Source organism: Microtus pennsylvanicus, chromosome 3 (assembly GCF_037038515.1).
Source record: "Microtus pennsylvanicus isolate mMicPen1 chromosome 3, mMicPen1.hap1, whole genome shotgun sequence".
Classification (NCBI taxonomy): Eukaryota; Metazoa; Chordata; class Mammalia; order Rodentia; family Cricetidae; genus Microtus; species Microtus pennsylvanicus.
In genome coordinates, this window is record NC_134581.1 from 133544001 (window position 1) to 134117349 (window position 573349).

Genomic DNA, 573349 nt, shown 5'->3' on the forward strand with positions numbered 1-573349 from the left:
CAGTCCCAAAGAGAGACAAGGAGAGGAAGAGAAAAAAAAAAGATCTGTTCGTGAAAATATATAAACATAAGTAGGTTAGGTCACAGACCAGAAAGACAGTATAAACAGGATTACCCTGAGATACAGAATGGATTTCTACAAGTTCATAGGAAGAAAGTTCTGATTTATATGGGCAGTGATCAGAACAGATAATTGGGGGTCAATAGACACTAAGTGTCCCACATTACTCATCATCAGGGCAAAGAAAGCTCTAAACCCCGACGTGTCCACTGGAAACAGCGCTAAACATTGACACACTGACCCTAGGACACTGCTGTGGAGCATTTTTGTTTTAATAAAACCAAACATGACCTACCATATTCCTCCTAATTATTTACCAAAAAGAAAACCACACTAAACAAGAGTTATGCAAAAAATGTTCATACCTATTTAAAACATTCCAAGTTAGAAACTGCCTGCTAGCCGGGCGGTGGTGGCGCACGCCTTTAATCCCAGCACTCGGAGGCAGAGGCAGGTGGATCTCTGTGAGTTCGAGACCAGCCTGGTCTACAGAGCTAGTTCCAGGACAGGCTCCAAAGCCACAGAGAAACCCTGTCTCAAAAAAAAAAAAAAAAGAAAGAAAGAAACCGCCTGCTACGCATCAGTAGGATGAACGCTCCACTGTTTGGCAGAACACCATAAAGGAACGAAAAGGGAAGGAACTACTGATAAACACAAGGTACAACCATGATGTGGGAGTCCCCTCTGAGTGCTGTGATTAAAGAAACTGCCTTGGCCTGTTGATAGGGCAGAACTTAGGTAGGTGGGGAAGATGGAACTGAATGCTGGGAAGAAGAAGGTGGATTCGGTGGGGGGAGGGCATGGATCCACTGCCAGAGACAGACGTGCTGAAACTTTGCTGGTAGGCCACTACCTCGTGGTGATGCGCAGATTAATGGAGATGGGTTAAATTAAGATGTAAGAGTCAGCCAATAAGAAGCTAGAGCTAATGGGCCAAGAAGTGATTTAATTAATACAATTTCTGTGTGATTATTTCGGTTCTGGGCGGCTGGGACAAACAAGCAGCTCCTCCATGCAACACAACCACCTAAAAACATGTTGTTTCTAAGAAAGCCGCATGGAAGAGAACCTAGCACGTTTCATTTATATTATGTCCAACAGAGGATGGCACCAGGTATGAATTAGGTCCTTGCAATACTCATTTTCTCGTTAGGAGTACATAGCCATTGGCTTAAGCTAAGTTTATGAGGCCGGGGAGACAGCTTGACTGGTACAGTGTTGGCTGTGAGAATAGAACTCTGGATCCCCAACACACTTGTGCAAAGAGCGCCATGTCCACACAGGGACCACCGGAGAAGCCCTGGGGCTTGCTGAACAGTGTAGACACCAGTGAGGTCCAGGTTAAGTGAGAGACTCTATATCAAAATGGGGACAAGGGCAGCGGGGCAGCTTAGGGGTAAAGGCACTGACTGCCAAGGCTGAACCTGCGCTCACTCCCGGTCACCAACACGATAGGAGAGAGCAGACTCCTGGAAGCTGTGCTCTGCCCTTCATACACAGACCATGGCAGTCACGTGCCCGCACATGCACACACTGAATAAAATAGGCAGAAAACAACCAAGAAAGACCCCCAATGCTGACTCCTGCCCTCTCATGCACACCCACACAGACTCCGGGAGAAGCCCCAGTGTGGGGGTGCTTACAAATTGTGCATTTTATTGTATGCAACTTTTGTTTTAAAAAATGGTCAGTCGAATATCATGCATATCATCCTAGAACTTTCATCTGGCGATGGATGGAGATAGAGACAGAGACCCACACTGGAACACTGGACTGATCTCCCAAGGTCCCAAGGAGGAGCAGAAGGAGGGAGAACATGAGCAAAGAAGTCGGGACCACGAGGGGTGCACCCACCCACTGAGACAGTGGAGCTGATCTACTGGGAGCTCACCAAGGCCAGCTGGACTGTTACCAAAAAAAGCATGGGATAAAACTGGACTCTCTGAACATGACGAACAATGAGGGCTGATGAGACGCCAAGGACAATGGCACGCGGTTTTGATCCAACGCAATGTACTGGCTTGGTGGGAGCCTAGCCAGTTTGGATGTTCACCTTCCTAGATATGGACGGAGGGGGGAGGACCTAGGACTTACCACAGGGCAGGGAACCCTGACTGCTCTTTGGACTGGAGAGGGAGGGGGAGAAAAGTGGGGGGAAAGGGAGAGGGGTGGGAGGAGGGGGAGAAGAATGGGAGGAGGGGGAGGGAAATGGGAGGCTGGGAGGAGGTGGAAATTTGTTTTTTTTTCTTTCTTTTCTTTATTCTCCTTTTATCAATAAAAAAAAGAAAAAAAAGAAAAATAAAAAATGGTCAGTAAGATTAAGTTGTGTTAGCTAAGCACAGTTGCACGTGCCTGCTGCCACGGTGCACCAGAGATAAGGATGGGAGGATCCAGAGTTAAGGACAGCTTGCACTACATCACAAGTTCTGGCCAGCCTGCATTAGTAAATATTTACTTTAAAAAAAAAAAAGAAGAAGAAGAAAGCATCAGCTATTTTAAATGACGGAGGAACTGTCTTATTAAAAAGAAATAAATTCAGTAAATCAAGTTAATGAAGAAACAGCTCCATGGTACCCTCAAATCTGCCATGAAGCAGATCTAAGAGCTTCGACCTAGCAGACACGCTGACTCTCACTTTCTAAGCCCTGCTTAGCATCCACTTGGAAGGGATGGTTTTTCCTCAGGAACACACTTTTCCTCTCTCTACGGCAGCAGACGTTCTTCTTGTGCTCTGTATCTTCCGGATCTACGAGTATTGACCTAAACTGGCATGTAATATTTGCTGAATGAGCAAACAAACATGACCAAAATGTGATTTAGATCTGGGGCAAACACCACACAGGGCTCTGAGGGTGTTGGGGGAAGGAGAGCATTTTCATTGAAAATGAGGGGTTTTTTTCATGTAAGAAATTCTGATCAGTTTCCTCTCCCTCACCTCCCAGATCCTCTCTTCATCACCACTCTTCCAATGTATCTTCTTTGTGTTTAGAAAACAAATAGACAAAAAAAAAAACAGGAAAAAGAAAAAGCACAAGAGACATACACACACACACAATCTTAAAAACACAAAATCAGAAACCATAATGAACAAGCAAAAGACCACTAAAGCAAAAAAGAGGGGGGGGAAGATGAAGAGGTAGGGCAAACAATATGAGACAAAATAAAATAAAATCTCCCACAATACCATTAAGTTTGTATTGGCCCATTTACTTTAGGCATGGGGCATGCCCATAATAAACGTGATTTTATATATCCAGTGAGACTCCACTGGCAAAAACTAAGTTTTCTTTTGCAAGTGGTTGTCAAATGGACATCGCTTCTGGGTTGCGGCTGGAGCCTTCTGTCTCCTCCCCTCTCAGCACTGGGACTCCCTGTGGCGTCAAACTGCACAGGCCCTCTGCAGCTGCCAGTCTCTGAATTCACGTGTGCGTCTGTCCTGCTCTGTCTGGAAGACAGTTTCCCATCTGACTTTTACAATCTTTCTGCCCCCGCTTCCCAAGACGTTTTTAAACATATGATTCAGTTCCCAACATTCCTCTCAACAGCAAACAACTTCCGTTTGAAGCGGACTTTTTTTTTTCATTAAGTATTTTTGTTGTGCTGAAACAGACAAAAGCTTCTCACACAAGTGTCTCCCCACTTCGCTTCCCTCACCTTTTTTCAGGTTATGACCACTAGAAAGACACTGGTCAGGGCTCCCACTGTCTCCACCTACCCCACGTATCTGCTCTCTCCTCCTTACTAGAAACTCTGTCAGCAAGGAAGAAGAATCTGGTGGCTCAGTCTGAAGCTATTCTGGCACATTCTGCTGGAGGCTGGATCATGGCAGTCAGGGGCACACACTCTTGTAGTGTTCCCAGAGTCTCTCGGCTTTTTATTTTAAGGCCTACCAGATCCTGCCATCGTTCGGGGTCACCTCTGACTGGGCTTGTGGACGGCAGTCATGCTTCCTGGGTCGGCAACAGTCACCTGAGCAGATTCCAGGTGGGCAGTTCCACGCCTAAACCACATCTCCAGTGGGGCAAAGAGCTGAGGGATCTAGGATAGTCTGTAGCAATGTCCCCTCCGGACTGGGGTCACTAACACCGGACTCTGAGCCCCTTCCTCACAACAATACCAAGGAAAAACAAGGAAGGCTCCGCTGGTGATAAAGTACTTATTTTAATGAATTTGTTTTGAACACAATGTAAAACATTACTGTTTTAACCACAGCTAAATTCAAACTTCAGGACGGCCCAATATTAGCAAGTTCATTTTACAAAGTCTTTGGCTACAGATTATCAAATATATAATAGAGTTCAATTTAGTGTTCTCTGTCACAATAGTAAAAATAAGCATTTTTTGATACCAAGGTTATCAAAAGTGTCCCACACAAAATCTTCTTCTTAAGCAAGTTAAAGTATAGAACCTGATGGTGTGTATTTGTTAAAAGCTAAAAAGAAAAACTTCACATCTTGAACGTCACAGAAGCGCTTCTTAGCCAACACACATACCTAATAGAGGAGCAGGTACCGTTCTTGGTATAAAAAGTCATACCGCAGAATTTGAATATGATAACCAGACTTTTAACCCAAATAAAGCAAATAAACCTATCATGCAGTACATTTTCTTGTCTGCTCTTTTCGTTGCCAGTGAGAAACCAGACTTAATGCTGTATTACTGCATTGGAGCAGCCTACCGCGCGAGGTTCGGCTCCGTGACTGAGAGCAAATGTGCGAAGGCAATTCTCATGAGGGCTGAGAAGTCTCGCCAGAAAGCGGCGTTCAGTGAAGATAAATCTTGCGGCATGTCTATTACACAAAGACACCCATGTGCGAACTCACAAGAGACAGTCAAAGAAAGCCCCGAAGCGGTGCGCACTGAAGGAGAGGTATGGACGTGACACCATTTTTGTTGAGTCTCTGAGACACGCACCAGCACATTGACAACTGAGTCAGGAGAGCATGTGACACGGGGACTCTCTTCAGCTGTGGAAACAAGGTAAGGACAGAGACAGCCCAGGTTCCAAACACACAATAAAGCGCAGATAAGTAACAAGAAAAACCTCACCACTAGCCTGGCATCGTGGCCCGTGCCCGTAGTACCAGCATTTGGGAGGCCGAGGTAGAAGGAGATTTGAGGACAGCCTGGGCTACAGAGTGAGACTGTTGTTGCAAAAAGAAAAAGATACACACAAATTGTAACCCTTTCTGAGGAGAAAGTCATTTTTAAAACAAGAGCCTAAGAAAAACTTCAAACGGGGGCTCAAATTAACAGTGTGGTATCACTGAAAAATAACACTTGAAACTAAAATAAATTAAATTTCAAGTATTTTTAACATGGGCAAGAAATATAAAAACAAATTTATACACCAAATATACACTATCAGTTTATTTTCAGTTAAAAATTATTTAGGAAAATTCTCCATGTTCAAAATTAAATAGGAGCTGTCTTCTATATACAGGAATTACACTGTAAATATGAAGTGAAGGTTTAATTCTGCAGAATTAAAGCACAATTATAATCATTCAAAAACTGAAAAAAATACTGAATTCTATAAGTGTGAAAGCCTTAGAATTTTGCAGTAACAAGTGAACTTTTTCTAACATTTAAAAAATTATCCTTTTATCAATATAAAACTGTTCAAATAATTAGGAGAATCTCTTATATCAGAAAAATAAATTCACATGATACACTCATGACCCCAAGAGTTACAGAGCGGTGTCCCTGACACAAAGCATTTCTTCCTTGTTGTCTCGTCTCTCCTTACAGATAAGCTTACTTCGCGTCACTGACACAGAAAGCCGGCCACACACTAATAGAAAAGTAACTCTCCCTTTCTTCCTCCTAAGCGCAGGTCAGGTAGTCAGTCTTCTTTCTTGGCATGCCTCTTAGCTGCATCCGGCTCCTCTGTGGTGGGCTTGGACACTGACGGGGCGGTGCCATTGGAAGACAGCTTCACATCCGGTTTCTTTTCACCCCATAAAAACTGCTGCTGCCAGCCAAACAGCATCCGGCTCAAGGTGTCCTCGACGGGAGCGAAAGTCATAGGGGTGCTCTTTGTTATCATCATTCTTACCTAGGGGGAGAAATGAACCTTGAGTCTCAGAACAAACACTTTGTGTTTCTCAAAACTGATACAGAAAAATAAATAATGGAGTAAAATGTATTTTTTTTAATCTACAGGAAACAAAATAAACTTGATTCTGGGAAAATCTCCAAACTATGAATTTAAAGAATATTACTCATCAAAAGTAATACCAAGTACATTTTGATGTACCTTGTACACCAAATGAGGTATAACCATTGCTAAAGAAAGAGGAGGGAAGGAGGGAGAGAGGCAAAGAGAGAAAAAGAGAGAGAATATTATCGACAGTCTACACCAGCAAACAATACTGCTACTATACATCTGGTTTGAGTCAAAACTGTGGTAAATACTTTATACTCATCTGCACATTCGGTTTAACACAGCAGTTACTGTAGAGGGAAGCAGAGTCCTGGCTCTGACAGGCAGCTGACTTGACCCACACTGAAAGGCTAGTTAAGTGAGGAGCAGGATGCGATACAGATTTGGGTTCAATCCCTACTCAACAGCACACCATTGTCGACGGTCATAGACTCGGGGGATGCAGACCATTTCTGAAGAAAGGCTACAGAGGCTTCCCTCCACCCATCTCTTCTGTTTCAATAACGTGCATGCAGATCGCAGAGAACGGACTGTGGACCAAAGCATGATTCCAATCCTTTACCTAGCAAATCATACTACCCGGAAATGTCCACATTTGAATTAGGCTGGTCCCAAAATGGATCTGCTGGGAAAACTCTGGGGCCCAACATACAGTCTAACAGTCAGTTCTTTCAGATCACAGAAAGATACCAAACCAGAAACTTCTGAGATCACATTCCTAAAACAGGTCCAAACACAATCCACTTTCTTGGGGTATGAAATCAAGAATAAAGTCTCATTCAATGTGACATAATATAGGGGCCTGGAAGTTACAGAATGAGTATATCCAAATTAACAAAATCATAAATGAAAAGAGGGCATAACAACAGATAGAATCATTAGGTCATACTTCAAAACCCTGCACTCCACAAAATTGGAAAATCTAAAAGAAATGGACAATTTTCTCAATAGATACCACTTACCATGGTTAAATCAAGATCAGATAAACAATTTAAATAGATCTATAACTCCCAAGGAAATAGAAGCAGTCATTAAAAGACTCCTCCCACCACAAAAAAAGCCCAGGGCCAGATGGGTTTAGTGCAGAATTCTATCAGACTTTTAAACAAAAGCTAATACCAATACTCCTCAAATTATTATACAAAATAGAAACAGAAGGAACATTGCCAAATTCATTTTATGAGACCACAATCACCCTGATACCCAAACCACACAAAGACTTAGCAAGAAAAGAGAGTTACAGACCAAGTTCTCTCATGAACATTGATGCAAACAACAACAAAAGCCCAACTCACAAACCGAGCCCAAGAACACATCAAAAAGATCATCTACCTACCATATAAACAAAATGAAAGAAAAACAACCACATCATCATCTTATTAGATGCTGAAAAAGCCTTTGACAAAAATCCAATACCTCTTCATAATAAAAGTCTTAGAGAGATCAGGGATACAAGGGACATTGCTAACCAATAGCAAACATCAAATTAAATGGAGAGAAACTTAAAGCAATTCCACTAACATCAGGAACAAGACTATTCAACATAGTTCTTTTTTGTTTGTTTGTTTTGTTTTTTGAGACAGGGTTTCTCTGTGGTTTTGGAGCCTGTCCTGGAACTAGCTCTTGTACACCAGGCTGGTCTCGAACTCACAGAGATCCGCCTGCCTCTGCCTCCCAAGTGCTGGGATTAAAGGCGTGCGCCACCACCGCCCGGCTCAACATAGTTCTTGAAGTTCTACTTAGAGCAGTAAGACAACTGAAGGAGAATAAGGGGGTACAAATTGGAAAGGAAGAAGTCAAAGTGTTGTTATTTGCAGATGATATGATAGTATATGTAAGTGACCTCAAAAATTCTACTAGGGAACTACAGTGAAGTGGCTGAATATAAAATATACTCAAAAAGAATCAGTGGCCCTTTTATATACAAATGATAAAGTGGCAAAGAAAGATATCAGAGAAACACCACCCTTGACAATAGCCACAAATAATATAAAATATTTTGGTGTGACTCTAACCAAGCAAGTGAAAGACCTGAATGACAAGAACTTCGAGTCTTTGAAGAAAGGAATTGGAGAAGGCATCAGAAGATGGAAAGACTTGTCATGCTCATAGATAGGTAGGATCAATGTAGTAAAAATGGCAAATCTTACCAAAAGCAAAACTTGGGACATCTATCTTCCTCCCTCTAAGACTTAGGGAGACATCAGGGAAGAAATGTCAGGAAGAGGTTAAGAGCCAGAGTGAGTGGGGCGGTGGCGTGGAATGTGACTTCCAGCTGTGAAACAGCTGTGGCAGTCTTGCGGAAGATTTGGGTCAGGTTGGACGTGCCAGCATCCTGCCATGGAGGAGGCAGGCATTCCTGATGCCCCACCACCCCCTGAGGATTTATAGGTAGGTTGGTCGTGGGTGCTGGAGAGGGAGAGACATGTTCTCAGTGGGGCAGCCACTGTTAAGGCTCCCATAATCTCCTTTTAAAAAATTAAATTTATTTATCTTAGTTTATTTATGTGCACAGATTCTTTGTCTGCATGTGTATCCGCGAACCATGTGTGTACTTGGTGCCCGAGAAGTCGGTGGGACTGGAATTGCAGGCCACTGTGAGCTGTACTCCCTGAACTGAATAGACCTTACCACACATAAATTAGACTCCTACAAAGCTAATTTAAAAAAAAAATGAAGTGCTCATTCGCAATTAGTTTGTAAATAAACATTAATCAGTACTTTGTTACGTGGTCATTTAAGTGACCTTAATAAAGCTGGTGTATGCACACCTGGGTCATGACTGTTGGCTGTCCCTACAGTGGAATTAGCGGGCCACAGGAGAGCTGAGTCTGCAGAGTCTGCTGTTGCCAAACTGCTCTCCCAGGAGGGCTCCCGTTTACACTCCCCCAAGTCCCTTTTAACTTAATACTCTTCATCTTCACTTCCTTTTATTTACCTCCGTTAATTAAGCTCGTTTTACCATTCTGCCAGTCTCTGAAACCACTTCCACCAAGGCCATCCTCATACATGGCTTAATTAAAAAACCCTGAGCTTCCTTACAGTTTAACGCTATCTACCGGGCAGTCCCTTGCTCTGTCTCACAGGGACTGCTACACTGCAGCTTCTTCTAGCAAGCAGGGGATAAGCAAGCCACGTTTCTCAAAGTTCTTCCAAGTCTTCTCTGATGGAGAAGGGATGCAAATTTGACCTAGCTCAAAACAGACAAAAGTTTTATCTTAAAAACTTTATCTTGTGTCAGGGGACTGGAGAGATGGCTCAGCGGTTAAGAGCACTGACTCCTCTTCTAGGGGACCCACATGGCAGATCACAACTGCCTGTAACTCCAGTTCTGGGAAATCTGACATCCTCCTATGGCCTCCTCGGGCACCAGACTCATACATGGTGCACAAACATATATGCAGGCAAACACATACACATAAAATAATAAGAAAATTTTAAGCCTATGTGAATTTTACCCAATAATGCATTCCTATTTAACGTGTTTAAAATTAATTGCCACTGAGATCATCATTAATGGTAGAAAATAGATCACACTTACAATATGACTTTATACAGAAAATGCCAGAACTCACATATCCCTTGGGACATGTGTAAGCCTAGTTCAAGAAACACAGACTTGTGCAAACTTGCAAAGCCTCCATTTCAACAGAGTCTGTGGACCTATAGTGCTTGAGGGCTTTTCCCTCAGTGGATGAGCTTCCCATTCATCTGCTTTCCCTGTGGCTCGGGTCTTATCACGAAGTATCTGAAAAAAAAAGTATGTGATTTCCCTGTTTGGGAAAGTGGCTGACCATAGACGAGCATTCAGCTAGCCTCAGTTCTGAGCGAAAAGAAGACAAGGAAATTGCAGAGGAGAGATGGAAGAAGGAAAGGAGGGAAAAGGAGGTATTTCACATATTTCTCTCAAAAAAGAAGAGAACCATAGATGGAGGTAGGAAAAAATTAGCTTTTATATATTCAAATATAGCTGTAAATACACATGACTCCCCCATCTCCAAACTTCAGACATACTTATTTTTCACTAAAACAAAAAGTAGTATCAACTTAAACCATACCCCAATTTTACAAACAAGGCAGGCCCACCTATACCGCCTCTGATGTCCTCTCTACATCCACTACTCCCTGGCTTCCAATAAACCGCCTGCCTGTCCTATCCAACTGCGAACATCTCCCAAGGGCAAATGGAGATCCGCAGAAGAGCTTCCAAAAATTCCAATGCATGGAGAAAACTCCCAAATGCATCTTTTGGTATTCAACAGTAAAAAACCAAGTGTTCTCGGTACTAGCTTAGCCTGAAAGACCCCACCAAGGGAAAGGCGTCTACAGCTTCGTGATGCAGACTGGTGCACGGGAGCCTCCTCACCTTCACCGTCAGGAGAAAGATGGTGTACAGGAACATGAGGTCGTGCCTTGACATTGCCAGGTGCTGGGTGTGCTGTAGCGTGAACAGGACTGACCCCAGCAGCGTCACCTTGGAAGGGCTGAAAGGAAATGACATTTGAGGTCAGTGACAAACATACTGTGTCTACAATTTTCTCAGAACGCTCTGTAAACATCATTAGTGAACAGTTAACAGACGCTAACAGAGAATGAGCTCCCAACGACAGAGGAGAGAAGTGGGGAAGCCTCTCTTGTCGCATGATGGAGACGCACTGACAGTGTCAGGATGCTGTGGACCGGGCGAGTGAGACACACGCAGTCACTCTCAGGAAGCAGCGGGAGCCCGGCCAGCTCACACCTTTAATCCCAGTACTTGAGAGGCAAAAACAGTTCAAGGCCAGCCTAGGCTACACAGAGAGACGGGAGCCAGCTCAAGTCTATCACTTTGCTTCCCTGAGCACAGCAGGCCAGTCTTAGCCAATATCTTAAGTATTAATGCTGAAAGTATGAAACCATTATACTGCTAACCTACCAAGTCAGGAGAATTTTTACCTTACACACTTATCATGTACTTAAGGTATCCCAGTAAAAATCTCTGGCAAACTATAAACTATGAGAATGCTGCACTACAACAATGACAAAAGATTTTTATAAGTCAGTTTATTTTTTTAAGGTTATTTTAGTATTATAAACTAAGGACTGGGTTCAAAACAGTATAAGATCCAGACTTCACATAACAATCTAACTGAATAAGTATCATTCCTTACAACAGTCATTCCTCAACTTTTATTGCATATTTCTATTTTTTTAGTATTTTAAGACAATTATTAATATATTTACTAGTATATATATATAACTATGTTATAACACATACATAAAATTGAACATTTCAAAGTATAAAATAAAAGGCAAATGAGGGGCTATGGAGATGGCCCAATGGGTAAAGTGCTTGCTATCCAGTGTGGAGCCCACATTGGGTCCCTAGAACCACCTAAAAGTCCCCCAGCAGTCCCAGTGCACAGGAGGTAGACATGGAAATCCCCGGAGCAGGTTGGCCACTCAGGATTCCTGAAGCAGTGAGCTCCATATGCATGAAAGGCCTCAGCTCAATATGCAAGGTAGAGACATGTCAGTGAAAACCATGACATCAGCCCTGGGCACACAAACATGCCCACCCATGTGAACACACATACACACGGACATACATATGACACCCCCCACATGGAATTAGATTTCTCTTGATGTTAGTTTGTTTCTCTAATCATTTGGTTCCTGTGCTAAAGCAGCTCACTAAGGAATGGGCTTTGACATACACACTGACCACTATGGATGGTATTTTCCTAAAGAGAGACTAAAAAATAAGTGGCTTGTAGATTGTTTGGAAAGGACACTGGGGAGGATTTAAGGAAGATTATATCAAAGTATTAGATTTGCTATGAAGATTGAGACACACTGGAAAATTCTATTATTTCCCTGTCATAGCACAACCATGGATCAGATGCTGGCTGACAATGACAGGCACTCCTCGTCCAAGGGAAAGGAGACAGCCCTGGCGCCAGGACATTTTAAAATCCAGCAGATCAAGTTCCACTGAGATTCCAGGGCTAGGGCTGCAGGCACCATGTTCTAATTTTATACAGCGTGGCTCTGGCTTCTGTACTTCAACTGTAACCTGTGAGCCCGGCCTATCGTGCTCCCTGCTCCTTCCTCCAAACTACTTTTCCTTTTTTTGGTCCCCTTCCCAGTTTGGGGACTTATTCCCTATTCATACCTACACGTCTCATCCACGAAAAGCTAGGATCTGCATATGAGGAAGAACAAGCCCACATGGTGTGTCTAAGTAGGCTTCTCTGTTGTTTCTATGTGTATGAGCGCTTTGCATGCATGTATATACTGTGTACCACGTGTGTGCCTGGTGCCCACAGAGGCAAAAAGAGGACATCAGACCCACTGTAACTGGAGTTGCAAAGTGTTTTGAGATGTCACATGGGTGCCAGGAACTAAACCTGGGTCCTCTGTAAGAGCAGCAAGTGATCTTAACCACTGAGCCAGCTCTCCAGCCTCCAAGCTTTTTTTCTGAAGGAGGGGAATCCACAGAGAAGTGGTGTTATTTTAAGATCTCATCTGGGAAAGTAAACTCTTGATGGAATCTGCTAGTTTTCTTCCCATTGCGATTGCCATTTGTGTCTCAGGTATATTTCAGGCACATATACAGTTCCAAAAATGCTCTTTTAGCCCAGATCTCGGCATAATATAAACACTTACAAGGACATCTTCAGCCACTCATTCCCTGTTGGCTTCCAATCTCCTTTCAGCAGCTGTTCACAAGACGTGACAATAGCACCACCTGCCCCTAAAAAGAAACACACAAAAAAAGATATTTAACCAATTTTCTTAAGAAAACACATAGCAGGGGAAGTCAGAATTTCCCCTCCTAGTTTCAAACCCAAGATTAACAAAATAGAATTCTTGAGAGGAAGAAAAAGTTGTCTTCTGACATCTGAGACAGCAGCAGTCTCTCTCCCCAGCATGACAACCACCTGTGTCACTGTTACCTAAGGTTAGCCCTGGGGTCTCAAGCACAGAGACATATATATATATATATGCACACACAATAGTTTTGTGAAAAGTAAGGGCCTCTCTTTCTATTTCGTTCCTTGATAACAGCTATTTTAGCTGCAGCATATTGTAACAGAGGTGACAGAAATCTGTTCATTCTTACATATGAAGGAACAGGGTGAGTGACACAGCTCAGCTGGTAGGAGCTCCTGCCTAGTATGCAGCAGTCCCTGATAATGCATAAACCGGGCATGGTAGTGCTTTCCTGTGATCACGGCGCTCAGGAGGTAGAGGCAGTGTGGTCATAAGTGCAAGGTCATCCCCAATTACAAAGTCTACATAGTCTACATGGTCTATATAGTTGAAAGAAAGAAAAGAAGGAAGGAAGGAAGGAAGGAAGGAAGGAAGGAAGGAAGGAAGGAAGGAAGGAAGGAAGGAAATAAAATAAATATAAAGCAATTAGAACAGTGTGACTATGAATACTTGCTACTTCCAACAGCTCACAAGAATGGAAAGAATATAAAGCAATTTGTTTTCGTTTTTACAGAGGGGCTTTCTAGGCTGGTCTAAAAATCACTGTGTAGCTCAAGCTGGTTTCAAACTTGCGACCTCCAGCCTCAGTCTCCCAAGTACTCAGGTTATAGGCATGCACCACCATGGCCAGACTCAGCAATGTTTTTTTTAATTTACACGAGGCACAAAATTTCTTATTAAACTTATTTCATTTATGGCAAAATAATTAATTACGATTCCATATGGTTCAAGGACACCTAAAACAATTATTCATAAGAAACTTTACAAAGCCATGAGGTTCCAAATAATGGCTGATCACTAATACTAATGTAAGTAAATCTTAAATTAACTTTAGTAGCTAAAAAAGAACAGGTTTCCACTTTCCAAAAAGATTTATTAGAGTATGTGATCCCCACTCCTGGAAGCAGAGAAGTATTCAGGAGCTACAGTACATCGATAACAGGATACTTATGAACACATTAATCTTACCTCGGGCCCATCCAATAGTTATCATGACTATCCAGCCATTTCGGTAATAGCTACTAGCGTGTGTGACTCCGCTTACTATTTTCCAGGTTCTGGTCACTTCCTTCATTCCCGCAGCCAGCATTTGAATAGGCTTATAGGAATAGCCCTGGGAAACTAGGTCATGCGGGCAAAAAAATACAATATACCTGAAATGAAAATTAAAATATTTTAATATGTAAATAATATCAGAAGAACAGAAGTAAAATTGAAACCACTATCACTAATAGCATGGCATAACAGAAAGAAGGTAATTATCCATAAAAGCTTGGAACATGATTTCACAAAAAGCAGACTGGACACTAGGTTGTTTTTTAATCCACACAAAACATATATAATCTGTCTATGTCATGATGAGAAAATGAAGTCATATACTTTGCAATACTCCACACAGTTTTTAATTTACCCATGCAGTTTTAGAAAGTCTTTAAATGTAGAAGTGACTTACAGGAATTCAGGCAATGGACAGAAAAGGCATATACACTTAAATAATAAGTTGTATATATACTCTTAATAAAAGTAAACAATACTTTGTTATCTATTAGAGGTTACATTAAGAAGACACTAGTTTTAATTCATGCTAAAAAAAAAAAAACACTCACAAGAAGAACAACAGCCATACTACAACGACTCTATTTGCATTCCTTAATTCTATCTTTTAACATGTGCTAAAAATCTATTACGACAGTAGTTTGGGACTTTTATATTCAGCTATGTGACACTATAACATACAGTCTATAATATATAATCATTGCTACTTCTGAGTCCTAAGTTTCACCCTATTTTTCTAAAGTACAGATACAATAATCTCACATATTAACAAAAACCCTGTGCCCGGCTGAGTTGCCATGGAGTAAGGGAGCCACCCACTGTCATGCTCAACAGAATTACACAGAAGCACGGCAGACAGACGACTCCACTTGCTCTGTAACCTACGGTAGCTAGGTGATGCCCTCTGATGAACCATTGGACCAACAGTCATTAGTTAAACAGCATGTCTCCTTTACCTTAGGTTTGTAACACCTAAAATACCTTTACCTTGTAAGCACCCAGAGAGAATACACAGAGAAGGGAAAAGAAATGAAAGGAGAAGGTAATAATGGATTTCTCACACGCTGTAAAGCCATGAAGATCACATTAACAGGAAGACAAATGACAAAGAGTAGACACTAGTCTAGAACAGGATACAACCAACAATGTAAGCTAAACCAGTTTAAACAGGGTTTAAGATGGGAGCACAATTTAGGTTAAAACCAGGGGCTGAGCAGAGAACAGTGCTTTGTTTATTCCCAAGTCTCCTTTTCCATCCAAGTCAGTATCACTTAACTGAGCCAATCAACACAAGCCACAGCCATGTTAGGTTAATGCAACAGCTCTGCTCTGCTCTGCAGCTAGCACCCCAACAGTTAGGAATCCATCGGTATGTCCTGAAAATAACTATAAAACAACAGCTCTTATATAGACCGTCATCTAAATCTCACTACAGTATGCTTGGGAGTTTAAAGAAAAATTCTGAGGCATAAAAACAATACACAAAAAATTATAAAGTAGGTGCTGTTCCCATAAATAGATTTTTTTTCATAAATAGATTTTTTTTTTTAAAAAAAGAAAACTTGAACAGAAGTATATGCTGTGATCGAACAGTGGATATCACTGGCAGAACCAAGTTCTTGCTTGTCTTTACCAGTAGATGGCGCTAACCTCCAGATGTGAGCCACGTGTGTGCTAAAGATGACCTTGCTATCTGAGTCCCCAAATCATCTGACTCTTAAATTCAGAAGACACAGACAAAAATTTATTCTAAATATTAAAACTTCTATTATTAAAATAGTAAAATATACTGTCTGGCAGCTAGCATCATTTTTCATATTTGCATTCCTATTTCCAGAGTTCAAAGCAATTCACTGCTTATGCGCCAACTGAAAGATTAAATAGCCAAGGTTTCAATCCAGGATGCAGCTACTCAATATCTCTGTACCCTGGATAAGTCACTAACCTCTCCATGACTCACCTTCATAACCTGTTAAGGATAAAACAGTACTCACCTCACGGGATTTACCAGAGTTTCAAAGAGTCAACATTAGAGACCAGGCATAAAAACTAGAGCTATGCACCAGGTATACACTGAGCACAAACTAAGACTGAATGGTCGTGAAACCACAGCAGTGTAAACCACACCCCAGTGACACCACACCAGTGTAAACCACACCCCAGGTTTAGAGATGGGTAAGACCAAATGTACATGAGCAGAGAACAGAATAAAATGAATTATCAATGTCAGAATATTCTAATTTTCTTATATCCTTTGCCCAATAAGAAACAGAATTCTTTGTGTGTAGGTAAATTAAGTATTACATATGTAGCAGAGATAAGAAATAAAAACCTCATAGTCCTGGATTTGAATGAGAAACGTATCAATATGAATCATTTTCTTTGTTGTGGCCCTGATTCAGTGCCGTGGGCGCCCTAGTAATACCTTTAATGCTCTGAGTGAGGCTTAGGAGAGCTATTTCTCACTGAAAGAAACAAAAACTAATTCCAGAAGAAAAGTGCAAGAATCTTATAATACCAAGACAGAAGGACGTTAATCCCAGGGCTGGAGGGGAGAGGAAGGGGGAGCTCCTCTGAAAAGTCTCCTGCTGGCCAAAGATTCACAATTAGTTTCAAAAAATGACAAAAACTGAAATCTGTAGAATCTCACAAAACATCCTTTTAAAAAACTGACCATCTTTGCAGGGTGACCAGCAAGTCAAAGAGCCAAGCCACCTCCCTCCCTGCTCTTCTGTGAGTAGTAGGACGGGCTCACCAAAGACCAGGGAGTCAGAAGTGTCCTTCCAGACGCCTGTGTGTGTGCTCAATAATACACTCTTCCATCTCTGCCCCTAACATACCTTTTAAATGTAGGGCATACATTTACAGGCATGAAAGTGTATTTCATTCGCTGGATCATCTAATCAAGATCTCTAATTCCTTGCTACTCAAACCCAGAAATCAGAGCACAGAGCGATCCGTTCTTTTCTAAGTCTATCTCCTCACTCTGAACAGTACTTAGCGGCTCCATTAACAAGGGGAAGTTTCTGCATTGATAGGATGCTGGTCTAGAAGTGAGACAAAGCAGCGTTTTTAAAAAGCCAACTGATAAGATACCCGACGTTAATGAATCTGAGAAGAAAAATAGAGGAGGAGGAGATGACAGTCACAAAAGTCTTCTGTCTGGGGCTGCAGGGGACAGGGAGAGATGAAGGGAGAACAAAGTCACGGGGTGGACTCCCTTCTGTGTTCAGGGTGTTCAGGCAGCAGGCTCAGGATGCTGGGAAGGAGCAGGAGGAGCAGACTGGTGATGCCTAACAGCAGAGAGGACAGAGGAGAGACTGTCGGGATGTACAGGTCACGGCAAATTCAGGGTCTTGTTCCTGATTATTCACACCATAGTAACATACTACAACACATCCTAAGACAACCATTCATCATTATGTGAAGAAAAGATTTAGGGGGTAATGAAAGAAGCAACTAGCCCACGTAGGAAATTACTACCAGTCCAGGCCCAGACATGGAGGCTCAGCATTTCAGACTAGAAACAGGACAGAAGGAATACAGAATCTGGCTCTTAGTTCTTATATAGTTTTCAGCATTTAACAACATTTAAAAATCTAAACTGTTAATATCTTTTTAAAATAATATAAAAACAGAAGTCCTTCAGAAGTGTTTGTGGAAGATGATGCTGTGAGGTGATGAAGCAAGTCTATGAGAGACCGTAGCTGTCGCACCCAGAGGCCCTGGTTCTAGCCCTGCCGCCTACCTAGGTATGACAATCACATCAACTGCCCCACGTCTCGGTAACAACAACTATCACTGGTAGGGTGATGAGCAGAATATATCTGATACAAAATGGAAGGCAGAATACCGGGGTCTGTAGGATAACGCAGGAGAACCAGGGAGGCTGGGCAGGATGGGGGAGTCAGCCGAAACTCAGCACATACAAGCATACCATACAGAAACCTGATACAAGTAATCTAGGTTTTCAAACTGTTAAGGGGCTGAGGAGACAGCTCAGCAGTTTAGAACAGTGGCTTCTCTTGCAGAAGGCCTGGGTTCAATTCCCAGCACCCACATGGTGGCTCACAACCCTCTGTCATTTCAGTTCCAGGGGATCCAATGCCCTCTTCTGGATTCTTGAGGCTCCAGACATATACATGTTCCACATACATACATTCAAGCAAAACACCCATACACATAAAATAAAAATAAATCTTTAATAAACTAACTACAATAGCTACTTCAGAGAACTCATCCTAAGTATGAAAATAATTTACCTAATATATAATATTAATTCAATACATACTAGCTATCAAGTAAGTAATTCCACATCTCCTACTGACAAAATATATAAACTATTAAAAGAGAAAGCAGTGTTTTTTAATGAAAGCAAGCGGTAGCTTTCAGTAAAATCATTGTAAGACTTTTCTGTTTGAGTTTGAAATAGTATGTTCTCGTCTTTCTCATTTGATAGTTTGAGCCGTGCTCTTCAGTATCAGCAACCTGAGAGAGAAACTTCTTTGTAATCATCGTTAGCAAAAAAAAAAAGTCCTAATTCCACAGACCATATTGCATTTTAAAACCAAAAACACAGTAAAACTTGGACTCCTGCTCATATGAAGAAGGGTTTTTCTGCAAAATAATCCGATGCACTCAGTCATTCCATATCTGAACAGACTGCCTACGTATCTAGTGGATATTTCAAATAGCAATAGACGAATTCGTCATTTAGTTACGGATTAGAGAGAAGTAATATAGTGTTTCATAGCATTTAAGTAATATTTTTCGCTTAATGTCACCAGTAAAAGATTTTGTCAGGAAAAAAATAATTAGAGTAGCTACTTCACAGGGCTCATGATTAAATATGAAAATGAATTTTAGCTGATAATATAATACTAACTCAATAATTACTAGCAAGTGAATAATTCCACCTCACCTACTTTCCACAGCCATGTGCTCCCACCACTACCTTAGCATTACTACTATGTTATATCCCTGTTTATAAGTACTCAATAATTTTTAAATTACTATAATAAAAATTTTTAATTATATTTATTATTGGTTGTGTGTGTATGATGGGAAGGGCTGTGTGCCACAATGGACATGTATGTGGAAGTCAAGAGGATTACTCTGTGTAGTGCTGGGCTAGAACTCTGGTTGCCAGGCTTGTGTGGCAAGTTCCTTTACCCACCAAGCCATTCTTAGCCCCAGCAAAGATGAATTCTAAGCTGTGCAGTGGTGGCACACACCTTCATCTCCAGCACTCAGGAGGCAGAGGCAGGTGGATCTCTATGAGTTCAAGGACAACCTGGTCTACATACTGAGTTTCAGAACAGTCAGGGCTATCCAATGAGACTTTGAATTAATCAATCTATCTATCAACAAACAAACAAGCAAATAAATAAATAAATAACCAATCCAACAAAGAGAAAGACAAGAAAAACTTTATATACACCATTATCACTTGGACTTTTTGTTCAGTTTTTCACATGTATGCTTTTTTATCGTGTCAGTGCTAAATGTTAGAGTTTGTTTCACAACTCTAACAATAAAATATTTGGATGAATATTTGACATTTTCTTGTGTTAAAATGTTCCCATTAAAGAAAAAGCAACAACCACCTGAAAGAACAAGTGGCACTGGGGAAGACAGGGAAAGGGCAAGAGAGAGACTTTGCACTCAGAACCTCCGGCACCATTTGGGCTCATTCACTGCACATGCATTAAGGACATCAAAAAAAACTTTAAAGGAAAAGGAGCCATTTATTACAATCTATAAAAGAATTCTTAAAATACCTCATAGTTCAACGTGAGGGCAACTTACCAGATAGAAGAAGCCAGTAAAATACTAGTGTGGTTTGTAAGAAATTTCAGTGGAGGCTCTGCAAGCAGTATACAGGATAAAATCCCTCCCCCGAAGCAGTGGAGCATAGCAGTGAGCCAGCTGGACAGGGGGTTATTCCACGCCACTGTCACAGATCCTGAAATGACAGGGGACAAACATGCTCTGAGATAGCTGTACATTTACAAGAAAGCTCCCAGGACCCGTTATATTAGAGAAATAAACCAAATTTGTAACTCCTAACAAATTATTTTCATGAGTGAGCTAATCATGATAATTTAAACAATATTCTTTTTCCGTCAGTGACTGTACTGTGTGGGGTAGGGTGGGGTGGACGTGGGTCCATGTATATGTGGGCACGTTGGGTGTGATTCTCCAGTGCCGGCACAGGGAGGCCTCATGGTGACATCAGGGTGGCTCTCCTTGATCATGTCTTCACATTACTTCTGAAACAGGGTCTCTCCTGTACCTGAAGCCTGCTCTGCAGTTAGACTGCCTGGCTAGTGAGCCCCCAGACCTGCGGTCTCCAGACCCCAGGACTTCAAATATGCTACCAACAGAATTATTTTCAAAAAAACTCTCTGCAAGAGCTGTCACACTGCAGCTAAGTTGAAAGTATAAGGGGCTGAAACATAAATAATCTTATATGAACGTTAGTAACAGATACTGCAAGTGAGCTGTGACGGAGAGCTGGAGGAAGACGGGGCAGGCACATGGCGCGCAACTGAATGAGGCCTGCTCTCCACAGAGCCCCCTGGAGCTGGAAAGGCACGAGGGAGTGGCTGTGCTGGAAAGGGCAGTGGTCAGCGACATGAAGAGAGCCACATGCCCCGTGGTGACAGGGAGCCCCTTGTGGATCACAGGAAGAGCCTGCGCTGTCATCCAACCGACGAAACCAGGAGCTGGCAAACTGTTCATACTGACTAGATGTAAATGTTTGAGACACCGTGGGCTATAAGGTGTCTGTTCAATCACCCAGCTCCAACTTGGCAAGCAGCAGTCATAGGGGACGTGTGACGGGTGAGCCTGCTCCATCCCAATGAGACTGAGAATGAACTCTCCACATAAAATCATAATCCACCTCAGGAACTCACCAGATGACGCACCAGACCACCTAGCCCATTCCACTGCCTATGTTATAACAAAGCCTGAACAGACTCTTCAGTGTAGGCGAACATGGCCTGTCTATCTTGTACCATTCCACTGCCTATGCTCTAACAAAGCCTGAACGGACTCTTCAGTGTAGGCGAACATGGCCTGTCTATCTTGTACCATTCCACTGCCTATGTTCTAACAAAGCCTGAACGGACTCTTCAGTGTAGGCGAACATGGCCTGTCTATCTTGTACCATTCCACTGCCTATGTTCTAACAAAGCCTGAACGGACTCTTCAGTGTAGGAGAACATGGCCTGTCTATCTTGTACCATTCCACTGCCTATGTTCTAACAAAGCCTGAACGGACTCTTCAGTGTAGGCGAACATGGCCTGTCTATCTTGTACCATTCCACTGCCTATGTTCTAACAAAGCCTGAACGGACTCTTCAGTGTAGGCGAACATGGCCTGTCTATCTTGTACCATTCCACTGCCTATGTTCTAACAAAGCTTGAACGGACTCTTCAGTGTAGGCGAACATGGCCTGTCTATCTTGTACCATTCCACTGCCTATGTTCTAACAAAGCCTGAACGGACTCTTCAGTGTAGGCGAACATGGCCTGTCTATCTTGTACCATTCCACTGCCTATGTTCTAACAAAGCCTGAACGGACTCTTCAGTGTAGGCGAACATGGCCTGTCTATCTTGTACCATTCCACTGCCTATGTTCTAACAAAGCCTGAACGGACTCTTCAGTGTAGGAGAACATGGCCTGTCTATCTTGTACCATTCCACTGCCTATGTTCTAACAAAGCCTGAACGGACTCTTCAGTGTAGGCGAACATGGCCTGTCTATCTTGTACCATTCCACTGCCTATGTTCTAACAAAGCCTGAACGGACTCTTCAGTGTAGGCGAACATGGCCTGTCTATCTTGTACCATTCCACTGCCTATGCTCTAACAAAGCTTGAACGGACTCTTCAGTGTAGGCGAACATGGCCTGTCTATCTTGTACCATTCCACTGCCTATGTTCTAACAAAGCCTGAGCGGACTCTTCAGTGTAGGCGAACATGGCCTGTCTATCTTGTACCATTCCACTGCCTATGCTCTAACAAAGCCTGAACGGACTCTTCAGTGTAGGCGAACATGGCCTGTCTATCTTGTACCATTCCACTGCCTATGTTCTAACAAAGCCTGAGCGGACTCTTCAGTGTAGGCGAACATGGCCTGTCTATCTTGTACCATTCCACTGCCTATGTTCTAACAAAGCCTGAACGGACTCTTCAGTGTAGGCGAACATGGCCTGTCTATCTTGTACCATTCCACTGCCTATGTTCTAACAAAGCTTGAACGGACTCTTCAGTGTAGGCGAACATGGCCTGTCTATCTTGTACCATTCCACTGCCTATGTTCTAACAAAGCTTGAACGGACTCTTCAGTGTAGGCGAACATGGCCTGTCTATCTTGTACCATTCCACTGCCTATGTTCTAACAAAGCCTGAACGGACTCTTCAGTGTAGGCGAACATGGCCTGTCTATCTTGTACCATTCCACTGCCTATGTTCTAACAAAGCCTGAACGGACTCTTCAGTGTAGGCGAACATGGCCTGTCTATCTTGTACCATTCCACTGCCTATGTTCTAACAAAGCCTGAACGGACTCTTCAGTGTAGGCGAACATGGCCTGTCTATCTTGTACCATTCCACTGCCTATGTTCTAACAAAGCCTGAACGGACTCTTCAGTGTAGGCGAACATGGCCTGTCTATCTTGTACCATTCCACTGCCTATGTTCTAACAAAGCCTGAACGGACTCTTCAGTGTAGGCGAACATGGCCTGTCTATCTTGTACCATTCCACTGCCTATGTTCTAACAAAGCCTGAACGGACTCTTCAGTGTAGGCGAACATGGCCTGTCTATCTTGTACCATTCCACTGCCTATGCTCTAACAAAGCTTGAACGGACTCTTCAGTGTAGGCGAACATGGCCTGTCTATCTTGTACCATTCCACTGCCTATGTTCTAACAAAGCCTGAACGGACTCTTCAGTGTAGGCGAACATGGCCTGTCTATCTTGTACCATTCCACTGCCTATGTTCTAACAAAGCCTGAACGGACTCTTCAGTGTAGGCGAACATGGCCTGTCTATCTTGTACCATTCCACTGCCTATGCTCTAACAAAGCCTGAACGGACTCTTCAGTGTAGGCGAACATGGCCTGTCTATCTTGTACCATTCCACTGCCTATGTTCTAACAAAGCCTGAACGGACTCTTCAGTGTAGGCGAACATGGCCTGTCTATCTTGTACCATTCCACTGCCTATGTTCTAACAAAGCCTGAACGGACTCTTCAGTGTAGGCGAACATGGCCTGTCTATCTTGTACCATTCCACTGCCTATGTTCTAACAAAGCCTGAGCGGACTCTTCAGTGTAGGCGAACATGGCCTGTCTATCTTGTACCAATCTACACTTAGCTCAGCCGCGTGTACCTATTTTTAAGAACCACTACACTGTAGTTTTGTTTTGTATTTTTAAATTTTTCAAACAAGTACATATTCATATTGGGCATATTTCCCTCAGGCTTCCTTTTCCTCCATTTTCTTCCTCCTCCTTCTGGTAGAAACCACTACACTGAAGATATTTTCACAACAGTTAACATCCAGCTGGCAAGCGGTTGCTATGACACCCAGAAAGGAGCATGGGATGACTGGCTTTCTTAAACCTTCCACTTGAGGTGGTATTTGTGTGAATACTAATATGTTTTTATTTTGGTGTTTCTCATATAGTTCTCCTTTTCAAAAAAAAATGGGGAAGCAGGGAGATAGCTTAGTCAGTATAAGGCTCTTTGTGCAACGATAAGGACCTGAGTTTGATCCCCAGAGTCACCTTAAAAAAAAAAAAGGCCCAGGGTAATGGTGACTTGCGTTGGAGACAAGCAGATCTCTGGCCAGTCAGTCTTTCCGAATCAGTGAGCTCCAAGCAAAAGTGAGACTGTTTCAAAAAAAAAAAGCAGAAGCATCTTGAGAAATCACACCTGATGCCACCACTGGCTTACACACACACACACGCACGCACACACACACACACACACACACACACACACACACACACACACACGGAAGAAAAAAAAAGGAAGCTGGGGAAATGGCTTAGTTTGTGAAATACCCACCTTGCGAGCACCAACAGCTGAAATTGATCTCAAAACCAGGTATTAAAAAAAAAAGCCACTGGTAGGGTACATAACCCCAGCACTGGTGAGGTGGCAACAGGCAGATTCATGGGATCCAATGGCTGGGACGACAAGTTCTGGGTCACTGAAAGGCTCAGTCTCAAAAACAAACAAACAAACAAACAAACAAAAAGACAAACAACATGCTAGAGGAATTGCTGGTTTTAAGAGTATATTTGATTGGGAACGTAGGACAAAGACAGCGTAGAACTAAGAACAATGTAGAAAAAGGGAGAACCAGGGGGAGCAATGAGAAATGACAGATTGAAGAGAGAATAAAGAATTATGGCTAGACAGAGCCAGTTGTGAGTAGATTTCTTACCCCTCAGATCTTCACCCTCAGATTTTTAGCCCCTTGAGCTGTTTGTGGTCTTTAATTGAACCCGGAAAGGAAGTCTTAACGGCTAGAACCTTTAAGACCTCCATTACATTTGGAAGAGCAACCAGTGCTCTTAACCTCTGAGTCATCTCTCCAGCAGCCCAGAGTATGTCTTAAGAAGACACGTGCAAGGCATGGGTGGTGATACAAGCCTTTTACCTCAGTGTGTAGAATATTAGTTGAAAATGTACATTTGTTTATGCTGTGGAACATTTGTTTAATGATGCAACGATGTGTTGTATTCTTTCATGTTGCATTTGTGAAGCTGTGTTACTTTGCCTGTCTAAAACACCCGATTAATAAAGAGCTGAACGGCCAATAGTTATGCAGGAGAGGAAGAGATGGTGTTGCCAGACTGAGAGAATAAACAGAAGGAGAAAAAAGGAAGATCAGAGGATTGAGAAAAGAAGGTGCCAGCCACACAGCCAAACACAAAACGAGAGGGATAGAAAAGATATACAGAAATAGAGAAAGGTAAAAGCCCAGAGGTAAAAAGTAGACAAGATAATTTAAGAAAAGCTGGCTAGAAACAAGCCAAGCTAAGGCTGGGCACTCATAAGAATAAGCCTCTGTATGTAGGCCTCCCAAAGAGCAAAAGAGTTAAAAACCAACTACAACCCAGCACTGAGGAAGAAGAGGCAGTTGGATTTCTGTGAGTTCAAGGCCAGCATAGTGCACACGTAGGGAGTTCCAAAACAGCCAGATTTACATAAAGACACTTGTTTTCATTTTTGAAAACAAACAAAAAACATAATAGACAAACAAAACCACTAGGCGTGGCATTACCATGCTTTTAAGCCCAGGTCTTGGGAGGCAGAGGCAGGCAGATATCTCTGAGTCTGAGGCCAGCCTGGTCTACAGAGTAAGTTCTAGGACAATCAGAGATACACAGAAAAACCCCGTCTTGAAAAAAATCAGAACAAACAAACAAAAAAAAAAAGAAGATGCATATAAACCAGAATATGAAATTAAACTCTACCCCTGGGTTTCTTTTATCGGTTAAGCATTTAGAAAGATGACTGAAAACAAAGTTATTTTAACAGAGCATTTAATGTAAAGAACTGCATACATACAGAGCTGCAACTAGACAGCTGAGACGTGAAGGTAAAGATGATGTAACAGAGGTATGCACTTCAGAAAGCAGTTACTATTCTGGGGGAACAAAGGATAAGCTCAAATTATGAAAACTCAGAAGCTCAGAGAAAAGCTCTTTAGAGCCCAGACTAGGACCCCTGAGGAGGAGACACTCTAGCTGGTGCTCAGTCCAGCCCACTCGTTATACAAACAGAACCCTGAGTCTGAAGCTGTCACCCCATGCTACCTAACCCATTAGCGGGAGACACTGGTCTACTGACTCTATGCGCACACTTTCTACCATATCACTCTCTACCTAGTATCTGATGTCTGGTCAAAGATTGTTCCAATCCATTAAGAAAGAGGGGAAAGTAAATATGTTCAAGCAAGAACTCTAACTCTCTAAACTCAGAGAGGTCAATTATAGATTACCGTGTGTGAGTATGTGTGTATCAATATATAGATATGTAGTGAGACATATAAATGTGTGTACACGTGGAGGCAGAGGTAGAAGCTTGGTATTCCCCTCAACTGAGATTATTTTTTGAGACAGGGTCTCTTACCGACCCGAAAGCTCACCAGTTCAGCTAGCCTGGCTAGCCAGAAATCCCAGCATGCGGCACATGTGCGTGCCACAGCTCAGAGCTTCTGAACCCGGTTTATGAGGGCTGGAACACGGATAAGCCCCAGCCTCAGTCCTCGAACAGTCATTTCTAATGCATCCTTTCTCACTCCACACTAGACAGAGACTATTCTAGTTTTTAAAATCATACAACAAAAGCTGCTGCTGAAAACCACGAGTGCTGTCTTCATATCTAGGTATTTGTTACATGGATAGATACATTTTGAATACTCATAGGCCATACATTTATGCCTTTTGCCCTTTTTACATTCATATCCACAAAAACTGTAAGATATGGAGCTAGAGAGATGGCGCAGGGGTTAAGAGCACTGGCTGCTCTTCTAGAGGTCCTGAGTTCAATTCCCAGCAACCACATGGTGGCTTACAACCATCTATAATGGGATCTGAGGCCTTCTTCTGGCATAAAGACATACATACATGCAGCTAGAGCACTAACTCTTAAAAAAAAAAACTGCAAGATATCCTGCCATCACTTTCCACCTGTCTACTACACCAAGGTTAATAAATTCTTAATATATTAACCCTTTCATCTCCCACAAAAGAGATGAAGGAAAACGGCAACCTTTATTTCTGTTATACAAAAAACAATGAAGAAATTGCCTTGTGGGTGTGGAAAAGACAAAAATCATGGAGAAAAAAACATAACAAATGACAACTTATTGAGACTCATACATATTGAGAAGCCAAGAACACTAAATAGGGCTGCAAAGCAAAAGCGACCAGTGAACAGTAAGAACTGGAACTAGCAAGCTCTGGAGTCAAGAACAGGCTCTATAATTTACTACCCACGTGCCTTAGGAAGGACACTTCATTCTCCCAAACTCTGCACTTGTCAAATGAGTGCACTAATACAGGAGCATGCAGGGACTGTAATTATCCAGCTGAAACAGTCTTCATGGAGCTGAGTTCAATAACTATTATTACTCAGTAAGAAGAACAGAGCGGCCATATGAGACACCATGAAAAAAGAAAAGGAGCTGACTTAGTTAGGCTGTAACAGTATCTTTTGTTTGGGGATCCTCAATATCTAAAATAGTGTCTGAAAAAGCATGAAGTTCAGTAACAACTTGGTTTAATGAACGACACATGATTGGGAAGTTAGCAAAAGAGTTGTAAAAGACTGTAGACTAAAATAATAGATGTCCTAGACAGAAGAAATAATTGTAGACTAAATTCTCAGGAAGCTGGGGTATCATTCTGTTGCTGGAGTGCTTATTAGCAGGCAGCATTGAGCACGGTGATGCCAGCACTCGGGAGGTGGAGGAAAAAGGACTTGAAAGTCAAGGTTATCGTCTAGTTCAAAGCTACCCTGGGTTCCATAAAAGCTTGGGTGGGGGCTCTTAGAGAAAAGACAACTGAATGTGGACATAGACTTAAATAAATATGTTCGAAGTGGAGTTTTGGGGATAGTGGGGACTGACTATTTTTGTCTTCTTTTTTGAGAGAGGGTCTCGTTATGCAGCCTAGGTTGGCCCAGAACTCATGATCATCTCTTGTCAAGTTCCTGAGTACTGGGACGTCAGACTTTCACCTCAGCACATGCCACCACAGCCAAAGTATTTTAATTTAATTAATTCATTAAGATTGAAGAAAGAAAAACAGTGGCACAGCCCTAATCCTAGCACTCAGGGGAACCCCTAAGGTTTGTTCTCAGCCTACCTGATGCTTCAATACTTTAATACAGTTCCTCATGTTGCAGTGACCCCGACCATAAAATTATTGCATTGCTACTTTATAATTGTAATTTTGCTGTTATGGATCGTAATGTAAAGATTTTGGGAGATAGAGGTTTGCCAAAGGAATCAAGACCCATAAGTCGAAAACCACAATTTTGAGAGGAGCTCAAAGCTACCCTGAGTCACATGACTCTCTTTCTCAAAACAAAACAAACCACAGAAACAGAAAAGGTCTGAAGGAGAGAAGATTTTAAGTACAAAAGAAGAGAATAAGATAGACTCATGGTATAGCCAAAAATAGTGGGGCTCGCCTTAATCCCAGCATCTGAGAGGCTCATCTCTGAGAATCCAAGGCTAACCTGGTCTATAGAGAAGTTCCCAGACAGTCAGGGTTACTCAATGAGACCCTGTCTCTAAATAAATAAAATTGAAAAGGAAAAATAGAACAGCAAGGTGTGGTTGTGCACACCTTTGATCCCAACACTAGGAGGCAGACAAAGTGGATCTCTGAGTCCAAGGCCAATCTGGCCTACAAATGGAGTTCTCAAAAAAAAAAAAAAAACAAAAAAAAAAACAAACCCTTACTCTATTAACCCAAGACAAAAACTTTAGACAATCAGATGCAAAGACTTAGAAGAAACTAGATTTAATTAGGAGACAAATGAAAGTAACTGAGGAAAGATTCAAGTCACATTAAATAGGCTGATGATTTTGTGTCTTTGATTATAAAGCAAAGGTAATCTAAAAAGAGGAGAAGGATGCTCCTTTCTTTCCTTGGGTTTAAATAACTACAACTAAGGGGCTGTAGAGATGGCTCAAAGGTTAAGAACACACAAGTGTCCTTACAGAGGACCCAAGTTCAATTCCCAGCATTCATGTTGGGTGGCTCACAACTGTCAATAAGTCTAGTTCCAGGGAACCTGGAGTTCTCCTGGGACCTCTGGCTTCCCCTGACACCTGCAATCATGTATACATACCCCTAAAGACAGACATTCATATACATAACTAAAATATAATAAAAATAAATCTAAAGAAAAAACCCCTACAACCTCAGTCAGATCGATATAAGAGGTAGTTCTCTAAGCTGTTGGAAAAGAATATTCTTATTGCTACACAAAGAAACACAGGAACAATACAGAAGCAACCCAGCAAGGCAGTTTCTTTTTAGGAGGCACACAAGCACACCAGGCAGGAAATCTGGCACATTTTGATCCTCACACGGGAGGTAAGACCTCTCCCTGCTGGCTGGCCACATCCTCGCTCCCCTCCAGGTTGGCTAGCTGCAAAACAACTGAAGCCAAGAAGAAAGGGAGCTGCCAGTCTGGACAGCCAAATTCTGGGAACACAGTTTGCCTCCTTTGACAAAAGTTTTATCAGATGAGAGAGATTAAAGATTTGCATAAAAGTTTTACAATGTGGGGGTAGGAAAAGATTTGGATTCCTTGACATAAAAGTTTAACAAGCTGGGGAAGGTGTAAGTGCTGTTGACCCTTGGCAGGCTGGCCATGCTTGACAGAAAAACAGTTTCTCGCAAAACCTTTTATTCTCTAACCATTCCTAAAACCTACACAGAGATTCCAAATAATAGGATACACAGGGAGGATTCCAAGGAGGGATGTGTTGGCAGAGATGAAAAATAAAACCAGGATCTTAAGGAAATACAGGTTTGAAAAGGGAGAAAAGAAGAACCTGAGGGACAGACCTCAGCTGCTGGAGTTTGCTCAGCAGGCATCATGAATCCCTGAATTTGATACCCAGTGCCACATAAAACGAGGTGTAGTGACACAAACCTGTAATCCCAGCACTCACTCAGGAGGTGGGGGCAGGAGAATGAAAAATTTAAGGTCATCCTTAGCTACATAGCAAGTTCAAAGTTAGCCTGGAGTACACGAGACCTTGTCTCAAAAAGAAACGCGCCGGGCAAAGGAGCAAAGTCTCACTGTGTCTTCTCTGTGAGCAAGCCTAGATCCCACAGGAACCCACACAGGCCAGATCCCACAGAAACCCACACGGGCCAGATCCCACAGAAACCCACAAGGCCAGATCCCACAGAAACCCACACTGGCCAGATCCCACAGGAACCCATGCTAGCCAAATTCCACAGGAACCCACGCTGGCCAGATCCCACAGGAACCTATGCTGGCCAGATTCCACAGAAACCCACACAGACCAGATCCCACAGAAACCCACCCTGGCCAGATCCAGCACACCTTCTCCAGCCTTGAGGAAGTCTGCTTGTTGCTTATTTTTCTGTGCTGGCAGCTGAACTCAGACAGTTGTGTCTTTGATTATGAAGCAAAGGTAATCTAAAAAGAGGAGAAGGATGCTCCTTTCTTTCCTTGGGTTTAAATAACTACAACTAAGGGGCTGTAGAGATGGCTCAATGGCTAAGAACACACAAGTGTCCTTGCAGAGGACCCAAGTTCAATTCGCAGCATCCATGTTGGGTGGCTCACAACTGTCAATAAGTCTAGTTCCAGGGAAAAAGGAGTTCCCCTGGGACAAGTACTCCACTACCAAGCCCCTCCCCCCAGCCCCAGGTTTGTTAATCACCAGCTAGAAAATCTTCCTATTCGTGTCTCTGACTCCTGAAACTCTTCTATATATATCATCCTGAACCAATGATATTTTAACACTGGCTATAATTCAGTGGGCAATTCTGCAAACAGCTTACCAGTTGTTATCAAAATGACTTTCCTTAGAACACCAGCCTAAACTCTGTCCCCTTTAGCATCCCCCTTACTAACTGCTGACATGGGGAGCATGAAGCCTTCTTTGCTTCTCTCCTCGAAGTCTTTCCTCAGCTCTCTTGAACCTCTCAGTTCACAGACACAGCTAATTGCTACCCCTGAGCCATCTCTGGGCAGGCTGGAGGGCTGCCTGCAGTGTGGGCTGCACACAGCTGTCGCCCTGAGTGTGAAATGGAACATAATGTCTGCCAACCACACACCAACAGGAGCCTGTCACATCTTCCTCTGGTGGGAGATGGTCAAGCTGGAAAGAACGGTGGTAACAGAATTAAAAACACCCACGCTCCCTGCCTCAAGAAGTCACAGTGTTCTTCCCTGAATCCTGCATTCTGTCAATGTCCAGACAAAGTGCTCATTTTGGCAACACATTGTTAAGGTGGACCGTGTGCCTGTGCTCTGCTGACTGTATTCTAACGACGGTAAGTGTAAGTTTAAAAAGTGCCTGAATTATTTGAATGGCTGGGGAGAAATTATGTTGACTAGACAGGCAACAGCTACAATAATCCTGTAATGTTACAAAGGTGAGCTGGTTTCAGAGTTTCCTGGGGCCGGGGATGTTGAAACAGCACCTCTTGTTGCCCAGGCTGGCTTTGAACTCATTGTATAGTGAGAGGGCCAGAGCAAGACCAGAGTCAGGACAGGTTTCTAATAGTCCCTGACAGGTACCAGGTCTTAGTTTCATTTTACTGGAATCAGCTAGACTGAGCAAGCAGTCCTTGGGAAAGCCGCAGCCCAGAGGCTACCAATCAGATAGCACCCCACAACCTTGTGCGAGCTTAAAAGAACTAGAGACAGCTTCTCCAGCCCTGCAGCAGAAGAGCCCTAACCACTGAGCCACCAACCAATCCCACAGCAACCCAGAAAGTGTTTGTTTAACCCCACCAATCAGTCCCCAGATTAGCCTCCCTTCCCTGGAATGCCCTCAGTCTTGCTTAAAAGGAACCTTCGGGCCTCTCTGACTGGAATTTTAATAAAACGCTCTTGCTTACTGCATATGAGGCCGGTGGTCTTTTATGGGACTTCTTGCGGTCACTGACATATAGTTCAGGCTAGCCTTAAATTCTTAGGGCCCTGTTGTGGGTAGGGAAGAACTCTGCTATCAGCACACACATGGACTGTAGGCCTTACTGTACTATGGGTTCTAGAGCTCTGGAGAACTGGTCATTGGGAACATGAAAGTGTTATAGAGTTCAAGGCCACCCAGAAAAGACCACCAGATTCAAGTAATTTTGTAATTAGCCAAATTTGTTGAAACTGTTGGCAGGGCTGCAGAAGAGCTTTGAAAGGTGACACCCACAAGCACTTCATTTCTTCATTTCCAGCTCCGTGAGGAACTGCCTTACTCCCCTGCACACAGTAATAAGTGATCTTACAGAAGCCAGAGCAAGAAGCTAGTCATTTGATAACAGTTTCACAATTCTGGGAAGGAGGCAAAGAGACAGGGTTGCTGGGAACTCATCTCTCAGGAATTCAGGTCAGAGAGGAATGGCTACAACATGGGTGCCTAGCCCAAAATGGAGTTTTCCTCAGCCAGGGCAACAGCCCTGTCAACCCGTAAAGCGTGGATCTCCTGTCATGATCAAGGTGAACCTCGGATGAGATGCACAGACACCAGGGCTTCAGTTCTAAATTAAGACAAAGAAATACTGCCACACAGACCGAGAACTCAAACTAACCACTGTTGTCTACAGACAAAAGTCTGAACAAATGTATTTTAATCAAAATGAAAAGAGAAAAGATACATGAGAACCTAAATAACTGTAGGCCTAAGATCCACAAAATTCAAAGACACACTTAAAAATAAATTATGGGATGGGAGCCGGGCGATGGTGGCGCACGCCTTTAATCCCAGCACTTGGGAGGCAGAGGCAGGCGGATCTCTGTGAGTTCGAGACCAGCCTGATCTACAGAGCTAGTTCCAGGACAGGCTCCAAAGTCACAGAGAAACCCTGTCTCGAAAAACCAAAAAAAAAAATGGGATGGGATGGGATGGGATGGGATGGGATGGGATGGGAGGGGATGGGATGGGATGGGGAGACAGCTCCACTGACAAAGTGCTTGTCCTATAAGCCATGAGGACCTGAGTTCAGGTTCCCTAGTATCCACATAAAGCTGGGAACAGCGATTCACAACCCAGCACTTGGTGATAGAGAGAGGCAGATCTCTGCACTCCAGACAACCAGTGAGCTCCAGGCTCCATGAGAAAACCTGTCTCACTATGATGAAGAGGGGAGAGATATCCACCATCAGCTTTCGCCTCCTCAGGTGCTGGCACCTGCATGCCTGGATGTACGCATCTCTGAGAACACATACATACTTCATACACACACACCAAAAATAAAGTAAAAGATCTAGAGACATACTCACCTACTCTGATAGGCTTGAAAATCTAAAGGAGACAGGTGAGTGCTGAGAAAAAAGTAAAATACCAAGCAACTTACTTTAAAAAATCATCTTGACCTAAACCTATTTTATAAAAACAGCAGAGCCGGGCGGTGGTGGCGCACGCCTTTAATCCCAGCACTCGGGAGGCAGAGGCAGGCGGATCTCTGGGAGTTCGAGACCAGCCTGGTCTACAAGAGCTAGTTCCAGGACAGGCTCCAAAACCACAGAGAAACCCTGACTCGAAAAAAAACCAAAAAAAAAAAAAAAAAAAAACAGCAGAACCTCGGGGCCATGGTGGCGCACACCTTTAATCCCAGCACTTGAGAGGCAGAGGCAGGCAGATCTCTGTGAGTCTGAGGCCAGCCTTGTCTCAAAAACCAAAAGAAAAAACTCTAATAGGCAAACACCCATAATAACCATGAATGAATAAAGTTTAGATCATGTATTAACAAATCAACTCCCAAATACACTGAAATAACACATAAAGCAAGTAAAGTTTATTCCAAGAATATAAGGATAATTCTTAATCTTTCCAATTGCATTCATATAATCTACATTATTTTTCCACAGGAAAAGAAATACATTAATTATTTATCTCAATAGATTTCCTTTTTGAGACAAGGCCTTGCTATGCAGCCCAGGCTCACCTTGAGCCACCTGTACCTCCCGAGTACTAGGATTACAGATATTTACCAATCCTGCCTTGAATGATTTTTTTCATTAAAAAAAAAAACTTGATAAAGTTTGTCACCTTCTCTACTTGGGTAGTAAAGAGGAGCAGCCTAGAGAGCTAACAAATATAATAAAGCTTTTTTATAAGATGCCTCCGAAAAGCCTAAGGAAAGCATCCCGTTTCATTAACCATTAGAAACATCCTCATTAAGCCGTATCTCCAACCCCAAAGGCTTCCTTTGTCACCATACAACCATAAGAAGGGGCTGGAGATAGGGTTCAACGGTTAAGAGTACTTGCGACTCTCAACAGAGGACCTGATTCAGTTTCCAGCACCCTCACTGTATGGCTGAGAAACACCTGCAACTCTAACGTAACTCCAGCCCCAGGGTCTCTGACCCAGTGGCCTCTGCGGACACCTGTACCCATATGCACGTGCGCACATACACACACACACACACACACACACACACAATTAAAACAGTAAAAATAAATCTATTTTTAAAAGAGCATAAATCAATATTTCTATAGTCCTCAGCATGGGACCAACCTTCCTGAAACGATATACAAACCCTAAAAGCTATAAAGATGATCTGTCTATAAAAAAGTAAATAGATTTAACCATGAAACTTAAAACGTCTGCACTAAAAGCTAAAATTTAATGAGAGAGAAAAAAATAAAAAGCTTCGGCACTTACAACAGAATGTCCACGATGCATGAAGAGAACCAGTAAAGTAAATCAATCCACAACCCAACAGAACAGGCAAAAGATCTTAGGCTCCTACGGGAATTTAACACCAATGACTAACAAACCAAGGAAGCACACACATTAATAACCATGGAAAATGCAAATGAAAGCTGTTTTCCGACTATGAAAATAACAAGGTGGTGAGGGGCGAAAAGAATCACTACGGTTAAAGCTAATGGGCACACGGGCACGCTAGCGCACTCCCCGCTTACAGGCCGGCCGGTCTCCTGCAAATGCTACCACTTACTAGTACTGGGAGAAGAGCGTGTTTCCCTCCATGTTTGTTAGCATTTCATTAGCCAAATGATTCTCAAATTTTGGAGTCTCAAATTTCAGATCTCTATAGTCCCCAAAATGTAAAGAGGGCATGTATGGCTTGTCAGGGTTTAGAGAAAGAGACTACAAAGGGGTAAAGAGGATTTGGAGTAGATGAGAAACATACATTAAATTTTAATCATGACCATGGTTCCATGGCTTTTTATCCAAAAATCATGTAATTTGTGACAAAAAATAGTGAATATACTTATGAAATAATATCCTTTAAAAAATGACTTTAAAAATTGCTCAGCCGGGGGCTACCTCAGTGGGAGAACATTTTTCTAGAATCATCTCTAGCAACAACAAAAGGCCTAGAGCTTTGGTTTACAGTTAGCATCTAGAAATGTCAACAGTTTTTCAAGTTATTACCCATCTTAAAATAAGGCATTAAACGTTAGTGTGTTCTTTACTAAAAATAACTGTACTTTCCAAAGTAAAAACTATTCGTGATTAAAGAAGGCGCACTGTTGGGTATCTGAGCAATTTCTATAATGTCTACCTTCAGACACAAACAGCTGGCCGAACTCACCAGAGAGTGTCTCAATCTCTCACAGCATCGTAAATCAGGTAGCCGCTGGAAAACTTACACTCATAAACTGTACACTCGTAAAGGCAATGAGAACAAGAATAACCGCTGAATATCATTATGAAAATAATGAATTTTTACACCGTGTGACAGGGAAGCAGAAGAAAAGGGAACCACACTTTGAGACTACCTGATTTAATCAATACAAGATAATGTCAGATCTCGGATATGCGGCAGTAACAAAAACGTTGTTCCTTTTTAATCAGAGAAACAGTATCTCATGCAGATGCTCTGTTCTTCAAACAAGAGTTGGACTTAGAAACTCTCAAAATTGGAGGAGAGTCAAGGATTTAGAAAATCAGTAGTGTGTAAGAAGTAAGACAATCATCCTTAAGCCTTCACACTTCACCTGCGGGACAAGGAAAGGCAGCAGAGAGCAGGAAGGCAGTGAAATACTTGACCTCAACAACAGACTCAGAAAACGATGGAAAAGTGGGGTGACTTTAAAAAAAAAAAAAAAGGAAAGCCAGTGAAAGACAGGAAATCAAACATTGCTCTTTGGTCACATGGTTCATGAAACTCAAGGTTGTGAAAACCACATCACGTCCCCACACGGTTCACAGACGCTAAACTATGACAAGTGACTGTTACCTGCACCTCGTCTCTAGTGACAGAAAACGCAAAGCCACTCACTCGTATAGTTTAACACGCGAGGAAGGTGCTAGGTCCCACCTGAGACAGTCTGTTCAGGGGTCTGTATCATTTCCCTAAGACGAGGTCAGCGTCGGGTGGTCTGGGCTAAGAGGTGGGCCGCCCGGGATTCGGGCGTCCCTCTCCTCGGTCATCCCGGCAGGGACTCCGCGGAACCCGGAGCACGTCGGGCCCCTTCACTCACCTGGCCGCTGCTTCAGCGCCATCACCGACACCAGGTAGTGGGCGATGTCAAAAAAGGGGAACATGGACGTGCGGGAGAAGGACAGGGTCAGATCATCCCACGGGTAATCCATGACGACTACCGACCCCGGCGGCCCGAGCAGCCGCGGCTGCCGGTTCCCCTCCGGCGGCGGGGTTGAGGGAGGGGACTGCCGAGCCGCCTCCAGTCCTGCGCGTGCGCTCTGGAGCCCAGGGGGCGGCCGAGGGGCGGGGTCCTGATGGGGGCGCGGCCGTAGCTGGGACGAGAGGCGGGGCCATTGGATCACCGGCCTTGGGTGGGGCTTGGCTCTAGTTCTCCTGTGGCATCTTCTCCGTGGAGGTCGGTGCCAGCTGATCCAAGGGGCGACTCTCAGAGTCAAATTCCTTTATGTAAACAAATGCCGCTCGCCTTTTATTAAAGAACCACGATGTAACTCACTTTTCTACCTACTGAAAATGTGAAAAATAAAGCAGTAATGTTTTATCCATAGCCTCATGAAATTTGAGTTTTCCCAGGAAGAACTTTTTCTAAAAGACACACAGAATTTCACAAAGCATAAAAAGTATGGATGTTATGCCAAGGCAGTTCGTTAAGGAAGTCCATTGCTGGGAAATGCATGAAGTATTAAGAGCTGGTCTGCAAATGCTAAAAGGTATATTGCCTAGGCTGCAGACTGAGAATGAAGTTAGAAAAGAAGTTTAAAAAGAAAAAAAAAAAATGGAAGAGCGGAGTGTTTCACAATAAAACCCAGGTGGTTTAAGCTCTTGATCAATCGACCAATGGCTACATCGTACTTGTTTACCAAAAGCCACACCCTTGTGCCAAATGGGGTCGGTCGTTCTGGTGAAGAAGATGGGCAGGGCGCTGTAGTTGCGACCCAGCACCAAAGATTTATGGGAACAGGCAAGGGAAATTCCTGGTCCAAGACAAAAAAAGTAGTCAATGTGGGTCTTAAGGGCAGAGACCCAGATAAAGACTGTCCAAGATGAATGCAAACTCCACAGGTAAAGCAGCAAAAAGAGCCTGGTTTGCAAAAACAAATAAAAGAGAAATCTGGGAAGAAAATTGGTTGCAAAAAGAACTAGAAATAAAGGAAAAGAAGTAAGTCTGGGTAAGAAAAAAAAAGTGAGTCAGACACCTTTTTCTTTGACATGCCAACAGATTGTAGTGTTACCTGGAAACTTGCAAACTCGGGAGCTAATGAAGGAAAAGGCAAATGACTGCTCTAAGTATTGTTGCAAAGGGCAATTCACCTTGTTTCCCTGAATTTAACTTTTGATATTGACTCATCTAGCAAATGTTATCTACACACATGCTTTGTACCAAGCACTGGACGCCAGAGGCGCTGTCCTACACTAGGTGCTTAAAACGTAAGAAAACGGTAATAACCTTCACATTTCACAACCTATCAAGAAGCAGCAGCCTTGTTAAAATACTTTTCTATTTGCTTTACTCAGCAAACACCTTCTATACAGAAAATTTTTTTTAACCTCTGGCACACTTTGTTATAACATCATAAGAAACACTCAAGATTTTAATAGTTCTTTTCATATGTTTTAGAGGTTGCCTAACATTTGTTTCACCATACACATGTAAAAGTAAGCTTGGCCATATCTACCTAGTACCTAAAAACAGTGTTTTTAAGATCTAAAGGAAATGAATTAGTAATATCACACACACACACACAGAGTTCTATCCAGATTTTTTATGTGCCTGTTGTATTTGCTTCTGGTCACTCCATAGATTAGATAGACTAATGAAATGCTGTATAGTTGAGGAAAACAGAATGGAAGGAGGGAAGACAAAGAACAGAACAGAAGAAAGGCAAGGTTTGGAAAAGTTTGCCTGGGAGCACCCAGATCTTTCCTGACATTCAAAAGTGATTCACAAATGTTTCTAATAAAACAAAATCCAAACAAAGTATAGACCATAGAAAATGAAGGTTCTCTAATCACACTATCAGCTCAGAAACATGTGAAACTAGTGTTTTCTAAAGCAGGTTTCTTAACAGTAGCATCACTGGCATTTGAACTACATGATTCTTTCTTATTTGGGACTGCTCAAGGCACTATAGGATATTTATTAGTATCCCTGGTGTGTGCACACATGCATGCGTGCGCGCGCACACACACACACACACCTGTTATGATGATCAAAAATATCTCTAGACATTTCGAAATGTTCCCAGGGAAGGGAGGATTATAAAATCATGCACAGTCCAGAACTAGAGTGGTAAATGAATAGACGTCCCTCGGCAGAATGTGCTTCTATTAATACAAACATTGTGGTCATGGCATAAAATTAACCAGTAGGTTAATTCTAGAACTTCTGTCATAACCCATTTCAGTCTCAGCTTGTTCTTGTTTCTTCCTGGTTCAATGTCTCCATGCTCAGCATCACAAATGGCATTTCCTTTCTCTCCTGCAATACTGCTTCCTAGCCACTGAGTGGCATGCCTTTCACTTTGAGGAATCCATACACACACACACACACACACACACACACACACACACACACACATATATCAGGATTGGTGACAGATGCCTTTATTCATTTAAGCCATCTCACCACCTCACCTGAAGTTATTTTAACAGCTACTTAATAACTGCCCTGTATCAATTATAATAAGATATGATATGACACATAAACACATGTACTTTGAATTTAACCCTTTTAATGTTCAGAATTATAAAGCAGAGTTAACTAGAGAATGTTGGTCACACTCAAAATGCCTACCACTCCCAGTCAGCACAATGAGGTTTCAGTGATTAAGTTGGTCTGAGAATCCACTTAAGTCTCCTCAGTATGTATTAGGTAATACCTGTGGTATTATATATGGGAAAATATATTCTTACATTTGAAATGAAAATCTGTTTCTCTAAGTATCCATATCATTTATGCTTCCAGAAAGTCTAAACTATTGGACTAAAAATATTCTCCAAGTGCAAACTTACCTGATGTTAAGTAAAAACCTGATGTCATAAAAAAAAATGTATATAATTTTCATCAAAGCTAAACTGCCAGTTAGTCACCAGTACAGTAACTGCCAGTTTGTGGTTCACAACAATTGTAGCCATCTATGTCTGGTCAAGAGTAATAGGAACCATTAAGTTCATAGATTGTTAAAATTAGGACATGGACTAGACTCTTGAAAAAAAATAAAAGTATTTTGGGGCTCAAATGATGGATCAGTGGGTAAAAGGCTGTGATGCACAACCTGATGACTTGAGTTCAGTCCCCAGAACACACAGTGATAAAAAGAATCAATTCCCACATGAAGTTTCCTCTAACCTCCATATGGCTGCCTCAGCAGGCATGTGCCTGTGTACATGCCCCCATAATAATAATAATAACAACAATAATAATAATAACAACAACAATAATAATAATTTGGTAGTTTGAATGAAAAGCCCTTATAAGCCCATAGAGAGTGACATTTAGGAGGTATGGCCTTGTTGGAGTAGATATGGCCTTTTTGGAGGAAGCATGCCACTGGGGGTGAGCTCCGAGGTTTCAGATGCTCAAGCCAGGCCCAGTGTTACGCTCTCTTCCTTCTGCGTACTGATGCAGATATAGAACCTCAGCTACCTCTCCAGCATCATGTCTGACTGTGTGCCACCATGCTTTGTGATATGACAATAATGGACTAAACCCCTGAACTGTGAGCCAGCCCCAATTAAATGTTTTCCTTTATAAGAGTTGCCGTGGTCATGTTGTCTCTCCACAGAAATAAGAAACCCTAACTAAGACAACTTCCCAGCTGGTAAATGTTGTTATCGGTGTGGCTTGGGTTTTCAGTTGGTGAGAGTTTTCTTAGGTTGGCCCCAGTGCTAAGTCAGACACAGGGTCTATTTGTGTGTTTGCTGTTGATGTCATAGACCTCCATATACCAAGGTTTCTTCCTGTCCACGGTTAGAACAGACACCACACCTGATGAATCCAACATGTGTATCCTTTGCGTATTCGATTAGAAATAAAACGTGGCTTGCCCAGCATCTCAGTAAGAGGTACATTTATTAAAATATTGGCAAATTAAGGAAAAGGTGAATTCTGTTTTTATCTTCTGAAACAAAGAGAAGAAGAACAAAGGAAGAACAAGGGGAAAGACTGATACTGTCCACCCTAAAATCTCTTCTAAAGCTACAGGAATCAAAACACAATAATAATAACGAAAGGATAGAAAAGTAGACCAATGAGAGGAGAAATACAATCACCCTGATAAGAAAGACCTACTCCCTTGTCTTGGCCTGTCTTCAGCCTTGAGTATGACCATGAGGGAAAAAAAGCAGACAACTATATATGTCAGTTATGCCTCTGTGACCTTTTGTTGTGAGAGACAAAGCAGTCCTTTATCTGTTTACAGAGAGTCCGGGTGGGGGAAGGGACGTGCATCTTTCCCCATAGAGAAACTCTCTGAATTCCCTTCCACGAGTTTCCCTTTAGCCCCCCCCCCCCCGCCCCGCTGCTTAGACTGTTGGTCGTGAAGACCCCAGGACCAGTTGTTGGCTTTTACTCATCCTGCACAGACAAGCTAACTTCTCATTTTAGAATGCAGAAGCAGCATCTTTTGTCTTAGGCCCCCCAGGAGAATGCTGAGGAAATGAGTCCCAGTTAATAGCTTCTGCTCCAGAAAACGGGAAAAGGATGTAGATGACAGAAGAGGTTGGGAAGAAAATCCATACACAAACAACTGAGTACCCCCGAGATGCCTATGATTTGTGTAGGTGGCTTCATTTGCTCAGCACATCAGTAACCTGAACAAAACAAATATTTATTGCTTGGACAAATAAAGAGAATCCTACATAGGAATTCATCAAGATGTCTGAATACAGGCAATTCCTCCAGGCAACGGAGAAGTCAGAATGTCTGGCTTCAGTACCTGCTTCCTGATTTGTTTTGTCTTAGAGACAGGGTAGCACCATGTAGATCAAGCTAGCCTGGAATTCACTGATATGCACCTGCCGCTTTTTTTTTTTTTGAGTGCTGCGATTCGAGGCGTGCACCTTTAAGCCCAGCCCTTCAACACCTGCTTCTTAACTACTATGCTCAAAATAGAAGAAAACAATCCCTCTTACATAGCAGTAGTATGAAAGCAGACAGAGACAGACCTCTTATGTTCCCCCTATGAGAAGAGAGTATCAGAGTCAATGGAGTCCAGAAATAGATCCTGGGAAATTGCAAGGGGATTCTGACCCCTACCAGTTACAGAGGGAAATCATTCCATTGTAAACTGTTCATGTGACGAGTGTTCACAAATACATACCCCATTGCTAGAGACCAAAGTAGCGTAGCTTTCTTATAGAATATGTATGTATACATCACACATCTCCTAAGTCTACTGTTCAACTCAGTGTTCAACTCAGTTAGCATAATCGTCATGTATGGATGGGTGGAATATATATACCAAGAATCACGTCAATCACTATATGCTCTTTAAATCTCTGTAAATCTTCTGGAACATAAAACCTGAAACATGTGAGAGTCTGTTAGTAACATTGTCCGTGAAGCTGGATTGTCTCAAGGTCTTGTTTTAAAAGCTGGTAGTAAGTTGCCTTAGCTTAAAGAAACAACTAAGAGGGGCTGGAGAGATGGCTCAGTGGTTAAGAGCACGGGCTGCTCTTCCAACCACATGGTGGCTCACAACCATCTGTAATAAGATCTGGCGCCCTCCTCTGGTGTGTGGGCATACATGAAGACAGAATGTTGTATACATAATAAATAAATCTTGAGAGAAAGAAAGAAAGAAAGAAAGAAAGAAAGAAAGAAAGAAAGAAAGGAAGGAAGGAAGGAAGGAAGAAAGGAAGGAAGGAAGAAAGAACTAAGAAGCTGACCGTGATGGCAGCATCTAGAAGCCCAGGGCTCGGGAGGCTGGTGGGCTCTGGACCAATGAGGGCTGCATAAAGAGACTTGTCTAAATCTAAATAAGTGAATAAACACGTAAGTAAATAAATAAAAACTAAGGAGACTATTTTAATAGCAAAGTTTCTTACAGGCATCCAAGAAAGGGATAATTTCCCAAATTTATTTAAACTTGGAAAATCCACGCCCATCCACCCCCTAAGCAATTTATTAAACTGGAATATAGCTTTAAAAATACTATTTAAGTTTTTCTGATTTCCATTATTTCAGGTGAAAATCAGGTTAGTTATAGTGTTCACTCACCTAATAAATATGTATCTCATCTTTCAGAAGATGGGGCCCAGCAGATCATAACAGGGAAGCCCTTTGGCTCCCTGTTGGCACTACCCTGCAATTAGCAGGGTATCAATTTCATCCTTGACTACCAAAGGACGTGGACAAAATGTCTCTTCTCATGTAGCCTGGTAATAGCACAGAGCACAGGGCTCTGTCACAGGCAGACCAGCCACTCCCTGTGTTCTATTACAGAAGGCTGTTGGTCAATCTCTAGAAGCCTGCCTTGGCCCTAACATAGAAATCACAGCATTGATTTCTGTTTCAGCATGGACAATGCACTTCTTGGCACAGTGTCGGCCACAGAGGGAATTTAGAAGTTCCTCTCTTTCTCCTTTCATACCACTAATGCTACATAACAGGAATTTTCTTGAGATACAGAGATTAAGAAGTAAGTGCTGAAGCCAGATGTTTGAGTCCTCTACTTGCTAACAAAATTGCCGTGGGAGAGTGCCTTTCTGCTTGTTTCTCTCTCCTAAAATAGTATAAGTATTATCCCGTGGGTGTTTGCCAGTTTCTGTCCCTAAAATACCTTTCCCAACCGGAGCTGGAATCCTGAAGTGCACCAAGTCTCAAACAACTTTGCACATCCCAGAGCGTCCAGCATCGTCCATTGCGGGTAGCGTGTGGGATTACGTCATAGCTTCGGCTATCGGTTAGATATTGATTAACCGAGTGAGGAACTGTGAGCAAACGGAAAGAGGAGGCTTCCTGTCCACCAGAGAAACACCTTCAGTCTGGTCCTGTTGGTGCCTGCTGTGTGCCGCGCTCCGACCCTAGCGCTGGGGCCCCTGGACACTCTAAACTGTCGAGAGCACTGTGAGCTTCCCAGAGGAGCGGCTTTGTGAGGCTGAACACAGACTCTGCATTCTCCCTGCACTCTAAGGGGGTAGCTTTACTGCCAAAGTCATTGTCCCTCTCTTCTTCTTAGCCTTAACCCTCTGCAGAGTCCCGTTACGCAGTTTAGGTTCGTGAAGTACAAATTAGCATAATCCGATTAGATTAGCCAGCGAGGGGGCCTTTGGTCTGAAAAGCCAGAAAGAAGAAAAATGTTTAACAAAGAGGGGGAGCCTGGAGGAGAGGAAGGGAGAGGAGGCCACTGCCCTCTGTGCTGCAGGCGGCCTGAATGCTTGCACCTGCACAAACCCTCTCGTAAATAAGGACTCTCAGATGGTATTAGACAGGGGACGGAGGGGTCTGGGGAGCCCGGGGGAGGTAGTCATGGGTGGAGAAAGGCAAGACGGCAGTTCTGCATCCTATTAATTGATTTATCTGGATTGCTGGAGCAAAGGGCTGCTGACAGAGGAGAATGCCGGCTCACTCCTACTCAGCGCGGAGCGTGTGAGCCTCCTAATCTGGCCTATGGAGATAACATCTGAGAATCTCTACCAGAGACTGATAAGGCATAGACTCTATTCCAGAAGGGAATAAGGTTGGGGGGGGGGGGTTAGTCGGTTCTGAATTTGGACGTCTGCATCCTTCCTCTGCTTAAGGATAAGACAAAAACAGAAAAAGAAGGAAAAACAACTATGCGGTGGTACAGATGGTGGGAGTCATCTTCAACTGTTGGGTAACTTGTGTTTAAAACCACAGTAGAAATCCTGAACTATCCAATGTTTTTAACAGACAAAGTCAGGGAAATTGACTGATACTATTTTTTTCTACAATTAGGAGCTATGATCAGGTTTTTCTTTTCTTTTTCTTCTTTTTGAAACATAAAAAGGATTCCATGTTCATGTGAATATAACTTGAGTCTCAATCAAGAGATGATATGACACTCCCACCCCCACCTCAGCACCACTTAGACACTACACAGCTCAGGTCACAGATATCTCATATTCCAGGGGTTTCCCCAGAACCTTGTCTCATTGCAGACAACACTTTCAAAATCTGCCCTCTGTGTTGTCCCAAGATGGGACTCGAGGGGGTCCAAATATTCCAGTTTCTGGTGTAATTGAACCCTTGCAGATACACTGTGTGCAGGGAGAAAACAACACAAGGCCACATAGACAACATGTATTCACATATATGTACATACATAAGGTAGAATTAAATCTTGACTTATTTAGTGAAATATTAAAATATATCTATGCTGAAGTTATTATTTGACTTCTGGAGTAGATGCAAGTTATTTCAACACAGCACTCCGTTTACCTTAAAATAGAATCTGGTCACAGTGATCATGTGATTATATACAAGAAAGTTTTGCTGAACCCAAGAAGTCTAATTCTATGATTATTCTTAGACATTTTTTTGAAGAAAGAAAATATTTATTTACTTTTGTTTTGCGTGTTTGCCCTCATGTATGTATGTATATATATACACTACATGCAAACCTGGTGCCAACAGAGAGCACAAAGGGGCATCGGAGCCCCTGGAACTAGAGTTATAGATGGCTGTGAGTTGTCATGTGGGTGCTAGGAACTGAACCTGAGTCCTCTGTAAGATCCAGCAAGTGCTCTTAACCACTGGGTCATCTCTCCCACCCCTGTTCTAGTTCTTTCAGACCTAACACACATACATGGTTAGCTAACAAAAATCGATACAAAGATTTGCAGAGAGCAAGAATGTATCTTACATGCAGTGAAGAAAAGCATTTTGTGCAAGTCGGGAAGTCCTCCCTTCTCTCCAACTCTGGAGAGCTGAGACCAGGAGAGCGGGAGAGATGGAGGGGTCAGTATAGGGAAGGGGATACAGCAAGTTTTTGAAGTGACCTGAGCTGGCCTGCTTGCCATTATGGAGCAGGAAGGCAAGACGAGGCAGAACAGATCTGTTGGCAGGGACTGGACAAAAAAACCAGCAAACCGTCTCCTGCTGGAGCCCAACAGTTGCACGCTGTGAGCCACCTATGGTACCAAAGGCATGATATTTGGTACAGCTGTCTGATTTCAGGGGTTTATTGGTGTTAACCCTGGTCTGGTTCTTCTGCGACAGGAAGCTTCCTCTTCCTAGGGACCTCGGTGCTTATTTATCTAACAGTGTGTCTGGCCCAAATGTAAATAAAACAGTGTGACAAGTCACCCTGGCTTTATGTGATGCAGTTCTTCCTTGTAGAAACAGCCCAGAGTAGCATTCTAATTCAGCAGTGTGACCCCACAGTTATATTTTCTTAGATGTCTTGTGAAATGGCAACAATAATATTGATATAATATGTGCATGTCATTAGGACTGGGGATGTGGCTCAGTGGTGGAGTGCTGGACAGACACGTCCAAGGACCCAGGTTCACTCCCAGGACAACAAAAAGACTACAATTAATGCTGTATTAGAAAATATAATATTATTATGAAAATTAGGTAAGTCGGTATACTAGAAGTTCTTGGGCTCAGTGTTTGGCAGAGAGTGAAAACTTTGTCAGCCTTATTCTTAATATTATACTCACATACTCCTTACATATAATGCTAAAATATTCATCTCTATAAGTCTTTGAAAAAGACTTTGTATTCCAGAGACAAGGTCTCATTATGCTGCACAGGTTGTGAATTCTGGAATTGAAGAAATCTTTTGTCTTACCTGTGGCCTAGCTAGCTCTACTGGAGTGTCACTACACCAAGTTCATGGACATACTTCTTTGACCAGAATTCTGATTATGTCTTTCCATAGTTCTTTTTATGATTACTTAGAACAAAGAATAGGATTGCATTCACTCTAACAGTTGGCTTCATTAGTCTACCAAGAAAATTTTTCGAGTGGACATGTTTAAATTCTTGTAATAAATGTTACTTGGTAAATTATGAAACTAACTGAAGCTCGTGCATAAGTCTGGTGTCTTTAAAACTTCTTGGTGATAATCTATTAGAGAAGAAGAGAAAAGAAAATGAAGCCACGCACGTCTGTCTGTTTCCAGTCAGCTGCAAAGTGGAGCACAAGAAGACACTGAGCTGGACAGACCTTGCCACCCCTGGCCTCCTGCAACCCTGGAGGACCTTCTAGCCTTCCTGCTCTTTTCTGAACACCTGCTGCAAATCCCTCACTTTGCATTGCTATTGGACTTTCAGATCCCTCCAGAGCGTCTGCCTTTCTAGCTGAGGGTGTGACTTTTGACTAACCTTTGGCCTAGGTCATCAGTTAAGCTAACCATTATCCCCAGCCCCTTTCATCTTTTGCCTTTTTAAGGACAATGCCAGACATGCATAACTTAACACTTACTTTGGCCATCACAAGCCATTCTTAGGTGATGAAACTCACAAGGCAGGTGCCGTAAGGGGTATTTACTTGGACGGTAATTATGGAGAGCTTTAAAGAAAGGTCTTAGACTGATGGTCTCAGAGAGAAAAGAAAAAAGAAAAACCAGCCTGTGTGGCTTTATTTTAATGTCTTCTCTCCCCCGACACCCGCAGGGGAAGCCAACTGTAATTCTTGGCATGGATATTCTTAGGATCTTTTTTATTTTTTATTTTTTTTAAATTATTTATTTATTATGTATACAATATTCTGTCTGTGTGTATGTCTGCAGGCCAGAAGAGGGCACCAGACCCCATCACAGATGGTTGTGAGCCACCATGTGGTTGCTGGGAACTGAACCCAGGACCTTTGGAAGAGCAGACAATGCGCTTAACCTCTGAGCCATCTCTCCACCCCAGGATCTTTTTTACATTTTAGAAGTAGGGGCCAGTTGTAGGACTATGGTGAAGATTAAATATCAGAGTCTATCCCTGTAGTCAAGTGGATGTTTGCTTTTCAGAAAGAACAGGATATATACAGGTGTCTATAATACACAGCAAAGAAAAAGAGGTTGTAAGTCAGGTAAGGGAGATGAGGAAACAGTGAGCAGATTGAGAAGAACAGAGACTTGGTGACGCAAGCCTGCAACCCCAGTCCTGGGGAGACTGAGGAAGGGGGTATGGCCAGGAGGTTGAGGAGACCCCATCCCTAAACAGGGAGAAGGGAAAGAAGGGAAGGTAGAATGGGATTACATATTAAGATCAATCATGAAAGGTTTAGTGTCTGAGATTTGATACAGAGACAAGTAGAAGGAAAGAGAATGGGACAAACATTTGAAATCACAAGGCCCCAGGAAGAAGGAGGGAAAGTGGATCACAGAGTGAAGTCATTCCATTGGTTGGTGCAACACATGCAGGGGCTGTGGAAAGGGGATAGGAAGGGATGATGGGCTGGGTTTGCAGGTGGCCTTGCTCTGGCAGTGTCTGTCTGTATGATAGGTGACACCCTGAGGGATTGGCAGCAGGGAAGTGATGTGGCCACAGCTGTGGATCTGGGGACAATTTGGAAGCCGCATGAGTCAGATGTACTGGCACCTGCTTGTAATTCCACCATAAGAGAGGCTGACACAGAGTGATCATAAGTTCAAGACCACCAGGGTCTTATGTGGTAAAACTGTCTAAAAAAGGGAAAAAGAAAAGAAAAGATAGGAGAAATAAGACAGCACGCTGCTGTGAGAACATGGGGAGAGGGGAGAGATGTCAGCTGGTGATAATTTCTTTTCTAGGCCAAGGACAATGAGTTTTGTTCCACATGAAAACAGTGACCTTGAAAGGGGAAGACGGTGTGGATATTCTTTGTAAGTTTATAACATTGTTCCTAAAAATAAAAGGACAATTATTTTTTAAATAATTTATTTGTAATAAGTTAACAGTTAAATAGCAAATTATGATCAATGATTAAGAAATGACACAACACATCAACAGGTAAAATCTTTGGTTGACAGAGCTACTCACATTCTATAGCAAGTGGTAATGTCATATCACAAGAGAAGCATATGAAGATGACTAAATGCTTTGGGGAAAGGTTAACATAACGGTAAGGCGCTTGCTCATTTTCAGTTCCAAGTACATGGTGACTGACCAGCGCCATGGACGGGCTAGAGAGAGGGTCAGGAGACAGGCGTCTGTGTCCTGTGCTGACAGACCTTGAGACAAACCTGTTTTCTTCGCTGTGCAATGGAGTATCACAGTCTATATAAAAACAAGGTCCTGCTTAAATGTGGTTTCTAAACATTTCCATTACTGTCCAAAGCAGACCAAATACTCACTTTAGTTCAAAGAACAGAGAAGCGTAGTCCTGTTCAAATGGCCCATAAACAGATGTAGCATCTGGTAGATGATAACGTGTTTGAACTATGAAGTCTTATTACTTGGTCCATCAAAGAAAACCATAGTGGGAGTTTTGAATTAGCTTCCGGTTTCACACGTATCATGACTAGGTTTGGGACCACATGTGATTAAAGTTGGCTTTTTGTTTGTTTATTGTTTGTTTTGGTTTAATTCATTAACAGTTGTGTTAATTTAATTCAACTTGATACAGAAAATTAATGCTGAATAAATACATCCCATATAATAACATTGTAAAGGTTTATTCGCCTACAAATGGATTTCCTCTAGGGTTTCTTTGAGTAAGTGTCCCCCTTGTTTACTGTAATGATGATGCAACCTCCTCACATCTTTTTGGGATCCTTGAAGCATTTCAGTGGGAGGCCCCCTCTGAGCACAGACTTAAGTTCCAGCAATCAGGAAAGTGGGTGTGGTCTGTGTAGAGCAAAACTTTTGCATCTAAGCCGGGCAGTGGTGGCGCACGCCTTTAATCCCAGCACTCAGGAGGCAGAGGCAGGTGGATCTCTGAGAGTTCGAGGCCAGCCTGGTCTACAAGAGCTAGTTCCAGGACAAGAACCAAAAGCTATGGAGAAACCCTATCTCGAAAATAAAAAAAAAAAAAATTGCATCTAGGGACCAAGGGCCTCCATGCTTTCTTCATGTTCAAAGAATCTAAATAAAAGCAAAGTCCCTGGGGCTGGAGAGGTGGCTCAGAGACTAAAAGCACTGATTGCTCTTTCAGAGGTCCTGAGTTCAATTCCCAGCAACCACACAGTGGCTCACAATTATCTGTAATGAGATCTGGTGCCCTCTTCTGGCCTGCAGGTAGAGCACTGATACGTAATAAATTGGAAAAAAAATCCTTAAAAACAAAGTCACTGTCAAATGTACTTTATTTAATGCCAGATGTGAGGGCAGTGGGACTTAACTGACAACTACCATTAAAACTTAGAAATGTCCCACTTCCTGGTAAATAAGGGACAAGCTTGAACCTCCCACAGCTGGTGCGAATGATATACTCTCTAGGGTGGAAGGAAGGACTCCAGCAGCCTCTATGGTTCCCTGTCTCTAACTGTTTCTGTGGGGAAATGAACCAAGTGAGGTTAAACAAAGGACCTAGAGGGAAACCCATTGTGCTACAAGTGCATTGGCTAAATCGACCTTAATGATGTGGTTACCTATGAATAAAATACTTTCCAGAGGGACATTTAAATTCTGTATTGTATAGACACTGTAAATTCTTAACCACAATCCATAGCTGTCCCACCTATGATTGGACGATCATAAAGCCAAAAGAACTCTGGGGAAATAAAATGTCCCAGATATAGACATCTGCCTTTGACGGCTCAACTGCTGGGTTCATCATTGAATCCAAGTTCCATGAGGAACAGAATGGTGTGGAGTGAGGGCTGGAGCATCCACACTATTCCACTGGTTTGCCGGGTGCTACCCCGCCCCAGCTTAAGAGCCAGCCAATGCTCCCTGGTCTTCAATGTACTGGTTCATTAGCAAGTTCATTAGCATCTGGTCCCTTATTTCTATTGTCTGCTCGCAGCAAAATGTGAAATTCCAACATTTGTGTTTTTCATAATTATTGACTTGTGCAGGACTTTTAAGTCAGCAGGAATTTAGGCTGCATTAAAAGTTTTAGTACCCAATGTGTCAAACTAAGGGGTTTGCTCCCTCATTCCAGCTCATTTTTAATAAGAAAACTTATTTGAAGTCTAGCTCCTAAATTACCAGGGTTTTTCCTCAAATGAATAAAATCCACTATTTGATTTCAAAGGCTCAACTTCGAAGTCAACATTACAAATCTGTGTTTTGTCCCTCCCCTGACCTCCTCCTCTTTTGAGGCTGGATCTCATGTATTCCGGGTTGACCTCAAATTTACTAGGTAGCCAAGTAGGTTATCATGAGTCTATAGAGGTCAAAGGACATGGAGCCTTTCCACCCACAGAATCCTCACTGCTTTGCCCAAAGGGACATCCCTCCAGAGATGACCCATGCCTCTCTGGGGTTGCTTTTCCACAGTGGCTACCATTTCATTCGTCAGTCTTAAGACTTCTTGTATTTACCCTCAATCAGACACATCTCCTTTTTCAAAGCAAACTTTTAAATATATTCAGAGGGCAACAAGCATCATTCATTCCTCTGAGATCCAGTGTAAGGAAATCCTCATTACTGAAATCATGAGCAAGGCGGCGGTTTAAACTTAACGGTTGTTTTGCTGTTTTGCAATCATCTCGCGCAGACTTACACGGAGCAAGTTCTTCTGCCTAAAGTCCTGGGGTAATGAGGCTAGAGTAACAACATTCCTCAAGCCCCCTTGCGGCTCTCAGCTTCTGTCCCCATCACTTCCTGCGTCACACCTCTCCATAGCACACACACAACCACAGAACTCTTCAATAGTGCCCCAGTGACTGACAGTCATAGCCACCCTAGGGAGCCTCACAGCTGGGGCCAGGGGAAGCAACTCCATAGTCTTTGAGTAGAAGTCTTTCATCCATGTCTGGCAGGTGTGGCTCTTGGGGAAAGAGCCCCAGAATGTTTCCCTGAGCAGCTACTCCTGCTTGCTGTAGGCTTTGCTCTCCCAGGACCTTGACCAAGAAGTTGATATACCTCATTGCCAAGCGAAGCGTTTCATTTTTGCTCAGCTTCTTGTCTGGAGGGTGAGTGGGGATGAGTTTCCTCAGCTTGGCGAAGGCGCTGTTGACACTCTGCTGCCTCCACCGCTCCCTGGTGTTTGTGAAGATCTTTCTGGTCATGTCCAGGTTCCTGAGATGGGAGAAAAAAAGGACTTTGGTGGCCAAGACCTAAATCACATGTTCTGTCAAGAAAGGGCAAAAGAAGAACACTGTAGCCTTTTCTTCTGGACTGTTTAGAAGTCACCATTACAAAACTGCCTTTAATCCCTCCCCTGCCCCCCTCTTTTGAGGTGGGATCTCATGTATTCCAGGTTGGCTTTAAACTTACTATGCAGCCAATGATGACCTTGAACTTCTGCTCTTCTTGCCTTTACCTACTGAATGTTAGGGTTATAGTCATATGTCACTTTTGGTTTCTGCATGCTGGGGATTGAACCCAGGGCCTCATGCTGGCCATGCAGCACTGACTAAGCTGCATCGCCAACCCCACTATTTCCTTTATAACCTATCCCTCCCAGTTGACCAAAATCACCTACAGTATGGAATTGAGCACACAAGTGAATAAAGTGTATGTTTAGCCCGGGAAGTGTTGGGTGTGAATGTTCAGTGTGTCAAGAGCTTTTCAGAAGAGAGCAAAGGTGCCAGGCCATAGTGGCACACTCCCTGTCAGCTGCACCATCAGTGGAGTGAGCTGTAGTGGAGAGAGAGAGAGAGAGAGAGAGAGAGAGAGAGAGAGAGAGAGAGAGAGAGAGAGAGAGAGAACCCAGCCTCTTCATAACCCCGTCTATATGAGTCTTCACAGCACAGGGTAATACTCCCTGCAGCCCCTGGGATCTGCTGCAGCTCCCTGTCAGCTGCACCACCAGTGGAGTGAGCTGTAGTGGAGAGAGAGAGAGAGAGAGAGAGAGAGAGAGAGAGAGAGAGAGAGAGAACCCAGCCTCTTCATAACCCCGTCTATATGAGTCTTCACAGCACAGGGTAATACTCCCTGCAGCCCCTGGGATCTGCTGCAGCTCCCTGTCAGCTGCACCACCAGTGGAGTGAGCTGTAGTGTGCAGTGCTGTGCTGCTAGTGTTTCATGAACCGAGGTGTTCAATAAATTATATGTGGCGTGTCCTACTTTCCTATAAAATTGACTTTGCTTTGGTGATTTTGCCCACTGTAGGCTAAGGTGTTTTGAGCACTTTTAAGGGATGCTGGTCTAAGTGATCTTCTATAGGTTAGGTGTGTCAAATCCATTTTCAATGTGTATTCTCAACCTATGGCAGATGCTTGAGGAGGGCTCAGAACTGCATCCTGGGTCAAGGCATGGCTTTATTGTACGACTGGACCCTCAAGAGCAAGCTGCTTTTGTTTACCTGAGGGAGGAAAGTAGATTCTGTAGAAGCAGAGAAACAGCACACCTACATGCTAGAGCAGGCTTCCAAGGAGACCACACCTCCCTGTAAATCAGGCCTGTGGACTAGGTCTCTTCCTGTTTAGAAACGTGCACTGTCCCATTACCCTGTATCTAGCCTGAGTTATTTCTGAATATTTTGGCCTTTGGTTCTACAATAAAAGCATGTTGCCAGGACGTTACCCCAACTATACCTGAAACAGAAACCCAGATCAAGGGGATTTGAAGACAGAAAGGAAACTCTTAGGGTTGTTCACACTGGAACTGGCCAGAACTGAGGGACAAAGTTGTCTTATCAAAAGAGGGTTTAGCTCACTGCCAAGTCAACTCTAGTCCCATGGGGAGTAGGGGTCCTTTTCAAGCTGAGAGCAAAGAAGATTAGGCAGGGTAAACTGGTTGTGGTGTTTTTCTAAGACGGCTGGAGTCTATTGTACTAGATACACAGAAGGATCAGTTAAAAAAGAAAGAAAGAACGGAAAGAAAATGAAAGGAAAGGAAAGTAAAAAGAAAGACTCTTCTAAAATGTAGGCTGCCATCAGAGGGATGCTTGGTAATTCCTTGTTGATTTAGCCTCGAGTGTTTGACTCTCCTTCTCCATGGGAGAAATAGAAATCAGTAACTTAACAAGCTGGAAAAGCTCAAAATAGAGGCCACTGGAAAATTGCTGCACTATACTTCTTAAATCAAAAGAAAATTGCATTTAGTGTTTTTTTTCCAGTTGCAAGGACTGATTGCCACTAATCTTGATTTCAGAGCAAACTAAGAGAGGGGAAATTTCACACCAGATGCCGTGGGTAGATGGTGAAATAAGGGCAAACATCAATGTCACTACTGAGGCTTCCCGCTAGGCTGGGGTTCATTAACTTTTTTTTTTTCACTTTTGCACCACAAATCTTTTTGGTGGTCCAGGGAAGCCTGGGTTTGCAGTCTTCTCAGAACAGTGGCTTTAAATATATATTGGTTCCTCTGTCAAAACTTTACATGTGTAAGTTAAAATACAGAAAATAATGAGTCCTACTTGGTAGTTATTAAAATACTGAAATTAAAATGCAGTGTGGTAATACATTTGCTTAATTTTTAACACATTAAAAACTACACATACTACCATAATTTCTAAGAAATGACATTTGACTTTTTTTTTTTAAAGATCCACAGCATTTGAGATGCAAGTATCTGGGACTTCCACTAGTGACAAACGTACCCCTACTGTCTTGTCTTAGAATAAATTTTTGCAACTATATTATTATATTTTAAATCATAGTATCTGAGCAGCTACTAGAAATGATTTTAAATGCATCAAATACATAGACACAGGGAATGATTTAATGCATTTAAAATCATTATTCTGAGACAGAAATAAAAATGGATTTCTTTATTTAGAACCATGTGAATATTAATGTACTTTATCAGCTATTTTTGTAAATAGAGGAAATACTACATTTAGAATAAGTGTTAATCAAAAATTAAGATATACTATCTCCCTATTCAAGTTCATAGAACTTTCGAATTCTAGCCACATATCCCTGGGTAGGAGGGTTATAGACTCAAGTCAAGTATGAGCTTTAAGTGCTGGAGGGATGGCTCAGAGGTTTCCGTCACTGACTGTTCATCTATGGCTCCTGGGTTCAACTCCCACAACACACATGGCAACTCATAATTGTTTGTAACTCAAGTTCTAGAGGACCCTACCCCTTCTTCTGGGTACCAGGCATGTGAGTTGTACACACACACACACACACACACACACACACACACACACACACACACAAAAATTTTTTATTAAAAAACGATTTCAAGGTCTGCCTGAACAACTTATTTCACTATGGCATGGGTGCTGTAGAAAGCACCTGAACGACATTATGTTAAATACACCATGAAGATAGAAGGTACAACCTCTTTCTCTTGTCGCTGGTGGAGGTAACACTCACGGAAGAAAACTACTTAAGCTCCTAGGGAAGGTGTCCACTGTTGCAAATAGACAATGTGCTCTTCCGGGTCCACAGTTCCTGGACACAAACCCCAGACCAACTGGAAAGGTACAAACATCTGCAGCTAACAGCGCTACAGGGTTATCCTCGGGCCTGCAGGCTCACACAGGTCTTTTATTGTTATTATTATTCCCGTAAGGTTGTCAGTTTCTCTACTGCAACTCTATCCTGTGTATCTGTCTCTTCCTACAACGTTTTCTTGGAAGTGTAGATATATGGGAAGAAAGCTGGACAGCCGTTTGAAGAGCTAGGTTGGGAATGGAGTCTAATAGCCAACACTAGGCACAGTTCCTCTCCGTTAAAAAAAGAAATACCAAAGAAAACTTACACAGGTGTGTGGTTGGAGGGGGTGTAATGACGGTAGAGGTGGTGGGAGATGAGGTAAAGAAATGACTAAATCACAGGTTATTTGAAAATGTTACAATGATATCGAACGCCTTTTATGTTAATTTTAAAAGTTTTCTATACCAGCTTTTAAAAAAATAAAAAGTAAACGGTACAAGGAAGATTTCCCATCTATTTAACCCATCCCACTCCCCAGCTTCTGCGATTCTGAGATGTACACTTCATGCTCATTCACACATAATCATACACTCAGATCTTAGAACTCTCTCTACAGACTAACGCATTTGTCTCTCTTAAGCAACCACAAGTAAAGCTTGGAGTCAGTCGAGCGCACTGGATACCTCTTTGTGGCGAGAGGACTGAGGCGGTCCCCTTCAACAACTTTCTTGAGTCCTGGGGCCATCGCGGCCGAGGAGCACTTTACACCGGTGCCTCGCAGCCTGCTGGCGCTTGACGTTTCTGCTCTTTCTGTCCAATCTGCAGCTTGTCTGCGAACCCTCTATTTCCCAGCTATCCCTTCCCCACTCTTAAAAAACAAAAAGTTACCTCATCTCACCGTGGCAAACCTGCCCGATATGTTATTTCGGGAGTCTGGGAAAGCATCTAGAGGTTGAAATTACACATCTGCAAAGTATCGGAGGATCGCTGAGAGAGCTGGCGGCGGTATAAAGAGCCCCGGAGATGCTCTGGGATGCAGGGGACTGGCACTGGTTCCAGCTAACCACGGACACGGCTTGGACAACACACGTGCCTTAGGAGGCTAGACAGGCTCCCTAGTACCGCGCCACTGTCTGTCTCTGCCCCTCTAAAGTTCCCTGGTCACCTAAAGAGTCCCTTAAGTGGCTGCTACCAAGTGGCCACATCTCTCTCTTTTCTCTCTGGTCTGTCCGGTGGCCCCTTTGCTTCTGCCCACTCCCGCTCTCTTAGGTCAACGCACTTCTTCCCAGGAGCTGGAAGCCCGCGCTGTCACAGCGTCTGTCGCAGTAGACATCGGCTGTCCGTGTGCGCCCTCGCCTGGACACAGTGCCTCTGTCACAACCTTTATAGGACACTGCCCTTTGTCTGGCGGCAGGAGGGGGCGCTTTTCGCCCAGAACACCCGCCAGTTACTCCCCGTTTTGCCGCATCAACCCTCCCTTGTGCAGCGGCTAAGGAGCAATGTTGGAAGGAGGACCCCTCTTTGTCCGAGGCTTTAGAGGAGGGGATACTGCTTCCAACCTCCTCCTCCAGCTAAGCACCCGAAAGCTTAGAACTCTTGCTAACTCATCGGGTGCTTCTTCAAATCCCAGCACAGGTGTCTGATCCCAATGCCCAGCTCCAGACCCACTAAATGAGTTTGGGAGAAGCGGCCTGTAACCTGCAATTTTACCAAATATCGCCAGGAAATGAAGACACACAACGAAGTTTAAAAGCACTGCACTGGAGAGACTGATGCATTTATGGGTCTGGTCTACTTTCAGGGATGGAGGAACTCTGCCTCCTTCCTCTGTCCTGCATCTCCCAGGATGGTCTGAGAAAACACAAGTCAGACCTCTGTCACTTCTCAGATCTAAATTCTCTTGTGGCTTTCCATTTCATTCAACCTCTAAGGCAGAAGGGTGGGAGGTTTGAGGCCTTCCTGGTGATGAGACAGACCTTGTCTGAACAACAAAAACAAACAAACCAAAACAAACAAACAACAACAAACCAACAGAAGGAAAGTGAACTGCAGCCTTTAAATGGTCCCTGAGATCTCTTTATCTCCATCTGTCTCTTCTATCCCTGGGGTTCATCCCCCTCCAGAGACTCTGGTTTGTACTAACAGAAACACGTCAGACACCCTGCTGCCTCCTAGCCTTTGTACAGTTCCCTCTTCTTCTCACAGGCTGCCCATGGAAGTACTTCCTTTCCCTTTCCTTCCCTCCACTCTCCTCCTTCCCCCTTCCTTCCCCTCCCCTCTCCTTACTTTGCTGTGTGTCAGGTCAGTACTGGAAACTTAAGCCCTGCTCAGGCCGTGTTCAGGTGTGGAGAGTCTAACTCTGAACAAAACCAGGCACAAAACCCCGCCCTCAAGGCACTGACATTCTCAGGTGCCACCTTCCCAGTGACAAGCCTTAAATTGTTAAAAATTGTACTTATGCATTTATCGCCTCGGGTGCACCAAGGTGAGTGTGGGGAGGTTAGGAAACGTATCGAGGGGGGTGGTTTTCTCCTTCCACTATGTGCCTTCCAGGGATCAAATTCAGAAGGTCAGGTTTGGCAGCAAGTGGCTTTCCCCACTCATTAGTCATCACCTAAGAGCTTGTTAGCTACTAAGATTGTGCCTACACACACACACACACACACACACACACACACATCATCATCATCATCATCATCATCATCACCATCATCCTTTGCTGTATTCTCAGTGCTTCATTCCGCTTAGTAATATTTACTTCTCTTGTCTTGTATCTCTTCTATACCCTCATTACCACATTGAATAGATGTCCACCAAATGTTTTTGATTAGTGTCTGATTAAACCATCAGTCTCTAGGTATTTCTCTCTCTGAAGGCCCTAGGATTTGAGACAATAAATTCATAAATACATTGCACCTTGGTGAATACGAGCAAGTGACTCTAGGGTTGTAGTCACCCAAGCTGAAATTTCTGGTCTATTCACTTGTGCGATGCCAGGCAAATCACTCAGCTTCTCTCTGCTTCAGTTTCCTTATTTGTCAAATGGGTGCGATGCTGGAACTGTGGGAATCAAATAAGAAGAAAAAACTGGCAAGCTATTTAGGATCACAAGCTGCACACATCCTCAGGATGCTCCTCACACCTAGGACGCCTTACCCAACATCTATGGAAACTCGCCATTTTACTACAGATCGAAAAGATACAGCCTGAATTACAAAGCTCAGGTATGTGGGTGGAGCCAGAAAGGGGAAAAAGACATGACAAGCAGACTCAATACAAGATTGACAGTCCTGAGTAGCAGAGAACATAAATTACAGTTACGACAAGAGGTAAAAGATTCTGGTTGAACAATCAGGCATTACTCTGGGAAGGGCTGGTGTTTAAAAACAAAACCTTGAAGCAAGGCTCTTCCTGGCAACGGAGGAACTTAAGATAAGGAAACAAATGGAGACTCCTAATTCCCTTCTCTCTAATTTCTTCCTACCCAGAGCTCGATCTGGGTGAAAGGCCTTCTGTAGTATGTGGACCCCAGGTCTACAAACACTTGAAAAGAACCCCAAACCAACACTGAAAATGGGCTCCGGGCCTATTGTCAAGCAACTCAGAGTTCCCAAATGCCCAGATTGTTGTGTAGAAGTTGGAGCATGGGTACAGCGACAAAGAAGGCCAGAAGCAGGGTTCAAATGTACGAAAGGCAGGACAGGGTCGTGGGTGCCTGGAATCTTGGTGGCCAGGCTAGAGGACAGGAAGAGAACAATGTGCTGCAAAGATGCGAACAGTAACTACAGCCGGGGGCTCCAAGACTCCTGTTGTAACTTGAGGATGCAGTGGAGCAAGGAATAAGAAGAGCTGGCTAATTTGTGCACAGAGACACAACCTAATATTGCAGAAAACACCCTTGGCTTGCTCCTCTTTCTGTCCCCTGCTTTTTCGGTGCGCTGTGGGAGAGAAGTTGTTCCTATGGTGTCCGTGCTTTTCCCACGCTGTCCGATTATATTACAGTTCTGACGGGCCACACAGAAGTTTACTATCCTTCACCTTAGCCAAAAACCGTGAGGTGATATAGTTTCTCCGTGGCCCGTTTTCCATTTGTGAAAAAGAATCGAGGCAACTGGATGGCAAGATCCAACGGAGGATGCTCAGCGTAACAAGCTACCAAATAAAACCTGCCAACGTGGCTAGGAACTCAGACCAAGAGGAGAGGCTCAGGAAAAGGAACGGAAGTATGTTAGTACACTGGAAGAGGGCTGGCTTTTGTTCCTGAACCTTCTTAAATATTACTGTTGGCTTTATGCTTTTAGAAGCCATTTGGGTACACCGGTTCCCTACAGTGGCTCTTGAGAGTGATGGGTCTGCTCCGGTCCCATTCTCCCAGTGTAGAGCATTTAGAAGCTAGGTCCTGTCGTGGAAGAGGTTGGAGTAGGAATTTACATAATCCGATTATTGGGGGATTAAATTTAGGCAGCTAAACGCCTCTATGTGCTTGAGCTAAAATGCTTACTATTCATGGCTCTCACTGCCCCCTGGAGAGACTGCACCTGCGGGGCTGCTGGAGAGGGTCGGGGGATGGGCAGGTCCCTAGGAGAGCCTGGTGCGGTCGGACTCCCTGGTCCTGCTCCTTTAATTGATCTGTCTGGATAAGCCCGTGTATGCTGGCCTTCCAGTCCCCTATGGGTTGTCAGTTTCAGGAAGAACGAGGGGTCTTTGGAGGTTCTGCCAGACCAGGTGGGTATGGGTAGCTAAAGTCATTTTAACTAGAGGTTAAGCATCTGCCTTAACCAGTCTTAACCTTTCCTACCCACTCCCCATGCTAAACCCCTCTCTCCATCCTCAGTTCTTGGTTTCCGGGCATCAGTGTGTCTCTTCTCTTCTCTGCATCCAGTTATTCATTCCTGTTCCCATCCACACATTGTGCGTGTATCTCCAATTTATTCGTCATATGAACTAGCTGGTTCTTCATACAGAACAGAGTTTACAAGCATATCCTGCTAGGCATATATTTTTAAGTATTCTACCTCTTAAATAGTTTTGGCAGCTTGCCATATAAATTTTGATCTAAGACTCATCAATAGGGTTAAGTTTATATTTTATTTCAGTTTCTGAGACAGGGTCTTGCTATGATGCCCAGGCTGGCCTGGAACGGGTGGTCATCTTGTCTCCGTCATAGATGTGTGTAATAACATCTGGACCCCTACTCACTTCTAAAGACTTATTTTTTTCTCTTTTAGAAAGTATGGCTTTTTTTTTTTAAAAAAAAAGTATCAATGTATTATAATTGATGCTATTGACAATGGCTTGCTATTAGTTTCTTATGTTATCGTAATATACTCAAAGATGTGCAGGGTAAATTTTTGCTCTAATATAGCTTTTTGAAACTTTAATTTTGGAATAACATATAACCTATTTTTTAAAAAATTTTCATAGTCACTATGAGAGGAGACACGCTCCTTGTTCGAAATTTAACACATTTTTCTATACATCCATTAGGTTAGTGCTCTACAGTCTTGGAGGTGTATTCCAGTACATCTGTGAAAACTTCTCTGTCTTGTATTTGTTCTGTCTTGTGTTTGTGTTGCTTTTGTTTTTCCAGAAGGGTCTCAGTAGGTAGCTTTGACTGGGAAGTCGCTCTGTAGACCAGGCTGGCCTCTGTTGACTTTTATTCCCAAGTGTTGGGATTAAAGGCAGGCAACACCAAGCCCTACTTGCTTTAGGTTTATACGTCTTTTGATGAACTTCTTTTGGGGTCTAAAGATGCATAGGAGTTTAGAAGATTTAGAAAAATGTACCTGTACCGATAAAAGATGGCCCTCTTTGTCAAGCTTTCTGCCACAAATTCTATTTTGCTTTTTATTAAGGTTATAACTTCAGTTTTTAAGTTTTTATTTCCAAATTAAACCATGCATTTTAATTTAAATTTAAAAATCTATGTGCACGTGTGTGGGTGGGTGCATGGTACGTCTGTATTTGCCCGTGCTGGTGGGGTTGAGCCCAGAGAATGATCACGTGTCTAGTCTCCTAGCCTGCTTGCTCTGACAGCCCATAACTACCCTCACATTGTTGGGAGTACAGGCAGTCAGACAGATCTGAAGTCCTGCCCTAACGCTTTACCCACCGAGTCATTTCCCAGGCCCTGTGCTCATTCTTTTACACTTAGTTTTTTTGTTTGTTTGTTTGTTTGTTTTCTGTTTTTGTTGTTGTTGTTGTTGTTGTTGTTTTTTTGGTCTAGCATGACTCTTGGCCATGGAAAGCTCTCTTGGTAAGCTTAAATTCCCTGTACCCCTTCTACAAAGGTGTCCGCATGTCCATCCTGAGTTCTTCACAGTAAATCTCATTTTCGGTCTCTTGTTACACGGTGAACTCCAGGAGAGCCCATTACCTAACTCCCCCATTACTTAACCCTAAGCATTGGTGTCACTTCAGGCATTTTGCTCAAGTTCGCTCACTAGTATGCTCTCTCAAAAATAATAAATAAATAAATAAATAAATAAATAAATAAATAAATAAATATTCATATGAGTGTGTGGTAGGCATATATAATCAATATACATACAGCATATGTATGTGTGTGTACAAGTTACCAGGTGAGTTATAATTGTAGACAAAACAAAATATTATACCTGCCCAAGCTAAAGTTCAAAACATATACTCAAAGAAACAAGCCTTGGGCACAGAGCCAACTCAGTTGAGCTGGCAGCCGCTGCAGGCCCTCATTAGTACGAAGGGCTCCATTTACGGGGCACACTGTGCAATCTGAGTGATTAGCTCCCATCTTCGGAGCCTCTGATTCCTCACCACAACATCTCCCCCCCCCCCGCCCAAATAAGAAGGGTAGCTAAGGATGCAAGCAGGTGAGACAGCAAACCAAGCTGTACAGAAGGGAAAATCCATTGATCTGGCCCCCATCTCTGCCTGAGTGTGGGGAGCAGAGGCAGAGAGGGTTGAGAGCTTTGGTTTGCTCTCTCAGTGGAAGGGGGTTCGTCGATTGACTGTTACCTTTAGATGTCTCTGAGGTAGAACAGAAAAGATAAGCCAGAATCTTCAAACAATCTCTGACACACAGAGTCTATCCTAAATGGGGTCTGCATACACACCGGACAGGTAGAAGACCACTCCAAAGATGTCCCCTATAAAATGGGAGCAATAAATAGTCCTTGCTTTAAGATACCAAGAAATGGCACACGTGAGGCAACTTCCCGAGGGAGCTAAGACTGGAGCACTGGCTTCAGAGGCAGACCAGCTGAAGCCTGTATCACGAATGCGCACACCAACGGGTAGAATGCTCACTCCCCTGGCCCCAGTTTTTTAAACTACAAACTGTAAACATCAACTTCATGAGCTTTCGTGAAGCCTCCGTGAGCTATTATGTGTTAAGCGTGTGAAGTCAATGGTGTGAGGGCTGAGGATGTAGCTCAGCTAGTAGCGGGCTTGCCTAGCCCTGGCTTTCAGCTCCACACTGACAAACTTCATGTGGAGCTAGAGTCCTGTAAGCCCAATACTAACAGGGTGGAGACAGGAGAATCCAAAGTTCAGATTTATCCTTGGCTACGCAGGGAGCTTGAAACCATAGGTTACGTAAAACTGTCAAAAAAAGTCTACACTGAAATACTTGTTCTTTTAGTTTAAAGATAGGGAAATGTAAGTACATGGCCCTAATTTTCTGCAAAGTGCATTTTGAAGGGCCTCCTTTCATCTGTTTAGCCCAGGGTTTTGGCCTGCCCTTCCCTCTGAGTGACCTGGAACAGTGTAGCTGGAAAGCGGAGTGTGGACGAACCAGAGGAGGGAGGTGCCTGTAATGAAAGCAAGCTTCTCTCAAGCATTATTTATTCATTGTTTTATAATTCATTAATCATTTTCACTCTCCAGGAACCAGGCTGGCGCCTCTTTGGTAAGACCTGTACTACGCGCGCGCGCGCACACACACACACACACACACACACACACACGTCTTCTCTAAGACATCTGGTTCACTCCACATACACACACACAAACACAAACACACGTCCTCACTAACACGTCTGATGTGGAGGCCTTTTGGGTAGTTCTGTCCGGAGCAAATGTTGACCACTGAAACACAAAGAGGGGCATGTAACTGCCTCAAGTGAATGGGCATTTCCCCCCATAGTAACCAATTAGAGGGGCACACTGCTCTGGGTATGCCCAGCTGCCTACCAACCTCTCAGGACAATGCTGGCTTGGCCTTGACTCCATAGGCCTAGAGCAATGAATGCTTCTATTTTTTTTTAAGCAATAAACCCAAGAGCAGAGGTAAAAACGGAGGGAGATGGGGTGGGGTGTGCAGGACCAGGTTCTAGAGGGGAGAAAGGTGTGGGTGGGATGTTTCCCCCTCGTTATCCGTTGGTCTTTGTACAAGACCATGACTCATCAACTGTTTCCCTGAGCAGGATTTAGATGCTCTGTGGGCCACAGATAAGAGCGCGGCTTATGTGTAGAAAGTAAATACACTGAATATTCCCCATAAAGTCAATAGTGCCAGGCTTATCAGCTGTCCTCACTCCCCACTCAGTCCCCAGGGGACCAGACTTGAAATAAAGGCCACAGTTCCAGGGGCAAAGAGTGGAGGTGCAGGGTTGAGCTAAGAGGGGTCTCAGCTCCCTCTGGGCTGTATTTTAGGCAGGTGGGGGAAATCTGCCAGGCTCAAGCTGCTCACAGCCCCCACCCCACCTCCCACCCCCAGCTTTCCAGACTGACAAATCCCAAACCAAACACACACACACCGGGCCTGACCCTGACAGCAGCACCCTCCTTATCCTCCGATCCAGCCAAGGTTTCCAGGAAGCATTTTTAGGAAAATCTCTTTAAATCCAATCCGAAGACACCACAAAGAAAACAGATCGACAAAGAAACCTTGATTTCCCACCAGGGTTCTCACCTCTGCCTTTAATAACAGATATTAATGCCTACTTCTGCCCTCTTCAAGACTCATCTGTCTTTTTAACCACTGAAGACTTAACATCTTTGCAAACGGTCTGAAATAAAGGTTGCCAGCTGCTGGTTCAGACCCATTTTGAAGACTCACACTAACAGAAGCGATCTGCTGTGAGCCTGGCTCAGCTTCCACACATTGTTTCTATGCTTTTGCAGGGATTCTAGGCTTGCCCAGGGCCATTCACTTGTAATAAGGTTCTCCGCTCTTTCTGGTGGGCACAGCAGACTCTCCGGCTGGGATACACGGTGGGGGATGAGCATGAATGTAAACAAGATGGACTTATTCCACCTGACTTATTAGGGCCCAAATAGAGTAGAAGTGAGGTCAATGGTTAGTCCCAACTACTCCCATCCCCAGGACAACTAGAGGAATTTGTTAGCCCTACGAAGTCTGGGGTTCCAGGAGCTGAGGATGAGGTCTGAGACCCAGAATTTAAAGTCTCTACTGGCCCAACTATGTATAGTTCATCCCGGTCTGATCTCCAACCGAAAGCAGCAGGTGCAGATGGGCACCTCCTCTTGGCATTGTCTGCACTGTGATGCGCTGTGATGCATTGTGATGCGCTGTGATGCATTGTGATGCGCTGTGATGCACTGTGATGTGCCGGCTGTGATGCATTGTGATGAGCTGTGATGCGCTGTGATGCATTGTGATGCGCTGTGATGCATTGTGATGCACTGTAGCTGTGATGCGCTGTGATGCACTGTAGCTGTGATGCGCTGTGATGCACTGTAGCTGTGATGCGCTGTGATGCACTGTAGCTGTGATGCGCTGTGATGCATTGTGATGTGCTGTGATGCACTGTGATGCACTGTGATGCGCTGTGATGCACTGTAGCTGTGATGCGCTGTGATGCATTGTGATGAGCTGTGATGCGCTGTGATGCACTGTAGCTGTGATGCGCTGTGATGCACTGTAGCTGTGATGCGCTGTGATGCATTGTGATGCGCTGTGATGCATTGTGATGCACTGTAGCTGTGATGCGCTGTGATGCACTGTAGCTGTGATGCGCTGTGATGCACTGTAGCTGTGATGCGCTGTGATGCATTGTGATGAGCTGTGATGCGCTGTGATGCATTGTGATGCGCTGTGATGCATTGTGATGCACTGTAGCTGTGATGCGCTGTGATGCACTGTAGCTGTGATGCGCTGTGATGCATTGTGATGCGCTGTGATGCATTGTGATGCACTGTAGCTGTGATGCGCTGTGATGCACTGTAGCTGTGATGCGCTGTGATGCACTGTAGCTGTGATGCGCTGTGATGCATTGTGATGAGCTGTGATGCGCTGTGATGCATTGTGATGCGCTGTGATGCACTGTGATGCACTGTAGCTGTGATGCGCTGTGATGCACTGTGATGCGCTGTGATGCACTGTGATGCACTGTGATGCACTGTGATGCACTGTGATGAGCTGTGATGCACTGTGATGCACTGTGATGAGCTGTGATGCACTGTGATGCGCTGTGATGCACTGTGATGCACTGTGATGCACTGTGATGCACTGTGATGCACTGTGATGAGCTGTGCTGCACTGTGATGCACTGTGATGCACTGTGATGCTCTGTGATGCACTGTGATGCACTGTGATGAACTGTGATGAGCTGTGATGCACTGTGATGCACTGTGATGCGCTGTGATGCGCTGTGATGCACTGTGATGAGCTGTGATGCACTGTGATGCACTGTGATGTGCTGTGATGCTCTGTGATGCACTGTGATGCGCTGTGATGCAGTGATGCGCTGTGATGCACTGTGATGCGCTGTGATGCACTGTGATGAGCTGTGATGCACTGTGATGCGCTGTGATGCACTGTGATGTGCTGTGATGCTCTGTGATGCACTGTGATGCGCTGTGATGCACTGTGATGAGCTGTGATGCTGTGATGCACTGTGATGCACTGTGATGAACTGTGATGCCCTGTGATGAGCTGTGATGAGCTGTGATGCGCTGTGATGCCCTGTGATGCTGTGATGCACTGTGATGGACTGTGATGAGCTGTGATGCTCTGTGATGCACTGTGATGCTCTGTGATGCTCTGTGATGCACTGTGATGCGCCGTGATGCAGTGATGCGCTGTGATGCACTGTGATGCGCTGTGATGCACTGTGATGAGCTGTGATGCGCTGTGATGTGCTGTGATGAGCTGTGATGCTGTGATGCGCTGTGATGCGCTGTGATGCACTGTGATGCGCTGTGATGCACTGTGATGAGCTGTGATGCTGTGATGCACTGTGATGCACTGTGATGCACTGTGATGAACTGTGATGCCCTGTGATGAGCTGTGATGAGCTGTGATGCGCTGTGATGCCCTGTGATGCTGTGATGCACTGTGATGCACTGTGATGAGCTGTGATGCTCTGTGATGCACTGTGATGCTCTGTGATGCTCTGTGATGCACTGTGATGCGCCGTGATGCAGTGATGCGCTGTGATGCACTGTGATGCGCTGTGATGCACTGTGATGAGCTGTGATGCGCTGTGATGTGCTGTGATGAGCTGTGATGAGCTGTGATGCGCTGTGATGCGCTGTGATGCACTGTGATGAGCTGTGATGCACTGTGATGCTCTGTGATGCACTGTGATGCGCTGTGATGCACTGTGATGCACTGTGATGAACTGTGATGCCCTGTGATGAGCTGTGATGAGCTGTGATGCACTGTAGCTGTGATGAGCTGTGATTGCTGTGATGCACTGTGATGCACTGTGATGAGCTGTGATGCTCTGTGATGCACTGTGATGCTCTGTGATGCTCTGTGATGCACTGTGATGCGCCGTGATGCAGTGATGCGCTGTGATGCACTGTAGCTGTGATGCGCTGTGATGCATTGTGATGTGCTGTGATGCGCTGTGATGCATTGTGATGAGCTGTGATGCGCTGTGATGCATTGTGATGCGCTGTGATGCATTGTGATGCACTGTAGCTGTGATGTGCTGTGATGCACTGTAGCTGTGATGCGCTGTGATGCACTGTAGCTGTGATGCGCTGTGATGCATTGTGATGCGCTGTGATGCATTGTGATGCACTGTAGCTGTGATGCGCTGTGATGCACTGTAGCTGTGATGCGCTGTGATGCACTGTAGCTGTGATGCGCTGTGATGCATTGTGATGAGCTGTGATGCGCTGTGATGCATTGTGATGCGCTGTGATGCATTGTGATGCGCTGTGATGCATTGTGATGCACTGTAGCTGTGATGCGCTGTGATGCACTGTGATGAGCTGTGATGCACTGTGATGCACTGTGATGCACTGTGATGAGCTGTGATGCTCTGTGATGCACTGTGATGCACTGTGATGAGCTGTGATGCACTGTGATGCGCTGTGATGCACTGTGATGCACTGTGATGCACTGTGATGCACTGTGATGGACTGTGATGAGCTGTGATGCACTGCGATGCACTGTGATGCACTGTGATGCTCTGTGATGCACTGTGATGCACTGTGATGCACTGTGATGAGCTGTGATGCACTGTGATGCACTGTGATGCGCTGTGATGCACTGTGATGAGCTGTGATGCACTGTGATGCACTGTGATGTGCTGTGATGCTCTGTGATGCACTGTGATGCGCTGTGATGCACTGTGATGTGCTGTGATGCTCTGTGATGCACTGTGATGCGCTGTGATGCACTGTGATGAGCTGTGATGCACTGTGATGCACTGTGATGCACTGTGATGAACTGTGATGCCCTGTGATGAGCTGTGATGAGCTGTGATGCGCTGTGATGCCCTGTGATGCTGTGATGCACTGTGATGGACTGTGATGAGCTGTGATGCTCTGTGATGCACTGTGATGCTCTGTGATGCTCTGTGATGCACTGTGATGCGCCGTGATGCAGTGATGCGCTGTGATGCACTGTGATGCGCTGTGATGCACTGTGATGAGCTGTGATGCGCTGTGATGTGCTGTGATGAGCTGTGATGCTGTGATGCGCTGTGATGCGCTGTGATGCACTGTGATGAGCTGTGATGCACTGTGATGAGCTGTGATGCACTGTGATGCGCTGTGATGCACTGTGATGAACTGTGATGCCCTGTGATGAGCTGTGATGAGCTGTGATGCGCTGTGATGCCCTGTGATGCTGTGATGCACTGTGATGCACTGTGATGAGCTGTGATGCTCTGTGATGCACTGTGATGCTCTGTGATGCTCTGTGATGCACTGTGATGCGCCGTGATGCAGTGATGCGCTGTGATGCACTGTGATGCGCTGTGATGCACTGTGATGAGCTGTGATGCGCTGTGATGTGCTGTGATGAGCTGTGATGCTGTGATGCTGTGATGCGCTGTGATGCGCTGTGATGCACTGTGATGAGCTGTGATGCACTGTGATGCGCTGTGATGCACTGTGATGAGCTGTGATGCTCTGTGATGCACTGTGATGCTCTGTGATGCGCTGTGATGCACTGTAGCTGTGATGAGCTGTGATTGCTGTGATGCACTGTGATGCACTGTGATGCGCTGTGATGCGCTGTGATGCACAGGCCTACTATGGACTACAGGATTCCCTCATTGCTCTACTATTACAGGTCAAAAAACGGTTCTCAAAACCCAGATTTCTGCTAGCAGTGTTCTCGCCCCAGTTCAACTAACTTCTACGATAGTTGTCAAAGGCCTGTGCTAATTCCCAGAGAACCTCTGGACAAGACCCCACTTTGTCCTATGATATTTCCTCTGCGCTTTTGAGCAAGACCACCAGCCAAGCCTCTCTGTACACTCTACCTGACCTGAAGAAGCAGCTGCTGGCAGCTATGGAGCCAAGATTCCCATTGTCCTGATGCAGAGATGCTATAGTTACTGGTGGAAAAAGAATGGGAAACTCCTCCTGTTCCATGTGAGGCGATAGGCTGCTGTGGCTCCGCTGGTGTGCCTCAGCCCTGCCCTGAGGGCTGAGGCTGCACTGACACATGGACAACTTCAGTACGGCCACCCTTGATGCCTGGGCCTCTGCAGAGACTGTATTCACCATTTTATGAACACCCACAGCAGTTTCCTTGTAGAGGACTCAGGTACCAGCTATGCTACCTCATCAAGTTTTTATACCAAATTTATATATATTTGCTTACTGAAAAAAATGTTGGATTCAAGTTCTAATTTCAAAAATTATTTTTAATTTTTAATTTTCTAGACCAGTAGTAACAATTGGCAAAAGTTGTAGCCAGTGAGAAGACAGGGTTTAAGATCTGTTATCTCTACAGAGCAATTTCACTGTGAAACTCGGGATCACCATCTCCCTTAGATCACAGACCTAATAAAGTGTGAGAAGACTTGCATCTTTTTGTCTTAGATTTCTTAAAATGTGTGTGCTTGTTTTGTCTGCACGTATATATGTGCACCATGCATATGCCTGGTGCCCACAGAAACAGAAAAGGGTGTTAGGTCCCCTGGAGCTCAGTTGTGAGCTGCCATGTGGGCACTGGGATTGGAAGCAGGACCTCTGGAAGAGTACCCAGTATTCTTAACGCTGGAACCATCTCTCCTGCACTCTCTTTTCTCTCTCTCTCTCTCTTTTTTTTTTTTGTCAAACCTGTTTTTGTCAAGATGGATTGAGCTCCTCTAGATAAATTCATCATACGAATTTTAGAATAAGGCTTAGAAAAACATGACTGAGATCATTGTAGAAGTTGCACACCAAACCAATACATCAATTTGGCAAATTTCACATCTTTTGAGTTTTCTAACGCTCAACACAGTATCTCCATTCATGTAGATCTTCTTTGGTTTCTTTCTCACCATATATATGTGTGTGTGTGTGTATATATATATATATATATATATATATATATATATATATATATATATATATTCTTTTTATAGGTTGTCAGGTTTGCATAAACTAGGGATTGTCACCCCATGCAGGGTCATTCCTTTACAATTTGACTTTAGCTTGAATACTGTAAGAGAACTTTCTAGAGCTCTTTCAGTATGTCATGGTTCTCCACAGTGGGTGTTTACCCTGGCTACCATGAGTGGATAAGCCAAACTCTGCATGATTAGAGATGTCATATAGCAGACTCTGTCACTGAGAAATTGTGGATCCCAGTGTATGTATGTAGACTTTCTAGACTTGAATTTTAGAAATACTGTATTTGTGGCAAGATTATTATTTTACCAGTTTTGAATGCTAGAGGCTGATGTGGAATTCCCCTCTGTATGCTGTGAATACCATTGTTTAATAAAGAAACTGGCTTGGCCTGATAGGGAAGAGTAGAGCTATGTGGGGAAAACTAAACTGAATGCTGGGAGAAAGAGGGTGGGGTCAGGAGGAGCCATGTAGCCCCTCTGGAGACAGACACCAGAACTCTACCTGGTAAACCACAGCCTTGGCGATACATAGATAATAGAGATAGGTTAAATTAAGATATAAGAGTTAGCCGGAAATATGCTTAAGCTATTGGCCAAACAGTATTGCAAATAATATGATTTCTGAGTGCTTATTTTGGGGCTGAGCAGCTGGAAACTAACTAGCAGCCTCCTTACAACAAGTGGCTTTAATTTCTAGCTCAAGTTTCAAAAACAAACACAAAAAAAACACAAGAGATTAAAAAATTTTATTAATCATCCCAAAGTAGATCACATATTACAAATCCTCAGAGTAATAATATTAAAAGTCTTTTCAGTAGTACCATGAACTATACCCGAAGACAAGAACCAAGTAGGAAACTGGTATGCATACACTGAAATCCCATGTTTAAAACATGAGATGGTCTAGAAAATTCACATACATATTTCATAGTCATACATATGTTGACAGAGTTACACATTCAATAAACTCATGAACTAATTTTCATGCTTTGAACAAATTGTCAGAGGTTGAAGAGCTTTAAAGTGCATGGCAGGATACTTTATGTGACAAAGCTTTCCTATACACTCCCTTCTGTGAAAGCTACTCAGAAGAAGTTCGGATAGCTGTGTGGGCCCTCAGAAAAATTCTATTAGGTTGGGTCTAGGAATTATAGGGACAAATTCTAGCCTAGGTGTTCTGAGGGGACAGAAACAAAAATTCTCAGAAAATTTATATTTGCCTACTGGTTGTATACAAAAGGACTAAACACTGAATTGGTCTGTTTGCCTACAATTAACTATAATTAGTGTTTTGCTCTAATGTGAAGTAACTTAAAACAGCATGACATACGCTGCTGCTTCTTGCTTAGCTTAGACAAAAACATAAATCTGTGGGCAGATGATTGACATGAGCATATTCTCATTTCTCTGTCTCTGTCTCTCTTCTCTCCTTCTTCCTCCCTCAATACAGGGTCTTAACAGTGTAGCCCAGGCTGGTCTTGAATATGGTAATCCTTCTGCTCAGATTTCTTGTGATTTGTACTGACCCTGGCTTCACACACGCTGGGCAATAAGTCTCCACTATCCATATCTCCATCCAGGGTAGGCAAAGAATAACTAAGCACTCCAAAGCTTTGGTTCTGCAGATCTGTACATACGGTGATGTTTGCCACCCAAAACTAGAATACTGAAAAGCAAGTCCATAGCAGATCAGGCACCAAATCAGAGAGCAAACTGGCCGGGCTTAAAAGAAAACAGTAGTACACGGATACTATCAGAAGACAGCAGCTTGATAAAAAAAAAAAAATTAAGTAAAAAAAAAAAGAGTTTAACATGTGCAAACTATGCACATTTTCATCCCTATTGAATGTGTGTATTCAATAATTTGCTAGCAATTAATAATATACTAAACTAACATACTACTGTTAAAAACAAAAAAAGAAGACAGCAGCTTGGTCAGCTCAATGAAAACGCAGCTCTGTTTACAGGTGGAGGTAATACGGCAATGACTCTCAGTTCATAAACGACATAATCTGAGCTGTACTGCGCAGACACAATAGGCTGTTTCACTACATTTGCCTGTGTGCTGGAGAGGAGATGCAAGCACACTGGAGCCTACGCGCAGGGGTCACAGGCAACTTGTGGAAATCAGTTCTCTCCTTGCACTAGATGGGTCCTGGGGATCACGCTCAAGTCAGCTTCGGTGACAAGGGCTTTTACCCACTAAGCCATCTCAGTGCCCCACCCCCAATTTTATTTCTAAGCAACTTCTGTCATGCAACCTTCTGAGAAGGTAGTGCATCCTCACCTACAATTTAAATGATTACCAAGGAAACAGGAAGTAGGAAACGGTACATTTTATAAGTACTTAACCCTAGCCCTGAACTGGAGTACCCTTTAAAACATTTCAAGAGTCAGGAAACACAGGCTGATGTCTTCAGACATAAACTGTTCTAATTTTTGTAGATAAGGCTTTTTTTTTCCCCAGATAAAGGTAAGAAGGTAGCTTAAGAATTCTGGACAAGAAAGAAACATTCCTCCTTGGTGTCTTTTGTCACCCGAGGCCTTCAGTGGGGGCTGGCAGGAGCACCCCAAGGGGCACGTCCCCGAGACATTGGAGTCAGGTGTCATCGAGGCCGCACTGAGAACTGATCTCAGGTCTGCAGATAGCAGCAGACCAGAAGTCACAGAACGCTTGCTGCATTGTGGCCTCAGCTGTTCTGCTCAGCTCGCTCCTTCCTGGGATTACCGACCAGCTGAGAAATGAGGGCCAGAAAGAATGCTTCACTAAGTACACAGTGGCCACACTGCAGGCTAGCCAGGGAATCTGAGAAGCCCGTTCTCTAGCGGCTCAGCTATTCTTAGACGGCCAGCTGTGGTTACTATTGTTTTATCTTGGTGACCAGATGTCAATAAGGCAGCCAAGAGCAGGGCATGTGCTCCATGTTTGGAAACGTAGCTGGCTGTTGCAAATTGAGGAAGTGTTTGCTTCTCAGGGTCTCTCTGGAGACATCCTTGGTTATATTACTACCAACAAGTTAACAGAAGAGATATCTTCAAGTAAACCAGGCAATCAGACCAGAAAGTAGTCATATAAAAGGACAGTTGGCATATTCAGGGAGGAATGAAAAGTGATCTGAGAAGGTACAGGGGGTGAGCACACCTAACCCAAGGTCTCTGGACACTCAGCAGAGTTCAAAGGTTAAGAAGCACAGGCTTCACTGTGACTGAATCATGGGACCATTTTCCAAAGCAGGCCTCGCCTTCAAATTCTGGGAAAGGCTTTCATTTTCTCCAAGGTAGAAAGGAACCCCAACACTAAAGACAATCAGAGGGAAGACAAGATGTTTAGCTGTCCTCTGTGTAGGAAAGAATATATGAAACCTCTGATAGCTTGTACTCTGGACACTTCCCAACCTTGAACTCCAAAGATGGATACAAACAAAGCAATTTGAGCAGGAGTAGGTCGGCTCCCCTGGCAGGAGATGAGGGCTCTCAAGAAACACAATGTGAGCGCACTTGCTTCTGGATACTGAGTACAACCCAGTGGGCTCAGATAAGGGGTTTCTCAAGAACACTATTATCATATGCTGTATCTCTGGTACACAAAAAAATGAAATTAGGGTTGGCTACCTAAATCGTGGGTACACAGAATGTGGACTTATTTTGTAGGAAAGAACTGTTTATGACCTGTAATTTGGGGGCACGTTGGTTAATAATTACAAAGGTCTCTGAACATCTGATTATGATGGTTATGATGAGACTCAGTTCCCTGCATGGAGGATGCAGCCTCACAGACTGTTGCTTCTTGTCTACCAAAGAGCTTTCACCTTGATTTTGAAATTTGGAAGTGGGTGGCTTCAAGTGACTTCTCAAGTTTTTTTTTTTTTGTTTTTAAATTCTGCCAGCTCATTCCCTTAGATATTCTGGTTTTCATTTTAGCAACTATAGTTTCAAAGGGAAATCTGTCAGGCTGCCATGGGAAGCATCCCTAAGCAGAGAGTAGAGAACCTCCTCTCCCAGGCAGCATTTACTGCACCAGACTCCTCTGCATATCTCACTTAGAGCACATGGCTTAAGGACAGGTAAAGAGAAGGGTGCAGCTAACCCAGCCTACTCACGAGTGTATTTTGTGAAGAAGAAGGAGGTCAAGGGTCCAGCAGGTGTAGTACTTGGAAAAAAGGAAGTCTGAGCCTTGTACTATTACACTCATCAGAAGGAAAATCTAGGGATGGACAAAGGCTTTAAAAGCAGTGATCTGGAACAAGGAAGAGTTACCAGGTTTACATTAAGCCTTCATTATGGAAACCTGAAGTAGTATTGGAGAGAACAACAGTCGTATCTTTATTTTAAATAAATCAGTGTGTAGGCTATATATTAAAGAAACAGAGCTACTGTTGATAAATAAATAAAGGGTCTATTTAGAAACCTCAGAGGTGTATCTATTAGTATTTAGTGTCAACATTAAAATAAAGGGTAGAAGAGTTCCAAGTTCAGAAAATAAAAAATATCCATGAATTACTCCTATTTTTTAAATCTAAGAATAATTGGGACTGAAATAAGGAAAGTAAGCCTTGGGAAATCACAGCTTTCAGACGGCATGACTGAGAGACTCATCAGCACGTGCTACTGCAGGTCAGAGAAGATGTTCCTATGATGTCGGAAACATAAACCTCACGTAGGCGTCAACTTCTCACTTCACACATGAAGCTATGCATCCTGACAAGGCTTGAAATTGACTCTCATCTTCCTTTATAAATCGCCCTGTGTTTTAAGCCAACTGCGATAGAAATGCTTGTAAGATGAGTCTGCCACTATCTTTCTCTATGCAACATAAAGTCTGATGACTCATGAAGTACTAACTCACATTCCACAATCTCAAAAGTGGCATGAACGCAGCAGCTTAAATCCAGAGGACAGTCAGGAATGAATGATTCCTAACTAATGTACTCCTCCTTAGCTTTGAATGATGAGCTCACTTCCCAGCATAAACATCACTCAACATTTTAGGAATCATTTTGGAATACATTGTAACGTACACCAGCTCTTCAGAGGGTGGGGGACATTCCCTTAAAAGAAGACTGGACTGCTTACCAACATGACAGGAGAGAGGGAGCATTTGCTTGTTCATCTCTCCCTATCCACCAAAACCTAGTATTTCACCTGGTGTAGAAACTCCTCAGAAATTGTAGAACGACCGCTGATTAGATGGTCCACTTGTCTTCTTTGGCTCTCATATGCAGCAAAAAGACAGGGGTGCTTTGAACAGCTGCCCATCTTCTTGTTGGGAAATGTGCCTCCTTGACTTTGTATTCTCAGTACAACTGGATAACCTCGTCCCACTCAGAAATAGGCCAGATCCCATTGGGCTGAACATTTGGGGGTGAGCTCTTCCAGTCCCATGTCTTCACAGGAATCTTCCAGGTCTTACCATAGTTGGCTTCAATGTAGTCAACTGTTTCACAGGGCACGTGGACTTTCATGTCTGCAAATTCTGTCCAACACAGTGTGAACTTGGGAAACAGGTACCTGCGGCAAAACAAGGGCAAGCAGGGAGCATTAGGCCAAGTAACCAACTGCTGTGCATGCCTTCTTGGCAGAGGGTCAGCCCTTTCCTATTAAGCAGATTTGGGGAGAGAGTTGGCATTTATTTTCTATCTTCTTAGCACTCCTTTCTTCTTTCGGGATTTACACCCTGATCTTCCTCTTCAGTTCTGCATCCATCTGAAGGGGAGCTAATCCCATCCATAAGCTCCAAAGATGAGAAAAAATACAAACCAACCTAAACAGAACCCAGGCCTGGTTAGTAAGTTACGGTGATAGCTTCAGAGATGAGAATACACGAAAATTAGGCAAATCGAAGTCAGACCTGGGACTTTTTAAGGAAACCTTGGGAAAGAGGGGTCACAACATTTCTACAGAATGGGAGTAAGCGGTCGTTTTCTTCTCTCATACAATCTGGTGTTCCAAGGGACGAGGACTGATCCCAACAGCATCCCCTAGGTTTTTCCTCTGCTCTAGACACAATAAAACTGTACTTTCTACCCCTCTTTCCTCTTAAATTCTAAAGAACATGTCTAAACCTCTTGGGAGGGGAAGGAACAAAGATCAGGAGTTCAAGTCCAGCTTCAGTCATTTAGTGAGTTCCAGGGCAGCCTGGTCTACATAAGACACTGTCTCAAAAAACAAAATATTTAAATAGATCTTTTGGATTAAGTAAATTATATATGACATATTAGAAAGGAAAGTTAAAAGCAGTGGCCTGTTTCTAGTTACATAGCTCTATATTCTGGGCTGGATTCTCAATGAGAAACTTTTTTTCTTTATAACTCAGAAAGAACTTTCAGTAATCAAACCTGAAATGGCAATAATGAGGATCAAAAGTTTAATATAGCAGAGAATTAAAGAGAGTAAAGAACTGGAGAAAAGGGATCTGACTGCATTTGGTTATCAGGTTTTACCACCAGGTGAACCCCAAGACTGGATTCTACTTTTGAATACCTTGTTTCACCATGAAGCAAACACAAAGCCATACATAAAAGTGTGTCTGAATACATTCTAAAGAAAGCAACAAGTCCACTACAAAGCCCAGTAGGTACTGGCAGTTAGCGGGCAGTGCCAGCTGGCATCTATGAAAAGATAGCCATAGCAAATCTCATTGCCGAGAAAGAAATCAGATCCTGCTTAGAGCCACCACCTGCTGGGCCCAGTTTCCCCGTGCACACTCATACCCACGGAATGACTTATTTTGTCAGGAGACAGAGCTATCCATCTTCAGCCTCCACCCCCACAACCGCTTGCTGGTCAGCAGAATGTCCACCTGCCCCACACTATCAGGTTGACACAATGAACCCGAATTGAGACAGACACGATCTACCTAGTAACAGCCACCAGGAAGCTTCGCCCTTAAATATCAGTCTTTAGTCTCATCTAAGAGCCGAGAGAAGAGCAACAGCTTGAGGACACACGCAGCAGAATACTACAGTTACAAAAGCAGAGCGTGGGACAGTGAAGAAGAACCTAAGAGCAAGCCCAAAACACTTAAAGTATAGAAACAACGTGAAAACCAACAATTCAGCTCTAATGCTAACCTTTGTTCCTAACCAAATCCCTGGGCTGTGGTTTTCATTTCTCTACTCATTTTCAGTGCATTCAGCAAAAGAGTGCCTTGGCTTCCCAGCAGAATAGGAAAGGTAAACAATCCATAAAATGTGGTCATTGTAAATTCAGACCATGGAGAGGAAGGGGGCAGAAAGTCACACAGAACAGCGCATGTGTGGACTTTGCCTGGGTAACCAGTAAATAATGACCGATACTAAATCTCTCAGTGTTACCTTGGATTTAAAAGCTATGATGAAATCTGGCACAGAGCAGTCTGTACTTTAAAGCCTTAGGGGGAGATTCAAAATTCGAACAGATTTAAATTTAGACTAAGGCACCCTAAATCAGGATACAAATGTAAGAGTTCTTACTATTGCAAAAACTTCTCCCATCTGTCTCCTAACTTGAACCACTTCCCTTCATTCCACTGTTGCCGAAAGCAGCAGTTAGAACAGTGGCTAGATTGAAGAGGAGCTAGAGTAGAATATTTTTATTTTCTTCCAAAAATTTTAAAACAAATAGAGCCACTTTGGGGTGGTTAGAACAAGTTGATCAGCTCAATTGCCCAATCTTTGAAAATAATTGCTAAATGAGAAGGAAGGGTCCCCGGCACTCTAGAGCAGTGTTTACTGGTGCTAATTAAAGAGGCTAAGCGACACAGAAGCCACCTACAGCTGACACTGCAGCCGCAAGAGCACAGCCAAACTCCCTAGCCCCACCCCCGAATTTCTCTCAAAACACAGTTTATCCCATTAGCATCTAATATTGGCTTAACCAATTTATCTGCTATTCCAGGGCCAAAACGCTAACATAGTGTTTAATAGAACAGCCAACACACGCTGCTTTTCTGATTGCAATGGAAAAGCTTCTCAAGTCTCATCATTGAACACTGCCGCTCATGCTAGGTTTCCACTATCTTCCCTTCATCAAATCAAGGCAATCCCATATCCCCCTTAGTTCAAATTTCCTTAAAAGATCTTTGGCTAACTATGAGAATTTAAGTCATCAATTCAGCCGTCACTCCCCCCCCCACCCCTTGTGGCAGTGCTGGAGATGGAACGTGAGGCCTTGCGCCCTGGGAAGTGTTCACTTCAATCCGTTAGGATAAAGGATCACACCACTGCCCATGTGCTGTGGAGCTATTCTTTTAGCATGTTTAACATGTTCACTGTGTCACTTCCTTCCATGTCCAGGTATTCTGAGTCTCACGCAGTGAGTGACTCGGCTGCTCTCTTACTGGGTCTACAAACAGGCTCTGTCCCCTGCAGGCATCTTAAGTGTGAAGGTATGACGAACAGTTTGCTCTCTGTAAACCATGTAGGTCTTAGTAACTTCTGGAAGGGAAGAGAAAGGCTTTCTGGTATTAGTTCAGCTTCTTCACTGGGTATAGGCCGTCGGGATTCCTGAGTTCATTCTTGTTGATCTTTTTCTATAGTTCTATAAATTTTAAAATTTTTAAATTTATTTATTTATTTATTTTGGTTTTTCAAGATAGGGTTTCTTTATATAGCCCTGGCTGGGCTGGCCTAGATAAAATTAAGTTTTAAACAAATCAGCACGTGGAATTAATCTTTTATATTTTTTATTTATTAATTTCTTTTGACTTGCTTCCTTTATTTTCCCCAGGCGATCTCATTGATCATTTATACTTATCTTCATGTGAATCCTTATGTTATACAAGTATTAAAAATTATCTTTATGTATATGTATATGCATGTGGGGGGTGCTCACAGAATCTAGAGGGGGTCAGATCCCTTGAAGGTGAAGCTACAGGTGGTTGTGAGCTACCCAATCGGGTTCCGGGAATGGAATTCATGTCCTTCTCTAGAAGAGCAGCAAGTGCTCTTAATCACGAGGCATTTCTCCCAACCCCAGTTTTATGAGTATTTTTTTCAAGGCTATACATTTACATTTACTCCTTTATATCCTATAGTGATGTCCTTCTGTTTATGTGTTGCTTTTATTGGCTACTGAATAAAGCAGTTCTGGCCAATGTCCTAGTAGAGTACAACCAGGTGGGAAATCCAAACACACACACACACACACAGAGAGAGAGAGAGAGAGAGAGAGAGAGAGAGAGAGAGAGAGAGAGAGAGAGAGAGAGAGAGAGAGAAGGTGGAGTTAGAGAGAAACACCATGGAGCTGCCTAAGAAGCAAGAGGTAACAAACCACGAGCCTTGTGGTAAAATACAAAATAATAGAAATGGGTTAATTTAAGATGTAAGATCTAGCTAGAAATACGCCACAGTCATTGGCCAAACAGTGTTGTAACTAATACAGTTTCTGTGTGATTATTCAGGTCTGGGCAGCTGGGAAACAAATGAGCGGTCTCCACCTACAAAATGGCGCCCATACATTTGTTGCTAACCAGCTTAGCCAGCCACATATTTTGGGTCTGGGTGCTTGTATGCCCGTTCGGGGTTAGGAGGAAAGTAGCTGAGAGCATGCCTGCCACTCAGCACCCCTGCCTGGGCAAGCAGTTGGATCGGGTTTGCTAGGTGACAGGCAAGAAAACATGACAGATTCCTGTGGCCATACACAGAGGCATTTCCAAACCACGCAGCATGCTGCATGGCGGATTTAGCTTTTACTCAGACAAAAAAGTCTTATGTGCCATATGCTGTTTCCCAGAGTTGAAGTGATGAGCAGGGCTCCCACCCAGCTGTCGTAGAGCTGAAGGTAAATGTACATCGGCCATACTGAAAGGTCAAGAGAGGCGGAGCCAGCTTCTAGGGCTACTGCAACCACACTGCTTACCATTTTAAAATGCTCCTTGTCAGAAAAGGATTTCAGACACACAATAGGACAGATTGAGAGACATAAAGACCTCTATATGTTCCAAAAATGTATATAGGCTTGGGACAGAGAGGAAAAACAGTATAGAAAAAAGAAAACAAAGTCTTTAAAGAGATAGTAAAAGTAATATCAGACAGATGTAGATTAAAGGAGTAGCCACACAAAGATGAAAAATACACAGAGAGTTTGTATTATGCATATTATTATGTTTTCTTTAAATTTTTTGACTGCAGAGACATTTGATTCTCAGGGCTATTAAGCCAAATCTACATATATATTTTAAAGGTATCTTGATTTCCAAATGTGACTCTAAGGATATGTTACTTTGGCAAAGACATTCTGCTTTTATTTCCACAGAGGATGGGAACCTGTGGATTCCTTCCAGACTAATGTGGCTTTATAGAACAAGATCCCCCCAAAAGGTCTCAGTAAACCCTAAAATACTTCACTCAACATAAAGCAGGCAGCAGTTTGAAAAAAACTATGGCCTAATTCTCTAAATAATTGTTTATAAATGTTTGTTTTCATTTAAAAGGGGTTGGGTATAAATCGCTAATGGTCACAGTATATCTGTTTTTTTTTTAAATAAGAGAGATATGATATAGAGATGAATACTTTGTATTGGTATGGATCTTGATCTATTGATACAAGTTTAAGGTCAATTTTGTCATATGTATTTCTGTTCTTGTTTAAGGTATTATGTTTAGACAATTCATTTAAAAATGTAATGTATAATTCAAAATTGTAGATTAACAGGTAGTCATTTATAATAGTTAAACTTGTAGTCATGTTAGTTAAGCTTTCTAGATATATAGAGATATATTTCAGTTAGATAAATGATCTTCAACACTTCAAAGACCTACAGAATATTTAAAACATTTAAATATTTTCCCCCATGGGAAAGAACTTTAATCTGAGAATTGTACATTTTCTTTCCATATATTCTGCTTTAAAATAGGAAATAGCATTGTAATCCGTTTCACTACAAGTAAAATATTACAAAATATTTACAGGAAAATATTAAAAATAACTCAAACATAAAAGTCAAGATGAAATAAACCTTCTTCTCCCCAGAAATCTCTACTTCAATGCCCACAGCAGAGTCAAACAAATACCCAAGACCTCTCTGAGATAATTCCCAAAATGGAGGGAATAAAAGGGGCTAAAGAGCTTTTTTTAAAAAAAATATTTTTTATTTTATTATGTATACAATATTCTATCTGCATATATGCCTGCAGGCCAGAAGAGGGCACCAGACCTCATTACAGATGGTTGTGAGCCACCATGTGATTGCTGGGAATTGAACTCAGGACCTTTGGAAGAGCAGGCAATGCTCTTAACTGCTGAGCCATCTCTCCAGCCCCCATTTAAATATTTAAAACATTTAAAATGTTTTACGAATTTAGAATTTTCTTGAAAGTGAGATATATCTGCTTCTGGCAGCACCAATTACTTCAGACAGGTTGATGGGCATTGAAGACATTTGTTATGGAATTTGCCTTCAATGTGACAAGGTTAGCCATTTGAGCAAAACTGCTCTTTCCTGGACTGTTCAATGGTATGTTGTGTGAACTAGACATGCAGGACCCACAGAAAAGTGACTATTATTTTAACTTTCCAAAAGATGGTATGGTCCTTCAGGGTTCCTGCTTCAAAGAGGAAAATGCCAGACATTCTGCAGGACACAGAAGAAAGCAACTGATGAACTCTGCCAGTACAAGGTAGAACACATCTTCAAATCTCCTGCTTCATGGAAAAGTCTGCCAGACACTATGGGCCCGTAGGCTGAAGATAGATGCCCCAATGTTACAAAAGAACTTGGGGTGACTGTCCAGACAGCAAGATGTCTCTGTCAATTCTAGAACTTTGGAAGTTGCTTATAATGTACTTCCTGTTTACTTAGGATATTATATCCTTCTGGGGTCTTTGATGGAATTGAAGACTATGTAGTTATAACTATAGCTTTCCTTGGTTATGATAAGATAAATTAGATATGAATAACTTATAGGTTTTAAAACCACAAAAACAACAACAGCAAAAAACCAGCATTATAAAATTTGAAAACGCTCACACTAGTTTTAAGTTTCAGGTCCTCCCCTTTAGAAATGGCAGTGTGATAAAGCCTGTATTTCCTGAAAGTAAGTAGTGCTGACAATGACATATGGCTGGGGAGTCTTCCAAAGAAATGGCTCCGCACAGCCTTCCCCTGTTCTTTTCTCTGCCTTTTAAGGTCACAGTAACACGACAGAAAATCTGGGACGCACACCATCTGTCCAGACAGTTCCCTCACTGCTCACTTCTCCACTAGGCAGAGAACTTCACACCTCCCAACACTGTACTCTAAAGAGCAGCGGGAGGGAACGCATGGTCTCTACGCAGAATGCGCTGCTGAGATGAACACCTCTGAGGACTGTTCTCAGATCACACCAAGGAGAAGAAACATTCACCCTTGACAGGAGACCCCAGACAAAAGACTGGCACTCTGACATGACTTCCCGAAAAACAGATGTAGCGACTTCATACCGAGCTAAGGACGGCACCTAATCTGAATTCCTCACAAGACGATGAAAAGGATCACTTTTTCTCACTATTACTGTGCTGGTACTAACACCAGCTTAATAGCGTTCTGGACATCTTGACACCCTTAAAATCCTTTTCATACAATACTATCTTTAGTCCTTAGAACAAGGCTGCATGACAAGGTCTAACAGTATTTCCACTCTCAAGTGGAGAAACTCTGTAGAGAACTTAACTAAAAATTGCTGCAGGCAGGCAGCACTTGTAACATGTACAAGTGCGATTTAAAAGCTGGCTCTAGGATCTTATTTTTTTTCTTTTCTTTTCTTTTTTTTTTGTGTGTGTGTGATACCACCATTTATCTGAAACAAACTGGGGATTGCTAAGAATTTTAGAACAGAAATCAACTGAATCAGGAAAACATATTTAGGCTCCACACCTTCCTTAGACTTCTTCCTGTTTCCTTTGTCCATTAAGTACCCATCTACTTTGTTTTCTAAATTCATGTGCTTTTTATAAAGAATATTCTAAAGGCATATTATTTTCATTTTGGCTTATTTTGATCTTTTTTTAAAATTGTTTTTATTGCGCTATATACTTTTTCTCTGCTCCCCTCCCTTCCTTTCCTCTCCCCTTCTACCTTCTTCCATGATCCCCATGCTCCCATTTACTCAGGAGATCTTGTCTTTTTCTACTTCCCATGTAGATGAGATCCATCTCTCTTAGGGTCCTCATTGCTGTCTAGGTTCTCTGAGATTGTGATCTGTAGGCTGGTTTTCTTTATGTCTGAAGGCCACTTCTGAGTGAGTACATGTGATACTTGTGTTTCTGGGTCTGTATGATCTTAATTTCTATGACATGCTATCTTACAAGGAAAAAACTCATTATACATTAATTTTGGAATTTCTATCATATTTCAAATAAATAAGCTATAAACATTTTCAACAGCAACTGTTACTTACTGTGCTGGATAGTCTTATGTCAACTTGACACAAGCCTAAGTCATCTGAGAGCAGGGAACCTCAATTAAGAAAGTTCCTCCACAAGATCAGGTTATAGGTAAACCTATAGAGCATTCTCTCATTCTCTCTCTCTTTCTCTCTCTTTCTCTTTTGTTTTTTGAGATAGGGTTTCTCTGTAGCTTTGGCCTTGTCCTGGAACTAGTTCTTGTAGACCAGGCTGGCCTCAAACTGACGGCGATCCACCTGCCTCTGCCACCACCGCCCGGCTGTAGGGCATTTTCTTAATTAGTGATTATGGGGGAGGGCCAGGTCCATTGTAGGTGGGGCCATCCCTGGGCAGGAGGTCCTGTGTTCTGAAAGAAAGTCGACTGACTGTAAACTGCCTTTATTATGCTTAGGTATGTCCCTTGTTGATGTGGGAGTGTCATATATCAATCTGTTGATTTCATTGGCTAAGCAATAAAGAAACTGCTAGGCCCATTGGATAGGCCTACCCTTAGGTGGGTGGAGTAAACAGAACAGAACGCTGGGAGGAAGAGGAAGTGAGGTCAGACTCCACAGCTCTCCTCTCCGGAGCAGACGCAAGAGAGACGCCATGCCCAGCTCCCAGGCAGACGCACGTGATGAAGCTCCGACCCAGGATGGACTTAGGCTAGAATCTTCCCGGTAAGCGCACCTAGGGGCGCTACACAGATGATTAGAAATGGGCTAAATTAATATGTGAGAATTAGCCTAGAAAAGGCTAGATAGGAATGGGCCAGAGCAGTGTTTAAATGAATACAGTGTCTGTGTAATTATTTCGGGGCATAAGCTAGCCGAGCCGGCGGCTGGGGTGTTGGGGGACGCAGCCCCACCGCTGCGCCCATATTACTACACCTTGTATCCCTGATTTTTCCAGTACTTTAACGTGAAGTGGTATTGGATTTGTCAAAGGGTTTTTCAGCATCTAATGAGATGATCATGTGTTGTTTTTTCTTCCTTTCAGATTGCTTATATGATTGATTACATTGACAAATTTTCATATGTTGAACCTTTCTTGTATCTCTGGAACGAAACCTACTTGATTATGGTAGATATTCTTTTTGATATAATCCTGGATTCTGTCTGTGAGTTTTCTATTGAGTATTTCTGCATCAGTGTTCATGAGGGATATTGGTCTATGATCTCTTTGTGAATTTTTGTGTGGATACACTAAACCTGATAGAAGAAAGAGTGGGGAATAGCCTTGAATGCACTGGCACAGGGGACAACTTCCTGAACAGAACGTCAATAGTGTAGATACCAAGATCAATAATTAATAAATGGGGCCTCTTGATATTGAGAAGCTTCTGTAAGGCAAAGGACACCATCAATAGGACAAAATGGAAGCCCACAGAATGGGAAAAGGTTTTCACCAACTCCACATCTGACAGAGGAGAAGTATCCAAAATCTATAAAGAACTCAAGAAACAAATCAAATAATCCAAATAAAAAGTAGGGTAGAGATCTAAACAGAGAATTCTTAACAGAGGAATTTCAAATGACAGAAACAGCTAAAGAAAAGTTAAACAACCTTAGTCATCAGGGACACACAAATCGAAACTATTCTGAGAGTCCATCTAACACCTGTCAGAACGGCCAAGATCAAAAACATAAGTAACAGCTTATGCTGGAGAGGATGTGGAGCAAGGAACACTCCTCCATTGCTGATGGGAGGGCAAACATGTACAGCTACTTTGGAAATCACTATGGCGGTTTCTCAGAAAATTGGGAATCAATCTATTTCAAGATCTAGCTATACCACTCCTGGGCATATCCCAAAGGCCACTCCATCCTATCACAAGGACACTTGCTCAACTGTGTTCATAATAACTTTATTCATAATAGCCAGATACTGGAAATAACTTAGATGTCCCTCAGTCAAAGAATGGATAAAGAAAGTGAGGTACATCTACACAACGGAGAGCTATTCGGCTGTTAAAAACAATGACATCCAGAAATTTGCAGGCAAATGGATGGAACTAGAAAAAAAAAATCATCCTGAATGAAGTAACCCAGGCCTAAAAAGACAAACATGGTGTGCACTCATTTATAAGATGTTAGCTGTAAAGCAAAAGACAATCACGCTATGGTCCACAGACCCAGAGAGGCCAAGTAACAAGAAGGGCCTGGGGGGGGGGGGGGGTGAGACAGAGGACAGAAGAATCTCCCTGGGAAGGGAAAATAGAATAGATTTTACAAGAGGACTGGGGTTGGTGGGGTTGGCAAGAGGAGGAATTAGGTGTGTGTGTTGAGGGGGGGTGGGATACTTAAGAGAAATGACTGCAATTGGGGGCATGTTGGGGGCAAGGTAGAGACAGTAGAATGGAAACTTCAAAGAATCTACAAGAGTAACTCTACCAAAGAGAGACCCCTAGTAATGGGAACACAGAGCCTGAGCCAGTCCAGTCATCTTCTGTAACCAGGAAAGGCCTCAAATAGAAGGATTGGGACACCAATCCAGTCACAAAACCTTCAACCTACAGTTTGTCCTGACTACAGAGTGTTCTGGAACTGAAGCCTAGCAGAACCTTCATCAAAGAGACCAGAGCACAGAGTCAACTGACCAGGACTCCCGGGGGGCTTGCAGAGATCAGGGATCCTGGAGGGGCCTGACCTGGGCCTTCTGCATATATGTCATGGCCAAGTAGCTTGGTATTCCTGTGGTATTCCTAAAAGGAAGAATGGGGTTAGCTCTGACTTCTTTGCCTGATTGTGGGACCCTTTTCTTCCTACTGGGTCAGCCTTGCTTGGCTTTGATGTGATGGTATGTGCCTGGTCTTACTGTAGTGTGTTATGTCCTGTTTGGTTGATGCCCCTGGGAGGCCTACTCTGTTCTGAGGGGAGATGGAATGTGGGTGGGCTTGGAGGAAAGGACAGGTGGGGGAGGGAGGGGAAAACTGCAGTAGGAATGTAACGTATGAGAGAATAAAGGAAAAAGCGAGCTGAGTAAGAAGCCAGTAAGGAGCACCCTCTATAAACCCTCTACAGCCTCTGCATCAGCTCCCGCCTCCAGGTTCCTGTCCTTCTTAAGTTCCAGTCCTTCAATGATGGACTAGAATGTGGAGGCGGAAGCCAATAAACCCTTTCCTCCCCAGCTTGTGTTTTTGTCATGGTTCTTCACCATCTCAACAGCAACCCAAACTAAGACACACATAGACTCACTGATTTACTTATTTCTAGGCATATTTAAGATCTTATACTACTTCCAATTTGTTTCTGTATGCACACGTGTAGGTGGGTAGGGTACAGCAGGCTGCATCTGTGCAGCTCAGAGGGCCATTCCTGCGAGTCAGTCTCTCCTTCCACCGTGGAGGTCCCCAATGAGCCAACTCAAGTTGTTAGGCTTGGCAGCAAGTGTCTTACCTGCTAAGCTACCTTACTGGCCTATTTCTCTCTGTCTGAATTGTTATTTCTACGCATCTTGTATTCAGATTTTACTCAGTAGAGTGTGTTGTCATAAAGCTAAGTTGTTTTTATAATTAACAAAAGTTTCAAGAGTACGTTCTAGGATCAGAGTCAACTACGGGATAGTTTATAACTTCCAGAAGGTTTGGATTACTTCCAAACCTCCAGAACAAATTTACTTTTTACTCTTCAGAAGAAGACTCAGGAACCCAAGAGAAACAGCATTGTTAGATTGCTGTGGTAACTCAGGGCCTTGATCACGCCTTTGATTGACAGCCTTGGTGAGACTCCCTTCTCTCAAGCCAGCTGGCTCCTGAGAACCTCCCAGGACAGCTGGGTTCCAGGTAAGATGAGAGCATGTTAGCTGCTGGTGGAACCTTGGGGGACTTTCTCCTTTCTGAAACTGCTCCCATCGCCCCGGTTAGTAAGTACTTATCTGATTCATACTTAAACTTTTTTCCTGTTTTGGCCTGAGTGCCTCCGTTCCACATATGGTCAGTCTCTTCATAGAAGAAAAAAATGTCAAGCTTTACATCATCCTGTCCCTGAAAGGAGAGCTCCAAGCTGTCTTCCACCTGTAGGGAAAAGGAAAACCTTCACAGCCTGAAACAGCAAAAATTCATCTTCATATTTAATAAGGAAAAATGTTTTATATAGTGAGTATTAATTTTAGGATGTGTGCTTTTTAAACCTAAATCCCTGTGAAAGTGGGATACTACAGTAGCTTTTCTTAAGCGCATATAAAATCATGTTTCTTAAACTGATGACAACACATGAGTAAACGCCTCATGGTAGCTAACACTGTCCCTCTGCGGGGGATAGTGAAGCACCATATTCCAGAGCCCCCTTCTAACTATATGAGGAAACGAAAGGAAACTTAGCGTAAAAGTAAAGTTCACATCGGACTGGTGCATGTGTCTTCAACAGCACCGCATAGTCACTTTTGTGACCCTCAAGGGGACGAAGGCTAATGCACCCGTCTGTGTGTCCCACTGCAAAGCATGGTGCCAGACAGCGGCCAGCAGCGGCGAGGATCTGCCAAGGCCGGAAGCTACTGCGTCGGCATCAGAAAACTCTTACTTTTTTTAAAAAAATAAATTAGAAAGATTACTTCTGATGGGGAAAAATAATTTTTTGGGAATGGAAAAGATTTTAACTTGCTCTGTAGGTTGCTGCCTCCCTGGGGACAAACAAAGAGCAGGGTTATCACAAAGGACCACGCGCTTTCTGAAGGGCACTCGAACTGTCGAGCTCATGTCGGCCACCGTGCCCTCGCCCACGTCAGCGACGGAGAAGTTGTTCACCTCGGCATACAGGAGCCAAACAAGAAACTCCAGCACTTGTTACATGTGGCTCCGTATCTCTGTCCTTAGCGATCAACGGGACACCTGTGCTCACGATTAGTATGACATCTAATCCGAAGTGAGCATTTAATTAGATGACTCGGAAAAAGTGTAACTTCAAATAGAGTAGGTGGGATTCTATCTTTATATTAATTTTATACCATACTATGGCATAACAGAATGGCAATACTAAGAACCCAAGTCTGCCAGGCGGTGGTGGCAGGAGCCTATAATCCTAACACTCCAGGGAAGAGGGGGAAAGAGCTCTGTAAATTCAAGGTCAGCCCAATCCTGCCTCAAGGGGGAGGGATAAAAACAAACAAACAAAAACAACCAAACCAAACCAACCAACCAAACAAACAAACAAACAAAAAAAAACAGATTCTCTTTTCATCATTATTAATAAAAGGCCATGTTTCTGAACTTTTACTTAGTAGTACAGAAATGTTAAGGGATGACAAGCTTCCCCAGCCCATCCTGGGAAGTGCTGCTGGGTCATAAAATTGTTTGCCATACACCTTGAATTACATATAAGCTAAGGTAAACTTTACAACTAAGACACAGTATTAATGAAACTAAGTGGATTGTCACCAACCTTCCCAAACTTGTGTTTGAGTGGAAGTCCCGCATTCTGAAATGCCAAAATAATATCAGGTTTGTAATCTTGTATGAAAATTCCTAGGTCGACATCTTTGCTATAAGGGATAATACTGCACTGCCGATACCATCCTAAAAGGGGGAGAGGGGATAAAAATGTTTAGATTATATTTGGAAAATTGGCTATCACCATGAACTAACTTTATAGTAATGGCTATACTAAAGAACTTGGTTATAGTAGTTACCTTGAAGAGTCAATTCCCTCCCCCACAACCTCCCACCCCTGTTTGAGTGCTCAGCTTCCTCAACAGTTTTGATGAAGTCAGACATAGTGGCTGACACCTTTAGTACACAGTGAATTTCAGAAGAGCCAGAGATACACAGTGAGATCCCGCATTAAAAAAAAAAAAACAAATAAAAAACACGTTTTCAGGATACAAAATAATTTCCGAATAGATCATTAGCTTTAATAATATGTTAATTAAGCCATCCACTTAAACAATTGCTGTTCAGTGTTTAATCATTAATGTTTAATGATCGAGACTGCTTAAAGATGCGCTAAGAACATTTAATTCTGTTAATATACTTTCCTGAGTCCATAATCTATAGCACTTAAGAGCTCCCACAGCTCCTAACTGACCGGGCACATAAACAATATGGTTAAGGTGTGATATTCAGTGCACACCCAACGCTGTTTCTCAGTGCTTCCTGTGTGTCGACATCCTGCTTAGGTGCCCCGACAGTGTTCTAAGAAAGCTGACTCCCGAACATCACTAGTAACTCCCAAGTCTTCCCAACTAGCTTCTAATCTTCCCATTCCAATGAGTTTGAAAATATGTGTCTACAGTTATCCCAGTAGGCACCGCTATTATAAAAATGAAGGGTCTGCTGGGTGTTGCAGCTCTCAACTCAACACTTAGGAGGCAGAGACAGGCAGATCTCTGTAAGCTCAAGGCCAGCCTGAGCTACATAAAGAGCTCTAGACAAGCCAGGGCTAAATAGTAAGACCTTGCTTAAAATACAAAAAACAAAAAAATTAAAAAAAAATTAAAAAACCCCACCAAAACCTAAAAATAAAGGGGTCTTTAAATATCAGTTACTACACAGTATCAAATATAACTTTCTTGTTTTGTAAATGAAATAAAGCATGAGGTTAAGAACTCAAATCACGACAAATGACTACACAGTTTTGGTTACTGACCATAAAAACAAACATGCTCCTAAAAAACAGTTTAAAAGCCAATAAGCATTCACAAGTGATTGATTACCATGTATTCTTTCATGCTTTTACTGTTTGGTGGTTGAGACAGGGCGTCACGGTTCCCAGTCAGGCTTTGAATCAGCTAGGCTGCTATGACCTTGAATTTGTGAGCCTCCCTCCTGCCTCTTCCTCCGCCTCACCAAGTCTAAGCACCTAATCTTCACACAGCCCAGTGTACAGGACAGCCACGAGTCCCAGGCTGCACCCTTTGCACACGCATACTTACTGAAAGCGTTTCCTCTCAGTCTAAAGTATCCTCAACTGGAAAATAAATTCTACAGTAACTTTTTAAAAGTTTTACTAACTGGAATTAACTTTTGTACAAATACAGTCACAACCAAAAAAGAAAAAAAACCACAGATACAATTATAATCAACTACAATAATAATTGAGAAGGAACAGAAAAAAATAACAATCTTAAGGATCTAAGTAATTCTAAAGTCCAAGAAGCTGATGTAATGAATGGTGCATCCAGAAACCTTGTTCAGATCCTAAGAGCTGGCTGCTTCAAACTACAAAAAGTGTCTTTTCCTCTCTCGGGTAAACAGTGATGCCTAACTAGAGCCACTCTCAATGACATGGAAAACTTATGGACCTTAAGCAAGCCTGTCAATCTTCCGCTCACTGGAAATGTTTCCTGCAATATTTAATTTAAAGCAGTCATAATCTCTGAGACAATAATAGTAAAATGCTAATTGAAAGATTACCTGAAAGCCAAATATAATCTACATGTCTGATGTAAATTTGTACACATTATTATAACTTTTAGTAAATACAAGTGGCCTTACAATTCTATTTTATAGGGCTGGAGAGATGGCTCAGAGGTTAAGAGCACTGACTGCTCTTCCAGAGGTCCTGAGTTCAATTCCTAGTACCCACATGGTGGCTCACAACCATCTATAATGGGACCTTCTTCTGGCATGCAAATGAGTACATGTAAATACAAAAAAACATAAATAAGTCTTAAATTTTATTTTGTATTTCATCAATTACTTTCTTTAAAGGAGTCAACACATCTTTGCTTCATACATTAATATTTATTCTGCTTATAAATATTATAGTTCCAATATTACTGATGCTTGATCACTTCAAACATTCACTCCTAAAGCCAAAAGGATGAGATAGAGATACAACGTCAAAGTATTTTTACCTAGACAGGTTCCACTGCTCAGCCAGAAGGGCACTCCCAATTCCTTCAACGTTTTGGCTGCTAGTTGCAGCAACTCCTTCGCCCTCTTCCGAAAGGCCATAGCATCCACAGTGTTATCCTCAAGGTACTGCTGCAAGTTGAACAGTTATCTATTATAACACTTCCTAAACTGCTAGAAACATTTCCCTGATATCTGAATTAAACTTGGCTATTAACACTTATCTTTTTTCTATTGCAAAAAAAAAAATCCAAATTTCGGGGGCTTGGGTGGGTCAGCAGGTCAAGTGTTTGCTATGTGAGCATGAAGTCTGGATGTGGATTCCCAACACCCATGTAAAGGCTGGAGGTGTTGGTGTTGCTACATGAGTGGGAGAGTTCAGAGACAGACAGATCTGGAGCTCCCTCGCCAGCCAGACGAGCCAATCCACCAGTTCCAGGTTCAGGGAGAGACCCTGCCTGTCTCAAACACTACGGTGAAGAAGTTGTGGGCTGCGGCTAACTTGCTCAAACTGGTGGATGGCCCCACCCATGTGCCCGTAGGAAGCACTAATGAGCGTCTGTGGGTTATAAGACAGAAGAAGACATGAAAATGGAGAGGAGTATTTTGGGCAGGAGTTCAGGGAACCTAGGTGGGAAGACACCCAGTTCCAACCTGTGGCTTCACAGACAAATGTGCCCACTTATCTACACACAGGCACACATGCAGATACCCCACAAGCCCTGAAATCAAAGTTCACAGTTGGTTACTTCTTAGTTAAACATTAAAATAATTCAAATAGATTCTAGGAGAAGCCAGTTTAAAGGAAGAAATATGAAGAGCTAGGGTTCCCCAATGCTGAGACTTCTGAAACGGCTAGCAGTTTCCTCTGTCCATCAGAACTGAGCGGACTGGGCAGTTGGGAGAAAGGAAGAGCTAATTACAGAGCTAGAAACATTCTCTAAGCAAAACAGATGAAATGATGTTTTAGATGCACAGCCATGCACTTGTCTTTAGAGACTGGGTAATCAAGCAGGAAGATGCGTTCTGAATCAGACCATCTGTGTTGGGCTCGAGGTCCATTTCCTTTTAGATGGGCAGGCTATTTCACAAGCGGGTAAGCTCTATGAGGAGGGGACGTCTGTTTGGGGTACTGTATAAAATACCCCAGCGTCTAGAGCAGCGTCTCTACACCTGACAAACGAACTAGAGGATGGAAGAAACGACGTTCACCGTGGTCAGTGTCCTCATTTGTAACTTAAAGGTGACACCTAGGCTTCATAGAACTACTTCACAGATCGGAATCAAAGCCCTTTTGTAGAGTGTAAGGATTTATACTAATGCTATCTTTTACTTAGTCATTTTACTTTCCTGATTTTACTACCTTTTATTCTGTAACTGAAGAAACATCATGAATTCCTCGGTGATATTTCGCTATAGAACAAAACAGAAACTACTTGGCCTAGCAGACCAGGGTCTCTGGCTACCGGTCTGACCTAATCACTAGCCTCTTTCTACATGCCCAGTTATAGTAATAAAATTAAACTTCTCTAACATGCTACAGCCTTCCTACATTATGTGACCTTATATGTTCCTTTTTTTTCAGTATGCCTCTGATTAACAAAGTCATGTTTCAGCTCCACCCTCTGAGAAATATCCTGGTTTCCCTAAAAAGGCAGATGAGTTTGTTTTCCCAGTGTTTCCATTCAACATTTGCTAATTTATACATTTATAATACAAAAAGCCAAGCAAAACAGCTCCTCCAGGAACTTACAATGGTTACCACCTACATAGATTTTTAAAGTCTTTAAATTTTTCTACTGTTTTATGTATATGGGTATTTTGCCTGCATGCATGTCTGTGCACGATGCACCGTGCACATGCCTGGTGGCCATGAAGGGAAGAAGAGGACATCAGATATCATAATAGAGTTATAGACGGTTGTGAACTGCCATGTAGGTGCAGGGAATCAAACCTAGGTCCTCTGGAAGAGCAGCCAGTGCTCTGAACTACGGGGCTATCTCTCTAGCACTTTTTAATTCTTGTATTTAGTTGTAACTGCTGGTTGTGCTTCAGTTTCCTGAGTGAGGCTGTAAACTTGTGAGAGCAGGCACTGCATTCTCCCTCCTTGAATCTATAGCTTTGGAATGCCTCCCCCAGCCTGTACACAGTAGGCAAGCAACAAATACTGTTGAGCGGCTAAATGAAGAAACGACTAATTCCAACAGTATCCCAAAGGATCGTGTGACTGCTTTTTTTTTTTTCCAATACAGCAGGAGAGAATATATGTCCCTGGGACTATAAGGAACAGAATCACCGTATGGATCTTGAGGGAAGAGTGTCCTGTGACAGAAAGTTCCCTGCAGCAAAGCGGCTTTTATGGATAAATAAACTGTACAGGACATTCTGAAATAAAACATCCCTTTCCTTAGTCACTACTTTTAGAGCACACGATGGAAAGAGAGGGCCATACCCTTATGCCTGCTGTAAGAGAGAATGCCTAGCGCTAAACGTGTAGAGACCAAATTCTAAGCCAGTAATGACTGTCAGTGTTCAAAAGCATCTTAAAGCTACAGTTTCCCCTCTGTTAAAGAACACTTGCCTTATGGAAACCTCCCTTCAAGCTGTTGGTCAGGAATCAAGAAGCTCCCAAAACAACATAAGATATCATCTTTGGTTGTATTCCAGAACATGAAGGTAAGTAAGACCTTATTGCTGAAGACTCTACATGCTTCAGACATGGGGTTTAGCAGAATCAAGCTAGAAATGAAGACCTGATCATGGGTGCCTATCTCTAGTTAATGCATCTACAGCACAGTCTTCCTATCGAAGTCTCAGGAAACATGATGGAAAGGCAGAAAGATGCTAAAGGTGAAAGGACCACGATGTCTGCTATGATAGAATCCTCTACAGATAGCAGGGATATGCATCTACAAATCTTAATGATATGGTCATCTAAACAAGCCCTGTACAATGACAGCACCAGCCGACATTACAGTGCGGATGGGGGACTTCTACAAGGCCTCAGCTCCTAGATGAAGAGCTACAGGCAGCTAATAGCTGCCAAGAGGGAGACCATCCATTTTCTCCAGTAATGGGTCCCCTGATAGGGTATCCAGTGTTGTTTAGTTAGATCTTACAACTTAACCGGACTGGGGAGAATGATTAAAATTTATAGACTGCAGCAAACAGGTCCCTGTTAAGAGAGGGCCTGTGTACAGCAAAACCCAAACAGTAACGGGCATGCTACCTACTGTCCAGATCTTGGTTTCTACAAGGACCCATGACTCAGAGAAATGCCTGAACAAATGGCGGGGACAAGAAACGCACAAGATAAACATAGAGTATCTATATTTTGCTAAAAATGAAGAAAGCTGGAGATAAGCAAAAGACACAGAAGCTGTGGTGAAGTGTTTTCCACCAGCCAAACATGCAACAATCTGAAAATTAAAATAAGGATAAAAGTAAGGGGCTATAACTCATTAAAACAGGAAGCCGTGAGTTTCTTATTTAAATAGTAAATTTGATGAGAAATGTTAGTATTTACATAGCTGCAAAGTAATTTGCAAATAAACATTTCTAGTTACAAAGGAGAAAATGCAAAGTCGCAAAAGCATCTACGACTTGATTAAATGGATGAGGTGACTGCCAATAGTGTTCTGGACTTAAATATTGCCACCAGAGGGAGAATGGAGGCCACAGGACTCTGGAAGTCCCCAAAGCTGCAAGATTCATAGACTTTGCCCCAAGGCTATCAGGGTGGGGACACTGCTGGTGCTCCCTGGGAGCTGTGCAAGAGCTCCTGCTATTCAGCTTTTCTGAGTGTCACTCACACAGAGATGAGCTTCTTGATGATGCTTAAAACTGGTCTTGCTAGATGCCTTAGCAAGTCTTGAACTTTTGGTAATCCTCCTGCCCTGATTTCCCAAATGTAGAAATTACAGGCATGTGCTACCACATATAGTTAGATTGAGATGAAAAGCAATGTATGTTAATTTTTGATTTTTATATTCAGATATAGAGAATACTCTGGTTTTTAGAAAATACTAAGCTATTTGAGGTTTCAGGATGCTGTTTTATAGCTCACTCTCAATTGTGCCACGAAACAAAACAAAACAAAACCCGTGTATTGTAACTGTTATGTAAGTCTGATACTGCTTTTAAAAAATATTATTAAAGTAAATGAGAAAGCTACGGGCTACTTTACCAGTTTTATTTTAAAAATCCTTTTAAACTCATTGCATACCGTGCATTTCATTTCATTTCAGACTGTTTGGCGCCATCAAGTGTTTAAACGAGTGTAAGTTAACTTTAATTTGAAAATTTACTTATGGTTCTAACATAAGAAACAAAGAATGAAACTAGTAACAGGATAAAGATAAAAACATTCCCAAGCCTTTAGGTGATCCCCATCAGTAATAATATCAGCACCATGGCAGGAGGGAGAAACAAGCTGGGCATCACAATGACACGGGAGCAATTGACTGCCATGCATAAAATAAGGGGCCTGATATTAAGCCCACAGAATTTGAGAGTGTCCCACAGGATGAGAGACACTAAGGGTTCACTGTGGTAACTGCTATGGCAGAGGTGGGCAATGCCCTTGGGGCAGGAAGCAGCAAACTCCATCACTTCTACTTCTTATTACGCTGTGGTGGAGGCAGAGTTTGCCTACAGAACAGGCCTGCCCACACATGATGCCTTCTGCCTTCTTGCCCAGGAAGCTCAGGAGACTTGACAGTCCTATCGTAACTAATTCTAAGGAAGAGAAGGACCACTTGGGCTGCCAGGCTTAGGTCCTGGGCTTCAATGTATAACATCTGAAAGCCTTTGTATTTCAGTCTTGGATACTGGGCAGCAATATAGAAGGTAATACTCAGCTTCTCATTCGATTTATCCTAATTTGCTTCCTAAACGCTGTGATAAGCACATGATCAAAAAGCAACTTGGGGAGGGGTTTAATTTACCTCACAACTCCCAGTCACAGCCCCTTCCTGAGGGCAGTCAGGACAGGAACTCAAGGTAAGAACTGAAACACAGAGTTGGGTGATGGTGGTGCACATCTTTAATGTTAGCACTTGGGAGGCAGAGGCAGGCAGATCACTGAGTTCGAGGCCAGCCTGGTCTACAGAGCAAGTTCCAGCCAGGGTTAGGCAAAGAAACCCTGTCTTAAAAAAACAATCCAAACCAAACCAAACCAACCAACCAACCAAACAAAACCCCAAACTCAAACCAAAACCAAAACCAAAAAGGACTGAAGCCAAAACCATGAAAGAATGCTACTTACTGACTTGCTTAGCTCTCTTATACAACCCAGAGTCATTTGCGCAGACCCTCCCACATTGATTACTAGTGAAGAAAATGCCCGACAGACTTTCCTACAGACCAGTCTTTGGCCAGGGAACTCCAGAAATTAAAGGGCACGTAGAAGAATTAGCGACCCAAGTCCCCACAGTCAAACACTGTTTTCACGGGATCTCTGGTTTCATGTAATTGTCACAGCTGGACGTTTATGCTCATCAAAATAGTTTGTGTATCACTAAAGTCAGAAGCCAGAAAGCTAGAACAGCAGAGGAAAAACTGAGAATTCAGCTGGTCTTTGTAGAGCACCTGTTTAACATTTTGCCAAACACACTCACACACTCATATTTAGTGCCAAATGTCTGACCAAAAAAAAATCCCTATTTTCATTAAGTCTTTCTAAAGCCACATGGTTTCTCTGCTGTGGTTATATCCTAAGTCATTTCTTAAAGAAAAAAAAAAGCATTTTTAAAATAAAGCCTATGAGCTATCGTAACTGTGGGATGAAGCCAGTGTTAATTCTATTAGGCTAATAAAACAAAGCAATAAATACATGGCCACTCCCCATTCAGGGAAGGAAAAGTGTGTGTGTCTGTGTGTGTGTGCCTGTGAAACCCAGGGATTGCTTTCTAATTGAGACCTTTGGCCTTAGCTGGCCAGAGGCTGGGTTTCATACTTGCCATAATAGCCAGTAGAACTTATGTTTTCCTTTTCGAGATAGGGTCTTGTTGGCCCAGGCTGCCTCTGAACTCACTCTGTAGTGGAACATCACCTTCAACCCTCGGCCCCTTTCTCCCAAGTGCTGGGATTATAGGCACCTGCTACCACGCTTGTGGCGATGGAAATCAAAACTCAAGCCTTGTGCATGTCAAGCACAAGGGGGAAAAAAACGAAGGTTTTAATTTTAAATGAAAAGAAAAAAGGCAGGATGAAGAAAGATCAACTTACAAGATAATTTAACCTGTTTTGTATAAGCCATCTTCATTTTCTCTTACACACTAAACAAGGTGTAATATTCTCATTACTTTAATGTAGAAGTAATTATTTGGTTGTCTCTAACCTGAAGGAATGCCCGAGCTTCTTTATACCTGCACTCGATAAATCTGGAGCGTGGCACTTCTTCTAGAAAGTGTCCTGGGTCTTTTGGAATAAGCACATCTAGCCCATCAATAGTAACCTGCTGCAACTCTGGCCTAAAAACAAAAATTAAGATATACTATCAAGATTTAATCCAGAACACAGGCAGCCTTTTAATACAGTGAACATCAGCAAAGGAGCTAACCAGCAAATGAATTCCCTTCAATGCTTCAGGTGCCAATCAGCAGCTTTATTAGGGCCTTGAAAATCCAACACCCAATAGCAACACAGAACCTTAGTTTTAAATATTTTTCACTAATGCAGCTAAATTTGGGGATGAGGGAGGAATGGCTCTATGGATTGAACCTAGGGCCTTTTGCATGCTAAGATTTTTGACAAAAATAACGGATGCAACACTGACAAGAGACTGTCTCTCAGAGCCCACTAATCACTCCTGGTCACTCCAGCTGTGAACATCCTCCCAGCCGTTTCTCACACATGTGATTGTGATACTGAACACTATAAGGAAACAAAACTAAGCATGCCTTACAGGTCTAAAGCATGACAAGCAGTATTTCCCTGAAAGTGCTCTCAAAAGGCTTTGACATGAAAACTCTTATAAGCATGATAAACTTTAAGGCAAAGGAAAAACATTCAGTCTATATTTACATCAGGTTCCAGTGCTCCAGACAGATTAAAGCATCATCGTTAATGACTTCCGAGGAGAGAGAAAAGTACAACTGGGGTTAGAAAGCTGATGTTCACAGTCTGGGGTCACACGCGTCTCCTAAAGTGCCTGTTCTCACCAGCAGTGTTTATTACTGTGATAGTTGAGGACAGAAGTCTACACTGAGTATTAATTTTAGTCCTGTGATTTGTCTTAGCTTTCTGAGGCAGGGTTTCACGATAACAGCCAGGTTGCCCTGCAACTCATTAGCTAGCTCAGCCGCACCTGCAGCTTGCAGCTCTCCTGCTTCAGCTCCCCGAGTGCTAGGATTTACATGTGTGAGTCACCACCTCAGGACCCAGGGAAAATACACACACACACACACACACACACACACACACACACACACACCTAAGACATAAAGGCACAAAGTAATGAGTTACAAGCATCTGTGTTTGCATCTTCATCACAGACACTGCATCTTATCAGCTCCCCTAGAGGTCTCTGTGTATACCACTCAATAACTCCTTCTCTACTCTCTAGGGACACATTCTATCTTGTTAGTACCTTTATTCAATCTTAAATATGTCCATGAACACAGCATGACTATATACTATCATTCTTTTCTGCCGTGTTTGAGACACTCAGTATTGCAGGACTCATTCACGCTCTTGCAGACTGGCAGCAGGTTTTCCTGAGGTACAATACTTCACTGTATGAGTATATATGCGTATATATAAATATAAAACACATGATATTATTCATTCATTATTGTTCTTTGTTTTAGACTCACCTGTCAAAAGCTCCAGGATAACGACCAAACTGTAACTTTCGAAAAGGAACAAACTTTCTGTCCATGTGTCCTCGGAGTCGTAGGTGACCATGCCAGAGGTAGTTGCCGCTCCGCTCATGAAACACCACCAAGTGGATGGCGTGAGTGGCCAGCCTACAAACATAGTGCAGGGGGATCTCAGTTCCAGAAAGTGAGTCTATTCCATCTAGCCGAGGATCTTTGCTTTCAATCTTTAGGCACTGAAATCCCATATTCTCAGCTATCCGAAACCAGCCATCCTAGAGTAAGACAAAGATCAAGCCTGAATATTTAAAACCAAACGCTAGTAACAAAACTAAAGCAATTGTTTTTTTAAATATTTATTTATTTATTATGTATACAATATTCTGTCTGTATGTATTCCTGCAGGCCAGAAGAAGAGGGCACCAGACCTTATTACAGATGGTTGTGAGCCACCATGTGGTTGCTGGGAATTGAACTCAGGACCTTTGGAAGAGCAGGCAATGCTCTTAACCGCTGAGCCATCTCTCCAGCCCCTAAAGCAATTGTTATACCATTACTTAAGACATATTTTTGTCTTAATTTGCTTTTTTTGCCAGAATGTTTTAAAAAACGAGAGTAGTAAACAGAAGGCAGTGCTGAAAGAATGAAGTAGCAAACAAAGGTTTGAGGAATATGTCTAAGGACTCTGAAGAGTAACGCAAACTTCTCCCCTAGGATGAGGACACTCACTTAGTGCTCTGGTAGTAGGAACAGAAAAACAAACTGACAATGTTTATCTCCTAACACTTTCAAAATGCTCTAACAGAATTCCCACCACAGAGCAAACACCAGGAAACAGACTGCAACATACTGTACACAATGAACATTTTCAAGAACATTAGAATTTAAATCTCGTTTATCAAGATTATCCGATATAGAGAATTTGATGATTAAATATTATTATGAGTATCTGCTGGCCTAATAGATGTGTCCACATTACAACTCAAGCATCTATGCTTCAGGGAACACTGCAGAAGGAGGGCCCAAAAGACAGTAAAAGCCGGCATACCAGGAAACCTGCTGGGAAAGAAATGGCTGATGCAATTTTGTTTTGATTAAAAAAATTAAGAAAAAAAAAAAGACTATCTTCTGGATACAGTGGCCTGTGCAGAAAGTCTGTAAATTTGAGGCCAGTTCAGTGAACTTCTGATTCTTAAAGGTCTTGTATTTCACAGGAACTTATAATCTCCTAAGAGCTTTTACATTTGCATTTGGATATGATACTCACCCTATAAAAGAAGTAGCATAATTATTATAGATAAGGAAGCATACTTAAAGACAACTTTTGAAACACAGGGAATAATACAGACAGCCACTTAATGTGTACCAAGTGCAAGTACACTGATAGCTCCTTTGCTGCCCACAGAAACTATGGTTTATAAGCACTGTATGCTTTTCCTATAAGGAAATTAAGCATTCCAACATGAATGAGTGGGCAACACCGACATGTACAAATCTCCCTAGTGGATATTTGCACACTGATCCACCAGCAATCATTCTATTGGGTTTTTTTGTTGTTGTTGTTGTTTTGTTTGTTTGGTTTTTTTTTTTTTTTTTTTGGTCTCTTAAGACAGGGTTTCACTATGTAGCCCTGGCTGGCCTGAAATTAACTATATAGATTAGGCTGGTCCAGAACTCATAGAGATCTGTCATCTATGTCTCCTGAATGCTGGGATTAACTAAAGGCATGCACCACCACCTCACAGCTCAGTTTCTTGTTCTTAAACATGAATAAAGATCAGAACATATTGCTGAAAACCTGTATCAGAAAAACACAAAAGCCAAAGAAAATGAATATGTCATTAAAACCTTTAGCAAAACACAAAGTATCAAGGAGTAAACTTTTAAGAAAAAAAAAAACAACTTAATGACTTTTAGAGACAAAGGCAAAACCCTGCCATGAACAAAAGAGTGCAAGGACTTTGAGAAAACACACAAAACAACCAGACAAAACTACTAAATCAATAGCATTGTTAAAGCTTTTGGTTTTTATTTTTTTAAATAGAATGGTTGAAAAAATCACAGAACAAAAATAAAAAATAAAACGATCTCTTTATATGAGAACAGAGGACCAGGAAAAAGACAAAACACAAAATCAAAGACCCACAAATCCAACAAAGGAACAAAGAGCAGGAAAACTGTGTGTATTAATTAGATCCTCCTTGAAAACATGGATGTCCCATTCCGTCCTCCCATTCTCCCACCCTGAGCATGGCTGTGACGGTCCTGGAGCACTAGGAGAGTGAGGACGCTGGAATGAGGATGGAAATGGACCAAGAACTCCAGCCCTGGTATCAGTGGGAAGGCAGGCAAACACCAATGGCCACTATTATTTCAGCTTCTTACTAGAAAAGATTAAGTGCCTTATTTGCTCTAGGCTTTGTATCCAGTTATTTATAGCTAAAAATATTCCCAATACAACTTGCACGAAGAACTTTAGTGTTCTGCATTTTGAGTGGTGCAACCGTCTCCATTAGCTGCGGCAGCTGACTCACCTCGTTTTTCCACAGGTGATACTGCAGCGCAAACGCAGTGAAGTCTCGCGGAACACAGAAGAACCTGCAGTCTGAAGCGGGGCCCTGAGAAGTATTTTTCACTTGTTCAAAGTTTTTATTAATCAATTCCAGAATCCAAGGGTCGATAAGGAACACTGGCACATTTTGGCTGGATGTCAGCATAACAAATTTCTTAACTGCACGCTGTTGAGAGGAAAAGAATCTCTTTGATACCACTAAGTCAACATCATTTCCCCCCAGTACTGGGGAACTGAATCCAGGACCTCACCCATGTTAGGACAGTGCTCTGTCACTGAGCTCTAACCCCAGCCCTCCTGTAGCTTTCATTTTGAGAGAAGATCTCATTAAGTCACCTAGGCTGGCCTTAGACTCACTACGAAGCCCAGGCAGGCTTTGACCTTGGATTCCTCCTGCCTAAGATTCCCTATAGGTGTGATTAAAAGGCTTGGGCCACTAGGCCTACCTCATTACAATTTATTTTTGTTAAATTTTTGATCAATTAATTTTCTAAGAATTTACAGAGTGTCTACCCAATAGACACCATGCTTACTTATCACTGCGCTAGGAATACGCAAATGAATAACACACATGGTTCTGTCCTCAAGAGGAGCACAGTCTACTAAGGAATTAAACAAATCGCTACGGTTCAAGATGAAATATGCTCCACAAAATGCAAACGACCCAGTGCAAAAGCAGGAAGCAAGGAATGGCCAGACATGTGGACGAATGCTTGGGACTTCAGCACTCCAAAGGTAGAGAACGGAGACGACACAAGGTTTGAGGCAATCCAGGGTATGCATAGAAAGTTCCAGGCCAACCAGGGCTACACCAGTGAGATCCTGTTCTCAAAATAACAGCATAAACAAAACAAAACTAAGGAGCAAAAAAAATCTAAGCATTCATAAAGACTATCTGCTCATTTTCCACAACACAGGCTCTCATATAACATGACTGCACTGTTTTTATTAGTAAATCAGCACTATCTTCAAATTTTGAAAACTGCTGTTGACACAGGGTCTCAAGAAGGCAGGCTGGCCTCTGTGTAGCTGAGGATGACCTTGAGCTTCTAGTCCCTGACACCTACCATATTCGGTTTACACAGTGCCAGTGCCGGAGACTGAACCCAGGGCCTCCTGTATGCTAGGCAAACACTCCACCAACTGAGCTACATCTCAGCTCTGCCCTCTCAGCTCTGTTTTTATGTTTAGTTAGGTAGAAAAAAAGAAAATGTATTTTTAAAATGTAGAGGTTCTGAAACTTTACAAAACAAAAAATCTAATGAATATATTATATTATCTGTTCCCCTCATCTTACAAAAGAAGCACTGAGATTTTTATTGCCGACTATTGATTTCCCTTTACATTCATAGCTCAATTCTGATTCATATATTCCTGCATTTGGAGAAGCATTACAGTTCAGCAGTCAAGAATTCTAGAGATGGAAAGCTAAAATCTGGATTCAGATATTTACTAACTAACTACCTTAATCTCCCTGACGAGCTAAACAGAGAAGATACATACTGACACTTCTAAGGTTTCCACAAGGACGGAATGAGATGTGCCATGTAAAGCACTAGGCATAAGGTCTACTCGTGTCCAAGGTCGTTACTGTCCTTGCCATCAATCAACAAATACTTGAGGAGTATATCAATGAATGAGCTAAAGATAGCACATTGTAACTGAGATATAAGTACATACCCACTGTGTGCTATCAAATCCAATTCGGTTTCCCTTGGATTTTGATGAGCCAGTTCCATTCTGGAAGAGAGCAGAAGAATATTTTGGTAAACTCACAGCCCAGCACTCACTATCCATATGCTTATTTCATACTCAGAAGCCAAAAAAAAATCATATATTTTATAATACAATAATCCAAGATACAAAACATTGACAGAATATAGTAAGTTACTGATATTATTCATGGTATTCCCAGCATTTCTATATTATTATTATTATTTATACAATGTACTGCCTGCACAACAGAAGAGGGCACCATATCTCCTTACAGATGATTGTGAGTGCTGGGAATTGAACTCAGGACCTCTGGAAGAGCAATCAGGCTCTTAACTTCTGAGCCATCTCTCCAGCACCTGGTTGGCATTTCTGAGCCGATTAATGTCCATCAAGAAATAGCATCAGCACTCACACTCCTATGCCTGTCTGTCAGCCCCTCCCCTGCCACTGTGGGACAATGGTCTTGTACCCTGTAAACATTTATCACTTGTATTGTTTTAATAAAACGCTGATTGACCATTAGCCAGGCAGGAAGTATAAGCAGGGTAACAAGAAACAAAAAACCAAAAAAAAAGAAAAATATAATACTGAGCAGATAACAAGTGTCAGGCTGCCCCCCCCCCCTACTCTTACGGAACAACACTGTAAAGCAAACAATTATTTCTGGTTGAGAGATGGCCCCAACACTCACACTTTTCATAATGTGCAGTATTATTTCAAATGTTTTAGATTACTTGTAAGTTAACAGTTCTTTTTAAATGTTCAGGTTTGAAATGTCAGAAGGAAGAAAGTAATATTGTCATATTGTTCATATGATAAGCCCCCATCAAGCGGAAACTAAATAGGAGAAAGAATGCTGGACGGTCTAGAGATAAGAAGCTTTCAAGCTCAAAGAACTCTGACAACTCCGTATGCTTCCAATGTTTTCTACCTATGAGATATAAATAACAGAGGATGCTGACGGACAATCAGCATCGCCTCATCCTACAAACACAATGTGCTCAACAAAGGAGGCTCGTCCTTTATTAAACTGCACTCAAGGGCAGGTGCCAAGGCCAAGCTGCCTTTGTGTTACCACATCTGGCCTAGGGCTTGGTTAAACAGATGTTAGTAAAAATTTGTTAACTGGAGGAGAACAGAAGGGAGGAAGAGTAATGAAGGGAGAGCCAGACTCAGTCTCTCGACAGATCTCTAACTTAGATGAGAGCAGTTATTTGAGAGAAACAGGCAACAAAAAATAAAAACAAAAGTAACTTTGATCCTCAGTCTTGACAAGTGATGGAAACTAGATAGTCATTTGTTTTTCACTCCAGCCCTATACTAGGAGAGGAACCTGCATCATCATCATCATCATCATCATCATCATCATCATCATCATCATCATCATCATTATTATTATTATTTGATTTTTTTGAGACAGGGTTTCTCTGTAGCTTCGGAGCCTGTCCTGGAACTAGCTCTTGTAGACCAGGCTGGCCTCAAACTCACAGAGATCTGCCTGCCTCTGCCTCCCGAGTGCTGGATTAAAGGTGTGCACCACCACCACCGGGTGGAACCTGCGTTTTAAGCTGCTGAATTGGTTGAGTTTAGAATAAGTAAATTTCTAGTGAGCTAGTAGATTGTTTTTATAGTAGTTTTATTGGAATTAGGATTATATATTATAAATTCTACCCTTTTTACAGTGTATAGTTAACTGTGTTGGAACAGTCTAAAATTGGAGTCATTCGAGGGAAATTCTGTTTCTGAGAAGAGCCCAAGAAAGCAAGAGTCTTACAACCTTATTTTTTCAAAACACAGAATTATTCTTGGCATGTGTTCTCGTGCGCCTCCCAGGTGTAGCAGAGAGGAGTGCATTTGTTCCAGCTGTCGTCATTCATGTACCTCGATGAGAAAACATGCTTTCGCCATGCATGGCTTGTCCCTGTAATCATACTCATAACTCAGGTGACTGTAGAATTTACACACTCAGAGTATAAATTGTCTGATGCTCTGAATAAAGGTGGCTACTGAATGAGACTTTAGTCCGCTTCATTTTTAGCCCTGCTCTCCCATTCAGCCTCTAACTAGAGCAGTAAACATATAGTTAGCGTTACTATCACCTCCACCTAGAACACTCTACCATGTCAAAACTACATCCCCAGTCTGCTCCCTCTGTGCCACCGTTTTGAGCAACACTCTCATAAACACCATGTCTTGTCACTCATGCCCTCCTACACGCTCATACTTTGCCTCTATTTTACTTGCTTTGCCAAAACCAAAACCAAACAAACAAATCCCACAAAACAAAACAAAACAAAACCCACCAAACAGTTCAGGTTCACAGCTGGGCACAGAGGAACATACTTATAATCCTAGTATTTGGGAGGCTGATGCCAGAAGATCATTAGTGGGTTCTAGGCCAACCTGGACCAAACAGTACGACTCTTCATCTGAAAACAAAGCACAACAAGCAGGAGGAACCCAAGTCCTCACTTGTCTGAGAAAGCAGGTACACAGCTAACTGCGACTGCTCACCAGTGTCCCAGCCGGTTCTCAAGGAATGCTGGGTAGGGCCTTCATTCTGCTGAGCAATGCTACACTCATTCCCTTGACCATTAATCCTCTCGCTCTCTTAGGTAACCTTTTCTGCTCTTTTCTCTTTTTAACACATTTTCTGTATCCCATCTGTCAACATACAGCATTGCTTTCTCTTTCCTGAGAAAATAAGAGGAATCAGAGAACTTTCAAGCCTTCCCAATTACTTTACTACCTAGTGAAATTAGATTCATACAGTCTGACGTCCTTCTTCTCCTAAGAGATGAACTGCTACATTCTTTTACAGCCGCTTCTCTACTTTCTAAATCGCATGCCCTTTGCTTGGTCAAAGACACCGCTCTGTTGGACCATTCCTATTAGTATACAAACACAAAATTATTTTTTCCATTAAAAATAATTAAAACAAGAAACAAAAACCTCTTGACAGCTCTTTTCCCCCAACAATTTCTTCTTCTCCTTTATGCAGAACTCCCAATGTTGGTCTCAATGACTTTAATGTTTTTCCTATCAGTCACTTGAGCTCAAACCCACTCTGCCAAACGCTCACAGCTACCACTGACCTCCACAATGCTAACTCCATTGGTTGTTAGCGCTTATCTCATTTCATCACAAGACGTGGTACGTCCGCCTCACTGCAAGCCCTCATTTCCTAGACTCTCGGGAGTCTATACTTCGGTCTCCTGCCATGTCTCTCTGGCTATTCCTTCTCAGCCTCACTAGTGAAGGCTGAAATGAGCTTAAGGGGCCAAAGCAGATCTCAAGACACTTATTTGGCGTCTCATTGAGTCTTGTAGCCTTTGGTCTGTGTGTGTGTGTGTGTGTGTGTTTTAAGACAAAGTTTCTCTATGTAGTTCTGGCTGTTCTGAAACTCAGAGATCTACCTGCCTCTTCCTCCTGAGTGCTGAGATTAATGGTGTGAGCCACTACTGCCTGGCAAGAGTTGTGGCTTTTATTAAGATTTACTTACTATATGTTTCTAAGTGTTTTACCCATACCAATGTGTCACGTGTCAAGTGCCTGCAGAAGCAGAAGAGAGCACTACATTTCCTGGAACTGGAGTTACTTGGGTGCTGGGAACCAAACCTGGGTCCTCTTGAAGAACAGCAAATGCTCTTTAACTGTTAAGCTATGTCTCCAGTTCATATATTCTCTCTTTTTGAATATTTATTTCCTTATTTTAGAGAGGGTGCATGTCCCATGCTGTGCATTTGGAGGTCTGAGGTCAACTTGTAGGAGTTTGTTCCTTCCTTCCACCTCCCCAGTCTTATGACTTGATATACCATCCATGAGCTAGTAACTCTAAACCATAGTAGTCCGTTAACTGCACACTTGTCTATCCAGTTGTCTGTTCTTCCTGGGTATCAGGCACCTTCCACTCATCCTGTTTCAGATTTGCGCTTTCTAGTTCTTCTCACCTCAATAAACTGCGATTTCACACTTCTATTGCCTAAGTCAAAACCCAGTAACTTTTGCCTCTCTTCTGCCTTTCAGACCCTGCATCCAATGATCAACAAACCCTTATAGCTCTGCTTTCCATTTCTTACTCACTCCCTTGTCTACACCATGGCTACCTCTTGTGTAAATGACAATAACCTTTTAGCTAGTTTTTTTTCCAGTCTGTGCTCCTATAATCTATCTTAAAAGAGCAGATGGATTAGTCACAGTTATGCCATGTAAGCAGCTCAAAACCCTCCTAGGGTTCACAGTCTTATCTACTAAGAGCCGAAGTTCTTATAATGGTCTAGAAGACTCTCACCAGCACAGAACTCTTCCTCTTATCTCTCACTCCTCTCCGGACACATCAATATCCAAATTAATCCATCAAGGTTTTTGTACTCTATTTCCTTTGGTTTCTACACAACACTCTCCTCCTATAGACATGGACATAATTCACTCTGCTGGAATAAACTTTTATTTATAATGACCTTCTACACTATTCATGCTCATCTGGAAAACTCCTATTCAGCCTGTAAGACCAACTTAAAATATTGTGCCTCCATAAAATATCCAGTAATCCAGGATCCCCAAGTATGTTATTCTTCATTTCTTTTATCCCTGAAAACTTAGCTTGAAAAGTCAACGATAAGAACACTGGGGATCTAGTTTTTTCAGGCTTAAAGATCACACCATTTTAATGGCGTCTCGAAAGAAAAGGATGCAAAGGCACAGTCTGCAAATGTCACAAACACATGCAGTCTTGCACATAACCCCATGGACCTATAAAGCAAAGAGTTTAAATTTCATTATCTGAATAGTTACTCTACCTATGGAAACAGCTGCTGGCACCCAGTGGCTACAGTTGAAAATGAATAAGAACACAGCCACTGCCAGCCAATAACTGGAGAAATAATCGAGAAAATAAATAACCTGACCTCTTTTTCTTCCTAGTCTCCAATCTCCAGCTGATGCTTCCCATTGGTTGAACCCAACTGGAACCCAAAAGGCAAGGGAGCTCAGCTAATGCAGTCCAGAGGTCAGCCTCCCAAGGCTTAGAGTATGGTGAAGAGAGATCTGGAGAGGCAAACAGAGAAGATCCTGCATACTATGCTATGGAGTTTAGGTTTGATCCTATAGGCATGCTATGCAAATAATTTGATCAGAATTCTAATTACAAAAAAATGTGTGTACAGTACCTAAGCATTACAGAGTCTAAACAGGAGGGGACAGAAGAATTCTTTAGTGAAGCATTCAGAATGAAGCCTGAAGAAATAAATATTAAATTATTTATCTATTTCCTTACATGTTTCTTAATCTTTAATTCCAAAGCTCCCCATATTGTGAGATACTAGAAAGTCAGGACTGAACTTCATTGATCCTTCTGTTCTATACCCTATTACTATGCTTGGCTTAAATAATTTTCAACAAAATAAGTCAAGGGGTTAAAAAAAAACAAAGATATTTCAAACTATTTTCTATTGGATAGTTGTATTGAAAACTTGAGAGGCATAAATATATGGACATATCCTAAAAAGGACTGGTAGAAAAATAATTAGTGGCTATTGAACTCCACTGACTCAATTATAATATGTCATTAAAGAACAGGCATTCCAAAAATGGAATGCCAAGATTTAAGAAAAACCTTATTATTTCTCAAGCATAGTATTCAATAATCAAGCTCTTACAGGAACCCAAAATCCAAATTATTAATTTGTATGACTATTTAACATGGTAATAGAGTCAAATTTGTTAAAAAAAAAAGTAAGGTCTTCAATATCAGCTTTTTCTCCAGTTGTTTATAAACCTGTGCCCCTGAGGCTGAGAGACCTCACTGTGGTCCCCTACTGAGGCTGAGAGACCTCACTATGGTGCGTCCCCCACTGAGCGCTGAGAGACCTCACTGTGGTGCGTCCCCCACTGAGCGCTGAGAGACCTCACTGTGGTGCGTCCCCCACTGAGCGCTGAGAGACCTCACTGTGGTGCGTCCCCTACTGAGCGCTGAGAGACCTCACTGTGGTGCGTCCCCTACTGAGCGCTGAGAGACCTCACTGTGGTGCGTCCCCTACTGAGCGCTGAGAGACCTCACTGTGGTGCGTCCCCTACTGAGCGCTGAGAGACCTCACTGTGGTCCCCTACTGAGGCTGAGAGACCTCACTGTGGTGCATCCCCTACTGAGGCTGAGAGACCTCACTGTGGTCCCCTACTGAGGCTGAGAGACTTCACTGTGGTGCATCCCCTACTGAGCGCTGAGAGACCTCACTGTGGTGCGTCCCCCACTGAGCGCTGCACTCTTCTGCGGCTCAGGCCGTCGCTCCTCAGTTCTCCATGGACTGGACCCCTCGGGGTTAAAAGTCAGCAAGGGGAAGAAAGCTATGTGTATTAATAGCTCATCTGGTTTGAAAACCTATAGTCTATAGCCTAGGAATATAGGAAAGAATGAAAAATCATCCTTTAACTGTAATAAAAGAAATTCACTTTTTTTTCCTTCAATAATGGAAAAATGGAGGGGTGGGAGAATAAGGGGGTGACATTTATTAAAATTTGCCATATTACACCAGACTGTCAAAAAATACTTTTCCTCCAGGAATAACTACATGCTTTCCTTCAGAGCAAAACAAAGCAAGCCAAAAGTCAAAGACCAAGTGAAAATCTTTACACAATTTTATCAAGCAACCAACTTAACACTATTCCAAAAGCCTTTGCTATGTATGTCCTACATGCCTAAGGCTAATTCCCATCTCTAATGACGACAGGGAAATCGTTCACTGTGAATAATTGCCACCATTCTTCTTTGCTATCTCTCCCTTTAACAGAAAGCAAATTACTGAACACACAAGAAGCTAGCGCGGAATAAGAGCCTGTGCGCGGCCTTTTAGGTAATGAGAACAGTCAATTGCTGAAGGCACTGGTGTGGCTCATCTGGCTAGAAGGCACCAGAGAAAGCTTGCTCCAGTTACTGTTCTGTCTTTTACTTAGCTATCAACCCCACTGTCTTCAATGTCCTCAGCATTCTGAAAGCCATTTCATCTCATGCCTGCCAACCTGAACACAGTCTATTTAGATAGAGTTACTTCTACAGCAGAGACGCTCAAGTAAAGACACAAGTTTTACAGGTCCTGAACATGTTAATCATGAGCAAGAAACACTCACTCTAGATCCCAGTTAAACAGTGAGAGATACTCGTGCTCTCTCTCTTTCTGCTCCTGATTTGGACCTTGAGATTTCAGTCCTGTGCTCCAATTTGGGTCTCTGTCTCTGTCTCCTTTCATCGCTTGCTGAAGGTTAATATTCAGGAGGATGCCTATATGTTTTTCTTTGGGTTCTCCTTATTTAGCTTCTCTAGGATCACTAATTATAAGCTCAATGTCCTTGGTTTATGGCTAGAAACCAAATATGAGTGAGTACATCCCATGTTCCTCTTTTTGGGTCTGGCTTACCTCACTCAGGATAGTGTTTTCTATTTCCATCCATTTGAGCATGGAACTCAGGACCGCGAGGGGTGCACCCACACATTGAGACAATGGGGATGTTCTATTGGGAACTCACCAAGGCCAGCTGGCCTGGGTCTGGAAAAGCCTGGGATAAAACCGGACTCTCTGAACATAGCGGACAATGAGGACTACTGAGAACTCAAGAACAATGGCAATGGGTTTCTGATCCTACTGCACGCACTGGCTTTGTGGGAGCCTAGGCAGTCTGGATGCTCAACTTACTAGACCTGGATGGAGGTGGGTGTTCCTTGGACTTCCCACAGGACAGGGAACCCTGATTGCTTTTCGGGCTGGGGGGAGACTTAATTGGGGGAGGGGGAGGGAAATGGGAGGCGGTGGCGGGGAAGAGACAGAAATCTTTAATAAATAAATAAATTAAAAATAAATAAATAAATAAATTAAGAAAAAAAAAGAAAAGAAAAAAGAAAAAAAAACAGTGAGAGATAGACACACAAGGACTCTATAGTAACTTACTTCAACTTTATTTTTATTTCTTTGTTTATTTGTTTGTCTATTAAGAGGTAGGAGGTGGGCCATGTCACATGTGTGGAGGTCAGAGGACAACTTTCAGGAGTTGGTTCTCTTCCTACGATGTAGGTTCCAGGAACTGAACTCATCTTGTCCTGCTTGCAGGCAAGTGACCTCACCACTGAGCCACCTCTTGAGCCTCTCAACTTTATTTCTAAAATGGTAATGTAAGCCTTCAGTGGGAAACATAAGCTACTAGAAGCTATCATCTTTGAGCACAGACATGTAGAAGACACTGAGATGTAGTTGATGCATCACATCACTAGACTACTGAGCTCAGCTGGCGGTGCTGCTAAGAGTTCCAGTCAAAGAAATCAAAGCTCAAAGAAGTGGCGTGCTGAAAGGCAGATGACTGAACTAATGCTTGAACACTGAAGCCATTCTCAAAGATTACTACCACTGCCAGGTGGTGGTGGCACATGACCTTAATCCCAGCACTCAGCATGCACAGGGAGGGGAGCTCTGTGAGTTCGAGGCCAGCTTGAGGTACAGAGCTAGTTCCAGGACAGCCAGGACTACACAGAAAAGCCCCCTCACACATACAAACACACACACACACGAATCACTATTACTGCTACAACTATCAAATTGAGAGTAAGACCTTCTAATATACCGTGTCTTAACAAGTAATCATAAATACAACTCAGACAAGCACATTTAATTAAAACCACATTAACCTGTTATTAATGAGAAGAAAATAATCCCTAGAGACATGACATATCCTTTGTGGTGTGAACTGTAAGCAAATTATGAATGGATCCCAACTTACAATAGGCGGCTCACAATGTTCTGAGTTTACAATGATGTGGAAGTATTATACCCTGAATAGGAATGAGACATTAAGTTTTGAATTTTTATCTTTTCCTGAGCAAGCGACAGGCCATTCAACACTCACGGTGCTGTGGAGCTACCAGCCACACGATGAAGGTTGATTTCATTTGTAGATCACAGAAAACATAAATACACCTAATTAAGTATCTAGGGCCAGAAGACATCTACAGTAAAGTCAGTAAAGCTAGAACATAAGCAGAAGTAGGCCTTCTTTACTCTAAGACAATGGCCGACCTAGTCCTCTCCGCCGAGAGCCTGGAAAGCTGTGCAGTCATCCCAGCATGGTGCTACAGGCATTTACTACTCCTGGACTCCAAATCAGTATCTCTATACCTTCAGTCCCATAAACAGCAGCAGAGGTAAGCTATACCACAACTCTTCTGTAGATTCAGAATCAAAGTACACACTATAAAATAAAATAATTTTGATAGGTTGTCAAAATTACCTATCAGTGACTTAAGTGAATAGATTAAATATTATTTAAACATCACTTTTGATTTAATTGCATAATTACAAAAACATTTAATTGTAATTTTGAACTGTCTGCTACATCCTACAAAGTTGAGAACCCCTGTGAGAAATGTTCCCATGGAGGTGGGGGTTCCTTGGACTTCCCACAGGGCAGGGAACCCTGATTGCTCGTCGTCGGGCTGAGGAGGGAGGGGGAGGGAAATGGGAGGCGGTGGCGGGGAAGAGACAGAAATCTTTAATAAATAAATAAATTTAAAAAAAAGAAGTTAAACATTATTAATCGGGTGTACTGTAATTTACATGTGAAGAAAGCACGCAGCCACAGTGACGTCTAATAAGAAAAACAAGGAATTACCTTGGCTAACAGATAGTGCTTGTAGTAATAGAGCTGAAACAGCAGGAACGCAGAACTTGTCAGTGTTAGGAGGGCCAAGATCACGTTCTTATTGATTCTACTCATTGGTCTGTGGTCTTCTCGCAGATATCTTTAACAGTAACCCAGCTGTTATCATCTTCTTCATGAAACAGGAAGATAATCTTGTTTTCTGTGAACAAAGAGGTACTTCTGAAAAGGAAAAAAAAGGTCAATTTGGCAAAAAAAAAGAAAAATTTAAAATTAGCTTCAATAATCATTGATCACACACACACACACACACACACACACACACACACACACACACACACACGTTATTTAGCCAAGCATGGCAGTACATGGCTATCATTTGGTATGCTGAGGCAGGGGAATAACAAGTACAAGGCCAGCCTGGGCTACACAGTGAGTCCTAGACCAGCTTGAGCAACCTAAAAAGACCCTTTCTCAAACAGACAGACAAACAACAAAAGCAAAACTGGAAGAGAAAAGGCTCTCTGCAGCTCTACAGAACACTTTGGCCAAGAGGAATGCAGGGGAAGGGGAGGAGCTTCTACAATGTTTGAGTCAACAGGCCTGGCCTGGGACCTTTGGATCTCAGAATGTGAGTCAGACAAGACTTCTGACCGTAATGAGAACTACTTCTGGGGGATAAGTGAGAAAGAAGTTTTTAGTCAAGAAGCACAGTATCTTTGTTTTGTGAGGGTGTGTGTGCGTGCGCGCATGCGCACATGCACGTGTAAAATAGGAATAAATGATCTTGGTATTGGCAAGGGTAGCGAATACTTTAGTAAACATTTTAGTCTTTCATCCTGGGTATCAATCACCTCCAATTATTTCTTCAGAATAAGAATTTAGTATGTATTTCCTAACTCCTCTCCAATATATGATCTTGGATAAATATTTTTATTTGTCCTCTAGTGTTTAGCTTTATGTCTTCAAGAATACTAATACCGGGGCTGGAGAGATGGCTCAGTGGTTAAGGGCATTGCCTGCTCTTCCAAAGGTCCTGAGTTCAATTCCCGGCAACCACATGGTGGCTCACAACCATCTGGAATGAGGTCTGGTGCCCTCTTCTGGCCTGCAGGCATACACACAGACAGAATATTGTATACATAATAAGTAAATAAATTTAAAAAAAAAAGAATACTAATACCTCTTTCACTTAATAACCTAAGTTTTCTGACTTAGTTTTTCTGGCTGTAACGAGAAACTGGCAAACTATGCCACCTTCTGTCTTCTTTCCTTTCCCTACTTATTTCTACTTGGTTATTTTATTCTGTCCAATAACTATGTTCTTTTACTCTTATTTGTACAGTGTCCCACAATGACGTTATATACCCACTGTCCACTCTATAAAAAAGAACGTAACAGAGCTGCTTACTTTCACTGTTTGCGCTGTTTAAACACAGGTGTCGGGAGAGTTTGGCTGTGAGGTCACACTTTACTTCCCCTGAGAAGTTACAGGGTTTATAGCTATACCCTGCAATGCTAATTTTTCTCTTGGTTGACATTCAATTCCACAGCACCAGCTACAGGGAATACGATTTGTTTTAATGGATCACCATGGAAGCACACATATTCCCTACCTTGTTGACCTAGACTATATAGTGATAGCGATTTCTATATATTCATTTTTCCTTGGCCTTTGCATAGTCTCTCAACTTATAAAGATTTCTTTGTAGAAAACTTTTTGATGTCGTTTGAATACTGTGTGCTGGCTCCTGCACACAGAACTTCTCAAGTCCTTCACGCGGCTTCCAACTCCTTCCGAGCTGGCCCCTCCCTGGCTAGTCGCCCTGTCGTGGTCGCCTTCCCCGTGGTTCACGCCTCCAGCCACTCCTTTAGGTGTACAGAGCAGCAGGCTGCAGCAGTTCCTTCCCTGCCGAGGCACCTCACATCCGATCCTTATCCCCGTATCTTCCGCTCTCACCACCCAGATCAAACGACACCGCCCCGACCCGGCTTCCACGAGCGTCTCCATCAACCTCCAAACTCGAAGCGGGGTGAGGACGATCAGTGGACAGCATCGGCATGCAGGGAAGATCTGCAACCGGGACGGCCGCAGCACACCGGCGGACCGATCTCGGCCTCCTCCCCACCGCCGTAGGGTGGCACCGCAAAGGTGGCTGGTACCTGGCGACCAGCGACAGGTGCCTGAGGACGTCCGCCCTGGACCAGCGACCCAGCCCGGGTGCCTTCATCTTACCTCACTCTACAGCAGCGGCGGCGACCTTGCTTTACGGCAGTCACAGCCGTCGCAAAGGGGCCGTCAGGCGCGCAGTCGCACACGCTGGACCTGGGACCGTTCTCGTCTTCTGCCACTTCTCTTAGTTCTTGGAACTCTGCTGTTTGCTTGGCCTTTAGAAAGCCGCCGGCAGCCTTCCCTTCAGCAGTGAACCGAGGCTGCTTCAGAATGTAGGAGAAACTCCGGCGAACAAAGCAGAACTGTCTCCCCTGGTGTTCTGGATCATCAGTACAGAAAGCTGGTTACGTGCGAACTTTGGGAGGATAATGATTTCTTCCCTTCGTTCTCACCCCACCCCTACCCTTCTGTAAGCACACACACTAAGCAAGCAGATTCACAACAACTCCTTGGGTTCTGCTTTGGATGCCATTGCTTGCGAATGGGGCTGGAGTGGGAAAGGTCGCTGTGTATTGATGAGCAAGCTCACGAGGTTGAACTGCCTAATTGACATCCAGGTCTAGGGCTGACTTCCAGTCTAGGGCTCAGAACAAACATACAGTTCTGGGGACTGGCATCTTTTGCTTTTAATGGTGTAGTTTAAAGAGTTATTGGTAAGGATCAGATGTGGATTTTGATAAGAAGTTTTGAGAATTAAAGGCACCAAACAAATTATTGTAGTTTTAAATTCTCTGTACGAAAATTACTAAGGGCCCATAGAAAAAGATGAAATAGTTTACCCTCCACATCCCGTTCTGTATTGTGTAATTCAAGCTGGTCTTAAACTCTCCATGTAGCCCAGGTTGGCCTTCAACGGATCCTAGTACTTCCACATCTCAGGTGCTGGGATTACAAATTTGCACTGTCATGCTTGGCTTAAAACAGAATTTTCCTAAAAATTGTGATCGTTTCAAAAAGTCACTATTAAGCCTGGATGCCTATGATTCAAGCATTTGGGACGTCAAGGTAGGAGGGTCAGGAGTCAGGCCTTGTCTTTTAACAACAACAAAAGTTAAAATTGATGCATACTGGAGGGACAAGAGGTGGTATTTTTTAAAAAATGAGCAGTGTTTATTATGCTAAACAATGTGCGAAAATTATAAGTAAGAAGAGCTGTCAGGTTTTTATAAGTGAATGCTTTTCAAGTGCATAGCTGTAAGTGTTATGGCTCTGAAGGGAAAGGCTTCCCCAGTGCAAGTGTTATACCTCCGCTCCAGCAGTGGGGGGAAGGTTTCCAGAGCAGAGGTGTTAGAGCTCTGCTCCCGCTCCAGGACGTATCCTGGAGTCCAAATACCACAAAGTCCCAGTACAACAAACCTCACACAGAGGTTTATTGCAAGGGGAAAAAGAAGATACAGGAAGGTAACTGCAGAAAGTAGCTCAGTTGAGCAGAACACAGGGTTTATATAGGGTTTCTTGGGTAGGTAGGCAGGGAGCTTTCCAGGGTGGCCTGGGATTAGTGGGATTCTGTGTACTGATCTTTGGCAAACCCAGGGATTGGTAGGATTCTGTGGCCTGATAGTCAGGCAAACTGAGATATTGGTGTGATTCTTTTTCTTGCCCCTGGTCTTGGGTTTGGGGTCAAGTTGGGATCAGAATGTTTTTCCTTGATCTTTTTACCCTACAATAGCACATCTTGTCCTGCATAAACCTTGAAAAGAGGCAGAGGACTAGCCAGTTTTCTAATTTCAATTTAAGTATAGATCTCATTGTTTTTCCTACATAAACACAGTCATAATGGGCCATCTGCATTTTCAAGTTTCTGTTACTATAAAATGGACCAGAATTTAAAGATATATGCCAAAGAAAGATTCTGGAACCCCTAAAAGAAAATTGGCATTCTTTTCCCTTTGGTTACCTTAGACATAACTTGTCAGGAACATTTTTTTCACAGTTTACCTTTAAAGTTTCCCCCACTTACAAGTACTTTATTTTCAACACAATTTTGAAAAGTAAAAGCCCCATATACCACTGGAAGTTGTAAAATAAAAAGATAAACACAACTTAACTGGTCACAATGATACTTGTTAACAGCCTGAATGTGAACTGCTCTCCCAAAGGCTTCTGTTGGTCTCTCCAGCCACTGGCAGTTTTAGAAACACGGAGAGGCAGGGCTCTAAAACCCTGGAGGAAGTGGGCCATTAGAGGAGACAGGCTAAGGTTTGTAGCCCAGCCCTGCTTTTAGTCTGCTCTCTACTTCTGGGTCCAGCCCATCTAGATGTGAGTAGACTCAGCCACCTGCCGCAGCTGCCATAAACTCTGCCATGCCCTACCTCCCATGATGGACTTTAACCTCTTCAACTATGAGCCAAAGGGAAGGTTTATCCCCCTAAGTTACTGCCATCAGATATTGTCAGATAACTAAAAAGTAGCACTTCTCAAGAATGTCAGCGAGATACTTGTGAGATTTTAGTTCACCATAAAAGTGGTTTGATCTGGTTAGCTAAATTTAAAGCCATTGGAAAGGATACAAAGATGAATAAAAATAGCCTCTGTTAGAAGTAAACATTCATCTTTCGAGAGTCATCCAGGAGTGTGTGTATACACATCCTAGCCTGTAACATTTGTGGTATTCTAAGGCAGCAGCATAAAGTAGCAGCCCCAACAAACTTAAGTAGCCAAGAGCTTAGCCTTCAAAATGCCTTCTCCTCGGGCTCAACAGATGGCTCTGCAGTGAGGAGCACTCAGTGTTCTCCTGGAGAACCCAAATTCTATTATGGAACCTCAGTCCCAGGGTATCCAGTACACTTTTCTGGCCTCTGAAGGGACCTGCACTTATGACATGACGTACTCATATACACGTACATAAACCTAAATAAAAATAACTTTAAAAAACGAATATCCATCTGGACAGATAATGTTTCTCAAGGACAATAAATCCAGATTCAAATATGGAAGTCTCAGATTCCTCGAACAACACCATGAAAGCATGAGTACCATATGACCTGGTATACATGCGTGCAGACACTCAGTTGGCACGTCCAAGCACCATCCGTTTCCACAGGTGCCACCCATGGTGATATAAATACGTACGGTTCAATCTTTTCTGGATGGACCTTGGGAACAGGTCTTTAGAGGCTCTCAAGGCAAACATAGGGATGGCTAGGAAGGGAATTCTGGGGTACTGGCCATCTGTTGAATAGTAATCTAAATTTGGGTGTGTCCGTGGAAGCCGGAGGAATCCCACCTCTAGTTTCCTTTCATGTTGCTGTAATCAAACACTCTGACAACAGCAGCTTAGAAGGGAGATCTTATTTGGGCTCAGTCCCAGATTACAGCCTATCACGTTAGGAAGTCTAAGAGGCAAAAGCTTGAAGGAGCTGGCTACATCACATCCCAAACCGTAAGAGCAGAATTAATGTGTGAGAGTTAGCTCTCTCCTCTGTTGTCCAGGCCCCAGCTGCGGAATGGCGCTGTCCACATTCAGGGTATGTCTGCTCACCACCATTAATTCAAAGAAAGTAGCCCCTCCTTAGGCATGGCCACAGATTAACCTGAGACAATCTCTCATTGAGACTCCCTTCTCGTGTGATTCTATACTGACTTGTGTCACATAGACAATTAACGCCAATCACCAGACACCCTTAGGGAGTTCCACTGGGTGAAGCTGGTAGCTTATCCCCACCATGATGCCATATGAAGCAGAGTTAACTAAGCGTTTTACAGATTATATGTATTTTCTGTCACATAAGAGTGGGTACCTTCAAAGGCAAGAAAAGGGCATTGGATACCCTGGGACTGAAGTTTCATAATAGAATATATATATTTATATATTCATCCCTCCCCTTAATACCATATACTTTATCACTGGTGCAGTTACAAGGAAGCACAGTAATAAAACCAATCTCTTCGGTGCTGACCTTGGGCAAAGCAGGGAGAAGCAACTAGTGCCAAGCAATGTTAAGTATAAAACTCTGTTTAATACAGGGAATGTCAACAGAAGCTGCACACAATTTACTAAGGAAAAGACACAAATTTGGGGGAAGCCAACTGCCATGAGGCTGGACAGTGAAATGCTCCTCCAGATTCTTTCATTCAATAGCAGTGCTACTTTAGTCTGTGGAACCTACAGTTGCTGGGAGTTTGCTGTTTGAGGACAGGTCTTAAAGGTCACAACCAACCTGTCTGTGACTGGACCAGTCTCTTTCCCTGATCTGCCAGGATGTGAGAAAGCAATTCCTTTCAGATGCCTGTCACTACCAGCAAGCCAGTTAAGTCACCATGCCTTCCCGTACGTGACAGATTTCTATTCCCTCAAAATACATATTTCTTCCCTTAAGCTACTTGTCAGGTATTTGGTCATAGTGACAAAACTAACAGACTACATATGTATAGTATCACCTGCAGGGAGGGATATGAAGAATGTATATATACCATCATACACAAATACTAGTTTGCAGTTATAAGTTAGAAAGAGGAACCTTCAAAATTCTGACAGCCGATTTTATTGAATTAACTTTTAACTGTGGAGGCCAGTTCTTTGCATAGCAACCAAGAAAGTAAAGAACGAAGGATCCATGCTTGCCTTTCTTTAGTTACCTTCTATTTTAATACCAAAATGCTACAGCTAGTACTGTTTATCTGTGTGTATGTATGCAAGAGAAACCGCTGAGAAAAACCTAACTTTTCAAGGGTAAGTGCATTTAAAAATCTCGATTCTGTTAAAACTGTTAAGTTGCACCCATCCATAGGCCGTCTTTCTACTCAAGAGGACTGCCTGTCCCTGCAGACCTCTGTCATACACTCCTCCTCATGGTACAATGTTTCCCTTTTATCTTTCTCTTGGTTACCAAGACTTTTAAGAACAGGAACTACAGCCTAAATATAGTCATTCTGACATTGTTATTTGGTTTCCCCTTCAATTTGTTTCAGGTTAGAGAACACGCTGGTACCAGGATGGAGTTCTGAGTCTGACTCTTTGAGTGAGACCCTATCAAAATGCACCTTAGGCTGTGATGCACTAATTACTGCATCTTCAGTGTATAAAACAATAGCTACCAGTGATATGTATTCATTTCTACATTAACAAATTTAAAATCTCAGTTGACTAGTACATTATTCTCAGAAGCTGCCTGTGACTAGGGGCTACTGAGCAAATACAAGGCTTCCATCATTACATAAAACTCTATTAAATGGAATTTTCTAACATTTTAAGGCAATAGCACTATAGCTTTTAAAATATTCTCATTCTCAACAAAACAACTATAGATATTTAAATAAAAGTTGATAAAAAATCAAACACTCACACAAAAGAAAGCAAAGAAAAAGTTTAATTTTTAGAGGGATAATACAGGTGCTTTTGTAAAAACTTGAAGTAGAACATTTTATACAGAACATACAATCATTTCAACACACAAGTTACTGGACTTTACACTCATTCTAAAGTTTAAAAACAGCATTTAAAAGGCTTTGTCTTGTTTCTAAGGAAAATGAGGCAGTGTGCTCATTTCAAACACTCTTGTAGCACTGAGTATATCACGTGTAGTTGATTAATGGTCTTCATCCACAACTTAAAGGTTAAACCTGAGGAACTGCAAATTTTTTTTATCACAACTGCATAGCAAAGTCATGTCCCGATAACAGACATACCAACATCCTGTAGAGTAGGAGAACTTGTAAACCATTTAATACGTCCAATTTAGAGCAACACAATATGTCCAGAGAATAACTGATACAGGTTAATGAACAGGTTTTGAAATGTTTTTCGATAATTTGTCAAGTGTAACAAATAACTGAACCATCTGGTTGTTGGAGAAGAGTTATTTTATCCAACTTTACTCTGCACGAGTACCAGGCCATCCTAAATGTTATTTTATCCAACTTCACTCTGCACGAGTACCAGGCCATCCTAAATGTTATTTCATCCAACTTCACTCTGCACGAGTACCAGGCCATCCTAAATGTTATTTCATCCAACTTCACTCTGCACGAGTACCAGGCCATCCTAAATGTTATTTCATCCAACTTCACTCTGCACGAGTACCAGGCCATCCTAAATGTTATTTCATCCAACTTCACTCTGCACGGAGTACCAGGCCATCCTAAATGTTATTTCATCCAACTTCACTCTGCACGGAGTACCAGGCCATCCTAAATGTTATTTCAGCCAACTTCACTCTGCACGGAGTACCAGGCCATCCTAAGTGAAAGTGCAAATTCCCGATGGAAAAGGAGCTGAAGCCATTTGCGTATTTAGGCTTCTACTCTACACAGGGATGCTGTGGAGGAGCTTTTACAACTCTAGAAGATATGTAGTAGTTGAGAAAATGTCCACAGACTCAGTCGTGCACTAAGCAAATTAATAGTACAGAACACTTTAATAGGAGGTCTTACTTTTTAAAAAATCATTTAAAAATCATCGGTAATACCAACTTAAGAACATGCTTTTTCAAAGTAAACAGGATTTACAAGTATCCAAATGCTTACAGCCATTATTAATGAAAACCACCCCTTCTCCAGAGGACTCCATGTCATTACACACCTCACAACAGCCCTGTGAGGTAGGCTAAACAATGCAGAATATTTTAAGTAAGGCAATAGAGATCCAAAGTGGTGAGTGACTTACAAAAGATCATATTACTGTATGGGAGAGTTATAGTGATTAATTTTAAATACTTAATGTCACGAATCTTAAAGCCTAGCAGCTTTTCCTGGCGCTATTTCCCAGCGTTAGCTATTATATCTTCATAGAATCAGTCATGCATTTGATTTTACAGAGTCTCCGTCAAAAGATCAATTAGACTCAGTCCTTTGGTACCTTAGAGATACTGAGAATGTTCAAACGACATTTTTCTCATAGTTCTGTGCTCTCCAAAATGTTCCAATATTAAAATGCCTTTTACCAATCTCTTCCAACTTGATTTATTTTAAAATTGGTTCAAAGTTCCAAGCAAAGCAAATACATTCACTGACCGCTGCCCTACATACTGTAAATCCTCTATATAGTTTTTCCTAAGCACCAACTTAAGTTGACTGAGTATTATTAAGAAAATATATAATTTTAAACAAATATAACTTAACTGATGATGTATCAAAGTCTGTATATTATATTAACCCAGAAAAAAGTACTCTTTTAATATGGTTGGATAGTCAAGATAAAAGTTCTATGGTAATTTCTGGTATTGATTACTAAGCTGATATTCTTAACATTCATATGGCATGTATAACATTTCAATTCAAACAACAGCAACGAGCAATCTACTTAACTTCCAACTGGAGGAAAGTTCCTATGGTATTCAAGTTAATCATACCTCTTAGGTAACAAATACTGACATCAGACTCACAAGTGTGAACACTGTTCAGATACAGATAAAAAACTAAAAATACCAATTGCAATGTAATGTTGGTGTGATGATCTTCAGTAAGAAAAGCTTTATTATTGTTATTTTCAACTTCATGGTGACCTGGATACTAAGTAAATCCATGCTTACCTCTTAAGGACTGCATATAGTGTAAAAACAAAACCAGGAAAGAAACTTTTCCAGACTTTTGGTTACAATATAAAAGTGTAGTATTATGATTTATCATTAATTTGATAGGTTTTTTTACAAGCTAAAACAAATGTACTTTAAATTTTTAAAAGTTATATTGTGTATGTGCATTGTGTGTGTGTGTGTAGGTGTGTGTGTAGTTCAGAGGACAACTTACAGGAGTTGCTTCTCCCCAAACTTGTGTGCCCCAGGGAACAAACTCAGTCATCTTCCTGGCAGCAAGCTCTTTTCCTGTGATCCATCTTCCCAGCCCAATGAATGTATTTCTTTAAGAAGTGTAATGACATATTAACAAAACATTATTTTTAGATGAAGACTATAACATCAAAAACAGCAGAGCGAGGTGCTATGGTGAATTAAACTCTACTAGTTTTGGAAACCTGCATAGAAAGTAATAAAACTGATGCCAGAGCATAGAAACTCAAGTACTGTTATACGGCTTATATGCCGTGACTGAAACACTCACATTTTCGTCTAGAGTGGTGTGAGACCAGCACGCTGCCTGCTGTGCTGAAGAGGCACCATGGCCTAGAGGAATATAGTTCATGGTAAGACGTATATACTGTCTCCTTTTAAGATTAATATTCTTTGGAGTAATCACTTCCCAAATATATCCCTTTCCAATTTTTAAAATTGTTTTTGAAAGAAACAATTGCAAATACATAAATAGTTATAATTTTTTGGAAAAGATATATAGAGAAAAATCAATCATTCTAAGTAAGTCAGGAAATAGAATATCTTGACCTAATTAAAATATTTCATTATAAACATTTTCTTTTATTATTTATACCAAGGATCTTGGAAGTTCAGGTTATACATAATATTGTTGATGGTTTTATTCCACAAATGAGACCCTGACTGCAAGTCAGTCAAAATCTTCAGAACAGACTGCTTTCAGAGCAGACGGAGAAGGGCACACCTGCTGTCCAGCATTCACTGTCCTATGGCAGAGGTGCTATCAAACCCACAGACAAACCCTTAATACTTCTTTAAAACCTCTACCTGGAACATTCAGAGAATCACAATATATTACATTTCTATGTGCATTAGTCATGAAGTGGTCGGTGTATTACATATTTGCCAAACTTTAAATGATGTGACAGTCAGCTGGGTCAGTGAATTGTAGCAGAATTCTTTTCTAAAGTGCTTAAGGCAGCCCCTTCCTGTCTACTTCCAGCTGAATAAACCTGGGTTGGAATTCTACTGCTGAAAGAGAAATACAATACTTCTACATGTTTTCATGAGACAGTTTCACACCTGTGTCTGTGCATTCCAGTCCACGTCTCCTGCGCTTCCTTCATGGAAAGAGCGGTGCTTGAGCGGGGCACGCAGACATGGAAGCAGGGAAGAGCGCCGGGAGCGCACGTGAGTTTTGAGAGGACCTCTGGCGGATGTACCACAGCAGCTAAGCTGCGCAAAGCTCAGTTTTTACCTCTAATGCTAATGAGGATGTCAAAGACTATGATCAATTAATAGTTACCTTATTTTGAAATGATTTAAGTAGGCACTATATTCAATTATTTTTAATTTAAAAACAAGGGTGACAAACTTCCTTTTAACTTAATAAACTTAGGGTTTTTAAACTAAAGTACTACAGATGTTTTTTTTTTTAATAAAATAAGAGACAATAAGAATCAGAGAGAAAGAAAAAGCTGTTACTTGAAAGTAATGAAGGAATAATTAGTACCAAATATCACGTGATAAGATCTTGGACTCTTATTCACTGACTTTATACTTTGTACTATAAATACACTGAGAAACAAAACCTCTTAGTAAAAATCGCGCATATTCCAATGAATGCGTGTTAATTTTATATAAAGGTCTCAAATGATGGTCCAAGAACCACACGCACTCCTCCAGCCCTCAACAGAAGGCCCTCACCACTAAGTGCAAGCTGCCTGGCCTAAATTCAATTGACAGTGAGTGTGCGTAGAGGAAAAAGGCACTGTATAAATGAGAAGACAACTATGGAAGATATAATATCATAAAGAAAAGTTCTATGTAAGAACAGCTGGCTCTTAATGTCATTTTTGACAAAATATACTGAGTAGTCACACAAAACAATTTCAGTCAATTACTGCTTACAGGTATGACTTTACAAAAAGGAGCAACTCCTTTTTCCTAAGGTCATGAAATGATATTCCTATAGGTAGTAGAACTCTGAACAATGCCTTTCAAGCTATCAGAAATGAAAATAAAATACTGCTTTGGGGAACCAAATGAATATTGGCATATTTCACTCTGTAAATAGTTTCAGTCTGAAAAGCTGCCAATGTGTTATCAGATGACAGTGCAGATATCTGTTACATGAGAAAAATAGTATCCTACGTCAAATTTGTTTTATCAACAGAACAAAAACAATCATGCCAGTAAGCAGCAAATTTTAAGAGCAAATACTTATGACCGCCATACAAACACCACACAGAAAGCAGCAACAGACACTTCTCCAGGGAAGTTTGCCAAAGCCCAAGACACTTAAAACAAAAAGAGATTTAAAGTCTCAAAAATTAAAAGTCGAATATTCACTTCTTTAAAGGGCTGCCTGAAAGCAGTTTTATAATTTCAGCTTCAACTTTGGCTTCAGAAACTCGAGTTTCAGCAACTCTGCAATAGGTAACCACAGCTGCACTTGCTGATTCACACGTCCCCTCGGGAAAGATGTGGGCTCGGGGAAGACATGCGTGATCATTTGTGGAAGAATCATAAACTTTTAAACAGTAAATGAGTGAAACAAAAAGACAAAAAAAAACCCCACCAAATCTTCAAATAATTATTTGAAAACGTTTATACTAAATCAGACACATGTAGTTTTCTCAAAACAGTTAGTTAAACTATTCTATATCTTTGTAAAAATAACTTAAACTATTCCAGAAAGGAATACTTTAGAAATATTTCTTTATAATCTTTCACAGACAAAAAATTAGTAATGTACAGCTTTTTACCCTTTACAGAACTTAATCAACCAACTTCCACTCTCATTAGCAAGGGTAAAAATAAGCAATAATTACATTATCATCAGTGCTAGCTTAAGAGGAAATCTTTTCAAAGGTAGCTTTAAAAGGTGGGATTAAAGAAGAGAACAAAATTAGAAAGCCAGGCTTTTCAAACAGTCCCCAGGAGCACAGGGAGGAGCAGAAGGTGTGACGAATACTCCCTTTGCACTGTCTAAATTCTTCCTATCTGCTTGATATTTTGGGTTATAAGAACAATTATCACAATATTTTAGAGGAAAAAATTATATGAATCTGGTCAATAAATAAGTTACCTGTCAAAAGCCCAACTCATTTATAAAAGGTGAAATGAGCCGCTGTAAAAAACTTCTCTGCCATCCAAGGCAATGATCTGAATTTCTAAGAAGTCTTGGGACCCTGTGTTCTGAAAGCGTCAGGTTAAGGAATTAATGACAGCTGGTGAGGAGAAACAAGAACACAGTAAGCTTTCAGAGCTTTGCAGCTCAGGCCCTGGGTCACCATATATAACTATTACTATTAGACGAGCCAAAGTATCTCAAGAAACGGAAAAATGGGTTTCTACATAAATCCTTCAATACCACTCCTTTTCTATTTACTACTCAAACGACAGTCCATAGGTACTGGCTTCTGGGACACTAAGTACACTCCTGTGGCTGCTTCCTATTTGGTGCTTAGTCTAGCAGAGTCCAGGCTTTAAAGCAGAGCATAGCAGGCCTCATTCCCACCACTCCAAAACGTCTGCATTAGGATCTGCGTGGAAAGGCCACCCAAAGAAGAAGGGTAAACACAGTCTGAGGAGCTGTTACTGAGTGACATTGTTCAGGCTGCTGGCTGAACCAGTCATTCCATTTTCACTTTTCTGAAGTGTCCTCACAGCACTTGGAACCTGCATTCCAGTACTCAAAGAAAGTCCACCACACCAGACCTAGGACAAGACAAAACCTCGGTTAGACTCAGATCAAAATGAACTCCAGGTATCCTTAACCTTCCATTTGAAAGGCAAATGCGACATATATGAACATCAGCAAATCCCAAACTGATAAGTTTAACGTTTGAGCTGAGGAGGAAGGGAAAGGCTCACAGTGGCCAAAGGAAGACTTTGACCGCAGAAGCCACCGAAACTGCATCCAAGAATGGGAATCCAGGCAGCACAAACTCCAGAGGCTAACCCAGATTAATGCCAGCAGACAATGTTGACTGCTGGTACTTTCCTAATCATTACAACCAGGGGATATGCATCCCAAAGAAACTTCCTTATCTTCCGTATTATTTTAACAGAGGCATGGCTTTAGATATAGGACACATGGGCCAGTGAGGCGGCTCGGCAGGTAAAGAAAAGGCAGTGTCTATGCAAGCCAAACGACCTGAGCTTCATCCCTGGAACCTGTAGTCAAATTAGAGGAATCAGCTTCTGAGAGGTGACTTCCACATGCACACTGTGGCCCATAATCTCTCTCTCTCTCTCTCTCTCTCTCTCTCTCTCTCTCTCTCTCTCTCTCTCTCTCTCTCTCTCTCCCACACACACAAATATAAAGTTAAAAAACACAAATGAGTTTATGAACGATAAAGTCACCTTGCTTGTGAAACAGTCCTATTAGTCAATAAAGTTAGAAAATAGATTGGAATAGTCAAGAGACTTAAAATATAAAAAAATATGGACAATTTAGATTATCAGCTACCATGTATACAGCAAACATGAGTTTAAAGCAAGGCTAACTGTAGAATCATTTAAGAATTCCTACTTTCAAATATAAAACTGTTAACTAGTGTTGCACCAAAGACTCTACAACTGAAACGATGAACTACATGGCTAACATTTAACATTTTTAAAACCAGCAGGCTTGGCAATAACAAATTCCCCAAATGTGAAAATATTCCTCAGATACAGATGTAATAAGTTAACTGTTTAAATGATTCGGGAAAAATATTTCTTTAAAATACCTAGCAGAAGAGGGCTGGCCAGATGGCTCAGCAGTCAAGAGTCCTGGTTGCTTTCAGAGGAGTGTGTTAAGTTCCCAGAACTCACAAAGTGGCTCACAGCCATCTGTAACTCCAGTTCCAGGGGGTCTGGTGCCCTCCTCTGGTGTAGGAAGTATTGCAGCTTGTATTAGCCCCGCCTACTGGGGCGAGGCCTCTCTTACTATTTACAGGGTTCATGTCCTTTATTTAGGGCTAGAGTCCACTAATGAGTGAGTACATACCATATTCATCTTTTTGGGTCTGGGTTCTCTCACTCAGGATAGTGTTTTCTATTTCCATCCATTTGTATGCAAAATTCAAAGTCTCATTATTTTTTTACTGCTGAGTAGTACTCTAATGTGTATATATTCCACACTTTCTTTATCCATTCGTCCATTGAGGGGCATCTAGGTTGTTTCCAGGTTCTGGCTATTACAAATAATGCTGCTATGAACATAGTTGAACAAATGTAGTATGACTGAGTAACTTTGGGTATATGCCCGAGTGGTATTGCTGGATCCTGAGATAGATTGATTCCCAATTTCCTGAGAAACCGCCACACTGATTTCCAAAGTGGTTGCACAAGTTTGCATTCCCACCAGCAATGAATGAGTGTTCCCCTTAATTCATATGCTCTCCAGCATAGGCTATCACTGGTGTTTTCGATTTTAGCCATTCTGACAGGTGTAAGATGGTATCTCAAAGTTGTTTTGATTTGCATTTCCTTAAGGAGGTTAAACATGACCTTAAGTGTCTTTTGGCCATTTGAACTTCGTCTGATGAGAATTCTCCTTTCAGTTCAGTACCCCATTTTAAAATTGGAATCAGAGCATGCATGCGCCCCTTCTCTTTTGTTCCCCTTCCTCCGTGCCCAGTAGGCTGCTCCTTTGGGTCGAATGATTCAACTGGTCAAGCGGATAATTCTGATTTGTGACTTTACCCCTTAATAAATGCCTATCTATTTCTTATTTCTGAGCCAGTGCGGGGTTTCTTTTAAGTGTCCGACCACCATAACCCCTGGTACACTCCTCTGTCCTCTGTGGCACCAGGGATGGATGAGGTGGACATACATTCACTGCTTGCTTAGGGCTTCTATGCTGTCATAAAACACCATGAACAAAAGCAAAAGGAAGGAGTTTTTCTTACATTCTGTATTACAGTTCCCCATCAGAGGAATCAGGAGCCATGGAGGAACGCTAGCTTACTGACTTATTTCTCACAACTTGTTCAGCTTGCTTTCTTATACGAGCCCAGGCATGGCAACACCAGCCATGGGTTGGGCCCTCCCACATCGGTCAAGAAGATACTTGACAGACTTGCCTACAGTCCAATCTCATAACTGAAGTTTCCTCTTCCCAGATAACCCTGGCTTGTGCCAAGGTGAGAGAAAACATCACAATACAACCAAAATATACAAGCAGGCAAACCCTCATATACATAAAATGTGTTTATTTTTTAATTTTCAAAAAAATACTAGCAGAAAATTTAAAGGTCAGTTTAAAAAAAAGTAAGCAACTGAGTGGTGGTGGTGCATGCCTTTAAACCCAGCACTTGGGACACAGAGACAGGTGGATCTTTGTGAGTTCCAGCCTAGTCTATAAGAGCTAGTTCCAGGACAGGATCCAAAGTTACAAAGAAACCCCGTCTTTAAAAAAAAAAAAGAAAGAAAAGAAAAGAAAAAGAAAAAGAAAAAAAATTAAGCAGTACTAGAGGAAGTGGGTATCCAAGTGCAAAGAAGAAGAAAAAAAGGCATGAGCTAGACTGTTTACAAAAGTCTACTCAAAAGAGATCAATCACAGACTTAAATGTAAAACTTAAAAATACAAAACTTGAAGAAGAAACAAGAGCATAAAGACAGCATGCCACTCCATAAAACTGAAAAGGAGGCTAAACGAATCTGGAGCATTAATGTCCAGGATGGTGGCTAATCTTCCAGAAGAGCCTCTTGGGGGTGGAGGTGGGCACAGGACACTGTAAGGCTGCACTGCTCGCTCGGGTGCTAGTCACAAAGGTGAGTGCAGTCCTGTAAATATCCATCTTGCAATTCTGTACCTCTGTATGTTAGGACTGACTTTAATAAGACATACTGAAAACACACAGAAATTTAGAAAGGGTGGGTGGGGAAAAGGAGACGAATACAAAGGGAGTAAGGTACTCTGCTTCCTCAAATAATACAGCACATATTATTCTCAAAACTGCCAAGCCAGATAAAAAATAAATAAGATACTAACCATGAAACCAGGTAGTACTGGCTGAGTAAATTTTGTCTTGAAGGAATATAGCAACTGCTTTGAGTGTGCATCATAGAAAGACAGCTGACCTAAAAGGATAGAAAGTCTAATGCATTATCCAAAGTTATAACATCTAGGATCAACATGTGACCACGTCAAAAACTGTATTTTAGCATTAATTTTTTTACAAACTGTATGAACCATACTTAACAATTCTTATAAAAATCTGAAAACATGAAAAGAAAATCTAACTCTGGTTTTCTCCTGGCATTCAAGACCTTGGTAGTATCTCCATAATCTATTAAGCTGGTGCAGAAGTAAGTGTGGCTTTGCACTGTTGAAATTTGCCATCACTGGCATACGTAAGAACACCATATAATTCTTAAATAGTTATTGGTTATGCTGTGTACCGCTTTAATGTACATTCCTTGCTTTTTGTTTCTTGTTACTAACATTATTTGCTGTTTGTTTTACATTTATTTTATACTATGGAAATGCCAGACAAAAAGCAAACTCAAGTTTTCTTATATATGTTTAAAACTGGTTGTAAAGCAAAAGACAAAACCCACAGCATCAGCATGGAGTCTGGTCGAGGCACCACTAGTGGACACACACTACAGCCCTGGCAGGATCCGCTAGTGGACACACACTACAGCCCTGGCAGGATCCGCTAGTGGACACACACTACAGCCCTGGCAGGATCCACTAGTGGACACACACTACAGCCCTGGCAGGATCCGCTAGTGGACACACACTACAGCCCTGGCAGGATCCGCTAGTGGACACACACTACAGCCCTGGCAGGATCCGCTAGTGGACACACACTACAGCAGTGGCAGGATCCGCTAGTGGACACACACTACAGCCCTGGCAGGATCCGCTAGTGGACACACACTACAGCAGTGGCAGGATCCGCTAGTGGACACACACTACAGCAGTGGCAGGATCCGCTAGTGGACACACACTACAGCAGTGGTGGGATCCGCTAGTGGACACACACTACAGCAGTGGTGGGATCCGCTAGTGGACACACACTACAGCAGTGGCAGGATCCGCTAGTGGACACACACTACAGCCCTGGCAGGATCCACTAGTGGACACACACTACAGCCCTGGCAGGATCCGCTAGTGGACACACACTACAGCAGTGGCAGGATCCGCTAGTGGACACACACTACAGCAGTGGCGGGATCCGCTAGTGGACACACACTACAGCCCTGGCAGGATCCGCTAGTGGACACACACTACAGCAGTGGCAGGATCCACTAGTGGACACACACTACAGCCCTGGCAGGATCCGCTAGTGGACACACACTACAGCAATGGTGGGATCCGCTAGTGGACACACACTACAGTGGTGGGGTAAAGAAAGGGTCTTGAAGACGAGGAACACTGTGGTCAGCCTTCACAAAATGACAGTGACCTTCTTAACAACTAATTACACAAGAAGTTGCTGAGCAACTCAACAGGGACTGTTCAGTAGTGGTTTGCTTTGGAAGCAACTGAAAAGGTGAAAGACTTGATAAGTGGACGCCTCTTGAACTGACCTAAAATGAAAATGAAGTTGATTTCAACTGTTGTCCTCTCTTATTCTACACAGCCATTTCTCAATGTGATTGTGACATGTAAGGAAAAGTGGAGTGTACATGACAATTGATAATGGTTAGTTAGCTCAGTGGTCAAACCAAGAAGTTTCGATTCTGATGAATCTGTCAAAAACCATCCCACCTGAGAAGTATGCTTAGCAAATCCACGAAATGCATCAACAATTGCACTGCTTTCGGCTGGCACTGGCTAACAGGAAGGCCTGATTCTCCACAAAAGGCCTGACCTTACCTCAAACAACCACTGTTTCAAATACAGAGCAAAGCACCACATCACCAAGCAACTCACTACTGCTTGTTCAAGAACCTAGAAAACTTTCTGTCATAGAAATAATTCCACAGCCAGGCAGTGGTGGTGCACACCTTTAATCCCAGCACTCAGGAGGCAGAGGCAGGCAGATCTCTGTGAGTTCAAGGCCAGCCTGGTCTACAAGAGCTAGTTCCGGGACAGGCACCAAAGCTACAGAGAAACCCTGTCTCAAAAAAACCAAAAAGAAAAAAGAAAAGAAAAGAAAAATAATTCTACAATTAGCAGGATGCAGAAATTAGTCAGATTCCTCGTGTGTGTGTGTGTGTTTTATACTACCTGGATAAATACTTCTTATTGGCAAAAGTTTGTTGATCCTTAATGGTTCCTATTCTGATGAGTAAAAATGTATTCAGGCCTAGCTGTAACAATTTAAAATTCATAGACCAGAACAGCATCCTTTGGCATCCACCAATAACATTACTTATTCCACATTAGCTGTTATTAGCTCACTAAATGCTACATCTCTTCCTTCATACATTGATTGTGCCAAATTCTATCAGCTTTTAAGCTTTACCCCATCTGTCTGCTAACTACTGAGCCCAGGCACACTCCACTCCACTCCCAGTCCGTCTTTCTGCAGCATCTTGCCCTGACTGACTTGCTCAGTTTCACACTCGCTCTCTCTTTTGGAGGTCCCCTTTGGCGGCTCTCCTCTTGGGTCTCTATCCTAACCAGGCTGATATTATTTGTCTTTTTTCATCTATTTTAAATGCAGTGATTTTGTCTAGTTTCTTGTTTGTCTCTGTAAGCTGTTCTTAAAGAAATCAACTGCCACTAAACAGGAACAGGAAAAAGCAGTATTCCTATATACTTTCACAGAAGTGAAAGCACTTTGCAACATTATTTGTATACATAACGTATATTCAAATACAAGCAAGTATGGGGAAATGACTTTTTTAGAAAAATAAGTACACTTACCTCCATCAAAGTCACAAAACACACCTATTTTCTCAGGAACAGGAACATCCAAAGCTTTGACCTTATTGTTATGTTTGGCAGCAAATGTGTTCTGTAACCAGCTGTTGACATGGATGCACCAACTGGTGTTTGTCTTTCCTAACTGGTCAAATTTTCCCAAAGTTTTGTATGCTACGCCCACACTGTAGGATTTACAATCCTTCTGGGCTTTGACTTCCCAATAATGCTGTCCACCTTCAATAGCGGTATCTCCTGCAAAAGGTGAGGAAAGGTTTTGACTCTGAGTTGTCCTTGAGAGTCACAGATCTTTACTTAAAATATGTTCTACAACAACGTAATTTCTCTTTTAGAGTAAATCTCAGTGTTGCTCAGAATAGCCACAAGTTCAAGATCCTTCCACCTCAGCCCCCGAAGTACTAGACTACAGGCTTATGCCGTCATACCCACTAAATTTAACTACTCTTTCCATGAAAATAACCATGCCAACAACAGATACTAAATACAGAGTATGTGCTAGAAATTTACATGTATTGCTTATGTTTATATGAATATAAAATACTTTAAAGCCTTTCTTTGTTAAAATCCCTTCACGGATTATATATTCATGAGGCATACTCTATGAGCTGAAGTAGAGATTTAAAAGTATCAGTAGGTCAAACTAAAGATTGTAAGTACTTGTAACTCTCAAAGTATTCAGGTTTCAATAAGGAAGCTTCTACAGACTTGTTCACATACAGGAAGGCTTTCTAGATGCTAAGTAGGAAGCTTACAGTGTACTTACTATGTGACCTTAAATCTGAGAACACTATGCTTTATCCTACCTAGCACTGTGTATGACTCCCCAGTAAAACGGTCTCTGCTGCCTCTTACTGCTGGTGGCCTGGAGCCTACAGACGTCCGTTTTGGGGATGGTGTACCACTTCTAAAAAAAATCAGAAGCAAAAATAAAAATATTTTATGTTGAGAATGGTTCATAAATTAGGATTACAAATCGCAGCAAAAGTTTCTGAAAATACTTCTCATTGTGTTGCAGCATTTTATTTCATATAAATTATTAAGAGCTATCAATTATGAACACAAATATAAGAAGTCATCAACACAAAGCAGGCTGAAAATGCTAATGTCATGCAGACTGAGCAAGACTTATACCAAGAGCACACAGCTGAAATAAGAAATAATGCCAAAATGAGACAAGACTTGCTGATGGAAAAAAATTAAGAAAGATCTTGCTATGTTATAGCTTATAAATAAAAAAGCAGGTTCCTTATATAACCACAACTAAGAAGTCATTTTATTAGCAGTAATTTTGTTCTTGATCTTCTCTTCTTAAAAAAGAAAGTTACCTGAATCTATGTACTGGAAATATCAAAGCTCAAAGCATGCCCACTACTACAATGAATAAGATCAATATGATCTCCTTTCATAGCAAATAACATGACAGCAAACTGGACATTATTACACTCTTCAACAACTCTCAAAAACTTCAAATAGACTAAATCTCTATCAAGGTAGCGCCCCAGGTTCCACGGTGCACTTTTTGCAGCCTCAGTTCCTTGTAGCTCGCCCTTTAAGATGTGTTTAAAGTACACTTTAATTATACTGAGTTTGCATTTGAAAAGCATTTTCTTTTTGGTTAGTATCCTAAAATTAGGCTCTAGAGAAGCTCAAATGGTCAAGTGCAAGCTTAAGCTTAGCGTGCAAGTATAGGGACTGGATCTCAGTCCTTAGAATGCATGTAAGTCAGGAATGGTGATCTGCACTTGCAACCCTAGAACTGGACAAGTGACAGGTGGGTGCATGCGGCTCTCTGGCCAGCCAACCTGCTTGGTAAGTCCCAGGAAAACAAAAGATCCAGTCTCAAAATACAAGGTGACTGGCACTGGAAGAATACTGCCTACCTATCTACCTATAGTCAAGAACACACGCACACACTCACACATGAAGGAGGGGAGATTTTGAGAGATTATTCTGAGATTATTTAGGGAAAATGAAAATACTTTACTAGCATTACAACTTAGAAGTTTTCCAATACAGTTGCATTAGAATTTTTCTTCCAAAGAAAATAATTTAGTAGAAAATAAATTACCAAATAAAATTAAAGTACAAATCCCTCATACGCACAAGAATAAAGATATTTAAAGTCATTTCATATGATCCAATAACCTCAGTTTTCATTGTTTAAATGTTATCTTACTGTCAAGAACAGGCTGATTAGATGATTTTTGAATAATTAAACTAAACTGAACTGCTCCAAGTGTCCACTTTGTAGTGAATGATATTAAGTATCATGACTACATAGAATAAAATCTGCATGTTTAGTTTAGTTCTTCCTAAAAAGATCAAAAGTCCAGTATCTTTATAAAATTTTAAAAATACATTAAAAGTGAAAATTGAAAAAAATATTCATAAGCATAAATGTTGCTGTAAATAAAAACCAGCAGTATATATGAGAGACTATTAACAGTGATTAATTAACATGCTAGAATAATAAAGATATTCTTTCCTTTAAAAAGTAAGATTTGTAAATTATACATTATGTTTATTCAGACAACATGAACAGGGATGAATGAGGACTGGAAAATGAACATTTCTGTGAAGTTCCTGGGGCAGAAGTGGAGCAGGAAGAGCAAAAATGAGCTGAGTGGGAGTCTCATGCTTTTATCCCAGCACTAAAGAAGTAAAGAGAGGAGTGAGTATAAGGCTGGAGGAGACAGGAGCTGGGGACTCGATGGTGTGTGACTCCCAACTACTGGAATTACAGTACTCTCTGTTTCCCTTTGAGACTGGACCAATATAGTGTACCCAGAGTGGCCTTGAACTCACAGAGATCCATCTACCTCTGCCTCCCAAGAGCTAGGATTAAACGTGTATGCCACCACTGCCTGGCTCTGCACTCTGATCTTTGGGTAAGCTTTATTTGCTGAAGCACAAACAAAATATCACCACACATATTTAATCTAAATAAGCCATTCTGTTGCTTTAGAAGTGTAAAAATCCCTGCATTAGGTGCAACATTAGGAAAGCTTGAAAAGGAACAGGGTTAAAAATAAAAATAAAACTGGCCTAACATGGCTCATAAATTATAACAAAAGTTTTAAATCTCTGAAATATCTATGCAAGACAAGACTTCTGTGTGATTCACAAGTATCTGCTAACATTCACTTGAAGCTGGTATCTGAAACAAGCTTCTCCAGGAGACTATATGACTGGGCAATCAGGATAGCTTACCAAAGACCACCTAACACAGTCACCAAAAATATTACTGCATATTAGCTTTCCTCTCGGCAATTTAGTTTCATAGACTGATATTTACATATAATGAACCGTTTTAGCTAATAAATATATTTGTAGAAAATACATTTGGAAACTAGAGAGGGCCTGGACTGTGCTTTAGAACAGCAGCCTTTCACTACATCTAGCTGCCCTCTGATCCCCAGTCCTCTGGGAGAGGCTAGCACGCTGACCAGTCATGACTGTGATTGCTTCTCAGCTGAGAGATGGAGAAGGTTAGTAAAAAAGATCTTTCTGTGAGTAATCAGCCAATGATCAGTGAAAGAAGATGAGAAAGAAGTTATAGTAAAAGTATAATTAAAGATAGCAAGAATTAAAAGCAGCATGCCAGGATGCTATGATGTAGACGCAACTGTAACAACTGGGTAGTGTCTCTTTTCTTCCTGTTCTGGTGCTAGGGGAGGGATCAGGGATGTGTGTGCACATGTTACAGAAGCACTCTGCAACTGAACTGCATTTCCTGGGCCCCTATGAAGAACTCTTAAAACTCAAATTATAACAGTGGCACAGGAGGGCAGGGCAAGGAGCCACCGAAGAAGTAAGTTTAAATGTTTCCCTTAACAACAGACATGGACTAAAGATGTCAATAAAAAGACAATGCACATACAACCTAATATGTGGTGCCTTCAATATGTGGTTGCTATGGTAAGTGAAGTACGTTAGGGACGGAAAATAACTGTGAACAGGAATCACATACTGTGTCCTCAGCACACAGGAGATATACAGTATCTTTACTAAAATATGGTATTATTGCTGAAGGGCCACCTGTGCTCTTTCAGTCTTAAAACTGGAAAAAATAAGGTCTTTCAAATTTTGTTATTATTATTATTTGAGTTTTCGAGACAGGGTTTCTCTGTTAACACCCATAGCTGTCCTGGAACTAGATCTGCAGACATGTTGACCTTGCACTCACAGAGATCTGTCTGTCTCTGCCTCCTGAGTGCTGGGATTAAAGGTGTGTGTCACCACCGCCTGACTAGGGTGGCTTTTTTTTTTCGGTTTTTCGAAACAGGAATTTTTTTGTGTGTGTAGCTTTGGAGCCTGTCCTAGAACTCACTCTATAGATCAGGCCAGCCTTGAACTCAGAGATCCACCTGCCTCTGCCTCCAGAGTGCTAAAATTAAAGGTGTGTGCCACCACTGCCCGGCTTAGAATTTTTTTTTATAACAAAGTGTTAAGGTAAATTGAGCAGGCACAACATAAATTGAGACAGACTGAGATAGACTGATGAACTGAGAAGGCACAAGGGAGTCAGAATCAACAAGGACATCTTTCCAAACTACCCAAGGTTCATTTACTCCTCCACCAGTGGGTTCTTCAACTCTCTGCTGGGAAGAAACTCATTCTGAAACTATTTTACAGGTTCAGTACTAAACATTTAGAGGACAGTAACAGTAGAAAGAAGAAAAAAAACATTTTACTGAGTCTGGCTTCAAAATATAATAAGTGCTCATCTAAAGAACCAGAGAAACATAATTAAAATGAATGTGACTTACCAGTAGTAAAGAAATACAGGGAAGCATGAAAAACAGAACGAGAGATAACTGCTGATGTGTCAGTTAGCTTCAGAGTTAGGTTAAATGAAGAAAATATTTCCACTTTAGTACCCCCGGCCTCCAGCTCGGCAGTACATTCTTGCAAGGCCGACAGCCATCACCTTGTGTAACAAACAGTGCTCTATCCAACTTAAAGGTATTTTGGCAGCTTAACTACATTAAGCACTTTTGAGTACCCCTAGAGCAAACTGTTTTACCAGCTTTTCAAATGATTCACCACTCAATCCAGCTTGTTCACTACTGTTAGATAAACAGAATGGGTTCCCCTACTTTGAAACAACCATTTTTCACATTGTCTATCAACAATTCAGGCTTGTAGGCTTGCTTTAGTCCCAATCTGCCTTTTTAGTCTTGTCACTCTTAGAGTACTTCATAACTAAATGTGCCAGCCGAAGTGTTAATTTTTAGATTGTACTTGTCTATTGCATTTCTTCCTGTTCCTCTTCACTGCATGATGAAACACCACATATTCTTCCACTTCTAGAAGAATCAGTCTAAATACTATTTCTTGAGTAAAAGTCTTTCAGAACCTACTGTGCTAATTTTATAGGCTCTAGATCCTGACGAAAACCCTTTTGTGACATTTCACTCCAAACACAGAGCCAGGAGGTTTGAGTAGGGAGCCTTGGTGTCAGACAGTACAGTGGTCAGCCCTGCTCATACATACCAAGTGTGGAGAACACCCAGTTCCCATAGCAGTGTCTAGAGGGACTCATATTCCTTAGCTAAAACAACACTCAGAGACCGAGCAGTCTCCTTAGCTTACTAAGCTTTATTTAGAGACCTGTTCTTATGGAGGAAAGAGCCCAGGCAAAGACACGTTTTTAAAATGTATGTACGGGGGAGCCAGGTTTTGTCACTGTTCCCACTTCTTTAGCACTCTACTCCATAACCAACACAACCTTTTGCCTGGGGCTTTCTGCCAGTGACAAACTCTTCCACCTATCACCTGTGTTAATTCAGCCAACCTCCCCTGGGTGCCATTCAAGTGAGGAAAACAGAACACAGGGTGGGTGGGCACCCTTTTCTTTGAGACCTTCCCTACACTATCATAGCAAGTCAGCCAAGCCTCATCTGTTACAGCTGTTTGGCACAGAGTTCTAACTGACCGGCACAACATCTGGCAGCTGAACATCTTTCTTTTAGTCCATCACTACACACAGTGATCACCTTGTATCATTGTTTCAAGTATATTTATCTTATCTATATTAGACTTACACTAAGTTTTTTGAAAGCAAGGACAGTGACTATCCCTATAAATCCCATAATATCTATGATATATTCCACAACAAACAAGTATTTATGAAAAAGATAAATAAATGTATACATCTTAGGCAGTCTTAACCCAAAAATCTGAACTATTTCAATGCTGAAAACTCTTAGCACTGATACAATGCCATAAGTAGGCAATGCCATACGTAAGCTGCAGCAAGTAACAGTCAAAACAATGGTACACTAAAACATGGCAAATTACTTTCATTTAATTAAGGTGCACACGAAACAAATTTTGAGTTTAGAGTTGGGTCCTAACCTTATGATAGCTCATTTATATAGGCAAATATTTCAAAATCTAAAATACTTTTGAATCTCAATGGTTTCAGGTAAGAGATACTCATATAACATAAACAGCCAACATATATAATACCCTTAAAAGGAGAAAGATAGAACAGTGTGAAATGCTAAATACAGTCTACAATTTTCCAAGCTGCCAAATTAAATGTTATGCAGTCTATAAAATTCAAAAGCATTTTATTTTTTTCAATTTTTTATGGTTTATTTAACTTTATTCTATGTGCATTGGTGTGAAGGTGTCAGATCCCCTGCAACTGGATCTTCAGACAGTTGTGAGCTACCACGTGGGTGCTGGGAATTGAACCCAGGTCCTCTGGAAGAGCAGTCAGTGCTCTTAACCACTGAGCCATATCTCCAGCCCCCTCAAAAGCATTTTAAAACACAAATGCAATCACTTTCACCAATAAACCAAAAGGCAGAGACGACTTTGAGAAGAGAGTGCATGTGGGCATCTGGTAAAGATACACGATATCGTCACATAAACATCTTCTTACTTGAGCAACCTGCAACAATCCCTGTTTCTGCACTCTTAGTCATTTCATCAATGATGTTCATTGTTTTTAACTGGATACTTTTGAAATTACGTAATTACAGAACAATCCAAGCCCATCTCTTAGCAAATGCACATAAAAGCAATCAATGATGTTATTGAACACAGTTAAACAAGAAAGATGCCAAGTATAAGTAAAAGCAGGGTAAAAATCAAATGAGGAATAGTCTTTTTAAAGCACAGCACATGTTATCATATCCAATGTAACTCAGAGAATGCAGTGTACTACGATGCTGCAAATCCAAACACAAGCTACCAGTAGAGACAGTCTACACAGAGCAGTGTTTTAACTCATGAAGGCTGCGGCAATGGCGTCTGCTTATTGGTTAAAAGAGATTATACAGCCAAGCTAGATACTAAGTCCTAGAACTAGACAGACACAGATCATCACCTTGCGTGTTTCTTCAGTGAAGTAACATGGACACTGTCAGATAAAAACAGGCAACTGTTAAGACACTACTTTACAACTTAAACTTAACATCTAACCACAGAACTGAATGCTTGCTGAGTGAGCTTTCATTCACTGTTCAACTCACAGACATTAACCATCAGTCTGAACAAAACTTTACCATTGAAAACTTATGGTTTCCATATTCTGATTCATCTAGGAAAACATAATAAAAACAAAAGCCCCCGAAGCCTGCCCTTGAGTGCAGTGGGCTGCTCTTCAGCAGCAGGCTTGGGACAGAAATGCTCAAAGTCATTTCGTGCAGCTCTCTTTCAGGTAAAACAGATGACCTATAAGCCTAGACAGAGGTCAAGAAACTTCTCTGTAACTAATTCAATTGGTGCACCTATAAACATTAAAAACAGATTGCTGAAATAAAAATATGTGACACAATAAGGAAAGAAATTAAGAAAAAGGTATGAAAAATGTTAATTACAAATTCAAGTTTTGACAGTTGATATTCTTCACCTCTGAGTTATTAATATAATCATAAACATATTACTGTGCAGAATAGACATTGAAATTATGACGTATTGTCAAATAAGAATCAACATACAAGCACCTGTCCATACAGTAAGAATTCAGTAACAGTCATGGCCAGAGACAAGTCAATGCGTAAGCGCTTGTCCACAGAACAGGTGTAATGACTGACTTACCTGCCCTTGTTCTCTTTTCCTTTAATTTTACTTTCTTGGCCTTTTCCTCCAGTAGGATCCCACTCTACACAGGAATCTTCAACTTTCAAGTTCAAATGTGATGATGAGTTATCTAAACTGAAGTTAAGAGCTGCCCAAGACAATGTTTAACAAATGTAAGACTTCTCCACTGTCCGGAACATACCTTCCATATTATTTCTTATTCACTGAGCCAACTTTGTACAAAGAGAGAAAACCTTCAATCCCTAACCTTCACACAAAAACCTTTCAATGCTTAGGTTGTAGTCTATAATTCCCACCTATTTTCAATTACTTTCTCTGCATACACTAACCAAGTACAGTGCACTTGCACTGCCAATGCTATCTCTGCTTCTACAGAACTCTCAGTCGGCACACAGTAATCAAGATCTCATTTTATTAGAATTATCAGTTGGTTCTCAGTTGATTGTTCTGACTGAATGAAAGGGAGAACTGGTACAAGTATGGAGGAAGAAAAAGCAACATAGTATAAGAAAGAAATTTAATGTAAGAACAGCACAAGTATTCTCTCTGAAGCTTTAATGCATCAACAATTTCACACCTAAACTCTCATTAGTTCTAAACTGATATAAACATGGATATACTGGGGCCATGACGGTGACATAAGCTGAGGAACTGAGCTAGATGACAGATGTCTTGATATACAGAGTAGAGGGGAAAAGCATCAATTAATGGAAAAGGTAAACAAAAAATATAAAACAACCTATGCTTTTTAGATTATTTGATGTTTTGGGGAACTATATGTACTATTCAAAGTCCTTGGAAGTGCTTACTGAGAAAAACAGCTTCCCTTTCTAAAAACTGAGGAAAAAAATCATTAAAAGAAGTGATTTCACAGCTGTGCAATGCTGTTTCTTCTCTTTGTAGTGCAATTTCCAAACTCTTAGAAGGCATCACGTATAGAGTTACACATTAATCTGCTTCTGCTACCTCCTGCCAAAAGTTCATACTTTTGTTAATTATAGATTAAAGAAACGTCCTTTACAACACACCTTTGCTTACAGATACTAGGTGAAATTAGGTAAGGCCTTTTATGAGCCTGTGATCACCAAACAAGAAAGCACATAGAGCCCAATGATTACCCAGTGGATGGAGCAGCCTTTCATCCCTGATTCTGGCAAGAGCAATTCAATTCCAACACGCTTCATAGCCATTGTTCATTGTTTCACTTATGACACATCTGAACAAAAATCTACTGACTGCACAGCTACAAATGTCACACTACACAAGGACGTCAACCACTCTCAAAAGCTGCGTCTATGCAGAGTAAACAGACAAGAGTAATTGCAGCTTTTCAGTAAAAAGAAGATAGAATTCTTTATTAGGTAGATACATTGAGACATTTCTAAAGTCAACTGCTTTATGAAAACAGTTATATTCTGTACATTAGGTATTCGGTTATACAGTTAACAGCATTTATATTTTTGAAAGAAAGAAACCTGGGCTTTACCATGGAGGTGCCATCAATTGCCTATAGCTTACTAAAATCCCAAGGCCATTAGAAAGAAAAATCCTAGGCTATTCCTTAATATTTTTTATGATGCAGTAAAGAGCCATCTGGGTGGCAGGAAAAGGCACTACCCCAAACCACTTGTGATTCAAATCAAATACCACACCATCCAAACACAAGGGCACAGGTTCCCAAAAGTGAGTCATGTTTAGTCTTTTTCTTTCTCTTGACACTAATACTTTATCTGACCTCTCTTAAATCATACATTTTCTCTATGATAACATGGACAATACTCTAAAATCAAAGAATAGAGAGCGAAGGGTTGAGAAAAGACTCGCTGTCTTGAAGGTAAGATCCTGTGTCTTATACTACAGAGCTAAACCACAGACACTATTGTTTGAAGTTGGAGAGTTTTGTTAACTAGTAATATCATTTATTTTTACATGGAAGGAAAGGATAACATACCTTAAAAATTCTGGTGACAAGACCTTATAATACTCATCACTGACAAATTTTATGCCAGAAGGAATAATGCTACACACACTGAAGGGACCGAAAAAAACAATGCTAAGTGTATTACAGTTTTATGGGCCTGAACTATTTAACTGCCACCTCCCCTTCCCTCCATTCTCTACTGGTATACTGACTGACATTGGGTAGTCAAAAATAGCAGGAATAAGCCAAGTAACTTAATAAACAATTGTTCAATTGTTTTTTAAAAACCTGGACTTTTTTTTTTTACAATGCTTGTGTTTCCATTAATAGTCACATCAGTGCTACAAAATAATCCCAGAAACTTTATGATCCGTAGTCACATAAGAAATCATTTTAGAATCATGGTTCCTGGGTTTCAGGGTTGTACTTTAACCTAGGCTATCCCTGGGGGATTACTTCTATGAAACCCCAGAGACTGAAATCAGCTTAGTCTTTCTCTAAGAACCCCAAGACCAATCAAGAGTATGCTTGGTAAAATCCAGACACTGCTAAAGGAGCAGCTATCAGACTCCCAGGAGGCCATAAGCCTACTAGTTTCCAACTTAAATTTTCATAAAATTTACAGCTTGTCACAGTTAGATCCAGGTTTGTTCACAAGGAACACCAACAACCCAAAGATCTGCTGCTCCTTGGAGTTCATAATTACAGTAACTCACTCTTTCCTGACAATGGGCAGAAGTAGATCAAGTCACATAGAAAAGATTATCTGCCTGGAAATTTTACAAGGCTTTGAAATATAGAAACCTTTTTAAAAAACAGTAATATCTCATTTTAATAATAAATAATTCAAAGCAATTACATTTCTTCACTAAGCTATGTATAATTCTCAAGTAAAATTATTAGCTAATTCATATTACTTCAACTGGGAATTTTCCTAGGCTTTATGCCACAGACATTACTGAGTTTGTATCATCAGAAACTTACAGACCTTGAAGGCTCAAGCACTTGCCTACCATGCATAGGGCCTGGGGTCAAGTTATAGAACTTGAACTTTATTGTGGTACATGATTATCACCTACATCATGTACTAGCATGCATATCTACTCAACTGCATCATAAATAAACTAGAAGTCAGTGGGTGCTCCAAGTCTCAAATACAGATTATAATGTAGAGTCTAATTCAGCAAGAAATCTCAGGCAGTGATCACCTCACAAGTGGGGAGCTCTGGAAGAGTGGCTTTCAAATTGGCAAATACCTAAACGTTCTTCCGTGTTACAAAGGGGGACATTCATAAATCTAAACTTCTCTGAGAGAACAGAACTTGGGTTAGAAGCCTCCAATAAAGAATGCCTAGGACCTAGAACAGATTCCTATACACATCTAGAGCAGCTCTAGGGACGGAGGTAAATACATATTTCAATTTTCCTCTTGTCATTTGCAGTATGGATAGCAGTAATATCTAGCAGTGATCTCTCAAAATGATCTTAATGACCAAATGATTAATTTTTCATTATTATGACATATGTGTGTATGCTATATAAATATTAATAAACTGTATAAATGGTAGTAACTGCAAGAAAATTTGGGAAAAATAGAGAGAATGTCTTGTTGCTGATTCATAATTAATTCTCTGAAAATTACAGACAACTTCAGCAATGCTTACCTATTTACTCTAACCCAAACTGTGAACTAAACACCCAGAGGCAAGTATAACATCACCACCTCAGGACAGTGTGATGGCTTAGCAGGTAAAGGCACAAGTTATCAAGACTGCTGACCTGAATTCGATCCCTGAAACCTACACAGTGACTCCCACAAGTTGTCCTTCAACGTGCATGCATGCAATGCCCCCCACATATGCACACAAAATAAATAGAAATCTAATTTAAAATTAAGAAGAAACCAAATAAATAAAAATAAATGAAAGAAATACTGAAAAATACTATCATCTGTCTATTTTGCCCACAAGAATATAATTATAAGGGAAAAATCTACTATAAACCACTACTACTCTAGTCCTGTTTTCCTGCCTTGTATTTCCCACATTGGAAAAGCCAGAGGTAGGTGGTAGGAAGAAATCCAACCACACATGAAAAAGACCCTGACAAAGTCTCAAATAACTTCTAACGGCAAATTCTCTCGTCTGTTGTGCAAATGGCTGCCAGCCTTACCTTTGGTCTCTAGGGTCACTGGATCGGAATACTCTCCAGCCACAGCCTTGTTGCAAGCTCGCACTCTGAAATTCATATACTTTGAATCAAATTTTAAGCCTAAAAAATGAAAGTTTTTAAGTCATAAAAAGTAAGGAATTCCTTCCCACATGTGTGAGTGTGCATCATCAAGCAGACATTTTCCTTCTCAGAAAGCTATTTACTTGAGAAGAGCATAGACTTATGGTAAATGGATGGTAATGACTGAAAATCAGTATAATGTCTTACCTAATATCTTCTTCAAAATAAATAAACTATACAATTACCAACAGTTTCAACACAGTGGTAACTAAAACAGCACCCTCTCAGATTTTGTTAGAAGTGGCGCTGTGCTGGGTGCTGCTCCCGACCATGCAGATGTGCTGTTAGCCATGTGCTGTATGCACTTGGTGTCTACTGTACACAACACCAGCCCCTGGGAAGGAGCTAGTGCTCAACACGACAGCTCCTAATGTATCCCGCTCTGCACAGGACGCACCAAAGAGCCCAGCTAATATTCTGCCATTCAAAGCATCAGAAGTCCTCATATACTAAGATACCTTTGAAGAAGCATTCAAAAAGCCCACACAAAAAGAAACCTTAGTTAAGTCCCAATTCTGTGTTAATATGGAAATAATCAATCCTGTGGCAGTGAAAACAATGGGGTTCACAGCATCCCTGAAATGTGGAGGTTTGAGTACAACAAACAGTTTCTTTACTTAGTAAAAAAAAAATTAAAATTAAAGATTAGCTGGGCATGGTGGCACAGGCCCTAATCTTAGCTCAGGAGGCAGAGTTCAAGATTGGCCTGGTTCATAGTGAGGTATAGGCCAGCCAGGGCTAAACAGTGAGTCTGTCTAAAAAAAAAGAAAAATAGATTACTTTGTTTCTATATTATTCTAAATACTGTTTCTATATTATTCTTTTATATTTTATATACACTATTTAGCAGGTTGCAGATTATTAGTAATTAAAAGTTTTACTGATATTTTAACAAAAAATTAATTCATATAATAAATATCTATACAAATCAGTTTGGATAATAGAACTTGATTTTATCATCTAAAATAAAATATTTTTATGACACTGATCTTCTAAGGATTAGACTCAGGATACCTGCTAACGTGTATTCAGTACCCTTGATGTTATCAATCATTTCCCAGCACCGCTCGTCCTTCACACGCGGGAGCCCATCGAAGTTTGTCTTCCTGTATTCCATCATGAAATGGTCAATCTTACTGTCTTCTTCAGGCATTCTCCACGCTACCGTGACAGAGTTGTCAGCCACCAGACACTCTACTGGATCTATCTCTGGAGCTTTGGGGACTGCAGAGAAGAAAAGGGGGCAGGGGATATCATTCCTCTTATATTATAACACTAATCAAATATTTATGCTTGGCATTCAATCTTTGCTATTTCCTCTTTTTAAATATTCAAAAATGAATCAGGCTAAAAGAAAGAATAACATACAAATTCAAATTTTTTCCCAAAACCTCTTTCATTGCCAGAATATAAAAGTTTGCATTTCAAAGTTTTCTCAAATACTCTTGGTTTATTAAAATTTTGAATGGCAACAGGTAAATTCCAAACATCTATCCATGTTAAAAATAATGTAGAATGACTTGTTACTTCAAAGCATATTTTAAATCTATAATTTTAAATGTTGTTTGATACAAATTAAATCAGTATTGGCAACCTTTGAATATAATGATTAAATTAATTAAAAATTGTTTTCTGTGCAGTTTTAAGTGAGTAGGCAAATAGAGAACAGTTGGTTACCAGGTATGAACAAATATATTAAGTTAATAACAGGACTAGCTTCTGATATTCCAAAGCAGAGGAAAATGGCTACACTTGAATAGTTGACAATAATTTATTATATAAAATAGTGACATTTTTAATGCTCCCAACACAAATGTTTGGGGTGATATAATGAAAAATAATTTGATGATGGCTTTTTGATTTAATTGCACATCAAAATATCACACTAGACTCCAACAAGTTTCACAAGCCTTAAAAAATAATTTTAACATACTAAACAAAACTGAATTCCTCATTTCTCAAACATATTTAGGAGTTGTCAACTCCCAAGAGCTTTACAATATATTAAAACAAATGAATTCAATGAGCTATAATTAACATGTATGACTGTAAAGTGATTTATTTTCCATAAGAGAGATTTCATAGCTTTGCAACACTGTATAAATAGCACAGATGTGTCTTGTCTGAAATCTGCATATACTATATTGATATCATATGCAAATTATGTTGATTTTAAAAAAAGAGAATTAAAAAAATATTTCTCTTGGGCATGGAGGTACATGCCTTTAGTCCCAGCACTTGGGAGTCTGAGTTGGAGGTCATCCTGGTCCACACAGTGAATTCTACAGGCAGATAAGGCTACTACACAATGAGTTCAAAACAAAATTTATTCCTGGTGTGCAAAGCTAGATCAACATTTAAAACTGATGAATATATTCAATAACATTAATAAAGATATGATCATTTAGTAAATAAAAATTATAATGACAATATGCAATACTCATGATAAGAAATTTTAACAAAGAAGGAGTAAGAAACTTGACTAAACAAGAATATTTCCGGGGGTTGGAGAGAGGGCTCAGTGGTTAAGAGCAGTTATTGCTCTTGAAGACAACCTAGGTTTTATTTCCAGGCCCCACATGGCAGCTCTCAACTGCCTATAACTCCACTTCCAGAGGATCTGATACCCTCTTCTGGCCTCTGTGGGTGCCAGGCACACACATAGTGCACATATATAGGTGCAGGCAAAACACTCATACACATATAATGAGTAAATAAAATATTTTCCAACCTGTTCATATTAGTGTATACCTGTAACCCCAGCTCTTGGTAGGCTGGGGCCAAAGGATTCTCAAAAGCAAGCAAATAACAACAAAATTAAGGGGAAGAAAAGGAACAACTTCAAGAAAGACTAGAGTTAACAGCATATTTATCAGTGAGAAACATAGGACCTTACCCCAAGACTGCAAAACTAGGGTGAAGATCTTCCCCTCTTATTATCGCTACTCAACATATATCTGGGTATATCGAAACCCAGCAAGACAAGAAAATAAAGTAACTAACACACACAAACTCAATAAAAACAAAATTTTCTTTGCAGATGAAATAACCAAAGGGGAAAAAACCTAAACTAAACAAATATTAGAAGTGTCAGGAGGCCACAGAATTACTGTGGGGTGTGAGGGATGAGTACATGGAGCAAAAGAGAATTTAACCACATGAACTCATTCCTTGTGGAAATTCTGCTTGGCAATGTAGTAACAAATGACCCCCATCAAAGCCCAGAGAATGGTGCAGTATCAGCAGAGAAGCCCAATACAAAGTACAGACATCAGTTAAGAAGAAACTGTCAAGCCAGGCATGGTAGCACACACCGTTAGTATCAGCAAGCAGGAGGTAAAGGCAGTCACATCTTTGTGAGGTAGAGGCTAGCCTTGTCTACAGAGTTCATGGAAGTCAGAGCTATATAACAAGCCGCCAACTTAAAAATAACAACAACAAAAACCTACATACACAAAAATAAACCATCAGCATTGGCCTGTCAATTGTTTTTAATGTACCTTACCATTCAAGATGGTAATAATAGGGGAAATTGTAGAGGAAGAAATAGGTTTCAAAATGCTAGCTCTAGTATTTGCCTAATTTTCTATAAATTTAAAACTATTATAAAAAACCCAAAATGCTAATTTTTATAATTACAGCAGTGCTGAGGAAGACAGCTCAGTCAGTGAAGTTACCACAAGGACCTGAGTTTCATGCTCAGAACTATGTACAAAGCCAGGCACTGTACTAGTACACTTGTATACTCAGCTCTGGGGATGCAGGAGCTTGATTATCAACTAGACTATTCCAATCAATAAGTTCCAGACTGGTATGTTTTGGAATATTTATTTATACTATAAAGATGTATCCTTGCCTAAGGCGTCTTCTGATTAGTTTAATAAAGAGCTAAAAGCCCAAGAGCTAAGCAGGAGAGATTAGGTGGGGCTGCTGGGGGAGAGGATGCCGGGAAGAAGAGAGGCAGGGAGATGCCAGAGAGTTGCAGAACAATCCAGACACACTCCAGAAGAGAGGTAACTGAGCCATGTGGCAACACATAGATTAATAAAAGCAGGTCAGTTAAGTTATAAGAGCTAGCTGGGAGCAAGCTTAGGCTAAGGCCAGGCCTTTCATAATTCGTAATAAGTCCTCGTGTCAAAGTATTACTGCACTGGTGAGAGTCCCCATCTTAGAAAACATGGCGGTCAGTCCTGAAGAATAACACCTGAACGTACACATGTTCAGAAGAAGGCAACAGAGGTACATACAAAAGAAAAAAAAACAAATGGAATTGGGAATTAACCAAGTCAGTACCTCAGTAAAATAACAATAAGCTGAAAGGAGGAGAGGTGACCAAGTTCTAATGAATATGAGACTGCCCCAAAGTTCATTTTCTGTGTAAATAACCATATGAACAATTCTTATATGCTACATCTTAGTAAGACAAATTGATCTCGTCACTGCCATCAGGGTTTGTCCTGTGAAATGTAGCAGATGCTCATCTCTACTGCTGAGAATGATGCAGGCTACCCAGTGTCAGAGAACAGACCACATATGCCCCCAATGCCCTATAACCTACATCTCAGGTCAGCTGACATCTCACGAAAAGTTTATTAGCAGGAAGAGTCTTCTATCTTGTGAAACAAAGTAAACTACTAAAAACTGGGGACAAAGGAAAGAGAAATTCAAGTAGTGACACTTGGGAGGAAAAAATAATTTAAGTAGTGTAAGAGTGATCTACTGAGTTGAATTCCTTTACAGTCAATGATTTTAAGATTTATTTTATGTGCATGAGTATTTTGGCAGTGTTTATTTACATACACCATGTGCACATGTGCAGAGATCAGAAAGGCACTGGATTCCCTGAACTGGAATGAGCTATCATGTGGATACATGAAATCAAATCAAGTCCTCTGAGAAACAAAGTCCTCTTTACTGTTGACCAGTTTCTCCAGGCCTGTGTTAAATTACTGATAGAGAAGGATTTATGATTGACACTTTGTCAACTCTTTTCTATTTGTCTTGCAGTTCTTCTGTTTCTTCTTGTTCTCTTCCTTTCTCCATTAAAAAAAAGAGTGCTTTGATCAGGTTCCATTTCCTTTTTCTTTATTTCTACTATTGCTAGGATTTGGGGGAAGTGTGGTTACCATGTCACTTACATAAAACACCGTGGTATTATCATACATATATATTGGTTTTCATTCATGTTTACTGATTATTAAACACTTTATCAAAGCAAGCTAGAGAAACTCAGAGAATAAGTTATAATTCCTTTCTAGTCAGAGAGGTCCCAGAGGAAGCAATGCTAAAGAATCTAAAGAGGAAATCTTGTGGATTTCCCTCACCAACTCCATTGGTAATCAGATGTATGCAATGAAGTCTCCATAAGGACCAAAATGACTACCTTCAGAGAACTTCTGGGAAGCTAAATGTTACACTAAGGAGAAAGATAAATGAGAACTCATCCAGACAAAATCCCACAAGGGAAGAATCTCCTGCACCTGGGCTCCTTCTAAACTTCACCCTACTATCTCTTCATTGAACCATTTACTTGTACCTTTTGAAATAGCCTTTGTAATAAACTGGCAAATGTAAGAACAGCGCTTCTCTGAGCTTTGTGAGCCACTGCACCAAGTCAATGAAACCTGAGCAGTGGGTTGTGGGGATTTCAATTTTAATTTTATTAATTTTTTATTTAATTAAAATATAATCACATCATTTCCCTCTTTCCTTTTATCCCTCTAATCCCTCCCATGTACCCCACACTCCATTGCTCACTTTCAAAATCATGGCTTCTTTCTTATTGTTACACACATACACAGCTAGATATATATCCAACCTGCTCAGCCCATTTAGTGTTACTCAAATGCTTGAGTATTTAAGGACTGACCATTTGATACTGAATAACCAATTAGGGGCCTCACCCTTTGGAGAAAGCTGATTCTCCCTCTCAGCAGAATCTCAATTTTCTTAACAGCTAACAGGTTCTGGAGGTCTCAGATTTGCAACTGGGCCTACAGCAGAAATTTTGGGGACTGAACTTAGAACCTGTGGATCTGGTGTTACCTTCAAAAAGCGCGAGGAGTGAATCCAATCAAGAAAATTAGATGTGTGTCTGTTACAGAAGTGACTGCTTGATTGCAGAGAGAAATACACAGATCTATATGCAGCAGTTAAAAGGAAGGTCAGAAGGGAAAGAGGAGGAGAGAAGGGGAGGGGGAGGAGAACTTGAGTGAACGGGACAGTTGAGATGGAAGAAGGACAGAGATGAGAGCAAGGAAAGAGATATTCTTGACTGGGAGTCATTATGGAGCTAGCAAGAAACCTGGCACTAGAGAAATTCCCAGGAATCCACAAGGATGACCCCAGCTAAGACCCTAAGCAATAGAGGAGAGGGTGCCAGAATTGGTCTTGCCCTGTGGTCAGATTGATGACTATCACAAATGTCACCATAGAACCTTCATCCAGCAACTGATGGAAGCACAGGCAGAGACCTGCAGTGGAGCACTGTGCTGAGCTCCCATCCAGTTGAAGAGTGGGAAGAGTTAGAATATGAACAAAGAGGTTAAGACCAGAAGGGGGATACCCTCTGAAACAGTCTACCTGAGCTAATAGCAGCTCACCAACTCCAGCCGGACAGCAAGGGAACAAGCATAGGTCTAAACTAGACCCTCTGAATGTGGGTGACAGCTGCATGGCTGGGGCAGACTGGGGGCCACTGGCAGTGAGACCAGGATTTATCTCTACTGCTTTTTCTGGCTTTTTGAAACCCATTCTCTTTGGATGGATACCTTGCTCAGCTTAGATATAGTAGGGAGGGCCTTGGACCTTCCCTAAAGCAATGCACCTTACCCTGAGGTAGCGTGGGTTGGGGGAGGGAGCTGGAAGGAATGGGAGAAGAGGAGGGCGTGGAAACTAGGATTGGTATGTAAAATGACAAAAGATAGTTTGTTTTCTTTTTTAAAAAAATAAAAAGAGCCATTTGATATGTTATATACAGAAAACCCACCTTAAATATAACACCACTTACAGTTTAGGCAAAGATATACATGACTGACGTGAATGAAAGGGAAATCAATCCAGCTGCGTTAGTTTTGGACACACTGGACATTAGAATGAGGGAATTTTCAAGGATAAGCAGGTGTGAAGCACAAGAAAGAACAAGAGTCTAATCAGTCTAAACTAACAAGACTGCAAAGAGATATACGCATGAATCCAGGCCCATGAGAGACTTCAAGAGTCGTCTACCAGGGCCAGGCGGTGGTGGCACACGCCTTTAATCCCAGCACTCGGGAGGCAGAGCCAGGCGGATCTCTGAGTTTGAGGCCAGCCTGGTCTACAAAGAGAGTTCCAGAACAGGCTCCAAAGCTACAGAGAAACCCTGTCTCGAAAAACCAAAAAAAAAAAAAAAAAAAAAAAGAGTCGACTACCAGAGACAGAGATCCAGAAGGCAGAACAGCACAGACACTGCTGAACTCCATAACAGCTCCATAATAACTGCATACGTTTGACATCTATGGCCTGCTGTGGGCAGCACCAGAATACTGAACCACCTGAAATACCTATGGAGATACAGCAAGACAGACTGCATTCTGGCCCACAACACACAGCTTAAAAAATTTAGAAGTGTAGAAAACATACAATATCTGCTCTTAACCCACAATCCAATCAAACTAGAAATAATTAATAGAAAAAAAGTGAAAAATACTAAAATATTTTGAGATATTAAGCAACACACTTCTAAGTAACACATGAGTCAAAGACAACATCTCAAAAAAATTTTAAACTAATAAAAATACAGATTATGAAAATTTGTAAGACATATGACAGCACTCATATGTCTTATAAAAGAGGCAAAGGATAGAGCACTAAATACATACATACATACACACAAAAGAGCAAATGAAATCCAAAGTTAAAAAAAGAGATAATAAATGATGAAAATTAGAACAGAAACCAATACATCTAAAAACAAAAAACCAATTAAAAAAAAACTCCTGGCCTGGTGGCAGAGAGCCTCCCTGCTCTGCCTGCTTGGGCGCTGGGTCCTAACCCCAAGCGTAGGGTAAAAGGGAGCTCGGGGGCTTCTTTGTCCCCATAGCCCGCCTGCAGCAAGCAGGGTGGGCCCTTTGTCTGCGAGCGAACCAAGCAGCACGGAGTTTCGATCAGGGCACCTAGTGAGACATCATTGTGGTGAGTGAGTGCTGCGGCACCCGGGAACAGCCCGCCTACACTGCCTGATCAACCCACAGGGCTACACTGCCCGGTACCTCCTCTCTCTTCCTATCCCATCCAGCTTACATCCAGATCCCCCCACCCTCTGTTTCTCTCCCCCCTCCCTTCCCTGGTGGCAGAGAGCCTCCCTGCTCTGCCTGCTTGGGTGCTGGGTCCTAACCCCAAGCGTAGGGTAAAGGGGAGCTCGGGGGCTTCTTTGTCCCCATAGCCCGCCTGCAGCAAGCAGGGTGGGCCCTTTGTCTGCGAGCGAACCAAGCAGCACGGAGTTTCGATCAGGGCACCTAGTGAGACATCATTGTGGTGAGTGAGTGCTGCGGTACCCGGGAACAGCCCGCCTACACTTCCTGATCAACCTACAGGGCTACACTGCCCGGTACCTCCTCTCTCTTCCTATCCCATCCAGCTTACATCCAGATCCCCCTACCCCCTGTCTCCCTCCATCCCTCCCTTCTTGGAGCAGAGTGCCTCCCTGTTCAGCCTGCCTGGGCGCTGGGACTGAACCCGAAGGTGAGTGCAAAGGGGAAGGTGGTAGCTCCTTTGTCTCCATAACCTGCCTGCAGCAAGCAGGGTGGGCCTTTGTTTGCAAGCTAACCAAGCAGCAAGGAGATCGGAACTGGACTCCAGGAGAAACATCACGGGGGAGTGACATCACTTGGAAGGTACATCAGTTGGCAAGAAGACCTGATCCTGTAAAAGAAGATCCTTAGGAGAATATTGGAAGGAAGAGATGGGGAGACGCCAATGCAAGAATTCACCCAACAATCTGAAGAACAACACGAAACCACCAAAAGCCAGCGACCTCACAACAGGAGGACATGAACACCTTAATCATGAAGAAGGAGAAAAAACTGACTTCATGACAGTGATTGACACCCTTAAACAGCATATAAAAAACGCCCTTATAGAAATGGATGAGAAGTATAACAGAAAGTTCGAGGAATTGAGTAAATCAGTGAATGATACCCTAGGAAAGCAAGGAAAAACAATCAAGCAGATAATGGAAACAGTTCATGATTTGAAAAATGAAATGGAGGCAAAGAAGAAAACACAAACAGAGGGCCGGCTGGACATGGAAAATCTAGGTAAACGAATAGAGACTACAGAAACAAGCATAACCAGCAGAATACAAGAGATAGAAGAAAGAATCTCAGAGTCTGAGGATAACATAGAGAAAATAAACGCACTGATCAAAGAAAACAGCAAGTCCAACAAACTCTCATCACAAAACATTCAGGAAATATGGGACACAATAAAAAGACCAAACCTAAGAATAATTGGAGTAGAAGAAGGAGAAGAAGTGCAGCTCAACGGTCCAGAAAATATACTTAACAAAATTATAGAAGAAAACTTTCCCAACCTGAAGAAGGATGTACCTATGAAGGTTCAAGAGGCATACAGAACCCCAAATAGCCTGGATCAAAAAAAAACATCCCCTCGCCATATAATAATCAAAACACAAAATATACAGAATAAAGAAAGAATATTAAGAGCCGCAAAGGAAAAAGGCCAACTTACTTATAAAGGTAAACCTATCAGACTTACACCTGACTTCTCTATGGAAACCATGAAAGCCAGAAGGTCCTGGATAGATGTACTGCAAAAACTAAGAGACCAGGGATGCAAGCCCAGACTACTATATCCAGCCAAGCTTTCGTTCACCATAAATGGAGAAAACAAAATTTTCCAGGATAAAAACAAATTTAAGCAATACGTAGCCACAAATCCAGCCTTACAGAAAATAATAGAAGGAAAATCACTAACCAAGGAGTCCAACAAAGACCTCAATAACTCAGACATCTAGAGACCCTTCACCAGCGCAACTCAAAGAAGGGAAACACACAAACCCTACTACTTAAAAAGTGACCGGAGTTAACAACCACTGGTCATTAATATCACTTAATGTCAATGGACTCAACTCACCTATAAAAAGGCACAGGCTAAGAGACTGGATACGAAAACAGGATCCAACATTCTGCTGTCTACAAGAAACACACCTCAACCACAAAGACAGGCACCTACTCAGAGTAAAGGGCTGGGAAAAGGCTTATCAAGCAAATGGACCTAAGAAACAAGCAGGTGTGGCCATACTAATTTCTAACAAAGTTGACTTCAAACTTAAATCAATCAAAAGAGATGGAGAGGGACATTTTATACTCATAACAGGAAAAATTCATCAGGAAGAAATCTCAATCCTGAATATCTATGCCCCTAATATAAAAGCACCCACGTATGTAAAAGAAACATTGCTAAAATTCAAGGCAGCCATCAAACCGCACACACTAATAGTAGGAGACTTCAACACTCCTCTTTCACCAATGGACAGGTCAATCAGACAGAAACCTAACAGAGAAATTAGAGAATTAATGGAGGTAATGAAGCAAATGGACTTAACAGACATCTATAGAATATTCCACCCAAATAGGAAAGAATATACCTTTTTCTCTGCAGCTCATGGAACCTTCTCGAAAATTGACCACATACTTGGTAACAAAGCTAACTTACACAGCTACAAAAAAATATTACTAACCACCTGTGTCTTATCAGACCACCATGGATTAAAGTTAGAATTCAACAACAATGCTACCCCCAGAAAGCCTACAAACTCATGGAAACTGAACAGTCAACTACTGAACCATACCTGGATTAAGGAGGAAATAAAGAAAGAAATTAAAGTCTTCCTTGAATTCAATGAAAATAAAGAAACAACATACTCGAACCTATGGGACACTATGAAAGCAGTCCTGAGAGGAAAGTTCATAGCACTAAGTGCCCACTTAAAGAAAACAGAGAAAGCACATATTGGAGACTTAACAGCCCACCTGAAAGCTCTAGAAAAAAAAGAAGCAGACTCACCTAGGAGGAGTAGAAGACTGGAAATAATCAAACTGAGGGCTGAAATCAACAAAATAGAAACACAAAAAACAATCCAAAGAATCAATGAATCAAGAAGCTGGTTCCTGGAAAAAATCAACAAGATTGACAAACCCCTATCCAAACTAATCAAATGGCAGAGAGAAAATTTGCAAATTAATAAGATCAGAAATGAAAAGGGGGACATAACCACAAACACAGAGGAAATTCAGAGAGTCATTAGATCTTACTACAAAAGCTTGTATGCCACTAAACTGGAAAATGTAAAAGAAATGGACACTTTCTTAGATAAATACGATTTACCAAAATTAAATCAGGACCAGGTGAACAAGCTAAACAGACCTGTCAGTCGCGAAGAACTAGAAGCTGTTATCAAAAACCTCCCTACCAAAAAAAGCCCAGGGCCAGATGGTTTCAATGCGGAATTCTACCAGAACTTCCAAGAAGACCTAATACCTATACTCCTCAATGTATTCCACAATATAGAAACAGAAGGGTCATTACCAAATTCCTTTTATGAAGCTACAGTTACTCTGATACCAAAACCACACAAAGACTCAACCAGGAAAGAGAATTACAGGCCGATCTCACTCATGAATATCGACGCAAAAATCCTCAACAAAATACTGGCAAACCGAATCCAAGAACACATCCGAAAAATTATCCATTATGATCAAGTAGGCTTCATTCCTGAGATGCAGGGCTGGTTCAACATACGAAAATCTAGCAATGTAATCCATCATATAAATAAACTGAAAGAAAAAAACCATATGATCATTTCATTAGATGCTGAAAAAGCATTTGACAAAATTCAACATCCATTTATGTTAAAAGTCTTGGAGAGATTAGGGATACAAGGGTCATACCTAAATATAATAAAAGCTATATACAGCAAGCCGACAGCTAACATCAAATTAAATGGAGAGAAACTCAAAGCCATCCCGCTTAACTCAGGAACACGACAAGGCTGCCCACTTTCGCCATACCTCTTCAATATAGTGCTGGAAGTTCTAGCAATAGCAATAAGACAGCATAATGGGATCAAGGGGATTCGAATTGGAAATGAAGAAGTTAAACTTTCGTTATTCGCAGATGATATGATAGTGTACATAAGCGACCCCCAAAATTCCACCAAAGAACTTTTACAGCTGATAAACAGCTTTAGTAATGTGGCAGGATACAAGATCAACTCCAAAAAATCAGTCGCCCTCCTATACTCAAAGGATATGGAAGCAGAGAGGGAAATCAGAGAAGCTTCTCCATTCACGATAGCCACAAACAGCATAAAATATCTTGGGGTAAATCTAACCAAGGAAGTGAAAGATCTATTTGACAAGAACTTTAAGGCATTGAAGAAAGAAATTGAAGAGGATACCAAAAAATGGATGGACATCCCTTGCTCTTGGATTGGGAGGATCAACATAGTAAAAATGGCAATTCTACCAAAGGCAATTTATAGATTCAATGCAATCCCCATCAAGATCCCATCAAAATTCTTCACAGATCTGGAGAGGACAATAATCAACTTTATATGGAAAAACAAAAAACCCAGGATAGCCAAAACAATCCTATACAATAAAGGATCTTCTGGAGGCATTACCATCCCTGACTTCAAACTCTATTACCGAGCTACAGTAATGAAAACAGGGTGGTACTGGCATAAAAACAGAGAAGTCGACCAATGGAATCGTATAGAAGACCCGGACTTTATCCCACAAACCTATGAACACCTCATTTTCGATAAAGGAGCTAAAAGTTTACATTGGAAGAAAGAAAGCATCTTCAACAAATGGTGCTGGCACAACTGGATGTCAACCTGTAGAAGAATGAAAATAGACCCATATCTATCACCGTGCACAAAACTCAAGTCCAAATGGATTAAAGACCTCAATATCAGCCCGAAAACACTGAATCTGATAGAAGAGAAAGTGGGCAATACCCTACAACAGATGGGCACAGGCGATCGCTTCTTAGGTATAACCCCAGAAGCACAGACATTAAGGGCAACATTGAATAAATGGGACCTACTAAAACTGAGAAGCTTCTGTAAAGCAAAGGACACTGTCACTAAGATACAAAGGCAACCTACTGACTGGGAGAAGATCTTCACCAACCCCGCAACAGACAAAGGCCTGATCTCCAAAATATATAGAGAACTCAAGAAACTAGACTTTAAAATGCTAATTAACCCAATTAAAAAATGGGGCGCTGAACTGAACAGAGAATTCTCAACAGAAGAAGTTCAAATGACCAAAAGACACTTAAGGTCATGCTCAACCTCCTTAGCGATCAGGGAAATGCAAATCAAAACAACTTTGAGATATCATCTTACACCTGTAAGATTGGCTAAAGTCAAAAACACCAAGGATAGCCTTTGCTGGAGAGGCTGTGGAGGAAGGGGTACCCTCATCCATTGCTGGTGGGAATGCAATCTTGTGCAACCACTTTGGAAATCAGTGTTTCGGTTTCTCCGGAAATTCGGGATCAACCTACCCCTGGACCCAGCAATACCACTCTTGGGAATTTACCCAAGAGATGCTCTATCACATGTCAAAAGCATTTGTTCAACTATGTTCATAGCAGTATTATTTGTAATAGCCAGAACCTGGAAACAACCTAGATGCCCTTCAATGGAAGAATGGATGAAGAAAGTATGGAATATATACACACTAGAGTACTACGCTGCGGTAAAAAACAATGACTTCTCAAATTTTGCATGCAAATGGATGGAAATAGAAAACACTATCCTGAGTGAGGTATCCCAGGCCCAAAAAGACGAACATGGGATGTACTCACTCATAATTGGTTTCTAGCCATAAATAGGGTTCACGGAGTCTACAATAGGCGAATCTAAAGAAGCCAAGTAAGAAGGTGAACCCAAGGAAAAACATATAGTTATCCTCTTGGATAAGGGAAGTAGACAAAATTGCCGGGGGGAAAAGTGGGATCTTGGGGGTGGGGTGGGATGGGGGTTAGGGGAGATGGGGAGAGAAAAGGTAGAAGGGAAGGAGGGTGGACTTGGGGAAACAGGAGGATCGGGATAAAGGAAGGTTGGATAGGGGAGCACGGAACCACAATTCTTAGTTAAGGGACCCACTTTAGGGTGGGCAGGAGACTTGACCCTAGAGGGGCTCCCAGGTGCCCAAGCTGAGGTCCCCAGTTAGTTCCCTGGGCAGCTGAGGATAGGGAACCTGAAATGACCCTACCCTAGAGCAATACTGACGAATATATTGCATATCATCCTAGAACTTGCATCTGGCGATGGATGGAGATAGAGACAGAGACCCACACTGGAGCACTGGACTGAGCTCCCAAGGTCCCAATGAGGAGCAGAAGGAGTGAGAACATGAGCAAAGATGTCGGGACCACGAGGAGTGCACCCACCCACTGAGACAGTGGAGATGATCTACTGGGAGCTCACCAAGGCCAGCTGGACTGTTACCAGAAAAAGCATGGGATAAAACTGGACTCTCTGAACATGGCGAACAATGAGGGCTGATGAGACGCCAAGGACAATGGCACGCGGTTTTGATCCTACGCAATGTGCTGGCTTGGTGGGAGCCTAGCCAGTCTGGATGTTCACCTTCCTAGATATGGATGGAGGGGGGAGGACCTAGGACGTACCACAGGGCAGGGAACCCTGATAGCTCTTTGGACTGGAAAGGGAGGGGGAGAGGAGTGGGGGGAAGGGGAGAGGGGTGGGAGGAGGGGGAGAAGAGTGGGAGGAGGGGGAGAAGAGTGGGAGGAGGGGGAGGGAAATGGGAGGCTGGTGGGAGGAGGTGGAAATTTGTTTTTTTTTCTTTTCTTTATCCTCCTTTTATCAATAAAAAAATTTAAAATAAAAAAAAAAACTCCTGAAACCAAAAGGAGGTTCTTTGAAAGACCAATAAATCAACAAACCTCCACCTAAGTTAACCATGGAGAAGACACAAATTATTACTATCAGAAATGAAAGATCACCACAGATCCACAGATATAAAAAATCAATAACTAAGCCATGTGGTGCACACTTGCAATTCCAGCACTTGGGGGACAGAGGCAGGAGAAACCACTACAAGTTTGAGGCCAGCCCGGTCTAAACTGTGACTTCCAGGCCAGCAGCCTGGATGCTCTGTCTCCAAGGGGAGAAGACAGGGAGGCAAAGAGAGAAACACACACACACACACACACACACACACACACACACACACACACGGGACAGGGAGGAAGATGGAGATGGGGAAAAGAGAGAGAAAAGAAGGCAGAGGGAGGAGGAGAAAAGAAAGTATCAAGAAATATGGCCAGGGTGGTGGTGGGGTACGCCTTTAATCCCAGCACTCAGAAGGCAGAGGCGGGCAAATCTATGAGTTCAAGGCCAGCCTGGTCTACAGAGCAAGTTCAAGGACAACCAGGCTACACACAGAAACCTGTCTTCAAAAACAAGCAAACAAAAAGAAATACTAAGAACAAACTCTTTATCTACAATTTTGATGACATAAATGAACAAATAAACTATAATTCCATGATAAATACTAGATGCAAAAATAATACTTAAAAGAAATCTGTACAGGCCTAAATCTATAAAATAAATTGAACCAATAGTTAATAACCTTCCAAAAGTAAAGTACCATACCTAGCTGGGTTCATTGGTGAATTCTACCTACTACAAGGAATACATTATGCCAATTCTATACAATCTTTTCGAAAAAAAAGAAAAGCATGGAATATTTCCTAACTCTTTTTGTGAGGCCAGTGACCCACAATACCCAAACTGCAAAAATATAGGAAAGTTATGAACTACTATTGCTATTCATAAATAGATAGAAAAAGATGCAACAAAATATGAATAGACCAAATCTAACAATGTGCAGTAAAAATTTGTGTTGACCAAATGGAACTTATTCCACAGGCAATGCTGAATATTCAACACCTAAAAATCAACAAATGCAACCCACCTTTATCAACAAGCTAAAAAAATATGCTATCGATATATCCATTCTTAATAAAAACTGTTCATAAAATAGGACTAGAGGGGCGCTTCCTCAACTGTACCTGATAATGAATATCAATACAAATAACTAAGCATCCTACTTGTGAATCTGAGCCTTTCTTTATTCACAAATGACATGCTCGTTTATGTAGAAAATATGAAGGAACTAACAACAATAAAGTCAATCTTCTAGAACTAATAAGCGACTGTAGTTAAGGCTGCAGACACAAAGTTAATTCACACAAGGCAGTTGCATTCCTACATATCAGCAACGAAAAAGTTAAAAACTCAAAACACACCATTTGTATCAGCATCACCCAGTGTGAAACATTTAGGAACAAATCAAATAAAGTATGTTCAAGATCATTATGAAGCAAACTATAAAACCCCAATAAACGAAATTAATGAATTACATTAATGGAGAAATATTCCATGTTTATGAGTAGGAAGACTCATTATTCTTAAGATGTCAGTTCTTCCTGCTTGGTGTAAGCATTTACTATCACTTCAATAAAAAGTCCATCACGTTGTTTGCTAATTTCAACAAATTCTCTTTGGAGAAGCAAACGGTGTGAAAGAGCCAACACAATACTGAGGGCCAGAGTGGGGGACTAAAGCTCCTGACTTACAGCACCTTAAAGCTACAGGGGGTGATGTTGACGAAAGAAAAAACAGATTAATGGAACTAACCAGAAAATACTTGACTGATCTTTCATAAAGACAATTAAATGGACAAACGACAGTATTATCAACAAATGTTGCAGTGATTGGACATTCACACAGAAGAAGGAGGAGGAGGAGGAGAGACAGAAGAACAAGGACACCGACTTTACATTCTTTTACAAAAAGAAACTCAAAATGGACCACAGACTGAAGAGGAAAATGGTGAAAGTATAAAACTCCTAGAAGACATCACAGGGGAATAGCTAGGTGACTTTTAGATACAACACCAAAGTAAAGATCATTAAATGTGTTAAGCTGGATTGGCTAAATTAAACCTTCTAGAGCCTGGCATGATAGTTTATTCCAGTCCGCAGAAGGCCAAGGCAGGAGGATCTTGAGTTAACACCATGAGCATCATACCAAGAGTGAATCTCAATGCAAACTACGAACTTTGGGCGATAATGACACATCATTGTAGATTCATCATTTATACAGCTGTGCCATTCTGCTGTGGGATGTTGATAATGGGGAAGAACTTTGTGTCTTGCATATTTTTTTGAGAAAGTTCCTTGCATCCTAATTAGTTTTTCTAGGAACCTAAACTGGTCTCCAAAATAAAAATAATTTATTTATTATTTTTAAAAGCATAATAAACAAATTGTAAGTTGGGCGTGATAGCACATGACTTTAATCTTAACACTCAGGATGTAGAGGTAGTCAAATCTCGATGAGTTCAAGGCCAGCTTGACATACATGGCAAGTCCCAGAACAGTCAATAAACTATAATGATGCATGTAATAGCCATGCAATGGTGAATCTAAATAAAAACTATCTATTAAAAATATAACAAACACAAAGGAAATAACTGATGTATGTGATTTACTGCATAAAAATAAAATATTTTGCTAGGCAATAAAAATGACCATAAACTGATTGGATAGAAAAGTTAAGGTGTATGTAATATAAGGTCAAAGGTAGATGTCACATATAATACAAAGGCCAATTCCTGCAAGTTGTCCTCTAACCTACACATAACGCTTTACGATAAATGAAAAAATGTAAAAATTCAAACTATACAGCCATTAGTGAAACTGAAGTGATCAACAAGAAGCTCGCACATGCTGTTAGGTTCCAAAGCAAAAGCATTTAACAGTATATATGTGTTCTTCCGTTTCTTACAGGAAATGGAATAACACAGGTTTAATGAAAAGAAACAGTCATTTAAGGAAGGCGGAATGTCCAAATACTGCAGTTGCATGACTGTATTTATAACACTTGTCTGGGCACTTCCTGTTGGTGATGCAGAGCAGCAGCAGGGAGGCTTCCAAAGAAAGCTGCCATGCCAGGAGAGGGAGCAGCTCTCTGCATAATAGGTGCTGCTCTGACTTTTCCTATGCATGCATTTCCCTCTCCAATAAAGAGATCCAGCATGGTCTTTAGAAGCTTTAACTGATGAGTGGAGAAACTGCACAGGACAGATCTTCTCCATAGGTTACTACTGCTTCTTTTTCCTTTCCTGGAAATAATAAATTCCTGGGGTAGAAATTATTTTAACAATGCTTTACAATGTTATATGAAATGGTCACATGAAAATAGTGAAATTCTAAAGTCATACTACTGGTAAATAAAGATGCGCCATGAATGTGATGTCAAAAAAGCTTCTTTAAAATTTCTTTTTCCTAAGTGTTTTACAAAATATTACTCTTTGGAGGAGGAGTAGAGGGGGAGGGGGGCAGATGGGAGAAGGGAAGGGACAGGAGGAGAGGCTGGAGGGGAAACTGGGCAGTATGTAAAATAAATGAAAAAAATGTTTAAATAAAAAAAGAAAGTAAAGCCAGGTGGTGCACACCTTTAATCCCAGTACTCAGGAGGCAGGGGCAGGAGGATCTCTGAGTTTGAGGCCAGCCTGGTTGGTCTATAAGAGCTAGTTCCAGGGCAGCTGGGCTGTTGTGCAGAGAAGCACTGCCTCAAAAAAACATAAATAAATAAAAAGTAAAAAAAAAAAAAGAAAACTTCTTGAACTGCAATTAACAAATGAATAAATAAATGTAAAAGTGTTTTGATTATAGAAAAAAGAGAAAACATAATTTTTAAAAAATTCTGAGATCTACTTCCTAGTATGAAATTTAAGCCCCTCTTCCACTCCCTACAGGTGAACATTTGGGTCCTTTTCTTTGGCAGTGTTGTCTTATATATGCTAGGCAATATCACAAGCTCACAAGTGAACCTGTGCATACTAAAAAGTTAACTGGTAATCAGCAGAATTTTGATACTAAAATTTCAAATTTTCAAAACTAAATTAAACCCAGTCTTTTCCCAAGGAAATTCCAAGTGTCAGATTGAATTGCTCAAACCATTTAAAGTATCTGGTATTCCCAAACTCTAGAAATGCTATTTGCCTATTGATACCAGTTGTGTGCCAGGTGAGCCCTATGAATGAAAGGATGGTACAGATGTTCTTCAATCACAACTGCATTTTGTCACATTAAGACAACCATCACTTGACAATATCTTATGTAAAAATTCATAAGCCTCGTCTGGGGGGTGCATTACGGCTTATCCACACATGCTCACTGCACACAGCGGCTCTCTGCAAGGCTCACAGAAACAGTGGCTTCCTGCTGCTGCCCCCCATTGCAAGCACATCCTACTGCTCATCACTGACCCAGAAAGAGACGGACAGCCAAACATGGTCTCTGCTGAATGTATCACTTAGCACCCTTATAATGTGGAAAAGTCGTAAGACAAACCAGTGTTGTCAGAAGCCTCAGACATACATAGAGCCACCCACTGACCAGTGTTCCTTCTTCCTCTCAGCTACACTCCTTTCTTTCACCTTTCCTTCTACATATTTCTCTGCAGCTCATAATTTCTGCCATAAATGCCAGGTTTTCCTCTATGCTTCTTTAGCACTAGGATTATTATCCTGGTCTTTCTGACTATGTATCCAGAGGAGGAATAGCTTTGTGCAATCAGTTACTTCCTGTTCACAAAGTCCAGTTACGTGAGTTTGTTCCCAGATTTACTGTATTCTGTTAGACCATGTTCAGTGGCTATCCCCAGGAGGTCTTTTTTTTTTTATGGGAAACAGAGTAGTTGACCTGGGAGGACTGGAAGGAGTGGAAGGAGGAGAAAGTGTGGTCAGGATGTATGAGACAAGAATGAGAGTTAAAACAGTAATAACAACACAGCCAATCTCAAAAAAAAAAAAAATCCCCCAGTCACCAATGTCCTAATAATGTTACACATCAACTAACAGTTTACTTGGTGATGGAAATACTACTTAGTACTAAAAATACAAAAATAGAATTAAAACAATACTAACAAAATATTTCATTATAGAAAAATCCTGTAATATGTTTTATTTGAAAATTCCCATGTAATAATGTATTTACCTGGCAAAAACTTCAAAGTTTGCAGCATCTGTCTTTCCTGAGAGAAATCCACCATTAAATGTGTCATGTTGTCACTGACTTTTGGTTTCAAAGAAAGGCGAAAGGCTGAAGCCATTGTGACTCTATGGTAAACACAGACAAACTTTTTTAAATAAATGAATGCAAAGTAACAAATTTTACATAATTTATAAAATCAAGATGAAAATTACTTCACTTAGTGACTGTAGAAACTGTAACAAAGGCATTCAAATAGAAATTTACTTTGTCTTGAAAATTGAAACAAAAACTGAAATTCCGGCCAGTTTTATAAAATGTCACAGACATATGGGTATCACAATAAACAACATGTAATATAAACACTGTTCACAAGATCCCATCCATCAGGACCTCTGTATACAGTCTCACTGGCTTCCTAATGCTAGCCTCACTCATCTTCACCAGACGACGAGCCTGTTCAAACATCCTCCCAGCTACTGCTGCACCACGTGCCCTCCGCACGACAGAGGCAGAAGGACCTAAGGTTACACTGCAGTACCTGCTAATGACAGACCGTGGGCGGCAAAGGAGAGAACCGAGGTCATTAGCAATGAGCTCCATTCTACCAAGATACCATCCTCTCTACAGCATCAACTATGGAGAGACATCATGAGAGGCAGTCCAGGGGATCTATATGTCATCAAATAAGATGTGTTCAATAAACACTCAGATAACTGTGCAGTAAAATACAAAATGAGAATCAAGGCAAATCAGATTTTACTGTATCAAAGTATGGAAGAAAGAAAGTTCTTAGTTAAAACTGAAAATTGAAAGAAACTCATAGGCTGATGTGAAAAATGAAAGCCACTTAATTGTGTCCATTGTACCTGTTTCTCCTCAGCTACCCAAGTAAGAGAATTCTTTTTCCACATACAAAAAGAAAAGAAACTCTTATTTAATTAACTTGTGACTTAATCATAATTTGCATTTTTTCATTTCACCGTAAATTTTTTTTACAAATATTACAGTCATTCCTGCACTATCCTTGAAGAAAAAAAGAGAAAGATACAGAAGTACTGTTCACCAATGTTCTCTTCCTCCTATACAGCTCGGGAGAGGCTACGCAGAGTGCTACAGGACCAAGAGAATGAGAGGGTCGTCAACTGGATCTGCCACCAAGAGATCAAGGGATGAAACATGGCAAATTTGCTGATGGCAAGCTGTTGCTAAATTCAACTATTTTACTTCATTTAAAAACAAAGTAATCACTGTGATATAACAATGAAAAGGCAGCAATCAATTAGTTTTTCAATAAAAGTACAACACTGCAATCAGTTCATGGGGAAGGCAACGCACACCGCCTGACTGCATCAGAACCAAATGTGCACTCTGTCCTCCACATGCACAGCGCTAAGCTGCTGCTTCCCAAAGAACGATTTCCATTTCACTGGTGAGTCACGAAGGCTCAGCTTTGCATGAGCTGGTCTGTACAGCCCTGAGTATCATTTAAAAGTCCTAGAGCATGGCACTGAGATGAGACAGTTCACAGATCTCAATCAGTAAATTGGGTTTCTTCTAAACCCAATGAACAACTGCTTAATGAGAAATGCTGAAATCTATAATATCTACAAAAACTAAACTTGACATAATCAACAATAAACACAAAGAAAAGAGAATGCCCCCAAAATGCAGTAGAAATTTCACCACAATAGAAAAAAAATAATAAAAAATTATAGTAAAAAAAAAACTTAAAAACTTATAAGAACTGTCAGACAGTGGTGGCATATACCTTTAATCCCAGCACTCAAGAGGTAGAGGCAGGTGTATCTCTTTGAGTTCAAGGCCAGCCTGGTCTACAGAGCAAGTTCTAGGACAGCCACGGCTACACAGAGAAACTCAATTCTCAAAAAAACCAAAACAAAATAAAACACCTTATGTGAATCAATTCAGAGGTACAATATTAAAAAAGCAAACAAAGTGTATTTATTTTAAACTGAATATATTTAAAGTAAAAAATAAAAATCTAAAATTGATAAGACATTCTCAAACCATGCTGTATGATATGTTTTAATTCATTTGACTTTCTTAGATTATTTAGAAGCTGAATTAAAACTCCTCCCACTGTTATTAATTTCACAAGAAAAAAATTACAAAAGAGATGAATACATTTAATCAAGTTTTTTAAAAAAAATAGGTCAAGACCTAGAAATGTTCTTCAGACAAGGTGCAAAGCTCTGTGGGTATCCAGAGAAAAGAGTGGAGGCTTTAAACAAAACAGAACAAAAGACTCAGATTCCTGAGCATTAGCCTGAATACTGATGCGATCTCATCGATAGGCTGACTGAGAAAGGCGAAGATGGGACTGTTCAATGAAGAAAGAAGACATAAAAGCTGGCACTGAAATTAAATTCAGACAAACAAACCTGAACAGAGGTCATCAGGAGTAAAGATGGGGGCTGAGAAGCACAGAAACAAACCCTGAAAGGAAGAAGAGATTTGACAAAGTTTCTCAAGATTCTTTGGACAGTCCAAAACCTGGTTAGGAATTGATGTTTAAACCAGAAAAATCAGGAACCACAGTAGGGTATAACAGAATAATAGCTAGTACAGAATAATAATCAAGCCTGGGTGTGAGACACTTGTTCCTGGCTAATCTCAGCAGACAGATCTACCTTATCAAGGACTTCCTCTCTCTCACCCATTCCTCATTAGTACTTCTCACTGAACACAGAGTGTGAAACTACATCCTAGCTACTTGAGGCCTGAGGCAGGAGGCATGCTTGAACCCAGAGTTCATAAGCAGCCTAGCAAATAGTGAGTCATCTCTCAGGATGACGGCAAAGCCCTAGTGATCTTCCTATAGCCAGAACTTAATGAACCACATCATTAATCACCTCATAATATAAAATCTACAGAAATGGACATTAGTATTTGTGCTAAGAATGCTTTGTCACTATGTAAATCTTGTCCCCTCTCCCCCACTGTCAAATAACCACAAAAGAAACACAGTAGAAAATTTCTCCAAATGAACAAGGAACACCGATTCTCCCACAACCCACACTGAGTGTTTCTGCGAATTATCTGATGAAGAATAAACTGATCTAGACTTGAAGAGACTGAAGAGTTGTGCCTGTCAGAGACTCTCACGATCATGAGATAAAAACCTTAAGTTACAAACTACAGACAATGCTCAATGACTTGTCAGGAAGGCCAGTGACACCACAAATGTTACCTCAGCTCCTTCAACACTCACACATTGTTCTACAAGTGCTAAATGTCCTTTTAGAGACACCTTCTAAGCCAAGGTACTTAATAGTTTTCCTGAGTTTTTCCCTACAGTAGAAAAGCAAGATAGTGGTGGCATGAGAAGAAGGAGGTGGCTCCAGAAGAGGACAGAGAAACACACAGGTGTTAACCAGGACAGCGGTGAAGAGCCTTAGCTCCTGCAGACACTTGGCAGCACTGGGCTTCTCTGAAAACAAGATCCACCTATATTTAAGAACAGCAGCAAAAAAACTACATCCAAGCAAGATGTACTTTAAGTTATTCAAAATAGATTAATCTTCAATTCTAAACTAATTAACAACTATTCTAAAACTAAAGCTAACTATAGTATTACACCAGAAATGAAATTCTCTTAGAGATATGTAATTTTCACAAATTAAAATGTGACCTTAAAGAGTTTACTGGTTATTCTCTGATATACAGAGCACATTTTCTTTACTCTGAACTTAACAATTACATATTGTCATTTTCATCAACAGAATTATAAGAAAAATGGTTTCTGAATTTCATTTCTGACTTCAATATTGACACTTAAGTAAAAAAAATGTAGGTTTTATACCATACCTATCCTTGATCTGTCTGGCAGCCTTGGAGCCAATCAGGGAGAAGAGAAAGAAGGTAGTTAGTGCTTTTCATGCAAGTTCAATGGCAAAGACATGCAAGAAAAGTTAGCATATAAACCCTGCAACAGATTAGTCCATAATTCATCAAAACATAAATGACAGGAAATCTATATAGTCCATATAAGCTTGATAAAGTGATGTTAGGGCCACAGTAGAATCAAGACCCCCCCACATCAATCACCATAAAAGCAGAAAAAATTAACATTTCAACTAATTTCATGGACTATAATATTTTAGCAGATTATCAAATACACCTTCACTTTTATTCAGTCTTTTATTCTTCAACCACAAAAATTTCTTTCATAGACATACATTTCTATGAATCCCGACAGTTTTTATGTTTATGAAGGTGTCCCTGCTGGCATACAAAACTAAACCATAATTCTATCCTTCGCTCCAAGAATGAGCTGGAACAGCAGAGGTTCAGACAAGGGGAGATGAGAAACATCTTAAGTGGGTCTCTCCCTCAAGAAAGGTCACAGAAGCTAGCTACTTACACCTAGTGCATATATCTTCTGCTTTTGTTTTTGGAAAAGAGAAATACAAGTTTAGAAAGGTTCACAGTCATTACCTGGTATTACACAATCAGAGAACAACAATAAAATCATAAGAAGTCCTTGACTACTTATATATGAATAAAATACAATGTATCCAACAAAAGATTTTCTTCCATGCTAACAAGCATAGTTAACAATTACAGCTGACAAAGATGGCAGTTTTGCTAGCATACAGACTGGTATACGTAGTAACTGAGTGCAATCCAGTGGAAATTAGCCACATAAAGTGCTGCTCCTGTTTCTTCTTTCTTTCACACCTAACATTGTTTCTACTTGCTACAGGACATTTTTATACCTAGTCTGAGTACCATCGAAGCCTGAGGTTTGATATAGATCACAACAGGCTCCAGCTCCAGCATTATCAGTAATCAACTCTGTGCCCTTGTCTGTTTTGTTTCTCTACTAAGGAATTTGAGTTCTTAATGTTTTTAAAACAAGGTCTACATAGATCAGTCAATCTAATACTGTGGCTCTCCAATCTCCTAAGGTTATGAGCCTCGTCTGACACAGCTCCTTTCATAAGGAGAGCATTAGTCAACTATTACATTGGTTTTGAAAAGTACTGTCATGGCAGCTGGAATTAAAAATGAATTTCATAAGGTGTTCCAGGAAAGAACAGGGCCCCTCCTCTGCACGTGACACTTCTTTACGTACAGAGGAAGTGCCACTGTCATTACCCTTCACTCCACACTGACACCAGATGAAGAGTCTAAAGGTGCTCACTTGTATTGCTTACTTTCTTTGGAAGTTTGCTTGTCCACACAGAGTATTGTGTTCTTCCTGTTCTGTCAGTATTACTGAGACAGCCCTTCCCACCCGCAGTGATGTGTGGAAGCCTCTGCTGAGCAGATCTGGATAGGGAAGTTAATTCTGGACGTAGGAAGTTAGCCTACTGACATGACAGTACTCTCCAGTACTACAGCAGCACTTGGTCTCTTTCTTGCTTTTCCTGTTTTATTTCCTGATGGTTTTGAACTTGGTTAGAAGAATATTGTTTCCCATTCATAATTACCAACTAAGTATAAAAAAACAAAAATGAATATTTGCTTAACCTTGTTCTTTGTCTACAATGAAAAGATACAGTAACTAATATGTTCTGTGAGTTTTTCAAAAACTTTGAATACTTGTTTCTACATTTTAAAAACCTGGGGGCCGTGAACGTTGTTCAGTTGGTAAAGTGCATGCATAGCATGCATGTTGCCCTAAGTCTGATCTCCAGCTACTTAATGAGCACAGTGGTGTAAACACGCGCAATCCCAGCATTCAGGGTGGAGCCAGGAGGATCAGGAGTTCAAGGTCGTCTTCAGAGATAGATAGATAGACAGACAGACAGACAGACAGACAGATAGATGGATAGATGATAGAGAGAAAGCTCAAGGTAGACTTGGAATGCACACGAACCCTGTCTCAAAACAAGTAAACAAGTAAATAACAGCACGACTAGGCTGTCTCCCTGAGAATTTACAGAACAGTTCTTTTGCTGTCTGGGATCAATGTCAGCAGTGTGGGTATTCAGAAACATCACAGTAATGGTGGATGACTTCCTGTCTGGTCTGTGGTTATGTCTAAGATGACATTTATACATGCTTCATTTTCAGAACTGTAAGTAACCAGGGTCTTGCTTCCTATGGCACAAGACCCACATTAAATCCACTTTAACAGCAGTGCCTTTGCTAGCGACACCAGAGCTGTCTGTAGTGAGGAGAAGTGACACTTTTCCCAGGAACATTGGAAAGAAAGCAAAGGGTGGTTCTCCGCTCCAGCACTGACGTGACCTTCACACACGCCCAGCCTCTTCAGCTCGCTCCTTTTTCTCTTGCCAGTTCAAATAACTTTTAATCCTTCGGCTTGTCCCTGAGCACAGACTGTGGGCACATGGACGTCCTTGTCTCACCTTCCCTCTTCATTTCTCTCCCCCTGATGAAAGCACCTTTGCTCCCACGGTCCCCTCTGTCCAGCGGAGGCACGGCTCACTGCAGAGGCTCCCACGGTCTCCTCTGTCCAGCGCAGGCACGGCTCACTGCAGAGGCTCCCACGGTCCCCTCTGTCCAGCGCAGGCACGGCTCACTGCAGAGGCTCCCACGGTCCCCTCTGTCCAGCGCAGGCACGGCTCACTGCAGAGGCTGTCCATACTCTTCCTCGCTGCTCCTCTTTCCACAGATCTGGGAAGTCGTTCTCATTTGTACTTCCCACCATGGTTGCTCAGCCTTCAGATCAATCTTTATTTTTTCTTCTTCAAATGTTCATGATCTGGGAGCTTGTTTTTTCTTATGTAAATCCAAAAGGTAAGCCATACCTTTTGCGGTGTAATTAGAAACACTCATTTGTGGCGTGTGACATCACAGGCTACAGAATCAAACTCTAGGATGTGAAAAAGCTCCTAATGTTTGAATCTCAGGGACCTACTATCTCTGTCAAAGACAAGAAATGTGTATTTCTTCCTAATATCATTTTTTCTTTTTATACAAAGGAAAATAGAAAAAAAGAGATATTGCAAAATGTTCTTTTTTCATAGACAAAAATACTAGCCTTGCCATGACTCTCTGTGAGCTTTATTAGGCCATCCCAGTCTACATATCAAATCCCAGGGCAGCCAAGTCTACATAGGGAAACCTTGTCTTTCCTTTGTTTCTTTTTTACAAAGTCCTCCAGAAAAGAACTAGTTGCACACCACTGACTTTCTACATTAAAGGAAATGGATACATGTGTGTATTTAACTTGTGATATGTGTGTGTGTGTGTATGTATGTAAATATATTTAACTTCATAAATGTACTATTTTTCAAAACATATGATCAGGGCTGGAAGAGATGGCTCAGTGGTAAAAAGCACTTGCACTTGCTGCTTTTGCAGAGGACGTAGGTTTGGACCCCAGCACCTACAGGGTATTTTACAGCCCCCTGTAACTCCAGTCCAGAGATCTGATGCCCTCTTCTAACCTCTGAGGGTATAATACATATACATAGCACACATATATACATGCAAGCAAAACACTGATACACTACAAACAAACAAGTGCACACACTCACTTAAAAGAAAGCAGCCTGAAACTAAGTCAGTACAGTCCTACTCACACCTTTATGACCTGTACAGTAGAGCACACTTCTCTAAGACACCAACACTCACAAATTATAAACAGTACAGTTCTACTTTATGATGTGTTTAGTAAACATTTAATTTATTTGTAGCTGTCTTCAAAGATAAAGCATGCTTTGTTAAAGGTCCTCTTTTGTCCTCAGCATTGCTGACCAGCCGAAATTGAGGACCCTCCCACCATCTGCCTGCAGAGTACTGACCCAGCTGTCTGTCTGCTCTTCTCAAGGCTCAAGAGACAGACACACCCTGAGCGCTATTCCAGGGGTGAGCTATCCTGAGTGAGAGAAAAGAAATAAGCCCCATTTTCTCTTTTCGTCTGTGATCAAATGCAGAAGACAGTGCTCCCCTTTTCAGTACCTGGCTGCTGTTACTCCACTGTAGGTGCTCACAGGGAGGAAACCATTCTCCCCTCTTAATCTGACAGGTGGCTGGAAGGAGGTGGATAATTCTATACAGACTTGGAAACTGTTTGGCTCACTTCTTTTCTTTGGAAGAGTTCAAGGTTTGAATTCAGGGTGAAAATAGGAATGTTAATTTTTTGAAAAAGAATTCAAGCACTATTCTGCAAGCCAAGTACCAGTGACAGGAGAAACCAGAGTTGGTGGAGTCCTAGCTATTTACCTAAAAATCTGGATCTCATCGGAACCTTTTGCATGTATTAACTATGAACTATACTCCTAATTTATTTCAAAACAAGGTGAAGTACATTATAAAATTCTATCATATTTGTGCCACTTTCAGACATATAATGCTGATAAATGGAGGTCCTTCAAATCCAGATCTCATGCTAGGACCAGGAACACAGAAATTTAAATAATAGAACTTGAATATGAAGAAGATAAAAAGCAGTATTTGTGGGTTGTGGCCAAGGCTATTTTATTGTTGTCGTTTCCTATTATGTTAGCCCAACTTAAAGACTTTATTGAGAGATTTGAACATAGTGTGAGTCAAAGAGCTGCTTTCCCAGCTTCACCACAGCTGCCGCTCAGCCACTGCCCGCGCTGCAGAGTTCACCCACATCATCTTCAGTAACTAAGCATCTGAAGGAGGCCTGGGGAAAAACAGGACTCGGCTCAAGTACTGAAGGACCTTTAAAGAAAATGCCAATAGGGATATGACTGAAAAAAGAAAACATTTAAATTTAACGTTGAAAAAGGTAACTAAAATAATCAATTCCTGATCCCAAAGATACATACTCTAAAAAAATACATGCTTTGAAATAAGTGAACATCTTGTGTTTTACTTAGGAAAAACCCCATGACCTTTTTAGTATCAGATATGACAAAACATTTCTTTAGACACTCCTTCGGTATACTAGGATAGGGATTTTTGTCTGTTATTTTTGTTTTGTTTTATTTACCTTTGAGAATTCTTCAGGCTCCTTTATATCCAGTGACCTGGTTGCAAATTCCAGCAGTTCTTCGGAGTTTTCCAGGGCATTGTTACATTGACTGAGCTGACTCTGGGGGATCACAAGGCCCAAATCATGAAGATGAACTTTCCTACTGCCAACTCAAATACATGCTATAATAAACTTAAAGAGATTCTAATGGCAGTAATTGAATAAATATACATATGTCACAGAGTGACTAAAGAAAGATTTAACCATCAGTTATATACATGACAAATCTACCTCTTTTCCTATAATGTATCCAAACAGCCTAACAAGAACTGGCAAGATGACTCGGTGAATAGAAGCATTTGCAGTACAAGTCTGATGATACAAGTTCGTCCCACAGTGGAAGGTAAAAACTGACTTGAAAAAGTTGTCATTTGACCAACACTCACACACCACCCTTCTTTCAGAGTCAAATATTTTTAAAAGCTTAATTACAAGCAGATAAAAATATTGAGTACATAATTTACAAAAAAGGATAAATAATGCAATTATAAATACCTGGGATTGAAATGAACTGAATGTTTCTTAGAGTAATTGGAAAACTGTCTATAATATAAACTAGAATACCAGAATAATCTACCTGCAGAAAGCAACCTTTGTAGTGAAGATTCAATTGATTGGTAATGTTTAACTATTTAAATTAGCACAGTTCAAGTCCACTTATGCATGACTCAAGTATTAAAAACTCTTTTAAATTGTAATTTGTAATTATAGAACAATGAAAAGAACTTAGAGTGAAAAGGCAAAAATACAGAATATGAGAAAATATTTCCAAATCAAACCCACCATGGGTTAATATCCAGAGCTCCACGGCTTGTATGCAGCTAAGCAGAGCAGGCACATACACAGCCCTGGCTGGGTTCAAAACTCCAGGAAAGTCATGCCGAAAATAAAATTAAAATAAAAATACTGAAAGAACTCATAAAGAAATCTTGTAACTTTACAACAATAAATTACTTAGTAAACAGGAAAAATGAATGAAAATTTCTTTGAGAAAAATATATAGACATTAACAAGCATACAAAAACTGTTCTCTCTCTCTAACCACTAGGGAAATGGAAATCAAAACCATAAGAAAAATACTGTTTCATAGCCAGGTATAGCAGTGTATGTTTGCCTTTAATACCAGTAGGCAAAGGTAGATGGATCTTTGTGAGTTTGAGGCCAGTCTGGTCTACAAGTGAGTCCCAGGACAGCCAGGGCTACACAGTTAGACTCTATCTCAAAACAGCATGCAAGTAAACAAATAAAAATTGATTCGTACCCTTTTATGATGTATGCCAACAAAACAAACAAACAAACAGGAAACAGCTTTAATAAAAATGGAGGGAGTGGCACCACTGCACAGCTGTGAATATCAATAGCACAGGCAGCGAGAACAGAGGGCAGGGCGGCTGCCACATCATCAGCACACCGACTTCCGGGTACACGACCAAAGAATGAAAAAAAGAGTGCCTTCAAGATGCCTCTGCCTGTCCACACTCACTGCAGTCCTGCCTACAAGCCAAAGGTATAAACAGCTCAGGGTCACAGAACAGTATATAAAGAAATGTTCTTCAGCCATAAGGAAATCTTGGCGTAGGGTAGGTTATGGACACACCTTGGGAACATTATGCTAAAGCTGCACGGTCACAAAAGGACAAATGGTGTACAGTTCCATTTTCATGAGACCTCTAAGTAATCAAAATAATGGAACAAGAGGCACAAATGCCAGGAGCTGACGGAGTAGAAGTGAGGGATTGTTATTCCAGGGGTAAGAATGTCAGCTTTGTAGTAATACAGAAAAGATTCTGAGTTCGGTTAAACCACAGTATGAATCAAAAACCTATACCTTAAAACAACTGCCAGTAAAGTCTGTTAATTTTAACCACAGTTTTAAAAAATATTAAAGATATTTATTATCCACACCAACCTAAAATCCACTCAGGCAAGACAAAGATACGGTTAGGTTCAGACTCTTATTTTTGCCTAAAGAACCCCAGCACTAAGGAGAACACCACGTCTAAGTAGCTGCACATCCTCACCTGTAACTCCTGTGATTTACGTGCTTGCTCCTGCTTGATGCTGCTGATCATACTTTCTTTCACATCATCTAATATAGAGTACAAACTATCAAACTCTTCATCTAATTCAGAAAGCACATTAGAAGAATTTTCCTGTTTTAAAAAGACAAAACAAAGATTTTACTAAAAAGCTATATAAGATTTAAAACCTAAAAGGCATAAGCAAAGGGCAGAATAAATTCCTACCATAAACTTCCTTACTCTACAGCAGTGGTTCTCAACCTTCCTAATGCTGTAACTTTTTAATACAGTTTCTCATGTTGCAGTGACTCCCCCCACACCATGCAATTATTTCATTGCTACTTCATAACTTTAATTATGCTACCATTATGAATCATAATATAAATATCTGATATGCAGGCTATCTAATTTGTGACCCCATAAGGGTCATGACCCACAGTTTGAGAACTACTGGTCTAATAGAAAAATAACAAACTTTAATATGTGACTTTAGGTAGTAATATCTGATTATTTGCCCCAACCTGAAACATTACCTTAAGTATTCCTGTCCCCAACCTGAGCGTCTATATCCTGCTTTTGCCTACTTCTTCAACCGAGTCCTGTCATTGGCACCCCTCGTCATGGATGTGAAAGAAATGCTTTGAAGAGGCACCATTGCTCTTAATTGGAATTAGTAAAGAAACCTTCAAAGAGCAAACAAGAAGGCTGTGCTACCCGCTTGCAATCACGATGGCAGCTGTCCTTGCCCCTTGGCACCTGCTTTCCTGGCACAGAATGCAGGGATGTCACAGGAAGTGATTTTACTCTTCCGTCCTTTGAAGACCCAATTCCCTGCTGCTTTATGTTTTGAAGACCCAATTCCCTGCTGCTTTATGTTATACTCCTAAGTCAATGCAGGCTGTTTACACTTCAGATTTTACTAGCTAGCAATCACCCATCTATACAATTTTTGATAGAAATATTCATACCTGAACTCCTTTCAGTGTGTGATTTAGTGTATAAATAAAGTTCTGAATCTCATCGTTCTTACTTGCCAGAGTTGAGATGATTCTTTGTAGAGCTTCCTAGGATTGAAAACAAAACATTATCTTCTAGAAGAACTTGAATCTCCTAAGAACCATCCCCTGAGGACATGTACGTAAGGGTGCATCACATGGTAAGTGGGAGCGACACAGAGCTGTTCAGACCCCCAAGCCTGATTAGGCGAGGTGGGCTAGGTACTGTCTTGCTTTAAATCCCCTAGTGCACTATGTGACCACCCCACGCACTTCTGAGGGTTAGCAATGTGATGGCACGCCTTTTCCTTTTTCTTTCTTTTCTTTTCTTTCTTTCTTTCTTTTTTGAGATAAGGTCTCATAATATAGCCCTGGTTGGCCTGGAAATCATTATGAAGACCAGGATGACCTCAAACTCTTAAGAAATCTGCCTGCCTCTGCCTGATACCTGAGTACTACAATTAAAGGCATGTGCCATAACGCCTGGCAATATTTCATATCCACACTGCTATTTTAGACCACACAAAGCCACAATGCTTAAGTAAACAGGAGCTTCTAATACAGTATCAGGACATTAACAATAAAAAATCCAACATATCTACTAACAAAAAATAAAAAGGTAAATTTTAGGAATATGAAGAGTACACTGCAAATCTGCAACTAGAACACTGTTACTTGATGTTCTGCAGAACCAGAGCAATTAAACTAGTCTAGTCGCAAACACCCTCAACTTTGATAGTGATTCCAAGTCAAATAAGATATGTGGCTCTTTAATTTCCTCGTATTCTAGTTCAGTTCTATTTATAAAATTTTCTTAGACAAATGTGTTCTGTATATGTGGACATGAAGCTCTTATTACCTAGAACTAATACTCACTGTCCAAAAATGTGGGCCCACAAATAAGAAACTACTGTTCATTTTTTTATTGGAATACATTGGTTGTATAAAATAATGGGCTTCAACATGTCATTTTTAGACATGTATATAATGTGCTTTGCTGATTATCTTCCCATTTAGTTAATTTTAATGTACAGAGGTATGTGTGACCTGTATTGTCATAGTGCATAGTGCAGCTATATTTGCTTAATAATGTCACTAGTGAGAATGGAGGAAAACTCTATGCAAGCATTTTTCTGTATAACATATCCCAGAAGTATGGGATGCTTTTCTGTAAGTACCTACAAGCTTAACTACTGGTAAAGCTGGTAAGATTTCATAGGACCATGGTTCTCTTCAACATATAGTTGGACACTGATAAAAAAGACTATACATAAAATGCCCAGGAAATGAACTAAGAGGACAAGCCATGCAGCAATAATGAAAATTAAAACCAGTAACAACGATATCATTTAATTCCCATATTATCTGGCAATGCGGAGGCGTTATCATCCTTGGCTCAACCTTCGGGCTCTCCTTTTCTTCATTTACTGATACCATTTTTCCCATCCTCATCCTTGTGGTATTTTAAACAATATCATTAAAAAGTCGATGGGCACCAAAAGTTAGCTGTTTAACCTGTCCATGCTCTTCCTGGAACTATGTATACGAATAAGAATGGCAGGATGCAGACAGGACTCTGGGGAAGGGCAGGCACGGTCAGAGGGGCCATAGTGTTTCTAAAGAGATGTAAAAGGAGATCCAAGACTTCCATGTATCCTCCAGAATCAGGTTCTTAGGTATTTCAAGCAACACAATGCAATAGTGAGAGAACAGTGCTATGCCATCCTCTGGCTATTTACAGGAGGCACTAACTAATATGACCTTGTTCTTTCTGGTTAAGGGGCTGCTGGTGCCTCGCTGTGCTCCTCCTAAGGGCAAGCGCTAAAGCTTCGTGTTGCAATGATCCTTAGAGAGCCTTGTCTTAAAAGTTTTCCCTAGTGTGGCATTACTGGAGGGTGGTGGAACCATTAATGGAGGCTAGTAGATCATAAGGGTGTGTTCTTAAAAGGGGAACCCAATTTCTTCCCCTCTCTCCTTTACTCCTCAGCCCCATCATACGATCCATGCCATGGGTGCTGTCCTTTCCACAGGTCCAAAGGCAAAATGGCCAAAGAGCCAGGGACTGAAATCCACCAAACATGAGCTTGTCTAAATTACTGCAGATTAGCACTGCAGCAAGGAGAAGCTGAGTTCATCCATCCTGCACAAGATAAGAACATGGAGACTTAACTAGCTGCCCAAGTTCCACTGCTGGAGGGACAGTCAGACTCAGCTGCATTCCAAAGCCCATGCTCTCAACCACTTTGGATTACCATCTTTAAATCTGAGTAATCTGTGTCTTCTGGTGTGCCCATACGCTGAATTAAACATTCTTTAATATTTGGTTCATTAAGTTTTAATGGCACAGACAATTCCATAGTAGAGACTTGTAGTGATATTTCATTTGTATTTTAATAAATAAAGCTGGCCTGAGGTTCAGAGAGTAAAACAGCCACACTGATCAGTCTTTCAGACCAGGCAGTGGTGACACACACCTTTAATCCAGCAGTCACACTAGTTAACCATAGAAACTGGGCAGTACTGTTGCACACCTTTAATCCCAGCCCTAGAGAGAAATATAAGATGGGAGGAGAGAGCTTCAGACACACTCTCATTCTGAGGATTCATGAGACAAGGATCGCCATTTCAGACTGAGGAAGAGGTAAGAGTCAGTGGCTGGCTGTTCTGGTTTTCTGACCTTCAGGTTGAACCCCAGTATTTGTCTCTGGGTTTTTATCAGATGTGCTACAGAGACTCTCATTGAACTTAAGCTCTGCTTACTGTAAAGCACATGCGGCAAACTGTACAATCATTTAAAGATGCTGAGACTGCACCAGAACAGACAGAGGAGTCTTCAAGAGGCTTAGTCTATGGAAAAGATGTGCCAGGTCCCAAGGGATGCAGCTCAAAAACAATGTTTCAATAACTATGATCTATGTGTGCTCAATAAAAAACCAAGTAAAAATGTACACAATGTCACACAAAAGAGCAAATCTCTCTAAAACAGGACATTCAAATGCTTCCCCACTTTCACTAAACTTTCAGAGAAATTTTTGAAGAATTTTGAGGCAAGAACTCTGGGGACAGACGCATATTGCCCCGGCTATAATAGCTATGAGCTCTCCATAAACTTAATTTTTCAATAAAAGATTTGCTTTTTTTTGAGCTACTAGTATTTATCCAATACAGTCAAACATACCTAAATACTCTAATTTTAACGTGTCTTCATAATAAATCCTCTCTATTGATAAGAGTCACCCTAGCTGCTGGAAATCAACAGGCTCTTGTCTAACACTGGAGTTAGGAGTCAGAATGCAACCTTTACCGGCTGCAGTGTTCTCACTCTTAAACCATCACTGTCCACAGAAACACAGTGTGAGCCAACTGTAGCCACGTCACATACAGTGTGAGCCAACAGTAGCCACGTCACAGACAGTGTGAGCCAACAGTAGCCACGTCACATACAGTATGAGCCAACAGTAGCCACGTCACATACAGTGTGAGCCAACAGTAGCCACGTCACAGACAGTGTGAGCCAACAGTAGCCACGTCACAGACAGTGTGAGCCAACAGTAGCCACGTCACAGACAGTGTGAGCCAACAGTAGCCACGTCACAGTGTGAGCCAACAGTAGCCACGTCACATACAGTGTGAGCCAACAGTAGCCACGTCACAGACAGTGTGAGCCAACAGTAGCCACGTCACAGACAGTGTGAGCCAACAGTAGCCACGTCACATACAGTATGAGCCAACAGTAGCCACATCACATACAGTATGAGCCAACAGTAGCCACATCACAGACAGTATGAGCCAACAGTAGCCACATCACAGACAGTATGAGCCAACAGTAGCCACATCACATACAGTATGAGCCAACAGTAGCCACGTCACAGACAGTATGAGCCAACAGTAGCCACGTCACAGACAGTGTGAGCCAACAGTAGCCACGTCACAGACAGTGTGAGCCAACAGTAGCCACGTAACAGACAGTGTGAGCCAACAGTAGCCACGTCACATACAGTATGAGCCAACAGTAGCCACATCACATACAGTATGAGCCAACAGTAGCCACATCACAGACAGTATGAGCCAACAGTAGCCACATCACATACAGTATGAGCCAACAGTAGCCACATCACATACAGTATGAGCCAACAGTAGCCACGTCACAGACAGTGTGAGCCAACAGTAGCCACATCACAGACAGTGTGAGCCAACAGTAGCCATGTCACAGACAGTATGAGCCAACAGTAGCCACATCACATACAGTATGAGCCAACAGTAGCCACGTCACATACAGTATGAGCCAACAGTAGCCACATCACAGACAGTGTGAGCCAACAGTAGCCACATCACAGACAGTGTGAGCCAACAGTAGCCACATCACAGACAGTGTGAGCCAACAGTAGCCACATCACAGACAGTGTGAGCCAACAGTAGCCACATCACAGACAGTGTGAGCCAACAGTAGCCATGTCACAGACAGTATGAGCCAACAGTAGCCACATCACATACAGTATGAGCCAACAGTAGCCACGTCACATACAGTGTGAGCCAACAGTAGCCACGTCACATACAGTGTGAGCCAACAGTAGCCACATCACAGACAGTGTGAGCCAACAGTAGCCACATCACATACAGTATGAGCCAACAGTAGCCACGTCACATACAGTATGAGCCAACAGTAGCCACATCACAGACAGTGTGAGCCAACAGTAGCCACATCACAGACAGTGTGAGCCAACAGTAGCCACATCACATACAGTATGAGCCAACAGTAGCCACGTCACAGACAGTGTGAGCCAACAGTAGCCACGTCACATACAGTATGAGCCAACAGTAGCCACGTCACAGACAGTGTGAGCCAACAGTAGCCACGTCACAGACAGTGTGAGCCAACAGTAGCCACGTCACAGACAGTGTGAGCCAACAGTAGCCACGTCACAGACAGTGTGAGCCAACAGTAGCCACGTCACATACAGTATGAGCCAACAGTAGCCACGTCACAGACAGTGTGAGCCAACAGTAGCCACGTCACAGACAGTGTGAGCCAACAGTAGCCACGTCACAGACAGTGTGAGCCAACAGTAGCCACATCACAGTCAGTGTGAGCCAACAGTAGCCACGTCACAGACAGTGTGAGCCAAGTCAAAGAGAAACATGTGACATTCATTTCGATATTTTACTTAACCTAATAAATATATCTAAAATATTATCCTTTCAAATTAGAGTAAATATTCAATCATTATATAGCCAAACATGGTGTGTGTGTATAATATATATATATATATATATATATATATATATATATATATATATATATATATCCTATTTCAAGAGAGTATTACTAGGGGCTAGAGAGTTGGGTCAACAGTTAAGTGAACCTGTTGCTTTTTCAATTCTGAGCATCCACACAGTGGTTCACAACCATCTGTAACTCCAGTCCCAAGGGATCTGATGCCACCTTCTGACTTCAGCAGGCACTACGCAAGCATGCGGTGCACATACATACACACAGGCAAAATACTCACACAGAACAAAACGTAAACATAATTTTGAAAACTTAAAGAGAGTATCTACATCTTTAAAATCCAATGTGCATTTTCAGCTTCCAGCATATCTTAATTCAATTAGCCTCATATGTCTAGAATCTAGGCAGTACAACTTTACAGATCTATTCCACACAGGCAGGCCACAATTTCCTCAGAGTAGAAAGAGTTCAACTACTGATGCAATTAATTTGTAATTTAAAGTAAACAGTCTAAATGTTTCCTCAACTTTCTTCTTAGACACGTAGACATTCCTTATGTTCTTATGACATGCCAGATTCTTGAATTCTAAGTACCCTGTGTGGATATAAGTTGAAATGGTCAAACCAAGTTCCTTTACTAGAGTTTCATTAATTTTGAAGTTTTTATTTGTGTAATTATTACCACTAGAAGATGGAAAAGATTATGAAGTTATCAATTTTCTAAAGAAAGGTGTGGATGTAGCATTCCTTTGGATCACAGAAGAATCTTAGAAGCCACTACAACTGAGGGAAAATAAATGGGCTCTGCAGTAAAATGTACACTGTTCAGCAATAGTAAAATGTACACTGCTCACCAATAGTAAATGTACACTGCTCACCAATAGTAAAATGTACACTGTTCACCAATAGTAAATGTACACTGCTCACCAATAGTAAAATGTACACTGCTCACCAATAGTAAAATGTACACTGCTCACCAATAGTAAAATGTACACTGCTCACCAATAGTAAATGTACACTGCTCACCAATATTTTTCATTAGAGAGGAGTTTTAGGAGATCAGAGTAAAAATAGAAGCTGACAAAAAAAAAACAAGACTACAGAGACAGCTGTCATGTGAGTTACCAAACTCAAAGCCCCACCATACAAAATAGAGATCATATTTTGTAATGATAACATTTAATAAATCCAAAAACAGAATCTTTAGATTATAATTAATCTTATTTCTCCATTTCCACTGAATTCATTTGAAATTCTTGCTATTATCACAATAAGAATCAAAGACCCTCTTCAAATTGTACTTGGTCCAGAAAGGGCCACAGCAGCCTTCAGAGAAAGGAGTTCTCCACTGCGGTGTTAGATGGCAGGAAACACTGGGGAGAATGGTCGTTAAAGGCTGGTACAGTGTTTCTGGAAAACAGTCTTATCTTTTGAAGGCAGAACCTCTCAGGCTCACATTTCAATTTAACCTGGACACCAGTGCAGTGGGAAGGAGAAGGGTCGCCGTACCTTACTGGTGACGCTAACAACCTAAGGCCAGATTAGGTGACAAGAGCTTTGCAGCCTTGGCTATGAGGCACACCAAGATGTGAGACCAGATAAGCCAACTCTAAAGGGCACTGGAGCCCTTGAATGTAAGATCACACTTACTGTCAAAACCACTGTGACAGGTTTGGTTTGTTTGTTTAAGATTTATTTACTTTTATGTATTTGAGTGTTTTGCCTGACCATAGAAGCCACATGTCTGTGGAGGGCAGAAGAGGTTGTTGAATCCCTTGGAACTGGAGTTACATCTGTAAGCTATCATGTGGGTGCCACAGACCAAATTGTAGTCCTCTGCAAGAGCATTAAGTGTTCTTAACCACTGAGACATTTCTCCAGCCCTGTGACGCTTCATTTGAATTGTCAAACTGACACAATCTAGGATCACCTGGAAAGGGATCTGAAGAAGGTCTTAGGTTAGACCAGCCTGTGGGCATGTCTATGGACGGTCACATTGATTGTATTGATTAAGGTGGGGACTTACCCAGTGTGGGTGGTGCCATTTCCTGGGCAGAGTCAGGTACAGAGAGAGCAAGCTGAGCATCAGAATATATGATGCACTAATTCACCACTCTCTACTTGTGATTATGTCATATGCCAGCTCCTTCCGGTTCCTTCCACCTTGACTCCCCACATGATGGCCTGTAAACCCTGGGATTGTGGGTTTAAATAAACCCTGTCTTCAGCTGCTTTTGTCAGGTTATTTTTATCACAGCAACAGGAAAGGGATCTAACAGAGTTACCGAACACATTATAAACTGCAGCAAACAGCTAGATCAATAAAAGAAACGAATGTGACATTGGCAGCTAATGCAGATAGAGTGCTGTTTCTGTATTTAATATCCTGAAAGTTCCCTATGAACAGACTGCTGAGAAAAGGGGCCCACAGCCTCTGAGTCAACCTGCCCTTTAATCCGCCATTATGGAGAAGTTGAGCAACTGCAAAGGACTCAGGTCAACAGCTTCACTTAGTGTAAAAAATGAGGCACATTCCACAGGAAGTATAAGAACTAAATTATGAAGGCACCAAGGCTTCAACCACTCTATTCCAAGAATGGGACTTGCTAAACTCAGGATGGAAACAACACAACCACAGAAGAACCTGGAGTACAGTAGAGCATCTTCAAAATGTACCTTAGAAATCCCCGAAAGATAACAATGTGAGCTGACTTTGGAAACTTAGCCTCAGTGTGTGTGTCAGACAGACAACAGTTTTCTCTAGGTGACAGGGCCCAGGGAAGAGGTGTAGTAAACAGAGCTAGTATGTGACCACTCTGGAACACACACTCAGGGAGAGCAGACCAAATAGGTGCCAAATCAGCAGAGGTTTCACTTCCTTGTTTGTTTTTTAAGTTTCTAATCATAATAGCAACATGCCAGGGCAGATATAAACAACATGTATTCAACTGCCCCAGTTGATCTCCCCAGAACTTCAAATTTCATCCATAGTTTTCCCACAGGAACACAAAAGACAAAGGTGAGGCAGAAGCCCAAAGCCCGACGCCTCCACGACAGTGAGAGGCACTGGGCAGAGCAGCAGGACCAGAGCTCTTAGGCACAAGCCTTTCCTTAGCCCCGGACCACTTCAAGACGCATCCTACTTGAAATTTCACTTAGCTGTCTCAAAAGTGAATGTATCATAACCTTCCTTCCCTGCGGCCACTCTAGGGTTCTAGTTCCATAAGTGAACATATGATAACCTTCCTTCCCTGCGGCCACTCTAGGGTTCTAGTTCCATAAGCGAACATATGATAACCTTCCTTCCCTGCGGCCACTCTAGGGTTCTAGTTCCATAAGTGAACATATGATAACCTTCCTTCCCTGCGGCCACTCTAGGGTTCTAGTTCCATAAGTGAACATATGATAATCTTCCTTCCCTGCGGCCACTCTAGGGTTCTAGTTCCATAAGCGAACATATGATAACCTTCCTTCCCTGAGGACACTCTAGGGTTCTAGTTCCATAAGCGAACATATGATAACCTTCCTTCCCTGAGGACACTCTAGGGTTCTAGTTCCATAAGCGAACATATGATAACCTTCCTTCCCTGAGGACACTCTAGGGTTCTAGTTCCATAAGTGAACATATGATAACCTTCCTTCCCTGCGGCCACTCTAGGGTTCTAGTTCCATAAGTAAACATATCACAACCTTCCTTCCCTGCGGCCACTCTAGGGTTCTAGTTCCATAAAGGACACACTACAAGCCACAAATTGAAAAAATTTCAATTATCATTATTTCCTCCCCTGATTTGTAACGTACACATAGCCGCAGAGTTCTACCACTTTATTCCTAAATAGTTTTAGCTAGTAACTAACAATCCTAGTACAAGTCCATCATGCCTCAATCTAAGTCCACAGTCTAACAAAACTTTTTAACCAACCTCAGATATAGTCCCTATTCACAATAATCAGTCTTTATTTTTCAATTAAAATAACAATATACCACCAATATCTTTCAGAGGCATCTCACTGTTTCTTGTATAAAGAAAAAAAAAACCCTGAACACAACATATAAAACCCTCATGATCTTCCCTTGGCCCATGGCACAATTTACAACTTTCTTCATCTCCTCCCAGCTGTGTAGACTGTTTTGAGTTCCTCTCAGAAGACTCTCTTCCCACCTGGAGCTCTCACATTCATAACTATGATTCTAGGACATATACAATGTACAGTTTAAACAGAGGCTATCTGATAATCACTGTGGTGTCCAGGACAGTACCTAGGCTTCCTGTGAAGGAAGGCACTCACGATGAAAACTGGTTGTCTACACTGTGAGAGTCTATCTGCATGAAAGGGTGCCTACCAGGATCTTGGTTCATGTCATATCTCAAGCCTCCTGTTACCTTCCAAACTTTATGGTTACCATAATAAACATTAATAGATAAAAAGGCCATATAAACCATCTGCAACTTATTTATTTATGTAACTATATTTTTTGTAATACTTCATGCAGTAATAAGTAAAAGTTCTAAATGATACAGGTCTGAAGACAGGCTCTGAAAAATGTTCACTATGCTAGGTCATGGCAAAGCACAGAGTCTGCCTCCAGAGATATGCAGGCTTAGCTATGTGCTTGTCATGCAACACAGTCACCAGAAGTTCAAAAGACCACATCATCAGAATCAAGTTTATCAATTAACTGACTGAATTTAGAATAGCACAACTGGCTAGTCAACAAAGAAAAAGGGTTTATATACCCTGGCCATGACAACTGCCACCATCCCCAGACTGGACCTACAAAGCCTAAAGCACTTTCTTCAAGGGAGCACAACCTATATTTACAATCACGCTGAATTGTGGAGTAAAGGCACACTCAATAGACAGGGTAAAGATACAGTAACACTGTACAGTAATACTGTCAGGAGCCGAGGTCACCTAAAACGTTTTACTTCTTAATTCAGTTAATCTTTTCAAGGTTCTTATGAATGTGTCTGGAGAAATGGCTCCGTGGTTAAGAGCACTGGCTGCTTTCAGAGGATATAACTGCTCACAAGTGTCTGTAGCCGGAATGCACACAGAGTACAGACACATGCACCAAAATACTCACACACATTTTAAACAAGAAAGAATCATATAAGGTTATTATTAATATTATCCTCATTTTCCAAAGAAGCCAAGACATGAAGAAGTTCACATAGCTTGTCCAGAGACTCACATGCCACAGAGGCAGAGTTCAGAGGAGAGCAGCCAATATCAACTATTACACCGCACTATCTGATATGGAAAAGATCAGAGGTTCATGAGAAGGAAATCGGCACATCTGAGAGCATCAAAAACAACTACGATTGTGCTTCAAATTTAGAAGAAAAACCCCTGGACTGATCAGAGCAGGTTACAATATGTATTGCCTACAGAAGATCTGTTTCTTCTGTTTCACACATGACTGGTGAGAGCCAGGGCTTTGAGCCTAAAAGCAACATTTCATCAAGGCAGAAGTGCTGGACAGAGGAAACCAGGAGGCCAGACAGAGAGCTGGATAAGGTTGGGGTAAACCCCATTAACCTGAGGACCTCCCACCAAGCCTCTCCTTCAGTGTCATAGGCTGGCGCAGGGCTTTCAGGAGACTGCACAGATTCAATCAGTGCACCCTGCATGCCAATTTGAAGTTGGAAGCTAAGTTGCTGTTGCTCACCACTTTGAAATGACATTGTTCTAACTTATGCAGTCCAGGAACATCTGATAAGTCCAATGTTGAGTCTTAATTTAGCTGCATCCAATAGCAACAACACCACCAACAACAAAACTGCCAACTTGGGCTACTTATCTAAAACCTGACCAGTGCAACAAGCCTCTGATATTATGATATATGAACTTCCCATTTTTAGAACAAATGACCTCAGACCAACAGGACCCAATTTTACCTTATGTCACCAACCATCATCTGTGTGTCATGATTAAGAAATACTGACACATGGGCTTTCCCATCAGTAGCTCCTCAGACCAAGAGACTTCTGAGACAAAGTCCACATTCATATTTACAACAGTGAAGATCTACAAAACTGGATTCACTGTGAAGAGCACAAGTGCACCCACAATGGAGGAGGCCAATCTACTACTATAGTCAAGTAAGTTATTATTCAGTAAGCAATGTCAGGAGTATTTTTTTAAACATTTAAGTACTTTCAACAATTTATGGTTGCAGTAAATTTTCAGAAGTTAACCTGATTTAGGTCACACAGCTATCAACCCACAGTCACAATTCAAACCCAGGCATTGTCTCAGGAGCTACCATTGGCTGCTGTCCCCATGGGGGTCTGGAAGAAATAATGACAAGGATTCAGTAACCAGAGCAAAGGAATCAAGGACTCTAACTGCAGTTAGAATGGTGCCTTTTCTATCACATCATACCTTGGTCCTCATGGGAATTAGAGGGTTGAAAACTAGAAAGTCTCATCCAGCAGATAAGCTGAAGTCTAACAGTTGAGCAGAGCGATCGCAAGCATTTCTAACAACAGTGTCGGGTCCAGGAAGGATGCAAGAAGGTAACAAAGAAGAACCAACATGGCCAGGAATCCGACAATCCTGAACAGTTAAGGTCAGTGAGCAGCTGTGAGTAATACTGAAAGTAAATATGGTCTGGAGTGAACCAAATAGGAACAGAACCAGGAGAACGGAGCATGCCTTTCTATCCTGAACCGAGTAAGGTGGGAGTCAGAAGAGGAGGGAGTCTCCCATCTGTGAGCAGGGCATGGAAGTGCTGGAAAAACCCAAGAGGTTCTAACCATGCAGAGCACTGCTCCACTCAGTGATGTTAGAGGAGAGATGGATGATGGACCATGCTCCCTGGAGCTCCGGGGGACAGGCTAAGTTAGTACACGCACTATTAAATGCTGTTGAGAACAGCAGTTTCATGTTGGGCTTTCTTTAAGTCTTTATTGTAAATACCCTAAAAAGTTTTTTTTTCTGCCAATGAGTTAAACAGCTGCTCAGGTCTTTGAATAGCAGTACACAGCCTTCCCTTATGCCAGGCATCCCTTCTCTGGCAACCAGCCAGACTGCCCTCATGGTCGCCTGGCAGTTTTGGATACTTTACAATTACTCTGAGAATGCTCGAGCTGCAGCATCAATACAACTGAAGCCAGGACCCCTGCTCCAGGAGGCCTTACTCAAGCCACAACCACTTCAGACAACCTGTCCTGGCTTCAGAAAGTTTTGTGCCAGGATAACAAGCCTTGCTGAAACTTAAGATGACCTTTGAGCTCTCTTCACTCAAGATGGAAAACAAATACCACCTCAGTAACTCAACAGATGGCAGTGTTTGGTGAAACTGGAAGCTGGTGCAATGATGGCATAAATGCTACTATTCTTCATTTGTATACTACAGCCCTCCTCTTCTTAGCTATACAACCAAGCTGGTCAGCTCACTGTTTAGCATCCTCCTGTGCTGCCCCAAGTGTTGCAATTACACATTTTTCTCATTTCCTGACGATTCTTAAGTAGAATGGGCTGAGACAGTAACATGAAAGATAAGAGTGGCCCTAGCAATGGAGGTGGAGTGGCTGCCACGACAACAGCAACACCAAGAAGACAGTGATGAGCTCAGACAGCTGCAGGGACAGAAGAGGCATAGTGAAGCAGACGATAAAGGGTGACACACGTCCAGGAGAAGCAGAACGGCAAGGTGGTGGCCAAGACTGCGGGCACTGTTCACTTATGCATAAGAGTCTGAGCCTTAAAGGCTTAGGGGCCTGACATGGGTAGTTCAAGAGCTAAAGCCCTACCCACAAAGAGTTCTAACATCCAAAGCTCTAGACCTGTAAAAATGGCTGGCACTGACGGCTGTTTATGCTGCTGCTCTCTCTAGCTGCTGCTTAGAACTCAGGCTTTTACTGGTCAGGCCACTGGCAACCAGAACCCTGAGGCAGTAAGCCTCTTACCTGAGCACAGACAGATAGATGGCATCTAAGGGCTGGGGCTATAAACCTCTAGTTCTCAAGGTTTGGAGCTATAAGCCTCTGAGTCTCTTAGCTCAACCCATACATAAGTCTTGGACATTCAAGGTCCCAGGCCCCTGACAGGAGACTCAGTGCTTACCTACTCCCGATGTCCATCTGAGTAACAAGACCCCTACTGGCATAAAAACACCAAGCAAACCAGAGGTCGGGAGGCACAAGGAGACAGAGATGGAGGCACTCAAGCACGGCCAACACACAGCTGACACACACTGACACAGACCTTCTGAAGGGCAAATGGGCAAAATATCTCAAGAATTTTAAGTAATTGGTCATTCCATTTCTCCAAATTTATGCCAAGTGGTTTATTAAGAATGTAGGGCAGAGACTTGGTTACAAGAATGTTCCTTTCAGTATTATTCATAACCTTAAAACTCTGGGACCAACATAAATATCCAACAAAAGGGTAGCAATCAATTTAATCAAGAATCACATTCATAAGGAAGCATTATGCTGACTCACTATTAAGTGCTGTAGAATGCTAAAAAACTGGGAAATGTCCAAGATATGATATAAAGGCAATTTATAAAGCAGTATGTATAGTATGATATACAGTGTTTTAAGTTTCTATTTGCATAAAAACGCGACTAGCAAATTAAATGTTGAATGTGGTTATCTTCAAGTATAGGATTACAGGTGATTTTACTTTCATTTATTTATAGCTAACATTCCCTGCAGTAAACTTGTATTATTTGTATTTATAGCCTAACAAAGGATGCTAACACTTTAACATAATTATTATATTTAAAAAATAAATAATTACATATCAAAATTAATTCGCTATCAGTCAACAAACATCAGTAATTATATCTGAATGCTGAGGCTGGGGTGAAAATACAGCAAGGGCTGCTGACAAATCCACCTGCTTCAAGTATGGCCCACTACAGTCAGTGTGGGATATCCATCACTATGGCAAACATCCAATATGTGCTTGCTGCATGAATAACCCTGTTTACATTCAGTCAAGCATTGCAAAGAAGCATTATGTTCAAACTTAAAAAGAAAAAAAGCCTGCCTCATTATCAAATATGTAGAAATGCTCAAGTTCAAGTAAAACACAAAGATACCTATATGCGAGTAAAGAGATCATGAACATTCATATGGATTCATTTGCACTGCACTTCACTATCCACAGCTCTACTTTAGAGTTATGATTCTCATCCCACCCTCCAAAAAGAAAAAGAAATAAAGAGAGAAGAGATGCTCGTACTGTACAGTGGTCTCATCTGGGGCAGCAAGATAGACCAGATGCCAGACTTTCCTCTGCCTTCTGTTCTGTATCAGCGAGCAATACTTCACTACACTTGACAAGTCTCTAAAGCAAACAAACAACTGACTACTGTACAGGACTTGTTTCTAGGAATCGTTTGTCTTAAAGATTTATTTTCTTCTTAATTATGTATATAATTATATAGGGGGAGGTGTGCACATTCACACAAGTGACCAGAGTCCAGAAGAGGGAGTTGGATCCCACAGAGCTGAAATCACAGGTTGTGAGTTACCAGATACCGGTGCTGGGAATCAAATTTTGGTCCTCTGCAAAAGCAGGAAGTGGTCTTAACTGCCAAGTCATCTCTCCAGGAACTGTTAGGGACTAACTTTTTAAATTTTAATTACCTTAGCTGTTTCGGTATTTAGAAGCCAACGATTCCGTCCTGAAGGGAGGTAATGGGAAAATATGGACTATGAGAAAACCCACCCGGTGTGAATCCAGACTGCCTTTGCAGTCTGTGTGGCTCTCCAAACTGTGAAAGGATTGTGCTGCGAGAGCTCAAAGGAGTCGGACACAGGACTGGACGCAGAACAATACCCAATTTCCATTCTTCACATTCCTTGAGGACTATTTTTCTTTTTTAAATTGAGAACAAGTAACTATGGAACATGGGTCATCTGGATAGCTGTGCAGATATGAAGTTGATCTCTCAACTGTACAGCAGGTATCAGGCTATAAAGGGAAACAGATAAGGAAGCCAAATGCGGAGCTCCCCATTCTAGGTTTACCCTGCAGTATAAAGGAGACCTCTGAGTTCCGACCTAAGTTGGAAGAACAAGCAGAAACAACTGGAAAAGCAATTGACAAAGCCTCCCTTGATAGCATCCTTCCTCTGTCCTTATCCCTTCATCCTCACTGCTATAACAAGCACCTTTCCTGGAAACAGGAAACCCTGTGAATCAGTGATCTGTACCAAAATTTAATTTGCCCTACCAAATTCAAAAAAGCACCCAAGGGGTACAACTCTCATTTGTTTCAGTGTTTTCTCTGGATGTGCACATTTCATCAGGTAAAGAAACCTCCCAGATTTTATCTCAGAACCACTTAAGGACATATTCAAAAGGTCTGAGGATCAAACAAAGCCACCTATCCATAGCACATCCTGCTCACAAAAGTGTCCCAGAAACTCAATATAAACAAGATCCCTCTGTTCATTTCTAGGAGATAATACTGCTTCTGTATCCTACAGTCTGCCTTATATACCCACAACAACTACGTCTTCTTCCTCTACTCAAACAGAGCGTCTGTTGCTAACAAAACACTGCCGTCTAAGTCGTTTCCACAGACAAGAAAAGCAGCTGGTGAAGCCGACCCATGTGCTGACCAGCCAACAGCAAGCTCCTACGAGACGCCCAGTTACGTCTCTAGTGTAAGACTGCCTGGGTCACAGCTCTCGTCCTCTTGCCGTCAGTATTTAATAATCGTTTCTTGGCACCACCTACCGAAATAATTTCTTAAAAGATACACAAGTAGAAAATATACCTTAAAAATTAAAAAAGTCTAGACTGAATTTGCAAAGGAAAATGTTATTTTGAGGCTAAGCTTAGAGATTAACAAACGCTAACAGATAATACTGTTAGGAGGTTTTCTTGAAATGGACACAAGGCTCATAACTCTTAGAGAGTCAGTGGTTATTTCTATTTTATAGATGAAGAGATGGAGACTAATGGCAAATTGTCCAAGTTCTTATGGCTTGTAGACCAGAGAACCGGCTCTTTTTAATAACTCACAACCTACATCCCAAGGCCTTCCTTGCCAATTACAGCATGCAACTCCCTCCGAGGTATCCTCTCTTCTACCATTTTAATTTGAACATTCTTTACCAGGAAATAGCATCTAAATCTCATGCTATAGGGACACTACTGTCTTATGTAATAGACAGGAACATTCAGCTTGTTCATTCCTATTGGAGGCAAGTAACTTATTCTACAGCAATTCATTGAATTAGGAAGCTCAGGCTGACAGCAGGAGTTACAAGCATTAACGCTGGATATCCACTGTGAGCTATAAAACAAGTTCTCTTCGTTAGAAACATTACTTGATACCTCCAGTCAAATTCAACATACTTCCAATATTGAACGTTGATTTCCAGAGTTATTGCAATAAGATACATTAGCGCTAATTTTAAAAAAATAGCTAATTTTACCTCTGGAGAAACGGTGCCCTGTGGGTGCACAAATACGCTGTCTAAAATGAGAACACCTTGGCTCCAACCTTAGGCGCTTACTGGCACAACCTTTAGCTCTTGATTCCTCGGTGTCTCCTGACAGACGATCTACGTCAAAACACTTTTAGTATTTTACCATGCGTGGACTATTTTAGTACAAAATATTCATAAGCTTTAAAATACTGTTTTGTAATGGAATATTTTATCCAGTTTTTCTAATATTATACAATTTCCTCACTTTTAGAGAACAGATGATGAAACAGACTTACTGGTGACCTGCTCTGTAGACATAGCTAGCAAATGCACTGTACCCTGCACCTCACCTTTCTGGATTCCCAAGTTACCTGCTCTTCCGGTTGACCTTTGCTAATGTCCATTCAAATGCCACATGCCTTTCCTCTAATAAGCCTTGCGATGTCTTACAAGCTTCGGCTTGTAAGAGAATGTCTTAAAGTTATACATATTCAAAATATACAAAACTTGTCATATATTCTAAGTATCTCTAAAAAGATATCAGAGTAATAATTCTGGAGATAATAATTGGATATATACCCAAATGGGTTTCAAGGCAGGCACACACAATGGAATCACGGACACGTCTGCTAAATACTGCAATAGTAAATGCTTGATGCATCATGTTATTCACGCCCCACATCGCCAGCAACTCCTCAAGACAGCGAATCCAGTTCAAAATGGCACAGTTGTGCTATAAGCCTTTTCTGCACTTTCTATTCAAATAAAAAAGAATGGCTTCTTAGATGTGCCCTTGTTTTCCCTGCTGCATTATTAATAACACTTTTATTACTTCCCTATACCGGAGTATATTTCAATTACACTATAACCTAACAAAGAGAGTAGGGTGGTTGACTTTTCTATACAGGGATTATGATTTGAACGTTAAAAATTCAATTGCAATCATATTCAATACACTGGCTATATTCTTCAAGTATTTTACTTAATCAATAAGGCTACTCTGTAGATCTTTTCTTAATTTGTTCTCAAAGTGTTAAACATTCCACAAGACCACTAGGTAACTGTGACCAGCTACACCAACTGGCGGACGAGGGTGGGGCAGCTGACAACTGTCTTTTTCCTCAATCAGACAAACACTGAGATCTGCTTATAAATAAGCCACGAGCAAGGCAGTGGGCAGCGTTACAAAGGAGATTCGGTCCCCGGACCTACAGAACAGGGACCATGCCCAAGAGAAGCAAAAGGACACCAGCTCTGGAGCCGGCGAGGAGGCCCCCACGCGAGGCAGAGCCAGAACACGCCGGCCGAGGAGGGACCCACCCTGGGAGCACGCTGCGGGCTGCGGGAAGAAAAGGGCCTAGCGTCCGCAGAGAGCGGTGGGGACCCCGGTGCGGCTCATGGGTTCCTCCCCGCAGTCCCCGCCCGGAGCCAAGTGCTGGACAGAGGTCGGCCTGGGTCATGGGCCAGGCCCCTGCAACCCGCGGGCTCCCGGGTCGGGTTGAGTCGGCTCGGATGGGTCCCAGGTCCCAGGCCCGACCTCGCCCTCCGCCGCCGAGCCCCGCGCGCCCCGCCCACCCACCCAGCCGGGCGCCTTGGCCCCCCGCTTACTTTCTGCGAGTCCATGGCGAGGGACTAAGCCCTCCGGGCCGATCCTGTCACCGGAACCGAGTGAGGAACCTGAGGAGCCTTTGAGACCCGCTACCTTCGTCCGCCGCCTCCCCGGTCCGGTCCCGCAGAGGTCCCGCCCGTCCGCGCCCAACCCGCGCGCGCCGCTGCCGAGCCGCGGTTGCCAGGGTGAAAGGGCGGCTCGCGGCAGGGCGGGGTGCGAGCGCGCCACGCATGCGCATGCGCGCGCTGGGCCACCCGCACCCTTGGAGGATATAAAGCGCTGCCTGTCCGCCTGCGCCTTCCTTCTACAGCTGCCTCCCTCCTGGCATCCCTTTTCCTGTGCCATCGCTGCTGTCCTTGCAATGAACCATTGGGCACCTAGCAGCCAAGCCTGTGCGGAGGGCCCGGGAGCTATCTCTGCCCAGGATGCATCCCGCACCTACAGCATCTCTCCACCTGCGCTTGGAGGGGCAGTCCGGATTGGTCAGGCCCAGGTATCCTGCAGAAGGAAGTACGCTGGAATGAGAGGCAGCGGAAATGTGGGGAAAGGTCTTGAGTGGGAATGATGGAAACCTGAAAGAGATCCAGGACAAGGAGTAGGAGGAAGTTACAGAACGTGAGCATGGAACTATATGGACTTTATGGCCTGGCCGCCCTTGCTCCTCCTGAGCAAGACTTTCTCCATGATCCTGTATCATCGATAAAATAAAAAGAAGGATGTGGTGGTGGTGGTGGTGGTGGTGGTGGTGGTGGTGGTGGTGGTGGTGGTGGTGGTGGTGGTGGTGGTGGTGGTGGTGGTGGTAGTGGAGGAGGAGGAGGAGGAGGAGGAGGAGGAGGAGGAGGAGGAGGAGGAGGAGGAGGAAGAAAAGAAAAGAAAAAAGGAAGGAATGTGGGCCTTGCCAAGGACTGTGCAGATTAAATACTGTGTCAGAACAGCCCAAGACACAGCGCCTAAATAAATGACAGTGAGACAACAAATTACAATCTGGTCAGGACGGCCAGAGCAGGCAATGAAGATTCTAGAAAGCTTGGGATGAAGACAGGAGGCTTGAAAAGGTTCTCCAGAGAGACAGGCTTCATATCCATTTAGGTGACTCGAGAAAAAACATTTCATCCGGGCATCCACATACCAAAGGAATAAAGGAGAAACGATTATCGAGTATTAAGTAGCAGTTCTACAGTGGTTCTCAAAGAACTTACGCTCCAGTCTGGGAAATGACAACAAGAAACCATGAGGCTGTTAGAAAAGAACGTCTGTAAGAGAATCAGGGAGGGGGCATGGATCGGTGGATAAAGCTCTTGAGTGGCAAGAGCGAGGATCAGAGTTTATGTACCCAGAAACTGGTACCCACATAAAAGCCAAGCGACCACAAACACACTGACTCACAGGTGCCCCTGTTCATGTGCCCCCACATTGGAATACACTGACGTACAGCACACACACGTGTGAAACCATTTCACAAAGGAAATTTCATGAGGCAAATGGAAGAAATAAAGTCAACAAATAAATTGCATGGAGTTAACGGGCTCAGAATAAGTAGGGTTCAGTTTCCTGCCATTTCTCAGCAGTGACCTGGGTGAGAGTTACGAAATGGTCTGAGGAGGCATATCTAGTCAGAAGAACAGTAAGAACCAAGGCCTTGAAGAGGCGTGAGCGTTTTTGAGGAATCACACTTACATTGTGATGTTTTAATTATGTCTCTACCAGAGTCTTTCCAACTATATAGTGACTTCTTAAGACCAAATGTCTTTTTACCGTACCTGTATCGGAAAGGGCAGGGGACAGCCCAAAGACCCCTTCTGCACGGAACAGAAAGAAATGTAAGGAAAGGCATAAAAGACACAAAGGAAAAAATGGTTTTATTCTGGCCAGGTAGACAATGACTGGAAGCCTGGGACTGAGGAGAGCATACGGACAACTTCATCCTGCCAGCTGAAAGGAGGAGTGGCATCGGTCTGAGAAGCCCCCTCTTGGTATTAAGGGAAGCTACTATCCACACTGCCCCACCATTACTTGGAGAGCAGTGACAGAAGCCAGGCATCCACCCATCAACCCAGTGCTGGTAGCTCCAGGGGCCGCTCTGAACACTAGAGCTGAGTCATTTTCTATGGGCGAGAAATGAAGCCTGCAGACAGGAGGACATCAGAGGTCAAACCACTGCCCTTGATTGACACCGTGGACCCAGGATGAAGGGAAGGAAAGAGCGCTTGGTCTCATCTCCAAAGCCTCACCTCACTCCTGCCACAGGGGAGCCCCTCGGCACGTTTTGAATGACGGTACTACCAAAGGAGAAATAGAGAGGGTTCTGGAGACAGTCACCCTGAAATGTGATCTCCCAGACTGTCACAGAACCACACCTTAGGAGCTCATTTCTGGCTTCTTGCCCCAGTTTCTGTAGCTCTTTCCCTTCAGGCCAGCCAAGCAGCCTGTGGATTTTGACAACAGCTGTACCCCATTTGACCCCATGCTCTGATGAGCAGTGCGTCAGTATACCTACCCTATTTGACTTCTGCCCTCAGCAGACCTCGGGTACCGCTTGTCTGGCTCCTCAGCACAGCTCATCCGGGACCATTTGCTGACCTCATTCTCAGTGGTCAGCTCCTTAGGGCTGTGATTTGTGGCCCTCCAGTCTACACAGATGTTGCAGTACTTTTCCCTTGCATGCTAAGGTCGTGAGGCTACAAGCTCACCCACTTGCTGTGACTTGGTACCCCAGGGTTTTCGTGTGATTATCTTTGCATAGCAAATCCGGTGAGGTTTTAAGTAAGGTAGGCTTCATTTTAAGGCAGTTGTCCTTAAAACTTGACCCCAGGACTAACTGCATCGGTATTATCTGATAACTTCTTAGACATGCGCATTCACAGTCCTTATCCTCAGAAACTCCGGGGTCAGGTCCCGTAAGCCGTTTTAGCAAGTCCTCCAGATGGCACTAATGCATACTGGCATCTGTGAACCACTGATGGGAGAGGAAGTCTATTGCTCTTTAAAGGTGGGGAGGGACAGGGGAAACTGCAGCGCTGGCTCAGCACTTAGGAGCACTAGTGGTTCTCCCAAAGGACCTGAGTCCAGTTCCCAGCACCCATATGGCAGCTCACACCTGTCTGGAATGTCAGTTCTAGGTGATCAGATGCCCACGGGTACCAGGCACTGAGGTGCACATGCATACAGTAGGCAAAACGCTTACACATATATGATAAAAATAAAAAGTTTGAAAAGTAAAAAGGCTGGTAAGATTTAGTCGTGAAAAATGCTTGCCACCCATGCATGAGGCAGGTGCTGGGAGTGGTGGCGTGTCTGTAATCCCAACCCTTGGGGAGCAGAGATAAGAGGGTACCAGGGACTCGCCGCCCATCAGCTTAGCCTTATCAGCAAGCTCCAGCGTTAGGACCTGAGCTTGTCTCAAATTTTAACTGAAGAGCAATGGAGCAGGATGTCTGGTATTAACCGTTGGCGTCCACAGGCAGGTGCACACAAACGCACATGTACCTGTTGTGCCTGTACATACATGTTGCACACAAACATGGTACACACACAGAGGAAAAGCAGAGGAGTAATAATATATATTGTTTCCAAACCGGAGTTCATGGCTCTGAAAAGACGCCCATCTCGTCCTGGTTATTTGATTGATGTTTCTGGCCTTTGCTGACCTGCTTGCTTTCTGATGAAACTCCAAGGCAGGATCGCCTCATGGTTGACATGGCTAACGTCCAGCAAAACTGTCCCACTCCAAACTAGGTTCTTTGTCCTCTGAGAGATGCTAGGCCCTCCGTGCAGGCCTGAGCTTCCTCATGAGTTCTGGGGGGTGGGGAGGATTTCTTGATCTCCATGTCTCTGACAACCTTTCCCTTCGAGGCTCAGTCTAGCTGTGTCCACAGGGACCATCAGCTACTTACATTTGAATCCTGACCTGCTACCTGCCAGCTCTCTAGTCATCATCAAGCCCTTGTCTTCACCGAGGTTCCTTTTCCTAGTGCATAGCATAGTGACCATGTTTCCTTTAGGGGTTTAGTGGGGATTAAAGGAGACTATGGACGGAAAACATTTGGCTGAGTGGGTCTGTAACTGGTGGTCGCTGCTATTATTGCTGCTCTACACAGCATGGCCTTCAGGGCTCTTCATGCACAGTTATTTCTCCACTCATGTCGTGGAGCCTTAGAACCCGTTCCCACTCCAACTCCCCTGTCTTTTCGGATACCCACCACTAGCCAGGGGCTTCTCTTCGTTGAAGGCCCGAATGTTTGCCCATCGCTCCCCGGCGACCTAAGGTTTCACTTTGACAACCCAGCCCGGTGAGACAAGCCTCTCTAAGCTTCCATTGCTTCACCTGTGAAACAGGCCTCACAGCTTCAGCACCGGGCGATGGGTGGATTACATGGAATAATCCCGGTTAAGGGATTAGCTGTGTCTGACGTGTGATAAACAGCCAAAAAGCCTTTGTGTTTACCGTCACTTCTCAACCATAGAGACCCAATTTTGTGCTTCCTGCCCCCTTCTAACTAAAACACAGATTCACCCCAAAAGCCCTGGCAGCCCTAGGCACTCATGAAATGACAGCAGCTCCTACAAAAGGGAGGTTGGTTCTGTATGTCCTGGAGGAGGGTACTCAGGGGAGTGGCCTAGCTCACACTTAAGAGAGCTTTAAGCCATGTAGAAAGCAGCAGGCACCAACCAGAATGGTGAAGAACCAGAAATAATGTGAGAAGTAAAGGATTTATCAGCATGGATACAATCATTGACTTTGTCTCCTCGGGGCTGGTCCACGGCAGATGTCTTCTTCAGTATAGACTCCGACTCAGCTGCTGGAAACTATAGGAAGACAGGATTCCTCTCAACAAAATGTGTAAAGCTGGGGTGCTCAACCTTACTAATGCTGCAACCGTTTGATCACAGTTACTCAGGTTGTGCTGATCCCAAGGCTCAGGGAACATTGCGGGGGGGAGGGGGGACACGCGAAAGGGGGAGAGTGCTGTCTTCCACTGTTTTCTGCTACTCTCAAGAACTCACAGCAGGTAGTCACCTGCACAGACCAAGCCAGGCAATGACTGCAGCATGGACTGGAGAGGAACTCACGAGGCTCTGCTCCAGCTCAGGAGCTTCTGGGAGCTGGTTATTGGGAGAGAAGGAGCCATGCTTCTTCAGGAGAGTGGCCTCTGGTAGGTGGTCATGTACATGCAGACATTAATAATTGGACTTAGTGGGTTTTTTTTAAAAGTGTGCACGCGTGCGCACACACACACGCACGCACACACACACACACACACACACACACACACACGCATACACACAAAAGTGGGAGAGAGTTCCTAGGAAGAATGGGAAGGGAATTGGGGGGTGGTAGATAATCAATATATATTATATACATATAAAATTGTAAAATACAAAAAATAAACAATAGAAATAAAAGAGTAACAGATCTGGTATAGACTATTTGGTAGGGAGATTCCCACCAGTGCCAATACCTAAGCAGATGTTGGGCATTTCCTTAGCAGAGCTCTCATGGGGGGATCCTGGCATTGGAAGTGTGCCAGGTAGAGAGCATCATTGTAGAAGAGCTATCGTGGGGGAACTGGGCATTGGAAATATGCCTGGCATCATGTGACCCCCGAGTTCCAGCATCCTACAAAACTATAGGCCCACAATTCATTCCCTCACTGACTCAACTCCGTGATAGTACTTACCTTAGTGAAATTCTTTGGATTTCTCTTCCCTAGCCCAGCGCCTCCCCCCCCCCCCCACTGCAAGAGACCCTGCTACCTCCTGGAAGAGAGATTACTAGCTTAAAAACTTGACTTGGATGTTTCTGTGTCACAAAACTTCCTCCGTGTGCGCTGGCCTGCTTCACACTAGGCACTGAGGATGAAGCTGGAAGGCACAGGTGTTTCCGGTGTACCCTGCCCTGGCCCTGGACTTGCTTCTGGACTCAGGTTCGGGGGAACAACTATGAACAAAGTCAATTATCTTCCCACCCATCTCTTCATTAAAGGAGATCTCCCCAGATTGCTGGCCCCCTGCCAGTTCTCTCCAGCACAAAGGGAAGGCTCAGTAACAGCGTTGCCCGGCTCCCCTCTCCCTCTGAGGAGACTCTGAAATGACATGAGTCAGGTAGAGCCTAAGGGCGTAAAATGCCACCATGCATTACCGATTGTACTTATTGGTTGATTACCCAAACTCCAGTGCTCCACTATCTGAAACAAAACCCAGCTTGCAAGCACTAGCTGTTGGCTAGGACAATCTCTTATCCTCTCTATACCCCCACTTTGTCATTTGTAGGATGACTGTATTAACAGCATCCCCTTGATAGGTACGGCATTTAGACTGATGCTTAACAAGTAGGAAATACATAATGCAGGTTACCTATGCATTATTATTTTCTAAAAGAAACCATTTTCCTAAGTACAGCCCCAGAGAGAGAATAAGAGAGAGACAGAGAAAGAAAGAGGGAGGGAGGGAAGGAGGGAAAAAGAAAGAAAGAGGCCCCAGAGAGATCCTTTGTCCTCTCTAATATGCGAGCATACGTGGAAAGGTGGCAGTCTATGTACCAGAAAACAGTTCTCAACCAGACACTGAAGCTACTGCCAGCTCATAGATCTTGTGTTTTCTAGTGTTACAAACTGGGAAAACTGGCTCTGTTGTTTCTAAGCTGTGCAGTCTATGGTATTGTGTTACAGTTGCCTGAAAAGACTAAGATCAATACCTACAAGTATTATGTATTTCGCTTTCTGCTTTCATGGATGTGACTCAAAGACAAATACATGAGCTTTGAAATAATATTCAATTTAGAATGGTTTCCTCATGGCTTTCAAACAAAAGGAGATGGAAAGAGAGATGATTAGAGATCCAGGTGGTTTCTAAATTCCAAGTCAAGGCGTTGGGACTGGCGTATGTTGTATATGGGGCGCCCCCTGCAAGGCTGTGAACAGAGACCTTGGAACCTCCTGTAGCAAGGGGCTTAGGAAGAACATGAGTGGGAGAATTCTGAAATGAGGAGTCCACTGGGGTCCCAGATTCACAGTTCTCATCCTTCTGCCCCCTGCAACCTTTCGCTAGTTCTATCAGGTACAGCCCACAATCCCTGCTCATCACTGCCATAACTACCACCATGCCATTGTTAGAACACAGTGATGTGTACATAGTATCAAGCTTTAATATGTCAGTCAAGGGAAAACTATAATAAATTGGTCTTAATGAAAACTGTGGGCTTCTTTTCTAAATCATTTAAGCCAGGGGTCACAGACTCTCTGCAAGGACAATGTTGTCAATATTTTGGGCACTGAAGATCATAAAGTTTTTGATACAATTCTGTACCTCGGCCAGTACAGAAAGAAAGGAGTCATAGACATAGACATAAAGGATGTGGCTGTGTTCCCATAAAATTTTATTTACAAAAATAGGTGAGGACAGGCAGATTTGACCCATGGGCCATAAAAGAACAGTCTTATTTTGCTTAGAAAATAATTCTGTGATTCTTCTGTGCTTCTAAAGCGCCCCCCCAAGACTCCTCCCATGCACATACAGCACCATCCCCACCCCAATTCGGGGACCAGGTGTGATATTCATAAAGATACTATAGGACAGTTATTTCTGTAGCAGTAATAAGCAAAGCATGTTATAACGGAGGGACTCTGGACTGGAATACGCATCCTATCAGCTGTGTGATCTTACCCACAGCACACGCTCTCTCTTGAGTATCTCATTTCTCATGATCAAAATGTCAATAGTTCGTATCAACTTATAGGGCTCCGTGAGGATTCAGTATTATGTAGGGCACCCATCCCAATGCCTGGCATGCAGCAGGGCCCAGTAATAGCGGTTATTAGCCCACATCAACTCTATAAATAGCAGAATCAGAGAGGACAAGCCCAGGATGAATGCAGAGAATTCCCGCGTGAGTCTGACTTTCGGGCCAGTGCTCACTAGACGGGAAGCAGGGCTTGTCTCTCAAACGTTACAAGGCCGGGAGAGAAAGCAACATGAAGTATGAAGATGTGGTTGCAAGGCAGATTACTATCAAATGCTTCTGATTAATCATTCATTAGCCACCCCCCTCATGGCAAATCCATTTGGCTGTTCGAGGCTGGAGAACCTTCTTGATCACTGCTATTGAAGTAATGAGATCCCTATCTTCCTCCCAGACTCAGCAGCTGCTGAGTGGGAGATCCTGGAACAGCCTCCTCTGAGTCCATTCTTCCAGTCTCCAGGGACGGGTCACCTTTTCCTCAGCTGAAAAGTAAACACATCAAGAGAATGAGTGTTTCTTTACTTGGAGAAGGGAACACAAGAAGAAGCAATCAATATCCCGAGATAAATAACGTGGGATAATCTTTAGATGTTATGAAATATCAATGAGGCTGGAAATAGTCACACAGGAGACAATCAATGGGAAGAATGTTTGCAACACCCTGGGTCCAAATTCGAACTGTACCTCTTTATCAGCTGTGATTTACGAGCAAGCTCTTTATCCTTTGTGCCTACAGTTCCCTAAGGGAAATAAGGCAATGGTGAGGAGGAGTTGCTATGTTAAGTTGTCAGCTTGACAGGCTCTGAGATCGCCTGGGAGACAAGTCTCCAGGCACACCTGTAAGGGATTATAAAGCCCTGGCTATGCCTGCCAATGTGAGGAAGTGTGCAACTTAGATTAATTAGATTATTTTAGCTGAGGTTGCACTAAAAGCGGGTGGTATCACTACTTCCACTAGGGTCCTGCAACTGTAGAAAAAAGAGGAAAGTAGCTGCCCGTAGGCGTTCATTACGCTCTCCTTCCTGACTGTGGATGCAATGTGACCAACCATGACAGCCTAGACCCTGTACTGGGAGCAAAAAGGAATCGATGCTGCTGTAGTGGTGGTGAGAATTAGCAGTGCTGCGGACAGTTCCTGATACATGGTGGGGCTGCTGGACCCATCTTTCCCATTGCTGGAATGACCAGTATTCTTCAACAAGGAGGTTTTTAGAAGCCCTACTGAGACAAACCTATGAGTTCAATTCAAAGCTAAACTGCCAAACCTGGAACTGAAATAAAAATGTGGCCTTTTCAAGCCTGTAATTGTTAGCAGAGGGACAGGCCAGACCGTGGTAATGCGTGTTGCAGTTTATGAAGTCCCTCAGACAGTGAGTGAGGAATGAGCTGCGAAGAATGCTACCGTGGTGCTGAAAAGAATGACCATATCCTCAGGAAATACACACTGAAGGATGGAGGCTGGAAGGGCTTAGAGCAGTGGTTACTAGTCTGGGGTCACAACCCTTTCACAGGGGTTGCCTAGGACAATCAGAAAACACAGGTATTTACATCATGGTTCATAAAAGTAGCAAAATTACAGTTATGAACTAGCAATGAAAATAATTATGGTTGGGGGTCACCACAACATGAGGTCGTAGCATTAGAAAGGTTGAGGACCATGGACCTAGGGGTATGCACAAATTATGCAGAAAACAGAGGCAAGAAATGGTCCATGTATCTCTCTCTCTCTGTGGATTGTAATGTATGCATTGTTGTGGTCTGTGGTGTGTATGGGTGTGTAAAGGGGCATATGTGCTGTGTATGTGTAAAGAGGCATATGTGTTGTGGTCTGTGTTGTCTGTGTGATGTTTATGTGGTGTGTATGTATGAAGAGATATATATGCTGTGGTGTGTGTTGTCTGTGTAAGTGGTATACATTGTGGTGTATGTGAATGTGGTATGTATTGTGGTGTGTGTGTGTGTGTGTGTGTGTATGTATGTACATACGAAAGGGTAGAGAGTGACCCTGCAGGTGGAGTAACTGTTCACGATAGGCACAGGCTGTTTGACAATAAGAACCTGCTGTTTTTGGTAGCATTCTTATTTTTACATTCTCTCTATACATTTGAAATGATTTCTGGGGGTCTTCAGAACTGGGCATGTGGTTCTGAAAGAGTGCTTGCCTAGCATATTCAAGAAACAGGGTTCTATCCACAGTGCTAAGGTGGGGGAAGTCTTTAAAATCCATTAGGATAAATCAATGGAAGAGACCTACTTGAAAATTGTGGACTCGGTTTAACTCTCAAGTACGCACAGGGATAACGCAGGACAGGCAGAAATGGTAAGATAGTCCTGACCACAGCATACAGGGGGGTTGGGTTTGGAAAAAGAAGATAGTACATAGCTTTAAGATCCAGCCACTAAAGGTATCTAAGATCTCCAGATAGACCAGTCTCTACATTAGGCTCCGCTCTCCCCAGGACCTGAGCCAGGCAGCAGGAGGCATGGAGAATAGCATCTCTTTTCACTCAGGGTTTCAGTCTTGAAATTTTGGCTTCACATTCCAGTTACTGCCTCTCTGCTGATGTGCCTGTCTCAGAATCTTTCCCAATTTCACTGTATTTGGCAAATGGAAAAATCAAATAAATCCCTGGATCACTGCTTTTATGACCCCCATTCCTCTCTCAAGAAATCGCAAGGCTCTTTGGGTCCTCCAGTACCTCCTCTAAACTTCGCTGCTCATCAGTTCCCTGCTTGTTGTCTCGTACGCTGGGATACGCAGCTTCAACTTTCACGATCAAAGTAAGGCTTCCTAAAATTAGACTGACACCCAATACTGATGATGCTTAGTTAAGGTCACATAGCACAGACAGGAGGCTTAGCTAAACTGGGGATTTGTCTGAGATTGAGAGAAAACTGTCTTTCTACTATAGTTAGTTTAGACTTCTACTTTAGAACCGTTTTAAATATTTAGAAAAGGGATGTAAGCAGCAGTTTTCATTACCTGTCACCTAACTTTTCCCATTGTCACGCCTCGGAACTCTGTGGTATGTTTGTCACGGCTCCTGATCCAGCAGGTAGACAGCTACTGGCTGTACGTCATGCTTTATTGGGATTCGCTAATTCTCACCATGTCCTTTTCTGTTCCAAGAGCCCATTCAGGAAACTATATTTCATGTAGCTTCCCTCCTTTAAATTTAAAATAGTTAAAAAGCCAAACACCACTCTTAAAAATACTACATAATCTGATCATGATTGGATGACACTTTGATGCTATCTTTCCTACTATCCTTGAACATGAAAAATACCTAATATAATCCAGTTGGTCCCAAGAATGAATAAGAACAGGCATAATAAGACTGAGCTACCAGTCCCATTGGAAGGCAGAACAACTTTTCTAGACTCAAAGTTCAAGACTCTATCTAATAGGTTGCTTATGAGAAAGTTTTGCTCCCTATATAGTTTAGAAGATGAGGTAGTCAGTCTGCCTGTCTATCTACTATCTATCTATCTATCTATCTATCTATCTATCTATCTATCTATCTATCCATCTATCCTCTATCTATCTATCTATCTATCTATCTATCTATCTATCTATCTATCTATCTATCTATTTTGAGATAGAGATTTGTTAGGTGGCCAAGGCTGACCTTGAGCTCACTATGTATCCTAGGGAGGTCTCTAACTCTTGTTCTTCCTGGAACTGTTTTTAAAACTTGGAATTTGAAAGAGAACAAAAAATGGGATATATCTGAGGGGTTGGGTTAAGGGAAAATGATGTAATTATAATCTCAAAAGATTTTGTGCATAGCGGTGCATGCCTTTAACCTAAATACCTGAGAGGCAGGAAGATCAAAAATTGGAGGCCAAAAGAGATCCCATGGACATTGCAGGCTAGTGACAATGCTATTGGTTACTCAAAAACAAAAACAAAAAACCTGGTGGTGAGGCCCTATTGCTGAAGACAGCATTCACTTATGTCATCAAATATGGAAAAGTCAAGTTGGTTCCCAGCTATACACTTCATGCCTATTGTACATGGTCCTGGAAGGTACTCTGCATGATATTGGTGAGAAAGGTAATCATAAAATCACTCAGTTACAAATGCTGCAATCCTCAAGAGTTGTCTGCCTGCAAGATATACTGGAGCAATAGTGGCACAAATGTAACGGGAGCAACCAACCACATTTTTAAAACTTGGTGGTTTCTAGATCATAGCATGAGTCTGTACTTGGAGGCTGCCGACCTCAGTCTAATGGGTGCCCTGTGCACTTCAGCAATTCAATGGCTAAGCAATCCCAAGGGAGCTGAGGAAAGCCTCGTACTGCCCCGCATAGCTCAGTTGATCAAGCAATTATAGCCAACAGCACAACTGAGCTGATCTAGAAGGGTACAAATCACCTCTGGGGGTAGTGCTGCTACCTGAGCTAAGTACTTGCTCGTGTCAAGCACTATACACATAGCACACATGGGACTGGGTGGTGCCTGTGAGATCAAGAAACCATACCCTCCCAACCCCGGGCCAGTCAATCTGTGTAATGGTTTCAGCTTAGCCTGCACTATTGAAAGTATGCAAGGAATGACCATTGGAGAGAAGACGTCACTGCACCTGATGTCACATTAGATGAGCCATCACAGTGCACTGTCCCCAAGCCCACTCCTTGAGTGAACCCAAGCTGCCTGCTCATACAGCCATACTTCTATGGAGGGAGTATTGGACCCATCACAGTGACTTCCTGGTCCAGCCACAGCTTTGCCTCTATTACCAATGACAGTCGCTAAGGCTTGTGTTTTGGACATCTAACAGCCTTGCTAGCAGTCATCATGGTTACTCTACCAGGGGTGTGTCCCCTCTGGCTCTGAGGGATTGTCATTGCAAAATGCCTGGTACAACCAACCTTTCAAACAGCCCTGGCTGATGAGGAGTCTAGGATCTGCTGCTGTTCTTTGTGTAGATGTCGAGAGACTTGTGTAGAGGTCCAGTGTGGTTGTTGCAAGAATGAAAGTGGTCAGATTGGTTATTTTACCGAAAGTCTTTTTGCCAAGTAAGTTTGAACAGCAAGAGAAGGCCCAATAGATGATAATTATGGCATCAAATTACCTCATCAGTGTCTTTGCTTATTTACAGAAATGAAGACTGGAGTGCATACATGATAAACTTGAGCTTATCGTTAAGAGTGCTCCTGACGTTTAATATATTTTAAGTTTTTCTTTGGGAGGGAATAATTACTCATATATCCCAGGTCGCCATGTGCCATCACCCTGGTTTATACAGCACTGGGAATTGAGCTCAGGGCTTTGTGCTGTTAGACAAACACTCTGCCCACTGAGCCACATCTTCAGCGCCCGATTTAAAAAAATTCTTAACACCATTCAGTGGCCATAGTGAGACAGATGCCCCTGACTGGTCTATTTTGACTGAAGGAACTAGGATCACTTTATACACTCACTGGGCATTCATTTTCCTCTGTGAGGTGCCTCTTCAAATCTTTCATCAATCCAGGTTCTCTGCCTTTTCCTTATCCAGCTGGGCATATTGCCTCTACATTTTCAATGATTTTTTTTTTTACCAAAGATACATTTTTCTAAGTATTTTTCTACATCTTACCTCTTTTCAACGTTTTTTAAAAATAGATATCATTAGAAATTTTAGTTTTCATGATATCATAAGGAAGTCTCAACTTAAAGCAATTTCAAGAGGAATTGACCTAGAAGCCTATCTTCATGATATAGGTATAATCAACTGTACAGGACAGTGAACATCTGTTCCAGAGTTCAAGACTGGACCTCTTGTGCCAGCTGTCCTCCACACCGAGCATTAGCAGACACAAAGTTTACCGTGCTATTTTAAGATCGCTGGCACCAGGAAACAGGAAGGGGGATGACAAGAGGGAGAACAGCCTAGGTGTTGGGACAGATCATGTCACAGGGAAGACTGTAGGGCAGTTTCTTGGCCATGCACTCACTGTTCTTATGCCTCCTCATTAGAGCCTGTGTGTTAATAATCTAACGTCACAGGGAGCAAGATTCTATACTCCTGGAGATGTCACCCTTCAACAAAGCAGATCAGAAAGTCAGAATATGGTATTGTACCCAAAGAAGGTTTATTGCCTTTATCAAGAAGTGGCCTGAAAAAGAAATTGGCCTACTAGCTAATTATTTACAAAGAAAGGGATTAACAATTCAAATGCTAAAAACTAGATCCACCATGCAACTGTTTAAATAGTTAATAATTCTATATAGTTACCTTGCCGTCTTTGGTAATTTTGCTGCAGTTTATGTTAGATGCACGCTAGGAAGTAAAAAAGAAAAATATATCTTCCTACTATGTACGCTAGAACAGGGCTTGCATTGGAAAGTGTAGAGAAGGATGTGGAGGGTTACACTGCCACCTGCTCGTGCCAGGCGACAGGTAAGAATTGTGGGTCAAGGTGCCACTCTGCTCCAGGAACTTACCAGAGAATAAAACCTACTCACTTCCCTGCATCACACCGAAAGACCAGCCCAGAGACAGAAAGCAGTGGAAGACAGCTGTGAGTGTAGAAAGACAGCCAGAGGGCCACGTGCTCTAACTCTGATGGGGTGCCAAGACCATTCAGTGAAGAAAAGAAGAGTCTTTCAAGAGAGAGGGCTGGAACAGCTGGATCTCAACACAGAAAAGCAGTGAGCGTCACACCTCCTCCTGAAAGGTCAAAGACTTCCAGAAACACAGAAGTGAAACTGTAAACTCTCAGATGAAAAGGGAGCGCTGAATCTTCATGACTTTCGATTGGGCAAAATATTTGTTTCTTCATATAATGATAAAAGCCTAAGAAGCCAGGGAAAGATTTTATCAATATTAAAAATATGTGCACTTCAAAGGATGTTATAACAACAAAAAAAAGCAAAAATGTAGTCCAGAGATTAAAAGGGTCATGTGTCTGAAAGGGTATCAGAATAGTGAACAAACAGCCACCCCAGAATCAGCAGGAAGACAAGTGCACTGGTCTTCCAAACCAAACTAGAGCCATCTGGGAAGAAGGACGCTCAGCTGAGGAGTTGCCTCGATCCGACTGGCCTGTGGGCATGTGGTGGGGCTATCACTGGTTAACAACAGATATGGTAAAGCCCACAACAACAAAATCAGCCCAGGGCATCGAATTAAACAGCGTTCTCAAAATGACCAAGAAAGCTTTCTCTATTAAAAATATTCAACATCCTCAGCCATTTTGGAAATGCAAATTCAAAGTGTTTTAAGAGTTTTGCATTATCCCAGTATGAATGACAAAGAAAAAAACCACAAAGACAACACACAAAGGTGTGGGTGTGGGGAAAGGGAAGCACTCACTCACTCACTGTTGGTGGGAGTGTAAGCTGCTGAAGCATGACATTTCCTTAAAAAGCTAAATAGACATCCACCGTATGACCCACCTATCCCACTCCTGGGCATTCTCCTATGGGGCTCCATGTTCTACTACAGAGATAGATACCTGCTCACCCATGCTTACCACTGCCCTATCCACAACAGCCAGGAAAGGGGAACAGCGTATTTGTCCGACAGTGGATCCATGGGTCATGAATATGTGGTTCATATACACTTTGGGAGATCATACCAGATAAATGGATGGAACAGGAAATACTCATTCAGCTACATTTTTAACTATGGTTGTAATTGTTACGTTTATTACGTAAATGACTGAAACAATCCCTTCAAACCATTCATTTACTTATAGATAGTTGTTTATTTGTTCCCCAATTAATCCACTTAGTAATCTGCGAAGAGAGGGTGGATTTCAACTCAGGTTCTGGTAGATAATAACTACGACCTCTCCTTGCTTCTGTGTTCTCATGTATAAGGTGGGAAGAATGCCCGTCCCACAGGAGTACACGAGTGGCGTATATGAAGACGCAGGAGTTTAACCAACTCAGGAAGTGTGCTCAAGAAACAGCGCTCGATGCCATTTGCTTGTTAGTTTTCAAGTGGAAGCACAGAACTGAAGCTGTGCAGGCAGAGACTTCCCGTTATCCTAGTCAGTGGAATTACTAAAATACAATACACTTTCTTTAGAATTAAAGTGAATGTCAGTGTCATTGTAGGTCAAAACCAATACACAAAAGAAATACACAAATGTCAATTGGGACTAACACTGCAACAAATGCAGGCACTGCACAACGCTGTTTAATAGCTCGGACACTGCCACCTTGAGGAATTAGTGATACATTACACCTCCCATGGAAGAGGAGATTCCGTTTTGAAGCTAAATTACAAACTGGTGAGAAGATTCACTGGGCAGGGGCACCTGTGGCCAAGGCTAAAACCTGAGTTCAATCCCGAGAACCTACACGGGGAGAGGCATGATCTGACTATCTGATCAGCACCTCTCTAGTGCCATGGCACACACACATAAATAATCAATGTAATCTTAAAATTTAAAATAACACACAACTCCGGGAAACTAGGAGACGGGCATTTCTTTACGGTTTTAACCCAGTCAAGTCCAACCTAACAGCAACCTCCTTTCAACACCACTTCCTGGAAGACTTGAGCCAGCACAGAAGGGGAGACTGCAAGGCAGGAAAGTAGTGAAGAAGCGCCTACGAACCGAAGGCACTAAGGGAGATTCCTGGTGTGTTGTGAACACAAGGAATTCACATTGATTATCCATGAAGCGGCTTTCTTCTCTGAATATGGGCAAAGAATGTTCCGCAAAGTCTTATCATCTAGAACTCTGTTAATACTTTCCTTCCTTCTTTCTTTTTTCTCTTCTTTCTCTTTCTTTCTTTCTTTCTTTCTTTCTTTCTTTCTTTCTTTCTTTCTTTCTTTCTTTCTTTCTTGTTTTGTTTTTGAGACAGGGTTTCCCTGTAGCTTTGGGGCCTGCCCTGGAACTAGCTGTTGTAGACTAAGCTGGCCTCGAACTCACAGAGATCCGCCAGCCTCTGTCTCCCAAGTGTGTATGCCACCACTGCCCGGCCCTAATGCTTTCTTAAGTAATTTCTTGGTCCTGGCACACTACATATTCATCTCTGAAAAGGGACCAACTATCTTGGGACTCATAAGCATCAAAAGAGATAACATTCATAAAGCGCTCATTATAGGAGCTCTGGCCACGAACGCGTAGCTCAGAGACTGCTGGCGGGTTCTAAAGCAAGGCACACCAGTCTCACAAGGCCAGCTCATGAAATATGCATAGGTCGCATTTAACAGCCTGCATATTTGAAACCCAGGAGAACCATCTCTAGGCGCTGTTTCACAATGAAAAGTAGGAAATTTAAGGTGAGAGTCCAGTGAGAGGACTGACGTCTCTGGCTCTGTATGAAGTACAGGATGAGCATCGACTCTGCAACACTGGGATATGAATTACTCTACAATCTGAAACTATGGAGGGATCAGCATAATGCCACAAAGTGGAAAATTTCTCGCTTGACCTGATGCGATGGGTCATAAAGTCTGGGCACATTAAAAACACTGTACAAAATTTGGGAGGTGACACATATACATTTATAAGGTATACATGAAACACATGAATTCTGAGTTTAGATTTTGATCGTTCCCAAGATATTTCATTATGTATAGGTAAAATAGTCCAGGATGAAACTGGCTGGAGAGATCGTCCAGTGGTTAAGAGCATGTATTGATTTTTGCAGAGGACCTGAGTTTGATTCCCAGCACCTGCATCTGGTGGCTCATAACTGTCAAAACCATCACAGGCCCAAGTATTTCTGAAAAGGGATACTCAACCCAGAGATGGTGTGGTTAAATCTTTGGGATGTCGGGTGTCTGTTTGTTTATTCACAGAACTATGCTTTCTGTGTGCCTATGTCCTTCCAAATGGATGCTGGCCACGTTTTCCTCAGCAGCATATCCGTATCCCTGTCTAGACTCCCCTAGGATAAGCACAGGTTGACTCAATTTGCCCAGCTCCCGGGCTCTTGGCAGACATCTGTCTTGGGAGAAAGAGAAATGGGTGTGCAAGGAAGGGATTGTGCATCCTAGTGCAAGAAATGTGCCCTTTTAATTTGCCTCGTGCTCCGCCACACATATCTCTGGGACAAAGTAAATGCTGTGATTAGTATTTCATGTCCAGCACGAAGCCAGTCTTTCACAAGCAACACCAGTTACGGAAGTTCTTGACTTTTATTTAGTCAGTTGTTTCAACTTCCTTTCTCTTCCTGGAGTCTAATAAAAAGCAAAATAGAACATTTGATCCCTCTCCTTTCTTCTTATACAACCCCTGGCATCCTGCAGAACAAGAAGGTATGTTCTTGTCTTGATGGAGGGAGTGGGTAAGGGGGGCTCTAGGGATCACACATTTGTTCTGAATGATAGCAGACACAAGAGTTGTCCAATTCAATGTGTGAACGGCCGAGGAAGGGGACTCAAGGCTGGGGGGACAACAGAAAGTGCAAGGTGTAAGACTCAAAGCAATCAAAGCACCAGGCCCAGGTCTCCAGCAATACATTGCCTTCCAAGAGGACTTCCAAGCTGGTGGAAATCATTAAATTAATTGTTATAATAATGAACTCATTTCTATGTGTACACTTAGACTTCCATGAAAACAAGAAGCTTCCTGGAACATATAGGGTATTCGAACTTCCGAGCTGGTGTCCCAACTTGGAGTGCATTTATCCAAAAGCACTTTCTCCTTGGTGTGAGCATTTCCCAAAAGGATCTCTTTATAAAATGACAAGGAGGAAGGCACAGTCCTCAGTCTGACCCCACGAAGCTTCTTAAACTCTGAACATACTTTAAAATCCTTCAAGTACAAATAAATCAGGGAGCTATTCCAGGCCCTCATCATTACCCACACACACGTCAGGCCCTGTCTTGCTCCTCCCTGAGACAGGACCTTCTGTTATTACTCTTCCGAAGTATGAGCTTTCTGGGCCAGCGTGCTTGCCCCTTCATGCTAACACTAGAGTTCCTCACCCGCCTTTTCCTCGTGTGTGTGCCTTTAGTTTTTTTTTTCCCTTGGTTCTATTTTCATGGCCATGTTCACTGCCAAAAACGTGTTCAGTTACAATTTGCCAACATCTTGGCATTCGTTAGAAAATAAGGGTAGATAAACATAATAGAAGAGGTGCCATGTTGGGGTGTTCCCCAAAAGGTGATCCCTTTAAGTCAAAGATTAACTCTGAAGCAAATCTCTCGTTGTAATGTACTGTGAGCTGTTTGACTCGGCTAATGAGTAGGAAGCCACAGCCTGTTAGGCAATGTCTGCCAACAAGAAGGTCATGCTTGGGCAGGAGAGGCTGAGACCCTCTCCTGATTTGGGGCTGGGCCAGTCAGACACAAGCTGCTTATCTGTGTAGCTGGAACAGCCTGGCTCATAGGCCGGGAAAGCTAGCTTTGGGGAGTCGCATCCAAGCTGTGGCCCAGGTTGGGTGTGCAAATATTGACAGGCTGGAGTCCTCTTGATTGTGCGGCGGGGTTGGTTAACGACTGTCTGACTCCGTTCCGGAAAAACCTTGAAGTCCTTACAGAGATATTGGGACAGGACAGCTGTCCAAAGATGAGTGCTGTTACTTAACTAATCTGTCCTAGAGGTAAGCCCAGCAGGACAGCACAGAGCTCTGGGACAGTCACCACTATTGCAGGCCCAAGGCGGTGCACTGACTGGCCCGCTGCATCAAGGGAGGGAGGCAGAAGGGAGATGCGCTACCTAAGCTTAGTTTGGCTGATAACTCACTCCAGGCTGGACACTGCATTCTATCACCTTTCCCCCACTGACGCCTCGAGGCATCATTAGTTCTCTGTGCCTGATAAAGAGAGAGGTGACACACCAGAGTGAGGGGACTGGCGAGGTCCAAATTCAAATCCATCCGATTCTCATGACGCTTCTGCCCAGCCATGACAAGTGAAAGACATACACGATACTGCAGAAAGCCAAGCAGGACAGGAAGGAGAGAAGACGGGACAGGTTGTCCATTCTCCAGAAAGGAGCCTTGACTGCATATATGTGAGCAATTCCCACGTGAGCAACTCACCCTGCTGTGGAAACACACTCATAACCACTTATTAGTCATTTATTCATTTATTTATTATTTTATGCATATGAGTGTTTTTGCCTAAAATATATCTGTGCACTATATGCATGGCCAGTGCCCACAGAGGCCAAAAGAGGGACTTGGATCCCCTGAGACCACAGTTACAGATGGTTATGAGCCAACATGCAGATCCCGGGAATCAAACCTGGGACCTCTAGAGGAGCAGCCAGTGCTCTTAACTGCTGAGCCATTTCCAGGCCCCACTTATTATGCCTGAATGCATAAGATTAGGCCCAAAGCCATGAATTGATTTATTTCATGCCTTGGATTCTAGTGGGTCTCAGTAAGGATGGATACGGGATTTCCTGGCATTTGATGGGGCTTCGATGCCAGAACAGGGAGAAGAGAAAGCACAGAATCTCTGAAATAAAAGCTATGGGAATCCATTTCTGTTAAACTCTCACATCACAGAACACCCTGTTCCGGCACACCGGCTGCATCTAATTATCCAAAATCAGGAGATTCACTCAACGGCCTGGGAATTTTTATGTTGAATCTGCATGAAATTCCCAACTATCAGTTACAATCTTAACCAAGAGTTAATCTTAACCTGCTTAGCTGGGTTTGGCTACTGTTGCATGAACGGGGGTGGGGTGGGAGGGCCGTGCTTTGTGCTAATGTTCCCAAGGGATAAACAGCCCTGTTAGAAAGCAGGCCATCGACTCAAACTCACTGTGGCCCCGCACTGCCTACAGGAGTTAGTATATGCAGAGGGTGAAGCCTGGCCTGACGCAAGGCTTCGTCTCACACGGCTTTCAGGAGGATTGTATTCATAGGCTCATCCACTAGCCGTGGGTGCTGTCTCACACCCGCATTCCTTAGTGCAAACCAGGGCACTCCTAATCTGGATGTCTGTGTGGGGTCTGCAAGAACAAAACCTTCCTGGGCCTCACCTCATCCGTTCCATTTTGCCTTGTAAAGAGAGCGCTGACTTGACTTTATGCCCTCCTCTCCCCAAAAGGTGGGCCAACATCACCCCCACGCACATTTCCATCTCGAAGAAGTCAAAGGACTCTTTTCCCTTTTTCTTTATCTTATCAGAAATCTTTAATTAGAAACAAAGATTGTCTTATTGCTTCCCAAAACAATCACTGGTAATTAATCCCCTAGTTAAAAAGTTGAGTATATCTTTTAGTGAAAACTCCAAAGTTGGAAGGAACTCAGAATAGGAATCCGCAATGTAAAAAACAAGTCAGTAATTAATTGAAGGATAATACCCCTCAAGAATATACTAGAGATTCATTCACAAGCTAGCAAAGAGAAGACACAAATCTGAACCCTAGCATGGGGCTTCAGGGAGGTTTAGCTGTCACTGCTAGCATCTGAAACACAGATGTGTAATTCTAGCCTGAGTTTGTCAATTTATCACTCTCTACCAGCAGGTGTCGCCAGAGAAAAGCACATTTACTAAAGGGTGGCTCAAAGACCCTGCTCTGTCTGCAATTCTGGCCTCATCCTCCAGTCACGTTGTATGTTGTATGTGGAGGTTTCGGCTGAACAGCTAGCATGCATGCCCACAGTTCTCACAGTTGACTGTGCAGAAGCCTCTGGGCTGGTTTGTGTGTGGCAAGGGTTGTTAAGATGTAGATTCCTGCGCTTCTAGCTACAGAGATTCTGATTCAGCAGGTCAGAAGGGCCCCCGGGAGTCTCCATTTTAGGCATTGCCCTTTCTGTTCCCTGCATTTTCATTATAGCGGGGGTGTATAAACATCAGTTGCTCCCTATATATTCTGAACATTGTTGTCTCATAGTCTCGACTCATGATGTAGTCAGTCAGGCTACGAAGGGACTACTTCTTTGTTCTTTAACTCATTCAACAAACATCTGTTCAGTCTTTAAACTTGCTAATAACCTATGGGTACTTGTAGAGAGTCACAAAGCTCATCCTCTGGGCTCAGACTCGATGAAGGGATCAATCATTACATCCAATAAACACTCAATTTTTCTCGAAGCCACACATCAAAGAGTCTGGCTGCTACCATAAGATGAAAAAGATCTTTTTCCCATAAAGGATATTTATGTATTTACAGAAATACTGACAAAACATTAGATTCCTAATATCCAGTTTACTGGACATAAAAGCAACAATGTAGCTGGGAATGAATCTTATTACTAAGGCTTCAGACACAGATTTAAAAAATCCATTATCTGAAAGTCAGAATGTCGTTGTGTTTTACTGACATGTTAACTTTATAAATAAATCCAAGTTAAGTAACAACTCTGGTAACATAAACTGCTGGAGTGGGCTGAGGAGAGAGCTCCACCAGTAAAGTATTCCCTGGGTAGCCCTGGGAACCTGAGTTCAAGCCCCAGAACTAGGAGGGGCTGGAGGGACGGCTTAAAGGAAAAGGGTGCCTCCTGCTCTGGCAGAGGACCCCAGGCTGATTCCCATCACCCATGCTGGACCACAACCTACAGCTCCAGCTCCAGGGTATCCAGTGCTCTCTTCCTGGATTCTGTGGGAACTTCCATTCGGGTACACAAGGCCACTCACAGATATGCACAGATGTACTTGGAAATAAAATGAAATCTTGAGAGGAGAGAGGCTGTTTTATGTCAACTGGACACAAACTAAGTCATCTGAGAGAAGGGAACTTCCACTGAGAAAATGCCTCCATAAGACTGGGCCGTGGGCAAGCCTATAGGGCATTTTCTTAATTGGTGGTTCATGCGGGAGGGCCCAGCCCATGGTAGGTGGTGCTATCCCTTGGCTGGTGGTTCCAGGTACTGTGAGAAAACAGGCTGAGCCGTGACTGGCAAGCCAGTATGTAGCACTTCTCCAAGGTCTCTGCATCAGCTCCTGCCTCCAGCTTCCTGCCCTGTTTGAGTTTCTGTCCTGACTTCCTTACATGATGGACTATGGATGTGGAAGTAAAGCCAAACAAACCCTTTCCTGCTCAACTTGCTATTGGTCATGGCATTCCATCATGGCAATAGCAATTCCAACTAAAACAGACTGCCAGGAGGTGGAGGGGTGGGGAAGTGGGGGTGACGTGGGAGGCAAAGGGAGGCAGATCACTGGGCGTCTCTAGCCAGCCTGTCTGCTTCAGCTGATAATTCCAGGCCAGTGAGGTCTCTCTCAAAACACAAGATGGCAGGTATTCTGAGGAAAACATCTAAAGTTGACTTCTGGCACACACACACACACACACACACACACACACACACAGAGAGAGAGAGAGAGAGAGAGAGAGAGAGAGAGAGAGAGAGAGAGAGAGAGAGAGAGACGGGTGTTACATTACTACAAATGACATACAAACAAAAATTCCATTGGAAACTTAAAATTTCCATTATATGGCTACCCAGGGAGGATGGAAGAGAGTTCAGAGTTAGAAACTTTAATAAAAAGCATGCATCTGAATGCCAACCATGAGAAAACAAAACAAAAAAACCTCCACTATTCAGTGGACAAAACTCAGCATGCCCTGAGTCCTCCTATATTTTTTTAATTCTCTGACCGTTAGAACGTTTCTTACAGCAGACTGGAGTTGGGGCCGCTAAGGTGAACTTTTCACTCTCTGCTCAAAGCTGCCAATTCCACAGCTTCTGAAGCGCTCCCCAGAGGCCCAGCCCCCAGCGACACTTCCTCCCCAGAGCTAAGCCAGTCTGGGGACCGGTTTCGGTTTGAGTTTTTCTCACGTCCTGTTTGATAAATGGAAAACTGCCCGAATCTCCAACAGAAGGTCTTTTGCCCCTCAGGACTGATGAGCACAGTGTCTAAGTTAGAACTTGGTGTCTGCTGTGCTAAACAGAACCCCGCTACGGTGCTTAAAGAAGAAAGGAATCACTGCTTCTGGAGGAAAAGTCACGAAGGCCAGATCAGGAGCGCTCTGCGCAGATGGGCTGTTTTTCGGCATTGTTATTATCAGTGTCCGGCTTGTAAGATTTCCGTTGTCCCTCCAGCAATGGCAAAAAGGAAAACTGGAAGCACCTACGTACGTCAGGAAGGCAAAGTTTGTATCTCATTAGTCAGATGGCCACCTCAAGCCTCAGGGAACCATGACCAGGTGCTGTCTGGACCCACTGGCATGACATCTGGGTTATACTCATGAAGCAGGGCACAACTGACAATTAGCAGTCACCGCCACAGCCAGACAGAAACGGATGCCTAGCGCATTTATTGACGATGAACAGAAATCTGTCTTTGGAATCACTGAACTCTTTGGGCTGAGGTAACAGAAACTTTGCTTTCCCCTACAGTCCTATGAGACATCATTTCTCCTCTCTAGCAGATGCCTTTGCCAGGCACTCTCTGGAAGCATTTCATTTGTTTATGTTCAGGTACAGGCTGACCTACAAAAAGTATTGCAGAGTCATCGCTCTTCCTCCTCCTGCTGTCTGCTGTGCTGTTAACAGAGCCTAAAAATCACCCACTGTCAGATCATACAAACTGTGCCTTGAATGCAGATGCGTCATGGGAAAGCATAGGGAACACAGGGGACATCCGGCCAGAGTCTTGACCCTGTGAAGGAGTTCTGCCATCTCCTTAATGAAACTGATCCCATTTGGAAGGTCCCTGGGGCATTACCAGCCTCATTTGCCCATCATGAGCCGACTTTATGGACCCACGGAAGCACAAGCATTGCTACCATTAAACTCCAGGCTGTTGGATTTAGCCCACTGCGCCTGTGCTTCTGTTATTGAACGAACTATGTAATCAGCATTTATACTGCCAAATCACCTTAAAATTAGGTTCTGTTTGGGATATCGGTGAGGGCTGTGTTCGGCCGCAATGGAAATTCTCCAGATCACAGCTGGTTCCTATAGACAGAGGTCAGCAGATCACAGCTGACATCGCGAGTCAGCACCCAGGCACCTCCTTCCGGCTTCCTCTTGAGTGTCTTCTAGTTTCAAGGTTATTTCATTATCCAGGAGGGCTGTGAGGCTTCCAGCCACCACATCTGAATTCAAGCCACCCGGAAAGCAGAAGTCAGGCCAAGGGCAATGGCTCTTTAAAGGCAGTTCCTAGCAGCTACCTGTCATTGGCACTCACAGCCCATGAGAAGAACTGAGTCACATGGTCACAATTTACCTGCAAAGCAGGCTGAGGAAAGCAGTCCTTGTTTGGAGTGACTGTTCTTCTAGAAATCGGTGATGGAGGAAAAGGTACTGGGAGATAAAATGTAGACTTGGCAACTCCCATTCGTTATACACATCAGTACTATAAATATCAAACTCTCCAAAGCCAAGGCCAAGAATGAGTGCATACTTATTGCTCCTTCTCCTTGTTCATTCTTACTGTGCTCTGACTTAAGTACTTTCCACATTATGATGTAGCGAACACTCACAAAGCTCTCCGAAGACATTATCACCCTGCTACTTAGGCTAGAAAACAAAGCCCAGGGGCCAACGTCACAGGGGACACAGCCACACTTGGAAAACATGAACAGTATGGGGGATAGAAACTTCCTGTCTTTTTCTGACCACTATTCCTTTGGAATGTTTCATATACATATCAAGAGCCCGCCTTCTCCTCTGGAGCTCCCTATGGTCCAGTCCTTCTGTTGACAACAACTTTGCCCACATTTCTTCTTGAGTCATTTTTGGAGTCTTGTCCTTTATAATTAGGAAGAAAGCAGTCAGGCCCCAGAATGAGGCTTAAGCTGCAGAAGAATAGAAAATGTGTCCCTGCGTTGACAGCCTGGCCATGGCCACGCAGAGCACTGTAGCAGGGAACAGGTTCCAAACCTCTACAGCAAGAAGCAAGAAAGACAAGTCAAGGATGGAGACTGGAGAGGAGGGGCTGGATGTGGGGAGGGGGATGGAGAAGAGGGATGGCGAGGGGTGAGGCTGCGGCTGGGACGTAAAATAAACAGATGGCGAAAAAGGGAAGACTGGCCGAGTTCTGGATCCACCATTTGCCACAGTCAACATCCTTTACCTTCTGTGTTGCTCAGCTAAGATCTTGCATTTTTGTTTTTAAGACTCACATGTGAGTGTGCATGCATATGCCACACGTACATGCACCACACAACACAGAGCCTGGCATCTGACCGGCATTCGTGGCCCTGTTGCTTTGCCGATGGTCCACGGAACCTGAACCCATTACTGGAGTTCCAGCTATCGACAAAAAAGAAGGGATGTGAAGACTTACAAGTAGGAAAAATGGTGAGGGCAAAAGAAATCTTTTTAAAAGAAAATTATTATTATTTTTCACTTTTTGGAATGTAGCTGAATGAACACATGCAATGGAAGAGATAACATTAATGCCAGTATTTTAGGGTTGTTCCCGCAGCGGAAAATCTAGTGGTTTTGCTGTGCCCAAGAGTTTTAACTGTGAACTTGACCCAATCTGGGATCACCAGGGAAGAAAGTTGAATGAGGAATTATCTAGAGCAGATTAAAATGGGAGCATGTCTGTGGGGGACTGTCTGGACTATTAACTGACGTACAAACACTGACCTATCTCATTATGGGGGGCCCCGCCCCTAGTCCTGAATAATGACAGAGGAGAAAGGCAGTGAAAAGCAAGCAATGATGCGTTAGCTTTCTTTGCTCTTAACTGTAGACACAATGCGACCAGATGCTTGAGCTCCGGCCTTGGCTTCTTCCCATTGATGGACTCTAAGTTGACTCTGTGAGCCAATCCAAACAAACGCTGCCTTCCCTAAGCTGCTCGTCAGGGTCCTTTACCACAGAATCAGGAATGAAGCCACAACATTCATCTACGGTGCATAGGGAGAAGGCAGCAGGCATTGGTGCTTGGGGCTCAGAAGCTCGGGAGACTCCAGTCCTAGAGAGGAGACCGGGTAGCCTCCCGACAACGTGAAGAAACAACTAGGATTTCACATTGGTGACAAAAGGACACACTACATGTTTGCAATTATTACACATATTTACTCCTGCACAGGATTAGAAGAGAAATGTTGGATGTGCACCCTAAAAATGTGCTGGAAACTTGACCCTCACAGCCATAGCGATAAGAGGGGGGACCGCTAAGAGCTCATTAGGTCACAGGGAGATTCACTGCATTATTGCAGGAATGGGTTCATTTACTGGGGGAATGGGTTCCTTATAGAAAAGAATGAGTTTGTGGCTGGGCGGTGGTAGAGGCAGTTGGATCTCTGAGACTGAGGCCAGCCTGGTCTACAGGGCTAGTTCCAGGGCAGTCAGGGCTACACCAAGAAACCTTGTCTTGAAAAAAAAATAATAAAAAACAAACAAACCGAAAAAGAATGAGCTTATTCTTGCCATCTTGCCATCGACCTCCAGCCCCCAGATGATGTGCCGTGAAGGCCATCACCGGATGCTGAGCCCTGATGTTGGACCACTCTACCCCTGGAACTGCAAGGAGCATCTTTCTGCTTCAGAAGTTTCCCATATCTATTGGGATAACACAAAGTGGACTAAGACAAAAAAAGTAAACCTGTTCAAACTGATTTGGCACAAGGAAACAGGAAAAGGCATCCTTCATCTCTAGTGTGTCCATGAATTGTTTATCTATTTTAAATCGATGGCAGGGCACTCACTTGCATATGGAAGGCCCTGAGTTCCATTCACAAGATAAAAAACAAACAGAACAACAACCAAGAGAAATAAGCAAAGGGTTTTAACGAGAGATTTCAAAGTTCCGAAAGGCAGAAACTCAAGCGTTCTTGATTTCTCAGTAAGAGCTACAACAAGGTGAAACTTTGGTTTCTAAATACCAGTTTCTAGTGAAGGTAATTTACACCTTGAAGACTGATGACAGAGCTAAGACAGGGGATGCACTGAGGAGAGGGATATCTGGGGGTCAACAAATAAGAAAGAACTTGATGTGTGACAAGAGAGATCAAAGGGACAGGGGCCAGAACAAATCAGCTCTGGTTAGTCAAATTTAAGATGATCTGGGCATAAAAATAAATGAGAGTTATGAAAACATCCAAGATTTGATGTTTATTCTTCATCACATTATGCAATTGTGTAACACTAATGTGTTTGTTGCACTTATATGTTGAGAGCAGGGGAAGCCCTTCCTTCCAGCAGGAAAACCATGACATGTTTTCCTTTGAGAACTATAAGAATAGATGCCGACGGTGGTGTGAAAGGGGTGATGGGTGTCACCGTTTCTGTCGGCTTCACACACACCTAGACGTAGCTGGGAAGAGGGATTGTCTCCAACGCTGCCATTTCAAAGTGTGCAGTTCTCATCCCGGACTATTTTAATCATCCCATAGGAAACCCTACACCTATCATGCAGCAGCCCCCTAGTCCCTCCTTCGGAGACCATGGCGAGTGCTGACACCTTCTCACCCGATGAACTTGGCATATTTTGAACCTTTACTGTAGATGGGATCATGGTGTGTCCGGTTTCTTTAGTGTATCAATATGAATTCCTTTTTAGGTTTTACTTATTATTACCACGTGTATGTATAATGTGGGGAGAGCACATGCAGGCCACAGTGCTCCTGCAGAGGTCAGAGAGAGGACCAGTCCCAGGTGACCAGTCTTTCCTTTCCACCAGGACCGAATCCAGGTCATTGAGTTTGCATAGCAAGCTCTTTACTCTCTCAGTCTACTCATGGCCCCTGTTCCCCTCTGTGGCTGGAGTTTTCACTGTGTGGAGGGTGGAGGTCCTTCATCCTGTCCTTTGTCAGCTGGAGGACAATGACTTGTTGCACTTTTTGGCTACTGTGAATGGTGTTGCCGTGAAGGCTTCTGAACAGTTTTTTTTTTTTTAAAAAAAAAACATGTCTTCAATTACTTCAGGTACATACCTAGGTATAATTGCTGGGTCATAAGTAACTCTGGGTTTAACTGACTGAAAACAGCCCTATCAGCAGTGTTGTGGGGGAGGAGGGGTGGGGAGGTTCTCATTGCTCCTTGTCCTTGTCAGCACTTGTTAGCATCTAGGATATTATAGCCATCTAGTAGATATGACATTGAATTGTATCTCATTGCTGTTTTTGATGGCAATGAAGTTCGGCATCTTTAATGGTATTCATACCATTAAAATATCTTTGGAGAATTGTTTATTCAAGTCCTTTGCTCATCTTGAGTTGTCTTTTTGTTGTAATTATAGTTCTTTATATATGTGATTTTTAGAATCTGGTCAGGTATATGATGAGCGAATACTTTTCTTCCATTTGGTGGGGTTGTGTTTCATACTTTGCTTTTGTGTGTTTGTATGTGTGTGTATAGTGTCCTACTTAATAGTGTAGGACTGTGCACATAAGCACACGGGTGTATGTGCACCTGTGTGCTTGTGCACATGGAGGTGATGGGTGTCTTTCTTCAATCACACTCCATAGTTTTACACACACACACACACACACACACTACTTTGAGACAGGGTCTCCCTTTGAACCTGCAGCTAATCAATTCCAGGTAGGCTGACCAGCCAATGGGCTTCAGGCATCCATCTGTCTCTAATCCCCCAGAGCTGAAGTCACAGGCATATGCTACTATGCCTGGCTTTTTACATGGATTCTGGGGAATCTGAACTTGGAGAATCTGAACTTAGGTCTTCATGGTTATACAGCAGGTAATTCAGTAACTGAGCCAAAGATCAGTCCCTTTCATTGAATTTTGGTCACAAAATTTTCTATTTTGATGAAGTCCAATTTACCTATTTTCATTTGTTACTTTGTTTCTGGTTTCAGAGCCAAGAAACCAAGGTCAAACCAATGTCATGAGGCTTAGCCTTATTTTTCTTCTAATATAGTTCATTAGTCTTAGCTCTTAGATTGGGGTACATGCTCCACTTTGAGTTAATTTTTATATATCGCTTAAGGTAGGAAGCTAACTTCATGGTTTTGCCTATGGCTAGCTAGTTGTAAGTGACAGTTATTGACGCCAGTGTCAAGTCTTTCATCCATCGGCCCTTCCAGACACAGTTTTACCGCACATTTTAACTCTGCTCCTTCGATCTCTAGCCTGTGTCAGTGCTGCAGTGTCTTCTTTTAGCCTGTTAGTGGGTTCTGACATCAGAATGCGATGATTTTCAAAGCTTACTATTAGAATCGAAGTCAGTTTAAACAATTTTGGTTTCTTTGTAGTTCCTAATGAATTTTTCAAACCATCAACATTCATTTCTGCAAGAGTAAGGGGAAACTGACAGAAACTGTAGCTTACTGTAGGTAGCAGTGCCCCATAAATTTTTCTAAGTGATGAGCACAGATATCTCATTTACTAGCATTTTCTTTCAGTGGTATTCTGTTTGTAGGCTTTCATTTAAATGTCTTACATCAACTTGGTTAAATTATGCTGCCACTGTTTTATGTCTTTTAAAGTTATTATAAATGAGACTATTTTAATTTCTTTTTCAGATTGTTTACAGTTAGTGTGCAGAAACCAAGATGGCTTGTATGTGTACTGTGTCTGCATCTTTCAACGTTTAATTTATTTATCAATTTTAAGTTTTAAGTTGTGTATCAATCTTTTATGACTTGACATTGCATGATGCCACCCAATAAAAAGGTCCTAATCATTCTTTTGAAGTTATGTGTTTGAACTCATTTTTCTTACCTACTTCTCCTGCAAAGAATCTTCAGTAGTACAATACTGAATATTGTACTGAAAATGGCATTCCTTTGTCTTCTTGATCAGGAGTGACATTTTCCTCTTTCATCATCATCTGTGATGTTATTTATCTGTTTTTGTTGTCATAAGAATCCTGTAATAGGCTGTGGAGGTTCCCCTCTGTTCCCAGTCTGTTGAGGGCTTTCTTTTTCAGTCATGGGAGGAGGGAGCTGCATTTGAATTTCCCAGTTGCCATTTTGTCACCTCTCCCCAGCGTTAGCTTTTTTATGTAGAGATTCTAGCTTGCTTTGTTCAGTTTTGTTTTCTGTTCATGATAGACAGCAGAGACTTTGAGTATGTTAGGTAATAACTGACTGAATGAAAAATATACCACTGAGGTTTATACAAATCCCTGTAAGACATGATATTCTCATTTTACAAAAGAAGACACAGAACCTCAAAGTGATTTTCTAGCTCCCCTAGATTACACAGTTCATACAAGCGGCAGAAAGAAATTCAATCCCACATATATGACCCCCGAAGTCTCTCTCTCTCTCCTTTATATTACACTGCTCCTTCAGGTGTCAGGAGATACCAGTTCTGTTGTATGTAACTGGTTTTGAAGTATATTCCTATCCACCACTACACCTGCCACCAAAATAACCCCACAGCACAGACTGAATCTATTTCCTCATATAGGTACAGAAACTAAGGCAAGAAAGAGCAAATAGCCTGTAATTGGATTGGAAGATTGGAGATGAATCCAGATGCTTCGATTTCAGTATTTCTTCTTGTCTCTAACTAATGCAAACAGCTTACCAGGGTTCTTTCTCTTCCAATACATTATCACACGAAAACCAGGACCTGGAGATTCACACCTGACTCCCATCTTGGGCCCTCTTTCAACATCTAGTCCTATTGATTTCACATCTCATTCATCTTAAACATATCCCCATATCCTCCTTCTGTTGCTGGGATCGAAGCTAGAGGCTTCATCTTTGCCCACTTGACATATTACAAAAGGCTCTTCACTGGTTTTCCTAACTGGGAAGATCATTGCACTCTATACTCCTTACATAGAGATCCACACACACCAATGCAAATGTCAAGCATCCCCCCTGCTCAGAGTCCCTGCTTTCTTCATCATAAAAAAAAAAACCAAGTCTCTTGGAATGGCCCACAGGACCTCTGAGATCTGCCCTCCTTTGACTTCTCTAGTCTCATGTCCCCAGACATGCTATTAAGTATAGAACCCCAGAATACTACCTCACACACACACGCGTGCGCACACACACATGCACATATGCCTTTTAGTATAAACCCCCAGAATACTACCTCTTACAAACACACATGCATTTTAGTATAAAACCCAAGAATACTACTTATGTGCACATGCACACACACACACACACACACACACACACACACACACACATGCACACTCTTTAGTACAGAACCTGACATACTACCTCTTATACACACACGCAGGCATGCAAGCAAGCATGGGCGCGCACACGTCTCTACTAAAACACCCCACCCCAAAGACCTGTTAATTCACTCTATCTCCACGTCTTTACTCCACCCATCTTCGCGTGGGTCTCCCTGCACCCCTGCGCTGTTAGAGCAACTGTCACACTCCATGCCAATCCTCTGCTTATCCCTTTGCTGTCTTAAACAGACTGAGTTTGTGAAAGGTGGAGACTAGGCAACTCTTAAGCAAACAAAAAACTCACATGTGTGTGCCTGCACTCATGAAGGTGTGCACATCTACATGCATGTATGTGAAAGATAAATGCTGATGCTAAATAGCCTTCCTCTCTCCTCTCTATCATGGTTTTTTTTTTTTGACAGGGTCTCTCATTGAACCTGGACGCTAGACTTGCTAAACAGCAAGCATCTTCTATCCAGCTTTCTTCACCCCAACCCTCAGCACTGAGTTTACTTACAGGCACATGCCGCCATATTTTGTATTTACATGAGTTCTGGGAAGACAAACTCAGGTTTCATATAGCCAGTACTTTACCCACCGAGCCATCTCTCTGGACAGGCTACTCCCGCATTGGCAGTAACTTGAAGAATGCTGTACCCTCTTCTACCACTGAATAAAAGTCTACAAATATTAGTGTGTTCATTTTTTTTTACATTGCTAGGAAGCTCAATGTATTTAATGTCTCAGAGTACTGTGATCATATTCGCTCCAGAGTTTGGGGTATTTCTTACTCCTGCCTGCTGCATTTTCTTTTGTTTTTATTATTTTAATAAACTTTCTGAATGGATGCTTTCTTGGAAAAGAATAAATATGTAAACATGTGTGCACTAAAAGTAAATTACTCCTGATTAACAGAAATAACCAGATAGTGAAGGGGACAAGCAGGAGAGCAAAGCAGGGGTATCTGCATGCAGTCACCTAAGTCAGGTGAGCTTGGGAACTCTCAGCTGAAGCCCGAGATTCCAGAGGCTCATCCAGCAGGTAATGGAAAAACCCTTCCTAGCCTCAATAACTAGTTCAAAGACCTGCAGCTTCTCTCTAATTTGCTCTTTTTGTATATTACAACAGAGCCTTGAGCAGAAGAGGTAGACATTTCCAACTTCCAATATCCAGTGAATCAGAACACGAGAGCTTGAATGAATTTAGTCATCTGTCACCAGCTCCCCGCAGAGAGAGGTGGCACTCATCATCCCGAGGGTAGGCCTCCATGTAAGAGACCCTGTCCCAAAAATATGGAGGGGAGGGGTTTAGGACGAATGTATGGCATTGACTTCTAGTTTACATGCACACACACATGTATGTATGCATGCATGCCTGTAAATGAGGGATTAGTAAAGCACACATCTAATCAGTCACCATGCCTGCTGGGTTTCCCTGTTGTCCTCTTCTTGCCCCAAACCTCTCAGGACTTTGCATCAGCCTCTTTATAGCCTTGTCTGTTGCTACGTTTCCATCTCCCTCCAGGCTCCATATGCCTAGGCCAGCCCTCTGCTTCGACCCTGTTACAGGGGCCTTACAATTCAGCTTAGGCTGGAGCACACAAGTGTACCCTATCTTCTCCACATTCACAGATCTCCAAGTTCATTGCTCTGGACATCTCCAGAAAGACCTTTTCTCCTTCTGTTGCCATGGCTGTCTAGGTGATTGCTTTCTCCATTCCAGGTCACGCTGGTGTAGTTTAATTGGCCCTACCCCTTCACCATTCGGGTACTTTCTATTCACCCTTCAAGACCTACGTAGTCGCTTGATGACCTCAGCACTTTGCTTCTCACCCCCAATTCTCATTGTAACTCCATTGCTGCTTCATCCCCAACTGGGCTGATACCCCATAATTCTGCCTGGCCTCAGAAATCCTCAGTGCACCCGACACACTGGGTAGACGTGCTCACAGAAGACATCTAGAATGGGCCTTACAGTCATGTTTTCCACAAATCTGATATGAATCTCACCAGCTTGTCACTTTTATAATTTTTCTAAGTGTTCTCAATTTATTAAATCTACCTAACTAGACTAGCATTCTTCACTTGTCCCTTGCCTAGTCACCAAAAAATATATTTAGAGTCAACTAAAGTTTGTTATCAAACTACAGCCACTGGTCCTACATGTTATTTATTTAAAATCCTCTCCTTGATTTAATTGGTGCATATATTTATCTTCTATGAAATTCTTACCAGCACTAAGATTTGTTCGGGAACATTCTCTTCTAGTCCACTAGATTAGTTAATACCATTTTATTAGTTTCCCTGGCCTGTTGTTTTTTTAATATAATGTGACTTCTTCATATTAAAAAAAAAACCCACAGGGATATTCTTGGTACACAGACAAGCGAAGAAAACAAAAAGCAACCAGAGTGAAATACCTATAAGCTCCCAACACATAGATCAATTACCATTCTAACAAAAGAATAATTATCATTTTAATGCAATAACTTCCATTGAACCATCTTGCCAGATTACCTGACATTCTCTGGCCTTTCTGTAGAACAGCCTGGCTAACCATTACAGGATGCTCGGTGTTCCTGGAGAGGGTGTCAGGCTCTGGCACCTTTGCCTGTTTTAGTGTTAGCCGGCTGTGGTTGGCAGAAGTCAGGTGTGTTTGCTGACGTATGTTATGCCGGGTGATGGATGCTCTATTGTATACCGATACAGGCATGACCAGAGCAATTGTATGAAAATTGATACTTCGAAAAACTAAATGCCTGGGAAAGAGTCAAGAAAGGCAAACTACTGAAAATAATGTTCATGGATGTGAGATATGCAAACACGGGAAAGAAAACTATAAAAATATTTGCAACATAGTTGGTAAACTGCTGACCCATTTTTAAAATTCAATATTTCATGTTTACTCTTTGGATGTGACACTATCCGCTAGTGTTAATTATTCAAAAATCAGTCAGTAGACAACCTTAGAGGAGTTTATGAATCATAAAATTAACAGACCTTTGTCAAAGATTAGCCAATAACCATGTACCACACCTGCAATTTCATCACCTGAAAGGCTTGAGGCAGGAGGATCATAAATTCAAGGCCAGTCTATATTACATAATGAGACCTTGTCTCAAAAAACAAAAAAACATTGGTTATGAATATTTACATATCAAAATTTAGAAAGTCCCCAAACACCTTCCTATCTAAACAAGTTTAAATTAACCTATCAGCTGCCGAGCAGTAACTCATCCCCTATACTTCTAAACTGCTTAGACTATCAAGTAGAGTAATGATGTCAACATTCTTCCCCCTTGCATTTTTCTGACTACACAATGAATGTTATCCTAATCTATTAACTATTATTATATCACATTTACAGCCCATTCTGCCCAGTTTTTCCTATTCACCTTCTGTGCAGCCGCAGCTTTTACTTAACATTTAAAACGTCTGTCCCTGTATTGATTTTTTCTCTTTGTTGGAAATGTCTAAAAGAGAGAAAGAAAAGATTTAAATGTAGTCTTATGCCCAGGCCAGGGTTTCTTAACTATCTTCCTTTCTTATTTTTCACTTGTTGCTCTTTGGGGACGCTGGGGGATTTTGGTTAAAATTATTTTGTTGAAAGCTGCACAAATCCTTTAGGTGAGATGGGGAAAGTAACGGACCACATACCCTTAACATCATGTCTCCCAGTGTGAGTCACAGGAATTTCATCTTAAAGGCAATTTCTCTGAGCTGTTGCCGCTCCAGGCTGACAGACTTGGCCTAGGAGCTTGGTAAGATCTCAGGAACTTTAATATTTCTATTAAAAATTCAAGAAGGCCACGTGATGACTTGATATAGCCAGTTCTTTTTCCAGGATCCTAAAGTCAACCTAGTAGACTCTGATCCTAAAGTCAACCTAGTAAAACTATGTTTCTTAGAATTTGGACAATAAATGAAGCATGCCATCCAATTCAAGGCCCCACTGCCATGTGTTACATTGAAAATAACAACAAGGAGAGGGACGATCTTGTGCGTGGGTTACTACCACAGCTCCTGATGAATGACGGAGCCAAGCAGCCTCATGGGACATTGGCCTCCTTTGAACTGCTCAACGTTGGTGAGAGCTCAGAGCTGTCTATCTATCTGTCCAGCCCAGATTCCAGTCACTCCATGTGCACGAAGCTGGGCTGCGTGAGCACAGTCAGTACATTTTGGTCAGTGACTGAATTTATGAAGACGGTCTCCTCCTCTAAGATCATTTTCCCCAGGGATTCTGCACCCATCAATGTTCGTATAAACATATTCGAAGATGTTTACACGACAGTGACATCAGCTAATGATGCATTTTTTCAGAATATATCCCTGCCATTAAGTCACACGTGTCAAAGAGCTTGGATTTCCTATGTTTTCTGAAGTTTGGGGCTCTATTACAGGGTGTACTTTTCATGACCATAAGCACAGAAAAATGACTTTTGGGGACTATTCGGGAAATGAGATTTTCATAAGCTCCTTAATCATGAGGATTATATAGGCGAGGGGAAGTAATTCTGTATCCGAATCACGCCACAAGTCTAGACTGGTTAGTTCTTCAGCATCTCAAACACCTGTACTATTTGAAGACGCCCCACAAAAGCTGTTACCAGCTCCTTTGAGCAGTCTGGAATACACACCAGGGCTATCTAGGCATCACTCGGAAGCTAGGCCTCAGGAAAAATCCCAACTTGCAAAACAAGGAGAGATTGAAGGTGTTGGCTGCAGACCCTCCACAAGCCTATCCCTTCCTAGTCCCTAGCGTCACTTCAAATGGCTAGTTTTGAACAAACTTGATATTTTACAAACTGTAAGGGGGCACAGCTTCAGGTTAAATGATGACCTGCCCCCACTGCACACACCCACTAATTCACTACAAACAGAGGCTTTGGGCACCTGAGCCGCTGCACCTGTGCAACGAATTCTTTCCCTGGGGAAGGTCACATACGGAAGCCTTTCTCTTCTACCTGGATTGGACTCAGTCGTAACTCTATCAGTTATATGGCCCCACGGTCACTCAGATACCAGCAATGAAGGCTGGTTAGGCGGTAGATGACTTTAGACTTTAGAAACACTTGGTATGTTAATATTTCATAGTCCAAGCCCCTGGAACATGCTCAGATGAGGAGTTCTAGGAAGTCCTCGGCTACTCTTACACCAGTCACCTGACCTGAAGTCAGGACTACTTCCTATCCACTACCACTATGGGTGTGGGAAAGGGTTAGGACACAGTAGACAATGATACTCTTTCCTATAAAATTTTATTTATTACATAAAAAATTCTATACATTTGTTAGACTAAAATACAGTTTTCATTATAATTCTGGCAACTGATCCATACAGAGAAAACGGCACTAGACCAGGACTTTTTTTTTCTTCATTCATATTTCTGCACAAGTAAAACATTTCAAAGCTCCGTTTCATGTAAGCTCATTGAACTCTGAAGCCAGATGGAACGTTATCCAGCTCAGAGCTCCAGGCGGTTCATCTGCCTGCAAGAGCTGATTGCTCCAGAAAGTGAATTGCTTAATATACATAGTTCCTAAGTCCCGTGAGAGTATAATGCTCCATGTGCAAAGTCTGCACTGTGTTAGTCATGACAGCCAAAGACACGAGGGCTACAAGAGCATCTGGGGGGCATATTCAAGCACCTACATGTTTATTTCCTCCCATGCATAGTGTGGTGAAGCCATAACAAGAACCAACCCAAAATAACATGAAGGGAAATGACCACAAACTGTAGAATCCATGGAAGGCTCAACTGTGTCCTTCTATTTCTAGTGGAAAGGGACAAGACGTGACACAGAAGCTCATTTCAACACTCTGAAAATAGATACAAATGACAAATGACAAAAATGGGACGGAAATGCATTAGAATGTTCTGTTTATGGTCTCATCACCCAGGACAATGGCTAGGCTTGACATGGGCCGGAAGACAGCCTGAGAGAACAATACCAGGTCCCCGTTGTATTGACAGGTCTTCAAAGCTTGGTTGTCTCTAGTCTACAAGTTCTATCCTAAACTCAAGTTCAGGAAGGCTGGCCCAGACAGGACAGACAGTTCGGCTGTTTGGTAGGCGAAAGACAGGCTTTGTCTTTGGTTGTTTTTTGCAGCGCCTCTGTCATTTGTTAGATGCCTTCATGTTCTTCCCTGCCTGCCAGTTGTAGAGTTCTCCCCCTTGTCTCGTATCCTAACCAGGTAACAATCCACTTGAACTGACTACAAGATCTAGTAGAAGTGCATTTAGTGCTCCTAAATATTCTGAGACTGACACCTTGAAACTTCTTCTCAAATACTTCAGAGCTCCGAAAGAGGATGGAAGGCATCAGAAAGCGTCAATCAAGACAGCAGCAGAGCAACACACACTGAGCTATGTCCTTAGGATCATCTTGGAAGTTAAAACTCAAGAAGTGCCGAGCAGAGTACTCGAACCCAGAGGCCAGGGAGAGTGTTAGTTTATAGTGCCTGGTCAAGTCCTCCAGCCTCCACATTTCTATGTAATATGTTTCCAATACAATGTACGGGGAAGGGGCCCTGTCCTGACAACCACATGGTAGACAAAGAGGGTCTCCACAGCTTTTAGAGGCTGATCAGAGTAGTCCACCGGACCCCTTCTCTCTAGACGTATTCTCCAAATCTTTCCACGGCTTACTTTCTTATACGTTTAAAATCCATTTCTCCAGCAACAACTAGCACAAATGACATTCCTAACCAGCAGGATGCGTAGGTAAAGTCAAAGACAAAAGCCAGGAAGTTCCCTTTAAGTCACGTATTTCTTTTCCATGGCAATCAATCAAGTTACTCAATTTTTCCCACCTATTCTACCCATTTACAGCAGTGGGCTCTCCATTTACAGGTGTTAAGGGTTCAAGGTAGAGAGTTGACTTCTGTTATTTCTTCACTGGCCTGCCAGCTAGATTGCTACTGCTTTGTTGAGCCAGACAATAGAGATAGTGGTTTAACATCTGACACTATGAACTGGGACGCACCAGGGTTGAACCTTTAATAAACTTCTACCTGCCTTTTCAAGGGCCTAGAGAGTCTTCCTGGAGAGCTGCTACATACCTAAGAGTGAGCTGTGGCAGCAATGGACTCTTCAGGCCTCCTCAAGCAGGAAGGAAGAAGTGGACACAGAAAATGGAGGCAGGACCCACCATCAAAGTGGTCTAACTCTGCTCTCTACTGCACGGGAAACCTAAAGACAGCCAACATCTGGTGCATATGTGCATGCGTGCATGTGTAAGCGCTTGCGTGTGCTGGGTGGAGGGGTTGGTGTTGAACTTTGAACTTCTACTCCCAGCACCAGCAACTTCAACTAGTCACTCAACTTTTTTTTTTTTTAAATCAAGTACCCGCTCTCGTTCAGTTAACTCATTATCATTGTCTTCATCTGTTTTCCTTCGTGTTGACAGATGTATTTTAAAGACGGGTCTATACTGGTCACAGTACGCCACATAATGCCGTATCTGAGTACATGAAAATAGCTGTGCTATGTGTAGATGTGTGTAGATGTCTAAGGACAAGGATTCTCTTTTCATCTGTTTTAGGGTGCACCTGACTCCACTTGAAATAGTTCCCCCAGGACACATTCCACCTCACGCTTCCAAGGTAGAGCGAGATCGTGGTGGTGTAATGACCCCGCGTCACCCATTCAGACCAGTGTGGTTTCTATGTGCAACCTGGAAGTGGTCAGAGATAATTAGCATCATCCCCATGGGCAGGTAGTAGGCGGTCTAAGCCTGTGGAGGAGGAATGTTGGAGAAATGCAGAGAGGTACATCTGGGAGGCGGTTCACAGCTTCCATGAGTGCAAAGGGACCATATGGTCATTCAAACCGGATTCAGAATTTCAAATACTAAATTTGGATACCAGCAAATGAAGAGAAAAACATCTGGAACATGGATAAATGAATCAATGTTTTCTTAATCAACTGGATCTTGATTAAATTATGAATAAATGCCTGATTTTTTTTCTGAGCTTTCTGGTCTGGAAAAGAAATCACTTAGGGTGTCACTGAGTATGAAAATTGAAGATCTGTGTAATATTTGGGTCCCTAACAATTTTTTATCTTTTGAATAAATTCACGTCCCCCTAAATAATACCCAAACTTAAATCCTGTATTTGTAATTGACAAAGGAAGCAATTGTTCATGCAAGAAAAAAAATCAATCGTTGGTCTATTGTTATGCATACAAAGAAATCAAAATGGGGAGGAAGAAAGAATAGTTCTACAGAAAAGGTTTTCCACAGAGAGACACAAGTTAAAAAGTTCTGCATTGAGGCTTTATAGAAAGATATTTTCAAAGTTTTAAATTTCGAATTGAAATTATCTTCTTAAAATATGTAATAAAGATTTGGCTCAAATTTATAAAATTCCAATGGGAAAAGCGTGTTTTCTCAAACTTTTCACTACAGATAATATATTGAATTTTCATATTGTTCTCAAGCTTGTTAACTTTAGACTTTTTTTTCTTGACATACTCCAAGATCCTGCTTTTTCAGAAACTAGGCCATATGCCACTAAATGAAGACAAGCTAATTCTGCAAGCAGCCACTGTATATGAACAATGCCTACTTTCCAAAAGGGCTAACACGAACTCCGTAATATCCACAGCTCCATGAATATGCATCGAAAGCAAAAGGCATTCTGCGCTATGAATATAGAACACAAATCTCTGCTCCGTGCATTTACTTCGGATCCCATAATTCTCTAATATATATTCACAGACCACATCTTAACTGTAGCAAGCCCTTCTATCTGTCAGACAGAATGCATGAAAGGAATACTGAGATTAACGGCATCAGGGGCACTGATAAACCTCCAGATTTCTGGCTGTGTGTTTGTCTTCCAAGTGGCCATCAGAAAGCAATATTGAGCTGACACTGATATTTTAGGGGAGAGGGGTGGTACTGGGCCTTGTGACAACTGTTCTTGTCACTGAACTATACCCCCAGCACAGAAATTACTTATTAAAAGATGAAAGCTCATAGAACCTTTTGAAGGAAACTTCTCAGAAATTGCAGTAGAGCTATTGGAGACCCCAAGTCAAACGAGAAGCCAAAAATAAAATAAAATGTTCACATCACCCTAACCTATAGCTCTGGTTTTGGAGCTGATTTCCCAATGCTGCTCTGCTAGTACAGGGACCTCCTGAAGGAGCACTCAGGACAAATGGCTGTGCACGGTATATCCGAGGCCCAGAGGTGGAGTGGGGTGGTGGCACCGTGTGGCTTGCAGATAACAGGAGCATGAATCTCCTGCACTATTCGGAGGAGGGAGAGGTATTTATGAGTCACACTTAAAGCAGCCCAGGACCAGGATAAAGTAGTCTATGCCTGACCGGGGTGGAATCTTCAGAAGGTGGCAGAAGGCAGACATGGTCCAAGGTATTGGGCAGAGGTTATATAATTAGAAGCTTAATGCCTTTCATTGAAAGAAGAAGAAAGAAAAGGAAAAACTACGAGTAAAAGGACAACTCTATCAAAGAAAACATACTTCAAGCATAATTTTTAAATACGCTCAGTAAGTACCTCCATTAGGGAAGACTGAGAACCAAGCCAACTAAGCTACTTAAATGGCATGGAGTTAGAACTTTATCATCTGTAGGCGAGGATGAAAACTTTTAATCCTAAACATTAACCATTGCATTAAATGGTTTCAAGGAACAACCCGTGTTGAGCTCTGCTCATCCATGCAGGGATTATACAATCTCAGTGCCCTGGCTAAGTGTTCATGCTTTATTATTATTGCACTAGCAAGCCTCGTACTGAAGATGGGGCTCATGGGTTCACACGGAAATAAACTGAACCCTTTTCCTCCCACATTACAGTAATAGGACAACTTATTCTGCAGGCAGGAGTCCAGCAGGTCTAAACCACGCACCAGGCTCTGAAAGATCTGGCGGCAGAGATCATGTGGCACCGAGGACACCACTACCATTTTTAAAAGGAGACCTCTAGTCTAATTCCAGAAACAGGACTCCAAAGTGTGGTGCTGAGAAACCATCCCAGAAAAAGGAGGAAGTCACACTATAGAACAAAGTGGTTTATAAAGTTAGTCAGGTGTCCAGATTTCACAGATAATTTTTGCTCTTGGTCTATTCTTCTCACTTGGGCGGAAGATGGAAGCGGTGAGCACACGGCAGTAAGGCAGCCCATAGCTAGGAGAATGACTTGCAGATGAATGGAGGAAGAGGCAGCAGGGATATCCAAGCGGAACACTTAAGTATTACTAAAAAGCCTCTGCCAGGCTTTCTAAAATCAGTCAGAGAATGGAGCTCAGGGCAGAGTGATATTCCATACATCAAATATCTCTCTGTGTGCATCCGCGTAATAGATATGCATATTTGCATATAACTATATGGCACACAAAATGTACTCAGGGAAAACAGCCTGGAAATTAATTGAACTCAAATGACATGGTTACACATAGATCATAGTTTCTAAACACAATGTTAGTAAAACAAAATTTATTTGTAAAACAGGACCTGTTATATAAAATGGCACACAATCAAGTTATACAAAAATACAAATTTTCTTTCTGATTACAGTTCTAGTTGCAAATGATAATTAGAAAGCATTCCTGGTGGTTTCCAGTAGCTGGAATTGCGAGCACATGGAACAGGGGCAGCAAGAGTCCATGATGCAGGGACGTCCAAGTGAGCAGAACCTGATTCCCAAGTTCAAGTCCGTCATCACGTCACTTTGGAGGGACACCTCCTAAAATGGCTAGCTCCTGGAATGTCTTCTGCTGGGAGACCCATCTTCCAGGCTTCTGCCCATTCTAACTTTAGTTCTCAGTGTGTCTGAATATCCGAAATCTGGGTGGCTATGAGCCACACGGTACTCTGATGTTTCCCCCCCTCACCTACTAGGACAGTTGTTAGGTTACATAATTAAATTCCATTTCAAATGATATAAAAGACAGCGACACTATTTGGCAACACTAGATGTTAGATGTTAATTTCTGGCAAATTGTTATTTCACAAGCGCTATGCTCTCAACACTGGTTTCCCGGATCCTGCTTAGAAATGAACTCTTAACTGTGTGTGTGTGTGTGTGTGGTTTGTTGTCATTTTAATCCAGACTCTTATTGCAAATACTCTGAAGGTTCAGAAATATTCATGAGCTTTGAAAAGAAACCAAGGCATTTAGCAGAATTTAGCCTAGCTAGATTAAAGAACACCAGTACTTAAAAAAGAAAATACAATTTACCTTTTGCAGCAATTTAAAGGTCCAACCCTTTGAAAGGAAGCACATTAGCAAACAGCTGCTTAGTGAGCCCTCGGGACGTTGTGTGCAATTCCATAACACCAGTCTAATTCACTGTCTAGGTCTGATAGGCAATGCTTTCTTTCAAAAGATTCTCCTTCCATGGAATGATAAATGCTGAGGCTTTTTTTTTTTACAGAGCCCGTATTTAGTGCAATAAGTTTAAAAAATTTGCTCTGAAATATTTACTTTACATTAACAAAAATAGCTTTTTTTAAAAAAATTGTAACAAAAAGGAGTTATCGCATAAACAGATCATGAATTATTCTTAGCAAATTACACTTTTTTTCTTAAAGCATTCACCATTACAATAAGCAGAACAATGGAATATTAGCCATTCATATCTGGTAAGCTTTAGGAATGGAAAAAAAAATCAGCAAAACATAATACCCCAGATGTACCCCCAAACATAAAGAACATTCACACTTGAGGATTAACACTAACCAGTTCTTCGGTTACACGTTGTGGAACTCTGGATACTCAACGGATGACCAAGGAGTGGAGCACCTGCCAGTGTGTTCAGATTTTATAGTGAGCATTTGAACAGATGGCCGTTTAACCCTAAGCTCCTGACCTGCCCCTGAAACAAAAGCAAAGCACTGGGATTCCCAATGCTTCCTGCTCCGTGTTTCTCTCTCTTTCATGCCTTCTAGAACTACCTAAGCTGAAAATCAATACACAGAAACATAAAGGCTAAACTTGCTGGGTGCCCCAGCTTCCTTTAAAATCAGGCCCACAGATGTGTGGTGGATGCTACTTAAACGCCAGAAAGGAAAAAGACGAAATACAAGAAAAAAGTTTGCATAATAAAGATTATCTACCCCTTTCTTTCTCTGTTTTCCTACTTTCTTCTATAGAAGCGTTAGGGTAAACTACAAATACCTGAGGAGTTGGTTACTTTTGAATGTCGGCTGACAAAATGCATGAGCTATTATGAAATGTCCCAAAACGGGCCCACTCGGATGCTTCTGAAAGTAAAATGACATGGCTTGTTGGATTGGGGACACAGACTGAGCGCACACGCCTAGCCTGACGCGCTAGGACTTATGCATCAGTGAAATAAGATTCTGATTTTAACGTATACCAGGGCAATCACCCCTGCAAGAACTCACACAAGAATTTGGTACAATAATTTTTACCTAGGTCAAGTAACTAAAGTTAAAATTTCCTCTAGTTATTAAAAATGTTAATCAGATATGAATCTAACATTTCCATTAAGACAATTACAATTGAAAACATTAAACGACGGAAGTTGCCTTGTAAAAGCCACCCGTATGAAAGGAGTACATGTTTGACAAAAATAAGCATAAAAAAGGTATTAAATCCCTGTTCCTTTTCTCTGATTTTGGCTGATTATGTGTGTGTGTGTATATACATATACATATATATACACACATACATATACATATATACACACACCCACACACACAAATACATAGTTATGTGTATATATTGTTTTGGAATGTCAATGGGGTCCATAACCGCCGGCTATGTTCAAGCAGAACTTGCTCCCGAAGCCTAGAAGACAAAGTCATACAGAGTATCATCTTAGAAAATTACCATTGAAAGGAGATATGAATGATGCTATTAGCATACACACATGGTCACAACAACAAGAAGGCAAAATAAGTTGAGATTCCTCTCTTGAATCTAGGATGCTGGGATACTGCAGGCCATACTTCCTTCAGGGTCACCAGAGAGACACGCATAGCCTACTCCCCCACTACTGCCGCCCACACCCCCAGAGAGCTTGGGCTTCCCCTCTGAAACCTTATCCTTGAATGGCAGCAGACAGACAGATCTCCAAAGCATTACATTCAGCAAACTCTTCTAAGAATTGGAGAGAGACCTCAAGAATCTTAAAACGTTTTTTAAACTATTGGGGCTTTCTTAAACAGTTCAAAAAGAAAAGTGGCAGTTTCTTATTTAGTGAACACAATCCCCTATTAAGTGGACAATCTGACAACCTCATTTTAAAAAATATTTGTACAGGATAAAAAAAAATCTAAATGAAAACAGCTCATATGGAGGGAGACAGGCAGCAGTGGCTGTTGCTATACATATTACATTACAACACAGACATGATGCTCTCTCAGGGAGAGCTTTCGCCTGAAGAGGACCACAGCACATGAGAACATGCGGTTCACTTTCAGTGGTGAAGGTCTCAGGTGATTGATTCCTTATGACACGAGGGCTGGGGGACAGCAGGTGTCAACTCTGGTCGTGTTTACTGGGCATGAGAAGAAATGTTTAATGTCATGCTTAAGAAGGGCAGCTGGCCTCTTACATCCCCCACTGCTCTGGGGGCGGAGGGGGGGTCTTCTTTACTTACAGTGAGAGACATTCTCGGAGGTCAAAGGCTGTAGTGCCCAACACACCAGAAGTGTCCCAATGCACACAAAAGATGTGTTTGGAGACTGAGCTTATACAAAAAGCTATGAACTGATGAACAATATAAAGTGAAGGCAAAACCCAAATGAAGATCTTAACACATTTCTTGGGGAGCCGGTCACAGCCAAAAACTGGAAATACTACTGAGAGAAGGCTGTGGGTTCTAACGGAACACTAAGAAACTTGGGCAATTCTCTTAGGATTAGTGTCTATAAATTAGGGTTTCTGGTAGGGAAGGGATACTTGTATTCCGGTCTACCACAATTTACCTTCTACTTACTAAGAGTCATGTTGGAAATACATTCCAAGGCCATGGCCAAATTGGCTGGTCTTCAACTTCAAATATTTCTACCTTTCTTAAAATGTTTATTAATGAATATTGATTTAATGGAGGCTTCAACTTACACAAAGGAGGGAGAGGCAAGCTAGGATCTTTACAGGTTTTTTTATGTACATATGCATGTATATGTATATACACACACACATACACACACGCCCCTTTAAAGTTTTAGGCTTAGATTCTTTATTTCCTAAACAATGAGGACATCCAGGCAGTAAAAGTGACATTCTTCATGTCACTGCCGGGTTGGCAGCATGGTTCTAGTTAGACCAGTATAGATTTGAGACATGTGCTATTACACTCCAAGAGAATATCTACAGGAGAAACAACTCGGTGGTACTAAGCTGATAGTCACTCTGCTCTACCTAAGTATTAGTCATCTCTCTGTCTAAATCTATTATCATCTGTGACTGAAGGGAGAAACGGATTACTTTTACAGCTAAGGTGTGAGAAGAGCAGGCTGTCTTACCAAGATGGAATGTGGCTATCGATGGAAATCTCCTTGTTTGCAGGCAAAAGGAACTCAAAACCAAACCAAATAAACGGACAGACAGGAATAACAGCAAAGAAAGTACATTCTGAGCAACAGAAGAAAAAGTCCGCAAAGAGGCAAAGACGGCAATGTAAACAAAAGGTATCATTTTTAAAAAAAGGAGGAACATGAACTTCAGCGAGCTGAAAGGAACTTCCGGGGTCACCTTCCACAATGATGAAAATGAACTGCTGCTCCGAGCATGCCCCTCAATGCCCAGTGGGAAGACAACTACACACTGACAGCCAGAAAACAAAGGACCAGTTCTGACTGGAGCAAGCCATCACCCCTGGCCAAGAGCCTGGCAGGGGCGCTGTTCCTTTCAGCTCACTTTGACAGATGGTAGTCTCATCTGGGACACGAGTTCTGCCATCCACGTGATGGGTAAGCAGACAAACAGAAAGAGCAGCATGTCCTGCGTGATACAGATGACAAACACGTCTCCAGAGGACGTGCAGTCAGTGAGGACAGAGAGAGACAAGTAGTGAAAGTGGAACTCGTGGAGGGCGGCCACCTCCTCAGCGCCACCTACCATAGGCTTTAGCTCTCTGGCATCCGCGACGCCTCCCTTACCAGCTTCTTTCATTGCCTTCCTACTGTTTTCCACAAATTCCTGAAAGACATGGACCACATGGCATTACTTGGGGATCTTTTCAGATTTCAGTCAGCAGGTGAATTTTAATGATGCAACCTTATGTGGTAAACAATACTTGAGTGAACAGGTAAATTACTGAATATGTCAGGATGGATTGCAATTCGCAGATGTAAAATCTCCTCTGTATTCCCATTCTGACATTCTCACTATGGCTCCAAGAGATAATGTTGGTTCTAACCAACAGTTTTAGGAGCATGCTTTTCCCCACACTGAGAATATCTCTTTTGTTTAGTTTTGTTTTCCATATGAAGATAAAATGAACCAAAAATAGTTTGCTTCAAAAGCTTCTGGTTTGTAACTATATATATGACAGGGTTTCACTATGCAGCCCCGACAGCCTGCCACTCGCTCTATGGCCCAGGCTGGCTTTAAGCTCACAGCAATTCTCCTGCACTGCCTAGGATTATAGATGTGCACCACCACATCCCACTCACCAGCCTCGGCTTAAACAAAGACCTGGAACGCAGTTCTAGTAAGCATGAAATACCTTTAAAAAACAGCACCCCTACATCCCGGAAACCAAAACCAAACCACAGGTCAGCTACTTTCAAAGTCTCTCTCTAGCCTTAGCATTCCGTCCTTATCACCCGTATCCTGCTATTGCCAGCTCTAGCTAGTGCTCTGTGAAGCCGAGCCAATGGAGGCATCAAGCATAAAGTGTGGTCTGAAGAGGTTAGAGTAGGCGCCTCCCCAGGGGCTGCCCTATCAAGCCTGTAGAGTACTCCTCCCCAGTACCCTCAGCATCCCTACAGAAGAAAACCAAGGGGGAAAACTGTTTTTGTCAGAGCATGGCGGTTCCCGCCTCCAACTCCAACAGCAGGGAGATGGAGGCAGGGAAAGCACACATTCAAGGTGAGCATGGACTACATAGAGTTTATCTTAAAAAAAAAAATTGATTAACAGCAATGTCCCTTGAACTGCTCTATCACAGAAGACCGAAATGCAGGTGCAACTCCACAGAAAACAACCAGACAGAATTCACTGAGGACTTAGGAAAGCATCCAACGTTTAGTTCACGATGCTCTCAGTCAGGGACTATCAGTATCAAACAGCTCAGTTCAATTACCATCAATTTTTCACTACTGAATTAAAAAAAAAAAAGCTATTCACACATTTATTTCAGATTCAACTGGATACCCCACACTGCGAAAAAATGGCTCATTGTTTCAATGCACCGTATTCAGTCTTAAGTATCTTTAGTTTGATGCCATTTAGCAACAATAAAACTGAATTTACAGCGATTTTAAAATATTTTAATTTTTTAAAAACATTTTATGCACATGTACATATGTGCACCATGTGTGTGCAGGGCCCAAGGAAGCCAGAAGAGGGTGTGGGACCCCCTGGAGCTGAAGCGACAGAAAGTTCTGCAGGAGCCATGGGAGTGCTGAGAGCTGTCAGCTGGTCCTCTGCCTGAGGGGCGCATGCTCATAACCACTCTCCAGGACCTCGGAGCCTTTTAATATGGCTTTCAGATTGTTTCCAAATTCAACTGACTTTCTAATACAGACAAACTTCAGGGGCTGGATACAGTATGCTTATGAAGATACAAAAAACTTTTTACCTTGTATTCCCTGTATTCATTAGGAATGCCTTTAACCTGGCCTGTGGGTTTAACCAGGCTAGATGGTAATAGCCTTGGGTAAGTGGTTGCTAGAGAAAGGCAATCAGGATAGGAAAACAAGGGCTTTGTCTTTAAGAACTATTTCAGGAAGGACACTGGGATCAGTGGCTAGAAGACATGTTTTAAAAGTCCATTCAAATCTGTGTAGTGCAGAGAGGGCAGACAGGATGGAAGAGTTTTTAGAACTATTGAGACTATTCTTCAGTAGGTAGATCTGAAATGGTCTCTTCCGTACCGAGAAGACCTACCTCAATTTTTCCAAGACAAACTTGACTTGTGATTAAGTCCTACAATGTTAGTACCGGATTGTCTGTGGGAATTAACCACACTGTGTTTTGAAAACACTGTTCCCACTTTTATCCCCCAAGTCGTGGAGAATGTTTCAAGCACTTACCATCAGCACTTTATCCATATAGAATTCCCGGCCAGGGCTCCCGTCATTATATTTTGTATCAATGGCAAAACACAAGAACAATACATCCACTACCATTTCGTAAATGGACAGGAAGCAATGGGCGACTAGGAAAGCAAAGAGGCAGACGATGATCAGAGGCAGCACCCATACTGTGTAGTCTTGCTGGTAGTTGAGCAGCATAATGCCAGCCAAGCCCGTGCTGCAGACTATCAGCACCTGGAGCAGAGAGAGCAGAGACCACACTTAATACCCCACGGCCGCCAGTCGTGCGTCTTCATCGCTGCAGACTTAAAAGAACTCTTCGTCAGTGACGGGTGCACACGGCTGTCCCACCTCAAATTAAAATGTACATGCCACCTATAACTACACAGAAAGTCACTCACAGGCCTCACATAAATTTAAGAACACACATTAGATGATTTATGCTTACATTAAAGGTAACTCAGTTTTCCAAATGTCGTATGGTTCATGAAAAACCTCACCCACTCAGAATCTAGTAATAAATTTTAAGATAAATGGGTGAATATTTTTAAAAAGTTGGGTTACGTGTATAAAATTGTTGATGCTGGAATTGATATATTTTTTTTAAAAAGTACTCCTACATATATAAATCGTATTATATACAAAAATAATAAAAAACTTTTCATTGCAATCTAGAGCAATATTATAAATATTTGGCAAATACTTGTATAATTTCATCTTCTGAGTGATTCAGAACTTATTTAATCATTTTCCTACTGTTAGAGATTTATAGTATTTTCAGATATAAATGATACTGCAACAATCAACTCTATTCTTCAAAGTTGTCTGCTGTTTCGTATTTTATTTCATGTGGACTATATGGTAAGTATAATGTAATTTTCCATAAAGCTTAGGTTTGGACTGCGTGTGAAGCAAAAATTGCCCAGTGTATCCACATCCATGCTAAAACTGAAAGAAAAATCAGCTTGGTCATTGTGAAGAACCATCGAAAGCTTCCTTGTCACATGTATTTCAGAGTTCTTTTTAAGGCATTTTATTTCAGCTTACCAATAATGTTACAAATACTTGATGCTAAACATTATCAACCCCATTTCTCAGACTGGGGGACACCGTCGGAAGTATCAGCCAACCCATCCAAGGCCACAGAGTAAGGAAAAAGCTTATTTTACTGTTTTAAAAGTAACTTTCAATGTTATAATGTTATTATTAAAGATTTTATTTTTATTTTATGGGTATGCATGTTTGTAAACATGTATTTATGTGCACCACATATGTGCCTGTGCCCATAGAGACCAGAAGAGAGTCTCCCTGGAATTGGAGTTAATAGATGTTTGTGAAACACTGGTGGATTCTGGGAACTGGACCAGCGCCTTGTGCAAGAGCAGTAAATGCTCTTAACCCCAAAGCTATCTCCAGCCTAAACTTATCTTACTATTAAAATTTTAATTTAGTAAATCACATTAAGAACCCCAATCAATTCCACTTCTGGGTGTCTAGGACTGAATTAAGCCAGCAATAATTAACATGGGAGAATTTACACAAGAAATTTCATTGTAATATAACTTAACTAGTTTAACTGTTTTTTTTTTTTTAAAAAAAAAAGGCTCACCAGAGAAATGGTCAACAAATGACACAAATGTATAACCACATTTAGAAAATTTTTACTCAACTTGAAATGCTTATAGTCTCAAGTGGAAAGAAGGAGAGCGATTTCTCCTTTCCCCACCACCCAAGCTGGTTAGCACACAGACAGCGCCCAGGATTCGAGCACATCACAGGCAAACAGTCTGCATCTGTGGAGCGAATAAACGATATGACAAATCCAAAGGAAACCTTTCAGGAGGATTACTAGCATGTTAGAAGCAGAACTCACAAAGCCAATTAAAAACCACTGCATTTCGCTGTCTGCAAATTCTTCCTTATAGAAGAGATGCACACTGAATGGACAGAGAATTGTCTTTAGGGAAACTAATGGGGAGGAGTGCGGGGTACCCAGCGTCAATGTTCTGAGACCAGCCTTAGTTCTTCTAATGGACATTTTAGTTGACTTATTGGTTTTTTGTTCAGGAGTGCTGGAGATCATGCCTAGAGCCTTGTGCATGCTCAGTACACGCTTGCCACCAAGCTTCAGCTCTCATCCGTGACACATGCTTTTTAAACACTATTGTGACAGCCCACTAGGTTTGCTCAACCTTTCCACTGACTGCATTATATACATTTCTTCATCATATTTGAAACTCACAAAAAGATAATGGTTTATTAGGCTGGATCTTAAATTTAGTCATTTCGTTAGTACTTGGCATTACACTATTTACAAAGGGTTCCTATTATAAATAAAGATACATTTATTTTGTATTTATAACTGTTTTCAGGGGTCTTTGTAATAATGATTGTTCATGGTCAGATCAGACAAGTCAGAATATCAACTTCAGTCTTGCCAAATTCAAGTGCTCAAAATGTGGCCAGCTAAGCCGGGTGGTGGTGGCGCATGCCTGTAATCCCAGCACTCGGGAGGCAGAGGCAGGCGGATCTCTGTAAGTTCGAGACCAGCCTGGTCTACAGAGCTAGTTCCAGGACAGGCTCCAAAGCTACAGAGAAACCCTTTCTCGAAAAACCAAAAAAAAAAAAAAAATATGGCCAGCTAACGACCTCTCTACACTTTGGTTCCACCTGCTACAAAATATAAAGATAGCAGTAACAGGTCACCTTCCATGGGATGATCAGGAACCTCCAGGTAGTATAAGTCCTCCTCATTCATCCGCCATTCCCCCTGTGCTCCTCCCCTACCCTCCCGTGTGTTCATTCTATTTCAACTATAGGGATAAGTTATAAATTTGTAAATAAAAATAATACAAATAAAACAAAGAATCTAAGCCCTTGATGAATCACCAGGTGTCGCGTTCAGTTCACGCTGTAAAGCCCTGTTCTTGGCCCTTAGGGACCACTGACTGATACATTTCACCTTTACTGTAAAAACGCCCTCTCCTATAAAAACATGCCACAAGCAAATCTGTGACAATGTAAACTTTAATTACAGATATTCAAAGTAATTATCCTTAACTGTTTTCAGATGACAGCTCCCCATGAAGCTGCGCACTTCAAGCTGCATAAAGCTGTGCTTCCACCACACCACTGTTTTTCCTTTTCAAAACCCAGTGTTTAAGAATGGTGCTTAATGGGACAGTGACCCACTGGAGATCATCAAGGCGAGATAGGGAAGGTGTAGGAGACTATGAGCAGAAAGAACAGAAACAACAGGTCAGAGGCCGTGCCGGCTCCACCGCAGAGACACAAAGCTGTGACTTCACTGGAGGGTCAGAGGCACCACGAGGAACATTCTAGTGATGCTGCATCTCCATAATCCTTCCCTTCTTTTCCAGTTCCCTAAGTAGCTTCTGGTGCAGTGAAATCTAAGTACAATGCTATTTATGATTTAGTAGATTTTGGTGGCACAGAATAAACTCTTTTCTCGGCTCTAAAGAAAGTAGGTCTTGTTCCCTAACAGCTCTATTTTAAAAGGATTTTTATATAATAACATCTAACATTAAACCCAAAACTGCTAACATTCACCAAAAACTAACAATGTGTCAGGCACTGTCCTAGATACCCTGCATGTATTAACCAGTTTAAGCCTCACCATCCTATAAATATGTCCCTATTCTTATCCCAACTGTACCAATAGTCACACAACCAGTAGCAGGCAGCAGCACGATTGAAATCCAGGAAGCTAGACTCCAGACTCCAAGTGCAATCTTGCCCCTGCCTTAGCTACTTTTCTGTTGCCATGACCAAGAGCAACATGGGAAGGAAAGCATTCATTTCATCTTGTACTTTCAGGCGACAGGCCACCAGTGAAGGCAGGCAGAGCAGGAACTCAAGCCAGGAGCCTGGAAGCAGGGACTAAAGTCATCGAGGGTGATGCTTACTGGCTTGCCTCTCATGATTTGCTCAGCCTACTTTCTTATACAACACAGGACCACCTACCCAGGGACTGGGCCTTCCCTTTCAATCACTAATGAAGAAAATGCTTCCAAAGACTTACCTATAGATCAATCGTATGTAGCCATTTTCTCGGTTAAGATTCCCTCTTCATAGATAGGTCTATGTTTGTGATAAGTTGACAAGAAGCAGGCAAGACAAGCCTCATCACTACAAAGACTGTTTCCTAATTCTTTTTTGTATGTGTGCTTTTGGGGATTGAGGCTGTAGCTCTGCATAGGCTGGCAAGTATTTAACCAGCTATATCCCTCCCAATTCCTTCTTAAAAACAAAAACAAATATCACACACCTTTAATCCCAGCAGACACAGATGGGTGGGTCTCTGGGAGATCAAAGTCAGTCTGACCTACAAAGTGAGTTTCTGACAGCCAAGACTATACAACAGAGAGAACACCTCGTCTCTCAAGCTATATATAGATCTATAAATACTTATCTATGGATATAGACAGACATGGTTTCTATAGATATATACATATCTCTACATATGTATCTATGGATGTGGATAGAGACAATGAAAATTGTGCACATGCATCATCACGAGGAGGGAATGCCCATGCCATGACATACATATGGAGGTTAGAAGACAAGCATGTGGAACCTTTACATTGCTGCTGGCTCTAGGGATTGAATTCAGGTTGCTAGACTTGTGCAGCAGTGCCTTTACCCACTGAGCTACCTTATCATCTCTCCTAACTTGTTATAGTTTACAATATATACAGAGAAATAGGCTGATAATTCAGTCTTGCTTTACCAGTGCTCCTGTTGACTAAGAAGAACAGCTTAACTCATAAATTTATTATAAAGATTAAATGAACATAATACATATGAAGTAAATTAAGAAGTATCTAATGCATATTCAAGGTGTTATAAATGCTTGCCACATAGCAAATGACTTCCAGTTTTGTGCTAGGCTAGGTAGTTTTTTAATTAAAGAACAAAACTTCATACATTTACTCAGACATCCCGCTTGTCTCAGACAATGCAGCTGGTCTTACCTTGCCTAGGAATAACATGAAGTCCCCCACTGTGTTGATGGCGGCCACTCGCAAAGCATTCTCCACCAAGATGACAAAGGCATCCTTTGCTGAGGTGCAGAAGTTGGTACTATTGATAGCCGTGGCTGTGTATGCATTCTAGACAAAAGGGAAAGACTTTTATCGTCACCAGAAAAGCACTTTGGAAAGACACAAACCATGCACATTGTTTGCAATGCACCTTGTGAAGAGACTTCAGTCAAGCACACAGCTTTCATGAGACGTAAAGACTGGGCACAGAACATGAGGTATAGATGGACAGATGGATGGATGGACGGATGGGTGGATGAATGAATGGATGGGTGGATGGAAACTGTTATGGTCAAAGGAGCCCCTTTCCAGTCCTCTTAGTTTGGCCCTGTAAAAAAACTAACACACACACACACACACACACACAGTCTGACATCCGTGAACTTTCTGTCTTTTGGAAACTACACATAATTTAAACTTTCCTGGATGTCTCAAATTGTGACTGGAAGGATCAGGGGTGCACTGCTAACCATTTCTTTGTTGGCTGAAAAATGCAGAGCATTCCAGAGCTGAGGAAAAAGAAGTGCACCTGAATAGGTCACTGCCTGTGGTGTCAGTGGGGAGTCACAGCACTCTGAGCAACTCAGCATGACTGTGAGAGAAAGATTGTCATCGTAAAAACTGGGATAATTTACTATCTGAATGTTATTTCAAAAACTAAAATATGCAGCATATCTTTAAGTCACAATATTATTTTTCTATTAGCATTCATTCATTCATTCACATTGTTTCCTTACACTGCCATCTGCCCACATGTCTTATCGGTTAGAAGAGGGCAGGGTACAAAGAATCAATCACCTAACTGCAGTGCTCCACATGGTTTTTTTTCTATATTCTATGAAAACTCCTTTTGAAACATTCTGCAAAATGCCTGAGTGAAGTAAAAATAAACCATCCTTTGAACTTGTGTTACAGTCATAGTTGGAAAACTATGGGAAGCAACTGTTCCAGCAAGACTTGCTCTCAAAGAACACAACGGTTCCCAGTGCTCACTGGCTCCCTAAGCACTCAGAAGAATACCCATATAGCCATGATTCCAGAGCAGAGACGGTCAGACCACCACCTAAGGGCTCTGGCTGTGCCTGGCCTGTTGGCAGCATTTAAAAATAAGGTTTTATAAGACAAGACAATGTACTGATAAAATTTGGCAGCAATGAGCACTTATGACTAAGACCACATGGCCCTTACGACCCAGATATTTTCTGGTTCTTTCCAGAAAAAGAAACTGGTCAGTCTCTGTTCTGCAGTACTGCCAAGGATCCACACTAAGCTAGGTACAGGTTACAGGACCTCCTCCTCACCCTTTTAGGCCTAAAATGCTCACTTCAAGTTTTTACAGCTTATGATGTTTTAGCATAATATTTTATTATAATTCTTTCTTTTTTTTTTTTTTACTTCCCATGTAGGTGCTGTGAACCAAACCTAGAGCACAAAAGCAGTGATCTAATAAGCTATGGCCCCATACCTTCACAAATCTCTTATTGATCTATTTACTTCATTGTTGAGATAAAAGTTCTTATTGTGTCGACTGATCTCAAACTTGCTATATATACAAGAATGGCCTTGAACTCCTGATCCTCCTGCTGCTACCTCCATAGTGCTTGGATTATAGGCATGCAATACCATGCCTGGCTAATTCTTCAATGCACTAATTTACAGGAAGACGTCTTCAGTGATCTGGGATGTAACTCCCTTGAAGAGAAAAGTCTTACTTCCTTATCTGTTTATTTTTCCAGTGCTTGTACTTGTTAGGTGAATGCTTTACCAGTGAGCCATATCCTCAGCTCTAATCTCCTTTACTGTAAGACAAGATAAAGAGACTATGAACCAGTTATTAACAATGTGTTTCCAGGAGAAAACACCCTCCCACACCGAGGACTCACGTCCGGTTGCCAGCACCCCCCAGCACCCCGTGGTGAGTCACAACCTCACAACTGTTCATTAAAAGCCAGCTGCAGAGGATCTGGTGCCTCTTCTGGCCTCTGCAGGCACTAAGCATACATAAATGCATGCAAAGATTCATACACATAAAAGTAAATAAAAAGTCTAATAAAAATGCATCCTGATTTAAAAATCATTATAATGTCCTAAATTAAGAAAGGTAGGTAACTCATTAATTAATTAATCTTTTTTTTAATTTTTTTAAACAGTTTTACTGTATATCTCAAGTTGGCCTATAACTCACTCGGTATCTTGAACTTTTGATCATCCTGCCTCAGCCTCTTAAGTGCTAGGATTACAGGTGGAGCCACGGTGCCTGGATAGGAAATCGTATTTAAACCAATGAGGTTCATAGGAACAAATCAGGTTTAACTGTGATGTACCCATGTCCCAGTTCTACCAGGAGTCCCCTCGAGTCAGGAGGCTTCATGTACCAATCCCCATCTCCTCTGTTACCATTGTTATCGATGCCTCCAGCAAGGATCCAAGCCTTGCTAACTAAACCAAAAATGCTTCTGAGTTCATTGAGAATCCATTATTTGCTATATTCTATAGCTTGAAACAAGGAAATGTGAGCTGTTTGAATATTTTCTATAAAAATGTACTTTGTGTTCTTTAAGTACACACACACACACACACACACACACACACACACACACATACACCATACATGTACTATTAGCGGTAGTAGGAGATATGAAAAGGACCAGGCAAAGTAAGGCTCCTTCCACCTCAAGAATAAGCACTGCGCTACAATGCTCCAGTCTCCAACGCTCCTCTACAGCCCAGGAAATACTGCCTATTTAGAGCTGTACTGGGGAACTGCTAATGTAAAAGAATACCAAGTATGCTGGGCACATGTGTTTTGTGGTACACAAAAAATGTCTTGCTATGACTCCTGCTCCCAGAAAACAAGCTGTATGGTTCTAAGTGCTCACCAGCTGGCACACAGTGTTAAACTATTAGTCCCACATGCTGCCGGAGGAGAGCGAGACCAGCATGGTCCCAAGCCCAAAGGTAAACATGTTCTGTCGGGAGCAATCCCTGCACTGATGTGAGTTCAGACAGACTGGATGTGCCGTCACCTTCATGTCACAGCCAGCACTGGAGAACAAGAAGCAGTTCATAGGTGGCTGTTTGTACAATTCCACTCTATCAATAATAAATGGCGTCTCAATGCTGCTCTGTAAACCCTCCAGAGCAGCAGCAAACCATGGCCCGGGGATAACAGACACCACGGCCCTAAGAATGCTTTGCTGGCCTCTGAGAAGACAGCAAGGTCTGTGCCTCAAGCAGCTGTCAGTCTGCAGGTTAAAATGAAGAAGGGCAAAGTCACTTCCTTGGAGTTCTCAGAGGCATGGCTCACTGCTATAGAAGCTCAGCAGAGGACCAGGCGATGAGAAGAAGCTTACCAATGACGTACAGGCAGAACCATCGAGGCTCAGTAGGGGCCAGCTGAGTGCTAGAAGGGAGCCATTCCAGGAGCAACCCAGAAACTGAATATTCAAAGGGTTCTTGGGTAGGGGCTGGGAACCTAGACCAGAGAGACAGTCCTAGAACATCTCCCTCAGGACAAGCTACTTCCGTTAAGAATAAAAGTCAAGGACAATGACTTTCAGTATGTCTATCAATTGGTCTCAGGCCAAATTGTAAAGATCTTTATTCAGGTTGTTCTGGGTGTTACTATTTTTAAATGAGTTTCTAAACACTTATATGTCCATGGATAATAATATGATCTGTAAAAATGTCTTGAATATACTCTTAGTGAATATAATGAAGCATTATGTCTACTTTCTCATGTTAGCTATAGAGCTCAATAAAGCAAAGCCCAGGTATGCTCGCTGCCATTGCCGCAGATCTACCACCTTCCGGCTAACAGGCAATGTTACAGGCAAACGAAGGGAAAGCCAATCACTTAGAGGGGAATAGTAAGAAGTCAATTTCGCGCTGACCTGTTGGATGAGGGCATCGATACATTACAATTGATTTTCAGGGAATGGAAAAGTGGAGAGGAAAAAAAAAAGATGAGAGGAGCTGGCAAGATGGTTTAGAGGCCAAATGTGCTTGACAACCTGAGTCTGGTCCTTAGAAGCCAGCTAAAGGTGGAAGGAGAGAATTGAGTCCATAAAATTGTCCTCTGACCTCCACATGTGCGTGATGATGACGTGGGCACAGACACACACATACTAATAAACAACAACAACAACAATTAAATGGTAAGAGACCTCTATAGCAAGTCCTACTTGTTTAGATGTAGAAAGGCAGAGGAGTCCTAACCTGCTTCCCTAACTGCTAACTTCTTCAGTCAACCTTAGAAGTTATACCTCCTGGGGTTTGGGCGATGACTCCGTCAGTAAAGTGCTTGCTATGCATGAGGACTTGAGTTTGATCCTTAGAATCATGTAAAAATTTGGGCACAGTGGCATGTACCTTCCCAGAACTGGGGAGACAGGAGACCCCCTGAGGCTTGCTGGCCAGCCAGGGTAACTGAATCAGCAAGCTGCAGGTTCAGTGAGAGACACTGTCTCAAAACACAGGTAGCCAGTGATGGAGGAGGACACCAGACACCGATCTCTGGGCTCCACACATGTGAACGCACAGAGAAACATGGACACATGCAGACACACACACACACACACACAGAAAAGAGGAAGATACCAGACACCGACCTCAGGGCTCCATACATGTGGACACACAGAGAAACACCGACACATGCACATACATAGACAGAAAAGAATAGCACTTCCTCTGATAATGTTCCTCAGGCCCATATTGTAGTGCTGTTTGACCAACACAAAAGAACAAAACAAACTATCTCTATCAAGAGAAGTGGTTTCAAAGAATCAGAGTCTAAAAAGGATAAGAACCCATAACAGAGTTCCTCTAAAGGAAAGCTTTCAAGCAGTATTTAATATATTGCAAAGACAAAAATTAAAAAAAATAAGCATGAGAATTAAGAGATTATCTTTGCAAAAAGATGAATCCAATGACATGTTTACCCATGTATTGAAACTAAGATTAATATAATAATGATGTCAGTGAGCACATACATTAGTTTAAAAACAGGAATAGGACTGGAGCATATTCAGTCAAAAAACAACATATAATACCAGAAGAAAACCACAGTTTCTTTCAATTAAGTTCAATGATCTTATCTTGCAAGAAGAAATAACTCTCATTTGAAAATGAGAGTCAGGTGAGTATATTTTACCTGGTTTAAGTAATTTAGGCACTTTTCAAGACACCAAAGGCAACAAATGCAAGACTTCAGCATACATCGTGCACAAGCATTTTCCTGGACAGAGGAAGAAAGTAAAATAGTTAACAAACACACAAGCAAAAATCTAATCATCATGCATGCAACTTTTCTAGAAAAACAAAAGTTTAAGAACCACAATCTAAGCTTCAAAGCCCCCACGCCCATTTCTTTCCTCTTTCAATACAATGGTTGAATCATCTTAAAAACAGTTCGACTTCCACTGCACTGTCACATGGTAGGGACACTTGGCTAACGGTACTGTCTTAGACATGAGGGTTTGAATGCTCTTACCACAGAGCTATGAGCAATGATATGATGCTGTAAGGTTTGGATGTGCTAAAGAGTTTGACTTGATTATTCGATAATTAACACATGTATCAGAACATGCTGTGTCCCGTATGCATGTACAGTTATCATGGGTTTGTTAAAAAACACACTTAGAAAAGACACAGGGTAGAAACTAGTTTCTAACTCAATACCCCCAGTAACCAGCGACTAGACAGACACTCCAGGGCATGTGCAATGCACAGGTGCGAGACCAGGAGAAAGAGCTGGATCCCACTTCGTTTAGACTCCGAGGAAGACATTCAGAAGTTGATATCCTACTATTTATGCAGAAACGAGGTCTGTCGTACGCTCCCAGGGAAGCCTGGCTAACCCCTAAACTGCCCTCCATGAAGGTACACTTCCAAGAAAGCCTAAGCTATCCCCTACACCACCCACCCCCACGCACATATACTCCCAGGCTCCCAGGAAAGCCTGGCCACCACCCCCCACTCCCACCTGTACCCCTACCTTTCCTTTGAGCTGGCTGTGTATATACATGAGGATCATCCTCGGGATTTTGACTAGGGTGATAATGAAGGATCCTTTTGCCACAGTACCAAGGTGGTAGCGAATAAGGCGGTTCACTGATGCCAGAATAGGTGTGAATGGCAAATTCCTTTTATCCCTATTTTAAAAATCATCAGAAAGATAATTAAAACATAAGCCTAGAACATGGAGAAAACACAAATATAAATTGTCTGGAATCTGAAGGAGTGCAAAACAAAATGACTGTATAGTATTATCTAGCTTTAGGATAAAATGGCAAAGTAACCGCCCAAACCATGAAGGTGCTGCAAACTCAGTTTCGTTTCTCTATGGTAGTACCATGCGGTTCTGTAACTTTATGCTCTGAAACTTTAGATAAGACTCTCCTAGACATGAGGATTTGAATGCTCTTTAAAAGTTCTTATTAATGAATATTTGAGGAATAAGTTGTATCATCAGAAAACAGAAATTTAAAAAAAAACAATCTACTGCTGGCTGGGTGTGGTGGTAGCACTCAGGAGACAGAGACAGGCAGATCTCTGAGTTTGAGGCCAACCCGGTGTACACAGTGAGTTCCAGGACAGCCAGGGCTACACAGAGAACCCTGCCTCAAAAACAAAACAAACAAAAAGTCTACACTGGTAGCCCATTGCAAGAGACCGCTGTGTGGCTTATCCCTTTAGGTCTCAGCCCTGAAGTGAGCAAGGCAGTTGGTTACACAACAGTTCTTTCGAGAGAAGCAAACGAGGCCTCTAATAGCCTTTTGCATCTGACACTCAACAAGGTTTTCTCTCTTCCAGAAGGCGGTTTAGGTTACACCATAGTCTGCTGCCCCAAACAGGCTGTTAGGCAATCCCAGGAAAGCGTGAGGAAATAGAATACCCAAGCCCAGAGTCAGCAACTGTACCATCGTGTCATGATCCCCGCCCCCCCAACCCTGTTCCCCTTGTAGACATGGTTACCGAATGAACTGGAGTTTTCTCACAGGTAAAGCGCCTCACCTAGTGAAATAGTACGTCACCACAGCCCCTGCCACGGTCATCTGCTGGCACGCGAGAATGAACTCACTGATCCAAATCAGGCCGACCACGTGGTACCACCACATGTACTGCAAAGGCCCAGAGATCCTGTACTCCACAAAACCTTGATCATTCTGAACAGCACTACCTAGGAAAATGTCAAGGAAGCAAAGAAGGACCACGTAAAGCAAAAACCAAGACACATGGATAGACACCGAACGTAGGCGATCAGCAAGACTGCCTGGGACAGGTGCCACTCCTGGGCACAATTCTGCCGGGCTCTTAGTGCTGTTAGTAACTAAGAGACAGCAACTGTGATCACTTAGCACACTGTGAAATTTAACATTATCCGATTACACATTAGGCATTGGAGAAAGTGTTTAAAATACTCTATTTATAATAAATATAGTTCTAGTTCCACTATCGGTTATTTAGGCATGAATTTTCAAACACTTCAGGGCTTTTTCTCTTTGCCAGGTTTTATTTATCCAGTCATTATAGATCTAAACTATTAACTAAGCATAACAATGAATGTTATGTTCATTTAGTGAGTATGAGCTGACTGGACAGAGATGTTTCACACAAGTTAACTATCTTTATACGCACTACTTTAATTAAATAATCAATTAAATTAATACGTGTGTCTTAACATCTGGTACCGAGTCCAGCTATCAATAAGTTAGAGCTTATCTACAAAACTGTAGTCCAGGATAACTCTGGACTGGGAAGCGACTGCAGAGAGGCTATGAATGCATTCATTTTAGAATGGATCCAAAACTGATTAAATTGAGAACTCACTTAAAATCCACGACTCTCTCAAAATTAAGAAGCAGTTTTGGTCTTAGCTAGCCTAGATGCAACCTGCTAAGATCTGCTAAGAATCACGAAGAGGGAATGAGTTATTGAAGACCCTATTTTTAGATTTGATGGCTACTGTATCTTCATCAATAAATGTATGAAGAGCTGAATCTCTCTGGACTGGTGTGTGTGTGTGTGTGTGTGTGTACACACATGTACTACGGATCAACAGGCCCTCATTCATAGGCAAGCACTCTACCACTGAGCCACGCCCCCAACCCACTCTGATGATTTAAAATATCTGACTGTAAATTAGATTCATGGAAAAGAGGAAGAAGCCATACTTCTTACCGGTAGTGCCGAGGAAAAGAAGCGTCATTATCCAGTATGCCCAAAATAAGACAAGAGCAAAGAAGGTCCAGAAGGGCTGGAAGACGAGCAGCGGCAAGTGTATGAAGACCTTGCCAGCCACGTGGAACAAGGCGATGGTGAGAGCCACGCGCTTGCGCATTACCAGCATTATCAGGAACAAAATGACCTGAGCGGAGGACGAAAGGAGGGGGTTACTTCTCTGCGCGATTCTAATTCAGCTTTCCCAGTGCGTTCAGGAGGGATTTCCAACTCTGCCTTTCCCCACTAATTACCAGTCAAAATGTGTTGTCGGGGTGGGGATCTCGCTCAGTGGCAGAGCGCTAGACTAGCAACTGCAAGGCCCTGGAGACATCTTCAGTGTGTGTGTGGGGGGGGGCAACAAATGTTGTCAGTCGGGGCTAAGATTCTTCATTTGCATAGCTAAGTGCCTGTAATTCTGAGAAATGGTGGGAGAGTTATATGCCATCACCTCAAAGCAAGGGGAGCATTTATTTGTATTTATCTCCTTTGTTGACGGAAACTCCTTAAGTGGGATGTGAGGCCAGAACAGCCATTTGTCTATTCACTCTCCACTTGTTCCCTACAGAAGATAGCATACAGAATTACAGCTAAAGGAGCATCATTAACAAATATCTTGGAACCCTCAGCTTTAGTGGCATTGTTGTTATTACTAGTCTTACTGATGCTTGGGTTCACCCCTCATTTAGCTATAGGCTAGTCAGTAAGATTTTTATCTTACTGACAAATGTACAAATGTCTAAGTACAGTGCACCTGACCCATATTTTCAATACAACATATATTGTTAAAAGTTAAGTTTTAAATAAAATAAATGGGAAATAATGAATGAACAAGTAAGAGGAATGGTATTCTCAATCTTAATAAACTGTTTCCTAAAATGTAATTACATTATAACAATAAGAAATACATCATTAGCAATGACAACATAAACATCCCAGGTGAAAATTTATCTCAGAAAGCAGACAGGGCAGAACAAACTGTTGCATCAAAGAACACTCGTCAATTAGAGAAGCCTCTACCAGACTTTGAACAGAAACTAAACCATGGGGCAGGAATCCAAGGACCAGAGTGTGTTTCCATTCCATTTATGGTCACCTGCTAACATGCACACGACACTGAGAGCAACGTTTGTACCATGCCCCCCCCCCCCCCCGCCAACTCACAGTGAACACTGTAGCTGAAATGGCATAGATGAGGAGGGCCCGCAGATTGTCTTCAGCTATCTGAAGCTGTTCAGGAATAACTGTTTCTTTGGAGGACCTTCTTTGCTTTGCATATAGCCACCACAGTACACCTGTGCCACCTAGAGATAAAAATAACAATAGTTTTTTGCAAAAAATCCATACAAAAATATGTAACATATATGCTCAATTTTCTGGACCTACACTTTTTTTTTACAGCATGAATGAGACACAGTGACAACCCATTTACCTACTCTTTGGAAGCATAAGAGGGAAAGTAGCTTTCATAAGTATCTACATCCTTTGCTGTATCAAATAGATTTTCTTCAAATATAAATCATTGACTATGAAACTGAGGACAGTAACAGCAGCTAACTTCCAAGGAAAACTCATAACACCAATGCCTAGTGCGGATAGCCACGCAAATGATTAAATATTCGCACAGTGATCACACAAACAAATAAAGGGTATGAGAGAGTAATTATCACCAAAGGTAGGCGACCTTTGATGGCAGTGGGTTCTGGGGATAAAGGTCTTTATCTCTACTGCTAGTTCAGATGTAAAAAGGAGGCTGAAGAAAAGGCAAACCTGCTGCCTGTAATAGCCTAATTTCCTCTCAGTGCATCCTTTGGTACCTATCCACCAGGAAAGGGAACAGGGCAGGAAAAATGTCCCCACTCTCTCTGCTCCTTGCTTGAGTTTACACAGCAATCAGGAAGTAGAAATTAACAGGAAGTAAGTCAGAGCAGAATATGAAGTCTAAGGAAAAAAACCTAAAAGGAGGGATAGTACTTGGTTTAGAAAGCACTGCTAATTTTTTTTAACACAGATAAGCAAGGCTTCCCAGAGAAGACCTGTCTGGGCAAGAGAATAAAGACAGAGAAAGAGCGACTTTAAAGTCCCTAAGGAAAATGTTCTCCGGGCAAAAGTCTAAGGCTGAGGTGAGACATGACTGACTGGAGAGCTCTTTCTCTGTCCCTAAAGAGACCACTGAGCCATCCTAATGCAAGTTTGCAAGAGCAGTGTGCTACGAAGCATGGGCGCAGGGACAGATGGGGACCAGGCTACCTGTAATGAGTTATTGGCTACAATGAGGAACTGACATTCAAACAGAGCGTGGGGAGAGGAATACAGTAATGCCTGACAGATCAAAAACCGAACTGAGAGCTATGCTTACCAACCTGATCCGCGTCTGTTCCTGAGTGACTAAGTCAAAAGGAAGCTCCCCATCATGTTTGTTAGTGAAGACCAACTATGAATTTTCCTTCTTATGAAAATGTAAAGAAACCAAGCCAACTAAGTATATAGTGATGTACGCCTTTAATCCCAGCACTCAGGAGGCAGAGGCAGGCAGATCTCTGTGAGTTCAAGACCAGCCTGGTCTACAGAGGGAGTTCCATGACAGGCTACAAAGCTACAGAGAAATCCTGTCTCAAAAAAACAAAAAACAAAAACAAAAAAAAAAAAACCTTCCCTTTTGACATCCCAAGGTACCAGGAAATGGCTTGGAAAAATGTTCAACATATCAGAAAACGGAAGGAATTACACTCTCTACAAACAAAAGGAATAGGAAGTTCAGAGAGGAGCTGCCACCCTAGAAAAGTGGAATGAACGGCAAGGACGCTGAGGAGCTGCTGCTCACAGCAGGCACTGTGAACCTGTGCTGCACCCCTGATCCCCTGACAGTGTGACCTGATTTACCCACTACAACTATTAAGTGGTCACTATTAATTTTACAAATTATAAAACTGAAATAAGAAAGTTCAGTCACATGAAATACCACGTGCACTAAATGGCAGGTTTTGATTATTAAAGCTACACATCTGAACAAGAATTAGATTCAAATGGCTGCCAGGTGAAAAGAAAACACAGTCGAGGAGGGGGAACAGAATGGGAAGCAGGGTCAGCATAAGGAACTCTTATGCAAAAGAAAACAACAAAATTCTGAAGACCATAAAATATTCATGGAGTAAGCAATGACCTGAAGAAAAAGCCACAGGGACAGGAACAATGACCAAATATAGAAACAAAAACACCTTTAGAGAGGTGTAAAAGAGCCATCCCCAAAAGACAGGCATGGATAAGAACCAGATTTATCTTTTTAAAATCTTTAAATTATTAAGGTTGCAGTAAAATTCATTTAAAACTATAGGGATAAATTGGGCAAAGAAACAAAATGCAGTATGGTCATCCTGAGATTTCTGGAACAAATGCACAGGCCTGAAGGAACATCTGTGCCTGAACACAGCTCTATCCAATGCATTCAGGCATTTTGTGCCTTACACAGTTCAGCCCGCCGAATCCAAACTGTACATGCAAAGGTAAAGACAATACTTGATAATCAAGAACTAGGAAAACACAGAATCCATTAAGTCCCTCATGAATAAATCATCTGAATTCAGTTAATACAAAGGTGAACCAAATTACCAATTCAGAAAGGCTTTTGGATACAGGACCCGTAGGTCTAAGACTAGTCCAAGAAATCTAACCTGAGATGCAAAGGTGAGGCAGGGGCCTTGCAAGACAAGGGCAGATAAATTCTGAAGACACGGTAGACAGAAATATTTTAAACTTAATAGTAACTTGAATGTAAAAGCTGGGATTATTTGACAAGGTCTCGAGTACAAATGAGCTGAAGGGAGGGACCAGGTGGCGCAGGAAGTTAGGGAAGCAAGGGAAAAGCAAAACATATAATTTCTGCCGTTAACAATCACAGGATCAAGCAGCATTTTACAAATAAACAAACACAGGTTACCAAGTGCAGAAGTAGAAATATATTAGATACAAAGGCAATGATTTAAGACTGTCAGGGAAAATGGTGTATATGGAAACGCTAGAGAAACGAAAACACAAAAGCAGGAGACAGCAGCAGAAACAAACACACCATTCAGATTACAGACATAAACTGAGAGACACAGTCAACTGGAGCTCGAAATGCTAACTAAATGCCGTGCATTCACAGACACGTGCACAGAAAAGGGTATGTGCTTCAAGTGCTAACCGGAGTGAAATGAGGAAGGCGATATAATTATGACACCCTCAAGGCAAAAATAAACACTCATTCTGGAGAAGAAATAGCACGGGCAAATAAAAACTCCATTTTCTTCTTTTTATTTCGATTTACTACCATGAAATTAGTTAGGTACAATGAAAGCAAAGAAGAAGACAATCACTTACCCAGTGAGCCCAGGATGACCAGAATTGTTAAGATCCACACGAGCACTCTGGATATGTACCTGATAATCACCATCAAAATCATGGACAGAACTGCAAGGAAGACAGAGACCACAAAGGATATCGGATGAAAAACACAAACTATGAAGAGAAAGACAACTATTGCTTTTCCTACAGGCATAGCTTGATGCTGTTAGTTCACAAGCACCATTTTGACAAGAAAGGAAATGGGCTGCTTCTGCAATTACGGCTCACAGCCTAAAGTCCCGTCTCTGAAAGTCGAAGGTCCTCACTGTGTGGGTTGTAAACTACAGAAAAGAACGCATGCAAATGCACAGGGTGACCCCATGGTAGCCGAGGCTGCCGTGGAGTCGCCAGCAGGAAGACATGGGGCATGCAAACACACACCAGTGCGGGAGGTACAGAGAATGACATGTCATGTTGGTGAACAAAACGAAAACAACAATAACAAAACTGTAACAGGCAGCGGGAAATCAACTGGCGCTACACTGCCCTGACCAACCTGTATCATCTCAGGACAAACGTCTCTAATTCAACAGACTACACGGCATTTTAACACTGTTCAATATTTTACATTTAACTCTATAACTCCGAGAGGGTCTGAATCTATACAGTATAATATTCTTAAACCTGCTAAGGCCAGATGCCCCTGACCTCATTTCTCAACTGCCTGCAAAGCTCTTCCTTAGAAAAGAGCAAAGATTAGGCTGATTTGCTTAGCCAGCTCCCTTACCTATTCCAAACTAAATCCTAAATCCTAGTGTGCCAAAATAATAATTAAAATGGTTGAAAAAGAGGACAGTTAACCCTTGTGTAAGAAACATAATTCTGAAATATTTATAAATATTTAATGATCTAAAGGCTCATTCCACAAACAAATGAACAAAGATATCTTGAATTTATATTATACTTTTATGCCTCGAAAGATATTCTAATAAAAGTCGAATTCACATTAGTGTTATGAATCTTCAAGTTTGTATATAGCTTTTGGTTAAAGCATTCAACTGTTTCAGAAAACCAAGTGTTTATTATATAAAGTCATCATATTTCTTCAGGTCATTTGCAAAGCTAAATACATGGTTAGGTTTGAGCTCAGGAATTTTAAGGTACTACTTTTACAATAAATGTATAGGGATGAAAAACCAGACCGGAGCCCCTCGAATATCACAGAATAGGAATTTCATAAGGACAGTATTACTTTGAGTCAAGCATCGACTCTCTCTAATGATAAGAAAGGTGGAAATAAAGCCTGTACCTTCTCAATGAATACAACTGCTACTAAACATACATAAATACTAATTTTACTTATACAATGAAACAGTTTGGTCGCTAGCTTACGTCTCCCAATCAAGAAGATGTACAAACTCTGATATGCCCTTGCACAGACTTAGAATAATATAGGTAACTTTTTTCATCTTGAAAATAAAACTGATTTTATTATTTAATTACTGACTAATTCTGTGGCTAACAAGTGGAGATTTCTTAGTTTTCCCAGCAAGGCAGTAATACTATGAACTATAGCAATAAAAATAAAATTACACACTTCAAAAGCAACCTATGTTCTTAGAATACATAAGAGAGTACTTAGCCTCTTTCATATATAAATATACCTTTGGAATCATGTCTAAATCATTAAAAGGAGTCTTTTGCTATCATTAAAGATAATCAATGATGATTTAGTAACCAAAGTTTGGGGAAACAAGTCTTTAATGAAAGATAATAGAAGCGACATGAGTTTCAGATATATACATATACATACTTCTATGTATATATTTATAACTATATGTAATCTGAAACAGTTATTCTGGCCATGGAAAGTCAAGCACTTTACAGTTGTATGCATATTTTGGCTAAAGACAGAGCAGCCTTCTGTAGTACTACGAAACAGCTAATAATGAGAAAAACAATTACCTAGTGATAACAAGCAAAGTCCCAATATAATTTCTTTGCTGGTCATTACTCCACTAATCAGCCTGTGTAAGACACTATTGTCACTGACAAAGGTGATCAGGGCCTCTGCAAACTTGGCATAGCAGGAAATGTTCACAGGAGCACAGCGATGGAAGAATGGAATAGGTGCACTGGTGACACAAGAAAAAAAAATCAGAAAAAAAATTACTCCTACTTAATATAAATGCCACATCAAACACACAAATGAAAGGTGAATATGGCTGCAATACACTCCACCCTCCTCCTCGTGGGAGCTAAGTGCTGTGCACTATGAAGATGACGGCTATGTGTACGGATGCCAATCTTACCAGAGCTTATCAAAGAGGGTGGAGTGTATACTCCAACGAAGACATTCCCCCACCCCTGAGGACAAATGCACACATACACATACGCATGGAGAACTACCAAAAGCAAAACCAAGCATGCGAGACTCCTCCGCTCTGCACATCTACCAGAGGCAGACGGCAAAGCTTACAAGCATGCACTTCCTTGAATGGAAAAGGAACTTTTGCCAGAAGCAACTGAAAAGGAGACATACACTCATGCTTTTACGTGAAATGGACCACCATTAATAGAATGTTTCCTCTTTCAAAACGTCATAGGAAACCTCATATTAATAAAGGTGTTTAGGGCACAAGCTTATATACCGGCATATAAACAAAAGCATGCCAAGACATTAACAGACAGTAACTTAAAACAGCCATGAGAACTAATCTATAGAAATGTTTATAATACAGAAACACAAGGGGAAATCACATATAATATAATATAATGGTGATATCTCTGCATCAAGGATCACACACAAATATGGGAACAAACACAATAAAAAGTGAAAACTACACAACTTATTAGGGGCATGGAATTCTGCACTGTTTTCTTTCCCTTTTTAGTGCTTGGAATTGAACCCAGGTCCTCAGGCATGCTGGACAATTGCTCTACTACTCAACAATATTCCGGAAAATTACTTATTTGCATATGTGGCAGTGTGATATATAGGATAGGCATATATCATAAACAATGAGTATATGTGTCTAAAAAAGGGAACACAGCCAACGATTTCATCACTTAATCCAAGCTTCCATGACTACAGCTGTGACTTGTGAGAGAACATAGGTGTGTATTAGCCATGACTTGAAGCTGGCTTCTAATAACATGGTTCTTCTTCAACTCCTGAGACGATAATACGTATGCACATCTAACCGATGACAACACTGTGAACCAGGAAACATCAGGATTCCAGGAGACCTCATACATATAAATACATATGTCTAAGTACACATGGGTGAATTGAGTTAAAATTTGGCCATCGTAACACAAACCTCACACCACTTAAACTGATTATCAGATGGGGGAGGGTATCATAACATACTAGTCTGGACTAAAGTACTGTAAGTTTGTTCTCCTTCTTAAATATTAGTCTACTTGGAGGTAAGATTACACAGCTGGGATCAAACTTGAGGGCTTCTAGTCTTAGAAAAACAATAACTGGCCTGAAGCAAAACACTGCCTTTGTTTCCTTCCTCAAAATTTTATTTTCTTTTGAAATCAGAATGAGTGGACTGTAAATGTTGGTAAATGGACACTAATGGCAAGAAGCAACATCATCCATACTACTAAACTCTATGAAACAAAGTAACTTTAAAGATGAAGCCTTACCTTAGTTACATTTCAGTAAACTGTATCCAGAAATATGATGTAACAATATAACAGGGATAGTCATCTTTTAAAAAACCATCTCTATGTAGCTGTCTTGTATATTCTTCTAAAATGGCATTAAATGAGCACTCTAGAATCAATGCCAAAGACCTAAAGCTTTTTTTTTAATTGTAGGAGGGTCCAACATTCTGAGCAATTGTTTCTTGAACAAACATTATGTCATTAAAGATGAAAAAAAGGTATCAAATTACACAATACTTTTAAATGAAATGGATCTAGCTAGAGACATTACAAGAATTTAAATGGATTAGCTATAAATCTCAAAGTCAAAGGAGGCTGATTTGGTTTTAACTGACAGGTTTTTTTTCCCCTGATGTCTAGAGAGATGCTGTTTTAGTACCTCTGTCTAAGCATACTTCCAATTTTATATATATATATATATATATATATATATATATATATATATATATGTGTGTGTGTGTGTGTATATATATATACATACATACATACACACACACACACACACACACACACACTCAAGGCTGGCTCCACATCTTTAAAACCCAAATGCTCTCTGTTCTGTAACCATGTGTACTGTCGTCTACCCTCTGTGTATACTGGCCTGCTACCTCTAACTTAGCTTCAGCTGAACTCATCGGCCCCCACCTTTACCCTCAAAGGGACACATCTTAAGTCCTCTTTCTTACTGATAGTGTCTACTAGTTTTCTTAGCCCTGCTTCCTGATTTTTCCTATCAGATATGAAAGCCCAATTCCCTGGCACTGCAGTCGTAAGCCACTGTCTTTCTGAGTTCTGTTCCGTTTGCTGGAATGGTAGCACAGTTCAGGAAGTCACTTCGGATCATCAGCATCACTGCTGTCACCCAAGAGTTCATCCACAAGACCTGATCCTGACTCCCAGGAGCCCCACAGATGATGTGGCCCATGTTTGCTTCCTTGTGAAGTAAGGACTAAGAGATCAGCTTGAAAAGGGAAAGACTGTGCTTTGAAAATCCCAATCCTTCTAGCTAGGAAGAAATGTCAGTGAGGTCTGCGTGGGACTTTCCCTTTCAAGGCACTTGGCCAACTCCAAAGAGTTATTCTGGAACAGTAACCTTTTACCCTATAATTTTCTGTATATTAATTTAAAATACCTGGTATCTCTAAATTTAAATGCATAAAAATACTAAAAACTGGTTAGTCACATTGTCTAGTTAATAGTAAAAAACATTTACTATTTTAGCTAAAATAAAAAGATAAGCAGGAAAGAATGCATGGATCCATTAAAAGTTAAATATTTAGTTGCAAAGTAAAAAGCACTAGAATCCCTTACATACCCGCCTATCTGCCTGCCTGTCCTGCCTTCCCCCGACTCCCTTGCTCCTTTCTTTCCTTCCTTCCTTTCCTCTCCTCCCTTTCTCCTTTCCTAAGGAACTCGGGGCCATATGCTACGGACTTGACCACTAAACTAATTCTTGGCCTCTGCAATGATTTCATTGCTGTTGTTTGGTTTCTGATACACAGTCTCACTCTGCAGTTCCTGCTAGCCTCAAATTCACAGTAATCTTCCAGTCTCAACTTCCCCAGTGCCTGGAATTATTTATAAGCTATTTATAAGCCACCATATCAGTTTTGAATTCTTCTCTTTTTATAAAAAAAAGTTTAGTTTAGTTAAACTTTTTATTGATTAAATTTTTTCTTTGACAATGTCATCCTTAAATAAAATACTTTCATTTTCCTCTTACAGAATTCTTTTGAGTACTTCTGATATCAAAATGCTTGTATTATATTTTACCATTTAACATAATGAATTCAAAATGGACCATCTCATTTCACATGCTTCTGAGAACATGGCATATGAGAACATGTCTGCGCTACTGTCTAGCCCATAATGAAGAGGACACACATCAAGAATTTTCCTTACAGTAAGTTTGTCTTTTTTCAAAGCTGCCACAGGCTAATGCGTCTTGAAGAGGCCACTGTGGCTCCAATATGCCCAGGCACTTCACATTACTGAAACATCAGTCAACAAGAACAAAATGTATCTATAACAAGTCTTCTAAAGATTTAAAAACAAACTAGCCACTCAAAACTAAAGCTTGGCAAACTCACTGCTTAATTCCCCTTTGAGTCCGAACTGTCACAGTGAAGATGCTCCCTGGGGCATGACAAAGAGTTCTCAGTAGCCTAGGTCCATGTCCTTCATGAGAGAAGGCAAAGATCAGCTTCTCTGTAACTATTTTAGAACCCGAGCTAAAAACAAACAGCCACACATGATTTCTAGCTATCCTTTTGAGAAAAGAACGATATTAAAGGATTCTGGAAAGATTTCCCCAGAGAATATAAAAAGCAGGAAATAAATAAAAAATCTAGCAGTTATATAATGTACTCTTTGTGCGCTTTGTTCTATTTTTCTCCCTTCTTTCACTTTTATATACTATAGAAACAACAACTGCCACAGAGATCCTATATGATCTAGACTCAAATTCTGACTCAGCAATTACTGTGTGGCCGTGGGTAATTTACGTGTTCTTTCATCTTCCATTTTCCCCATCTACAAATGAGGGGCAAAATCTACATAGGTTTTGTGAGGGTTGGGTTATATAATACATTCGAGAGACAGGATGTTGGCCAGCACATAGTAAGTGGTTCGTTGAGGGTTCGATGCTATAATACATTTGAGAGACCATATGTTGGTCAGCACATAGTAAGTTATTTGTAAAAATTAATTCATCTACCAATCTCCCCCTTGAAAATATGAATAGGCAATACTCGTTCTTGATTATTAATTTCTCACGTCACTGTTACATTATTACTTGCCCAGCACCTAGCCACCTTTTGGGTATCAGGAGTTACCTAAATAAGGGAACAAGCTGAGAAACTGGGTTCTGTCGCTGCTGTGTATGGAATAACTGCAAGCACATAGGGCGACTCTTCCCCATATCACCACTCCACTGGGCATCCCACCAACAGAGGCACAAATTTGGATACATGTTGCCTTGTCTAGCCACTTGCTTTTAAAGCACCAAAGATCTTGGGCCATCTGACTTTTAATGTACTCTTAGTGTTTTACTGCAAATGAGTTCATAGCTGCTTTTGCTAAGGGAGGAACAGGTCTCTGGGCACCCAGAAAGGTCTGGGCAAAGGGAAGGTTCTTGAAGTAGGGAGAGATGATAATACTTCCCAAGCTGGGAGACAAGAACAAAAATGGACATTTAATATCTATTATCTTAAGCCTTAAAACAATTTTGCAAATATTTCCATTTATTCACAGATCAACTAGATTCACATATAGGTTAAGAGACTTACCCCAGCTGATAAATAGAACAATAAATGGGACAAAGTCACTCAGACCTCCACATTCTAGGTTTTTCTTACTAAATATCACTGAAAACAGTCCCTTTACTTTCACGTCTACAGATTTTCAATTTTGATTTGCAGAAGCAGCTTGATAAGACTGACAGAGCTGGAAATCAATCTGACTGACGTGTCCTTTCTCTATTTTCCAACAGAGTATTTCAAATTCAAGTCTAGAAGCCACAACCTGTTGGAACTCAAAGTTTATACTGCTCTGTCCTAGAAGGATATTATGTTCCTAGGAGGGGTGAGGAGATGTAAAAGGAGGCATGAGAGAAGGATCAGTAATACAAGACTCTCCCCTCTTTCCCATGAGCTCAGTGTCCCACACGCACATCAGTGCTCCAGTTCCAGGGTGTCCGACACGCTCTTCTGACTTCTGCAGACACCCATCTCATATATATAGTGGGGCTAGTACTGTGGGATGCACTTTTAATCCCAGCACTTATAAGGTAGAGGCAGAGGAATCTCTCTAGGTTCGAGGCCAGCTAGGTCTACATAGTTAGTTTCAAACTAGCCAGAGCTACATAGTGAGACTGTCTAAATTTTAAAATAGATAGTTAGACAGACACAGACAGACAGACAACAAGGATCAGCAATTGCCCAAGATGGTAGGATCAGAGATTGGGGGGGAGGAGGGTTGTGATATAAGCTACATCCCCACCCACCTACAACTATGTAGGAGCAAAACAACTTCATTCATAATCCCGGGACTTTCCAATTGTTTTTAAAAATACATATTTTAGCCTAGACAGAATACTCAAAATATACATTTAAAACAAATTTTAGCAGTTAAGTAGATAAGTATATAATATTCTTTTTCTCTTCTCCATTGCGCTATAGAGCTATATCTCCAAGATAGGGTTGACTAAGTTGCCTAGGTTAGCCTCAAACCTGCTACTTAGCTCAGGTCTTCAATCTGCGATCCTCCTGCCTCAGCCTCTTAAGTATCTGGGATTACAGGCCTATACCACCAGGCCCAGCTCTGCCTGTTTTTATAGGAATGAGTGGATCCAAAGCCTCTCCTTTGCCTCATTGCTGTGGCCGCCCTGACAGGCTTCCCTTCCCTTCCGTGAATGCTGTCCACTGAGTGGCTGGTTTAAGGCTGTAATGTTTAAATCCTTCCCAAGTTTCTCCTAAAACAGCCCCTTGACTCTGATGCCTACAGGCTTTAGATTTTGATTTTCAATAGCAACTTGACAAGGCTAAAGGAGCCAGAAATCAATCTGACTGCTGTGCCCTTTCCGCTCTTTGCAAAAAAACAAATTTAAAATTCAAGTTAATAAAGCACAAGCTACAGCCTACGTAATTCTAAAGTCAACATGATCTGTTTTCCTGTTCTCGGATCTCTAAGTTTTCACTTGATAGTCCAATGTGATATACCGAGTGACTTCTATTCCGTTTCCTGGAGGTTTCCTGTGTCACACTGTTAGAAAGATAAATCGATACTTCAAAGGGTATGCATGTCTAAACACATACACATCTAAACATATGCACACGTACATAATTTTGAGAATATACTCTACAATGCTTGAGTGTTTGTATCTTAAAAAAAAAAACCCTATGTATTGTGTTGATGTTTACTTTCCTTCTAAGTACCACGAGCCACTGCCAAAGAACATTTCTGCATCTTTGGTCTATTACATGCAGTTAGTATTTAATAATAAACGTTTGCTAAGTAAAATTTTGGATAAAACCTAGACAACAAAGAGGACCCTAAGAGACATACATGGATCTAATCTATGGGAAGTAGAAAAAGACAAGATCTCCTGAGTAAACTGGGAGTATAGGACAGGGTAAAAGGGGAGAGGGAGGAAGGGAAGGGAGTGGAGAAAAATACATAGCTTAATAAAAAATAAATAAAAAAAAGATTTTGAATAAAACCTGGCAAATAACCTAACACTAAGAATACCTCTGAAGAATGTATCCTGAACAACCTGTAGAGAATAAACATTCATGTGCTTTTAAAATTGAAACTAAATAAGAAATAATTTCAGTAAGTATTAATAGGATCAACTTCAGAACATCGACAGTGAAGGGAGAATTGGTTTCTAAATTTGTTGCCGATCTGACAATGATTCAGCAGTTTTATATACTTAAAAAGATTATGGAATGAGAATAAAAATATCAAAAAGCCTCTGAAAGAAACTCAAAATATCTGAGAACAAGAGAAGTTGTTTGTGAGTACATTTTTTAAAGATTAAAAGAAAAAAAAAGTTGTCACATCTTTTCCTACTTTTTGAATCTTGTAATGAAAGCAATGGCCCCGGCAACAGGCATCATCAAATGACAGTTGTCTCAGAACAATGCAGTGTGGATTTCCCTATGAAAACAAGGGCTAGAAGCTAAGAACTGTGCAGTTAGATTTACCTGGCTGGGACTGGTAGTTTGGGGCAATGCCCAGCAGATTTTGCAGTCAGAGTGTACTCAGAAGGCTTTATGCTGTAGTTACACAGTGCTGAGCCTGTTGGAAGAAAGTCATATGTTAGCTGGTGCAACAGTCTGAACAAAGTCTCCGCCATTTCTCCTTAGCTTTAGATGTCAATGCTAACATTCCCTATTTCAGTCATTATAAACACTGTAAAAACCATTTAATTTTTACTATGAATCATTTATGTTAACAGTTTTCTCTGAAATGACCAATAATTTATGTATTTTAGGTACAAATTTTAATTACTAAAACCTTTACTGACTGTCATATCAGGTCCTGCGCCAGATGACAGAGACATATATATCAGTTACTGTAAGCCTAGAAAATGGGCATTAGGACACTCACCACTCAAGAACTAGAAGATAAAGAGGCTAAAAACAGGCAATTGGTAGAAGGGTTGGGATTAATTAGGCACCTGACTATCACCACAGAGTCTGCACTCCCTCCACTGTAGGACCGCCTCTGATTCATGTATTTTCCACTACTGAAAACTGAATATTCTGCATGCAGGTGGGATATCATTTCCTTATTTAAAAGACATGAGCCATTTCCAACGATAAATCACTGAACAAACTGATAAATTGGTAAGTGATCTCTAGTTTCCAGATAGTACATAATAGCTCAAATTCAACTTTGGATCGGCTATAGCAAGAGCTTTCTGATTATATGACTTACACTTATCTAAATAATGCTGAAAATTTAGAATGACACAGTCCACTGAATTTAGTATGCACTAAGTTACTGAGCTGCAGGTTTTTTGATATAGTGACTCCAATATAGGAAGGTCCGTTATACACCAATACTAGACGGCAGTGTGTAACGAGCAGGCTGATGCTTCAGTTCTGCAGAGAACCTACTGCATTATACACATAAATTATCCAATTAACTGATAGCCCTACCAGATTTCTAAGTTAGCAAAATATTCTATTATTAATACAAACAGAAAAGCTTTCACGTGTACAATGAATGATAATGAGAGCTTATACTACTACGGAAAGAGCTCAAAATATGTTGTGAGGTCAGAGTGGCCACCTAAAGGCTGGGCTACTTTTGGAAAAGGCACTTGATCATATGGAAATGGAGAGGATTATATAAAAATATATTCTGGTTTGTTAAGGACAAAATTGGGAGTGAGTTTATTTAACTTTTATCTTATTCCATCAATCAAACAAATTGTTGGAAATTTCCAGGAAGCAACATATTTCCAGAAGCAATGCTATCTGAAACCAGCAAACTATCTGGTAAATGTTCAAATATGAGGGTCTTCATAATACATTCACCAAAATATAAATAGTATATATTTCATGCAAAGATAATATAAGTAACTGGACAGTGCAAAACTGTTTCTAAAGATTCTTTAAAGTTACACGGCACATGGGTTAAGACATGCTGGGTGGTAAAATGCTCACCTTGCATATTTAAAACTCTAAGTTTGATCTTGAATATTTGGGGGTGACAGAGAGTGTATAAAAAGGAATATTAAGTATATAACTCCCCTGAAAGTGTAGTCTGCCATGTCTTGAGCTAATGCCAGCAAGTTCTATTCACAGCAGCTTTGAAGGAAACATGACAGCAGCCAAATACTTGAGATTAATCCTAAAATAGCTAGAAGTCCTACTGAGAAATACTCGTTTAAAAAAAAGCAGCTGTGCTAACACGTGCAGGGCACCCAAGTGTCTATGGACATCCTGAGCTTAGCTGCCAACATTTCTTTCAGAGATCAAGACGGAAAACATGAAAGGCTACGTAAAGACCCTTGTGCTGCTAAACCCTGCTTCCTCTGAATCCAATGAGCACAGTCTCTGCCCTTCCCGTGCCCTCCTTCCTGGAAAGAGGGAGGTCACCAGGTGCAACAAGGCTCAATTTTATAGACACTTTCCCAGAAAAGTGCTCAGTGAATGAAGAGCAGCTTTATCTCCAATCATCTGCTGGGACTTAGGCCAACGCTAAGCAGATCCTGTTCTGAAAAAAGTCCTTCATAATATGTTAGTAGCAACAATTAATCCTAAGAAACTGCCCACTGCCTCCTGCACAGAGCTGAGAGGTGGGGAAGGCTCAAACACTGGAAAAACCTAGCAATGCAAACATTTTACAGTTCTTTTTTTTTCCACATTACTTATTCATGGATGCACTTTCAGTGGACATTTTAAAAAGCAGCACCTGATTCTTATTTTTTTTTTACAGCAGAATTATAAACAACGCCTACCATAAGCGGTTTACTCCCAAGGAGTCAGACATACAGGGCTTTTTAAATGCAAAAACAGGTTTAAAAAACCCCACACATGAATAATGAAAAGTCAAAACCTAAAAACAACAGTTAATCTAAAGCGCACCAGAGGCAATCCATCCAACTCAGCCAGTGTTATTCAAAAGCTATCCAAATGACCGATTTTAGGAGAGCAACTAGGGCACACAAACATTTATCATGGTAAACGCCTACTATCATCCCCACCTCTGAGAATGTTTAACTTCTATGATATTTCAAATGTCTTAAAATATTCAATTATTTATTCTTTGGTTCATTTTGGTTATATCAATCCTATGAGGTGTGTTCTATTACTACACTCTAGACGTTACAGATAAGCGGAACATTGGGGGCCAGTCACCCAGCCACAGCCAGCCAGGGAGTAAAAGGAAAGTAAGATCGCACAAGTAAGAAAGATAAAAGCCCAGAGGGGAAAAAGTAGATGGGTCAATTTAAGAAAAGCTGGCTGGAAACAAGTTGAGCTAAAGCTGGGCATTTATATGGAAGAATGAGACTCCGTATGTGATTTATTTGGGAGTTGTGTGGCAAGCCCCTCAAAGAGCCAAAAGAGTTCAAAACAAACTGCAGCAGCATGTTGGTTACAGAGGACTGTCCTACACGATGCAGGGTTTACCTGCAGCACACTCGGCCTCTCCCTACATCAACCAGAAATGTCCAAACACTGCCAAACCGTGTCAGGCAGCACTGTTACAGTGGGAACAATGGTCCCAAGCCCCAAATCACCTGAATTAAAGATATAGCATAGAGGGAATAATTTGAGGGCTGGTATTTTTGCCTAAATTGTATTTTTTTTTCCATTGCAGCAATCTTCACAAGCATCAAAATATGAAAAACAGACCCCCTCAGAATGATTTAGAAATTGGTACTGAAGCAAAAAAAATTTTTATATGTGGATCTGTTTTCATTATAAAAAAAAATCAAATTCGCCGGGCGGTGGTGGTGCACGCCTTTAATCCCAGCACTCGGGAGGCAGAGGCAGGCGGATCTGTGTGAGTTCAAGACCAGCCTGGTCTACAAGAGCTAGTTCCAGGACAGGCTCCAAAGCCACAGAGAAACCCTGTCTCAAAAAACCAAAAAAAAAAAAAAAAAAAAAAAAAAAAAAAAAAATCAAATTCTACTGCCTTCATTTTTCTAATTAGGAAAACACTGCATTTATATTCTGGCAAAATAAAAATCACTTTTCCAATTTCAGTCTCTAGTAATCCATGAAATGTGGGGACATATTTACAATTCCCAAGAAGCACCCTCCCTAGAAATTAGCCATTGGTACCACCTTGTCAACCACGATAGGTACTCAGTAAATATCTGCTAAGAAAATTTTTAATATCGACATTCGAGACTTGCAGGTGCTGTGAGGTCGAGACGTCTGATCCTACTGGATTACAGGTTTCTTTAGTATGGGACTATAATGTGTATCTCAGGTGCATATTTTATGGATATTAATCATTGGAGTGAAGGAATTAGTTTAAATTTTATTATCAACTGTAAACACACACCCCCTTCTAAATGATCAAGCATCCTGGTGTCTGACTTGGAAGCAATTAAATCATCTGCAGATCACTGTATTCATTCATGCACATTATCAAATCGAACCTTCTGCATCGCAATATAAAAAACAGTCTATACTGTGTGTGTGCTTTCGATGATGATGTTACTGGCTGGAGGGAGAGCACGATGATCTGATGCTGACTGTAAACTTAATAGCCAATGACAATCCAAAGGCTTATTAGTATTCACGAGCTGTAAATTTTATCTAAATGTCATATAATTTGTTAAAGTCTTTAATGGCAAAACAATAATCCTTCTGAAAGCACCATTCAATGCTGCTGTCCTCAAAACCATCTATGATCCAAACAGCAGGTCATAAAACCTTCAGAATTATATAAAATATTGTACATCAGAGAAGCACTTTTAAATTATAGTACTTTATATACTATAGTATATAGCTTTATAAATTTATAAATGAGATGCAAACAAGGAAAAAAAAACCTCTGCCATAGTTTGCTATTATGTTAGGCAAGACAGAATATATATTATAAAATAGAGCAATAAGAATGATAATAAATGTCCCTGGTGAAAGATTCGCACCAACTGAGGATATGTGGTCCACCTGTCACTTACAGAAGAGATGTTTGTTTCTAGGCTGCTTGTTAAAATTTAGCTAGAAAACTATGTAAAGCATCCAGTACAGCAGAGAGCATGGTGGGGATCAATAACACAATACATAGTGGGGTTCAAAATGGAATGTTGGAGCAAAACACACAGCCTCAACCACTCACTAAGACCCTGAAGCTGAGACTGGGTCGTGCAGTTAGAGATGGTGGGCCAGAACTGGGGGAGAGGAGAGGAAAAAGAAGGCATGAGCCAGCACTGTGGTCGTCCTTGTCTCCTGCCATAGTTTGTCTGGGGTCAGCTGAAAAATCTCATAGAAAACCAAAGCCAGCATCAGAAGGAGGTACCATTCATTTCCCTCAATGATGTACCATTTTTGTGTGTGTGTGCTTACAAAAATGATACTAAGGACAGAAAGAAACCTGTTCATCAGAAACTAGAAGGAAGGGAAGCGGGGGTGAGATGGAATTCACACCCTGCTGAAATAAGAACTCAGATGGGAGCTCTTGCCAGGCAGTTTCAATTTTCTCTGTAGGACACCAAGGTTGGAAAAGAGAAGGAACCAGGCGGGCTTAAGAGAAGAAAAGGGACAGATAATCACTTGGAGAGGATGTAGAAGAGAGATAAACGAATGAAATGAATTATTTAGATGAATTTTTAAAATAACTGATTTCACAGCAATTCTGCTTAGATGGGAGCTAAGCAATTTACCTGCGGGAGGCAACACACATGGGTTCAGAATTGAGGATAAAGAACGGGGAGGATGAGAAATTATTAAGTGGCAACAGAGACGGATAGGGAAATCCAGCCCTATGGGTATCTACTGTGTGAGCTCAGGCACTGGAGTCTGCGTATTTAGAGATAAACACAGGATGGTCTGCCCCCAGGAGATTCCCATAGAACAGGGCCCTGATAACAGACGGATAGAGGTTCAATGCGGAGTCCTTACAGTTTCTGGTAACAGAATTTTTTTAAAGGTCATTTTTTTTCTTCTTTCAGTTCATAATTTTATTTGCTATATTCTATGCCTGATACAGGAAACTTGGTATCAAACACACATCTAATAAGCAAAAATTCAGATGTGATCATTTTGAGTTAATTTAAAATCTGACAAGAAATTTTACAAAAGCACTGAATATTATTTTCTACAATGACTTTTTATCCTATATTTTATTTTCATTACTGCTGTAATTATAATTCACAGAAATGACAAATTTCTAAAGGCCAGAAAAACTGAACAAAAGTTAAAGAATGTTAATTTATTCAAGAAATCTCCACTAGAAAGGCAGGAAGATATTTATGTATTATGTGCCATATTCACATGTGTCATTTTTACCTGCTGAGAACCCCAGTCATTCAAATAATTATTATTCTTAATTGTTTTTCTTGTATTTGGCCAAGCTGAAACAAGGACAAGAGGTCTGGAGACCAGTTACATCTCTCAACCATCAAGAGTGGGCAAGTTTGAAGCTTCTGGGGAGCTCTGCAGGGGTTTAGTACCATCACTCAGTGGAAGGAAATGCTCTGGATAAATATGCCTTTGACTTCTTGACCTAGAGGAAGTTATTTACCCTTCTCCATGTCCTCTTGTGAATGAGAGAAGGACCTAGGAACTTCAACTATGTGGGTTTCCAACAGTATTTGTCATTCTGGGAAGGGCTTATTTTTCTTAGCATGACATCCTCACTCCAACCATGGGCGACCATAGTCTGCGACTGGATTTACTTCTTTCTTCAAGTCAAATAATTTCATCGCATGTGTATCAACACATTTTCTTTCTTCATTTGCTTTTTTTTGAGACATGAGCCACCATGTTCAGGCTGCAAACTTCCTTAATCTACTAACCTGTCTATGGACATGCCGGCTGTGTCTGCCTCTTGACTAGTTAATGATGCTGCAGTTAGCATGGGTGTGGGGCTGTTTCTCAGATCCTCTTTTCAATTCTTTCAAATAAATACCCAGAAGTGACACGGCTGATTTGGAGACTCACCTATTTCCATAACAGCCAAACTATTTTGTATTCCCATCAGCCGTGACAAGAGTTCTAATTTTTCTAAAACTCCATCACATGGTGATTTTCCTTTTGGTATCTTATGGGCACGAACACTCACATACCATATGTTTAAAGGGAGTCCAACACCAGACTCTAACTCCGAGTGCCAGATAAGACACAGGGTTTCAGCACTTGATAGCAGTGCTGACTGAGGCCTCTGGGAACTGAAAAGGCTATTATATGGTCTGGATATTACTCACTGCCCAGATAGAAGACTTGCAGATATTTTCTCCCGCTTCATGAGTTGATTCAACTCTACTCATTTTGTTTTTTCTTGCATAAAAGTTTGTAATTTGTTTTTTTTTTTTTATTTTCTCAGAGGCAAGGCTTTGCCATGTAGCTAGTACTAGACTTGCAATGTGACCATCCTCCTACCTCAGCATCCTAAGTGCCGAGATTACAGGCACATGTAACCAGGCCTGTCTGTGTGACTCGCTCAACTGACATAATCCAATTCTACTTCCTTCTCGTTTCTGACGTTTCTGGTATTATTCAGTGCCATTCAAGAAAGTATTGTGAACTTCAGTTCCATGAGGCCTTCACTATGTTGTGATCTAAAAGTTTTGTTAACTAAGCTTTCTGGTGGACCTGTGATTACTCTCTGCTAGAGGTCTGAAGACTTCTCACTCACACCTGCCTCCTCTCTTGGAGAAAAGCTCCTCGCTGAAAGTAGGAACTGAGGTCTATAAATGTGGGCACGAGGGGCCTTTACTTCCTAGCAGACACAACTGAGTATACAGGCACAGATACCAACACAAACAGACGTCACAAAGGCCCAAGAGGAAGACAGGAGAACAATCTCACTTGGTGACCGCGGTGATACTGGGATTATACCTCATAGGGTCCAGTTTCGTGCCACCAACCTGAAGAACAGTGTAAGGACTTTTTGAGACATTAAAGAATTCTAATTCAGGGGTTGTTATTAAAGCAGGTATTTGGGTATCTACACCTAAAGTTTCCTCTCTTTGGGAATTTTAATACAGTTTTCACACTTGCCAATTAAAGTTACTGTTGTCCCCACCCTGTTACTGCTGTTGTGCTTTTGGATGCTGTTATTATTACCATTGTTATGTGTTGTGAAACAGGATCCCACTATTTAGCTCATCCTGACCTGGAACTCGCCATCCTCCTGCCTCTTCCGCTCAAGGCCTGGGATTATAGGCATACCTCAACATGTCCAGATTCTATATTATTCTTTATATAAGCTGACCCTGGAGCCTAAGGGTACTCACTAAAATATTTATTAACTAATACTTTTGAAATAAAAAGCTACAAATTCCACTGGAAGTGTCTTCTTAAGTCAGATATGAACAGACCATAGTCAGCATCACATTTATTCATAAGAATACTGCCTAGAAACAAGGCATACCAGAGCAAGGCACAGACCAATTCTCTTCAAGAGATCCCAAGAGCAGGCCACACAGACAAGGAATTAGCCTTCACTTGGCACTACCGGAGACAGCTCAGATTCAAGGCAGTGGCACTCATATCCAGTCTGTATGAGAGGACACAATGGAAGATGAAGATTGGACCATGGCTCTGAGTGTCATGTAAGACATACAGAGTTCTTAATCCTGGACCATTGATGAGTTCAGAGCCATGGATGAGTGCTAACTGAAAACTCTGAGAACAGATATGGTTGCTATACAGTAGTTGTATCTAAAGCAGTGGTTCTCAACCTGTGGGTTCGCGCGCGCATGTGTGTGTGTGTGTGTGTGTGTGTGTGTGTGTGTGTTTCTGTGTGTGTGTGAATGACCCTTTCAAAAGGGTCACCCAAGACCATCAGAAAACAAAAACAATTACATTACTATTCATAATGATAGCAAAATTACAGCTCTGAAGTAGCAGCGAAATTAATTTTAGGGTTGGGGGTCACCACAACATGAGGAACTGTATCAAAGGGTCGCAGCAGTAGGAAGACTGAGAAGCACTGCTCTGAAGGAACTTGTGAAGGGACTGGCTGTGGAAAGAGTGTCACATCCCCTATAGAACAATGGGAAGGGTGGCAGCTAATCCCAACTTCCAGCAACTTTCTTTGCCAGCTATATTTCTAAATATTTTTCACGTGCTGATTTATCATAAAATCCTAATGAGGTCCAGACACTGTCCTATATGACAGACGAGGGGCTGAGAGCTCAAACAATTTGTTCTGAGTCTCAAAGCCACTAAATTGGAAGAAGCAACAGTTGAATCCAAACAATTTATCTCAGAGCCTGCACTGCTGTTAATCAGTGAACTACCCAGCAACTGGGTCCATGTGTTAAGAAACCATACCTACCTAAGATGGGGTGTGCTAAGTGACAAGGCTGACGATTACAGCACAGGGCTTAGCCAGGCAAACACAGGGTACTACATGGGCAGAGAAAATGAGCTCTGGAGAAGTACCTGGGTCCCTTCATTCAGTGTCCATGACACTTGGTATTCTTCACGTATCCTCATGCATATTTGTATGAGGACACCTGGGCTCAGAAAGCTCCCCTATCTCTATTACCAAGTCGGTGACCAATTCTGAATGAGAATCCAGATCCTCACCAGCCCATGCCTTTTCTACTATCTACAGTAAGGGCACGAGGTGGTAGGTGAGGGACATCCCCCGTCTTCTTCCTCTTGGAGGCCCAGCATCCTATCAGGAAGAATCTGAAGCCTAGGAATAGGCATGGTTATGACTCCAGGCATTCTTTCTAGTCAGCTATGCGTTATGCAGAGTGAACATTTGAGTCAACAGTTGTTTCAAGGACCTAGCGCTAGCCTTGGATTTAGACAGGCAGGAAGGCCTGAAAAGCCCCACATACAAAATACAAACATGGAACCTCAGGGAGGTTCAAAACACAAATCAGAGGGGCCATAACTATGTGGTTCTCCATAGCATATTTAAAAATACCCTAAAGAGAACTGCGGAGCCTGGAAATGAGGGTCTCCAAAGAGCTGAGTTGACTGCAGCAAACTGGGTCTGCTGATATTCTCTGCTAATCCTTAACTTTTAACCCCGAAGTTCCTCAAAACCATTCTCAGAAAAGGTCATGATGTAACATTAAATTTAAGAGCAGAACATAAAATTACGTACACCAGAAAAGGAACTGACAGCAGAAATTTGATTACAGTTCTTCCTGTAACTTTCACTATTTGCTTCTACACAAGCATATATTATACTGTTAACCACAGATTAAACAAAGACTAAGGGGGGAGGAGGGAGGGGAGGCAGACTGAGAGATTTAAACAAGACTTGGAAGAGGGGAAAACCTGAACTTTACATAGCGTTTGCTAATGATTCCAAATGACTCTCTAGAGCACTTGGTCACCTGCATTCACCTGATGTTATTCACCTGTCATTCCAGCGCTCAGATCATCAGTTCACACAACCAGCTCAGGAAAGGCCCGATTTCAAAAGAGCGAAACAAAAACCATCCAATGGGTTTGGATATCCAAAAACACCAAAGCATTTATTTAGAAAGTACAAATTTCCACATCACAAGGATCTACTCAGAATTTCCTGGGAAACACCCCACACCCTGAGAAAATTCTGCTTGTTTTCTCTTTCAGTAAAGGTGGGAGATGATCTACTTCTGTTTTGGTTTTGAGACAGGAGATCTCGCTATGCTGTTTAAGCTAGCCTTGCACTTAGGCTAAGCAGTCTTCCTGCCTCAGCCTCCTGTGTGGCTGGGATTACAGTCACACACCAGTGCACCCAGCAAAGCTAGTTCTAACAGTCTCCCCAAGTTGACTCTAGTATTTTTAACTAGGAAATCTTAAATCACTTCAGCTTTTTTCTCTTCTGTAAGGTTGTTTTACGACATATTTACTATAAGGACAAATGGACACTGAAATGCAAACATAGAGTTTAACACTGAGACGGACGACCAGAGCGCCAGCTTAGACAGCCTAACATCTCACCGTTGATCTCTGCGAACTTCTGGACGTCAGTCAGGGTTTTCAACTCTTGTCTTGGACATGCTGCTACACACAGCGCTACAGACTTGATCTTCCTGTTTATCAAGTCCAGATTGCATGGATCCAAAAAGAACACATACCTAAAGCATGGAGAAAAGAACCAAGATATTATTTTGCAAAAACACATATGGTTTACTGCATACTCAACTAAGCCCAAAGCAAAGGCTAGCTTCCACTGAGCTTTACCATCAGCGTTCCTCCAACAGACCCATCAGTGAAAGCCTGGAAAACAACGACTTCTGATGCTAACAGAGAGAACGGGGTAATGGGAGGACTTAATAGTTTCCATGAGTTCATTTCCTAATATTTACATTTTATAATACGCAGATTTTATTGCTGGAAATCGTTTCCTTGCTTTGTTAAATTTACACCAAACATGATTAGAATATCCCATGTTGTGATTTAACATATACTGCGGTTGCCATGGAAACTACAAACTGGATAATGAATATTATTATCAAAATGAAAATGTATATATTATTAATGACCATACATCAATATGAATAAAAAGTTGAATGAAAACTGGAAAATTATACAGCAACGTAACAGCCACCTACATATATGGGGAGTTTTTAATTTCCTTTCATTTACTTTTTAGGATTCTGACTTTCTAAAAATAATGCAGATTACATTTTAATTGAAATATCCACAATAAATACTTTTTATTTAGAAAATCTCATAGCAGTTACATAAAAATAATACACACATCCTACATTATTGCCCTCTGTATTTTTTATAATTACAGTTTTTAAAGGGAGACGCTTAGGCAGAAATCGCAGAATTCAATAGATATTATCACCTATCCCAAAAAAGGGGATGCCTAAACATCCTCCAACAAGAATAAGAGAGTGTGTTGTTGCAGACCAAGGGATGGAGCATAACAAGGAGTGCCTTACTGAGCACGAGGTTGTTAAAGAACACCAGCCCTGGCACAGTTCTGTCTTGTCATCCTGTCCATCCGTGCCCCCTCCACCCCAACCCCATCACAGTCCAGAGCAGACTTTTACCAAGTCAAGGGCCTTTCCCACAAATCAGTCAAATCTACATTACAACTAAATGTAATAATTAGGTAATTGCTTTTCTCAGCCTTTGGCTGTAATCAGCTGAAGAAACAGGATTAAGCACAAAATTAAAAAGCAAAAAGAACAAAGCCAATGCACACATGAAACAGGTACTAGAAAAGAATACCATAAAAAAGGTGCAAAAGGCTCCAGAGGAGCCTTCACAGATGGAGTAATAACTGTGCAGCACAGGGCAGCCAGGAGACCATCCAGGAACCCAGCAGGAAGGGAAGGATAAGCACAGTACAAATCAACACACTCTCAGAGACTCTAAAGTGGTTAATGTTCCCAAAAGAGAAAAGGAACGCAAAGAAGCCAGATGTGATTTGGAAGTAGGGTTTATGGACTGCTTCCATGGCCAAAAACAAGGAGGTAGTTAGTACAGGCAGGCACGGAGAAAACAGTTTCTGGGAACCCTTGGCAGAAACAAGCAACCTCTCACTGTTTCCCTCCATCTGGTCCATGCATCTGACTCAGGGTGTCTGTTCCTAGGACCCCAGACAAAAAAACTGCATGAAGCCAGATTCTGGGCAGGGGACCCTCCGGTCCTGGAAGAGGGATGTATCAACTAGTATCGCCATTACCACCAATAACAAGAAGAATCTATGATAGCAACCATGAATGGAGCCCATGCTTATTGAATGCTCATGTGCCAGACACTCTAGAAAGCTCTGGGTATGGACACATGCGCTCCACACAATAGTGTGCTGTGTTCCTGTGAGGGCGGTGGAATGCGGGTGGGGGAGAGTAACCGAATACATAGTTCTTAATGATAAACAATGCCTTGAGAAGCATCCAGAGAAATCACATGACAGCAGAAAGCAGGTTTACAGACCAGGAAAGAAAACCAGAGGCTACTGGGCCAGATCAAGGACAACCTCCTGAGAACAGAATTTGGTCTGGTTGGCCTGCTTCCTAGGACAATGCTAAATGCTAAAACTGCCCTGGCTGAAACACCTCAGTAGTTTGTCCTTGTGAATGGGTAGCCATCTCGTACTGTGCCTTGCTTACACCAACCTGAGCCTGTGCTCTGGTTCTTTTTTTCCGAGAAGGCATTGCATCTTAAAACCACGCTCTCCTACTCTGGCCTCTCAAGCAGCTGAGATTCTAGGTCCTTCCCATCCTCTGCTTCTAGGCCTCCCTTTAATAGTTCTGTGGCCTAATGTAAGGGAAACATTTTTCCTTCTTAGCCTCAGTTTCCTTATTTTTACAACTGCACACCATATACTCCACAGTCTACTTTAAGGCCATCGATGGCACATGCTGAACAGACAGCGTGTGTGTGACAGCTCTTAGCAGTGTCGCCCAGACTTTTACAAAGGCTGCACGTGAGGGTAAGCCATTCGACTCCACTCGTTCTGAGAGGGGTGCAGAGCAACACTAATACTTAGTTTCCAGGAGAGAAAAGCCTGCATAGATACCACTGGGTCAAAAGTCTTGGTAAGAACTAAGCAGCCCCCTGGAACAGGTCAAGTAAAATAAAATGGGTTAAGAAGGCAAGTGGAATTCTATGTCTACCAGCCACTATCAAATTAATATCATTGATTATAGCCCAAGTATATGATTTCAGAAAACTCATAACCCATAGAACCAAACATAATTTTAAATGGCATCTTCAGAAATGTATGCTAATATACATGCTTAGTATATAAACCTTCCCGAGTTCCAACCTAAGAATTCTAATTATTAGATCTAATTCACACATACTAACACTGAAAGGCGACTGACAGGCCCTAGGTTCTAACTGTGGTGTTGCCTTTTGGATGACGGAGGCTTTCTCTCCCTCTGACAGTGAAATAAGCTATCCCTCCATTTACAGATAAGGCTAGCAGCAGCAGGCAGGACTGCAGTGTCTCATTCTGTGTGGTGTTAGACACCTATGACCAACCAAAGTGAGGAAATAGGAAAAGGGAATTTTCAGAAATAAACAATATATTAAGTTGGTTTTTTCTAATTTTTTATTGAGAAAAAGAAAAAAAGTTTCCGCCTCCTCCCAACCTCCCATTTTCCCTCCCCTTCCTCCCACCCTTCTCCCCTTTCCCCCACACATCTCCCCCTCTCTCTCCAGTCCAAAGAGCAGTCAGGGTTCCCTGCCCTGTGGAAAGTCCAAGGTCCTCCCCACTATGTCCATGTCTAGGAAGGTGAACATCCAAACTGGCTAGGCTCCCACAAAGCCAGAACATGAAGTAGGATCAAAACCCCAGGCCACGTACTGCCTTTGTGGGAGCCTAGGCAGTTTGGATGCTCACCTTACTAGACCTGGATGGAGATGGGTGGTCCTTGGACTTCCCACAGGGCAGGGAACCCTGATTGCTCTTTGGGCTGACAAGGGAGGGGGACTTGATTGGGGGAGGGGGGGAAATGGGAGGCGGTGGCGGGGAAGAGACAGAAATCTTAAATAAATAAATAAATAAATAAATAAATAAATAAATAAATAAATAAATAAATAAGAAAAACCAAAACCAAATCCAAAACAAAACAAAACCAAAAAACCCGTGCAATTGTCCTTGGCTTCTCATCAGCCCTCATTGTTCACCATGTTCAGAGAGTCCGGTTTTATCCCATGCTTTTTCAGTATTAAAAATTTATATTAAGTTTTGAATAATTGTGATTATAGTTATTGGTATGATTGCTCTATTTCATGGTTATTATCAACTTCTTACTGTGACTGATTTATTAAACTTTATTATATGTATGTACTCATAGGAGGAAGAAAAGAGGTACCTGCAGAATTCAGTACAATCCAGAGCTGCAAAGATCTGCATTGCACACTGGAATGCTTTCCATGATAAGGGGACTCATTTGCAGTTAACTGACAAACAGAGAGTGTCTTTCAATCAAGAGACACAGAATAAGAGGCTACAAAACACTGCCTGTCTCAAAGCCTATCCTAATTCCATTCTCCCCAGCACAGGAATGCTGTAGAAGCTCAAATCTATTAATAACTCAGAAACAGCTTTGTTGAAGTTTCACCTCCTTTAGAGGACCTAGATGGATTAAATACCCGCATTGGGAATGGAGGAAGGATGAGAAACAATGAGAATACTCCAGAAACTGAACAGCCTGGACACTTGCAGGTAGGCACACAGCATGCTCAAGTGGTCCAGAAAGAACATCTGCAAAGGGAATTGCAAACTACCTAGGTAAGCTTTGAAGTTCAGAGCGTGATGGGGGCTGGAGAGATAGCTCAGTCATTAAAGGCTAGGCTCAAAACAAAAAAGGGCAAGGGAGAAAGGAAACAAACCACAAAGTGTCCTGGCTGTACTGCAAAGGAAGTGCCAAAGAGGCTGGTAAAGGAGGGGTATAATACTCCAGTCCAGCTAGCTTCTGGGGTTATTTGAGGAAGATACTAAATAAATCCACTTTAACTTACAAGTCTGAAAATGCAGCAGCAAGCTATGTCCAAAAGGAGAGAAAGGGAAGAATATAAAAATACAGTGGTCTCTCTGCACAGTACACAGGAGGACACATGCATCCAGCGTGAGAACGAGGCAAAGGTCAAAGAGGGAGCACTACTAATCACTGTGAAGAGCCACAGGAAGGAGGTGACTAAAAGCTCTGCTCAGAGCAAAAGGATGAATTATAAGATGCCACAGAAGGTTTAAAGGTAGCTTAAACCTCTATCTTGCTTTTACTACCTTTACCAAAGACAGGAGAAGGTAAAGAAAATGCGATTTACTAAGAAGTTACTGCATGGCACAAAGCATCTGAGGATGAGCCCTCACTACCCATAATTCAACAGCTAAGGGAGGGATCTACAAGACGGGTGACAACTGGAGGTCACATGAACTGAAAGTCTGACACAATCTCAACTGGAGAGGGAGGTCAGCGACACACCAATGACTGGCTGCTTAGAGCAGGTCTGTAGCAGAAGGAGCCCCGTCTGCTCAAGATGCAGCAGTTCATTTTGTGGGGGGACAGCACTCAAAGGATAAGCATTCAGCAGGACTTAATTCACAGAGGAGCATCCCATTATCCCTCAAACACTGCTAAGTATTTACTCCCAGGAAAGGCCTTCTCAATACAAAACCCACAAAGCACAAATTTTGAATGCAAATAACTTAGAGGCTACAGAAAAAGAGACAGAAATACAACTAGTCATTTAGAAGCCGCATGATGTATGTGAGGTTGAAATGGCAGTAGAAACTGTATAGTTCTGCGTGGAAGAAAGGGGGTGAGGGAAAGCATTAGGGAGGGGGAGGAGGAATCTAAGCCACATTTTGAAACCGAGTAGGAATTTTCCAGACAGATGGGGAAAGGAACACTCCAGGCAGAGGAAACCACATGCCTAAAAGCACACAAGCATGAAAGAGCATATTTAAGGAACTGCAAATAATCGGATAGGGCTGACTATGGGGTGGAACATCAAAGAGCTACGTGCCAAGAAGTGGGGGCAGAGGTAGCTGTCCTTAGAATCCAGGAGATCTGACACTCTGTTCCATAAGGCAGTGTGTGGTCACATGGCCACCTCACAGAAAGGCCCTGGTGTAACCAGCGATCAAGTTGAGGGAGAGGCTGGGGCACAGCAGTGTGGCTCCAGAGATGAGCCCTTGCCATTAAATTGCCTCCTGCTGCCATGGCAACTCTGCGGCAAGGCTTTTTGGAGCAAGAGGTGGCAAGCAGATACCAGGTCTGCTGGCCGCCTCCTGCCGAATTTGGCTTCTCTCCTCTCTAATCAAGCATTGCAGCTCTTAGAGCTGGGAAACTGGCAGAGAAGCCCCTCGGATGCCTTCTGCTTTAGTGATTCCTGACACATGTCTTCCCCAGAGGGGAATAAAAATGGAGTCTGATCATTTGCCCAATTATTACCTGGAATCAATTTATAATTTATAGCCCCTTTCTACAGACTGTTGCCCTTACTGAATCACCAAAAGGAAAAACACAACAGCAATGCAGGCCTCCCTCCCGCTAATGCTAAGTACAGGCTGCAGAGAGCTTGAGAATCTAGACTCCACCCACAGCAGAGCTCTGCCCAGAGACCTCTTATTTCCTATGTGGAAGGAGGAAGGACCACAGCAAGGCAAGTCCGGATGTCTCACCAGGCTAGGAACCACGTGTCCCAAGGAAGGTCATCTTCTACAGCCCAGAGAACCATAGGAGCAGCACACCCAAACTAAGATAACCCTGCTAACTACAACACACAATTAACTAAAACATTCTGGAACAAAGGACTTCAGAGAGACAGGTCCACAACAGTGATGAACTGCAGATAGTGACCTAGAAGGTTGTACGATGTTTACAAAAGTCACCTTCTGCCCCTTAAGCACTTAAACTGCTATAGTGCAGTATAAGTACATTATCTGTCCCTCAAATTCCATGTCCAAAGGTGTGGTAGCTCCATGCTATAGCACCTGCTTAGTGTGTATGTGAAAGTCCAATCCCCCTCAGGCCAAAACCACTAAACAATAAAACACAAAGTGAAATCTGTCACTGGGACAGCATTAGGAAGATGGAGCTTTAAGTGGAGACCAGGTGACCATGCACTGCTGTCACAAGTGGGTTAGTGCCAGCATCCAGAGACAAAAGGTGGAGGCAGGAAAAGGCTAATCTGAGGTCAACCTGAACTGGGTCATGAGACCATGTCCCCCACACCTACCCAAAACAAAACAAAAAGCAAGCTTTATTTGCTCCAACACTTCCACTCAAGCCTTGTATATCCAGTCATTTATCTGCTTCATTATCTGTCTACCACTGGAAACCAACTCTAGGAGAGCGGAGCTGGTTGACTATTTAATCCATTTCTGTATCATTAGTGCTTAAATAATGCCTGGAATGAGGAGGGAGCACCAAAAGTTATTGAATCACTACATAGATAGCAATTGTGTGAATTTTTCAGGTAGGGATGAGGTGGGAAGGAAGTAGGCAAGAACATATTTCAGGCTGAAACACTCTCAGTTATTCAACATAAAAATTGTAAACAGCTCCTCTCCCAGATACAGGGTTAAGAGAATTAAGTATGCCAACACTAGCCAGGTAGGTATGTGGCTCAGATTCATGCCTATAATCTACTTGGGAGGCTGAGGCAGCAAGCTTCAAATTCAAGGCCAGCCTAGGCTATCTACAGAATTCAAAGCCAGACAGGGCTATATAGTAAGATCCTATATCAGAAACCAAAAACCAAACCAAACCACCAACAAAAAAGATTACAAAGTCTCCCTTCCCAGCATTCATGGTACAGAGGACCAAAAGGGTTGTAAGGCAAGAACAGGAAGGATCAAACAGGTCTCTTGAGTGGAGTTGGAGGTATCTAGAGAACAGAGAACTAAAGGAACTAGGAAGGAATGAAAGTCAGTCAAGTGTGGAGGGGAATGGGTGGGAGCAGAGCAGGTTCAGCCACAGAGGGGAGAACGGGAAAAGGTAGGCATGGCTGATATGGACTGCCATGGAAGATACAGGGGCTCAGAGGGGCACTGCAGCTAGACTGTGGGCCTTAAAGAGATCAAAGAGGCGGGGCAGTTTGGAGTTCATCCTAAAGCTGGGAAGCTTCAGGACGGTCGCTTGCTGTAATGTGTAAAAAGAACAATAGACGACTTAGACAGGTGGGAAGGAGGCTAAAGGATTTATGTGGAGAAACGCCAGCTTTGACTAGGGCAGAACTTCAAAAGTACTCAGGAACAAGTAAGAGAGTGTGATGGTGTGAAAAGGGAGAGAGGAGGAGCATCCATTCTGATCAGGATGTCTGCACCACGAGGTTTGTAAACCTGTTCAAAAAACAAACAAAAAACTGTGAGTGCTGGGCACTGCGGTCAGCGTCAATAATCCCAGAACTCACAAAGGTGGGGGATGGAGACTGTAAACCTGCAAGACAGTCTTGAAACACACAGGCAAAAGAGGTGGGTACTCAGGAAGACACAGAGAGCACAGAAGGATAAACACCAGGCCCACCTTTAGAAAGCCCCAGTTTGGTGTCCCTAATATATTTACATTACAAACAAAGCCGTGCAAATGGATAAGCCAGAGACAAAAGATCAATTCTTCTAAGTAGCTAGAGCACGTGCCTCCTCCTTACACAGGGACCATAGAGGGAGAAAATGTGCTGCAGAGATGGTTCAGCCCTTATGTGCTTCAGAGAACCTGGGCTCAGTGCCCAGCATCCACACAGTGTTCACAAAGATCCTTAACTCTAGTTTCAAGGGATCTGATGGCCTCTTCTGATCTCCACCAGCAATGCAGGTCACACACACACACACACACAAGTAAATTAAGAAAAAATTTTTTTAAAGGGAGGGAGGATAAACACTGGAATAAATCCAAGAGCCAATGACTATATCTTGCGCAAAACTGAAAGCAGTTTAGAAAAACATTTCCTGAGAGCTACCAAAAAACAAGTTTTCTACTTAGCAAAGGTAACTAGAACACTACAAAAGTCAAGTTCACTATCAATACCAGCAAAAAATATTCTCAAATTCAACTTTTAGACCATCACATCAAAAAATATCTTATAGCATGAGGCAAAAGCAAAACATTTTGTTTTTTCTTGATTTAAAAACTATTGAGACATAATTAACATGCCATAAAGCTTCATTTCCATTTAAGACAGGGTCTTACTTAGTTGCTCTGGCTGGTCTCAAATCCCAAGGTTCAAGGGATCCTCTCTGATACCTAAGCTTTTTTGGTGCTGTGACTTTAGAGAGGTCCAAGGGTCACTACATGTACCACTGTGTCCAGCCAATTCAATGCTTTTAAGTATATATTACTGAATTGTTTAATCATGAAAACCTAATTCTAAAATATGCTCATCCCTAAAGAACCCCCAAATCTATTAGCAGTCATTGCTCAATTCTCTGTATTCCCTACCCCTTCTTAGCATGAGTTTTAAGTTCAGCACGCTACAGTGTATGTTTCAATCCTCACTCCTATTATGGCCAATAATATTCCATTGTATAGACATACCACAGTTTTAGTATTCATTCATCAGTTGATGCAAATCTGTACTGCTTTCTTCCTTTGGGAGTTATTATCAACCATACTGCTATCAACATTCATATGTATGTCTCTCTGTGTATATGTGTGTATACTTCTTTTGGGAGGTTTTGAGAAGTAGACATGCAAGGTCATACAGTAACCGTGTTTGGCATTTTGAAAAAATAGTATTTACACTGGCAGCTGTGCCTTTTAAACTCCTATTGCAAAATATGGGTCTCCAATTTCTCCAAACCCTCATCCACATTTTAAAATGACCATCAACTGATGACTGAACAAGCAAATTGTGACCTATCCATACAATGGACTCATTTTAGATTATCATTCTTACAGTGGGTAAGGAAGAGGTACTCTCTGGCACTGTTTTGTATTTCACTGCTAGTTAACGGTGCTCAACGTCTTTCACAAGCCTATTTGTGCATGTCTTGCAGTTCCTTTGGGGAAAGGTCCCCTTGACTCCCTTGCCCATAACAGATTTTTATCCATTTGTACCAAAGACAGAACGATGAAGCAGACCCAGGCAGTAGATACTGTCACAACACTAAGAAAAAAAAATATTACAAGAAAGAAGTTAAATAATAAGGGTGAAAGAGGACAAAAGATCATTCAGGAGACTGACTAGGAGCAAAAGATCATAGGAGCTGAAGCATAGATGAAGTAATAACAAAACATAGCACATGCACACTGGAAAGACAAGCTTATGGCCAGAATAAGGGGTTCTCGACTTATTGGGTTGATTTTATAGACAGAGTAATTACAGGTGATGACAAAGACCAAGCTGTGAGTCTGAAACTATGGAAGAGTAGTCCTGAAAGGCTCCACTGAGGAAAAACGTAAATACTCCCTAGGGATAAAGTGAGAATCAATGGAGCTATGGCAAAGAGCTTCGTAAGCAACAAACAGAGAGCATGGGCTACAGCAGTCATGCCTTCCCATGCGATTAAAAACAGAAGCGCTGGCAACTTCCAAACTCCCTGTGAAAGATGAGGATGGTTAAGATCACCAATGGCAAGTGGCATTTACAGTTCTAGGTACTGTGCTAACGCTCATATGTTGCTGTCACATTTATTCTCCGAAACACCACTGCAAGTCCATACTACCAACAAAGCCCTTTGAGTCAAATACCACTGTTGCTACTTCCTACCGTGCAAACTCTTCCTCAATTGCCTCTCCAATGAATCTACCTTGAAAGATATCCTCAACAGCATGAACAATTCAGCTCATCATATAAAAACTGAAAATGCTGTTTCCTTTATATTGCTTTTATCTTTTTATTAGAGAATCAAACATGTCAACCTTGATACTACTTAATTTCTTTATTGCTTCAACAATGTACAAATTATCCCCTCTTCAATGATGTACAATACTCACGTCAAGATATTTAATTCATCTGGAATTTAGCTTGTATGATATCAGATTAAACAGGTCTAATATAGCATCCTTCATATTACTATCCAACCCAGTACTTTTATTTTTATGTTTTTGTTAAATGCTGCTTGCTACTTCTTGAGTTCTATTACTTCTATTCTGTTTTTATGACTATATGTACCTAGACTTAAACAGTTCTTATACCTTGGAACACGATTTAGTCTCGAACATCGAACTGCCTCCCTTTGTTTCCCTAGAAAGAATATAACAATAGCAACCACATATATATAATCTTAATGAGAAATCCTCAGCCTCGTGTCTTGTCTGCCCAGCACATCAGTTTCCAACAGTTTATTGTTTTGTGGGTGCAGATGAACTTGGAACCTTGGACCCACTAGGAAAGTGTTCCACTACTGAGCCACACCTCCACCTCACCAAGTGCCAACATTTAAAAGTCAGAGCTGGAGAGATGGCTCAGAGGTTAAGAACACTTGTTCTTGCTGAAGACCTGGGTTCAATTGACAGAATCTCCATGCCAGTTCACAATCATTTTTTAACTCCAGTTCCAGGAGATCTGAAACCTTAGTCTGACTTCTGGGAATACCAGACACACATGTTTTCAACAGACATACATGCAAGCAAAACATTTATATGCATAAAATAAATCTAAAAAATACAAAATAACAGTCAGGAGACTGGCAAATCTTATGTGCTCTCCTGACTCTTCTTTTACCTGTCAACAGGTATCTGGCCTTGCTTGAAAACAGGCTGGGGAGATGACTTGGTAGTTAAAGTCTTGCTGCAGAAGCAAGAGGAGCAGAGTTCAGTGTGCAGATCCCCAGAACCCATGTAAATGCCTGGCGCGCATGCTGGGCTATCTGTAATTCCACCCTTGGAAAGCAGAAATAGGGAATTCCCAGAGTACACTAGGTACATATAGTGACTAAAGACTCACTATATAGTTGAGTCTGGGTTCAACTAAAAAGCTGTCTCAAAGAATAAGCTGGAAGAAGACTCCCAACATAAACCTTGGACTTCCATGTACACATACACGCAAAAGAAAAACACATACACATGAAAAAATAACCCTAGTATCATAGTCTCCTCTATCTATATTCCATATCTCAGCTAGAATCACACAAAACCCCAGTGTATAGAGTTCAAAGTACCAAGTGTCCACTATGGTCTTACATCCCAGTCTATTTAGGTAATTTAAGAGTGTTTGCCTTGTGGCTTTTGGGTTCCTAAACTCTGATAAAACCCACAAGTTTCTCTTTCTGTTTCAAAGCCTGAAAGTTCATAGCTCATTTGGTATTCAACTTCAGTAACTACCCTGAGCCTAGACATCCGGTCTAACTTCTTAGACACATCCACTGTGTGGCTCAATCGCTCCCTCTCATGAACAGACCACTGTCTTACAATATACATGTACCTTTTAATCCTCTGAAATTATTTTGTAAACAAGAATCTTTTTTTCTTCTATTAAATTAGTATTTTTTCATTTATATTACATACCGACCACCGTTTTCCCTCCCTCCCTCCTCTCCTCCCATTCCCTACCTGACTCCCATCTACCTGCTCCCAATCCACTCCTCCACCAGCTCCATTCAGAAAGGGGCATGCCTCCCATGAACTTGCACAAAGCAGGGCAAGTGTTATCACCTTTGATGGGTACATATCATTCAGATCTAGAAGTGGAGTTGCTGCCTCATAGTAAACTCCATGTTTATAGTATTTTAATCAACGAATTCTACGCTATGAGGTTTTTTTTTTAATTTCACATCCCAGCCTCTGTTTCTCCCACCTCCTCTCCTCCCAGTTCCTCCCTGACACCCCTTGTTCCCCAACCTCTAATCTCCTCCTCTTCAACTAAGCTGGGTTCATAGGGGCTCACAGAGACTGAACCGACAACCAGGGAGCCTGCATAGAACTGACCTAGGCCCTCTGCGTATATTTTATAGTTGTATAGCTTAGTCTATGCAGGGGCTATTCTCAACTCTTATCCTGGCTTTTGGGACCTTACTCCTCATACTGGGTTGCCTTGCTCAGCCTTAATACATGGGGAAGTACATAGTCTTATTGCAACTTGATATGCTATGTTTGTTGATACTCATAAAAGACCTGTCCTTTCCTTGGTGGAAACAAGAATAATTTTCAAAAGCATTCCCAAGTAGAGAAAAATGTTATCTGCTTTTTATTTTATGATTTATAACAACCATGATTAATTCACTATCCTGTTGGGTCTTAACTGGTACAGTATTAAGTCTATAAATTTACATTGGTTGTATTGTTGTAGTTACTGCACTGAGACTACCCACTAGGAAGAGATCTTATTTTTATTATTGCTCTACTTTCCTTCTATTAAAATATTCTAATTCTCCGCACTTGGTAATTTATAAATATGCATGTGTATGTGCAGGTACAAAAAGATAGACTGGAAAAACAAAAGTATTATCTTTTTCATTATGTTTTCAGCATAATAATAAAATAAACGGCTGAATTCATGTAGGCATACGTTTTGTAACCTGCAATTTAAGCGTCTCGTTTGCGGCATGTTTTTTTCTGTCTCCTCAGCAGCCCATGTTGCAGCCCCTTGTCGCTGGCAAACAGCATTAGCTCTCGCTAATGGCAGACACACATTCCATTTATCTCTTTTATGATTTGCTGTAACTAGCTATGTAAAACAATGGTATGCAAAGACAGCATCCTTGTTTGCTGGAGGCAAATTATTACTATCTCTGCATAACCTTGATAGCTGCCCCTACCAGTCTCCTTTTATGACCTCAAATTTAAAAAGAATTGTCAACAGAAAGTGTCAAGGTCATTCAGTGGGGAAGATGAGTCTGATAAACGCCACAGGGACGTAGTGCATCTTTCTTTAGGGCAGGGCATCAAGCCTGACTAGTTCTTCACAGGATCTATATTGTTGAAAATGACTCACACAGCTGGGCAGTGGTGGCACACACCTTTAATCCTAGTATTAGGGAGACAGAAGCAGGCAGATCTCCCCAGGCTGGTCTACAGAGCCAGTGCCAGTTCTGGGTCAGCCAAGGCTACAGAGAGAAACCCTGTCTCAAAAAATCTCTATAAATAAATAAAAATAGAATGAAACAAAATAAAAAACAAAACCAACCAACCAACAAACAAAAACCACCACAGAAATAAGAACAACAACAACAAAAAGCCCTTAAATAAAGCACAGAAAAAAAAAATCTTTGTGACTTTGGGGCAAAGAAATAAATTCTTAGAACAGAAAATTGCACAAGCCATGAAAAGATCATCAAAACTGAAAGCTTTCCTCCCCAGGTTACTAGTAGGAGAGCTGTGGAGATGGCTCAGCAGGGAAAGGACTCGCCACCTAAGCCTGAAGATCTGAGATAAGTTCACAGAACCATGCAAACAGCTCAGAACACTGCGAGGAGACAGCAGGATCTCTGGTACTCATGGGTCACCCCAGTTTAACGGTCCTAGCAAAACATCATATATTAAAAAGCTGGAGGGCTCATGAGAACCAACAGTTAACACTGACCCCTAAACCGGTTGGTGGTGGTGCACCCCTTTAATCCCAGCATTCGGGAGGCAAAGGCAGGCACATCTCTGTGAGTTCAAGGCCAACCTGGTTTAGAGCTAGTTCCAAGACAGGTTCCAAAGCTACAGAGAAACCATGTCTCAAAAAACTGAATAAATAAATAAATAAATAAATAAATAAATAAATAAATAAATAAATAAATAAATAAGACTGACCTCTAGTCTAAACACACACACACACACACACACACACACACACACACACACACACACACACACACACGCCATGGAGAAAACAAAGACAGCACTGGAAAGAGATGACTCAGTGGTGAAGAACACTTGCCACTCCTACAGAGGATCCAAGCACCTACACCTTGTGACTCACAACTGCCTGTAACTCCAGCTGCAAGGACTTCAACACACTCTTCTGATCTCCTCACACACACAAATAAAAAATCTTCCCAAGAAAACAAATGGGTAAAACATAGTCTACCAAAGATATCACCAAAACATATACACAACAAAGGTTTGCTGTCTAGATCATAAAGGCCTTGTATTAAAATTATAAATCATTCTTGAAATTCCTTTATAAAAACCAAATTGTTTTTTTTTAAAAAAAAAAAAAAGGTGAAAGGGGGCTGGAGAGATGGCTCAGTGGTTAAGAGCACTGGCTAGTCTTCCAGGACCTGGGTTCAATTCCCAGCACCCACATGGCAGCTCACATCTGTCTGTAACCTCAGTTTCAGACAAAGACACCCTCACAAGGACATTCAGGCAGGCCAAACACCAGTGCTCATTAAAAAATGTGAAAGGTGTAAGTACATCACAAAAGATAGATGAACAGACTATCACACTTTAAAAGTGTTGTTGGTCATTTTGGAATATGAAATAAAGAACAAGTAAAAAGACTGAAAAGTGAAACGTGAATTGCGACCATAAGACAATGAGGCACCATTATACACCCACCAGAATAGCTAAAAATAGACAACACAAAATGCCACGAGGACAGAGACCAATTAGAACCCTCCCACTTTTCCTAACAGAGATGCAAATGGTGCAACCACTTTGGATGGGAGAACATCCAAATCCTAGAATCCACCCAAGAATACTGAAATGCACGTCCTTACAAAATCATGTCCACGAGTTTGCAGGCCAGCGTGTCTTGTGAAGGTTAAGAAAATAATTTTTAATTAAAAAAAAAAGCTGAATAAGTAAGATGTAATACAGTCACACAATGAAATATTACTCAGCAATTTTAAAAGAAATTAACTACTGGCATATTTATAAAAATGAATATTATGTTAATAACATTTTTATGTTATGTTTAAAAAAAAAGAATCAAAAAACAATCCAGGTATGGTGGTGGTGCATGTATTTCAAAAACCTAAAACACTACATATCACATGTTTGTGTGTATAAAAATCCTAAAAGGTAAAACTATAGACAAAAAGCAGATCAGTGTCTGCCTGGGTTCCCAGGATGGAGGAAGTGCTGACTATAAAGGGGAACAAGGATTACTGTAGACAGTGCTTAATTGTATATATTCACCAAAATTCTAAGTGGATATGTAATTTGTCTTAATAAGCCATAATATAAAATATTTAAAATTCCTTCTTGAAAATGCCCATTCGCAATATCCCACTTAATCTAGACCACCAGTATGCAGTTAAGAATTTAACTTTATTCAGAGAGAGCTAAACCTTGCTCTTGATTTCTGGGAGTTTCTCTCTGCAACTAAGGAGTGTCTTTGTTTAACTGGGCTTTGGGTCACGACATAAGAGACTTACAACATGATTTACAGTGATGGAAGACATTGTAGGGACAGATTAGGGGCGGATTATTCTAGAAAGACCAGTATCATTGTGTAAACTAGGAGTCTGGGATCACATGGTATCCATTTGACCTGTGAGGCAGAGAGCTAAAGACTAAGTCATCTACACAATAAAGACACAATGAAATGCGCCAGGCTTCAGGTGAGCTTCCTAGATGCCTGCGCTCCACACTTGACACATGCTATTCTGTGCTCCATTCTGCCTTGCTTAACTCTTTCCATGGATAGGAACAATGTGCTCCTTTTGTTGGGCTAAGCCACATTCTTTATGCGGAATACACCGGAAGAATGACTACAAAAGTTTTCAGTGACTTTTGGGGGTTCTTCTGGCAAATACTTGAGCCCAAGGGTAATTACTGAGCTCTGAACTTCAGCTGGCATCGGAAGTAAAGGTGGCCATGGGGAAACTGCATGCCTGTTAGCACCCCCAGGTGCTCTCAATGCAGACCCTGATTCGTTCACACCCATGGACAGGTACAAAACAGCGTCCTAGCTGACGTGGTTAATGATTATCCCAAGTATGTTACAAAGGTCTCTGAGAAGCTTTTTAAAAATGTTTATAGTTCCAGGTTAACACGGAATCAGCTCCCACTGAAAACCTGTGGCTCAAGCATGTGCAGCAGCTGCCTAACTTAGGGATGGCAAGTGTGTACACTAGTCCTGCATTGAAGGAAACCAATCGCCCTGCTTGCTGAGCTGCACTCGTGTGATCTAATTCACTTCCCTACTCGACTGCCATGTCCTGCATTCCCTAGAGATGACGCACACAACTGATGTCCTCTGCAGACTGCGAGCGGTATTAGGCACAGCAAGTATGCTACGGACAGAATCCCACTAGAAATTACTTTTTTAAAAAAAAATTAAGTTAAAGCTAAAAAGAAATGAGATCTCAAAATATAACAAAAATTATTTTTGCAACTATGCCTCCATAAACTTGCCATTTGAAAATTTAGATTTTACAATTTCTAACGTTTTCTGTGAGTGAAATCAAGCCTGGAAAAAAATGCACTAAACGATACAGCAAGTTTCGGTTTGATCTTGTGTTCCCATTCCTGAACGCGGATGATGCTTGTGGGATAGGAAGCCAACAAATGCAGGTTCATTTGAGGTCTCTATTTAGGGTATTCTTTCTCATTTTATGCTAAACCAGAAGCTAGCAAGCTAAGGTTGACACCTGAAAGTATTTGATGGGAGACTGGGGTTGGGGATTTCTTTCAAAGCTAAGCAAAAATGCTGAAGACTGAGAACATATCACTAAGAACATATCAAAGAACATGAATATATCCACCTATTTAAACGAACCGTGGAAACAAGCAGGTGAGCTGCTGGCTGCTCTGAAGAGCACTGGAAAACTCAAGCTGCAGTACAATGGAGAAAAGTACTACATCTCATCTTTCTGCTTCGATTCCATGGGACAGCTGGAAGTTCCTTTTCAGGTACAAATCTTCACCCTGCATAGCCTGGCCTGCAAGAAGCCCAACCTCTAAGGCTAAGATGGTAAGCCTTAACCTGAACCTCTACCTACTAAATTGGGGTTCTACATCTGACTGAACCTACCTTATTCTTCAGGTTAAGGCTCTTTCACTAGAACTAAGAAGCTGCCCCGAGGGAAGACTCATCATGGAGGACCTTGACCCAGTGATGATACCTCCTGAGTCACACACAGGTAAAGAATACTTGGGTTGATGGTAGGCACTGAAAAGGACTCCTTTCAATGAAGGAAACAGAACCTCAGTCCTAAAGCCACAGGAACTGGCACTAAGGTAAGGTGTGAAGATGACTCACTGCCCAGATTAATGAGAAAGCATTGTAGCGCTGCCAATGCCTTGATTCTAGCCTTAGGGAAACCTGGAATAGAGAACCAGCAAAGACTCAGACTGCCTTCTGTAGAACCCCACTGCTTACAATCAGTAGACCATCAGATTTACACTCTAACCCAAAGAAAATGACCAAGAAAAAGAGTGTACAGTGAAAAGCTGAGCTTAAGCCAACTTTACTTTCCCCTAGCCTACTTTCTATTTCATTACCACGAGAAGCGGCCTGGAACTCACAACTGATTTTCGATAAATGTATGCTAAGGATCAGATAAAATAACTTCAATTCTTTTTTAATTGTTGTTAATGATTTATTATTTAGTCTGTGCACATCAGAAGAGGGAACTGGATCCCACAAGACTACAAGTATAGATGGTTGTGAGCAGTCATGTGGACACTGGGAATTGAACTCAGAGCCTCTGGGAAAGCAGTCAGTGTGCTTAGCCACTGAGCCATCTCTCCAGCCCCAAAGCAAAAAAGTATACTTTTTTGAGGGGGTGGCGGGGTAATAGTGATAGGCTCTCTCTACATAGCTATGGCTGGTCTGGAACTCACAGAGACCCACCTGCCTCTGTCTCCCAGTGTTGGGATGAAAGGCGTGTGCCAATACTGCCCAGCCAGAATTTTCAAGAAAGGTGAATGATCACCCTTGAGCACACAGCAGTAAGAAGAGAGTCTGGTCCCGGCACCAAGAGCTGCGCTTAGCCACAGAAGCCTCAAAACAATCATTTTAGCAAATTTTACCTGCATCTTTATTTCTTTTTCAAACAGAGCCAAAGATTTTCAGCCAACAAGATTTGAAAACCCTTTTTAATATTTCTTAAAGAGTTATTAAATTACATCAGGCAAAACAGCACACAACTGTAATTCCAGAAATCGAGGGGCTGAGGCAGAAGCACTGTATGAGGTCAGCTCGCCTAGGCAGGTTTTGTCTGAGAAACAAAACAAAAACGGCAACCAAAACATTGCCTTACTAAAGAAAACCACTGTCTGGAAAACAGAAGGCTATATGACCAGGTATGGGGCTAGAAAGACTGGCAATCATTTAAAGAATGAATCCATCCTGCTCAGCAGTACAGTGACTACTAACTCCCCACATGCGCCTTTGCACAAGCTTAGGCACTGACCAGAGATGTGGGGTAGATGAGATGGAGCAGCTAACCTTTAGGACACTGGCCATTAGTGTCCTGAAAAAACTCAACACTTCTCCAAAATAAGACCACTACTCATGAAATACTTATCTTACTTAAGAACTATACGGTAGGTATGTTTCTATAAATATGAAAAACATATAACTCATAAAACAAAAATCTAACTGTAAAATGAAAATTATGTAGTTCACCATCACAGTTTATATTCCTCATAGAAAAAGAAATTTGCAATAGCTTTCAAATTCTTTAAAACCTTAGAGATTTTGGTCTCTTTCAAGGACTCTGTGGTCATGATTTTAGGGAACCTACTTCCCTCCATGTTCCCTAACAGCTGTTTTCAGTTTAAATATGGACAGGAATCTCCGGAATGGAAAAGGTGCAAACCCAAAAACACTGCACAGCTCACAGGAGGCAGTGCACGCAGAAAAGATGGGGCAGGACACAGACAGGGCGAGCTTAGACTGGCCTGCTACTGGAGTTGGCGCCCAGAGCCGTGGCCTCAGCACCTGTCTGTTTAACTAAACACAGCCAATAAATAAATAATAAAATAATAATAATAAATTAGGGGAAAAATTCACCTTTATTGTCATATTCAGAATTGTTTTTCTTAATATTCTCTAAACAATATGGCATAACAGCTCTTAACTCAGTATTGGGTATTATAAATAATTTAGAGACGGTTAAGTCCACGGAAGGACATGCATAGGTTATAAGCAAATACTAGGCCATTTCTAAGAGGGATGCAAGCAGGAATTGATTTGGGTATTTGCAAGTGTTTACTTACTGAATCAGTTCCATGGGGATATAAAGGAGTATTTTTACATGTCTCCATAAGTCACTCAGATGTCTTAGATGCCAGGTCCTAAATAATACAGGAGCTCAATGATCTCAAGGTCCCTTCTAGCACAGATGTGGCAACCTGCTAGCTAAATTCACTACATTCTGGTGGTTTTCACCCCATTTCCTAGAGGATTATGCAAAAAATCAGAAAATTAGATTGGTGGGAAAGCACATCTTCAGAACCTATAAAAGAAATCAATACTGGTAAGTAAGACACTGGGGAAACCTCAGTGTAATAAAGAAAGTTGACACTTAGCAAGATCGTGTGTACAGGAAGGAGGGCAAGGTTCTCACAACAGACTACCTCATTCAGAACAACTAAGAACATGCCCTTCCTCCCTGCCCTAAGAATGCCGCCCCCTTGTCATACCCTCTCCTCTGAGCACCCAGGAAGTGAGAATATTTGTTGTGGAAACACCAAGCCCTTCCCACTACCTCAAGTCTCCTCTCAGAGGCCAACAAAGCGAGACTCCTAGCCTCAGCACACTTCCCTGAACTAATTCAGATATCTGGACACTAACTGATGCATCTCTGCTCCGCCCACACTGACACCCATGAGAAGGGACGCCCACACCAACACTCCTGTCTTCAGATGTCACTGTTCCCAGCACCTATCCCACCATCATGCGATGACATTGACCATCTGGCCACAACAGAGCAGCCTGTGAGACTAATAAACCCTTCTCTTTATAATACTAATGATAGCAATAACTTTCACATACATTCTGATGCTTACACATTATAGATTCAAAAAATATGGGCCAAATTAAGAGTGGCAGAAGAGATTTATTTTTGGAGCTGCCAATCAGTTCACCACCCACTCCCTACAATCAAAAGTTGGGCTCTAAGCCCAACCCATGATGGGTAGCATCATCACCAAAGCTCAGCTACAAGGTAAGTCACTCTCCATTCAAGCATGTTTGGCAGGCTGTTGTTAGATAAATGATCTTACATATTTTAGAACTCTCTGGCTCTGTAACAAATGAGTGTATCTGAGTTGACCCAGACTTAGACCTTCTCAGATTTTGCTTCTAAGCAGAAAAGTGTTACATTTCTCAAGCAATCAACTCAGAAATAAATTTAATTACATCTGAAGTTGAGGCTTTCCTATACTGTATAAACACCGAGGGGGTAGTTCCCTGTAAAACCTTGTTACAACAACAAACACATCACTCAGATGCAAAGTGTTGCTGGGAGGAAAAAAAAAACATACAATTAGAAGGGTCAATAGGACTTTTCTTTTCTAGTAAGAACATTCTTTTTTTTTTTTCAAGACAGGGTTTCTCTGTAGCTTTGGAGCTTGTCCTGGAACTAGCTCTTGTAGACCACGCTGGCATCGAACTCACAGAGATCAGTCTGTCTCTGCCTCCCGAGTGCTGGGATTAAAGGCATGCACCACTACTGCCCAGCTTCTAGTAAGAACATTCTTATAGTCATCGTGGCAACTTAAACATTTAGTTAAAATGAGACAGAGCTGACCCCTTCTCCCGCCTCTCGCCTGGCTTTCCTCCTGTGATAATTACAAGTAAATAAACCCCTATCTAGGAACAGGAGTACTCAGATCTGAGCGCTACAAAAAATGTTGCTTCCGGGAAGACAGGGCGTGGTGGTGCATGAGAAAGTCCAAGAGGCCTCCCTTACCCCTGATTTTTTTGTTCGGGTCCTTATGTAATTTTTTCTTCCGTGAGTTTGAGTGAGAGCTGAAATTTGTGCCTCACCAGTACAAATATGACAAGGATGAAGTCCAGGACTTCCACGGTGACAGCAAATACAGGAGTCATTTCCACATGGCGAGCAGCTTTCTTCTGTGACATTCCTTCCTACTGTACTGCACAGGGGTGTAACCGCCACTGTCCGAGGAGATTCTCTAGATGCTCTCTGCTGTTCTGACGGAGTAAAGTCCCACCCCCACCTCTACACCTGGACTTCTGGACAGACAGACACTGACGAGACAAATGTGTCTTACTTTAAGTCACTAAGTTTGCAATACTACAGTTACCTAGCAACCAATAATTAATGCACATGAGAAACACAATGTAATCAGAGAGCAAACTGAAGGCAACAGGATAACAAGTATGAGACAGGAAGGTTCAGGCAACCACGGCAAAGGGAGGCTTACTAAGGGACAGGGTTATTCTGAAACACTTCAGAAAAAGGTCAGCTGGGAGACCTGGTGTGAGGGTTTCAAAGGTTCAGAGAAGCAGATGAGCAGAAGGAACAGCACAAAAGTAGAATCAATCAAATGCCAGAGACAGTAATAACATCACACTGAGGAACAGTGGGAGAGGCCTGGGTAGGTGAAATGGGTCCAGATCTCAAAAGGCCTGCAAGGTCAGGGGCTGAGTGGGCTCATCTTTGATACTATAGACCACAGCAGGAAAGCAAAGGCTCTTGAAGAGGAAAATGGCTAAATAAAAGCCCTATTTTCAAGAACTTAATCCTATCACAGCATAAAAGATAGAGCTGATTACAGATAAGAAGACCAAGAATAGATATGCTAAGCACAGTAGTCTTCACGAGAGGCTAACGGGTGGGGGAGGGGCTTTACCCACATTAATAACCAAAGGCATGCAAATTAAAGCTATAAAGCACTATTCTATGATTTATCAAATTAGTAAGGAATAAAACCTAATAATACTAACAAAGATAAAGCAATCTCAGACACTGTTGGTGGGAATGTAAATGCAACTGTCTTTATGGAAAGTCATTCAGCAATATGCATTAATAATCCAGAAATATTCAGACCCTCACACTCAGTAATTCACTCCTTAGAGTGAACTCATACACTCATTCAGCAAGTGTTACATGGACTGCCTACTTCATTCCTGACACCGGGCTAGAACTAAGGATCCAACGCTGGAAAGAGCAGGCCTATGGCTTTCACAGCATACCGGAAAGACAAAGTGTCAAGAAACACGTGGAATTATTTATATTACAGGCCACAAGGAGACTGTGCTTTCAAATGGTTATTTAAAATTGCGATAGGTGCTTTTTCATTTGGTAGGTAGAATGTCAGTCTCACATTTTAACTTGTGAAGCCCAAGACATCTTCTCTGGATAGTGACCTTTCTGCTGAGAGAGACGAAGGATGAGGAGAATTTAGCTACATGGAAAATGGGAAGGAAAAGAATTTCGTAACAGAAGAGACAACATTCGTGAAAGAATATTAGAGGTTTTGTTGTCACATGACTCAACAGATAGATATGATCACCAAATGAGGACCAGGAACTGTGGAACGGCCTTGAGATGAAAGTTAGGAGAAAGCAATCGAGTGTCAGCCTATAGCCCAGGGATGAGAGTGCCATGTTAACTGTGGAAAATGGCTACAGACAAGGGCACCCAATGCATGTGGCAGGAAGAGGAGTGAAATAAAGCTAATACAAAGAATGCTGCCTGCTTGTCACAGTTCAAATAGGCAGACTTACCTGAAAATGGATATCTAAGATTCTACCAGCCGTGAAAATCATTACCACTTAGAGACGGAAATGTTTGGCTGGGTTACACTGAAAAGGTGAAGAAGAGATGAAGCGGGGGTTAAAAATACCTAAGTGGGCATGATGACACAGGCCTTCAAATCCCAGCACCGGGGAGGATAAGGCAGGTGTATCTCTGTGATTTCAAGCCCAGGCTGGTCTGCATAGAGTTTCAGACCAGTCAGGGCTACACAAGTAGATCCTGTCTCAAAAAAAAAATAGACACAAAAATACATATTAAATATGTGCATATGAGTTAAAAAATTACTTGGAAACCCATTTTCCCTATAGTTAAACACGAATGGCTTTTGACTGTGCAAAATAGTCACAGAAAATGAGTCTTCTCAGAATAATATATGCTTTTTATTTACCAGAGGCCAATGTGTATATAAAAAGCTCAAAAGGTTTGGAATCTGCCCCGCCTCTACCCTGCCCAAGCTGATGAACACACAGGGTTAAATGTAGAGAGTGGGACCTGCATGTCTTAGGGCACATTCGTGTTCAGAATCACAGGCAAGTCATGAAGGGAAACATGAGGACAGTGGGCTGAAGTAAGAGACCCTCTCCTTCCTATGCCCCCAGCTGAGAGTATCATATACTTGGTCCATTTAACAGTATTGGGGACTTTAAGGGCATCTTATGACACAGGTGCTATTGATGCTTTTCAACTTCTACATGTTCAAAATTATTTGAAAATAAAAAGTCCACAAAGAAAAAGATAGAGGTACTCTCAGTACAAAAACTGACCCAAAGTCTGAAATGTGTATTAATTATACATGAGGCAATTATAAAAAAAAAAGGAGAAATAAACCCGTTTTCGCAACTGCCAAGACTCTGTCCCCACTCCTCTCAAAGGATGCAGGATGCCAGTGCATGTCAGGAAAGATGCTCACAGTCACTCAGCCTAGGCAGTTGCCTGAGCCTGTCGAAGCCTTTGTTACTCATGCATCACAGAGTGGTAAATGCTTGTCAACTGTGAGACGCTACACATACATTAATCGTTGTTTCTTAAAACTTTACTTGACTTCTTTATCATTAGAGGGAGAACTTGTCTAAGAAAGGATAACTATTCAAAGTTCTTCAAGTTTGTGAAATCATCAAGTTCACTTTATACAGAGGGGTCAAGATTCAGCCAATAGATTCATACAATAAGTTGTTACAAATTGTCTTCATGGCAGTTGCCTGCTACAACCTCAAAATGTTCTGATCTGACTTTTTCTATAAAGTATATTAGACTAATTAGCCTTGTTATCTTGCAAATAATTTTATTAATTCTGAAGACCTGGTTCGACTTGAAATAACATAATGAAGTTTGATGGTATATTCGCTCACAGTCTGAAGAATGAAAAAAGACCATACAGCAATCATACGTACAATGTGTTTACTGGATGAACTACATGGTCCTCGTTGAAATTAGAAATGAAATAATAGCTCTTGAAGAAAAAGGACAATTAAAGTCAGGAGTTTCAGGAAATCCTAAAGATGAACAGTGAGAACCCAAAGCAAATTTTACAGTCTATCAAAGAAGATACAGCTTTTCTGAAACTGGAAAGGCTTATATACTCATAAATGATGCAATCACAAAGTATTACTCTGAAACTTTAAGGCTTGGATATCCACTGTCATCTAAGCCGTCTCCCATGAAGTACAACCTTAACAAGGAAAATATTACCTTACTTTCTGGGTTAAGGGGTAGAACATAACCTAAAAGCTAATGGGAAGACAGAGCACTAGAGGGACCCTTCCAAATCAGGGCTTTCTTTATCCACTAAAACTTCAAGGTGGTCCATTAACAAAGTATTAATTTTGTTCCCTGGAGAATGTATTTGTTAAATGAAAACAGGAGAGAGCAAATACCACATCAAGACAACAACAAAACCTCTTTTATAAGTTTATAAACTATTCCACAGCTTTTTAGGGTGGAAAGAAAGCATGCCTTCCTGTACTCCCCTCCCTCCATCATGCAACGGTCTACTCACTTCCGGTGAGTGTGGTCCAGGCCACTGTTTGGTATTGCTTCCAGCTTCGCATTTCTCTGCCCACAGATATTTCCATAGCTGTCATATCCTGACACTAGTCTGGCGGCTGCACCTGTTGCTACTGAAAAGCCACAAATAAATCCCTAGGAAAGAAAACAGAAAAAACACACACAAATAAACCATTTCAATAGCAACAGTCGCTACTTGATATGATAATGAGCTTCTTTTGTCTGCTGAAGGGAACAAAGAGCTATATTTCCTTATAGCAAACACTATTACACTGTTTTCCTTGGTCTGCATGGGAAGAGCATGAAGAAGTCCAGAGGGGAATACCATTTGCTTCTGGAACAAAACAAATCCCAACCTTCCATCTCTTAGGATTGCCTTTGCATTTTGTGACATTCATGGCAGTGCCTCCACACTGAACACCTGCTCTGAGCCAGGCTGCATGCAGGGTATTTATCAAATATTCTCCAATTCTCCTGAGGTGGAAACCAGGGCCTGGGGAGGTTACATAAACTACCCAAGGCCACAAAAGCTAGTAAAGATCAGTATGTAGAATCAAAGTCAGCTGTCGTCATTCACTAGTTTTCCTTGGTCATAAAAGAGCTCTGTTAAATGAACAACAAAGGATACAGAGGGGGTTAAAATCCAGAGAGCTGTGAGGTCTGAATCATCACTTCACACAACCTTCCTGCAACAAAGCTGCATAAGGGCCAAGACTTACATCATGAAGCTCACTCTTGATACAGGAGAGTGGAGGGCTGGCTTCATGGACTGTAAAGGTCACTTATCTCAGGGGAATATGCTTCTTCCTGGTCCCAAAGGCAAATGGTATACACTAGGGACCACATCATGCTCACTGAGTCAGACATGAGCTGATCACAACCAAGCAAGGGAAGCCAAAGGCCACCATAGCATAACAGGCATAAGAACAGCAAGTAAGATCAGCAATGGCTAATACATTGGCTGCACTGGACACGGGGAGAGGGGGTGGCCTGGCCATCAAGAGGACTCACTTCTGCTATTCTTAATCAGGTTATGAAGGCAGAGACAGTCACCAGCAATTCTTTTCTCAATGGTGCTGCTGGATCTCAGGCTGCAGAGGTGCATGCTCCAGTCTCAAGCAATTCCTCAGAGAAAAGCATTCTCCCCACTACGCATACTTACCCAAAAAGCCTACAAATCTATAAACTCTCTTTTCCAGATAGCTCTTCTGACTTTGTACAGATAACGAGAGATGCAAGCACAGCTCTATTCAGTGGAAGCTTCTAAAAGCATACTCTGTGAGAAAGTGGACTGAGAAGGGTAACTGCCCGATTTTCTAGTCTGGGACTCAATCGACTTTCTTCCTCAGTTTACTCACCTGACAAATAGGCATAGAGTGTGTAGCTCCTTGAGCTGGGTAGGGATTAAAGAGCATGGTAGTGAGAGCTTAATAAATAGCTCCTATACTGATATTAGGAACCAGGGCATGTATGAGGGAAAGACTGTGAGCTTTGGAGTCACATAAGCATGCATTATCAAAGGACACTGATGATGTCATTTTCTATGTGTATGACTTTGGTCAAACTTACTCAATCCTCCATGCCTCTGTTTATCCATCCACTAAGTGCCATTAAAATCACTCAACCCAAAGGCTGCCATAGACATACTAGAGACAATACATGTGAGGTGTGTGTCATGGTACATGCCAGCATCCCATTCCCTTGAATCAACAGCTGAGTGGCCAGCACTGATGCAAGGCATGGCTTGCCAGCGTGGCTTGTCAGCTGTCACTCACTTTTACTCCCCCCGTACCCTGCTCCCTCTCAACTCCTCTTAACACTGGAGCATGCTAAGTGTCACACCCCTGGACTTAACTAATACTATGACATGAAAAAAAAAAAGCCCTACCCTCGTATACACATACACATATTCAAATGAGCACACCTCTTCATCCTATGCTTCAAATCCTAATTAGGATGCTGTGTGCTGAGCAAGATGGGTAAATACAGAGGCTACAATGGAGAATTTTTCTATCATTTGGATCCAAAATGTCTCCCAAAAATCTGCGTTCAAAGTCCGCAACCTATGAGCTTATGACGTGACTGAGTGGGTATGGCTGTGTAACAAGCCAGCCCGGCATGTCTTCAGGCTACACAATGCCTTTGTGGGACTGTGAGGCCGTGGCTGTTGCTTCATAATCTCTCACTGTCAGGGCATGAGGTGACTCTGCTCTATTCCATGTTCCTACCACAAGGGGCCAAGCACTGGCCCCAAAGCAGCAGACTGAACGCTCTAAAACTTTAAGTCAAAATAAACCTTTTCACTTCATAAGGTGGCTGTCTCAAGCACTTGCTATAGTAAGGGAAGGATACCAAGAAAGATCAGGGGGTAACAAAGGGAATAAGTATAGTGGATGGACTCCCCCTAACATTACTACCTGGGAGCCTTTGATCCAATCACCAACATCCATTCTGCTCTCCTCATCTCTAACAGCGAGCAGCCCATCCCTCAGCATGATGGCGAGAACTAAACGCGACCACACAGATCCAGTCTCACCTGGCAGGTGATCGATACACGGAGCCGTTAGTAGTAAATCTGAACGATGAAGTCAGACCGCAGAGGTTGACATCAGCACCAAGAAGTGACAAACCCCCCTCTGTTCCCTGTGTCAGAACAAGGTTCCGTGAGGCAGGGGTAATGAGTAATAACGCTGGTAATTCTGTCCTCACACAAAAGCACTGTCGGGTCACAACAAAATTTCTTCACTAGTCCGGAACAGCAGAGTGGTTAGTTAGAAGGCTATGTTCTTCTTTCACTATTTATAGGAGGGTTTTTTTTCCCCAACATTTGATAGAAATTTTGTTAGGATTCCTTCAAAGGGTTTCTGATTTCCCTTCCTGGTTGTTTTTTTAAATGTACTGTTCAATACTATGGGTTCCTCCTCTTCACCATACGCCACCTCAGGGATGTGACAGGGCATAAATTACATGAGAAATATGTATGTGTGTTTATACACACACACACATATATATTCATATGCCAAACTGGGACACTGTCATATTTTCACATTGGTCATTTAAAATTCCTAGAAACTTCTAGAAGTACTACAGCAGAGACTATGAGAAGCTGCAAGGGTGAGATGGGGTAAGGTAAGGGTGGGTAGCAAGTCACTAAGGGGTGAGAAACAATGACTATTATCCTAGAGACTTCCTGCTTGATACGAGCAAGATGATGCAGAACAAGGCCCAATCTAATTAAAATTCCAGTCTCTGTATAAAAGAAAAACACTAAAATTCAAATGCAGGTGACAATATCATTTCAGAAGAGAGAAAAAAAAACACAGTACATGAAATTAAAACAGGGTGGGAGAGACTTTCCAGAACACACTCAATACTTTAATGGCTTTCCAGAAAGACTAGGGAAAGGCGCCCAGCAGAAAGAAATCACACCATAGGAGAGCCTTTGTCAATGCTGAGCGAGACACAGTCACTATTACTGAGTAAGGAAAGCATGCTGATTGACTGAGCTACTGAAGGGTTTTGGGGACTACTGTGCGGAGAGGCACAGCAAGACCACTCACAAAACTCGGTAACTAAAAGCAGATACAGGTACAGAGAGCTAAGGGACAGGGGATCGCAGACAAGACCTGGCTACTGACTATCCACCACTGAAATGAGAGAACAACTTGCAAATGAGAAAACTGTGCTGCTCGCTCCTGTTCTAAGGGCTAGCGTTACCTAAATAAGAATTTCTGCTTAGATTTGTGCACCACCAGGCTATGTGTTCCTGTCGTGTGCACGTTTGATTTTCACACCTAAGTTTTAACTAGGCAACTGAGCAGAGCAGATGGTCTTCACTAGGTGTGGGGGTGGGGGCTCAACAAAACCTGAGGTGAGTAGGAGGAGGATGTGAATATGCCAAAAAATGCGGCAAAAATAGTAAGCAGGGGAAATGAGTGACAGGCTAGCCGTGTCCCAGCAGTTCACAGCAACATACCCCCCTAGCTCTTTCTCAAACACCATCACATCCTAAGTGGCAATCAGTGCTAGAGTCGATCTCCCCAGTAACACACATTTAAAGCAGCAGGGTGGCACTTGGGTCTGGAGATCCTCTTCCAAGAATCCTGGATGAGAAAGGATGCTGGGATCTGGCAGATAAGTCGGAATAGAAGGCCTGGCACAAAGGTATGCCTATGCAAACGAAGCTTCTGTGAGCACACCAAATCTATGGCTTCCTTTAAAGTTTAAGAGGAAGCATTGCTCTCAAAGGAAGAAAAAATGTTTGACAAGTCTAGAAAACTGTACTCAAAAAGCATTTTTTGTAGCATATGAAAAAGAGTATATCCCCAAGAGGATAAAGTGTAAGGGTCCTAGATTATCAGGCCCTTTTGGTGGTTCAGGTCATTTTTACCATGGGATGGTTTGTGGGGGACATAAAATTAGGTGCCTATTTCTGGTAGGTACAGAAAGCATGATTGGAACTCTAGGAGAAACAGGTTAGGATTTGAGCTGAAAAATTCTACCCAGAATCACTAGAGAAAAGGCCTCAGAATGGGCTAATTTTTCTTCCACCTCTGTGTCATGGTATCCACTAGGCAGACTACTTACATACTAAATTTGTTTTGTTGTTGTTGTTGTTGTTGTTTTGGTTTTTCGAGACAGGGTTTCTCTAAGTAGCTTTGGAGCCTGTCCTGGAGTCTGTCAAGCAGGCTGGCCTTGAACTCACAGAGATACTCCCCCGAGTGCTGGGATTAAAGGCAGGTGCCACCACGACCCAGCACTAATTACTTACTTTTCCACCTCTTTCCTTTCCTCCTTGTTTGAAAGCACTGCCTTTTGAGTTTCACACCACTTATTTGAATTTCTGCCTTAAACTCCAAAGTGTTCAACCTAAAATCTCTTCCACCTTTCAAGCCACCTTTTTAAAAATAATTTAATTTTATGTGCATTGGTATTTTGCCTGCATGTATGTCTGTGTGAGGATGTTGAAAGCTGGAGTTATAGACAGTTATGAGCTGCCATGTAGGTGCTGGGAATTAAACCTGGGTCCTCTTGAAGAACAGTCAGTGCTCTTAGCCGCTGAGCTACCTCTCTAGTTCCCAGGCCACCTTCTCAAAGCAGTCACGTCACATCCTCACAAACCCTTTCTGTCACTCGTCAGAGCACCAAGCAGGATCTCCACCCTGGAGGGTCACTAGCGCCAGGGATCTGGCACCCTCACTAATGGAGAGCTGAGGGATGAGACTTCAAAATAAATTCTGGATGACGGTCGTGTATAGGTAGAAGTGAGAACTACCTGGCTGAAGATACAATATTTTCAATATGGAAAACTGAAAACAGGAATCTGGAAATGAACTGTTATGCCAGATATGACGGTAACATACCTATGATCCTAGCAGAAGGAGGATTGCAAGCACCAGGCTAACAGGGACCAGGCACGCCAGCACACGCCTGAAAATCCAGCACTCAAGAAGCTAGCGCTGGAAGATTATGATTTGAAGCCCAGTCTGCCAGCAAGATTTTGTACCCCCCTGGTTCCCACTCCCCCCAAAATTAAATTCAAGCATGAATGATAACAATTCACCTTGGAAAGCAACTTAAGTTCTTGGCAACTCAGGCACTAAAAACCTTGTTATTAGAGAATAAGAAATAAATAATGACAAGGAGATGGGCATGTGCGAATAAAAAGATTTAATAATGGAGGTGGGTGAAAGACAACAGGGTTTCAATATATCTAACTAGAGTCTAAGTATCAAGGTTAAGACTACAAAGCTACAAGCTAACCGGGAATGGTCTAAGAAAGGAGCAAGCAAGGTGTATCACTAAAGGAACAGAGAAAGCTCTTATCTTTGTCACTTACTAGATAAGCTAATACTACATCACTACACCTTGCTCACACACTGGTGTAGACTCTATCTTACTGGATAGTTCAGAGTTACATGAGCTACTTAAAGGAAAATGTGAACATAGATTAATAATGTTCAACAGATGCTCGTTGAGTGTATGTTTTAAAATTCCAGATGGAACTGGAGAGGTGGCCTCGGCAGTTAAAAGCATTCATTACTCTTGTACAGGACCCAGGTTCAATTTTCAGCACCCATACAGCAGCTCACAACCATACATAACTCCAGTTTCAGACCTGACACCCTCTTCTGACTTCTACAGCCACCAGGTACATGTGTGGCACACAAATATACATGCAAGCAAAACACTGATACAAACAAAATAAAATAATAATTATTTTAAAGCTAACGAAAAAAAAACATTGCTAAAGTTTTTGAAGAATAAAAATCAATCCAGATGGAACATTCCTAATCTGAAAATCCGAAGTCTAAAATGCTTCAAGATCTGGAATTTCCTGAGGACCAGCATGAGCCATGTGTGGAAAATGCCATGAATGACCTCCTGTGATGAGCTGTAGCCAAAACTATATAAAATTGCCTGCAGGGTATGGATATAAGATATACATGAAGCATGAAGGAATTTTGTTGAGACTTGGGTTCCATGCCCAAGATACTTCATCTCATTGTATATATTCGCAAATGATCAAATTTTACATTTTATATTTGTGTGCACATATGCACAGGGAGGTCACAGGACAACTGAAGAGAATCTGTTCTCTTCTTCCACCATGTGAGTCCTGTAGCTCAAACTCGGTCATCAGGTTGGGCACAAGGCTCCTTTGTCCGGTGAGCCATCCAAACACTTTTTTTTATGTCTTTTTTTTTTAAGATTTATTTATTTATTATGTATAAAACGTTCTGCCTCCATGTATGCCCACACACCAGAGGAGGGTGCTAGATCTCATTACAGATGGTTGTGAGCCACCATGTGGTTGCTGGGAATTGAACTCAGGACCTCTGGAAGAGCAGACAGTACTCTTAACCACTGAGCCATCTCTCCAGCCCCCAAACACTTTTAAAATTTTGGAATGGGTAACACTTTGAACCCTGAGCATCTGGGATATGATTCATTACAGAATGAAATTCAAAGGGGGTGAATGAAAAAAAAAACATATAAAACAAAGCCCAGAAACCAGAAGCAAAAAACCGTGAACCTCAGCTGTGCATGCAAGATGGGCAGCAGAACTTTCAGATGACTTCCGTGTCCTCGTGGAGAGACGCGACATCAGCTCAATTCCAAGGGAAAGCAACTATTTAAAGATTCACTCCAAAACAAAGAAAGCCGTGCCGTATTTAAAAGCACACATGGTGGGTCTTAATTACCAGCAGGATGAAATCGGCATCATATTAACTACCGCTGCATTAAAACATCTCAGTAAACAGCCCCTTATGCTCAAGTCGCCCCCAGTCAGTCCATCAACATTAATGACTGCACTTTCCAGGGCTACTCAAGCACAGAAAATCAGAAGCACCTTGGGTGGCAGGGCACATGTTTTTCAGACATAATTCTGAAGGTCAGTTGCTATTTGCTCTGTGGTTACATTGGGTGTGGAAAAGCCATGGACAGACTTTAGTAGGCAGTCTTTCTGTGCTCCTTGTGAATAATCATGCATGCTGAACTTCTGAAGTGAGTCCTCTGAACTGAGCAAACTCCTGAATGGTACCTCAGAAGGCCTGAGTTCGGAAATTAGTATTCTGACTTTTTCTATGTGTCCTAAATGTGGTAAAACTGTACTTTTTTATATTTGAAACAAATACTCCTTATGTTCCTAAGTTTATCGTATCTCATTCAAGTGTACTGTTTTCTTTTCCTCTGCTGGGGATTAGAACTGTACCTACATCTGTGGCTACTAGCTATGCGTCACAGATGATGTCTGCGGTGTGCAGAGAGCCAAGGAATCCTGACGACTTTCATTACAGACAAAAACCAACACTTCCCAAAAGAACCTCTATAGAAAATGCGGGAAGATGGGGCCAAAAATACAGATCACAAGACCAAGGCTGCTCAAGACAGTGTGATTGCACGCTGAGTGGAAGACTAAGAGTTGGAGAACGAAGCACTAACTGGGTTGTATTTAGGAATATATGTATGTACAGATGTGTATACAATAACAACAGAAAAGGGGCCTTGAATTTGAAGGAGGGTAGGGAGGGGGATATGGGAGGTTTAGAGGGAGAAAAGGAAAAGGGAGGTGGTGTGATTATACTATAATCTCAAAAATAGAAAAGGCAGGGCAAAGTGTCCTGCAAGAAGAAGGTTGAGGCCTCTAGTGGTTCCTCACGTGCAATCCAGAAGTCTCTGGAAGACTTGTCAGTAGGAAGGGGCCTAGCAGAAGGTAGTGGAGATCAGCAAGTCCTCTGAGACAATCAGTACTTAGTACTTAATCAGGCTTAGTTCTCATTACAAACAAGAGTTCCCTTGATGAAGAGGAAAGGGGTGCTAGAAAACGCCGACCAAGCACAGATCTGGGCGAGCAGCTCTTCCATTCATTAGCCGAGTGGCCTGAGAGTCTTCCTCAGTAGGTTTGAGGTTTAATCTATAAGCCCTCTAAGGTTCCAAACACTGGTCAGTGTAACCCAGCTGTCAATCATTTTGGGGCCTACCACCCTGCCTATATGAATCCCTATATCCAGAACCCCGGCAGGCAGGCAGCATGCCCAGCACATTGCCCCGAGACTCTGCTCCTCATACTCTCTACCAACATCCTGATTTCCAGAGAGATGCCACCCATCACAGCGGGCCTAGGGCTGACCTGAGGGAAAAAAGCACTGGGAAGCCTCTTCCCCTGCAGGAAGAACTCAAACTGTGAGAACTCAAAAGTGTGGTGGATATTGAATAGCTAAACCCTCACAATTCCAAAGACATGCCAAGTCTCTGGGAAAAGAAGTGACCAGCCCAAAAATAACCAGGAGTCTTGTATGGCTGGAGGAGTTGGTACTCAGCATCCTCAACTAACCATTCAAGATAAGATTCCAAAGAAACCGGTGCTGTGGAATAATCTTCTTGTACACTGCAAAGATTTGTCACTGGGATTGCTTTAATAAAAAGCTGAATGGCCAATAGCTAGGCAGGATTTGGGGGGCAGAGAGGATTCTGGGAAGAAGTGCAGAAATACAGTCAACAGCTAGATGGAGAGGAAGCAGCATGGGCAGTAGAGTAAAGGTAGTAAAGTCACGAGAAAAAAAGTTGATTGATAAAATGGGTTAAGTTATAGCTAGTTAGTAACAAGCCTAAGTTATCAGCTGAGCTTTCATAATTAATAATAAGTCTCCACGTCATGATTTGGGAGCTGGGAGGAGGGACAGAAACACTTGACTACAAACTTGCATCAAATGATCTGGCTTCAGCCGGGCGGTGGTGGCGCACGCCTTTAATCCCAGCACTCGGGAGGCAGAGGCAGGCGGATCTCTGTGAGTTCGAGACCAGCCTGGTCTACAAGAGCTAGTTCCAGGACAGGCTCCAAAACCACAGAGAAACCCTGTCTCGAAAAACCAAAAAAAAAAAAAAAAAAAAAAAAAAAAAAAAAAAAAAAAAGATCTGGCTTCCTCAAATAATTGGGTGAAAGGGTTAAGACTCTCATTGGCTCCTTTTCTAATCTCAGTTTTCATGCAACAAAACAGACAAATAAAAGAAAGTAAAATAGCAAGGGAATACCAAATACTACTACTGAATTGCACTAGAGAGAAATTAACCCCCCTTGATGGCTTCTCAGGCCCTCCAATTATCCCAATTATAACTGTAGGGAAGAGATAAGATACACACACAGAGATCCGCTGGAAGCTACCCCTCCTGCCTCATTCCCTTGCATCCAGAGCCGAGGCTGGTTAGCCTGAGTGTCCTTACCATCCCAATGCAGAAGAGGACAAAGAGCAGCAGCCATGGTATGTCTGTGCAGCTACGGTCCTCCAAGGGCTTCCATTCTCGCTTGGAGCTCTAATTCAAAATACAAAGCAAGAGAACATGGTAAGTGCTGATTTTAGTTAAAACTGGAAAGGTACAAACACACCATTTTGACTCACATCCTTTTTTTGGCTGGACAATGACTGCTGAAACTTTAAGATGAAACTCAAAGATCTGCCGTGTCTTTGTAAAGTCCACCCTAGGTTCCCTAGACAACACTGTAGTGGCTCTAGTTCCACCTCTGCCCCTGGGACATATGGATAGTTTTTGTGGTACTCCACTGAAATATGTAGCATGCTGAACGGTTATTCTTTTCTTTTCTATTTCTCTTTTGAGACAGTGTATAGTGTAGCCCAGGTTGGTCTTGAACACCTTATATGGCCAAGGATGACCTTGGATACCTGATCCTCCTGCTTTTATCTCTTGAGTATTGAAATTGCAGGTGCAAGCCGCCACATCTGGCTTATGAGATGCTAGGGATCAAACCCAAGGCATTGTGCATACTGAGAAAGCACCCACCAAAGCACGGTGCATACTGGGCAAGCACCCACCAAAGCATGGTGCATACTATACCAGGCAAGCATCTACCAATTGAGCTACATCCCCAGATCTGAACTGTTATTCTTTAGCAGCCTGTGTCTGTAGCAGACTGCAATCAGCCCACTCTCACTTTCCATCATTTGAGATGACGCCTAAACCTTTATATGTTCTTTTTTTAAATTTATTTATTTATTAAAGATTTCTGCCTCCTCCCGCCACTGCCAGACGCAAGCGGCAGAGACCTTTATATGTTCTTAATAAGGGCTTTCTAAATGAATGAACATGCTCTTCAACTTATATGAGCTTTTTCATTGTGTGTCTAGACAGTAAATAAACAAACAAAACATATTACAACATGTTTTCAATATGGTCTCTTTCAGGAAGCAAGCCCATCAAATGAATTCCTTTTTTAATTTTGGTTTTTTGAGACAGGCTTTTCTGTGTAGCAGTGGATGTCCTGGAACTCAGCCTGTGGACTAGGCTGGCCGTGAACTCAATCTATAGACCAGGCTGACCTCGAATTCACAGAGATCTGCCTGCCTCTGCGTCCTGAGTGCTGGAATTAAAGCCATAAGCCACTAACACACAGCTTCAAATAAATTTTTAAGAGGGAGATTTGTCAAAGTTAAATACGATTCAAGAAGGAAATATTCGGGTTTTTTTCTAGACAGACCTGAGCAACTCCTAAACCACCATTCTTGGATTTTCATTGTGTTCCTAGAAAAGACAAACATTTCTACTTCAGAGAGATTCCTATCTAAAAGAGCTAGAGACACTCTGAAAGTTAATTTGCAAAGTATTGACTGGATTTCCAATTCAATATCTTTTCTTAGGTTCTTTGGTTAGCTCACACATCCTTTTCAATCATGCTTCTGAACTCTCTGAATCTCAAGACCTGTCCTGGAAACAGAGCAGAAAAGAGAAGGAGAAGGCAGCCTCAAAAAAGCCAGGAGGCCACAACCTATACAAAAAACTGTAGGCAACTGTGGAAAGCTGGGAGTGGGAGAGATGGCTTTTGCCAGGGAAGAGCACACCACTGGTTGTCCGGTGCCAAAGGGTCATTCCTAAAAACATACATATAAGTAACATTGTGTGGACTAAGTAGGTTCTATTTAGGAATATATGTATATGCACATATGTGTGCAATAACAAAGAAAAAAGGCCTTGAGTTTGAAGGAGGGTAGGAAGGGGTTATGGGACGGTTTAGAAGGAGAAAAGGGGTAAGGGGAAATGGTGTGATTATATTATAATCTCAAAAATGGAAAAGGCAGGGCAAAGTGCCCTGCAAAGAAAGGTTGAGGCTTCTAATGGTGTACACCTGAAATCCTAACGCTGGGCAGACTGGGACGGGAGGATCCGTGGCACTTGCTGCCATCAAGTCTTGCTGAACAGGTGAGCTCCAGATTCAGTGACAGACTGTATCAAAAAAACAAGATAGAGGGCCCAGTGGACCAAGGCACCTGCCCCCAAGTGTGATGAACTGAACTCAACCCCCAGGATCCACACGGGAGAAGAGAACTGACTCTGTATGCATACGCTGTGGCACGTGCACTTCCCTATACACATGCATAATAAAATAAATAATATATATTTATAATTGTTTATATATAATGTGAAGAGTAGTCGAGGAAGACATAGGATGTTCACTCTGGCCTTCCCGTGCATGTGCATGCATACGTACTTATACACATGTACACACACACTATAATCCACAAATAAATAATAAACAAATGAATAAATAGCTGCCTATCAACAATGAAGGCAAAGAATTTGAGCTACAACCATTTCTTTCTTACTCCTAAAACTGCTAAAGACAAACGCCCCATTATGCCTTACACTGTTGAATTGCTACAAAGAAAACACTGTTAGCTTGTTCTCAGACACCCTCACAAGGAAACAAAAGAACACCAGTCAGTCATGGGGAAAAAAACCCTCACCCCAAGACTAACTAGCATTGGAACCCAAGAAGGAGTGGGCAGTCTCCTCCAGAGGAGCGCAGCACTGTGGCGTTAACAGATGAGGATTCCTCTCCCTGGCTCTGTCATTAGTTAGCTGACTTCAGAAAAATGCTTCCTCTCCTTGGGTGGCAGGCAATGAGAGGGACTGGGTCTCCTAGGTTTCTGCCAGCTCTACAAACCCATGACCAGGATCGCACTTTCATAGGCTGACAAGAAAAACAACTACAAAATAACAACATAGCCCTTGTGTTGTTCAAATGTCTGCACTGTGGTCTGTACTTTGGAAGACAGCTGTCCACATGAGGAAAAAGAATGTTTCTTTGTATTAAATAATTAAATAATGCCCACTGCAGTAAAATTACTCATGGAGGAAGAATTTGGAGACTGCTGAAATTCATGATATTTACTCCATGGTAATTTCTAAAGCAGTAGTTCTAGAAAACACTATTATTTGTACAGAATGCACAGGCGGGCCAGAAGCCTCACACTAGAGCAGTTTCTTTATCTGCAACCGTTCAGACCAACACTCAGTTTGCTAATGCTTAGATTTCCTTCTATAACATAAAGTCAGAGGGATTTCCCTTTGACAAACAAATACAAAGACCCAACATCACATCAGCTCGTGCTGCTGTGAGCTACTGCTGTCCCAAAGGAGAAAAGCAAGCAGTAAGGATGGGAGTTACAGAGAAAACACAGCTACAGTATCCAGGGAGAGAAGAAAAGCCAAAGGGCAGCGTGGCACCCACGCTGTAATGAAGGAGACTCCTACAAGAGGATGCTGCGCTTCTCGGTAGCGTCCGTCACTCAAAAGCAGTGGATTCCTGGTTATTTTTATTACACATCAATATTTGCTCTTTACTTTAACCCCTTCCTGTCAAAAATCTCTCTTTACAATGTGACCTTTTCCATAAAAGGTGTAAGAATACCGAGCTTTCTTTTTCCTTTAGTCATATTAAAATATTGCTCTGGTGGCAGTATATTTCATTCTGGCTGCCATTTTTTAGTTATATTAAAATATTGATCTGGTGGCAGTATATTTCATTCCGGTTGCCGTTTCTCATGCTATCAACGGCTGATTTCTTATTACCCAGGAATTCCTAAACACACGGTCTCCTCTCTTCCGAACAGTTCGCTGTTTAGGTACCATCCTGGCTCCAAAGATGAACAAACTCAGGCTCAAGCATTAAATAAGCAGCCCCAGCCAGGCTTTAAACCCAAGTCCATGACTCCAAAGTCAACTCCAGGAAGACTGCTAAATCTTCTTATAAGCAGTCAGTATGAAGCGATTGCAGTTCTTCACACGGCAAATACTCAGAAACCAGGCTGATAACGGAACATCCTTTAAGTGCAGAGGAGACATGTTATGAGCCGTGAAATTTTTCGAGTGAGCCAAGAAGCCCAATGGTTCAAAATTTTTAATGATTTTTTAACAGACGTAACCAAGTGACAACTGGATTTAATGCTATCTGTTTCTTCCAATTAATGTCCAATATAAACCCAGCCAAAGGAAAATGTGCTGCAGTAGCACTTTTAAAATGTGATTTTTATTCTTTCCCCAGATTCCACAAATTAATAGACTGCCGGTAAGTGCTAGGTCTTCTCTCACAAACACTACCTGTTAGGAAGCAACAGAACCAAGCAACCATGTAGAGCCACCCTCAGCAGAGACTGAGCTTGGGAGGAAGAGAACAGGTCTTAGCCAAGGTTCCCACTTCATCCATGGGTTCTTTACAATCCTCAAAAGATTGCTGGCGGGACTGTATGCACTCTGCTTTTCTATTTGCCAGAAGGAAACCAAGGCTCAGGGGAAAAGCTCTGCTGAAACCGGAGTTCTCAAACTCTAGCAGAGTGATAAGCATGCAAAGAAAAAGTCGAGGAAATGCTGAACATTTTTTAAAAAATCTAACATAGGCAGTCAGGCTTGTCAGTAATTAAATATAGTCAAGGAGGTGGTCAGTACCTCAAGATGCCCAAGATAAATAACAAAGACGTTAAACTCAGAAACCAGAATACTGTTCCCAGTGGAGGACAAAAATGACATGATTTAACATATGCAGAAGAGGAAGATATGATGGAACAGAGGAAATATTTGAAGACATAGCAACTGAAAAGTTTCCAGAAATAATAAAAAAGGATATTAAAATGTAAAAAATATTAAAATAAAAGGAATAAGAAATTGAGCATGCACATGCACGTGTAAACCTGTATGCAAGTATACAGAAGAAAAAGTATAACTGCCTGAAATGAGTAAAAGGAAGATTTGAAATTCTCCATAACAAAGTGTTTTTGAACATTGAATGAGGTTAAATATGTGTATATAGAAGTATCTACACTGCCAGGAGGTGGAGGCCCACATCTCCCCCTCCCCCAAAGACAGGGTTCCTCTGTAGCTTTGGAGCCTATCCTGGAACTCACTTTGTAGACCAGGCTGGCCAGCCTTGAACTCACAGAGATCTGCCCGCCTCTGCCTCCCAAGTGCTGGGATTAAAGGCGTGCACTCCCATTGCTAAATAAATGAGTCTGCTGCAGGCCTGACTCCCAGTATCTGTGCCATTGATGCCACACCTTCTCACCCCCTCCCCAAGGAAGCCATTGGGACCCAGCTATACACACTGATGGTTCTTTTGTATATTTGTCCAAGGTTAATATAGAAGATAAAATTACAATTTGTAGTACTGGTTTAAGCATCCTGGTCCAAAACACTCAATCAGAAATGTTTTAAATCCAAAACTTCTTTTTGGGGTGTGTGTGTGGGGGGGTAGACAGGATTAATCTGTGTAGCCCTTGCTGTCCTGGAACTCATTCTGTAGATGAGACTGGCCTCAAACTCTGAGATAGTCCTGTCTCTGCCTCCTGAGTGCTGGGGTTAAAGGTGTACATCACCACTGCGCAGCTTCAACTCCAAAACTTTTGAACACTGACATGATTTGTGAAAATTTCATACCATGAAAGCTTGCCTTATACACACAATTACCAAAAATGTAAAGTTATCATGAGGCGATGTATGTGTTGTATATATAACACAAATAAATTCTGTATTTAGACTGGGGTACTGTCCATAGAGCACATAGCAAATATTCCGTGTTTTCTTAAGTTCCACATGTTCTGGTCCCAAGCATCACAGATAAGGGATACTCAACTAGAACGACTACTAGACCATTAAAAAGTCCTATACATGGGAGCCACCAAGATGGCTCAGCAGGCAGAAGCACTTGCTGTAGCCAGCCTTATGACTGACACCCAACCCTTCAACCCATGGTAAGAGGAGAACCAGTGCTCGAAAGTTTCCATGGGATATGCATATAAACACACATACAGAAATGCATAAAATGTAAGAATGTGTATGGTCTTGTAAGCCAGACCATAGATAACACTCAGATTAGTCTTGTTTTCATAGCCTTAAAGATAGGTTAGAGCCAACTAGGTCTCAGATATGGAGGAAGAAAAAGGATAAACCCTTCCAAGCCAAAGAGGCCCAGGTAATAGCTAAAGACAAAGACTGAATGTCCCCTGTCCTCTTTTTGTATTGTGCCTCCTATATGTAAACTTTAATTAAGATAGATGTGAAAAGTTTCCCCAAAGATTCCTTTAGTAATATAATAACATATTATGTCAGGCTCTAAATCTTCCCTGTTAAGGCCATGTTTCTATAAGCCTGGCTTCAAAATAATAGAAACTAAAGGTCAGTTAAACTGGTGGTAACACCGTTGGCATTTGATGGTTCTTCAAAGAAGCACTGAGCATTACACACAGACCTGAGATTCAGTGGCAGATTGGGCAGCTCCTGTTTTTACTGAGCTCTTGTTGAGTGGGAAAGATACAAACCAAGTGCTGTGACTCTCAAACAGTGCCAACACAGAGGGGCACGAGGTACTGAAGAAACACAGACAGGGAGCCACAGAGAAAGCATTCTGAGCTCTGCTAAAAAATCACCTTGTAAACATCTGCAGCTTACAGGCTGAAGCAAACACCGAAATGATCCTTCAGTGTGTAAAACAGAAGGTGTCGTGAGCCCCCAAACATACTAAAAATTCTTGGGAACTATGACAGAGAACCACCCACTGCCAAGTACAAATTTATTTCCACTCAGAAATGGTTAGCAGAAAACAAATAGAAACACTAAGTTGGCCATTTCTCAGATTTCTTTACATGCTTACAGGTTTTGTCTTCATTTAGGAAGAGATGCTGGAAAAGAGGAAAATAGCTGGTTTTGTTTTCTTAGCCCTTAGCAGAGAGCTGTATTTACCAAGCCTCTTGAACAGTGTTTCCATGTGCACGTCATCATTGGTGAGATGCCTGTTAACGCCAAGTTAAGAACTCCTGGCGACGTATATCAAGGGTTGCTACCACCTGGAACTAAGCCAGAGAGCTGCTTTCTTCAGCACTGAATACAACCAGCCCAGAGCGTCAGAAAAGGTGTGCGCAGTAGAGGTTAAACCTGCAGACAAACATGACAAACCAGCCCTGATCTCCATCTCACTTGGGTTGGCAGTTCGGAGCTATATTACCCATAATCCTGTGGCTTCATTAGCTGGGAGGTGTCCAAACATCCATCACTGATAACAAAGTACCAAAACTCTGGGATTGAAGCAGAATCTGAGTTACCCGTATGGTAGTCGTCAATGCCCGCTTACATCTGCATAGGCCAGCAATAGGAACACGAAGCTGATAAGCTAGGACTGCACAGAACCTGAAGCCAGTATGTAATGACAAGCACACGTCACCTGTCCTGTCTGCTGCCTGAACCTCTGCAGCAGAGATCCATTATTGCAGTCTTTCCCGGATTAGAGGACAAGCCAATAATGCCTGTGAAGGGCAAAGGCAGCTTTGGTACGGCCTTTCAGCCAGGACAGATTCCCACAAGTGTCGAGTAATTTGCAACTCTTCCATCCCCTCCCCGCTCCCCCCTACCCACCCCCTTCATGCCCCCCACCATAAGTATCAGCCCCGATTTCCCAGCTTAACTAGGTCATTTCTAAAATGAGCTGATAGTTCCACAGCTCCGCTCTAGCTTCCGCTGTCCCAACTGCCCATTGGTACACCCCCAAAACCCTCTGAACACATCCATCTCAAAGGTCCCTGCTACACAGGAACGTGTCTGACTCAGGCTTGTTCTGTGGCAACACTAGTCTACCAGGGAGGGCTTTATGTGCTTCTTGTCAATCTGATTGACGCAAAGACCTCTAGTATTAAAGACAAAGAATTGTGTGCTGGATTCTCCAAAGCTCCCTCCAAGGACGTACTGCTTCATTAAATCCCCCAAGATGCTTTTATTTGCACAGAGTCATAACGGGAGAATAAAAGAACTGATGTGGATCGTTTTGCCAGTTTTCAACAGAGTGAGCAGGCATGATGAAGTTGGGAGGCAATAAAACATGGAGGCTTCCAGCCTTGTGTTCAGCGCACCTGCAAATAAAATCTTCTAATAGGATTTTTCAAAGACACTGCCTGTCCTTTGGGAAAGCTCGGTCAAGGGCCTGGAGTGCATAACTACGTACATTTACCATAAGTAACTCCGTTTCATTTGCTAAGCCTGGAGATGGCCATTTATATCGTGAAGGTGAAAATCAAAGCGTGGTTTTTAACAGGCATTTAAAGGTAATAGGGCACGGCTAGTGGAAAGATACGAACATCTGTGTCTAACTACTTTTCTTAGTTCATGAACTTTCCTCTAAGTCGAAAGCACTCAACCATCTAAGGAAAAGGCAACCTAAAGTTGCTTTGCAAGCTGTGTGTAGTGATGGAGGGATCCCAGGAAACTATGTCACCAGTGACTTCATTATGCCTCCAGCTCCTCTGAAAGAAACAATTGAGGGTCTGGGACTTGCCTTGCTGGTGACTATCCTTCTTGCATGTGATAATTGCTGGGCAGACGCCAGGTTAATCCTTTTCTGCAGCATTGCTAATCATACCTTCCGCCTCTATCATCAGCTGGTGACAGCTGAGTACCAACAACTTTTATTTCTTTTGAATCAGTCTGAAGCAATCTTTTAAAAGTAAAATTATCGCTTATTTTCTAAAATTATATTATGGGATTCATTTGACTCCTATCACATCCTACAGATGCCAAAACTTTAGGAGCTGATGATGCCCAGGACAGACAGACAGAACCAAATGTGTTTTACCCCTCCTACCTGCCACACTACAGCCCAGAGGTTCTCAGCCTTCCTATTGCTGTGACCCTTTAATACAGAACCTCATGTTGTGGTGACTCCTAAACATAAAATTATTTGTTACTTCATAGCTGTAATTTGCTATTGCTATGAGTGCTAATGTATAAATCTATGATTTCTGGTGATCTTAGGTGATGCCTGTGAAACCAAAGGGGTCAAGGCCCACAGGCTGAGAATGACTACAGACTACTATCATGCTATTCTGTAACTTTGTAAAATTTTTCAAAAAGATTCCTAATCCAATTGTGCTCCCTATCCGTAATGGAAATATTTTGTGGCTCCAGTAACCTATGGGAGGCAACATAAGAATCACATAATCATGGAAAAGCACGGAGGTGACTATGAGTATATTTATGATTTAATTAAAATGAGGCATTTAGTCAATGAAAGTATTTTCATTCCACAATTTTCAGTGCACAGTAGCCACGTGTAACAATGTAGTTCAGTTGCACGACAATAGCTTAAACATGCATCATCTCCCCCCTCAACTACGGGTTATGCTCTGCTCCTTTATCTCTCTTTGAACACACTGGGTATATATATTACCACCACAGTAATTATCACTCTATATAATTGTTTCCCCTGGCACATTACGAGTTTCTTGAGTTTAAGGACAATGTATCTGTTTAAATCAGAGTCGGCCCTGTTTGGATAGACATGGAAACATTCTCCCCAGAATGCATGTCTAAGACAATACACACAGAATCTTCCCTTAGGCGGCTGGATCTGTATTGATTTTTCCTGTCTCACAGTATATTTGGGAGCCAGGACTTCTTGGTTTTGTTCACTGTTATAGGTAAGAAAAGCCTGGCATGTTGTAGGCTCTGGGTACTTACTGAATGAATCAACAAGGCTAGGTCTCTTACCGCCGGTATGAAACACTGTGATACAAGCATCCCCCTGTCTCTCCTGCAGCAGGTAATTTCCACTGTACCAAAGTTGGCTCCTTTCCTACACATGTGTTTCCAAGGATGCTCACTAGTGGTTGTATCAGAAAATAAAGTCTATATATTTGGAAGTAATGGTAAATGAAATCTAGATTTTTTTTAAGATTTTTTTTTTAATTTTATGAGATGCATTTACGTCCATACACCACGTGTGCACTGGGTACTCAGAGACCAGAGAAGGGTGCTGGATCCCCTGGTCTAGAGCTACAGACAATTATAAGCTAGCAGGGAAGTGCTGGGAATCAAACCTAGATCCTTTGGTTGTGAGCTTAGTCTTTAACAGCTGAACCACTTCTCCTGCCCCAAACCCAGGTCCTTGAAAAAAACAACCAGTGATCTTAACTGCTGAGTCATTTCTCCAGTCCCCCAAAATCTAGTTTGGGGGAGCTACTTCTTTGAGCCTTTATAGTGACACTCTCTAAAAAGTATTGAGTCACACACTCTCTGGGAAACTAAGATGAAAACTTACTATATTACTTTTTAAAAAAATATGTATTAGCTATTAGTTATTATTATTTGTGTGCACATGTATGCATGTGTGAATACAAGCATGCATATGTGCATGTATGCGTGTGTGTGTGTGTGTGTGTGTACCATGTGGCCAGAAAAGAGCCTAAGATTCCCTGGTGCTGGAGTTATAGGTGGTTATAAGCTACCCAGCATGGGTTCTGGGAACTAAACTTGGGTCCTCTGTAAGAGCAAAGAACACTCTTAACTGCTGAGCCATCTCTCCAGCCCCATCTCACTATATTTCTGAAAACCATGGTTACAAAGGCTGTGGTTAAGTAGACACTCCTACTGAAAAACCTTCACATCAAAGGCTGGCAACATTGGTTAAAGCTATATTAAAACAGTAATATAAATTGGTAGGCCACTTTCAGAAAGTAATTTGACAATATCCTTCAAGAACCCAAGGAAATAATCTACAACAGCATTATTATTTATGGCTGCACATAACATGTTCACTACAGTGTTACTGTGAGAAATAATTAGAAACCAGCTAGACAGTAGAAAACTATGACAATAGAAATCTACATGCTTTCATATCTTTAAATATAAAAATGGCATATTAAGCAATCATAGAAATAATTAAGAAAACTGCATAGTAATATAAAGACAATTATAAAAAAAAAAGTTGTATTGGGGCTGGAGAGATGGCTCAGTGGTTAAGAGCACTGACTGCTCTTCCAGAAAATTTGGGTTCAATTCCCAGCACCCACATGGCAGCTCACAGCTGTCTAAAGATCCAGTTGCAGGGGATCTGACACCTTGACACCAATGCACATAAAATAAAGTTAAATAAACCTTTAAAAAAAAGTTGTATGAAAAACATGAAGTTCCATCTACTTTCTGGTTTGGTAGCTAAACAAATCAGAATATGCGAATTTGACAGTCCTGGAAGGGGATGGAAATAAGTCTGATGTATTATGTATTTTCCATTTTGATTTTTCATTAATGCTATTTAATCATGGAAGAAAGAAAAGAGAACATTGGCTCCCCCTTCTCCAGATTAATCTTTTTCTACTTTCTTGTTATAAAAGTTAGCTACAGAGAGACACAGCATCAAAACCACTGGAAAGAAATGTTTAAGTAAGTCTATCTGACACTGAGGACGGATCAGAACACTTCAAAGTTCATTAGAAGGCCACACGATGAAAATAGCATGGGCAGAAGCAAGACTTCCCTTGGGGAATGAAGGGCAGGGGTGTTAGGAGGGAAGCTGGCATAGCGAGGCACAGGAGCCCACGCAGCTTGAACCCCAGCTCCTCTTCCCCATGAGTGTGGTGAGCTAGCCTGGCTTCTCTGCTTCTCAGATAAAGGTAGCTACCGCCTGGTGGTGCTTAAAAGCCTCTAGCAGAACTGAGCTCCACACACCCCTGATGCCCTTTCTCAATGAGGTACAGGGAAACTTCCCAAAGAGTCATTCAGGGAAGGGCGCGCCCACAAATACTAGTCCCCAACACCTGTGCGTTGTTCCCTAGGTACAAACGTCATGTAACACAAGCCTGCAAAGCAAGAAGTGGACGAGTGTACGACTGGTCAAACAACTGGTCAAGAAGCAAGAGAACAGCACCACTGAAAGGATAAACACTGAAGGGAGCCGAACCATTTTCTTCATCGTAACCCCCTCTCCATCCTTACTGAGTAGTTAAGGAGCAATAAGGACAATACAGTCGGAGGTATATACATGTTTTGATAGATGTATATATTGGAAGGTCTTATTCATAATGAATGTCAAAGAAAACTCCAATTCTGAAACCCATAATGAACATAATAATTTTAAGACTCTATTCCTTTGGTGATCCTACCTCTTCCCTCCTTCCTTTTAGAACACAATCCATTTGAGTTCACAAGAGAACGATGCTGACAGGCAAAACTGCGCTAACATTTCTACGGTACTGAGAACTGAATATACACAGGTGAGAAAAGTCACAAATCAAATATATCAGACACAGTACCAAATAACCTGCTTTGATACATGTATTAACACGCCTGTATACTGCCATGCAAACTGACACATTACAGCTAGTCCAATGTACATACTGCATATGGCAAGGAACTTTGTTTACATTAGCTTATTTAATCTGCACGACCAAAGCACAAAGTTGATGGTTTCCTGTTTTACTGATGAGGACATGAAGAAGGACAGGAGTGTTAAGTCATATGCCTATGTGGCACGGTAAGGTCCAAAAGAGAGCAAAGTGAGTCGGCTCCAGCCCCTCAGCCACTATATGCTGAGTGAGCAAACCAGGGCCGGTCTGCCCAATAAGGACACTGTGAAATCCCTATGTGGAAATGAACAGGGAAAACAGGAAAAAGAAAAGCATAAGAATTACAAAAAAAATTATTTTGATGACACTTTATACAGTTAACTTTTTTCTTACAAGAAAATTATAGATTCTAACCAAGAACACCATATTAAAGCATTTGTGTTTTGATTTCATAGGTAATTCCCAAATGTCCAAACAATTACTCTCGCTATTTCAAGAAGACACTGCGGTGATGGTTAGCAGGTAGAAACAAACTGTTGTTTCCTCCTGACCATCTGGACCGTATATCTGTGAAGTGTTTTTCTGCATTTCAGGAAGAACAAAAACATCAAGTGCTTCTCTGACATACCAGGCATACCATAGAGAGATGTCCCAGTGGATGAGAACACTGCTCCTTCAGAGAACCTGGTTCGATTCCCAGCATCTACATGGTGGCTCACAACTATCTGCAACTCCAGTCCTAAGGGATCCCAGACCTTCCTTTGGTTTCCGCCCTCTCCTGCCCATGCACGCATGGTACACAGACTTACATGCAGATCAAACACCAATACACATAAAATAAATTAACTGATTAAATTTAAAAGAATCCCATACAAATATATGAAGAGGGATTACACGCAGTATGGTCCAACCCCGCTAGGGAATATTTATCTAGCAGAAAGGAAGTAGTGAGAAGGGACAGAACATGGGCAAATTCTGAAAACATTGTCAACGAATCCAGACTCCATGTGAAGTGGGCACATAGGCGACTCTCTAGGAAGAAAGCAGGACAGTGCTTGCCCAGGGCTGAGTGGAGCTCAGGGAGATGCAAACTGGAGCTGGCTGGGGTTTTGTAGTGGGGGAACAGTTTGTGACGGTGTTCTAAAACTGATTAAGGGGATGATTCACGCAACTATGAGGAAGTAATAAAAATTACCGTGCAGTAAATTTTAAATAAGAAAATCATACAGCATGCGAATTACATTTCACTAAAGTGTTCCATGTATAGAAGAATGACCCAAACCCCAAATGGGAAGTCCTGATTTCATGTGAACTTCAGGGAGCATTATTCATGCAGCTATCACGTCAGAGAGATAAAAGCAAAAGCAGATCATTGAAGAGCTAATGAAATCTGACAAGCAGTCCTTTTCTTTAAAGATTTAATTTTCCAGTATGGGTCTTGGTGTGAGTGTGTGTGCATGCTGGTGCCCACGGATGCCCAGAGACATCAGGTCCCCTGGAACTGGAGTTAGGGCTGTTGTGAGCACCAGACACTGGGTGATGGGAATTGAACTTGTGTCCTCTGCAGAAGCAAGGCAAACTCTTAACCACTGAGCCATCTTTACAACTCCTAGCTTGTTTGGTTAGTTGGTTTGGTTTTGGTTTTAAAAAAACAATCCTAAGTTACTAGAATCACTACATAAAATGCTGGTTTTCTTAGAATAATCCACTCTCTTTGTCAGCAATACAAAGGAGAAAAATAATAAAGTGAAAAAGAACTTATAAGATAGACCCAAATAGATTTAGAAAAATCCATCTTACAGTGAGTGTCCAAACCCACTCAATGTGCCATAGTAAATCTAGATTCCAGTATAAACAGCTACAGAAAGCTTGGCTGGTCAGAGAAAAAGAACTGGCAGGACGAGCCAGTCACAGTTTACAGAGAACCTAGTAGTCACCAAACCCGTGCTTGTTCAAATATACTGAAAAGGGAAACTGATGCTGCCTTTCCAAACTGTCTTGGGCAGGGGTGCCTGGGCAGAGACTCGCATGCAGACCCGTGCCTACTGCTGACTAGACACTGCGACCACGGAGCTGCCCCTGCACTGTGAGTCACCCAGCCTCCTCCACTTTATTTGATTTCATGTAGTCAAGCATCGGGCATCCTTCTGCCTGCTCTCTGACTTCCCCCAAGTTCACAAGCAGCATGCACAGCAAAACCTAAGGGCTCCTGAGACACAGAAGCCACAGAGTGACAGCAGTCACCGCACACACAATGACTCTGGAACAGTGGCGGGGTTAAAATTGCTATCATGAGGTGAGATCACAAAGGACTTCATTTGATTGGATCTTGTTGAAAACATCATTTACCTATTAATCAAGTAAATATTCTTATAGTAATCCAGCTGTCTCCATGCTAGCCAAACGGACAAGATTTTTCTCGTCTATAGTAAGGTACATCTTGAATAAATACCATTCAGGATGGACACAGGGCCTTTCTGATGCTGTTTGCATATGTTGACAGATACATAGTTAGTATATTATTAAAATCATGAGTCTCCAAAGCCCAGGGCTTGGGGTATTGCAAAGTTAGTGATTCTTGGTAAAGCCTGTTGACAGCCTTCACTGCCTTCCATGGTAAAACCTGGGACCTCATCAAATACTCACTATTCAAACTCTCTGTGTAGCCCAGGAAGCATGTGTCCCAGGACAGCTCTGAATGACCCACAACACAAAACTGTACATTTACTTAAAATAATGAGTTCTTTACAGGTGTGGTTATCTTTTTGTAACTTAGGTGTGCAGTTCTTAAGGTGTGAACCTTGCTGTTGGAATGTTCAATGTCAAAAGGCTGGACACGCCTGCCTGAAAGCTGAAGCTATTTCAGAACTCTACTGTGGAACTGCTGGAGAATTGGGCATTCGCACGCCGACAGTTTCTCTATCCACAGGCTGCCTCTCCCTGTCATCAACATCCAACGCACACCCTCGCCCTTAAAGACAGGAAGCCCCAAGAATGCAAGAGTGTGGAATTCAGCCTGACTCTAAAATCTAGACTCTGAATCTAACTATGCTGCTACCTTTTCCCCAGAGGTGCTCAAAGTCGGGGTGCCCTTTAGCACCCTAACCGATGTACAATACCTCAGCACTAGAAAACAGCTGGCCTCAGGCTACCCAGACATATGACTAATTGGGCAAGTGACTGTGAGGTACCAAATGGCGGCAAAGCCTCCAAATCCCCAACTATCAAAACTTAAGCACCAATACATAATTTAAGTCTGAAAAGGTGAGGAAAATAATACAAGAAAACTCTAAGATCAAATATCGAAGTATGAGAAGAAAACTCAATCCTTCCCAGACCTGAGAGTCTGTGTTCCAGGACCAGTGATGGTTTCCAGGACAGAGTATGTTCACATCACAAGCCCCATTAATACAAACCAGCTAATGATCTACCCAGTGATTAAAAGCACATACCCAGAAGAAAAGTCTAGAAACTCCCAAGTGAGAGGGAACCCTGAATCATCAAATTAACAGCCCTGCAAATGATGGGTGCTAAGCTTGTTATTAAGGGGGGTTGGAAGAGGTAAATGTTAACAGATCAAACTAGGCACGTACGTGTTTTAAAAATAGAAGCATCTGTAAGTCTTCATACCCAATGAGTCACTAAAATGCCCTACTCCTAAGAAGTCAATTTGGACACTAACCAAAGCTAGTAAGTATCAGGCACTGACAAATCTGGACAGGCCTCATACCAGATTCGGGAAACCCCAGTGCCCGCTCCCCCAGTCATGCTCACAAGTTATTTTCTGTTTTAACACTGATCTCCGTTGGTCCCTTAGAAACGACTACTTCTCTTCTTCCCTGAGTACATCTCTACATCACTACCAAAAGTAATGATACCCAACGAAGGCAGACAACAGCCACCCAGATTCTAATGTATCATACCCAACTTGCCAATAAATTCTACAGAAATCCAACTTCCCATAAAGTCGACATAAGAATACAATAATCTAATAGATTTGAAGGTAAATTTGGGGAATTTTAAGATTTTAAAATAACATATACAGGATGGAGTTACCAAATAACCAGATTAAAATAAGGTGTGGTGGCAAAATTTTTTATCAGAGAAGTCAGAAAATACTTGTGTTTTTTTATCTTATGTTTTAGAGCCAGGGTTTCATGTAGCCTGTACTTGAGCAGAATATTAACTTCTGATCTTCTTGCCTCCATAACCTAAGTGGTGGACTAAAAGTGCAGGCCACCACATCTGGCTTAAACTGGTTTCTTTTTCCCTTCCTTTGGACTGCTGACAAACCCCAACAGAACACATCCTGTGACTCAGCTTGCCATGCAATTTGTGAGTTTTTCCTATGTAGAAATATAATTCTCTACTGTAGACTAACAGCTCTTGTACACTGTGAAGATTTGTCACTGGTATTGGTTTAATAAAACGTTGAATCGCCAGTAACCAGGCAGGAAGTCTAAGTGGGGCGACCAGACTAAGAGAATTCTAGGAAGAGGAAAGGCAGAGTCAGCCGCCAGTCAGATGCAGAGGAAGTAAGATGAAAATGCTGCACTGAGAAAAGGTACCAAGCCAAGAAAAGGTTCGTGGCTAAACATAGACAAGAATTACGGGTTAATTTAAGTTGTAAGAGCTAATGTGTAATAAGCCTGAGCAACAGGCCCAACAGTTTATAATTAATATAAGCCTCTGTGTGTTTATTTGGGACTGAATGGCTGCAGAACCGGGTGGGGCAGAAATGTCCGTCTACAAATCAGTTTGACTTTGTATCTTCCTTACTCCTTAGGCTCCTTGGGTGTCTGATATTATTACTGTCTGATATTATTACCTGCTTACTTATTTCACATGATTTACTTTTATACAGTCTAATAATGCAGTATGAGTTGTCCAAAAGTCATTAACTAAACATAATAACCAATAAATGATTTAATGATACAGATTGGCTCCTTTAATAAACAACAAATTCTTATTTAACTACATATATAGACTACTATCTTCCACAGAGCTTATTAATAACTCTAGTTGATTTTGTAATCTAATTCATCTCTTACTGTTGTTTTTAGCTTTATGGTATAATGCAGTAATTAATCTTCTAGAACAATGTCAATGCTGATAATAAACTTAGTATAAATGTCTAATGTAAACTAAGTCCTTATTGTCAAATACATTAACTTGTTAAGTGGGTCTTGTTAAAGATGTCACAATGTTTTTTCATGAATGTATTTTTAAATATTTTTGGATGTTTCATATAATTTTATGAGTGTTTCTGAGAATGTATGTTTGTATACCAAGACTGTGCAGTGCCTACAGAGACCAGCAGAGAGCACTGGATCCCCTAGGACTAGGGTCCCACCCAGGCAGTTACGAGGTGCCATGTGGGTGCTGGGAACTGGACAAAGGTCCTCTGAAAGAACAGCCAGTGGTCCCAGCTGCTGACCATCTCCCCATCCCCACAACACTGTTTTTGTATGTGATTTTTAACAGCGTTTTGAATAGATGTTGATTTATTTGGTGTTTTTCTTTTTTCACGTTTCATTTGTTTCTTGAGTTGTCTGGTCGATAAATGACCCAGAATAGCCTTGAACCCGATAAAGAGCCCAGGCCTTGACTTGCAAGTCTTCTGCCTCTGCCTCCCAAGTACTAGAACTATGGATGTACACAGTATATGTCTTTACATTTTTGTTTGGTTTGTTTGCTTGCTTATTTTTTGACACGGGGTTTCTCTCTGTAGCCCTGGCTGTCCTGGAACTTACTCTGTAAACCAGGTTGGCCTCAAACTCATAGATTTTTTCCGCCTCTGCCTCCTGAGTGCTGGGATTAAAGATGTGCACCACCACTGCCCAACCATCTTCACAGTTTTTAAGGCATACTAGTAAACCAGCATTATGGTATTTCTTGCTGAATATCCACATATCTTCACATACAGTGTTAGGGACAAACCTAGGGCTTCATATTTGGAATGTGTCTGCAGTCTCTGTGCATCTTCACAAGAATAACAAAAAGAGCAAAGAAGTGGATCCTAGCTGCAGGTCAGGTCTGAGAAACGGTGAGGGCAGCTGTGCAGCATGCTCTGCCGGTGTTTCCAGCCTCATACATGGCTAGTGTCAGCACGTTATAAGGTCACTCGGGCTCCCATGAGACTTTTCCCAGCACGCTAATGTTTTCAAGCAGAAGTTACGTTTTTTTTCACGTTTATTAAGGAGAAAGCCTTGGCAACAGAAGACAACTTGGCTGGGGGTGGGAGGTGGGGTGCTGTCCTACAGAAGTGACTTACTATAGCCTAAGTGGTGACCAACTTGGTGGCTTCAAACCATTGATTTCTTTTCATTATGGGTTGCAGATGCAGACAAAGATGCCCAGGCCTTTCCACATATCAGTTAACAGACTCCGCATTAGATCAGCCCTTTACCTCTCATGAAAATAGTATGTACTGAAAGCAAGACTTCCTTCTCAAAAAACACAGGACCCCAGTATGTGAGATTACGCAGACTTTCCCAAGTGTGATCCTAAAGTAAACACGAACAGGTGTAATTAATGGTACTGGTTTGTTTTGTTTTTTAGCATTTAGTGGACTATTTGCCTAAGCTTTCTTGGTTTTTAGTATTCTGTTCTAATCCTATTTTCAAGTGCCTGATTCTGCCCATATGGAATTATTCCAGGTTTGTCTACACAGTATGGCAGCAGAAACATTTGTATCCCTCATAGAACAAATATGGACTAATGCCACTAATGGATCCTTACTATAGGATAGTCTGTTTGATATCAGAATGTAGGTAGGTAGATAAACAGAGAGACAGACAGATAATAAAAATTAATGGTACATGATGTGGGAGTGTCATATATCAATCTGTTGATTTCATTGGCTAAGCAATAAAGAAACTGCTAGGCCCATTGGATAGGCCCACCCTTAGGTGGGTGGAGTAAACAGAACAGAATGCCGGGAGGAAGAGGAAATGAGGGCAGACTCCACAGCTCTCCTCTCCGGAGCAGAAGCTTCAGAGAGACGCCAGGGAAGACGCACGCTATGAAGCTCTGACCCAGGATGGACTTAGGCTAGAATCTTCCCGGTAAGACCGGTGCTCACAGATTGTTAGAGATGGGTTGATTGGGATATCAGAATTAGCCAGTAAGGGCTAGAGCTATGGGCCAAGCAGTTTATAAAAGAATACAGTGTCCGTGTAATTATTTCGGGGCATAAGCTAGCCGGGCAGGGCAGGCGGCTGGGGTGTTTGGGGACGCAGCCCCGCCGCCGTCCCATATTACAACAGGTACATAATATACTGACTTTTATTTATACATATTTATATTTTTACATATTATATAAATTTTCTAAGCCAGTTAGGTGAAAGATATAAGAACCTGCCACCAACAAACTTAATACACTTGATTCAAACACTGAAAAGCTTACCTCTTCAATCAGAGTAGCTGAAGGGAAGGGAAGGGACGTGTAAATGACTGGGGTGCAGTCAACAACTGAAGACATCCCCACTCAGCCTCTACAATCATGTCTGTCACACCAAATCCCTGCCACCTTCCTGCACAGTGCACTCACAACAACCTCCCCCAGCAGGTAAATAGCGATCCCGCCTCCTCACAGGGTCAGACACCTCATTGCAGCTTTCTCCCAGCATCCCACATCCATCAGGAAATGCTAGTGATGCCAGCTTCTACCGATGATGAAAACTGACCATTCCCACCAGCTGAGCACCGCTACCTAGCTGGTGAGTCACCATCCTCTTGCCTACATCTCTGAATACTTGCTCCAAGCGCATCTACCCTTGACCCTTCAATACTAGTTTCTAGAGTGGAAGCATGCTGTTCCTGTGGACTCCTCCCTGCCTCACTCAGAGAGAGGATGATGCTGCTATGGTCTTAAGATTTAGTTTCATGTGTATGTGTGCCAAGTGCATGCAGGTACCTACAGAAGCTAGAAGACTGCCCCAGATTCCCTGGAGATAGAGTTAGAGGCGGTTTTGAAACACCCAGTGTGGATGCTGGGAACCAAATTAGAGATCCCTGAAAGTGCAGTCACAGCTCTCATCACTGAGACATCTCTCCAGCCATAAAAAGGTGTTTTTATACTGATGCACAGCATCCTAGATCCCTGGCACCCACTATCTCTGACCTACTCCCTTCCCTCCAGCTGTCCAGCCACTCTGGCTGTCTTGCCCTTTCTCCCTCTCAAAAACGGTTCCACATCCTCGATTATGGCTCACGGTCCTTCCTTTCCCGGATCAACCTATTTTGTCTCTTTCATCTTAGGGAGGCTTTTCCTGAACACCCTACTGTATGCATGCACACACGTGCGCGTGCGCACACACACACACACAGTCACCTCTTATCCTCTTCCCCACCTCACATTTCTCCACAGCAGTGCAGATCTTTATCAGCTAAACAATCCTTACCTAGTCACAGATCTAGTTTAGTCTGGAAAATCAGCTCAGCATTCTGTGCTGTGTGCCAGTATGTAAAATGGTTCCTAGCACATACAGATGCTCAGTTTCTCCTCACTGCATGAATGAATCAGGCTCACTGTCTGGGAGGATGACAGAGCTGACAGCTCACAACTGCGACTCTTGAGGCTATCACCTTAACCATCACAAGCACAGCAAGAACGTGGAGGAAGATGGAGCGGAGACACAGCCTTTATTTTACTGCAGACATGCAGCTAAGTTGTGAAAACTTGTTCAAGAGATTTATGGCGCTGCTTCTGCAGATCAAGCACACTTGGAATTAAAGGGCTTTGAGTGGCTCGACTTGTCAGACCCCCTGGTGACTCACAAGATTGTTCTTCCATGATATGACAAGACATCTGAGCACACCACACTGAAGCTGCTGGGGGTGGGGGCAATAGGCATGCTCTGGATAGGACCGAGGAAGGAGCAGAGCTGGGATTCACAGTGGACATGTGAACAAATAACTGGAAATTGTGCTTCCCACAGTCTTAATGGATTCCCAGAATGTAAAAACCAGAGCTTCCCCAGAAGTCAGTTTCTAAAGGTCACTAATTTTTATAAGATCTGTCACCCTTTTACTGTCTGTTTGCCTCTGAGGCACAGCCCCCAGGGACAGGGCTGAATTATCAAGCACTTATCACACTGGCATTGCTCACGTTTTCATGAACAAAATGCAAGAGCTGAAAGCAAAATCTGCCCTACACAAAGTCAATATCCATGACACTCTGAAGATGAATCACAAGCTTAGTGCTCTCCTAAAACGTCTGACACGCACTCAACTTTGCAAAGTGCTCAGAATCCCGGACATCACACAAGACCCCTTTTCACAGCCAAGCTAAAAGCAGAGAGTGACAACATCTCTGAGCAAATGCCAGAGCTTTGGGATGCCTGGTAACCAACCTTATAGCTACAGACCATGGCATTCCTGCGAATGTCACTTCGCTTCTGTTTAGTAAGCAATGTACTATGACCAGACCAAGATCCCTAAGTTTGCCTGGCGGTGGGGATGACTTAACTTTGTGCTTCTGTAGAAAACAAGTTTATTATTAATTATTTTCTAAAAGGGTTTATTAGTTTGCAATCATAATATCACAAATCTGTTTGAGTTGTTATTAAGGGATCAAACATCTGCGTGGTGCACACCCTTGCAATGCCAGCTTTCAGGAAGTCAGGGCCAAGCAGCTCCTGAAGAAGGTCAGCCTGGGCTACACTGCAAATTCCAGACCAGTCCAGTGAATGGGGGTACACCAACATCAATTTCTTAGTTCCAGAAAACCCTCTGCAGCTGTGGGAAATGCAATGATTAGAAGAAGCTAGATAGAAGATACACACAGGAACACTGCATTTGCTGTTTCTCAATATATACTCAACTATTTGGAAATAAAAGCTAAAATAGATTCTTAATCCTAAAGCCAAAATAAAATTCTGGAGGTGGAGCATTGAAGGAAAGCCAGTGTCATAAGAATCGATTCATTTAAAGTCTTTAGTCCAAATTAAAAACACAGGAAACACGGTTTCTCAATGTATAAACTGCCAAAAACAGACATCTGAAAAACAAGATCTTCCACTTCTCTCTCTCAACAAAATATAGACCCACTCTAGCACAAATAAGGGGAAACTGCCTCAAAATTACATCAGCAATTACACACGCCTGGACCTTAGAGTGGATCATTATTTAAACTGAATACTGGGTGTTTCTAAATTTGGACATTCTAAATTTGGAAGAGATTTTTTATTAGAATATCTTAATGAATTTATTACTATTGAAGTGGCGCACACCCAAGCCTTGGTGTGGAGGTCGGAGGAGCGTTCCAAGTGACTTCACCCACAGAACCAGTCCACCAACTCTGCTTTGCATTGCTGTGTTTTGAGACAGAGTCTCACTCTAACTCACAGTGACTTGGAACTCACTATGTAGTCAAAGCTGACCTCAAATTCTGGGCAATCCTCCTGCCTCAGCCTCCCAAGTGCTAGAAGCCACCATACTGGCTCTGAAGGGAAGTTAAAATATACACTAATTGTCTCTATTTGCTCAAATCATGAGGAACTAGTTTGTTTTTCAAACTTAATAAAGTGCATACAAAGATTTTATAATCTGATGAAACAATTCCTCTGGGTATTAATGTGTCTAGAGCTGAAACAATGGGAGGCTACTTCTGGTCATGCAAGCTTTTACATCCTTGTTCGGTCTCCATCTCCACCTCCTTCGCCTGTATGGACCCTGAATGGTTCTCTCCTATCAAATGCATCACCAGCCAAAGCCCTGACCCTACCATTCATCTCTACTCCACTTGTCCCGTTGTTACTGAATTTTCCTGAGATTGACCTAGAACACATCGCTACTGCTAAAATAAAATTAGTAAACAAGAAAAGCTCTAATGGCTCCCCCACTATTTAAAGAAGAGAAAGGTGGGAGAAGAGATGTACTGAAGCCACAGTTCTCATCTGCTTTCTAAGGCAGAGCCCACGCTGTACAACACGGTAAGTGCCAGAACCACAAAGTCAACAACTAGCCCCAAGCTTCCTCAGTTGTCTTCCTCATTCATAAAATTATTCTGACTCATACTTCCTGGGTGTTTAACACCCTGGATCCAATGCTAAAGGAATCACGTGCAGTTGTTTTTGTTTTGCTTTGCTTTGTTTTGAAGCCTTCTAATCAACGCTTAGGGTTGTGTGCTACTAAACGAGGAAACGCCAGAAACATTACTAATTCCCATTCTTGAGTGACTCATGAGCACTCAAGAGAACTTGAACTCCAATCTCCAAAGTCCACACTCTGAATTTCATCTTCCTTCCAACATCAACCCCTTTGTCGAGTCTCAGGAAGATGATGGCTCCTGGTGCCATCCCAACTCCTCCCACTGGGGATGACCATCCCTTCCATGGACCCACATGACTCTAATTTCCTTCTGTTGATCCTCTTCCTCCTCCCTCATATATAAATAACAAATGAATACATCTGTGTTGCTACTCTGTTCAAGCACTTTAAGAACCAGGACAACTAAGCTATTAACATACACAACCCGGACATATGATAGTAGGTTGAGGGGCAGCAAGTGACTATCGGCAGAGACCTCATATCCAGAGAAAAACAGACTAATTCTTATTTTCCTGGTTGTTAGAAGAAAAAGTCTGAAGTGGATGTGCAGAGAATTTCTGCACATCCCAAGGAAGGCATGGCATAAAGAGCACAGTTTGAAGCCTGGCAACCTGTTAGTCGATCCTAGCTCTATGACAAGGAAGCTACCTCGGGACCTCAGAACAATTCGTTTAGCCTGTGTGTGCCTGATCTCCTTATCTGTAACGTTTGTGAGGAAGGCCATGATACACACCAAATTTATAGCCCTTACACAGCAAAGAAAACACTTGACAAGCATGGAAGTGTTTAGTACTGTGTCCACTCTGGGGCTACACTGACGACGTCCGCCCTACAGAACAGAACTGGATACTGCTAACTCTAAACGTGAGATCTCGCTTGAAGATCAGTGTGGACGACAGATAAAGGTTCTCTGCGAGGAAAGGATATGAGCTGACTCATCAGAGGCTGTTTGGGTAAAATGAAGAAATGTCTAAATGAGGACAGAGTAATTAAGGCAGTGAGGACCGAGAGCAGATGCTTTCCCAAAGAGGCCACCATGCCCCCAGAACAGTCCTTAGTTTAAAAACAGAGAGGGTGGGGAGAGAGAGAGAGAGAGAGAGAGAGCGCGCAGATGAGTAAAATGAGGGCAAAATCCAGAATTTTAAATACAATGCTAAAAGAAATGATAAATCGCTAGACAAAATAGAAGGAGAAAGAGAAAAGGAGAAGCTTACACAGCTTAAGAGAAGGGCCCGGCAAAACAGAAGTCGGCTTCCCTAAGGAAGGCTGAGGAACCTGCCAAAGCAGGTCTTACAGAGACACAACCTTGGCCCTTCTTAACCCATCGCTGGTATTCCTACTCCACTGCGGCTTTAAGCACAATGACATATATCAAATACACGAGAGAAGAACTAGCCATTGTCGTGGGTCTACACAGACAGAAAACTGGAAACCACAGGACTGAGGTTTTCATAGAACTTGGAAATGCTATTTGATCCCTGGGGAGCTTTCAAAGCAAAAAGTTGCTATAACACATTTCTCAAAACAACCACCAAAACAGTTACATGCTCCTGAAGAAAAAACCAAATACCAAGAGAGCAACTCCCCAAAGCAGTAAGAAGACACAGCAGCGTGCCTCTCACGCTCCAGGACTGCAGGGAGAGAGACTGGCATTGGCCAATAATGGATTCTGAGACCCAAGATTCCTGTTTAAATGAATGTATCATTCAGACACAATTTGACACAAATCATCTACCATGAAATGGCATATGAGCCTTGGGTTTACATATAGACTCATTTTCCAAACCAGCAGGCACCTGTTCAATCCAAATTCCAAGAAGGGAAAAACAGAGCTCACACACGTTAGTAGGAATAACACAAAGCCCATTCATTCATCTCCAGAGTCCACATGAACTATACTAAAAAAATAAGCAGTGATATCCACCCTCCACTAATGGAGCAACAGTATCCACCTCAGGAAGTTGTTTTAGTAACTCTTACCCTACGCACAATGACCAGCCAAGAGTCTATGCCAAACACGCGATCCCCTTGGGGAATGGTAATGTCACTGTTGGTTCTGGGCACCCAGCTCAGGGATGGAGCATGCCCGAAAGAAGCCCTGTGCTCAATTCCCAGAACCTCAGAGGAAAATATGAAATAGGGGCTTTGACAGTGTCGCTGCTGAAAATATAAGATTCAAACATCGTGAGTTGGTTCTACTGTAGGAAGGTGAAATGACATCTTCCTTCTGCAACCTTCTTACAGTGCAGACCACAGGGAACTCCAGAGGCTCGGACTTCCTTTCCTCTCTGAGCAGATGGGATAGGCCCACTTTGACAATTTTTATTTTTTCCCAATTAGCCAGCAGGCCATTCATCAATCGTAAGTGGAACTCATGGCACTTGAAGAAGAAAAATAACAAAATTTTGCACCACAATTCCAGCTCATTTGTTTACTATGGAATCTTGGCGCCATAACCTCTAAAATATGAAATAATACATACGATTCTGAGTGAAAGACTGGACTGCAGATCAGTGATAGAGTTCCTGCTTTGCAGGTGTAAGGACCTAGGTGTGAACTCCCCAATACCACATTGTTTTTAATATATGAAAATAGCTTCCAACCTAGAACTTTATATCCACTCAAATATTAGGAATATAAGAGAATAAAAAAAGAGCTAGAGACTTAGTTCAGTAGTTAAGAGCACTCATTGATATTTTAGAGGACCTGGGTTTAGTTCTCAGCACCTACATCAGACAGCTCACAGCCACCCGTAACTCCAGCTCCAGGAAATCTGATCCCCTGAGGACAACTACGTAAATGTGGTGCACATAAATGCACACACACAGATACACACAGAGAGAGAAGTAGTTTTAAAAAGAGGAGACCTTGTGTCAAAAAATTTAAGAAAAATACAAGTTATTAAAAATTCTGCTTTTATTAAGAATAAGCCTTAGTAAAAGAATAGATAAACAAATAAGAATTAGGAAAGAATCCAGTACTATCACCAGTAAACCAGTAGAGCTTTAAGATAAATGAGGGACAAATTAGTACATATCCTTCATTAACAGCTCTAAATGTAAACAGTCACAACTTCCCAATTAAAGGATACATGTGGGCTATGTGAATTAAGAACCAAGGTCCAACTAATTGTTCAAGAAACTCACCTTACTGGGAAACACAGACACACACACAGTGAAGGTATAAATAGAAAATGACATTCTATGCAAACATGTAGTAACTATCTTCTTATCCAGCAGACTTCAAGCCAAACTTAGCCAGAAAAGATAAAGTTCATATAGTAACAGAGGCATGGTGGTACATGCCTATAATCCCAGTTACTCTGGAAGCTGGATTGGATTGTGAGTTCAAGGCCAGCCTAGAGTACACAGCGAGCAATTCTAAACTAGATGTTAACATCTACTATACTAAAGAGACAGATGGGTCCAGAAACAATAGTGGGTGAACAATATTTTCAACGTATCACTTTAATGGGAAATGTTGCAAAGGAACTTGAACAGAAAGAGCCTTAAATCTGGAGCTTAGACAATGCCTTCAGTCAACTAGGTGAACATTTAGAAAAAAAATTAAACATAAGTGCAAAGAAAACCAAGCTTATAGCAGAACAAAAACTTTAACCCCAAGGACAGCAAACCATAAGATACTCCATGATTCAGCTGAGAGCATTTACTTAGTCACAGTGTAAGGACTGACCATGAATCCAAAGTCACACCCCTCTGTAGCAGAACAAGGCTGCCCACAGGAAGAATGGACAGGGTAGAAACAATGCATAGGGCTGGAAGAGCTCTATCTTCATCCTCCAGAGCAGAGACAGATGCTGAAAACTGAAGAAAGAGGTGCCAGGCACACGAAAGAACTGACCCAGTGATTTAGAATAATGGTCTCAGGACAGAAGACAGGGGCTGGCAGGGTGGTAGTAGGCACATTTTTGTTGTTTTAAATGGTAAGTACTCAGAGAGATGGCTCAACAGCCAGGAACACAGGGGACCTGAGTTCTATTCCTAGTACCCACATCAGGTGGCTCACAACTGCCTGTAACTCCAGCTTCAGGATACTTTTATCTATCTAGCCTCCCTGGGCACCTGCACATACCTACCCACAGAAACACACATATACACATAATTAAAAATAACAAATTAAAAAAAATAAATGACAAGTACTAGAAATGGTTAGTGCTCTAAATATGTGCATTAATAGCTCTTACAAATATATAACATTCATATAAAGTAATATATATAATATATAATAATATTTTAAACAGAGCATGAAGAAAAATGAGTCCAGAACAAAGGCTCTAGAAGCATGACTTTTTTTTAATATAACAGGTTTTTACAATTAAAATACAGACAGAGAGGCAGACACATAAAACTTGGCAAACATTAAAGGATGATTTCAGCTTTTCATTTTATGTGACTAACAGGTACAAAACCAGGGCCAATGATAAAGTTACAAGGACATAAGCTCAGCCCATGAAACAAAAGTCTCTAATAAGTGGAAAAAGAGCTGCTGCTGAGACAGGAAGCTGTGAGTTCTCCGTAGCCTAAAGAACTTATGCAAAGCCTGAACCAAACTCTTTAGTAGACATGATATAAAATTCATGGCTACCTCAGTGCTAACTTGGTTAGCCCCAGGCATTGTCTGATTTCTATAGAAAAACTCCATGTGAAGCCAGGCGGTAGTGGTAAATTTCTTTAATCCTAGCACTCATGAGGCAGAGGCAGGAGGATATCTTAGAGTTACAGAACAGCCTGGTCTACAGAGCAAGTTCCAGGACATCCAAGGCTACAAAGAGTAGCCCTGTCTGAGGTGTGTGCAAGGGGTGGGGGGACCCATGGGCTTTCTTTGAATTAGCAGCAGTCCAGTCAGAACTAGAAACTGTCACAGGTGAAGCATGGACACCAGGTACACTTCCATTTACGCCACTCCTAACAATGACTAAGTCTTAACAATGTTCCATTTGATGACCAGTCACCTAACATATCCATGCAGCAGACAGGAGAGATACAGGGTGGATAATGTAAACAAAGATATTTATAGGATAGATCAGTCCAGCAAAGGCCAGGGAAGCAAATTCTCTTCTGGATGTGGGAGTGAGGGTAGGGAAATGACGTCTGAATATGTTACCATGTACTATGGCTTCTCAAGGTGGGGCAAGGAGAAGGCAAAGGGGGTATGGAGTTCTCAGCTTCTCCGACTGCAGACACCTCGGGGAGCAGGTGCTTCAGGGAGCCATCAAGCTATCTGTAATTTGTATATTGTTAAGTGAGACGGACAGAGCATGGGACAACCCGACCTGGCAAGAGCTAACCATTAAGTGGCGGCACCAGGAGTCTCCGCCTGTGTCTTGTTAGCAACTAAAGAGAAACAAAAGTTTCCACCTGGTCGTGGCTCACTTTCTCAGGTTAAACTGTGTGTTTAAAGGGTTTAAAGTACCCCAAAACTAAAATCACACTCACTTTTAAAATGAAGTGTCCTCTTCAACTATTCCAATCCTTCCTAATAAAACCTGATTGAACTGTCTGCAACTGTCTCAAAACACCAGCAAAGCAGTAAGGCAGAAAATACACATACTCTGTGTGTTTCTGTGTCTCTGTGTGTGTGTGTCCCTCTAGTCATCCGTCAGGAAAGACAAGATCACATTAACAATTCTACTTCCAAGATAAACTTCTCAGACCTAAGTTCTCAGAGTAAAATACAGAAAGGTCCAGGAGGACATGCCACCACTGAATCTCAAGTTTTCTAAAAACCACTTACATCAACCCTGCTCCAAGTTTTTATACACTAACCAATATGCACTTTTTAAAAATTAATTCTATTTATTGGGGAGCCCCATGGCACAGCACGACTGAAGGCCAGAAGCCGATCTACAGTAGGCTGTTCTCTCCTCGCACATGTGGGTTGCAGGATATTGTTCATGCAATCAGTCCCTTTACCTGCTCTCAGTGCCCTCTCCCCAGTTAAAAAGAATAAACAGCACACATCATCTCTGAGCTCACACAACAAAAAGGACGCATCTAAGCTACAGCCATCTCACCACCCAAATGTAGCAGTTCTTAATAGACACCAAGGGAGGGATGAAGCAACAGGAACATCCTCAGAACTAATTTGGTTTTAAACTGCTGGGTGGCAGTGAGGAAGCTGTGCAATATGTTTGGGCCTGTTTCATCTCTAAGCTGGGGATAACTCAGGCGGCCACCTAAGATCTGAGACTACCACAGAAAATGTCTAACCTTCAATCAGCAGCCAGTGGGCACTGGCAATCTGCATAGCTGCCTGCTCAGTTAACTGGGCCCCTCTATATAGCTGCCTGTTCCGATTTAGTGCCTATTATGGTTTAGTTCTGAAATGGTTCCCACAGGCTAACCGACCTGAAGCCCTGGCCCATGCTATTCTGAAAGGCTGTGGAGCCTGTCAGGCAGAGTCTGGTCTTTGAGGGCGAGCCACTAGGATGGGCCTTTGAGGGTTAGAGATGACCTTGTTTCTAGACTGAGATCTCTGCTTGTAGATGTGTCAAGATGTGAACAAGCTGTTGCCTCACGTTTCCAGCAAAAGGGAGCTAGCTGCCCCAGGCTTCATGCCTTCTTATACAATTCTCTGTATCTCCCAAAACATCACCCAAAATAAGCCCTTCCTCCCCAAGTCACTATCACAGTGCCTTCCCCTGCCCCTTGGCGACCATTTATACTTGAAGTTTTTCCTGCCCATGGTGTAAGCATGTCCCCAAACCCATCTGTGATCTTCAGTTGAGAGACTGCACTAGCTGGAGGCACCCAAGAATCACCTCTACTAAGTCCATTCAAAATTCGGCTCTCCTTCCTCTCCCCACTCACTCGCCCTATCAATTCCCACATCTGTCAATCTCAACAGCCTTCTCCCGCTGCATAGGAGATCTGATCACCACCCAAAACATCTGACCTGTCCCCTGCTCTACCCTTGATGCCCACATCCAGGCAGGAGAGCCTTTCTTACTTCAACTCGACAAGGTCTCTTCTGCTTCCTCTGGTGCCTCTGCCCTGCCTTGCATCATTGTCCCATCCGCACAGATACACTGTTATGCTGGTCTTTAAATGCCTGTGGCTGCTCATTTCCCGTCAATTCAACAAACGTGAACAGCCTCCCTTGGCATCTCTTCTCGCCTCCCTGGTCAGAACTCCTCCCCATACTGAAATGCAGCAGTTCATGCCTCTCCTTGCTGGACCACGCTATCCTTTCCACTGCTGGTTCTTCCTTCGCCCTGCTCTAAGGTCTCACTCCTTCCAAACAAAGGGAGGTGAAGAGCGACGAATGTCCAGGAAGCCAACCACTATACCCCCACCTCCCACCCCCACCTCCTCACTCCCCAAGCTCCTAGGCCCAGCTTGGCCTCTGCTGTGACTGCCATCCTTGTCATTCCAGCACTTGTCCCCCTAACACAGGGACAGTTTTGGATTCAGGGTCAGTCTTCCAAAACGCAAATCCAAGGCTGCCTTTCTAGTGGGAGCACGGGTGATAGAACTTCTCAGTTTACATTAATATGGAAACTTCTGGAACATTTTTATTATTTGTATAGTTTGATCAGCAGTCTGACTCCGTAGTCATCCACCCACCCACAATAAGTAAACAAATAAGGTCATCACGGAAGCATCCCTGCACGTTAGATGACTGTACTTCACTAGAGGAGGTCAACAATTTTTAACATGGCTTTTACTGTAGGCTGTCAAGCAGTACCCCAAGAGGGTTACTCCAATTTATTCAGCAAATCGATAACGTGTATTTGAGTCAAAACCACAGAGGCAATTAATATTATTCTGTTAACTTTTATCAAGGTCACCGGCATAGAGGGGTGCCCCTCCTTTAGCCTTAGTACTAACGAAATTGAACATTTTTACATATTAGCCGTTAACTTCCACTTCCAAAACTCTATTACAGAGCTGTGTCTGGCATGCAAAGAGAGACCACCTTCTATCAGGGATATTCTAAATAATGTGAATATTCATTTTTCACTGCTTAAAAAAAAAGAGCCAAAGTTAAGCAGGTGAAGGACAAAACTAAACAGAGCCGCTGCCTGACTCCTGGCTCCACCCTTCTGTCCTACTGCACACCACAGCTGTGGAGGACAGCAGGTAGTGCTGGGGAGAAACAGAAAGGGGAAGCTAAAGAGCAAAACTGAATGCCAAGCAGACAGAGGTAAAGAGCACCAGCCACCACAGATGGAAGAGTCCAGAAGAGGTAGAAAGGAAAAGAGTGGGAGGCTGGAATGGAAGAGGCTCTCTGAACTCCCAGACTCCCCTGGGACCACTCTTGGAGGAATGTTAATTAACTACTTAACCATACTCCAACCTCGGAAGTTCTTTCTCTGAAGCTGTCCTTTTGTCAGTCAGAGAAAGGGGCTGTGGGCATGGAGGAGGAGAAAGAAAGGGTCTGAGGTTTGAGCAGTGGCTACAGCCCTGGCTGGGGGGGGGAGGGTCACTTTAGTGAGACTCAAAACTAGGGACTGTAAAAGGTTTGTACTAGAGATACATGAAAAAGTTAGGAAAACTAAGGAAGTGTGATTTCACAAACAGAAGAAAATGGCAGCGCTCCTAGCTGCCCTGCAGGACTCCCGGGGCTACCCTGAGGCAGCAGTCCCAGGGCCACAGGGCCCTCCCACTTGTAGCTGGCTGTCCTACCCTACCTGACTTAGAGAGAGATTCCGGTTAGTGCACCAGGTGTGTCCGACCTTCTGACACTGCAACAAGTGATCACCATCTACAAAGTTCACACAGCAGCACGGCACAATTGTCACAAAAAATAAAATAAGTGAAAAACTCTCAGAATGCATTCTGTTCTGCAATTACCATTTTGTGTTGGGCCCCATTCACAGTTATCTTGGGGCGTGCAGGCTGCAGACTGGACCAAACTACTAGTCTTTGCTTTCACCCTGCTAGACACTATCAGGGATGAGGATTATAGCCGCCTTCTGTGATTCCCATCCAAGGAAAACCAGCAGAGATTGTTAGAAAAGTCCATCAGGAAGACACAGATCAGAAGAGGGGCTAAGCGAGGAAAGGCTCCTCCCTGAAGACTGCAGAAGACAGAGCTGGGTGTGGTCGCTCACAGCCGTAACCTCCAGGCTGAGATAGCTGCCTGAGTCTGAAGCCAGCCTGAACTACAGGTGGGAGGGAGAGAAGGGAGGAGGGGAAGGGAAGGGAGGGAGGGGAGGGAGGGAGGGGAGGGACAGAAGAGAGGGAACAGAAACAAGGAGAGAAGGAGTATCCCTGCCACTTGAGTCATCATGGAGTCACTAAGCAAACTCCCTGGGACCCCGCCCCCACCCCAGGACTGAAGAGGAAAGAATAAATTTTGTTTAATGTTTCCAGTATTTGGATTCAAGGTTGATTTGCCGTTTTCTTCTTCTGGCTGCAACACCCTAAGTGACTTGTAATGAGGAATCTTGCTCACGTTACCACAACACTACAAAGTAAAGCATGTAGCTCTGTCACTGGTACTTAAACAGTTTGAAGCAGCCACCTCTTTTCAATTTTCCCGTCTTCTTGCTATTTTCTTTCCTTGACATTATACAAATGTACCCAGAGATAACTTTTGTGCTTAACATTTTTTGGTATCTGGCAACCCTAAACATAAGACTATGGGATAGGGAGATACTCAGTCACTAAGGTGCTTGCCTTGCCAGCAGGAAGAGCCAAGTTCAACCCCTCAAGCCCAGTGGAAAAGCCAAGGGTGGCACTATACCCAGCAAAATAGAAGCTGATGCCATGGGCTGGCTCCCCAAACAGCCGTTCCCATCAGTGAATTCCAGGCCAGTAAGAGACCATGCATAACAAAAAGGCAGCGTAAGGAAGAACACCAGACTGTCCACACATACGTGTGTACTCACACAATTAACACATACAGAAATGAGAATAAATGTCTTCTTTAAGAACTTCACTTCTAAATAAATGCCTGTCTGGTTGTGGTGAGCACCTAACAGGAGTAATAATATGGTTTGGAAAGTAAATAATTTCAGCAGTTAATCAAATGTTTGTAAAGTCTTAATATGAACTACTACCTATGCTGAAAATACTATGAAATTAATAATAAGCCCATACAGCAAGGACGAAAAAGTTGACGTTCCCTGATTAAGTATAATAAAATATAACGGAAAACGCCACTCTCCTTTAAAAAAGAAAAGACATGTCCTACTTCAAATAAGTAAAAAAAAAAAAAAAAATAACAAAAGAGAAGACACTATGTTGAAAAACATGAGCCACAGTTCACCTGAGGCTACCTAAGGATCTGGCTGAAATCTGTTGAGAATTCCTCTAAAGACTTTATCCTTAAGGAAAAAAGTCCACATTGAACTTGGAAACAGGAGAGTTGGGAAAGTAGCTCATCCACACCATTAGGAGGAAGAAAAATACTTCCCAAGAACCTACATGAATCAGTGTCAGCTAAGCAGAGCCCAGCAGGAACACACAGAGCAGACAAGATCATCCCCTCATCAGCCCAGGACAGAACAAGGGTCAGCAAACACTGCACGCAAAGGACCCAGACTTAATCCCGGTGCTTGTGAGCAGTAAGGTCTCGGAGAACTACTCTCCTGGACCACTGCATAGTACAGCAGACAGGAAAGGTGGCTGTGGCTTAACGAAACCTAACTTTAGAGCAAAGACACCCAAATTTCATACACTTCTCATGAAACATTATTCTTTCCTGTTTGTTTGCCTCAGCCACATTTGTCTCAATCTTCTCATCAACTATGTAAACACTATTCTCAGCTTGCAAGTCATATAAACACAGGTTAGCAGGTCAAACTCTATCCGTAGGTTATGGTAGGCAGACTCACAGTCTAGACATCAATTGTAACTAGACCTATATGCTTATGCTATTACGTGTTCCAAGAGAAAAATGCAAGGCAATGGGGAGTTTAAAGAGGAGACCTGGCCTACTTTAGAGGATCAGAAAAATCTTCCATGAAGTGAATTTCAGAATGCAATTGAAAGTAACCAGTCCAAGGCCATAAAGATGGAAAAGCAGGGAGCCTTCTAAGTGAACACGTGTGGGGAAGCCCTAGAAGACTGCCTGAAGAACTCAGGGCGCTGAAACACCGAGGGAGGGGAGGCTGGAACAGAGGTGCAGAGGAGACCAGTCCATCTCGGTGATGCTAGGAGAATCTCGTCTTTGGCCCCAGTCATCAGAACCACTACATAACTTTAAGTAGGAGAGGAACACAGCCAATCAGTTTAGACTTTTCAAAGACTATTAAGGCTACAATATGGAGAAAGAAGAGACTGAAGCCAGAAAGCACACAAGGTACTGGGTGGAGATGATGCTTAGCTAGGAGGCTGGCAGTCATCCAAGAAGGCAAGATGTGGTGGCAGGCTTGGAAGAACAAAAGAGTCTCCCTTCATGACTCAGACTTCCTAGTCCCACGACTACTGCTAGCACTCAGTGAACCAGATCCACTGAGACAGGGGAAGAGGATAAATCTGGAGGCCAACTTGGGTTTTAGACATGTGCGCTGAGTATCATCTACACAATGTTCTAGTGTCAATCAGTCACTGGCGATGGGTCAGCAGGGACTTGTTTCAATTTAATGATCCAGTCTGGGAACTGTCCTCACAGGCTGTAATTGAACTCACTGGAGATGAAACTGCCCGGACAAAGGTGATTGTCTTAATCACCAGTGGGGTCTTTTCAGTACCACTGAACCAGTTAAACTAGACTCTCCAAGAGTGAGCCCCAGGCGTCAACAATTTTAAACTTCTCCAGTGATCCTAATGCATAGTCAAGGTTGAGATTAATTAAGATACTAAGAATCAACAGCAAGGGCCCCAGCCACCCCATAACCTAGGTCCCTGACCTGACAACCTCATGATTCTAAGCTGGAGTTCAGATCAACAGAACAGGAAGACGGTGATGCTGCTTCATGTCTAGCATCTCTTAAGAGTCTACGAACTGCAGTCCAAACCTACAAAACTGAAAGATCTCCTTAGTATTCTAATGGGGAGGGAGCATGGAAGGGGAAGTGTGAACCAATTACCAGAGCAAAATAAATTTGTATAGCTAATATTCTTCCCGTGTCAGTAGCATTTTTAAATGGCAAAGCTTGCACATCAAAAAGCATGGCTAGACCCTGCTAAGTCTGGGAGCATTCCCACTGGATAAGCCCTGCTTGATCACACGATGGTCCTCCCCAGCTCCTAACTGTGGGGGTTTCAAAGCAGTAAGAAATCTATCTTGGAAATTCTTTCATACAAAATTGACCTTTTTTTACAGATTAAAAAGTACACAGCGACTTTGGATTCAGGAGCTATGTGTGTGAGCACAGGGAAAGCACACAAGTCAAAAAGCAAACAATGCCAGCAGGAAGTCTTAACCACTGAGTGGGTCTCTGTGTAACTCCGGACATTTTCCTAACCTCCAAGTCTCAGTTTCTTCGGTTTTAACATGGAAGCAAAATCAATCTGAATTACCATGGATATAAACACAAGACAACGACTCTGAAAACAGATAACACAGCATACCATTTCAATACTATTTCCCAGCCAATTCTAACATTCACTAACGTCTTACCATACTGGGTGTGTGTTTGCTGGAGGCAAGGGCTTACTAAACTCCTCTCATGGTCAGTAAACTCCCAGGAATCCTCCAGTCTTCTGAGTGCTTGAATCACAGGCCTGGCCACCAGCGCAGCCTGACTTACATGTTTTTTAGCATGACCATTTCGCTCCTCAATGAAGTTTACTTCCCAGAGCGCATTTTTAATTGAGCGACTCTGTCTCTGTCACTGATTCCACTAATCCTTCAATTTCATTTTTATCACCTGACTTCTTATTCGACAGAGCCAACGTGAATACAGCATTAGAAAATTGCTACAAGTTATTCAGATGGCAACAGGAAAATGACTCCTGTTTTCTGTCACTCTCCAAATATGGCAGCATGCTAGGAAATGGCAGTTAAATGTGTCACCCTCAATTTAAAGGGCTTGGGACAAGACGGTGCCCAAGGGTCTTCTAAAGTGAGGCCCATAAAGCAGAGAAAACTCCTCCTTTCTTTCCAGTTCTGAGGTTAGAGGCTTGAGAAATCCCTCGCCTCCAAAGGACTGCTGTCAGAAATAATGATCCGTCCATTAGCGACAAAGGCTTACAGAAAGTTGCTAAGCAATCTTTCACAAACTTCCATCATTTACACTGGCTTCTCAATGGGAAAGGACATTTAATAAATTTGAAGATTTACAAGTGAACTTTGAAGTTTAACATTACAAGAATAGAAATTAAGTCAGGTTATAGCAGAAGAAATGAATTCTGGAGAGACGGCAATAAACTGTAAGAGTCTTAGGGAGAATTCGTGTTGTAAAAAGAAACTCCAGATTATCTTACTTTGATGCTTCCTTCAAAAAGACTTATAGAGCCGGGCGGTGGTGGCGCACGCCTTTAATCCCAGCACTCAGAAGGCAGAGGCAGGCGGATTTCTGTGAGTTCAAGACCAGCCTGGTCTACAGAGCTAGTTCCAGGACAGGCTCCAAAGCCACAGAGAAACCCTGTCTCGAAAAATCCAAGAAAAAAAAAAAGACTTACAGGCAAAGGGTATTATGTACTGGCTTGTTTAGAGCAATTTCCAACAATGCAGAATGGTTACTAATTAAGGCGGAGAAAAATCACCCAAATAGTTCTGTAAGAGCTGTGTTAATATGTACCTATTACATACTAATATATGCATATTATATATATGAATAATGTACATATATGTACCTACTACTGTACAGATTATTTTATAAATAATTTATTCCCTTAGCAGTGAAATACCATCAAAGAATATGACATTTTAAATTTCACTCTTAAAGCAGGACAATTATTTTGATGGGAAACTATGATACCCAGATATGGCAAAGGGATACAATAGCATCAGAACTACAGAGATCAAAGTTCAGGAGACCATAAACTCTTTTATAAGCATCTACAACATAGTAAGAGACAAGGAGGGGGAATAAATTATACTTCAACACCCAACCCCACCAAGAAAATAAAATGTACTTTACATACACTAATAAAGTCTAGCTTCGAAGTTACTGGTGATACCCCTGAGTAGGACAGTTTGAAAGGCTATGCAGGGTATCATCAGAGCTTGCAGGCAAGCCTTCAGATGTTACAGTCGCTGCACTAACTAAAAGAAAGACACACTGGGCCAGGTGTCAAGAGAGAAGGGAAAAACTTGCTCCATCTTACGAGTGGTACCATTGATACAACAGTAATAAATGTGAGAGAGGGAGGTAAACTTTAACAAAGTTGGGGTTTGAGTTCAGCAGAGGACAGTCTGGTGGGATTAGATCACCAAACCACGGAAATGACACAGGTCAGAGTTGGGAGTTCATAATCCGTGACTTGCTAGCCAAATGTTCAAATGTGAGTATGCACTCCATTCAATGGCCACAGCTGAGCCACTCTGTAAGACACAGCGAGGCACTGTAGTAACTGGGAAGCGAGGAAAACAAAAGCAGTTTCTACACTCAAGAAATTCCCAACCCAGTAGAAAGCAGAATCAAACATATTCTGACTGAAAATACATTCACGAACCCTAAAATCAGCTCAGTAATTTGCAGTTCTGTACCCAGAGAACATTTAAAGTTGTACCCCTGTTTTATCTCAACACAACACACTACATACAAGAGCAATCCAAATTCCTGCTGTTTCTGAGCTGAGTGTTAAAAAGCCAGATTGAGAACACTTCATAAATGAAGAATGATGCCCAAAAATTCTAAAATAAGAAGAAAGAAAATGATGACCAGTCCCTGTACCTAAAACCTGCCTTCATGCTCCACTGAACACTTTAAGTCTCTAAGCTGAACTCAAAGCCATGTTAACAACTGCTGATTGGCTACAGAAATCCCCAAGGTGGTAAAAAATGAATCCCCTCAGACAGGAATCTTGTCTGTAGAACGTGGCACGCAGAAAACAGTGCCTTTGGGAGGAGGAAAAAGGAAGAGAGGGTATGTGTCTGCATTCTGCACCACTACAACGTAGAGCAAGACAACCACATGACCATTACCCGTTTAAAGTGGAGTTCTGGTGCAGAACCCGGCCCTCCCAAATTATCTTTCATGCACTGAACAAGCCACCCATAAACTATCAATACTTTCCTGTTTTAAAGGCATTTCCCCACCAAATGAGCGTGCACAGCAAGCCAATCCCGGAAAGAAAGGCAATGTGAAAGACATCTTTTGTTGAAAACTATATTTAAATATTAGATGAACAATGCAAACTTATTAATAGATGTGCCCCCTGCCCCTAAATTCCTAACCGGTTGAAAGGTATGTTTCTCCACACCTCTATGTGCTAATCCGAAAGCCCTGATCCAGCCTTCCTTAACACCAGACACATGGCTTTTCTTTGCTAACCTAACTGAATAGGAAGGTTTAACTACTTAACTAAACGACTCAGCCTAAGAACTGGACAAACGGGAAGAATGCCTAATAAGCCATCAACATCCTTCTCTCAAGTCTAGCCGTTTCTGTGACAGATCTCAGATTTTTCAGAACAAGTATGCAGGTTATTTAAAACTGAGTTATATATAGTCACTTAGCAGCAAACACTTCTGTGTCACAGACGCTACATCCCTAGAGGAATTTTCCCCCAAAACTAGCGTTTTTCTACGCCAAAAACTAGCCAGCCTTTATTTCTACAAGCAAACGCACCCCCCCACACACACACCCAAAGAAAAAAAACAAACAAATCAGACTACTGTTAAATTCTACGCTAATGAAACTGTGGAGAAACATCCCAGGCGTTGTCAGAGCCTATTTTTCATACACCACCACCAGACAGTTTGATGCAGTATTCCTGATTGCTTTTTATCGTATTTGTAAATACACTCACTAATCCACTAAATTGGGTAATTTACAAACAGGTCCTCTCAGTTATTAGTGGCCAGCAGTCAAGTTCTATTACATCTGATCCTTACACAGTTGTCCAAACATTTCCACCCAGGTTAGAGGCTCTGATCGGAAAGGGAGAAGGCGGCTAGCGAAATTTGGATGGGGGCAGGGTGGCAGCTGGGAGAAATCTCTGCATCTCAGCCCTCAGCGACAACATCCAGCCAGTGCCCACAGAAAAACTAAATTCGGCACCTCTTCCTCCTGTTACACTGGCAACAAAGAGGGAGTTTCCGTAACGCTCCCGTCACCCACCAGGTGCCCAATCTCCTTTCCAGCCCAGTCCCCGCGCTCCCGCAGGGCCCTCGGTGAGCCGAGAGGCCGCGGTGCCCGGGGTCAAGGCACAGAGGGGGGATGGGGTGGGGAGTGAGGGGGTGGGATCTGTGAAATGGGCCCTGGAAGGGCACGGGGACCCACTGAAGCACCTGATCCTGGCCGAGGGGACAGCAGGCCAGGAGAAATGGGCAGCTTATTAAATGGAGCCGAAACTGGAATAAGGTGGAAGAGAGGTGAAGAGCCCAAGCTGGGGTACACCTTCTGGGGACACGGAAAACAGTCTGTGGATGACTGGGGGGTCTCCGCGGAGGTGGGGACCAGGCAGGCGGGCCCCAAGACAAGAGAAGGGGACATCTCCTGGGGGCAGAGCGGGCGCCCAGGGGCGCCTCTACCTGCAAGGCGGGCGGGACGGGCGGCTCAGGTGCGAAAGCGGGGGAGGGAGCGCGGCGGGCAGCGGGGGAGGGAAACAGGGACCGGAGGGGGCGCAGGGCACCGCAGGGGCGCCCAAGGCACCGCTCGGCAGGCGCGCACGGCGCGGGGTGGCATCCGGGCGGGCGGCCGGGAGGCGGGAGCCCCTCACCTGCGCGGCGGAGGCGGAGCTGCAGCAGCCCATGGCGGGGCCGGAGGAGCCCGGAGGCGGCGCCGGGCGCGCAGCTACGCCCCGGAGCCCCTCGGCATGCGAGCCGCCGGGCGCCCGGGGAGGGCGCGGCCTGGCCCCGCACGACTCGGCGGCGACGGCGGCAACGGCGACGGCGGGCGAGAAGTCAGGAGGCGGCGCGGTCCGGGGCAGGCGCCGGCCACATCCCCCGGCGGTGGTGGCGGCGGCGGCGGCTGCGCGGCTCCGGCTCCGCTCCTGCTGCTGCAGCTGCTCCCCAGCGGAAAGGGGCGGGCGGCGGCGGCGGCACCTCCCCCTGGCCCCCGCCTCCCACCACCCGCGCCCAGTCCCTCTCCCGCTCCCTCTCCCGGGCTGCAGCCGCCGCCTCCTCCTCCTCGGCGCCGCGCGCGTCTCCCATCAGACTCCCCGCCCCCAGTGCCACGCCGAGCCGCGCGGACGGCGGGGCCACGGCAGCCAGAACGAGGCCGGGCCCTTGGGCGCGCGCCGGAGCCTGCGCGGCGCCGGGCCCATTTCGCGGTGGCACCGAGGCCGCCGTTCTGCCTCGGGGCGAGAGGGCGTCTGAGGCCGGAGCTCCCGAGGACCCCGTGGGCCCGCAGCCCAGAGGCAGCCGACTTGCTTCCGGACCCGCGAGGCACGGGGAGAGGTTGGGCACGCCACCGGAGTCGCTGACCCGAAGCTTTTTAGGGCTCTGGTGGATGCTTATTTTACCCAGAAGGAAGCGTGCCTGCTAAGCCTTCCGTGGAGAGGGAATGGGTGATGGAAGACGAGAAGGGCAAAAAGTCATCTGTTGCTCCTGTCCCCATTTTGCTGGAAAGAGGCCTACAACGACAGCACCCAAGTGGAAATTGTAGTAAGAGAGCCAGAAATGGGAGGGTAAATTGTAGTAAGAGAGCCCTCAAGTCAAAGCCATTTTAGATCTTGACCAAACTTCGTTACACATGGTAGCGCATGCACACACACACACACACACACACACACACACATCAATTCATATTTAAAATATTTACTGAGACACTATATTACATTCCAGAAATTTATTGACACTAAAACTAAATAGGCGATAAAAAGCAAAGTTGCTATTCTTTTACAAAAGAAAAAAAGAAAAAAACCTGTATTAATACGCGCTCAGGTAGCAACAAGTTAGAATAGACATGCACAACCTTTAAGAAATTCCAACGCTTTAAAGTCTTTAGAAAAAGTGTGAAGCGAGAGTAGTTTAGAAATGACGACAAGAAACAAGGTCAACAGTCACAGTACCATGCGTGTATCCAACACTCTCCCAAACCTTCATGTCTCGTTACACAGTGTCCAAGTGTCTCAAAGACAGCTGAAGGTTTGTTTGCAAAGAGAAGGGAGCAAGCCAGACTCCAGAAGTGCGCCTTGCCACTTAAAGGACAGATTTCAAGGTGACTCAAAGTCAAGGGGGAAGAAAATGAGCACCGAAGTTGACTGACTGTGCGTGGAAAGAAGAAATATAAGGGGAGAGGGGGATCAAAAGAGAGAAAAACTGGGGGCCTAAAAAGGACAATTTCCTAGTTGGTGTCTTGCATTACCGCTTCCTGGGTCTGTGAGTATAGATGACTCGTTCCTCCGAACCTCATGTTCCTCTGTGAAGTCCTGATAGCAGACAGGGATGGCTGCAAAGGGTTCTTAAGATTAAATAATGTGGGGAAGCAGCTGATAGGCCAGTGAATAAGCGCTCAGCAAGAACTGCATTAGGTCCTTGAATTTTCTGCAGTTTGACCTGAGGCTCTTCCATGGGCATAGGATGGGTGAGTGAAGTGTTCCCTAATGGTAACCATTGGGTCATTAGCTCGAAGCAAAGAAATAAAACTGTTCATAAACTCCACAGTAAGACTGTAAACTCCCTGAGAACAAGGGCAGTTCTTTTCCTCTTTGTATCTCCCTGTGCTCTCTGGGATGTTCGTTGAATTATTCAATACAGCCAGGAATAAAAATCCCTCCCTTGAGATTTTCCCTCAAAGCCAGAAAAGGACATCTTGTTTTTAACTGAGGGAGGATGCTGAAAGTAAAATTACAGTCTTAAACAAGAAGCCATCTGTCCTCCTCCTTTATAATCAAGGGAAGAGGAGTTGTTTCTCTTAGCAAGTCAAGATGGGAGCTTTTCTCTGGGTTTATAAAAATCTTTCTGGCTAGCACAGTTGTTCCATGTAGTAGCTAGTGCTTATTTTGTCGCTAGAACTGTAGAAGTGGTTGGATATGTAGCTGACTCTGTCAGCGCTTCATAAAAATGTGTTGGATTTTGTTGGCGATCTCATGCCTGCCATGGATGATGGATGAATGGCCCAGCCCAAGCGCCTTCCATTGTACCTGCTCCTCACTGGAGTTTCCCCTTGAAGAGCTATAATAGAACTGGGGGTTCTGAGGCTCTGCAAGGTGTCTCGTAAACAAACTAATTATGTATGATGCCCCACACATGCATATGAATGCGATGCTGTAAAATTACACCCTGCCATCAGCAGGAGAGAAACTGAGGGCTCCTGAATTGATCTTATGTACCTCGGAAGAACAAGTCTCATTCCCGTGCCCATCCATCGCCCATCGTGCCCAGAGAGGCCTCCTGAAAGGACAGAGTAAGGAGTGTGGAGTGAAGTTCAAACTTGGCAGGCCTGAGATCAAACTCCCAAACCAGAAAAATAAATAAATAAAAACAAGTTATTTAGTGAGAAGCTTTACTGTTCTGTTCTTCTTGCTCTTTCTTATAAACAAGCACACACAGCATTCGGTGGAGTTAAATTGCAGCAAATTCAGAAATAAGAAAACAGATTTTTTTTTTTTTTAATTTTTACCCTAACCGGAGCTCAGATCTCACTTGAGATGTCATCAGGGAAAAATCTCTTTAAAAGGTTTAGGGGTTTTGTTTTCAAAATCAGGAAGGTTTAATCCCCCCCCCAAGTTACATAAGAACAACGTCTGCACTAACCAGGATAAAATTATAAGGCCTATCAATCTTGATGCTGCAGGGTAAAATCAGATCACCAGCTGAGCCAGCCGGAAATGCTTCCCAGTAGTCTAGTATTGCATAATTGGCCGTGTGAATTCAGGGTTTCCAGCCTCAGAAGGGAGGACTGGTACTGGTCACTCACGGAGGGAAAAGACGAAACTAATGGTCTTTCCGATGATTTTAATAAAGCCTGACTCATTGTTCACACGAGTTCAGGCTTGAGGTGGAGGAGGGGAGAAGGTCATAAATATAAATGGATCTCTATGTGAGTAGCGCAAGCGTGCGTGCATGTGCGTGCGTGTGTGTGTGTGTGTGTGTGTGTGTGTGTGTGTAGCCACTCAGAATAACTCTCTAATTTAAAAACCGTGGCATTTGGTGAGTTGGCTGTGTTACGTTCTGGCACATACTGTGTTCACAGCCGTATTCCACTAGAGCACAGTCCCTTCCTTCAGCTGAGCCCCCCTCCACCCCAACCCACACCCCCACTTCAGATCCGCCTCCCCAACCTCCCTGAGAGCCTTCCCAGATCACCCCTGGGAAAGGCTCCAGAGGTGAAAACTAATTGTAACCGAAGGCTGTAGCTGTTCATTCATTACCAGAAAGCCAAGAGCAGACTCCATTAGAGACTTCGAAAATGTATCTTAGTTTCCCAGGGAAGCTCAGGAGTGGAAGACCTTCTGGGGAAGAGCTCTCCTGAATTCAGACACATTAACAGGAAAAGGTAACATTGCTGGCAAGTGTAGAGATTCTAATTCCTTTGCCCAATAACTGTACCTGCCCACATTTGTACGTTTATGTTTCTCCAGTGTTATTTTATAATTCTGACTTTTATGTATTGTTTCACCTGGATTTTTGTTGCAAGATCAGATAACATAAGTATGCTCCCTGCAAACTGTTGGCTACGAACCTGTGTTTAGAGGGTGTGGTAGTTTGAATGTAATTGGTCCCCATAATCCTGTAATCCCATAACCTCATAGGGAGTGGCACTATTAGGAGGTGTGACTTTGTTGGAGTGGGTGTGGCCTTGTTAGAGGAAGTGTGACACTGTCAGGGTGGGCTTTGAAGTTTCGTATATTTAGGATACCGCCCAGGGTGTCAGTTGACTTCCTGTTACATGCAAGATGTAGCACTCTTAGCTCCAGCACCACGTCTGCCGTGCTCCCCGCTATGAGGGGCTGAACAGCTGAAGTGGATGAGCCCCCTGGATTAAATGTTTTATGAGAATGGCTGTTGTCTCAGTGTCCCCTCACAGCAATAGTGACCCTAACTAAGACAAAGGGATAAACATGTTTACTCTTACTTCTCTAAAGGACTCACATCCTTTGTAGCCATTCAATCCACTCTGCAATGTTTCCAGCTACTTCTTAGCTAACTCTAAGTGATTTTGATGATGTGGCCTGGGCTGAAATATAAATCCTCAGAGTTTAAAGCTATTGTCAACCAAAGACTAGGGGTTTTTGTTTTGGAGGGGGGGGGGGTGTTAGGGAGAAGAGAAAGTAGAAAAATAAAGGCAAGATTGTGAATACTAAATGAAGACAGAAGGAGATAACTTACAGAGTAGGGGAATACATTTATTTAGCAATATGTTTCTTGAGCCAATGTAGTACTTTCCTAGCTAGAGACAAGAAAGACCCTTGCTTTAAAGCCACTTACAGGGCAGAGGGATAAACATATTCAGAGGAATGGGTCTGCATGCTCCCTCTGCTCAGAGAGGACCCATCACTAAATTTACCACAGCCTTGCTTATTCTTGGTTACACAGTGGTCTTCCGTCTTCACCTGATGGGGAATTCTAACATACAATAAGCACAGGTAAAACCTGAGAACACTGAAAAGCAAAGTCAGTCATCCAAGGACGAACAGCACCCAAGTCCACTTATATAGGAGACACTTACGGTATCAGAAGATTCACAGGGACGAAAAAGAAATGGTGGTGGAGATTGGGGTACCGTAGTAGGTGCAGAGTTCCAGGTGGACAAGGGGAAAGGAGGGGGCAGGGGTTGAAAACTGCCGCCCTTCATTCCCAGCTGTACACTCTAGGCAGTGAAGGCAGTAGAGTTTATGTAATGTAATTTACCATAATGAAAAAGGGTGTAATGTGGATATTAACTCATGACAGGTAAGAAATAAGGAACTCGCGGTAGGATGAGATGATGTTCTTCACTATAGAAATGGATCAGAAGATACAATTCTTCTTTGTGTTGGTTAATCTAGATTGTCAACTTGATGGGGTTTACAATCAATCAAACCTCTAGGCAAGCCTGTGAACGAGCTTCCGTATTTGGATACTTGAGCTGATAAAATCCACCTCAACTGCAGGCAGCATCATTTCCTGGACTGGGCAAACAGACACAGTAAAAAGGAGAAAGTGAGTGGAGCACAAACATTCAGTACACTTTACTTCCTGTTTATGGATTGCCTGTGCAAGGTGTGCAGGGTGTGCAACGTGAGCAGCCACCTCGAACTCCTGCAACCTTGACATTCCGCCATGAAGTGAAACTAAGTGCTTGTGAAAGAGAGAGATGGAGGAAGGGAAAAGAAATTAATCTATTTTGCCTATAAAAATTGTTACATTAGCCGGGAGGTGGTGGTGCACGCCTTTAATCCCAGCACTCGGGAGGCAGAGGCAGGCAGATCTCTGTGAGTTCGAGGCCAGCCTGTTCTACAAGAGCTAGTTCCAGGACAGGAACCAAAAGCTACGGAGAAACCCTGTCTCGAAAATCAAAAAAAAAAAATTGTTACATTATTTTTTTCCTGATCCAGGTGGCACACGCCATTAATCCCAGCGCTGGGGAGACAGAGACAGATGGATCTCTGTGAGTTCAAGGCCAGCCTACTCTACAAAGCGAGTTCCAAGACAGCCAGGACTGTTACACAGAGAAGTCCTATCTCAATGCCAGCCCCTGAAATTTCCTGATTATTCTTGTATTCTTACCTCTACCATACAAGCTTCTATTGTGTTCCAGATACCAAAAACCAATTTGAAATCCAAAAATATTTATGAATAAATACATTTTGTCAATGAGTCACGTGTAATTAGATATTTTTAATTTTATTTATTTATTTGGTTTTTTGAGACAGGGTTTCTCTGTAGCTTTGGTGTCTGTCTTGGAACTAGCTCTTGCAGACCAGGCTGGCCTCAAAGTCACAGAAATCCACCTGCCTCTGACTCCCAAGAGCTAGGATTAAGGGCGTGCACCACCACCACCGCTAAAAATATCTTAAGTGCTTCAAAAGAAAACTCTTCTCAAATGTAAATGTTTTATTTGTTTGTGTTGAGACAGGGTTTCTCTGTGTAACAGCCCTGGCCATCCTGGAACTTGCTCTGCAGAGCAGGCTGGGTTCGAACTCACAGAGATCCACCTGCCTCTGCCACCGGAGTGCTGGAACGAAAGGTGTGCGACACCATGCCTGGCTCTTACTTTTTAAAAATATATGTCTTTTTCCTATAAAAATTTCTGAAATGTGTCTTTTTCATTTTAAAAATCGGGTTTCTTTGGAGAGAGGGTAGTGCATGCACGCTCTTGAGCTCCAGGACACGGTGGAACTCAGGCGACAACTTTCAGGGATCAGTGCTCATCCTCTTTCCACCGCGTAGGTTCCAGGGACCAAACCCAGGTCATCCGGAAGCTCAAGCCAAATATGGCTATTTTTAAAGAGGGTATACACTTCTCTGCGAACTAATATAGCCCAGGATTTATTTTATCAAAAGACAGATTAAGAATTAGCTGCATAAACATTTTTAAAACCCCTTGATGCAAAAGATACCACAAGTAAATACAAACAGCAAACATAAATAATACCAGCAACGTCTGTAGCAGAGGTTCATGTAATTCACATGAAATTCCCATTTAAGAAGAAAAGGCAGCCAATGCATGCCACAGTGAAAGAAATATAAAGACCAATAAAACGTGAAGGGCTGCTCAGTCTCCTCGATCATAAAACTGTGCGTTAAAAACTTTAGAGAATATCATTCCTCACCTAACAAATTGGTAACGATTTAAAACCTTAATAATAGCCAGCATTGGGGAAGATCATAGTCCCCTATCCACAGCTGATGGAGATAGAAATATGACCCTCTTTCTGGAGAAGAAGCATCTGTATAACATTTAAAAGCTCCATTTCTTCTAACTAAGCAGTTCTTGCCCTGGGGTGTCCAATGACAATCCAGTGGTTTCAATAAAGAAAAACTAAGGAAAAACCTAAACTTCCATAGTATGGAAAACTAGTTAAGTAATTGCCAAAAAATAATAATAAATATTATATAGCTGTAAAAAAAATAAAAACAAGCATGTTGTAACTGATACTCACTGACACGGACTGGTATTATGATAGTAAACCTACCACAGTGACACACCTCATGGAACAAGCCTACACTCCCTAATTCTTTCCCCAAAATCGTTCTGCTAACTAGGGATCAAGCTTTAAAGTACGTTTGCTTAGGGCAGCCATTCTCATTCAAACAACCACAACCATCAATCTAAGTTAAAACTCAGTGTTACGATGAGATACTGTCATGTAAACAGCATGGTTATAGAAGAGGTCATAAGGGATTTTTACTAATCCATTCATTGCAAATGCCTTGGCAGAGGAGAAGAGGTTTCCGTTAGACTGGTTTGTATTGCTAGAACAGATCACCTGAGACTAACTTATGAAGAACAGGAACTTACTGTTCATAGTTTTCAGAGACTGGGACGTCTGAAATTGTGAGCTTGGCATCTGCTTAGGATCTTCCCCCTTCATCTTTACGTGGTAGAGAGCAAAAGGGCAAAGGGCAGTGAACACAACTGCATCCTCACAGGGCCACAAAGCAGGAGAGCATGAACTTGCTCCTGCAAAGCCCTTTCTCCAGTGGCACGAATCCATTCAGAAGACACGGCCCTCACGCCATGAACAGCTCCCGAAAGACTCCACCTTCCAACACTGTCCTGTGGGAACTACATTTCTGGTACAGGAATTCGAGGGAGACGCATTTAAAAGTATATGGGTATACCAGGGCAAGGCAGACCGTCACAAAAGGAAGGCTGTTACAGGGCCTGTCCAGTCCAGTCCAGTTACAACATCCCTTCCACACTGAAATATTTCCTTCAGAAAGGAGAGGGAGGCTCAGAAGCCTTTGACATAAAAGTGAGGGAAAAATTAATAATAATAATTGGGCCCCCTTTCTGGGGTGAGGACGTGAGTGTGTTAGACCTCCTCAGGAAAAGTCTATCTTGCAGGTCAACAGTTTCTGAGTTATGAACTTCTCTACAGATGATACTTTTAGCAAAATCATCGTCTGTTTGTCCAAATGATTTCAGAAATATTTTTGACAAATGACTGTGAACCAATGAGAATCCCGGGATGGAAGGAGGCAGGGACTTAACTGTCCCATAGGCAGAGCAATAAGTGATGGCAGTTAAACCTAGTGATTAAGAAAGGCCATGTGGAAGAAGCTGCCTTGAAGCTGTACAGGTAGCTTTGGATAATGGAGGTGGTGGGTAGGGTGAAAAGAGATCATTTGGGTATAAAACGACTTAAGCCAAGATGTAGGCTAAGGAATGGGTAGGATCCATCCAAGGTCTCAGTTAGACATCGCTGAACCACAAACCAAACTAACCGCCCATGGCTTACAGCGGCCATCAGTTGTTACTGTTCCTCAGAAGTCTGGGAGCTGAGTAGGCGCAGCAAGGCCGTTCTCACGTGGATGGCTCACGTGTGGCTGCACCAGATAGTGGATGAGGCAGGAATTATCTTGGGGCTTTCTTAGTTAGAAGAATCCGGCGGTTGGTGCTGGCTGTTGACTGTCAGCCAAAATGCCTACTTGGGGCTTTGCCATGTGACGTGGGCTGTCCTGTGGCAAGGCGGCTAGGTTCCAAGAGCAAGCATCCCCAGGAGAACTAAGGTCGACACAGCATCCCTTTTCATAACCTGCCTCTGGTAGCTCATGACACCACTTTTGCTATAGGCATGGGCCCCTTCAGATCCAGGAGAAGGGTGGAAGAAATGTCAGAACATATGGAATGGGAAGTTATGGTGTGGGCCCTCCTGTGTGCACAGTTATCAATGCTCTATCTGCTCAGTCTACATCACTGCCTCTCTACATGACCTCAAGTATCCCTGGCTAACCTTGAACTCACTGTGTAGATAGGAGGAAGGGGATTTCAACTATTCTATAAAAACCAAGATAATCATGAGTGGCAACTATTCACTGAATATTTTGTTTATAACCAAACTTTATGTATACTAGGATAGCCTCATTTTCCCTATGTAAAGGAGAATGACCTTTAGTCTTCTGATCCTCCGGCCTCCACTTCCAAGTTCTCAGAATTCATGAATGTAACACACCACCTGGTTTCATATGATACTGTGGATCAGACCCAGGGCTTGGTGCATGCTAGGCAAGCATTCTATCAACTGATCTATACCCTAAACCCTCCAGAGTGTCCTCTCACTGGGCCCAGTGTCTTTCTTCTATGTGACCCTGTGGCATCCAAACGCTACGAAGATTTTACTTTCTGTGGATCAGGTGACCCAGATGATTTTTACCAGAGTAACCCAGGAGTGAGCTTCTTGCTTTAACATGATCACTGTGAGAAAATCGCCCTAGAAAGACTCCAGGGAGAAGGGATCAGATCATAAAAACAGTAAAGGTTAAAACAGTACCACTCCCTGCACAAAACAACAAAATGATGCTTAAGTGTGATTGATGGTGTCATCCCCATTCTTTACCAAAACATTCAGTCTTCAGGATGCTGCAGTGGGCGTCAATTCTTACAGAAGCAGATGGTCCTGTGTCCAGGAGGAAATTGTTAGGTCAGGGACATAATTAGACTTCCTAATAACACACAGCAAGGTAGCACTTCAGAGATACCCACTTGTATTTCTCCCACTGAGCAAAAGACACAGGCTCCCTGGAGAGCAAGTCTGACTTGATCACCAAGGCACTCAATTCCCAAGAGCTCCAAGAGCTGGTAGCCCAGGGTGGGTGTGACATTGCAGAAAAATTGGGGATGGGGGAGATCCAGAGGAGGAGGTTGTGCGGTCTGGCTGGACTGACAATCTGAAGCTTAGCTCTAGTCCTTTAGGAGATTTGTATCAGGAAATGGAAATTCTAGCTTGAGTCTGTTCTTTAAAGTTTCTTTCACTAACTAGCATTATTTTATTGGACAAACTGTCAAAATTCACCTATTCTTTCTCCGAGCGCTTTTCTTCCTTTCTCATTGGTGCCAGACAGTCTTTTTCCCTAATGCTATATAATTTTAAAGAGACTGTGTCAATTGCATAAAATATTTCTAATCTCCATAATTAAGATGCTGCTGGCCTGACAGCTTGGCTCTCTCACTCCCCCTCAGCAAGTTGCAGGCATGTAAAAAGACATTTGCAACGAGAACTAAGCAAGAATGACATGCTGTTCCCATCCCAAAGGGCCTGCTCACGACTGTCTGCAGCCTCCCTAGGCTCTCTTTTGGAGAGTTTCACTTTTGGCTTCTTCAGAAGCGGAAAAAAAAGAGAGAGAGAAATTAATGTCAAGGTTCTCACGACCATCACCTCTGCATTTCCAGAAAAATGTATGCCTGTCTTTAGTTTCTGTTAGCTCTGCTTCTGGCCTGTCTGTGATCAACCAGAAAAACATTTGACACAGAAGAGTCACCGATGTAGTGAGCAAATCCTGAGGTCAGAGAATAGTCAAGAATGAGACTAGCATAGCCCTGCGGTCAATAAAGAGAGGCTTTCAAAGTTACATACTAGACTTTCCTCTTCTTCCAGGAAAAAAAAAAGTGACAATTTACCCAGATTTCTGCATCCACTGCTTCGCCCACCCCATGTGTTAAGTCGTCTATTCAGGTCTCGGGCACAAGATTTTCCTATTTTCTTCTTGATGGTATGTCTACTGAGTAAAAAGTAAAAATAAAAACCACCATTTTAGCAATTAGCACAGTGAAGGATACAAATAATCTAGGTAGAGTTGATTATGCTGGGATGATGAATTTACTCTCAGAGCCCTGTGTTTTATTAATAATTTAAAAATTTTATTTTCCCTCCTAGCGTGTGGGACCCCACAGTTGGTCACCTAGAGAAAGGTAGGATTGGCATTGACTGTTCCACATAGTCACCTGGGGGGCCAGGCTTTGGGGCTCAGAGGCATTTTATCCGTGCAAATCAAGAAGTCATCTGTAGGGAAGAGAGGGTTAGGCGACTGCCCATGACATTACTTTTTATCACTTAACACCAAAATGACACATATTCCTTTTTGTTGCATTTTACTAGGGCCAGTCACCTCCTCTCACATAAACGGGGGCAAGAGGTGAGAGAAAGTTTTGGCAATGTGACTATTTCTGTTACTCCTCCAAGACAGAAGACTTTCCCCCACTTTCCAATGTCAAGAAAATGGCAGGACTGTCACCCAAATCCGGGCAGTTGGATCTCAGGCCCTAAACCCTTAACTACTGTGGTGTCTCTTCACAATCTCCAAAGTCCTGTTTGGGGGTGGAATTGACTGGTTTGGCGAGACAGCTCCCATATGTTCCTAAGCACTCTGAACTTGAGCCAGGAGAGTTAGTGTATCCATTTTGCCACTGCCTTAGCTTGTCCCTTAGCTTGTCACGATCCCTTAGCTTGTCTAGTAAAAGTCATTCCCTGCTTCTAAATGATGAAGAAAAGGGCTCTCATTGGATGATTGTGAGGAAAGTGTAGAACCTTCAACATACATTACACACCCTTAAAACTGATTAAGGCTCAGATCTTTATTTTATAAAGAATTATTATTATTGTTATTATAATTATTGTTGTAAATTATTTGTTTAGTATGGGTGGGTGAGTGTGGAAGTCAGAAGACAGGTGGAGGCTGTCAGTTCTCTCCTTCTACCACATGCCTTCAGGGACTGAACTTTAGGCTTGATCACTGGTGCCCTTAGGCACTAGGCCATCTTGCTGGCCCAGTGTCAGCTCTTACCACTTCCTCTCTCCAACACTCCTTCTCTCTCTACTTGTATATGCCTAGAAATGCAGGGCTTTCCATTGTTCTGTTTGTTCGTTTTTATTTGTTTGTTTGCTTTTCCCTTTCCCGAGGTTCTGGTTCGAATGCTGCCGGAGGAGAGACTTTGGTGGCTCCCAATACTCCCAGCAACTAAGTCTGACTGACTCCCAGTCCTCTTCCTGACATCAGCAGCTTTGCCCAGCACAGCTCATCCTTGACTCCAGGGGAAAGAAAAGGATGTCACAGTGAAACTACAGGGGCTTAAGTGCCATCTCACATTCCCAAATGCTGTAAACACTGGAGCATTTCTAGCCGGTAAACGTCAAGGCACAGATAAGACTACATGAGTGCCGTGCCTGCTGGTATCAACCCACGAGCAGGCCATTTGGTCCTCCATCGCATCCTCTCCAAAACAACGACAGTCAGTCCTCGATATTATTTCGAAAAAGCTAAAGTGGATTAAAGTGATTGTTAATGGCAGGAAAACATCCTATTTAGAGACCAAATACACTCTTTTCTCTCCTGGGAAAGAAAAATAAATGACTTCCTCGGAAGTGTGCATAAGTCCTCCAGGCCCCTGATGGACTCAGGAGAGAACTGGTAGAAATGACTTACAATCTAGGACCCCAGGTTCATGGTGAAGGTCATGAACATCCCCAACCAAGGCTCTCTTTTGAGCTGAAAACTCACTGTCTTTATTTCTCCTTTTTCCTTTTTTCCCCTTTCTTTTCTTTTCTTTCCTTCTTTCCTTCCTTCCTTCCTTCCTTCCTTCCTTCCTTCCTTTCTTTTTTTTTTTTCCAAACCAGGGTTTCTCTATGTAACAGCCCTGACTGTCCTGAAACTCACTCTGTAGACCAGGCTGACTTCAATCTCAGAGATCCTCTTTCCTCCCTAGTATTGGGATTAAAGGTGTGCACCATCACTGCCCAGCTCTCTTTTTCCTTTCTTGTTGAGAACCCAAACACCCTGATAGACTACTGATTGCAGTTTGGGGCTGTGGAGTCAGATCAATGTCAGCAGCTCTACCAATCACAGGTGGTGGGGTCATTCTGCAAATGACATGCATCCTCAAAAACAAGGGAGAATCCTTCCTGAGAGTTCAGGAGAGTGCCTCACTCTAATCCACTGCTTTCAGGGACAAAATTATTATCAATAATTATTTGCTTAATTTATTTTTCACTTTTTAGAAGATATTTGCAATTTAGAAAATTGCACATCAGCTGGGGTTGGCTCATGGAGGTGTATGGGACCCTCATTTTGAAAATAAATGGAAAATACATGTGAGCTTTTTTTTTTAAAAAAAAAAATGTATAGCTTTTCTCATCTTTCCCCCATTCTTGGGATTGAACCCATGGACTAATATATGCAAGGCAAAATTTCTACTACTGAGATCCATCTATCTGTCCCATCTATCTATCTATCTATCTATCTATCTATCTATCTATCTATCTATCTATCTATCTATCTATCTATCTGTCTTCATCATCATCATCATCATCATCACTATCTATCTGTTTTTCTATCTACTAGGGAGGATCTTCCCAAGTTGCCCAGATGACTATGAACTCACCAGGTGGCCTAGATAATCCCTGAACTCATGATCTGTAGGTGGCATTTTATTTGGGCCACCAACCAGCTGCCAAAGATGCAGAGACTTATCATCAATCATGAATGCTCAGCCTTAGCCCAGGATTGTTTCCAGCTGACTTCTTTTCTTTAACTTAAACTAATCCATTTCTATTAATCTATGTGCTGCCCCAGGGCTTATTTTCCTCATCTACATTGTGTCCATCTTGCTTTCTCCGTGTCTGTCTGTCTGGCCCTTGGCAGGCTGACTGACTCCCTATTTCTCTCTTCCCACCAGTCCCACCTACCCCTCCTCTGCCTAGCTATTGGCTGTTCAGTTTTTTATTAGACCGACCTTAGGCAGGCAAGGTATGGAGTAACACATCTTTACGTAGTTAAACTAATATTCCACAGCAATGATCTTCGGCCTCTGCCTCCTAAATAGTGAGGATTACAGCTCCATACCACTATGACTGGCATAATGTATATTGTCTCTGAACTAAAATGTACTTACTGAAATGTTTTACACAGGCAGTGAGGCATCCTTATTTTGTTTTTCACGTTCTTGGCAGGCCATGTTATTCCCCCAATTTTGCCCCAGGCTAGCCATACCCCCTTAGCTTGCCATCACATAGATCATGGCAGACAGTAAGCACTCAATGCATGTAAACTATTGCTCAATACAAGTCGTTGAAACCAGAGAGGCCCCTAAAGTTGTGGGTTATATTATTTTTCAGAGACATGAGCAAAGATACATCAATCAGTTTTTCATTGCTGTGTCAAAATGTCTAAGAAAACAATTTTGGCTCATGGATTGAGAGATTTCAACCCATGGTCACTTACTCTGTTGCTTCTGGGCCATTGTGGAGTGACATAGAACTCGGTGGTGAAGAGGTTATGGTAGCACAAATCTTCCCAGTTTGTGGTGGGCAGGAAGCAGAACAAAAAGAGAAGCATAGGTATGGACAAGACGTATCTTGTCTTCCCATCAGGCCCCACAACTCACAGTTATTTCTGCCTGCAATAGTGTGTTTAACCGTGAGGAGATTAAATCACGACGTCAGAGCTTTCATGATTCAAGCCTTAAACACATGAGCCTTTTGGGAAGCCAAGCCATAACAACATATAAGTGCAAACCAATGTGAAGAATTACCAATATCTTTTTAAAGAATAGTTTTATCTTTGCTAATGGCCATACACCTGCATGTGTACATGCGCGTGTATGCACATTCGAGTGCAAGCACCTATGTAATTCAGAAAGGGGCATCGGGTCCCCTAGAGCTCAAATTCTGGACTCAACAAGGAAATTGAAAAAGCGGTCTGTTCTCTTAACCCATGGCCATCTCTTCAGTCTCTCCACCGTGTGTTTAGAGGCGTGCCTTTCAGTGGGCCAGGAGCTCACCACTTGTCTAGAACAGTGAACTCCACAGTCAGGTGTGCACCTTCGCGGTTACAGATGTGCACCTTCGCGGTTACAGATGTGCACCTTCGCGGTTACAGATGTGCACCTTCGCGGTTACAGATGCGCACTGCCGTGTCCAGTTTTTCAGCTGGAGGCAAGAAATCAGGTCCTCGTGCTTGCGTGCCAAATCTTTTACTGATTAAGTCGTGTCTCCAGCCTCAGTAGATATTTTCTAATTAACAAAGCACACAAAGGTATTTTTAAATGTGTGCAGAAGACAATAAATAATAACAGTCAATTATTGCTCATTTACTATATCTCAGGAGTTACACGCTTGTATTTAATCCTCACTGTGAACCTTTGAGGTAGTGATTTCCACGTGAGGCTTTCCCTGTCTCCTTTGCTCTCTTTCCTGCTCTTCTTCCCCTTACTCTTTCTTTCTCTAAAGCTTAGCGATAACTGAGCCCTAAGGACATCACATACACAGGCAGAGGCTGTGGGCCTAAGCCTGTATGCATGCTGCAAATCTGGGATCCAATCATCTCTGTCTGACTAAATGCCCAATCTCTTAATAATTCTGCTCTTTAATATCTACTCCCTGTCTCCTGCTGACCATTATCAATATTTTAGTACTTTTACTTTCCATTTCTTTTCCACATGTACAGCCTGAGATGTAAACATAGATAATGTATACATATGTGTATATATAGATGGATTTTTTTAAAAAACAAAATTAGATTTATGTCATGTATGATGCCATTTGTACGCTACTTTTTATTTTATTTTTTTAAAAAAGATTTGCTTTATTATTTATTAATTGAGACGGGGTTTCTCTATGGAGTCCTGGCTGTCCTGGAACCCACTATGCAGACCAGGATGGCCTGATCTGCCTGGCTCTGCCTCCTGAGTGTTGGAATTAAAGGTGTGTGCCACCAAACCAGTGGCAGATTTATTTTAAACTATGTGTGTACACTACTTTTTAAACTGAATGCTACGGTTGCAGTCACTGATCATCGTGGATGCATCGAAAGTATAATTTTCCATGACGGCAAGGTAATCACAGTGCGCTCCCTCGCACTCAAATGAAGACATGCCAATGCACTAGATTTCACTTTTTTTTAATGTTAAATTAAGTTCTTAGGAGTATGGATTGTTAACAACCTTTCTGAATGTCAATTTGGTTATATATCACAAGCCTTAGGAAGCTCTTGTCTTTATAACTTCCCTTCACAGAAATTTACTCCAAGGAAATTACAGGATTTGCAGAAAGATGGATGCATGAGGCTGTTTACCACAGTGGCTATAAAGCCTTTATGTGGGTGGATGTAATATGAGAAGGAAACGGTGATATCTTTATGATGGCCAACACTTAGTTGCTGAGCTGATGGTGTTTTTTAGATATACATTCTGGAAATTTCATAGGCATGAATGGCTTCTCAAAATTTGTAAATAAGCATTTGAAACGTGTTGGTAATTTTTTTTTTTGGTGAATCCTGACCCAGGCATCGTTGAATCCTTATCTTCCCTGCACATTTGATTAAAAGAGTCTGTGTGCTCACACTTCCCAATAACCTCTAGCTTATGCCATGAAAAATGTCATCTACTATTTGTTCATAGTCCCTTTAACCCTTAGCTGCTAATGGCTTATCTCCACCAATTCTGTGATAATTCCTAAGCTTACCAGAGGCAGAGGCTGTCATTTGCTTCTCTGACCCCTCCCTTCTTGTAAGGTCATCCAATTTCTTCCATTAGGACATTCAAGAGATATTTAAACAGATTACTTTTTTTCTAGTCAGATGGAGTATTTCAAAAATTTATTATTATTATTATTTATTTTGTGTATATGCCTGTCTTGGGTGCATTATGTCTGTGCACTACCTGCATGCAGTGACTACAGAGGCCAGAAGAGGGCGTTGAATTCCCTGGAACTAGAGTTACAGATGGTTATGAGATGCCGTGTGGATGCTGTGAACTGAAGCCAGATTCTCTGCAAAAGGAGTTGGTGCTCTTTCTTTTTTTTAAGATTTATTTATTTATTTTTATGTATATAAGTGTTCTATCTGCATGCCCACAAGCGCTCTATATGCATGTACACTTTTATGCCAGAAGAGGGCATTAGATCCCACTACATATGGTTGTGAGCCACCATGTGGTTGCTGGGAATTGAACTCAGAATCTCTGGAAGAGCAGCCCAGTGCTCTTAAGCTCTGAGCCATCTCTCCAATCCTCTGGGTGGTTTAGTATTTAAAACACTTCGTAGTGGATTTTGGTGGTACATGCCTTTAAACAGAATGCAAGAGGCCGAGGCAGGGCAATCTCTGTGAGTTTGAAGCCTGCCTGGTCTACATAGTGAGTTCCAGAACATCAAGAGCTACATAGTGACACCCTGTCTCAAAAACACCAGACTAACGCACCTGAGAGATGACTCAGATGTTAAGAGCACTAGGTGTTCTTCCAGAGGACCAATTCCCAGCACCCACGTGGCAGTTCACTGTAACTCCAGTTCCAAGAAATTTGACACCCTCACAAAGACATACCTGCAGGCAAAATACCAGTGCACATTAAAAAAAAAAAAAAAGCCAGGTGGTGGTGCACTCCTTTAATTCCAGCACTTGAGAGGCAGAGGCAGGCAGATATTTGTAAATTCAAGGCCAGCCTGGTCTATAAAGCTAGTTCCAGGACAGCCAGGGCTACACAGAGAAATCCTGTCTCAAAAACCAAAAAGAAAAACAAACAAACAAACCAAACCAAACCTAAACCTAACAACAACAACAAAAACTTCTTGCTCCCACGTGGCCCAGTGTAAACAGGCAGTTGCAGTACAAGTCTGTTATCTGAGTTTAGTTCCTGGAGCCCATAGCGGGAGGAGAGAGCCGACTTACAGAGAACTGTCCTGTATGCATGCTCTATGACACACAGACACATGCATCAGGACACATGCACTAATAAATGAAAAAAAAATTTAATTAAATTTCTTCCTTGTAACTATCTCTTTCCAGAAAATTCAGAGATTGTTAACAATTTCTGGAAGTTTAGGGGAAAATAGCTGCTATGATTTTAGTCTGAAAAGTCTACGGTTTCGTGTATTTGGGTACTTGGTGCTCAGGGTGGGACAGGTTGCTGGACCATTGCCCTGAGCCTCAGCTAGCGCCAGTGGTCACAGGAGGTGGGTCTCGATGGCTATACCTGCTCTAGATTTTGGCTCTAGTCCTCTACTCTCTTGATCCACCAAGGTGTACGGACTTTAATGCTCCCACCTGTATGGCCAGAACCACAACAGCCAGCATGCCTTTCCGTTCACAATGTACTATTCTCTCTGAAATCATGGACCAACACTGTCTCCTCCCTTTGGTTGCTTCTGGTACTTCTTTAATTTTTTTTTCTGTATGTACAACACACATACAGACACACACACATAATAGACAGACAGACAGACAGACAGACAGACAGACAGACAGACACATGGTAGCCTCAGCAAGTCCTTCTTAGGACCCATTTTCCCCATCAGTAAAAATTATAGCTTATAGATGGGTCCATACTACTGTCTCACTTACAATACTGACAACCACCAAGGCGGCAATCCAGGCAACTCCCTACAGTTTCAGAAACTCCCAGGAGACAACATACTTTCAGGGATAGTCGGAAGTCACATTCAAGTATGTTTTATATAGATATATTAACAAGAATAAAAATTTCTTGAAACCCTTTAAAAATTATAGCTTAAAGACATGAGTTGTCATCCTTAGGTAAAAAGAGAAGAGTAAAAGGCTGGATATTAGTCCTTTCTAGTCCCAATAATGAGGAAAAGATGTAAGGATATAAATTCTTGGGGCCTGAAGAGATGGCTCAGCCATTAAAAGCTCTGCTGCTCTCGCAGAGGACCAGTGTTCAGTTCCCAGCACCCTTGACAGGCAGCTCACAACCAGCTGGAGGTCCAGCCTAGTGGATCCAGTGCCCTCTTCTGGCCTCTGAATGCACCTACGCGCTCACCCGCTCCCAAGCACCCACCTGCACACACACACGCTCACACACATATTCACAAAAATAAAAATGTTAATTTTGGTTTTTCGAAACAGGTTTCTCTGTAGCCCAGGCTGGCCTTGAACTCACAGAGAGTTCTGTCTCTGCCTCAGGCGTGCTGGGATTAAAGGCGTGTGCCACCACTGCCCAGCTTCAGAAATGAAAATGTTAAAGACACATTTTTTGTTTAGCTTTAGTTTTTTTTTTTGAGAAGGGGTTTCTTTGTGTATTCCTGGTTGTCCTGAAACTCACTCTGTAGACCCGGTTGGCCTCAAACTCAGAGATCATGCTGACTCTGCCTCCTGAGTGCTGGGATTAAAGGAATGCGCCACCATGGCCCAGTTACACTTTTCTTTTAAAGGTGAATTTTTTTTTAATGAAATCTGCTAATGGTCTTAACATAGTATAGGAAAAGAATGCTAGACTTGAAGCTATGTGGCCCTGAACGTGGCTCTGCCATTTATGAGCCTTACGCAAGTTAATAAGCCCCTGACTTCTTGGCGGAGTGTCCCCTGGTTTTCACAGGGTTTCTAGTCGAGCTGCGAAGAGTTTTATTTTCCCAACTCTGACTGGGCGTGACTGGGGCTTAGGCATCTGTGGATCTTAGTGTTTTGTTCTCTTTTAGGAAAGTTCCGGCATTCAGTATTCAAACACTGCCTCTAAGAGCAACATGATGTGACTTCTGGGAACCGCTTTCAAATGCATCAACAATGAGAGGAAATGAACAAATGTGGCAGAGTTTTTACAACTGGTATCTGGGGAGTGGACATATGGGTTTTACAGCATATTCTATGCTTTTTTCTTTCATGTGTGCTTAAATAACTTTACCGTAAAAATAGAGACACGAGAGGACCCGCAGCCACTTCTTGTGGAGCTTGGGCAGTTCTCTCCAGTCTTGTTCTCCTAACGATCACAGCTTTGTATTTTTGTCTCTCGTGTCACATTCTGGATAATTTTATCTAACCTATTTTTACTCCAATTATTCTTCCTTCAATTACATTTAACATGTTATTGAGTATTTAGTTTCAGCTATTATAATTTTTATTTATAGAGACACTGATTCTTTCAAAAATTATGTTAGATTTCTTTTTGTGGTTTTTCGTTCCTTATCATTTTTCTCTAATTATGGATGCCTTCTTCATAGGAATTTTTTTTAATGCTTCATTTCCTAGCTATTTGGAAACAGCAGCAATCCAGTAGGCACTGTTGCTTCCAGAGCCGTGGCTAAGGAATTTTGTCCTGTCAAAACAGGACCGGAGAACAGAGCTCTGAAGTTCTCTCCAAAGCAACTGCCTCATTTGAAGCAGTGTTTGGGGAAAATTCAAGCATAAAGAATATCTGAAAATATTGGAGATTTTGGTATCAACTGTTGATACCATAGCACAAGAAACTACAACCCCAGGCCGAGGGGTTTATGAGATAACTGGGAAAAGATGAACCTGCCCAGAAGAACCTTCTTGGGGTCAGAACAGACTTTGAACACTGGGCTCAGTGACTCACCAGGAAGGAAAAGATTTAATTGGTTTAGGTTTTCAGGCAAGTTATATTCCAGGGCTTTGTCAAAAGCAATAAAGCAATCAGATGGCAATTAGTGGAGTCTCGCAGAGGCAGGCAGCTTAAGAGAGAGATGAGGGAAGGCACAAAAGCCCAGATGAGACTACTGGCAGCCAAAGTAGTCACAGGTCCCAGGCTCTGGAGTTCCTCTAAGGAGTGATGTCAGGGGTGTGGCTCAACAAGTACAATAGACCTCATTAAAATAATCCAGACAAAACAGGTGGTGGTGGTGCATGCCTTTAATCCCAGCATTCAGGAGGCAGAGGAAGGCGGATCTCTGGGAGTTCAAGTCAGACTGGTCTACAAGAGCTAGTTCCAGGACAAGCTCCAAAGCTACAGAGAAACTCTGTCTTGAAAAACCAAAACTAAAAAAAAAAAAAAATAAAGAATAAATTAAATTAAATTAAATTAAATTAAAAAGTAAAATAATCCAGACAAGACCCTAAACCAGCAAATAAAATAAAAACAAATCTTTGGTGAGAGAGGAAAGGAATATCTTGAAATTTATACTGTATTGTTAAATCTTCACAAAGACTCAGAGAGGGGCTTTGTCATCCAATACGAGGAAGCAAAGCTGCTGGTTCAGATGTGAAGTCCGATGGACAAAACAGTCAGACATCATAAACATAGCCAAAAAATGAAAGGAAACCGCACTTGATGAAGACGACCATGTAACAAAGGAGTGAGTAGACAGGAATTATGTTTAGAAACCAAGTGGAGAGTTGTAGGTCTGGAACTGGGCAGTGCAGCCACTGAATTTAGAATTCACTAGAGGGTGTAATAGCCCATTAGGGGGTAGATTAGGATTGGGCTAAAGATGAATTAGCAAACACGAAGAAAGGATGATAGAGATTATATGACTAAGGAACAGAAGGAGGAAACAATGAAAAATAAACAGAGGATCAAAGAAAATATATGTATAATATAACTCAAGGAATTCAGCAGGCTTCTAGCAGGACAGAAGCCCACCTGGACATACCATAGCAGAAACACGAAAGAAAATTTCAAAGAGAAAAATTTGAAAGCATCAAGAAAAAAAAAACTCCTCACATACATACAAGAGAGCCCTAATAAGATTAAAAGTTGATTTTTTCCCATCAAAACCAATGGAACCCACAAGGCAAATATTCAAAGTGTTAAAAGACTAGAAGTCAGCTAAGAATGCCTTACCCAGAAAATGGCTTCAGATCCTTCCTCCGTCTCTTGGTTGAGCTCAAATGCTGGAAAACTTTTTGATAACTTCTAATTACTTTAGCACAGTGTCTAAATTACATATCATGTGGCCAAGAGGTTAAGATCATCAGCTGCTCTTTAAGAAGATTTGGGTTTGATTCTCAGCACCTGTGTGGTGGCTCCCAAGTATCCGTAGCTCCCATTCCAGGAGAACCAACGCCCCCTTCTGGCGTTTGTGGGCACTGCAGTCATGTTGTGCATAGACACGCAGGCAAAGCACCACACACGAAAAATAAGAGGATTTTTAAAAATTACAAAGCATGGTCTACATGGGTGTCAGTTTCTTTGTTTTCCTAAAATGCAATTCCCTCATGAAACTTGATTGTGTTGACATTTCTTTCTACTTGTCCCTGCTGCCCAGAGCCCTTTCAACAGGCTACTTCCTCTGGCTGGAACACCCTTCTTATCACGTACTTAAATCCTGCCCTCAGAGCTCAGCTCAAACTCTGCTTCCTCTGGGAATCCTTCTCCCAACTCCCTGCCTGGCAAGACATACATAGTCCTGTGTGTTTCTCTTCCAGAACTGTGATACTGTAAGCGGGTTGGTGAGTTTAATTAAAAGGATTATGTTATAACTTCTACAAGGAGGACTGGAGAGATGGCTCAGAGGTTAAGAGCACTTCCTGCTCTTCCAGAAGACCAGAGTTCAGTTCCCACCCTCCAAGTCAGGTGACTCCTAACCGCCTGCAACTCCAGCTTCAGGGGATCTGACACCATCTTCTGAATTCCCACCTGCATCCACTAGCGCGTGGCCACAGACAGACGTGCATATACATACATATGGTTAAGAAAATAAAAATAGATGTAAACGAATTCTACAAGGGAAGGAAGTGTATGTGTGGCTTTGTTTTGCTGTAGGTTAAGAGGATGGAAAGATTTTTTCCCCCCTGAGGAATAATGGTCCTTGCATTGGGCAGCCACTGACTTTGGGGGCTGCACAGGGATCCATCGGTAAGGAAGCAGTTGGAGTTCATCAGTGTGTTGAGACCAGGTCAGGGGAAGAAATGCCAATCACGTCAGCTTGAGGGGTGGAGTCAGAGCCAAAGGACCCATCAGTGGATGCGATGCCTGGTTTCTGTCTTGCATAATTCAATAACATGGTTTTACTTAGACCACGAGTGTTGGGCTGTTGAGGGGTGGGGATAGACTGAGTTCAGTTTGGAACCACTAATTCTGGGGTGTCACAGAGACCTCCGACAGTCATTTTAAGTAAGCAGTTGGGCCCAGGATTCCAGAATTCAGATCTGCAAAGGCTATCTGAGGCAATCGTGGTTATCCCTGAGGCTCCACTCGGCCTTCACACCCAGGGAGCCCCATCACTGTCAGCCCCCAGCTCTGCTCTGTCCCAACCCAATAAAGCTTGGAATGTCTGCCCCAAACTCCAGCTGGTTCCTACGTTCTCTGAACCCCACCCTGCAGGAGGGGTGTGTCGAGGCTCTTGGGGGATGCTTTTGTATTGAGCTGGTCCCGAGAAGAAAAGCTGCTTCTAAAAGTTAATGAAAAGCTCTTTCTCATCTCTTTAATTTGAACCTCTCCGCCTAAATCTGTCTCGGAGGAGGGCTGTGTGCTGTGTGCTGAGGGGGCTGGCATACATTTCTGTCTGTGGGCTTATTCTCAAAGGTCAGGCAGCAGGTCTTAGTCATGCTCATGGCCTATGGCATTTCACAGAATGAGAGTTTTCCCAACTCAAGGGAATTTTAGAAATTTTCCAAATGAGGCCTCTGTCTTCAAACCATAGTAATAATTACCTTACCAGCAAAGTCAGAATTTGCACTCGGATCTGGCAGAAAGCCCATTGCAAGGGCTGGGGAGATGGTTCAGTTGAACCCAAGTATGAACCCCCAAACGCACATATCAAGTCAGATGTGGTGACGTGGCTCTGTCATCCCAGCTCCCTTACTGCAAGATGGTAGAGTCAGAGGAGAGACCTCGTCCTCGAAACAAGGGGGAGGGGCAGGGAGGAGCAAGAATCAAATCCTGAAAGTTGCTGCCTGGCTTCCACATCCATGATGTGGTACATACATGCCTGCTGTCCCTGCCCCGCCCCCTGCCATGTGTCTGTCCATCTCTCTCTCATAAGTAAATAAATATGTATATATGTTTAAGCGGCCCGTTGCTTTTCCTCACTACAGAACTTCCGCGCAGCTTCTAGCTTCTTGGTGGATATTTTACATCATGAACACCATTCCTAACACATAGGATAACTGAGGGTGGGGGCTGTGAAACATTTGGCAAGAGTTAAAGGTTTCTGAATTCAAAACCCAAACGTGTAATGAATCTGAGCTGTTCTTGGCAGCCTTCATCCCTGTTGAGTCCCGAGCCTTCACTGCCGCCCGGGTTGTGAGCACACAGCACGTGAGATTTGCACTGTGCATGTGGCTGCATGTGGTCATGCCTGGCGTGCCAAGGACCGTTGCCTGGAATACTGCAGCTTGAGTAAGAGACTATCGCATGTTCCGGTTGCAGGGTTTTTACCGTACCTACATGTCTTCTGCCTTCATGGAGCATAACGGTTTAATTATGGGAAAGGAAGAGACTTTGATAGTCTGCTCTGGTCAATTTCAGAACATATCAGATGGGCGTATATTTGGAGTGTGCTGTGTTGGAATGTTTGATTTTAAAATTTGCTATTTAAGTTGCTGACTTGGGTTTCATTAAATAAAATAATTTAATAAATTTTGGCCCTGAAATGGTCCTGACCATACTTCTGCTGTTCTATATACAGCATTTATTTGAAACAGTATTTTCCATATCGATTATATAATCAAAACATTGATCTGACAAATCCTGAAGATGCTTTAGGTACCACAGGATCGAATATTCAGCCACAATTTAATTCTTTATGCATAAATAAATTCAATTAAAAAAAGAAATAAAAAGAGAAGGACATGGCTGCTTCTAGAAACAGTGGAGGAGAAAGTTTATTGTGGATATCGGGGAGAGCCGAGACAGAGTCAGGGACACCCCGGAGAGTCCAGAGTGGACACGTTCCCAAGCCATGTGAGGAAAGGGGGCAGGGAAAAGGAGAGGAGAGAGAATGGAACGAGGTGCAGCCACCAAGAGTCCCAAAGAGCCAGGTATCCAAAATGGTTGGATGATATAGGAAAGAGCGGCTGGGGGAGGGTCAGCCCAGAGGCAGCCCCGCTGCCTCCCCCCTCCCTGGGCTGGAGAAATTTAGGGTAGAGGGGTGGAACATGCCAGCCAGGAGGGCTCGGTAACCCACGGGAACTGAGGGATTGCAGAGAGAATCTGGTGGCCAGGGCCAGGTCTGCCTTGACAGAAACAGTAAGTACCTCAGCCATTAGTCCAAAGTTTGAAACCTAACACCATCCATTCAGTAAGATGAAATCTTGTTTGATTAACAGTCAAATCACATGCATGCCAAAAAGTCGCTTTAAAAGAATGATTTAGTAAATGTCACTTTTTCCTGCCTGGTCTATGCAGGTGTGTACTTGCTGTTGTGTAAAGAATTCTACAGCAAAGCGGGGTTTGCTAGTGAAATTTTTAAGCATCCATGCTATGCGTGCTTTCGCGGAGAAACCCCGGATCCTCCTTTGGGCTCACCGGGTAACAAAAAGAGAAAAGTCTGGTGTTTCTGCCTTCACCGCGCAGCTGTCGTCTTCTCTTTGGGTCAGTTTTCTGTTTGCCTCGGCTTGGAGGCTTGCTAGTCTCTCAGTGAATATCTATGTAAACACTGGTGGTGCTTAATTTCTCTCATCCCCTTTCAAGGCAAAGACACAAAGACACAGGTAACTGAAGCATCTTCTATCAGCCATTGTCCTAAACCTGCAGTTATCTAGAGGCAGAAGAACAGGGCACAAAATTAGCACAGGAGAACTACCTCTTGGCAAGAGGGCAGGCTAGATCCGTCCCTTCTCTCCCTAAGGCTAACTAGAACCGGCCCAGGCACACACTAAGGTGAAAGGTGACCTAGGACTAATTATCACGCCAAAAATACTCTCCCCTGGGTGGAACCTTGGGCTCACGGAGACGCATCCGCTTCTGCCCCCTGAGTGTTTGGACTGAAGGCATGGTGACCATCTTTGTACGGGGATCAGATGCACCAGTCGTGTGATGACAGTGACAATGACTTCTTTGAAACACCTCAAAGAACCAGAATGAGGATGATGGTCAACCAGCCCGCTCCTTGACTAAGATGGCTAATTATAAAGTCCTTCCGTTCACTATTCCATTTTTTCCTATTCTTTAGACCTCAAGCCTATGTCAGCATCTTAGACACAGACTTGGGGTCACCAAGCCCCTTTATTTATACTTTCCAGTGTGGTCACACTGATTAAATCTGCTTTCCCTAACGTTTTACCATTAATCTGGATGAATTGCTGTCCAAGTATAATATCCTGCAACTACTAGCCTTGGGGCTTCTGTCCTAAAACTCTAGTACCAATAGCCATATTCCAATTGCCATTCAGTGAATAAGGAAGCCACAACCATTCTACTATTCAGTGTATCCTTTCTTTGCTGACCAGCAGAGATGAGGTGGGGTGGGGTGGAGCACAAAACAAGGGCCAAGCAGCACAGAGTGTCAAGGGTTTCCAAGCTGTGTTAATGGCAAGGACAAATGACCTTTGCAACCTCTCTCCCTCTAGTCATTTCATCAAACGGAAACAAGAGCTATTGCCCGTTCCTAGCACAAGTCCTAAAAACCACCTGGTGGAAAACACCAACTCTCAGCTGCTGTATATGAAATATGTTTCACACCTAGGTATCTGATCCAACTTGAGTTAATTATAGTAAAACGCATAAGATCTGTGTCTAGATAATATTTTTCCATATGGATATTCAATCATTTCAGTGTTTCATTGGAAAAACCATCCTTTCTCCCCTAAAATGCTTATATTCCTTTGTCAAAGGTCTGTTGACTCTATTTGTGTGGGTTTATATCTGGGCTCCCTACCCATCAGTTACCTGTACATCCCTTTGCAAATACTATACTATGAGGTGGAAAACCAGATACAGATTTATAATGAGATACCCTCTCATGGCTGCTACACACACGTGCTTAGAGCCCCCTGGATGGTCGTACGGTAAACCCGTTGAGATACGGAGATGAGTTGATTGGATTAATTTCTGCTGCAATGACTCCAATCTAGGCTCTCACCTCTCAAACTCGGAAGCAGGGTGCTGGAGGCCATCTGTTAACACATCAGTTCACCTCTCTCTGAGAAGCACTCACCTTTACTCTGGGGGACTTCCCCTTTGGGGACTTTCCCTCCTCATTCTTAGTCCTTGTGCCTCAGTGGAGGCTGAGACAACTCCAGGTACCAGTGGGGACCTTGGCCCTCAATGAAGTTAGTTGTTCCAGACAGCCTGTGTTTATGAGACCCCTGTATACTCTTTACCCTGAGGGTAGACAGAAGAGTTTGGGGAACTTGGCCTGTGACTGTCCTATCGCTACCTTTTAGAAGTCATGACTGAAAGTAGAGACAAGAGATCCCAGAAATCCAAATTCCGGATGACTCTGATTGGAACCTGAATCTACTTTCTTAGAGCAGTCACTAGCTGGGAGTTTGTCTGCTAAGACGTGAACCCATAGGGCCAGCAACATGGCTCAGTAGTAAAGGTATGTGCCATCAAGTCTGAAAATGGGAGTTTGATTTCTGGGACCCCCACGGTAGAATGTCCAAATGGGCTTCTACCAGCTGTCTTCTGACTTCCACACATCTGCTGTGACATGCTCTGTAGACAGAAGTTTCTGTCCCTTCTGGTCCCACAGCCATTCAATACCAAATAAACACACAGAGGCTTATAGTAATTATAAACTACTTGGCCTATTGTTCAGGTTTATTACTAACTAAAATTAACCCATAATTCTTATCTATGCTTAGCCATGTGGGTTGGTACAATGTTTCAGTAATGCGTTTTCATCTTGCTTCCTCTGTATCTGCTGGTGACTACATTGTTGCCTTTCTTCTTCCCAGAATTCTGGGAAGTTTTGTTGTTCCACCTATACTTCCTGCCTGGCTACTGGCCAATCAGTATTTTATTAAACCAATACACATGACAAATCTTTACTGTGTATAAGAGCATTATTTCACAACAGTGCTGCTGCATACACAATTAATTAATTAATTAAAATGGGTTTTGTTTGTTTTTGTTTTATAGATGAATTGTAATATACTTGCATGGTTTGGGTTGCTGCTTCAGTTAGTTATCTCATATAGCTTCAGTTGTCAAGTTGATACCCTGGGAAGAGGGGAACCTCATTGAGGAATTGCCTCCGTCTTATTAGCCTATAACCACGTCTGTAAAGCATTTTCTTGATTGCTAATTGATGTAGCAGGGTTCAGTTTACTATGGGCAGTACCGCCCGTAGGCAGGTAGACCCTAGTCATGTTAGAAAGATAATTGAGAGGTAGCTCAGCCCTTAAGAGCACTGGCTGCTCTTTCAGACAACCAGAGTTTGAGTCCCAGCACCCACATGGTTCTTCACTACTCTCACCTGGGGATCTGGTGCTCTTTTTTGGCCTCCCAGGGCACCTGGTTCACATGTGGTGCACAGACATACATCCCAGGGAAAATAAAGTAAAAAATAATTTGTGTAAAAAAAATAAAGTAACTGAATGTGAGTCTGGAAGTAAACTACTAAACTGTGTTTCTCCTGTCTATGTTAGTTCCTGCATCCAGGCTTGTCGACAGAGACTGCTCTTTCATTTCCCGGTCACCCAGACCCAAAATAATCACACAGAAACTATACTATTTAAAACACTGCTTGGTCTATTAGCTTAGGATTCTTATTAACTAACTCCTGCATCTTAAATTAACTCATTCCTATTATTTATATTGTGGTTTCCTGGTAAGTTTCCAGGCATCTGTCTCCTTCAGCAGCTACATGGTATCTCTCTGACTCCACCTTCTTTTCTCCTTTATCTGTGTTTGAAATTTCTGCCTTGCCCTATTCTGTGCTGCCTTAGGCCCAAAGAAGCTTCTTTATTAACCAATGGTAAGAAAACATATTCACAGCATACACAGGGGAATCCCATATCACCTCCCCTTTTCTGTCTAAATAAAAAAGGAAGGTTTTAACTTTAACATAGTAAAATTCCATATAACAAAACAGGTATCAAGCAAGAATTACAGTGGTGATATTTTTATCAGTTTTATCTTTTTTTTTTTTTGGATTTTTAGAGATAGGGTTTCTCTGTAGCTTTTGGTTCCTGTCCTGGAACTAGGTTATATAATAGGAGAGAGAGAGAGAGAGAGAGAGAGAGAGAGAGAGAGAGAGAGAGAGAGAGAGAGAGAGAGAATGAATATGAACACCAGTGTACCCTTCAAGGTTTGAGGGCATGTTCCCAGTGACCCACTTCTTCCCACTATTTGTGTCACCTCCCAAGAGTTCCATCAGCCCAAAAACAAACCTTTACCAGACATGTTTCCTGGGAAGATCCTAAGATCCAAGTCATGACGAGCTCCGGTAAACACAGCTCCCTAGAGGTGGAGGCAACGGGACCAAGACTTCAAGGTCTTCTTCAGCTGCTTGACATGATCAGTGCCATCTTGGGCTAAGTCAGACCCTGTTTCTACTTCCTCCCACTCATGAACGAAGATCCAGACCTTAAGATTATCTATTGATTCCATACTTTCTCAGCTCCTCAGTGGAACCGATAGCCTAGCTTCTCACCTCCGGGATGTAAATCTGAAATGTGTCTTTTAGTAAGGGATGATTAACTGGTTGTTATATGAAGCCCCTTGAATCTATTATATAAGTAAATATAAAATATACATCTCCGCACTCTGTTCTACCCTGTGAATACATAGTTCTTGGAACTTAGCAGAGCCCGATGATTCACTCTCAGGCAGGTGATTCATTAAGAATGCATTTCTCAATGACAGTCTCACAGATCATCAGCCTGCAAGCGGGAACTATTTTCCTAGGTCTCTAGACCTATTTCCTCTTCGGCTTAAAACGCTCTGAGAGAAAGATCCAAACACTTCAATTCTTTTAGAAAGTAAGCTCTCTGGCTGGAAATCTGTAGCAGATTTTCCAATTGGGAAATGATAACTATGGTGTGAAATAAACCCGTTTTATTGGACAGAGCGTGCAAATGAAAGATTATATTGCCACCTACACACCACTAGTGAGTTATTTTCTCAGGAAAAGAAGCAACGACTTTTCTTCGCTTTGTTGTATGTCAAATGAAAAAGGGAAACCACAGCAAAGATAAACAGATGACACACGGGACCCAGAGTGACAATTTCTTTTGGGATTGACATAAATAGTTTATCTCGCAAACATATCACCATACACTTGTGTGAAATAACAGGGGAAAAATTTTTTTCACCACACAATTTCCACAAAATTGGAAAAGAAGAAGGAGGGACTAACTCTAGTGCTCCCTTGTCAGGTGGGTAATTTTGCATCAGGAGGTAGCCATGGCGACCATAAAAGTTACTCACACGACTAACGATGCAACTAATGATGCCCACAATTACTTAATTGCAGGCATGCTTAACAGCTTTTGCCATTTTTGGAGGGTGCTTGTGGATAATCGTGGCTGCGAGCAGGTAAGTACAGGTGCAGTCAGGTGTGTTCCTAATTTTTACATTTGTGCTGACAGCGAGGGAATAAATGGTCCCATCTAAAGCAGGGAGCTACAGAAGGAAGGCTAAAATTAGTTCCTATGAGCCCAGCGATGATGGCAACAGTCCCACACATGAAAACAAACACAAGCCACTTCGTGTTTAAGCAAAGGTCTTCACCAGCAATGACTTGCCAGACCCCAGCACCACCTGAGCACTCTCTCCTTTCTGCCCGAGCATCTCTTGAATTCGTGCTGGTCCACTCCCAATGAAAGGGGACTTTTGCTTTTCCCCATTCACAACTCCAATTCCACCATGAAATGAATATAATTTTTAATATCTGTGTGAGGTGGATTGGTCCTACACTGCCCTTGTCATACCCTGGGTTACTCTTTAAAATGCTTTGTCAGCCAGCAGAGGGTACCAGACCCCATTACAGATGGTTGTGAGCCACCATGTGGTTGCTGGGAATTGAACTCAGAACCTTTGGAAGAGCAGGCAATGCTCTTAACCTCTGAGCCATCTCTCCAGCCCCTAAAATGCTTTGTCTATCACTTGTAGTGCCCAAGGCAGAGAACGTATCTTCTCTAGGCCCCAAGAACCAGATTCAGGATTGCTATGGTTCCTGTGGACTAGGATATTTTTTAGCTTTGGCTGAATTTTGTGAAGAACTCATCTGGTATGGAACTTATGATACACCAAATGTATGCCACCACCTGCTTTTCCCACTGGGCTCTACTGGTATTTATCCTAGAAACTGGGCAGTTGTTGAATGGCCAACTCAGCTTCAGTCAGTGAAGAACATCTTGATTTTTTTTCCATGAAAGAACTTCTACAGGCTCACTTTTACAAAAACAAAAAAAGAATAAAATAAAATAATTAGGTGCTGTAGTGTGGCACCTTAGAAGAGGTTGTTTATAAACAACTGAAAGTTCTTGCTCATGTTCTAAATGTTGGGAAGTCCAAGGCAAAGGCTTGAAGAGTTGATGTCTGGTAAAGACCTCTACTTCTTTATTTTTTCAAAAGTTTTTATGACATTTGTGTGTGTGTGTGTATGTGTGTGTGTGGACAATGTTCAGAGTCAATTCTTTACTTCCACCATGTGGACTCTAGGGATCAAACTCAGATCTTCAGGCTTGTCAACAAGCATCTTTTTACCTACTGAGCCATCTCTCCCCTTGCAAGGTATCAACTTCTTGAGTGATATCTTCCTGTTGAGCGCTTACATGGAGAGGGAGCAAGCAAGTTCCTCAAGGCTCTCTCCCCCCTTTTTTGGTGAATCAGGGTTTCATGGAGCCCTGGTTAGCTTTGACCTCACTATACAGTTGAGGATGACCTTGAACTTCTTTCCTTCACTTTTGTCTCCTGAATTCTAGGATGACAGGCATCCATCGCAATACCTAGTTTCATGGGATGCTGGAGAATCAAGCATGGGGCTTTGTGCATGTTAAACAATCACTTTATCATGGGAACTGCATCCTCAGCCCTCAGCCCCCACTTATGAAGACAATGCTCACATTCACGAGCACAAAGCTCTCATGGCCTACACCTCCCAAAGACTCTAAGTATGAAGAAAACCTTATTATTGTGTGTGTGTGTCAGCATGTGTGTGCAAGCGGGTGTGCATGTACCACTGTGTGCATCTGGAGGTCAGAAGATGACTTTGGGGGGCCAAATTCACCTTTCACCTTCTTAAAGCAGGGTGTCTATTTCCTCTTGTTCTCTAGTCTCTCTTCCACAGATGGTATTATGTGGTTCAGTATGTGTATTAGACACTCTCTGGGCGCTGTGGTGATTTGGTGAGGGGAATCAGATAGGCTGCTCTCCTGAGGAATGATTTTCTGTGAGGAAGCCATACGCTCTAATTGTCCACACTTCTTGTTAGGAGCTTGAGGTACAAGATTCATCCACAACCAAGTGACAGAACTGGGAGGACTTGCAAGTAATGAGGCTAAGAAAGAGTTGGTCACTAGCATCCTCTGAGGAGGAGCGCTCTGTTTGATTAGATGAAATGCTTTAAGATGACATTTGGGGTGGAAGGTGAAGTCCCGAAGGCCTTTTCCATCATGACAGCATTTCTACTAAATTGCTCTGCAGGAGAGAGGAGAGGGATTCGACGGCTCCTGGATAGAGGCAGGAAGGCGAAGGCGAGAGATGGACGGGGGAAAGACCTACCATATGCTATGGCAGAAAGACAGTTGCTCAATGCAACCCTTCAGAGCAAAGCTGATCGCTGATGAAACATGCTGAAACAAGGAACTGTCTATGACGTGTGATTGCCTGGTGGCTACAGAGAGGAGACTGAGCTTGGTATTGGGACTAAAACTGACCACTTCAATGTCTCCCTCTCTTCCTCCATCTCCCTCTTTCCCTCCCCTGCCTCCTTTCATCTCCTCCCTCCTTTCCTCCTATATTCACGTATCCTACACGGTAGCAGAGAACAAGTTGGGAGATATAGAAATGTAAGAATATCCTATAACACGGTGACCTGGCAGGCTGAGGGTCCCTGCGGGCTTGAGGAGATAGATGGGTGTGGTAACCAGGCCTTTCAACCATGACTCAGAGGACTATTAAACAATGGACATAAACAGCTTACAAAGGCTGGGAGACAATGCTACAAGGATTGTTCAAAGCCCAGACCAATAATCTCCATCTAGACTGCTTTTCTGTGTTGTGAGATTTGAGTGGGCAGAAGTGAAAGGTTTGACAATGTCTTGGAGTTCACGATGTGCCTGGCCTAGTTCTGAGGATTTCAAGGAGATGAAGCTGCTGCTGCTTACTCTGAGGCAGAGACTGAACACAGCAACAAAACTATGGCTGGGGAAAGCTTCTGAAGGACGTGGTACCTGGCATATTCAGAAGATGCAAGAAGTTGCAAAGATGTATAAAGAAGTCTTCTGGGCAGAGAAGCAAAGCAGCAGACAGAAAGGTTAAAAGTGGAGGGAAACTAAGCAGAGATGTTCCTGGGATTAAAATGGCAGTGTTAACCACATGAGAAGTCAGAACTTTATTTGAAGGGACCAGAAAGCTATGGGATAATTTAAAGCTGGTGAAAATTATGAAAATTATTTCCTAATATGAAGACCTCCCTGAGGGCTGGGAAGATGGCGCTGCAGATCACACTTGCTGTAAAAGCCTGATGACCCTGGTTTGACCTCTGTAACTGATATGAAAACCAGATGCAGCTGTGTGTATCTGTAACCCATCACTCTTACAGCAAGCCAGAATATGAAGACAAGAGAATAAGTGAGAAGCAGCAAGCAGGCCAGCTAGCCTGGAGCACACAACCTGACAGAAACAGGAGAAACCATGCCTCAATGAAGTGGCGGTGAGAATAAACACCCCCAAATTTTCTTCTGATCTCTACTTGTCCTGTGTGGTACGATTCCACACCTGCACGCGCACGCGGACACACACACACTATAAATATCAATTTCAAAAAGACCTCCCTGATTTATGCGCTACCCTCTTTGAGCTCTCAAAGTATTCATTTGTCTGTGTCATATTTGTTTCCGTCTCCGGTCTCAGTTGTCACTACTTCATTAAAATCTTTTGGGAAGACCTGTAGTTTTATTTACGCATGGTTAGCACGGTTTGCGCTTCTGGGAATCATAGAAGCTATTTGGTGGATTTATAAACTTACTAAGGAATGAACGATAGGAAGGAGAAAGAGAGAGAGGTAGACACACACACACACACACACACACACAGAGGCAGTGGAGGAATAAGAGAGAGGAGGAGGAGGAGTTAGTACTGAAATCAAGATGGAAGTTGTGAAAGCCCGAGGGAGGATATGAGGATAATTGGGCCTGAGAGGCAGGGTCTTGCTGTCGCCATTCATAAAGTGGGGTCCCCTGGGCTTTGTGACTGACAAGGTGGTTGAAAGAGGGGTTAGTGAGGAAGACCCCTTTGTTTTTTACTTTAGTGACTGGGAGCAGAGAGACATACAATCAGAGGGGTAGGTTTGTTTTGAGAGGGGATAGGGAGACAGCCGTCCTATGGGTTTCTATGGCCTATGGATCACAGTCCACAATGAAATTGCTTTTGTCCTTAGGTAAGATGTTTGTAGTCTTGAATGGGGAGGGACAAGAGCAAAAAGAGAATTAAAAACATAGGAAAGAGCTTAATCCCAGCACTCGGGAGACAGAGGCCAATGAATCTGAATTCCAGACCACCCCGGTTTACAGAGTGAGTTCCGGGACAGTCAGACAGAGTCAGGGCTGCACAGAGAAGCCCTGTCTCGAGAAACGAACCAAAAGCATTGGAAAGGAAGGAGATCCCAGAAAAGGTGACGTGTCTGAAAGCATCACAACTATGAGCCCATTAGAACCGAGATATCTGCAGAAAATTCACTTCTCCGTCTCACATCCCATTAAGGACCTTGCTTCTCATTCTGAACTAGGATGCTAGGAAGCCCTTTAGCTGAAATTCTCACTGAATGATAAACAGCATGGACGATCAAGCTTGGCAAATTGTCAAGACTCAAAATGTGAATTCAGTGTACCCTGGGTTTACCCCGGGCACTGTCCCTTGCGTGGTTGGTTGCTAAGGGAACTGAGTGAGATGCATTCTTCAGGACTCAAACTGTGAGGGTGGGTTAGACCAAGCTCCAAATTCACACTTAGGCTAAAGTCCAACTCTCTAGGACCCTAGAATGTAAGTATGTTTGGAGACAGGGTCTTGAGAAGGGTAACTGAGTGAGGTTATGGAGGTAAACTCTAATCAATTATGACTCATCTTCTCTCTGCCCATCTATCTGTGCTTCCCAAATCTCCTGTCTCCTATCAATGCCACCAACATTTTGAGTCTCTTGGGGACCTCACAGTAATGCCCAAGTCCTTTCACTATCGGGGTCCAGCCTCAATGGGTTTGTACATTCCAGGGTAGGAGCATGTGGACTCGAAATGGTAGGCAGAATAGACAGGGATACAAAAAAAAATACAGAGACATAGGTTGGGGGGCAACCCAGTGAATACTGAATATGCCCACATTTATTTTCCTTATGCTTATGTACCCCATCCATAAAGGGGGGAAAAGGGCAAAAGACTGCTTTAACATGACACAAAAGACAACCAGAACAGTTACTTGCTTCAATACTTGAGACATCAAGCCATTATTTCCTGAGTTAAGCGTTCTGATGTTTTAGGCAGGACGTGCAGCCAATATACCTTAGATCAAGTAGCTTGTCGGCAACCACTCCCTAGGTCAAACCTCCTATCTTAAAATGAAGGAGCAGAAATGGGCTTGAATTCTCTGACCTTTGGTCAGGGTGGAGCAGATCCACCTATATGGGCCGTCTTAATGTCCAAAACACGAAGTAACCACACCCTAGGTCAGGATGTCTTGTTTGTAGCCACACCTGTTGTGAACAACTTTGAAAGAGTCAAAATAAACTCAACCTCTCTGACCTTTAGTCAAGGTGGAACAGGCTCACGTCTGTGGGACCCCACATTCCACCCTGGTAGGGGGGAGACGAGCTGAGAAAACTCTTGTTCTTGGTCTAGAGTGCCAAGTCACACAGCCCTGCCTGTATTACTGGTGACGGAGAGGACTCACAGCTGTCAGATGGGGGAGGGGCAATCAGGGAAGTAGAAAATCAGCTGGACTATTTCCTATCTGACCCACTCAGAACCCTGTGATCTGAAGTCCTTTGGAAATTCTGCAGACTGATGAATTATTTAGAAGTTCCTGATGTGTAGAGTTGGAACACTGTGGACAGGGAGCCCAGAGTTATCACAGGCTATCTTTAGTCCCTCTTCCGACCATTAATGACAAATGTCTGTTACTCACCTAACATGCTTTCCACGGTCAGGTAAAACCTTTTCCAGCGTAGCAATTTGCATATCCTTGGCTTCCACCAACTTAAAGAGCGAGACCATCATCATAGGGCATCGAAGGCTGCTAGCAGAGGCGCCCCTGCTTTGCTCTCACCCCCTTGCTGCCCCCGGCAGTGCTCCGACAGAAGCATGGATTCTGTGACAGCTCAAGCTCCTGTAACCATGTCCATGGTGGAGCATGCCACTCCCAAAAAGCTGTCTGTATTCCCAGCCCGTGGTCACACGCATTTGGCTCAGGAAAAACGACCTCTTACTTCCTTGGCAGTGAAAGCAGTGTCTTACAAGGACAGACGTGTAATTTCCTTTTCTCTTCCCACCTTTTTCTTCCCCCTTTAAGCTGTACTAGAGATTAAACCTGGGGCGTCATGTATCTGAGGCAAGTGTCCCACCACTGAGCTAGAAATTTGATTTCCAAATACATGTTGGAGGCTGATGAGATCAATTAGTGGGTTAAGACATCTGCCACCCAACCTGATGGCCTGAATTTGATCCCTCAGACCCACACAGCAGAAGAGAAGATCCCTGCAAACTGTCCTCTGTCCTAGACATGTGTGCAGGGCACATCCTATTCCCTCCACAAAAGAAAGAAATGAATGTTCAAAGTAAGTACACATCCATTCTCAAAATTTAATGCTTGAGGCCTAAAGTCTCGCCATCATAAGTAACCCTCAGAAAATGTTGGGGTTCCTTAGAAAACTGGTTAACAAATGGCTCCCATACATCAAGGATTGGCTTATTCATGTATTACCTACATATGGAGTCCATGACCAAATTCTGAGCTATTGTTATTGATTGGATGTATAGAAAAGAATGTGACCTGTCACTGAAGCCAGCTTTTGTCTGTTTAGAATCTTTAAGTTGCATTTCATTTCCTTATTTTGTGTGTGTGATGGAGGCCAGTATAGGAGTCAGAGGACAGCTTGAGGGAGTTGGTTTTCTCCTGGTCCATCCCGAATCTCACTCCCCAACCCTCCTCCTAAGATCTAGCAATGTCTACAGAGTATCTATTTCTAGTTCACTTAAAATTTTTTCATTAACTCATCTTGTGTTGTTGAATCCCAAGAAGGGCAAACCTCATTGATTGCAGAATGCTGTGTCTGTTTGGAACACCTCCAAAGGACACACAGCTACAGAAGGTGGCCCTAGTTCCTACTCGGCCTGCCTATGGTTCTTTGTCTGAGGTGTTTGTTTGTTTTCCCACTCTAGATGTCATGGAGGTGTTAGAGACTCAAAGGAGTAGCTGTCAGCTGCTGAGCAGTCAGAGTTACTGGGGAACACCACAAAGTCCCCAGATTTAGTGGGACAATTTTAGGGTGTGTTTGACTATTCACACTAATAGGGCTCATTGCAGGATTCACCTACGAGACCAAAACAGGAAAACTATATCTTGCAGGTTATGGGTTCTGTTTGCTGTTAAGACAGCTAAGGATCCATTCCTATCTCCATTTTCAAATAAAAAACAGAATAAAATAAAAAAGGAACTGGGGAAGACAAGCTTAGTCCCTAATGTGCTCGCTAGGCAAACATGCGGCCCCTAGAGCAATCCCCAGGTCCACACAGAAAGCCATCCACATCTTGTATATTCAGTACTGGGGAGGCAGATACCTGGGACTCACTGGCTAGTCAGCCTACCCAATTCTGTGAGTTCACAGCCAATGAGAGACCCCATCTTAAAAAATGAGGTGGGTGGATCCACAGTCACTTAGGATATCTACATTCCGTTAGCAGGGATGGGAAGACCTGCCCACTGTGGGTGGCACCATCCCACGGGCTGAGACAATAGACCGTGTTAAGAAGAGAATGGAGCCAGGCTTTCACTGCTCGCTTCTTCCTGGTCGCAGGTGGGACATGATCAGCTGCACTAATCTTCCCAAGTATTGACTTCCCTGCCATGATATACATATTTTGAACTGTGAGCTGAAATACTCTTCCTTCCATGAGCTGTGTTGGATAAGGAAAAGAAACTAAGACAGACAGACAGACAGACAGACCATATATACACACATGACATACAAAGGATCACCCAAGAGCATGTAATTAATAAGAGCCGGCATGCGAATCTGTAGCTGCCGTCCATATTTTTTGCTTCTCCTCTTTGTTTGGGTAGCTTTTCTCTAGCAGCCAGTGGCCTTTTTTTTTTATCTTTCTACTTTTTCTTTTTAAATTGTTCCATTTGCTTATCTGCATTTTGAATGGGAGAATTTCCTGCCAGTTGAACTTCAAGTTGTAAGGGAAGAAAAGCCCATCTTGGTGCGGTCTCCTAGCAACAATTTATGAAACACTTTAAGGTAATTATTCTTCTCGAGCGCGTTTCAGAATGTTGAAGCGTGTTCATTCACTTCGATCATTAAAACGCCCGAGAACCCTTGTTGTGTAGCAGGGTCCTGGTAATTAGAAGCTCGTCAACAGGTTGCTTAGTGAGTTGAGAGCCAGGCGGACCACATTCTCTCCAAGAAGTCAAGCACATTGTTTCCAGCCTAGCAGGGCAGGGCGGATCCACTTCTCTCTGGAAAAAAAAAAAAAAAGGCTTAATTGGCTGGTGGAGAGGGATGGGAGGAAAAGACTTTTTAAACCTCAGATGGCCACCTGTAAAATGCGTAGCCCCTGACAATACATACTATCCCAGGAAACACTTGAATACCTGCAGACCAATCTGCTCTCCAGACAGATTTCTGCTCCTCTACCTCTGAACCCCGCCCTTGGACCAGCCTAGTCAGGGACATCAAACAGGCTCAGCATCCTCCTCTGGTCACGTAAAGCTGAAACTCTGCTTCATTTTCCTTTTGAGAATTGATTTTCATTTTTGAAGCAAGGTCTCGTGCATCCCATTTGTTGTATCACCAAAGATACCTCTGAACTGATCTTCCTGCCTCCTCCTCTGCTACCAGGATTGCAGGCATGCACTCCTGCAGACGCTCATATTAAGTGCAGGAATGAGAACCTCCTGTGTGCTAGCAAGCGCTCCCTCCGCTGAGCCACAACTGCAGGCCCAGGTCTGCTTGAAAGTAGCCATCAGCTTGGGTGTCTTTGTCTTTAATTCTCTTTTTTTAATGGTTTGGAGTAGATGATTGAAAGGGAAAAGCCACTTTGGCACCAAGAACTGCCATCTGGATTTTGGTGCCCTGACTCCAATATTTTTGGTGAGAAAGCCACAACCAGTTTGATTCCCTGGGACAAAAGATAAGGTGCCTTGGAGGGTTTAGAATTAAGACTCAGGGAACTGTGGAGTTATTGGCTGATACAGGCAGCTGATATATACATGTATAAGTATATGATGTATATGCATGTGCATATGTATATATTTGTACGTATTTAACGGACATGAAGTGATTGAACATATTTATGAGGTACAGTGTAACAAAAGACATCACAACGCTTCACTCTGAGGACTCGTCCTCCTCTGGCTAGAGTTGCTTTCTGTCCAAACCTCAGTGCCGTTTTGAATGTCCTCATAGGTTCTCACGTTGGACTATTTGGTCTCCAGATGGTGGCGCTGCTGTAGGAGAGAGGAACCCTGGGGGCTGAACCTGCTCTGGAAAAAGTGGGTCGCTAGGGGTAGACCTTGAATTTTTATACTGGCCTCCCTTTCTGTCCGCTCTCTGCTTTCTGACTTCCTACTCATGTGACCGGATGTCTCATGTTCCTACCCGTGAGCATGCAACCTGAGGATGGTGAGCGTTCCTTCCGGTCAACCTTGACTCATTAGGCATTGTTTTACACATCTAAAATAAAAATGCGTTTTTAGGTGACGTGTTAGTTAAGATCTCCTTTGGTTTGTGATTCCGTAGCTCAGGGAAGTTATTTTACTTCCAGGAGCATCGGCCTCTCGGCTTACGGGAGGTGCTCAGTAAATATTAGCTCCCTTCCCTCCCGCGGGCGGGTGGGTTTTCTTGGCTGTCACGTTGTTCCGGGAGGAGATGTCTCAAGCGCATCTGCAGTTTGCCTTCCCTAAGTAAGACAGCAGCGGCGACTACGCCATCATTTCTGCCGAGACAGTATCATCATAATGCAATATTAGCTACTGAGGTCTCCTATCGTTTCCTGCCTGGAGAGTTATGGCCCTGGCATGGAGGATTTAAGACCTACAGCCCGAACACTACTTACTACAAATCTCTCACAAAGCTGCTCCAATAAATCTCCTGGAGGAAAAGTCATTGCATAAAAAAATCCCCAACTCCAGGGAGCTGGTCATTTATTTTCCCAGAAAAGGGGCTGTGATGAGAGACACTCCGAGCCTCTGACTCCATAGTACAGTATCCAAGTGATGAGCCAATCAGGTCGTTTGGGGAAGGGAACTGGAGAGGGAAGTGCCTGTGCAAGGCTTTTCCCTTTCTTCCCTTCCACTAGGAATGCTTCTTAGCCTAGGGAACAGCTACAGCAAGAGCCAGACATGCAGAGTCTGTGATTCCTAAAAACTGGAAGCAGTGGAACAAAGCCAGGGATCTGTCTGCAGTGGAACCCAGCCACTCCAGAGATTTATTTCAACACACACACACACACACACACACACACACACACACACACACACACACACACACACAGAGAGAGAGAGAGAGAGAATAAAATGGTCATTTGTGTTAGTTTCCAAGCACAAAATTTGAAAATTTTCCAAAGAAAGATGAAATCCAGATTTTTGGCGTCTAGAAACCAACTGGAACATCTGACAATCAGATCCCAACATTTCTGACTCTTTGAGATGCTATATACATGCCTCAGATTGTGCCGTGCCCCATTGTGCCTTCCGTGACTGCTCTGTGGGCATGAAGTTTGGAAAGCCATACTAATTTAGACATCCCGGGGCCCATTCCCTCACTTTTTGCCACCTCTGTTCTTACATCAGAAGTGTCGATATTGAACAGGAAATACAGTTGATTGGCCCATGGGAACCATGACTTCTGAGGCCTTTAGGAAGGAGCCTGCTGTAACTGCTCAGCTTTGGTGGGACCTAAGACAGAGCTCAGCTCAAATTTCATTTCTCTCTTACTCTGGGATATCTGCCAGCTCGCTCAATCTCTTGAAATCTAGTTTGCCCATAGCAAAATATGTATAATAGAATCTCCCGCCAGGACATTTGTGAGAGCTAAATGCGGTCAAGGCTGTAAAGCGCCTGGTGCCTGGGACATCTCTCTGATTCTGTAATGCCATGATCTCCACTACCCATTCGTGCCTTTTCATGGCTCCTTTGCTTCCCCTTCAACACAGCTTACCACCCCCTCCCAGAAAGTCTTACAAAAGCTTCGCCGTGGTACTATTCAGAATAAACACTTAATGGCTATATCTCTGTTGCATGTCAAGATTATAATTTACATAACTATAATTTCTTTTTCTTAAACGTTTGTGTATGATCATGGCGTATGTGTGCATGTGTGTGTTCGGGTGATCGTGCACATGCAAGTGTGTGTTTATGTAGATGCATGTTTGCATGAAGGACTAATGTTGACATTGGAATCTCTCTTGATGGCTCTCCACTGTATTTTGTGGTCATGGTCTCTCGCTGGACCCAGGGATCACTCGTATGTCTAGTTTAGCTAGCCAATGTGTTCCAGGCGATGTCCTGTCTTCACCTTCTGAGTGTTGGAGTTAGAGGCAGGCTTCCCTGTTCCCCTGGCATTTGTGTAGGATGTCAGGATTAGAACTCTGGTCCTCAAGCTTGCACAGTGGGCATACATTACCATTGAGCCATGGCTCCATCCCCTAGTTTACTTATTATTATTTTGCCATTGGACACTCAGTATAAGGTCTTGTTATATAACCATGGGTGTCCAGGAACTCACTGGCTTTATAGACTAGGCTGGCCTTGAACTTTTCATGATCCTCCTATCTCAATTTTCTGAGTGTTGAGATTATAGCTGGATGCATACATCACCACACCTGGCTTAGGTGTTGCTCTTGTGGAAGATAAGATTTTTTGGTTCTGTGCACGTCATTTTTCTGCTTTGTGGTTACTTCTTGGCACCACATTTATGTAGTCTCATTTTCCCATTCAGCTACATCTTCTTTTGCTCCTTTCCTTCTCTCCCTCTCTTCCTAAGAACTCAGGACTCTCATATGCCCTTTAGTTCTTGCTTTTTTAAAATGTGATCATAGGAAGTCAAATGCAATAAGATCTGCGGATTATTGTGTGTGCTCATGCACATGTGTGTATGCATGTCATGATAAATGTGACAGAGAACATGTGGAGGCCAGAGGACAATTTATGGGAGTCAGTTCCCTTCTACCATGTGTGCTTTGGGGGTGGAACTCAAGCCATCAGACTTGGCAGCAAGTGCCATTAGCTACTGAACCATCTAGCCAACCTGAGACAGATCTATGACGGTTTGTTTTCTTATTCTTTTCTCTGGCCAGAGGTAATCATCTGGTAGCCAGACTCATTTTCCAACTCCCCTTTGTCCAAAAGGGCAGACTCTTATTTGGTAGAGAGAAGCCACAGCAGGGAGAGCACAGAAGACAAACGCAGCTGTTGGGACAGCTTGTTGGTTGCTTCTTAGTGGCGGTGGGCAAGAGAAAGATTCGAGAGACTCTGGAGAAAGCTGGATCCACAAGGAAATGGAGTTTTAGTGAGAGGAATATATAGACCTTAAACATGGGATTTACTTAAATGTTTTTAAAATGGCAAGTAAAAAAAAATGGAATTATGGGGCTGCAGGTGTGGCTCAGTGGTTGAGCGTGCTTCCTGCTCTTGTTCAGGACAGTTTGGTCCAAACACTCAGATCAGATGGCTCACAACCATGTAACTCCAGCTCCAGGGGGACATTATGCCTCTGGCCTTCGGTGGGTTCCTGAGGGCACATTCACACACCACACACACACACACACACACACACACACACACACACTCTTCCTTAGAAAGAAAGAAAACAAGGAATTCTCTTTGGCTCAGCCTTGTTGACAAAGTGTGTTAGCATTTTGAGACGACTCTGTGTGTGTCCTTGGATTGGCACAGGGTGTCAGTGAGTCATATTTGCCTTCCTATTTAAAAATCTTATGAGATCTTGCACAAACACAGAAACTGTAACAGAGTAAGGAGGTTAGCGGGGGGGTACCTGATCAAATAAGGAAAGAAAAAAAAAGACAAAATTCTATTGACCCCAGAAGATCAGGATGTAAACTTCTGAGGTCCTGTGCATCTGCTGAAGTGAGCTACTGGCTCTACAGTGAGCTTCCTGCAAGAATGCACAAGAAGGCTCAGTGGGTCAAACCCAGCACCCAGAGCTGGGAACGGAACAAATCTCCTTCCTGCATGATTCTCAAGAAAACCCTTCGTGACAACTTTTGATGTGTCTATAAAAAGCCCCTGAACAACACTTTGACGGCCTCTTAAAGACAATTTCCCTTCTGGTGGGCTAATGTCAAAACACCAGATACAGCTAGCAAAAGCCAAATCAATTTTTTTTTTCTGATGGCTTGGCTTGATCCGAAGATAACATTTTGACAGCTCAGAGGAATGGGTGGGTTTCGCATCCTTTAGGAAAGGCTTCACAAATATTAGTTTCTGCAACGGCAACTTGATAAAGATTGGATACTCAAAAGTTTATATTGTCATCTCAATAGAAAATAGCCCTCTGCTTTGTCAACTCGCTTGTCAGAAAGGGCTGAAATATTTGTTTGGAATAAGGGAACAAGAACTTAAAGTACAGATATTCTCAAAATGGCTTCAGAAAAGCAAATGCATGAGTTCTCTGCAGATCTGTGACCCCTAACGGCAGCAATTTGAAAGCCCTTTGCCTTCTTTATCGTGTGGCTAGTCTTGGATAGAGAAGAATAGTAGCTAGAGAAAATAGCATCTAAACTAAGGAAGGGATCCGTCCTATCCAGCTGAGAGAAAACGGTAATTTGGAAGCAAAGCAGGAAATGTTAGATCCACTAAATGAATTTTAAGTATTTGCTCCGAGCTGGCTTGCGGCCTAGACAGTGCTCGGTTCATGAGAGCTTGGTGGCCAAATGGAAGCACGTAGATGAAGGCAAGACAGAAAAAGTCAGATCTGGTAGGGAGGTAAGGGGTGCAGACACAGCCCGTGGAGAGGAAGTGATGGGTAGCCATCCGTGAGTGACTAGGTGGCTGTCTGGGATTCTTCCTTTCTTTATGGAGTTGCATCCCACTCGTGGTCACCAGAGTCAATGAATGAAGACATACACTGTTTTTACACTAAGTGTGTTTGGAGGGTTTATTGCTCATGGGAAGCCAGTTGGTAGCACAGAAGCAGGCGATGAAATGTCTCAAAGTTGCCTGGAAGTGATAAGCCTTTCCCCACAAAGTTTCTAATAGCTTAGTTCTTTGTTTGCTCACTGTAATATCGTCTCTCTCCACCAGATTTAGCATCCACTTCCTGTGGCAGATTAACAGCCATGTTCTATAAGTAGGACTATCCCCAAGAGGGGATAGAGAATCATTTCCTCCGGGAGCCCACTTCCAAGCTGCTCTCCATTGGCTGCTTGGCCCGGTGACTCTGTAGACTGACGCCCTGGAGCCAAGTGTACATCAACACGATCCTCCACCACACTGAGCGTCGGAACCACAAACTCTTAAGTACCAGGCCAAAGGAATACGGATTCCAGATCGGTTAACCAAGTTGTCAGAAATGTTCTCCATCAAGCGAGATCATAGACCTATCGTCAGCTGTTTCTACTCTTTAAAATGAAATACAGCAGGTTGGAACTACGAAGAGATCAGGAGGGCTGCGTGTCCCCCAGGTCGTACACTGCATTGGTGCCACTAACTCCAGTTTTGCTTAGGTGCATCACTTTCAGTGGAAGGTAGAGCGAGGATTGTGACTGCCTTTGACACCGAAGGTTCATGTTGTTTGTTTTCTACAAGAATATCTTAGACAGGAGAATAAAGGGTAGCCTTGAGGGTTCAGACCAGAGAAGAGAAATTCTAGTGTCAAAGACGTTTTGTTTGTTTTGGGTGTTTTTTGTTTTTGTTTTTAATATTATCAGAACAAAACTCAGTATGCTGATGGAGCCAGCACAGTTTTACATGGTGTGACAATACTATTTTCTCCCACCCTCCCTCCCTCCTTCCTTTCTTTCCTTCTTTACCCCTCTTCCTTTTCCTTTCCTCCCCTCCCCTCCTCTCCCTTACCCTCCACTTTCCTACCTTTTCTACCTGTAGTGGGGATTGAACTCAGACCGTGCCCTGTACGTTCTAGGCAGACATTCTATGGTTAAGCTGCATCCCCTAACCACTAGAAATAAGTTCTCATTGGAGCTCACATTTCTGGAACACTCAGGCGAGTTCGTAAAACCAGCAAAACCCCAATTTTTTTTGAAGATCTACACTCTCCAAAAGTGCTCGACCCCATCCTTTTGTTTTTCCCTACTGAAGAGGCTGGGGCTTTGCTGATCTGCCTCTCTGTGTCCACAGTCCCAGTGCGGAGTGGCACAGTTTCCTGGGTTGCTTCTCCCAGGCAGCCACACCCATGCGTGTTTACGGCGTGCAGTTGTGCAAGCTCTGAACTTCTGACCTGCAGGGCTGTGAGTTAATAGACAGCGGTCGTCTCAAGCCATATGGTGCGACAACAGAAAACAGGCACACTTGCCTTCCTCCTTCATTTCTCAGAAGCTACTAGAGAAAGCCCATTGCTCAGCTGCAGCGCTAGGGAACAGTGTCCCAGAAAGGAGCACCCATACTGCCCTCTGCTGTTTGCCTTTGATAATACAGGCACTGGTGCGTGGACCACCTGTTGAGATCCGGTCCCTGTAACTTGTGGACATCTGGATGCCAACCTGGTATAGGAGTCTTTTCTCTTTGGAATCAAGCAAACATTCAACCCAACAGTTTTACATCCAAAGCTCTTATGGGCAGGGAGAAATTAACCCAGACGGCAAGAAACCGAGTGTCGGGAATGGGGACCGCTAGGAAGGGACATATCGGAGAGCTTCCACCGCCCAGTCCATTGCTCACCCAGGCATGCTGGGAGCTCAGAAGCACTGGACAGCAACCTGCTCCCTGCTGGCTCCAGGGCCCTTGCCCGGTCACTGCCTCCACCCTAGAAAAGGAGGTCCTGGGGGAAGAAAAATCTTATCACAGTCTCTGTAGCATATTATCCTCAAAGCCCCCTCCGCATTCCCTAGAAAGGACAGAAGCACATGTCCCCCCTCCACAAGCCTTACAGGTCCCTATAAGCCATGTAAGCTCATCCACATCGGTCCTTTCTTCTTCCTAGGCTGGTCACCTCCGAGACTAGTGGGGCCTGAAGAGCTGTATTGTGGGAAGATATTGAGGATACGTTGATTTATTATTCAGCTTCTTTCTGGGCTAGGGCAAAATATAATAATCTGACAGCTTTTACTAACCATAATGTCAAGCTCCAGGGACTAGGCACTTTTGAACATCATCCTCACAACAACCTTGTGAGGTAGACAGCAATGTTACCACATGACAGAGACTAAGAAACAAGACACGGCTGGTCTAATTGCAGAATTGGAATCTGAGTCAGATTTACAACCCATAAAAGGCTCTCTCTGTCTCTGTCTGTCTGTCTCTCTTTCCGCTGTGCTGGGGATCAACTTAGGACTTTGAACATGCTATGTCAGAGCTCACTGAGCCGCACTCCTGGCCTTTCTTTGTTGAGACAGAGTCTCACGGTGTAGCCTGGGTGTCTGGCTGGAGACTCAAGAGAGTTGATATTACCATAGTTCAAGGCTGAAGGTCATCTGCTGGCTTTGAAAGGTCAGTGTTTTGTTTTCCTTGACCTTCACATCATGAAGGACAATCTGTTTTGCTCAAAGTTCACCAGTTTCGTTGTTAATGACACCCCAAAATGCCCTCACTGAAACAGTCAGGGTTTTAGTTGCCCAAATGTTTGGGCCCAGCAAGTTGACACATTAAAAATTAAAATTTAATTAAATTGAACAATCACAGATGATAAAACTGACTCTGAGTCCTTTAAGAATGGAATGTTTGGGGCTGAGATGACTCAGTAGTTAAGAGCACTGGCTGCTTCTCCAGAGGACCTGGGTTTTGGTGCCAGCACCCATACGGCAGCTCACAGCAGTCTATACCTCCAAAACCAGGGGGTCCGACACCTTCTTTGGCCTCTGTGGGTACCCAGTATGCACAGACATACATGTAGGCAAAACATCCATTCACGTAAAAATGCATTTGAGAAAGAGAAGGGGATGTTTATAGGCATTTAAAGAAAGGAACCTCAGAGGAAGGTCACAGGTTTAAATATGCACCCTGTTAAATACATAGCGTATTCCTTCAGGGCAGTCATGTCATGAACCATCAAGATAACTTGCGATGTCATTGCTTGTGTGCTTATAGTCATAGCTAGTAGAAGATACCCTCTCATCAAGAATTAAAAAAATCGCAGGTAGGTAGGCCTTGTGAACTGCCACTCGGTATAGCATTCAAAGGGAAAGTTGCATTTTCTTTAGTCCCACTGTCTTACATGGTTTCTCTTACCACCCTGTACCCAACGTCTCTCCTACGTAACTACAAGAAAGTATTTTGCCTTGCTATATAGGTCTAGTGGCCTCCTCCAGGCTCCACCCTGCTCCACCCTTCCTGGGAGGCAGGTCACCCAGGCCTCTTTTACCCAAATAGCCAGGGAGAAAGGAAGATCCTAAAGGGACAAGAGCAAAGATGGTGTCAGAAAGCATACTGGAATCTTGCCCCGCCCACCCCCTTTCCACACACAAAACACAACTTCCCCGTTACAGTGGTCCGAGAAATGTTAAAACTGACCTGTTCATAGTAACCCCGTTCTCTTTAAGGGTGGACTAGACTGAGGCATGACAGAGTGGAGAGGGAGCAAAGGAGCCCACCCGCAGTCCAGCCTCATACAAGGGCACTCATTTTATCTGAACATTGAGGACCGCTCTGTCCCTTGCAAAGCTTTGCCTCCTTCGCTACGTCTGGCACCAGGCCTGGTGTATTTGGAGCTGGGTAAGCTGCAGCTGCGTGATTGGAAAGGGATATTATGGGTTGGAGGTTTGTTAGAAATGGGAGCATGCGGGAGAAAACAGTTTGGGACGGGTACACCAATGACTTGTGATTTCAGAGGCCACACTTTGAAGCAGTGTCTCGAGGACACAGTACCCTGAAGGGAGTAGCTCTCAAAACCATAAGAAAACCGTTTCAGTAAAAAAAAAAAAAAAGACCCAGATGGTAGTACCAAATAATTATAATTATGGTGATACATATATATATATATATGTATATATATGTATCTATATCTAAAGCCAAAGCTTGACAACGACTAGCTTTAGATTACAAATGGGCTCATTATCAGGAAAAAGATATTTATTGAAACACAGCAATGATCAATGGGCTCATTATCCTCTCGCGGCAGCCAAGAAGTCCTGAGACACAGCCTGTCGCGAAAACCAGGCAGCTGTTTGTACCCATACTATGCGGCGCACAGCTTCTCTGCGGGGTTGGTTTGTTGCGAGTAGAGGTCCAGCGACAAGAATCGGACTTCAGGGTCTTGATCTGATCGTCTGGAAAATAGAACTAATTGAGATGCTCCCCTGGGGGGGGGCTGGCTCCATTAGTGCCTGGTTGAGAGCTCAGCAAGCTTGAGAGGGACGCCTCAGTGCGGCACTGGTCTTATTTAAATATACAGCCACGTAGTACGCGGCCCCTTTCACTTCCTTTCTGAAAATGATTTTTACTATCATATGTTAAACATACACAGCAGTGGGCTCCATTCCAACACCTCCATGCATGCGTGTGGTGCAGTGGGATCGGATCTACCCCATTACCCTCTCTTGGTCCCCTCCTGTTCCCACTGAGTTCCTCTTTCTCTCTAGTCCCCCACTGATTCCCGTGTCATTGTGTCTGTGGGAATCAGTGAGTTTTAATTAGGGTTACTTACAGGAACATGACCATCGCACTGGCACAGGTACCAAAGGAAACATCTCTCCCTCTGCTGCATGTCTTTCGAAATTTCTGACTCTTTGTTGTTGTTACTTTAAGGCTTTTTAAAGAAAGCATTTGTCTATATCTGCGGCCCTTGAATCATTTTATATAGTATTCAGCTTAGACTACACACCCAAATACCCTCAAGGTCACAAATAATCCAAAAGGATTAACCAGGAGACCACCATCAACAATGACTTACATAACTAGCAGCCCCTAAGGAGTCTCAGGAGCGTGAGTGTAGCACACTTTAGGCAGCTTGTTTAGTGTTCTAGGATCTCAGCTGTGCCTGTTGAGAAGAATGGGAGCATCACTTGCTTTGTAGGGAGGCCTTAGGAGTCAGGTGCTTAGGAAATTACAGAAATCTAGAGCTGGAGAGTTAGCCCAGCAGTTAAGGGTACTTGGGGCTCTTGCAGAGGACCCAGGTTCAGTTCCCAGTGTCCACATGGTGGCTCACAAATCTTCCCAAACTCCAGTCCCAGGTGTCCCAACCCCATCTTGTGAACTCCAACACCATCAGCCATGCACTTGCTATACATACATACATGTAGGCAAAAACACTCGCATAAAACACACCTAAAAAAGCTATCCACGCCATTATCCTTTTCCTAGAAGCACCATAGGTAGGACTGGTCTGGTAGGGAACTGTGGACATTGGGAACTGTTCTTCAGAACGTCCTGAGTGGGGAACATAGAGAGTAGGGGTGTTTCTGGCCATAGACAAAGTGGGAACATTCATCATCAATTGTGGACTCTCTGGCTCCCTTTAGTATAACCGGCAGTGAAGTATACTTGACTGACATGTTCAAGGCCGAGAAGAATCCAGACAATGAGATGAGTGAGGGTCAGAAGGATGGACTGGAAGACATACAGTATTCCCCGCCTCACCTCATAAATCAGGAACTGGGACTTGCAGACCTAGCAGAGGTTAGGAGCCCAGACTCACTAAACCTAGACTTCATGTTTTGTTTCTGTTTTTAACCTGAATATCAGGACTTATCACCCATGATAACTTAGCTTATGCTATAATAATGACTGATCCCAAAACCCCAATTGCACACAGCAAATATCCTTCATAAGTCATCTATGGCTCTGCTTCATAGCTTCGTTATCGGAGACACAGGGCAGTCCACTGTTAGGGACATTACTAGTCAGTCATCGTGGCACAGTGGAAAGGGAACAGGGCTATGCTAGTCAAATTTCTTCTGTTGTGACAGAATCAGCTTAAAGGAGAATGAGGTTACTTAAAACATGTCTTCGCAAGTTTTGGTCCACGGTCTCTTTGGTGGCATTGCCAGGGGCCTTTGGGCCAGACTTTATGGCAGGGAGCATGTGGTGCTGTGTAGTGGCTGGGAAAAAAGAAAGAAGGGATGGGGAGTATAGTGTCTCAATAGTCCCTTCAAGGGTGACTATTTAAGGTTCCCAGTGACCTACCTTCTTTTTACCATGTCCTCTCTTAGAGGTTCTTCCAGCTATCAGCGACATCAGCCGGGGACAGTGCTTTTAACACTTTTGGGAGTCCCTTGACCTCAAACCATAACAGTGAGCAAGCACACAAAGATGTTTCAAACCCTGCATTTTGGAATCATCTTGTGACACTGTCTGAACTTTATTGGCTACGGAAAGCTGCATGGTCACCCCTGAGTGCCACAAGGCAAGGATGCTGAAACACCCACGGGCAGGATAACTAAAAGAGGGAACCAAAATATTTGACAAATAGCAAATGAGTGGGCCACAGGTGTTGACAGAGGTCCCGCACAGGTTGCCCTGACAACCAAGCAAAGTATTTTTATACGTGAGGTGTGAGTCACACCTTAATTGTGACATGTATTTGCTATGAATATGATGATTAGACTGTGAGTTAGCGATGGGGCTGTGAACTAGATCCCGGGTACCAATAGAAAGGCAAAAAATATTTGTGTGTAATAACTGTGGATCACAGACAGCTATGGGCCAAACACCTATAAAGCTGATGGCGGGGGTGGTGGTGGGGAGCTGAGAACAGATGGAGGGAAGGTGAAGGACGATGAAAAGGAAATGAGTGACGGTGGGAGAGGCAGGGAGACAGGACAGATAAAGTCCAGCTGTGAACACAGAGTGAAAGAAACCGTCAGGGAGACTGTGGTCTCTGCAACCTTTGAAGTGCCCTGCCTCAGTGGCCATGCCCTCAGACCCCTCCTCCACCTTGGGTTGGAGTCCCGCTAGTATAGCTGCTGTGTCGTCACAAACATGCAGACTTTCTTCTGTGGCTGGTACGTCTGGCACCTCCTTCTCAGGCCTGCAGTCATTCTTACCAGCCTGGAGTCGGTGCTGGACGGGATAGCCAGAGCCTCCCTCCACGTGAAAAGAGATTCCTGGATTTTAGTCGTGGGTGATCAGAGCAATTGTATCTGTGAGGCTGCTGAATGGCAGCAAGGACAACAAGAACTCACCTTCAAATGTCATGTCCAATACTCCGGTAACTTCAAAACTTATCATGCTTGTAACGCTAGGTTACCTTATTGTGCTCTTTATCTAGATGGGGAAACCGAGGACACCGAGTTACCGAGCCTGGGTGGGCTTGCACAGTAGCGTGTAGTTGATCTGAGGATTGCATTCAGCCCTGAATCCATGTCCATTGTTAGCACAATACAACTACTGCTAATGCCCATTTGAGGAACTACAAGTGTTTTAGGCCTCAATAAAGCAGTGGAATTTTGATTTTAGGACCTGGATGTACAAACTTTAAGAGCTTAAGCTGAACTTCTTGGTAATCCTAGTTACCTAGGAGGGTGAGGCAGGAGGATGCCAAGTTCAAAGCCTGACTGAGCTATAGAGTGAGTTCAAGGTCAACTTAGGCTATTTAGTAAGACTCTGTCTCAATGAAGTGAAGAAAAGGCTGGGGATTCGGCTTAGCGGTAGAAGGCTTGCCTGGTATATGCAAAGCTGTGAGTTCAATCCCCAGGGCTACATTCATGAAATAATAATCTAGAGCTTGCGGTGAGGGGCTTGCTCCTCTCCTCCACGCCCAGGGGGCATTCGCTGCATATAAAACAACAACTGACAATTGTCCATTGCTGCTGATCCCTTGCCTCCAGAAACAGCCAGTGCACACATTAACACTTCCTTAGGGCCTGCAGAATCTGGGTGGAACTCAGTATAAGGTTCATTTTTTGAGCAGTGGTTCTCTGGAGCCTTGGATGTAGAACTTTCTCTGTGATTGTTCCAAGCATCTGTTTCTGCACTGATTGCCCGCTCCCGCTCTCCACCAGTCTCCTGTGGACCAGCCCTAGCTGTGGCAGCTGGAATTTTATCGCTGAGTCAGACAGTCAGCCCTAATTGCCTGTATCAACCTCCAGCTGTGCCTCTTCCTTAGGCAGGAAAGCTTTTTCTCTTAGAGCTTGGAGCACTGCCTAACTGGATCAGATGCCCATGCTGGCAGCACTGGCCACCTAGAGGGTCTTCTATAATGTTTGAGCACACGGGTTGTGCCTAGAGGTGTTGGAGGAGGGGGCCGCTTGTTCATCCTGGCTGCTCAGCTAGCTTAGCCCAGAAATAATCACCCAGAAACTGTATTCATTAAATCACCACTTGGCCCATTATTTCTAGCTTCTTATTGGCTAACTCTTATGTCAGTTTAGCCCATTTCTAATAATCTGTGTATCGCCACGTGACAGTGGCTTACCAGCAAAGTTTCAGCATGTCTGACTCTGGCGGTGGCGGCTCCACGGTGTCCCTCTGTCTCCGCCTCCTTTCTCCCAGCATTCAGTCCAGCCCCCTCCCCGCCAAGCTCTGCCCTATCCATAGGCCAAGGCAATTTATTTATTCATTAACCAATAAAAGCAACACATAGGCAGAAGGAACTCCTATACCTAGAGGAAGACGAGGAGCCCTTTGTGTCTGCATCTTTTATATATCCCTACCAACTCCACCTCACCAGTCCACACTCTCTGTCACACGTGGAGATGCTGCCCTCTGTGGGGTGTATGGTTGGACCTGGGATTCCCTGCTAGTGAGTATCCAGGGAGGAGACCTGAGGAAAGTAAGGCGTATGTTTCCTAGGTATTTTCCTTCTAGGATATTATCAGGGTTTTTTTTCCCCCCAGAGAGAAGGTCAGAAATGCCCTCAATTGCCCCAAAGCTTGAAGTTTTTAATTCTGCTAAGCCTTCCATCCTCCTGCTTTGGGGGTATGGAGAGTAGTTGTCTCCAAGTCATTGCTCTTCCTGGTACCCAGGGGCTTTGCTTGGATGGGACTTTGCGGATACTCACATAAGAGGCAGAGTGTTTACCCTTGATTTGGCTCCATGACTTCCATGTGCCGAACTGTCTGTAAACTAGGCCAAGTCTAAATCCTAAGAAGCATGTCATGTCTCCGTGTGCCTCTGCCACCTCTAGAAAAGTTTTTCCTGGCAGTTGGTACCTCTTCACTGGGGAGCTTAGAAAGAACATCTGTGGGACTTGAGCAAAGTAATGTCAAGCACAGTTGGAAACCAGATGCAAGCAGAGTCCTCAGTAAAGATCAGCTACTTCCAGTCAATCCAAACACCCACGGGAAGCAGATACCTGGGGTTGTGTCTTCCCAAGAGCACATAATAAAGGGCGGTAGCATCCCACTGTTTCTCCAAGAAATTCTTCAGTATTCCTTGTCTCCACGGTCTTACTTACACCATAAGTACTTCCTTTCCGGTACCCGTGAGGAACCATCCTAATCTGAGTGCTCCTGAAGGAATGATACAAGCGCTGGGCCAGTGCCTCCACATCACCTCACCACATCAGCATCAAAGCACAAAACATGACAGGACCAGATGTTTTCTCCCTTTGTTTCCAGCTAGCTTCTCAATATTCACCTGAAACTCTTGGTCTTAGAAGAGCCGATAAGAGCTTGTATTACTCTTTCTATGCATTAACTTTTAATGTGGAAATATCTTCAAACATATACACAGAGAGAGTTGATGTTATAGTGAGCATCCAGGTACCGTGTCTGGGCTCCAGTGACTGGACATTTGGCAAAGTCTTATTTCATCTCCCTTATTTGTTTTTTCTCTTGAAATCCAATGGCTTTTGAATCTGAAGGAGGGAAGGGAGTGGTATATAGGATGGTTTGGGGGGAAGAAAGAAAAAAGGAGTACTGTAATCAAGCTATATTTTCAAAAATAACAACAAAAAAATGGGGTTGGAGAGATGGCTCAGCGGTTAAGAGCACTGACTGCTCTTCCAGAGGCCCTGGGTTCAATTCCCAGTGTCCATGTGGCAGTTCATACCTGTCTGTAATTCCAGTTCCAGGGATCTGATACCCACACACAGACATACATATAGGCAAAATACCAATGAATATGAAATAAAAATCAATTGTATATGTTTTAAAAATAACAAAAGTGTAAACAGAAAGAAAGAAGGAAGAAGAGAGAAAAAAGAGAAGAGAGAGGAAGAGAAAGAGAGAGAGAGAGAGAGAGAGAGAGAGAGAGAGAGAGAGAGAGAGAGAGAGAGAAAGATCTACTGCTTTGTAGTCTCAGGATGTCTAGAAGTCCTGCTGCAGGTCTCATCTTCGGTGGTCATGTGACGTTGGTCCCCCTTCCTTCTCTGCTTCTATCTGCTCTCTCCTGCCCGCCCATCTCTTGTGTGGCTGTTTGCTTATTTTCTTTCTTTTTGTTTAAACTTTTGATGTTCGTGTCTATGAGATGTGTATCTGTGAGGTGTGTGTCTGAGAGGTGTGTGTCTGTGAGGTGTGTGTCTGTGAGCTGTGTGTTTGTGAGGAGTGTGTCTGTGTGTGCAGGAGGCCATAGGTTGAATCATGAGTCTTCCTCAGTTTCTCTCCACCTTACTGTTGAAGACAGGGCCTCTATCTGTCTCTGGAGCTGACTGGCTGGACCGACTGCCCAGCAAGTCCCTGGATCCTCCTGTGTTCATCCCCCAGAAGTAGTACTGTAATTAAACTATATTCTCAAAATTAGCATAATTCTCATAATTACACATGCATGCCATTGCATTCAGCTTTTTGGATGCTGGGGACTGAACTTAGGTCTTCATTCTTGAGTGGCAAACACTTTACCAACAAAGACACCTTTCCAAGCCCTGTTTCTTATTTTTAATTCCTGGCCTGGCTCTTTGAAGTCTGTGTTCCTGGGCTGGAGAACTACCTCTGCATGTGAGCTACCTGCCACCAAGTCTGATGACCTGGGATCCACGCTCAATCCCTGGGATACCTGTGGTGGAAGGAGAGAACCGACTCTTGGAGGTTGGTCTCAAATAAAAATTTTAAGTATCCTTTCCACAGCTCTTGAATTTCCCCTGGCCAGTTAGAGATTCTCGTAACATTTGAATTTGTTATTCCTGCCAAAAGAGATAGTCAACATGCTATGTAATCCGTATGTTTGTGCAACCTCATGAGAGTTTCTTTGCTCAGAAGAGGCCCATTTGCCTTAGCAGTGGATGTTGTCTCTATAGAAATATCGGCAGTGTGAAGCTTCTAACTCTTCTGTAGGACTTTGAGTACCCCCAAGGCAGGAATGGTGTGTTACTCGTCTTTTTATACATCCCCAGTGTCTGGCACATAGGAAACAATGTTTGTTTGAACTGCATTTAAATTAGTGCTGGGACTAGAGAATAAGACCCAGAATGGGCACAAACGTTGCCAACCAATCACAGACAAAGCTGCCAAACTTATATGAGCTGAAAGGCTGGGGTTACTCGTTCCCTGCAGCGAAAGCCCACAAGATTGTCAAATGTCAGACACACTTGTGAAGCTAGGTGTTCAGGTGGACGGTTGGATTGTTCTTTATTAAACCTGTCATTCCCCAAGGTGGGTCTCTGACAGGAACACAGTGAGATGTCTAACAGAGACAGTTGATGCCAAACCCATTGGAGATATTTTCGACATCTGGGGTTCCAGCTGTAGTCCCAGACTTAATCTATAATGCGTTTCCCCCCTTTTTAGGGAGGTCAAAATGACTAACAAACAAGTAACAAAAGTGAAGCCGGCTTGTTATGGTACAGATGCAATTGGCTATGAGTCAGGTCACATGGGACTGGGTCTCAATTCCGCCTACTAGCTGTGTGATTCTTAGTGAATGATGTCTCTCCTCCGAGTGTCACGTTCCTCATTCATGATATTATTTTATTGTTAAACCAAATGAAATTCCATCCATGGAACTGTTTTATATACTGTAGAGCACAGTTCAAGTATTAGGCATAATTGGAATATATTAAAATTGCATTTAGTCAATTCACAATATTTGTTGTGGAGAAGACTGAATGAGATAATATCCTTTTAAATGTTTTACTTTCTGTAAAGCTCTATTTACATGTTAGCTGCAATTAGAATATATTAAAATTTCATTTAGTTCTTGCTACGGTTTGGGTATGAAGTATCCTCTTAAAGAATTGGTCACCAGTGGGTGGATCCAATTATTGAGCTTGAGGCCTCTGACTAAATCAGTGGATTAATCCATGGATAGGTTCACAATTTGACGACAATATTAGGGAATGGTTAAAACTGGGATATGGGGCCAGGTTCAAGAAAGCAGGTCATAGATGTGTGGTTTCTTCTTTGCCGTCTTCCTGCCTGTCTATGATGTTTGCTTTTCAGCCTTATTTCACACCCAAAACGATCCTCTCTGAAATCAGTTTTCTCAAATACTTGTCACAAGAATGAAAACCAACTAACACATTCATTATACAGTACAAGCACACACACACACACACACACAAAGTATAGAAGGACATTTTTAGATATCAAGTTAACTGGGCATAGGCATTAGCTTTAATTGTCATCTTGACACAGCATAGAGTCACCTGTGAAGAGTGTCTCAGTGAGATAATGTTTTCATTGGGTTGGCTTGTGGACATTTCTGGGTGGAAGTGACTTAATTAAGATAACTGATGGGGGAAATCTAGCCTACTGTGGTGTCGCCATTCTCTAGGAAGGGGCGTGCTGAACTGTAGGAGTGGGGAAGTAGAACTGAGCACAAGCAAGCAAATTCATTTCCCTCTGTTCTCGACTGTGGGTGGGATGTGACTAGCTGCTTGAAGCTCCTGCCTTGACATCCCCATACTGGAATTATAAGGTAAAAACAAATCCATTTCTCCTCTAAGTTGCTTTTTGTTGGGATCTTTTATCATAGAATAGCAATGCAGCTAGGACAGTGTCTACGCATGTGATCAAATGCTATCCTGGGACAGGGTCTATACATTCGATCAAATGCTATCCTGGTTTTGTGTGTCTGAGGATGTTTCTGGGGGAGATTACTATGGATCTGCATATTGAATAAGGCAGATTGTATTCCCTTAATGTAGGTAGGTTCTCACCCAATCAACTGAGTACCTCAGTAGAAGAAAAAGCCAGTAAGGGAACTTCTCCTGCCTAGTTGTTTGAGCTGAGACATAGGACTTTTCTTTTCTTTGTAATTAAACAACTGACCCTTGTTGAATATTAGGTTCGCTGCCTTTTTGACTGGACCTTTTGCTGTTGGCTCTCCTGAGTCCCAGGCAGCTCTCCAGACTTAGTCCCGGACTCAACATAACACTTGTGGCTCCCTAGCTTCCCAATTGCAGCTCTCAGGGTTTGCAACCTCTATAACTGTATGGCTCAATCCCTTATCATATATCTATGTATCTATGTAACTATGAATGTATGTATGTATGTATGTATGTATGTATGTATCTATCTATCTATCTATCTATCTATCATCTATCTATCTATCTATCTATCTATCTATCTATCTATCTATCTATCTATCTATCTATCATATATCTGACCATATCTTCCATCTATTTGATCTTCTATCTCCTGTTGGTTCTGATTCTGTAGAGCGGTCTTATTAATACAAATGGTCAAAATGAAGCATACGTTCCGCGTTCTGCTTGGCACTGTGATAGATGGGAAAGATTTTGTAAGTTTCAGCTTCCTGACTTTTACAAGCCAGTTGGGAGATGAGACTAATCTATTTCCTACTCACCACGTTTCTGCAGCGAAGGAAAAGTTCCTGGCATGAGCAGGAACATTTCTTTCCGTTTTGTCTTTCACTCTTTACCACAGAAGGGTGCCATGATTGGTGAGCTTGGAAGAGGGGGCTGAGCAAGGAGGCCCAGCGTCTCTGCCTCCTCCCTTCCTGAACTATGGAGCAGTGGAATGCATGCTCTCCCTGCTCTGCTGCAAAGGAGGCCTGTTGTAGGGGAGGATGAAACGAGCAGCTGGAGTCCAGCTCTCAGCAGCGGTGGGCAGGCTCTGTGGACAGGGTGTGGAAAGTGAGCTGCCCGTTGGGCACATTAGTCTTTACCCTGGACCCTGTCTTCCCCTTTCATTGTTGCATCTTAAACCTCCTAGTTTATGAGACACACCAGCCGGTTTCTTACAAGGTAGACTTACCCTCGAACCCACTTATCTCCCAACCCAAGATTCTTTATTTTATTTTATTTTTTTGAGACAGGGTTTCTCTGTAGCTTTGGAGCCTGTCTTGGGACTAGCTCTTGTAGACCAGGCTGGCCTCGAACTCACAGAGATCCACCTATCTCTGCCTCCCAAGTGCTGGGATTAAAGGCATGCGCCACCACCGAGATTCTTTAGACTAAACCAGTGCCTTGGTATTCCACAAGGTCCCCCAGATGGGTTGTGTTGCTGTGAAGGCATTTTATAAATGTAATCAGTATACATACAGTCAGTGGTTCTGTACTGGCTAGTTTTATGTCAGCTTGACATAAGCTAGAGTCATCAGAGAGGAAGGAGCCTCAGCCGAGAAAATGCCCTTATAATATCCAGCTGTAAGGCATTTTCTTAATTAGTGGTTGATGAGGCCCTGAGGGCCCAGCACACTGTGGGTGGGGTCATCCTTGGGCTGGTGGTCCTGGATTCTGTAAGAAAGCAGGCTGAGCAAGCTGTAAGGAGTGAGTCAGTAAGTAGCAGGGCTCCATGACTTCTGCATTAGCTCCTGCCTCCAGGTGCCTGCTCTGCTGGAGGTCCTGTCCTGACTTCATTCAGTGATGAACAGTGCTATGGAAGTGTAAGCTGAATAAGCCCATTCCTCCCCTATGTTTATTGCTCATGGTGTTTCATTGTAGCCATAGAAACCCTAACTAACACAGGTTCTAAGAAATAAATACTGTTTTGGAAAATTTGTAACAGTAGAAAAGATTTCTGTACAGAGTTCAGACTTCCCTGAGGAAGTAGATGTTACCCAGTGTGGTACAGCACTGGCTCCTACCTAAGTGTCTGGTGCCTTTCCTGGAAGTCTGCTCTATCAATTTCAGACTTGCCTGGCTGGGTCCACAATGATGTAGGACCATTGTAATAAATCTTGTTAGCTGAATGTTTTTTCCGGCCATCCAGTTACCAAATAACCATACAGAGACTTATAATTAATTATAAATGCTTGGTCAATAGCCTTACTAACTAGCTCTTACAACTTAAATTAACCCATATTTATTATCTATGCTTTTCAATGTGGCCATACCTTTTTTGGAATGGCATGTTCATCCTGCTTCTCCCTGAGTCTCCTGGTCATTCTGCTCTTCTTCATCCCTGCACTCTCTTTTTCCCATCTACAAGTCCCACCTAACCACTTCCTGCCTAGCTATTGCCATTAGCTCTTTATTAAACCAATGAGAACAACACATCTTCACAGTGTACAAAAATATTATTCCATAAATTTCCCTCTTTTTGCCTAATTAAAAAGGAAGGTTTTAATAAAACCTTGTTGTAAAACTATATGCAACAAAACAGTTATCAAATGAGAATTACAGTTACAATATTTAGTTCATTTGTATTTGGCAAATTTAGAGAATATTATTTAAATTACCTATCTTTGTGAGTTTAAAGTTTTATATCTAATTTACTTTTTATCATGACTAAGGAAAACTATTAAGTCTAACTATTTAGTCTTTAACTCCATCAGAGACCCCAGAAGGATGTAATATTACTTCATGACCGGGACATCTGGCTGCCTGGACAACCACTCGAAGTCCCTCTGCAACATTGGGGCATCTATCTTTGGCCTCCAGTCATACTTCTATCTGACAGATATGCATAAGGTCAGAGTTGCAGATGTCTAACCAAGGTTACTAAAACAAAGCAAGCTAAAAAAAAAACAAAACCAGTCCAATTCTTCACTTGCCAAGCCTGACTGATAAGACCTGACTCTGTGTAGATCCCTTCTGCAGCTTGTCTCACCAGGCACTGTGCCCCTGGCCTCTGGTCACAGTCTTACACCTGAAGCCTTGCATTGCTCGACTCCTTTTGGTTTACCCAAGGAATGCGCTATGATCAATGAGATGTAGCTCTTGCAACTTTTTTCTTTTTGCCTTATGCATCCTATAAAAAATATATTTAAAATTGGTAAATGGTGAAGAGAGGATTGGAGCTTGAAAGAACTAGAACAGAGAATTGAAACAATGGAGAACTAGAAGCTGTAGAGGTGGACTCAGAGCTAGCAGAAGAATAAAGAACGCGATTAGAACAGCATGTGTGTAAGTTCATTCCGTATCCTTCAGATAGACAACCTTTAAACTCAATTTTGCTTTACTGTGGACCTTGTCCTCAAACCTTGGAGGTAGCCCTGAAAAGAGCTGGACTCTCAGGCTACTGTTATAATTCCTTTCTTCCTGAGCATGGCCAATAACAACTTGTAACCACCCACTTCCAAATGATGACAAACATCCATAATCCACTTTTAGAGATTGTGGGAGTTGTTTTCCCTAGACTGCTTCCTGTTGTCTGGGGGCACTGGCATTTTGGGCAGACCCTTAGAAAACCAGGATAATGGTCAAGTCCTGGCTGGAGTAGTCTGTGAGACTGGACCATCTCAACCAGCAGTCTTGAACTGTTCCGGGTGCAGAACTCTGAGAGACTGTAACAGAGTGCTCTGAGATATTGGCTTACCTGGGTCATTCACTTTTATTGGTGTCTGGTCTCCTTGCTTTGAAAATATATAAACTTTCAAAGGTAGCATACATATCTGCTTTAATACAATAAAGGTTGTGCATTGTACACAAATCAGATAAAGATGATTTTGTTGTTGTTGTTTCATATTTAAGCAGGTAAAATATACATCACCCCGTACCATAGTTCTTTTAGGTTTATTTTATTTTGTGTGTGTCTATAGCCAGGATTTTTAGAGGGGTCTTCCTTGATCAAACCTCATCTTCTTCAATCCTAAATGAATCCACACCCTTTCATTTTCTGTGGGAATAAAAGCATAACCTCTTTCCCAAAGCAACACATCTTTTGACTCCCACTTTGAAGTCAAGACATGTTTAAAATATATTGGTTGGTTTAATCTAGCAGCTTCCATACTCCAATGTCTCTCAGGAGCTATTGCTTGTTAACCAATAATCAAAAATTTCAAAGACAATGGAATAACATACAGGATCCAGACTCCCTGGGTATTTTCCATCTTTATGTGATCTTTTCCCTTTATGTTACTTTGCCCGTTCTTTAGAGATTTTGTTATCTTTAACTATTTTTATGACTGTCTACACCATAAGCCACTATACAGCTTAGCTCATGGTGGCCGCTTTCTCCTCCCACCTTGTTCCCTGAGAACCTAGCCTTATGGCAGAGGTAGGAGCAGGAGCCATGTTTACCTTCCCCACTCTGGGAAGTTTCTGGGTCCATGCTGTAGGCATTTCTACCTAGTCTCATGCCATTAAGTAGCATTGAGGCCGGCAGATCTCTGAGATGGATGCCAGCCTGGTATATAGAGTGAGTTCTAGGACAGGCAGGACTACACAGAGAAACCCTGTCTTGAAAAAAAACAAAATTAAACCAAACAACAATAAAACCCCATGACCCCGGTTTCCCCTGATTGCTCTTCAAGCTGATGAGGGAGGGGGACTTGATCGGGGGAGGGGGAGGGAAAGGGGAGGCGGTGGCGGGGAGGAGGCGGAAATCCTTAATAAATAAATAAATTTAAAAAAATAAAAAAGAAAAAAAGAAAACAAAGGAAAACAAAACAAAACCCGATGGCCTGTGTCCCCTGCTGTGTATACACACTTCTGTCTGTTTTTGAAAGTCTACACTGTCTTAGTCCCTAGTGATCTCCTCACTGTCTTTATACTTTAGTATTTTCAGTCAATGACTTGAACAAAATTAATTTTCAGATATTTCAGTCAGTGAAGCTTTGCCCTCTGTTGCCAAAGTTATGTGTTCATTTTTAAAGAACACAGCAAATTTACAAGCATCCCTGAATTCAGGGTCCGGTAGGCCCTCTGAAGTCTCCCATGCACATGTAACTTAGCAACCAGGAGGATGGAAGTGCATTCTATCATCTTCAGAACTCCTTACATTGGTAGCACCTCTGCCATTTTCTTGGTTGATGCCTATTCTGGCTTTTTTTTTTTAAGCCCGTGGAAAAGGCCAGTGAAATGAGGTGGACGGGATGGGGGTACCCAGTCAGAAGGTCACAAACTCAGCACTCCTATTTGATCTTGTTTCCATCCCCTGTCTCTCTCTCCTCCTCCCCACCATTTCCTCTCCTTAAAAAAAAAATATTGATTCTTTGTGAATTTCACATCACGTGCATGGCCCCATCCCCTCGCATCTGCCCTCTGCCCTTGCCACCCTTCTTCCACAATCAAAACTAAATTTAAAAGAAAAACCAAGGGACTGGAGAGATGGCTCAGTGGCTAAGAGCACTGAGTGCTGTCCCGGAGGACCCGGGTTCAATTCTCAACACCCACATGACAGCTCACAACTGTAATTCCAGTTCCAGGGGACCCCCACACCCATGACAAAACGGGAATGCACATGAAACAAACAAACAAACAAACCCAAACCCAAAGCAAACAAAGAAGAATCTTGTTGTCAAGGCTGTAGTGTGGCCAGCTGAGACACACAGTTTAACCCCCCTGGTCTGTTCATCTTTACTTGCAAGTGTTCATTGCCAGGAGTCATTGGCCTGGCTGGAGGCCTCTGGCTTCTGCTACGCCACTGCCACTGACAATGGGCTCTCACTGGGCTCCTCCTGGAGATCCTGCTGCGGCATGGACCGCATGGCGAGGCGACCGTTGCTGCTTGACAAAGTTCTAGCATTTTGGCATTGCAGACCACACCTCTCCAGCATCTTCTTACTTTTACTCTTATAATGATTCTCACTATTAAAGTCTTTCCTTTTGGGAAATAATGTATGGATTTTGATAAAGGATAAAAAAATGTAGCTTCTCTAAACAAAATAATTCTTTGGGGAAAAAATCTCCAGCACCACAGAACCATTTCATTGTGTCCTCCTAATTACACCAAGAACAGGAAAGTTAGAGATTTACTAGACACCCCTGATCCCAAGGATAAAACGACAACAATTCAGATTCAGAGCCTGGGGCCATTAAGGGCAAGAGTTCAGTTAATAAAAACGGAGAAATCACAATGGTACCTTATAATGGGAAAAGAGTAAGACATCAGCACCTTCCCTTTGGGGAGCGTTATGAGGGGAGCAGGCCTGTATAGTAAGACTAAGAAATTGTGCCTAGTGCCTGCTCTCCAGAAAAAGTTCTTTTCCAAGGTCAGACATTTGGATAGGGGCTTGAGGAAAGTTCCTGCTTGATAAAGCACTCATTCTTATCTCTAGCAAGAGGAACTTGTGGCCTGTCTGTGAGTGGTGCCTATTGCCAAGGTCAGTGCTACCAAGCTCGTGGGTGCAACCCAGCTCATGTGCCCCTTGTCTCCCATTTAATCCTATGTGCAATTATGCTGTATAAGAGGTGTACTCTTTTCTCAATTAGACACTGCTGGCAGTGGATGTTGGGGTGGGCTAACACACAGCCCTGGTTCTGGACCTGGGTGGTAGCTGGGTTGGTCAGCCTGCCAGCTTTCCCTCATCATCACTACCCGGGCGAGCTCTCCTGCACCGCCTGGGCTAGCTCACCCAACGCACCTGTCGCAAGGAACGGGGCCAGTTCTCTGGCTCTGGAACCCTCAGACTGGAGTCTTACCCACTCACATTGCCAGGGCCAGCTCTCCTGTTTTACCCTGATTGTTGTAGGGGTTTGGGATGGGGGAGGGCCAGCTCTCCTGCTCTCACGCCCTCAGGGCTGGCTCACCTGTGCCCCCCCCAAAAACAGGGTCGTGTCTAGTGTGCTCTCCTGTGTGCTGCCGCTGGTGTGGGGGAGGCTTTGTCTCTCCTTTCTAAGTGAGCAACACTTCTTGCTTTTTGCATTATGGCCTGCCTGCCTAACTTGGGTTAGTTTAGTGGTATAAAAATTTGAGTGTTTTGTTAGTTTTCTTTTTCTTTTTTCTTTCTTTCTTTCTTTCTTTCTTTCTTTCTTTCTTTCTTTTTTTTTTTTTTTTGTGAAGGGCAGCCATTTGCCTTCTTTCCCTCATGGAAGGTCCCGCTCAGAGGCTTCAGTTTTTCCATATGTAGAATGTCTTTGCAATGCCACTTTTATTATCCTCAAATATTGTAACTCAGAGGCAATAACACTTTACACATATAATTTCATAATATCAATATATTTAACATAAAGGAACTATTAGAAAAACTAATTTGGAATGGAATCGCACACATACAGAAGCTAGACGGTTGAAACTCCATTTCAGACTTCTGAGTTCTTTCGGGGAATGCCAAGTCCTTTGGAATGCAAGGGGAATTTTCTTAATTAATATCATTATTGAGGAGAACTGCAGCCCATTGTGGATAGTGCCACCCCTGACATACTGGGGTATATAAGAAAGCAGGCTGAGCTAGCCAGCAAACAACTTTCCCCAAGGCCTCTGCTTCTTGCTGCCCTGGACTCCGTAAGAACACTGAAGTGAAGCCTTTATCGCTATGATGACTTGGAACACGGGTTGAGACCCCCTGACAACCTGCTTTTGTCATATTGGTGAGAAATAAACATTTGTTAAACAGTGTTCATCCTGATTGTATCTTATCCCTAATGCAACCACTGAGGAAAATTGAATACTGCAAATTGCGGGAGCCTTTGCCTTTGGACTTGAAACTCTATAATAAACATAATTAGGGAGTGTAGAAGCAAAGATTCAACTGCTTTATAGAAGAATCATTTTTCACAACTCCCTCAGATTGGGTAGACCCCTACAGTGCCCTATTGGCAGGGTTTGACAATTTCCTTTTGTTGACAAAGGTATCTGTCCTGCCTAGTCCCATAGCTGTTCAGCCACAAAGAAATACACAGAGGTCTACATTAATCATAAACTGGTTGGCCTGTTAGCTCATGCTTTTTATTAACTCTTGCATCCTACATTAACCCATAGTTCTTGTCTGTATCAGTCATGTGGCTTGTTACCTTTTATCAGTGATGCATTCTCATCTTGTTTCCCCTGTGTCTGGGTGACAGCTACAGACTGAGTCTTTTTTTTCCCCAGAATTCTCCTGTTCTGGTTGCCCCACCATTTATTTATAGCAGTTTGCTGTATTTTTCTTCAGTCTTTGTGCCAGTCTTAGTCTTAAGAAAGCTGCCTACCCAGGCATAGCATAGCGATGCACGCCTTCAATCCCAGCACTCTGGAAGCAGAGGCAGAGGGATCTCTATGAGTTTTAGACTAGCTTGGTCTACACATTGAATTCCAGGACAGTCAGAGATACACAGTGAGTTCCAATAAAAGCCCCAAAACAACAACAGCAAGCAAACAAACAAAGAAGCAGGGGAGGAACAGCAGGAGGAGAAAGGGAACTGCTTGTACTGACTTTTAGGACAGAATTTTACTTGAAGAACAAAGAGGCTCTAGTTACATTTATTACATCATTTGTGGAGCTGAGGTTGGCAGGAAAGATTTCCAAAGAATTTAGCAGGACTTGTATTCATCTAGCTTAAAAGTCAGAGATTTGCAGTGATATCCTACTTTATAAGTGCATTTATATCTTTTATGCTCTGTTTGTTTGTGTGGAAAATCACTACACAAAGCCCCTGTACTATTTATCTACATCCAGTAGTTGTATTGTCTAAGTAACTCAAGCTTATGCTTGGTGGTTTTAATGAGAAATATCTCCTGTAAGCTCATATTTTTGAACATGCTGTCCTCAGTCAGAGGCACTGTTTGGGGAGGTTATGGAATCTTCAGGAGCTAGAGCCTTGCTGGGGAATTAAGTCACTGGGGTGGGCTTTGAGGACTTGGAGCCCTTCCCCACTTGCTGTTTGTTCTCCTCCTTCCTGTCTGCTGATGAGAAAGTGATCTGCCGGTTTCCGGCTCCCACTACCAGGCTTTCCGGTACCGTTACTATGTCTTCCTCACTGTGATGGACTTCAGCCTTCCGGAATCATAAGCCAGATAATCCTTTCCTTAAGTCTGCTTTTGTTGACCTGTGTATTATAGCAACAGAAAAGCAGCTAGAATGCGGATATTCATTATTCCATCCCAAAACACAACATACAGGTTTTGATATTCATTTTGTTGGTTGTTGCTTGTTGTGTGAGAGGACCTACTTATTTATTCATTTCTTTATTTCTTATTTTGGTGATGGGTATTCAACCCAGGTCCTTGCATATGCTTAACCTCTAACTCTGAACTGGACCCTCAGCTACTGCATGTTGAAGTATGTCTCGATGCCAGGGTGTTGGAAACACTTCTGCCCATGTGAGTACTTTTGCAATGCTTTTAATTATTGGATAGGTATTTAAAACATTTTATAAGATGCCAAGATCCCACAAGAAAGAGAGATAGTCAAACGAGTGGCTCTGACTTGGAGGTGAAGCTCAAAAGTACAAACAATTCTTTCTCTCCCCCCTTCTTTCCGTGTGTGTGTGTGTGCATGTGTGTGTGTGTCTAGATTCAGAGATGAATTTTAGAGGTTACTTGTAAACAGATGGTACCAGGGCCATCACAAACTTGACATGCTTTTTTTTTTGTTGTTAAAAAAAAAAACCTTCACTTAAATGAGGCCCCTACTTCACCCCCCCTAGTATATGGGACTCTTAAGTACATGGCACCATATTTCATCATTGGTAAAATTCTTAGGATTCTGAATCCAACTGTCTTTGATCTCATTATCCATGGAGACCAAGATGTCACCACTAGTAAGAGGGAAGGAAATCCCAGAAGTGTTAACACCATCGATCACTGGGCAGAATGATCTTGTGCAGAAATAAAGGAAGAATACGACTGTAGCTTTTATTGGCCTTCCATTGGCCTGTGACTTGCAGCAGCATGAACTCAATATAGACACTCCATTATTGATGTTCCTACAAAACCTGCATTTTAATACCCCTCTTGAACTCGGGGTTGATAGAAATAGTCTTGTATCCTAATGATCCGAAACTGGAGATAAAAATAGATGTCGTACCTCCCGGAACAAGAGGGTAAGTGTCCTCCTGGGAGCTGAAGAAATGTCTTTAATGTCATGGCCGGAGAATGACCTTGGTAATTGGTTCTGAGTAATTAACCATGGTCAGTGCTCTTAATGCAAATTTTTCCAAAGCTAACGTCGTGACGTCTGTGACAGACACCCCTCCCCCCCAAATTCAACTGATTTAAATAAACTACAAAGCACAACCAACAACCACATTAAATGTATCCAAAATCCATATACCTGCTACAGTCGTTCAGCTTTTGTGGGGACCACCAATTCATCTTGTCAAATCCACTGAAAAGCCGTATGATTCAATATGTTATTGAATATTTTTGTGTGTATCTGTGTTTGTATATATGATGTGTGTGTGTGTGTTTTGCAGGCACATGTGGGCCACAGCACACATAGGGAGGTCAGAGGACCATCCTCTCTGTCACTTCCCATCATCCACCTTGCTCGAGACAGTCTCTTGTCTTCCTGATATGTACACAGGGCGGGATGGTCCTTGAACTTGCCAAGATTCTCTTGTCTCCACTTCCCACATTGCTGTAGGATCACTGGGATTAGGATGGGTGCTGTTGTGCCCGGCTTTACCTAGGTTCTGGGGATCCAAACACAGGTCTTCACACTTGCTCAGCGAGCATTGTACCCACTAACCCATCTCCCAGACCCTTTAATGTTTCCAATAACCATGGAAATCACGGTTAACTTCTGCTTTGAATATTACATATCAACCATGCTTCTATAGGTTTGTGTGGAACCTGGCGAGACGCATCTCAGTCTTTAAGAAGGGCCACATCATTACCATGCAGGCAAGTGTGTTCCCACGCAGCAGCATGCTGGAGAAGGTGTGCTCCAGAATGCTTCCTGGCTTGAGCAATGCCTGTTTCCCCACCAGTAGCCATGTTCAGTATTGTTGAGCTGGTGGCTTGAAACTGGTCATTGAGGGAGTGCTTAAGCCCGGTGGAGTTTTCCACTGTTGTTTTCGGCAGGGTCTCACTTTGTAGCCTCGGCTAGCCTGGAACTCACTATGTTGACCAGACTGGTCTGGAACTTAGAGAGATCCATCTAAGACCTCCTGAGTGCTGGGAATGCATCTGAATTCTTAATGAAGGACATTTTGCCTCCCTAGAGGACTTTTGGCAATCTTTAGGGATACATGTCACAACTTTGGGGTTGCTGCTGACATCTAGTGGGTAGGAACCAAGCACACCACTCAATATACCTGCCATGCAAAGGACAGATCCCATCTCCATAGCAGTAACTATCTGGCCCCAAATGTCCTTAGCGTTGAGGCTGATTTTGAATTATACCAGAGAAGTTGGTAAACATAACCCTGGTTAGCTGATTCTCCAGCTCTTCTGCCTTCTCTCCTCCTCCTCCTCCTCCTCTTCCTCCTCCTCCTCCTCCTCCTCCTCCTCCTTCTTCTTCTTCTTCTTCTTCTTCTCTCTCTCTCTCTCTCTCTCTCTCTCTCTCTCTCTCTCTCTCTCTCTCTCTCTCTCTCTCTCTCTCTCCTTCTCCCTGTTTCTGAGCACCAGTTATCAGCTCCTAACCCAGAAAGTGGTTCCTTATACTCTCAAGTCAAACCCCTAGTTCTTTTTAGAAACCAGCTGGAAGGATAAATGTGTTTGGAAGACTGAAAGAAAATTCTCCCCTGTGTAATTCATTCAGACTCTGGGTTGACAGGCTTTCTGCACAGGGCAGGAGAATACAGATTTGAAGCTTGGTAGACAGCCTGGTCTCTGTTAGAATTATCCATATAGTGGGATGCATTTTAGTTCTTAAAAGAAGGAACATATCTGTGTTCCAATAAAACTTTATTTCCAAAGGGGGTGATAGTTTGCACATGTAGACTAACAGCTCATTCCCACCCCAAACACTGTCTCAACCAAAGTTTGATTCTGGTGCCATAAGCCTTTATCTTACATTCAAAAAGCTCCTGTTTGGTGTTTGGTATCAGGGTCCATATCTCAGCCATCCAGTTGCTGGTCTTTTAGATGTGTGCCCTACGATCCTGTCTGCAGGTCCAGCACAGAACGGAGATCCTTTACATAGCACAGCTTTAACACAATATCTGTCCATCAGCAAATGGGCAAAGGAGACTGATCAATGATAGAGGAGGGCCTCGAGAACTTTGGGAGAAGCACAAGATTTGGTGGTTCTTGCCCAGAAGTGCTGATGTCAAACCTAGAAATAGGTCCCAGCTGCCATTCCCGGCTTTGGTTCTTTCCACCTGCAGACCATTGGACTTCATTTCCAAAGGGGTCAGCACTTACTGAAACAGAAAGTGTGTTGTTCTAGAGATCATGACTTCAAAACATCCTCATGGGGCATAGGGGAATGTAGTAGTAAGAGCGACGGGGCTGCGTCCCCAGCACCCCGGCCGCCTGCTAGCTTATGCCCCAAAATAACAACACACAAATTGTATTCATTTAAACACTGCTTGGCCCTTTAGCTCTAGCCCTTACTGGCTAATTCTGATATCCCGATCAACCCATCTCTAATAATCTGTGAGCACTGGTCTTAGTGAGCACCGGTCTTACTGGGAAGATTCTAGCTTATGGCCATCCTGGGTCGGAGCTTCATCGCTTGTGTCTGCCTGGGAGCATGGCATGGCGTCTCTCTGAGGCGTCTGCTCCCGAGAGGAGAGCTGTCGAGTCTGAGCTCACTTCCTCTTCCTCCCAGCATTCTGTTCTGTTTACTCCACCCACCTATGTTTTAACCTATGAGGGCCAGCCAAGCAGTTTCTTTATTACTTAACCAATGAAATCAACAGATTGATATATGACACTCCCACATCAGGGGAAGATCCACACCAATTCTCATGCCCGGTCTTGTGAGATCTCAAGGACTTGAAATAAACTTTGGCCCCTCTTAGTGGAAGTGGTCCCTATATTTACCTTCTGATCACGGAACTTTGGGATTAAAAATACCCAATAGAAGTCAGTGCAGTTTGTTGCACCAGAAAGGCCTCAAAAAGAACTTGAGGTAGCCCTGAGCTGAGGAGCTGTGTTGATACGGGGGAGACAACTTCCAGGTCCTTGAGCTTTCTGGGAGCAGCAGAACAGCTTCTGCGGCTTTGACCATGTTTGAAGGTTCCCCTATAGTTGTAACAGGAGCAGTAGGTGCATGAGGCCCTCCAATGCTGATAGAATCGGGTCCCAGCCCCTCAACCCTGCTTCCTGGAGTGGTCAAGCCTGGATTCTTAAGACCAGGGATGTGCTCTGTGCACTTGGAGCCTGGCTAAGCAAGCATGTTAATCCTCCTTAGTCACTAGGTGGCAGAATTAAGATGTCAGGGAACGTCCCGAAATATAGGAGGTGTTTTTCATTCCTGCTTGAATGACCTCCTTCTTTACTTTGCAGTATTTGCTAGTGACATTCAGGGCTGAGGTAATGGCATAAACATTTCCCTCTGCAAACACGTCCGTCCTGCATTTATTCAGGTTTTGACATTTTTCATTTAGCTGCCTTACCTCTTAGACGAAGCATCTTTAACTCAAAGTACATTCCATTCCAATGACCATTCCGTGGACCTTTCAAACTGTATGTGTTCCCTTTTATTATGTTATTCATTTGGGGACAGAAATAAATACCCTGCTTCTGTCTGTACAATTTCAAATAATTTTAACATTATACATGATGAAATAAATCCATTTTATAGATGAAAATAGTCCATATTGATAACAAATAAATTTGTTGATTTTGCTAACAATAAAGAAAACAGTCACTCATGAAAAAATTTTTGAAAATCCAGAAAGGAATACAGAAGGAAAAGACAGACATTAATCCTATTATCCAGAGAGACCAATTAAGAAGAGGGTATGGTACCCCAAGTAATTAATCTTACCAAGTTGATGATGGAAAAATGCTAATGCCCTACCATACTCATAGATAAATGTTAGCCCATTAAGATCTGATCCTTGGCGACCTAAAATTCTAGGTCAGCACTTAAAACAGAACAGGCTGTTTCTATTAGCATTGTATTAGAGCAACTTTTAAGCATGTGCAAAACAACGCAGAGAAAATGATAGACCCAATGTATGCAACCCACACCTATCTTAAAATACTAACAATACAGAACCTATCTGATTCATCAATACACGCCGAAACCGCTTTCCTCTGAAATCTTTTGAAGCAAACCCGTGGTTTGTTTTGCCTCTCGTTTACATAGGCTAGTGTAAGTCTTTAAAGTAAAGTCTGTCATGCTGCTTTGGTGATCACACTAACAAAACAAGGAGGTGGAATCTTAGAGTCACAGTAAGGGCACACACAGCCATCCACAGAGGCTGTGGGTCTGGCTGCAGTGGGTCAGACTCCCTGTTCAGAGAATCTGTGATTTATTCTGCTGAGGAACAATACAGCCTGAACCTAGTGTAGATCTGTCTTCACCCTGTAGATAAATGCATATGAAGATTGCCTTAGAACAAAAGCAAGGAAGATTGCCACAGAACAGAAAGCAACAGAGCAAATATGTGAATAGCAGGCAAAGGTCTCTCCAGATGCTGGCCTTGCATATGCCTAATGCTATAGTCGCTGGGCTCCAGACCTGGGTGTGCAGTGCTAGGAGCTCCCATCTTTTCAGTTCTTAGTTTCATGCTCAACTTTTGCTGTTTCTTCAGTTGGATGTTTGCCTTCCACATTTTCCCCTGATCAACACTGGCCCCCGGAGCCCTTTTCACCCCTTGGTCCTCCCTGGGTCAGGTGCATCTTTTCTGCAACTCTTGTCGTATTTTCTTCCTCCTCACTTCCTCTTTATACTCCCGGGGTTATACAAAAGTCCCAGCCAATTCCTCTTTCCAGAGTGCTGATACCATACACTTGGGTGGCTGACCTCACTTCTCCCCACTTCTATTTTCCATGCACTGTACGCTTGCTACATGTCTGGCCTTGTGTGGTGTGCTGGGTAGGCAAGAAGGAAAGCCACAGAGCCCTGCCTTCAAAGAGCTCACAGATTAGTTGGTGCCTAGGTGAGTTGGGGAGTGGAAGATAAATGAACACTGTGGAATGCATGAGCCAAAAGCTGTAGATACAGCTATTATGGGCATATCAAAGAGGGTGGGTTCATCCTGTCTAGGGTAGCCAGGAAAAACGTACCTAGGAAGAGCATTGGATTTCCATGTTTGCATTTATTTCATCTGGGGGTCCAGTTGTACATACATATAGTTCAAATATATGTTACTCACAAAAATGCATATAACCCCGTTACTCTTTTCCTGTCCCATTGTTCTTCAAAACTGATACTTGTCTTGTCTGTTTACTTTTGTGTCTATTCAGAAATTCTATATGAATATAGGATATGAATGTAGGCAAACACACACACTTTTTTCTTTCTCTACAAAGTTGGTATCAGAGGTAGCAAAGAGGCAGCAAAGTTGGTGTGTTTTGAAAAACATGTTATTTAGTGGTAAGGGACGTTAGTATCAGAGTATCTGCATTCAAATACCAATTCTGTATTTCACTAGCTGTTTAAACATGGCAAGTCACTCAACTCTCTCTGGTTGCTTTCAATATTTTTATCTCACATCTTCAAATTCTCACAACTTATTTTCTGCTAAACTCATTGTATATTATATGCACACAAATGCACAGCATTATTAGATATCGGGGTCTCTTTTAGACATCCTCTTCTGTTCTGTTGGTCTGTCTGTTTGTATGCTGCACTGTTTAATTTCTGAGGATTTTGCTTTATGTTTACTCTGTGATAGGGCTGGTCTTCAGTTGGTGACTTCAAAGATAATGATGCTTGCAGTGTCCAAACACAGAAGGACATGCAAACAGTGACTTATTTAATAATGCCATCAGGGCTTTGCCCTTATTACCAACTCAACTCCAAACAGCTTACCTCTTGGTACCAACACACTGATGAGTAAATTTCATCATAGGAATTTGGGTGTTGTATAAAAATTGAAACAGTGGCCCAGTCCTAGCATTGCTCTAGAAAGGATAATACCAAAGCATGGAGAGGTGAAGTCACTTCCTCTACAGCAAATAAGTGGAATGTGGAGATTCAAGCCAAGGTCACTAAAGTTGGATTCTCTCATATAGGTTCATTATTAGAAATTTTACAAAGCTAGAACAAATAGAAGGATGAAGAAATTAAGCCCATCATATAGAACAATTACATATATTTTATTTAATATCACATACACCCAAACACAAGACTAGAGAAAAACATTGCTACCACGTGATGTGGGCGTTAGCTCCTTAGCATATAGAGTTTACCATGCAGCAAATGCTATGCACGGTGCTGAGGGTCCAGTGACAATGGGATCTGGTGGCCAGCCTTAACTCCTCCTCCAGAAGGCAGGTAAGAGGTCTTTCTGGTCTGAACCCCCATCATTTGATATCTAGTCTATTCATGCATGTGAGATTATGCTTGCTTTTGTTTAAAAACCAACAACACATTAATATTGGCTTGTTTGGAGTGTGTGTGTGTGTAAGATATGAGTGCAGTGTCATTTCTCTGGAGGAAGAAGGGTGACATGAAGGCCAGCACACCATGTATTTGTCATACCTGAACTAGCTGCTCAGCATGATCCATTTCTTTCTGCAGACACAAGCAATAGAGACTGAATTCAATGGCCTCACTGGCCATTCTTCACATCGCTGTGTAAGCCATTCCCCTCTTGGGAGGTCTCGGTGTCAGAAATCCTTTGAATTTGGTTGAATACAATTTTTCAAACACATTGTTTTTCTGTTGAAGGAAACTTGACTTTTCGTGGAAAACTGCACAAGCCGTGTCAATGCCAGAGATGCTGCCATCCTTCGGTTCTTTAAAAACAGCCACTGTCATTGATCACAAGTACCCTTGATTTCCCAATGTGGTAGTAGTGACTTAAAAATTATTTTCAAAAAGAGAGACTCTTGAGCTGAATGCCAAACTCAATTGTATGAAGGTCCTTTAATAATTTGTTCCTTTATCTTGTTTCCTGTAATTTCTTTTGGAATCACAAATAGAGTTAAAAAATCTGAAGGTTACTGCTTACTCTCAGGAGTTGCACTATTATACTTCGTCAAGGCCACACGAACATGAGTTCTTGCATCCCTGGGGTGTACTTGCGATAGTTTTCTCCATCCTGTTTGTTGGCTAAAAGCCATGCCCATTAATGAAATACTCCCTCTAAGAAGTCTATCCTTATATGCCATCACCTCCTTGGACAAGCATTTAGATTGCTGAACTGATTTCTCTCTTGTCACTTGTGGTTGGTTGCCACTCTGGTCACCAGGCTTGGGAGGTCATGGAGGTTGGCCTTCAGCTTGTTGTAAGCATGAAAAGATTATCGCCATGAAAGTTACTATTTCTGGAGCATGCTCGGCCAGTTTTCCAGTTGCTATAGCATCTTAAGCCAGTCACTTAAGTGCTCTGTACATTGGTTGACTCAAGTGTCCCATGAACACTGTAAGAATTCTACCCTCGCTACTTCAAAGAGTCGTTGAGAAGACTGAGATAAAACATGGAAGAAGGCATTTTCACAAGGATAGGAACATTAGATGTCTGGATCTGCAGTTTCCTACTGGCTTTCCTATTGCAATTGCCTTCACTGGGTGCAGTGGGTGAAATAGTCTCCTTGCAGCGTCCAGATGCAATTTTTGTGCAAAGCTAGTAGATGAAGTACGTGATTCTGAATCATATTTGTTTTGATGGTAACTCTTATTTCCCCTTCACTGTTCTTCTTGTTCAGCATATGAGTCAAAATATTTTTCTTTTCCTACTTTTATATTTAATTTATTTTTAATTACGTGTGTGTATGTGTGTGTGTGTGTGTGCATGTGAATAAAGTTGACCATGGAGACCAGAAGAAAGTATCAGATCTCCTGTAGCTGTAGTTACAGATGGTTGTGTGTTGGATCCTGTCCAACAGGTCTGTGCATTCCAGAGGAGGGGAGTATGGATCGAGGAAAAAAATAGACAAGAAACAGAAGATAGAGTCAGGAGGGCATCCAGTGGGTACTGTGATCCGCCCCAAGTTTATTACTCAAAGTTCATGTGTACCCCCAAACAAAAGGGGGAAGGCGAAAGACTTCCATGATACAAAGAGCAAGCAAGCATAATTAGCTCCTTTCATCACACACACACACACACACACACACACACACACACACACACACACAAAACATCAAGTAGTAACCCACACCCTAGGTCAAAACAAGTTTTTTTCTAGGCAAGACATCCTGTAGCCTCACTTTAGGTCAAGCATGCTGTCCTATAACCTTGAGGGAGCATGAATAGATCTGAACTCTCTGACCTTCAGTCAAGGTGGAACAGATTCCCTTCTGTGGACTCCCACAGGTGTGAACTGCCTGGGTTACAGGTTGAGGAGGGGGCTGGAAAGAATATTTGGGCTGGGAGATAGGCAAACAACTCAGAGGAAGGCAGGAAGTGAGTCCAGATACAGTGAGATATATTCATGCAGACTGTGGCATACCTGGGTTCCGGGTCCCCTATCATGCTTTATCAAGCTTATGACTTATGGCAGATACCCTGCTTCTCCGAGTTGCCATTTTTCCCCCGTCATTCCACCCTTACTGCACAACACCTTGGCGTGAGGTTGAAGTGAGGCAGACTCTAAAAAGCAGCTATCTCTCCTTTGCTAATCTTCCCTGCTTCATTTGGTGGGTAGGCCTGAAAGACAGGGTCAAGAGTGGACCTCCTGTCGCTAGGTCACCAGGTATGATGGGCAGAGGGCAGGGATGTTGTCTTAATTCGGGTTTTTATTGTTGTGAAGAGATACCATGACCACAGCAACTCTTACAAAGAAAAGCACTTAATTGAGAGTGGCAGCTTATAGTTTCTGAGGTTCAGGCCATTATCGTCAGGGTGGGGAACAGAACAGCACACCTGCAGATGTGGTGCTGGAGTTGAGAGTGCTACATCTTGTTCAGAAAGCAACAGGAAGTCAACTGACACCCTGGGTGGTATCCTGAGCATAGGAACCCTCAAAGCCCACCCCCACAGTGACACATTTCCTCCAACAAGGCCATACCCACTCCAACAAAGTCATACCTCCTAACAGTGCCACTCCCTATGAGATTATGGGGGTCATTTACATTCAAACCACCACAGATGGCCAGGGGAGCTTGGGACCAAGCGACCCAGCTGCCAGGCTGGAATTTAGCAGACATGTCTTCCTGGGTGAAATGATTTTTGAGCTGTGTCCTTCTGGAAGGTTCAGAACCATCTCTTTCATCAACTCAGGCCTCTCAACTAGCTCAAAAGGTGCTCTGGTTACATTTGGCTGGTGGGGCCTACTGCTGTGGGAGCTCTTTCTGTCCTTTGGCCAATAGCATTTAAGATACCAGCCCACTTGGGTGCGGTCTCTTATACTATAAATGCAGCTATAAAGTGTGTGCTAGCTCTCTTTCCAGCTGCTAGACTCTGTTACTGTTCCCCATTAGTGCAGAAAACTGTTATCTAGGACAGTGATCTGTAAGTCTCCCCTAAATAAATAACCCTTTATTATTCATAATTCTGAACTAGCGTGGGATTATTGTGTGACTTCTGCCCTCAGGTCTACCAATTCTCACTCTTCACTTCAGACCTTGTACAGAGGCCAGATAGGGATTCCAAGGCTGTGCTTGGCAGGTGTGACTACCTAGGGTGCCGACTGCTACAGGGCGGTAGCCAGCTGCCTCCTTTCTTTCTCTTGTTATATTTTAAAGTTCTCCTTTAGTGACTTATAGTTTGACAGAGAAGTCGCTTTGCTAATTTCCGATTCCTAGTGATAGGTGGTTGAAATCCACGACCTCCTCAGGTCCTTCTACCCTGTGATGCTGGGACTGAGAGTCAAACAGAGCTCGGCAGCTGCTTCTGAGCCATCCTGGACACTTGCCATCTCAGAAGCTCCTCCGTCTCAGAGCTTGCCATTTGTCAGCCACGTGGAGACACTGCCAGCCCGGAGAACATGAAAACAGCGCGGGAGACTGTGCATTTGACGACCCACTACCCCCCTCATCTTCTGTGGAGACTCTGACAGTCTCGGACCTGGGGCTGTGGTGCAAATGCTGTGTGCCTGTCCTGCTGCAGATCAATCATGGTGCTGCCAAAAGAGAGAATGCAGAGGTGACTACAGCATGTGATAAGAAACCCAAGGCTGCAGGACAACCTGAAGATCGCTCTTTTGATCAAACAGCTGGAATTTGCAGATGTTAAGAGTCTTCTTCTTTTTTTTTTTTTTTTTTTTTTTTTTTTGATTTTCGAGACAGGGTTTCTACGTAGCTTTTGGTTCCTGTCCTGGAACTAGCTCTTGTAGACCAGGCTGGCCTCGAACTCACAGAGATCCGCCTGCCTCTACCTCCGAAGTGCTGGGATTAAAAGTGTGCGCCACCACTGCCTGGCTTGCGCCACCACTGCCCGGCTAAGAGTCTTCTAAATTCCTTTATTTAGCAAACATTCACCAGAGCTTATTGACTCTGAGTGTATGTGCATGTGTGTTTGTGCACTTGTAATTGTGTGTGGGTGCATGCGTGTGTATGTGTGTGTGTGTGTGTGTGTGTGTGTGTGTGTGTATGTCTAGTCAGAGGACAACCTCAGCCTTGGCTATTATTCCTCAGGTGATTCCCACCTTACATTTTATTTTATTTATTTATTTTTCGAGACAGGATTTCTCTGTAGCTTTGGAGCCTATCCTGGAACTAGCTCTTGTAGACCAGGCTGGCCTTGAACTCACAGAGATCCGCTTGCCTCTGTCTTCCAAGTGCTGGGATTAAAGGCATGCACCACCACCACCTGGCCCCACCTTACATTTTAAGACAAGGTTTCTTAATGGCTTGGAGCTCACCAAGTAGAACCAGGCTGACCTACTGACCCACTGTTGAATGTCAGGATGCCCAGATTGTTTTTTCCACATAGACTCTGGGGATTGAACTCACGACCTCAACTTATAAGGCAAGTACTTTACCAACTGAGCTATCTCCCCAGCATGAAATTTCCATTTCTTTTTATGTTTCTGTGTGTGTCAATGATGATATATTGGGGGCAGTTTCATCTAATATCTGACAGGAGCTGGACATGCGGAGGTGAACTGGAGTTCCTGGCCTGAAGGACTGGCCAGCATCCAAAGAGAAGACAGGCACGGATGATGAGGTTCTGAGTGACACAGGTCCTGCTACAGATGCATGCAGATGAGGGAAATACCCAAGCCAGGGATCCCAGAGAGGCCTTCTAGCTTTTGTATATGGAATAGAAGTTTGCTGGTAAATTTTCAGAACTAATGATCTGTGTTAGGGAAACACCGTGTGGTAGCTATCTGCTGTTCAGCATAAGGTCTAACCGCTGAATATGTCATTTTTTTCTCTATCACTCATCAAGCCCGGCTTCTCTGGCTAACCCTTGGCAGGTGTGCACAGTCTCAGGTCAGGCACCCTGTGTTTTACCGAACACCTTCCGCCTTTGGTAACCATGTTAAATAGCAAAGAACAAGGTATTTGTGGAGGCCAGTCCCACATGGACAGCCCTGGGAGTATACAAAACACAAACCACTTTAACCATTAAAGAACACAGTTCTGTGACTTTAAGTAGCTTCGCATTGTTGCAGTCTCACCACTATTCCTTTCCAGAACTTTCCATTGTCCTACATTGGAATTCTGTGCTTGTCAAACAATTCCTCATTTGCTCCTCCTAGCAGAAAAGACTCTGTGTTCCATCATTCTTTCTGTCCCTATGAATTTATATGCTCTAGGGACATCACCACTACCGCCACCACCATCACCACAACCATCACCACCATCACCAGAACCATCACCACCACCATCACCACTACCTCTATCACCATCATCACCATCATCACCACCACCATCTATCCATCATCATAATCATCAGTTCTAATTTTTTTCTCCAGGGAGCAAAGAGACTAAGTAGAGATGATGTCCCCAGACCTCTTGCCACTAAAGAAAGGCAACCCAACAATGTGTGTGCCATGAGTCTAGTTTCACTTTGTCACTGGGCAACGTCTTTCTTTCATGCAGTTGATGGAAAGCTATGTGGGGAAGATTAGTCACTGTGGGAGGCAGGGAGCACTCTATATGTCATAGAGGAGGGATGGCATCAGGGGCTGTGCAGGGAGCACTCTCTATGAGTCACAGAGGAGGGCTGACATCAGGGGCTGTGCAGGGAGCACTCTCTATATGTCATAGAGGAGGGATGGCATCAGGGGCTGTGCAGGGAGCACTCTCTATGAGTCACAGAGGAGGGCTGACATCAGGGGCTGTGCAGGGAGCACTCTCTATATGTCATAGAGGAGGGATGGCACCAGGGGCTGTGCGGGGAGCACTCTCTATATGTCATAGAGGATGGATGGCATCAGGAGCTGTGCAGGGAGCACTCTCTATGAGTCACAGAGGAGGGCTAGCATCAGGGGCTGTGCAGGGAGCACTCTCTATATGCCATAGAGGAGGGATGGCATCAGGGGCTGTGCAGGGAGCACTCTCTATGAGTCACAGAGGAGGGCTGGCATCAGGGGCTGTGTGGGGAGCACTCTCTGTGTGTCACAGGGGAGGGCTGGCATCAGGGGCTGTGCAGGGAGCACTCTCTATACGTCACAGAGGAGGGATGGCATCAGGGGCTGTGTGGGGAGCACTCTCTGTGTGTCACAGAGGAGGGCTGGCATCAGGGGCTGTGTGGGGAGCACTCTCTGTGTGTCACAGGGGAGGGCTGGCATCAGGGGCTGTGTGGGGAGCACTCTCTGTGTGTCACAGAGGAGGGCTGACATCAGGGGCTGTCTGGGGAGCACTCTGTGTGTCACAGGGGAGGGCTGGCATCAGGGGCTGTGTGGGGAGCACCCTGTGTGTCACAGAGTAGGGCTGTCATGAATATATTATGTCACAAACATAAACAGGTATGTTAGTATCTTTCTAAAATGTCAGAATTAACCTAATTCATAAAGTTTTTCAGTTTCTATGCTGGTAAGCTTACAGATACCCCTGCTTACCTTAGTAACCTTGGCTGAGGCAGTCAGTATCTTTTCTTTTCTTTTGTTTGTTTTGTTTTTTTGAGACAGGGTTTTTTTTTGTAATTTTGGAGCCTGTCCTTGAACTAGCTCTTGTAGACCAGGCTGGCCTCGAACTCACAGAGATCTGCCTGCCTCTGCCTCCCAAGTGCTGGGATTAAAAGAGTGCATCACCACCACCCAGTCGACAGTTTCTTTTATTCCAATCTTCGATACTAATATTAACTCTCAGATCACACATCATATACTACATAGTAAACACATATTTCTCCATATATATATATATATATATATATATATATATATATATATATATATATGTCACAGAGAGGTAAAGAGACTAGAAGTTTTAAGGAGACCTGAGAGATCCAAATCGGGGAATCTCATAGAGGTTCAAGAGTCTTTGTATTGATAAGAGAAGGAGCCCAGATTAAGCTGGAGAAACAGCTACTGTGAGTCGGGCTGCTGCAGGCCACAGGTCAGGAGATAAACTGCAGAGAGAATCTAGCTACAGACAGGACAGGAAGAGGCAGGACTGAGTTTGGATTAAGCAAGGCCCAGATGAGACAGCCAGCCAGCAGTTGAATGGCGCACATCAACACAGGGGCTGGGCCAAGCTGGCAGGAATTCTTGCCTTGATGTAGAAACCAGGTGGTCAGATGACAGGTTTGGGGGCCATGGCCATTGCAACCTCGTTGTGGAGTCTGGGTGAAGGAGATCCATATGCCCTTTCCTTGGTCTGGTGAATCCCATAAGGTCTTGGGGCTGGGTTTCCTGACATGATTTTAGTAAACCCATGTACTCTAACCCTCTGAACTCACACCAAGAAATTCATACGTTGACACCGTTCTCATTTCCAGGAATAAGTCATTTTTCAGTCTGCGCTACTTGTGGTATGGTTCACTTGTCTACCTAGGAACACAGTCACCCTGCACTTTCAAAATGGAGTCCAAATCTGTTTGTAAAAAGGAGTCTATCGGGGCAAGGCACGGTCTGAAAAATCAGCGTGGTGACTAATACGGAGCAATGCTGAACAGGGCACGTATTCCCTGGGCCCTGATGAAGCACGCTGTGCCGAGCAGCGTTGCCTGTAACTTGAACTCTTCCCAGGAGTGTTGTTCTGCCCTTGGTACCAATGGAACAATGCCAAGCATATTATGGTTGCCTCCTTCCCCTTCCCCATGGTGCCGTGTACATTCCACTAAGCCGAGTGATTTAAATATTTATCGCTGCATAACAACTGACCTCCAAAGTAAGCAGCAGAAAACAAGAGTTTATTATCGCACGCATTTGCTCTAGGATGGGAGACTGGGAAAGCTTTACCTGGGCTTCTGCGGCTCAGAACCACTCATGAGGTTGCTGGGAAGCTGTTGGCAAAAGCTGCCCTGATATCACAGCTAGACTTGGGCGACCGAGCTTGTTCCTAAAGTCCCTCACTTGGCTGACGGTGGCCTCACCCTCACGGTGCAGGCCTCCCAGCAGGGCAGTTCACACCTAGCAGCTGGTTTCCTCAGAGCTCCCGTGACCTCAGCTCAGGAGCGAGTTCTTATCACCTTAGCCAGGAGCGCGCACCAGGTGAAGCCAGTGGGAGGGGATTTCACAAGAGCGAATACCAGGAGGTGGGAATAACTAGCGTCCAGCTTGGAGCCTGGATGCCGCACGCCAGACCCACACTTGGCAAACCAGGCCTCCAACTCCCGCATTATAATACAGGCCATTGTTTAGTTCTGGGAAGTAACTGTTAGGCGGATCGGGGAAGGTGGGGCGCTGCTCTTAGAGGGCCTTGTTACTCAGGAATCTTTACACTCCGCGGGTACAGTCTATACAGTGGGTCAGGGTCATTCCTTCCTTCTGATTTAGGAAACCACAGAACAGAATACTTAATAACTGGTATTTCTCATTGTCCTTACAACAAGACATTTTATTGGCAACTTCTTACTTTTCTCCATTTCATTAACTTTTGCTTTGGAAGTCCAGGTCCTCCGTCTGCAGCCATTAAACTGCCAGCTGTCGCCTCTGCCTGTTCATTCCTGATCAGAGGCTGTTCTTAGAGAACTCAGGGCTCTGTATTCCCATGCCTGCTAACCTTTATCTGTTGGTACTTTGGGGATCTTGGTGCTGCTGGGACATGCCAGGTCAGTCCAGGGGAAGGGATGGGTTTCAGTTTTTGGAGCAAAACTGGAGAGTGAGTAGCAGGCAAAGGCTTGAGCAGGGGAGAATGGGGAATTTACAGAGCTAACCTAGGTCCTGCTGCTGAAGCAGGGTTAACCAACAAGGAGCTAACCCACATCCTGATGCTGAAGCAGGGTTAACCAACAAGGAGCTAACCCACATCCTGATGCTGAAGCAGGGTTAACCTGCACAGAGCTACCCCTCATCCTGCTGCTGAAGCAGGGTTAACCAACAAGGAGCTAACCCACATCCTGATGCTGAAGCAGGGTTAACCAACAAGGAGCTAACCCACATCCTGATGCTGAAGCAGGGTTAACCTGCACAGAGCTAACTGACCTCCAGGTGCTGAAGCAACTGTCAGTCTTCCCTCCCACCTGCCTCTCAAGGTCACTTTCTATCTCTCCTTCCCAGAAACAACAAATGACTCACATTAATTAATGCACCACCATCCTCGTCTTTGTGTCCCTGTTTTCCTGGGTTCCCCTCTGCTTCCTTCCACCCTTCCCTACCCACTAACTCCGCTGATTCCCAGACCAAGCTGCCAATCACCCTCCTGGCCCTACACCTTAGATTTTTAGGTACTCAGAGCCCTATTGCAAGGACTCACTTCGAGGCCCTGTTAGACTGTTGATGTTCACTCAACAGGTCTGAGATGGACTGAGATTCTCCACCATTAACCATCTCCTGGGTGAGGTGGGTGCTGTTGGTGTGACTCACACTCTTAGTAAACAAGGTTCTGGGTCTCATTTCCCCGTTTGTCCTTATTTGGGACAGGCAGCAATCCGCTCTGTGCTTTTTCTCAGATTTGATTAGGTTCAGGATTCACTAGTCTTTGTGATATTTGTGTGTGTGTGTGGGGGGGAACAGAATTAGATGTTGGGTGTCCTTCCTTAATTGTTCTCTACCTTCGGTTTTCTGGCCAGCTAGCCCTAGGGTTCCTCTTGACTTTCTCTCCCCAGCCCTGGTGCATCGTTCTACCCAATTTTGACCCGGGTGCTGAGGGATCAAACTCAACTATGCCAGCTACGCCATCTCTCCAGCCCTTCACTGATAGTTTCCTGGGAGAGTGGGTAGAAGATTAATCACCTGAGGAAGGGACCACTCAAGGATAGATTATTCCTAGTTGAGAAGCATTCCAGATAAAAAATAAATTGTGTTTAGCTTCCTAGTGTCTTTATTTAACAACTGGAGAGAATGAAGGACATGCAATTAGTTCTTTTTGTGCTTTGAAGAGCACAGAACAAGACTCTCGGGATCAAGGACCAAGTGTGTGGGGCTTGAGGCTCCTCTGGAAGATCTGAGGAGACTTTCTTTCTTTCCTTTTCTATGGAGGAGGGGTCTTTTTCTCACTGAACCCTTTTTGACTTTTTTGGTGGGGGGAGAAAAAGAACTGAACCACATTTGTTTTTCTGAGGAAAGCAAGCAAGGCCACAGCTGCCTAAACCCAGACTTCCTTTGCATCTAGATCTTCAGAGGAAACTGGCTGGGAGTTGGTGGTGAGCTGCTGTGTGCGAGGTGTGTGAGGAGATTTTAAGTGGGAACCTTTGTGGAGCCTGGTCTTCCCTGCAGATTCGTAAGGCAACCTTCTGACACCCGCTCAGCAAAACAGCATCCCCTTTCACCCACTTCCTTTAGTTTCCAGCTGCTCAGCGCGTGATCTGTGTGCACGTGTGAGCTGTGAGCGACTCTTGAAGATTGTGTTTGCTTACACTTTTTCTTCCTCCACACTGAGCAAGAACAGAGGCCCTCTGCGAGCCGTGGAAGTGGGAGCAGCGGGGGACGTGGGAATGTCATTTTAGGGAGGGACACCAAGGGGATCTGGCGTCAGATGGTCCTGGTCATATATAAAGACCCTTTATTTCATGCAAAGAAATAAAAAAAACTTGAATATGACAGTCAATTGGTGATTAATTCATAAAGGGGATAAATGTGTATATGTGTGTACACATATTCAATGCTCTCAGCTAAAGTCCAGGGTTTAAGGCTGAGAGGCACTTTAATAATCACACACCCAGATGCTTAGATTCTGGGCTTTTGCATACTGACCATATACACACTGACCATATACACTGACCATATGGCCAATACTAACCTCATAGAATAATGGGGTTGTTTTCTATGGGTGTAGGATATTATTCTAACATGGAACTTCGAATACCCTGCTTTTGAATGAATCTTCTGTGTGTTGTGTGCACATGTGTGTGGGAGAGCATGTAAAACCTGAGGTCAATTTCTAGCAGTATTTTTCAGGGTTTTTCCACCTTGCTTTTTGAGACTTCTTTCACTGACCTGGTGGTTGCAGATTAGGCTAGCTTCAAGGATCTGCTCGCTTCTGCTTCCCTAACAAGGGATTACAAGCACCTGCCATGACACCTAGCTTTTTAATGTGGGTCCTCATGCTTGTGTGGCAAGTGCTTGGCCCACTAAGCTGTCTCTTAGAATACATGTTTCCATTAGAACTAATAGAGCTAATAAGTTTTTCATTAAAAGGCATTTCTTGGAGAGATGTTCATTTAGTTTTAATCAATTTGCTGTAGAACATCTTGAAACCTTTAATTTCTACAAAGAATGTGATTTTTTCTAAACATAAATATTTGGGACTAAATATCTGATACTCAGGACAGATGTAGGAAGATGCTTTTTGAGCTACAGGATAAAAGTCTAAGAAAGAAACATATAAATTCAATTTTCAATGAATGAAATAATACTTTAAATATCATAGGAGAGTTTATCACTCAAAAGAAACCTAATGCATTGATAAATACAAAGGACAGTACCTTTGCAATATAAATACTTTTGGTGTTCATACACTATAAATTATTTTGAAATGATGCATACAGATTTTTGTACTCAAGATTGGGAGGTGCTTTCACTTTTTGCTTGTCTGTTATTTTCAGACTTTCTATACTAAACACAATTACCTTTTAAAGTGACACTGCTAACGTCAAAGGACTCAAGGCGACACCAGCGTATTCTTTACGAAGTAGAGACTATGTTTGCCAGGGATGGTGAGGTCACCCTTTCTTGTCTCAGTAGCCTTGTCTTCTTGTTGTTGTTGTTGTTTTCTGCGTTGGAATGTCTTTATCTTTTTCTCTAACTCAAGGTAGTTCTTTTACCACACTGCTGTCCCCCATTTCTGATGCCCTCCGGTGGCTCCAGTCTTTGCAACCACATTCAGGGTTTTTTTTTGTGCTTACCTGAGTTTTCAGTTCATGCTGACTGACTGAAGCGAACTGAGGGTGAGGGCTGGGTGGTTTGGATTCTTGGAGGTTAGAGATCATAAGCCAGCCAGGTGCACGAAGATTGAGAGATGGCGATGGTGTTTGGACTTGGTATGATTTCCTGTTGGGCTTCGGGCTACTTTTAAGTTGTTTACTAAAATACCTGGAACAATGCAAGAGAGGCGGGCATCGATTTGGTTCATGCCTGCACAGTGGCTTTAGTCCACACGGCAGTGGAAGCATGGGAACAGGAGCAAGGGGCAGCTGCTTGTTCATACCTTAGCAAAGAAACAAAGAAAGCAAACTGAACAGTACTCAAAGGCCCATCCCTGGAGTACACATCTTCTGAAGGTGCCACAGCCTACAAAATGGCACCACAAACTGGGTACTAATCACTCAAGACATAAGACTGTGGTGGACATGCAGATCTAAACCATAACAGACCTTATGGAATCTGCCTGGGCTGGAGATAGCCTGCCAGACCACGGAGACATTCTCTTTAAGCATATCCTGAGTGTGATAGCAAAGCCAGATGTTCTCTTGGGTCGTTTGGAAGAACTCTGTTTTATTAAGCATTAGTTAGTGGTACAGGTAGATTTTTGTTTATAAACAGAAGAAACTAAAAATGGAAGCCAGTTAAGAAAAAAAAATAAGTCAACAAAACAAGAAACAAGCCCTCAAATTTACCAATGAACAACTGAATAACCAGGTTGCAAGACTGCAACGTAGCTGCAACTTGACCTCAACTGTGAGCCCTTTCCTCCGTCAACGATCTCTCCCTGGTTTCTGCATGTTTACTTTCTCTAACTGCAGACAGCCTTCCTTCCCATGGCTGAATATCAGTTACTAAAAACATCTTGACGTTTGCATCTTCCAACCTCCTTTCCCTGAATGATACTGAGTCTAATTCCAGTTGGGAGGTCTCTGAGGAAGGGCTCTGGCTGGCCCGCCTTGAGTCAGGTGCCTAACCTTCTCTATTCAAATATAGGGAAGGAGGAGACAAGGAAGGGCACAAAGTCATGCCATGTGGATGGGGTGGTGAGAGGTTCCTAGCAGGAGGGGACTCAGGGCGAACAATCCCATGGGGGTCCCATAACACTGTGGCATTAGTACATGGGAGATGCTCACTCCAGGAGGACGAATCCTAGTGTTTGGAAGCAGGACCCTTGGTGGAGGATACCACCCTTCCTATGCTACAACATGGAGACTTTATGGAGAGTATCTCTGATACTTGTTGGACTAGTCTACAACATGGAAAACGGTCCTGTGCTCCTGCTCCATTGCCCCTGGTGCATCTAGCTCTGTCCAGACACCAGACAGCCTTTACATTTCTCTGCTCTGCCGAGAACTGCTGATTGACACGAACTCCTCTCTCTCATCTTGGCCTCAAGGAGTTGCTGAGTCACCTCCTGTCTCAGAGGGAGAATAGTGAAGTCACCAAGGCTATCGGATCCCTAGCAGCCTAAAGCTGTGGATGGAAGGTTTCTGGGAAAAAACGCAAGCCAAAGAGTGTGACAATGTCTGTTTCATTTAGCCGAAGCTGTGAACTCATCTGTACGTCAGTGGCTTGGTGGGGAAGCCTTAGCCTAAAATGCTCAGCTCTGGAGGGGTTCCCTCCAACCCCGGCACCGGGGGTGCCAATGTCAGATAACTGTACCTTCCTGAGCAGGTGGAGAATGAGCTGTATAAGATGAGGCAGGGAACTTAGAGGCAAGGAAGGTGGTGGCACAGGGCCCAGCAAAGATGCCCCCTGTTCTATTTCTGCTTGCTCACCCTCCCTTCGGCAGGGTCTGTTTGCTATTGCATTTCCTTTAGGATTCCCCCCCCCCTTCCCTGTTGTGCTGTTTGCTGGGCTCTCCAGGAATCCCCTGGACTTTCTTCTGAGCAATCTCTTTTGTTTCTATCCAGAGAGTGATCTGTCCAAGGTCCAAGTGATGCCAGGCAGTTTGAGCTCTCATCCCTTCCTGGCACCTGGCTCCATACTCAATAGGTTAATCCCCTCCTGGGTAGAGCTGTTCCACTGATCCCCAAGGATCTCTGTAGGTCTAATGCAGACCATGTTAATATGGCCTGTTTACTCTCCATATAGGGTGTGACTCCGTTTAGTACCTGTAGCTCCTAGCAGAGGCAGCTCAGAGGCTTTGTCCTGTGGCTGGGGGAGCACTCACTCATGTGCTTGACTGGGGGAGCGCTCACCCACATACCTAACTGGGGCTTGAACCCAGCTTTCCTCTGTCTCTCCTTTGGACTGGGATATAGTCACCGCACTTTCCTGTCCTCTTCCCTGGCCAGCCTGAGAGAAAGAGGATGGGGGAGGGAGATGCAGAAAGAGAGGCAGAGACACACACAGGGAGACTCTGAGAACAACTCAGACTATTTTGTTCACTTGTTTTTGCTATCCATCTTCTGAGATAGGTTCTCATTCCACAGCTCAGGCTGGCCTAGAACTCAGCTAGTAGCCCAGGCTGCCCTTACACTCATGGCAATCTCCAGCCTCATCCTTTTGAGTTCTAGGATTACAAAGCAAAACTATCATGTCTAGCTATCTGTCCTGAAGTTCTGGCTCTTCACATCTCTGTCTGGGTGGCTGCAGCAGTTCGTTTTACTGCTCTGTGTCTCTCTTCCTCACCCATCACGAGGGAATACTAACAGGGCCATCGCCCTGAGGCTAGAGGATGGAATGTGTTGATTCGTGTATCTCTGAGCGGCGGTGGGATAGAGCAGGTGTTCTGGAAAGTGCTGGCTTTTGTTACAGGTCTCTACCCTGAGACTGACTCCAGGAAGCATCCTTTGTGTTCCCTTCTGTGTTCCTGCTCCAAAATCTGACTCACAGGTGTCAGTTTTATCATGCCCCCCCATCAAATTTTGCCAGTGTATACTACTAATTACTAACTGAACTATACCCTAGAAACTTGCAGTCTTGTTTTTTTGACAATATTAGCATCCCTTACCTACTTCCCGAGCTCTCTTTAGTCTGGACAGAAAACTTTCCCTTTTGATGCTCACTTGGTGTCTCTCTCTCTCTCTCTCTCTCTCTCTCTCTCTCTCTCTCTCTCTCTCTGTCTCTCTCTCCCTCTCGTTTGCTTTGTTTTGTTCTTTGAGACAGGTTCTTTCTACACAGCTTTTCCTTTCTTGAAACTTACTTCAAAGACCAGGCTGAGGACTGGAGAGATAGCTCAGAGGTTAAGAGCATTGCCTGCTCTTCCAAAGGTCCTGAGTTCAATTCCCAGCAACCACATGGTGGCTCACAACCATCTGTAATAGGGTCTGGTGCTCTCTTCTGGCCTGCAGGCATACAGACAGACAGAATATTGTATACATAATAAATAAATATTTAAAAACAAAACAAAACAAAAAGACCAGGCTGGCCTCAAATTCAGAGATCTGTCTGCCTCTACCTCCAGAATGCTGGGATTAGAGGTGTGCATTGCCAAGCCCAATTAGGCCTTTCTTTAATAAGGTCTAGTTCGCTAGAGAAAGATTTGGCAAACTTTCTTTGTAATGGCCAGATACTAAATGTCTTAGGCTCTGTCATTTATCTTCCTTTCTTATCTCCTCCTCCTTTTCTTCTTCCTTCTCTTTATGCCTTTAGAATACTTTCAGGTGTTAGAGAGATGGCTCAGCTGTTAAGAGCACTGACTGTTCTTCCAGAGGACCTGGGTTTAATTCCCAACACCCACATGACAGCTCACAACTGTATGTAACTCCAAGATCTGACACTCTCACACAGACATACATGCAGGTAAAACACTAATGCATATTTAAAAAAATCCTTTAAGAACATGAAGAACTGTTGGGCAGTGGTAGTGCATGCCTTTTATCCGAACACTCAGGGAGGCAGAGGCAGGCAAATTTCTCTGAGTTTGAGGCCAGCCTAGTCTACAGAGTAAGTTCCAGGACAGCTAAAGCTACACAGAGAAAGACACTCTGTTTAGAAAACCAAAAACTAAACAACAACAGCAAAAAATGAAGAACTAAAACAGACACAAAAAGTAGGAAAAAAAACATTTTATACAAGTCTGAGAATGTAAAAAACTTAAGAATTATTTTAAAAATATAAAAAAATCAATCCTTAGCTCGAGGGATTTACTAAAATGGCCACAAGGTCTCTTTGGCCCTCGGGCTACTGTAACTTGTTGGACTCCAATAAAACCCAGTAAATTCCACTGGGGGCGGAAGAGGTCTATCTTGTTGTCATCTCTGTGGTCTAATTGCCAGCCTGACATCTGATAGAGAGAGCCCCCTTTTAGTAAATGGGTCCCTGGTTTAGAGTTTGAAAGACAGATGCCTGTGTAATTTCGACTGTGAGCAGAAGGTCCCCTGGGCTTAGTTGAGTTTATCTTTTGCTCCATCTTCGGTTAGCTCAGGGCACAGGCCTTTTTCCATGATTTGCCTCAGCCCCAGTTCCTATTTGCGATCCCCGCCCCTTTCATCAACCAAGAACAGAGTTTTCCCATTGCTTTAGCTTTGCAATCAGCCCTGCCAGAGGTGTGCTGGTAAATATTTAACAACCAGATGCTGGGGCAACTTAGCAAATGGTCCCTTATCTATAGTCATTTCCAGTTTCCACGGGGTAAAAGCGTTTGAGCCCTGGCCTGTTTCAAGCTGCAAACCTGAAGCTGCGAAAAGATACTCCTAACCATATCTTCCCAGCTGTGGAGTTGCTGACCTCCTGGGAGGAGACTTGAAAGAAATCCCACTTCCCACCACCCCTGCCTCAGGACCAGGCACCTCTCTGTGGTGGGGAGGGTGGGTGCCATTATCTTGCTCTCTCAGACTTCCTGGATGTTAGCTTTCACTTGCTTTGATCCCCTAACCGCTGGCTCTCATCAGACGCAACAAATTCCCTGGACTTCTTATTGAACAAACAGCCGTAAACTTCCTGACCCACCCTATTCCTGGCTCTTAGATATTCTGAGCTCAGAGAAGAATAGACACACTGCCTCCTGCAGGGGCCACACCACGTCCTGCAGGGGCTTCAGTTTTCTAGGTGTGACCTGACTCGCCGTCCTGCCCGAGTCTCACAGCATACCTCTCTGGACTATCCCAGTTAACGCCTATCCTGCTGGCTGGGAACTTAGTTCCTGCCTCAGTTTCTCTTTCACTGTCCTTTACCCTTGTCTGCTGACACCCGTTTTCTAAACGTGTAGCTAATATTCACTTTTTCTGCTTCATACTGTGTGTCAGCCTCTGCCTTGCCAGTGAATGAAACACGTGTTGGGAGCAGTGAGACCCCAGATCCTGAATTTCTTGTAAACAACTTGTTTTCCCCTGATCTGAGTGCCTACAGCTGCTCTGAGCACGAGACCTTCAGGAGTTCCTGATGGCAGGAGAGTGGTTTCTGGTGGGTTTGGCTGGGATGTGGCTATCTCTACATAATCTGCCCCTGAACACAATAAAGGGGGCATTCTTGGGGAATTCAAGGATGATCCGTGTCGCTGCCTCTCTGTCTGTGTGTGTCTGTGTATTTTAACCTCCAGCCCCCTTGCCCGAAGCTCGCGAACTGGGTGCCAGCGCAAAGACTGCAGACACGGGGGGGGGGGTGCCTCAAATGCGTAGATTTCTATGCCCTTGAGGGGATTTTGATACTCAAGAAACATTCGAAACCATAGACAAAGTCATCAAGCACTCTAGTAGTCAGGAAGAATAAATGACGTAGATGGCAGGGAGGGACTGGTGGGCTGACCCTGCCTATCGGAGGCAAATGGTTGTAACAAGCAGTCTTACTGAGAAAGACCATTGGGACTAGGCTTTCTAAGTCCTGTGCTCCCGTACTTCAAGGTCTCTACATGCCATCTACTTAACGCCAACAGTTGGCTACGCAGATTTGCAGCTTCACCTCAGCCTATGAACTTCCATAATGTCACAGTGCCCACACAGGGGCCACTTTCAATAACAGAGTGGCAGAAAGTGCTGTGACTCTCTCTGGTCTTTGGGGTAGAAAATATGGATTGAATGTTGGCTTTAGGGCCAACTGGGGCAGCTGCGGAGGCCTGTGGTTTATCTTCTCTAGACAAGACGTGTCTTGGGGGCAGAGACTGAGTCAGCCTCATTCCCTGCCATAGCCTATGTGTCAGACAGCATACATGGTATGTTGCTGGGATCGTGTTAACAAAGCACTTGCTAAATAAATGAGTTCAAAGCTACGTCTTTGGTTTTCTTATTAACTCCATTATTGCAGGAACATTACTTAGTCTTTCAAGTGCTCAATTCCCCAAGTGTAAAACGGGCATGCTAATCACAACACCAGTACTTGTTTCTAGAATTGCAGTGGGGGTGAAATTGCAATGATTCACCATGCATGTAGAGTTCTTGGCACAGTGTCTACAGAATATGTCAATACATCCTGTGCTCACTCAATCTTTTTTAGCAGTGGTCACTGGTCATAAGCGTCAGTATGTAGAATCATGTGTTCTCCAGCCTAAAGAAACCCATCCATCCTTTCTTCTTTCCTTCCTTCCTCCCTCCTTCCCTCCCTTCCCTCCTGTTTGTTCCTTCTCTAAAGTATATGTGCCTGTGTGTTCACAAGCTTACAAGTGTGTGTTGATGTGGGATGTCCTATATATATGTGTGTTTCTTTTATTGGTTAATGAATAAAGCTACTTTGGTCTATAACAGGGCAGAATATAGCCAGGCTGGAAGAGATATAGAGAGAGAGTAGGTAGAGTCAGAGAGACATCATGTAGTTGCCAAAGGAGAAGGATCTGGAACCTTTCCAGTAAGCCATGGCCTCGTGGCAATACACAGATTAGTAGAAATGGGCCAATTTAAGATGTAAAAGTTAGTTAATAAGAATTCTGAGCTATAGGCTGATAAGTTAAACCAACATAAAGGTATCTTGACTTCAAACTTTGGGTCTAAGGATATGTTACTTTGGATAAGAGGTTCTGCTTTTGTTTCTCCAGAGGATTGGAACCTGTGGATTTCTTCCAGGCTGATGTGGCTTGATGGAACAAGACCCCCTGAAAGTTCTCCAAGAACCCTAAAAACTCTTTGCCCAACAAAAAGCAGGAAGAAGTTTGGAGAAAACTATGCCCAAATTCTCAAAATGATTGTTTATAAATGTTTGTTTTCATTTAAAGAAAGTTGATTATAAATGATTAATGGTCTTAGTCAATTTCTTAAAAAAATTAAGGGAGATATGGTATAGAGATGGATATTTTGCATTGGTATAAATCTTGATCTCTTGATATAAATTTAAAGTCAGTTTTGTTGCATTGTGTATCTGTATTTCTGTTCTTGTTTAAGGTTTTGTGTTTGTGCAGCTCAATTAAAACTGTAATGTACAGTTAAGAAGTACAGATAATATGGAGCAGGTGGTAAGTATAACATTAGCCAAGATTCAGAAACAGTTGTTTTCTTAGGTATAAGTGCGCATCTCTCGTGCATCCATGTCTCATGTTGCGGTTTCTCTCTCATCTTCAAAGCCAGGTTTCCTCCATGCATCAAAAGCAAGCACCCAGTGTTTCTCAGCTAAGGCTCTTTCCTCTGTCTGAGGAGAAAGATGTTTCTTCTCTCTCCTGAGTGCTGAGCCATGCCAAGTATGACTTCCATCCTTAGAATGCTTGGCTTTTCCCAAAGTCAGCTTTTGTCTTGACTCTTCCTTCACAGCCTGGGCTCAGGGATAATGGTTTTTCATCTGAATTCCCTGGTGGTCTCTGGATCTGAGTCCCTTTCCTCTTTGATTGCCTTCCATCTGGTCTCCCTGGTTCGGCTTTCACAAAGGGTTCAGTATGGCTGAGGAACGCCTGTCTGTCCCACTGGTGTGACAAAGTGTCGTTTGCTAACATATTAGGTTATAACCGTCATTTTTGTCTTGAATACCACAACACAGAAGGCAACATCCTGATCCAACTAGCCCAGGAGGTAGCCGCTTCTTTCTACCAAGTTCCTGGATAGAAGCAGATGTTTTAGGAAACTCAGTGCCATCAAGATAGTTGCTAGTATTTATTTTGGACTCGCTGCACATCCATCCTAGTGATGAGGGAGACAGCATTACTGTGCAGAAAAGACAATGACCCTCATCAGCATCTCTGATTGTATCATGAGAATTGGCTGGTCCAAATGGCTTTCCTTTTCCAAGGAGTAAGAACACTCACGTTTTCGAGACCTAGCGCCATGTTGCTTTCCAAAAAGCTGTTCTACCCATTGCAATCAACTATGCCCACTTTTTAGTATCTGGATTGTTTACAATGTTTAAATATATAAAAATTGTCAGATTTCAATTAATGGGTAGGTTGAATATAAATATTTGCTTGCTATCACAATACTTGGTATCTTCTCCAAGGTGGATTGAAGGACTATTAACTATCTTTTTGCTGTTGTTATTGACTTTTGCTGTTTATTTTTAAATCTCTCTCTCTCTCTCTCTCTCTCTCTCTCTCTCTCTCTCTCTCGTGTGTGTGTGTGTTTCTCAGGAGGGGTTTCATTTGTGTAGCCAAGTATTTCAGTACAGTAAAACTTATATTTTACTGTATTTATAGCTTTGTGATTTGGGACATATAAATTGGGTTGCTAACCTACAAACACAATCAGAATATAAATGACCATCTTACTTCCTCAAACACCCATATGTTACCTCTGTTGTAGTGAAACATTCTGCAGGCCCGAAGCCCCTGTAAACTATTGACTTACCTTGTGTCCCTACAGATTTTCCTTCCAAGAACAGGATAACTTTAACAGAGCAAACAAAATTTAAAATCCAACCTAGTATTTATCTTTAATGTTTTTGTTGTATTAAAATTCTTTGCATAATCCACAGTCACAAATCTTTTTACCTATGTTTTTCTTATCTAAGAGCTTTGCAATTTTATTTTTTTACCTTTGTGTATATCAGCCATTTTATTAAATCTTGCATAAGAAGTAAGTCATAGGTCATGGTTCACTTTTAAAAAATGTGCATGTCCATTTGCCAGAAACTCCACTTTTTTCTATGCAATTGCCCTTGCACCCTTGTCAAAATCAATTGGCCATGTGTGTTCCTCTCTATTCTGTTTGCTATACCCAGTGTTACATAGTATTGATTTTATTTTTGCCTATGAAAGCATGACAAATGGAGTCATATAGTACATAAAATATGAGTTGATCTTCTTTCATTTGGAATGAGTGCCTTTGAGACTCATTCAGATTGTTGTGCATTTTACCCTTTGGCTTGGTTTTATTGTTCATTGGTGTCTCATGGTATGGGTTGTCAGAGTTCATTTAAGCTCTCATTTAAGTACCACCTCAAAGTTAGTAATTTCCTTATTTTTTTATTTTTCAGAATTGATTTGCAAGTATCTGTGAGACGTGATCTCTTCATATTGCTTAGATGTCTGTAAATCTACAGATGGGTTGAGGAGAATTCATATTGTGCCTTTGAATGTGGTATAGCCGTTCATTTAGTTCTTTGAGCAACACCTTAGAGCTTTCAGATTATACCTGAGTATTCCATGCTTTTGAACTGTCAATGGTACTGGTTTTGTGTAAACTTGACTTTCAAATTGTTCATTGACAGTAGAAAGAAGCAGTTGAGTTGGTTACTGGCCTGACTCATGGGTTTCCCTCTCAGAAGCTGCCTTCCGTGTCAGAATGCCCACATGGAGACGGAGGCCATGTGGCAGAAAACTGACGTGGCCCATCTGAGAGACAGGACTAATCGCCAGATGTTTGAATGAAGCCACCTTTATGGTGTAGCCAATGCTGAGTTCTCAATTAAATGCAGCCAGGTGACTGAGCCCAGTTGCCATTGTGTGGAGCCTGCACAAGCCCAGAGAAGCCACAAACTATGAAATATCACACCTAGGTTATTTCAAGCAATTGAATTTTGGGATGAATTGCCATTAAATAGGCAACTGGTATACAGCGTAACAACTGCTCATTAGCCCAGCTCTTGATTCCAGGACATGGATGCTATGCTTTGATGTTTCTTCTAGAGTCCCCTAAATACTAGTCAGACTTAAGTCTTGTGTCCCCAGGACTAACAACGGGCAGCAAGCACAACATCCCCCAACCCCCACTTTCTCCATAGTGGCACAATCTATGTAGCTTGTCTCTCTGGTTGAATCTGTGCTTGGCAGCGTATGCTGACCCCGCAGCTGTGGACTGGTTGCTCACTTGCTTAAAGCTGCCTGCCTGCCTGGTTTCTGGGCCTCTAGCCCTGCGCCCTTTCGCTCCCATACTGAAAGCCCTAGGAGCAACCATTTCAGTCCCCCTGCGACACCCTGCAATGAGATCCTGTCCTCTGTGGGGGCCCACTTTGCACTGCTACATGACGGTTGGTTCTCAAACTTGGCAGTTGTTTAGATCTGGCCTAGAATCTGTAGCGAGGTTTGATTTTTACCTGTTTCATAAGTAACCTGGATCAACCCCAGGGCTTTACATCAATTAGTTAAAGAAATGTTTTCATTAGCTGTGCAATCTGGGATACTTTACTAGGCTTCATTTTCTTCACTACCAAAATAAGGATGATCCTGACTCTACTGAGACACGGGCATTGCTGAGCGACCTTCCTGGCACATGGCAGCTTTGTAAGGGCAGTGATGACAATTAATGCTTACACTCAGAGAGAGAAGGTGCCTTTGGGAGTGATTTAATTCATGACTTTCATTTTCTAGTGATGGAAAGTGAAGTTCAGAGATGCCGAGTGGCTTGCCCCAAATCACACAGCACATTACTGGTTGAACCAGGACTAGAAGATTAATTTCTCAACTTCTAATCTTATACCTTTTCCCCAGCAACACAACTGCTATATTTAAAAGGAGGTATGGGTGACAGAGAGAAAAGGCAAGTGCCATCTATGAAGTATGTTCTTCTTCGTTTGTGTATGTGGGAGGGAAGGGGACTGTTGTGTGTGTGTGTGTGTATGGTATATGTGTGGTGTGTGTATGGTGTGGTGTGTGTATGGTGTGGTGTGTGTGTATGGTGTATATATGGTATGTGTAGTGTGTGGTATGGTATGTGTGTGTGTGCTGTGTTGTGTGTGGTATGTGTTAAGTGTATGGTATGTGGTGTGTGTGTGGTATGTTGTGTGTGTGTGTTGTGTGTGGTATGTGGTGTGTATGCGTGTTGTTGTGTGTGTGGTATGTGTTATGTGTGTGGTATGTGGGGTGTGTGTGTGGTATGTTGTGTGTGGTATGTGGTGTGTATGTGGTATGTTGTGTATGTGTGTGTGTGGTGTGGTGTGTATGGTATGTGTTTTGTGTATAGTATGTGGAGGGATGTGTGGTATGTGTGTGTGTGGTATGTGGTATGCGTTTGGTGTTTGTGTGTATATCTGGTCTCATTTCACTCCTATAATAATCTCACACCTTATCATCTCTCCTTAACAGATGAAAATGTGGGGATATAGAGATGCTAAGCTCTTGTCACAATCCCCTGGACTAAAGAATATGAGCCTCAACTCACGCCTGTCTAAATCCTGGGCCAGCCCATGCCCCAGCCGTGCCCCTCCATCATGGCATGCCTTCGCTGGGTCAGGCCTGGGAGCCTGAGAAGCGAAAGAAAGAAGCATTTCTGCTGCCCCTGGCACCTCCTGGGCTGCGTTCCTTCTTCGTCCTCTGAGGCATTGACTATTGTGCAAGCAGGAACCTTTCACCCCGCTTGACTGGAATTCTGCAAAACTGGCACTGAGGGGCCTGGTGGGGGCTTTGGGCGGTCACCCTTAACGTGATGTGCACAGAGAGAGGCTGGCGATGGTTAGCTCCCTCTCAGTGGTGACCAGTCAGGCCTCTTGATTTAAACCGAGCCCCGAATCATTTTCCTGGCATTTGCTCAGTAGGATTTAATTTTCTAGTAATAAAAAGTCACACAGTGTAGACCCCCCCCCCCCCCCCCGCTTTGAAAACACTTTGCCACCTATCTTTTCCCGTCTGTTTGTGCTTGGGGCAGAGCCAGGTTGTTTTGTGCCCACTGTCAAATTCTGGAGGCTCTGAGTGGACAGAGAAATGCGTTCACAATGACGGAGCCTTTTTGCTCCTTCCTGGCAGCTTCCCATCTCGTGCACTGAGGATGCTAATCCCACAAGCTTGGCCCCATCTGAAGGAGGAGGCGTGGGAAGCCTGCAGGAGGAGAGTCCCCTACTTAAGCAGCTCCCATGGCTGATGTCAGGTTACCACACACCTCTGCATCCCGGGTGCACAACGACTACAAATTCACGTGCACACCTGTGCGCACGGTGTGTACATGGGTGTAAGGAGACGTGCCTGCCCATGTGTGCATGTGGAGATGAGGCGTTATCTTCCTCTTTTGATCCCTTCCTTTCTCTATTGCTCTACACCTCACTTATTTATCCACTCATTTTCCGTTTGCTCATTTATTTTTAAGATATGGTCTCTTACTGAGCCTCGAACTCATGGGTTGGCTAGACTGGGTGGCCTGAAAACCCTCTGGATGAGCGGGTCTCTGGCCCCCACCATACCTTGAATACATAGATGTGTGGGATTCTACCCGACATTTTATGTGGTTGCAGGGGATCCAAACCCATGCTTGTGGGGCAAACACCTATCCCAGGAAGCCCTCTCCCCAGGGCCCCTGTGCATACTTCCTAAGCTGTGTTCAGATCCCTCCCCCCAGTCCCCTTTCCTTTCTGATGGGGGGTGGGGACACAATACAACATGAAAAGAATAAAACTGGACCTCACCACCAAAGCCAGTAATAACAAATCGACTTTGCATAAACACATAGATTTGACATTTTTGGAGGCCCTTTCAGAGTTTGCTTCCCTTCCAAGGCTCGCTTGCTGTTTTAAACAACTCCCACTGCGCACAGCACACTATTGATACAGAGCTTGCCTTTGAAACAGATCAAACATTTTCACACTTCTGAGGCTTCGGGCTTTCTGTTGTTCTCCCGCCATGAAATGCCCTCTTCACCCCGCTTCGTATTCTCCAAGCTCTGAGAAAATCAGGGATTCCTCTTCACTTCCATCCCCACTTGGTGAGCTGTGTTAAGAAGATCCAATCTCTACAACCCCCCCCCACACACACACCAGCTACCCTCTCACTACCTATTTGGGGATCCGTGAGTCCACAGCCCTTTTCTCCATCCTGTCAGGGGCCACCTCTCTTTTCCTGGAAATGAGTGGGCCTCAGATTCAGCTGGAGACAGGATTTGCTGGACAGGGCCGAGCTGAGGCACCCACAGGGGCTCAGAGCACTACAGGATGGGTCAGAATGGCCTGGGAGCAAGCTCGCATGCAGACTTTCCAAATTGCTAAGGAGACCCCTGTTGTCTGCTGGGCTCCTCCTTGTCTGGTCTGGCGAGTGCCAGCCTTTAGCCGCAGGAAGCACTGCCCCTTCAGAGAGCTGTGTTGGCAGGCGTCCATCAACTATTGACTCCTGCTCCTTGAGCGAATGTGGGAGCCTGTGTGTTGTATCTAACGCTGGGCGTGTGGGAAGCTCTTCTCAAGGTGCTTGGGCCAGAATTCCTGACTTCATAGGAGCGGGCTGCAGGGAGAGAGAAAGAACCCACAGCTCCAGCCTCTCCTTTAGGCCAGGCCTTCGGTCCTAGCCCCAGAGAAGGAGTGTGCTACTGACACGCTCCTGATGGTGCGCAGCTGTTGCTCACCTCCACGTTCTCACCGCACAGCGTAACTTGGATGTCACAATTTTGCACATCCTTCCTCTTGGCCTCCCTTTCACTCCCCAGTTTGGAAAACCCCGAGATGCAATCCAAGAGGAGATAGTGCCTGGACACTTCATATGTCCAGAGCTGCCTTGGTTGGCAGCACATGCCAGGTGTTTTCCAGGGCCTTGGTTCACTTTGGAAAGATCTGGGGAAAGAGCAGGCACTTCTAGCCTTCCTATTAACACATCTGCTTCTCAGGCTCCTAAACCAGGGGACAATTGAAGTAACTGGCAAACAGCAGCTAATAGTGCCAGAATCCGCAGGGAGTCTTCCGCTCCTCTACCACAATGCTATTCATGTGGCCGAGTCTGTCAAAGGCTCACCCACCTGATGGTATCACTGTCGGCCTCATATTCAAGGAGATGCCTATTAAGACTTCATCCCCGGGAAAGTGTTACATCATCACACATAAAGATTGCGCTGATCAACCCTCCCCCCTCCAAACTGGTGACATCACCCTGATAGCTGGAGGGTGAGAGGCAGAAGGTACCTTACATGGTGTCTGAATGTTGCAGGTCTGAGGAGCATCTGTTAAGAGCATACAGACCCTCCCACCAAGAGGAAATGCTCCAGGTAATTAGCTCCTTGTGCTGGGAAGATCTCACCGCATCACCTCTGTCTGCCCCTGTTAGTAGGATTCTGGGCAAGCATCACTAGGAGAGCCCTTCCTGGAATCAGTTCCTCAGCTCTGCACAATTCTGCAGAGAACCCGAGCTGGGCACAGACATCTGAGACCTCGCTTTTTGTTTCTTATAGGCCTTTGCTCTTTACCCATCATGTGAGCAACACAATTTCTCCATTCCCCTCAGGAAGTGGCACCCAGAAGCCCCACATAGCTCACCAAACACGCCCAGGCCCAGCTGAAAACTGGTTTAAGCTCCAGTTGGGACACCATTCAAACAACGGATCCTTTGTCCTGCTCTCTAAAGTTTACAGAATCTCTTTACATTGCTTTTTCTTAATCCTAAGAACAGCACTTTGGAGCATGTGGTGTCTTTGTCATCCTTTTTGGGGGATAAAATTGAAGCTCAGGCAGTTTGGGAGATGGGGTTATACTACTACCTCGGAACTAGGACTTTTCTGTCTTGGAAAATGGAATGTTGAGTTCTCTCTTTCTAAGACCACGGTACCCAAGACTTAGCTGATGGAAATGGTGGATAAAGTGATTTCATGCTTGGGGTTAGAGGCATCTGTCACTAACCAAGAGGTGTTAAAGTTGGGCTGTTCGGGACCAAACAGTCACGGTCTTCTCATGAACTTTATGACACTCTTCGGTTCTTCCTGTTTCTTGTACTTCTCCAGCACCTGGCCAGGACTTCTTGCATAAATATTTTTATGAGTCTCATATCATGCTTGCTCCATTGCAGGATATGTGCAGGTTGAGCCATCTCTCCAGCCTCTCTTTGTAGCTGTTAATGCCCCAGGGTGGAGCTATGACTATGGTAGATGTCCTTTGGGTGTCTTCCACTACTGCTTTCTGTCTTATTCCTTTGAGGCAAAGTCTCTTATTGAACTTGGAGTTTGCCAATTTTTGGCGAGGCTGGGAACTAGCAAGCCCCAGCAATCTTCTTGAGTCCCCTCCCCTCAACATACACACAGTATTGAGGTTGCAGGTATGAGTGGCCATTCCCGGATTTTTATGTGGATTCTGGGAGTCAGAACCAAGGTCCTCAAGTTTGCACACGCATGCTTAACTGTTGAGCTCTCTTCCAGTCCTCCCTTTCTTTTTCTACCATAATAAATCAGGTAAGCAGAGTAGCCATATCACAGCATCTGGCCTATTTTATGTGTAAAATCAACCATTTGCAAAGCTGGTTTTTATATTCTCAGTGTCTATAAGAATGCTGAGCTCAGAGAAGGGTCCTAGAATGAGTGAAGTTTGCTTCATTGTCAATGGTGGTTTGTTTACCTATAGTGATGAAGGACTTCAGAGTTTGGGAACACTGTGGACTGTATCCGAGGAAGGCTGATCTATAGGACACAGCCCCATCCTCAGTATGTCCTCAAAGTCCCCAGTTACCTGCCCACTGTCCGTATGTCCAGCTTCCTCTCTTGTCATAGTTACTATCTCCACTCAGAGACTGCAGCAGCCCCTCCACAGAATCATGGCTCTGATTCCTGGTGTGAGCCATGGTCCTTCTGCTTGGGATCTTCCTCTATGCACCTCCCATGCTTCCGTCTCATCTTAGTTTAGAGGCCACTTCCCTCAGACATGAACTTCATGAATTTCCATGCCAGTCAAGTGTTTCTTCCCTGAACTCCCCAGATAACCACGTCCTCTCCTTTCCATTCTAACCTGAAAGTGTCTGTCTCCCATGTAAGACCATGAGCTCTCAGTGGCCAGCAACTATGCTATCTTGTTGGTTCTTGTATCCTCTGTCTGTAAGTACGCTGAGCTCTGAGAAGGATCCCAGGGAATGAGTGAAGTGGGATGCCATGGTTATACTTTATTTACGGTGTTATTCTCCTATGGAGATGTTCTGAAGTCTTAACTTGGTACCCAAATGTGAAAGAGATCTTATTTGGAAATAGGGTCTTGACAGATGTAAATAACTGAAAAAATTCATAATCCATTTGGTGGCAAATCCAGTAACTTGTATTTTTGTTTGATGAGGGGAATTTGAAGACAGAGGACAATGTCAAGAGTAGACATGGAGATGCAGGAAAGGACAAAGATCCTTCTCTTAGGACCTTCAGAAAAAGCATGACCCGTGGAGTCCTTGATTTTGGACTTCTACACTGTGAAAGAATAAATCTCTGTGGCTTTGAGCTGTCATGCTTGCGTTTGCTATGGCATTCCTGAGAAACTGGTGCAGGGATAACACAGGTCAGGTCCATTGCGGGCTACACATCTGGATGTGGCGTTTCACTTGGCTGGATCCCTCCCCAGTCTGAGAAGTGCACCTTGCAATTGCAGTTTGTGGACTCTCAATTCTTAGAAAATAAATAATCCTTGTTTTCTAAAACAATATGTTTCAGTAGTATCTTTCTTTTTAAGGCTTGATAGACATTGGCTGAAATAAATTAGCAGTCCCATTCAGAAAAGCAATGGGGATGAAAATTAATGTCTAAAAATCATTTTATAATGTGACAATAGAGCAGATGGTCTAGCTTGTTAGGGAGAAAGAACGTATTGTGGTTGGCAAATATTATCCATAATTATTTCCTGTAATGGGGCTGATGGGTGAAATAGCTCAGAATCACCGTAGATCTAAGGGTTATACATCTCCTTTCCTTTACAATAATTTATTTTTAACTCATTGTATTAGCAGTGCATGCTGAGCAGAAGTGGTGTAGATAACTGTCAGAGAACAGGGGAGACACCGGAAGAAAAGCAGGCAATAGTTAAACCAGCAGGATACAATAGCTAGCCTTTGGTTTATTATTCTGTGCCAATTCAGTCACCCAAGGTTAGCCAGAGCCTGGAAATACTAGACGAAAAGGACCTAGAAATCCACGCGTTTAAATCATATGGCATTTCGAGTGTTGTGATGACAGCTCAGACCATCTCCCTGGGATCTGAATCTCTTTGCCCACTCCATGCTGTAGGCTCAGCCCATCTGTTGGTGACTCGGTAGCTGTGTGCTTACCAGATTCACTTACTCTGTTTCGTAAGTGACACTTCAAACCCTCTTGTTCCAAACCAAGCTTCTTCTTTTCGCTGTCATCGTCTCTCCTGCCTCTCCACATTTTCTATCCGCTGCACTCAAAGTCATCTTGGCTGCACTGGATGGTGGGTCTCTCTGCTGTTCAAGCCCCAGACCTTCAGTTTGTCCTTAGCTTGGGTCCACCCTCTCAGGCATTCTGTGAACACCCTGTTCAAAGTATACTGAGAATCTGACAGTTTCCAGCACTTCTGTTGGTAATTCCCTGGCCTTACTACCATTGTCTTTCTCCTGAGTTACAGTGTGACCTCCATATTCACTCCTCTTCCTCCCTTGCTTCTTCTCAGCATCATCTTCCTCTTTGACCATGACCTCTAAAGACTTCTGCAATGTCCACTAGGGCTTCCCAGTTTACTCAGAGGAACAGACAAAACCCTTACCATGGCTTCTGGCCCTCTCTGAACTCCATGACTTCCTCGCTTACCACCTTCTCCGTAATTACTGCTTACTTGTCATGCCAACTTTGTTGTTCCTTGGCCGTGTTAGACATCTTCATTTCACCGTCATTGCGCTGGCTGTTCCCGCTTCCCTCCAGGTTTCTTCTTTAGGAATCTATCATCAGTTTGACTCTTTCTGATCCTTCTGATCTTTCATTAAGTATTATTTTCTCAACTAGGTCAACCAGGACTGTCTATTTGTTCTGACAATAGTAGGAAGGGAACCTGGGTCCTTGTTCATAAAGGACAAGAGTCCTACTACTGAGCCACAGCCCCAGTCACAGGGATGTTAATTTAAATTCCACTCCCTGCCTTCATGCTTCTTCTAATCCTTCTTGCTCTGTTATACTTCGTGCCTCACAGTACCTGCCAATCATCCTGTAACATATGGCAATGATTTATTTGTTATTTTTGCCATTTATTGAAAAGCTTTTGACACAAGATCTTCTCTAGGGTAGGGTTTTAAGCAAAGGTCGATCCTTGTTATTGACAGCGATGATGACTTGAAAAAAATCTTTTTACTTGGATTTATTTTGCAAAGGTAGAACTTTTCATCATTATTTAAATATTGTCATTTTATAGTGGTTGTTGTTGTTATCATTATGATGAACAAGATGGTTCGGTAGCATTTATTGTATTTCCAGTATGTAGCATCTAATCTCGTCAGACATTTATGCATTATATAATTACTTGCAATATATTTTGAACTCACTTATACTATTTAACTGTAACCTTTTAATAACTTCCTTTGCCCCTCAAACTTAAAAAAAATGAAGCTATACACACAGAAAAAAATTGGCTAACATCTGACTTTTATTTTATTTTTTTTCAGAAATGAGATCTCAAACCAGGCACCAGAGATACGAAGTTAAAAATAAACCACTCTATGCTTATAGGGCTTAAGAAAACAAACCAACTTTCTGTGAAGTTTTAGTGGTTTTTGTAATTGTTTCAAGATGCCAGATGTTTCAAAGTAGACTATAAAACCCCTACATGATGATAAAGCCCATTAGCTGGCACTTTCCTATTGGGATTTTACTCTAAAATAAATGAAATATAGAACACAACAATAAGGCACTAATGTAACGGGCATGTTTAAGCCTGTTGTAGTACTAAGGGGTAAGAATGTAGGTAACCCTGACTCATCCCTGCTTTGCTAAGCTAGGTCTGAGAAACAATGTATCCTGCGAGCCAGTTCTCTCCTTTTTTCTTCAGTGCCGTCAACTCAAGTCAAGGAAAATCCTGGAAGCACACAAAAGAAATAGCGAATACTTATTTTTTTCAGAGAAGGGCTCCTATGGGTGGTAGGAGAAAGAGTTACTTTATAATTAGATATCTCAATGTACTGCTTGAATTTTTACCTTGGGCATATGGTATATGTTAAAAATAAAGCAATGGAGGCCAAAATTTTGCTTTAATTATCCCCCAAGTCCGTTACAGTTACAGGTGTGCATGAGCCAGGACTTCCCAGTGGTGGGAACTCGATTTAAAGAAGCCTTTAGAGAGAGGTGGGAGGACGTAGTTCACAGTACTGAAGAAAGAGCCAAGCTTCAGCGTTCAGACCTGACCACCAGGCTGTCCTTTCTCCGGCTCTCGTCACTGACTCTTCTTGTGTTTGTTCCTCTGGGCATGTTACTGTCTGTCATCTGTTCCCTTTCCATCGGGACCCCTCTTTTATGGTCCTAGCTGACCATCCCTAGAGGAAAATAAAAATGGTTTCTTCTTAAGTCTCCATTTTAACTTCCAGCCAAAGATCTAAATGAATTTTGCTGGTGTCACAGGCTGCTGTGCCTCAAATATCTTCCTGACCTAGAGCGTTTGCTCTATGTGTGTGTGGTCAGGGTAATAGCACTCTGGCTTTCTCTCTTGCTCTGTCTGTCTCTGTGTGTTTTTGTTCTTCCACTGTCGGTATCTCTCTGTGTACACGCGCATACAGGGCCTTGGGCATGCTAGGCAAGTTCTCGGCCCTTGAGCTCTACCTTCAGCCTGATATTTCTGTTTCTATTTTAATGATGAAATGTACAAAAATAAATCCCTTTTACCTCTCTTCACTGAAGAAAAGAGATCCCGGAAGGGCTTTATTAGCTATAAATGTGCTAGTTACTTCTTAGATTAAAGAAAGGGCAAGGCATAAGAAGCTGATGCCTGAGCGAACAAGGTGTCAGGACTATACCATACTCAAGGCTGCTGCAATAACGAACTCAAAGTCACAGCGTTAAAATTCTCAAACTGCCTTTTGTAAAGAAACAGTATCTATAGCAAGATTTGGATTTTTTTTGAAAGACAGTTAACATTTTAGCTTCAATCACAACTACTCTGTCATTTTAGGACAAAAGCCACTATAGCTGATCTGTAAATGAGCAAGTGTGATTGTGTTCCAGCAACACTTTCTAGTGGGATGGGCTGAACACAGCGGCCAGAGTTTTCAGACACCCAATTGATTATTACGTCTCCTGAGACAGGAGCCACCGTGAGCACAGAGGTTCAGTTTACCTGTATCAAAGCCTTCGAAAAGATAATTCAAATCAGAGACGATTTTGCAATGTATTATTTTTAACACGGTGGCAAATTATTGGTAGCGATAAGCTACCAAGCAGATAATTCGAAAAGAAAAGGCATATACTAAACCATTGTTTCTTCAAGATCAAAGTAGTATTTCATGAGAAATGCATTGTTGTTTAAAAGAAACACGGAATGCACTCTGAAGTGGCAGAGAAATTGCCTCTATTGCTGCTCTGCTTGTTCGTAGGCATTGGCTGTATTACCTACATACCTAATACATTTAGGAAAAGAGTTTTCTGACATATTAGTTACACCCAAAGAATTCCAGTGGGTTTCATTTATATCCTCCCATGAAAAACATATAAATATGAAACCCTTTCTAATTGACTTGCAAAAAATAATTTTTGGCATTGCAATGATGGAAATCTATTAGCCCGACTTCCACAAGTCCTCTGTGTAAATAAAGGATAAATATTTCCAAATTGTAGCAGTATTGAGTAAATTTAGCCAGGTGAGGCGCAGAGTTGGTTCCATTAGAACCACTTGTTGGACTCTCTTTTTCTATCACAGTGACCACTAGGTGTGCACGTGATCAGACCTTCAAATGGCTGTGACACAGAACAAATATTCTTCATTTTCATTTCTTGTTTTTAATTATGTTTAAGTTAGTGCATACTTTGTCATGGCGTTTTCATAGATGAGTGTCATTATGCCTTGTTCTAATCCATCTTGTTATGGGTTGTCCTTCATGGTCCTCCCTCCCACTTCTTGTTCATAGCATCCCTGACCCAGTGAGCCTCCCTTCTGTGCCCATGCCACAGGTGTCCCCTTAGCCTCCTTCTTCCTCTTAACATTACCTGCTTTCTTCTCGTTAAACCGAGATTCTAAAAAGAATAATTATGGAATGTATCTGAACACATAGGTTACAGGACTTCATTGCTCTAGAATTAATAACACAAAGGTCTTCTCTCGCTGTTGAGCTGTGTCTTTGTGTGAGTCTTAACATGTCTAACTAGCACATGCATATCGTATAAATTAATAGACAAGTGCAGATTGAAATCTGCATGCTGACTCTTTCCCAGTCAGAGTGGTATGTGGTTGAACGGCTCTGGACCGTGTGGTAGACAAAGAGGCAGGACACAATGGAGCACAGCAAAGCTGGGGACAAGCTCTAGTTACCACCCCAGGGCCAGTCCTCTCCCCTGGAGATGCCATTTCAGGCAAGTTGTAGAAATGATCTCATTTTACCATGCCCAAAGCCATGTGCGGGAGGGTGATGTGGCATGCGGGAGGGTGATGTGGCATGTTTCCTTTTTTTTTTTCCTGCTTTCCACCTGGCACATTTCCCAAGATTCTTTGGGGCTGGCTGGGCATTTTGTTTGTATGGGCTCCTCTTCCACTCTAAAATTAGGCAGCAGTCTCCCAGGCTCTAAAAGGGATTTAAGGGGATTTCGGTGTCATTTATTGAACAAAAGAAAAATAAGTAATAAAAATCGCTTCTTAAAATATTTTGTAGACATGAGCTCGGATTCAGCGGAGATGTTGGGAAAAGAACATGAAAAGGGCAGCTTCAGAACACTCTCAAGCCACGGTTAAAATAATATTACAGTGAGCTGGTTTTTACTTGAAGATAATTATAGATCTGGGTGGACCTAAAAGGATTTCCCTTTTCAATGAGGCTGGGCAGTGAATGAGGCCAGAGTAAATCCATGTATCCTGGGAAGCTGAGAAGGCAGCTGACCCTTCTCATCCTGTTCCTTGTTGGAACACAGACATCCGGTCTGAACTCTCTGGTGTCTGATCCCTATACCCAAGGGGTGGGGCCACACCCCCTCAAACCTCTGATGCTCTTGGAAGGCCACTGATGCCACTGCTGGAGTGTAGGCGGCACACCATCATTGTACAGAAAAGAAAACAGAGAGCAAGCTTCATGCTGGGGACAGGAACCCGAGTGGCTGATTTGAAAGTGCCTAATGGTCTTCCTCAGCTCCCAACATTTACCTTGTGGGGTTTGCCCTTGGCTGGTATGACAGGGAGAGTTTTGTAGGAAAGCTCTTCCTTCTTGACACTGAAAACACGTTATATCGCAGATGCCAATTCTGCTCATTGCAAATGACGCCATAGTGTTGCTGCTTTCTGGAGACCCACAGGAGACCGAAAACCTCCCTTTATAATGTTCTCATTCTGCAATGGATGAAATTAATACCCAGAAAGATAAAGTAACTTTCCCCAGCTCCTTGGGATAGTCAGAGATAGCCATAAATCTGCAATTTTTTTGAACTTTTCAACTCCTCACACACTGGGGGAAAAATGGTCCCAGCATATAAATGTGTGTGGTTCAGTTTGGCTTTTCAAATGCCCATAATTTAGTACAAGAGTTATAATTTTTCTCTTAAAAAAAAAAACTGATCAAAATACGGTTTCTCACTAACCACGGTTGGAACTTTGTGTCTATTTGGGGCAGCAGTTTACAGTGTCTTCAGTCCTGGGTTGGTTCCTGCTGGCTTTGCTGCAAATGACAAGACATGTGACTGCCACTAGTCTGGGGGCTTTTCTGACCCTTATCAAACAGTGTGGAGATTGAGTATTTTAGGAAGTTTTCTGGTCATGAGGCCCTGAGCAACCAGCACTTACTCTCAGAAAGAGGCTGACTTCACGAAGCTCTGGCCAGTTTTCTTCTCCAGCTTGCATCTACGCCTGTAACTTTGTGGCTTTTCACCAGAGCCCCATCTCCCCATTTCCTCATCATAAATGAGGAGTAGATTTACTAAATATCAGCGAATGAGCAAATATTTAGTAACTTTCAGCTCTTCAAACACACACTTACTAAATAAGATTTTAAACTGAAATAATGGTCTTTAACTTAGAAAACAGATATTCAAGGTTCGTTAAAATGACTTTAATGCATTACATAAGAGAATTTAAAAGCATCTCATTTGGTTCTCTAGCCCAAGGCCTTGAAGTATAGATCAAAGGAGAGTCTCGAGAGATTGGGCAACTTGCTTCTGACACAGCCAGTTAAGACAACAGCTGATGCCTCACCTTTAGCTCCCTTAGACACTGCTCTGGCCTCTCCACACTGCATGCCAATTATGCATCAGAAATATTAAAATGAATAAGCAACAGTGATCGCTTAAAAGCTCCATAAGTAGCTATTCACGGAGCTCAGGGGGAGCAGACCTGGCTGGAGGGCCACGCCGTTTGCTTTGACTTACAGAAAACTGGAGATGGGCATAACATGAGCCGCCTTACCTTAATCCTGCCATTATTTTCTCAGAGACCTTGTGAAGAACTCTCCTGAACATATTTGCTGCCTCAGTGTTCTCTCTCTGCTGTCATCTTTCCCCAACATGTTGACATCTCCAAAGGACATTAATGAGTTTGTCGTTACAGCACCTGAGTAGGGCTGGGAGCGGTGTGTGTGGGGCAGGGTTTGCTCTGCTAATTTACAGGTGAGGAGCTGGGCTCAGGTTCCGTTCATGTAGCTCTATGCAGCGATAAGAGAAGAGCACACCGAAATGTTAGTCATCAACGTCTCCTAGAAGAACACAGAGGCAAAATGTGATATGTTCTCAGGGAGCGGCTGGGCAGCACGGCTGGAGGTTTGGGGAAGAAGAGGATCACTGGCTGTCTGTTAGCAAGGGCATGAGCTGGCTTCTAGATGTGGGGAGATATAGATGGTAGTCAGAGGACAGGGAGACAGGAATAATGATATAGTATGTGAGCTGCTATTTCACACTCGACCATGACAGATGGCTCATCCATCACTGACCCAAGGAAAATGGGAAAGGACCCAGGTAGTTTGATTCCCTCTTTCAGATCTGAGGGTTCCCATGATGCTCCTGGAATCCTTCAGGACTCCCCAAGCCAGGGATCCTTTGCTTTGACTTTCCTGGTTGTCCAACTACCCCATACCTGGAGGCTTCTGTTTTCCATTCTGTTTTCCGTGACCTTGCTCTTCCATGAATACTTTCATACATCTTGATGCTGTTTCTGGCCTCCACCACTGTCCTCTGTCTGTCGTCAGTCGGTCCTGTATAGTTAACACCTCGTGTGCCTCTGAGATGCAGCCCGTCTTCCAGCCCTGTGCCCTCAAAATGTCCCAAGCACGCGATTTAATTTTTTGGAGACCTGACAGGCCAAAGGGAGTTTAGAATGGACAGAGGGTAGGACAAACATGTCTCTGTAAATTCTCTTACTGCTTTTTGAGTCTTCAAGTTAGTAGCACAGTGTGAGGGGTATAGAGACCCTCATCATACAGGAATAACTCAAGAGTAGAACATGGTGGCAGGGAGAAGAAAACTATGTAGTAAAATCATTTCAGCACTAGATCAATGATGGGTCTCAAACACAACTACACAGCCCTCCTCCTCCTCCTTCTTTTTCTTGTCTTTTTGGACAGTGCTGGAGACTAACTAATGTGCCATGCAGATGCTAGACAAATGCTATACTGGTGAATTACGGTTGCTCAGGCTGGCTTCAGTATCACAGTCCTCCACTGTGGAGGACTTTATCATCAAAGCCGAGAGTTTTGCTATGGGGAACGAGGGACACATATAAAGAAGAGAAATGAATGGCAGATACTGATGGAGTTCATTTCAGTAGGGCTTTCGTCTATGTGCATTTTGATGTCTGACATGGACTAAGAAATTAGGGTGCAAATATATTAAGTGATTAACAGACCCAAAATCTGAACCGAGACTATCTGATTCTAGTAGTTTTTGTTCCCATGCACCAGAGTAGAAAGTATCATAATTTGTGGCTTCAGATAGAGTATCACAAATGGTGTTGCCTCAGTTATGGGGAAAAATGACCCCCCCCAATCAACACTAAATTCATCCCACTCAACATACAAAAACGTAAGCAAAATACAAAAGCGTCACACTGCTTCCAAACAGCTCAAGGACATCCTGGAGCAAAGCTCAATCATATGCACATGACCACAAATTTGTCATTGTTGAGCAATGTAGAAGTCACTGCGTCTGACATTCAGCCAAGAAGCAGGAATGTGTTACCTAGGAGATGTATGAACAGCAGCATATGGGACATGTATAAGCACAGGGAAGTGAACCGAAAGCCACAAATATCTAACATGAAGCTGGAAAATAAACAAATATATCATAAATGAACCATGGAACAATATGTGTGTGTGTATATATATAACTGAAGTCCCTAAAAAAAGGGAAACACCCAGATATACCTGTTATTTCAACATGTTGAGATTAATAGGTTTTCTGTAACCCGATAATAGGTTTCTCCACTGATGCAGTAAGCCAGATCAAGCCAAATTGAAAAGTAAAAGACCAGGTTTACTCTGGGCAAAGCAACTCCCGGGTGACTCCTCTAGCATCCAGAGATTGAGGAGGGAGAAGGGGCAGGAAAAAAAAAAAAGCAAAACAGAACTACATGGCCTATCTAAAAGAGGGAGGTTTAAATACTCTGTAGGGGTGGGGGTGATGATGTATCTGCCACAAATGGGGTTGAGCCCAATATTAACCCTTTAGGCAGGGACTGGGCAGCTAACAGCTTCAGGGGTGAATCCCCCAAGACTGCCTGGAATGCAGAACTGGACTTTTTGGCAGTTTCTCTGAGAGGGTGAGTTTTGGAGAGGCAGGAATAGGGCCTCTGGATTGAAGTTCCAGCCGAAAAGAGACCATGAAAGATGATGGAAAAAAATATTTGGAGAGATAAATGATGAAAAATTTCCAAGTTTCAAGAAATTTAATAAACCCCAAATTCCAAGAATATTAATGTGTATGAAGAAACACTAAACTAGGATACAATATAATAAAAATTACTTGAACTCTCTAGCAAAGAGAAGATCTTAACAATCAGAGAAAAAGACACAGCATATGAAGAAGAGCAAAGGACTGGAGCAAGCTGACAGGAAGTGACGAGGGCACAAAGGACACCATCTCTAAAGAACATCCAGAAGACGCGAGGAGGAATTTTGGAGAGATGGAGTTAAGAAGGTCGGATTGTGGCTTGGAACACCCTGGTGGCTGAGTCACGTGTATGCTGCCACTGCTAAAAGAGTGGCATTTCCCTGACTCTGGAATTTCCTTCGCAGCTATTCTCTCCCCTCCTGGCTTGTAGCGCACCACGGCCCTCCCGTCTACGCTCTATGTGCTACCATACAGTTCATGAACCGGGCAAGGGGCTGGAGGCTGAAACACACCGACTCACAGACAGAGAGAGACACGGGTTATCCTTGAAACAGGAATGCCCCCTTATTGTGTACCAGAGCCTCTTACGTAGAGATCCTTAACTGATAGCCACGCCCCAGCCAAACCCACCAGAAACCACTCCCCTGCCATCAGGAACTCCCGAGGGTCTCGTGCTCAGAGCAGCTGCAAACATTACAAGTTGTTGACCAGAAATTCAGGATCTGGGGGCGTTCACAGCTCTCAACACTGGCTCTATAACTTATTAAGATCGCAGGAATCCCAGGTGTGGCCGCTTTCTCTGTAAGCCTCATCCATCTCCTTGGCCTCTGTTCTAGGACTTGTAGTATCACATGGTCAGCAAAATGAAAGCCATGAATGAATCAGAATGTTTTTGAGAAGCAATCAGGAAGTCCTGTTCACTTCTCGCAAAGTGGACATTGTTAAGAATTACACTGTTATCATTTGTTTTAGAATTCCACCCTTTCTTATGCTTGGCTTACTTAAAACTACCAAGATAATTTCCAATATCCCGTCTTTAATATATGCTAGATTCTTACTGGAAAATATTTTCACTAGGAGCTTGCAGGTTCTACCAGCAATGGCCAACACACGCACTTGAACTTTGGACCCCATGCAGCCCCATGAAGTAGGATGGAACCTGACAGGAAGTAGGATATTCTGCCTACACCTCGGAAGTATGATTATTACAGCTGGAGAAGCAATATGATTTTAAGTAAATTCTTTTCTTGTGTTGCCCGAAGCACCAGAGGTGGCACCTGTGCTCTAAGCACACAAAATTTGCACTTCTTCCTTTCATTATTGATTTTATTTGTACTATTAAAGACAATATGATGTCGTAGCAGGCGTATTGAGCTTGGAACCCAAGCCCCGAAGTTCAAATCTTAGCCCTTACTGCATTGTTGGGAGAGTCATTTAAAGATGAGGGGGGGGGGCAATAGAAAAATACTGTTATCTTTTCACTTACTGCGTGCCCCATAAAGAGTTATCTGATCTAATTCTCTTCTATCAGATGAGCATGGCCATTTGCATTTTACTTTAATTATAAAAAGCAACTCAGGGCGACAGCAAATTTGTTTTTTGCATGAGAACAGAATTGCAATCTCTGATTGGATTTCTTTCTACTGTACTACTGAAATTAGTTTCATGAGTAGCCTCACCAAAAAGCTTTTTGCTTAGGTTTTTTTTTTTTTGGAGTTTCTTTGTTGTTGTTGCTTTTATTTGTTTTTTAAAACAGTTTTGGGAGGGAAAAAATTCATTGAAGTTTGCAGTCATCTAGAATGGAAGTAGACAAAGTTGTGTAAGACACACAGCAAAAGATTCAGAATCCGGTTTGAAGAATTATGGTGTTTGAAAGCTATTGAGCTGCACCTGATTGGCAGGGAGGAACACTGAGCATCCTTAGCTAAAATCCCCATCTGGGGAGAAAGAGATGAGCTGTGATCTAACAGTCACCAGTGAGGCTCTGGGGTTGCACCAGGACATCCCATTTGCCCATAAAATTGGTTTGGAAGACTTGTGGCATTGCACACCCAAACACATTTTAAAATGGCTTTAATTAGCATCTATTATTTATATATAATAGTAGGTTTCATTACATTAATTTTATGCATTTAGCTCATTCACCTTCCTTGCCCTCTTGACCTCCTCTCACTTCTGACGATCATTTTCCTCTTCCCAACGAGCCCTGCTTCTACTTTCATGGCGTGCGTGCGTGTGTATGTGTGTGTGTGTGTGTGTGTGTGTGTGTAAGAGAGAAGGAGAGAGAGACCCAGTGACTTTCATTGGGTTGTTTACAGGTTCATGGTGGAAGTTTGCTTATAGGAGGTGGGTACCCTAGCATTGGTAAAGCTACCAACGATGAAAATCTCAATGCAATTGTCACAGCGCAATTGCCACGAAGCAGCGTTATCGAAGTATGATGCAGAGAGGAATGTCATTCTTCCTGGCCCTCTGAGAAACAGTATCTGGGCAGGAATATCTACCAGCTATGCTAGCAGCATGGGAAGCAAGACTATAAACAAGTCACACTGCTTCAGCCATGTCAGGAAAGGATGGTCCATGACGTACTGTGCAAATGCTCCTAAAACCGGCAAGCTTTGAAATTAGTCGTTTGATTTCTTCTCCTTGTTATTTTGGACCAGACTGTTCTCAATGGGAAGGTTCTAGCCTGTGGTTCACTATGCAGTGGCGAGCTGTCAGACGGTACCTGGAACTGGGGTCATCTGAAGACCGGAGCAAGGTGAACGAGAACACGGCTCTTTCATTTTCACTCCAATGAGCTGCTGGTGGGTGTTAAATATGAGCAAAGCTGAGGCTGTGGTCCAGCGATTTTATTTTCTTCTGAGGGGTGTGTTTACGTGGTTTGCTTGCATGTTCCCCCAGTATGACATTCTGCATAGCAGAGAGTAGTTGGGAGTCAAGATGAATACTGACTTCCCCTCAGCTCCATCTTCTAGTGAGCCAGATGGGAGCCTCTCTGTTCCTTAAAACAACCCTACAAGACATGAAGCATCATTTTTTCCCCCACACTGGTTAGAAGTTTGTCTGTGCTATTCAAAGTCAAAGACAAAGAGTGGATATAGACCTAAGGACCTAAGGGAGGCCATCTTCAGGGATAATGACTATGAGTCCAAGGTTGTTGGCATCAGTAGCAGCGGCAATGAGCCTTCAGAGGCATCTCTGTACTGCTGAGGATTTTGCTGCATACATGACTGTAGCCTTGACCGCTAACACACTGGCTGTTCATTTTATCCACACCTGTCGGCAAAGTGGAGTCCAGAAAAGGGACTGAACTGGGAATATTCAGATATGCGAAACTGTGGCATTAAGAAGTTGGTTTAACCTGGGTCTTAGAGCAACCTTTTAAACCCAGCACTTGGGAAGCAGAGGCAGGCTGATCTCTGCAAATTCAAGGCCAGCCTGGTCTACATAGTGAGTTTCAGGAAGGCTCCAAAGCTACAGAGAAACCGCTTCTCAGCAAATCAAATCAATCAATCAATCAATCAATCAATAATGAACGAATGAATGTTGGTTTAAATACTTTTCTCGTCGCTCTGGCAAAAATCCCTTCAGGAAGTGTTTATTTTGGTTTGTGGCTCGCAGGTACAATCAGCAGGGTTGAGAAAGCACGGCAGCATTAGTGTGAGATGCTGTGACATGACATCTGCCGTCAGGAAGTGAAGAGCAGCGAATGCCAGCATGCCACTCAAGTTCACCTCACTAGTCAGGCTTGGGACCCAACTCACGGAACGGTGCTGCTCACATTTAGCGGGGGACTTGAGTTAACTCAGACTCCCAACTTCCTCACACACATGGCCAGCTTTTCTCCTAGGTAATTTTTGATCTTACCAAGTTGACAGCCAATATGAACCCCTACAGAAACCAAAAATATTGAAGTTTCATTTAAATAGATAAAATGAGACTCGGAATTGCTAAATCAGCCTGGAATCACGAACCAAACCTGGGCCCGAGCTCTTGTCTCACTAAGCCAACCACGGATTACTCAAAATATCTACAAGGTCCAGACAGGTTTAATTAAGACTTCAAACTAAACTACATCGTTTAGCCAGAGGCAGCTTCTCTCACAACCAAGGTGAACTCACGCCTAAAAATGTACCTTTAAGTATATTTGAATGCAAAATCAAATTAAAGAGAATTCGGCCTGAGGGCAGTAGAGTAGCCGATTATCAGATGGGGAGGTGGGCTGTCTTCCCCACTGGGGTCGGGATTAGAGTTCACACTCTTCTTCATTTCAAACAGAGAGGTGAGGAAGTCCTCTATCCACCTCTTCCACGTCGTACAGCCCTGCCCAAGGGCTGTGGGTTTACAACCCCTGTGCTGGCTGCTTCTCCAGCTTTCCCCAGGACAGCTTTTAAGGATCACATAGCCTTCTTTGTCCAAGCAGTAATCTCCATGTTACCGATAAGGACCTGATTGTGGGGAGTTTATGCAAAATGAAAGTGCTGGAGCCAGGACCCAGAGGCAGGCCAGCAGATTCCGAAGACCTTGGTTCTTTTCTATTCCAGTACTGCCCTCATTCCTCAGCTTGCCTCCTTTGTTCACAAAATAAGCATAGTAGTGCCTGCTTCACCCACCGGGATAGGTGATTGTGAAGGTTAAGCAAAACGGCGATTAATACGTGTGTCGGGTTCCCATCATTTGCAAAGAGCTAGACATAAGCATGCCATTGTTTTGTTTTGATTTGCTCAGCAAGTGCACTGAGAGCATACCAAGGGCCAAGGACTTTCCCTTCTACAAGGTAGCACACGGGCCAGGTGCAAAGTCTTTCCTGAGTGGAGACAACGTTCTTCGGAAGCATCTAGGCAGCAAACCAAACGAATATGTAAAATTTATAACATTTTAGAAATGTTATATATTTCTAAATGCTAAAGAGGAAAATGAAGCAAGCAGTGAGGTTGGGAACACTGAAGGATAGACTCATTCATGATAAAATGGCCATGGGGTGCGGGCTCTAAAGGGTTATATCTCACATCTGCCTTTGCAAAGAATGGCACACTGGCTAAATCTGCCTGAAGCCTGGTTTTGTAAGGCCCCACACTAAGAACAAAGTATCTTAAAATAACAAGAAACTGTGGTAGATGGAGATCAGATGCAGCATGCAAAGCTTCAGCTATTTACTGTCTAGTTTTGGCAACCAGCTTTACATAAGTGTATCTTGGCAGCATTTGAGCTCAGACACATTAAACATCTCTTGCTTTCTTCCCCTTTGTTGCCCCTTCCCCCACCTATAGAAGTCACTGGTACTCACATTATGAGCCTAGGTATAAAGAACTTAATACTCTACAGGGAAACCTATACTATACTATACTATACTATACTATACCATAATAGTATACTATACTACAATACTATACTACACTATAATACTATACTATACCCTACCATACCATAATACTATACTATGCTATACTATACTATACTATACTGCTATACCATACTATTCTATACTATACCATAATACTACACTATACTATACTTACTATACTATAATAATATACTATGCTATACTATGCCATACCATACCATAACACTATACTATACTACATTACACTATAATACTATACTATATCATAATACTTCACTATATTATAATATTATTCTATACTATGCTATACTATATCATACCATAATACCATACTATACCATGATGCTATACTATACTACACTATAATACTATACTATACTAAGCTATAATACTGTACTATATTATACCATTGTACTATACTATACTTCTATACTATATTATGCTATACTATATGGCAACCCTGTATAATAAAGAATGGGTGCCAAGAGATAAATGCCCCCTGCCACAACTCCTCTTTCTTGTCCAGATAACTGAGGGGGCAGTCTAAATGCCTCCTCTGATGGTGAATTTTTGCGGCAATTTGACATAGACTAGAGTTACCTGGGAAGAGGGAACCCTCAACTGAGGAATTGCCTCCTTTAGAGTGGTCTGTGGGCTTCTCTGTGGGAGGCATTTTCTTGGTTGATAGGTGGGATCATCCCAGTGTGGGTGGTACCACCCCTGGAAGAAGTTGGTTCTGGGTTGTGCAAGGAAGCAGGCTGAGTAAGCCGTGGAAACAAGACTGTAAGCGGCATCCCTCCACGCCTCTGCTTTAGTTCCTGCTTCCAGGTCCTGCCTTGGTACCTTGGCTCTCCTTGATGAGGGACTTTAAGCCATAAGCCAAGCAAACCCTTCCTTCTCCCACTTGGTTTTGGTTAGTGTTTTCTCAAAGCAGCAGAAAGCAATAAGACTCAGAAGGTCCTAGTGGGCATCATTAGTGGTGATGAACTTGACAGCAGAGCCACCTTCCTACCAGTTCCCCACTGCTGTGCCCCAAGAGCTCCTATCGCATGCTTGTCTGGGGAGCACAGGCTAAGGTGGTTGACATCAGGAGCAGCTCTAAAAAGCTATCTCTCAGGCTGGTCTCTAAAACAACTACACTTGCCGAACACACCACAGTAGGTATGGTGTGGTCATCTCTGGTGCTGGCAGAGGATGAAACCCTGGTCTCTGGCCCACCAAGATACCTACGTGGGAAAAGGTGTTAGCATACATTTTCCACTATAACAACTGTGTATCTGGGTGATTCTGTTACCATTTTAAGAACCATGAAGAGAGTGAATGATGGGCAGGTTGGCCAACAAGTAATCAAAATAGGTTGCAAGAACCAAAAGGACTGACTGGCAACTACAAGGAGAACCGCAGCTACCGAAACCCCAGAGCCAGCGGCCATGAAGCCAGACTCAGCATTGAGGGGGACAGAGCTGCAAAGAGGACAGAACACAGAACCTTACCATGTTCATGTCATCAGAGCCTACAGGGAAAGAACAACATCTGGGACCGAGATGTTCATGGGTGTCAGTCTAAGAATCTTGCATTTCCAGGTTAATCCCAGAGCATACAAAATGAGTCCTCTGTCCACCAAGAATGGGGAGACCAATGTGCCATTGTCTGAATACTGAAAATCTCTTAAAACTGCTTTTATCATCCTTAGCTCAATAACTTGGGGCAAGCTGCAACAGAGCATGCCTGAAAACATGCTTCTTGTTTCTTGGAAAATAATGTGCATATAAAAAGACATAGGAGCTGGCTAGTGAGCCAGGGAGAACAGCATGGGATGAGTCTGGGGAGCACTGCCTCCAGAGAAGGTAGAATATGGGAGGGATGATGATATGGGAGCACTGTGCCATGACTTGGTGATTAATATCCTGGCAAGGACACTTGGAGCTGGCCTTAAGACACTACAAGTGAGTGTGTGAGCTATTTCTTCTTTGCTGAAGGACTGGGGAAGGTGGGCATGCCAGAATAAATCTTCCATGAGATGCAACAGCTGACTTGGTACTCTGGTTAGACCCAGATGGGAGAATTTGGTGGTATGGGTCCGAGAGGTCACTTAGTACCAATGCATTATCAGCATTGTCAAAATGCTGTGAGGTGGGGATTCTCTGTGGCCTAAGATAAAAGTGGGAGATCCTGCCATGACTCCAGATCCTGGACTCAGTTGGGCTGATGCTTCTCCCAAAGGATAGAATCATAGAGGCCGTACTTAACGACTAGAAGAAAGAGATATGTCACAGCCATAATAGGCAGCAAGGAGAAATAGCTGAGACCTTTGGCTTGCAGAGATCTGGAGGTGTGCTTGGCAAACCATGATGTTTTCTGGGGGAAAGACAGGAAAACGGTGTCTGTGGTATTGCTTGATTTCCATAACAGAAAAAGGGAGGAAGGAAGGAAGAAAAGAAGAATGAAGAAAGGAAGGAAAGAAGGAAAAAAGGAAGGGAGGGAGGGAGGGAGGAAGGAAGGAAGGAAGGAAACTAGAGCTTATGAGTTGATACTTATAAATGTCAATGAGAAATAGTCTTTCACCCAGTGTCCGGACTTAAGTTAGAGCCCATTGACTAAGGAAGACACAATGCATGATCAGTACCTACAGTCAGCATTCCATCTCAGTATTTCCAAAGGCATTGTGAAACCCTTCGAGCCGCAAAGCACTCTGGAAGAGTGTCTGTGCTGTTCTCAGTGCTGGCCAGGAATGAGCCTCACACCTTATTTAGTTCTTTAAGCCTCTATCACCGAGCTGCATCACCAGCCTCCAGGCCTTCTGGGAACCTTGGGATGGGAGGTTTGAACCGACTCTGTTATAAGGAGATTCAACATGCCATCCAAATCTTCCTGGCCAGAATGTCTGACGTTAGCGGTTCCAGAGATAGGAATGGTTGATATCCACCAGGCTGGAACACTTAAATGGTGGAAACATGCGCTTTAGAGAGCTGAGGTGAGAGCGTGTCTGGCGTGCGTGCCCGAACAATTAAGATGAGACAGACATGGCTGGAGCCAAGCAAGCCTGTCTGGGGGAAGGGGAAGATGAAATCAGAGTGATGAGGGAGGGGGAATGGAGGTTGGAAGGTCTTGGTATTGATGTTGGCTGATCTTTGGGCAAAATGAGAGGCCATTGGCATGCTTTGGACACAAAAGTAAGCTGGCCTAATATTTTTACAAGATCATTTCAGCGCTTGTATTAAATATAGACTCCTGAAGATGTTGGCTTTGGCCAATATGGCGGCAGTGAAGCTGGCTGCTGGATCTCAAGTCAACCAGTGGACTTGCTAATGGACTAAATGTGAATTGTTAGGGAAGGAGGCTAAGTACATTTTATGCCAGAATAACTGGAAAGCTTGAGATGCCTATTAATTGAGACAGGAACTACTACAGCCGGAACAGGTTTAGAACACCCATTAGAATAATGAGTTACATTTCGTGTACAAGTTATTTCTCCATTCATTTTTCTGGCCTGTCAGATACTAAATGGGCACTATAAACCAGATACTGTGCCTGGCACTGAGAATTAAATGCAGAAGAAAGATATACCACAATCGTCCCAGACACTCAGAGTTTGGTAAATCAAGATCTTACAATCCAGTGCCATCAAGGTTATGGTGACTAGAGCGGAAAGCTTCTGGGATCTAAGTGAAGAGGAAGGAGGAAGAAGCAAAGAGGGGGAGGAGGAAAGGGGACAAAGGGAATAGGAGAAAGAATTCCTTCGTTAAGCCTCTTTCGTGCTCTCTAAGGATTTCACTCTTTAGTTTCACTGAGTTTTTCCATACCTTTGTGAGAAGTAGTGACATTGACATTTTGAAGACGCGCATCTTGATCTTATAATAGGAGAGAAAGCCCAGCTTTATGTCAGAGCCCGGCACAGATCCCTGTGATATGAGCAAGGTAAAGCCTTCAGAATCCTTTTTTTCCTTCACCTAAATTCAAAGCTTAGTCTGTCCCACTCTACTTAGCAGGAAATCAAAGTGAGGTGGCTCTGCCTCTTTCCAGAGGGGAAGGTTCTGTCTGCTCTGCTGATCACCTCTCCCGGGGGGTGGGGGCGGAGGGCAGGAAAGAGAATCACAGTTTGCTGTGGCTTCGAAGCCAGAATCCCCACCACTCTCAATCACAGCAACAATATGCAGCTGGGGTAGTATTTCGCCTTCTTGGGAGAAGGGCAGAGGCTGTGGGCAATACAGTGAATGATTTCTTCTGCCACTCAAAAGGAAGATTATCTCCCTTTCCTGGGTGAGAGATTTAATAGCTCATCCCAGTTTGACTAAGTAGCACAGTCTACTGCAGGTCTGCTCTGCCAAGCCAATCTCTGCAGGCTTGGCAAGAGAACCTGAAACCAAACAGGAAGGAGGTGTGTGGCAGTTTAGAGGCACAGGGGTTCCCAGAGGAGCAGAGGTTGCCTGGAGAAATGAAACTGGTGGATTATGTGGGTAAACCGGTCACGAAAAACATTAGGCTTGCCAGAGTTCATCTCTTTCTGAGAAGAGTTCCAGTGAAGAAAACAAATTCGGTCTGGTGAAGGAATGCCCAGATCCCTGACTCTGCTGCCAAGATGCCTCCCTTCTGATTCTTTCTAGGTTTCAACCTGTCATTTTCTAAAATAATCATGTTAAAAGTATTAAATTAATCTGGGCAGTGGTTGCACACACCTTTGATACCAGTGCTTGGATGCTGTGGAACAATCTTTGTACACTGTAAATATGTATTGCTCTCAGTGTTACTAAAGAGCTGATTAACCAAGAGCAAGGCAGGAAGAGATTGGGTGTGACAGCCTGACCACCCTGGGTGAGACACCCAGAGTGATGCTGGGATGAAGAAGGGTAGAATAAGAGGAGATGCAAGCTATTCACAGAGGAAGCAGGACATGTAGAAAATGAGGTTGCAGGTCATGAGCCATGTGGCCAAGCATAGATAAGAAATATGGGTTAATTTAAATGTAGGAGTTAGGTAGTAATAAGTCTGAGCTATTGGCCAAGCATTTATAATTTATATTAAGTCTCCAAGTCAGCTATTTGGGAAGTTGTTTCTGGTTATTTAGGAGCAGGCAGCCAGGACAGGAAAACTCTGTCTACATTTAGGATGCAGAGGCAGGTGGATCTCTAAACTTGAGGCTAGCCTTGTCTACAAAGTGAGAGCTTGTACAGCCAGGGCTACACAGAGAAACCCTGTTTCAAAACCCAAAATGAACAAAGTATTAAACTGTTTTCTTATCATAAAAGCAACACAATTTTATGAAAATCACAAAATAAATATTTATAGAGAAGAATTAAAATTATTTTACATGATCTCAAGGTTTTGAGTCCCATAATGAACCTACTGGGATACATCCTTCTAGAGTTTAGAATCATCTATCTACTGCAAACACAGCATGATGCCTTATTGTCCTGGACTATATTCTAATATAGCCTGAGCTGTATATTACAGAGGAAGGTGTTGAGCAATGCAAGCCCAGGAAATAAACCATCATGAGAGCCCTTCTTTTTCCTTCCTCCTTCTTTCCCTCCCTCTCTCTCTTTCTTTCATTTCCTTTTTCTCTTGTTTGGTATAGGGTGCCCTGTAGCCCAGGCTGACCTGAAACCCTACATGTAGCCAAGGATAACCGTGAACTTCTTTCAAATCTCCCTGCCTCCTCTTCCTGAGTGCTGGGATTACAGATGTGAGATGCCACACCTTTCTGTGTTTTCCTCTTTGTTCTTTTGTCCTATATCCCTAAAGAGTCCAATTTAGCCCCAACGGGTATCTTGCAAGTCTAGAATGCAGGCTATGAGCTTGCCAAAAGATTGGAATATGATTATAAAGAGAAGAGATAGGAATTCCAAGCCTGTAGACTCTCTTAAAATTTAGGATTTGGAACCTACAGAAAGGTTTTAACCATCCTCTGACCTCCCTGTGTGTTCTCAATGCACTAATGCACAGACAAACTCGATCTACAAAAGGTCAGGCCGTAAATATTTCAGGCTTCGAGTGGATGGGTGACCTCCCCTGCAAATTACCTCCCTCTGTCAATGTTGTGCAAAGCAGCCGCAGACACTGTAGAAGTAACAGGCATGGCTGTGTTCCAACAGAAGCTTATTCAGGAAAGATGGATGGCAAACTGTACTTGTCTGGAGAAAGACAGTCCACCCAACTCCGCATGTGCTAGTGGGAAATCTAAGTAGGCATAAGTTGTAGCATCCTACTTCCTTGCTGAAGAAGACAAGACCTCTCTCCTCATATGCACACACACACACACACACACACACAGAGACATATGCACACTCCTACATCCGATATAATGCTATGAACTCAGATTTTAAGTCTGCTTTAAAACGTGCATATCAAAGTTTACCCTTTTGGCCATTTTAAGTGTCCAGCTCAGTAGCAGGAGGTCCATCCATATGGTGTAACCATGATCAGTACCACATCTGGAACTTCCTTTATCTTGAGAAACTGAAAGCCTTGTGCCCAGTAAACAATCACTTCCCGACCCCGTCAGCAAACACCATCCAACTTTCCGCCTTTTTGGATACTCCTATTAATGACCTCATGGCTTCCTCTATTTAGTGCAATGTTCTCCAGAAGGGTCTTCAGGAATAGTGCCTGGTTCCTCCTTTGCCAGGGACTTCGCCACCCAAAGGCCTACCTCTTTGATTTAATTGTAGTGGGGCGATCTGGTCTCGGTGTGCGGTCTCTGCGGCCTGTATCTGCTACCATGACAGTTCCCGCGGCCTGCGTCCTGCGTCCTCTGCTGCCGCTTGGGTCCCAGCCTGTCCCCACCGGCTGCGAGGGGGGGGGGGAGGAGGGACCTCCGTCCGCCGCGACCGGGTTGCGTCCCTGCAATGTCCTCCAAACACCTCTATGTATAGCACATGTCACACTACTAATTTGATCTTATAATGCCCTAACGTTTCTATGTAGTCCTCCATGTCTTAAAGAAAAACAAAGCTTGGTCAAGCTAGACATGAAAATACACACATGGAGTCATAGCACTTGGCTGGAGCTGCAGGATCAGGAGTTCAAAGCCATCCCCAGCTACACAGTGGATTCCAGGCTAGTCTGAGCTATATTAACCCCTGCCCCACTTCTTATGCTTGCAAATACTCTTTGTAAAGAATGTGAACATTACATTGAAATGGACTAACCAAAGGAGGAGGCACTAGAGACTAAGCAAACATCTCTCATGGCGAAGAGGACTGGGTTCTTCCTTAATCACAATGATGGGCTTGGGACCAATACACTGGCAAAAGCTCTTAGTCAGTTTGGTCCTAGCCTCCCCAAAGAGATGTCCCCTGTAGAAGAGCCACAAAAGGAGTCAATAAAATCTACTTGGGAAGCATAATTGCAGAACAAACAAAACAAGAGCAGGCTACTCTATAACCTACAGAGACGGCGAAAGAGGGGCTGCGGTGGGAGGGTAGAACCCTAGGAACTCTTGGCTCTCTCTCCCTCCCTCCTGTAACTTTGACAGGCCAAATCAGCACACCAGTCATGTAGGCAATTCATATTTATAAACATTCCTCTTTGCTGGGCATTTAGGTAATTCCCAAAGTTTTGCTTTTTGAAACAATGCTACAGTAAGTGTCTGTGCACATAATTCTCTTCTATCTATCCAATCACATCCTTAGGACAGCTGACATTTTCTGTATTCTTGACAGGAATTTACTGCCACTGTGGAATATCTGACTCTTTTGTTGTTAAGGAGCTTGAGGATCCAAGCTGACACTACTACTGATTCTTAATTCTCTCTGTGTGTCACATTTGTGGATGGATGTAGAGGCCAGAAGACATCCTTGAATGTCATTCCTTAGACGCCATCCACATTTTTTCAATGTATTTTGCATATGTTTATGTCTGTGCACCACATGCATACCTGGTGTCTGTGGAAGTCAGGAGACAGCATCAGATCCCCTAGGACTGAAGTTATAGATAGCTGTGAGCCACAGGGTCCTCTAGAAGGGCTGACAGTATTCTTAAGTACTGAGTCATCTCTCCCCTGTCTTGCTTTTTGGGACAGGTTCTATGTATGGTGGTTTGAATTAAGATGGCACCCAAAGACTCCTGCATTTAAATACTTGGTACCTTGTTGGTGGAACTGTTTGGAAAGGATTAGGAGGTGTGGCTTTGTTGGAGGAGGTGTGACACTGGAGACTGGCTTGAGGTTTCAAAAGACTCACCCTCAGTTCACCCTCTGTTTCCTGCTTGTGGATTAGAATGTGAGCTCTCAGCTGCTGCTCCAGCACCGACCCTGCCTGCCTGTTGCCATGTTCCTCCCTAGGATAGCCATGTACTCCTCTCCCTCTGGATCCAGAGACCATTCCCCGAACCCTTCCTTCTGGAAGTTGTCTTAGTCACGGTGTTTTATCATAGCAATAGAAAAGCAATCAAGATACTGTGTTTCGTTGGCATGGTATTCACCAATTAGGAGAGACTCTCTGACCAGTGAGTACCAGGGACCTGCTTACCTCTGCCTCCCAGTGTTAGAATTATAAGCATGAGCCGAGACACCATGCTCTTTCCATCCTTCTATTTGTATGAAAACACTTCACCTACTGAGCTCTCTCTCCTGCCTGATTCTACTGCTCAAAACATTGATGAACTGCACTAAGGGAAACTGGCAAGCACTGGCAAGACATGAAGCCGTTGTCTATGGTTTCTTCTCAGAGGAAGCATTAAGCATAAGATTGGGCACAAAAAAACTAGGCAGGCAGCAGGGCAAGGCTGACCAGAACACACCAGAATAAAAAGCCCTGGCTGTAAAGTAAGCCGGTGAGTTGATCCAGCTCACAGCGGGTGGTACTGAGGGTGAGGGTGAAGGTGGAGGAGAGTCTCCTGATGAGTGTGCCTAGCTACAGGCTGACACTCCACCCGCCAGGTCTATCTGTCATCTATCTGCCACATCTACAGAAGCCTCCAAGGAAAAATCTAACCACACAATAATGACACAAGTATGCCCTGCTATATTAGATTTAAATAAGTAAACACTCATATCAACTTTTCCTTCATTTCCTGGTGATATGGAAAACTATGACACCTAGGCCCTTGTAAGTAGGCAGAGCCTGGTGACTGGTTCTATTCAGTAGAGTAGGAACGGAAATGTCATTTTGTCTTTCTGGGAAGAAACGTTGTAAAATTCAAGATTGACCCTTCATTCCTCTTAATGTCTTCCCACTGTCTTAGTGAAGGCTGTACGTTGTGGTGGTGACATTGTGAGCCTGTCATCTTTATACTGTGAGTGGTACCGGGGAGCTCTGTCATCCACTGTGTTGAATATATTATGATGAGAGACAAATATTCCCTATTTTAAGTTCTTAGTTTTTAATCATGGATGTCTTAGGGCTTTTACTGCCATAAAGAAACACCATGACTACAGTAACTCTCAAGAAGAAAACATATAACTGGGTGACCCACTTACAATTTCAGAGATTCACTCTGTTATCATCACAATGGAGAGCATGGTGGCATGCAGGCAGACATGGTACTGGAGCTGAGAGAGCTCTTTCAGGCGACAGGAAATTGACTGTCACTCTGAGGGAAGCTTGAGCAAAAGAACCTTCAAAGGCCACCACTACAGCGACACACTTCCTCCAATAAGGTCACACATTCTAATAGTGCCACTCCCTTTGGGGGGGCCATCTTATTTCAAACCATCACAGTTGATAACTCTTTTTTATATGATGCAATGGTCTCTGGCCTTGTGCAAGATTTGGCATTCAGCTTCTAGTTGTCCTAAGCCCACACAGATCTCTGATGCTGGGATTGACAGAGCTCATTGGTTTTGAGGCTAGGACCCCTGGCCTTGGATCTGAGAGGGCAGTTATGTTCATTAGATCAAGGGAAGGAGCTCAAAGACTTTAGAGAATGTCTCCGTCTTGTCAGAAGCGGCAAGTTACCCGAGAAAGAGACTGATTCTACAGGTGGAGACTTCATACTTGTTCTAAAGCACCTGAGTAAGGCAAAGAGAACGCTAAATTGAGACTAAAAATTGGACACATCTCTCTTACCACTGAAAGGCATTTCATCTTCTGGGTGGCAGTGAAGACTTATTTAATCTCTTCTATGTGTCTACTGGTGGTTTGTCGACAGGCAGGGCAACGGTAGGCCTCTGTCCTCTCACTGGGAAAGCATTCATTTGATGCAGAATGGGTGACAACTCATTAATGTTGCAAGGAGTCACTATGTCTTCATGCTTCACAGTCTTAGCATCAAATCATCCTTCTAACATCAGCCTTGAGTGGGCCCTGCTCTGACTTCCCTGATGATGGATAGTGGTCTGAGAGTTGGAAGATGGAGTCAGCCCTTTCTTCCCTAGTTCCTGTTGGGCAGTGTTTTGTTTTGGTTTTTTTTTTTATTTTTTTATGCCTGTTGGTAGTAGTATCTTATTTATTTATTTATTTATTTATTTATTTATTTATTTATTTATTTATTTAAGATTTCTGTCTCTTTCCCACCACCTCCTCCCATTTCCCTCCCCCTCCCCCAATCAAGTATCCCTCTCTTGTCAGCCCAAAAAGCAACCGGGGTTCCCTGCCCTGTGGGAAGTCCAAGGACTGCCCACCTCCATCCTGGTCTAGTAAGGTGAGCATCCAAACTGGCTAGGCTCCCACAAAGCCAGAACGTTCAGTGGGATCAAAAACCCATTGCCATTGATCTTGAGTTCTCAGTAGTCCTCATTGTCCGCTATGTTCAGCGAGACCGGTTTTATCCCAGGCTTTTTCAGACCCAGGCCAGCTGGCCTTGGTGAGTTCCCAATAGAACATCCCCATTGTCTCAGTGTGTGGGTGTACCCCTCGCAGTCCCGAGTTCCTTGCTCGTGCTCTCTCTCCTTCTGCTCCTGATTTGGACCTTGAGATTTCTGTCCGGTGCTCCAATGTGGGTCTCTGTCTCCTTTCAACGCCTGATGAAGGTTAATATTCAGGAGGATGCCTATATCTTTTTCTTTGGGTTCTCCTTATTTAGCTTCTCTAGGATCACTAATTATAGGCTCAATGTCCTTTGTTTATGGCTAGAAACCAAATATGACTGAGTACATCCCATGTTCCTCTTTTTGGGTCTGGCTTACCTCACTCAGGATAGTGTTTTCTATTTCCATCCATTTGAGTGCAAAATTCACAAAGTCCTTGTTTTTTACTGCTGAGTAGTACTCTAATATGTATATATTCCATACTTTCTTCATCAATTCTTCCATTGAAGGGCATCTAGGTTGTTTCCAGGTTCTGGCTATTACAAACAATGCTGCTATGAACATAGTAGAGCATATACTTTTGTTGTATGATAAGGTCTCTCTTGGGTATATTCCCAAGAGTGGTATTGCTGGGTCCAGGGGTAGGTTGATCCCAAATTTCCTGAGAAACCGCCACACTGCTTTCCAGAGTGGTTGCACAAGTTTGCATTCCCACCAGCAATGGATGAGTGTACCCCTTTCTCCACAACCTCTCCAGCAAAGGCTATCCTTGGTGTTTTTTATTTTAGCGATTCTGACAGGTGTAAGATGGTATCTTGAAGTTGTCTTGATTTGCATTTCCCTGATCGCTAAGGAAGTTGAGCATGACCTTAAGTGTCTTTTGGCCATTTGAACTTCTTCTGTTGAGAATTCTCTGTTCAGCTCAGTGTGTTGGGCAGTGTTTTATCACAGCAATAGAAACCTAACTAAGTAATTATGCATAAAGCTCAAAGCATATTTCTAGGCAGTACTGTGGTCACATTCTACCCACTGGTATCTTGTTATGTACTGAATATTAGTTCTTAAAAATTACCAATAATTGAGAAGGAGGAACTGTTCTAGACAGTGAAATAAACGTCACATTTACACTCCCCCCACCCTCCAGGCTGGGTCCTGGAAAAGGAAAGCCGTCAATAAATAATTACGGAAAATAAGTAAGTTATATTGCATGTAATAAGGTCACAAATGTTATGGAAAAATAAAGAAGGGGATTGGGGAAGTCATAATTTAAATCGGCAGGTCAGTGCTGATCTCAGCATGATGGGGAATGCAGGCCGTTCCGCCCCCATTCTACAAGTGTCCTGAGGGGACTGTGTATGTTCTTCTTCTCCCCTTTGTCTAATGCTTGCTAGGATGAGTTTGAAATAATTGCTAGCCAAACAGAATCCTTTTGTGGGCATTCCAAAAGTTTTATTCTGTTTCTAGTTGCTTCCTATGTTATTTCCCTCTAGCAAAATGCTTCATGAAACCCTCCCATATCCGAGTCACTGCAGACATATGCTATTTCAACACTCCTTGAGATGTTAGCCCTGACAAGATGCCCCAAAGCACTCTTACTACAAAATTGTGGGGGAGAAATTTAAGCAACACAAGAAATATAACCAAAGCGTTCAACAGTATAAAACCCAATCCACTGGAGGTATTGGAACAGTGGGGAGGCTCTTTGTCAGGGCTGTTCTGGTAAAGATTTAAAAGCCAGCTCTCTAGGGCAGGGAGACGAGGGATTATAGGCTTTCCCATTTCTGGGTTGAATACCCTGTGGATGATTTCAAGATGTAACACCCCTGAGTGTGGACGGGAGGCACACATGTGTTTCCATCACATGTAGTTAACAGATGTGAGGAACTTCAAAAGCACATGCAGTAGCAAAACAGACTAAAAGAATTCAGACTTGCTTTGGTAGCTGGAGGGATGGCACCGTGGTTAAAGGGAATCCAATGCCGCCCTCTGGCCTCTAGACACCCGCACACACATGATGCATATATGTGCGCACGCGCGCGCGCGCGCACACACACACACACACACATAAGTAAAGATATTTTATAATTAGGAAGGGATGGATTTTCATATAATTTATCTAAGTGGCTCTTCGTGTTCATGCTTAACAGTTTGAACATGTACCCATTGCCACCTGCGGAGGCGCCAGCGCGTTGCTGCTTCAGGTGCCCTCTCAACCATGCCTTTTCATAGGCAGAGGCTGAGCTTTGTCTTATTCTCTCCCCTGTGTTCTCCCTTCACTGCATGTCATATGGGTGTCCTGGGCTGTGGGATTCCAGCTGCTCAATGCGTGGTAGCGAGCCAGCCCTTCTTCTGCTTTCGTGACCGAGGATAAGTCCAGCACTCAGCCAGCCCTTCTCTCACTGGTCCGCAGAGCAACCCTGCTAGACGAGTCTTGACATTTCAACATTACAGAGTAGGGAACTGTGGCCTAGAGAGAAGGCGGTTGCCCCCAGTCCAAACCACCAGTCTTTAGTCTTTGATAGCTACCACGCAGGCTCGGCCCGTGTCAGTCCCTTGGCGGGTCGCTGTACTTGCAGACTGAATCTGCTCATCTCAGAAAGGATTTGGAGATCTATTCCAGGAAAACTCCATCACGAAAGTGTGACAACCATCTATAAAGATAGTGGGAGCTGGGGCCGGATGAGCTCAGGGAGCCCATCACTCTCGAAGAAAGCTCACCTGGATTTGGGGTTCAGTTTGTTCCTGGCATGGGTTCTCTCATTCCCTCACAGCCATCTCTACCCCTGTGGAGCTCCGTTTCTGGATCCTGCAGGGAAAAGACGGTTAAGAGGCAACTTCGGCCTTCATGGTGCAGACTGAAAACAACTTCGGGCGATGACCCCACCGATACTGCCCATGAGCAACAGATGTGCCCCTGGAAAATTCCTTGAAGGGAAGCCAGTTGCCCAGGGTCGGGCAGAGGGTCGGGAAGAGGGTGGGAGAGAATGCAAGGCTGCAGGATCAGAGAGATCTGTGTGCCAGAACACCAGGATCCAAATCTAAGCCCTGTTTCCTTGGTAGCACTGTGACCTTGAAAGGGGAAGAGAGGAAGGAAGAATAGCAGCTATCTATGTACTGGACAGTCACGCATGTGTCCTTAACATTATCTGTGAGGGACTGCCTATGAATGACTGAGCCCAGCATGAGAACACCATGATCGATAGGCAATAAATGGCAGGTGTTGTTTTATTAATCCTCTAAATAACTGCACGATTAATAAAAACAACAGAATCACTCATCATTTCTGGCATCTTCTGAGCACTTTCTAGAAGCCGGACATGGTCCTAAGTGCTTCTAGGTGAATTAACTCACTTAATTTTTCTACCTGTCCCATGAGGTTGGTCTATTTTTAAGCTTGCTTGATGAGTGAAAAAAATTGAAGTCAGTTAAATACACTATCCAAGGACACACTGTTAGAAAGGGGGCATGGGTCTATTAGTTTTGCCACTTTAAAAGGAGATAGCAGAGACAGAGAAGCTGAGCAGTGTGCCTAGGAACCCTCCCCTGGGTTTGGTAACAGATGAAATGATATCAGGCCTGGGGAACAGCCTGCTGAGCTTTTGTCTGGAGGTTCCGGGACGAGGTCAGTAAGCCTGTGTGTTTTCTATAGGTTAGCTGCACCAGCTGGCTTAAGGTGTGGGGTCTTTTAGGAAGTCTCGTCTGGACTTAACTTGTCATCTGGGTGGGCATTATAGGCTAGTTTCGTGTGAATATCCTGGACTTGTCACCGGACTTGGACAGCACAGGAGCCCTGCTTCCCGGAGGCTTGTGAGACTGTCAGCTGGCAGCGGGCCACCATTATGTACAGCTGGGTTACTCGCGGTCACCCTTCAGCCTTCGAGCCATACTTTAGTCTCCCGTTGGCTGGGTCTTGACTAGCATCTGGAACAGCAGGCAGCCAGACCTGGGAGAGGAAGCCTAAGGCCTCTGATGGAGGGGACCCATCTAGACACCAGGGGGCTGCTTTCTGCTCCTTTTGCCTGGTGCTTCCAATACACCCCTTCTTCCACAGGGCCCCTCAAGAACTGCAGCCTAGAAATTCCTGGGAATGAGCCCTCTTCCCAGGTATGGGTGGTCTTTGTGGACTGGACACTAGAGATGTCACTGAAGGCAAGTCACTGTCATAGGCCCTTAGAAATGTTCCCATCATTTTGGGAGCCCTTCTGGTAGGGGAAACTCACAGAGCTGCCTTTCCTGCACCAGCACAGGCAACCCAGGGAAGGTGTTTTCTGTTTCTTGGGGGAAGACCATATCCAGGTTTGGGGCTGGAAGTTAGGTGTTAATAAAAAGTGGGGATAACAGTAACTCTCTCTTTCTTTCTCTCTCTCTCTCTCTCTCTCTCTCTCTCTCTCTCTCTCTCTCTCTCTCTCTCTCTCTCTCTCTGTGTGTGTGTGTGTGTTCAGAGGAAGGGACCAGAGGCAATGTGGCCTGAGAAGGCACCCAAGGCCCAGGCTGCCCCTCCTGCTGGTATGGCATGAAGGAGTTTGACTTCAGCCCAGATGGGTGTGGCCTCGTCTTCTGACTCCTCCCATTCTGACCCAACAGATGGTGCTCACTTCTTACCATTGTATTGGGTTCTTCCTATGAGGCTCACATCCCTACCTGGAGAGCAGCCTGTCCCATGTGTTAGCTTCCCATCTGCTGGTAATAATTGGTCCCTTTACCCCCATGATCAGTCTAAAGGCAAATTTCTGAACCAGAGCTGTTATCTTAGGAAGGCCACACAAGTCCAGTAAACATGCCATTTGTCCGTTTCAGATGACTTTGATCTTCCTTGTGAAATCCTAACCTTGGCATTTTCGTGCCGCAGTACACGCTCCTCTGAAGGCCGATTTTCACTACAAAGGTCCTCTGAGTTAATCCAAATGGAATAAAGCTCCCCGACCCCCCAAACATGTTTGTGACCTCCAGATCTTCCTTGGAAGGGCCCAGGGCCAGAGGAAGAATTTCAGTTCCTTTAACCATAAATATTAGTTTTCTTTACTTCTTCACAACGTTCTATTATTAGAGAACTATTTCCACGGGCATTGTGGGAACTTCTTAGCACACATTACTGAGGTTCAGTTTCTCCCCCGCCCCTCTTAGTACCCATGTGGTAAGCACTAAATCAGAGAGGGACAAGCATTGCCTGGAGTCACACAGTCATTTGGCAGCTCTGTGTCATCTCCGTGCTTCTACAGCCTTAAAAATAAACAAAAACAAAAACAAAACTGTCCCTCATCTGTCACGTTTGGCTGCAGCCCCAGCTGCTGCAGTCTCCCCTCTCTATGGGAGGTCACAAGCTACCAACCTGCAGGGTTGAAGGGAGGAAGTGTACCTGCAGCTGGTAGGCAACTCAGGGGTGACGCCCTCCTGAAGCTGACAGGGCTTGGAGAGGAACAAACACCATGCATGTCCGGGGCCCATCAAGTCCCTGCCGTCACAGAAGGACGAGAGGGGCTTGTGCTGCCGGTCCCCCAACACTTGCCTGTGTGTCTCTCCCTGTACTCAGTCTCCTAGCAGATGGCCCTATCATCCCTGGTTGCATAGCTGGGGACCTGCTGCAAGCCTTATCCCGGAGCCACCTGTGATGCTTGCCGCCCATCAACTTACCCTCCCCTCCCCTCCCACACCCGTCCATCACCACCTGCTGCCTGCAGCTCCCTAATCAGTGTTTGCTGTTCTCCAAGGCTAGTACCCTGGCCTTGTGATTCCTCTCCCACGTGTGGTGGACACTCTGCCCCTGCCCTCCATTCTATCTGGCCTCAAGGGAATGCTTACAGTAATTTTAGAAAGAAAAAAAAATATATGTTTGTCTCATGCTTCACTTTGGACACCAGGTAGCTTTTCCCTCCTCCATCTGTTTTTTCAATAACAAATGTTTTATTATTCAAATTTACTAAATTTCATAAAGTAAACAATCTATATTTTACTAACAATGATTGATTCATGTGTTTAAAAAACATATAACATGGGACTAGAGAAATGGCCCAATGGTTAAGAGCACTGGCTGCTCTTTTAGAGGATCTGGGTTCAAGTCCCAGCACCCACATGGCAGTTCGCAACTGTCTGTAACTCCAAGATCTGAACACTCTCACACAGACATACATGCAGGCAAAACACCAATGCAAATAAAATAAAAACAAATATTCTTATTTATTTTTTTTAATTTATTTATTTATTACGGATTTCTGCCTCCTCCCCGCCACCGCCTCCCATTTCCCTCCCCCTCCCACAATCAAGTCTCCCTCCCTCATCAGCAATCAGGGTTCCCTGACCTGTGGGAAGTCCAAGGACTGCCCACCTCCATCCAGAGTAAGGTGAGCGTCCAAACTGCCTAGGCTCCCCCAAAGCCAGTACGTGCAATAGGATCAAAAACCCATTGCCATTGTTCTTGAGTTCTCAGTAGTCCTCATTGTCCGCTATGTTCAGCAAGTTCAGTTTTATCCCATGCTTTTACATATTAAATATATATTAGATTTTTCTGTCTTAATATCTATATTCTTTGTTGAAAGCAGCTTAACATTTTTGCAATTTAAATTTACAAAAATTTATACAAGCTCCCTGTTCAAATCCTCAAGCATGAGCTTCTACTTTTAGCAACAAAATGTACCATCTTTATTTTTTTAATGCCAAAAGCAAAATGGTATGAACTAAAATGAACGGATTCATTTTGACTTGAGCTTGCACTGAATTCTTGGCTACTAGATCATTAGCCACCAAATTCACTCAAATAACTATTTTTTCTCCAGTCTGACAAAAATCCGTGGTTGACTGTGAAGAGAGTTCCATTTTGGTGATAGCTGTTATGAATTATGAAGTTCCTAAAGGTCTAGTTTCAGGTTATAAAAGACAAAATTGAGGGTTAAGGACTCAGATTAGCACATAAAAGTGCTTTCTGGGCAAGCATGTTAAAATCTCGTGAAGCCATGTAAAAGTTGGGTATGTGGTGTAAATGCTTGTAATCCCAGCACTTCTATGGAGAGATGGGAGGCTGAGATAGGGGATCCCTGAGACCTAACTGGTCAGCTATGCCAGCATTCGTGGTAGAAAATCAAAAAAGAGACCCTGCCTCAAAGAAAATAGGAGGCTGTGTTGTCCTCTGACCTCTATAAGGGGAGTCAGTACAAAACAAGCTGCTACCTGTCCTGCTATCACTGCAACCCAAAGCCACTAGCCAGATAGTAGTAACTCAGTGAGCCCTGAAAGCAGATGCATGCCCTTTAGATGCTCATGGTCTAGAGAAGGAAGAACTAAGGAATGCCAGGGGCTTTGAAGAGAAGATCGGTCAGCAGCTGAAGTGAGAAAGGATAAAAACTTAAACCAGGGAGGAGGGCAGTGTCATGGGTAAGATACGAGAGAGGGTTGACATGGGAGGTAAGTGAAGACTGGGAGCAGTGGGGTTTTTTTCTGGAAAAAAACTAGGTAGACGATAGGTCTTCTGGTTATATTTTCTGCTCCCTTATTTCTTCCTGAAAACATTGGGATGATAACTTTGTTCTTTAAAAGTCTAGATGTGGCACACACCTATGATCTTCACACTTGAGATGCGGAGGCAGGAGGAAGCTGGGTTTAAGGACGTCTAGGGCCACACCGTGAGAACCTGTACCAAAGCCAGAACAAACAAAGCACAGAACTGTGTAAGGTCTCACCTGTAACCCCAGCACTCAGGTGGCCGAGTTAGGAGTATTGCTCTGAGTTTTATGCCAGTCAGGGCTACGTAGTGAGAGTCTGCAACAAAAACAAAACAAACAAAGAAACAAATGAAAAACAAAGCCCCCCACCCTCCAAAAGAACTACCAAAACAAAAATACAGACATTAATTTAATTTATACACTTGATCCAGCTCAGAGAATTCTCTGTCACTTAGGCCCATCTATCCCACGAGAAAAGCTCTTTGAGCTTCCTTTGCAGCTAAAACCTAAACACGGGACTCCATTCTGTAGATACTAGAGTTGATTTGGAGGTTAATGACATCAAGAAGGGGCTCCACAAAGCCCACTCTGGCAATGATGGCCATGGGGTACAGGTACACATTCCTAGAGGTCCCAGAGGCAGAGACATTAGGGATGACCAGCAGATCCTATGCCCATTCATAGAGTTGGCGACTTTGCCATTCTGTGCAGACACTGTGTCTCTACCAGGCATCTCTGCAGTGTGATTAAGTCTTATTCCTGGAGGCATAGCCTTTAGCCCTTTCGGTCATTTTATGACTTTTCAACCAGCCTTTAATAAATCTCTTCTGTGTACACTAGGTCAAGTGTTTCTGTTTGTCACTAAATCTGTGACTGATGGATCACTTCTCCTTGGTAGTTTCCCCTTTAAATAGGTAACCTGTCGCCAGAGAGCAAAGGAAATACAATGGTTACATGGAATGTATATATATATATATATATATATATCTCAAGGCTTTAATTAGTATAAGGTACTTTATGTTCATTTTCTTCCTATCCAAATAACCTCAATATTTCCAATGAGGAACCAGAAGCTGAAGTGTCCCAAGGTCACACAGCTGATAATGGTGAAGAGGCTGCTTCAATCCCAGTGTATGCAATATTCATAAAAACTATACCTGCCATGGTATTAAAGAAGGTCATTGTACAGCCTTATAGTTTATTCAGTCCAACTCACACCCCACACCTTGTGTTCTCTGGCTCTCACATAAAGAATGATTGCTTCTCACAGGGGAATGCAGGGGAACTTCTGGACAGACTTTGTTGTTGCTGCTGTTTACTGTTGTTTTGAGACACGGTATTACTATACAACCTGGGTTGCCTCAGTCTTGTTACGTAATCCAACCTGCCCTCAGACTCAAGGTCCTCCTGCTTCAGCCTCCTGAGAAGCTGGATTGCAGGTGTGCACCACCACACCTGTCTCCGAACTGATCTTAAAATTCAAATGGAGCAAGAAGATACCCAGTGAAGTCATTCCATTACTAGGCAGCAGCCAGTAATACTAGCTGGAACGGGTCCTGGTACAAACAATAAAAACAGCAATTAGCAACGCTATAAATCTTGTAGATGTTTTCTATGCCATTTGCCAGGAAAACAGGAAGTAGGGGCAGGCTCAAGTCTAGTTAAGTGGAACCATCCTTTGGCAGAGGCCGCACTTGTGTCTGCTTGCTCTGCAGCCATAGTGTGATTCTTGACAGTGTCAGGCACCGTGGCCCCTCTCATCTCCTAGGAGTGGAAAGTTGGATGGTCAACCTTTTCCCACAGCCTCTAAATCTTATAGGTCTCACTGGGTGTCACCATGTTATGTATCCTTTCCTAAATCAGTCACTGGCATACAGAAATGAGAGCCGCATGCCCAGTTTAGAGGCTGTATCCGCTGAGGAAGGATGGGCCCTGTCTCCTCACCGGCCTGCGTCACAGCTGCACAAGGTCAGGGCTCTGTAGCGGGAAGGCAGGCAGCTGACAGTGCCTGTTGGCTGTGTAACAGAGGAAGGTCTCACTGAGAGGCGTTTGAAAAGAACACTGTAAACAGTGGAAAACTGGGTCTTCTACTTCAGGATGATTTATATCCTCAGTAAATGATTTCTTTAGGTAGTGTTGGGTACTCAACACTCATTTCGAGCAAGTTGCTGAACCTCTCTGAACTCTGACTTCCATATCTCTGAGGTGAAATGGCCATAATAGATCATTTTGAGGCCTGTATCAGTTGCTTTTCTGTATTAGTTATTTCACCTGACAAGAAGCAACTCAAGGGCTGGAGACATAGTTCAGTGGTTAAGAACATTTGCTGCTTTTCCAGCAAACCTGAATTTGATTCCCATGTCTGGTAACTCACAACTACCTGTAACTCCAGATCCAAAGGACCCCAAAACCCTATTCTGACCTCCATGGGCACCCAGACATGGGGCATACAGATCCAAACTACAAACACTTAAGTAAAGATAAAAATAGGTATTTTTAAGAAGCTACTTAACACAGGATGGATTTATTTTGCCTCATGGTTTGAGGGGTTACAGTCCACCAAGGTGGGGAAGGCATGGTGGTGTTAGGCTGCTTGCCACACCGAATTAACAGCCAGGAAGCATAGGGAACTGAGAAGCGTATAACTCATAAATCCTGCTACTCAGAAATCAATTTATTCAGTGAAGGCTCACCTCCTAGAGCCTCCTATAGATTGCACAACTGCCTACTATGACATCACCAGCTGGGACCCAGCATTCAAACACACAAGCCCAAGGAGGGCTTTTCACAACTAAGCCACAAGGTCTTTTTTTCATTTTTCACTCATTTTCTTCTCGCTTGCATTAAGAATTCTACCTAGTAGTTGACAGTAGCAACCCCACAGGGACAACAACCCCAAATATCTCCAGAAATCTGGTATGAAATAGCTAGTGCCAAGTATCTACTAGTAGTGGGGATCAGAGTCAACTGTAATTGGGAATTAATGATATAGGGATCAGTATTTAAACTTAGACTCTGACCCTTATGGTTAATAATTCTGTGACCTTACCGTGATGGCTAATCTCAATGATCAAATTGATGGGATCTAGAATCACCTGTGAGGTGGGCCTCTGGTCATTCCTGTGGAGGATTATCACAATTATGTCACTGAAGTAGGAGAACCTGTCCACCATGGGTGACACCATTCCCTATGATGGAACTGTATAAAAAGAAGAAAACGGGGATAGAAAGATGATGGCTCAGAGGTGAAGAACACTTGATGCTGTTGTGAAAGACCTAGATTTGGATCCTACCAACTACATGGTAGCTTACCACAGTCTGTACCCCAGTTCCAGGGATTCCAATGCCTTCTCCTGGCCTCTGAAGACATGGTATGCTCATGGTACACATGCATATATATAGGCAAAACACTCGTACACATAAAATAAAAATAAATAAATACTTTGAAAGGAGTAAATGAACTGAATACCAGCACTTGTTACTATGTGTTTTCCGACTGTGACACAATGTGGCCAGCTCCTTCAACCTTCTGCTGTCCTGACTTTTCCATCCGTGGAATGTACCCTGGAACCGTGAGCCAGAATAAGGCCCTTGTCCCTTAGGTTGCTTTTTGGGGGGTATTTTATCACAGCAACATGAAAAGCAAGACACTCAGATAAGTATGTAATATCTGCAAAAGTCGTCTTCCTTTCTATGAAATGAGGTTACTCAGAGGGTTTTTGCCTACATTAAGCGATATGCCACAGGTATTAGGATTCTAGAGAGAATGCTTAGCCCATGAAGCTCACTCTTTCTTTCTTTCTTTCTTTCTTTCTTTCTTTCTTTCTTTCTTTCTTTCTTTCTTTCTTTCTTCCTTCCTTCCTTCCTTCCTTCCTTCCTTCCTTCCTTCCTTCCTTCCTTCCTTTCTTTCTTTCTTTCTTTCTTTCTTTCTTTCTTTCTTTCTTTCTTTCTTTGAGACAAGCTCTGTCTATGTAGCCTGGAGTGTCCTGGAACTCTGGAACTCACTATTTAGGTCAGTTGGCCTTGGACTCATGGAGATGCACCTGCCTCTGCCTCCCAAATGCTGGGATCAAAGGCGCACAGTGCCATACCTAACTCCGTGAGTTTTGACTGTGACTGTTCCTTCAGTTTGCTGCAGCTGGATGGCACTGGAGAAGTCATCTCAATGGAATTCTCTGTTTACAAAATAAGAGACCGAGGTCCATGAGATCATCTGTCTTCTCAACCCCGAGTCTATCTTTTACTCCACCAAAGCGAAAGAGACATACTGAAGTGGAACTTCACAGAAGTGGAGGAGTTTAAGGGCTCTCTCCCGTCAGGGTTGATTTGCAAGACTCTTGCCCCCTGGAGATTTCCTCAAGATCTATTCTCGCTGATAGAATTCCTGAAACACTAAATCCCACCCCCGCCCCGCTGTGATTCGGACTGAGTTCAAATATGTGCTTTCGGGGACCATCAATTGTCCTGTGCACTTAGGACATTAGGAAATGATAAACACTGGAGGAAAATGTATGGAATAGGAGAAGTGAATGCTTTTAGCAAGTTGAAGTTTGGGAGAAAATTTACAATCACCAGCAACACATAAAAGCTGCTTAAGAGACACAAGCCAAGAGAATCAGGAAGAGAATTGAAGCTGGGCATGGTGATGGGGGTCTATAATCCCAGTACTTGAGAGGCTGAAGCAGGAGGATTGCTGGGAGTTTGAGGACATCCTGGGCTACATAACAAACACTAGGCCAGCCAGATCTACATGGCAAGGTCCTGTCCAGGACACACACACAAAGGATAAGTGTATTTCTCCATTTTGCTCTTCCTTTGGTGTCAGGTTTAGGGATATTTTACTGAAAGGACCTAAACAAGTCAACAAAAGGATTGAAGCCACTAGGACAAGAGAAATGGCCGAACAGCTCTATATAAATCTGTGATGCTTGCCTAAGCACTCTACAAGCTAATGCAGATCTCCTGGGGAGAGCACAGAATCACTGTCCCGCACAGAATCACTGTCCATCACACGAGACACTCGTGGACATTGAGACTCTCACTGGAGGACAATAAGGGTCAATGCCTTCTTTTCAGAAACCACCATTAACACACCCTCCTCCTCCACCAACTGTGGATTCATGAGCTGGGCACCGTCTTCAGCAACAATCTGTAGATTATCCCTCTAATGTCTTAAGAGCGCTTACAAACAAAACAGCTCTTCTCTAGGCCAGGAGCTTCCTACTCAAACAATTCAGGCCACAGAAATCTCATTTCCATTATTGGTTGAGGACATTAGACTGGCTGAGCGGATGAGCAGAGTAAAATACAGAGTGCTCAGAAGACACGATGACATGACAGCGATTTTGATGTCGCTAAAGGCAGAAGTGCAGAAAGATAGGCTAGAGAGAGGCATCGTGTGGTGACATCGCAGCCGTACCCAGTGAGTACCAATTAACGATGGACAGAGATGTAAAAGCAGAGCCCAGAGAGATGCTTCAGAGATTTGGACTTGCTCTGAGCCTGGCCATGCCCTAGTCTGTATCGACAATGCTAGGCTATAGAGGTGCCGTGCTCTCTGTTCTCTGTAGACCGCCGTGGTCCACAGGCCTGGATGGATAGGTAACTGTAGATAACCACAGCTTGGGCCAGTGGCTCCAAGTTCTGGCAAGAGCTACATTGCCTCAGTGATAAAGTCCGCGTTGGTCTTGCCCTTTATTACTCTCTGGTCTTATTTTTATCGCACCATTCCCCATGCCCCCAACTACTCAGGCATACCTACTTCTAACACCATGACGCACCATGGTGTTTTTATATATTCTTACTTTGTTTTTTTTGGGGGGGGGATGAGATATGCCCTCACTATTCAGTCCCCCCACTAGACTGGAACTTGCTATGTAAACTAGGTTGGTCTTGAACTCACACAAGTTTGCCTGCCTCTGCCTCCAGAGTACTAAGATTAAAGGCATGCACTACCATGCCCAGCTTGTACGAACTTTTTTTTCTTTTTATATTGTGGTGTGTGTGTGTGTCTGTGTTTGTTGCATGTACATGAATGTGTGGGCTCTTGTGCCTATGTGTGCACATGGGAAAGTCAGAACAAGACACTAACTGTCCCCTTTACTACCCTGAGATAGGTCCTCACTGACTTGGAACCTTGCTATTTTGTCAAGGCTGACCAACCAAGGACCTCTTTGGACTCACTGTCCCTGAGTCCCGATGCTGGTGCAACAGGGATACACAACTATGCCTGCCTTTCCATGTGGGTGTTGTGGGTTTGAACTCGGTTCCTCATGCTTGCAGAATGAGTGCTTTTACCCACTGCGCCATCTTCCCGGTCCCCTACCATGCTGTCTAAACCCCCAGTATTTCATGCAGTTGCCTGTCCCTGAGTGCAGGGCTCTCTCTCTTTCTATCTACTTCTCGATCTACCTAACAATTTTCCCCATAGTTTAGGATGCAACCAAGATCTTGAGTTTGGAAGCCTTTCACTGCTCTGGCTACACCAGACCCAATAAATTCCTCCCCACTGGAATTTTGGTGCTAGCACCAATTGCCACATTGATAACAATCACACTGCCTCGCAGCTCCTTATCTTCATTCTCTGCCCTGTGTTCCCTGGACCCCTCTCTTCCCTTCATTTAAACTCATTAGGGATAGAAACCAAATCTTGCCCACAGACTGGCACTTACTAGAGGCACTGTAAAAGAATAAATAATTAAAAATGAATGAATGAATGAATGCCTCGTATAAAAACACATTATTCTGGCTCTTTGTGACAAAGTCTAAGCCTGCTGAGAATCATAATTACATTTCCATGTAGGCTGATCCAGCTTCCTGAAAGATTCACACACACACACACACACACACACACACACACACACACACTGAACTGCCGCTTCCCTTTTGGTCACCTGCAGTCTTAATTAGGGCTCATAAATGCATTGAAACCACACCAGACCTCTCTCCTGGCACAGATAAGCCATACCACCACAATCTTACAGAGCTTCCTGGGGCTGTAACTTACACAGGTCACTGGGAACCACATATCCAATGTCCAACTTTTCAAAGCTCCTTTCCTATAGTCCCCTAGAGGCACATTCATAACTATCTGGACAGGGAATACTTTTAGACGAGTTGTCTGCTCTCTGAATTGAACCTCACTCATCTTAGACCTTTTCTTCTAATTGCCCCAGAATGCACTACCTTGTTTAAACGCAACTGGATGAGGAAAGGCAGGAAGAACCATCCAGTCTTCCTGGTGTTCTAGGAAGAGTCTTCATCGTCATGGGATCTGAGCCTTTCAAAAGGATGCTCTGTGCTCTAATGAAAGACTTAAAACTCGAATGGGGGCACCAAATGCAAGTCAGCAGGCATTTAAATCTCTGCCAATTATTCAGTCCTCAATAGCTAGAGCAGGCAGTGTTTGTTGCAAGCTGGCTGCGATGCCTGATGGGAAGACGGGCAGCCTGGCCGGATACCAATGCTTCTGAGTCCATTCTCGCCCCCACGTGATGGAAGTTGGCAGTCAGCACCCTCCAAGATGCAGGGACCCATGCCCTCCTGGTGACCCTCATCACTCAAGTCTGAGATTGGCCTCACATGCAGATTCGGTCACACAGCAAGGACAAAGGCCTGGGCAAGGATGGGACTCTTCAGTGTGAAGAACAGGTCTCAAGGGAAACCAGACCTTCTTAATTACTTACAAAGACTTAATAGCGTGTATATAAAGAGCTTTCATTTTTTAATCATGAGGCAAATAAAAAAAATGCTTAGGTTTTTATAATCATTGTCTGATACACTGGTCTCTTTGTGGAGCTTTCATCTGAAGCAATCCAAGTAATTAATGGTTAATGCTGTTTATATTAACATTATTATAGAACTTTTCATTGTCAGGTCCGTGTCCTCAGTGTGTCCTGGCTGGAAAACTCCAGAGCACTTGGATTCTGCGTAAATGGGGCAAGGAGGCTTGCGAGAGTGTGGATTATGCGCACTGCTCATGTCTCTGGCTCTGTCTTCGTGCTATGAAGACACACTGCTACGGTGGGATCTTTGCACTTCTTGCCTAGCAGGTGGTCAAACATTGGAAAGCATGCTAGTGAGCGCTGTTAGCCATAGGCGGTGAAGGGGACACTGAGGAGAGGTCTAAACTAGTATGCCTTGTTCCAGACTTCGGTAGACTTCTCTGCCTAAGAGCAACAGAGTCATGTAGCAATATGCTAGCCTTTGTGATACTTATGATAATATATGATGAAGAATAGTGGACTGGGCTGAAGAGATGGCTCAGTGGTTAAGAGCACTGATTGCTCTCCTTCCAGAGGACCTGGGTTCAATTCCCAGAACCTACGGGTTAGCTCCCAACTCCCTATAACTCCAGGATCCAACACCCTCACATGGATATACATACAGATAAAACATTAATAATAAATAAATTAAAAAATAATAGACTATGGTTCATTCATATAACCAACATAATCAAATTAAATGTTATATGTGAATTCTATTTATTTATCTAGATATAAATCCGTTATTTGTTAAAGATAAAAGTTTAAAAAAATAGATGTATAGACACTCTCAGACCTCATCAGAAAAATTCATTTGTGTAGCAGATGGTGGTTAAGTCAGTACACAACATCCTAGATTAAAATGCTATCATGATTTTTCAAGAGGTAAGAAAACAGAGTGAGGCCCTTAAGAATTCCATGCTCTCATAAAAGACATGTAACCACAACAGACTATGTTAAAGGTCATAAGTACTGTTATGATTTAAATACAAAATGTCCCCTAATAAGCTTGTATTTTGAATGCTTTGTCCCCAACTCATGTTGCAATTCTGGAAAGTTATAGAAACTTTGGGAGGCAGAGCCTACATAGCAGAAGTAGGGCACTGAGGGCTGGTCTTCAGGGACATGATGGTTAACCTTGCTTGTCCATTTGGTAAGCTTTAGAATTGCCATGGAAAGTTCTGGTAGCATCCATGAAGACTTTGTAGACTAGACTAAGCGAGGTGAGAGGCTCCACCGTAAGAGTGAAGCACTGCATGGTGACCGGACTGAGTGAAAAGGAAAAGGAGCCAGCAGTCAGGACTCCCTGCTTCCTAAGTGTGGGAGCAAGGTGACAAGCTGCTGCGATTTCCCATTGCCAGGACGTCTCAGACAGGATGGGCTGTCTTCAGAGCATCTCTGACAGGATGGGTTGGTCCTTGAACTGTGAGCCAAAGCAAACCCTTCCTTCCTTTCCCCTCCTTCCCTCTTTTCCTCCCTCCCTCCTGCCCTCCCTCCCTCCTTCCCTCCATCTCTTCCTTACTTTTTCCTCCGTCCCTTCCTCTCTCCCTCCCTCCCTCTCTTCCTTCCACAAGTTGCTTTAGTCACAGCCAAGATTGACCTCTGCCCTCCATGCATATCTGCATACATAGAATGTGCACACATAGAATGTGCATACATAGAATGTGCACACATAGAATGTGCATACATAGAATGTGCACACATAGAATGTGCATACATAGAATCGGCATACATAGAATGTGCACACATAGAATGTGCATACATAGAATGTGCACACATAGAATGTGCATACATAGAATGTGCATACATAGAATGTGCATACATAGAATGTGCACACATAGAATGTGCATACATAGAATGTGTACACATAGAATGTGCTTACATAGAATGTGTACACATAGAACGTGCGCACATAGAATGTGCTTACATAGAATGTGTGCACATAGAATGTGCATACATAGAATCGGCATACATAGAATGTGCACACATAGAATGTGCACACATAGAATGTGCATACATAGAATGTGCGCACATAGAATGTGTACACATAGAATGTGCGCACATAGAATGTGCTTACATAGAATGTGTACACATAGAATGTGCATACATAGAATCGGCATACATAGAATGTGCACACATAGAATGTGTACACATATATGCATTAAACAAACAAATGCAAACCATCTATATCTGTTTGTGTGCGTGTGTGTGTGTGCACGCGCTTGTGCTCACGGACACCAGAAGAAGGTGTGGGATCCCCTGGAGCTGGAGCAGCAGGCAATTCAGAGCAATCAGACATAGGCACTGGAACAAAATTCAGGTTTCCTGGCAGAGCAGCCTATACTCTGAGATGCCGAGGCATCTCTCCAGCCCCTATATTTATTTTGGATCTTGTGAAATGTGATGATCTATCAACTTTTGTTTATACTATCCTGTTACCCTGTTGTTTTTATTCTTGTAGCTTTCAGTAGACTCTCAACTATCTTAGAATGCAATTTTATTTGGCTTCAGAGAAGTGGATATAAACATACACTTGAATTCTGCTGTGTTTATGAACCAATGACTGCAACTCCCAGGAGAGCCTGGGCTGTCGTGTGACTCCAGTTTATGAAAGCAACACTGGAATTACTCTTATTTTAAAGAAAAGGATTGGCTTGGTCAACTATTGGCAGTTTGGTACTTTTTTAAAAGAGTAAGTTTTTTTTTTTTCAAAAGACTTTAACACTTACGCGAACGACAACAATACTTGTGAGAGTTTGTGGGCTAGTCTATTTGACAATTTTAGTTATGCTTTCTGCTTTCGAGTTGCAGTGCAGCTTAGTGGTACAATACTTTCCTAGAATGCTCATGGCCCTGGTTTAAAAAAAAGAGCAGGGGTAATCAGAGGTTTCTCTCCTGCCCTCCAGTTCCCAAATAACCACTCAGAGGTTTAATATTATTTATAAATGCTTGACTGATGGCTCAGGCTTATTATTAGCTAGCTCTTACATTTAAATTAACCCATATTTTTTATCTATGCATTTCCATGTGGTTAGTGGTTTGTTACCTCATTTTTTTAAATACATGTCTTGCTTCCTTCGGCAGCTGAGTGGCATCTCCCAGATTCTGCCCTTCTTCTCCTGTATCCCTGTTTGGATTTCCCTCCTGGCTCTATCCTGCCTTGTCATAGACCAAAACAGCTTTATTTATCAACCAATGAGAACAACACATTCACGGCGTACAGAAAGACCATCCCACAGCAGCAGGGTGCTGGAGAGATGGCTCAGTGTTTAAGAACTCTTGTTGCTCCTTCAGAGATCTCAGATTTAGTGCTCAGCACCTGCATTGCCAGTTCACAACTGCTTCTAACTACAGCTCCAGGGTATTGGATTGAGGCTGTCTTCTAGTCTGCACAACCACTACACACCACACACGCACACACCATACATACACAGGTGTGCATACATGTGGATTCTAACACAAACACATACATATACATTTTAAAAACAAAAACCAAAGAGAAATGAAACCCATAAATTTCCATTTTATTTATCTACAGAAGTGCCCTTAACTTGAATTATTGAGAATGTTTTCTCTGTTTTTCACTTAGTCCACTCACTCTTCCGTCTATGAGCACTGAGGTAAATTGTTCACTGGCTGTGGTTAACCTTTCTGTAGTCTACACCATTTGGGGTCTAATGACTCCCACCTGGCAATGGACTGCAGGCTGAAGCCCTGAGGGTTCTTGGTGAAGAGCCTAAATGAGGGCAAGTTACGATACAGCTGGTGTGTTTTCCCTCTTCCTTTGGGAATTGTGATTTATCTCCTTGGTTGTGGTTTTCGACTTGCTTTGCAGCTTATTATCAGAAAATGAATTATTCAGCTGCTTCCTAGTCAAGACGTCTTTAGCTGCCAGAGTATCAAGAAAACAGGAATAAGCCAGTCACATTTTATCATTTTATTCATTCAGATCTATCAAGATGCAACGAGTTTCTACCAGTCTCTATGGCAAAATATAATATTTTTCCTCCTTGTGGCAAAATATATACATGACAACAAATTATATGAAGTATTTTCTTGACAGGCAATATATATACAACCTTATGGAGTCCCACCCATCTGGGTCTTGATTTCCTCAACTATAAAATGGTGTTTGGACTAGTTTCTAAGGTTTCATGAGTATTTTCCTAAAGCAGCTTTATTAATATATAATTGACACACCATATAATTCACCCCTGTAAAGTACATAATCCAAGGGCTTCTTATACACCTCACTTTTGAAGTTGGAAGAGACACATTTAGCGCCGTTTGTTATTTTTAACCACTTTAAGTATACCAATCCCCGGGATTAATTTCACTCACAGCGTCTCAAAATCATCGCCACCGTTCCTAACGCTTTATCATCACCCTCACGCAGAGACTCTGCGCTGTGTAGGTGTGACACTAGAATTAGTCTGTCTGAGACAAAGCCTGAAAAAGACCCTCAAACCTCACAGAAAAGAGACTTATTAACTCCCACTCACAGTGCCCTGCGGCCTGTTGCGAGCAGTTACTCACTTATACACACTCCGAACATTGTTCTAAGATCCATCCGGGGTGCACTAAGAGCTCTGAAGAAAGTCTGAGACAAGAGAAGAGAACAAAATGTGGGGGTTTTGTTTGGATCTTGCGATTATGAGCCACCAGAACTTTCTTATTTCTATCAGCAGACTTCAGTTAACTTTCAAACTAAGCTCAAAAATCCCTCTCAAAAATGTTGAACATCACTAGGCAGTGGTGGCGCACGCCTTTAATCCCAGCACTCGGGAGGTAGAGGAAGGCAGATCTCTGGTCTACAAGAGCTAGTTCTAGGACAGGCTTCAAAACTACAGAGAAACCCTGTCTTGGAAAAAAGAGAAGAAAAAGAAGAAGAAGAAGAAGAAGAAGAAGAAGAAGAAGAAGAAGAAGAAGAAGAAGAAGAAGAAGAAGAAGAAGAAGAAGAAGAAGAAGAAGAAGAAGAAGAAGAAGAAGAGGAAGAAGAAAAAAGAAGAGCTAGTTCCAGGACAGGCCCCAAGGTTACAGAGAAACCTTGTCTCGAGAAACAAAACAAACAAACCAACAAACAAATTGAGCGTCAGTTGGTACAATGTGGAGGCTATAACTGCAGGTTCTTCCCAGAAAGTAACTACTGTGATGGGCGTTCTTCCTTGTGAGTCCTTAAATTCAATTAGTCCAGGCAGGTGACCCAGGAAGAGACATACTGACTTCTTCATCCCAAAGGTTCTATTCAACATTATCCTTACCACTGGAATACCTTCTCAGAATTGTTGCTGGCTTGGTATGTCCGTGATATCTGAGAGAAATAGAACTAGAAAGGTTACTGCTGTGTGGGTGTTAACCACACCAGTGGGACTAGTTGAAGGGGAGCTGTCACCTTTCCTTCCCTGACCTTCTTAAGTCCTTCGCGGATGCTGCGTCCTGGCAATGAGAGCTTCTAACAGCAAGTATAGGACTCAGGGAATAAGTTTCAACAGCCCTAAAATACGATGAGTTGCTTTTAGAGTTTCTTCTCCTTGGCTATTCAAAGGCTGTGTGTTGGGGATATAGAGGGAACTAAAAGCACACGGAATAAAGTTCCTTCAAGTCTGAAACTCTAGGACATCATGGGTAGCGTTTGTGGACACACAACACAAAATGTGGTCTTAATCAGTCCTCTTCACATAGACCTGGATTCAAGTTGAGCTCCTGTGCTTTAATGGAGTTTGACAGTTTGATACATTCCACTGAACGTTAGACATTATTGTTATTTCTTCCAAAAATAGCAACTGCCATAATTTTTGTAAAGTGAACAAAAAGTTCTGGGCTCACTCCCAGCTCTGCCTCTCCATATCTGTATGACTTTGGCATTTAACCTTTCTTGGACCTTGTCTTTCTAATCACGGATGGTTTAAATGCCTTTGAAAAAATTTTAAGATTCTTAAAAGATTTTTCTTTACTCTGAAAAATCAAAAGTTTCTCATGAGATTGTTTTCATGGGCTTGTAGTTGCTTAGGGATCCTGGGAGACTTTTAAATGTCAGCCTGGGTGAATGGGTAGTGTGTGGAACCAGGCACTCAGCCTGTGAGGTCTGAGATGCTATTCTACACCACCTTGAAACTGATATGCAAGCCTACATCACTATGTGGCAACTCTGTGGCTAGGTTGGCCTAATAAAATTAAAGATGGCTATCTAAGCCTTCTTTTTGTTCTCATGGGATGATCCAAGGCATAGTGGAATATGTTTATGAAAGCAATTTTATTTTGCTGAAATAAAGTGGCCTTTACCAAATAGAAGGTCATGTTTATTTTGATGAGTGAGAAAATCACAAGGAAACCCTATCACTGACAAGGTTAAATCATGTCATTTTTCTATCAAAGCTGAGATCTCTATGGGTCCTTGAAGTGGGGGCTAATTTTGCACCTGTTTGGGAGTCAGGAAGTGGCCTATAAAACATTATAGTGTCCTTGTCTCTGCACACAAATTTTCAGAATGTGTGTTTCACTTCTCTGGACATGTCACAATTTTAACCCTTATAACATGAACCTATATGGTTGTTGTATCACCCTATGTGGTCTTCTTAACCAACCGGAAAACAGGGAATGCAAAGGACAGGATATTGGTGGAAGAAATGTCTGCATTACATTACAGAAACCTTACCAGAGCAACCAACAATGAGTCTGCTGGCATCCAAGGAGAGTTGATTGCTGCTTGGGTAAGGGTAGGGAGAAGAACACAGGTAGGTGGAAAAGAAACAGAGAGGTAGATAAAAATAAAGAAAGAACTAGAAAGTGAGAATGAGAGATGGATAGATGATAGATGATTGATAAATAGATATAGATGATTGACAGATAATAAGTAGATAGATGATAGATGATCTACAGATAGATGACAGATAGACAGACAGACAGATCGATAGATGGATGGATAGATGAATGATAGATGTAGATAGATGACTGATAGATAATAGATAGGTAAACTGATAGACAGACAGACAGACAGACAGATAATATCTATGGGAAAGTCCAAATTTCCATGCATACAAGGGATGTCTAATCTTTCCAGGCCATTCTCCAGATCAAGCCTCTTCTCTATCACTCCTTACTTTTTTTCCTGGTCCATCGTGGTGTAGGAGGTTCTTCTGTTTGTGTGTTGCTTTCATTGGTTGAATAAAGAGACTACCTTGGCCTTTTGATAGGGCAGAAACTTCCTCATACTACACATCCGTCTTCTCAGAGTTCTAACCCCAGATACCCAACAGCTACTGGGTTCTCCCACAGACCCCTAAAGCTCAGCATGCCTAAAATGTGGCTCAAGTCCTTTTCCTCCACCCCAAACTGTTCTTCATCACATGTACTTCAGTACAGCCTGGTGCTGAAGTTAGTCTATAGCCACACCCAACAGCTCCCTCGCCCTCTTCCTGCATGTAGCTATTCAGAAACAATGATTTAGCATTAACTGTACCACTGAGCAATAGTGTGCCATCAAGAAAGATGAAGATACTGAAACATGGCCCAGGACACACATAGCTCAGTTCAGACAAAGAAGCAAACCAGCAGCCAGAAAGGACTCAGAAAGAAGTCCCATTTGTTCTGTCTCTTCTCCAAGTCCAGAAAGCATTTTCCCTCTCCAGTTCTTCAAACTTCTGCTAGTCAGGACAGTGTCATTTTTCTTGGGGAGTACTTCCAGATTCTGGTATATTCTACTTATTTCAATAGCAATTATTTCAGAGATAAGATGGGGCTGCCATACAGCACCTCCCTCATATCTTTCTCTATAGTTGTCTATACCAAACTTAGTCACCAGAGCTAATGTGGCCTTGAGAATATGATTTCTCTATCTAGAAATGTCTTCTCTAAGTTGTGAATTCCTATTTTTAATACAAAAGGGCAGTTTATTGGTCACTCTTCCATGAGGCCTTTCTCAAATTCTCAGGCAGGAGTTGATACTGCCAAAATAATTTTTTTATGTTTGTTTATATTCTCTATCATACTAAGTGTGTGAGTGTCTGTGTGTGGAGGGAGTGTGCATGAAAGTGCATTGTGTTTTGCTCATTTGCTTCTTTTGTCTGTTTGTTGTTTGTATGCTGTGCAGGCCTGGAAGGAGCACACCTTGTGGATACTCTGAGCCCTAGCTCGTAGAGATTTGAGAACATGATGCTGGCATATGACCTCGTGGTGATGGCGTCAAAATGATGGAAAAGAGATCACATTGAGAGGAAGAGGGGAGAAGAGGGGGAGGAAGAGGAGGAAGAGGGGAAGTGGAGGAAGAGAAGAGTTGGGCTAGACAAACTTGTTTGATGAACCATTCTTGTGAGAGCAGCAGCAATCCTGCCTAGAATCAATTTTCTGACATGTGACCCTTTGGAGGTCACACTCAGACTGTAACAGTTGTCATGGTTACCCTTAATGTCTAGGTGACTTCATCTACAAATGTGACAAATCAATACTTTTTATACCCTAATCTATGTAGGGTATGGATACACCAGAGTTATTTACCTACTTTATGAATTAACGTTTAAATTTTATTCTATCTTTTCAAAGTACAAGCAGTTTTTATGAAGACTGTTTTTAAAGGTGAGAGCTGATGAGATTCTGGGGGACACTGCTCACGGACCTCACGTTTATCCAGCATCCATTACCCGCCCGGCACTGTGCTCTTTCCAACATCACCCATTAGAACAGCAAACGACCTGTTCACAAGATGCACATGAGAGTTTGGCATGAACTTTCCATGCCAAATCGACTTCACCATGAGAGCTTCTGTGTCAGGAAGCCTCGCTCATTGCCAGTACTGTGCAGGGCATCTACGGGCACTTATCCATCGAAGGGGAATCACTTTCTCAATGTACAAATAAAGCAACTGACTCTTGGGTAGCTAAGTGACCCGTTTAGAGGCACATAAATGATAAGTCATGAAACTGAATTCATTCATTCATTCACTCACTCACAAAGTTTTTTTTTTTTTTAAACACCTACTAAGTCCTGGTTATTATTATTCCACAGCTACATTCAGAAGTCATACAGGGGTGATTTAACCAGAGATGAGTCCTGTACTCTTCCCACAGGCATAAATAAGTGAACAAAGACAGACACACGCAATTATAAATTGTGACAGGTGCTGTAAAGACATTGATTGAAGGCAATGCTTGAGAGTGCAGAGTGTGGCTGGGAAGAAAATGGGTTAAACCGATAGGCCTTTCAGAGGAGCTGACATTCCCCTGACATTGCAAGTCCAGAGGGCTGAGTTCTCCCAGGCACAGCGCACAGCTGCTGAAAGGCTCTGGAGGGAAGATGCTTGGCACAGGAGAGAAAGCCCAGGCAGCTGGTGTGTGTGTCCACAGTAAAGCTGCTGAAGCAGAGGTGTCCAATGGGACAGGAAGAAGGCAGCTCCATCCCTGCAGGAACCCTGGGCAGTGAAGAGGAGCACAGGTTGTGTTTGTTATACAGAGGGACAGCCTTCAGGGTCTCAAACAGGGGGCAACATGGTCTTTTATTTTGCCTCATTTTGCTTTTCAAAGGGCTGGTGTAGAACTTGAGACCCTCCTGCCTCCACCTCCTGAGTGCTAGGAAACCAGGCCTGTTCTTATGTGGGCCTTTAAGTAGTCATTTTGACTTTTCTGCAAATGAGTGAGTGGAGTATGGAGACAGGCTGTCTGGACATTTCAGTGTCTGGTGAGAGATGACCAGGGCCTGGAGATAGGCGGCCATATTGAGAAGGAAAGTGTAGATCTCCATACTTCTCCTGCTTCCCTCCCTTCCTTTTTTTTTACTTCCTCCCTCTCTTCTTCCTCCCTCCCTCCCTCCCCCCTCCCTTCCCCCTCCTTCCCTCCCTTCCTTCCTTCTTCCCTCCTTTCCTCACTGGCCCCTTTCTCTCCTCTCCCCTCCTCCCCTCCTCTCTCCTCTCCTATCCTGTCATCCTCTTTGCTCTCTGCTGGTTACTTGGTGACATAAATGAAATCTCAGTGTGGTTCTAAGATCCACCTATCTTCCTGTGCCATAGAGTCTAGCTCACTGTCTGACAATGGGGATATACTAGAAAAATGTCATTTCCAGACTCTTTTGAGCTCTCTTATGTTAGCTTCCTGAAGTTGAACGCTCTTCTTTCAAAGGACCTGCAGACTCCTTTTGCCTCTCGTGACATCAGCCGCACTGATGGCTCACTGGTAAGGCATTCTGCAGGTGGGGGCGGTGTGCATTGTTCTGTCTTGGGGGAGCATTGCTCACACTGACTCCTGACTTCATGCATTTTGCAAATGCACAGCCCAGAGCTTGTGACTTCCTGCTGTTTGTGGCTTCCAGTGCTGCAAGGGATGGCTTTCTATGAGGCAAAATCTGATAGCGGTCTATTATTTTAAGATACAAAGAGTTGGGCGGCAGAGGATTAGGGAAGCAAGACAAAATGCTTTGAATCAATTGTTGCATTTATATGCTCCAAAAATGGCATTTCCTTTCAGAATGTATTTCTCATTGTTTTCTTCCTTTTCTCACATCTATGATCCTTTACTACCAGACAATAAGAAACTACAAAGAATGAAACCCACAATTCTACTCATCCAAAGATAGTCACTGTAATGCCCTATAGTATTTATGACTGTAACTTTTAAACAATTGGTTTGGTTTTCGTCAGCATTAAAAATCAGTCCTGTTCACTATTGATTGCTTAGGTATTGTATAAATGAGAAAAAGAAATCCATCATCTGTGGTCAGCTGGTGATAACATTTTAATGTTTAAGTTTTTTAAATGTATATTTTATACAATCAGTTCTCTATTATATTCACTTTTGTAACTAATATTACTATGAACAATTTTCCATGATTAATAAGTTCCTCATAAGTATTCTATTACATCACTGCGTAAAATAGTCATCTGTGTTTGCTACAATGTGCCAGAATTCCTAATCTTACAATGGTCACTATATGAAATAAAAACCCAAATTCCTAATGATAAAATGGTCACTATATCAAGTAAAAACACTAGTTCCTAATCCGAAGATGGTCACTATATGAAGTGCAAACACTGCCAACTGCCATTGGTCCTGAGAATGATGTGGGTCAGGTGATATTCATGGAAGGGGTCTCATCGTTTCCTTCCTGCTGATTTAGTTTATTTTTTTCCCCAGTGCACATGGTTTCTGAATGAAAATGTTTAACTATCTGGATATCTGTGAGGCTAATTCTCCTTTCCAGGCCCTAGGCTGTTTCCATTTAATATTTACCCATCCCATGCAGGTGCTAAGTCCAGGTACTTTTGTTTTATCAAAGCTGTGTTTCCTCCTCTGTGTCCTCTTCCTCATTCTGCCTACTAATGGTACACAGCACCTTGATTCGCAGTACACAGTCTCTGGGTGGAGCTTACGGCCAGTCAGACTGGTCCATATTGTTAGCCACCAAGTTTGGGTTGGGGCAGGCATGTTGATTCTGGAAGCTATTTGTAAAGAGGATATTTTTTTTTTCTGAGGTGCAAGTTGAACGGATCATTTATTCACCAGCTTCTTGAAGCTATTGTGGAGACATGGTGCAAGCATAGCATTGGGCCAAATACACAGGGAAGAAGAGCAGAGGGGTGCAAACAACACCGTCTGGGCTCCCGGCATTGACTGTAGAATCTGCAGGCTTCTCTTTAATCTCCCTTACCATGCTTTGTCTTATTGCTCAAAGCAAGGGCTCTCTCTGGAAATACTGATGGTCAGATAAATATTAGCACCGTGTTCTTTATAATAAGAATGGCATTCATACCTCTAGCTTATTGTGGATGTGGACACATGGGTTAGCAGAATGCACGTCCTCAATATATATCCAGTAAACATAGCAGTGAATGAGGTAGCCAACGGCACGGCATTCTTAACCAATTCTGTTTTGGAGTCAGAATTTTATTTAATTTATTAATTAATTTTGTTTTTTTTCTTTTGAGAAGGTGTCTATGTAGCACTGGCTGTCCTAGAACTCACTATTAGACCAGGTTGTCCTGGAACTCACTATGTAGATCAGGCTGGCCTAGGACTTACTACATAGATCAGACTGAGATTCACCTGCCTCTGCCTCCCAAGTGCTGGAATTAAAGTCATATACAACCATGCCTGGCCTTGAATCCAGAATTGTAAAACCCAGACCAGTATCTAAAAGAATAGATGTGGAAGATTAATTCATGACATTTATTTTATTTTTTAGATGTGTGTGTGTGTGTGTGTGTGTGTGTGTGTGTGTGCGCGCGTGTGTGTGTCTGTGTGTAGGTCAGAGGACAACTTGGTGGTGGATCGTTCTCTTCTTGTATCACGTGGGATCCAGGGATTCAACTCAAGCCATTACTTGGTGTCAAGTGATTTACTGAGTCACCTGGCTAGTCCAGGACATTTAATAAGACTGCTATTAAGATTTTTAGTCTTTTGTTTATATACTATGGTTTCCGATATTATGTTTTTATGAGTTAATTTTTTGTTGTTTTTGGTGCGTGTCTATTTGCGTATATATTTCTTGTGCCTTTTCTTTGTTTTCATTCTGTCTTTTGTTTATTTGTTCCCTAAGGAAGAGAAAGAAAGTGTGGAGCTAGACGGGTGGGGATGTGGGGATGACCCGAGAAGAGATGAGGGAAGGAAAACTGGTCAGAACATATTGCATGAACAAAATCATTATCAAAGATTTTTTTTCCTGGTGGAATAAGGTTTAGTGAGTTGAAATGCAAAGTCTCATCTAGTGCTGAAAATGGTCATACCTGCTACTACTGTTTTTCAAAGTGTCCCCTCTGAAGACCCAGCACTGCCCTTGCCAAGACGTAGGACACCTCCTTATTTATACCACCACTGCGTTCTCTGACTGGTCCCCGTCCTCCCTCCCATTGTTCTGGATAGGGGCTTATGAGTGTCACCAACAAGAATGATAACCCCAAGGCATTCAAGTCACAAAACTCATCAATATGTAGCAAAGTGTGGAACCACTGCATCTTCTGTTTTGTTCTTAACTGTTTAAGGCCCTTTGTGACCTCAATCCAAAATGTAAGACAGTTTCCAGTCCAGCCAATGACCTTGATATGGGAACAGCTGGATTTCCCAATACTTTGTGCTTAAACAGAAAGACATGATGAAGCATCATATTACCTGTAAGCAATTAACCCTAATATAATAATGTTGGAACAGCCTCTAATATTTCTCTGAGGAAACAAACTAAAGAGGAAAAGTCACTCATTTGCAATCATCCAGGCAGTGAACCCAGGCGTCTGACTCAAATTATTTGCCCTACATTGATTTTTTTTCTTTAAAAATGTCATCTTATTATATTGAATATATATATTCGTGCTCTGAGTACAACACGTAAAATGTACAGTGAGTTTGATGGTTAGTTTTAATCGTCAACTTGACAGAATGTACAATCGCCTGGACAGAGAGTCTCAGTGAAGAACTATCTAGACCAGGTTGGCTTGTGGTCCTACCATCTGGAATTGTCTTGTTTATATAGATGTGGTACTGTGGGCGGCACCATTCACTATGCTTGATTTTTGGGTTGTGTATTACCCAACGAATGCTAGCTTAACAGTCAAGGAAGGTGAACATCCAAACTGATCTATTGGGAGCTCACCAAGGCCAGCTGGACTGTGACTAAAAAAGCATGGGATAAAACCGGACTCTCTGAACATGACGAGCAATGAGGGCTGATGAGACGCCAAGGACAATGGCACGGGGTTTTGATCCTACTTAATGTGCTGGCTTGGTGGGAGCCTAGCCAGTTTGGATGTTCACCTTCCTTGATATGGACGGAGGGGGGAGGACCTAGGACCACAGCATCTTGACTGTCTCTGGGGACATTCTCTACCTCGTGCTACACAGGGTTGTACGGCCAGCCACATGGACGTGCCTTCTATGATTTGGTCAGTTTCATTTTGAGTGGTATATTGTTTGCAGGCTTTGGGCCTTATAAACTATCCTGCAATAAATTCCCTTATGCAAACATCATTTCTTCGTGAGGCACAATTACAGGGAGCTCAATAAACTCATCGGGAAATGTTCATTTAAAATTCTGATAGATCTTGTCCAATTCCCTACATGATGTTTCACGCTGCCTTTTGCAGTCTATGAAGGTCGTATTTTTCCACATTCCTGGTACAGTGTGTGACTTGTTTCTTCAAATCTTTACTGATCTGATTGGAATTTTAATTTGCACACGGAACTTTTAAATTTAAGAGCTTGAGGGGTTTGAACTGCAGTGTGAAATTGTAAAATTTGGAGCATTGGAGCCATCTACTTTTTCTATTTTTGCAAAATAATTAACATAGTCCTTTCTCTTCAGCAGAATGATTTCTGAAGTTTGGCATCTTGCAACCCTAACAGACTCTCTAATCTGTGTGCATTCTAAAATAAAAAAGAATCATGTTTATTATATAGACATTAGTCTCTATAGGTGTGATCATATGTGTGTATATAATCTCATTCATGGTCAGTATGCCTAACACCTCATATGATATATACAATGGCTTCTGTGTTATAGTTGAAGAATAGAGTCCCAAGTACTTGCTCAAAGTCATAGGCATAGTTAAGAGGCATTCATAGCCTGTGCCACTCTGCCTAGAGCCTGCTCCTTTTCTCTTCCATACCATGTTATTTCCAGAGAGGACATAATAGGACATATTTTATACAAATCCCTGAAGTCCAGGCAGCTTATTCTATCAGTGGTCACAGTTAAAGAAAAAAATAAGACTCATCTCCGCAGTTATTAAAATGGATTCCATTTTTAATTCCGGTCTCTCACAGAATATTGGTGGGGATCTAATTTCTAGTATAAGACTGTACTTCTCACTATGTCCTTCTTAAACAACCCAATTCTTTTGTGCCTGTACAGAGGCCTGGCCTGGAGCACCTCACAGGACAATCTCCTAACCTCCTCTTTAAAAGTAGCAAAATTTCCTTGCAGAATTTCTTCTACTTTCTTCTCTGTTGTCTTTTTCCTCAGCCCTCTTTTTTCCTTTCCCCTTCCCTCATCTGGAATGAAAACAAACAACATATTCGTAACGAGGCACCTAAACTTATAATTATCCATATGTAAACGGCATTAAGTAGAAACACAAGGTTGCACAGATATCGGGACCTTTTCCATCTTACAGACTTCATACAGCATCTTCCCATTACCCCCTCTGCTAGCGTCCTGCTCTCTCTGTTGTGTGATTGGAGCTGTGTTATATTTAGCATAATGTCCTCAAGGTTCACCTTTCGTCTGTGTCCTTTGGGCTACCACTTCCCAATTCTCTTGGAATTTGAAGAACTATCTTGCTAAATTTCTGTTTCTTAATTTTATTTATGTACCAGTGGCTCAGCCAACAAAGAGAACGAAACAAAGTGACCAAGAACACAGATTCTGTTTTGGGCACGGTGGCTCATACCTGGAATCCCAGCACTTAGAAAATATAAGGAGGATTAGGAGTTCAAAGCCATCCTGGGCTTACATAGCAAGTTTGAGGCCAGAAGGAACTACATGAGACCCTATTTTAAAAAATCCAATTTCTGAATTATAAACACAGAAATGGTTTTCTTTTTCTTTTTTCTTTTGGATTTTCGAGACAGGGTTTCTCCGTAGCTTTTGGTTCCTGTCCTGGAACTAGCTCTTGTAGACCAGGCTGGCCTCGAACTCACAGAGATCCCCCTGTCTCTGCCTCCCGAGTGCTGGGATTAAAGGCGTGCACCACCACCGCCCGGCCAGAAATGGTTTGTAAATAAATGTTTTAAACACTGATTCTAGCCAGGTGCAGTGGCTCATACATGTCTTCACAGCACTCTGGAGGCTGAGGCAGGAGGATTACTTCAAGGGTGAGGCCAGAGTGGATTACAAAGTGAGTTCTAGGCTAACCTGGGTTACAGAATAAGACTCTGTTTCAAACAAGTAAGGGAGAACAGGTTCCTTTATACAAAGACATATATAATATAATAAATGCATATTTATTTACACTTAGACCCACCAACAGTTCTCTTCTTTAAAAATGTTTCATATATGCTTTTCGGCACTTTTATATACATATACAATGTTTCTTGATTACACCCACCCCGTCTTCCCTGACACTCCCACTTCTGACTACCCAACATGTCCTCTCCCACCTTCATGTGCCCTTCCACTCAGCTATAGAATTGGGGACTGCAGACCACCAGACTCTGAATTTCCTGCAGCTGCTCTGAGCATGAGACCCTGATGGCAGGGGAGTGGGTTGTGACGGGTCTGTAGCTGAAAGATCCCGAGAGCTGGGGCGTGACCAGAGCACTATATAAGCTGCCCCTGAACATAATAAAGGGGCATTCTTGAGGAATTCAAGGATGACACACGTCTCTGTGTGTTTGTTTCAATCTCCAGCCCCTTACCTGGATTTCTGTAGGCATAGTACCGTAGTACATGTAGTACAGATGCTACAGGACCATAGTACACATAGTAGCACGGACAATACACTATAACCCACAGAACCCAATTAGTGTCACTTGGGTCTTGGGCAGGTGACTATAGCTGTTTTTATGAATACAATAATCATGTCATGCCTAAAAGACAACTCCTAACACACTCCTCCCACCTTCCAGCTCTTACTTCTCCTTTTCCCAGGCACTGTTGGAGGGGTTGATACAGATCTCCATCTAGGTGTGAGCATCCATTGTCAATGACCCTCAGCACTGTGACCAGTTATGAGTCTCTGCATTGACTGCCACCCACTGCAAAAGGACGCTTCTCTGGCTAAGGCTGAGCGCAGCACAGACTTGTGGGTATAAGCATTCATATAGACAAAATGACCATTCAGTAAAGTAAGATACCAGGTTCCCCATATAGCTTATGACCTCTCTAGCCATAGGCTTTTGACCAGGTTTGCCATACCAGGCCTGGATTCTCAGATCCAATCAGGAAGTGCTTGGCTACCTAATAACATTCATGCCCCTTTTGCACTAGTGGGCACATCTGGCCTATGGGTTGCAATGTAGCATGCAAGGTCAATATACATTGGATTTTGAATAACATTTTAAAGTATGGGACTAGAAACTTTTAAATCACATGCAGAGCTCATCTAGTTAATCTTCTGTTATTGTGATAAAAACACCATTACCAAGTCAGCTTACGGAAGGAAGGATGCATTTTGGCTAACAGTTCTGGAGGGACAGCAGTCTCACGTGGCAGAAGCACGCCTGTAGGCCACAGGCAAGGTAGCAGGAGCTGACATCTTCAAACATAAGCACAAAGCAGAGAGAACAAAGTAGAAACAGGAAGAGGCCTTAGGCTTTCAATCTCTCCCAGCCACTAACACAGCTTCTCCAGCAGAGCTGCACCTCCTAAGTATCCCCAGACAGCACCACCAACTGGGGCCAAGTATTTCAATACCTGATCCTATGGGAGACATTCTCATACAAATGGCCACCGTTCACATATCTCAACTTGGGAGACCTAGTTTAGAATGACTCTCATCAGCCAATGCACAAGGTTGGGCAAGACGCCATCAGGACTAGAGAATGAAGAGGAAGAAGAAGACACCAGAGCTAAAAGGGTCCTGAGCACACACTGCTTCAGGGTTACTGTCCTGGAATTCAGCTAGGCTAGACTAGCTTAGCTGGTCAGTGAGTCTCTGGGATCCACCTGTCTCTGTCTTCACAGTGATGACATTAAAAATCTGCCTATTGTGGAATATTATTTTAACTAGACACAGATGTGTTACATTTGTTTATGCTTCAGAATATTACCTTAAGTGTGTAAAAGTGTGTTACTTGATTGGGATTCCCCTGTGTATGCTGTGATAATACCATTGGTGAATAAAGAAACTGTCTTGGCCTGTTGATAGGGCAGAGCTTAGGTAGGCGGGTGAGGGAGAGGAAGGGGGAACTAAACTAAATGCTGGGAGAAAGGAGGCAGAGAGAGAGAGAGAGAAGCCATGTAGCCCTGCCGAAGACGGATGCTGCAATTTTAGCCGGTAAGCCACAGCCATGTGGTGATACACAGGTTAATAGAAATGGGTTAAATTAATATGTAAGAGTTAGCCAATAAGAAGCTAGAGCTCATGGGCCAACCAGTGAGTTAATTAATATAGTTTCATTGTGATTATTTCGAGAGGCTGGGCAGTGGGAAAACAAACGAGGGGCCTCCCTTCAACAGTTACTTTTGTTTATGCTGCTCTTGTTTAATTTGGTAAAGATGTGTGACATTTGTTTCACCTTGCTTGCCTAAGGCACCTGATTGGTCTGATAAAAAGCTGGATGACCAATAGTTAGGCAGAAGAGGGACAGAGAGTGCTTCCAGCAGAGAGAATAAATAGGAGTAGAAATCTAGGCTTAAAAGTGGCGGGGGCGGGGGTGATGAGAGAAGAGAGGAGAGAAAAGAGGGAGATGCTCACGGTCAGCCAGGCAGCTGCCAGGGAGCAGACACCAGGAGCAGTGAAAGTATGATATAAGGAAAGAAAAGCAAAAATCCCTGAGGCAAAAGGTAGATAAAGAGAAACATATTAATTTAAAAGAGAGCCAGGAAGGAGCCTAAGCAAGGTCGAGCAATCAAAACTAATTGGCTGAGTATTCAAAACTAATATAATAATAAGTCTCTGGGCCATGATTTAAGAGCTAGTTATAAAAGAAAAAGTCTGATACATTTGCCTTTTTTTTTTTTACAACAGGTCGGGGGAACTAAACATAGGCTCTCATGTTAGAGAGGGAAGTGCTTCACTGACAGCTCTCACCATCTCCTCAAGTGCATTTTTAACTTAGGATTTTAACACTGGCACTTGGCTACCTTCAGAACCACGGAATCTCTTAACACTCAAAAGTTCTGAAAGTTTTGGCAGCAACCTTGGGCATAAAATAACAAAACTGTTGTCCTTGTCTTACTTGGCATAGATCTGCATATATTTTACTTCAGAAACAATGTTTTTGATTATAGGACATTGTTCCTGACCTTTCTGGAGTACTAAATGGTACAAAATGTATACGATTTTTTCCATTTGAAAACCGAAATCTAATTCGTTCCCAAGAGTTCAGAGGAGAGATTATGGAAGTTGCGAAGTGGGCCCTCCACTTACAGAATAACCAGATTGAATTACCTCAGTGTGTGACGCTACATGGCAATAGGCTCCGTGGCAGTATAATTAATTAAAATTATGTCATATTGAATTGAAATGGCTCCTGAAGCCAATGACTTGATGCCCTGATGAGGAAGGACACACAGAAGGAAACCTCGTGACAATACAGTCAGAAGGACGGACGCAGCTGCCCGCTGAGTCACACGTGAGTCACACCGACAACAGTCTGCAATCACGAGATGCTAGGAGCGAGGCTGGGGGATTCCCCTCAGCATCTCCAGAAGGAGTTAACTGAGCTGACAAGTTGAGCTCAGACTTCTGAACACATTGCTTGTGCGTTAAGACACCTACACTGAGTGCTGTTATAGTAGTGGTCCTAGGAATGAATACCCTATCCAGAGTCAACTGGAATGTAGGAATAACAATAGGAATAGTGTCAAAATCTTGGAAGTATTTATTCAGTCAATAAAACATGTTGAAAATTTTAAATTTCATCGACTTACTTTATTTTAGGTTGTGTGTTTGTCCTGGGTATATTGTGTGTGCATGGTCACGAATGCCATTGAGAATATATGGAGGTCAGGTGACAAGTGTGAGATTCAGTTTTCCCCTTTCAGCATATGGGGCCTAGAACTTGAATTCAGGTCATCAGGCCTGATGGGAAGTGCCCTTACCTGCTGGGCCATCTCTCCAGCCCAAGACTATCTCTTTTAGTAAAAGAGCGGTTGCAGAATTATAACTTACATGCTGATATTATGTTCTGTTTCATTAGTATTAATATGATATTCATTATTATCTAGAACGTATTTCTAATGAAAAACTATCATAAAGAATAGCAGGAATAAATTATGATTGCATCCACATTATAGGATAACTACCAGCAAGTCTAAAGTTTCAGAGGAACCAAGGCAAAGAGGTAAAAATCTACAACGAACACTTTAAAACTCTGAAGGAAGAAATCAAGGAAGATACAGAAGATGGAAAGATAGATTGATAGATTCAATATTGTGAAAATGATCATCCTTCCAAAAGCAATTAATTTATGTATGCAATGCAATCCTAATCAAAATCCTATACCATCCTTTTCAGAAAAGTGTTCGATATCATTAGCCATCAGGGAAATGCAAATTAAAACTGCTTTGAGAATCCTACCCCTAGAAGACACTGGTAGTATATAATGGTAAATATATATCCAATATAAAAAACCTGTGCTTGTGTATAGTATATGCATATATACATGGTATATATACACAGTTATCCTACTGTATTCTGAATTGATAAACAATCTGCAAGCCAGAAGATCTATTCTGCATATTAACCAGCTTTTCATCACCATATTGAAGTACTTGGAAGGAGATACTCATAAAGAAGAGGTTTATTTAGCTTATTAGTTAAAGAAAATTGGGGCAGCAGCTCGGCATCTCATCACTGGGCAGTAGCTGTGGCGGCAGTGTGTGCTGGAGATGGCAAGGAATGGTGTCCGGAATCAAGAACACAGAATAGGAGGGGCCAGTGCCATTTGCTTACAACTCTACTGAAAATTCAGCCATTTGTGGAAGGAGTAGCCTTTAAGGAAAGACTCAGCTCCTCTTAACTCTTCTAAATTCAACCACCTCCCATCTGAGCTGCCCCTGGAATTAAGCCTCCACTAGGAATCTTTGGAGGGACATAAAAATCCTATCTAAACCATAGCACCACAGCTTGGTCTACCTGATGTCCAGCCTATGAGTAAGCTATTAGACTCATGCCTGCCCTCTCCCCCCTCCTTCCTGTTCTCCCTCTATTCCCTCCTCCTTCTCTTTATCTCCTTGCTGGAGATGAAACCCGGCCCTAAGCAAGGGATAGAGCAGCACATTGTATCCCTAAGTCTCCAAACTCCATTTTTAAAGGTCTCTTCTTTTCCCTTTTGGGCAACTCCAGGACATCAACGGCAGCCAGAGTTCAATTCCCATTTCTTCTTTGCTTACCAGCTCCATGCTTTGGGTAATTTTTAAGTTCCTGAACTTAGGGCCTGTTTTCCCATCAGCGAACTAGGAAAATGTAGTAAGCCTCCCACGGGACTATCACAGGAGTCAAGTGGACAGCGTGTGTGCAGGATTCTGCACAGACCTGCTTAGCTATGGGTGGCCAGATGTCCGTTCTCTTCCTAACTTGATTTACTTCCCCTTTGAGAAATCCTCACAGGTCCTGAGGCAGCGGTAGCTGCTCTACGCTCTGGCTCCAGGGATGCTTTCTTCTTCAACCTAAAGCAGGATTTGCAGGGGTGTATTGAGATTTTTCTTTTTTGAAAAAATAAGTTTTGCTTTCTCACCTAGTTTGAACACAATGAGGTACTTTCATCTCTGTATCCCTAGTAGCAGGCAGAGACCCGCAGGTGGCAGAACTTAGCAAGTGTTTAGAGAAAAGTGTCTGCCCAGATCTACTCAAGTTGCTATATAGCCCAGGGATGACCTTGAACTCTGGATCCTCTTGCTTCCACCTTCAAAGCCCTGGGCTTATAGGTGTTGCCACCATGCTCTGTTTTGGGGTGCCTACACCATCCTCTAACTACAAACAGTTTTTCCCGTGAGGAGGAACCAAGTGCTTTGGTCACATTCTTCCTTTAATCATAGTTATTTGCAGGTGTTTTTTTTTCTTTTCCTTTTAATTTCCCTGTCCCCCACGAAGAGCCAGTTCCATGATAGCCGGAATTGCAGCTCATTCATCTCAAAGGTCCCAGCAGTGTGTTTCACCATTTGCTTAAGATCCACTTCTCTTGAGCAAGAAGCAAGGGATGTGACTCATGCAGACAACGCACAATACAGTTTTGACCTTTTTTGCATAGGCCTGCTCAGCAAACCACATCCCTGGTTGCACAATGGAGGGGGCAGGGCTATTGTCAGTGCTAAAATCAGTCGGGGTTATTAGAAGTCATCCCGCCTTCCCCTAGATAAAACACAGTTCGGAACCATTAATTCACAACACATTTTAAAATCTGGGCCTTTCCATTTCACTGAGATATCAGGACAAAGGGGGGGGGAAAGGTCATACATGTGCAATATAAAATGCAAACTCTGAACAGGCTGAGAATCAACAGAGCTGATGAAAACATAAAGTAGAATAGGAATCCAGTAATGTGATTGTATTGCTTCCATAGACAGACTTTGAAACAAGGCTCGCCTTAATAGCAATTAAAATGGCTTACCGCATGTGACTACTTAGGACGGGCTGTACCATTGATACCGCATGACATCAAAGACGGGGAGCAGCTGAATGGAGACTTTTCTAGAGGCCAGTAGGCATCTTGGTGAATTTTTCATCCACTCAAAAACTGTTTGCTGAGCTTCCGCCATGGGCCAGCACTGTGCAAGTAATGGCTGCTGGGCAAAATAACATGGGCTCTGCCCTTAATTTTTCATTCTTGCTATTAAATATTCCACCTTAGCCATATTTATCCTTGTCACCAGAAATACTACAAGGAATGAAGAGAATGTTCCTGAAGCAATTCAGATGTTTTGATGGGCATTATGTAATATCTGCGTGACTTTTTGCCAGCTTAATAGTAGTGGACTAAAAATCAACCATGAAATTGCAGGTTAAGGCCCTCTTGCTTTGGACTTTTAAATTTCTTATTAGCCAAGTCCACTGAATCAAATTTATTATTGGTTTTGGAACTAAAACTTGTTTGCACCATGTAGCAAAGAGAGAGTGCTTTGGCTACTCTAGGAATATATATGCACCATTCAGCATGGGGTTTCATGGGAGCTGTTTTTCCTCCTAAATAGCCGTATCTCCTCCTTAGCCTTACAGAACAGGTAGAATGAGGCAGGCATTTAGGTATCTTCTGACTCAACTAGGCCCAGCATTTCCTTTCTTTTTATAACCTCTGAAGGTGTTTTCTTTTTTCTGTTTAGCAAATGAATTATATTTATTAGTTCATAACATTTCATTTTCTCGTTTTCATTCAAAGCAGGCTCCACCAGTCAGAACATGTGATTATTGTGACATAATTGGAACTAGCAGTAGGCAGTGTGGCTATTGATTTTGGAATCAGATTATCTATGGTTTAATCTTCTCTACCCCACTACTAGCTAGATAACCTTGTGCAAACCGGGTACCTTGTTATGCCTCAGGTTCGGCCCCTGTGGATTAGTGCCAATGGCAGAGCCTACCTCGTAGGTTTGTGAAAATGCTTGCTTTGTTACAGCCTCCTTTATGATCCTGTCAGACCCAAAGCAGGACAAGCTGTATTTATTTTAAGGTTTCCAAAATCTTATCAGCTTGGGAACACTCGTTCTTATGTCACAAGACTCTGAGGCTCTAGGATCCCAGGCCCACATCTCCTTTAAAAGATATGAACCTTGAAAGGAGAGGAATGAGCTGTCTGGAGACCATCAGCTAGTCAGGGTTATCCAGTACTAGAATCCAGAACCTACAGATTAAAAGACTTCTTAAATTAGTTCAAAGTCCACTTGTAAAAGTCCCAAATGTACCTAGACCATGGGTACGAAACAGACACAAAGACCACCAGCTCATTGTTGGACATACACTCTGTAGGCGGAAAGCACTCAAATCCTGTTGATTTCCCATGGAAGAACGGAAAACTCCAGGCATCTCTCTCTCTCTCTCTCTGGAAACAACAAATGATCAGAGGTCATTGCATGTAACTTCCTCCAGAAAATAAATAACAGAAGCTGGGCACGGTAGTGCACGCCCATAATCCCAGCACCAGGAAAGCAGACACAAAGAGGCTGGGAGCTCAAGAAATAAGTAACCAATGAGACCCTTCATAAATATAGGAACAAACTAAATTTTAAAATAAATTAAGACCCAGAAGTACAGTTGGCACTATATTAGAACACCACTACTGATATAAAACAACAACTAAACCAAAGCATAAGCTGACCTGGAAGTACACTCTGATGATGGATGTGGGCAACAGCTGCTGCCTACAGTTGTGCAGAGGGATGGAGGTGGTGCAGCTGTGGATGGAGGTGGTGCAGCTGTGGATGGAGGATGGAGGAGCTATGGATGGAGGATGGAGGAGCTATGGGTGGAGGATGGAGGAGCTATGGATGGAGGGTGGAGCTATGGATGTAGGTGATGCTGAAAGGCAGCTATGCTGTGGGAGGAAGCCAGCAAGCCCTGACTTCAAGCCCCTGCCCTGACTGCAGACTCCAGGCTCCCAGCCACAGTCACAGGTGCTAGGTGACCCTCCTCAAACCAGTCTTGACAGTTCCCTAGTCCTACTGTAATCAGTTACTGAATACATCAGGGGCCTTCTACGTAACTTCAGAGCTGTGAAACCTGGAAATGGTAAGTCCATCCCCAAAGGCCAGCAGGCAGTTGTATTCGATATCAATGGACTCCTTAACACTCATTTCTACTGCTGTAGGGATTTTAAACACATATAAACTACGAAGTAATATTATTACTATTAGTAATATATAAGTTTTTAAACTATTTTCTTCGACCAATGATTTTACAACTAGAAATCAATTTTAAGGGGAGAATAAGAGACACATATACGAAGATATCTAAAACTACCTAACAGTGCTTTATGATAGCAAAAGTCAGGAAATAACTTCAGTAGTTAAAAACAGGGCAGTGACTACAGATAGTGTGTGTTTACATAGGAGAAAATGAAACTGTTGTTCTAACTGATATTCTGAGAATAAAGTCAATGATATAAAAAATACTTTGGATCAAATTCCAAGTCAAAAAATTGAGAATGCAACCCAGGAGTGATGGTGTACACCTGTAATCTCAGCGCTCAGGAGGCTGGGGCCAGCCTGAGCTACACATTTTAAAAACTAGAATAAAAATCTATGCATGTACCTTGTGAGGATATTTATGAGAAATATTCTGTCTTTAGATAGAAGACAACAATGAAGCCAGCCCAAATGTGAGTAGTGGTACATCTAAAAGTAGAATTTACTCTTTTCTTTTTGAAAAAAAAAATTTAAGGAGCATTGACCGGTGTGTTTGCCTGCATGTATGTCTGCGGGAGGGTGTCAGATCTCTGGAACTGTAGTTAAAGTTTCGAGCTGCAATGTGAGTGCTGAGAATTGAACCCAGGTCCTCTGGAATCATAGCCAATGTTCTTAACCTCTGAGCCATCTCTCCAGACCCTAGAATTATACTCTTGACATGAGCCAACAAGCTAACAACTGAACAGGATTATAAGAGCTATTTATTTTTCTGTTTGTTATATAGTTTCTATACTACATAATACTTTAAAAATAAATCAGACTTATTAACAAAATATGAGCATGTTTACTATGTTGCAAAGAAACCCAGATACCTAGTTCCTTTTCATAGAAACACTTAATAGTTTCTAGGATATTATTCTAAGGAATTTGTGTTATAGAAATAATTCATGTGTCTGTGATAGCATCCATTTTTTTTCAAAAATGAAAGAATACAAAAACTTTAATTTTTAACAATACATCCTTAAAGTAATTCCACATAAGACACAGGTAGGCCATTATTTTTATTGCTTTTTTATTTTAGGCCATTGCTTTTCATTGAAATTAAACTATTTAAAAATCATATATAAGACTGAAATTACACATATATATGGGGTGCCATTTAATGTTTGCTACATATCTAATGTATTACTATTTCATTATTTCTAATGGCTGTTTAGTGTTCTTTCTCTTTTATAACTATAATGCTATTTATTTACTCTATCCCCCATTAATAGACATCTAAGTTGTTTTACATCTTTGGCTAGCATAAACAATGTTACAATAAATGTGTGTGTGTGTGTGTGTGTGTGTGTGTGTGTGTGTGAGAGAGAGAGAGAGAGAGAGAGAGAGAGAGAGAGAGAGAGAGAGAGAGAAAGGGGAGGTTAGGTAAGGGTGTAGAACATCAATCTATACACTGAATTTCTTGTTATAAACTGCTGGGTTAAAGGCTTATGTAATAGATGGGAGATAAAAGCCTGCAATCCCAGCACTCAGGAGACTGAGACAGGAGGACTTCCCACAAACTTGAAACTAGTCTAGACTACATAGTGAGTTGTAAGAAAGCATTGGCTACAGAGTGAAACCTTGTCTCAGAAAACAAAATAAAAAATATATTATATGGCAGGAAAAAATGTATACATGATTTTTAAAAGTTTATTTATTGATAGTTTGTGACCTTAAAACAAATTTTTTAAATTTATTTATTTATTAAAGATTTCTGCCTTCTCCCCGACACCACCTCCCATTTCCCTCCCCCTCCCCCGATCAAGTCCCCCTCCCTCGTCAGCCCAAAGAGCAATCAGGGTTCCCTGCCCTGTGGGAAGTCCAAGGACCACCCACCTCCATCCAGGTCTAGTAAGGTGAGCATCCAAACTGCCTAGGCTCCCACAAAGCCAGTATGTGCAGTAGGATCAAAAACCCATTGCCATTGTAAAACAAAATTTTTAATTGATTTTACTGAGTTCTACATTTTTCTCTGCTCCCCTTCCTGCCTCTCCCCTCCCCTTAAACCCTCTTCCATGGTCCCCATGTTCCCAATTTATTCAGGAGATCTTGTTAAAACTTTTTTTAAAATAACCCTAATTATAATAATCTTAAATACTAGTTTGTAGCTGGGCACGAGGTAGTGCAGGCCTTTAACCCCAGTACTAGGGAAGCAAATGGATCTCTGTGAGTTTGAGGTCAGCCTGGTCTACACAGCAAGTTCCAGGTCAGTCAGGGCTACCTAGTAAGACTTTGACTCAAAACCAACAAACCAAACCCTCCAACCTGCCTGTGCCGCTCAGCTACATGCCCTGCTACATGCACGTTCTCGAGGTAGGTCAGGTTTCCTAGAAGTGGAACATGAGACAGGAATAAGTGTATGTATGGGGAAAGAGACCATCAAAGACTCCTGAAAGGAAGGAGGGAAGCTGGCTAGAGCAGGGCATGGAGGAGGCAAAGACACATCACTTCAAGGCAAGTTTAGTCCCATCCTGGTCTAAGAAGAACCTGGGAACATGGCCAGATTGCAGAGCTGGACCCACCCCCAAGAAGAGGTGTCATGGATTTTAACTTCCTATCTGTTCAACTTTGTTTTCAGGTATGCAGAATATAAACCCCTATGGGACAATCCTGGAAAAGGAAGTCATGGTGTCAGTACAGAACATCCGAAGCAGCTGAAGGACAGACAGACAGGATCCTAGACTACAGGAAGTCCCGGCAGGACTATACCACTCACTAGTCCCTCCCACCAAAGTCCAAAGACTCCAACCATTCCCAACTTGTGTCATCGTAGAAAAGTCCATTTGTAACTGTATTCATTGTTCTTCTCTGTCTTTGACTTAAAGGTTCTCATAATATATGCACATGAAAGTAAACATAGAAATTTGTTGCTTCTGCTACTGATGTGGGGCATCCTTCTGTATACGTGTTGCTTTTATTGACTAATGAATAAAGCTGTTTTGGCCAGCTTAGTTACTCTGTTACTTAGCAGAGTAACGCCAGGTGGGAAATTCAAGCAGAGATACAGAGAAAAATAAAGTGGAGTCAGGTCAAACACCAGCCAGCTGCCAAGGAAACAGGACATGTAGAAGATGAGGTAACGCCACAGCCCTGTGGCAATATGTAGACTAATCGAAATGGGTTCATTTAAGATGGAAGAGCTAGCTAGAAATACACTCGAGCCATTGGCCAAACAATGCCGTAATTAATATAGTTTCTGTGTGATTATTTGGGTCTGGGCAGCCGGGAAACGAAAACACAGTCTCCGTCTACATGCTACCTAATAAAAGCTTACCTGTTGGCACAGAACTGAAGACTATCTTTTTCACTAATGTCAAGTACACAGTTTCCCCAGTCTGGTTTGCTATCGGAAGTTTATGAACCCTTGTGCTGAAATTTTAATACAAATCAGTGTTTTGCAGGTCTTACTGGAAGTTTCTTGAAATGTTGGTTTCTGGTTTTAAAAAACCTCCCCTTTCAGGGTCTACATGGCTAAGGGGATAATTCAAAGACAGCCAAAGGATGAACTACAGATCCAAATTTCTCGGCTGACAGATATGACATGGTTTTACCTCATACCACACTCTCTCCTGTGTCTCCCAGGGGAACATCAAACTACTAAGATGGGCTCAATTTGGAAACAGACTTATTGTTTCCTTTTTCAAAACCCCAACCAAGTTTCCCAGGGACAATTAGCTCTGCAAAAGAGAACAGTTCTCTGGGAATTAAATTTTCCCACACACCATACAGTAGGATGTATTGGAATGAGAAGGAAGAGGGACAGAAGGCAGTCAGGGTAAGACTCCAGGCTTCCTTGACACGTGTCTGCATTTTAGATGGGGAAGTGCCTCAGAGGCCTAGCTTTCCTCTGTGGTATTGTCCTTGCCATTATCACCAGGCGCAAAGAGGCTACGGAGCTCACACTAATTATTTAAGACAACCTTCCTGGGGACCAGAGTCTTCCTCCCTGGACAGATTTTAAGAGCTCAGTCCTTCTGCATCTTTACCCCCAGGAGGTTGAGCTCCTATATGCTGCCCCTGGGACCAGGGCAAGTCTCAAGGCAGAGCAGTGGTGTGGGAGGGTAAATACAGCCTTCAGACAGAATGAGGTTAGGCTTAATTAACGGAGTTCGTTTTTCCCAAGGGGCTAACGCTTGTACAAGTCTTTCTGTGGATGAGAAGGGAGAAAGCAAGACATTTCCAAGTCTAGAAGGGAGGGGGCCTGAAGGTCTTCTTATGTAGGGTTATCCTTTTCTAACAGGCTGTGAGGCTAGCTGGGAACGGATGAACCAGCCTCAGTAGAACATTGCCCTCTGACTTGGCAATGACTCTGTTGGGAAAGAGGAAGAAGCTGCCATTTCTCTGGAGCTATACTGGTATATTTACCTTCATCCTGTTCAGTCCCCACAAAAAAACACTGTGGTGAAGGTTAAAAGCCCTTGCTTTTCTAACACCCTGGGAAGGGGATTAGCCATGCCCACACAGCTGGTAAACAAGGCCCAATTTACCCCTTCACTTTCCTTTAAGATGACCCAGAGAGACTCCTATTGTTTTTTACCCTTCTCCCAAGAGTCTGGGTAAAGAAAGGAAGTGTTTGGTTTGGTCAAAGAGGGATCCCACTCTGTTTGTTTGCCAAACCCATGGCTGTTTCTTTAGCTCCAGGAAATTCAGGTGTGCTCACTTGACCTTTGCCCCTCTTTTTCTGTCTCTAACTCCCTCTCCCTCCCTCTCCCTCCCTCTCTCCCTCTCTCCTCTCCTCTCCTCTCCTCTCCTCTCCTCTCCCTCTCCCTCTCCCTCCCTCCCCCTCCCTCCCTCCCTCCCTCCCTCCCTCCCTCCCTCCCTCCCTCCCTCCCCTCTCTCTCTCTCTCTCTCTCTCTCTCTCTCTCTCTCTCTCTCTCTCCTGCTCTCTGTGCCTGTCACTTTTTGAGAAAACATCACTAGCAGATGCTGGCTTCAAACTTCCTACGGTGTACCACTTTCTGGTCCTCCTGACTGCACCTCCAGAGTGCTGGTATTATAAAACTGTGCTGCCATGCCTGGCTTATGCAGTGCTGGGGACCAGAGCTACGGCTTCACCCATGCCAGACAAGTACTCTACCAAGCGAGCTACACCCCAGCTTTTGAATCTCTTCAGGGTATTTCTCAATCCCCAGGGTGGTAGGTTTCTCTACACTGAAGCATAAAGTTCCCTCTGCTGGGGTCTTCTCTATTTGTATCGGGCCCACTTTGAAACTTCAGGCGCTGGCCTCTAAGGCACACTTAGTAAGTGCGGAGTGTTGTGAGCCCACCAGCCTCTGCTAGGAGGGTACCAGTGAACACAACCAGACAGCAGAGCCCTGCTGCATTTGGCTGCTCAGAGACCTTTTTTCCTCCCGTGGTCACCAGAGCCATACGACACATTACATCTCAGTATGGGAAAGGCAGACGCGCCAGTAGCTCAGACCCAAGACTCAAGAGATGTGGGTAGAGTTTTTATACTGTTTCCAGGCAGGGACACCTCCCTGCACTATCTACTATGCTGCCTGAAAAGCCTCCCTGCCACTTCTCCTGATGTCTAAGTATATAGCCATCCGTTCCCTCTCACCCAGAGAGGGCTAGGCTTGCTGCCCTGATAAGACAACACTCCTCACTGTCTCTTAGAATTAACTGAAATTAAAAGTGTTCTGTACCTATCAATTCTTTTTTCTCCATTTTATGTCACATATTATTAACATGGCTTGTTGTCTTTAAAACTACCCTTTCTAAGTAACATCTTTACCTTTTTATATATATGAGAAAGCAGGATTGCTGAGATCCAGTTGTGTGCGGAGAGATGATCTCTAAGAACGGAGACCCAGCCTCTAACCTTTGACTCCAGACAAAGGCCTTTTCTAAAACCCCAGAGAGAGCATTAACTTTTAGCTGGGTTTGGTGGCACGGGCTGGAAACTCAAGTTCAAGGAGGAGTTCAAGGCCAGCCTTGGCTTACAGAAACTCTTCCCCCTCCCCTCTTAATGAACACAATGAAAGGCCTTTCCCAAAGAGAAGCCAGCAGCACAAATCACACATAAGATAGCAACTGAACCAGAAGGCGATGTTGATGAGAGCTTTGCAGCATCCACTTTGGGTATCTTTACCAACAATCTTCTAGGGGAGGCAAACCTTTCGTCAGTAGTTCAAAGACACCATAAACTTTGTGAGCTTAGGACTACAAGATTGTTTTCCTAAAACATTTGTATCTCATACTGAAATTCTTCCACTCCTACTTTGATAAATTCCTCTCCCCTTAGTCAATCACTTGGGAAATATTCTCTGTGAATACATTATGTGCCCAGCACAGTTGCAGTAGAGAATTCACTCTCTCCGTCTTCTATCTGCTTCCTGTACAACCCTACTGAGTGCTTAACCATCTGGAAGGCTTAGGACATCATTTGCTTTACTTTTTCACTAAAAATGTCCCGTGATACAAAAGGGGAAAAACCAAGAGATAGTTTTCCCAACCAGCTCTCCAAATTCCCAGTGTGTGTTAGATTTGAAGATGCAGAGCTGGGCAAGGAACGGAGTCTCAGCCACGCTTTTCACTGGTTGTGTGACATCAGGAATGACCGTCTCAGAGCCTCAAAACCAGTGATCACAGCAATTATTGCATAAGACGCTAGCGGGTCACAGGAGAATTCCATGGCAACTGTCCGGCTCAGGGCCTAGTACGTTCAAAGCTCTCAGCATGTGAGACACTCAACAGAGCAATGATACAAATCTCTAAGCAGCTATCTTCTTGCCAATGGCAACAGAGGCATCTGACAGCCTCCTCTTCACCCCTGGTCACCTCAGCAAGGCTTGGAGGCAGGGTTACTCTCGGGCAAGGGGAGCCCAATTGCAGCCTTTGTCTTAATCAGCCCGAGCAGCAACAGTGTTGGGGCCACCAGGCAGCGACATTCCAATTCCCTGACGAGACACTCAAGGGAACAGATTCTTGGAGAGAGATGAGAGTGGGAGGAGGCTGGCCCACTTCTCCTCCGCCTCCTAGCCTCCTTCAGCAGAAGGCACCTGCTTCTCCTGCTCCTTGCAGTTCTGAGGAACTGCCTACAAGGAGTAGACAGAAGAAAAGTGGAACAGGGTTCCTGTCTTCCCCTCCTTGGCTTCGGTAATGGCTGCGGCCAAGCCTGAGATGGGCCAGCTTCCAGATGTCTCCAGCTGCTCTAAACTTACAGGACACTGGCAGAGCCTTCTTCCCCTTCCTTCTCTCTCTCTCTCTCCCTCTCTTTGCTCTGTGAGCATACAGCGAGAGAGATGTCAGCTTGAGGGCCAGCCAGTACTTTGATCTTGGATTTCCAGGCTCTAGATCAATGAGAAATAACTATGGAATCGTGTGTGACACAGCAGTCCTAGCAGACAAGGCCAGACTTGGTGCAGAATTTCCAGGAGAAGCAAGGCATTCTCCTCCTTCAATGCTCTCCACCTGTTGTCATCCGGACACATCCCAGACTGGACACTAGTCGCGTCTGCTCAGTGAATGTCAACGCTTTGTGGGAAAGTCACGAACAAGCAGTCACTTCAGCCTGCCAGACACAGTTGTGGCTTCTCTCAAGCAGCCTGGGGTGTTTTTTTTATGAGCTCACTCCAGCATAGAGCAAACTGAACAACGGTGAGCGGTGTCTGCCCTCAGTGAACGAAGAACCCAAAAGGCAGCAGGTAGCGACCTCAGAACGGATGGAGTGGTGTCTAAAGGGAAGCCTTGCAAAACACACTGCCATTAAAGGACCTTAGTCCTACCCTTCCCTTGGGTTACTAGAACTTTTTGGGCCTCGATTTTCTAATTCATAAATAAGAGGTCACGTTATCTCTCTCCAAGGGCTCTCTAAAATGAAGAAAACGTGATACTCTTCACACCATGGTAGACACATAAATAGTATTTATTCCACACCTGGTTTTTCCTACCCCTGCACAATTCCTGGTCCTCATTTGCTTTACAGAGAGCCAGGTGACAAGAATTCTCCAAGTCTCCATTCGGGCATTTTTACATTATCCCAGGCAACGTCCACAGAAGGAAGTGCTTGCTTAGAGAAACTTGCTGAGTCTGGAAAGGCAGAAGACCGGCCCTTCGCAGGCGTGCTTGGGCTGTTGCCCCAGCTGCGCCTGCTAGTTACCTTTCACCTAGTTCGGCTGGGACCGCCTAGCGGGGTAACTCCAGGTCAGACACGGCACCCCGCGCGCCTGCGCAGAGCTGGCTGCGGGCTGCAGCTAGGCGTCGGGAGCCTTTTATTTTTATTATTTCCTGGTGGTTTCTTTGCCTCTCTGAAACGAAGGCTGTGGGCTTTATGGGCGTGTTCTGATTTCTGTCTGGGCATGATCACAGGCCTGGTGGGGCAATCTGGGAACCCCCCTTCTACACAAGTCATCACCTGCCACCGACATCCCACAAACTTACCATCCCTCCCTTCTCCCATCGCGCTGGCCTTCCGGCTGCGCCTCTCTCTCTCTCTCTCTCTCTCTCTCTCTCTCTCTCTCTCTCTCTCTCTCTCTCTCTCTCTCTCTCTCTCTCTCTCAATCTCTCTCTCTCTCTCTCTCTCTCTCTCTCTCTCTCTCTCTCTCTCTCTCTCTCTCTCTCTCTCTCCATCCCCCTCCCCCCACCGCAACTCCCCACTCCCCACTCCCCGTTCACTGTCCCTCAAAGAGCAAGGCTGACTCCAGAGGCAGAAGAGCACACTCGGGCGAGAAGCCACGTGGGCGCAAACTTAACGGGAGGAGCCGGATCTAACAACTAGGTTGCTAACCAGGAGTGCGCTGGTTGAAGGCAGCTGGGCTGCTGAGCGTCTTGCTCCTCGGGGTTACTACCGGGCATCGCGCGGGCGGGGCGGGCGGGGCGGGCTCTGGGAGGGACAGCACGTCCTCTGCTTCAGGAACCACCATAGCGGAAACACTCATAGCCATCTGGAGAGGTCTGAGGCTTGCAGTCACATCAGCCTTGAGGATGGTATAAAGGAGTCTGTGGTAGCCCTTCGTCTCCCCTCTTTCCTGGCATCCCCGGATCTGGGGAGGGTCAAGGAGAAACAGATTTTCAAGAAATACCTTTTTTTTTTTGCAGGGGTCCAATCCCCTCTCTACCTACCTCTGATCTCTGAAGTCGAACAATGATCCCCAACTGGTGCAAATAGAACACCTAGGTTTAGCGGGGCTCTGTCACTGGGTGAGGTGATGGGAATATGCCTCGTCCTTCACTCTCTGGGATAACAGTAAAGCTTGGGAATTCATCTGATGGTCCCTGGATTTTTCAGCACCCAAGGTGACAAACTCTACAATTTTCAGACCAGCATGTCATGTCGCCTCTATTTCAGACAAGACCTTCTGGGAGCAGTGCTAAGCTGAATTAATCACCTTCAAAGTGAGGCGTGTGTTGTATAAGTGGACATTTTCAGGTCTGCTAAGTTTTTTTGAAAAATTGTTTAACTCTTTCATGACATTGAGGCAAAGTAGGTGTTCTTTCTACCACAGAACTGACAGATTCACCGCACACCCCATTTTTGACTCAGCACGGTGTATAACACAGTCAGGTAGTATAGATTCATTCTCATGTAATAAAAGAAAATTTGTGATTGGTGGAGATAAGGGTCTCAGGCTTTCTTTTTAATACGAGTGGGTTTTTTAAAAAGAAACTCTTGAAAGTACCGTGTCACATGAGGGGAAAAACCATGAAGGCTGAATACAGAAAAGCTAATTGGAACATTGGTGGCCTGGCATACTACACCCTAGAGGAACCACCTCTGTTTTAGCACAGATTAGCAAACATGCAGCATCCAAAGCAAAATCTCCTTACAGTTCTAACACGGGTTTAGAAATAAAGTGCTGTCTTAGTGTCTGTTCCTGCTGCTGGGATAAAACAGACAAAAGCAACTCAGGGGAACAGGGTTTGTACTAGCTCCCAGTTCCAGGCTGCAGTCTACCAGGATGAGAAAGTTACAGCAGCAGGAATTTGAGGCTCCTGGGCACATTGCATCCTTAGGTAAGAGTAGGTGTGTGTGGTGGGGGCATTACCAGGCCATGGTGGCACACACCTTTAATCCAGCACTCAGGAGGCAGAGGCAAGTGGATCTCTGAGTTCTAGGCCAGTTTGGTCTACAGAGTGAGCTCCAGGAAAGCCAGGACTGCACAGAGAAACCCTGTCTCTAAAAATGGAAGAAGACAGAAGGAGGAGGAGGAAGAGAATGATGAATTCACGCTGCTGCCCAGATGGTGCTACCCTTAGCGGATAGGTTTTCCTACCGCATTCAATACAATCAAGATAATTGTATTCTTCACATTTCTACACTGCGTAGTCATGATAATGATGTGAGCTGATCAAATGGAAATTTCTGGTTTCTGTTTCATAATGGAGAGACTATGGCTAAGGAGAGGGTAAGCCTCTTGCCTAAGCTGACATAGCTAACATGAGGGAACTGATTTCTGTTTTAAAAAAATAAATATTCTGACTTCTTTTATGTGTCTTGAATGTTTGGTTTGCATGTGTGTTTTGCTCCACCTGTGTTCAGAAGAGGGCAACAGGTCCCCTGGGCCTGGAATTATGGATGGTTATGAGCCACCATGTGGATGCTGGGAACTGAACTTGGGTCCTTTGGCAAGAACAAGTGCTCTTAACCACAAGGCTACCTCTCAGTCCTGATTTCGGAGTTTCTACTTGAAGAGAGTGCTTTTCAAAAATGCATGTGGGGGCAGGAGGTTAGGATGAAGCTGAAGGGAGGTCAGATTTGTGTGGAAAGATGGTGAAGCTGGGCGCTGATATCACTACGGCTAATTATTATTACTACAGCTGGTATTTCTTTTCAGCCTTCCGGGTGTTGTATTAGTGTCTTTCCTGCATTCCTTTAATTCTAACAACCTTCCAAAGTGAATATAATTCTGTATTTTAACATAACCAAGAAAACTTCTCATCTTTTCCCAACTGGATGACTTGAGTGTACTTTTAACTTCTCTGGATCTAAGTCTTCCAGTTATAAAGCAGGAGCTAACAGAGATAACATATGTTTAGTACCCCTTGCCACTGGTCCTACCCACATACTGACAAGGAGGGAGAGGATATTTGGTCATCGGCCATTGGTCTCACGAAGCCTGTTGTGGGATATTTTCACACTGTGTGAAGATGGACTGCTGTACAGAGTGTAATAAAAAGCTGAGTGGTCAATACCTAGGCGGGAGAGGCTAGGCAGGACTTCTGGGCAGGGAGAGAACTCTGGAAGAAGAAAAAAGGAGTCGCCAGTCAGATGCGGGAGGAAGTAGGGTGGGCAGTCCAGAGATGAGGGGATGAGTATCGTGGAAGAACATAGATTTCAAAATATGGGTTAATTGAAGTCATAGGAACTAGATAGGAAAAAGCCTAAGCTAAGGCCAAGCTTTCATAATTAATAATAAGTCTCCACGTCATTATTGTCTTCACAAAAGAAAAATCTGACTATAGAAGTCTTTAAAGGGGAGTGGGAGGAGCGAAGGGAGGGGGAACTGTGGTTCATATTTAAAAATGAATTAAAAATAGAAGAAATATACCTGTTTTCTTGAAATAGAGCATTTCCTCCACCCAGACTAAATGCAATCCAATCTGATTTTCTCAAGTCTTTTAGAGGAACTGGTGAGATGATTCAGCTAAGAGCACAAACCCCTCTTTTAGAAGACCGGAATTCAGTTCCAAGCACCCATGCCAGGCAGTTCACAACTGCCTGTAACGCAAATTCCAAGCACCCAGTCAGTGCCTCTGGCCTCTGTGAGTATGGGCACACACATGAAGAGATGGATGCATATGTACACAGATACACACACCATTAAAAAGTCAGTCATGTTTGATGAGAAATAAGGGATTATTTCAAATCTTCAGAGAGATCTTTGTGTGACTGACTGAAGAAATGGTCTCTTCAGTTCTGGATAGATCTTTAAAGCTGTTGTTGAGGGCTGGGAGGGGAGAGGATATTTGCTGGCATTGTGGAAAAAGAAGCACTTGGGAGTCTTGTGCCATCTGAGAGTGGAAGACCGACTCCCATGCTCGGACTTATTCCTAACGCCACCGTGGAAGGTAATTATGTCACACTGACTCTGTCCTTATAAAAATACCTTTATAGGGAATCCTGGAGAGGCTCACTCACCTCTTCTGCCATATGAAACAGAAAACTCTCACCACACATTAGCCAGTGTCTAGTTCATGGACTTCTCAGCCTTTATTGGTTAATAAAGAAACTGTTTTTGGCCAATGACTTAACAGAATATAGCCAGGCGGGAAGATATATATACACATACAGAGAGAGTAGGCAGAGTCAGTAAAATGCCATGTAGCTGCCAGAGGGGAAAGATGTGAGCTGTCAGATGGAACCTTGCTGATAGGCCACAAGTCTCATGGTAAAATGTAAACTAATATAGAAAAGGGTTAGCTAAAGATATAAGAGTCAGATAACAATTATACTTAAGTGGCTGGCCAAGCAGTGATTTCAATAATATAGTTTCTGTGTGATTATTTCAGGTCTGGGCAGTCAGGAAAGAACAGGCGGCTTCCTACAACACAGCTTCATGCAAATGTCTTGTAATGATTTGTGTGGGTATTCCTTTGAGTTAAACGTATGTGAGACCCTATGGAAATCAACAAAGGAGTCCGAGAACAGGATAATCTGAAAGAGTGACACTTGGAGCATGAGCTAATGAAGAAATAGAAGGCACTCTTGGTAATTCAAGGATGCTCTGGCAAGTAGCTAGGTTTTCCATAGTCCATGGAAGGGAAGCATTGTTTGCACCCACCTGAAGAGTCAAAATAATTACAGGTAACACCTTGAGTTTAGAGGTAAAGAACTTATAGTAGAACAGGTACTTTGAATAATTTTAGTTATCTATTTTTAGATATATCCAATTGTTATAAAGCTCTTCCAAAGGGAAACTGTTCCAAGCATGTTCAATGTATGTGCATACATGGAATTTATTGTGTATGGTGTATGTACTGCTTATGTGTATGTCTGTACATGTCCGCCAAGGTGTGTGTGTATGTATGTGTGTGTGTGTGTGTGTGTGTGTGTGTGTGTGTACCAGAAATCAACACTGGCTATCTTGATTCTTTTCTACTTTATTTTTGAGTCAAAATTTTTTACTGAACCTGGAACCCAACAATTCTCCTAGGCTGTCTGGCCAATGAACTTCAGCGATCTATCTGTCTAGAGTAAAGCCGCTAAGCATTGGTGTTTACAGATTGTGCTACCATTGCTCTCTTTTACATGGGTGCTGGGGGTCTGAAGACAGACAGGTTCTCATGCTTGAGCAAGCACTGTGCCAACTGAGCCATTTCCCCAGCCCTTAAATCCGCAGAATTTTAAATGGTCATTACGTTTAATGTATTATTACCCCATTTTAAAGATGGAAATCTCAAGGGAGACACCATAGGCAACAAGTGGTATACCAGGAGTCAAAGACAGGCAAGCATGGTGTCTTCCTTGAGATGTCCATGGGGGAATTGTGGCCGCAGGTTGACATTGGTTGGAAGTGCCATCAAAGACAGCAAAATAAAACACTTGGATGTTGCTATAAATGAACTTTTAGGAGGCTCAGTTTTCTCAGGTATAAAGTGAGGATCATGACACCTATATCCCTGGATTATTTATAAGATGAAACAAGACAATGTGAGTGAGCACACTTTGAAAGCAAAAATACATTATACAAATAGTATTTGCATTGGTGAGAGGAAATGGTGTTTAGAATATTCTTCCTCACCAGTCCACTCAATTTTGATAAAGAAGATCCAAACCCATCCCTAAAGAGAAATCAATGGCGCCTCATCCAAATGAAGCCACAACAACAACAACAAAAACACTTCAGTTTATTATTAGTGTGTCAGCTGGTTCGTATATTCCATAAACCCTTATACTGAATATTTCCACTGCATTACAAGCCAAAAAGAGAGAGGAGAGGAGCCAGCTGGCTACTAGGGAAAGCGCTTTCTCATCTGTTAGAGAATGTTGCTCATCCATCAAAGGGTTTCCCCAGGATTGGATGCTTTTTTCATTTGCTCCCTCTTCCTCCTCTGGTGAGACGCTGGGTCCTTCAGTCAGTTATAAATCATTCCTGATACAGTTTACATCTTCTTGGTCTCTTTTCACCACCCCACCAACTCCTGTTTAAATACTGATATATTTTTGCTTTCACAACTGGTAACTCCAAGCTACCAAACAAAGGTATTTAATAGCCATTCTTGCTCTGTAACAAGAAATCAATATACTAAAGGAAAATATAGATTTTTTTTCCGGGGATAGAACAAGAAGGTCCTAAGCAGTGGAACATCTGTCACCTTCATAGACTGGGCCAGAGCTTCTCATAAATGGAATTTTGCCTTTGATCTCATTCGCTTCGTAAGCATTAAAAAGGTAAGAGTGATGACTGCATCTGTTTTGTGCTCAGGTGATAGAGCCAGAGTCACTAAGTACACTTATGAGAAACAGAAGAATTCAAAAGCCCGTAACTTTTGAACACATCAGTAAGGAAGAAAGTACCATTAGGAGCCATTTGAATCAGCGTGTAAAGACTGTGGGGGGGGGGGGGACTCGTTCTCTTTAAAGATTACATCCATGAAGTCTGCCTTCTGATAAGCCTTTAAAACTGTCAGTGTTGGTCACCTCCTTCCTGTGCTTGCTGTTGCTCAGACAGTCACCAGCTACATTGTTCTACTTAACAATTAAATTTACTAAGGCACGAAGCTATTGGGAATGTGTTCAGTTCTGAGAATTAGACTAGTATCTTGTATACTTTATCTCATCCAACACCTGTAGAATTATCCAGTGAAGTGTGGCCCTTGGGGCTACAGAAGTGGGACAAGCAGATGTGAATGCCTTTGTCCAGCATTGCCATTCTATGAAGCAGGAAGAGCTGTCTAACTCTGTCCTGGAGCCTTAGGTGGAGTTCCTCCCCTGCTTCTGACATACTATGTTTTCAAATGTCATCCCCTCATTTGGCTTCTATAAGGCTCACACTAACAATTACTTCTATAAATGTTGCTTTCTTGAACAAAGCCAGCACTTTGTAAGGATATAAATATAACATGTTCCTGGTAGTGGCATCCAGTGTGTGCCTGTCCCCAGGCTGGCCTCTCGCACAGTTAAATTCCCACCTGGCAGATCCTGTATTTTCTTCCCCGCCCTGTGTCAGGGAAGTAGGGAACAAAAATTGAAAGAAGAAGAAAATTGCCAGGTTGGAGCCAAGCCCTTGGACTCCTAACTTCAAGATTAAAGTACCAGCTTCCTCGCGTACTCACAGTCAATGTGAGGATCGAGATAGTGCACAGAATAGAGTTTGGGAATTGCCAGATCTCTGCAGAGTATTATTCTGTGCTGTGTCAGCTCTTCGCATGAGTTCTCGACAACTAACAGTCCTGGAGTTCAGATTAGTACCCAGAGGGTGAGTCCTAGCTATGACTCAAGGGTATTGTGAGGGTAAAGGCAGCTTGCTTCTTAGTATTGGGTAGTTGCATCAGAATCCGCTGATAGCCATTTAAAATTTTCTTTTCAAGGCTGTGTTCCTTGTGAGTTTTTCTTTCCCTCCTCCTGTTCCTCATCCTCTCATCCTCAAGTCAAGCGGGAACCCTCAGCTGTCTGGTGTACAAGGTCACAGACACAGGGGCTTGTTCTGCGCTCTCCCACTAATTATTGTTCCCACACCTCCCATCTCTGCTTCAGGTGCTTGTTAAAAATGCAGCTTCTAAATCACAGGACTGGAACGTGGGGCTGATTTTGCATTTCTAACCACCTTTCAGTCCTTGGGCCACGCTTTGAGACAGGACAACATAGCCTGTGTACCGCACCAGAAGTCACCCAGCCAGCACATAATCCTGTGTCTTTACGTAAGGTTCTAGGTCTTTCCCATCCGTTGTTTATAGGTTTCTCAGGTCCTGGTCCATGTGACAAAAACTGCTGGTGTCTGCCTCTGCGACCTATCCCTTTTTCCATGTTGACAGAGTCAACTCTCCCCCAGTTTCCTCTTCTGCTAGCTAGCTATGGCTCTGCAATTGAGTTTCAGATGTAAGGGGAAGGAATGGTTTGGGATGCTTTCTCAAAGTATCCCTATGAAGGCAAAACAGGCCCCTTGCACCTCCTTTCCTTCTTGTTGGTTGCAAGGGAATCATGGTGATTGATGTTCAACAGTCGTTTTAGGTAACAAGGTGGGTGTGGCAACCATATAGAACAAGCACATTGTCTTAGTACTTCTTCTGTTGCTGTATCTTAATAATATTGGCAAAAATGCATACACACGTGTGCGCACACACACAGAGTCAAGGTTTTTCAGCTCATGGTTCAGAAGAGTGGTAGGCAAGATCAGGTAGTAGTGCCGGGGAAATCTTCTTGAGGTAGTGATGCTACAGTGCCCTAAAGTGGCACACATAACATCTCAAGGCAAAACAGCACCCTTGCTCAATTTTGCTTTTTGGTTGACGAAGCCATGATCACACTGGATTAGTGCCCTACCCTAACCTCAATTACCTCCCAAAGGTCCTACCTCTAAATACCATAACTAGATTAAATTACCACCATTTCTAATTACCTCACAGTGGCATTAAAGTTCAATGTGAGCTTTGGTGGAGACGTTAAAACCATAGTGCCTACCTCCAAACTTAAGTCAGAGGACGGGAGCATGTAAAACCCGACTGAGATCTTTGGTGTTCTGTTTCTCCTCGCTCTCAGGATCTTCCTGTCTCTGCCTTCTCAATATTGGGGTTACAGTATTGACTGGGGAAGGAGTGGAATTTGGTTGTGGTAGGTTGAGTCACTCCCAGATTTTTATGTGGATACTAGGGGTTCACCTAGCTTCTATTGCTTGCAGAGAAAATGCTCTTAGCCCTCTGAGCCATGTCTCCAGCCCCAAATTTCAATTCTATTGATTGTATGTGAGATGAACATTTTTTAAATATTGTTCCTTGTATATACCTGGGAAAATTCCAAATCCACCCTTCAGCAAATTTTACCAGCCTCGTCATGGTTGCTCAAGTCCCAATTTTGTTTTTCTTCCCCTGATCCTCCTCCCACCACTATCTTTATGACAGGGTCTCGTGTAGCCCAGGCTGGCCTCTAATTTGCTGTGTAACCTAAAAGGACCTTGAACTTCTGATCCTCCTGCCTCCGTCTCCCAGGTGCTGGGATTGCAGACTTGTGCCACCATGTTTGGCTTACACAGTGCTCAGAATCAAACACAGGGATTCATGCTCGCTAGGTCTGTACCCTGCCAGCTGAAGGACATCTCCAGCCCTGATTGTCCCTCTTTTCTAGGGAAGCAAACACAGGCTGAAAAACGGGCCATGGACTGCCAAAAGTAAACCAGGGGGAAAATAGGAGAAAATGGCATCTTGAGTTTGTTTTCCTAGCAGGCCATGAGACATGGGAGTTGACCACCTCCACACACACTGCCAAGGCCAGCTCTTCTTCCGTTCTTTGTTGTTATCACCAATTGTCGTGGCACGAAAACACCCTCACCTTCATGTATCTCCATAATTCTCATTTAAAACATCTGAGAAAGTGTATATTTGATAAATATATGCACAGTCTTCGTTTGGTCTTTCTTCATTATTTAGTTTTGTTTGACATGATCATATGCTCAATTAAAAAATAATAAACAAAAAAACAGACATCAACAAACATCAAACAAACATCATAAAGTCTCACCAAGAAGACTGCTCAAATGTGAGTTGAACGGACATGCCAAGTGGGACCGGGAAAAGTCCAGGAGGCCTGAAACCCCACAAAGAACTAAAGGCAATTGAGGAAAGCTGGGAGCAGGGGCAGTGGTCCTCCCTGGGGAAGAGCACAACAAGTTATCTGGTACTAAATGATCAGTCCTGAAAACACTCATACAGTAACAACATATGGACTCAACAGGCTATATTTAGGAATATATGTGTTTATAAATGCACATATGTAATCAATAACAATTGATGAAGACAGAGGTTATAAATATACAAGATAACAGGGAAGGGCATATGGGAGGTTTAAAAGGAGGAAAGGGAAGGGAAAGATATTTCAGTTAAAACACAATCTCTCTTTTTTTTCAAATTTGTTTATTATGTATACATGTATTTTTCTGCATGTATGGCTACAGGCCAGAAGAGGCCACTAGATCTCATTACAGAAAGTAGTGAGCCACCATGTGGTTGCTGGGAATTTAACTCAGGTCCTCTGGAGGAGCAGCCAGTGCTCTTAACCTCTGAGCCATCTCCCAACACAATCTCAAAGAGAAAAGAAATAAAAAGAAACATGTCACTCTCTACCAAATTGGCTGCTGAGTACAACTTAACTGGATCTGGACCAAGTGAGAGTCTAGGAGCCCACCTGTGAGACTTTTCATGGGTGGATTATCTAAGGAAGAGGCACCTTCTGGTGGTGGCCCGGATATAAGGAGATTCAAGGGGAAAGCTTTTGACTTTTGCCTGCTTGAATTACTATTTCACAGGTGAAAGTGTCTACCATTTGAGAGTTCACCGACCCTGTTGCTGTTGGCATACTTTGTTCATATCAGAACCCTTCTTCTTTAAGCTTCCAATGTGCACTGACGACCCTTCAAGCCTTTAGCACCAGGTTGGGACCGCCAAGACATCTAGTTTTGTGGACTGAGCAGCAGTGGGTTCTCAGCCTCTCCCGCATGCAAATGACCATGCTGGACTAACTAGACTGTGATCGTGTGAGCCAATCCAGCAAATCCCCTTTTAATTCAGTCTATGGGTTTCTTACCCTAGAGAACCCCAAGGTGTTAAAGGGACTCTGTCACCCAGATCTGCTGGTGCAGCTATATGGAACTCTGTTGGGGAGGGGCTGATCTCCACCCCCCCACTACCACTATAGGGGCTGATCCCACCACCACCACCACAATCTGCACACTCCAGCTATTTCTGCTCGCTTCCTTTGAGGCTTGTATAGAGTGGAGATTGCACTTGCATTAAAACAAATTATTCAACGGAAGTGGTCTATCTATAGCTGGTAGTAGCTGCATAATTTGTGCTAAACTAAAATATGGATTTAAAAAGCAAGTTCTGGCTGAGTGTTATTGGTGCACACCTTTAATCCCAGCACTTGGGAAGCAGATGCAGGTTTGTCTCTGTGTGTTCAAGGCCAGTCTGGTCTACAGAGTGAGTTCCAGTACAGCCAGCAATACGTAGTGATGCCCTGTCTTGAAACCAAAACAACAAATAAAAAAAAAACATAGACAAATAAAAGCAAGTTCTGGGCAATTTGAGGCCATCCCCAAACCATTTAATTGAGTGATTCCTTGCCATAATGGAACACAAATGAATTATTGTATGTAAAATGCTGAGTTTTAAACATTGCCTTCCTAAACTTAAGTATCTGTATATGCAGTTTTCAAATGGGAGCATAAACCCTAGCATTGTAAGTAAAAACTCATAAAATAATTATTTTCTGAGATTGGCGATTCAGATGAGATGGAAGAGGGTTTGACAGTTCTGCTGTTGTGCATCTGGGGAAACGGGCATTCTGGAGGCTGTGCATTGCTGCTCCTTGGCATTTCATTCGGAGCACTCAGCATCTTCTTAGACGCGCATACTTATTTTTAATGCTTGGCGTCAATACTGCTGAACCACCTCATAGGAAGGCTTTGCAGAAATACTAACGAGTGTGATTGCCATGCATTTTGCAAATTTGAGGGCCGACCAAAATGTCCAGTGCAATCGTACTATGGTATTGCGGAGGCTAAAATAACGCCATCCTATGCAACTCTAGAAGAGGAGCTGAGGAGGTTAGAAAAAAGAGTTGGCTAACTTCACAGGTAGCCAAAGCCAGGACGCTGGTCTGATTCTTTGTATTAGAGGCAGCAGCGTGACGTAATAAATAATTCTAACTCTTTATTTTAATGTTACTTTTCCACAGTGGTTTGGTACGTACAATGCTATTTCTATTGAAGCAATAATTCACTTGAGAGTGTCAGGTTCATGCTTAATAGCACAGTCCATGTGGTAATTTGAATGTAACTGGCCCCCATAAACTCATAGGGACTGGCACTATTAGGAGGTGTGGCTTTGTTTGAGTGGGTATGATCTTGGAGGAAGTGTGTCACCCTGAAGGCAGGCTTTGAGGTTTCCTATACTCAGGATACCACCCAGTCAACTTCTTGTTGCCTGCAAGATGTAGGACTCTCAGTTACTACTCCAGTACCATGCCTGCCTGCATGCCGCCATGCTCCCTGCTATGATGACAATAGACTGAACCTCTGAAGCTGTCAGAGGGCCACCCCAATTAAAAGTTTTCCTTTATGAGAGTTGCCATGGCCATGGCGTCTCTTCACAGCAACAGAAACTCAAACTAGGGGAGAATCCACAGAGAACCAGCTATACTGTTACAGTGAACAGCCCATCTCCAAACTATGAATAGTAATCGTATTCATGAAAACTTAAAAAAAATTATAATTTATCTTGTCAGAATAAAATTAGAACTTTATCTCTCGTAAAACAATGTATCTTCTGCTAGCCTTTGATTTCCTGCCTATTCGTGAACTCAACTAATATTTTGATGGCTACAAATCAAAGGCAAGGGAAAGACAGTGACTTTCCCTGTTGGTTTCGATTGAAGAGAACCAATGATGGAGCAGTCTCAGAGGCAGCCTAGGGGGAGGAGCATATGGAAGAAATGCCACAGTCTGTCGTGACACAGGCCTTGAAATGGGGTATGGGGACTTGGACACTGGTCCCTATAAATTACTGTAGCTCCTTAAGGAAGTGAGTGAAGCCAGGGAGGAAAGCAAGTACCACATTCAATGACATGCAGATTTGAGATAATAGATCAGAAAGGTGAATTCAGACCATTACTGGAGAACGCATGTGTCCAATGCCAGACTGACCTAATTAAAAGGACTTGAAACTCCCAGAGGAGGAGGAGGAGGAGGAGGAGGAGGAGGAGGAGGAGGAGGAGGGGAAGCTGCCTGGAGAAACCTGCTCAACCTGCCATTGTGGAGTAGGTAGAGAAGAGAAAGAAGTAACTTGCCGTAGGAATTGCCAGTGAGTCATTAAAAACTAATAAGTGGGAGAGGAGATAGGGGCAGGGCTTAGAACTCCAGGTGTCCATATGCCAAAGCATTATGCTTAGATAAGAACAATGGACACTTGAAATCCTATCAGAGGACAGAAAGGACAATCCTTCCTTTGTGATTCCTCCGGGACTGGGGGTAGAACTTTGGGCTTCATGCATGCTGAGGGAGCATTCTGCCGCAGTCCCACATCCTTAGCAGAAAGTACAGTCTTTTGAAGTTTGCTGAACTTGGTTGTGTGGGGGTGATGCCTGCTGCCGATGCCTGTTGCATCTGAGATGTGTTTCTCTGATACAGAATGTGAATTGCATAGCATGGTACCTAACTCATGGTTATACTCCACTCGTTTTTTTTTTTTTATTTCTTAAAAAAAATTTTTTTTGCTTTTTTTGTATTGAGAAAAGGAAAAAAAATTTTCAACCTCCTCCCAGCCTCCCATTTCCCTCCCCCTCCTCCCACCCTTCTCCCTCTCCCCCCACTCCTCTCCCCCTCCCTCTCCAGTCCAAAGAGCAGTCGGGCCACTCAGCTTTGCAGCTCAGCACTCTCTTCTCTTTTTGAGGTCAATACTCACATCGAGTTATCCTGTCTCATACTCTTGTCCTGTTATCCTATCTCAGAAGGACTGATGGGACCTCCTCACTTCTCTCCTTCTCTAAACGCCACCACTTCACCACACTGTTACCATTTCTTTGTTTATTCCAATATACTCCTAACCTGTCTCCCTGATTCCACCTTCCATTTAGTTGCCACCATGCAATCACGCCCTTTCTTCTAAAGCTAAATTTATTTATGTCCCTTTCTATGTGAACTCCATCCACTGTGACACGTCACTCGAGGTGTGAGCTGCAAGCAGGAATAAATTAACGCCTTGAAAACAGCATGTTACGGCTAGATCTTAAGTGCCCCTCATAGGTCCAAGGTGTTCCTGGGATGTGAAGGACCCTTTGGGGGTAGAGCCAAGTAGGAGTTAAGTCCTTGTTAGTGTGCTCCCGAAGGGGACACAGACTCTGGTCCGTCCCTCTTCTCCTCTGGGGCTTCCCACTTTCTTCACTTCTGTCCGGATCAGGCTTTTGTCCTGATCCAGCAAACTCCCATCTTAATTCAGATCTTAATTGCAGTGACTCTTTACCTGAGAAGTTATGACTGATCCTGTGATCTCTGTGACATAGAGGACCTTGTCTGTCAGCTTTCGCTTTGGGGGACCAGGCGGCTCACTTTGTCATTCCGTTTATAGATAGTGTCATGGAAAACTTATTGATCTTTATAGTGAGACACTAGAGTGAAGAGATTAAACACTGACAAATAAGCTTTGTCATTTGTGAGACATGTGTCCCCATGTTCAAATGTGTCTCCAGGTATTGGTCCTGTGGCCTTGGGCAATTTCTTAAATCTATGGTTTGTTACTTTTTTCTTCCTTTAGCTTGTTTTTTCTTCCTTTTGCTTGTTTGCGATGAGGTCTCACTCTGTAGCCTAGATTAGCTTTGAACTCATGTTCCTCTTGCCTCAGCCTCCCAAATACGGGGTTGCAGCATATTTTAAGTGAAGGTATAATAGCCCCATCTCAGAGTTGTCATAAGTGTCAGGAGAACTGACGAATTACTTAGATGAATGTACCAAGCATGCAGTCAGTGCTCAATAAAGATGTGCAGGATGGAAGGCAGGAAGGGGAAAAGAGAAAAGGAAAGAGAGAGGGCTGAGTGATTCCCCACAGAAGAAAAGCAAACAGAACAACTCCACAACCGTTAAGGGATACAGCTCTAAAGCCCATTCTTTTCTATGTGGCTCTGACTGAACCGGAAGAACCTGGATGTTCTGCAGCTGAAAGGCCTATGTTTACACTAGATGTTTCCCGGTGCTAGGCTGAGGCAGCTTTGATCTCCCCGCTGCTCTGTACTGTCTTTGGGCTCACTACCCTTGGAGGCTTTCATCAACTTTATTAATTTGAAAATACTTACTGCATATTCACTGGTGCAGAACACAACAGCCAACATAAACGTGAAATAACAGGAGGTTTGCAAGTCTGTCTCCCTGTCATCTGGGGGCGGGTAACATCATTAAGCATGCACGAAGCAACTGGGTATGAAGAGGCCCTTGGATGTGGACATCAAGTCAGTGGACATCTCCTTACTAGAGCGAGGGATCTGGATAATGGATCGTTTTAGCTAAGAAAAGTTTAACATCTGGTCCTCCCAGACAATGAAACACTGCTGCAGGCCCCCAGGGGACAAAGGGGTGGGAAGCCCTGCTTCTGCCCTCAGGGAGTTGACTGCCAAGTCTGGAGGACTGGTTAGGGAGGCAAGAACAACCTAGAGATAAGGACAGAGAAGACAACAATAAGGAAGTTTCAGAGTTGTAAATTATACAAGCAGCGGGGAAACAGAGGGCAATGGTGCCATTATCAGGTACTATACCAGCAATTAGGAATAAGATACAGACGAACCACTTTCCCAACCTCGAAGACTTAACAAAAAAGCAGAAGGAACATATGTATAAAGAAACAATATAATCCATCCATTCATTTCTTCTTGGGTATCTATTAGGTTCCCAGTGAAATGAAAGGAAGAATGAAAAGGAGGAAGGAAAGGAGAGAGGAAGGGAGGAAGGAAAAAAGGAAAGAAGTAAGGAAAAAGAAAGGAAGAAAGAAAAAAAGGAAGAAGACAGGCAGGCCTGTGGTGAAGAATCTCAAGTTCAAGGGATCAATAAATAAACAAATCTTTAGAATGTATTAAATGTCAAAGTGGGTAAATTTTACATGTCCAGAGTCTAAAGTTGAAGGGTAAAGGGACAATAAACTCCTTCTGAGGTCAAGGAGACTTCTGAAGAAGACACACACACACACACACACACACACACACACACACACACACAAAAAGATGCAGGATTTTTTCAGCTAATACTCAGAGGCGGAAGGAAGAGTTTTTGAAACAGGCTGCATGGTGTGTCTGGGCACCGTTGGAATAAGAAGCAAGAGAGAGATGCTCTGGAGGTGACGGTGCCTTGGTGGATGGCTTTGAGCCCTGCAGCTGACAGCAGACTGTGAACCTGCTAAGGCCATGGTGAGGAGCAGATGGACATCCAAATACAGCAGGATGTTGGGGGAAGGCAAGGAGAAGACACCAGTGGAGCAGATGTCTAAGAGACTGGAATGATGGACAGGAAATAACAAAGAGATAAGAAGAAGCATTCCCTCGGGGACGGTGGCTCTCTCCTTTTACCTTGCAGGTAAAAACTGTGGAGAGAAGGAATTCCAGACAGAGAAAACATCTTGAGTCAGAGGCAGCCGGCTCACAGCTAGGTAGTCAGGAGTGGTAGTTCTGGAAGCGCTTGCATGTCTAATCTCAGCAAACTCTCTGTCATCCTGACTACTGACTGTACAAAGACAGGTATCCTTCAGACAGCTCTCTCCCCTCTTCAAGGCTGGCTCTAGGGTATTGTTTCAGTTGGTGCTTCTACTGCTGTGACAAGACACCATGACCATGGCAACTCTTATAAAGAAAAAGGTTTCATTGTGGTGGTTGGCTGTGAACTCTGAAAGAGAAAACAGGTAGTTTTTCTTTGTTGTTGTTGTTGTTTTGGCCTCTCCAACCCATCCCAAGCCAAAGAAGAAAATCATGAGGAGGGTCAATCTAGAAGGAATAACTGGGCCTGGGGCCACCACTACATGAGAGCCTACACCCGTTAGTTTCTGTCAGCGTGACAGAAGCTGAGGTCATCTGAAAAGAGAGAACCTCTATTGGGAAAATACCCCCACTAGAGCTTGTGGGCAAGCATAGGGGTTCTTTTCTTGATTGACTCTGTTGTGGGAAAGTTTATAGAGTTTGTTGAGAAGCAAAGCCAGAAGGCAGGCCAATCAAAGTCAACATTTCAGTTTTACTTATTGATGAAGCTGACCTGGACACAGCAGCTTGATTGAGAGCCAAACAGAGTTTTCTAAGAGCCCTCCCCAATCTTTGATATCCCTGCAGAGCCTCTGGCTTCCCTGTGCAAAACAAAGACTACTTGGTCTCTCCTTATGGGGCAAAAACAATGACAGTGATCTATGGTCGGTTGATCGCACAGGTGACACAGAGAGCAAGGGCAGGGTTGAGTTCACAGGTCGGGTTTTCACTGTAGTGAGAGAAGCTCTGAGCTCCTGCCTTCCCAGGGAGTGGAAATTCCCTCTTTATGGAACTTAAAAATCAGGGACTCACTTACCACCCTGCCCCCACCCACTTTGCCCTCTTACCTTGGGAGTTTTAGTTTTTAGCAACTGACTAAGCATTCAGCCAGTTGCTTCCTTAAGTGGGAAACTGTTATCTCAAGTTTGTATGCTCCTTAAGAGTGAAGAGCATCATTCTGTACTTTTTTTTTTCTTCTCTCCTAACTCTCACAGACTGGGAATGGAAAAAGGAGGGAGGGGACGGGGAAAGCAGAGAAGGGAGGAACAATGAGCATAGGAACACATTTCACCTGAGCAGACCTGAAATAACGAAGGGACCCTAGCCATCTAGGCCCACTGGAGTAGACTTAGACACAGAAACTGAGCTCAGCATCGGCTGGGGTCCACTATGTTTCACAGGCTGAAAAACAAAACACACACAAATAGATTGTATCACGATATGAATACTTTTATGCCACCAAACGCAATGATTGATCTTGAAAAATGTATTGTCATTTGCTCTGTTTTCAGGACAATTACCAGCCAAAGAAGAGGAAAATGAATGAGAACAAAAACACACATTCTAGGTCAATACATTAAAACAATGTTTACACACTGCTTTATAATTTATTTTATTTTATGTGTATGAACATTTGCCTGCATGTGTGTATGCTCACTCTGAGTGTGCCTGGTACTCTCAGGAGCCAGAAGAGGGTTGGATCCCAGAAACTGGAGTCAAAGACTGTTGGAAACCACCATGTGGTACAAACTGGGTCCTCCGCAAGAGCAGCAGGTGCCCTTGACTGTCTGAACCATCTCTCCAGCCCGGCATACTGCTTTAATCCGATCATATTTCCTCAAACATTTGCCACGTATTTGTGAAGAAAACTTTGATAAGTTTTGTTGAGATACGGTCTTAGTCTGTAGCCCAGGCTGGCGTGGAACTCACTCTATAGCCCCAGATGCCTTGAATTCATGGCAATCATCCTCCCTCAGCCTTCCAAGTGCTAGGATTGTATGCATCTGCCACCAGGCCCAGCTCTCTTCTAATGCTCGCTACCTCCATCGGTCCTGGTGTGCACTAGACCCAATAACTACCTGCTCCTATTTCACAGTAACTAAGCAACCATGGGCCTATGTTTCCTCAATCATTTTATTTAAAAAACTGACATGCTAAAATATGAATCTAAAAAAAAATTAAACATATTTATCAGTGGAACATCTACACCACAAACATTTATCGTGAGATATCTGTTTAAGCTTTCAGGAGGGAGAGAATGGGAGTGAACCCATAGCTTCGAAGCTATTCCCCGACTTCAGAAGGTCACCAGAGTCCCCTCCTCTATGGCTAGAGGCGGAGTCTTGAGCGTAGGCTTTGGAACTTATCCTGAAGACACGGCTTCTGGTCTAGTCTCGAGTTACCCTGCACCCTGGTTCCTAGATTGGGCTCCTGCTCAGGGGTTCAGTACCAGACAAATAGTTCTAGTGCCTGAATTCTGTTTATTCCACTCCAGCCTGGATTAAGCTCTAGAGACCAAGGCCTCCTCCCTAGGCAAATGCTCTAGCTCCGAGTTACATCCCCAGCCTCAGAACCCTCACTCAAGGCCGGCCCCTGCTTCTGGCCTCCTCTGATACTCTCCTCACCTGATGCTTCTTGCCCCCAGCAGCATTCTGTTTCTCCTTCTTGGCTCACTCTTATTTCCCAGCCCTTTGGTCCATGCTGTGCACAGGAGGGGTCTGTGTATCTCTGGGACCTTCAAGGCCAACAGAGTAAAAATCCCTGGGAGGCAAGAAGGCAGCTTGGTTCGGCGTAGCTAAATAGCTGGTCATTGGTTCAAACATCAGGAGTCTGACCCCAAGTAGTTTATTTAAACATATTTAAGCACAGCACAATTTGGTCAAAATTTTCTGGCTATAATTAACCCATGTATACAATAAAACATACATAAATCTCTTTGAGGAACAAAGTAAGCTAAATAAAGATCAGACATGACAACATGGAAACTCTTCATGAAGTACATGTGACGTCTTCCATAAAGGGGTCTCTAGATTGACGACACATGACGCCTTCCTTGAAGATAGGCTGTATAAATTGACTGAGAAAGCAAGGGTCTGGGACGAGGGTCCTGTATAGCCACACAGATAGTGTGGTCAAGGCTAGAACACTCATCTGCTCCCAGCCTTCTGGGCGGATAACAGATATTCTATTCCATGCCAAGTGTGTCACTCTTCTGGGTTCTCCTAGTGATTATCCCTTAGCACAAGGACCTCTGTGATCCCTGCAGTTCTGAACAAGTTCCTCTGGTGTTTGAGCCTCTGCCTTCCCTCTCTGGTTGGGCCCGTCTTATGTCTCTAGATTCCGAGTTCCAATACCAGAATGCTGAGGTCTGGAATCAGACACATTAGCCCTAACTCATCCAGATGAAGATTGGCAGTTGAGAGCATCCCCTGCGAAAACTGAATTACCCACTTGGCCAAGAGATGTTGATTTTCAAAAACAAGTCAGATGCTGTTTTCCTGAAACTTCTTGACTTAGATCTTAGGGGATTATGGAGTATGTGGGATAGTCTTATGTCAACTCGACACAAGTTTAAGTCATCTGAGAGGAGGGACCCTCAATTAAGAAAACGCCTTCCTAAGATAACTGGGAGGGAGGCGTGTTCTTTTCTGAAGGAAAATGGAGAAGCAGTGGATCTGGGGAGAGGGGTGGTGGTGGTGAGGACTGGGAGGAGGGGAAGGACAGAAGTCTGAGGTCTGGATGTATTGTATGAGAGAACAGAAAAAAATCAGATGCAGGCAAGCCTGTAGAGCGTTTTATTAATTAGTAATGTCAACTAAAAACATGACCCCCCCCAAAGTTATACTCAAATATCTCTACGCTCCAAGGTGACAACCCCCGCCTTTCATTCATACCCCAAAACCTCTCCCTGATTTCACCAGCAGCAATTTCGTAGCATGATCGTTTTCCTTGCCAACCAAACATACATCCAGATGACTTCAGGCTGTTTCCAAGTATCAAATCCCCGAAGGAACAAGATGTTCCAGGGCAGAAGAGGTTTGAAAGAATGCGCCGTGTACTCAAAGGCATTTTCACGGAGCGTTCCACAGATGTTTCCAGAAAGCTAGGGTCTCTGCACAGTGTGCTTTCGACAGGTGATCACCAGGGAGAAAGGAGCATTTTGTGTTCGTGCTGGCAGACTAATAATCAGCCCCCACTCCTCTCAGACAGAGCTCATGTGGGGGCTTTGGGTGGGACATCTTTTCTGCCAATAAAAGGAAGAGCAGACATTCCAAGCTCAACAGAGGTTCCCCCACAGCAAACACTGCAATTCCATGCAGATTTCTGAGACCCCTCCAGGCAGCTCTATATTCCTTGTCCCTTAGTTTTGCATCATCTACGCCTCTGTTTTCATCTCCCCAATTCCTGGCACACACTGGGTGTAACCTGAAGGGTAGATACAGAATTCCTGCACTTCATTTTTGTTGTTTGAGACAGTTTCTCCCTATGTAGTCCTCCTGGCTGGCCTGGAACTCATTATATAGACCAAGCCAAGTTGAAACTCAGAGATCTATCTGCCCTGCCTCCCCAGTGCTGAGCTTAAAGTATGGGTAGCAAGTCCAGGCCATTTCATCACTTATGTGCCGATCTGACGTTTATATTAGCATTGCTGATACGAGGAAGGACAGGGCTGCGGCCGCTGAAGAATGGGAAATAGCAAATACCCAGCACAATGAGGTTCACGCTCCCCTTGGAGAAACAAAGGACACTTTATAGCATAACCCCGTTTCCAGGGAGATGCTACTCCCTTAGTTAAAAATCTGATGATTATCTTTCCAGAGTCTGGCACTTTGTATTGCTCAGTCTTAAGCATCTCTCCAGGCAAAATCCTTTGCGTTTGCTGGAACGGCAATTGCTCATTAATACAAAAGTGGCTGTGGTCTGGATTGGCCACTCAGAAAGGCAGCTAACATCTGGCGCAGCTGGTCACCTGTAGCTCTGTCTATTAGGACATGAGGGAAAAGCAAATTCAGAACTCCTAGAGCTTTCAGTTCAGGGTCCTGCCCGACCACAAATCGAGGATTCTCACCAGTCCTTCTGTACAATGACGCAGCCTCAAAGAGCACAGGGGGCAGTAAAAGGTCTTTGGAGAATTAAGAACATCTAGCCTATGCATCTACTCATCTATCATGGATTTATGTATCTAATCTTCTACCTGGCTGGTTCAGGTTCCAGTTTGGAGGCAAGGCAACCACAAATGTGGAGATCTGGCTGTAGCCCTTCCCACGGAGCCTGTGCCTCGAGCCTGTTGCTGCCTGGAATGACCTGGAGCTGGCAAGGAGGGGCAGTTTGAATTCCAGGCAGGCTAAAAGGCCTTGGCTGGGGAGCGCTAGTGGATTTCACAACCGCAGGGAAAGCCTTCCCAAGGAGAGATGGAGGGGTGGGGTATGGGGAAACTGTGATTTTGCAAATTGGGAAAAGGGAGAAGATGGGGCTGTCCTGGAAGTCAGGATGGGGTGCAAGAAAAAAAAATCCTGATCACCGTCTGCCTTCCTCTGTTAACTTCGCGACCTTCAAGTCATACTATCACAAACTTGTACCTCAGGGCCTAAACTTCTTTCACCCCAATACTCGGAGAATCAGAAGCCCTGCAAAGGCACCCATGCGCATGCGCATCGCTTGCTCTCCCTCCAAACACTTTCTAAGCACCAACCGCGGTGCCTTGATCCTCCGATTAAAGGAAATTCCTCTCAGTTTAGACCTTGAAGTGATTAATACTCAGTCTTCGGCGGTTTTAGAGTCTGTGGTTTGCCGGGCGGCAGCGAAAGGAAAGGAGGGAAAACGAATCAAGAAGTGTTCCGGCCTGGAACTACAACTCCCGACAGACACCGCGTCGTCGGGCTCTCTGGTGGGCTGGCCCAAGACCTTAAAGCGGCGAGAGCTCGTGGGCCAGGTCTCTGCAGAGCTTGGTGGCTGCCTTGACGAGTATCCATCCAGCTCCGGGTGGCCCCGGAACAGAGTCCCTCTGAGTTTGTTGACAATGAACTGGCAACCAGTGCAATGGAAAGGACACTATTTAGGCACTCCGAATCTATTATGAAGTTCACAAGCTCCTTCCTCCAGCAACACAGTTCCTCACTTGTCCATCCAGCAAATGAGAACCTGCGAAATACCATCTGCAAAACGGTTATTTTCCCTAGGGTGTCAAAACAATTGTTTTTCTGTTACAGGTATCTGTAGGAAGTGCTTAGTGTCACTTATTAAAGATTCAGTGCGACACACAAAAGTCTTTAAGAAGATAATGCGGTCAATTATATGTTGTTAAAGTAAAAACTTGATTTAAATTTTTGCTTTAGTTTTGTACTTCTTTTACTGGAGTATCTTTAAAACATACTTGAAATCCCCTATTAATGTGTGTATTTTAGGAAAATGATTTAAATTGTAATGTGCTCTTTGAACAGAATACATCGGGGCAGGGCTTTAAACCATCTTGTTTCTTGTTATAGGGAAATAACAAAAAAGTTCTCGGGCAGCATATTCTAGAAGGTGCCATCGGTTCTACCAAAGCAATGATAATAGTTTTCTTCAGCTGGGTAGTTACTGTGAAGAGAGCCTTCTTGGCATTTTATTGGCTCAAGGCACTGAAAGGGAAGCCCTCCCCAGCTCCCTAGCCACTCCACGCCTAATCCTGATTTCCTCCTGCCACTCATGAACAACCTCTCCACATTGCTGACTCCCCCTTTGTAATTTTGCAGACAAAATGTAAGGATATCAAAGGGCACCAATTTAGGACCTGGGTGCAGAATGGTTTTATAATTGCGCTTTTTCCCCTTTGCTTCCGGGTCTGTCGGCTGCGGTCTATTGCGTCTGATGGCCGTGTGCGCGTTCCTTCTGTTCACTGTGACATTTGTGAATAATACGATGTTGGCCAACTGTGCCTAAAATTAATAAGATGTATATTTTTTTAACTTGTTCTTTGTGTGCGGCAGCCCAGCAGTGGGCAGTCTGGAGAATGAAAGATGTGATCTATAGTGACTTTCGAGATGACTAGGACGGCTATTGTGCTCAAAACAAACCCGCCATACATTCTGACTCAGGCGAAAGCAAACCTCGTGATATTTGGTAACACTTAGTTAGGCTTTCCCAAAAGTCTTAAATATTCTCTTTATAGTCACAGACAGAGGCAGTTTTCTGGCTACTGACTTTTCTATTAAACATTCATCTTATCCCATCTCCGCTAGCACAGTAATATAAGAATGGAAGACATAAAAGACAATGTTGTTGTGCAGAGGAAAACAGCAAGGAAACTCAGAATGAGGAACACTCTGAAGAGAAGACAGAGGGGTAATGAAAATTGTGACACTTGATTGCTCCTTCTCTCACCAGCAGCCAAAGGCATACATTAACTGGACAAGTTATACTACTTACGGTAGAACAAAAAAACCCCATTAGAATGCAGAATAGATTAAAAAAAAGTCCAAGATCTTTATGGAGGGTGGCATAAAGCTTTACGGAAAAACATTAAGGAAGCCTAAAGTGAAGACTACATACGTCCCTGGATAAAGTGGCTGTGTTTTACATGGCATTTTCATGTGACATTTACACACTCCCTGCAACAAGACTCACATGGTTAACAACGGCACGTGTGTGTGTCCACATAAGGCCTTGCCATGTGGAGATAGTCTCTCGAGAAGGGCATTCTGGAAGAATGAGATAGGAGCCCTCTCACTGGCTGGCAGCAAGACAATGTGGTATTGTTCCAGGAGGGTAAGGAGAGGACAGAGCTGGGTGGGCCACTGTGGGAACTTATGTTCTTGGGAAGAGGTGGACTGTCCAGCCAGTGGTGCGGGGACAACTGACAAGACACTGTGAAAGGTACATAAAATGTGTAACTGGCTAAAAATTCGATTTAAATTAGAACACTAAATATGAGAAACAAAACTTGCAGGTTGGGGTGTAGATTTCTTTGTGGTTAGTCTTAGAAAAACTTTTCTTCTCCTTTAATGTCCATTTTTTCCCCTTTCTTAGACAGGGTCTTGATATTCCAGGCACTCTTTGAATTTGCTGTAAGTCCAGGTTGTCCTGGAACTCAGGATCATCCAGCCTCAGCCTCAGGAATCCTGGGATTACAGGCATGCACCATGCCTGGCCAGAGGTTTCAGTTTTATGTTTTGTTTTTACCACCTCTAGTCTCAGAAGTGTTTGTTAAACAGGCATAGAAAGCTCAGGTTATGAAGGAAAAAAATAAGTGAACCTGACCACCCTGAAAACAAACAAGTACTTAAACAAATACATTTTTTTTGGTTGTTGTTAGAACACACAAAACAGGAGTCATAGGCAATGCAAAGGCAAGGCCCAGAACGGGAAGGCATGCATGACACGGAGACACAAAGCGTTAGTATTCATTCCTTAGGACACTTAATTCCTACTAATCAGTCAAACAAAAACAAATGATGTAATGTAATAACAAATATAAAATGAACCAGATATGATGTGGTAATTCCCAGAAGATGAAAACTGAATAGTTAATAGGGAAAAGATGTTCGGTCCCATGGACAATCAGGGAAATGCCAATTAAAACAACAAAGAGACACTGTGTCTCACTTACCCGATTGGAAAGCTCACACTAGCCAGTGGTGCTGAGAAGCGGATTCTCATGTACTGCCGATATTGGTGAAGGCCAGTCAGCTGGGCAGGGCCATGATGAAAGCAGTGATTTTAGAGCAAATACACCCTGGACATACACTCTAGGGAGTCTCTCCTATCTGCGCACACAGGGACAAAATACAGGTGACAGCAATGATGCTAGCCTAAAATGGGAAAGAATGACAAGTTCCCTCAAAAGAATAGTCAATTAATTGGCTGATTCAGTGGAACACTACAGAACAGTAATAACGAGTAAGACTGTCATTTGTACAAATCTCAAAACCAGTCTGCACAACAAGTTTCAAGTCGACATGGCAAAGCCAGTGTGGTTCCGCTTAAAGTGTGAGGTCAATAAACCCATGCTGTTACTGACTTTCCCGAGTAGAGAAAGCATACGAAACACACAAGACACCAATCAACACCACGTTCTGGAAGAATAGAGGGAGGAAATGGAGAACAATCCAAATGTGTACATAACAGTAACTTAATTTCTTGCAAGTATCCAATGTTGGTGAGTGTAGTGGTTGTCCCTGCGTAATCCCACCACTCAGGCCTGAGGCAGGAGGATGAACATGTGGAACTGGCCTAGGCTGGTTGGCAGGTTTCGGGCTAGCAGTAGCTATAAACCGAGGACCTGTCACCAGAATGGGGGTAGGGAGAGGGGATAGAGAAGAGAAGGGAAGGAAGGGAGGGGAGGGAAGGAAAGGAAAGAGAAGGAAAGGGGAGGGAAGGGGAGGGGAAGGGAGAGGAGAGGGAAGGGGAGGGGAGGGGAGACCGGAGGGGGAAGAAGAGAGGGGAGGGGAGATGAGGAAAGGAGAAGAGGGAGACAGGAGAGGAGATGGGAGGAGAGGAGAGAGAAGGAGGGGATGGAAGGAAACGAGGGAGGGGAGAGAAGGGAGAAGGGAAGAAAACAATTGTTCATTAAAAAGAAAAGACTATGATTGGCTGACTGGGGAACTGAAGGTACACTCACATGTTTAAGTACCTCCCCTTATAATTTAGTTTAAATACTTTCCTTTGTAATTCAGGCCAGTGGGCCATCACTCTAAGACCTGCTTGGCCCGGAACACACAGGCGTGTAGGTGCTTGCTGACGGCCATCTGCCTGACTTTCCATCTCCATAGCCCTGCAGTCCGGTGGGGCTGGTGCAGATAACACAGTTGGCTGGCACCGAGGAGTCTAAAGCAGGCCAAGAATCCTCACTCTAATAGCAGGGCAGGTGCAGGCGAGAGCATGGCTCTCCACTACTGATTTGGGTGAGTACCGACAGAAGATACGGTTTTAATCACTTAAACATCTCTCCTATCTGTTGGCATCTTCCAATCAAAACGAGTAGGTTATCCAGTCCGAGTTACACATGCCAGAGGGTTGCCAGTTGCTACACATTGTGGAACATGGGTCTTTTATTGTTTGTCCCGTGAGGTTAGTGCTAGAAAATGCATTTTATTGAAGGATTGGAACAGCAAGAAATTCACCTGCAGAGACCATATTTTGCTTTATTAATGATACTTAATTGAAGCCTGGCATGATGGTACATGCTTTTAATCCCACCACTGAGGAGGCTGAGGCAGGGCAATTGGGAATTTGAAGTCAGCCTGGGTTCCATGCTGAGAAACCATCTCAACAAAAACAAGACACTAGTTGTGAAAATAAACTAATTCTGCTAAAAAAAAAATATTTTTTTGTTTCCTTATTACTTTGCAGCACACCGTCACTATTATAACTGGCTATTGGGAAAAAAATGTCTGTGATTAATTTTCATGACAAAGGCACATAGGGTTATTGACACTTTACCACTATAAACTTTATACCTTGACTCACAGGTCCTGCGGGATTCCCCGGTGTTGCCTATGGCCTTGGAATGTTTTCCTGCTTATCAGCAGAGCTGATTGATTGAGCAGCCGTGATGGCACACTGATCATCTATCAAAGAATTTTTTTTTTTAAAAAATGCCATCATTGGTCAACAGAGCATTTATACCACTGTATGGGTGTTTGTGGTCTCTGGCTAAAGCATCATTGGTTACCCTTTCTTCAGAGGATGGGAGAACTGTTGTTCTCTGTGTGGTGAGTGTTCATTGTGTGCTTTGGCTGAAGGGTTTCTCTGTCCCTACAGAGTGTCTATGAAGCTGTTGCCATGGGTAACTGACTTTTTACCTGGCTTAAACGTGCTGTTTTCCATGAGGCAAAAACAGATACAGCCTGTCTCAGTTGGCTGCACCTAGGAAAGGCTGAGTAGGCCGAGCTTAGATCACAGTATACAGCTTGTGCAAGTAAACTCGCCAAGGTACTGCCAGTAGCCAATAACACCCCTACACATACACACACACACACACACACACACACACACACACACACACGTTTGAATCTGTTTTATGGGACCTACTCCCATCAGTAAAGCCAAAAACGCTCACCTGTGTAAACATGATAAAGGGCTATTGTCACATCCCTGGCAATACTAGTAGCACTGAGAGCCCCATGATCAACAGAGGTTAATGTGAGCAGAATCAAACTCTGTTTCTACCAAGAGCAGTGGCTTTGTGATTGTGTTCTTCTCCGAACACTTGCCATTTTAGTCTGTGTACCCCTTCACCAGCAAGGCTGACTATGTCTTGGGAGTGCGATGTTTAAGGGTTTCAGACTCCAGGCAGGTGAAGATGTAGACTCTGGAAGACCTGATCTGGAAGGATTTCTAACTGAAAGAACAGGAAATTGGGTACTTGTCCCTGGGGCTTGTGGTGATTCGCGGTCATATAGGAGGGATTTATAGAGAGGCTTGTGCAGGGAAATGAGGGGGCTTCTCAGGAAAAGGCTCCTGATGTTCCACCACCTTCCCAGAGGGCCATGGGAAAATTCAATTTGTTTCTCTACCTTTGGTTGAAGGCTATTGCCTTTTAAAAGTTTTAGCTATTTGTTTATATAAATATATACACATATATGACTATATATACATACACATACTATTTTACCTGCATGCATGTATGTGCACCATGTGCGTGCCTGACACCCACAAAGGCTGGAAGAGGGTGTCAGATTCCCAAATCTGGAGTTAAAGGTGGTTGTGAGCTGCCATGGGGGTGCTGGGGATCAAACTCAGGGCCTCTGCAATAGCAATTAAGTCCTCTTAACTGTTAAGCCATTGTTCTAGGCCAGGTGGATATGAAATACTGCTAATCATCAAATATTGGCTGTCCTTATGGATAGTGGGATGCTTGGAGATTGGGGGTAGGGAGAGAATGTTGTATGGCTTCAACTCTCCTCCCCAAAGAGTCAGGTATTTAAATGCTTTGGCGCATGCTATTCCTGATTTGTAAAAGGTCTGCCCATAGGATATTAAAATGACTGCACCATCATTTCTTTCTTATTCTCATCCCCTTCTTCCTTCTCTCTCTAACTTCCTTTCCATCCACCTTCCCAATATTCACTGACTAGTTTTTATGGCAAAATTCCTTAGACTGTGCACCAGGAATGAAGAGGTGTCCTGGGTAGTTTCACTGTGAACTTGACCCCACCAAGAGTCACCTGGAAAGAGGGAATCTGTCAAGGTTAGATTAGTCTTTGACGATGTCTGTGAAGAACTGTCTTGCTTGTTGACTGATAGGGGGAAAGTCTAACCCGCTGTGGGTGGTGCCACCGCTGGGCATGTGGTCCTTGTTTGTGTAAGAAAGCTGACTGAGGGTTTCGCCAGTGAAGACTGCTCCTCCATGGTATCTGAATTTGTTTTTGTTTGAGCTCCTGCCCCGACCTATCTCAGAGATGAACTGTTACCTGGAAGGGCAAGCCAAATAAACCCTTTCTTTCTCCAAGTTGCTTTTGGTGGTGGTGTTTATGATAGCAACATAAAAGAAAGCAAAGCAAGAGGGCAGAAGTGTGTTCTGTGTTCAAAGGGACAGCAGGATGGGACTAGAGCCAAGGGGAAGGAGAGGAGGAGTCTGCCATCAGTGGGTGATGAAGTGCATCGAGAGAGAGAGAGAAGCCACACCTAGTTTCTGGGTCAAAGCCTTTTTTCTTGCACTCACAGAGGTCTACCGCCTTTCCCAGAAACTATGAAACTTGAGTTCCACCGAAACAGAAATGTGATTAGTTCTTGCTATCCACTTAAGTTTTTTGGATCTGTCATTGTAAGGTTCTTTCAGGGAATTTCTGCCGGATAACTGTAGCCAGTCAAATGCCTTCATCCAGTAATATTCACCGCTCTTCATAATCAAACTTAGAAAACCTTAAAGAGTTGAATTATGCAAATGAACCCCAAATAACATAAGACACATAATAAAGTGTAGCTGAATCAGACAGTCTACAAGAGCAGCCATGAAGCCACGGGAAAACAATGATAGAGAGCAGGACCTATGGAGAGCTGTAGGAAAACACCCCAATCCTCATCTACAAACGCTGGTGATAAATCGTGAACAGATCTGAAAAGCAGAATGTACTACTCAGGTTTCTCTCTTGTAGCACGAATAATAAAAACCCAGGGACAGATATTGGGGTTCAAGCTGAAGATAAGAAAGGCAAAGCAGTCATGCCACTAGAGAGTTCTTGCCTCTACCAAGGCTCAGGTAAACAAAGGGGGTGATCTGTCCTCATCGGGCCTGCACACTGCAATGCTCTCCACCACACCTCAGACTGAGACCTTGGGCTCCTGTCTCCTGTTTTATATTCCTCTCTAGTGCTGGGATTAAAGAGGTGCATCCCCCAGGCCTCTATAGCTAACTAGTGTGGCTGTTGGGATTAAAGGTGTGTGCCACCACTGCTGGGCCTGTATGGCTGACTAGTGTGGCTAGCTTGGCCCTCTGATCTTCAGCAAGCTTCATTTAATAGAACACAAATAAAATATCACTATAGGCTCTTGCCCTGAGAAAACACTGACCAAAACCAAGGGGAAGGGAAGAGGAAAGAATTCTTTTATCTTACCAGGCTAAGGTGGTTGGGGGGCTGGACGGCGGGGAGGGGGGGGGCACGGACACATCCACCGCAACACTGAAGCAGAGGCCAGGAAGGAATGTTACTTCTTAGCTTGTTTTCCCTGGTTTGCTCCCTTTGCTTTCTGATACAACCCAAGACCCCCTGCCTAGAATGGCACACTGCCAGTGGACTGGGCCCTTCCCCACCAGCCATTAATCAAGAGAATGCCTCACAGACAGACTCAAAGAGGTCAGTCAGTTGGAGGTAATTCCTTAATTGAAATTCCCTCTTCCTAGGTGCCTCTAGTTAGTGTAAAGTTGACACAAGCTAACCAATACACAGAATCAATGTTTTTATATTAAAAGTATCCAATACCGATGAAGATGCTTGGTCTACACAATCGGAGGGTTCCCCTGACTCTCTCCTGGAAACGCTGATTCCTCTACACAGGTTGTTTACAGGGAGCAGAGCTGAGAGCTGGAGGTGATATGTACAGGAGGAGACATTTCTGTGTTGCAGAATCCTGTCCTGGAGTCGTCTGTTGCTTTTTCCAAGACCATGGTTATTGCATTTATTAAGTGTATCTAAGAATGTAATTGTTAAATTTACCTATAAAATTATGAATAAGTAAATGCACCAAGACTATAATAATATCTATTAAAATGCAATAATTTGTGTATGGATACCATAGCAAGCTAGACAGGGAGGACATTTTCATCTGGCTTATAGTTCTGTGTTCTGGAATGTTCTACGGAGAGCTCAAGGGCATTTAAACCTGCACAGATGACATTTGCCCCTCCCCCCACAATTAGTCATTTTACGTTTCTGATAACAGGAATAAAAGCAAAAATAATGCTTACCAATAATGCTAGAAAGAAAATGAAGTCAGCAAAAAAAAAAAAAAAAGGTTGCTGGGTCACAGAACACAACCTTCAGTCACCACACTAAAGCTCGTTTTAAAATGTATTTTAGAAAATTGCTATTTCTAGTAAAAAGTTCCATCGATGAAGTCACCACCAAAATCCAGTTGCTTAATAATTCTATCAACTAAAGAGCAAAACAAAACAAACATCAACCCTTTGTAGTAACCTCTGCCTGTCCCCCTTAGCCCCTGGACATGGCCATTGTCTGTCTCTACAGCTTGGTCTTTTTCCCAGTAATATAAACACGAAATCTTACAGCCACACGGGAACTCTTTAGTTAAGGAACTCAAAAAACAAACAAAAGGAAGCGAGAGACAGAGCTTCATTTCCTAAGTCTTTTTAGAGAAGTGAAATTCACCATGTCAGATACCTCACAACTTCCTAAGGCCGGTTTCCTGATCAAGGTGTCTTGGGCATTCCTTTTGTTGAGGTTCACCCCCAGATTGCTCAAAACACCTAAGGAGAGCTGCACTCGCTTCCTGTGTGGACGCGAAGGGAATCAGCACTGAGGATACTGGTTCGCGGTATGCTGTCTGGGAGAGAGCCACTGTGGTGTTTGCCTAGCAAGTTTTGTAAATGTCACCTGAACCAAAGAGGAAAACGCATTCCATGGGGTTCAATTAGGATTTGCCTGGAGACGGCAGGCCAATCCCCGAACTCCAAAGACCTCCTCTTGGAAGGCCAGCTGCCTGCAGACGGAAATCTAAACTTTCTGAAGCACCAGATCAGAAGGTGCACAAGAGAAAACCAAAACTGTGGCCATGCTGTGACAGAGACTCGGCTGCTTCCGCTGTGAAAGGACTAGACGTGTCCCAGACACGAAGTGGGTCAATGACATTACTTTGCATTTCACCTTTAGTCCTTGTCTTCGGGATCTGAAGCACCCTCCCCAGCCTCCTGCCTCGGCTTCCCTAGCTGGGATTGCAGGTGTGTGGGCTGGGATCTAGGCTGCACCTGGCGCTTTCCACCTGCCTACTGATGTTTGCAGTGTACCCATGCCAGACTAAACTAGCTGCTATTTGGCCATAGAACTCTCTTGATGTATTGTCTTTCTGTAATGTCACTGTCTTAGTTTGTCATTCTATGATACTCTTCCGTAGAATGCCACAGCTTGAATAATTTATAAAGTACATCTTATCTGACCCTGGAGGCTAAAAATCACAGAGTATGGTGCTAGAAGCTAGCAAGATCTTGGTGCAATGTCTTAAGGTGGCGGGAAGTCTACTGAGGCCACAGAAACAAAGAGAGAGGAAGTTGAGCTAGCGGAGTGTGACTTTATCAGAAGGCCGCCACCGGGTCACAGCATGAATCCATTCATGAGACCAGAGACAGAGATGGTCTAACCATCCCTTAGCAGTTCTCCCCTCAGTACTGTGGCCCTGGGGATTAAATGTTCAGAACACAGACTTGGAGAAACGTATCAAACCATATCACTCCTCTAGCTTTTCCTTCCCATGCATAACTCATTTGCATCAAACCACTGAGGGCGCCTGATGGTTTGGATTCTGTCTTTGTGCTTTTCACCAACGTTAGCAGTGAGGGTGCCAACGAAATACCATCGAGCACCGTGACCCGGTGGCCCTGAGGGAACATCCTCGTATTTTCTGACTTCTTGAGTTACAATACAATCAGAGCCCTGGCAAACCATGAACATTCGCTATTTTTGTTTTAGGTCGTGTTTTATGTAGCTTTGGCTGGCCTAAAGCTTGGTGTTTATTTATCTGTAGATAAACTCGAACTCCTAAGTCTCTTGCCTCTATTTGCCAAGTGTTGGGATCACTAACACAGAGTGTGTGCCACCATGCCCGGTTTAAGCATGTGTTTTTATTTATGAGTGTATCAACATTCAAAGATTTGCCAGAATCTATCATTATTAATAAAAATAAAAGAAAATTCATTCCCCGTGCAATAAATCTGACTCGTTCAAAGGTTAAAAAGTAAATTCTCAAAACTGGTGAGCTCGTGTTTTCTCCTTGGTATCGGGTGAGGGGCAGATGGCTTGCAAACACCTCACGAGGAAAAGAGAGTGGTTTGCTGACAGCAAGAAGTGCTGAGCTTGCCTTGCTTCTTCATGACAGGGTTGACACGGGCAGGGAAGGGATTTTTTAAAAATCAGTGTGTCATGGTTTCAGTCGCTTTAAAGTGTTTCCTTGGGGACAAGGTGAATAACTGCAACCGCAAAGCGACGTGACAGATTTTTTTCTGCTGGTTGAACAAGTGGTTAATGCATGCAGGCATGTGGGACTGAGAGGTTGACATTGATGTCTTCCTCAAGCACTGCTCCACCTTGGATTTTGAGATGGAGTCTCACTCTGAACCTGGAGCTTACCAATTTGGATAAACTGACTTGCCAGCAAGCTCTACAAATCCTCCTGCCTGCCTCTCGCTCCCCAGTGCTGGGGTCACAGGTACATTGCAGTGCCCTTTTAATCTTTAATCACGGGGTTAAGGATCCAAATTAAGGTCCTTATAATTGCACAGCAAGCATTGCACTCCATGAGTCACCTCTCCTCTCCGGCTCCCTAAATTAACATGCGCATGTGCGCCTCTCTCTCTCTCTCTCTCTCTCTCTCTCTCTCTCTCTCTGGTTGATGTGTGCAGACGCATGTGCAAGTACTCATCATGTACATTTCCATGCCGAGGCCAGAGCTGGAAGTTGGGGTGTCTTCCTTTCTCATGCCCCTCCTTATCGCCTTGAGACAGAGTCTGTCAGTAAGCTGAGAGGGGATATTTCAGCAAGGCTGGATAGCCCCCAAGCTATGGGGATCTGCCTGTTTCTGACCTCCTCTAGACTGGGCCTCCATGAAAGCATTCCATGGTTCATGCTTCCCCAGGAGGCCATGTTGATATCCATGCTACAGCAGGGGATAAGCTGGTGTCTGTAGTCCCTGCTGCCACTCTAGGTCATGTTGATGCCAGAGATTCATGTAGATGTCTATGGCTGGTTCTGCTGCTGTGGGCAATGTTAGTGTCTGTGGTTCATGTTGCCACTGGAGACAATGCTGATGTCCATGGTCCAAGTTGCCACTGAAGGCTGTAGGGATGTCTATGATCTACATTGCTGCCTGAAGTCATGTTGATGCCCGCGGGATGTGTTGCTGCCGGAGACCCTGTGGATGTTCTGGGTCTGTGCTGTCACCAGAATTCATGTCAATGTCCCTGTGCTGCAGCTGGACACTGTGTTGATGTCCATTATCCATGCGGTAACCAGAATCCATGTTGAAGTTTATGATCCACGCTGCTGCTGACTATTAAGGACAGGGAAGCTTCCTTTTCAGTGATATTGATGACTACAGACTCACAGTTGAGAATGAGAGACATAGAAAGCTTCTGTGACAACCCACCCTCAAATAAAAGAAATAGTTTGCGTTTAAAAGCCATTGAAGAAAACTCTTAAAAATTGTGTTAGGGATGCTGAGGTGTAGCTCTTCACAGCTGACGGCTTCTGGTGGGGGAGGGGGAGGACTCAGTTTTCTTTAAGGCGCTGGCCACTGGGACTTTGATCATGCTCCAGTGAGTAGATGGGCACCACAAATTGGACTTGGTGTTTCTTTTTTCTTTTTCTTCTTCTTTTGCTTTGGGGGAGGCCACAAGGGTGAGGGTGGACCTGGGAGCACTGAGAAGTTAGTGTGATCAGGGTGAATTATATGAAATTTCCAAATAATTGATAAAGTATTACATTTAGAAGAAGAAAATCCTTCACAGCCAGATCTTACAGTGGAATTTTCTCTACTGAGGCTCCCTCCTCACTGATGACTCTAGCTTGTGCTAAACTGGCATAAAACTAGACAGTATAAACTCTGAAACAATTATTCGAAGTATAGTTTGGTTATTGTAGTTACTGTTCTAAAAGGTTCTAAAAGGGAACTTTTAAAAGAAATCATTTAGTTAAGGGCTTGCTTACAGATTCAGGGGGATAATCCATCATCATATAGACTGTGCTGTAGGCAGGCATGGTGCTGGAGAAGTAACTGAGAGCTTACATCTTGATCTGCGGGCAACAGGTAGAGAGATCCTGGGCCTGGAGGAGGCTTTTGAAACCTCAAAGCCCACCTCCAGCGACGTATCTCCTCCAAAAGGACCATATTTTCTAATCCTTCCCTAGTAATTCTACTAACTGGCGATGAAGCATTCAAATCTATGAGCCTATGGGGGCCATTCATTCAGAACACCACAAGAGTAAATGAATTAACCAATAATGGTCATCTTTTTTGTCTTCATCAAGTGTTATGTTCTGTACGTGATCACGTGTGCTGTGCTCTGGTAGCTCTATGGCCGGTGGCAGAGTAAGTATGACATCATCACCACAAACATATGAGTAATGTCTTCTATGTATGTTTTCTGTCCTCTAAGTGGAAACCACTCTTCTTGCATGATAACAATAATAATTAAATTATATATTGATTGGTGCTGAAGAGCTGAACACTTGACTCTGATGCAGTGTTATTTCTTCCATGCACAAATAAATGCTCGGTCTCCCATCCTCAGTAGATCCTGGAATCTGAGTCATAAACGATGATAGAATTCTGCCTAAGGTAATTCTCAGAGGAGGGATGTGCAGTTCCCCCTTCCTGCCATGAGCTGACTCACAGAACAGCTACCCTCATGAATTCCAATTAGCAACATTTTTTCTTCTTCTTACTCGTCCAGACAAAGCTCTAACTTCAGGATTCCTTTGCTAGCTATTTCTAGATACAGAAGGATACACAGACACTCCCCAGCCCTGCCCCAGCATCATTCAATAGCCAATCCATGACCGCCTGGGTTGGGCTTGATCCTTTGAAAACCAGACATTTGACTCTCCCTAGAGGTGGTGCTTTTGTTTGTGTGATGGAGGCAAAAGAAATATATACTGCACCAACAAGGTGTGATTTGAGTTTTACTGAAAGCATTAACTTGTTCATATTCCACCTGCATACACATATGGATAACCTCTGACATAACCATGAGAAACAGTCTTTGGTAAAGAACGGAAGTCAACATTTTATATAACACAGCAGATGATGGGTAATATTCTTGGAAGGGAGTTGACGAGAAAAAACTACAAATTGACTTAACAAAGCAAAGCAAGGGCCCAGAAAGCTATGCGTTACTAGGGGTCTTGCTTTTGATTAGCAAGCTGTAGTTCTTAACTTTAATAGCCTGCAGTGGGTGGTCCCCACCCCTTCAGCTAGGGTAAATTGTGAAAGAAAAGCATTATGAAGTGTTCCTCAAATCCAGGTCTGTTCATACTGACACCACACGTTTAAAGGAAGGTAGGATTATTTTCACAGTGGATCTCAGCTCTCCAGCATAGCTTCTTAGCTTTCCTGAGATGGACCCCATATGTCTCCACTCCCCACTGAGTGACCTTCCTGAGCTACAGACACAGTAGGCAGTGTGGTGTGTGCCCACAGTGTTTCACTTGCGAAAGTTGTAGTTCATTTGTGTTTCTTGTGTGTGTTCGTGCGTGTATGCATGTGTGTGTGTGTGTATGGTGTGCAGGCACTATGGTAGCTTAACTTGGGTAACAATAATTCTTGCTCTTTCTGACCTCACATGGCAAAAGGGACATAAAGAATGCAAAGGGACCCAGACTAGCCTCTGCCAAGCAGTTTCACAATGGTATTATTCCTTGCATGAGGGCAGAGCCTTTATTACTTATGTCCCCATCTTCCAACATTGTCACACTGGGAACTGAGTTCCCAACAAATGTATTTGGGGAAATATTCAGACGGCAGCAATGGCAGCTACTGGTACTGATACTCTCCTCCCCTCAGCACTGCTGCACCGGTTGGTGCACTCTGGAGTTACTGCTCCATGTAGTCTTCATCCCTGTTCCTTCTCAGATCCTGCTTCTGGGAGGCTCCAAAGAGGACAGGTAGGTACTGCTTAGAGGTTATATGGCCCCGGTCACAAAGCACATGACAGTGACTTACATGAGCCAGGACTGGAGCTCAGAAGCCCAAGGTGCTCAGGTTTATGCACTTTGTCCTTCTAAAGACATCTTTTTGCAAGTCCAGACACATATATGTGGGTATTTTGTGGGGGAGGGGTTGACCAAGGAATAAGATATTAAGTGCATCTCTCTCTCTCCCTTTCTCTTTTTCCTCCCCACACCCTGTGCGTGTGTGCGTGTATGTGTGTGTGTGGGAGGGGTACATCTGGGGAAGTATGAGAGGAAGTAAAGACGATGGAAGGACAGGCTCATCCAGATAGTTGCTCCAAACGTTTCCCGTCCCAGGCTCACGTCAGTTCCAGGACTCAGGGTCTGGTTGGGAACCTCTGTGCAAATGATGCCGGCCAAGTAGCAGAGGTGTGGTGTTCATGAGAACTAGCGAATATCAGGATGTCCTGTTCCAACCTCTGCCCGGCTCTACACCCCTGAGTGTAGGGCAGGAACATGCAGGCTGGGTGATGGGGCAGGAAGATTCGGCAGGACTGTGCTATCTGCAGGGAAGGAAGGACAGCTTGACTAGTGGAGTCTGTAGCTGCCTTCAGAGCTCTTGGCTGCAGCTGTCTCTGAATAGGACAAAGCAGGGGGCCACAGGAAAGGAAGTCTTTAGGGAGGGGGCAGTGTCTTAGTAAAGGAATTTCCTGAGGAGGTAGAGACACAGAACTAACTTTTCCTAATCTGTAGCCTCAGGCCTGTGAACCTGGGCTGCTCAGCAAGGCGCCCTTTGCTAGAAGCTTGTAGGCATTTGCATGACTTGACAACCCTGTTGGGTGGAAGGTTTGACAGCCAAGTGTTCTGGGCTCTATCTGTCACTGACAGTAATCTAGGCTAGTCATTTCACTCCTTAGTGCCTTCGGTCTTAATTATGTTCTCATTGCCCAAGGTGAGAGTCCAAGGCTTTTTATAATGCCACCGGTATCAGAATTCTTCCACCAGCAAATGTGATGGGGAGCACGGAGCCAAGAATATTCCATTGTCACCTCATGGGATGACATCTTTAAAATAATTTTTAAAAGCCATGTTCAAGGGTGAAATGCCCAGTGATGGTTAGACACTGTGGAGTTCTAGGAAAAACGTTAGTGACAGAATCCTATGCATGTCAGCATCAAGACTTTATCTTACATATACAAGTGACAGCTCTTAGTTTGCTGTTTAACTCTCCTCGAGCCACTATGCCTTTATTGAGATCACGCTAAGTCAGGCATTTGACCATTAAACAGCTTGCCAAATGGGCAGCCAACCACCCCCATTTGTGGTTAGTTTGGAAGGAACTTGAAAGTGGCCCTTGCAGCTGTCTGTTTACTCTTTGCCCTGTCTCTGATTTCTCTCACAGGCTTTATGACTGGCACCTTTTTATTATTTTTGCTCCACACAGAGTTGGCAGATTGCTGTGTCGGAAGGTTTAACAGAACGTGATCTTGCGGTAGCCAGCTTTCTAGAGTGGGGCAGTGTTTTGGTAAAAATAATGCCGGCCACGAGGAGCAGCAAGTCCCAGGCAGGGAGCCACATGGCGGGTGAGAAACCTCGGTGGGGCAGGCAGTCCCACAAGGTAGAGCCGTAGCCATGGCAGGTGAGAGACAGACAGACAAGCACACCATGCAGAGTGAGGTTGGATATTTATTTAGTGGGTTATGGAGAAGAAAGGGAAAGGAGGAAGGGAGAAGGGAGAAGAGCAGAGAGAGAGAGAGAGAAACAGGGAAGGAAGGGGAGAAATGGAGAGAAGGGAGTGAGGCAGAAGCAAAAGACTCATGCTGGAAGCAGAAGATCAGCTTGCCTCAGTGGATGGGAAGGAGTGGGCAGGGCTTGTCTCTTAAAGGGACAGGACAAACCATTATAGGTAGTCTACCCTGGGTTGGCATTATCTGGGAGCCCTAGGACTGAGCCCTGGTGACCAGGCTATGCTATGAATGGCCCAGCTGGACTGGTTATAAGCTGTACACCTGCTTCTGAATAGCAGCCAGCTTGGATGCTGATCACTTGGCACTAACCAGACAATGCTTCTCTGTTTCGGGAATAACTTTTAAGGAAGGACGTTGTTTTCTAGAGAAAGGAAAGCAAAAATCTCATGTGACCAAATCAGGAAGCCAGCAGGAAAAGAACATGGTGGAAAAGAAACTATTAAAAAAAAGTTATTACATTTTTGGTATATGCATGAGTACACTTACAGTGCTTGTGTCATGGCTAACATATATAGGTCAGAGGACAGCTTGAAGAACTCAGTTCTCCCTTTCCATCATCATGGTCCCAAGCATGAAGGTAAGCAGATCACTTGCAGGAGCCAGTTGCTTCCTTCCATCTCCTGATCCTGGGGATTGAACTCAGGTCATCAGGCTTGGCAGAACCTTTACCCACTGAGCCACCTCACCAGGCTTCTAGAGAAACTTTTAAACATATATTATTAATTTTGAAATACTCTAATACTCTATGATAAGATCTAATACTTAATTGATTGTCAATTCCTTGTCAGTCATGAGCTAAATTTTCCTGCATACAATGGGTTCATAACCCTTAACATAAAGCTATGAGACAGTTGCTATTATTGTCTTTGTTTTATGAATGGGAAAACTGAGACAGAGAGAGAATAATATAGACTGTCCAGAGTCATTCAATTTAAAAGTCAAAATTGGGATTAGAAACACAACCACCTGGTTTCAGAATCCTCATACTTAGCGATTCCACTGCCTCATAAAGAGAGTGTTTCATTCCTGTAAGAAAGGAAGCCCTGGCTCTTTGAGTTCAGGCACACTGCAGACTGAGAGGGAAGGGGTGGGGCTCGAGTAGATCTCAGATCTCCAACAAGACTCTGCAGCCTGAGCTGGACCTCATCTGTCTCCACTTCCTGCTGGGTGACCTTCCTGAGCTAGAGCCTCAGTAAACAATTCCTCCTGTGATCACCTTGTTTTATTCAACTCTTTGCTTTTCTGCCTTCACACATCCTGGAAAAGCACTTCTAAGTTTGGGGAAATTCTTGGCCCTCTAGACCGAGCACATTAGCAGTTTCTTGGAATGTTCCCAGACCTTTCAGGTTAGGTTGTTGCTCTGTGCCTTCTGGATACATGTGCAGGCTACACGGTAGAGTGATTCTCATCATAGTCTATCTGGATTTCTTTCTTGCACCACCAAGTTGAGAGCTACTTCAAATCATATATTTGATCTAGCACTATTTTCAGCACATTACTGGGTCCCTATAAGTGCTTTCTGAGAAAAATAAATATTCATTAGACAACTATAAACATTCACAGATTCCAACTTCAAGTTTATGCAAATAATTTGACTTACGTTGTAAGTATCCTGACAATTTTCTTATCCTTTTGCGTATCTTGGCTATTTCAAAACTTGTCAGTACTTAATAAATATGTCATTGCGTTCATTGACAACAATAACAACAGCATATGAGTTAAACAACCATTATGAAAATAATGATGCAGCTAAGTTCCAGGCCATACTTTGTCAAGACCATGGACTCCTCCCTGTAACTTTTCCCTGGTAGACTATTATGCAGATGGAGCCTGTTCAACCATAAGATTCTCTGAAGGGAGTTTGGAAATTTTCATGACTATAACTTTTATCAAGTCTTTAAAAATTGAAAAAGGTTTGGGAATATTGATTTATAACAGATAGGCAGCCGACTAGCTGTTTTACTAAATTTTACTAAAGAGTTACAATTATGAAGCTCGTCCTATAGCCCAGTCTCTCCTTTAACAGCTGACCTAGTGAAAGCATCAACTTTCTTATCTCTCTTCCCGTTTTTGTCACGTGGGCTCATCATCTCTTACTGCAGTGAATTAGCATCCAGTCATTTCCTTTGTAGAACATTCTTTCCACTCCCAGTGCCTTATTCCCCCCACACTTTGTGTGTGTGTGTGTGTGGGGGTATACATTTATGAATGTAGGTATGGAGGTCAGAGGTCGATCTAAGATGGGGTTTTTTGGGAGCCTTCCAAATTGTCATTTGAGACACTGTCTTAATTGGCCTGGAACTTGCCTTAAGCCCACAAACCTTAGGGATCCCCAGGGATCTGTCTGTCTCCACCCACTCTGTGCTGGGATAACAAGCACTACCTACTGTACTTTCTCCCATGGGTGCTGGGGATGACCTCAAGTCTTCAGGCTTGCTCAGCAAGCGAGGTACCAACTGAGCTGCCTCCCCAGCTCCCGCCTACTTACTGTGCTCTTTCTATCTTTTTGTGTTGTTCCCTATCTTGTGTGTTAGCATTTGATGTGTCATTAATGTCCTTGTTCTTCCCAACACTGATCCTCATTGCCAGCATCTCTATCTCCTTCTCTTCCCAACACTGATCCTCATTGCGAGCGTCCCTGTCTCCTCCTTTGTCCAGAAGATCACTTTGGGGCCAGTCTCTGCTTAGCTCAGCATGATTTCCATTTATTCACTGAAGCTAGTTTGGGGATATATGATGTCACTTGTTTATTGGAAAGGCCATATTCTTCCTCCCTTGGGGTGGGGGATAAAATTCTTGGCAGTACTTTTCACCACGGCCCCCAACCCTTTCCATGATGCACAGGAACAGTCTCCCTACCCGGGACGTAGCTTCGTCTCTTTCTCATCTCTGCAGCTCATTTTGGATGCTGTTTTGATGTGGTATGTGGAGCAATTCCTATTACAGGGAAACAGTCTGAAAAGCTTCCACCAGCACTGAGTGTTGCCAAGTGCACAAATGCCAGCTGAGATGAGGGTGGGCAACTGATAACAATAGTGTAGAACGTGGAATCATTTTTGTAAGTGCTTGAAGAAATTTGGTCAATTATTTCTAGATCTTGTAATGTAGATGGAATCTGCTAACATCATAGCCAATGGCCCTGAGGGAAGAGATTTTTGGATTAATAAAAAATGACAATCTGAGGAAACTATTTGCACCACATGTAAAAGTCAAGAAGTGAAAGGTTTGGCTTTACAAGCGCTTCAGACAACAAAGGGATGAACACTGGGCTAAAAGTCGCATTGCAAAGATGCTCTGTCCTGCCAGAACTGGAAAGAAAATAAATCAAAAGGGTTATAATTGTGTTGAACACAATTTAAAGACTAATGAGAACAATGGTAGAGGGCTGAGGACCAAGGGATACATCTATAGATCTACTAGAATGACCACACAGGACAACAACAAAAAAGCAAATGCTGAGGAGATGGGAAGCATTTGAAGTCTCCGACACAGCCAGCAAGACTACAGAACGGTGCAACCACCTGGAAATTGCTTAGAGAGTTAAATGTGCAATTCCCCTAAAATCCTGTGGTCACTCGTCTGGGTATTACACTAGAAAAATGAAAATTTATATCTACACATAAATCATACGCACGTAACTATAGCTGGTCTATTTTAACTGCCAGGCACTTGGGGGAAATGCCCTTTAGTGGGTGACTGTGCAAACTCTAGTACAATGAAGCAAAAAATGGAAACAAAAACGATTTAACCCCAGAACTGTTAAGATGTGCAGTCATGTGGAAGGATTTCCAAGCTTGTGCTAAGTGCAAGACGCTGATGCCAAAGTGTTCTGAGCATGTGTCTCCATCTATATAACAGTCCCGAAAACACCACCAACAACAACAATGATGAGGGCAGAGACCAGTTGGGAATTTGCAGGATTTGAGGTATGTGGGACACACGACTTTAAGGAGAGATAGCACAGGGACTCTTCTGAAAGGTGACAGTCTGTATCTTGACCCTGGTGACGACAGCACAAATATTTACATCTGTTAAGATGCACAGAATTGTGTGCCACAAGGATATCTCTTGTAGGACAATGTGATCTATCTTCTACATGCCCCTCCCCAAACGCAGCCACCCTCACACTCTGTGCGTGAGACACTGATGACAACTGTCGTGGAGGATAATTTGGCCATATGCATAAAATGTAAAGCTGAAAGGGCCTTTGGTAAAGGAAGGTACTCTGCAGCAAAGGAGAAACGGAAACACAAACCCAGTTGCAAACCCTTTGATCTACAATGGTGTCCTGCCTGTGAGGTTGCTAGTGCAACGGAGGCGCAAAGCTTATGGGACTAATCAATCATTAGCTGCTTTGATTTAAGGCCTACTAAATGAGATGGAATCCATGTATACCCAACATTGCTTGGTGACCAAGAACCTGAGACTAGATAGCCCAGGGGCTAACAGTAAAACAAAATA

The 573349-nt window shown here is 42.9% G+C and overlaps 5 protein-coding genes across 15 annotated transcripts; all 5 read right to left on the reverse strand.

The window, feature by feature from the left end:
• Positions 1-4202: 4202 nt before the first annotated feature.
• Tmem38b (transmembrane protein 38B) lies at positions 4203-36679 on the reverse strand. Its single transcript, XM_075967198.1, has 6 exons — positions 36471-36679; positions 20066-20222; positions 14171-14355; positions 12875-12962; positions 10593-10710; positions 4203-6118 (listed from the first exon to the last, which is right to left on the reverse strand). Exons 1-6 carry the CDS (start codon positions 36580-36582, stop codon positions 5906-5908), a joined length of 873 nt encoding a protein of 290 aa, XP_075823313.1. The 5' UTR covers positions 36583-36679; the 3' UTR covers positions 4203-5905.
• Positions 36680-48237: 11558 nt separating this feature from the next.
• On the reverse strand, positions 48238-51514 carry Tal2 (TAL bHLH transcription factor 2). The gene has a single exon (XM_075968049.1). It carries the CDS (start codon positions 51491-51493, stop codon positions 51167-51169), a length of 327 nt encoding a protein of 108 aa, XP_075824164.1. The 5' UTR covers positions 51494-51514; the 3' UTR covers positions 48238-51166.
• Positions 51515-70241: 18727 nt separating this feature from the next.
• On the reverse strand, positions 70242-114776 carry Fktn (fukutin). Of its 6 annotated transcripts, none has more exons than XM_075967203.1 (11): positions 114621-114666; positions 112397-112606; positions 107656-107794; positions 102713-102772; positions 100995-101198; positions 98458-98735; positions 96981-97113; positions 90643-90772; positions 88230-88363; positions 86739-86866; positions 70242-75018 (listed from the first exon to the last, which is right to left on the reverse strand). In XM_075967203.1, the coding sequence occupies exons 5-11, from the start codon at positions 101175-101177 to the stop codon at positions 74805-74807; spliced, it is 1200 nt and encodes a 399-aa protein (XP_075823318.1). In that variant the 5' UTR covers positions 101178-101198; positions 102713-102772; positions 107656-107794; positions 112397-112606; positions 114621-114666; the 3' UTR covers positions 70242-74804. The 6 variants fall into 6 exon arrangements, with proteins under 6 accessions (XP_075823318.1, XP_075823316.1, XP_075823319.1 ...); XM_075967201.1 differs by lacking the exon at positions 107656-107794 and adding an exon at positions 113366-113492 and having other exon boundaries at positions 114621-114648; XM_075967204.1 differs by lacking the exon at positions 114621-114666 and adding an exon at positions 107917-107983 and having other exon boundaries at positions 112397-112436.
• A 5072-nt stretch (positions 114777-119848) lies between these two features.
• On the reverse strand, positions 119849-194867 carry Fsd1l (fibronectin type III and SPRY domain containing 1 like). 4 transcript variants are annotated; one of them, XR_012910077.1, is made up of 14 exons: positions 194680-194867; positions 176409-176504; positions 175441-175572; positions 173378-173479; positions 168307-168329; positions 164482-164603; positions 145384-145593; positions 144250-144348; positions 140154-140283; positions 132902-132999; positions 132081-132332; positions 129249-129337; positions 120567-125983; positions 119849-120375 (listed from the first exon to the last, which is right to left on the reverse strand). XR_012910077.1 is itself a non-coding variant. In XM_075967205.1 (14 exons), the coding sequence occupies exons 1-14, from the start codon at positions 194692-194694 to the stop codon at positions 125861-125863; spliced, it is 1527 nt and encodes a 508-aa protein (XP_075823320.1). In that variant the 5' UTR covers positions 194695-194859; the 3' UTR covers positions 123699-125860. The 4 variants fall into 4 exon arrangements, 2 of the variants coding, with proteins under 2 accessions (XP_075823320.1, XP_075823322.1); XR_012910076.1 differs by having other exon boundaries at positions 120519-125983; positions 132902-133002; XM_075967205.1 differs by lacking the exon at positions 119849-120375 and adding an exon at positions 139441-139473 and having other exon boundaries at positions 123699-125983; positions 132902-133002; positions 194680-194859.
• Positions 194868-202025: 7158 nt separating this feature from the next.
• Positions 202026-355977, reverse strand: Slc44a1 (solute carrier family 44 member 1). Of its 3 annotated transcripts, none has more exons than XM_075967209.1 (16): positions 355600-355787; positions 315633-315722; positions 305899-306041; positions 280874-281010; positions 270491-270584; positions 263070-263239; positions 261141-261230; positions 257946-258085; positions 256743-256929; positions 255576-255741; positions 254557-254713; positions 253714-253797; positions 248493-248630; positions 243496-243732; positions 241355-241435; positions 202026-202900 (listed from the first exon to the last, which is right to left on the reverse strand). In XM_075967209.1, exons 1-16 carry the CDS (start codon positions 355630-355632, stop codon positions 202886-202888), a joined length of 1962 nt encoding a protein of 653 aa, XP_075823324.1. In that variant the 5' UTR covers positions 355633-355787; the 3' UTR covers positions 202026-202885. The 3 variants fall into 3 exon arrangements, with proteins under 3 accessions (XP_075823324.1, XP_075823323.1, XP_075823325.1); XM_075967208.1 differs by lacking the exon at positions 202026-202900 and adding an exon at positions 236743-239077; XM_075967210.1 differs by lacking the exon at positions 202026-202900 and having other exon boundaries at positions 241092-241435; positions 355600-355977.
• Between the last annotated feature and the right edge of the window lie 217372 nt (positions 355978-573349).

Bases quoted from the DNA above. Each gene is read 5' to 3' on its own strand.
- Tmem38b (XM_075967198.1), bottom strand. From the start codon at position 36,582: ATGGATTACCCGTGGGATGATCTGACCCTGTCCTTCTCCCGCACGTCC. The intron at 12,963-14,170 runs GTAAGATTAATG...GTTTCTTTTTAG, and splicing joins AACTATTGGATGGGCCCGAG to GGGCAGGTGGTGCTATTGTC. The intron at 10,711-12,874 runs GTAAGTGTTTAT...ATTTCCTTTCAG, and splicing joins GAGTGGCTGAAGATGTCCTT to CCCTTCCAAGGTGACGCTGC.
- Tal2 (XM_075968049.1), bottom strand. From the start codon at position 51,493: ATGACCAGAAAGATCTTCACAAACACCAGGGAGCGGTGGAGGCAGCAG.
- Fktn (XM_075967199.1), bottom strand. From the start codon at position 112,501: ATGAGTAGAATCAATAAGAACGTGATCTTGGCCCTCCTAACACTGACA. The intron at 97,114-98,457 runs GTGAGTCTAAAA...TTTTGTTTTTAG, and splicing joins TATCCTGGAGCTTTTGACAG to GCCAGAGTTGCAGCAGGTTA. The intron at 88,364-90,642 runs GTAAAAATACTT...TCCCCCTTTTAG, and splicing joins GAGCAGTGGAACCTGTCTAG to GATGGTATCGGCAGTGCAGT.
- Fsd1l (XM_075967205.1), bottom strand. The intron at 145,594-164,481 runs GTAAATACATTA...TCTTCTCTGCAG, and splicing joins AACTTTGAAGTTTTTGCCAG to TCCCCAAAGCTCCAGAGATA. The intron at 129,338-132,080 runs GTAAGTGTACTT...CTATCCTTTTAG, and splicing joins GTTTTGTGACTTTGATGGAG to GTCAGCTGTCTTTCTATGAT.
- Slc44a1 (XM_075967210.1), bottom strand. From the start codon at position 355,632: ATGGGCTGCTGCAGCTCCGCCTCCGCCGCGCAG. The intron at 281,011-305,898 runs GTGAGTAGACCG...TCCATGCTTTAG, and splicing joins CTGGACCACACTCACCGGAA to GTATGTGTTCTTTTTGGATC. The intron at 243,733-248,492 runs GTAAGACCAGCT...TCTCTGCTCCAG, and splicing joins TCATGTTATTCCTAGGCAAG to GTGCTGATAGTCTGCAGCAC.